The following is a 554333-nucleotide window of genomic DNA, read 5'->3' on the forward strand; positions in this document are numbered from 1 at the left end:
CAAGGAGCAAAAGGTTGCACAATGCAGCCTCTCTCACAGCGATATGCAGTTAAGTTTTTTTCAGATTACACCCATGAACATGGTTAAGGCCATTGATTAACCCGAGGTATGATTTCTGGGTTAGCAGAGTCTGTAACCTGAAGCGTATGTAACCTGAAGCATATGTAACCCGAGGTACCACTGTATACCCTTTCCCCCAAAATATGTTTTTACACAGATGGATTTTCAGTTTATAGAATAGCAGCTTGGTTGGCCTGTCCTCCATGGTTGCTCAAAATAACATGCATATCTTCTGCTGAAATGGTCAGGTCAAACTGTGTCATGTACAATGGTGGGCATAGATCCATCCCATTGTGCTTTGCCAGTGTGGAACATAGCCATGGAGTGTGTCCTAAGAGCTTGGATGGAGGATAGATACAGTGCAACGTGTAAACCAGACCTATTATGAAAGGAAGTTTCTAGAAAGTGGTTCCCTAGCCTTAAATCTGTTCCTATAGATCCAGGTAACCTGGAGTCCAGGTTATGGTCACTCAGTAACTCTAAATGTTGAATGTGTGGATGATCATATGTGACCTTCAGTAACATAAGACAGTGTTGCCACTCCTGTGGTAATCCACTTTATCTAAACTATTGTAGCTGTCCAGCCCATTTGAATGATGGTATACTTTACATTAATCCAGGACCACATATTTTAATTTACATTTAAAATATCATCATGTTAAAACAATATATTCAAAATCAGTCATTGGGCACAATTCAGTTTTTTTATTATTAAATGCAGCAGAAACTTGCTTAAGTATCTTGATCCCACTGAAACTAACAGCAAAGATTCAATTGACTTACCAGATCTAGACTGTATTTTAACCCCCTGTGAAAACAACAAAACTAGGAACACTGCCAATAGGAGTGTTGTCTCTGGATTGCACCCTTCACCTCCTGTCCTCCCCAACAGAGGCACCAACTTGAGCAGAAGATTGCGGGCACCAATGATGTGTGGGATGCCGGGAAGAGCCAGGGGGCAGAGCCAAATTCCGTGGGATCACTGCTTCTTTGGCGCTTGGCCTATTCCTCCCACCCACCCCACCCACTGGCCAGGAGCTGCTTTCCCCCTCCACAGCAGGAAGGGGAGGAGGAAGAGCTGCTAGCAGCTGAAACCAGGCCACACCATAGTTGGCTCCGTGATAGGCCTTCTCTGACCCTGATTGTCCTCACATTGAGGGGGGCAATATTTTATGGGAGGACAAAGGGACCTGAGCCCCTTAAGAGTCAGCACCTAAGAGTGTTAATAAATGACAATGACATAAACGTTAATACTTAAGAAAGGTATTTAAGAATTGTGTCACACAAATCCATAGCAGATGAGAGCATAAGCTTCTCTTCTGTCCATTTACCTTGTTCAAAAAGTTGTCTCTTTAGAGCTGCTTTTTTTAACCCAGATAACCTGTTGGCTTTACTCTATAATATTATTTACAGTGGTGCAAAACCATGTAGGGTTAACAAAAAACCATGCACAGCAAAGTCTTGGGATTGACTCTAATTATGTCTAATTTTTTTTAGTTCATTATATACAGTGCTTTTTTCTGTGGCCACGCATACCCCTGAACATTTTGTGAATCTTTGTAATTTTGTCCATTTACTATATTTATTTTCCCCGATTTCAACTATAAAATGGTGATTTTCTTGAGTCAAAATGAGAATACACCTAAGCATTTTTAAAGAAAAAAAGCACTGTGTGTGTGTGCATATATATATATATTTGTTGTTGTTGTTGTTTAGTCGTGTCTGACCTCGTGATCCCATGGACCAGAGCACGCCAGGCACTCCTGTCTTTCACTGCCTCCCGCAGTTTGGTCAAACTCATGCTGGTAGCTTCGAAGACACTATCCAACCATCTCGTCCTCTGTCGTCCCCTTCTCCTTGTGCCCTCCATCTTTCCCAACATCAGGGTCTTTTCCAGGGAGTCTTCTCTTCTCATGAGGTGGCCAAAGTATTGGAGCCTCAACTTCATGATCTGTCCTTCCAGTAAGCACTCAGGGCTGATTTCCTTAAGAATGGAGAAGTTTGATCTTCTTGCAGTCCATGGGACTCTCAAAAGTCTCTTCCAGCACTAGAATTCAAAAGCATCAATTCTTCGGCGATCAGCCTTCTTTTTGGTCCAGCTCTCACTTCCATACATCACTACTGGGAAAACCATAGCTTTTACTATACAGACCTTTGTTGGCAAGGTGATGTCTCTGCTTTTTAAGATGCTGTCTAGGTTTGTCATTGCTGCCTCCATTTCTTCCCCTTCTATTGGCCAGGAGGTGATGGGACCAGACCATATTTTGCACTCTCCTCTTTCACCCTCATTAAAAGGTTCTTTAATTCCTCACTTTCTGCCATCAAGGTTGTGTCATCTGCATATCTGAGGTTGTTGATATTTCTTCCCGCAATCTTAATTCCGGCTTGGGATTCATCCAGCCCAGCCTTTTGCATGATGAATTCTGCATATAAGTTAAATAAGCAGGGAGACAATATACAGCCTTGTCGTACTCCTTTCCCAATTTTGAACCAATCCGTTGTTCCATATCCAGTTCTAACTGTAGCTTCTTGTCCCACATAGAGATTTCTCAGGAGACAGATGAGGTGATCAGGCACTCCCATTTCTTTAAGAACTTGCCATAGTTTGCTGTGGTTGACACAGTCAAAGGCTTTTGCATAGTCAATGAAGCAGAAGTAGATGTCTTTCTGGAACTCTCTAGCTTTCTCCATAATCCAGCGCATGTTTGCAATTTGGTCTCTGGTTCCTCTGCCTCTTCTAGATTCAGCTTGCACTTCTGGGAGTTCTCGGTCCACATACTGCTTGAGCCTTCCTTGTAGAATTGTAAGCATAACCTTGCTAGCGTGTGAAATGAGTGCAATCGTGCGGTAGTTGGAGCATTCTTTCACACTTCCCTTCATTGGGATTGGGATGTAGACTAATCTTCTCCAATCCTCTGGCCACTGCTGAGTTTTCCAAACTTGCTGTCATATTGAGTGTAGCACCTTAACAGCATCATCTTTTACAATTTTAAATAGTTCAGCTGGAATGCCATCACTTCCACTGGCCTTGTTATTTGCAGGGCTTTCTAAGGCCCATTTGACTTCACTCTCCAGGATATCTGGCTCAAGGTCAGCAACCACACTACCTGGGTTGTGTGACCCATCCATATCTTTCAGGCATAATTCCTCTGTGTATTCTTGCCACCTCTTCTTGATTTCTTCTGCTTCTGTTAGGTCCTTTCCACTTTTGGCCTTTATTATGGTAATCTTTGTACGAAATGTTCCTTTCATATCTCCAATTTTCTTGAACAGATCTCTGGTTCTTCCCATTCTATTGCTTTCCTCTATTTCTTTGCATTGCTCGTGTAAGTAGGCCTTGCTATTCTTTGGAAATCTGCATTCAATTTCCTGTATCTTTTTGCTTGCCTTCTCTCACCCGCTATTTGTAAGGCCTCGTTGGACAGCCACTTTGCTTTCTTGCATTTCCTTTTCATTGGGATGGTTTTCGTTGCTGCCTCCTGTATAATGTTGCGAGCCTCCATCCATAGTTCTTCAGGCACTCTGTCCACCAAATCTAAATCATTAAACCTGTCCCTCACTTCCACTGTGTATTCATAAGGGATTTGACTTAGATTGTATCTTACCGGCCCAGTGGTTTTTCCTACTTTCTTTAGTTTAAGCTTGAATTTTGCTATAAGAAGCTGATGATCTGAGCCACCGTCAGCTCCACGTTTGGTCAAAACTCTCCACTATGACCTGTTCATCTTGGGTGCCCTGCACGGCAAAATTCATAGCTTCTCTGAGTTATTCAAGCTCCTTCGCCACGGCAAGGCAATCATCCATGAAAGGGATATATATATATATATAAACCTATAGTGGTTTTGTACTAATTTAGTTCCCGAAGCATCTCCCAAAGAACCATGGGATTTGTAGTAGCTTGCTGAGCATGTTAAGAATGATCAGTTAATGATGCCTAGTCCCTTTCACAGAACTACAGGTCATTTCCTGGGGACAGGGAATTAAATGACCATGTTTGTAGTTTACATATGCTCCACCCACCTGTCCCAACCTATAAAATTAGTTGGACCTAAACTGACAGAAAATATCATATAGCTGTTTCTGATCCCAAAGCTGGCATACGAAAGATATCTTATACGAAAGATAGTACTTGACTATTAGCCAAATCCATATATTGCTGCTGTTGTGGCAAAACTTTCTATATTTGCATTCCCTCTCCTTTACCATCTCCATCAATGCAACACAGCTAGAATCAGTCATACAACCCCAAATCATCCCATTTTACAGACCAGACTGTATGACCACATATGAAAGGTCACTTCTTGAACTTAGTTGGAGAAAAGGCTATACTAGAAAACCTGATTTTATAGGATTCAGAACCTGCCACCTGAAACAGCTGTGTCTCTCTACCTCATCTTGAGACAGTCATGTGTAAACACTGCTGCAATGGAGTATAATATGCTTTTGAGGACACCCTATCCTCCTAAATACATGATTCCATGCAGGCAATGAGACTTGCACTCCAATCTTAAACGTATTCACCTTGAAATAAGCTCTACTCATAAAAGAACTTATATTAGTAAGAATGTTGAGGATGGCAGGTTGTATTAACTTCCATTCAAAACCCATTTTCCTTAACTGTATGTATTGTGGATCAAGTACAATCCTACACTGTAGACTTCTGTGGCTGGTAGCATACAAGGGCTAGTCCAACATGATTGACTGATGCATGTCTTAAGACTTGCATTCTGAGATACTATGAAAACTTAGATATATGTCTGTTTTCACTGCTGAGCTACAGAATCAACACTGAATTCTAAGAAATTACAAAAGATCCACTTTTCTTGGCTACTTCAGGAGAACCTTTCTATAATGAAAGGGCTCAATTCAGCTGCATGCAATGGTGCTCTCCCAACACTCATGGACTCAGGGAGCATGGGGAAAACTACTCCCTGGTCAGAGGTCTTCTGGTGCTGCTGTCCTGCATATGCCAGCTTTTTTTATCACGGCAACAGAACATCTGCCTCATCATCTGACAACATGCCAAGATGGTGACTGTCTTGCCTAAGGCATAAAACACAGCCTTGCACAAACCACAGTCAACAATGGAAGCAAGCACTACACTGTGGGATGAAGTGGAAGTGCTGGGAGAGACTTCTCCCTGTGATAGCTGAGGAAGAAAGTAGACTTGCTTGCTGCTGCAGTGTTTTCTGGTGGTGCCCAACACTCCAGACTGTGCCTTCATGTGATTGCCATCTGCGCCTTGCCAACTCAGTCCTGCTGCTCTGCGTGGGAAGCTGCTTGGAGCTCCGCCTGAAAAGCAGAGCTCCAGTAGAACTCTGAAAACTCTGTACAAGACTAATCTCTCTCTCTCTCTCTCTCTCTCTCTCTCTCTCTCTCTCTCTCTCTCTCTCCCCCCCCCCTCTCTCTCTCACACACACACCTGCCAAATAGTGTGGTATTTTATTGGAGCTTCTTATGTTATATTATGTTTGCTACTTTGCTTGAAAAAGCTACTGTGCTATTCTATTAAAGCCCAGTCTACTAGGATCCTTCCCCGCCTATTGAAATCTCTCCAATCTCTATCCCACCCCACCCACCCCCTGCTTATGTTTGGAATGTGTTTTTAAATACTGGTAAAGGGTGTGGATTGGGAAGGAGCATGCAAGGGAGTCAGTGAGGAACAACACTCAAGCATAAAGATAAAGGAACTTTCTTTTGGAATAAGTTAGCTAATGTTCTGCTTTCCCCACATTCTAATAATATTCACACTCTGCATGCATAAAAAAAGATAGAGAAATGGTGTGGAGCTAAATTGGCAATAACAACTGAAGAACACCTCTGGTGTCAGCTTCTGCCTGTCAAGAAAGACCATGCTGGGAAGGAAATGCTTTCCTTGTCAAAGCAAAAGGCATCTGAGAATTGAGTGGCTGGGATCCATAGCTACCAAAGCTATTTAGCATGAGGAAGGGCCCTGGTCCAATCCTTGGCATCTTCAGGTAGGGCTAGGAAAAGTCCCCTGCCTGAAACCTCCAAGTCTTGCTGCCTGTCAGTAGTGAGCTAGATGGATTATGGTCTTACTCACTATAAGGCAATTTCCTATGTTGCTATGCTGATTGCTTCCGGAACTCAGACAGAGGGGGGAAATGTGTTGCCATCAGTCTTCACCACCCCTGCTTCAGCTCTGCAAGCTGGTCGTTTTGGCCCAAGGTCCTCTACAATAAACAACTCCTGTGTATTGCAGATTGGGATTGCAGGTAGCACTCACCTCTGGAAAGGTTGAAGACCACTGCTGTTCTTCAGCACATCTACACAGAGCTCCAGTTGGAGCTTAGCTGTGATCTTTCCATTGGACACAACCCTGGCAACACGACATGACAACTATACTGAGCTTGCAAGGGTATAGGAAGATGCCTTACAGTGTACCAGACCAGGGGCAGGCATGTCCTGTTTTACAGCTTGAGGTGAAATGGGAAGCGCCACCTTGCCTTGCCGCTGCTCCGACCACCACCTACCTGCTCCTGCCGCTGCCACATGCCTTGCCACATCTGCTAATGGCAGAAAAGCAGCAGTCACAGGAGCAGGCAGGGGGTTGGTGGGAAAGGAGAGAGAACCGGGTATAGCACAGTCCGCACAGCAGCATGTACAACATGCCAAAATGATTAGCCAGTGATATGAGACTCTCGGGAGCAGATCTGACCCCATTTTGGTAGTACTTAAAGATCTCAGACTCATCCCACAAAGAAGCAGAGGAACCACTTCCCCATGGCTTCCTCCCAAGCTGCTTGGCTAATACCCATATGTTGGCAGTGTTCGGGTTTCTTTCCTGGCCCAGCAGCTAAGGAGGAAGGGGTCATCATGGGATGAAATCATTCAGAGGTATGGGCATGTGTGTAGGTGTCTTCACCTATTACACTATCTGTACACATGTACAAGTGTCTGAGTGAAAGTGTGTACATTTATTGCTTTGCATAGCTCAACTATTTATGTACACAGGTACATAGACTAGTTGAATGTAATAGGAGAATAACTTATGCCATATATGCCATCCCGCCACTGCCCCCCAGCCACCACTGACTTACGAAGATGAATTCCTAAAGGAGTCTATTAATGTAATGAAATCATTCATTATTAACACCTGCCACAAACTACATACAATACGCTTTAATCTGTAAGGTCCATTTATAATCATTATATGCACAATATATATATTAACTAATATTGGAAGACTTGCAAAATGTATACATAGCAGCTTTTTGTTTTTTACTGTGATGCTTTTCACGCCTATGGATGCATTAAACACTTCAGATAGATATTTTTAAAGCCATGTGTACAGTATGTATTTCATTAATTAGAATAACCATTTTATTTTCTGCAGATATGTCTGCCCTCTCTTGGACACATCAGAGGCAGAGCTAGGTGCTCCAGCACCCGGAACGGCATGCACCTGGGGGTGGGGCTCGCATCCCAGGGGCTGCCACGTGCCTCCCGGGGGGGGGGGTTGCTGGCTGCTGCGAGCCTCCCTGGGGGGTGCACTGCCCGTGGTGTCCTGGGGGGGGCTGCCTGCAGCGAATGTTGGGGGCATCGCAGCAATGTCAGCCCCACTCAGGGATGGCACCCATGGTGGACTGCACCCCCTGCACCCCCTTTCTCCTCTACTGAGACACATCATCTCTCTCTCTCACACACACACACAGAGAGAAAGAGAGAGAGAGAGAGAGAGAGAGAGAAATTCCAGTGATGTTATAGAACATATTTACTATCCTCAGATTTCCTCAGGAAGAAAGCTTAAAATTCCTTTTTTTTTTTTTATAATAATTTTTATTGATTTTACAACATAAACAAAAAACGAACAAACATAATGCGACTTCCCCAAACCTCCCCTTCACTGCATCCAAATTTCAAAATTTTTAGCAATTCTTCATCCCATTTTTATATTTAGTTCTCTTTAAAAAGAGTTTCTGCTTTATAAATTTCGATTTATAGCTGTAATTCTTTGTGTCCAATCCCCTGACATCTTAACATTCCGAAATTTTACAACAATTTTTAAGATAGATTTTAAATTTTTTCCAGTCCTCCTCCACTGTCTCTTTCCTCTGGTCACGGATTCTGCCGGTCATCTCTGCCAGTCCCATAAATTCAGTCACCTTGGTCTGCCATTCTTCCAGAGTAGGTAATTCTTTAGTCTTCCAATACTTCGCCAAAAGGATTCTTGCTGCTGTTGTTGCGTACATAAAAAAGGTCTTATCTTTCTTTGGTACCAATTGGCCGACCATGCCCAGGAGAAAAGCCTCCGGTTTCTTTACAAATGTCCACTTAAGGATTTTCTTAATTTCATTATAGATCATTTCCCAGTAGGCCTTAATCTTTGGGCAGGTCCACCAAAGGTGATAAAAGGTTCCTTCACATTCATTACACTTCCAGCAATTGTTATTGGGCAAATGATATATCTTTGCTAGCTTGACTGGGGTCATGTACCACCTATAGATCATTTTCATTAAGTTCTCTTTCAGGGCACTACATGCCGTAAATTTAATACCTGTGGTCCATAACTGCTCCCAGTCAGCAAACATAATATCATGGCCGATATCTTGTGCCCACTTAATCATGGCTGATTTAACCGTTTCATCTTGTGTGTTCCATTTTAGCAGCAGATTATACATTCTAGACAAATTCTTAGTATTGGGTTCTAGCAATTCTGTTTCTAACTTTGACCTCTCCTTCTGAAATCCTAGTTTTCTGTCCTGCTTAAAAGTTTCATTAATCTGGTAATAATGTAACCAATCTCGGACTTTAGGTTTCAATTTCTCAAAACTCTGTAGTTTCAACTTTTCACCATCATATTCTATAATTTCACAATATTTTGGCCAGTCTGTATCCATGTTCAATCTTTTTACCGCCTTAGCTTCCATTGGTGACAGCCACCTGGGGGTTTTACTTTCAAACAAATCTTTATATCGATTCCATACATTATACAATGCTTTCCTAATAATATGATTTTTAAAATTTCTATGTACCTTTACCTTGTCATACCATAAATATGCATGCCAACCAAAACTGTTATCATAACCTTCCAAGTCCAGAATGTCTGTATTCTCAAGAAGTAGCCATGGTTTCAGCCAGCAAAAAGCTGCTGCTTCATAATAAAGTTTTAAGTCCGGCAGGGCAAAGCCCCCTCTATCCTTTGCGTCAGTCAAAATCTTAAATTTAATTCTGGGTTTTTTGCCCTGCCAGACAAATTTAGATATATCTTTCTGCCACTTCTTGAAACAGTCCATCTTATCTAAAATTTGCAATGTCTGGAACAAAAACAACAATCTCGGCAATACATTCATCTTAATTACAGCAATTCGGCCTAACAAGGAAAGTTTCAATCTTGACCATATATCAAAATCTTTCTTCACTTCAGCCCAGCATTTCTCATAGTTATCTTTAAATAGGTTCACATTCTTAGATGTTAAATTCACCCCCAGATATTTTACCTTTTTAGTAATTTCCAAACCAGTTTCTCTTTGAAAACTATCTTTTTCCTCCACCGTAAGATTTTTTTCCAACACCTTTGTCTTGTGTTTATTCAATTTAAAACCTGCTACCTGACCAAATATTTCAATAAGTTCCAGAACTCTTTTTGTGCTAGTTTCTGGCTGTTGTAATGTCAAAACTAAGTCATCTGCAAATGCTCTTAGCTTATAATGTTTAGTTCCGACCTGTATACCTTTAACCAGCTGGTCTCTTCTAATCATATTAAGGAAAACCTCCAGTACCGATATAAACAATAGAGGGGAAATTGGGCATCCCTGTCGTGTCCCTTTCTCTATTGGAATTTCGTCCATAACCATACCATTTACAATAAGTTTAGCCTTTTGCTCAGAATAAATTGCACTTATACCATTTTCAAAGTTCTTGCCTACCCCCATTCCTTGGAGATTCCTCTTCATAAAGCTCCAACAAATATTGTCAAAGGCTTTCTCTGCATCCACAAAAATCAAAACAGCTTTTCTATTTATATCAGTTTCCAAAAGTTCTAGAATATCTATAATATTCCTCACATTGTCTGACAATTGCCTGCCTGGTAGAAAGCCTGTTTGGTCCCTGTGAATCTCCTCTAACAAAACTTTTTTGAATCTTTTTGCTAGAATGTCTGCAAAAATTTTATAATCCACATTCAAAAGTGATATAGGGCGGTAATTCTTAACTTGATGTTTCTCAGTTTCTGTCTTTGGTATAAGTGAGATGAATGCTTCCTTCCACGATTCGGGAGCCTTTTTCCCCTCCAAAATTTGATTGCAGACTTCTTTCAATGGTTGTATTAACCAATCCTTCAATACTTTATAATATCTCGCGGTTAGTCCATCTGGTCCTGGTGATTTTCCCAGCTTCATATCCTGGATGGCACTCTCTATTTCTTGATCTGTAATTTTCTCATTTAAACTCCTTCTGTTGTTTTCAGAGATTTTTGATAGTCCGTATTTTCCAATAACTTCTTCTATCTCCTGTTCATTTTTTGGCCCTTGTTTGTATAATTTCTTAAAGAAACTTTGAAAACAATTACTTATCTCATTTGGTTTATTAATAGACTTCCCATCTACTTCGAGTGATGTCACTGTATTCAGTTTTTGTCTTTTTTTCAGTTGCCAAGACAGTAGCTTCCCACATTTATCTGCAGACTCAAAAGTCTTTTGTCTGAAAGCTTAAAATTCCCATCAAATTTCCACGTTAGGCAAAACTTAGGGCAAGTTAATAATAATAATAATAATAATAATAATAATAATAATAATAATAATAAAATTTATTTATATCCCGTCCTCCCCAGCTGAAGCCGGGCTCAGGGCGGCTAACAACAATAAAATAATACAACATTCTAAAATCATTTCATTACAAAATTAATTCAAATCAAATTGATGGCAACCATTGGGCTAGAGTTCTGTGAAAGAGGGAGTCAGGCTGTGCCCTGGCCAAAGGCCAGGTGGAACAGCTCTGTCTTGCAGGCCCTGCGGAAAGATTTCAAGTCCTGCAGGGCCCTAGTCTCTTGTGACAGAGCATTCCACCAGATCGGAGCCACAGCCGAAAAAGCCCTGGCTCTGGTTGAGGCCAGCCTAACCTCTCTGTGGCCTGGGACCTCCAAGATGTTTTTGTTTGAAAAGTGTAAGTTCCTCTGTGGGACATACCAGGAGAGTCTCAAGGGCAGCCCCACGTAGAGCGAGTTACAATAATTCAGTCTGGAGGTGACCGTCGCGTGGATCACAGTGGCTAGGTCAGGGCGAGAGAGGTAAGGAGCCAACTGCTTAGCTTGGCGGAGATGAAAAAATGCCGCCTTTGTTATAGCTGCAATCTGCGCCTCCATGGAAAGGGAGGTGTTGAAGATTACACCCAAACTCTTAACGGACGGTGCTGGCACTAATTGCACCCCCGCAAGAGATGGGAGTTGCCCCCCCCAATCCCATATCGTCCCGACCCAGCCAAAGGACCTCTGTCTTTGAAGGATTTAACTTCAACCGGCTCCCACGTAACCATCCAGCCACAGCTTCCAAACATCTGATCAGTGTGTCTGGGGCCGAGTCAGGATGGCCATCCATCAACAGATAGAGTTGGGTGTCATCAGCATACTGATGGCAGCCCAACCCAAAACTCCGGACAAGCTGGGAGGGCAGGCATAAAGATGTTGAAAAGCATCAGGGAGAGAATCGCACCCTGAGGCACTCCACACACCAAGGAGTGGCCCGATGACAATTCCCCCCCAAGCAATTCCCCTCTGTCCCCGACCAGAGAGAAACGAGCGCAGCCATTGAAGGACTGTGCCCTGGATCCCCACGTCGGCAAGGCGTCCAGGAGTTCGGGATCAACCATGTCTAAGGCTGCTGACAGGTCTAGGAGAATCAGCAGCCCCGACCCGCCTCGATCCAGCTGCCTGTGGAGATCATCTGTTAGGGCGACCAGAGCCGTCTCGGTCCCATGACCAGCGCGGAAGCCGGATTGGAATGGATCCAGGGCCGATGTTTCATTCAGAAACCCACCAAGCTGTTCAGCAACCACTCTCTCAATCACCTTACCCAGGAATGGAAGATTCAAAACCGGGCGGTAATTGGATGGATCAAATGCACAAACACGCTTTTCCAACAACGCAAGAGACATCACCAGATGGGCAGCATTGAAATCAGATTGATTATATTCTCTGCAGCCAAAGATGGAGAAGCTCTATACAGTCAGCAAAAACAAGACCTGGAGCTGACGGTGGCTCAGATCATCAGCTTCTTATAGCAAAATTCAAGCTTAAACTAAAGAAAGTAGGAAAAACCACTGGGCCGGTAAGATACAATCTAAATCAAATCCCTTATGAATACACAGTGGAAGTGAGGAACAGGTATAAGGATTTAGATAAGGTGGACAGAGTGCCTGAAGAACTATGGATGGAGGCTCGCAACATTATACAGGAGGCAGCAACGAAAACCATCCCAATGAAAAGGAAATGCAAGAAAGCAAAGTAGCTATCCAACGAGACCTTGCAAATAGCAGGGGAGAGAAGGCAAGCAAAATGCAAATAACAAGGCCAGTAGAAGTGATGGTATTCCAGCTGAACTATTTAAAATTTTAAAAGATGATGCTGTTAAGGTGCCAGCAAGTTTGGAAAACTCAGCAGTGGCCAGAAGATTGGAGAAGATCAGTCTACATCCCAATCCCAAAGAAGGGCAGTGCCAAAGAATGTTCCAACTACCGCACAATTGCACTCATTTCACACGCTAGCAAGGTTATGCTTAAAATTCTACAAGGAAGGCTCAAGCAGTATGTGGACCGAGAACTCCCAGAAGTGCAAGCTGAATCTAGAAGAGGCAGAGGAACCAGAGACCAAATTGCAAACATGCGCTGGATTATGGAGAAAGCTAGAGAGTTCCAGAAAGACGTCTACTTCTGCTTCATTGACTATGCAAAAGCCTTTGACTGTGTCAACCACAGCAAACTATGGCAAGTTCTCAAAGAAATGAGAGTGCCTGATCACCTCATCTGTCTCCTGAGAAATCTCTATGTGGGACAAGAAGCTACAGTTAGAACTGGATATGGAACAACTGATTGGTTCAAAATTGGGAAAGGAGTACGACAAGGCTGTATGTTGTCTCCCTGCTTATTTAACTTACATGCAGAATTCATTATGCAAAAGGCTGGGCTGGATGAATCCCAAGCCGGAATTAAGATTGCCGGAAGAAATATCAACAACCTCAGATATGCAGATGACACAGCCTTGATGGCAGAAAGTGAGGAGGAATTAAAGAACCTTTTAATGAGGGTGAAAGAGGAGAGCGCAAAATATGGTCTGAAGCTCAACATAAAAAAAAAACGAAGATCATGGCCACTGGTCCCATCACCTCCTGGCAAATAGAAGGGGAAGAAATGGAGGCAGTGAGAGATTTTACTTTCTTGGGCTCCATGATCACTGCAGATGGTGACAGCAGTCATGAAATTAAAAGACACCTGCTTCTTGGGAGAAGGGCAATGACAGGCCTAGACAGCATCTTGAGAAGTAGAGATGTCACCTTGCCAACAAAGGACCGTATAGTTAAAGCTATGGTTTTCTCAGTAGTGATGTATGGAAGTGAGAGCTGGACCATAAAGAAGGCTGATCGCCGAAGAATGGATGCTTTTGAATTATGGTGCTGGAGGAGACTCTTGAGAGTCCCATGGACTGCAAGAAGATCAAACCTATCCATTCTTAAGGAAATCAGCCCTGGAAGGACAGATCGTGAAGCTGAGGCTCCAGTACTTTGGCCACCTCATGAGAAGAGAAGACTCCCTGGAGAAGACCCTGATGTTGGGAAAGATGGAGGGCACAAGGAGAAGGGGACGACAGAGGACGAGATGGTTGGATAGTGTCTTCGAAGCTACCAGCATGAGTTTGACCAAACTGCGGGAGGCAGTGGAGGACAGGAGTGCCTGGCGTGCTCTGGTCCATGGGGTCACGAAGAGTCGGACACGACTAAACGACTAAACAACAACAACAACAAAGGATCTAATGATGTTTTCTTTAAGAGCGGGCGCACCACTGCCTCCTTCAATTCCCCTGGGAATGTCCTTGTGCCAAGGGACAAATTGATGATATCCCCTAGGGGGGCCCACACCTCGTCTGGACATGCTCTAATCAGCCAAGACGGGCACGGGTCAAGAGGACCGGTGGTGGGCTTTCCAGCTTGGAGGAGTCTGTCCAAATTGGCTGGGGATATCCGGTCAAAGTGGTCCAATACTGGACCCGAGGACAGTCGAGGGGCCTCCAGTTCCATTATTGTATCCAAATTGGCAGGGAGGTCATGGAGGAGCAAAAGGACCTTCTCCGCAAAAAAGCTCGCAAATGCCTCACAGCTGTGGGTCGAATTGTTATTTAAATTTGGCTGTCCCTCCAAGGACGTTAAAGACCTAATTATACTAAATAATTGCGCCGGACGAGAGCTAGCGGATGCAATGGAGGACGAGAAGTAAGACTTCTTAGCGGCCTTCACTGCCATCTCGTAGGCTTTCATAAAAGCCCTATAAGATGTTCTTGAGGCTCCGTCACGGGCACCCCGCCATACTCGCTCTACCTGTCTGAGGTCTCGCTTCATTTTCCGGAGCTCCTCGGTAAACCAGGGAGTCTGGTTTCTGCGGGGTCGCAGAGGGTGCTTAGGTGTGATCTCATCGATGGCTGCCAGGAGCTGGATATTCCAGCCCTCAACAAGCTCAGTCAATGAGTCTCCAGGGGGAGCAAGGTCCCACAAGGCTTGGCAGAATCTATCAGGGTCCATCCCAGATCGGCTCGCCACCTAAGCAGGGTGGGAGTGGAAAGTCAATCCTGGCTTTCGGAGCTTAGTGATCAGACCATGGCACCTTCATCGAAGTAGACATGGCCACATCTATACCTACGCCAAAGATAAAATCCAGTGTGTGGCCTGCTTGATGTGTGGGGCCCGAAACAAACTGGGAGACCCCTAGTGTCGCCATGGAAGACACCAGGTCCAGAGCCTGTGAGGAGGGAGTGGCATCAGCATGGATGTTGAAGTCCCCCAATACCAATAGGTTAGGGAACTCCAAGGCCCAGCCAGCCACCGCCTCCAGTAGGCCTGACAGGGTGGCTCCTGGTGCGCTAGATGGCCGGTACACCAGCCAGACAGCCAAGCTCACCTCGGAGCCCCATGCTAGGCCAACACATTCAATGCCGGGGATCGATGGGGATGATAGAGCCCCGAAAGAACAATCTTCCCGGATTAATAATGCCACCTCTCCCCCCCCCCGGCCCACAGTCCGCGACTGGTGGAGAACGGAGAAACCCGGGGGCGCCATCTCTTGTAAGGTAACTGTTTCTCCTTCACGCACCCAGGTTTCTGTCACACAACACAAGCCAGGTCGGCACCCTGGGAAGTAAAGAAATCTTGCAGGGTGGCGGTTTTGTTGCCTATAGACCTGGCATTGCACAGCACCAGTGACAGAGGTGAGTAATCCTTGCTCACCCTCCCCTCGTCCCTCGGGATGGGGCGCAGATTGGAAGGGGTACGAGCATATCCGTATCTCGATCCCCTTCGCCTATGACATCTGCCCCCACCGCCATCCCTCCCTCGCCCCTCCACGGTAGCAATCCCAAGCCTCCTACTAGCCTCCATTGATGGCAATTGATGTTGTTCTTTCCCAGCCTAGTTGTTCTGCTTATAGTATCAACAACTCAATAACTCTAATTAGTCGAGTAGAACAAGCCAGCTAAACATCAGCTACCTCTCTTGATTATACGAAACTGCTATATTCTTTGTCAGCCTACTATTATAATATTAGACAAACCAATTAATTAAATTAAAAAATAAACCCCAAAACATTCCACAGCTAAACAGAACTACCATATAACGTACATAAAGGAAGAAAAAACACCTAAATAACAGGAGGACAACAATCAAGCATCTAACAGTAAGCAAGCAAAAACATAAATATTATCATGAAACAATGGACAAAGGACTAAAACAAATGGCAAAGGAAGCAGGAAGGGGGGAAAGGAAAATAAAATAAAAAGGTTCTTGTAGCAGATGAAGTTCTTGTAGCAGATGAAGTTCTTGTAGCATCACACGCCAGCTCAAGTCTGCTCAAATGATCTCTGAATCTGCCACCCTGAACAACCAGGCGACAGCGGGGGATGGGCAGAGGAAGGCGGGGCAGGCTCAGTAAATGCCCTGTTTGATGTCGATGCCGTGCCCGATGGTCCCAGGGGGCCCTCCTCTTGCTGTTGCGCTAACACTTGTAGTGGCAGAGAAAGTGTTCCTCTTGGCATCAGGAGTCCTCTGGTTTCCCCCACTGCTGGTGTTCTCAGGGCCACAGAATCATACCTCTCCTCTGCTACAACCAGCTGCCAACCCTGTGGCTTAAGAGTCTCTGGCGTCTTGAGGGTGGAGCCCCCCCCCGGCTCCCTAGGTACCTTTCAATTCAGTCTATATCTTGACCCAGGCTCCATGCCGAGTACTCGACCAGTCTGTCTCAGTCCAGGAGTACCGCCGGCATGCAGGGCAGCCGGACCCACAGCTGGGAAGACAGAGCAGGCACACAGCAGAGTTGGACCCACAAGCCAGGAGGGCAGAGGCAAGCACAAACGGAACACTCCTGCAACACAGCTTCACCTCCCTTAGTTCATTTAAAATGCCGAGTCAGAGCCTGAGTCAGAGTCAGTTTGGAAAAAGTTCAGGAGATTAATTAAATTGTTTAGAGTTACGAGTCCTTGAAATAGGCTGGGCGGCGCCTGTTAAGCTGTTTGACTTCGTTAGATCTAATTTTCAGTGCCAACTTCACAAGTTCTCTGATATAAAACCCCAGGTTGCCAAACTTTTGATAAGAAGAGTGTTAAAAGATTAAGAAGTTAAAATGTTGAAAAAGTTAAAAGGAGTAGGAGCCCCCAACATCTAATTGAGGAGCTCTAACAGGCGCGTCTTACCCCCAGCGCTTTGGGGAATACACAGAACCAAGAATGCGCAGAAAAGTTGATAGTCTTCTTGAAACATTTTTTTCTACTTAAAAAAATCCCTTAGATGTTGTCTCTGAGCAAGAACTGCCAGGTGTCCTTTGACTTTGCCAGCAGTGCAGCATCCACAGATGACATGTGCTCTGCTCACCAGTACCTCCTTGGCACCTGGGAAATGTCTCGGTAAACATCCCCTTAAAAAATCCACAGTGCCAGAGAGCCAGATTGTGCTTCCTTCTCAGTTCCTGTTTGTCCTGGCTCAGCATCTCCACTCCCTGTAAACGTTTCATGGGATGCCAGGATTCTGTTGGTCGTGTCTCTTTTTCTACTCTTTTAGATGTGGAAGCTAGATGTGGAAGCCACACCCCATGACAGACTTTTTAATTGGCACCCAGGATACTTTATCAAAATTCTAAATGTTCCCATGAGCCCCAAAAGTTGGCAACCCCTGACATATATTATTACACAATCTTTGCTGCCCATTTTGTCCAGGTTGTGCCCAGAGCATGTGTTCTTTTCACACCATTCTCATTACACCACTGTTTAAAAAGTTACTTTTAAATACTTTATTCCTAATAACCAGTCATTCATGATCACCAACCTCTTGTTTATTCCTAATAAGGTAAAGGTAAAGGACCCCTGGACAGTCAAATTTGATTATGGGATGCGTCACTCATCTCTACTTTCAGGTAAAGGGAGCCAGAGTTTGTCCACAGGTAGCTTTTCCAGGTCATGTGGCCAGCAAGATGAAAGTGTTTCTGGTGCAACACGACACCGTGACAGAGCATATTCCTTGCTCAGAAATTTAAATCCTGAGGTAAAATATGAATTATTCTCATGGAGGTGAGCATGGAAATGACTCTCCAGAAAGTGGGGATAACCAGCCTCATATAACCAACATGCTTTAGTCTAACTAATGCATGCAGGTGTCCTGCCATACTTAGTGAGATCATTTCCCCTTACCTGGGGAGGAAATGGGTAATCAAGCCTATTGTTCAACTTCCAGTCTGCCTGAGAAGCTCCCCGTGTTTGAGTTCAACCGCATGGCTCTCACAGCCATTTTTGAGTTCTTTTACCAATAATTTCACCATTTTGTAACTAAGACAAGTTTTGCTGTGTGTGCAACTTTGCTGAATCCTGTATGCAAAACCACATGACACTGACCTTTGGAGAGATTGTAAGTAAACACTTTTAAGCTAACCAAATGTGTGGGGACACTTTTGAACTCACTTGAAAGGACATATTTTAAAGGTCCAACAGCCTATATTTTCTTGCTTTGCTGCACGTTTTGTGATTTAAAATCTCTGCTGGAATTCTTTCACCAAAGAGAGAATTCTTTTCTTCTTTCTATATTTTTCCCCAAACCAACACAGAATATGTGCACAGTAACCTGTCGAGGGCACAGGGAGGAAATAAGGTTGACCAGCACATTTTCTCACTTGAACATTACCAGACAATTCTAGGAGATGCTAGAGCAGGATTAGTTTTATAACAGAAGGGATGACGAGATGAGATGAAAATTGTACACTCAAAGGTGACTTACTGACATTTTACTTATTTATTATTTGATTCCATTTAAGAACCACTTCTCATGAATTATCTCAAAACAAATTTCAGAATAAAAACATAGGGACAAGAAACAATTGCATAATCTCACACATAAAAACAACAAAAAACAAAGCACCTATACGTAAAAGCAATCAAAAGCAATTTCATATGTTGAAAAAAATTCAAACCCATGCAGATACAAAGCAGGATAAAGACTGTCCACTTAAAAGGCTTGTTGAAGAAGGAACGTTTCCAACGGGTACTGAAGAGGCAGCATCAGGAGGGAGTTCCAAATAGTAGAAGCCACCGTGATAGGCCTGATTCATGTATTGTATTTGTTAAGGAAAATTCTGGGGTGAGAAACTGCTCAACAGCCCAGCTCATGGGGCAGAGGCTGCAGGTCTATATGGTCAGAAAGGAAGGAAGTTCCAGCCAAATATAGGAGCAAACAGCAGTCAGTAGACAAAGATCTTTATTGTTGCGCAACAGGTCCCCACAAGAGTAAGAACGCCGAGCAGGAGGTGACATCCTCTTTTAAAACTTCCCTCTTTCCCCCAGAATACACTTTGAGCAGCATCATTGATACATCATCACTCCATCACTAGCATGTTAAAAATGGGGAGGGGTATACTAGGGTTACAAAGTTCAACATTAGACTTTATCAGACACCTTTCCCAACACCTCTTAAGTACCCATCACTGAAAGAACAAGAAAACTCTTTACATCTCCTTGCCCTCAGGACTTGTCTGGAGAAGGGCTTTCAGAACACTTGCCTCTGCGGATGTCTATCGTTGCCCCCCCCCATCACAACCTGGGTGGATGTGCTCTCAGGTTTGGTGAATTATGGCAGGATGCCCTGTTCCCGCTGCCTACATGACTTCCTGCTTCTTGATTCATGGAGAGAGGTGGAGCCCAAATTCACCTTTCTTTCGGGGTTAAAATAGTGTTGGAATGAGAGTCGGTTAAAGTATGGATTTTCTACTGTCAGGGGCTCAGGAGCAGAGGCACAGGGGAGAGAGGAAACGGAGAGTGAAGGGGAAGAATCTGAGGGCAGCGTAGGGGAGTATGACAGTGGCCCGAGAGATTCCATGAGTTTCTCCAGCGATTCAGAAGATTCCCAGAGGGGGGCGCTGATGGCCAGGGCAAGGGGGGTCCCAGGGGGGACGCACCAGAAGCAAGGGGCCAGCGGGGACTCCCAAAGCAGTAGCGGGAGATCAGGACCAGTTCCCCCACCAGAGCGTAGTGGGGGGGAAGAGTCCCATGTATCAGGGCCAGCGTCTCCTCCAGTAGGGAGAGAAGATGAGTCAGGGCTGACCACGCCTCTATCAGAGAGTGAGAGAACGGAGGGGAAGTCAGGTCCAGCTAGCCCCCCCGAAGAGGGAAGCAGTGACAGGAGCAGTGTAACGGTCAGGAGAAAGGTTGCCGGCTGGGCGCGCGCGCCAAGTTCAAATGTACAGGCGCGCGGGACGGCAGAAAACCCGGATTGGGAACCAGGTCCTAAAGCCCGCCGGAGGCAGGGGGAAGACTCAGGGGACTCAGCGTCAGAAGAGTCTAGAAAGGGGAAGACCCCAGCGGACAGGCGGACCCAGAGGAGGAAAGAGCAAAGGAAGAGGTGGAGCAAGGCTAGAGTCTTAAACTGGTGTCTGGGGGGAGGAGATTCAGACGGAGCTTCAGCGGTCTAGAATTCAAGACGTAGAGCTGCGCGCCGCGGCTTTGAAATCGAAACTGAACTTCAATAAAGACTTTTGTATATAACAAGAACTGGCGTTGGTCCTTTGTGAGCTGGGACCTCGGGCAGCTCTGACAGTAAGCTCCGTCTCCAAAAAGATTTAACCCTCGCAGCGTGAGTTCGTGCAGCGAGGGGCAAAACTTGGTGTTTTGCGAGCTCACGAAGATCGGCAAAGATGACTACAGAGGACAAGGTGAAAGAGCTGACAGAAGCAGTTTCGACGCTTTACGCAGAAGTAGCAGCATCCAAAAAGAGAGAGGAAGAAGCAGTAGCGCTCTGCCGAGATCTGCAGACCAGGTGGGAACGTTGGGGCAAAGAGGGACTGCCAGGACCCAAGCCAGAGGGAGTTGGCCTCGGGAAGAGGGGGGGCAGCATCGTATCCCACTTTGACGGGAATCTGCAGCAGTATCCTAACTTCAGAGCAGACATAGTTTTCACGCTCAATTTGCTTCGGAAAGACTTTAGAGATGAGGAGGAGAAAGTAGGCTTCATAATAACTCATCTGCATGGGGAAGCTAAATCGTGGCTGCGCAATTTATGGCGCGAGAATGACCCTGCCCTCAAAGATTCAACAGCTTTTATCAAGGCTATGGACAATTGTTTTCAATCAACGGTTGATGTGGATGTGGCCAGGAGGGAAATGCATGGGCTGAAGCAGGGCAAAGCCACTGTGAGACAATATCACTCCCGCTTTTTTGCGTTAGTAAATGTGCTGGGCTGGGAGAAGGACTCTTCTGCCGTCCGGGATCTGTTCTAGGAGGGGCTGAATGGGGCTGTGAAAGATGAACTAGCGAGAGGGGAAAGACCCAACAGCACCACAGAAGTCGTACAAAGAGCGCTGGCGATAGGGGTGCGCCTGGAAGAACGCCCTTGGAGCAGGGATGAGGGACGTATGGCACGCACACCAGTCAGAACAACTCCCTTCCTACCCAGAGAGACAACGCGCGCACAATCCACACCTCCAGTGGGGGGGGGGGGAGAAGAGCCGATGGAGATAGGTGGTGCCAGGGCTCAGACAGCAACCAGAGCCCAAACACCAGGAGCAGTCAAGGCGAAGGCTCCTAGAGGGAGCAGGAAGTGTTACATCTGCGACAGTGGACAGCACATGGCCAAAGAGTGTCCCCAGAGGCTCCAGAGGCACACTGCAGCCTCAGCAACAGTAAAGGGAGCAGTTCAGCAGGGGGAACAGCTGCAGGGAAACGACGAAGCCTGGCTGGAGGCAGAGGCACTGGGGCCCAGCCAGGCGAGTCAGTGAAGCAGCCCCCAGAGATTTTACAGCCCACAGACCCCCTCCCGCCCAAACCAGTGGTGCAACTCACCGCATCGCTCCAGCTGCCCAATGGACTCACCATGGAAGTCCCTATTACCATTGACTGTGGTAGTAATGCAGACTTTGTAGGAGCGGATTTCATCAAGCAACATCGCATAGCACTCCTGCCAGCCACGATGCCCCTAAACGTCATCACGGTCGATGGCAGAGAGCTACTGGGAGGACAGGTGGTACAGCAAACACCGCCAATGGTAATGCGAATTGGAAATCACTGCGAAGTCATCAGCTTCAACGTCACCCACCTGTCGGACACGCCCATAGTGTTGGGCATGAGCTGGCTGGACAGGCACAGCCCGGCATTAGCATGGTACCAGCGTCAATTGACCTTCTGCTCCTCCTACTGCGCAGAACAATGCATCCTGACTAGCCAGGAAGATGAGGGGCAAGAGGATGAACCACAGCTCCACTTAGGCATGGTGCAAGCGGTACCCAACAAGTACAAGGCGTTTTTGGAGGTCTTCTGCGAGAAGGAAGCGGACAAGCTGCCTCCCCACAGGCCCTACGACTGCAAAATTGACCTCCTGCCGGGGGCGATGCTGGCCCTGGAATTGTCACAGATCTGCCCAGCTCGCGAGGCAAAACAGCGGTACTCGTGGTCGTAGACCTGTTCACCAAGATGGCGCACTTCATTCCTTGCGCGAAGGTGGACACAGCGGAACAGACCGCAAAGCTGTTCATAGACCACGTGTTCAAGGTTCACGGCTTACCGCGGTCCATCCTGTCCGACCGGGGTCGCCAATTCATCTCGAGCTTCTGGCAGAAGCTGCTGGGCATCCTGAACGTCAAGATCAACTTAGCGTCGGCACGACACCCGCAGACCAACGGACAAGCGGAGAGGGTCAACGCCATCATGCAGCAGTACCTACGATGCTACGCAAATCAACAGCCCTCGACCTGGGTGAACTACCTACCGCTAGCCGAGTTTGCCTACAACAACACGAAGCACGTGTCTACGGGGGTGATGCCGTTCTTCGCCAACAATGGGTGGCATCCCAGAACCTTCTCGGGGTTAGAGACGCAGGGGGAGGGGGAGCCACGGGGAGCAGAGGCCTTGGCAGCGGAGTTACAGGAGGTCCACGAGCAACTCCGAAGGCACTTGGAGCTAGCAAAACACGCCTACAAAATGCAGGCAGACAGGCACAGGAGAGTCGGGGAAGACATCCAGGTGGGGGACTGGGTCTGGTTAGTAGCCCAGGCAGTGCCGGCCAGAACGTTAGCTAAGAAGAAGCTCAGGCACAAGCAGCTAGGGCCTTACCAAGTTGAGGCACAAATCAACCCAGTGGCCTTCCGGTTGACACTCCCGGAGGGCTCCAGAATGCACCCGGTCTTTCATAGATCAGTGCTCACACCCTACAAGGAACCCCACAGGTTTCAGGCGCCAGGGAACGCACCAGACCTACTCAGCGAATCGCCAACAAGGGGGGGGGGTCACCGAGGGCGGCGCCACTCAACGAGGTCACGGAGATTTTAGACTCGAGATGGGGGGAAGAGGGGGTTGAATATCTCCTCGCCAGGGAAGGTACCCCGGCCAGCGCCAACAGGTGGGTACCGTACTATGCTGTGGAGGAGCACTACCTCAAGGACGAGTTCCATGCACTCTTCCCACACAGACCTATGCCGGCAGATTATTTCGACGAATATCTTTTCACACCCACACTTTCAGCCAGCACGTTCCAGGGGTTCTCTTCAGCTGAGGAAACGGCGCCAGAATCAAGCTCCCCAGAGGGATCACTCTCGGGGTCGGTCACAGAACGCTCTTATTGGTGGGACGATCAACCGGAGGTGGGGTGGAGCAGGGAACTGCTGAGGGGGCCCTTACAGGCAGCATTGCCCGAGGCAACAGGGGGAGAGACGGACATGGACGTGTTGGGGGAGGATCCTGGGTTCGAGCACAGCTGCAGAGAGATGGAAGCAGAGGAGATCAACGTCGACGAGCCCATTACGGACTGGCCGGATCCAGCCGGCCGGCTGGACACCAGGGGGGAAGAACTGTATCCCGCACTCACCCCCACAGCACAGGAGCACCCGGAACCCGGACCCGAAGAGGGGGAGGGGGGAAGGGGGGCTTCGAGGGGGGATGGATGTCAGGGGCTCAGGAGCAGAGGCACAGGGGAGAGAGGAAACGGAGAGCGAAGGGGAAGAATCTGAGGGCAGCGTAGGGGAGTATGACAGTGGCCCGAGAGATTCCATGAGTTTCTCCAGCGATTCAGAAGATTCCCAGAGGGGGGCGCCGATGGCCAGGGCAAGGGGGGTCCCAGGGGGGACGCACCAGAAGCAAGGGGCCAGCGGGGACTCCCAAAGCAGTAGCGGAAGATCAGGACCAGTTCCCCCACCAGAGCGTAGTGGGGGGGAAGAGTCCCATGTATCAGGGCCAGCGTCTCCTCCAGTAGGGAGAGAAGATGAGTCAGGGCTGACCACGCCTCTATCAGAGAGTGAGAGAACGGTGGCGTAGCGTGGGGGGTGCAGGGGGTGCCGGCCGCACCGGGCGCAACATCTGGGGTTAGGGCAAATCCATGGGTTAGGGGGCGCAAATCCACGGGTTAGGGGGCGCAAATCCACGGGTTAGGGGGCGCAAATTACTTGCCTTGCCCCGGGTGCTGACAACCCACGCTACGCCACTGGGCGGACCCAGAGGAGGAAAGAGCAAAGGAAGAGGTGGAGCAAGGCTAGAGTCTTAAACTGGTGTCTGGGGGGAGGAGATTCAGACGGAGCTTCAGCGGTCTAGAGTTCGAAATCGAAACTGAACTTCAATAAAGACTTTTGTATATAACAAGAACTGGCGTTGGTCCTTTGTGAGCTGGGACCTCGGGCAGCTCTGACATCTACGAATTTATAAAGCTAGGTATCTTCCCTGACCTGTCGAAAGGATACATTCAAGCATAATATCTGTAACATTGTAACAACTATAAAGATGTCCCCCCCCGGGGTCATTTCCATAACATATTGAATGAACTCCAATGAAGAACATTTGCAAATAATAATAATAATAATAATAATAATAATAATAATAATAATGTCTCTATTTTCATCAGAGAAATGTAAGCGTTAGTGTTATGAGATAGTAAACCAGCTTCTGGACATGCACATTGTCCCACAGTGAGATTAATTTGTATTTTTCTACAGCTGAAGGGGTGAAAGCTAACCATGAGCATGTGTGCACCAAGTAAGTTCCCAAATCTTGCAGTCCAAGATAGCTAGTGGAAGTGTTCCAGGTGACGGTGCTTTAAGCATTCAAAGTTTCCTGCTATGCAAGGCATATTCTGCTAGTCCTGAACTCCTGCCAAAGTTCATAAGGCAACAACATGTCAGGTAATTACATTACAGGGAATTCAAAAAGAGAGAGAAACCACCCAGAACCTATATCCTCCCACTGTTGCCAAGTCTTATGAACATATTGATGACACATCATCATGGCAGCACAGGGAGCAAACTTCTGCAAGACCTCATGACTTCTGCATTCATCCCCCACAAGTCATCCGTGGACACTTCCTTTGCTCTCGGGTTGACATTCATCAGCTGTCTGACGAGGTGTCAGCCACCCAAGATGAAAAGATTGTTTTCTCACTGAAATCTTCCTAACTGGATAATGAGCATTTTCTACCAACAATGGAGGGAGGGGGACTCAGCATAATCAGATTTCTGTGACATTATGTTATTGCATCCCCCAACCAAAAAAGGGTTGCAGATCGTATTTCAATTGGCATTAGAGTCACAAACACCAAAGAAGCAGCAACAACAGTTCAAAGTTCTTATCCTTCACCACAGCACAATGCAACCTTGTACTTTTACATTATAATAAGTCAGATATGAAAAAATTGAGGAGAAAAATTAAAGCAGAATAATCCCAGCAATTGAATAAAACCAGGTTCAACCCAGGGTTGAAACAGCCTGGGAAAAGAAAAACACATTCTGACACCCAAAGACAGAGGAGGATATGCCAACCAAAGCCCATACTCTAGGGCTCCCTGTCTCCCACCCTACCAGGCCTAATGATCCAAGGGGAAAGGATACTCCCTGGAGAGTAAGGGATGCCACAAAATTCAGCTACTGTGCCTTGGTAGATTCCTGGCTGCATTGTAACAGGTGGAACTAAAAGAAAAGAATCAAAGCTCAGTGGGTGACCCCACACTTGGTGCACACAGAGCCCCAGGTCCAATCCCTGGCATCTCCAGTTAGAAGGATAAGAAAACACCTGTGCATGAAACCCCAGAGAGCTGCTGCCAGTCAGAGGAGACAATGCTGGCCTTGATTCCTTGCCCAAACAAGCTGGGGGGGGGGCTTCCCTACCATCTGGAAACTGGTGACTGTGGACGGCGCCGACGCCAAAGGGCGAGGCGTCACAGGCGAGGACCAGCGACCTGGCTTCACTGTACTGGCACCACAGTTCAAGAAGGACACTGACAAACTGGAACGTCTCCAGAGGAGGGCAACCAAAATGGTCAAAGGCCTGGAAACGATGCCTTATGAGGAACGGCTAAGGGAGCTGGGCATGTTTAGCCTGGAGAAGAGGAGGTTAAGGGGTGATATGATAGCCATGTTCAAATATATAAAAGGATGTCACATAGAGGAGGGAGAAAGGTTGTTTTCTGCTGCTCCAAAGAAGCGGACACGGAGCAATGGTTCCAAACTACAAGAAAGAAGATTCCACCTAAACATTAGGAAGAACTTCCTGACAGTAAGAGCTGTTCGACAGTGGAATTTGCTGCCAAGGAGTGTGGTGGAGTCTCCTTCTTTGGAGGTCTTTAAGCAGAGGCTTGACAACCATATGTCAGGAGTGCTCTGATGGTGTTTCCTGCTTGGCAGGGAGTTGGACTTGATGGCCCTTGTGGTCTCTTCCAACTCTATGATTCTAATATTCTATGATTTAGTTAATGTCTATTATAACATTGGAGCAGTGAGATCTTTCCCTCCTGCAGGTGAGCTGGGTTTCACCCTACAATGTGTGTGAGATTACACGTGTGAGATTACATGCTGGGAGGAGCCTTGGCATGGCCCCTGAAAGGCCCACTACTGCAGCAGGAGGGCCCGATGGGACACACAGCCTGCAACACATAGCAAGGGACTATAAGACACTGGGCATCACTCCTTCCTGTTGAAGGTTGTGGCCAAGAAAGAGAGAAGAAAATACTATGTCTTTGCAGGTGGTGTCGTCAGGAAGGACTTGGCTTCTTGGACCATGGTCTCTGCTTCCTTAAGGAAGGACTTCCGGTGAAAAATGGGCTGCACCTCACAGTGGTTGGCAAGAATGGCTTTGCTAAAAGTCTCGGGAATCTGATCAGGAGAGCTTTAAACTAGATCTTGAGGAGGAGGGGAGACAGCATTACAAACAACAGAAGAGCACCTGGCACTGGGGATAATAGCTTAATAGCACAGGAAACTGAGGCAGTGCTCCAGAAACCTGCTAAAGGGCAAGAAACTACAGGAAGGAAGCAGCTGCAGGGAACAACTCATGGTTTCGGTTGTCTCTACACAAATGCACAGAGTGTGGGAAACAACCAAGATGAATTGAAGCTTTTAGTTGTTGTTGTTGTTGTTGTTTAGTCGTTTAGTCATGTCCAACTCTTCGTGACCCCATGGACCAGAGCATGCCAGGCACTCCTGTCTTCCACTGCCTCCCGCAGTTTGGTCAAACTCATGCTGGTAGCTTCAAGAACACTATCCAACCATCTCATCCTCTGTCATCCCCTTCTCCTTGTGCCCTCCATCTTTCCCAACATCAGGGTCTTTTCCAGGGAGTCTTCTCTTCTCATGAGGTGGCCAAAGTATTGGAGCCTCAACTTCATGATCTGTTGTTCCAGTGAGCATTCAGAGCTGATTTCCTTAAGAATGGATACGTTTCATCTTCTTGCAGTCCATGGGACTCTCAAGAGTCTCCTCCAGCACCAGGAGCTTTTAGTACAGGATTGCAAATACGGCCTGGTAGGCATTATTGAAGCCTGGTGGGATGAGACTTATGACTGGAATGTAGGAATTGTTCAATCCTGTTCAAAAGAAATAGACCAAACAGGAAGAGAGGAGGAGTAATAATAATAATAATAATAATAATAATTAATAATAATAATAATAATAATAATAATAATAATAATAATAATAATAAATTTTATTTATATATATATTTTTTTTAAATAATTTTTATTGGTTTTACAACATAAACAAAAAACAAACAAACATAACACGACTTCCCCAAACCTCCCCTTCACTGCACCCTTATTTTAAAATTTTTTTAGCAATTCTTCATCCCTTTTTATATTTAATTCTCTTTAAAATTTTTTTTATAAATTTCAATTTTTTTAGCTGTAATTCTTTGTATCCAATCCCTTGACATCTTAACATTCCGTAATTTTACAACAATTTTTAAGATAAGTTTTAAATTTTTTCCAGTCCTCTTCCACTGTCTCTCTCCTCTGGTCACGGATTCTGCCGGTCATCTCTGCCAGTCCCATAAATTCAGTCACCTTGGTCTGCCATTCTTCCAGAGTAGGTAGTTCTTTAGTCTTCCAATACTTCGCCAAAAGAATTCTTGCTGCTGTTGTTGCGTACATAAAAAACGTTCTATCTTTCTTTGGAACCGTTTGGCCTACCATGCCCAAGAGAAAGGCCTCTGGTTTCTTTACAAATGTCCACTTAAGGATTTTCTTAATTTCATTATAGATCATTTCCCAGTAGGCCTTAATCTTCGGGCAGGTCCACCAAAGGTGATAAAAAGTTCCTTCACATTCATTACACTTCCAACAGTTATTGTTGGGCAAATGGTATATTTTTGCAAGCTTAACTGGGGTCATGTACCACCTATAGATCATTTTCATTATATTCTCTTTCAAGGCACTACATGCCGTAAATTTAATGCCTGTGGTCCATAACTGCTCCCAGTCAGCAAACATAATATCATGACCAATATCTTGTGCCCATTTAATCATGGCTGATTTAACCGTTTCATCCTGTGTGTTCCATTTTAGCAGCAGATTGTACATTCTAGACAAATTCTTAGTATTGGGTTCTAGCAATTCTGTTTCTAGCTTTGACCTCTCCTTCTGAAAACCTAATTTTCTGTCCTGCTTAAAGGTTTCATTGATCTGGTAATAATGTAACCAGTCTCGGACTTTAGGTTTCAATTTCTCAAAACTCTGTAACTTTATCTTTTCACCATCATATTCTATAATTTCACAATATTTTGGCCAATCTGTGTCCATGTTCAATCTTTTTACCGCCTTGGCTTCCATTGGTGACAACCACCTGGGTGTTTTACTTTCAAGCAAATCCTTATATCGATTCCATACATTGTACAATGCTTTCCTAACAATGTGGTTTTTAAAATTTCTGTGTACCTTTACCTTGTCATACCATAAATATGCATGCCAACCAAAGTTATTATCATAACCTTCCAAATCCAGAATGTCTGTATTCTCAAGAAGTAGCCATGATTTCAGCCAGCAAAAAGCTGCTGCTTCATAGTAAAGTTTTAAGTCCGGCAGGGCAAAGCCCCCTCTATCCTTTGCATCAGTCAAAATCTTAAATTTGATTCTGGGTTTTTTGCCCTGCCAGATAAATTTAGATATGTCTTTCTGCCACTTCTTGAAGCAATCCATCTTATCTAAAATTTGCAATGTTTGGAACAAAAACAACAATCTCGGCAATACATTCATCTTAATAACAGCAATTCGGCCTAACAAGGAAAGTCTCAATCTTGACCATGTATCAAAGTCTTTCTTCACTTCAGCCCAACATTTCTCATAATTATCTTTAAATAGGTTCACATTCTTAGATGTTAAGTTCACCCCCAGATATTTTACCTTTTTAGCAATTTCCAAACCAGTTTCTCTTTGAAAACTGTCTTTTTCCCCCGTCGTAAGATTTTTTTCCAGCACCTTTGTCTTATGTTTATTTAATTTAAAACCTGCTACTTGACCAAATATTTCAATGAGTTCCAAAACTCTTTTTGTGCTGGCTTCTGGTTCTTGTAATGTCAAAACTAAATCATCTGCAAATGCTCTTAACTTATAATGTTTAGTTCCGACCTGTATACCTTTAACCAGCTGGTCCCTTCTAATCATATTTAGGAAAACCTCCAGTACCGATATAAACAATAGAGGGGAAATTGGGCATCCCTGTCGTGTCCCTTTCTCTATTGGGATTTCATCCATAACCATACCATTTACAATTAGTTTAGCCTTTTGCTCAGAGTAAATTGCACTTATACCATTTTCAAAGTTCTTGCCTACCCCCATCCCTTGGAGATTCCTCTTCATGAAGCTCCAACAAATATTGTCAAAGGCTTTCTCTGCGTCCACAAAAATCAAGACAGCTTTTCTGTTTATGTCAGTTTCCAAGAGTTCTAAAATATCTATAATGTTCCTCACGTTATCTGACAATTGCCTGCCTGGTAGAAAGCCTGTTTGGTCCATGTGAATCTCCTCTAACAAAACTTTTTAAAATCTTTTTGCTAAAATGTCTGCAAAAATTTTATAATCCACATTCAAAAGTGATATAGGGCGGTAATTCTTAACTTGATGTTTCTCAGTTTCTGTCTTTGGTATAAGTGAGATAAATGCTTCCTTCCACGATTCGGGAGCCTTTTTCCCCTCGAGGATTTGGTTACAGACTTCTTTCAATGGTTGTATTAACCAGTCCTTCAGTACTTTATAGTATCTCGCGGTTAATCCGTCTGGTCCTGGTGATTTTCCCAGTTGCATGTCCTGGATGGCACTCTCTATTTCTTGATCTGTAATTTTCTCATTTAAACTCCTTCTATTATTTTCAGAAATTTTTTTTAAGCCATATTTTCCAATAAATTGTTCTATCTCTTGTTCATTCTTTGGCCCTTGTTTATACAATTTCTTGAAGAAACTTTGAAAGCAATTACTTATCTCATTTGGTTTGTTTATAAATTTCCCATCTACTTCGAGTGATGTCACCGTATTCAGCTTTTGTCTCTTTTTCAATTGCCAAGACAGTAGTTTCCCACATTTGTCTGCCGACTCAAAAGTCTTTTGCCTCATTTGTTTAATTTTCCATTCTATTTCCTGATTCATCAGTTCCATATATTGTGTTTGATAGAATTTTATTTCTCTTAAAATCTCATGAGATTTAGGCTTGGATCTCAGTTTCTTCTCCCCTTCTTTTATTAGGTTCCAGATTTTCTCTTTCCTCTCATTCTGTTTTTTCCTCTTTATTGAATTCTGTTGTATTAGGAAGCCACGCATCACGGCTTTGCTTGCGTCCCAAATTACTCTTTTTTCGGTATCTGATCTCAAATTAATCTCAAAGTAGTCTTTAAGTGTTTTTTGGGCCTTTTTGCAAATTTCCTCATCTCCAAGAAGAGTGTCATTCATTCTCCATCTAAAGGTTCCAGCTGTTGTCAGTTTCATTTCCATCTTCACAGCATTGTGGTCAGAACAGGTTTTTGGGCAGATTTCTATTTTTTTAACCTTTGATGCCAGATTACTAGAAGTCCATATTTGGTCAATTCTGGTCCATGTCATTTTTGCTTCAGAGAAAAAGGTCCCCTCCCTCTCCAGAGGGTTCCTAGTTCTCCAAATATCAATCAAGTCCATAGTGTCAGTCAGTTCAAAGAATGTCTTTGGTAGTCTTCCATCATTAGATATTACTTGTCTTTGGGCCTTATCCATATTTGTAGATACGACTCCATTCATATCGCCCATCATTATGATTTTAAAATCCAAAAAGTCCATTAAAGTCTCATGCAACTTCTTGAAAAATTCAGCCTTCCCCTCATTTGGTGCATAAACTCCAACAATCAAAATCTTTTCTCCATGAGTTTGAATTTCCACTGCTAGGTATCTTCCTTGGTCATCCTTAAAGACCATTTTTGGGTCAAATTTTTCTTTGACATAGATCACAACTCCTCTTTTCTTAACTTTATCTGATGAAATGAATTCCAGTCCCAGTCTCTTATTTATTAAAAGTTTCCTATGTGTCCTAGCAATGTGGGTTTCTTGTAGGCAGATTACATCTAGGTGTTCTTTCTTTAATAGATGAAATACTTGGCCTCTTTTTCGGGGATGGTTTAGACCATTACAATTCCAGCTAAGGAGTTGCAGAGACATTTTTGTTACTGGGTAGCTCCTCCACCGACTGCACCAAGTTGTTGTTCCTCCTCGGTCGGTGCTTGGTTCAATCCAAATGATAGATTTGAAATGTCCGGTATTTCCCTCTCACTAACAGTTCCTTTCTGCAGGTCCTCTTGGTTTCTTTCCAGAAAAAATTCTTTATCCTGGTTTGTTTTTATTTTAATTTTCTTCCCTTTGAAATTAAAGGACAACCCTTGTGGGAATTCCCATCTAAATGGGATATTGTTCTGTTTGAGTAGATCAACTAATTCTTTGAATTGAGTTCTAGCCTCCAAAAAGTATTTAGGAATATCCTTGAAAATCTGAATCTGAGAATTTTTAATAACTAAGGCCTTCTGGAAATGTAGGTTCAATATTTTGTCTCTTTGTTCCTTTGATCTCAGGGTAATTAAACAATCTCTTGGCTTCTTCCCTTGCTTCCTGCCAATCCGAAAGGCTGAGGTTATTACAAATTCATCTTCTTCTCCATCTAGCTCATCATTCCAAAAATCTTGAAATTTATCTGTGAGGAATTCCCCAAGCTTGTCCTCTTCCTCTTCTGGTACCAATCTTAGTTTCAAGTTCTTGCTTTTCCTTTCCAATTCCAATAGGGCTAAAGCTGCATCATGTTCATGTACTTTTTTTACAACAGGCGCAAACTTTCCTTTGGTTTCTTCGGCAGTAGTCCTGGCGCTCTCGGCTATTCTCCTTGTTTCCGTAGACTCTTGAATCAGACGATTTATAGAATCTGTGTTAGATGAAATTGTTGTTGTGTTCAAATCTAGTCTTGTTGTCAACTCTGTCAGTTTCTTAGAGTTCTCTGTAGATTGTTTAGTAAGTTCTGCAGATTGCTTGGTGAGTACTTCTAAAGACTGATTTATTCTGAGCAGAGCCTGTGTCATTGAATCCATTGATGCTACTGTTATTTTCTCTTGTGCAGCTGCCGCTCCTGATAGAGAGCCTCTTTTTTGAACTTGTTTTTGAGCCTGCTTTGTTTTACTTCTTGTTGAAATCTCTTCTGGCGGATTACTCATAACTCAAGGTCATTCACACAGGAAAGTTGCAAGTGGAAAGTCCCGCTGGATACACCGTAGTGCAGCTAAAGCCCTCTAGAGGGGGAAATTGTATCCATCCAAAGGCACCCGCTACAGATAAACAGAAAGTCCAAAGGCGGAAATCCCACCAAAAGTCTCTAATTTGTAACACTTTAGTAGTAAAACTGTAATCCACCAAAGTCCCGTTAATATGTTTCAAATAAGTCTTATTTTGTAGCCGCTGTCTTTTGACAGCTCGCTTGACAGTTCCTTTTTTAGGCTATCGCTGCTCCGGCAGCCTGACCAGAAGTGTCGGCAGCAGAAGTTTTCCCGTTCCTTACACTTTCTTTCTTTTACAGGTTAGATTAGTTCTGTTTCCTCCCCCCCTTTCCCCTGCTCTACAGGGGGGAGATCCTTTCGATGTCTGGTCTGATAGAGTTTAAAAATAACTTCCTTTTAAGCACAGCTCAGTCTTTTCATTGCTCCGTTAATCATGCAGATCCGGGAGGCTGACTTCCTTAATTTTGCCTTTCCCGTTTTCAGCCAAATCTTCTAAATTTTAGAGTCCCGTTTTAATTTTCCGTTCTTACTCACGGGTATTGTTGTTGCCAATCGTTAGTTTCAGGAAGGAATCGGCGCTCTCCGTCAATGGCGACGCGGCTTCACTCCGTAAGCTGGGTAGCGATCCTCAGCACCGCGCTCACCCCGATGCCGCTCCGGAGCCTTTAAAAAGGCTCTTTCACGATGCCGGGGGGGCGCAAAGGTGCCCACCGAATCTCCTTGCCCACAGGCTTCAGCGCCTGTGATTTTAAGGGTCCCCCGCTTGCCGTAGCGGGTAAGACCCGAACTTACGGAGCAGTCCTGCCTCGGAGCTCGAGGCTAGGACCGCCATTAAACGCTGGCGCCGACCGGAAGTCAATAAATTTTATTTATATCCTGCCCTCCCCAGCCGAAGCCGGGCTCAGGGCGGCTAACAACAATCAACAATCAAACAATCAGATATTCACACATTCTAAAAATATTTCATTATAAAAATCAATTAAAATCAAATTAATTGCAACTAATTAAGCAAGATTCTAAGCAGGTTGCCAGAGGAGGGAGTCAGGCTGCGCCCTGACCAAAGGCCTGGTGGAACAACTCTGTCTTGCAGGCCCTGCGGAAGGATGTCAGGTCCCGCAGGGCCCTAGTCTCTTGTGACAGAGCGTTCCACCAGATTGGAGCCGCAGCCGAGAAGGCCCTGGCTCTAGTTGAGGCCAGCCTAACCTCTCTGAGGCCTGGGACCTTGAGGATGTTATTATTTGCAGACCGTAGGTTTCTCTGTGGGGCATACCAGGAGAGGCGGTCCCGTAGGTACGTAGGTACGAGTAGCATTATATGTAAATAATGTGTACATGTGAGAGGCAGCAAAGCTCACGAGTCCAGTTCATTAGAAAGGTTGGTTTATTCCCAAGTAAAACACAGTTCTCTGCTTCCAGTTCTCTGCTCCATTCCTCAAGATGACTTAGAATCATAGAATCATAGAGTTGGAAGAGACCACAAGGGCCATCGAGTCCAACCCCCTGCCAAGCAGGAAACACCATCAGAGCACTCCTGACATATGGTTGTCAAGCCTCTGCTTAAAGACCTCCAAAGAAGGAGACTCCACCACACTCCTTGGCAGCAAATTCCACTGTCGAACAGCTCTTACTGTCAGGAAGTTCTTCCTAATGTTTAGGAACTTTGACTGAACTTGACTGAACTTTCAGTGTTGCACTTCCTTCTACGAAAGCAGAGGGTAGGTACCTTCTCCTTGGACGCTGTGAAGTCTCTCATCCCCTCTCCTGTACCCCTCCTTTCTATGAGCTTGTAAGCTCATTGGTTCTGCTGCGCTCTCCGAAAGGCTTTCGTCTGCTGTTTCCTGTCCCCCTTTGGTATGTGAACTCTCACCTACTCTTCCTGGGAGTGTTTCCATGGCAACCTCTCTTATGACCTCGCTTTCCTCTCCCCCTCTTTCTGGGCTGCCTTCCAAGACTTGCAGCTCTCTTTAAAGAGAGGTTCCTTTGCTCCTGACAGTACACTTATGAGGAAATTTGTGACTTGGAGCATGGAAAGCAGATTGAGAGTATATGGGTGAAAACTGTAGGAAAGAAAGAATAATGACTTTACTGTTTAGTCTAGATTCAGATAGGTAGCCATGTTGGTCTGACCCAGTCGAAATAGGTAAAAAATTGTCCCATAGCACCTTAGAGACCAACTTTTTGTGTGCATGCACTCTTCTTCAGAAACACTGAAACAGAAGTCACCAGACCCTTATATATAGTGGGAGAGTGGGGTGGAGTTTTTCTCAGAAGAGTAGTAGAAGATGGGTAGAAGATTGAGTCAATCACCATCTCCTACTACTCTTCTGAGAAAAACCCCACCCTACCCTCGGGTTACAGCTGCTTCAGGTTGCGTTTTTTCGTGTTACAGACTACTGAAACCTAGAAGTACCAGAACGTGTTACTTCCAGCAGACGCACAGAAGCGTGTTGCGAATGCTGCAGGTTGCGAACGTGCATCCCACACAGATCATGTTCGCAACCCGAGCGTCCACTGTATAAGGGTCTGGTGACTTCTGTTTCAGTGTTTCTGAAGAAGTGTGCATACACACAAAAGCTTATATCCAGAACAAACTTAGTTGGTCTCTAAGGTGCTACTGGACAATTTTTTATTTATCTTTACTGTGAAAGTCTGCCATAGACTGCCAAGCCAGACAGAAGACTTAGATGATGCCTTCCTATAACAGATTACCAAACATTCAAAAAGGAGAGATATGGAGAGTTTGGATTTGATATCCCGCCTTTCACTCCCTTTAAGGAGTCTCAAAGCGGCTAACATTCTTGTCAGGGGCTCAGGAGCAGAATCCAAAGCAGTGGGGGGCAGTCCCGTGCTTTTCGTGAAGAAAAAAGACACGCCCCAAAAGAGGCTTGTAGTTGATTACCGGGTCATAAATTCGAGGACGTAGCCCACGGCATTCCCCATGCCCAAGATCGACGACCTGCTTGCGACGGTGCGGAACCAAGTTGGATCTGCGAGGGGCGTACAACCTTATACGCATGCGGGAGGGAGACGAGTGGAAGACGGCCATGTTTACGCCTTTAGGCACCTATGAATACAGAGTTATGCCGTTTGGCTTGCAAAATGGCTCCCATTGTTTCCAAGCCTTCATGCACCACGTGTTAGCGGGACTCCTCTACAAGAAGTGCGTATGCTTCCTGGACGACATCCTGATTTTCTCGGAATCGCAGGAGGCTCACGACAGAGACGTCAAGGAGGTCCTGCAGAGACTACGGGAGCGCAGACTTTACGCCAAATTGGAGAAGTGCCAGTTCGACATGGCGGAGGTGGATTTCCTGGGCTACAAGCTGTCCGACAAGGGACTCGCCATGGACAGCGCCAAGGTCCGTTCGGTGTTGGACTGGAAGAGCCCGCGCAATCAGAAGGAGGTCCAGAAGTTCATCGGCTTCGCCAACTTCTATCGCAAGTTTATCAAGGAATTTGCTATGCAGACGGCGGCCATCACGGACACCCTCAGCTCCAAGAAGAAGAAGTTCACCTGGATGGACCAGGCGGAGCGGTCCTTTCAGAAACTCAAACGTCTCTTCGCGTCCGAAGAGCAACTGCTACACGCCAACCCCAGCAAACCAATGAGGGTTGAGACGGACGCCTTGGACAGAGCCGTGGGGGCGGTCCTGTTGCAGCAAGATCCGCAAGGGGACTGGAGGCCGTGTGCTTTCTACTCCAGGAAACTCAGCAAGTCGGAGCAGAACTATACCATCTGGGACAGGGAGTTGCTGGCCATTCATGCAGCCTTCAGGGCGTGGCGGCACTTCCTCATCGGAGCCAAACACACAGTGCAGGTCCGCACGGACCATAAGAACCTGGAGTACTGGCGCACAGCGCGGTTCCTGAACCACAGACACATCCGCTGGGCGGAGTTCTTTGCAGATTTCGACTTCAGGATAGAATACATCCAGGGAGACGACAACGTCATGGCGGATGCGCTATCCAGGAAGCCGCAGTACCTCGAGGAAGCGGCACTGGCGGCGGCCAAACACATTTTCGCACCGAAAGCGTGGGCATGCGCTTCAGCCACCGTGGACCTGGACGCGGTACGTCGCGCGCTGCAGACGGATTCCTTCGCACAATCCAAGATGGAGGAGGCAACGGGGAGAGGGGGACATGGACGTGTTGGGGGAGGATCCTGGGTTCGAGCACACCTGCAGAGAAATGGAAGCAGAGGAGATCGACGTCGACGAGCCCGTCACAGACTGGCAGAATCCAGACGGCTGGCTGCACACCAGGGGGGATGAACTGTATCCTGCACTCACCCCCACAACACTGGAGCACCCGGAACCCACACCAGAAGAGGGGGAGGGGGAAGGGGGCCTTCGAGGGGGGGATGGATGTCAGGGGCTCAGGAGCAGAAGCACAGGGAAGGGAGGAAAGGGAGAGCGAAGGGGAAGAATCGGAGGGCTGCGTAGGAGAAGATGACAGTGGCCCGAGAGATTCCATGAGCCGCTCCAGCGAATCGGAAGATTCACAGAAGGGGGCCCCGGTGGCCAGGGCAAGGGGGGTCCCAAGGGGGACACTCCAGAAGCAAGGGGCCAGCGGGGACTCCCAGAGCAGCAGTTGGAGATCAGGACCAGCTTCCCCACCAGAGCATAGTGGGGGGGAAGAGTCCCAGATATCGGGTCCAGCGTCTCCCCCACCAGGGAGAGAAGATGAGTCAGGGCTGACCACGCCTCCATCGGAGAGTCAGGCAACGGAGGGGAGGTCAGGTCCAGCCAGCATCCCGGAAGAGGGAAGCAGTGATAGAAGCAGTGTAACGGTCAGGAGGAAGGTCACTGGGTTGGCGCGAGAGCCAAGTTCAAATGTACAGGCGAGCGGGACAGTAGAGAACGAGGACTGGGAACCAGGTCCTAAAGCCCGCCGGAGACAGGGGGAGGAGTCAGGCGACTCAGCGTCAGAAGAGTCCAGAAAGGGGAATGCCTCAGCGGGCAGGAGGACCCAGCGGAGGAGAGAGCAGAGGAAGAGGTGGAGCAGGGCTAGAATCTTAAACTGGTGTTAGGGGGGAGGAGATTCAGACGGAACTTCGACGGTCTAGGGTTTGAGACGTAGAGCTGCGCGCTGCGGCTTTGAAATGGAATCTGAACTTTAATAAAGACTTTTGTACATAACGACGACCTGGCGTTGGTCCTCTGTGAGCTGGGACCTTGGGGCAGCTCTGACAATTCTCCGTTCCCTTCCTCCCCCACAACAAACACTCTGTGAGGTGAGTGAGGCTGAGAGACTTCAAAGAAGTGTGACTGGCCCAAGGTCACCCAGCAGCTGCATGTGGAGGAGCGGAAACTCGAACCCGGTTCTCCAGATTACGAGACTACCCCTCTTAACCACTACACCACACTGGCTCTTCCCCCCAGCCCACAGTCCACAGGGGACTTCAACTTCCCCAATATCAGTTGGGACTCAAACTCTGCCAAGAATGTAAGGTCTGACAAATTCCTCCATTGTCTCACTGACAATTTCATTTCCCAGGGGGTGGAAGAAACAACCAGGGGGTCATTTATCTTGGACCTGATCCTCACCAATAGGGAGGAACTGACCAATGAAGTGGTAGCACTCGGAAACTTGGGAGGAAGTGATCATGTTCTCCTGGGTTTCACAATACAGAGGCAAGGGAAAACTGAGCATAGAAATGATTCCTTGTTATTTATACTAAATAATTGCGCCGGGCGAGAGCTAATGGATGCAATGGAGGCTGATAAGTAAGATTTCTTAGCAGCCTTCACTGCCATCTCGTAGGTTTTCATAAAAACTCTATAAGATGTTCTTGAGGCTGCATCACGGGCACCCCACCATACTCGCTCTAGCCGTCTGAGGTCCCGCTTCATTTTCCGGAGCTCCTCAGTAAACCAGGGAGTCTGGTTTCTGCGGGGTCACAGAGGGCGCTTAGGTGCGATCTCATCGATGGCTGCCAGGAGCTGGGTATTCCAGCCCTCAACAAGCTCAGTCAATGAGTCTCCAGGGGGAGCAAGGTCCCACAAGGCTTGGCAGAATCTATCAGGGTCCATCCCAGATCGGCTCGCCACCTAAGCAGGGTGGGAGTGGAAAGTCAATCCTGGCTTTCAGAGCGTAGTGATCAGACCATGGCACCTTCATCGAAGGAGACATGACCACAAAGATCAAATCCAGCGTGTGGCCTGCTTGATGTGTGGGGCCCGAAACAAACTGGGAGAGCCCTAGTGTTGCCATGGAAGACACCAGGTCCAGAGCCTGTGAGGAGGGAGTGGCATCAGCATGGATGTTGAAGTCCCCCAATACCAATAGGTTAGGGAACTCCAAGGCCCAGCCGCCCACCGCCTCCAGTAGGCCTGACAGGGTGGCTGCTGGTGCGCTAGATGGCCGGTACACCAGCCAGACAGCCAAGCTCACCTCGGAGCCCCACGCTAGGCCAACACATTCAATGCCGGGGATCGATGGGGATGATAGAGCCCCGAAAGAACAATCTTCCCGGATTAATAATGCCACCTCTCCCCCCCCCCCGGCCCACAGTCCGCGACTGGTGGAGAACGGAGAAACCCGGGGGCGCCATCTCTCGTAAGGTAACTGTTTCCCCTTCGCACACCCAGGTCTCCGTCACACAAGCCAGGTCGACCCCCTGCGAGGTAAAGAAATCTCGCAGAGTGGTGGTTTTGTTGCCTATAGACCTGGCATTGCACAGCACCAGTGACGGAGGTGAGTAATCCTTGCTCCCCCTACCCTCGTCCCCCGGGATGGGGCGCAGATTGGAAGGGGTACGAGCATATCCGTATCTCGATCCCCTTCACCTATGACATCTGCCCCCACCGCCATCCCTCCCTCGCCCCTCCACGGTAGCAATCCCAAGCCTCATACTAGCCTCCATTTACAAATAAAAAAGCAAAACAAACCAAAAACAATTATACCTAAACAAAACCAATCCCCACCCCATTCAACATTCACCCCACCCCACCCCACCCCAAACCAAAACAAAACAAACCAAAATAAAAATACATGAATAAAAACCACTGTTCACAGTGGTACAACAAAGTAACAAGCAAAAACACTTTTAAAACACTTTAAAATATATAAAAACATTTTCGACATTTGCTGCTGCAGCACCAGTGTCCTTAAAGCTGTGGTGATGGTGAGTGTGGGCCCCGCCCCCTAGGCCGGGTGTGATTGGCCCGCAGGAGGGAGCGGCCTTCCCCAGCACTCATGGTGGCAGCAGCAGTGGTGTCCCAGTGCCTCAATGAGGCCTCTTAAAGCTGTGGCGGTAGCGAGTGTGGGCCCCGCCCCCTAGGCCTGGTGGGATTGGCCTGCAGGAGGGAGCGGCCTTCCCCAGCACTCACGGTGGCACCAGCAGCAGTGTCCCAGTGCCTCAATGAGGCCTCTTAAAGCTGTGGTGGTGGTGAATCTGGGCCCCACCCCCCTAGGCCTGGTGGGAATTTTAATGAATTCAAATTTCCAAGGTCTGATGAGCTGCATCTAAGGGTACTAAAGGAGCTGGCAGATGTAATTTCAGAGCCTTTGTCTATGACATTTAAGAATTATCGGAGAACAGGTGAGGTCCCTACAGACTGGAGGTGGGCAAATGTTTCCATCTTCAAAAAGGAAGCCCCACGTAACTACTGACTGGTGAGCTTGACAGGGGCAGGTCCTAGAACAGATAATTCAACATTCAGTCAGTGACCATTTGGAAAAGGATGCTGTGATTACTAAGATCCAGCATGGGTCATGCCGAACAAAACTGATTTCTTATTTTGATGGAATTACAAACTTGGTGGATCAGAGAAATGCTGTAGACATAGTGTATCTTGATTTCAGTAAGGCTTTTAGCAAAGTCTATTGGCAAAACCTATTTGGTGTTCTGCAACCTTCTGACCAGTTGCAGGACCTTAGCCAGACCTAGCAGAGTACATGCAGAAACGATGGAAGCAATTGGCGACTTGGCTGCAGACAGGATAGATGAAGCAGGAACCAGGAACTTGTAGTTAGGTGTTTATTATATATACAGAGGACTATTTACAGGAACAGAACACGGATCTTTAGCTAGCTCTCTTATACACAACTCACAACTCCTACACTGACACACAGAACTCTGAACTCCAAACTCTGAACACTGAACTAACACATTCCAGTTAGTAGACCATTAATTATCACTCCTTTGAGAGAGCTTGACCAATCAGGGAGCTGTCTCCATGTCTCTGTTATCAACAGGCAGACATACTCCTTCAGATTGCCTTCTGGCTGTCTGCCAAACCTTAATTGACTCTGTGTAAGTAGCTGCACATAGAGTTTCCCAACACCCCCTCACAGCTCACACACAGTGCAATTAACTTCTCCAGAGGGATTCCGGAGAGCGTCCCGGGAGGGAGAGAAGCAGCCCATCTTCTGGGGAAGGAAATCAGCGTAGCACCAGTGGAGAAGGGGGGCAGATGGGGGAATCGGCGAGGTGGCTCCATGACTCCTCGCCAGAGACCAGCGGGGAGAGCACGGGTCCTCCGCTGCGCACACCCTCCCTGCGCAGAAGGCTTCCGCTTCCGCGCAGGAAGAGTAGGCAGAGACTAGGCATCAAAGAGCTTCTTTGCTGGAAGAAGTTCAAGAAACGCCCACTGACGGATTCTGCCAGCGATTGAGACAGCCACGGGTGAGTGGCTGTCTGGACAGAAAGGGTTCACTCAGGCAACCCAGCCAGGTGTGGCGCCAATTTACGCACGAGCAACCCCTAGAACCATTACAGCAATCCGTCAGTCACTGACGTTGCTTGTGCGCAGCCCCGGAGAGGCAGCACGATGAGCCAAACAGGGACAGCCGAAGAGACGGAGCAACCAGCTGCAGTGCGGAGTCTGGTCGAGAGGAACCGAGACTTGGAGCAGCATGTAGCTATCCTGACGGCGCGGCTGGACGAAAGACGGGCTCAGGATGCACAGGTCAGACCCACCCCCATCGCAAGGAAGGTCTGGGCTGGTACACAAGTTTGGTGGGAAGCCCCAGGACTACAATGCTTTCCGAATGGAAGTGCAGTACGCTTTGGAACTGCAGAAAGATGACTTTGCTGATGACGGGGAGAGGGTGGCTTACATTGTGGGGCATCTGCAGGATGGGCCGCGTGAATGGATCAGGCCCCTAATGGCGACGCAAAATGATGCCTTGAAGGACCTTAAGAAATTCTTCCAGGGGATGGACGCGATGTTCTCCAGCGAGGTGGAGCAAAGTGTGACTCGGCGGGAACTGATGGGGTGCAAGCAGGGGGGCCAGTTCATCAGAAACTACTGGTCGTGTTTTGCGATGTTAGTCCACCGGCTCGGGTGGGATCTGGACTCTGAACTGATACAAATGTTGTTTGAGGAGGGTCTGTCCCCCGAAGTGAAAGACAAGTTGTCCTGAGCGCCCCGGCCATGGTCAATGGATGAGCTCACAAAGGCTGTGCTGGCGATCGGCATAGGCCAGGAAGCGCGGGCTCAGGAGAACCTGAGAGCACCTGTCAGGGGCTCAGGAGCAGAGGCACAGGGAAGAGAGGGAATGGAGAGCGAAGGGGAAGAATCTGAGGGCAGCATGGGAGAAGATGACAGTGGCCCGAGAGATTCCATGAGCCTCTCCAGCGAATCAGAAGATTCCCAGAGGGGGGCGCCGATGGCCAGAGCAAGGGGGGTCCCAGGGGGGACGCGCCAGAAGCAAGGGGCCAGCGGGGACTCCCAGAGCAGCGGCTGGAGATCAGGACCAGCTTCCCCACCAGAGCGCAGTGGGGGGGGGGAAGAATCCCAGGTATCAGGGCCAGCGTCTCCTCCAGGAGGGAGAGAAGATGAGTCAGGGCTGACCACGCCTCCATCGGAGAGCGAGGGAACGGTCAAGAGGAAGGTTGCCGGCTGGGCGCACGCGCCAAGTTCAAATGTACAGGCGAGCGGCACAGCAGGTAGCCCGGATAGGGAACCAGGTCCTAAAGCCCGCCGGAGGGAGGGGGAAGAATCAGGGGAGTCAGCGTCAGAAGAGTCCAGAAAGAGTGAAACCCCAGCGGGCAGGAGGGCCCAGAGGAGGAAGGAGTTAAGGAAGAGGTGGAGCAAGGCTAGAGTCTTAAACTGGTGTGGAAGGGGAGGAGATTCAGACGGAGCTTCGGCGGTCTACAGCTTAAGACGTAGAGCTGCGCGCCAAGGCTTTGAAATGGAAACTGAACTTCAATAAAGACTTTTGTATATATGACAACGACCTGGCGTTGGTCCTCTGTGAGCTGGGACCTAGGGCAGTTCTGACAGCACCAAATCCACCTGTTGCACCAAATCCACCTGTTGCACCAAATCCACCAAACCCACCAAATCCACCTGGAGCACCAAATCCACCTGTTGCCTCTAGATTTTCCCTTGCAGGTGGCCACCATCGATGGCAGGGAACTTCTGGGGGGGGGGGAAGTGACACACCAGACCCCGCCAATGCGAATGAGGGTTTCCAGGCACACGGAGACCATTGCCTTTCACGTGGCCAAACTGGCAGGACCCCCAATAATACTGGGGATGAGCTGGCTGGCACTGCATGATCCAGTAGTGTCATGGCATCAGCGGTCAGTCACCTTTGATTCAGCTTACTGCTTAGGACACTGTCTGGGAGGGGAGAACCCAAGAATGACGGTAGCCAGGGTGGCTGGGCTGGCCGTGGAACAAAAAGGGGAGGTGCCACCGCAATATGCTGACCTGAAGGAGGTCTTCGGCGAGAGGGAGGCAGATATACTACCCCCACACAGGCCCTTTGACTGCCAAATCAACTTACTCCCAGGGGCCCAATTGCCGGTGGGTAAGCTGTATGCCATGTCTGACCGGGAGATACAGGAGTTGCGGCAGTTTATTGACAAGAACCTGAAGAGGGGGTTCATAAGGGAATCAAAGGCGGTGGGGGGCAGTCCGGTGTTCTTTGTGGACAAAAAAGAGACTAATTAGCCCAGATTAGTTGTGGATTACCGGACCTTAAACCTGGTGTCGGAACCGGTGACCTTCCCAATGCCCAGGATTGATGACATTTTAACACGGGTGAGGCAGGGGAAGATTTTTACCAAGCTGGACCTCAGGGGAGCATACAATTTGATTAGGATAAGGGAGGGGGACGAATGGAAAACTACCATGTTCACCCCCCTGGGGGCCTTTGAGTACTTAGTCATGCCATTTGGATTACAATCGGGGTCCGCCTGTTTTCAAGCTTTCATGCACCACGTGTTGGGGCCCCTGCTGTACAAGAATTGTGTAGCCTTTTTGGATGACGTCTTAATCTATTCGGACAATGAGAAGCAACACGTCAGGGACGTCAGGGAAGTGCTGCAGAAGCATCAGTTGTGGGTCAAGCTGGAAAAATGCCAATTTCACGCTAGAGTTTCTGGGGTACAAGTTGTCAGACAAGGGCCTAGCTATGGACCCAGGCAAGGTGAAGGCAGTGCTGGAATGGAAAGCCCCCAAAACTCGGAAGGATGTGCAGAGGTTCTTAGGGTTCAGCAACTTCTACAGGAAGTTCATAAAGAACTTCGCTCACTTGACAGCGCCCATCACAGATTGTCTCAGTAGCAAAAAGAAGTTTGCGTGGACAGAAAGTGCCCAGCAATCCTTTGAAAGGCTGAAGAAGGCGTTCGCTTCGGAAGAGCAGCTCCTGCACGTTCATCTGGAGAAGCCCATGAGACTGGAGACGGACGCGTCCGACCGAGCCGTTGGAGCGGTCCTTTTGCAGCCCGGGGCCAAGCAGGGCTGGAGGCAGTGTGCCTTTTTCTCAAGGAAGCTGAGCAAGTCAGAGCAAAACTATACAGTATATGAATGAGAACTGCTTGCGATCTATGCGGCGTTTCGGCAATGGAGACATCTGTTGATAGGGGCGCAGCACAAGATCCAGGTTTGTACTGACCACAAGAACTTGGAATACTGGTGGACCGCGCGAGTCATAGAATCATAGAACCATAGAGTTGGAAGAGACCACAAGGGACTTCCGGTCGGCGCCAGCGTTTAATGGCGGTCCTTGCTTCGAGCTCCGAAGCAGGACTGCTCTGTGAGTTCGGGTCTGACCCGCTACGGCGAGTGGGGGACCCCTAAAATCACAGGCGCTGAAGCCTGTGAACAAGGAGATTTGGTGGGCACCTTTGCGCCCCCGGTATCGCAAAAGAGTCTTTTTAAAGGCTCCGGAGCGGCATCGGGTGTGAGCGCGGTGCTGAGGATCGCAACCCAGCTCGCGGAGCGAAGCCGCGTCGCCATTGACGGAGAGCGCTGATTCCTTCCTGAAACTACTGATTGGCAACAATACCCGTGAGTAAGAACTGCAAAATAAATTGAACGGGACTTTTAAATTAAGAAGATTTGGCTGAAAACGGGAAAGGCAAAAATTAAGGAAGTCAGCCTCCCAGAACTGCCCGATTGACTGAGCAATGAAAAGAGCAAGCTGTATTTAAAGGGAACGCTTTTTAAATTTTGTTAAACCTGACATCGAAAGGGTCTTCCCCCCACTGAGCGGGAGAAGGGGGGAAGAAACATTGACTCAATTTAACCCGCTAGAAGAAGAAAGTTGTGAACGGGAAACTCTCCGCTGCCGATACCTCTGACCAGGCTGCCTGAGCGGTGAGCGCCTGGAAATGAACTGTCAAAAAAAGAGGACTGTGGATACAAAGTAAGACTTTATTTGAAATACAATAACGGGACTTTACTTGGCAAAATCTGCAATATTTCAAATTGCAACAAAGTAGGGCTTTGGGTTGAACTTTTATTTCTTTGGGACTTTGCATGGCTATCTGCTTCCCTGCTTCTTTGTTACTCCTGCCTGGATACAATCTCTCCCTCTAGAGGACTAAAAGAGAGACTGCTGTATTGAGGTAAAGAAGTGGGATTTTCCACTTGTAACTTTCCTGTGTGAACGACCTTGAGTTATGAGCACTCCACTGGATGAAATATCAACAAGAAGCAAAACAAAACAGGCTCAAAAGCAGGCTCAGAAAAGAAGCTCCATATCAGGAGCAGCAGCTGCACAGGAAAAAGTAACAACAGCATCAATGGATTCTATGACACAGGCACTGCTCAGAATAAATCAATCTCTAGAAGCACTTACTAAGCAATCTACAGAGAACTCTAAGAAATTGACAGAATTGACAACAAGATTGGATTTGAACACAACGACAATATCATCTAATACAGACTCTATAAATCGTTTAATTCAAGAAAGTACGGAAACAAGGAAAATAGCCGAGATCGCTAAGAGCACTGCCGAGGAAACTAAGGGAAAATTTGCGCCTATTGCAAAGAAGGTACACGAACATGATGCAACTTTGGCCCTTATGGAATTGGAGAGGAAAGGCAAGAACTTGAAATTGAGACTGGTACCAGAAGAGGAAGAGGGCAATCTTGGGGAATTTCTCACAGATAAGTTTCAAGAATTTTGGACTGACGAACTAGAAGGAGAAGAAGATGAATTTGTAATAACTACAGCTTTCCAGATTGGCAGGAAGCAAGGCAAGAAACCGAGGGATTGTTTAATCACTTTGAGATCCAAGGAAGAAAGAGACAAAATATTGAACCTACACTTCCAGAAGGCTTTGATTATTAAGAATTCTCAAATACAGATTTTTAAAGATATTCCTAAATATTTTTTGGAGGTGAGGACTCAATTTAAAGATTTAGTGGATTTATTGAAACAAAACAACACTCCATTCAGGTGGGAGTTCCCACAAGGGTTGTCCTTTAACTTTAAAGGGAAGAAAATTAAAATAAAAACAATTCAAGATAAAGAACACTTTTTGGAGAGAAATTTTGAGGACTTTCAGAAAGGAACTGTGAGTGAGAGGGAAATACCGGATATTGCAAACTTATCATTTGGATTGACTCCAGCACCGACCGATCAGGAACAAGAACTTGGAGCAGTCGGTGGAAAAGATACCCAGTAACAAAAATGTCTCTGCAACTTCTGAGTTGGAACTGCAATGGTCTTAACCATCCCCGAAAAAGGGCCCAAGTGTTTCATATACTAAAGAAAGAATATTTAGACATAATATGCTTGCAAGAAACTCATATTGCCAGGATACACAGAAAACTTCTGACAAATAAGAGATTAGGACTGGAATTTATTTCCTCAGATAAAGTTAAGAAAAGAGGAGTGGTGATCTATGTCAAGGAAAAATTGGAACCAAAAATGATCTTTAAGGATGAACAAGGAAGATTTCTGGCAGTGGAAATTCAAACTCAAGGAGAAAAAATTCTGATTGTAGGAATCTATGCACCTAATGAGGGGAAGGCTGAGTTCTTCAAGAAGTTGCATGAGACCTTAATGGACTTTATGGACTATAAAATTATAATGATGGGTGATATGTATGGAGTTGTCTCCACAAATATGGATAAAGCTCAAAGACAAGTAATTTCTAAGGATGGGAGACTACCAAAGACTTTCTTCGAACTGACTGACACAATGGACTTGATTGACATTTGGAGAACAAGGAACCCTCTGGAAAGAGAGGGGACCTTTTTCTCTGAAGCAAAAATGACATGGACCAGGATTGACCAAATATGGATTTCTAGCAATCTGGCACCAAGGGTTAAAAAAACAGAAATCTGCCCAAAAACTTGCTCTGACCATAATGCAGTAAAGATGGAAATGAAATTGACAACAGCCGGAACCTTCAGATGAAGCAATTTATAAAAAGGCCCAAAAGACATTGAAAGACTACTTCGAAATAAACCTAAGAACAGATGTGGAAAGAAGAATAATATGGGATGCAAGCAAGGCCGTGATGCATGGTTTTCTAATCCAGCAGAATTCGATAAAGAGGAAACAACAGAATGAGAAGAAAGAAAAAATTTGGAAACAAATGAAAGGAGAGAAGAAACTGAGATCAAAACCTAAATCTCAGGAGATTTTAAGAGAAATAAAGTATCACCAGACCCAATACATGGAACTGATGAACCAAGAAATAGAATGGAAAATAAAACAAATGAGGCAAAAGACTTTTGAATCAGCAGATAAATGTGGGAAACTGCTGTCATGGCAACTGAAAAAGAGACAAAAGTTGAATACTGTGACATTTCTCGAGGTAGATGGAAAATCTATCAATAAACCAAATGAAATTAGTAATTGTTTTCAAAGTTTTTTCAAGAAACTGTATGCACAAGGGCCAAAAAATGAACAAGAGATAGAAGAATTTATTAAAAAACATGGACTGTCAAAGATTTCGGAAAAAAATAAAAGGATTTTAAATGAGAAAATTACGAACCAGGAAATAGAGGGTGCCATCCAGAATATGCAATTGGGAAAATCACCAGGACCAGACGGGCTGACGGCGAGATACTACAAAGCAATGAAGGAATGGCTAATACAACCATTGAAAGAAGTTTGCAACCAAATTCTGGAGGAGAAAAAGGCTCCCGAATCGTGGAAAGAAGCATTTATCTCACTTATACCGAAGACAGAAACTGAGAAACATCAAGTTAAGAACTACCGCCCTATATCACTCTTAAACGTGGATTACAAAATTTTTGCAGACATTTTAGCAAAAAGATTTTAAAAAGTGTTGTTAGAGGAGATTCACAAGGACCAAACAGGCTTTCTCCCAGGGAGACATATGTCAGACAATGTAAGGAACATTATAGATATTTTGGAACTATTGGAGACTGATATAAATAGAAAAGCAGTTTTGATTTTTGTGGACGCGGAGAAAGCCTTTGACAATATTTCTTGGAGCTTTATGAAGAGGAATCTCCAGGGGATGGGGGTAGGCCAAAATTTTGAAAACGGTATAGGTGCAATATACTCTGAGCAAAAAGCTAAATTAATTGTGAATGGTGTGGTTATGGACGAGATCCCAATAGAAAAAGGGACACGACAGGGATGCCCAATATCCCCTCTATTGTTTATATCGGTCCTGGAGGTGTTGTTGAATATGATTAGAAGGGACCAGCTGGTTGAAGGAATACACCTCGGAGCTAAACATTATAAGTTAAGAGCATTTGCAGATGACCTAGTTTTGACTTTGCAACAGCCAGAAGCCAGTACAAAAAGAGTTTTAGAACTAATTGAAATATTTGGTCAAGTGGCAGGTTTTAAATTAAATAAACAGAAGACAAAGGTACTGGGAAAAAATCTAACGACGGGGGAAAAAGATAGTTTTCAAAGGGAAACTGGTTTGGAAATAACAAAAAAAGTGAAATACCTGGGGGTGAATTTAACATCTAAGAATGTGAATCTATTTAAAGATACAGATAGGTAGCCGTGTTGGTCTGCCATGGTCAAAACAAAATAAAAAAATTCCTTCCAGTGTTGGTCTTTAAGGTGCTACTGGAAGGAATTTTTTTATTTTATTTAAAGATAATTATGAGAAATGTTGGTCGGAAGTTAAGAAAGATCTTGACATATGGTCTAGGTTGAGACTATCCTTGTTAGGCCGAATTGCTGTTATCAAGATGAATGTATTGCCGAGATTGTTGTTTTTGTTTCAGACATTGCAAGTTCTAGATAGGATGGACTGTTTCAAGAAGTGGCAGAAAGATATATCCAAATTTGTCTGGCAGGGCAAAAAGCCCAGAATAAAATTTAAGATTTTAACTGATGCAAAAGATAGGGGGGGTTTTGCTCTGCCGGACTTAAGACTTTACTACGAAGCGGCAGCTTTCTGCTGGTTGAAGCAATGGCTACTTCTTGAAGATACAGACATTTTAGACTTGGAAGGGTATGATAATAATTTTGGCTGGCATGCATATCTATGGTATGACAAGGCAAAGGTTTATAAAGGCTTTAAAAATCATATTGTCAGGAAAGCTTTGTATAATGTTTGGAATTGATATAAGGATTTGTTGGAAAGTAAAACACCCAGATGGTTGTCACCAATGGAAGCTAGAGCGGTGAAAAAACTTAACATGGATTCTAATTGGCCAAAATATTGTGAAATTATAGAATATGACGGTGAAAAAGTTAAATTACAGAGCTTTGAGAAACTAAAATCCAAAGTTCGAGACTGGTTACACTATTATCAGATAAATGAGACTTTTAAGCAGGACAGGAAACTAGGATTTCAGAAGGAGAGGTCAAAATTGGAAACAGAACTGTTAGAGACCAATACTAAGAATTTGTCTAAAATGTATAACTTGTTGCTGAAATGGAACACACAGGATGAAACGGTTAAATCAGCTATGATCAAATGGGCACAAGACTTAGGTCATGATATTATGTTTGCTGACTGGGAACAGTTATGGACCACAGGCCTTAAATTTACGGCATGTAGTGCCTTGAAAGAAAACATAATGAAAATGATCTATAGGTGGTACATGACCCCAGTCAAGCTTGCAAAGATATATCATTTGCCCAATAACAAATGCTGGAAATGTTACGAATGTGAAGGAACTTTCTACCACCTTTGGTGGACCTGCCCAAAGATTAAGGCCTACTGGGAAATGATCTATAATGAAATTAAGAAAATCCTTAAGTGGACATTTGCAAAGAAACCGGAGGCTTTTCTCTTGGGTATGGTCGGCCAATTGGTACCAAAGAAAGATAGGACTTTTTTCATGTATGCAACTACAGCAGCAAGAATTCTCTTGGCAAAGTATTGGAAGATGCAAGAATTACCTACTCTGGAAGAATGGCAGACGAAGGTGACTGAATTTATGGGACTGGCAGAGATGACCGGCAGAATCCGTGATCAGAGGAGAGAGACAGTGGAAGAGGACTGGAAAAAATTTAAAATATATCTTAAGAACTGCTGTAAAATTTCAGACTGATAAAATGTCAAGGGGTAAGAAACAGAGAATTATAGCTGTAAATGTTTAAGTTAAGAGAACCTGAGGGAAGTTAAATATAGAAATGGAATGAAGGATTGCTAAAAAATTGGAAACAAGGGTGCAGTGAAGGGGAGGTATGGGGAAGTCATGTGTTGTTTGTGAATGTTTTTCTTTGTGTGTTTTTTGTTTATGAAAATTAATAAAAATTATTTTTTTTAAAAAAAGGAATAGACCACAAGGGCCATCGAGTCCAACCCCCTGGCAAGCAGGAAACACCATCAGAGCACTCCTGACATATGGTTGTCAAGCCTCTGCTTAAAGACCTCCAAAGAAGGAGACTCCACCACACTCCTTGGCAGCAAATTCCACTGTCGAACAGCTCTTACTGTCAGGAAGTTCTTCCTAATGTTTAGGTGGAATCTTCTTTCTTGTAGTTTGGAACCATTGCTCCGTGTCCGCTTCTCTGGAGCAGTAGAAAACAACCTTTCTCCCTCCTCTATGTGACATCCTTTTTATATATTTGAACATGGCTATCATATCACCCCTTCACTTCCTCTTCTCCAGGCTAAACATGCCCAGCTCCCTTAGCCGTTCTTCATAAGGCATCGTTTCCAGGCCTTTGACCATTTTGGTTGCCTTCCTCTGGACACGTTCCAGTTTGTCAGTGTCCTTCTTGAACTGTGGGGCCCAAAACTGGACACAGTACTCCAGGTGAGGTCTGACCAGAGCAGAATACAGTGGCACTATTACTTCCCTTGATCTAGATGCGATACTCCTATTGATGCAGCCCAGAATTGCATTGGCTTTTTTAGCTGCCGCGTCACACTGTTGGCTCATGTCACGTTTGTGGTCAACCAAGACTCCTAGATCCTTTTCACATGTACTGCTCTCAAGCCAGGTGTCACCCATCTTGTATTTGTGCCTCTCATTTTTTTTGCCCAAGTGCAATACTTTACATTTCTCCCTGTTAAAATTCATCTTGTTTGTTTTGGCCCAGTTCTCTAATCTGTCAAGGTCGTTTTGAAGTGTGATCCTGTCCTCTGGGGTGTTAGCCACCCCTCCCAGTTTGGTGTCATCTGCAAATTTGATCAGGATGCCCTTGAGTCCATCATCCAAGTCGTTGATAAAGATGTTGAATAAGACCAGGCCCAAAACAGAACCCTGTGGCACCCCACTAGTCACTCTTCTCCAGGATGAAGAGGAACCATTGATGAGCACCCTTTGGGTTCGGTCAGACAGCCAGTTACAAATCCACTGAGTGGTAGCATAGTCAAGTCTGCATTTTACCAGCTTCTTTACAAGAATATCATGGGGCACCTTGTCAAATGCCTTGCTGAAATCAAGGTAGGCTACATCCACTGTGTTCCCTTCATCTACCAGGCTTGTAATTCTGTCAAAAAACGAGATCAGGTTAGTCTGACATGACTTATTTTTCAGAAATCCATGCTGACTATTGGTGATCACAGTATTCCTTTCTAGGTGCTCACAGACTGTTTGCTTAATGATCTGCTCCAGATCTTCCCTGGTATTGATTGAAGATCTTCAATCTTCCCTGGTATTGATTGAAAATAGGGACAACATTTGCCCTCCTCCAGTCTGCCGGGACTTCGCCTGTTCTCCAGGAATTCTCAAAGATGACTGCCAGTGGTTCTGAGAATCTGCCAGTTCTTTTAATACTCTTGGATGCAGTTCATCTGGCCCTGGAGACTTGAATACATCTAAACTAGCCAAGTATTCTTGTACTATCTCCTTAGTTATTCTGGGCTGTGTTTCCTCTGCTGAATCATTTGCTCCAAATTCTTCAGGTCGGGCATTGTTTTCTTTATTGGAGAAGACTGAGGCAAAGAAGGCATTGAGGAGTTCAGCCCTTTCTGTGTCCCCTGTTTGCATTTCACCATCTTCTCCTCTGAGTGACCCCACTGTTTCTTTCTTCTTCCTTTTTCTACGAACATACCCATAAAAGCCTTTTTTGTTGCTTTTAACCTCTCTAGCAAGCCTGAGTTCATTCTGTGCTTTAGCTTTTCTGACTTTGTGTCTACACGTGCTGGCTATTTGTTTGAATTCCTCTTTGGTGGTTTCCCCCCTTTTCCATTTTTTGTACACATCCTTTTTTAATGTTAACTCAGTTAAAAGTTCTTTAGATAGCCACCCTGGCTTCTTTAGGCACCTTCCATGTTTCCGTCTCATTGGTATTGCCTGAAGTTGTGCTTTTACTATCTCCCTCTTAACAAACTCCCAGCCATCATGAACTCCCTTTCCTTTTAGTATTACTGTCCAGGGGATCTCACCCAGCACTTCCCTAAGTTTTATGAAGTCAGCTTTCTTAAAGTCAAGAAATTGAGTCCTAGTATGCTTGGCTGCTCCTTTCCGCTGTATAGTAAACTTCAGAAGAGCATAATCACTCGCGCCTAATGATCCTTCCACTTCTACCCCACTAACCAGGTCATCAACATTGGTTAGGACCAGATCTAAAATGGCTGTTCCTCTTGTTGCTTCTCCCACTTTCTGGACAACGAAGTTGTCTGCAAGGCCAGTGAGGAATCTGTTTGACCTTATGCTCTTGGCTGAGTTTGACATCCAACAAATATCCGGGTAATTAAAGTCCCCCATTACTACTATCTCCCTTCCTTTTGCATGCTTGGCCATCTGTTCCAGGAAGGCATCATCTATGTCCTCCGTTTGGCTTGGGGATCTATAGTAAACTCCCACAATGAGGTCCCTGTTATTCTTCTCTCCCTTAATTTTGACCCAAATGCTCTCACTTTGGCTTTGAGGTTCTAAATCTTGGATCTCTTCACAGGTATACACATCCCTGACATATAACGCCACTCCTCCTCCTTTCTTGTCTGGTCTGTTTCTCTGAAATAGATTGTATCCTTCCATTATTACATTCCAGTCGTGGGACTTATCCCACCAGGTTTCAGTGATGCCTATTATGTCATATTTAGTTTGCTGTACCAAGAGCTCAAGCTCATCTTGTTTATTACCCATGCTTTGTGCATTAGTGTACAGACATTGAAGTCCATTAATCATTCCCCCATGTCTCTTATTTAAGGATTTTTTCCTCCCACCACTAGGTCTGTGTGCTGTTTGCTCCATTTGGTCTATGACATTTGGATGATTATCTTCATCAATTGATATACTCCTACCTTCAGGAGCACTGTCTCCCTTCCCCACATTAGTCAGTTTAAAGCCCTCCTGATGAGGTTTCTGAGATTTTTGGCAAAAACATTCCTCCCAACCGTTCTGAGGTGTAGCCCATCGCTTGCCAGAAGTCAATCTTCAAGAAACTGCAGTCCGTGATCTAAGAATCCAAACCGTTCCTGTTTACACCATTTGCGAAGCCAGCTGTTCACTTCCACTATTTTTCCCTCTCTCCCTGGGCCACGTCGTTCAACTGGGAGGACAGATGAGATAACAATTTGTGCATTTAATTGCTTCAATTTCCTGCCCAGAGCCTCGTAGTCTCTTTTGATCTTCTGGAGGCTATTGCTTGCAGTGTCATTGGTTCCCACATGAACCAAGAGGAAGGGGTATTTGTCAGTGGGTTTTATGATTCCTTGCAGTCGTTCAGTTACATCTTGGATCTTAGCCCCGGGGAGACAGCACACTTCCCGAGACATCTTGTCAGGCCCACAGATCACTGCTTCTGTTCTCCTCAGTAGGGAATCCCCTATCACCACTACACGCCTCCTCTTAGGTTTGGTCGGGGTTCTTCCGCGAGCTGTCCATTCCAAGGTCGCCTGCACATTCCCTGAGGACTGACTTTGCTGCTCGTCTTCATATACCTGATCGACTGTAACGAGGGAGAGATCCTCAAATGGAGTCTGCTCTTTGTCTTCCATGCTAGGGGAGAGGACCTCAAAGCGATTGTATATTTCTAAACAATCAGAGTGAATCCTGGGTCTCCTACTTCTTTGCATCACGTTTCTCCATATATCTGGCTCCTGTGTTGGTGAACTAGCCTCCTTCTCAGGGGAGTCCCCTGTCTCCTCCTTGGTGGAGACGGTGTGCTCTGTTGCTTCCAAGAAGAGCTCCAGCTCTCTAATTCTTTGGAGCGTAGCCACACGTTCCTCCAGTTGCTGGACTTTGTCTTTTAAGAGGGCAATCAACATGCAATTGCTGCAGGTAAAGCTGCCTGCAACCTTTGGCAAGATGGCAAACATTGTGCAGGAACCGCAGGCGACTGCAGCTGTTCCCTCACCCTCCATCTTGAGAACGTGTCGTTGGGGCTGGCTACAGTGGTCCTCCATCATAAGAAGCGTGCAGACAGGACAAATAACTCCCCCCCAAAAAACCCTAGGTCTCCCCCAACAAACGTTTGAGACTAGCTCCCCTAAATCTAAAAGATGGAGCAAACTGTGCGCGCCGCTAGGCGTGCGCTGCTGCCCTGCAAGCTCTGATAAGCTCCTCCCACAGCTTATCACCTGCCTCAACAGAAACCCTGCCCCCTCTGACCTTTGCAGAGGGAGAACAGCTAATCAGCCACAAGAAACACACACACAAGAAACACATTTTTCCTCCTTCTTCAGCCGCTGCCCTGCAAGCTCTGATAAGCTCCTCCCACAGCTAATCACCTGCCTCAACAGAAACCCTGCCCCCTCTGACCTTTGCACAGGGAGAGCAGCTAATCAGCCACAAGAAACACACACACAAGAAACACCTTTTTCCTCCTTCTTCAGCCGCTGCCCTGCAAGCTCTGATAAGCTCCTCCCAGAGCTAATCACCTGCCTCAACAGAAACCCTGCCCCCTCTGACCTTTGCACAGGGAGAGCAGCTAATCAGTGCTCAACCAGAGACATATTCGATGGGCCCAGGAGTTCTCCAAGTTTTCCTTCGAGATCAGATACATGCCGGGGGAGGAAAACGTAAGAGCAGATGCTCTCTCCCGGAAAACGGGTGTACATGGAAGGAGAGGGACCACCGGAGATCTGACACGTGTTTCCCGAGGACCGCTGGGTGTGTGGGGGAGCGTTGGTTGGGAAACGAGAACTGGCAGGGCTTACTAGAGATGACGCGTTCGCTCAAGCGAAAATCAGGGAACTCCGGGACGGAAGGGAAGACCATGGAGGATTTGAGGAAAAGTAAGGGCTACTGTACTATAAGGGGGCACTGTATGTACCGGGGGAGACCTTGAGGTACCGGGGGAGACCTTGAGGGAAGGTACTTAAACAACTCCATGACAACCCAACAGCTGGGCACTTTGGACAGCACAAGACCATGCTGCTCGTCACCAGGCAGTTCTGGTGGCCAAAGGTGAGGGAAGATGTACGAAGATACATCCGGTGTTCCATAGGTCCCTACTTTCACCGTACAGGGAGGGGCGGGAATTTCCGGGGCGGGAGGGAGGAATCACCACCCACCCGTGGGTAGAGGAGAGGGAACACCGCAATCAAGCCACGGAAATACTCGATTCAAGGTGGCGAGGTCGCCAGGTGGAGTACTTGGTAGCTTGGGAGGGAGAACCCAGGTCAGAAAACACGTCGGTCCCCGCTGAACCAATCAATGACGGCTATCTGGTGGAAGAATTCCACAGTTTGTTCCCCGATAAACCAAAACCACTAGCGAGATTCTGGGAGGAAGTATTTGGAACCACAGACGACGAAGGGGACTTTGTGGGTTTTCCTGCCTCCAAAGAGGAGGGAGGGGAGGTGTCAGAGGGAGAATAATCAGACTGGGAGGTCCACCCTGCGGGAAGAGATCTGAGCGGGTGGGAAGCTGGTTTTGAATCCTCAGAGGATGGTGACAGCTCCTTCAGGGGATTCCCCGCATCATCGGCCGAGGAAAGAGACAAGGTTGAATTGGAAAATCGCGCCGGGGTGGAGGGGGTCCTGGGGAGGAGGTGGATGTCAGGGAACTGCCATCGGAGCCGGAGGGAGAGGGAGGGCTCCAGAGGGATTCCGGAGAGCGTCTCGGGAGGGAGAGAAGCAGCCCATCTTCTGGGGAAGGAAATCAGCGTAGCACCAGTGGAGAAGGGGGGCAGATGGGGGAATCGGCGAGGTGGCTCCATGACTCCTCGCCGGAGACCAGCGGGAAGAGCACGGGTCCTCCACTGCCCACACCCTCCCTGCGCAGAAGGCTTCCGCGCAGGAAGAGTAGGCGGAGACTAGGCGTCAAAGAGCTTCTTTGCTGGAAGAAGTTCAAGAAACGCCCACTGATGGATTCTGCCAGCGATTGAGACAGCCACGGGTGAGTGGCTGTCCGAACAGAAAGGGTTCACTCAGGCAACCCAGCCAGGTGTGGCGCCGATTTACGCACGAGCAACTCCTAGAACCATTACAAGCCTCATCTAAACATTTGTTCCAATTTCTTGCAGATTGTTGTAAACCATACAGTGCCTTGTGAAGTTTGTACACGTTGCCTGACCCAGACTCAAAACCAGGGGGTTCTGCTAAATAGAGTTCCTCACTCAAACTAACATGTAAATAAGCTATCTGGATGTCAAAGTGGTTTACTTTTAACTTGTGTTTCACTGCAATTGCCAGCAGCAGACGCAAACTCTCGCTTCTAGCTGTGGGAGCAAACACTTCGTCAAAATCAAGCCCCGGGCTTTGGGAAAAACCTTGAGCCACTAAACATGCCTTGTACTTAAAATCCCCAGTGGCTAACGGCTTGAGCTTGTAAACCCAACTGCACCCCACTATTTTAGCTCCTTTCGGTGGTGGTGTGGGTGTAAACACTTCATGCTCAACTAAAGAGTCCATTTCCTCCTGCATAGCGCTTTTCCAGAGCAAAACTTGGTCCTCTGGTAATGCCAGAATCTCTTTGTAGCTTTGATGTTCAACAGCTACATGAAAAACATTGACAGTACCAGGCTTAAAACGATCTGGGGGGTACACCTTTATTCTCCCTCTGAGATCTTCTGGAAGTAAAACTGTCTTCGCTTTTGCTAAAACAAAATAAAAAAATTCCTTCCAGTAGCACCTTAAAGACCAACTAAGTTAGTTCTTGGTATGAGCTTTCGTGTGCATGCACACTTCTTCAGATACGCTTTTGCTGTCATCCCCCTCAGATTCTCACCCCCCTTGAAGATATGGAATTCCTCCTTTGGCAAAAACTGACTGCCATTCTCATTAGTCTCAACAGAAGAATCCTCCTCTGTGTCTGGTTTTCTTTTAGCTCTCAAAGATTCCCCCTTTGATATTTGAAACCAAACCTCAGAATTGGCATGCAGCTTCTCCCAGCTCCCATGCTCACAGAACATAGCATTTCTTGAAACAAGCAGCCCATTTTTACCAACAGCAAACCTGTAACCTTTGCCCAAATCTTGGTAACCTACAAAAATAAGCTGTTGCGCTTTGGGATCACCCTTTTCCCTCTTAGCTCGAGGCACATGAACCCAGGCTTTTACACAAAAAGTACGCAAATGATCAACTTTGGGCTTTTTGTTAAACAATTTGAAATAAGGCGTAGTTCCAATTGATCGATGAAAAATGTGATTCTGTACATAAGACGCCGAAAGATAAGCTTCAGCCCAACAAGCTTTTGATAGACCAGCATCCTCAAGCATTGAGTGCATCATCTCCTGAAGACTTCTATTCTTTCGCTCACATAATCCGTTTTCTTACGGACTATAGGGGTTTGTCTTTCTATGCCCTTTGTCTGTAACCAAGACTGAAAAGGTCCAGACATAAATTCGCCTCCTCAATCACTCTGCAATTTGCCCACCTTGAAAGAAAATTGCCTTTCAACATAGTTCGCCCAGCTTTTGAACTTGGTAAACACTTCACCTTTGTGCTTCATGGGGTAGACCCAACAAAACCTTGTGGCATCGTGAATTACCCCTGCTGAGTGTGAAAGGACCCACCACGTCAGCATGCACAAGTTGAAATGGTCTTTCGCTCACCCTTTCACTTCTGGGATAAGACCCACGGTGATTCTTAACTTTTTTACATACATTACAATCAAAGAATTTGTCACAACCCTGTAACACACACCCATCACTCAATTGTGGCATTTTGGTTACACTCTGCCAATGGGCATGACCTAATCAGGTAATGTCAGTCTCTATCAAGACCACTTTTCATGCAATAGGATGAAATCATGTGAAGAGTCAACCACAGAGATATGTTAGAGCAGCTGGGTGAAACACAGAGTAGAAATGGTTTTTCATGGCAATTACACCACCCACACTATGACCGGTTAAATGAAGATTGGAGAAAAGTTGTGAATAATTAAGAAAAAACTATGTCTAGCACTTCCTCTCCTTTCCCAGTTTTAACTAGGCCTCATAACATTGAGCACTAAGTTGAAGTAGATCTGAAGGAACTAGATCTAGATTTGCTTTTCTAATTCTTTTAAGAAGCTGTTTACCAAAAATTGCACACAGCTGCACAATTGATTACAAAGACACAAATATGTATAAAAGGAGAAAAAGTTTATTAAAAGTTACATTCAGCAGCAATGGGCATATTTACTTAAGTAGAAACAGTTACTTTTTCTCTCTTAGGCTATAAATAAGACTTTCTTTGCTCTCCATGCCCATATTTGAAGCGTTATAGCAATCTGAGTTGCATTTAATAGCCATGCCCATACCAATATTCCTGCATTGCAGGAGGTTGGACTAGATGATCCTTGGGTCCCTTCCAACTATGATTCTATGATTCTAATATGGGCATAAAAACAGTGATTCCCCTCCCAGCAACTTAATTAAGAAGTTGCAAGGATCTGATACTTTCATCATTATATGAAGCTCCATAGACAGGAAACTACCCAAATAGTTAAAAGTATGAGGTATGCAGAGCTTTTCCTGACATGGGAATGAATGCAGAACTCCAGGGTTTGTATTGAAGCCCAATTGTGCATTGGAGTTGCTGGATCAGGACCTTAAACTTTTCACACCCACACCTTGTACAAAATTACAGATTGATGCTTATAACTTTAGGAAGTATTATTTATTTGTATGAAAGTTTCACTCACCCTGAACATCCAGGCCCCACAAACTTGTAAAAAATTGACATTGTAAAAAGTGTCGCACATTTACAGCCTGAGACTATAGAAATATCTGTATTGACAGACTGGCTTGGAAGCTCTAAATATTGCAAATGGCATCATGGGAAACATTAATAGAATATTACAACCAATATTCCACGGCTTTGATCTCCATGCATGGCAACCCTCAAAAATATATGCTTCAGTCCAGCATATTTTCCAGGTTTCTTTCTGGGTGCACAACCCACCCGCCCAATCAAACAGGTATTCAACCATTAGGGAAGTAGCAGCAGGAGAACTAGATTCAGTCTGCCTTACCACAGCTTTAAAAAGAGCAACAAGAGACTCTGCACATTCTGTGCTAGGGCTGCCATATGCCCGGGACTTCAAAGGTGGAAGTTGTAGAAGGGGCAATTTCTGGAAGGCGGTGGTTTGTCCTGGATCTTTGGCAAGTAAACCCAAAAATCATGTTTTGGGGGGCATTTTTGTTTTAAAAAAGAAGAAGAAGAAGAAGAGTTTGGATTTGATATCCCGCCTTTCACTCCCTTTAAGGAGTCTCAAAGTGGCTAACATTCTCCTTTCCCTTCCTCCCCCACAACAAACACTCTGTGAGGTGAGTGGGGCTGAGAGACTTCACAGAAGTGTGACTGGCCCAAGGTGACTGGCAGCTGCATGTGGAGGACCAGGGAAGCGAACCTGGTTCACCAGATTACGAGACTACCGCTCAATAACTTTGGGGTTTGTATAAATAAAGCTCAACCACTGGGGAATCCTGGTTTTTACTTTTTGAAATTCTGTGCCCCATGTGCACATGAATTCTTTGTAGGACACGGGAAGACTATTGAGGATTGCTGGTAGTGACCATGACAACTACAGATTGCACTCTCAACTGGGAATCTAGTGCATACAAATCAGCAGAGCAAGTAAGTATAGTCTTAAGTCTTTGACTCTTAAAGCAAGACTCTTAAAGTAAGCTTCAATGACAAAAGCACTAGCTATTTTTGGAGTTATCTATCTATCCTTTCCTGAGCAACAATAACACTCTATAGGAATTTTGTGATATTCCAGTATGTCCCCCCATCATATAGCAAGATCATCATAACGATGAGTGCAAAGGAAAAGGCTGAGTAGGACTGACCTGTGCTTAGCTTTGAACAACAATATAAAGTGACCTCAAAACTACAAAGTGCTCTCCAAGAATCTAAAATATGTAGCCAAAGCACCAGTAATTATGGGTTTACAGTGTACTAGTTTGATCCAGATTTTTAAAAATTGAGTTTCCTGCCTCTGTACTTTCTTGCACTAATGCATGGGACAGGAAGGCATTGGAGGAAGCTAGGGAGAGGACGCAAATACCCCTCTGCAAGGTGCTAAAGATCCTAGTGTTAATAAGCTTGAAGGTAGCAACCTATATCTTTAAAGCCTTAAACAAAAATTCTGCACATCTACAAAAGTTTGCACAACTCCAGAACGGGCATAAAAACAGTAAGTCTTGACAAAGTCCCCCTTTCTATTCTCTCGAGGAAGCTGGCAAAAGGTTGGTTGAACCAGGTATCATATTTTTCGCTTCCTAAGATGCACCTGACCATAAGACGCACCTAGTTTTTAGAGAAGGAAAACAAGAAAAAAAATATTCTGAATGAAACAGTCGATGTATGATTTTTGTGGCTTATGCTGTGGCCACAGACATGATATGTGATTTGACAGTGAGTTTGGGGTAGCCCAACGTAAAAATCCTGAGAATCCTTTGTGGCTTTGTAGCCACGTTTTTGCGCCACTGCGGCCCCACGCAACAGTGGGTGCGTGATTTCTTTGGTGCAGGCTGTAGCCATGGACATGCTATGTGATCTGATGGTGAATTTGGGGTGACCCAATGCAAAAATCCTGAGGATCCATGTGCTTTTACCACCCCCTCCCAGGCAGCCTTCTTTATTGCTAGCGTCCCTTATCTCCCTCCCGATCGCTTGCCTATCAGCTGCTCAGCGGCTTCGTTTCAACACCCCCTTCCCACTTTCTAAAAAAAAAAGCACGATCTGCTTTTCACCCCTGGGCTCCAGGGACCACACATTCGCTCCGTAAGACGCACAGACATTTCCCCTTACTTTTTAGGAGGGAAAAAGTGTGTCATGGAGTGAAAAATACGATAACTGTTAGGTGGATTTGTAGCTGGTTGACTTAATGAACCCAAAGAATATTCATTAACGGTTCCTCATCATCCAGGGGAAAGGTGACAAGTGGGGTGCCACAGGGTTCTGTCCTGGGCCCGTTGTTGTTCAAAGTCTTTATAGATGACTTGGATGAAGGAATTGAGGGGATGCTCATCAAATTTGCAGATGACACCAAACTGGGAGGGGTAGCTAATGCCGCAGAAGACAGAATCAGAATTCAAAATGACCTTAACAGATTGGAGAACTGGGCACAAGCTAACAAAATGAATTTCAATAGGGACAAATGTAAGATTCTGCACGTAGACAGGAAGAAGCAGATGCACAAATATAGGATGGGGGACACCTGGCTTACTAGCAGTACATGTGAAAAGAATCTAGGGGTCATGGTTGATCACAAGCTTAAGATGAGTCAATAGTATGATGCAGCAGCAAAGAAAAGCTGCATCAACAGAAGTATAGTGTTCAGTTCAAGGGAAGTCATAGTATCACTCTATTTTGTCTTTGTCAGACCACACCTGGAATACTGTGTCCAATTCTGGGCACCACAATTTAAGATGTATGTTGACAAGCAGGAACATGTGCAGATGAGGGTGACCAAGATGATCAAGGGTCTGAAACAGCCTTATGAGGAGCGCTGGGTATATTTAGCCTGGAAAAGAGGGGACTGAGAGGAGATATGATAGCCATCTTCAAATATCTGAAGGGAGGGAGCACACTTGTTTTCTTCTGCTCTGGAGGGTAGGACTCAAACTAATGGCTTCAAGAAGGGAGACTCCAACTAAACATTTGGAAAAACTTTCTGATAGTAAGAGCTGTTCAGCAGTGGAACAGACTCCCACAAGAGGTGGTGGACTCTCCTTCCTTGGAGGTTTTTAAGCAGAGGTTGGATGGCCATCTGTCATGGATGCTTTAGCGGCATTGCAGGGAATTTAATTAGATGATCCTTGGGGTCACTTCCAACTCTAAGATTCTATGATTCCATAACATAATTTCAGTTCAGCTTTTCGAATTTTGAATCTTGTTGAACTTTCATTTTAGAGGTTTAAACACAAACAACAAAAAACACGACCCAACCATAAGTACTTCTAATCGTTCCCAATGAGATAAACAGAATTGTTTAAACACATGCTTAACTCATCCTATGGCTCTGAGGAAACCATCTCTCCCCTTCTTCAGATTGTCCTGAGAATGTTGCTATGTCAGGACACGCCATTGTTCGCATGAAGCACTGTGTCCCAAATTACAAAAGAAATGCCTCAAGCCACCATCAGAATGTAACTTCATGCCATTGATTAAATTTTAAAACCTTATAAAAAAAACCTGATTAATAGAAAAAATGGGGGGGGGGATCTTTGGCCACCATGTGTTTGGTCCATGTCCACTCAAACATTCTGTGCCCCCTGAAGAACAAGTTGTTGTATGAGGGATTATTATTATGACCAGAATGTAATTGAAATTAATATGATTTTGGAATGTAGAAATATAGAAAATCATCAAATCTAGCATGTGGGGGCCACTTTATCTAAATTATATAATTTGGTATTTGAGTGATTGGTATTAATAATTGTATCATAAATTGGTATTGTTATAATGAGGCTATTATTGGACTGTAATTGAAAACTAATTTTAAAAATTATTTTTAAAAAAATCCAAATCTGGGCTGAATTATTTGGTGTAACAGAACTAGCTAAAACCTTAAATGTGGGTGGATCCTGCTCCTAAATTTTAATTCTTGTTGATGAACTGAAAACAATAATCTTAAACATGGCTAAATTCAGTACAGTTGCACTTTTTCTTTTCCATGCACTCCAGTTCAACCTTATCAATGCTGGATAAAATTGAAATTAGGAGAGATCCAGGGCAGGAGGATTTGCCTGAGGATCCTGCTCTCCACTCTTATCACTTACATTTCAGATTTCTCCCTTTGCTTCTCATTTGGGTGGTATCCTGCTTTGTTTGAAGCTGCCTTCCACTTGAGAGAGCCTTTGCACACCTTATGGGAGAAGCCGGCACATGGTAAAAATCCAGTGCAACCTGTGCCTGCAACCTGTGAATGGCAACATCTGTGAGAACACGTGGAAGGAAGCACAAATTGCCTTAGCTCCATGGCAGTGGGGCCTGGTCCTTTACATTAACAGAGCACCACCCTACCAACCTTAGTTTGCCCTCAGCTGCCTGTCTTTTTCCTTACAATGCAACTACCCGTCAGGTTCCTTCTCCTTAGTCTCAGCATTGTCTTTGTAGAACTCAGCACAGAGGATGGGGACAAAGCTAGAATTAGTTGAGCTCCCTGCTTTCCACCATTCCAGAGCCAACGGGCACCAGCCACCACTGCTGCACAGTGTCCATTTCTGTGGTGTAGGCAAGCAGCGGTGTAAGAAGGGCAGCGCACTTGCTTTGCAGCCATGGGAGCGGGGCAAGCCAAGGCAGGGCACGCTGTGCGGAGCCTCTCCGCAGCCTCCCCCTCAGCTGTAGGGTGGCTGACCCAAGCCCCAGGCTGCTCGAAAAATCAGGGCGGAGTTTGCAGGCAGTCCACCCCTCACTTCCACCTCACAGGAGAGACACGTGGCTCAGGCACGCTGCAGGCCCCCCCCCCCTCACGCAGCTATGCCTCTGGATTAGGCAGATTCATGGAGGAGGGGGCTGTCGAAGCCATAAAGGCTGCACTCTGCCTGCAAAGTTGGAGGCAGCAATGCTTCTGGTTTCTGGAAATCGCTCGAGGGGAGAGTGCTCTGCAGTGGCACCCTGGGTGCAGTGGGTGCGGGAGTTATTTTTTCAAAAACACATATTTTTGCCATTTTGTCACCCCCCTTAGTGATGACACCCGGGACGGTCCACATGCCACTGGGTGTAGGTGGGGTAGAAAGGAGATGTAACCAGCTCAAACAATATGCGCTGGAACAAGCAAGCACTTATACTTTGTAGCAATGTTTCTCAAACCTGGACCTTCAGCTGTGGTTAGACTACAACTCCCAACATCCCTGATCACTGATTGCGGTGATGGGAGTTATAGTCCAACAACAGCTGGAGGCTCAAATTTGAGAAACACTGCTTTATAGTATGGAATAGGTTCTAAGGACTATTTACTCTGACTGGCAATGGCTCTCCAAAGTCTCAGACAAGAATCTCTCCCAGTCCTGTTGTCCGATATTCTTTAAACTTAAGATGCCAGGGAGTGACAGCCTACCATACACTACCCTTACCAGACTGCAGTTCTTTTCTTCTTTACAGAGGTGCATAAATCAATTGGTTAACATTAAAACTTTTTTGATCAGTTCCTACTAGGGCTGGAGCAGATTCTGCAGTTTGGCTTTCAGTTTATGCAGGCACTTTGTCAGTGAAACCTCCATATCCTCAGAGTGAGATGCAAAGGGGAGGGAAGGACAAAGCAAGGCCTCAATCCAGGCACAATCTGAATATGGGCAGTTGCAATCTATTATTGATCTCCCGCTGAGCTGTTTTGATCTTTTTGCATGATTCAGACTAAAGAGGACTAAGTCTGAGCTTGTTAAGGTGACAGAAAGGCTTGCAATTTGGTAAGGCATCCAAGAATCAGTTTTCCACTTTGAACCCATATAGGTGGCCCAAAGAGAGAGAGATTCATTCTATCAATAAACCCAACATACTATAATGTGTCGCTGCTCACCCTAGTAATAGGGTTGTCAAATTTGCAGATGACACAACCGTGATTGGGCTCATCTCTGAAAGGGAGGGTGAAACGGACTATAGAGATGAGGTGGAGCAGCTGACAGAGTGGTGCAGAGCTAACAACTTGCTCATAAATACAAGGAAGACAAAGGAGCTTGTGGTGGACTTCAGGAGACAGAAGAGCAATGTTGTGGTGGACTTTTGATTGATGGGGTCTGTGTGGAGAGGGTAACAACGTTCAGATTTTTGGGTATTGAATTACAAGAGGATCTGTCCTGGAGTGTCAACACAAGGGGGCTTGTGAAGAAGGCGCAGCAGAGACTGTACTTTTTGAGAATCCTAAGGAAAAACCATCTTCCGCAGAAACTGCTGCTTGCCTTCTATCACTGTGCCATTGAGAGCGTGCTCACTTATGGCTTATGTGTGTGGTACGGAAGCTGTACCCAGCTGTACCCAGGACAGGATGGCGTTGTGCAGAGTTGTTAAGGCAGCAGAGAGCATTGTTGGCTGCCCACTCTCCACCTTAGAGCAGATTTATGCCACAAGGTGCCATAGGAAGGCACTGGACATAGTAAAGATCCATCACATCCTGGTCACTGTCTCTTCGAGCTCCTGCCATCGGGATGGAGATACAGGACGATGAAGACAAGAACGAGCCGTCTCAAGAACAGCTTCTTCTCCAGAGCGATCTCGGCCCTGAATGGGAAACCTGGACTTTGAAAGTCATCTAATCTTCCTTGCTGTATTATACTATATTGTTTTAATTAGTGTTTTTATAGTTGTTCTGATTTTGAGTGGTGTGCCCTACCTGGGTGGATGGAGCAGCCAAGTAATTTCGTTGTCCCCGAGAGGGGGCAATGACAATAAAGATATTATTATTATTATTATTATTAAGATCTGACCTTGTAGTCTACACAACTCACCCTAACATGTAAAAGGTGTGGGATGCAAGCCACTAAATATTGACCACATATGCTTCTTGAAAACTAACAAAAGGCTGAGCACCAATTCTTATAAATTCTCTGTTACAAGCCAATGGAACTTGCAAAGTAAGTATTATGTAGAATTGCATTGTATGGTGTAATCCTGAAATTTTATCTGTAATCTCACTGATTTAATGGCATTAGAATTGCATTTATGGCTTCCAAATTTGGATTGCTTTATTCCAAGAAGGAATAGCAAACATGATAATTCTCTCTTCAAACTTTCCAGTACTGCTAATTGTTTCCTTCTTAGCTCTTATAATAAGCAATCAGGGCTACCTGTTTTGCTTTACAGGTAAAGGTAAAGGGACCCCTGACCGTTAGGTCCAGGCACAGACGATGCTGGGGGTTGCAGCGCTCATCTTGCTTTACTGGCCAAGAGAGCCAAAGTTTGTTCGCAGACAGTTTCCAGGTCATGTGGCCAGCATGACTAAGCCACTTTCTGGCGAACCAGAGCAGCGCACAGAAACGCCGTTTACCTTCCCACCGGAGCGGTACCTATTTATCTACTTACACTGGGGTGCTTTCGAACTGCTAGGTTGGCAGGAGCAGGGACTGAGAAACAGGAGCTCACCCCGTCGCAGGGATTCGAACCACCGACCTACTGATCGGCAAGCCCTAGGCTCTGTGGTTTAACCCACAGTGCCACCTGCATCCCTCTGTTTTGCTTTGCTCAATGCCTTTTTACAATTCTTTAGCAGCATTTGTACTAAAACACTCAGCTGGAGACAAGTGCTAGAGAAGAGCAAGATTTACTTAGAAATAGTGCAGAATGCATGCCTTTCACTCTCATTTGTGAGTTCTGCACTTTTGAAGTCTCTTGGATTGTCAAAGGAAAGAACATAAGGCCCTGCCTATAGTACAAACCTGATTCTCCCTTCACCACAGCAAAGTCACATGAATTCCAAGCAGAACCAATGATGGCCACAATATAGATCAGAAGATGCATATTCATGAAATATTCCTGTGTCAGTGGGGAATCTGTTTGTCTCCAACTCCCATCAGTCCCATCAGCCCTAGCCAACATGACCAATGGTCAGGGATGGTGGGAGGCTGTCCACTGTATGCAGTAGGGGAATCCTATCTGAGAAACATGTTGTACAGGAAAAAGAGAAAGGAGGAGCTGAAGCAAAAAAAAATAAAAAAAATTAATAAAAAAATTAGCAGTTTTTCCTGTGGTTTATGGACAGTAACAATATCATTACATTTTTTCTAGACAGTTCATCTCAAAGCTGTTTACCCCCTGAAATTAATATCTAACACTAGTTCTAAAACATCACATTTTCTCCTCAACTCTCTCCTTGGAACATGAATTGTAAAACACAGTTAAAGACCACCATTAGTTGAATTCTCTACTTGCAGCCACATTAATAGGGAACATCTAAATTCAAGAGTAAAGAAATCACTTCCAGTTAATGTTGTCAGTGGTTATGTGCATAAATTTCAAGTTCTCCCAGCTGCAGGTTCACTGTGCTCTATTTTATAAATAAGGAATTGCACAGCAAAATTTCTATTAGCCTTAATACTTGTCTCTGCAACCCTCTTTTTTTTAAAGAGAAAAACAATGCTTCTTTGAGGGTGATTTTGTTCATCTTTCAATGCAAATTAACTTGCCATAACACTATTGCCTCCTTCAATGACATTTTTACGGTAATTAGATTGAAGAGAGAGAGAGCAAAAATTCCAAACAAACATAACAAATTATGCTGGCCAGCAAAGGTGACAACAGAGAACTTCTACAGATTCCGAATGAGGCTGTTGGATTCTGTGTTAATAAATTATTTCCTCTGTTTCTTGGTTGCTCCATTAGTTTTACAAAGATTCATATGGTGGCATTCAAAACAACAGAACCAAATTCTGCCATGCCTATGCATCTGCTGGCAGCCATCTGAATTACAAGAGAGTAAATTAAGGTTGTACTATCTCTCCACACTGCGACCCCACCCTCGCCAGTTTTAAATTGTTTTGCCTGAGGAAAGATGTAGAAGAGCTCCCCTTACCACAACCTTATCTGTAATATTTGAGCTGGTGGCCCCTTTCAACAGTGAAGAAAAAACAGTTACTAATTGTTCCCAGAGCTAAACCACTTAACATCCTGGCACACTGTTGTTTGTAACTTTGTAACAATAGGCGCTGTTCACCACTCCTGATTTTTCATTCTGTAATCAAGTGAGAATACTGATGAAACGCTAGTCATGCCCCCCCCCACCATGGTATCAGTGTGGTGGCATGTGATGGTTCACGTGGGACGCTGCGTTTGATCCAAGAAAGCCCAGCCTCTGCTTGTTTTTCCTTTGTTCTGTCATCTAAAGGTGGAGAGGGAGACAAAGACAATATAAGCTCCTGACTGCTCTTTAGCAAAGACATGCAATTACAAACATTACACTGTGACATTTATTTCATTTCATTTTGCAAGATAAAAAAGATGAAAAAAACCATCAAGGAGATTATTTTGAAACCAAAAAACTAAAGAAAAAAGGGGGTTCCTTGCAAGTGAGTATTTTTTAAAAAAAATATGTAAATTCTGGAAGGCAAGTATTAGCACATTAATTTAGGGCAATTTCCCCTTCCTCACAGCAATTTATTGGCAGAAAGATAAAAAATGTGCACCCGTACACAGTGTTCACATTACCCAGGGAAGATGGATTTTACTTTCCCTTCTCAAATCTTGTTCACCTGTCTCAACTGTTGCTATCACCAAGCTCAGGATTGAGTTCAGAGCCTGATTCAACTCTGGAAAAGAGCAAGAGTTGCTCAGAATCACCTCCCCCCTCCCCCAGTTCAACTTTATATGGAAATACAGTAAAATCACGGCTATTAACTTTTTTCTTTCTGGCAGAGTTTAATTAAATGTGCAGGCACAGTAGCTGCTTCTAAGGAGAAGAATCCTGCCATATTTCAGAATACAGCAAGTTTTCTGCAAGAGCAGCAACCTGCAGTTTGCCCTTTTTCTGGAGAGAGAACTCAAAGGGATTTGCTTCACTCCCTGTGGTTTTGTGGGAAATGATTTCATATCAAAGACTACATTCGATGCAGAAATTCTCCCAGGACAGTAGCCAGCAAAGGGTCAGAAGGATGAGTACAAGGACTAGAGAGCTGAGTTGATGCATGAGGGGGCGGAGCTTCATGCTAGCATTATGGTCAATTTGTACCAAAAGTAACAGAAACTAAGTGCTAAACTGATTTGAAGTGTGGATAGGTGGGACAGAGGTAGAAGGACCTCAATGCAGGCAATGACCATTTTGTGTGAGGGTTCTGCTCCTGACCCAACACATTGGTGGAGCACACATAAGTCTGCCCCGTTCCACCTCTGTCCCGTTCTGCCCCATTTTCTGGGTTGGCAGTGACAAGCATGCATGTGATCACACATAAAATGGTCACTGCCTGGATCCACAATTTTCCAAACAAGCAGAACTAGCAGTGAGTTTTATTACTTTAACTTTCCTTCCTCAAAGCACTATGATTGAAAAACATATACAATACTGTATAAGTTATTCCCTCTAGTTAGAAGCAAAACCTGTTGGTTACAGAAGAGCTCTTCCTTCCCCTCATCTCAGCCTGGCATCTTCCTCATATGGCAAAGATTTTTTACATTTTTGCAAACATGCTGTCTGCTGCATTTTTTAAAACATCTGAATTGCCAAAGTGCCCTGAACAGCCTTGCTTGGGGGTCTTGATTTGGGAATGGTCCAAATATTTTGTGTACCCCATAAGGGCAATTTGCATTCCCATCATGGTGCTGGACTGGATGGAGAGTTTCAAATACAGTTTTTATTTAGTTTGCTTTTTGCCACTGCTGCCAAAATCAGGTGGGTGGGTATACTGGGGGTCTATAAAAATTTGCTTGCCTGCCCCAGGCAAGGGGGTTAGCCACCTTTGTGCTACTTGATGGGAGCCAACTATAATAGATAAATGTAAGTTGTAATTGGTGTGGCTGAGAGGTAAGGGCATGCTTGAGACTAACGTTGATTCTGGTGTGTAACTGTGATACACAGAAAAATGTACTTCCCCCTTCTAACAATAAATGTTAGCTTTTTCTTTTTAAAAGCCCCCCTACATTGACAGCTATGTAAAAGTGGGATTTATAATGATGTCTTCGTTAACAGTGAAATATATTTTATGTAACTGACTACTCAATCATTTGATACCTCTTTACATCCCACTCTTTATTCAGAAAGCTCTCCAGGTCTCCCATTTAGGCACCAATCAGGTCCACAGCGCCTTGGCTTCAACAATGCATAAAAGACAACTCACTGATTGATTAATGAGATTAATCAACCAGAATGTTAGCTCTATGGAAATTTACTCTTTACTACCTATTGCATTTAATTTCTGTGAAGCTGGATTAAGACTTCTGACAAAAGGCGATTTTTACTGGAAGAACCCCACTGTGATCTAGCTGAGAGGTTAATTCTTTTTACATGCATGAAGCTGTCTACTCAAACTCTGCTATGTAAAATATAAATAAACAAAGAACCAACCAACCTGTTCTTTAAGCTCAGCTAGTTGACTGGAAAGCTGCTTGACCAGGCTCATGGTGGACTCCAGTCTCTCATGCAGGTTTCTGATTTCATTCTGTTCACTGTCACCTTCGTTGCTGACCAAGGACATGGCTCTCATCCGAGGGAACCAATCTAAATTCTTTTCCTGCACACACACAAGTAGAAAAATGTTAGATGTGACTTAAATATAAAATGAGATGGGGTGGAGTGGAGTGGGGTGATAGTCTGAATGATTTCTCAAGGATTCGTCCAACTCAGTGACTCTGACTGTAGAGGACCCAGGATTAGGAATTTATCTGTTCTCCTAGCCAACTGGTAGCTGCTTATCTGTAGGCAGTTCCTGTGAGATGACTCACATGACTGGTGCCTGTCCATGTTGTTGGCTCATTGAGATATTCTCCCAGCCACATGGCAGCTGCTGGTGGGTAGGCAGCTGCCATAGGCTTGCGAGAATGAAAAATGTGAAATGTTTGCATCATACAGACACACTTGTCATTGGCTTAAGCTCCCTGTCCGATTTACACTTGGCAGCATAATGAACTGGTTTTCCGAGTGTGGGTTGGCCCAAAATGGATCTCAGCCTATTCTCTCCCTTCTTCCCAGCACCCCTTGCTCTAAAGACTCTCTTTACCTCAAACACACACCCCATCAACATGGCAACCTCTATCTGCCTAGGCCCAAGAATTCCTCTCAGATGGGCCATCAGCACCTTTTGTCATGTTAATGCCCCTATCCCAAGTGTGGCGCTGGCTTGGAAAGGAAGCTTAGCCTGTATTTTTCCACTGTCCTGCAATCTGCGCTTCAATACTCCAAATAATCAAAATTCTACAATTTATTAATTTCTAGGGTTTAGGGAGGGCCCCCCCCCAATCTATAACAATACTTTATTGGTTGCCCCACAGTTATCTCAATCTGATTTGGGAAGAGCTGCTACTTTGTTTTAATTGCATTTCCCTGTAGGTGGAAAGCAGATGGGAAGTGAGGGGCAGAAGGGGGTTGTCAACCTGGGAAGGTAGTCCATCTAGAAGAAGGAAAACTCTGATGCTAAACTTCTGCTGCCTTCAGGAGAAGTCCCAAAGGCCTAATGGTGCCTTGTATGCCTCATTCTGGCAACTCCTGCATCCAGGTTGGTGCCAAACGGATTGCTCTACTTTCCTTTGGACTGCACCAGCGAGGCTGAGAGGGGGCGTTGTCATTGGGGCAGCCCAGAAACTCCATATTATACCCCGGGGAGGTCACTTCAGTGCTGCTAATGCAGCATTTTGACGTCACCCCTGGAGACGTCACTCCATTGTGTTTCGAGACAGGCAGATGCCAACAACAGCAAAAATGGTTTTGGAGAGTGAATCATAGAATCATAGAGTTGGAAGAGACCACAAGGGCCATCGAGTCCAACCCCCTGCCAAGCAGGAAACACCATCAGAGCACTTCTGACATATGGTTGTCAAGCCTCTGCTTAAAGACCTCCAAAGAAGGAGACTCCACCACACTCCTTGGCAGCAAATTCCACTGTCGAACAGCTCTTACTGTCAGGAAGTTCTTCCTAATGTTTAGGTGGAATCTTCTTTCTTGTAGCTCAGAATCATAAAATTGTCTGAGCTCAAAATATTTCAAAAACATTGGCTTAATGTGCAAAGTAGGCCAGGATGATAGTGTTAGAATTCAGGCTCGGTCAGAGGTATGTGCCTATCTCTCCAGGCACCGGCTGAATTCTTTGACCTCCCTCGGGCGACTCCCGGCAGGAATGCACACGAGGTCCGTTCCGGCGATTTTCCTCAGGCTGTGAGAAAAACACACCAACTGCTTCTCCTCCTTCTCCTCCTCCCTGCATATCCCCAGGGAGGGGAATCAGACACAGACAGAAATGTAACTACATGCTTTTATTCCTGTCTATAGCAGTAATACAGTAAAAGATGTCTGCTCTCTTCAACAAACAGAGAGAAACTCCAAACTCCACCCATGTACATCCTGTACAGGTCATATGACACACACTGAGCTCATATCCTGTGCTCAATAAGGATGGACTGCCCCTTTGTTTCCATGGCAGCAGTCACACACACCCTGTCTGGCTTTGCAGCCACAGGCAGCTGTCTGAGCTGCTAGAGCCTTTGCTTGCTGCAGCATTGCTGCTTTAGAATAACATACTCCCCCTAAAGTATCAATGCGTGCTGCGAGCAAAGCGTCATCCAGAGAAGAAAACAAACAGTTGTTATACTTATAACACTCCCCTGTTGTTTCAGTTCCACCCTTGGAACTACCCGCCATTGGTTTTACCAATGTACCTCTCTGGTTATGTGACTTCCAAGGAATGAGTGCTTCTGCATTACCTTGGTTAACAACTCTCTGTTGTGCCTTTGTCTCTGACTCAGACACAGCTTCAATCTGACCTTGGTCGTTTACAACAGCAACACATGCAATAGCTTGGTTGGCAAACTCCTTTGAATACCTCTTGGGTGGTACACCCTTCGTTGCTCTCTCAGACCTACGTAAGAGGTGCTGCTCTTCCTTGCTTTCTGGTTCAACCTTTGGACTCTCTGGAGAACCAGTACCAATTGTAAACAGTGGTTCGTCTTCCTCCTCTGAGGGTCTAGTCATTGTGTGAGATTTCCTCTCAATGACTGTGACAACTGAGCTGTCTGAGCTATCGCTGTCATCATCAGTACTACTGAACTCAATAAAATCAACATCATCATCATCATCATCATCATCATCACCTGTGGGAAATGTGTGAACAATCACTCTCTCCTGTTCAGGAGCACTCTCTAGAAATTTTGTGAGAATCACTTGACCAGATTCAGACAAAATTACTCTGTAGAGACCCTTTTCATAACCCACAAAAATGCCTCTGGCATTCTTTACTCCACCCGGAGCTTCTGTTCTCACATGAGACCCAAAAACCTTGAAATGGGCAACAGAAGGTTTTCTGTGGAACAGTTTCTCAAAAGGAGAACTTCCCAACTCTTTTGAAAACTTTCTCAACCACGTATAACAAAATGACGTTAGCGACTCAGCCCAGTACTCATGTGGCAGATGTGAACTAAGCAATTGCGCTTCCATTCCCTTTTGCAATTCTTTGTTCACCCTAACACAAACACATCTGTTCCAAGCTTCTTCTGAAGCTGCAATTTTGTGTCTTATCCCTTTCCTCTTTAGGAACCTCTGGAAATCCTGTAAAAGAAAAATTGGCTTCTCATCTGTGCAAAGACAATCTATGTCAGCATCATGCATATTTTTAACCTTTTCACAAAACTCTTTAAACCTTTCTAAGGCTTCTTTCGGTCTCTCCAAAAGATAAATCCAGACAAAACCTGTGAAGGAATCAACACATATTAGGTAATACTTTGCATTGCCTCTAGACGGTGCTAAAGGACTAATCACATCAGCATACACCCGCTGAAATGCCTTGTCGACCCTCGAGGTGACCTGCTTGGCGTTCTTCTTGGCTACACCTGCAAAAGAAATCATGTTAGAATCACAAGAATTACATTCCATGTAATCACTTTGATCAAAAGTCAAAAAATATAGTCCATCTTTCTCTTCGGCAGAAAGATACAACTCTCCATCTTTGTAGATCTTGCAGTGTTGATCATCATAGGACAGTTTTAGTCCCTTCTTGGCAATCTGCGATACGCTGAGCAGATTGTACTTCAACTCTGGAACCAAATAAACATTGTTTATAGTCAAGTTCTGACTTTTAAGATACACAGTCCCAATTCCGGTGGCTTCCAGCTCTTGACCGTTGGCTTGTTGTACAACGAAGCTTTGCTTCTTAAACGACGAAAACAAATCCCTGCGATGGGTCATGTGAACCGTCGCTCCCGTGTCCAAAACGAAAGAATTCCCCACTTCTGGTGTGGCTCCTTTCGACATCAAAGCCTTTGCAGGCTTCGTCTGTGACTTGGCATGACCTCTGCCTGACGCCTCAGACTTCGTGGAGCTGCCCTTGGCTCCCTTGTTCTGACGTGGCTTCTTGCAGTACCGCTGAAGATGCCCAGTCTGTCCACAATTGTAGCATCGGACAACGTTCAAAGCTACGGCATTTTCTCCAGTAGCTGTAGCAGTGGGGGTGTCAGAACTCCGTTCTTGTCTCCCCCTGTCCCTGACTTCCAGGGCGGCAAGCCTGTCATGTTCATTAAGAACCACAGCAAAGACCCTCTCCGAAGTCAAATCTTGCGCTGGGAGAGACCCCAGCTGACTGGCAACCGTTTTGTAAGTCCGATTCAGACTGTTGATGACCATGAAGCAAAACACTTCCTCCTGCAGACGGAAATTACGTTCCACCATCTGTTGACGCAGAAATTTCATTTCCGTCAGGTGCGCTTGAACATCTCCATCAGGCGCAAGCCTCAGGTTGGTCAGCTTCTCAAAATACAGCAACGCTGAAGAACCTGCATCTCTCTGATGTGTCCTTCTCAGCGTGTCCCAAACATCTTTCGCGTGCTGTAAATCTTGTATATGGATAAGCTGAGAGTCTGACACGCACAGAATTATAGCAGTTCTGGCCTTCACATCCTGTGACTCCCAAGCACGCGTTGGTGCTGCAGGGATGGGGTTCTCAATCACCCCAAACAGTCTCTGATTCTGCAGCAAGGCCTTCATCTTAATAGACCAAGATGCATAATTGTCACTGGTCAGGAGGGGCGGAGAAGGCAGGGCTCCCCCCTTCTTGGCATCCATTTTGAGTCCTTGCATAGACTCTCAAACACAAGCCTCTAAAATCCAATAGCTGGCTTGTTTTCGTGGAGCTGCCCTTGGCTCCTTTAGGAACCTCTGTGCACCTGGCAGCTATTACACTGGCCGCTTTGGAAAGTCCCTTTCCAACAGTTCCTTCTGGGCCTAAGTCAAAACAAACTTGTTTTCGCCTCTCCGAGGCACTGTGTGACTGTACAGCCCTTATCTTGAAACTGGCCTGCGTTGCTAAGCAACTGCATTCTTTTCCTTGGACAGGAAAAACCACAGGAATGTTTGGAATGCAGAGTCCTCCTCTCTCGGAGCTGTTTTTCCCAAACCTTGCTCCCTCGAAGCAGAGAATGAATCAATCTGCATTCACACTTCTAAGCCCGAAAATCTCATACCTGGGCTCTGTAGCTTGGCTTTCAGCTTCCTCTGGTCAGCTTCTGGCTGCAGAGAATCAGCTTTCTCACCTCAGGCCTCCATGGAGCAATGGAAACAGCAGCTCTGCCACTCTTTCTGCAGACTTCCATGGATCGTAGAAACCATCAGCCCTGATACCACTGTTAGATTTCAGGCTCGGTCAGAGGTATGTGCCTATCTCTCCAGGCACCGGCTGAATTCTTTGACCTCCCTCGGGCGACTCCCGGCAGGAATGCACACGAGGTCCGTTCCGGCGATTTTCCTCAGGCTGTGAGAAAAACACACCAACTGCTTCTCCTCCTTCTCCTCCTCCCTGCATATCCCCAGGGAGGGGAATCAGACACAGACAGAAATGTAACTACATGCTTTTATTCCTGTCTATAGCAGTAATACAGTAAAAGATGTCTGCTCTCTTCAACAAACAGAGAGAAACTCCAAACTCCACCCATGTACATCCTGTACAGGTCATATGACACACACTGAGCTCATATCCTGTGCTCAATAAGGATGGACTGCCCCTTTGTTTCCATGGCAGCAGTCACACACACCCTGTCTGGCTTTGCAGCCACAGGCAGCTGTCTGAGCTGCTAGAGCCTTTGCTTGCTGCAGCATTGCTGCTTTAGAATAACAGATAGGCTTATCAAGATTACAGCCTATCTTAGGTGGAAACTGCAGTAGTTATAAAGCATTTAAAAGTGTGCCACACTTTATGGATGCAAACTCAGCACATGTTGCATCACTTCAGATTGTTTCCCATGCCAAAATCTTAATGAATGCTTCATTTCTGGTGTTTCATATCCTCATTTTTCATGCTTGCATCTATGCTTTATGTATTTCAAAAGATTTTAAGTGAAACCGTACTCCCATATCCTCCAAAATGACAAGGCAAGGCAAGGCAAGGCACCAGCTCTCCATTTGACATGCTGACAATTTCACATCCAACCAAAGCTTTTCAGGCACATGTCTGCATTTAAATTAGTTTGGCATAGAATAAGTAATCATCACAACAACTGGCAATTAACATAACCAAAATTATAAGATGTTAAAACAAAATTTATCCCAAACCAACATGTTAGCAGGTCCTGAAATGTTTTCTTAAAGTCAATTAAACCACTTTGCCAAACACCCTAGACAAGAAAAGTTATTATGGAAATAGGATTTATAATATCACACCTGCCAATAGTCCTGATTTCTCTAGGACATGACTGATTGACAGAAGTGGCCCTACTTCCTCCTCCGCTGCCTCTGCAAGGTCTCCACCGAGGCCTGGAAGCCTACCGAGGCTTCAGGAAGCCAGGCCGCACTTCTGGAAGTACACTTCCAGTGCAGCACCGGCTTCCTTTTTTATTATTATTAAATTTATTGACCTTTTCCAAAAAACAAAATAAAACAATCTTTACAATTATTCTTAGTGTCATCTTATTTACATTGCGTTGAGTCACACCTCGACTTCCTTCCTTCCCAGTTGCGGTTTTCTTAATATACATATTCTCTTACAGTTTCTTCTACATTTCTATACACGTCACAAGAGTTATGTTAACCCTGCTGTAGTTCTTAAACTTCTACAGTTGATTCCTATATATGTTACAAATTTACCCCATTCTTCTACGAACTTTGCCCCTTTTTGGTGTTGGATTTTATATGTCATTTTCGCTAATTCTGTATATTCAAAAAAATTAGCCTGCCATTCCATAACTGTTGGGATCTCCGGTGACTTCCATTTTTGGGCTACAAGAACCCTAGCTGCCACCATAGCGTATTGGAATAATGTATGATCCTCCTTTTTTATTTCGTCTCCTATTATCCCTAATAAGAATGTCTCCGGTTTTTTCGGGAAAGTGTACCTAAAAAGTTTCTTAAGTTCATTATATATTAGATCCCAAATTTTTTTCATTTCGTCACATAACCACCACATATGGTAGAGATCCCCATCCTTAGGTTTACATTTCCAACAGGCTTTGTTACCCATTCCAGGTCCCCATCCCAGCTGCTGAGCTCTCTGCACCATTGTGATGATGTCGACACTTTTCTTACAGCTGCCCATTTGTGGCAAGGTGAAGGAGGCCAGGACACATCGCACAGGGTTTCCCTCAATACTGCAGGATCCAGGCAAGGGAAAAGGAAGGAACCAGTGGCCTGGGAGACTCAGTGGAGGGAATGTCCTATATGCACAGAGCAGCAGAATCTGGTATCCTCAAATTATTTCTGATGCAGACCATAAAGCTGGGCTGAAGAATCCATCCACCACTTTTAAAAAGCTAATACCATGTGCTTCTCTTTAAACTGGACTTATGTTTAGTACAGCATTCCCACTCAAACAATATATTCCACAACATAGCTCATTCCAGGGAGAGTATCAAATAAAACCCAGCAATCTACTGCCAACATTTTAAGTCATTAAACTTCCAAAATTGGTTTTTCATACTCAAAGCATGCAGTACATAGTGGCCTTTGTGACTTTGTTAATATTTTAGGGGCTCAACTCCAGAGATCCCACCATTAGCATTAGTGCAGGGGTCAGCAAACTTTTTCAGCAGGGGGCCAGTCCACTATCCCTCAGACCTTGGGGGGCGGACGGCGGACTATATATATATATTTTTTGGGGGGGAATGAATTCCTATGCCCCACAAATAACCCAGAGATTCATTTTAAATAAAAGGACACATTCTACTCATGTAAAAACACGCTGATTCCTGGACCATCCACAGGCCAGATTTAGAAAGTGATTGGGCCAGATTCGGCCCCTGGGCTTTAGTTTGCCTCCCTGTGCATCAGTGCATTGCACCAGTAATTTCCAACTGCGGGCACTAGAGATACACTTGATGAATTACTACTGTTAGTTCACATTGAAATAATGAAAGAAATGGTGGGTGAAGTGAGGAAGAATAAAAGCCAAGTGCTTCCTTCAATAATGTAAAAGTGCTACTAAACAATACTAAAATTGATTCACATTGCAGGTGATAAAATGGCAGGGGAAGCCATTTAGCCAAATATTCTCCAGGGAATGATACAAGATTCAAAATTATGCTAGATTTGCCCCCAATCTTATTTTTTGTCTTAATCCAGTGCTGGTGTTTAATCTTTTTCTGTTCACCACTTGCTTGTTTTAAAGGGATCTGTCAGGGGCTCAGGAGCAGAGGCACAGGGGAGACGGGACTTACTGTCAGAGCTGCCTCTAGGTCCCAGCTCACAGAGGACCAACGCCAGGCTGATGTTATGTACAAAAGTCTTTATTGAAGTTTAGTTTCCATTTCAAAGCCAGAGCGTGCAGCCTGCCGATCTAGAGTCTAGACGTAGGGCAGGATCCATGAAAAATATGCTTGTGAAGATGTTGCCCATTGGTAAAGGTCTTAGATACAGCTAGGTTAGGAACCTAGGACACTGCCTTCTTCCTGATCAGATAATTTGTCCAGGCAGCTCAGTACTCTTGTCTGATCTGTAGTGACTCTCCAGGGGGTCTCAGGCACAAAGGGATCTTTCCCATCACCTGCAACCTGCAGTCCTCTTAACAGGAGATGCCAGGCAACTTTTGCATGCAAAGTATGGGCTCAATCACTATGCTAAGGCCCCTTAAGTCAAGTTAAGAATTGACAAATCAAGCAATAAAAGATCAAGATGATGTACGTGAGTCTAACTGCATCCATGTGCACCAAGTCTAACACAGTTTCTTACCCTTCAAGGCTTTTACAGATCTCTCGGGGTGGGGGTGGGGTGGGGGCTGAAACGCAAGGAGAAAGAAAGGTCTGACCTTTACAACTACAATTTATCTGCATGAAGTGTGTCAGAAAAACAGCAGCTTTATCTTGGGAGTTCCCAAGTCTCCTACCTCCAAATAGCTGCATCCTTGGGACAATGAGGCTTGTACACAGAGAGACTTCAAAATGTCTGGACAGCTTTCACAGGCTACCAAACTCAGTTTCATGCTGTTGTCATTTTTGCACATCATACTATTGGAATAGTTCTATGCATTGCAGAAGTGGAGACCTCTATTCTTTCTTTGTACTGTTGCTTGGCAGTGGGCATTTTTCTCTTTTATGAAACATCAACCAGTGATTCAGGACAAAAAAAAAGGAGACTTACAAACTGGATAAGCATACTGAGTATGAGAGTGCAGGAGCCTGAGGGTAACTGTGAACTTTGCCTTCATATTTTCATTATGCCCAGTGCTGGGCCTTTGCCTTGGGTTACTGCAAATGCATTTAAATACCTTTGTAACTCTACAGTTGGCGGCTTCTCACAGTCCTTGTGGTTGTTGTTGTTTATTCAATGTAAACAACACCCTTTATCTGAAGATCCAAGGGCAGTGTACAACAATAAAACATAATTTACATATCATAATAATGAAATCCAATAAAACTATCAGGAAAAATTAATAATAACTGTTCCCCCCCCCCCACATTAAAAGGCCTGGGTAAAGAGGACGTTTTGCACTTGGTGCCTAAAATATGTAATTATGGTGCTAGGCAAGCAACACCTGAAAGGCCCACCTCCCTGAAGTAAGACTTATATAAAAGTGACTCACCACAATCATTTGAGCCACATAACTTTCGGGACCAGTGTATTCTGTTGGGTCTTTCACTCTGACCAGAACTATGAAGTATAAATAGTGCCACATGTTGTGTTCTGCCTTTATGTGCTCCTCAAAGGAAACTGTCTTATTATCAAATTTGTCTCGCTCAAGCCCTGCAAAAAAGGAGACACACACCAAAAATATTTCATTAGTTCCATCATCTTGTCAACACTTGTCTTAATTACAAGTTCTTTTTAAAAAAACTACCACACACACATACAAACACACACACACACACACACACACACACAGTGTAAAAGCAGAGTCTTCAAGACCAACAATTTCATTAAGGCATATATCAGATATGGTATTTATTTCTAGTATTTGTTTTCCGTCTTTGCAAAAAGAAAAGGCTCCAGATGATGTACAATAAGAAAGAAATTGCAGAGGCTTGACAACCATATGTCAGGAGTGCTCTGATGGTGTTTCCTGCTTGGCAGGGGGTTGGACTCGATGGCCCTTGTGGTCTCTTCCAACTCTATGATTCTATGATCTAAAATAAAGGGGATGGAAATGAAGATAAAATCTACCAGGCTGCCCAAATGCTCACTATCCAATTTCTCAGAGGAATAGCTTCTATAACAATAGATGATGATGAACAAATGATGATGTTCCAGTTACAGATAGGTAGCCGTGTTGGTCTGCCATGGTCAAAACAAAATAAAAAAATTCCTTCCAGTAGCACCTTAAAGACCAACTGAGTTAGTTCTAGGTATGAGCTTTCGTGTGCATGCACACTTATCTGCACACAGTATCTGAAGAAGTGTGCATGCACACGAAAGCTCATACCTAGAACTAACTCAGTTGGTCTTTAAGGTGCTACTGGAAGGAATTTTTTTATTTTGTTTTAAATGATGATGTTGAGTTTCAGAACTTAGGTTGGTGACCTGGGAAACAGCAAGTGTTTTATGATCCGAATGAAAATCCCTTTGAATTTCAGCCAGGAATATGTTTGGATCTTTGCCAAATATCCCCTTTCCCTTCGTCCTCATCCCCTGAAACTAACCTTTCAGCAACAATGATTTTGTGAAAGTGGGAGCTGTGTGCTGGGCCTTCACCAATAGAGGGCTGCTAAGTATTTGAAATGAGCCAGAACTTTCAAAGATTTCAGATAACTCTTAATAAGAATTCTCTGAAAATGCTGGAAAGAACAAGCCAATTCAGAAACAAGATGGGGTAAGTTTGCCCATCTCTAGGAAGACTCAAGAAGGACACTGACAAACTGGAACGTGTCCAGAGGAGGGCAACCAAAATGGTCAAAGGCCTGGAAACGATGCCTTATGAAGAACGGCTAAGGGAGCTGGGCATGTTTAGCCTGGAGAAGAGGAGGTTAAGGGGTGATATGATAGCCATGTTCAAATATATAAAAGGATGTCACATAGAGGAGGGAGAAAGGTTGTTTTCTGCTGCTCCAGAGAAGCGGACACGGAGCAATGGTTCCAAACTACAAGAAAGAAGTTTCCACCTAAACATTAGGAAGAACTTCCTGACAGTAAGAGCTGTTTGACAGTGGAATTTGCTGCCAAGGAGTGTGGTGGAGTCTCCTTCTTTGGAGGTCTTTAAGCAGAGGCTTGACAACCATATGTCAGGAGTGCTCTGATGGTGTTTCCTGCTTGGCAGGGGGTTGGACTCGATGGCCCTTGTGGTCTCTTCCAACTCTATGATTCTATGATTCTATGATTCTATGATTCTAAGCACTCCACTTTTTGGCTTCCACAGTAAAAAGGTAAAGGGACCCCTGTCCAGTTGTGACCAACTCTGGGGTTGCGGCGCTCATCTCGCTTTATTGGCCGAGGGAGCCGGCGTACAGCTTCCGGGTTATGTGGCCAGCATGACTAAGCCACTTTCTGGCGAACCAGAGCAGGGCATGGAAACGCCATTTACCTTCCCGCCAGAGCGGTACCTATTTATCTACTTGCACTTTTGACGTGCTTTCGAACTGCTAGGTTGGCAGGAGCAGGGACCGAGCAACAGGAGCAACTGCCGACCTTCTGATCGGCAAGTCCTAGGCTCTGTGGTTTAACCCACAGCGCCACTTGAGTCCCTGGCTTCCACAGTATTTCAACCTAAAAATTCTAATATAAGCATAACTGAGACTTCCATATACCTGTCTTACATATTCAAGTGTTCCATGCAGACTAGCTTGCCAATGACCCTACTTATTTCTAAGATTTATTACCTGCCACCAGAATACTTTTTTAAAAAAAAAACACCACACAACAAACCAACCAACTCATCAGGTTAATTTACACTTTTCAAGAAGCCTACAAAAATATTTTTTAACTGTCAAGGGTAAGGGTAAAAAGGTGCATCTGCAGCATATGGCAAAAGCTGAATAATGATTATTCTAGACACACCTCTGTAGGGCGTTCTACAATTTTGGAGCTACCACAGAGAAAGTCCTCTGCTGAGCTCTTTGCCACTCCTTGAATTCCCAACCTTAACACCCAGGGTGGTCCCTGGGAAAGGAGGAAGTCTTTCAGATATTTGTGGCCCACATCATGCGGGGCTTCAAATACCAATGTGAGCAACCTGAATTGGGCTCAGAAATAAACTGGCACCCAGTGCAGTTGATTTAGAATAGGAGTTATTTGGGTTCTAGAGATCACCCCAGGCAGTAACCTTTCCACTGCATTCTGGTTCATCTGAAGTTTCCAAAGCATCTTCATTGGCATTGCAATTTGAAGGTTGCAAGACCACGGAGAACAGTGGCCATCATCTCTGTCTTAAAAGGGTCCATAACTAGTGAGCCAGCTGTAGCCGGAAACAGCCAATCTTAGTCACCAAACCCCTCTGGACCTCCAGTGATAGTGCTGGTTCCAAAAGCATCACTGTTGATAATCTGCTCCTTCAAAGGAAGTGCAACCTTGTCTGGAACAGGTCATCTCCTTACCTTTTGGACCTGAGAACATGTAACGCCTCTATCTTATCTGGACTGGGCAAACTGTGATGGTTTGGGCAAGGGGTTGACGTGGTGTAAAGCAGGGCTTGCCAAAGGGGTGGGGTTGGCGGGGGTGGGTAGGTGGGGTTGGCATGCACAGCTCGTACGTAAAAAGGTCTGAAATAATTCAGTTACATACATGTTGTTTGGAGAACTAGACCACAGACCCTTCATACTGGATTAATCAGGTAATAACTGAAAGCACCCAAACATAAGTTATTAGTAGCAATGACAACACAAGACTAACTTAGGACCTAGAGCAAGTGAACATCGATGTGATATTTTGACTGCCATTTGGTTTACTATCGGAAAGGAATAAGCTTAAATAAAACTCTTTAAAACTGCTTTTCCCTCACCCAATTTAATAGCTCGCTAACACATACCACAAATGAAACAGGTTGTCTTCAAGATTTCCTCTTTTTTTTGTTTTTCACTTCGGAGATCTGCAAATGTATCGATTATGACTCCAAAAATTAGGTTCAGGACAATAATGATGACAATGAAATAAAACAGGAGGTCATAGACAACTCGAGCAGCAAAGAGGGGTTCCTGAAATGACAATAATGTTTCTACGTGATGTCAATTTGCACCCAGCTGAGAAACATTTACTTTGGATCATCTGCGTTTTCAGAGCATCCATTCAGGCCAAGCAATTACATCCTGTTCATTTTATGTTGATGCAGCGGGAAATATGTATTATATTTCCACATTAAAAAATAAACCCCACCCCACAACTACCCATGGTTGTTCTGTTGCATCTGGTTTGGTTTACACTGACGAATTAGCATGGTGACATGAAAATCTATTAAGTGAATATGGGTATTATCCAGCCAAAGCAAGGAATGGGATCAAGGCACTCCCTTTAAAACACTCCAAATAAAATCGAAAGGCATCTGTTTGTCTATCTATCTAGCATGCATGAGCATGAAGCTACATCATACAAAATGCTTACATCTTTAGAAGGCTTTCGGAGCACATCACCCACTCCACCACCATTTCTCAGGCCCTGGTTCAGAACTGTCACAATACACATTAGCAGAGTGTCACATGTCCTCTCAATCCCATCCTCATCTGGTTCTTCATCTGTGGATGGAACACATGTATGTACATGATACAGGACTCCACTAAGCTTTTGACTAATGGCAGAACTAGACAAATGTAGAGAACATGTGGTTGCTGCCAAACTGGCAGACAAACACCTCCACTTTCAGTAACGAGTGGTAGAATAAAATGCCTGACATAACATCATTGTGTTGAGAATTTCCCCCATCCCTTCAAGCTAATGAAATGATGCACTGACAGAGAAACTCTCCTTGTGATTATGTAATACCTTTTTTTCTCTTTTTTCTGGACATTATGCAGAGACAGGGCAGAGGAGAGTATACACATGGTGGCTGCTTTTAGGGGCAACTATGTGTTCTGCATAGGGACGCAGGTGGCGCTGTGGGTAAAACCTCAGTGCCTAGGACTTGCCGATCGCATGGTCGGCGGTTCGATTCGCCACGGCGGGGTGAGCTCCCGTCTTTCAGTCCCAGCTCCTGCCCACCTAGCAGTTCAAAAGCACCCTTAAGTGCAAGTAGATAAATAGGTACCGCTTTATAGCGGGAAGGTAAACGGTGTTTCCGTGTGCTGCACTGATGCCGGCTCACCAGAGCAGCTTCGTCACGCTGGCCACGTGACCCGGAAGTGTCTCCGGACAGCGCTGGCCCCCGGCCTCTTAAGTGAGATGGGCGCACAACCCTAGAGTCGGAAACGACTGGCCCGTACGGGCAGGGGTACCTTTACCTTTATATGTTCTGCATATAATCACATTTTGGTCTAACTAAGCAGCAGATACTTGCTCAGGGAAAAACAGAAAATGTTTTGTGAGCATTCAACTAACCTAATTTTAAAGCTGGTATTGTAGTACTACAGTTCTCCTTTGAACATGTATCCATCATTGCTGTTAATCTTGTGGTAGGAACAGTGCCACTTTCTGAGAGAACAAAGAACAAAATGTTGGCAATGGAATGATTTGTTGCAAAAATATATGTACAGGGTATCAGCAGACACATTAAAAATTAAGACAGAAATAGGCTGACAATTTCACATTTTGGAACCAAATTTCGGTTTCAGATATACTCACTTGATCAAGGACCTAAATTTAAATACATTGCAAAATCTGTGGATAAAAGTCTTTTGTTGCTTTATTAATTTGTACGAGACAGTTGAGATATATCTCTACCTTTGTTTTACTTAACAACAATTATGTAAATAACATTTGAACTCCCAAATAATTGTGTGTTCTGGCCATGATAAAACCCACAAGTCACCAAATCTCTCACTTAGTGTCAGAAGAAACAATGAAAGAAGACTGTTGAGGAAGAAGACTAAAGCACTGGCAGTAATGAAGAGATCAGGGTTTCACATTTACAATATATCACAGGCATTTTACTGTTGCTTCTGCCTAAATTACAGAACTGACATCAAACAGAACTCCATCTAGTTAGGATGAAATATATTCAAAGCTAGAAACAACTGTCAGATATGAAAATAACATCAATTTTTAAAAACCATTAAAGTATTCACAAAGAATGACAAGGAGGTGAGGCATCATCTTTTTAAATCCAGAATATTTAAAGAGTTTCAAGGATGAAAACATAGTTTGATTCTCATTTATAAATATGTATGGAGTTGAGTAAAACACTAATTTAACATTTCTAAAGTGAGTAAACGACGTATATATCAGCTTTATTTGATCAAACACCTATTTTGCCTTATGCATCACAAATGATGAATCTGTGCTGAAAAGAAAGGATTTGAAGGAGCAAAGTTCACAAAATGATACTACCCAAATAAGACTCCATTATGTATCTAACATTCGGTTGTCACTGGAATGGAGATGGATCCTATCTGGAATTAATAATGCACTACAGTGGAAACAAGTTTTGCTAGTAGGAGCAATACCTGTGATAGGTGTTCTTTCCACCTCCATGATGAAGTCATCTTTCAAGAACAAGAACCCAACAATGGAGAAGAGATACACAAGGATGAGCGCTAATACTGCAGTCAAAATAATGGAGCGTCCGTTCCGCGTAACACTTTTAATTACATTCAGTAAAGTCTCCTCTCTGTACACCAAGTCAAATAACTGGGGTGGGGGGTGGGGACAACATAAAACAGAAAAGTGATCAGCAGAGCTCCTTAAAGTGATTACCACCTGAACTCAAGTAATGCAATAGTGCAGACATTTTCAAATTCTGATCTGGGGGATCCCAGGATCAATTAAAAACTTACAGATTTCTCAATGAGAAAATCAGTAATGCAGGACAAGCTTCTGTGAAAGGAAGGTTGCCCACCAAGATCTATCCTCCCTGCCTATGTGCAGCCACGTGTCTGCTGAGTGTGTTGTAGGATGCACTCTCATTTCTGACTGAGTAATGCAGGGGACTAACAGATAGCTCGGTGCTTTGCATGAACTTAAAAACCACTGCATTAGAGGAATAAGCAGCACAATGATTTCAGCGGGCATTGTCCAGAGCTGGCCCAAGACACTACTTTCTGTCAATTCACATAACTAATCCTAAAGCATCAAGATTTTTCCATGGCATAAAATTGCTTTATGTTAATGATATTAAAGCAATCTTAACACCTGTAGGATTTTTTGTATAGTTTTTTTTTGTTGTTGTTGTTTTATGCGGATGACTGCTTGTTCTTAGCTCTCTTGAATATTGGAAGCAGTTGAACAGAAATACTTAAATCAGTAAGTAACCACCTTCTGTATGGCTCTCTGTTATAATGGGACAACAAAACAGTATGGAGAATATCATTGCAATCCATCACAAAGAGGTCCTAGGCGCACAAGTTTAAAAAGTGGAAGAAAAAAATGGGACTGGATAGACACACCATATGAACACCTCAGAAAAAATATTTTAAAAGAACTCCACCCGAGTACAGGTGCTTTAATCATGTAATAACTAGTAATGCAATAACTATGATTATTAACAAATCCAGTATTATGGGTGAATCATCAATACTTAAAATGAAGATAGTAAAAGTGAAACAGGAAGCCTTTAGCTGCATGGTAACAGAAGCAGCAGCTTAAAAATGCTGCAGCTCCACCAGTCTCATTGACTGCCTCATGTAACTACCTACTCTTATGCAGCAAACTAAACCATGGCAAAAGCTTTAAAAAGCTGCCAGTTTTGCTACAAGCACTGATGGATGCACCAACGATGTATGGGCTGGGTCAACTGCGATCAGGAACAAATGTGTTCAGACCCTATGAGGGTTATAACACAGCAAAATGGAGCTCCTCAGCAACCTTCAAAGCCAAGGAAAGAAGGGGAGGTGTCCTGGTGATGGGCGCGGTGGCCTGGGATGGAACTCCCAAGTAAGTAGGGATTTCCCTGTATTCCACAGGTGAGCTGCAGAAAGAATGTGGTTGGTCAGGTGAGCCATGGACTCCAAAAGGTTGAAAACCTCTACACTAAGGGATAAAGACATAAGGCTGGCTCAAAACATTTTGGCTACTCAGGTAGAAAACCCAAATGGCATTCACTAATATTGTATGTTTATTTATTATTAAATTTCTATCCCATCTGTGCACTGGATAGCTCAGTTGGCTGATAACACCAACGTTGCAGGTTCAATCCCCATATGGGACAGCTATATATTCCTGCATTGCAGGAGGTTTGAATATATGATCCTCAGAGTCCCTGTTCTATGATTCTATTATCCAAGGAACTCAAAGTGACATACACACTTACCCCCCCCCTCCATTTTATCCTCACAAATACTTTGTGAGGTACTCTGCCCAAATCCAATTCAAATACATATTACTACACACGGGCTCAGTACCCTTTCATTTCAATGGCACTTTGCCTACTTGCCTAGTAGGCAAATCTGTTATCATGCAGCTAAAGGCTTCCTGTTTCATGAGCATGGAACTGATGCTCATGCATCAGATCTGTCCATCTCCTCCTCTGTCACCATGAACAATGCTCTAGATCTGCTGCCTGAGATGGCAGCCTCACCTTCCTTAATGATAAAAGTGATATGATCTAATATTATGACTTCATTTCCAAGCATCTGCAGAGATGCCTTCAATGCATGTGTTGTATTCCACAAAAAAGTACATTCTGCAAACAGAGGTGAATAATACAAATAAGTAGAACATGGTTTTAAGTTCTTGTTTAAAGAAGGAAGAGGGAACGTCAGTTTAAAGAATGATGTTCTTTAAACTTGCATCACTACTATTGCTATTAATCAATGGTATTAAAATATGTACATATTTTTTACCCACACAAACCAATAAGAAACACATCCTTCATGGTGTTAATCATCCTAAGATGATTGAATTGTACATCTAAAAATGCAATATGGGTGTGACTAATGACCAACATATGTGGACAAACACAAGCATCATACAAATAGTGTCAGAACACCAGGATTGGCTGCCATTCCCTGCTGAGCTACATGATGTGAGAATTGAGATCTAACATGAATCAAATGAGTTGTATTTTTCATTTTGGCAAAACAGCCACACTCCAGAGATATACTCACCAGGAAGCTGTAAAAGAATTCATGCACACAGAGTCCCAGCATGCAGACAAGGACATAGGCAACGTGGTAGAGGAAGGCCATATCCATGATGACTGCTCTGTATCCACGAGTAAATGTGCCTCGATTCCCAACAAAGCTCACCAAAAATACAATCTTGTTACTAAGCTGGGGGAGTGGACAAAAATTGCTATGCTTCAATAATCTGAACCATATCTCTTTAGAATATCACACTAGGAAAACATTTAGAATACAATATTAACCATATTATTACCATATTATCCCCCCTCTTTATATATAGTCAATCTTCGTTTTACGTGGGGGTTACCACTGCACACACTGGTGGAGCATGCATAGCGCAGAGGTTTTATTAAGCGGATTTTCCAACTGCACAAATTCCCTATCAGACACCCCACACTAATTTGTGTTTGTTTTTTAAGGCTATAAGAGTCAATAGTTCTTATCTACTGATGATTCATTTATTAATCTGCCTTAGTTTATTAACTAACAGGTACAAAAAGAGAAGTATTTTAAGGGTATTTACAAGGAGGTGACAAAGCATTACTGCTCAGAGATGGAGATGAAGGACTGGAGGTTCTGGCCAAATTGAAGTTTGGTTTAAGTATGGAAACTGAATGCATTCCACTTTTCTATAATTTGTGTACATGCTGTCCCTGCATTTAAGTGCTTAATAATCACATACGCTTAGCGTGACCATTTGTCCTCCCAAGTTTTTCCAACTCCACATTATCAACCGTTCACATTTTTCCCCCAACACCACATATTATCTCCAACTGCCCACAAAAAAAACCTTGACCTGGTGGGGTGAAGCTGTAATGCTAGCTTCCTGGTAGTTATGTTGCTGCTGTTTACCAGGACAGAGAGAGGTGAAGTGGTGAAGTTGGCATGGTGAGGGCACACCAGCAGAAGCACTGGATTGACTCCACAAGTGTGCCTGCACTGCGCTGACCTCCCTGGCTCCTTTGCTTCCCAGTAAGCAGCAGTGATACAGCCACTGGGACATTAGTGATGGGGCTCCACCCCACCAGTCAAGCAGCTTTTGACCAGGAGAAGCATTGCATCATGGAAGCTACTACACTGGCAGTTAGAGCTGTTTCTGTTTCAGCAAAGGATCCCCATGCCCAGTTTGGTGGTTCTACAGATCTCAAATGAGCCAATGGAAAGAAAAGCATATCACAGTTTGATTTCAGGGTTTTAAACTCCATACTGAAATGGACAAAGTAGGCCTAGGAATGTGCTTGCAGCCCAAATGTGTTCGCCCTTCCCTTTTCTTTGAGTTGAGGCTTCAAATTGAACAGATTATTTGTATACCCTACTACCTTAGTTTTTTAATGGCCCAAGATGAATGGAAAAGAGACAAACAGCCAACTTTATAGATAAAGTGATTATTGGAAAACTCATTCTGGACTTCCGGTCGGCGCCATCGTTTAATGGTGGTTCTAGCCTCGAGCTCCGAGGCAGGACTGCTCCGCAAGTTCGGGTCCGACCCGCTACGGCGAGCGGGGGACCCCTAAAATTACAGGCGCGGAAGCCTGTAAACAAGGAGACTCGGCGGGCACCTTTTGCGCCCCTCGATACTGTAAAGGAGCCTTTTTAAAGGCTCCGGAGTGGCATCGGGGAGAGCGCGGTGCTGAGAGTCGCTACCCAGCTTGTGGAGTGAAGCCGCGTCGCCATGAACGGAGAGCGCCGATTCCTTCCTGAAATAAAGATTTGACTGCAACACCCGTGAGTAAGATTGAGGGACTGAACGGGACACTAAATTTGAAAATTGGCTGAAAACGGGGAAGGCATTAAACAAGGAAGTCTGCCCCCCCGAACTGCATGATTAGCGAAGCAATGAAAATAGCAAGCTGTATTTGAAGGAAAAACCTTTCGCAAACTGTCAAACCTGACATTGGACTTAATATTCCCCCCAATTGGCAGGAGAAGGGGGGAAGATAAAATTGGATATTGTTCCTGCGCGGAAATAATCGTAAAAAAAGACTTTTCACTGCCAAACTCCCCCAGATCGAGCTGCCTGAGCAAGGAGAACTGTCAGTCTAAATTGGATACAAAGTAAGGTTTTTTTGGAAACTTAGCTGTTGGACTTTTGGACTTTAATAAAGCTGTTGAACTTATGGTTAAACTGAAACATTTGTGGATTTACAGTATCGACTCTTGAACTTTTGGCTCATTGCTCTATGTTTCCCTTGCTTCTTTGTTACTCATTTCCCTTCGGACACAATTGAAAGCTCCCTCTAGAGGGTTTAAAGAGAAACTTTGTACATTGAAAAAAGAAACAGTGGGATTTTCCACTTGCAAGCCTACTCTGTGAGAACGACCTTGAGGCCATGAGTGGCCCTGTGGATGAGATAGTAACTAGACATAAATCAAAACAAGCGCAAGCACAAGCACAGAAGAAAAGGAGCTCAATACCAGATATAACACCAGCTGCATAGGAAAAGACAGTAACAGCTTCTATGGAATCTATGACTCAGGCACTGGTCAAAATAAATCAATCTTTGGAAGCTCTGACCAAGCAATCTATAGAACTGACAAAGCAGTCCACAGAAAATTCTAAAAAATTGACAGAATTGACAGCAAGATTGGACTTGAACACGGCAAGCGTATCATCTAACACAGATTCTATAAATAAATTAATTCAAGAAAGTTCTGAAACAAGAAGGATTGCTGAAAGTGCAAAAAAAACTGCAGAGGAAACAAGGGGAAGATTTGAGCCGATCGAAAAAAAAGTAAATGAACATGATGCAACCCTCTCTTTATGGGAACTACAGAGAAAGGAGAAGAATTTAAAACTTAGATTGGTTCCTGAGAGTGAGGGCGACAACCTTGTGGGATTCCTTAAAAACAACTTTGCAGAATTTTGGCATGAGGAATGGGGAGAAGGAGAAGGAGTTGAGATCGAAATAACAACAGCCTTTCGGCTAGGTAGGAGGCAGACAAAGAAACCAAGGGACTGTTTAATCACATTGGGATCCAAGGAACAGAGAGATAAAATATTGAATCTACATTACCAAAAAGCCTTGGTGATCCAAAATTCTCAGGTACAGATTTTTAAAGATATCCCTAAATACATTTTGGAGGTGAGAACCCTTTTTAAAGAATTGGTTGATCTGCTCAAGAAAAACGCCATTCCTTTTAGATGGGAATTTCCACAGGGTTTGTCCTTTAACTTCAAAGGAAAGAAGATCAAAATAAGAACAATCCAAGATAAAGAACAGTTTTTGGGGAGACACCGGGAAGACTTGCAGAAAGGAACTGTAGACGAGGAAGAACCAACTGATATTGCTAACCTGTCATTTGGACTCTTGTTACCACCATCAGAAGAAGAACAGAAACTTGGAGCAGTTGGAGGAACAGGTACTTAGTAACAAAATGTCTCTGCAACTTCTTAGCTGGAACTGTAACGGTTTGAACCTTCCCCGAAAAAGACGCCAAGTCTTTCATATTTTGAAGAGAGAGCAGTTAGACTTAATATGCTTGCAAGAAACCCATATTGTCAGGACACACAGGAAATTATTGATAAATAAGAGACTGGGACAGGAATTTATCTCATCAGACAAAGTGAAGAAAAGAGGAGTGGTGATCTATGCAAAAGAAAAATTGGCTCCAAAAATGATATTTAAAGATGAACAAGGAAGATACCTGGCAATTGAAATACAAATTCAAGGAGAAAAAATTTTGATAGTCGGAGTTTATGCACCAAATGAAGGGAAGGCTGAATTTTTTAAGAAGTTGCATGAGACCTTAATGGACTTTCTGGATTATAAAATTGTATTGATGGGAGATATGAATGGAGTCGTCTCCACAAATATGGATAAAGCACAGAGACAAGTGATTTCAAAGGAGGGGAGACTACCAAAGACTTTTTTTGAAATGACTGAAACTATGGACTTGATTGATATCTGGAGAACAAGGAACCCTCTTGAAAGAGAGGGAACCTTCTTTTCTGAAGCAAAAATGACATGGACAAGAATTGACCAAATTTGGATTACTAGCAGCCTGGCGCCAAGAACCAAAAAGATAGAAATCTGCCCAAAAACCTGCTCCGACCATAACGCTGTAAAGATGGAGATGAAATTAACAACCACTGGATCCTTCAGATGGAGAATGAATGACACCCTATTTAAAGATGAAGAGATTTATAAAAAGGCCCAAAAAACATTGAAAGATTATTTTGAGATAAATTTGAGAACAGACGTGGAGTAAAGAACAATCTGGGACGCTAGCAAAGCTGTCATGCGAGGTTTCCTAATTCAACAGAACTCTATAAAAAGGAAAAGACAAAATGAGAGGAAAGAATTTTTTTTAGGAAAAATGAGAGAAGGAGAAAAGAAATTGAGGTCCAAACCAAAGTCCCAAGAGATCTTGAGAGAGATAAAGTATTATCAGACGCAATACATGGAATTGATGAATCAAGAAATAGAATGGAAAATAAAGCAAATGAGACAAAAAACATTTGAATCTGCAGATAAATGTGGGAAACTTTTGTCATGGCAATTAAAAAAGAGGCAGAAACTGAATACAGTGACCAGCTTAGAGATGGAGGGAAAGACCATCTACAAACCCAATGAGATAAGTAATTGTTTTCAAAGCTTTTTTAGGAAATTGTATGCACAAGGGCCAGTAAACAAACAGGAAATTGAAGAATTCCTTAGAAACTACGGATTACCAAAAATTTCAGAACAGAATAAAAGGATCTTGAATGAGAAAATAACAGAACAAGAGATAGAGGGTGCCATCCAGAATATGCAACTGGGAAAATCACCAGGACCAGACGGCTTGACCGCCAGTTACTACAAGAAGCTGAAGGATTGGTTAATACAACCTCTAAAGGAAGTTTGCAATGAAATTATGGAGGGGAAAAAGGCACCTGAATCGTGGAAAGAAGCTTTCATCTCACTTATACCGAAATCAGAGACTGAAAAAAACCAGGTTAAAAACTACCGCCCTATATCTTTACTCAATGTGGATTATAAAATTTTTGCAGACATTTTGGCAAAAAGATTGAAGCAAGTGTTACTAGGGGAGATTCATAAGGACCAAACTGGCTTTCTCCCAGGGAGACATATGTCAGACAATGTGAGGAACATTATCGATATTTTGGAGCTGTTAGAAGTTGACATTAATAGAAAGGCTGTTTTGATTTTTGTGGATGCGGAGAAAGCCTTTGACAACATTTGTTGGAGCTTTATGAAAAAGAATCTCCAAGGGATGGGGGTAGGCCAAGGTTTTGAAAACGGTATAGGTGCAATATATTCGGAACAAAAAGCAAAGTTAATTGTAAATAATGTGGTAACGGAAGAAATACCTATAGAAAAAGGTACACGACAGGGTTGCCCAATATCTCCTCTACTTTTTATATCAGTCCTGGAGGTTTTGTTAAATATGATTAGAAAGGACCAGTTGGTTAAAGGAGTTCAGGTCGGAGCCAGACATTATAAACTAAGAGCATTTGCAGATGACCTAGTTTTGACTTTACAACAGCCAGACATTAGTACCCAAAGAGTGTTGGAATTAATTGAAATATTTGGTCAAGTAGCAGGATTTAAATTGAATAAACAGAAAACAAAGGTTTTGGAGAAAAATTTAACAATGGAAGAAAGAGAGAGGTTTCAGAGTGAAACAGGTTTGGAAATAACGAAAAAAGTGAAATACCTGGGGGTAAATTTAACATCTAAGAATCTGAATTTATTTAAAGACAATTATGAAAAATGTTGGTCAGAAGTAAAGAAAGATTTAGAAACATGGTCAAGGTTGAAATTGTCCTTGTTAGGTCGAATTGCTACTATTAAGATGAATGTATTGCCTAGAATGCTTTTTTTGTTTCAGAACTTACAAATTCTGGACAAGATGGATTGTTTCAAGAGGTGGCAGAAAGATATATCAAAATTTGTCTGGCAGGGCAAAAAGCCCAGAATTAAGTTTAAGATTTTAACTGATGCAAAGGATAGAGGGGGATTTGCCCTGCCGGACTTAAGATTATACTACGAAGCAGCAGCTTTCTGCTGGCTGAAAGACTGGCTACTTCTTGAGAACACAGACATCTTAGATTTGGAAGGATATGATAATTGTTTTGGTTGGCATGCATACTTATGGTATAACAAGGCAATGGTGTACAAAGGTTTTAAAAATCATATTGTTAGAAAAGCATTATATAATGTTTGGAGCAGATACAAAGATCTACTGGAAACTAAAACTCCCAGGTGGTTGTCACCAATGGAAGCCAAGGGGGTGAAAAAACTTAATATGGATTCTAAATGGCCAAAATATTGTGAAATCTTAGAATATGAAGGTGAAAGGGTTAAGCTTCAGAGTTATGAAAAACTAAAGTCCAAAGTTCGAGATTGGCTGCATTACTACCAGATAAATGAGACATTTAAAGAGGACAGGAAAATAGGATTTCAGAAGGAGAGGTCAAAGTTAGAAACGGAACTGTTAGAACCCAATACTAAGAATCTGTCAAGAATGTATAATTTGCTGCTTAAATGGAATACACAGGAGGAAACGGTGAAATCAGCTATGATTAAATGGGCACAGGATATCGGTCATGACATTATGTTTGCTGACTGGGAACAGTTGTGGACCACTGGTGTTAAGTTTACGGCATGTAATGTCTTAAAAGAAAATATAATGAAAATGATCTACAGGTGGTACATGACCCCAGTCAAGCTTGCAAAAATTTACCATTTGCCCAATAATAAATGTTGGAAATGTAATGAGAATGAAGGTACCTTTTATCACCTATGGTGGACCTGCCCGAGGGTGAAAGCATTCTGGGAAATGATCTATAATGAAATTAAGAAAGTCCTTAAATGGACATTTACTAAGAAACCAGAGGCTTTTCTCCTGGGCATGGTTGGCCAATTGGTGCCAAAGAAGGATAGGACTTTCTTTATGTATGCTACTACTGCAGCAAGAATTCTTCTGGCAAAGTATTGGAAGATGCAAGAACTACCTACTCTTGAAGAATGGCAGACAAAGGTGATTGACTTCATGGGACTGGCAGAGATGACCGGCAGAATTCGTGACCAGGGGAAAGAGGCAGTGGAAGAAGACTGGAAGAAATTTAAAATATATCTTAAAAACTGTTGTAAAATTGAGGAGTGTTAAGATGTCAAGGGGTAAGAAGCAGAGAACTACAGCTGTAATTAACAAATTTATGGGAATTTAATGAAGGGAACTAAATGGATAAATTGACTAAAGGGTTGCTAAAAAATTTTAAAATAAGGATGCAGCGAAAGGGAAGTAAGGGGAAGTCGATTGAAAGAAGTTACAAGAAAATAAGATTATGAATTCATTTATGTTTGATTTGTTTATGTTTGTTTGTATTTTGTAATGTGTTTGTTTTTTAATTATGTGTTTTAAAAACTGAATAAAAATTATTATAAAAAAAAAGGAAAACTCATTCTGAATCTGACCAGACACGGGTCAATGTCGAGCCTACCAAGTGGCGATAATGACAGCGAAGAGGACCTTCTTCACTGCCTCTTTTACATCTGCAGAAAACAGCAGCAGGAGACTCCTTCAGGTGGTTCTCAATGTAACAGAACCACCTGTGTCATAGACATGGTATGGACCCCAAGATCTCCTGCAATGATTTTGCAGTTTTTTGCAGATAAAGTTGCTCAGATTTGGAAAGAGGTAGACTCTACCATAGGAGCAGGGCCTGGGCGGGAAAGTGCTAGAGTCCTGTCCATTCAAGTTGCACGGGGTCAGTTCCAATCTGTTACCTCTGAGGATGTGGACAGGTTGCTTGGACAAGTGAAACCGACCACCTGTCTCCTTGATCCTTGCCCATCCTGGCTCATAAAAGCAAGCCGGGAAGGGCTGGACGATGGGCTCTGAGGGTGGTGAATACTTCCCTCTGTGAGCGAGCCTTCCCAGCCACGCTGAAAGAGGCAGTTATTAAACCGCTTCTTAAAAAAACATCTTTGGACACAGCCAATATGGCCAACTATTGCCCAGTCTCAAATCTTCCATTCTTGGGCAAGGTGATTAAGCAAGTGGTTGCTGAACAACTACAGGCACGTCTGGAGGATGCGGGCCATTTGGATGCCTTCCAATCAGGATTCAGGCTTCATCATGGGACTGACACTGGCTTGGTTGCACTGGTCAATGAACTCTGACGGGCCAGGGACAAAGGTGAAAGCTGTTTCCTAGTTCTGCTGGAGTTCTCAGCGGCCTTTGACACCATTGACCATGACATCTTTCTGGATTGTCTAGAGGGGCTGGGGCACTGTTATACAGTGGTTCTGCTACTTCCTCCTGAGCCGTGTCCAGAAAGTGGTATTGGGGGATGAGTGTTTGGACCCGTGGCCTCTCACTTGTGGGGTGCCTCAGGGTTCCATCCTCTCTCTGATGCTCTTTGTTATCTACATGCAGCCGCTGGGAGAGATCATCAGGGGGTTTGGGCTGGATGTTCATTAGTGTTCATGCGGATGATACCCAGCTCTACCTCTCTTTCAAATCAGAACCAGTCAAGGCGGTGAAGGTCCTCTGTGAGTGCCTGGAGGCGGTTGGAGGTTGGATGGCGGCTAACAGATTGATGTTGAATCCTGACAAGGCAGAAGTACTGTTTTGGGGGGACAGGAGGCGGGCAGGTGTGGAGGACTCCCTAGTCCTGAACGGGGCAACTGTGCCCCTGAAGGACCAGGTGCACAGCCTGGGAGTCCTTTTGGACTTGCAGTTGTCCATGGAGGCGCAGGTCAATTCTGTGTCCAGAGCAGCTGTTTACCAGCTTCATCTGGTATGCAGACTGAGACCCGATCTGCCTGCAGACTGTCTTGCCAGAGTGGTGCATGCTCTAGTTATCTCCTGCTTGGAATACTACCTTTGAAGGTGACCTGGAAGCTTCAACTATTCCAAATGTGGCAGCTAGACTGGTGACTGGGAGCAGCCGCCGAGACTATATAACACCAGTACTGAAAGACCAACATTGGCTCCCAGTACATTTCTGAGCAGAATTCAAAGTGTTGCTGCTGACCTTTAAAGCCCTAAATGGCCTCGGCCCAGGATACCTGAAGGAGCATCTCCACCCCATTGTTCGGCCTGGACACTGAGGTCCAGCACTGAGGGCCTTCTGGCGGTTCCCTCACTGCGAAAAGTGAAGTTACAGAGAACCAGGCAGAGGGCCTTCTCAATAGTGGCACCCGCCCTGTGGAACACTCTCCCATCAGATGTCAAGAAAATAAACAACTATCTGACTTTTAGAAGACATTTGAAGGCAACCCTGTTTAGGGAAGCTTTTAATGTTTGATGCTTTATCATATTTTTAGTATTCTGTGGGGAGTTGCCCAGAGTGGCTGGGGAAACCCAGCCAGATGGGCGGGGTGTAAATAATAAATTGTTGTTGTTGTTGAAGTACTTACGTTAGCAGCACCAAGAAGGATCAATGTAGGCCCAAGGCCAATAGTGTATATGGACCTGAGCATTACAGACACCAGAAATGGGCGAATACCAACAGGTTTAGGGAAGAAGAAAAGCAGCAATGTACATATGCCTACTGCTATCCAGAGAAGAACTGAAAATAATGGAGAAAGTGTGCCTAGAAAGAAAAAGAAAGAAAGAAAAAGTCATTATAACTTTATAATGTAAAAACTGTATTACTGATACAATACCAGTGTCCTGTCCAACTCAGTATGTATAGGAACAATTGTATTTACATATTTATACTTTTTCAGTCATAATGATGTAGAAGATAAAATGAGCAAGATGACAACAAGGCTGGGAGCCCTTTTCTTGTGCTTTTAGTAGTGCCTTGATCTGCAGACATTTTTTTCCTGCAGTGAAATGATTTCAGCAGATCAAGCTGTGGCAAAAGCACTAAACAGGCTGGGCCATTCCCAACTGCAGGTGGGTACCTATCCTGTAGGTAAGTGAGTGTGGTTGTTTCTGGAACACAGTCAGAATCCAGGAGCTGTTGAGGAAGCGACTAGGCTCTTTACACCAGTGTTTCCCAACCTTTTCCCAACCATGGCCCCCTTCCGACCTAGTTTCCTTGGGCATAGCTAAAGGGGGGGTGAGGGCAGCTGTCCCCCCAAATATGTAAAAATCAATACAAATTAATACAAATCTTAGGTTCTGCCCCCCCCCCAAATTATGGCTACACCCATGCCTCCCCATCCTACAGGTAGAAAGGTAGCTATTTAAGTGTTTTGTTTGTAAATAGAACATGTTTTATTTATATATATATTAATTTATACAAAATACAGTTACATAAAATGAGAGGAACATAATGAAATATTGTTGAAGCAGGAAAACATAGAATCATAGAGCTGGAAGGGACCCCAAAGGTCATCTTTCGAGTGCAAACCCCTCCAGCGTAGGAAACTCAGCTAAAGCATCCCTGACAGATGGCCATCCAACCTCTGCTTAGAAACCTCCAAGGAAAGAGAGTCCAGAACCTCATGAGGGAGATCCATCTTCCATGTATTATAAAAAGTAAATAACACTTATGTGACCCCAGTTATTTGACACAGAGCGGGAAAGCTACAGATACAGTCCAAAAAGTGCACAGGGAGTTCTGTATATATGGGGAGGGGGGAATTAAAAAGCTAGTGGTCCTCACTGACTTGGTGCAAAAAAGATATTGCTATCTGGAGGAGTCCTGGTTGCCTAGAAAAAACACTATAGCCCCACCCTTAACCTTTCCCATAAGGCCCACTGAACTCAGTGCAGCTTTCTTCTGAGTAGACACTTCATTATTTGCAAGCCAGCAGCACCAGACGACCCCACTCAGCTAGACGCCGGGGTGGACTTCAGCCTGAACCTTGAAGAGCTGGGCTGACGCTGCCAATGGGCCCTGCGCTCCTTGGCAACATCCGAAGGCCCTGATCTGCTTGCATGGATTGCACCCCATGCCTTGCAGAGTCAGGCCCAGGCTGCCACCAGGCCTAGCACTGGTGGCAGCAACAAGCAGCTCAGGCTCACCCAGCCCTACCCATTGCCACCCCACCACTGCACTTACCTGACCTGGGGGTTCTGGATTGCAGGCTCTACTGGACAAAAGGGGAGCCTCAGCAATACCCTCTCCCACTGGAAAGAAATCAGGATTGATTGGCCAATCAATCAGGATTTTTAAAAAAGAAGAAAAAAAATTCTTCTTCACTTCCCTCTGTGGTCCCCATGCCTCGTGCTGTGGCCATTTATGCAATTTTTACCTGTGGCCCCCCTGGAACATCCTGGGACCCCTGCTCTAGGAAACACTGCTCTACACTGCCATCCCTGATGTGCCTTGTGCTGTGCTGTAATAAATAAACAAAAACTGCAAACTTGGGCTAAGGTCAAGCGAGTAGTAGAAGTGGATACAGTATGGACTCATGCATGCTTCGGTTCATAATAAAAGTAGAAGTGGATATGTTTATGTGTTGTCATAGTTTGCAGGAAAAAGGAAGACATGCTATGCTAAAACTTTGCTAAAGGTATTGATAAAGGGATATAAACCCTTCTACCTCTCAGTCATGAGTTCATAATGAGTCCGGTTAGTAACATGTGAACCACCATCAGTGGAGTGAATCCGGTTTCAAGGAGAAACACGTGTTCCTCATTAATACTTCCTGCACCACACTTGAAGATTACAAACACTCTTATTGGCAGGCTGGCTCAGCCAAGGATTGAAGTGGAGTGACCTGGAGTCTGACCTATCCTTTCAGCCCATGTGGTGCTGAGCAGGCGATGGCATAGCAACAAGGGATCACAGCTCCTGAACCATCAATGAAGCAGTCGAATGAAGCAGTTTTTGTCCCTTATGGTCCTATCCTCCCAAGTATTCCAAACACTTGAAGATGTTGGAGAGAGAGAGAGAGAGAGAGAGAGAAACTGAGCCTAGGGCTTGCCGATAGGAAGGTCGGCAGTTTGAATCCCTGAAACAGGGTGAGCTCCCGTTGCTCGGTCCCAGCTCCTGCCCACCTAGCAGTCCGAAAGCACGTCAAAGTGCAAGTAGATAAATAGGTACCACTCTGGCGGGAAGGTAAATGGCGTTTCCGTGCACTGCTCTGGTTTCGCCAGAAGCGGCTTAGTCATGCTGGCCACATGATCCAGAAAAACTGTCTGCGGACAAACGGCAGCCAGTAAAGTGAGATGAGCACCGCAACCCCAGAGTTGTCCGTGACTGGACTTAACTGTCAGGGGTCCTTTACCTTTAAGTAAAATAAATCCCTGCACACAGAAATATAGTACATCAGAGAAAAGGCTACATGTGTGTGTGTATGAGAGAGAGAGAGAGATAGAGAGATTACGTAGTTATATGCAAAGAGCATTCAAACAGGCAACACCCCCCCCCCCAAATCTTCCAGCTGAAATAGAACTTTCTAGAAAAAAGCATTATTGCCACTTTACCACTTAGCATGTATATCTAATTCTTTTGGGGGGGGGCAGGTGAGACCCTCTATTCATGCAGGCATTAACATTCATCTGCATGGTTGTCTGGGTAATCTTAACTCTTAATAAATAAAGCTGCCACTTCAGTGATGATGCAACTCCCTGTTTTGTACTCCATCTAACCTTTCCAGCCCTACTCAGTATAATTAAAAATATGTGAAAAATTGACATGGGTACGGTTAGCAGTGATTAAAACATGAGACATGTTCTTCCCCTCCCCCAAGAAAACTAGTCCTAAACCAGAAGAGGTATTTCCCTTTGCTCCCCGCTGACTCTCAGGACATGCCCACACATTTTAGGTGCTGAGCTTAACCTATTAATTCCAAGAATACTGGAATTAATGTACTTCCAAGAGCACATGATGGGAGTTATTCAGCTGCACGGAGCTGAAGAAGGCAATCAGAACACATGACAGGAGCAAATCATATGCCTCGGGGGATGTGAGCATGTTGGCGCAGAACTTTCTGAATGACACCTAAACTTCTCACTTAACAATTATTAGCACCTGTCAGGGGCTCAGGAGCAGAGGCACAGGAGGGGGAGGAAATGGAGAGCGAGGGGGAGGAATCCGAGGGGAGCGTAGGAGATGACAGTGGTCCGAGGGATTCCATGAGCCTCTCCAGCGAATCGGAAGATTCACAGAAGGGGGCGCCAGTGGCCAGGGGTAGGGGGTTCCCAAGGGGAACGCCCCAGGAGCAAGGGGGCAGCAGGGACTCCCAGAGCAGTAGTTGGAAATCAGGACCAGCTTCCCCACCAGAGCAGAGTGGGGGGGAAGAGTCTCAAGTATCGGGGCCAGTGCATTCCCCACCAGGGAGAGAAGACGAGGCAGAGCTGACCACGCCTCCATCGGAGAGTCGGACAACGGAGGGGAGGTCAGATCCGGCCAGTATCCCGGAAGAGGGAAGCAGTGACAGAAGTAGTGTAACGGTTAGGAGAAAGGTCACTGGGTTGGCGCGAGAGGCAAGTTCAAATGTACAGGAGCGCGGGACAGCAGAGAATGAGGGTTGGGAACCGGGTCCTAAAGCCCGCCGGAGGGAGGGGGAGGAGCTAAGCGACTCAGCGTCGGAAGAGTCCAGAAAGGGCAATGCCCCAGCGGGCAGGAGGACCCAGAGGAGGAGAGAGCAGCGGAAAAGGTGGAGCAGGGCTAGGATCTTAAACTGGTGTCAGAGGGGAGGAGACTCAGACGGGACTTCGCCGATCTAGAGTTTAAGACGTAGGGCTGCACGCTGCGGCTTTGAAATGGAAACTGAACTTCAATAAAGACTTTTGTACATTACGACAGCCTAGCGTTGGTCCTCTGTGAGCTGGGACCTAGAGGCAGCTCTGACAGCACCCTTGCCATATCTGCTGCCCCAAACATCACAAATTAAGATCTCTCACTTTTAAACACTTGCAGACATTTGTAAAAACATTTTTATTGGTTTTTAAACAAATACAATAACCATTAAACACTTACTCAGCAGTATAGCTAATCGTGTATGTTATCCATTGTCTCTAGACCTACACTTACACATTCAACATTCAAACATATTACTTCATGTAACCTCTCCACTGAGAATATTGAGCAATTGGTACTGCATAAGAAGGTCTTGATTTTGGTCATTAACATAGCTAAAGAAATGGGTCCACGTTTCTCTATACTTTATGCCTTCAATTGCCCTCCTGTGTCTAGTGCAGGCTTCCTCAACCTTGGCACTCCAGATGTTTTGGGACTACAATTCCCATCATCCCTGACCATTGGTCCTGCTAGCTAGGGATCATGGGAGTTGTAGGCCAAAAACATCTGGAGGGCCAGAGGAAGCCTGGTTGAGTGAGACTCTCAGACATTGCTGTATCCCAGATATTATTTCCCCCTATGTTCAGGGGTATTTCAGCCTGGTTCTTCCATTGCTGAGCTATCACTAATTGTGCTGCGGTCAGTAAGAAGCCTACTAGTTCACTGTGGCACAGGGTGGATGATTGGATTAACTTGTGGAATGAAAATATGAAATTTACTGCATGTACAGCGTTAAAAGAGAATATAATGAAAATGATGTATAGATGGTACATTACACCGGTAAAACTTGCAAAAATGTATAAAACATGTAAGAAATGTTGGAAATGTAAAGAAAAGGATGGTACTTTTTATCATATGTGGTGGGAATGTGAAAAAGTGAAGAGCTTCTGGGAACTGATCTATAATGAACTGAAGAAAATGTTGAAATATACATTTGTTAAGAAACCAGAGGCTTTTCTTGAGAGCTTGTAGGGCAGCGGCTGAAGAAGGAGCAAAAAGGGTTTTCTCCTGTGTGTGTTTCTTGTGGCTGATTAGCTGCTCTCCCTGTGCAAAGGTCAGAGGGGGCAGGGTTTCTCCCAGCAATCATGAAGTCCCTTTCCTTTTAATATTACTGTCCATGGGATCTCACCCAGCACTTCCCTAAGTTTTATAAAGTCGGCTTTCCTAAAGTCAAAAAATTGAGTCCTAGTATGCCTAGTAAACTTCAGAAGAGCATGATCACTCGCGCCTAATGATCCTTCCACTTCTACCCCACTAACCAGGTCATCAACATTGGTTAGGACCAGATCTAAAATGGCTGTTCCTCTTGTTGCTTCTCCCACTTTCTGGACAACGAAGTTGTCTGCAAGGCCAGTAAGGAATCTGTTTGACCTTATGCTCTTGGCTGAGTTTGACATCCAGCAAATATCCGGGTAACTGAAGTCCCCCATTACTACTATCTCCCTTCCTTTTGCATGCTTGGCCATCTGTTCCAGGAAGGCATCATCTATGTCCTCCGTTTGGCTTGGGGATCTATAGTAAACTCCCACAATGAGGTCCCTGTTATTCTTCTCTCCCTTAATTTTGACCCAAATGCTCTCACTTTGGCTTTGAGGTTCTAAATCTTGGATCTCTTCATAGGTATACACATCCCTGACATATAACGCCACTCCTCCTCCTTTCTTGTCTGGTCTGTTTCTCTGAAATAGATTGTATCCCTCCATTATTACATTCCAGTCGTGGGACTTATCCCACCAGGTTTCAGTGATGCCTATTATGTCATATTTAGTTTGCTGTACCAAGAGCTCAAGCTCATCTTGTTTATTACCCATGCTTTGTGCATTAGTGTACAGACATTGAAGTCCATTAATCATTCCCCCATGTCTCTTATTTAAGGATTTTTTCCTCCCACCACTAGGTCTGTGTGCTGTTTGCTCCATTTGGTCTATGACATTTGGATGATTATCTTCATCAATTGATAGACTCCTACCTTCAGGAGCACTGTCTCCCTCCCCCACATTAGTCAGTTTAAAGCCCTCCTGATGAGGTTTCTGAGATTTTTGGCAAAAACATTCCTCCCAACCGTTGTGAGGTACAGCCCATCTCTTGCCAGAAGTCCATCTTCAAGAAACTGCAGTCCGTGATCTAAGAATCCAAACCGTTCCTGTTTACACCATTTGCGAAGCCAGCTGTTCACTTCCACTATTTTTCTCTCTCTCCCTGGGCCACGCCGTTCAACTGGGAGGACAGATGAGATGACAATTTGTGCATTTAAATGCTTCAATTTCCTGCCCAGAGCCTCATAGTCTCTTTTGATCTTCTGGAGGCTATTGCTTGCAGTGTCATTGGTTCCCACATGAACCAAGAGGAAGGGGTATTTGTCAGTGGGTTTTATGATTCCTTGCAGTTGTTCAGTTACATCTTGGATCTTAGCCCCGGGGAGAGAGCACACTTCCCGAGACATCTTGTCAGGCCCACAGATCACTGCTTCTGTTCCCCTCAGTAGGGAATCCCCTATCACCACTACACGCCTCCTCTTAGGTTTGGTCGGGGTTCTTCCGTGAGCTGTCCGTTCCAAGGTCGCCTGTACATTCCCTGAGGACTGACTTTGCTGCTCTTCTTCATATACCTGATCGACTGTAATGAGGGAGAGATCCTCAAATGAGGTCTGCTCTTCGTCTTCCATGCTAGGGGAGAGGACCTCAAAGCGATTGTGTATTTCTAAACAATCAGAGCGAACCCTGGGCCTCCTTTGAGTCACGTTTCTCCATATATCTGGCTCCTGTGTTGGTGAACTAGCCTCCTTCTCAGGGGAGTCCCCTGTCTCCTCCTTGGTGGAGACGGTGTGCTCTGTTGCTTCCAAGAAGAGCTCCAGCCCTCTAATTCTTTGGAGCGTACCTACATGTTCCTCCAGTTGCTGGACTTTGTCTTTTAAGAGGGCAATCAACATGCAATTGCTGCAGGTAAAGCTGCCTGCAACCTTTGGCAAGATGGCAAACATTGCGCAGGAACCGCAGGCGACTGCAGCTGTTTCCTCACTCTCCATCTTGAGAACGTGTCGTTGGGGGTGGCTACAGCGGTCCTCCATCATAAGAAGCATGCAGACAGGACAAATAACTCCCCCCCCCAAAAAGCCTAGGTCTCCCCCAACAAACGTTTGAGACTAGCTCCCCTAAATCTAAAAGATGGATCAAACTGCGCGCGCCGCTAGGCGCATGCCGCTAGGCGCACGCCGCTGCCCTGCAAGCTCTGATGATGCCTGTTGTTGTTGTTTGTTTAGTCGTTTAGTCGTGTCTGACTCTTCATGACCCCATGGACCAGAGCACGCCAGGCACTCTTGTCTTCCACTGCCTCCCGCAGTTTGGTCAGACTCATTTTTGTAGCTTCGAGAACACTGTCCAACCATCTCGTCCTCTGTCGTCCCCTTCTCCTTGTGCCCTCCATCTTCCCAGCATCAGGGTCTTTTCCAGGGAGTCTTCTCTTCTCATGAGATGGCCAAAGTATTGGAGCCTCAGCTTCACAATTTGTCCTTCCAGTGAGCAGTGTAAATGCCTACGTCTTCCCAATCCTCGAACAGCTGATATTTATTTGTGTATCTAAAAGCTGGATGATCCAGGAATGGGACCACTGGTGAAGGGCCACTGTTTTGTTTCATGTTCTCCACACCATCAGTACTGATCTAGTAAATGGTTTGCCTATTTTCCTTACTTCCTTCAAGGACAAAGGTAAGAAGGGGCAGCCTCTCATTGAAGGTGTCAAAGGGACATTGTCAAGTTGGACCCAAGGGTCCTGTGTTCTTCTGCTGAGCAATGGGATCAAGGATTTGATTTGAAAAGCAGCACAGTTTAACATTAAGTTAGGCATTCCCATCCCATGTCTGTAAAGAGTTTTGTTTCTTATCCTAGATTTTTTGCCTCCTGACACATATGCATTGAGTTTGTTTTGCCATGTCTTTAGCTGAAGAAGAGGGATAGGAATAGGCAAAACTTGAAATATATATATAAGAAACGAGGTAACACTGGCTCCAGATTTATGCTGGGTTTAGAAAATTTAGAAATGAAATTGCTTACCTTCATCGCCATCATCTCCAAATGGGTAGAAAAGAGCTACGGCTAGGTTGATGAAAACGGCCAGATTGAAAGATATACTTCCCCAGAGGGAAATGTGCCGGGAGAACCAGAATAGAGCTGGATTATCTGGGGAGGGAAGAGCAACATTCTGACAAGGAGGAAGCAGAATTATGATCATCAAAAAATAACAGTTTCTAGAAGTGATGTGATGTAAAATCTCCTGCAATGAAGCAGTAAACAACTAAAACATCTGTGGGCACCAGGGGGTTTGAAATGAAACAAATTTAGGCTCTGTTCTCACAATGAAAAGAGGCCCTGGGCAGCCAGTCAAGGTCATTAGACAGGAGGCAGCAGAGGCAGCTGCTGTGTGGTGCTGGCTTCCCACCTAGATTTGTTCTTTTATTTACCTGTGACATCACATGTGAGTAAAACTACAAATTATGGAAGAGAGGGGTGAGTATGAACCATGGAGGCCAAGTCACTCAGAGACCAAGAAAGGGGGAAAGGTATCCAGGAGGGCCTAGCCTAGGCTTCAAGCCCATTACCATGAGGGAAACAACTGAAGCTAAATTGTAGATTTATACTTGTAACCTGCTTCAATGCTACTTTGGCAATTAAGCAGTATGTACATAGATAAATCAATACTAGATGATTCATCAGTAGCGGCCGTGCGGTGGGCTGGAGCCCCCCTTGACTCTGACAATGTTGCAGCTTCACCTAGATAAGGTGGGAGAGAGGAAGGGTGGGGACAAATAAAAAAATAGTCCTCAGAATCAAAACTAGAGAACTAGAAGGCCTTAGGAGCTTCATATATTTAAAATCATCAACTGAAAATTCTCTAAACACTGCTGGACATTGGGACAGAGCTTCCATCATGAGAGCAACTTGAGCGTTGAGGGTTATGGGTTAGACTTAAGGGTTGAGGCATGCACACATGGACATCCCTTTGCCTGTTCTTATATACCCTCCAACATTTCTCCAATGAAAATAGGGACATTCCACTCCATAATGATAATTTTACTACAGTGGTGCCCCGCAAGATGAATGCCTCGCAAGACGAAAAACTCGCTAGACAAAAGGGTTTTCGTTTTTCGAGTTGCTTCGCAAAACGAATTTCCCTATGGGCTTGCTTCGCAAAACGTCTAGCAACTTTGTTTCCTTAAAGCCATTAAAACCAAGGGTGCATTGCTTGAAGAGGTGCAGTTGCGACTTGACTTCGAGGAGCAACTGATAGCATGCGGTTTGGTAGCCTTTTTTCAGGTTTTTGAGGACTTTGCTGATTTTTGAAGCTTTTCCAAAACTTCTTTTGCATCCATTTGGTAAGTTAAACTTTTAAAACTTTTTTGGGGGGTTTTGGATTTTGGGTTGGGGTGTTTGGAATTCAAGGACTTGGTGTTGGGGGGTTTTCTTTGCAAGAATCTGGGAGCTTGTGTGGTTTTTTTCTGCATTTTTCTGATTTTTTGTGACCATTGGGCCAGTCTGCTGTTTTTTTAAAAAAAAATCTGGGTTTGAATTTCTGTGTGATGGGTGGCTGGGGGAACAGTTGAGGAGGGGTTTGCAAGAATCTGGGAGCTTGTGGGGTTGTTGTTTTTTTCTGATTTTCTGTGACCATTGGGCCATGTTGTTTATTTTTTTAAAAAAATTCTGGGTTTGAATTTCTGTGTGGTGGGTGGCTGGGGGAACAGTTGGGGAGGGGTTTGCAAGAATCTGGAAGCTTGTGGGGTTTTTTTTTAATTTTTCTGATTTTCTGTGACCATTGGGCCATGTTGTTTTTTTAAAAAAATAATTCAGGGTTTGAATTTCTGTGTGGTGGGTGCCTGGGGGAACAGTTAGGGAGGGGTTTGCAACAGTTGGGGAGGGGCTTGCAGCAGTTGGGGAGGGGTTTGCAATTTCTGTGTGGTGGGTGGGTGGCTGGGGGAACAGTTGAGGTTTTGGAAGACTTTGGTGATTTCTGAAGCTTTCCCAAAACTTCTTTTGCATCCATTTGGAAAGTTAAACTTTTAAAACTTTTTTGGGGGGTTTTGGATTTTGGGTTGGGGTTGGTTGGGACTTGGTTCTGGGTTTGAATTTCTGTGTGGTGGGTGGCTGGGTGCTTTTGAATTTTTTGGATGTGAAGCACTGATTTTTTTTTGTGTGTGTGAGTTTACGAAGGTAGGAGCTGTGCTGCCATGGGACCCAAGAAGACTGCTGCTGCAGAGGCCGGCGAGAGGAAGAAGGAGAAGGTGACGCTGGAAATGAAGAAGGAGATCATCCGGAAGCACGACGGTGGAATGCATGTGACAGACCTCACCAGGGAGGAATCCATCGACCATCGGGACCATCCTGAAGATGAGGGAGAAGATCCTGGTGACTGATGCAGCCAAGGGAGTCACCAGGATCGTGAAGAACCGCCCAGCTGTTCTGGAGGAGGTCGAGAAGTAGCTGCTCATCTGGTTAGAAGAGAAGCAGCGTGCAGGGGACACAGTGACTGAGGCCGGGAACAGCCAGGAACCTCAGGCGAGCCAGAAGTCTTCAAGACAAGCAGAGGTTGGTTTGACCGGTTCAAGGCAAGATCTGGAATCCACAGCGTGGTCAGGCATGGAGAGGCTGCCAGTTCTGATGTTCCTGCGGCTGAAGACTTTGCAGCGGAGTTCCTGGAGGTTGTGAAGACGGAGGGCTACGTTCCACAGCAGGTCTTCAACTGCGACGAGACCGGGCTGTTTTGGAAGAGGATGCCCAAAAGGACTTTCATCACTCAGGAGGAGTCCAAGTTGCCTGGCCACAAGCCCATGAAGGACTGTCTGACCCTGCTCTTCTGTGCCAACGCAAGTGGCGACCTGAAGATCAAGCCCCTGCTGGTGTACCACTTGGGAGAACCCACGGGCCTTCAAGAAACACAAGGTCGACAAGGAGCAGCTGAGTGTCATGTGGCGATCCAACAGTAAGGCTTGGGTCACACGTGTGCTGTTTGTGGACTGGGTCAATCTTGCTTTTGGCCCTGCTGTCAAACAGTACCTGCTGGACAACGCCCTGCCGCTGAAGGCTTTGCTTCTGATGGACAATGCTCCTGCTCATCCTAAAGGCCTTGAGTTGGACTTGTTGGAGGAGTTCAGCTTCATCAGCATCATGTTCCTGCCGCCTAACACCACACCACTGCTCCAGCCGATGGATCAGCAGGTCATCGCCAATTTCAAAAAACTCTACACCAAGGAGCTTTTCAGGCGATGCTTCGAGGTGACTGATTGCACCACCATCACCCTGCGGGAATTCTGGAAGGACCACTTTGACATCATCACCTGCTTGAAGATGATCACCACGGCCTGGAACAGGATGAGCCAGAGAAATTTGAATTGCGCTTGGCGCAGCCTGTGGCCGGACTGTGTGGCACCAAGTGACTCTGATGCACCAGAGTCAACAGTGGTGCAGGACATTGTTTCCTTGGGGAGGACCATGGGCCTGGAGGTCACAGAGGAGGACATCAGCGAGCTGGTGGAGGAGCACGACCACGAGCTGACCACCCAGGAGCTGGTCGAACTGCAGGCAGAGGCTGCTCGGAAGCAGGCCTCGCTGGAAGAGGAGGAAGCAACTGAGGAACGGCTGTCCTCCAAAGAACTGAGGGACATTTGCCTGAAGTGGAAGGATGTGCAGGCTTTTGCACAGCGGCACCACCCTGACAAGGACCTGACACGTGACCTTGCGAACACTTTTGATACGAGGGTCATGTCGCCTTTCAGGGAGGTGCTGAAAAGGCAGATGAAGCAGCAGACCATGGACAGGTTCTTCAGCAAGAAGCAAGGAGTGGAAGAGGAACCTTCTTCGAGTGGTCCCCCAGAGTCTTAGAAAATGTACTGTACACTTTGTTGATTTTTAAATGTTTTTCTGTCATGTTTAGAAACTTAATTTATTGTTCCTTCAATTTTTGAAATGCTCTTTACAGTATGTGTAACTTTAAAGAGCAGTTAATAAACTCTTTTTGTACCAAATTTGGCTTTGTTTGGACTTTTTTTGACCATAGGAACGCATTAATTGAATTTCAATGCATTCCTATGGGATTTCTGCTTCGCAAGACAAAAAATTCGCTAGACGAAAAAACTCGCCGGAACGAATTAATTTCGTCTTGCGAGGCACCACTGACTGGGTTGCCCCAGCCATTCTTGGCAGCTTCATATATATATATGAAATATTAAACATTAAAAAAACCTTCCCTATATAGGATTGGCAGGGGGTTGGACTCGATGGCCCTTGTGGTCTCTTCCAACTCTATGATTCTAGGATTCTAGGATTGCCTTCAGATGGCTCAGGGGTGGGATAACTCCATACCCTCCAACATTTATCCAATGTAAATAGGAACATCCTAAGGAAAAGTTCCGGGATCAAATAAAAAACTGGGATGGCTTCTCTAAATCAGGGATGTCCGTGGAGGATCTGGTCGTAATACCCCTTTCTGCACCAAGAACCAGACCCAGTAATGATGATATAGTATCCATGTAAAACTGGTATGATACCTGGGCATAATGTATTAATTAAAGTCACTGTTGAAAGGTTTGGTCAGGGTACATACTGGAAGCTGAATATAAATCTGATGACCACACATGCAAGGTCTTAAACTCATCTTTACTATGTGGCCAATTACTGAGCCAGCACTGAGAGTCTATCCACACTGAGAAATTATGCTGACCATTTTGGATTTGCTTTTTCAAAGAACTTGGTCACCACTGGCTCATTTCCATCTAGCTGTGAGTTCTGCAAGTCCTAGTGGAATCTACACACATATAAAAAAATGCTGTGAAAATGCTTTAACGTTTTGAAAAACACATTGAATTTTGCATAGCTCAGTTGCCATCTAGTGTCCAATTTGTATATTGCACTTTACAACACATTTAAAACGTTTTACTTGCAGCTGTGTAGCTGAGTCCCTGGTCTGTGCTTCTCTGTCTGGCTCATATTGTTTGTTTTGCCTATTAGTATTAGTATGACTATTTGTTTAAAATGTGTTCTGTTTTGTAATGGTTAATGAATTATCTTGAATTTTTTTTTATATTCCTTTTGTTGTGAGCTGCTTTCAGCATGGTTTTACCATGAAGAAGTGACATACAAAAAACTCAAACTGATGATGATGATTATTCTTATCATGCTCCTGGGGATGGCATAAAATAATAAAGCTTTTCTAAAGTGCTTCACATATATTATTAACTCAGTATTCTTTATAACATGCTTGTAAAGTAAGTTAGCATTATTATCTTCTAATTATAGATGCAAGTTACTGGCTTGCCTCAGTTCATTGCTAAGGTGATAATTGAATCAGCGTCTTCTCATAACTACTGAGCACAGCAATTTCAGACACACACACACACACACACACACACACACGAAATTATAAATCCTGTCATGATTTGGGTGCTATTCATTAATATTCCATACAAACTATCCCACATAGACAGGTATTGACACTAATTGTCACTGTTCTTTATGGAGAGAGATGTGCTTGTTGTCTTCAGGTAGAAACTTCCGAAACAGAATCTGCAATTAGAGTCAGTACAGATCAGCTTTTCAGATTTCACTTGTGACTAAGCACAAGTCGTTGTTGACTTCTGGATCTAAAATGCTTTGGAGCCATGTCACATGAGTGTCTCTCTTTTTTTCTACACAGTATCACATGGACACACAGAATTTCTGATCAGAATGCTGACATACACTGCTTGATCTCAGAGAGTGGGACAAACTTTGGTTTACATCTTGTGTGAACTAGGCCAATAGCATGTAACAAGCTCACAAATTATTGTACTTACTCCTGATTTTCTTTTGCCACTTCATTTCATTATACAGATCCTCTGTCTGTTGGAAAAAGTCATTTACTTTGCTTCCTTGTTCATCTCTCTCGGTAGTATTGAACACACGGTACTTGGATTCATGCGTGAGGAATTCACAGATATTTGGCACAGGGAAGACTATTTGTTCCATAGTCCTATCATGACGGACGATCTGCAAATATATGTTTCTCACTCAGATGCATACAAGGTTTGAATATCATATATAAACTGATTCTTGCTTCTATGGGCTGAGGAAAGGGACAAATAAGGTGATAGATACAGCTAAATTCTATCCATCTTCCAGACAATGTAATTTGGCACAGTTACAGTTTGTCTACAAGCAGGAAAGAGGGAAATATTAATTTCAAGGGTAGCAAATTGATTGTTCTTTAACAGATGCTCTGCAAGCTTCACTTTGGGAGATTTTCAACTTCAGTCTTTGCCCTCCAAAATCCTAAGCATCCCTTGAAAGGTAGAAAGAAATGTTTAGAAAATGATGCATCCCCAAAGCACAGCAAAGCTTATTTTTAATTATTTTTAATTGCAGAAAACAGTAAAATGCTAAGCATTACACAATGATTAAAATGATTTATTTTTAAAGAAAGTAGCATGAGCTGGAAGTGCTGGTGAACACATGGGTCTTACATGCTGCTAGATGTGGGAGGGAGGCTTTGCCTCATGCCCTCCATGCACAAAAAACAATCTACTTGTATGTGATCAGTGTCCCCATTAAAAAAGGGATGAGAAAGTTTTGCGAGTGGTACCTACTCACATACAAAGGTGGTCTCTGCATCTCACACATTGTGCTACACTGACCTGGGTCGCATGCAACACTAAGCCAATAATGAGAATTAATGGAGAGAATTCACTTACCAAGAATGAGCAAATGAATTCACTTACCAAGAATGAGCAAATATAACTTGGGCTCATGGTTTGTCTCACTCCAGATAAATCATGAATGGTAAAGCATGATTTGGCTTGGTATTACATGTGAACTGGGCCTCTGTATATTGAGAGGGGATAGAGATGAACCAGAGGTTCTCTCTAATGTGTGGCCCTGAATGTCTAAAAAGCAACATGCTGACTGTATTTGTATGTAACATTAAATCATGGTTTAGCACTATGTGGAAAAGCTGTGGTGAGTCCAACAAAGCACCAGGTTCATCTGCTTGCCTCTTCAGAGCAGCTATGAGGACTTCTGCCCTAGAGGCTCTAGAGACTAGGACTGAAATGGTGTCCCTCCACAAACTTTAAAGTGTGGACGAAGGTTTATCAGCTGGAATGCAATACTACAGTGAAAGCTGAAGTACAGGAAGTACATATATTATTATGCAGGATGAAGTCCTTCTGCGCTGATTTGTTTACTTGCCAGGACAAATTTTCCCCACAATTAGCATTCAGAACCTGAGCAAATAGACTCAGCCTTTTGCCATCTGAACACTTAATCAAGAAGATTGTGACATTCCAGGTCCTACTGTCAACACCTGAAATTTAAGGTTTGAAAAGTGGCTTCAGTTTGGGCCAAAACTGATACACAAGGCAAACAATTAAAATGTCCCATTAAATGCTCAATTCATTCTATACTGATGCAAATGATTCAGTTTTGACTATCTTGATAAATGGGCACAATGCTTTCTCAACTGCTCAAGCTTCTTGATACAAGTTAAAACAGCAGTTTTATAAGAAAAATGCATTTCTTTGGTTGTGGCAGGATCCCCCATGCAAACGAGTTTAAAGACACTGGGATCAGTATCCTCAGAGCTAAAATCTTAGAAAAGCAGTGCCCATTTCAAAATCTCTGCCATGAAATTCCCATGTTCCAAGTCCAAAAGTAGTTTGCTATAGTCATATGAACATAAGATTTGCCTTGCTGGATTAGACTAAGGTCCTTTGTTTTGTTTCCAGCAAAGGTCAGCCAGATTGTCTAGACAAGCCATCCCCAAGCTGGTGTCCTCAGATGTTCTAGGCACTAATTCCAAGTCATTAGGCCATGCTGGCTGGGGCTGATGAGAGTTGTAGTCCAAAACATCTGGATGCCACCAGCTTGGAGAACACTGGTGCAGAAGCTTGGGGCACAGTGGTGCTGGCCATTAAGCATTGTCTGGCCCCAAGAAATGATACTTTGAAGTATACTGGTGCTAAACATAGAGACTGCATTTAGTCGTAATGGCTTATAACTACTGTGCTGCTTTTCTAGAAAATAAGATGCCAGAACTCACCATGAACCAGGGGTGTAGCATGTGGAGGGTCAGGAGGGCTGCAGGCACAGATTTGTGAAGAGGTGCAAGGCGGCACAACCAGGCACCCCAATGACAGGTTTCCTTATCAAGACCAGAGCCATGAGGAGGCAAGACAAGACAATCCCAGGCTGGGCCTTCAGGGCTAGGGCGGTGCTGCCACCTGCACATGCCCACCCCTTGGCCAGCTGAGAGGGAGGGGGAGGGCGCCATTGCTGCCACCCACCAAGGAGAGGAGAGGCTCTGTCAGCTGCCTCCTTTTTCGTGAACATGGTGCCACAGCCTTCAGGTCTGCCCTCCTTGCTGGGCAGCTTCAAGCCTATTTCTCCCTCCCTTCACTTTGCTAAACTCTGTGCACACCGCCTAGTCTCCTCCATCTCCTGTCAGACCCCTGTGGCTTGGCCAGTGGAGAGGGCTTGGGTTGCCATGGCCATCCTCCATGCCCTGCCCCTGGGCACCGTCAACCTGCACCATGGCGCTGCCATGAACGCCTCACTTGTTCTCTTATAATGGAAATGGCGCCCACTTGAGAGGTGAGTTCTAGCTGAAGAAAAGCCCTGCTAATCACTAATTAAAAATTTAAAAAGAGAATAACTCGTTAACGTCTCTTAATCCTTTCAAAATCCACCTAGGCTAGTGGCCACCACCAAACCTTGTGCTGGTAATTTCTAGATTGTGTGCTGTGTGAAGAAATACAGTATTTATCTGTGTATAAGTCAAGGTTATTTTATTTAAAAATTATGCTAAAAATTGGGGGTCATCTTATACATGGATAGTGTATTAGCACCGGTGGCATATCTCTTCTTTCTTGTATATAAAAATGCAAGAAGGGCCTTTACACTCGCCAGAAGCTCAGCTCTGCCCTCACCGGTCCTGGAAAGAGCTCAGTGACTTTGTGCCTGTTCATTGGGGAAGATAGGAAGCCCAGAGCACTTGTTCTTTAGATGTTCCTTTTATGAAGAGGCATGTAGTAAGACCATTGATCCTCTACTGGTGAGGCTTGCTGACCTCCCAGAAAAGCAAAAATTCGACCTTTTCCTGTTAGGCAAGAATCAGATAATGACTAGCATGGTCACCAGATTCTGTGTATAGGTCTGCAGGCGCAGATCATCTCCCAACTCAAACTAGTTTGTTAAGAAAATCCCCAAACTCGGATCTATTGGTGACTCTAGGTCAACTACCTGCGGTAGTTTATTGTTGTACATTGTTTTTAAATTTATTGCTGTACATTGTTTTAATTGTTTGTTTTCCTTCTGTGACTGTACCCCCAAGTGTGTTTTATAAGCTGGTCTCCGACCGTAATAAATTATCTATCTATCTATCTATCTATCTATCTATCTATCTATCTATCTATCTACATGGATAGTGGAGAGGTGGGATGGGCAATTGGTGGCTGCAGCAATTGCAGATGATTGGTGGGTGCGACAAGGCCACTGGCTACTGCGGCAATTGGGCGGGCGATTGGCGTTCGCTTTTGGCGAGTGTACAGATGATTGGTGGATTTGTCGATGTGCACACGATTGGCTGTGCCGGTCCTGTGGGCGAACAATTCTTGGCAAACCCCCCCCCCAAGCTCAGCAACTGTGGGCAATCCTCCCCAAAAAAGCTCAACAACTCTGGGCAATCTCCCCAAATTTTCTCAATTTGGAGTCCCAGAAAAAAGGGGGCATCTTATACATGGGGGCATGAGGTTTAACACAGAAAAATACGGTACTTAATTTTGTCTACTCTGCACATCCTTCTTCACATTGTTCAGAACTGAATGGTGGCTGTCACATCCCCTCCCTCTTTTAATGCACTGTCCCTTAGAGTGGAACTCAAGTGGATGCCTCATTTAAATAAAGGACTAGAAATTATCTCCAGCTTCATCTACTCCACTCCCTGCAATGAAGATTCTTAACGAGATGGCTAACTTTGACATTCATGGAACTGGGAGGTTCAGAGGCATTTTCCAGAGGTCCAAGTGTGTTGACTCTACATGTTTTGCATTCAGTGAACAACGCTTTACCTCAATCTGGGCTGTGTGATTAGCATAGTGCTTCAAAGCATCATCTCCTTCTTCTGGATCAGACCCAGGCTTCAACATATGCTGCAGTATTTTATTGTGGCGAGCCAGCTAGAAGGCAAAGGATGGAAAATATTTGATTCAGTCCCTGTCAGAACTCTCTCCCCATCTCTGCAAAACCCATAAACACATATTACATACTACAATGAGTAAGGCTTGTTTCTTCCATCAGTAAGAATAAAAATATGCCCATCCTCAAGGATCAACCGTGGGTCCTGGTTGTTGTTCGATGATGCTTACCCAGTGCCCTCTTCTACACAACTGTTAAGTGAATCCTGTCCTCCACTGAATCCAATCACTCTTCACGTTATACATCTGACAAAGTAAGCAGCAGTCCACAAAAGCACAATACAGTCATACCTTGGAAGTCAAACAAAATCTGTTCCAGAAGTCCATTCGACTTCCTAAATGTTTGAAAACCTGCAGCTTATCAGAAGCTGCAAAAGCCCCGTCAGACATTCGGCTTCCAAAAATAGTTCACAAACTGGCACAGTCACTTCCAGGTTTGCGGTGTTCGGGAGCCAAAATGTTTGGAAACTAAGCTGTTCAAAAACCAAGGTACGGCTGTACAATGTATTCATGTTAAGGATTCATTTAGACCCTTTGCCATTTTTGCTACCACACAGTTCGCCTTCTAGAGCTTTGCCAAGAGGTTTCTCCACAGTGTGTGTGTGTCCTGGGAGGTTGTGTAAGATCTTGTGTTTGGTTAAGCATTCAGTGGCTGGAGAATGTTGAATGAGGGTGCCAACACTTATAGTTTGAAAACGTGCATTTAAAAAAAGGAAGGAAGGAAAAGTAAAGCAAGAAAAAAAAAGCAAGATGAAATTGGGTAGTTTTTAAAAATGTTTTTAGCTAGACTCCCTGTAATAACAGTTATAAAGTTATTTCCACTCTCTGTGTACCATCAAAGCTGAATAGTGATTTCTATTATGCATGTAGCAACTTCCCTTCCAAAATCTAGTATTGTTTTATACTCTTAACACCTTACCACACAGATAACAATTTGTTAACAAACATTAAAAACAGCAGGGTATTAATCACTGAACAATGGGAGATCTTGGAATCACATGTTGAGAGGTTTAATTAGGCTGATTATGTTCTCTGTAGCAACTGAAAGAGCTAATCTTTCCCTAGCAAGCAGTGGCATGGATAGGCCACTGGAAGCCAGGCCTCACCTCCTTTTGATTCATTTATTCAGATAATTTCACTTGGCCCAGGCTGGTATATCTGTCATTGTTTGTTAAGTCCACTGCCTTGTCAATCCTTGAGCCATTTCCCACAGTCACCTTGTTGACATACTCCATGCTCATGCCTTCTTTCTGGGCACGGCATGCTAGATGAGCCCCAAAACTCCTACAGTGGGTACCAAACTGGTGATCTGAGGGATGTCAGATGAGGAGTTAACTTGTGCATCACAACCCTGCTCTGAACAAAGGAGGGATCTGCAGGGAGACCAGCCCACACCAGTGTAAAATATCTCCTTGCACCAACAGGACAGAGCATTCTAGGTGGTATTCCCAGAATATGGCAAGGAGAGGACAGGAGCCCTGCTCTGACAATAGTTTCATACAACTATTAAAAGTGAAGGGACCCTGTTTTCTTTTCCGTCTGCCCCCTTCCTGTTTAATCAATGTATATAATGCTTAACTGAAAAATTGGTGCTTCTAAACAGTCTCTAAAAGCAGCATGGTCAGCTTTGCTCACTCAGTCTGAGCACCTAGCCCTGCCGCTGCCATTGTATACAGATGGCCTTCATCTCCTTCTCCCTCACTGCACCCTCTACTGAACATGATCCAGGTCTGACAGCATCCTTGTCCCCCTCCCCCATATTATATATCCTTTTTGAAAGTATTTATTTATATCTGACCTGTAAATTCCATGTTTAAGTCCTTCCTGTCCTTGAATTTTCCCTCCCCTATTCTGTTTCCTGTCTCTAAAATCTTATCAAGGGACTGATGGAAAATGGCTCTTTTTTGTTTTTATTGTATGCCAATATAAGGACTGTTGTCCAATGGTGGAATAAAAATATGAGAAACTACACAATAAATACATATACCCAACCTTTGGGTATATTCAGTTGAAGACTGAATGGGCTAATGCATGAGGGCCTCTTCTGATTGGGTCAGCTGGCTTTTAGACTTCATACACACACTACTTCTCCTTCCCAACATATGGTTCTGCTGCACATTTATGGTCTTGGTGGTTTATGTCTCTCATCTACTTGGGATCTTTGCTATGCTAATACCTAATTACTCCAGGGACTGCTGAACTAAGTGTGATGCAAAGAAGGATTTCTCAATTAAAGGTTGTGTGGTCTTGCCCTTCAATCAAGGTGGAATCTTAGTCAGGAAATACATGATCAGGAGATCATACTATATCTGAGAGGAGGAAACCCACTGCAAATTCTTTATCTCTCCTAAAATTAAAATATAGAACTTTTTGTAAAGCTTCTTGCAGATTCCCTTTAATACAAAATTGCAAGCTCTGTCTTCATCTCGTACAAGTGTGTTTCAGCTTAGCAGAGGGTGCCTGCTGCAATATATTGTTTCAGCAATGAGTCTGGTTTATTGCATTGCATGTCCCTCTGAGCACACTATCTAGATGTGCTATACTGTAAGGTGACTTTAGGTGAGGCTACCTTGAAAGGAGGCATTCATAAAAATGGAATACAACATTTATTGCTTTTCAATAACCTCTAGGTGGTCTACAAGCAAAAAAGACATCTCTTCCACCTCTTCCCTGAATCTTTCACAAATCTGAACTGAAAAGTGAAAGTTGTTTTCTTTCAGGTCCATGTGCCCTTGCCAGTAATGGGGATCCAACATTACAAAATGGCATCTTTGATCTTGTAAAAGTTACAGGGATCTACAAACATAATTGGTTAAAAAAACCACACCAAAATGGGCAGAATCCAGCTGAATGTCCTCCTGAGCAGGACAATGCTGCTGGATTGTGTTCATTATCTGCAGCATATGTAAATCAGTGAATGTACTGATTCATTATGACGACTATACAGTGGTGCCCCGCAAGACGAATGCCTCACAAGACGAAAAACTCGCTAGACGAAAGGGTTTTCCGTCTTTTGAGGTGCTTCGCAAGACGAATTTCCCTATGGGCTTGCTTCGCAAGACGTTTCGTCTTGCGAGTTCTTGCAAGTTTTTTTCCCTTTCCCCCCCTTTTTCTAAGCCGCTAAGCCGCTAATAGCCGCTAAACCGCTAATAGCGCTAATCCGCTAATAGCCGTGCTTCGCAAGACGAAAAAACCGCAAGATGAAGAGACTCACGGAACAAATTAATTTCGTCTTGCGAGGCACCACTGTACTGTTAGGCTTTGAACAGCGAATCTTTTTTAAAAAATAATAATATTTATTAACATTTTAAAGACTATAAAAGAAAGAAAAAGAATTAAACAAAACAATACAATACAATACAAAAACAAAAACACCACACAACCCCAACCCCAAAACATTAAATTAACAAAACCAAACAAACACAATTTAAAACACATCTAATAAGTTCAGTATCTTAACTTTCATTTACTTGTTTCAGCGACCTCCTCACACCTCCCTTTTTGTATTCCACTTTAATTACCTGTTTCAGCAATTCCTTTCCATCTTCCTCTGTTTTCTGTCCTGTAATTTATCTTAACATATTCTAACCTTATTTTTCCCTTTAATATATAATTGTCTTAACATATTTTAACCTTATTTTCCCTTTAATACTCTAATAATCTATTTGTACTTAATTCCTTATAACATCTCTACTAAAGCCATATAACTCCTTTCCAACATTTTTCTAACACTCATTAATTTTACAATATTTTTATAAATAGTCTTTAAACTTTTTCCAATCTTCTTCCACCGACTCTTCTCCCTGGTCCCGGATTCTGCCAGTCATATCCGCCAATTCCCTATAGTCCATCAACCTGGTGATCTTCGTCCGATGCTCTTAACTCTTTTCTAAGTCCCTTCTGCGAGTCTTCTTCATATTTATACATGAGCTTTACTTTGTCTTCCACTGATCTTATTTTCATTTTCCTTCCTTTGAGGCTAAAGAGTAGATCTCGGGGAAACTCCCACCTAAAGATGATTTTATTCCTTCTCGACAGGGCAACCAAATCTCCGTAGTTAAATCTAAGATCCGAAAGGTATTTCAGGACGTCTTTCAAAATTTCCACTCTTGACTGTTGTTCTTCTAAGTTCTTCTGGTAGTTCCAACAGTCTCTTATTTTGTTCTTCTCTTTTTTCCCCTCCTCTTCCAAGTCCGAAGGCCCTCACAGTTTTAATCTCTTCTTGACCCAAGTCCCGGTCCCAAAAATCATCAAATTCCTGTGTGAGGAAATCTATCAAACTTTCCTTCTCCAGTTCAGGTAGGGCTCTGATCCTCGAAATCTGATTTTCTTTAAATTCAATCATAGCAGGCATCAACTTATGGTCATCAAATTGCATCTGTAAGGCTGGGACTCTCTCTCTCTCTCCAATTGTGTTACTTTAGGTTCAAAGGCAATAACTTTCTCCCTAGCCTTCTCCGCAGTTTGCCATGTCAAAGTAGATTCCTGTGTCAGTTTCTGAATAGTTTCTGTATTGGTGTTCACTTTTTGTCCCAAATTGTCGATTTTGGTAATTACCACATCCACCTTTTTGTGAAGCTGTTCCAATGAGTTACTTATCTTGCATAATACATCCACTAAGGCCTCTTCTGTCAACATTCTTAACCGATTCAAGGTCCCCAGCATCTCACCGGTTTTTATCTTGCAGCTGGAAATTCCCCCAGCTCAACTCTTGTGACAGTTTCAAAGGTTTCCTCTAGAGGGAAACAGTTCCTCTAGAGGGAAACAGTTTCTATTTGTATTAGTCCTTTTAAACTCAATTCAAACCATAAAGTTAGTTTCAATTTTCTGTTACTTTTACTCCTTTTTAAACGCAGACGGAGACAGTGGAAACAATGTATTCCTCTTATTTAACTAACTGTCAGTGAACGTTCTAATCACGGTCAATGAGCCTTCCAGAACACGTCAGTCCTGTTGGCAGCCCGTTTCCAGGATCGGAGCGGTGGTATATTAACTCTGTTCGCTCTCTCCTGCAGGTATACTAAGGCCAAAACTTTCCCCCTCTTCTCCTGCCACCAAGGGGGGTTTAGTATTTTTTACTGATGGAAATTTAGTCCTTTGCAATAGGCTTTCCGAGACTTCAGCTTGCATCCTCGTTGCTTCAATCTATTTACAAAAGGGGAAGGTGGACTTCCTGTTTTAGACCTCCCCGTTTCGGCACCAAATTAAGACGTTTAAAAATCCAATTCTCCGCTCTACTCATGGGTAGTTGCTTTAAAATCCAATTGTCCACAGGAAAAAGTCAGCGCTCTCCGGCAACAGCTATGCGGCTTCGCTCCGTGGAAGAAGCAGTCAATTCAAAGCACTGTGCCGCTCACCCCACGTCGCTCCGGATCCCCGAAACCGGGTCTCCCCGCGAGTAGGGGAGGCGCAAAAGGTGCCAGCCGAATCCCACGTTCACAGGCTTCACCCGCCTGTGATTTCTAGTGGGTCTCCGCCTTCACCGTGGCGGCCAGACCCAGATCCCACGAAGTAAATTCCTCCCGATCAGAGGAATTCCGCCATTACCGGAGGCGCTAACCCGGAAGTCCCTGAAGAAGTGTGCATGCACACGAAAGGTGTCTGAAGAAGTGTGCATGCACACGAAAGCTCATACCAAGAACTAACTTAGTTGGTCTTTAAGGTGCTACTGGAAGGAATTTTTTTATTTTGTTTTGACTATGGCAGACCAACACAGCTACCTATCTGTAACCGGAAGTCCCTGAACAGCGAATCTTGCAACAGGAATCTAGCTCTGGATACAGCAACAGGTGATTCTTCCAAATGAATGATTTCTTTATCTAAGGCTGGCATTATGGACACTCATACAGAGAATGTATGATAGATTTTTTTTTTAATTATTATTATTATTATTATTATTATTTTAAAAAGATGGATAAAAGAAGAAATGGTTTATCTAGTCTCCTAGCAGTGTTTTTCTAGGTAGACTTTCATTTTGACTGAAGGTCAAGGTTGCTGAATCCTTAATCAAAGGAACCTTTCTTGCCTCAAATTTAGTTCAGCACCAATCCCAGATGTGATTAAACATACACAATAGCAAGAATGCTTAGTAAGTGGGATGTGTTTTCTAATAAGATTCTATACTGGACATAAGCAATAATATAATCTCTGAGGTCATTTCCAACTCTGAACTGTTTCTCTGTACCTCATCAGATTTTCTCAAAGTCCTAAGAAATGCAGCTCTCAGCTAGGAAAAATGGTACATGGCCTCATGGGTCCATTTTTAAATTTGAAAATCTATTAGCTAATGATGATAAGAGCCCCAGGCCTCTTTAGTAAAGAAGTAAAGGACTCACCAAACCACCTCTACAGAACTAAGTCAACTCAGGACTCTGAAAAAGAAAATCTGGTAACAAAAACCTGTACACATGAAACTGATACAAATGCAAAAGCACATTTATTGGTCTGAGGATTTAGGATTTTTCACTTTTCAAAGTTCAAGTTCTCAAATAGTGTAGCTGAGATGCAACAGAGCTGACAGCTGTGGTTCTGCATCCTCAATGCACATGCAAATTCAAAGGTAAGTGCTATTAGGGGTTTTCAGTGGGCTCTTCTGATCTACAGTAGTAAGAATACACTTCTAGGAACAGCATGCTATGCATCCTGCCTTTTCAGGTGATTCGGGTGTTAAATATGCATTTAAAGCAAGGCTCACTACATAAACAAGCAGTATTATTGCTCTCACTGAGTTTGTGATATTGGGTGTCATTCCGTGTTGTCTGTGTGTAAGTGGAATGGACTTTTGATCACACAGAAGGACTTCTTCTCTTTCCTGTCCTCTCCCCTGGAGCTCTTCCCAACACCCGCATTATGACTCACCTTCCTAAATGAATATGCAAGATGCATGAAGATGAGAGCATCCTAAAACATGCTTGTTTCTAGTAGACCTGGGTTCGGAGTTGACAGGGTATAGAAACAAAGCCAACATCCTGAGATGTTAAGAGAGAAAGCCTCAGAACTGAAAGGCCTGCAGCTGCTGAGACTAGGTGTCATTTCTGTGGTTGATGAATGATTGTAAATCACAGCAATGATGTGCTTCTACAAGTGCCACACAGTACCCATTCTGTATGTGTAAAGAGTCATTCCTTTAGTGTGACAGAACTTGACTTTGGAATTCCCCTACTGACATAGGAAGGTGCCATAACTGTACTCCTGTAGACTCCTACCAAAAACTTTTGTGTTTTGTTGGGCCCATCAAGGCACATGATTGAATAGTTACATCTGTGTTTAAATTCACTTCAGATGTTTATTGTTTTGTGATGTTTTTAACAGTTTATAAATGTTTTCTATGAAGGCCTGGTTTTTTTTATTTGCAAATGGTGTCGTGCATAATAGCTTCCACCAAGTTTGCTACTTGTATTGTTTTATTCATACTACTTTCTTGCAGTACAGATATGTGATTCCAAACTGATTGTTACTGTGCGTGTTTTAATCTACAAAGGGTTAACATGGATTGGATCTGTGATAGCCTTATTATTAGTGCTGCAATTGTTCATTAGATCAGGCAACTGATTACAATATTTTTGATCAATTAAAATGTGTTTCTGATTAGCTGGCAGATTTAAAAACAAAGAAATTAACATTTGTCTAATGCAAACATTTAGAAAAACAGCAAGTGTTATCTTAGAAGACTTTCCCTTCTTGACATGCATAGGAGGGAATTCCTTCTAAAAAAATGGTGCCCATCTAAAAGCAAAGAAATGCACACTTTTCATTTCAGAGCTATTATATTCATATGCAAATATATGAAGATTTGCTTAAATAATTTATCAATTACAACTCATGCAGCTAGCCAAATCTTGGATCTCTTTAATTAGGCAGCATCTCTGTTTATCATCATTCTTAGGCTAACACCTGTGCTTGTATGTGAGAAATTATTATTATTATTATTATTATTAATAATAATAATAATAATATCATTATTTTTAAAAATACTCAATGGGGCAAAACTCCTTAAATGAGAGATCAAATGCCTGCTCTCCTCCACCAGAGTCTCACTGAAGTCAACAGGATATGCATTGTCAGGTCACATGTCTGACTCTGGGCTAAGTTATGACACTAAAGGATAATACTCTAATGGGCAAAAAGTCAACAAGATGCAGAGAGAGAAAGTTGCCAAGGATTCTCTTCGCAACAGAACAGCACCTTCAGACATTTGTTTCATATTTCTGGGGCTCATTAGTGTCAAGCCCCTGTTGCACCTTCCACACTGGATCTTTAGAGAGAGCGTAGTGTTATAAACCATTTTAATGAACTGCAAGGTTCTCCTATTTCAGTCCTACCAGTCCAAGTCAAAGTGCCTTGCAACAGCTTCTGATTCTGCTGGCATTAACTAGATTCTGACAGTGTCAGAATGACACTGCTATCTTGTCTCATCAGGATGATGACTACAAAAACAAACATGCAGAACATAAAAAGTTCTAGAATCATAGAATCATAGAGTTGGAAGAGACCACAAGGGCCATCGAGTCCAACCCCCTGCCAAGCATCAGGCCTGGCAAGCAATGATTTGAGTCCCAAGGGAGTGGTGTTTCCATATTATCTCTGAGCTCTGGCACTGCAGTCAACTGAGGTGCAACACTGCTCAGAGAGAAATCTGCAAACTCAGCAAAGCCCCACACCAATTTCAGTCTAGGGACCTAAATTACACCTTTTGTGCAGTTAGGGGATTTTTCTTCCAAGAGAGTGGCTCTCCAGAGAAGTTTGGAGTGACTTTCCAGAGAAGCTGTTTTAAGACTTCAAGACATTATCACTCTATTTCTCATTATTTATAGTGCATTTATAGTGCACTTAAAAACCAGCAAATAAGAAAAAGGTACTGCTATGTACAGCTATTGTGCCTACCTAAAGAAAGTTGGGAGCACAGCTTTCAGGTGTAAAAAAGTATAGTCCAGAGTTCAAACGTATTTATGTGTGCATCTGTATCTAAATCTATAAAAACACCCACACACCCCTGTATGTTTCCTTGAGGTGTGTTTTCTCATTCCAATGAAAGGGAAATGAAATCTAGGTATGTGTAATTGCATTTGCATGTATTCAAACCATACCTCTCCCTTTCCTCTGTTGTGGTCTCTCCAACTGTCAAATATCAGATTTGTAAGCTGCAAGGAGCAGAAGTCTGTCCTTAACTGTAATTAAGCAATTTCTGAGTTCTGACATTAACTGTACTTAAGGTCAATTGTTTCACATGGTTAAGTGTGAAAAGGGATTTGCCTCAGAGAAAAGCAGGCACAGAGATAGAGAGTACATGCTCTCAAAGCTGGCCCCTAATTTTTAAAAACTAGTTTAAAAAGAGCAAGTGCTATGCCTGTCCTGGCTCCTATTTCTGTTGTTTGTCAACAATGAATTGGGTTGGGGAGGTTCCCTGTAGAACAAACACATGATTTTACAGGTATGCAAAGGTAGACCACAATCCACTGGTGGGCCACTGGTCAATTTGTAGTGGACCATATAGCATTTGTTGGTTGTTGGGATTTTCCCCAAGAAGGTTGAACTAATAATAATAATAATAATAATTTTTATTTATATCCCGCCCTCCCCAGCCGAAGCTGGGCTCAGGGCGGCTAACAGCAATCAAAATAATCCAACGATTCTAAAAAAACATTTCATTATAAAAATTAATTAAAATCAATTTATGGCAACCAATAAGCAAAATTCTGTGCAGATTGCCAGAGGAGGGGGGTCAGGCTGCGCCCTGACCAAAGGCCTGGTGGAACAGCTCTGTCTTGCAGGCCCTGCGGAAGGATGTCAAGTCCCGCAGGGCCCTAGTCTCTTGTGACAGAGCATTCCACCAGATTGGAGCCGCGGCCGAAAAGGCTCTGGCTCTAGTTGAGGCCAGCCTAACCTCTCTGTGGCCTGGGATCTTCAAGATGTTTTTGTTTGCAGACCGTAAGTTCCTCTGTGGGACATACCAGGAGAGGCGGTCCCGTAGGTACGAGGGTCCTAGGCCGTATAGGGCTTTAAAGGTTAAAACCAGCACCTTAAACCTGATCCTGTACTCCACCGGGAGCCAGTGCAGGTGGTATAGTACCGGATGAATGTGATCTCGCAGCGAAGACCCCATAAGGAGTCTTGCCGCGGCATTCTGCACCCGCTGGAGTTTCTGGGTCAGTCTCAAGGGTAGCCCCACGTAGAGCGAGTTACAATAATCCAGTCTGGAGGTGACCGTCGTGTGGATCACAGTGGCTAGGTCAGGGCGAGAGAGATAAGGAGCCAACTGCTTACCTTGGCGGAGATAAAAAAATGCCGCCTTTGTTATAGCTGTAATCTGCGCCTCCATAGAGAGGGAGGTATCGAAGATTACACCCAAACTCTTAACGGACGGTGCTGGCACTAATTGCACCCCCGCAAGAGATGGGAGTTGCCCCCTCAATCCCATATCGCCCCGTCCCAGCCAGAGGACCTCTGTCTTCGAAGGATTTAACTTCAACCGGCTCCCACGTAACCATCCAGCCACAGCTTCCAGACATCTGGTCAGTGTGTCTGGGGCCGAGTCAGGATGGCCATCCATCAACAGATAGAGTTGGGTGTCATTGGCATACTGATGGCAACCCAGCCCAAAACTCCGGACAAGCTGGGCGAGGGGGCGCATAAAGATGTTAAAAAGCATCAGGGAGAGAATCGCACCCTGAGGCACTCCACACACCAAGGAGTGGCGCGATGACAATTCCCCCCCCCCAAGCGCCAACCTCTGTCTCCGACCAGAGAGAAACGAGCGCAGCCATTGAAGGACTGTGCCCTGAATCCCCACGTCGGCAAGGCGGTGGTCCAAGAGTTTGTGATCAACCATGTCGAAGGCTGATGACAGGTCTAGAAGAATCAGCAGCCCCGACCCGCCTCGATCCAGCTGCCTGCGGAGATCATCTGTTAGGGCAACCAGAGCCGTCTCGGTCCTATGATCAGTGCGGAAGCCGGACTGGAATGGATCCAGGGCCGATGTTTCATCCAGAAACCTACCAAGCTGTTCAGCAACCGCTCTCTCAATCACCTTACCCAGGAATGGAAGATTCGAAACTGGGCGGTAATTGGATAGATCTAAGGGATCTAATGATGTTTTCTTTAAGAGCGGGCGCACCACTGCCTCCTTCAGTTCCCCTGGGAATATCCCAGTGCCAAGGGACAAATTGATGATATCACCCAGGGGGGCCCGCACCTCGTCTGGACACGCTCTAATCAGCCAAGACGGGCACGGGTCAAGAGGACAGGTGGTGGGCTTTCCAGCTCGGAGGAGTCTGTCCACATCGGCTGGGGATATCTGGTCAAAGTGGTCCAATACTGGACCCGAGGACAGTCGAGGGGCCTCCAGTTCCTTTATTGTATCCAAATTGGCAGGGAGGTCATGGAGGAGCAACAGGACCTTCTCCGCAAAAAAGCTCGCAAATGCCTCACAGCTGTGTGTCAAATTGTTATTTAAATTTGGCTGTCCTTCAAGGGACGTTAAAGACCTAATTATACTAAATAATTGTGCTGGGCGAGAGCTAGCGGAGGCAATGGAGGCCGAGAAGTAGGACTTCTTAGCGGCCTTCACTGCCATCTCGTAGGTTTTCATAAAAACCCTATAAGATGTTCTTGAGGCTCCGTCACAGGCACCCCGCCATACTCGCTCTAGCCGTCTGAGGTCCCGCTTCATTTTCCGAAGTTCCTCGGTAAACCAGGAAGCCCAGTTTCTGCGGGGTCGCAGAGGGCGCTTAGGTGTGATCTCATTGATGGCTGCCAGGAGCTGGATATTTCAGCCCTCAACAAGCTCAGTCAATGAGTCGCCAGGGGGAGCAAGGTCCCGCAAGGCCTGACGGAATCTATAAGGGTCCATCAGCCTCTGAGGGCGAGCCCAAATTGGCTCGCCACCTAAGCAGGGTGGGGGTGGAAAATCAATCCTGGCTTTCAGAGCGTAGTGATCAGACCATGGCACCTTCATCGAAGGAGACATGATCACATCTATACCGACGCCAAAGATCAGATCCAGCGTGGGGTCTGCTTCATGTGTGGGGCCCGAAACAAACTGGGAGACCCCTAGTGTCGCCATGGAAGACACCAGGTCCAGAGCCTGTGAGGAGGGAGTGGCATCAGCATGGACGTTGAAGTCCCCCAATACCAATAGGTTAGGGAACTCCAAGGCCCAGCCAGCCACCGCCTCTAGCAGGCCTGACAGGGTGGCTGCTGGTGCGCTAGGTGGCCAGTACACCAGCCAGACAGCCAAGCTCACCTCGGAGCCCCACACTAGGCCAACACATTCAATGCCGGGGATCGATGGCGATGGTAGAGCCCTGAAAGAACTAGGTAGCCCTAGTCTGATTAAGATCACTTGTTCTGTCTTAAGCAAGACTGAACATCCAGGATGATTTAACAAAGATTACTGATTTATCATTGCAGTCTTCAGCTGCGATGCTTACCCCATTTAGCTGGGGGTAAGCTTCATTCAATTCAATAGAATTTAATTCTCAGTACACATGGCTAGGATTGCACTGTTAATTAGCAAGAAATCTTATTAAGTGCATGCATGTGGGAGAAATGATACTGGGTGTTCCCTGGTGAGAACAAGGAGTGCCAGGGTGGGGAATATGTAATTTTGCCCCCTCTGTTAATGTAAGCTTAAGACTGCGGAGAAAGCAGCGGAAGTGAGATTAACAACAACATATTATTTATAACCCAGTGATCTGGCTGGGTTTCCCCAGCCACTCTGGGTGGCTCCCAACAAAATATTAAAAATACAATAAAACATCAGACATTAAAAACTTTCCTAAACAGGGCTGCCTTCAGATATCTTCTAAAAGTCAGATAGTTGTTTATTTCCTTGACATCTGATGGGAGAGTGTTCCACAGGGCGGGCGCCACCACTGAGAAGGCCCTCTGCCCGGTTCCCTGCAACCTTACTTCTCCCAAAGAGGGAACCGCCAGAAAGCCCTCAGCGCTGGACCTCAGTGTCCGGGCAGAATGATGGGGGTGGAGACGCTCCTTCAGGTATACTGGGGTGAGGCCATTTAGGGCTTTAAAGGTGAGCACCAACACTTTGAATTGTGCTCAGAAATGTACTGGGAGGCAATGTTGGTCTTTCAGCGCCTCTAAGGGTCTTTTGCTGGTTCCCTCACTGTGAGAAGTGAAGTTACAGGGAACTAGGCAAAGGGCCTTCTCAGTAGTGGCACCCTCCCTGTGGAATGCCCTCCCTTCAGATGTCGAGATAAACAATTACACAACTTTTAGAAGACATCTGAAGGCAGCCCTGTATCGGGAAGGTTTTAATGTTTGATGTTTTACTATGTTTTTATATATGCTGTAATAATATTTTTATATAATAATATAAATGATGTTGTTGTTATTATACTTGGTAGGTAGCACTGGTGGTCTCTGTTGTATTGCTGTATTTTGGATCTGGTAGTAGTTATTATGGTTGCCATATGTTTGTTGCTGTTGTTTAGATAAATGTTTTTAGAGGATATCTTATCTAATTGTTTTGTGCTGCTTTAAATGTTAATTCTTATTGTATCATTTGTATTTATTTGTGATTATTATGGTGTAGTATCCATTCTTAAGGAAATCAGCCATGAGTGCTCACTGGAAGGACAGATCATGAAACTGAGGCTCCAATACTTTGGCCACCTCATGAGAAGAGAAGACTCCCTGGAAAAGACCCCGATGTTGGGAAAGATGGAGGGCACAAGGAGAAGGGGACGACAGAGGACAAGATGGTTGGATAGTGTTCTCGAAGCTACCAGCATGAGTTTGACTAAACTGCAGGAGGCAGTGGAAGACAGGAGGGCCTGGCGTGCTCCGGTCCATGGGGTCACGAAGAGTCAGACACGACTAAACGACTAAACAAATGGTATAGTAAACAGATCAGAGATTTCTTATGCATATGGACTGGTATATAAGTTACCTAAATATTCTTACCATTGTATTCAGAAAATAAAATTGCTAGAAAATAATGTTAGGTATTTAAGTCAGTTTGTGTCATGTTTGAACAAACATGGTCACTTTGGTCACTAGCAAGGCAAATCTGCTGCACCTAATGACGTATTCCTTTCCTTCCACTAATAATTACCAATTAACTCAGATTACTACTGTATGCTTACAAGAGAACCCAGGGATAATATTTTGCTTCTACTCAAAAGAAAAATGCTTCTCTCTCTCTATTTTTAAGAACTTTATCAATGGAAGTGAATGGCCAACTGTGCTAGACAATCAGGAGAGAGATTAATTCAAACTGATGTTTGTATACTGTGAAGACACATCAATATCATGTTGTGTAAATTTCTTTTAACCGTAGCAGGTGACAAAAGCAGTTTTCATGATGCCCATCAGGAGATAGTTGGGTTTGCATAGGTGATATCAGCTAATGAAATGCCCAATTATAACCTGACAAGTGAACATCATTGTGTACATTATCAATAAACATGACAGACTTTCCAAATAATATGCATCCTGTTAAAAGCACGAGAAACCATTCTTTATTACTAACTAGCACCCATTATGTAAAATATATTTTTAGTCTATTGGAATGGCTCCTAGAACAGTAGGGTGAATTCTTTCCCTTGTCCTTAGGCTCACACTTACTGTTACCTCTCATTATAGTTTCCTTTTTATACTGGAAAAGGCAGAGGATCAAAAGGGGAGAAAAATGAGTGTGGGGAAAGGAGATTGGGCCAGGTTATTGATTCAGCATAATAAAGTAGTGTAGCTTTTCACTGCTTTTACCTTTTGAGGAGGCAGGTGTTGGTGGCATTGTATGAGGTACGTTTGAATACACACATTCAAGAGTTAGGGCAGAACCATCTCTCCGCATAAAGGCAAATAGCATTCCATGTAGATTAGACTAAAATCTTCTCCTTGAAATGCTGGTTTTTATGTGCAGGGGGTTCCTCCCCCATTTTTTGAGTACTGAAATGCCCCCTCCCCGCCCCCGCCCCAAGCCCAAGTTGGAACAGTCAAAGAAAGGTTTCACCACATGATTTTCCTGATTGTACAAAGTGGGCCTTGAGTGCTTTCACCCTGTTTTTAATGCTACACTGTTGATTGGCACAATCCAATTCTATTATAATCAAGGAAGTTGTGCCAGTGAAAGAGAAGACTGTATCTGAAGCCTCTTCTACTATTAATGCAAATGGACAAAGCCTCTTTAAAGCAGAGGTGGAGATCCCAATGCTTTTCAGATGTTGTAGGACTATGTCTCCCATCATTTCTGCCCATTGGCAATCCCTGTTGGCTATGACCAATTGGAGTTGCAGTCCATCAACATCTGGAGGCCTGCAAGTTCCCCACCCCTACTTTAGAGCCTACTGTGTCATAGAATCATAGAATCATAGAGTTGGAAGAGACCACAAGGGCCATCGAGTCCAACCCCCTGCCAAGCAGGAAACACCATCAGAGCACTCCTGACATATGGTTGTCAAGCCTCTGCTTAAAGACCTCCAAAGAAGGAGACTCCACCACACTCCTTGGCAGCAAATTCCACTGTCGAACAGCTCTTACTGTCAGGAAGTTCTTCCTAATGTTTAGGTGGAATCTTTTTTCTTGTAGTTTGGAACCATTGCTCCGTGTCCGCTTCTCTGGAGCAGCAGAAAACAACCTTTCTCCCTCCTCTATGTGACATCCTTTTATATATTTGAACATGGCTATCATATCACCCCTTAACCTCCTCTTCTCCAGGCTAAACATGCCCAGCTCCCTTAGCCGTTCCTCATAAGGCATCGTTTCCAGGCCTTTGACCATTTTGGTTGCCCTCCTCTGGACACGTTCCAGTTTGTCAGTGTCCTTCTTGAACTGTGGTGCCCAGAACTGGACACAGTACTTTATTGTCGTGGTGGCAATAAAATGCACGATGCTCAACATGCTTTGAATGAATGACCACAATAAATGGAAGAGAACTTGTGAAACGGATTGCATTCAACCAAGTCCTAGTCAGAGTAGACTCACTGAATTGAATGAATCACAGTTAGCCATGACTATTAATTTCAATGGGTCTACTCTGAGTAGAACTTAGCTGAATACCACCTGTTGTATTTTCTAACACGTGTCTCTATTTCAAGCATCATTTGGAGCTTTTCCTTTTCTTTACTTTCCTATTAGTGTCACTTGCTCCTTCCTTTTTGTTCTCCTGAAGTTTGAGGCACAGTTAACAATAGACAAAACAAAGCACTGGAGAGACCAAGAACAGCAGGTAGGTTTGGCACCCCTGCCCCTTTGAGGTTCATCCATCCTAGTGAGTATCTGCCATTCTCTCATATAGGAAAAGGGAGGACCTGAATCTGGAGAAAACAATGCCGGGGGGGGGGCGCAAAATCTTCTGATAGGATGACTAGACTACCAACCAATCCTCATCTTATGGAGGGTGCAATGTGCCTCCATGCACAGGACACACAAGGCACATTGTTCCCTCTCCCAAGCCTCCCCCACCTGCAATGCACAAGCCACATGCATCTCCCCAGTTACGACAACAAACATTTACCTAGTAGTTAGTAAACATTGCTCATCTCATGCAAATTATCTCTTCCTTTTTACTGGAGGTCATAGGAAGCATCTAGCGATGCTGTATGCAACAAACAGGTTGCATTTCCCACCATTTCTGCCACTTTTGCCAGTATTTTACCATGGGTTGTGGAAATAATGTTGCATATGCTAAACTCTCATAAATGGTTCAGCCCTATTACTTAGAATTTGCATCTCATCATGGGCTCTAACCATTAGTACAGGGGATGAGGCATTGCTCTTGATGGAAGCAGCAGTTTTAGGAGGGAATTAAGCTAATCATTTGTGATCTATGGAAACAGTGACCTTAAATGGCAGGTGGAAGTAGGATGAAAAAGAGAGGAAAACAGTAACACAAAAACGGCAAGCAAGAAGATGCAACACAGGAAAATACTGATAAGAAACAATAGCTTGCGTATGGGAGAGTAAACATGTGTGTCTTGCCGATGTCTCATCTAGGAGCATGTGGTGCTATCCTATCTCCCACATTACATTGCAACATATTTATATCCAGTGCTTTTTTTCTTAAAAAATTGTTTAGGGGTATTCTCATTTTCCTTCTCATATTGAAATACTGCCCCTCAGCGAGGCCAAACTCAGATTCACAAAATGTTTAGGGGTATGCATACCCCTGCATCCCCTAGAAAAAAGCACTGTTTATATCTTTCTAAGCATGGAGGGTCAGCAACTTACAATAATGCTTTTGGTAAGATCAACCACAAGTAGGAGCAGGAAAGGATGTGGCAAAATGCAGAACTGGCTACTGCCTTTTATACAGCAACAGAAACTGAGAGTCTGAGTCAGTGGCGTAGCGTGGGGGTGCAGGGGGGACCGGCCGCACCGGGCACAACATCTTGGGGGGGCACTCGCACTCACAGCTCTCTGCCCCTACCTGGCTCACTCACTCTCTCTCACTGCAGTGCTGGCTGTGCGAATCCGATCCGAGCCGCTGGGTCGCCGCCCACTGTGGAGGGGGGGGTGCCAGGCGTGCGGGGGGGGGTGCCTCGAGTGCTAAAATCCACGGGTTAGGGGGCGCAAACTATTTGCCTTGCCCCTGGTGCTGACAACCCACGCTACGCCACTGGTCTGAGTGCCCCCAAAATAAACTCTCGTAACAAGGCTGAGATAACAAATAGAGGAACATGAATCTAGTTTCTGCGGCTTCTTGTAATCACTGCAGAGATTGCAAAGCTTTCCTGAGGCCAATTAATATCCAGGATATTCTCCTGCTGGGACTCAAAGGCCAAGCTAAACCATATGAACTATGGCAAGCTTGTAGAATTTGTAACTCATCAAGACAAGCACAGGCTAGTAGCCTACCAGTTTGCTAGTAAAACTGAATTATTGTGTCGTAAAATGATGCATGTCTAAAAAGTGTGTCACCAACATGAAAGGTTTGGAAAGCTCTGGTGTATAGAGTGCCACTTCTAGTTATCAGTGTTAGGCAATCTGAGTCAGCAGTGTTGCTCAACTAACACTCAGGAAATGCTGACATACAGTAATCATCTCAGGGATTGCATTATCATTATTTGGTTATATGGGATGATCTTCTGTGGGACGATAAGTTGAGAAAACTCAACTAATGAAATCACAGCCTGTGGGTTGCATCCACTACTCTGCAGACATAGTGCCACTGATGCAATGGGACTTCTTTTTCATCTCCTCCCCCTGCACGTCCCCCAAGTGTCTGGAGGTGATTTTGAGGGGCAATGGAAGACTAGAGGGGACAGGAGAGGAAGAGGAATTTCCATTGTGCACGCAGAATGCTGTTGCACCAGTGGAGCTGCAGTGTTGCATATTGCTGCACCCAAGCTTCCCCTGCCCCCTCCCCCACCTCCCCTCCCCACCTTGGCCACAGCCGTGTGGCCAAGGATGATATGCATACAGGCTTCCTATCAAATGCATTTTTCCAGCTGACAGGTCTGCTTTTTCAGGAGAGATAGGCAAAGCTTGATTGGTATACAGGACACAGCTAACCAAGCTATTTTCCTATGAAGTCAGAAAATACCACGTCTCAGGAGTGCAATGGATCCAAATCCCAGGACTCCTGCTGAACGCTGCTGCTACTCCAATGGAGATAGGATTCTCCCCTCCCTTATCTGGTGGTGGGCAGCAGTGGAAGGAGGTCCCTGCTTCCTTTGCCACCTAGTAGGTCTCTGCCCTTTGATTCTTTCTCATTTCCCAGGGTGCCTCCAATGTGGTTTGCTGCATGGGTGTGGGAAGTACTGGCACACTGCTTGGGAATGCACTGCAACAGCCCAAAATTTCACAGACACACAGAGAAATATTTTTTGTAACAATTTTCAATGGTAAGGTATTAACTAACTTCAATCCCTTCCCTACTCACCCGGTACTAAGCCACACTGAACTCAGTGGGATTTACTTTTCAGTAGACAGGTACAGAATTAAAGCATTCACAGGGCAACGCAATGCAATACCTGATGAGCTAATATATAGATATTATGTCCAACATCTTTTGGCGAAATACCGTCACCCCCATTTTCCTCATCATGTTCACTCTCCAGACCCTGACTGTACGCATTCTTCATTACATCCACCTTCAAAACAAATTGAAATGCAGTTGACATGAAATATACTGACGCTAGTTTCAAAGTAACAAATCAAATTTGGATTAATTTCAACAGTTCATTTCAGAGAGGACATACCGTTACATATTTTTTTCAAATGAAGAGGAAATGTGCAAAAGTTCATTGGAGTATGTGGCGGGGGTATGAGTTACGTACCGTCCTCCTTATGAACGCTTCAGGTAACGACCTCCGCTAACCCAGAAGTATGTCTCCTGGTAGTGAACTTTGCGAGTGGAAGTTGAGTGGCAGCAGCGCAGCGCCCCATTAGTGAAACACGCCTCAGGTTAAGAATGGTTTTGGGTTAAGAATGGACCTCTGGAACGAATTATGTTCATAACCAGAGGTACCACTGTATAAAGAAATTTCAGTGGGGGAGATGGAGTTATTTTTATTAAGGATAATGGTGCCCATTAAAAGGAAAACTAAGTGGACACCAGAGTTTCTCATTTCCAAGTTGCCGATCAATAGGGGTATCCAACTGCTTGCTTTCAGAGAAATAAATAATGCGTAAAGGTCAGATAATCTTTCTTTCATCAGGAAACATCACAAAGATGGGATTTTTTTTTTCTTGGAAAAAAAAATCAGACAATGGAAATTTTAAGAAGTTGTGGAACCAAAGTATTACAGGAAAACTAGTCTGTATGACAAAAATGTTGACCAGATTTTTCTCTGATGAGAAACTGTGAATAAGAGTTGTTTGAGCTGTTAAATCCTTGGCCAATAACTAATTTTTGAAATGGAGGAGGGGATGAAAGGCCTGCAACATTGACTGCACCCACTTTTCCATGATTCTCAGACGTGGGGTCTATAGCCTTCATCTTTTGCTTCCCTTATTCATATCCACTCAGTATTGACACTGGCTGGGAGTCAGCAGTGGAGATCCAGGCTAGAAGTCTGAAGGAGACTCTGTCTCTCTCTGTCTCTCTCTCTGTGTGTGTGTGTGTGTGTGTGTGTGTGCGCGCGTGTGTGTGTGTGTGTGTGTGTGTGTGTGTGAGAGAGAGAGAGAGAGAGAGAGAGAGAGAAGTCTGTAGTTGTATGCTGGAAGAGAGCTGCAGATAATGGGGATGGAGTTGTCAAAGCCCTCTTGCAGTTCATACTGGGAAAGACTGGGTGAAAGAACCTTTCCCTGCATCTTGAATTGTACACCTGAAGAAGAATGACCCTAAAGGGAGCATTTGAGATGTTTCTCTACTAGCCTTCACCAACCTGATGCCCTCCTATGACTTCCATCAACCCTTTCAGAATATTTGGAGGGCACCAGTTTGGTTAGGCTGCCTCAGACCATTAAAATTGTTTTTTGTTTTTGTAAGAATCCTCCATGTGGCTTGCGCAATGTCTAAATGACCCAATGAAATTAGGTCCTGCCCGCATGGCTGCAATATTTAAATGGTGCTCCAGCCACATGACCACAGGGTAGTATGGTAGCTCAGAAAAGGAGATGTCAGCCAGGAGGACTCTAGTTTAAATGTCACTTCTGCCATTAACTCACTATATGGCCTCAGGCAAGCCACTCTTTCCCAGTCTCTCATCTGGAATTACTACATGGGAGCCCCCCCAACCCCCCCTGTGTAAATTGCAGGTGTGGGAGAGTGATCTGGATTAAGACTTCAGCAAGATTAAAACCCCACTACCCCCATGCCAAGATCCCAGTCTGGACTGGATCCTCTGTAGCTGCAATTTGCATGGGAGGAGACTGTTATTGGAGTGGATTCCCCCAGTGTAAACTGCAAGTTTGTTGGTGGAGAGAGAGAGAGAGTAGGGGAATGAATAAGGAAGATGTTGTTGTTTAGTCGTTCAGTCGTGTCTGACTCTTCGTGACCCCCTGGACCAGAGCACGCTAGGCACTCCTGTCTTCCACTGCCTCCCGCAGTTTGGTCAGACTCATGTTTGTAGCTTCAAGAACACTGTCCAACCATTTCGTCCTCTGTCGTCCCCTTCTCCTTGTGCCCTCCATCTTTCCCAACATCAGGGTCTTTTCCAGGGAGTCTTCTCTTCTCATGAGGTGGCCAAAGTATTGGAGCCTCAGCTTCACGATCTGTCCTTCCAGTGAGCACTCAGGGCTAATTTCCTTAAGAATGGATGCGTTTGATCTTCTTGCAGTCCAAGAGTCTCCTCCAGCACCATAATCTCTCAAGAGTCTCCTCCAGCACCATAATTCAAAAGCATCAATTCTTCAGCGATCAGCCTTCTTTATGGTCCAGCTCTCACTTCCATACTGGGAAAACCATGGCTTTAACTATACAGGCCTTTGTTGGCAAGGTGATGTCTCTGCTTTTTAAGATGCTGTCTAGGTTTGCCATCGCCTTTCTCCCAAGGAGCAGGCGTCTTTTAATTTCGTGACTGCTGTCACCATCTGCAGAGATCATGGAGCCCAAGAAAGTAAAATCTCTCACTGCCTCCATTTCTTCCCCTTCTATTTGCCAGGAGGTGATGGGCCCAGTGGCCATGATCTTCGTTTTTTTGATGTTGAGCTTCAGACCATATTTTGCGCTCTCCTCTTTCACCCTCATTAAAAGGTTCTTTAATTCCTCCTCACTTTCTGCCATCAAGGTTGTGTCATCCGCATATCTGAGGTTCTTGATATAAGGAAGATAGAAAGAGAGTGTAGCCCTGCTCACTTTTGGCTCCAGTCCTGCCCACCATTGGTATGTGGGCTGTAAATCAAAGGAAAAAGGACCGAGACCTGCTGTCAGGGACTCAAGAGCAGGAGCACAGGGAAGGGAGGAGATGGAGAGCGAGGGGGAGCAATCCGAGGGCAGCGTAGGAGAAGATGACAGTAGCCCGAGAGATTCCATGAGCCTCTCCAGCGAATCAGAAGATTCCCAGAGGGAGGCGCCGATGGCCAGGGCAAGGGGGGTCCCAGGGGGGACGCGCCAGAAGCAAGGGGCCAGCGGGGACTCCCAGAGCAGCGGCTGGAGATCAGGACCAGCTTCCCCACCAGAGCGCAGTGGGGGGGGAGAATCCCAGGTATCAGGGACAGCGTCTCCTCCAGGAGGGAGAGAAGAGGAGTTAGGGTTGACCACGCCTCCACCGGAGAGCGAGGGAACGGTCAAGAGGAAGGTTGCCGGCTGGGCGCGCGCGCCAAGTTCAAATGTACAGGCGAGTGGCACAGCAGGTAGCCCGGATAGGGAACCAGGTCCTAAAGCCCGCCGGAGGGAGGGGCAAGAATCAGAAGAGTCAGCGTCAGAAGAGTCCAGAAAAGGTGAAACCCCAGCGGGCAGGAGGGCCCAGAGGAGGAAGGAGCTAAGGAAGAGGTGGAGCAAGGCTAGAGTCTTAAACTGGTGTGGAAGGGGAGGAGACTCAGACAGAGCTTCGCCGGTCTAGGGTTTAAGACGTAGAGCTACGCGCTACGGCTTTGAAATGGAAACTGAACTTCAATAAAGACTTTTGTACATAACGACAGCCTGGCGTTGGTCCTCTGTGAGCTGGGACCTAGGGGCAGCTCTGACAGTAAGCTCTGTCTCCATAAAACTTTAAAGGGAAGAAAATCAAAATAAAAACAATTCAAGATAAAGAACACTTTTTGGAGAGAAATTTTGAGGACTTTCAGAAAGGAACTGTGAGTGAGAGGGAAATACCGGATATTGCAAACTTATCATTTGGATTGACTCCAGCACCGACCGATCAGGAACAAGAACTTGGAGCAGTCGGTGGAAAAGATACCCAGTAACAAAAATGTCTCTGCAACTTCTGAGTTGGAACTGCAATGGTCTTAACCATCCCCGAAAAAGGGCCCAAGTGTTTCATATACTAAAGAAAGAATATTTAGACATAATATGCTTGCAAGAAACTCATATTGCCAGGATACACAGAAAACTTCTGACAAATAAGAGATTAGGACTGGAATTTATTTCCTCAGATAAAGTTAAGAAAAGAGGAGTGGTGATCTATGTCAAGGAAAAATTGGAACCAAAAATGATCTTTAAGGATGAACAAGGAAGATTTCTGGCAGTGGAAATTCAAACTCAAGGAGAAAAAATTCTGATTGTAGGAATCTATGCACCTAATGAGGGGAAGGCTGAGTTCTTCAAGAAGTTGCATGAGACCTTAATGGACTTTATGGACTATAAAATTATAATGATGGGTGATATGAATGGAGTTGTCTCCACAAATATGGATAAAGCTCAAAGACAAGTAATTTCTAAGGATGGGAGACTACCAAAGACTTTCTTCGAACTGACTGACACAATGGACTTGATTGACATTTGGAGAACAAGGAACCCTCTGGAAAGAGAGGGGACCTTTTTCTCTGAAGCAAAAATGACATGGACCAGGATTGACCAAATATGGATTTCTAGCAATCTGGCACCAAGGGTTAAAAAAACAGAAATCTGCCCAAAAACTTGCTCTGACCATAATGCAGTAAAGATGGAAATGAAATTGACAACAGCCGGAACCTTCAGATGGAGAATGAATGACACCCTTTTTAGAGATGAAGCAATTTATAAAAAGGCCCAAAAGACATTGAAAGACTACTTCGAAATAAACCTAAGAACAGATGTGGAAAGAAGAATAATATGGGATGCAAGCAAGGCCGTGATGCGTGGTTTTCTAATCCAGCAGAATTCGATAAAGAGGAAACAACAGAATGAGAAGAAAGAAAAAATTTGGAAACAAATGAAAGAAGGAGAGAAGAAACTGAGATCAAAACCTAAATCTCAGGAGATTTTAAGAGAAATAAAGTATCACCAGACCCAATACATGGAACTGATGAACCAAGAAATAGAATGGAAAATAAAACAAATGAGGCAAAAGACTTTTGAATCAGCAGATAAATGTGGGAAACTGCTGTCATGGCAACTGAAAAAGAGACAAAAGTTGAATACTGTGACATTTCTCGAGGTAGATGGAAAATCTATCAATAAACCAAATGAAATTAGTAATTGTTTTCAAAGTTTTTTCAAGAAACTGTATGCACAAGGGCCAAAAAATGAACAAGAGATAGAAGAATTTATTAAAAAACATGGACTGTCAAAGATTTCGGAAAAAAATAAAAGGATTTTAAATGAGAAAATTACGAACCAGGAAATAGAGGGTGCCATCCAGAATATGCAATTGGGAAAATCACCAGGACCAGACGGGCTGACGGCGAGATACTACAAAGCAATGAAGGAATGGCTAATACAACCATTGAAAGAAGTTTGCAACCAAATTCTGGAGGGGAAAAAGGCTCCCGAATCGTGGAAAGAAGCATTTATCTCACTTATACCGAAGACAGAAACTGAGAAACATCAAGTTAAGAACTACCGCCCTATATCACTCTTAAACGTGGATTACAAAATTTTTGCAGACATTTTAGCAAAAAGATTTTAAAAAGTGTTGTTAGAGGAGATTCACAAGGACCAAACAGGCTTTCTCCCAGGGAGACATATGTCAGACAATGTAAGGAACATTATAGATATTTTGGAACTATTGGAGACTGATATAAATAGAAAAGCAGTTTTGATTTTTGTGGACGCGGAGAAAGCCTTTGACAATATTTCTTGGAGCTTTATGAAGAGGAATCTCCAGGGGATGGGGGTAGGCCAAAATTTTGAAAACGGTATAGGTGCAATATACTCTGAGCAAAAAGCTAAATTAATTGTGAATGGTGTGGTTATGGACGAGATCCCAATAGAAAAAGGGACACGACAGGGATGCCCAATATCCCCTCTATTGTTTATATCGGTCCTGGAGGTGTTGTTGAATATGATTAGAAGGGACCAGCTGGTTGAAGGAATACACCTCGGAGCTAAACATTATAAGTTAAGAGCATTTGCAGATGACCTAGTTTTGACTTTGCAACAGCCAGAAGCCAGTACAAAAAGAGTTTTAGAACTAATTGAAATATTTGGTCAAGTGGCAGGTTTTAAATTAAATAAACAGAAGACAAAGGTACTGGAAAAAAATCTAACGACGGGGGAAAAAGATAGTTTTCAAAGGGAAACTGGTTTGGAAATAACAAAAAAAGTGAAATACCTGGGGGTGAATTTAACATCTAAGAATGTGAATCTATTTAAAGATACAGATAGGTAGCCGTGTTGGTCTGCCATGGTCAAAACAAAATAAAAAAATTCCTTCCAGTGTTGGTCTTTAAGGTGCTACTGGAAGGAATTTTTTTATTTTATTTAAAGATAATTATGAGAAATGTTGGTCGGAAGTTAAGAAAGATCTTGACATATGGTCTAGGTTGAGACTATCCTTGTTAGGCCGAATTGCTGTTATCAAGATGAATGTATTGCCGAGATTGTTGTTTTTGTTTCAGACATTGCAAGTTCTAGATAGGATGGACTGTTTCAAGAAGTGGCAGAAAGATATATCCAAATTTGTCTGGCAGGGCAAAAAGCCCAGAATAAAATTTAAGATTTTAACTGATGCAAAAGATAGGGGGGGTTTTGCTCTGCCGGACTTAAGACTTTACTACGAAGCGGCAGCTTTCTGCTGGTTGAAGCAATGGCTACTTCTTGAAGATACAGACATTTTAGACTTGGAAGGGTATGATAATAATTTTGGCTGGCATGCATATCTATGGTATGACAAGGCAAAGGTTTATAAAGGCTTTAAAAATCATATTGTCAGGAAAGCTTTGTATAATGTTTGGAATTGATATAAGGATTTGTTGGAAAGTAAAACACCCAGATGGTTGTCACCAATGGAAGCTAGAGCGGTGAAAAAACTTAACATGGATTCTAATTGGCCAAAATATTGTGAAATTATAGAATATGACGGTGAAAAAGTTAAATTACAGAGCTTTGAGAAACTAAAATCCAAAGTTCGAGACTGGTTACACTATTATCAGATAAATGAGACTTTTAAGCAGGACAGGAAACTAGGATTTCAGAAGGAGAGGTCAAAATTGGAAACAGAACTGTTAGAGACCAATACTAAGAATTTGTCTAAAATGTATAACTTGTTGCTGAAATGGAACACACAGGATGAAACGGTTAAATCAGCTATGATCAAATGGGCACAAGACTTAGGTCATGATATTATGTTTGCTGACTGGGAACAGTTATGGACCACAGGCCTTAAATTTACGGCATGTAGTGCCTTGAAAGAAAACATAATGAAAATGATCTATAGGTGGTACATGACCCCAGTCAAGCTTGCAAAGATATATCATTTGCCCAATAACAAATGCTGGAAATGTTACGAATGTGAAGGAACTTTCTACCACCTTTGGTGGACCTGCCCAAAGATTAAGGCCTACTGGGAAATGATCTATAATGAAATTAAGAAAATCCTTAAGTGGACATTTGCAAAGAAACCGGAGGCTTTTCTCTTGGGTATGGTCGGCCAATTGGTACCAAAGAAAGATAGGACTTTTTTCATGTATGCAACTACAGCAGCAAGAATTCTCTTGGCAAAGTATTGGAAGATGCAAGAATTACCTACTCTGGAAGAATGGCAGACGAAGGTGACTGAATTTATGGGACTGGCAGAGATGACCGGCAGAATCCGTGATCAGAGGAGAGAGACAGTGGAAGAGGACTGGAAAAAATTTAAAATATATCTTAAGAACTGCTGTAAAATTTCAGACTGATAAAATGTCAAGGGGTAAGAAACAGAGAATTATAGCTGTAAATGTTTAAGTTAAGAGAACCTGAGGGAAGTTAAATATAGAAATGGAATGAAGGATTGCTAAAAAATTGGAAACAAGGGTGCAGTGAAGGGGAGGTATGGGGAAGTCATGTGTTGTTTGTGAATGTTTTTCTTTGTGTGTTTTTTGTTTATGAAAATTAATAAAAATTATTTAAAAAAAAAAAAAAAAAACCTTCGCAGCGTGAGTGGACGCAGCGAGGGACGAAGCTTGGTGCTTTGCGAGCTCACGAAGATCGGAAAGGATGAGTACCGATGAAAGAATGGCAGCCTTGCAAGAAGCAGTCACAAGGCTTAACATGGAAATAGCAGCATCCAGAAAGAGAGAGGATGAAGCAGCCGCTGCCTGCTGGGATATGCAAACCAGGTTGGAAATGTTGACCAAACAGAGGGGATTGGTCTAGGAAGGAGGGGAGGCAGCCTTGTGTCTCATTTCGATGGGAGCCTGCAGCAGTATCCTAACTTCAGAGCAGACGTAGTTTTCGCGCTCAAATTGCTGCAGAAGGACTTTAGAGATGAGAAGGAGAAAGTGGGCTTCATACTGACTCATCTCCATGGGGAAGCCAAAGCGTGGCTGCGCAATCTGTGGCGCGATAATGACCCAGCCCTCCGAAATGCGGATGCCTTTATTAAGGCGATGGACGCTTGTTTTTTATCAGCGGTAGATGTAGATGTGGCCAGAAGGGAGATACATGGACTGAAACAGGGGAAAGCCACTGTACGACAATATCACTCCCGCTTTTTTGCATTGGTCAACGCGCTGGGATGGGAAAAAGACTCAGCTGCCGTCCGGGACCTGTTCTGGGAGGGGCTGAATGGGGCTGTGAAAGACGAAATTGCGAGGGGGGAGAGACCCCAGAGCACTAAGGAAGTCGTCCAGAGAGCGCTGGTGATTGGGGTGCGTCTGAAGAACGTCCTTGGAGCAAGGAGGAAGGACGTTGGGGACGCACGCCAGCTAGATCACCTCCCTTGTTTCCCAGGGAAACAGCGCGCGCCCAGTCCACACCTCCACTGGGAGGAGGAGAAGAGCCGATGGAGATAGGTGGTGCCAGGGCTCAGACAGCAACCAGAGCCCAAACACCAGGAGCAGTCAAGACGAAGGTTCCTAGAGGGAACAGGAAGTGTTACATCTGCGACAGTGCTCAGCACATGGCGAAAGAGTGTCCCCAGAGGATCCACAAGCACACTGCAGCCTCAGCAACAGTAAAAGAAGCAGTTCAGCAGGGAGAACCACTGCAGGGAAACGACGGAGTCTGGCTGGAAGCGGAGGCACTGGGGCCCAGCCAGACGAGTCAGTGAAGCAGTCCCCAGGGATCTTACAGCCCACAGACCCCCTCCCACCCAAACCAGTGGTGCAGCTCACCGCATCTCTCCAGCTTCTCAATGGGCTCACCATGGAAGTCCCTATTACCATTGACTCTGGTAGTAATGCAGACTTTTCTCAAGCAACATAACGTAGCGCTCCTACCAGCCACGATGCCCCTGAAAGTGGTCACGGTCGATGGCAGGGAGCTATTGGGAGGACAAGTGGTACAGCAAACACCGGCAATGGTGATGCACATTGGAAATCACCGCGAAGTCATCAGCTTCAACGTCACCCACCTGTCGGACACGCCCATAGTATTGGGCATGAGTTGGCTGGACAGGCACAGCCCGGCATTAGCTTGGTACCAGCGTCAATTGACCTTCTGCTCCTCCTACTGCGCAGAACACTGCATCCTCGCTAACCAGGAAGAGGAGGGGCACGAGGATGGACCACAGCTACACTTAGGCATGTTGCAAGCGGTGCCCGAAAAGTACAAAGAGTTTTTGGAGGTCTTCTGCGAGAAGGAAGCGGACAAGCTGCCTCCCCACAGACCATACGACTGCAAGATTGGCCTCCTGCCGGGGGCGACGCTGCCGACAGGGAAACTGTATTCCATGTCTGAGGATGAACTGCATGAACTCAGGGAGTTCATAGATCACAACTTGAAGCGGGGATTCATCCGAGAATCCAAAGCAGTGGGGGGCAGTCCTGTGTTCTTCGTGAAGAAAAAAGACACGCCCCAAAAGAGGCTTGTAGTTGATTACAGAATTTTAAATTCGAAAACCAAGCCCACGGCATTCCCCATGCCCAAAATCGACGACCTGCTCGCGGCGGTGAGGAAGGGACGCATCTTCACCAAGTTGGATCTACGAGGGGCGTACAATCTTATACGCATGCGGGAGGGCGACGAGTGGAAGACGGCCATGTTTACGCCCCTAGGCACCTATGAATATAGAGTTATGCCGTTTGGTTTACAAAATGGCTCCCACTGTTTCCAAGCCTTCATGCACCACGTCTTAGCGGGACTCCTCTACAAGAAGTGCGTCTGCTTCCTGGACGACATCCTGATCTTCTCGGAATCACAGGAGGCTCACGAGAGAGACGTCAAGGACGTTCTGCAGAGACTACGGGAGCACAGACTTTACGCCAAACTGGAGAAGTGCCAGTTCGACATGACGGAGGTGGATTTCCTGGGCTACAAGCTATCCGACAAGGGACTTGCCATGGACAGCGCCAAGGTCCGCGCTGTGTTGGACTGGAAGAGCCCGCGCAATCGGAAGGAGGTCCAGAAGTTCGTCGGCTTTGCCAACTTTTACCGCAAGTTTATCAAGGGATTCGCCATGCAGACGGCGGCCATCACGGACACCTTCAGCTCCAAGAAGAAGAAGTTCATCTGGACGGAGCAGGCGGAGCGGTCCTTTCAGACACTTAAGCGTCTCTTCGCGTCCGAAGAGCAGCTGCTACACGTGAACCCCAGCACGCCCATGAGGGTTGACACGGATGCCTCAGACAGAGCCGTGGGGGCGGTCCTGCTGCAGCGAGACCCGCAAGGGGACTGGAGGCCGTGCGCTTTCTACTCCAGGAAACTCAGCAAGTCGGAGCAGAACTACACCATCTGGGACAGGGAGTTGCTAGCCATCCATGCAGCTTTCAAGGCGTGGCGGCACTTCCTCATCGGGGCCAAACACACGGTCCAGGTTCGCACAGACCATAAGAACCTGGAGTACTGGCGCACGGCAGAGTTCCTGAACCAGAGACACATCCGCTGGGCGGAGTTCTTTGCGGATTTCGACTTCCAGATAGAATACATCCCGGGAGACAGCAACGTCATGGCTGATGCGCTATCCAGAAAACCGCAGTACCTCGAGGAAGCGGCACCGGTGGCGGCCAAGCACATTTTCGCACCTAAAGCGTGGGCATGCGCTTCGGCCAACGTGGACCTGGAAGCGGTTCATCGCGCTCTGCAGACAGATTCCTTCACGCGCTCCAAGATGGAGGAGGTGCGAAGCGGCACGTCGAAGGACGATGAGTTCCAGATACGCGATGGATTACTCCTCCGTAAAGGGGCTCTCTACGTACCGGGAGACGACCTCCGCGCGAAAGTACTGCAACAGTTACACGACGCACCTAGGGCCGGACACGACGGCAGAATTGGTGGCCAGACACTTTTGGTGGCCCAGGATGAGGGGCGAAGTCGCGGATTACATCACTAGGTGCGACACATGCCAAAGGGCCAAGCCAGTACAGACTGTTGGAACCGCTACAGACACCGCTCGAACCGTGGGAGAGTGGCCCTAGACTTTGTCACTGATCTGCCCAGCTCGAGGGGCAAAACGGCAGTACTCGTTGTCATAGACATGTTTACCAAGATGGCGCACTTCATTCCTTGCGTGAAGGTGGCCACAGCGGAACAGACCGCCAAGCTTTTCATAGACCACGTGTTCAAGGTCCACGGCCTACCACGATCTATCCTGTCCGACCGGGGGCGACAATTCATCTCGAGTTTCTGGCAGAAGCTGATGGGCATCCTGAACGTCAAGGTCAACCTAGCGTCGGCAAGACACCCGCAGACCAACGGACAAGCGGAGAGGGTCAACGCTATCATGCAGCAGTACCTGAGATGCTACGCGAATCAACAGCCCTCAACCTGGGTGGACTACCTACCGCTGGCCGAGTTTGCCTACAACAACACGAAGCACGGATCCACGGGGGTGACACCGTTCTTCGCCAACAATGGGCGGCATCCCAGAACCTTCCCGGGATTAGAGAAAGGGGAGGAGGGGGAGCCACAGGGAGCAGAGGCCTTGGCAGCGGAGTTGCAGGAGGTCCACGAGCAACTCCGGAGGCAGTTAGAACTAGCGAAACACGCCTACAAGATGCAGGCAGACAGGCACAGAAGGGTTGGGGAGGACATCCAAGTGGGGGACTGGGTCTGGTTAGCGGCCCAGGCAGTGCCGGCCAGATCGTTAGCTAAGAAGAAGCTCGGGCACAAGCAGCTAGGGCCTTACCTAGTCGAGGGACAGATCAATCCAGTGGCCTTCCGGTTGACACTCCCGGAGGGATCCAGAATGCACCCGGTCTTTCATAGATCAGTGCTCACGCCCTACAAAACTCCTCACAGGTTTCAGGCGCCAGAGACAGCTCCGGACCCGCTCAGAGTAGCGCCCACGAAAGGGGGGTCGCCGGGGGCGGAACCACTCAACGAGGCCACAGAGATTTTAGACTCGAGATGGGGGGAGGAAGGGATTGAATATCTGCTCGCCAAAGAAGACACCCCGGCCAGCGCCAACAGGTGGGTGCCGGAATATGCCGTGGAGGAGCAATTCCTCAAAGACGAGTTCCATGCACTTTTCCCACACAGACCCATGCCGGCAGATTATTTTGATGAATATCTTTTCACACCCACACTCTCAGCCAGCACGTTTCAGGGGTTCTCATCAGCTGAGGAAACGGCGCCAGAGACTACCTCTCCGGAGGGATCGATCTAAGGCTTTGGTACGGACCGCTCTTTTTGGTGGGACACTCAACCCGAGGAGGAGTGGCGCAGGGAACTGCTAAGAGGGCCCTGGCACGCAGCCTCACCCGAGGAGACGGGGGGACAGGGGGGCATGGACGGGTTGGGGGAGGACCCTGGGTTCGAGCACAACTGCAAAGAAATGGAAGCGGAGGAGATCGACGTCGACGTGCCCGTCACGGACTGGCAGCATGCCAGGGGGGAAGAACTGTATCCTGCACTCACCCTCACAGCATTGGAGCACCCGGAACCCACGCCAGAAGAGGGAGAGGGGGGAAGGGGGGGCTTCGAGGGGGGGATGGATGTCAGGGACTCAAGAGCGGGAGCACAGGGAAGGGAGGAGATGGAGAGCGAGGGGGAGCAATCCGAGGGCAGCGTAGGAGAAGATGACAGTAGCCCGAGAGATTCCATGAGCCTCTCCAGCGAATCAGAAGATTCCCAGAGGGAGGCGCCGATGGCCAGGGCAAGGAGGGTCCCGGGGGGACGCGCCAGAAGCAAGGGGCCAGCGGGGACTCCCAGAGCAGCGGCTGGAGATCAAGACCAGCTTCCCCACCAGAGCGCAGTGGGGGGGAAGAATCCCAGGTATCAGGGACAGCGTCTCCTCCAGGAGGGAGAGAAGAGGAGTTAGGGTTGACCACGCCTCCATCGGAGAGCGAGGGAACGGTCAAGAGGAAGGTTGCCGGCTGGGCGCGCGCGCCAAGTTCAAATGTACAGGCGAGCGGCACAGCAGGTAGCCCGGATAGGGAACCAGGTCCTAAAGCCCGCCGGAAGGAGGGGCAAGAATCAGGGGGGGCAGCGTCAGAAGAGTCCAGAAAAGGTGAAACCCCAGCGGGCAGGAGGGCCCAGAGGAGGAAGGAGCTAAGGAAGAGGTGGAGCAAGGCTAGAGTCTTAAACTGGTGTGGAAGGGGAGGAGACTCAGACAGAGCTTCGCCGGTCTAGGGTTTAAGACGTAGAGCTACGCGCTGCGGCTTTGAAATGGAAACTGAACTTCAATAAAGACTTTTGTACATAACGACAGCCTGGCGTTGGTCCTCTGTGAGCTGGGACCTAGGGGCAGCTCTGACACCTGCCCTATACAAAATGGCTATAGTGCTTCCAGTTCCTGTCCCGTGCCATGGTGATGCTTCTCTCAACATCAGAGAGGCACAGGCTGAAAAAGGGGGTGGAAGGGGTTAAACATTTCCCTATAAACCTCTTGGGGTACGGGAGGTACTGGCAGCCCACCGTCGCCTCAATGGCTCGCCCTGGCACAGATCAGTGTGGGGATAGGAGGAAGCACTGGGTGCTATGCAATTCTCCTGATGCAAACCCCACCCCCCAAATTGCCATTGGATGCAGAGGTTCTCCTTATAATTGGGTTTTAACTGGCATTAAGAACAGGCGCACAACAGACAAGATGGACATTATAACTGTGAACGATCAGCTGCATGGAACAGAGGTTTGAAATTGGGAGAAGATTCTATCTTGTGCTGGCGGTAGATGGAGGAGAGGAGGGCTCTTTGCTATATTTTATAGAAATTTTTACATTTTTGATCCGGCAACCCTCTCCTAATATTGGATTTTAAACTATACAAGTGAGGATGGCTTGATGAAGAGATATTTAAAAGAAGATGTAAAGCTGTGTGTGGCTTGAAAGGAGTAAAGGCGGGAGGAGAGCCTGGTTGTTTTGTTTGGAAAGATATCGCTGGGAGTTAGAGGCTACCCCCCCCCCCGCCCTAAAAAAGACTTAAAGACTAAGAGATCATGGAGAAGTTGAGATATAACCAGTGCTTTTTTTCTGCGGGGTATGCATACCCCTAAACATTTTGTGAATCTAAGTTTGGTCTCATTGAGGGGCAGTATTTCCATATGAGTAGGATAATGAGAGTACCCCTAAACATGTTTTTAGAAAAAAAGCACTGGATGTAACCAATTTTTTAAAAAAGCAAAATGCTATGGTAGGGGCAGAAGGAAAGTGGCATGAGGGCTTTTTGTATGTTGGAAGAGGAATGGCACCGACTTTTCCCTCCCTTCCCAGACAGAGGAAGAAATGGCGAATCTCTGGAACTTGTTGATTCTTGGTGCCAGTGGAAGGGAGGGATCTGCTCTTGTCAATTTGGAACTGCTTGAGTATTATGGAAAGGAGCTGAGTCAGAGAAAAAAGAGGTTTTAACCTTGAAGTTGCCGCTTTGCCACAACCAGGCTGGAATACAACAACAATAGTGGGAGTAAGGAGATACTCCCAAATGCTGTAGGAAAAAGAAAAACATCATAGAGACATATAAGGCCAAGAGACTAACAACTGACTTTTGGATGTGGCATTCGCAGAATGAAAAGGAAAAAGTTATGGTTCCTCACTTGAAGCTTTTTTTGGAATTTAAATAATATAATAACATGAATAGAAATGATTAAAAGTGCAGCTGTTAATTATGTGATAATTTTAAAAAATGGAATGTAATAGAAATAAATAAGAATATGAAATGCAGTAATATTAGATCATAAAGATCCAACAAGAATGATGCGTGGGAGGCCTCTTAACAAAATTGTATTAATTTGGAACTAATTTGTGTAATTGGGTTTATATTGGAAAATAATTGACAAAATGGCTTTAACCTATGTTGGGCCCTTGGGACAGCACAGCCTCTATTTGCAAGGAAGGGTGGGGGAGAGATACAGCAAAAATGTTTTATTGAATTTAAGCCTATTTTATTTTATAATACAGGTTTTTATGGTTAATTTAGGTTCTTCAGCTTGTAATGTTCTCCCAAGAGAGCTTACTGAAGTATGATAATTTAGTTAAGAAAACAATTACGGTATAGAAAATAATGCTTAGAATGAATAACAGTAATGAAGTCATAAAGACAGACCTGCTTAAATGCTTGACCTGTTTAAAGAACTATTTGTGACTTGCGGCTCCCATCCTGATGTGACATCCAGTCACTGTCTGGGTGCAGAAACTATTAAGCGATATCAAATAATTTATTTTACAAAATGATGGTGACATTTTCAATTAAAAAGATAAAGAATATACAAATATTTACTTACCAGCTCTCTTGGTCTCATGTTGAAAAGGATTCTTTCAGCATTTTCACTGTCGTGCCTGCTTTCCATAATAGCCAACAAAAGCTTGGAGGCATTATTCTGAGGGCACAGAATTGAACTGATGCAGTTAAAATTTATTTCATGAATTAATGATACCTGTATTTGTTTTAATTGATATTGCTAGGGCTGCTTTCTTTATTAGATAAGATTTTAAACTGCTTGCATTTGTTTTTGAAAGACATAACATTAGTGCAGTGTAAAGCTAATTAACTTATTTCTTTGCAAGTGTGATCAGATAGATCAGATCAGAAGAATCTTTAAATGCATCAGCCACTATCTATAGCAATAAAATAAAATAAAATATACTGAAGATAGAGGTAAAACTTAACTATACAAAATGCATTTTGGAGGTTTACATCAATAATCAAATAATAGATCTTATTCTAATTGCCCCCACCTAAAAACCTTGCAGTTTTTTCTGTCGCCTGATCATCTTGATCTGCTAGAAGAAAAGACACAGTAGCAATCGTTGAGCTGCCTGGCATGGCAGGGGTAATAACCTCACTCCTCAAATCTTTAGAAAGAGTGCAAGCCAGAAGCACATGAACCACTGACTCAATACTGCCATCTCCACATGAACATGACCGTTTTTCCAACCGAATTTTTTGAAATCGACCCTCAAGTACAGCCGAAGGTGAAAGTGCAAAAATGCAGAAGTGAAAGTGTGTCTGTATTTTGGAACTGTTAAATTTTGCAGGTAGGGTGCCAACATGTCAAAATGACTAGGTGGGAAATAATCATACCATGGACAAAATTTCCTTATTGTGGCCAAATTATTCTGTCGCTCAGTATCATAAAGGCGCTGTCTAATTAAATTATTTGCTTTACGAAACCCAGTGTTAATAAACTTTTGCGGTGACAAACCAGAAAAGTAAAGCTTTTTCTTGACAATTTTAGTCCAACTGCTCTCATGACAACCTTGCAATACCAAGGGTAATAGACCAGTGGGGATTAAATTTAGGCGAAGCCAATAAGTAAATATCCTACGCCAAATTTGTAATTCAACATAGGGGAGGCTAGCCTCTAAACACAACGAAGCATTTGGAATACAGGATGGAACAGAAAAAAATTGCCATAGGAACTTAAGATTGAACAGCTTCAGTAGATCCAAGGTCCAAATCTCAGCTGCATACAATAACTGTGCTGGGGATTTAGCTTTAAACACTTCAAGTGCTGATAGTATGTGATTGCCACCTTTTGTACAGAAAAAGCGTGTCAGATTTTTGGTGCTTTGAAATGCTTTTGCCTTTGCATACAGTATTTCTGATGTGCTTCCCATGACACTGTTGACTGAAAAATAAGGACGAGGTATTTAAAGATTATCTATGGGGCCTATAGTTTCTTGAAAACACAATGACTTTAGTTTTCTTGTTTTCTTCACAGCCAGCTATTCCTTTTGGCAGTATCCTGTGAATTCCCTCAACTATCTTTTTAGGCCCATTTTTGTTTGAGATAGAAGTACTGCATCATCTGCATATAATAATATAGAGATGGTTTTTTTGGCCAGTTTAGGGGCGTGATACTCTGGGGATGTTAAACTCTGGACAATATCATTTATATATAAATTAAACACTGCGGGAGCTAGAATATAACCTTGCTTAACTCCATCTGTGGCTGGTACAGATTCTGTGAGCTGCCCATTTGTAGAGCAATGCACTTTCACCACAGTGTTTTTATATAGACATTTAGTCAAGAACAATAATCTTTTATCGATACTTGAAGAGTTCAGCTAATCCGACAGTCTTACTCGAGAGACTGAATCGAATGCAGCTTTCGGATCAATGAAAGCTACATATAGCACACCACCTGGTTACTTAATATTCAGGTAGGTAGCCGTGTTGGTCTGACGCAGTAGAAATATAGTAAAAAAAGAAAAAAAATGAAAGCTCATACCAAGAACAAACTTAGTTGGTCTCTAAGGTGCTACTGGACAATTTTTTTATTTTTTAAATATATATATACTTATCTATAAAATGGGCTAGTACAAAGCAATGGTGGATCTGCCTTGTCTAAATCCTGCTTGCTCTTTGGCAAGAATAGTTTAATCAGTTATCCAATCAGCTAGCTTATGTTAAAGATGCTTTGCATATAATTTGCTAATTACAGATAGCAAACTAACTGGTCTATAACTAGCCAGATCGGATGTAAGGCCTTTTTTGAATATGGGGATAACTACCGCTGTGGCCCAAATAACCTGGATGAATTGATAAATGAGATAATTACTGCCAACAGGGAGACCCACCAGCTCAGGGGGCAAATAGTCTATGCCTGGTGCTTTATTATTATTTAACTGTGAAATAAGGTTCTTGACCTCAGTTGTAGATACTGGAGGCCAGTCTGGAAAGTTTTCCAAAGATTCTGTTATTTGGTTGACCTCTTCATCTTGCCCATAATGGAGTGAATGATGATATTGCATCCCTTCATTGGGTCTGATAGTACGCACTGAAACATTTCAAGCATTCTCCAGCAGGCCTGATATTGTACACCAGAAGAGGGAGATGTCCTTATTGTGAGAGGCCTTTATTATGATATGCCAAGCATGTTTTTCTGCTTTCTGTTTTTTTCCATCTTAGCAGAAGTTTATACTTCTATATGAGGGGAACATATTCATTAATTAAGAGGGGTAAATTTTAGTTCCTATATTTGCGGTAAACTCTCTTCAGCTGGCTTTTAGCTGTTTCCACTCTTTGTTGAACCAGCTGGAAGATCCCATTGATCTTATTGAGCCACTGTTATGATCTCAATTCTCAAGTGGTCTTGCAACTTATCAGTCAAGATCTTAAATAAAGTTATAGCCTCAGCAGCAGAGGTAGCTGAGATGATAGCAATATGAATAGCCCTTAAGTCATCTGTATGAAGATGAGTCAGAGCTAGACTGAGTACTAGTGGGGTCCACTTAATTCTATGGCCTGCAGTCACACCTAAGTGTGCATTAGAGATAAATTGAGTTTTGGGGGAAGAATTGTTAAATACTGGGCCTACTAGTACCACTGTTAGAGGTAAATTATCACTTCCAATATTATGGCCCACCTCAAATTCCATGACAAACCTATATGCAAATTGCAAGATCGCAATATAATTTATCACACTGCCCCCATGCTTTGCAAAGTGGGTATATTCCCTGGGCTGATCGCCCTCTGTCATACCGTTTAATATTAGCATGGCTGTTGTAGTTGCATTCAACTTTGTGGAGATGAAACATGCTAGACCCCCACTGGCCCTACCACCTTTCGTTGAAATGTATGCTCAATATATGGCAGGCTGACAGGGCACTCACTGTGCACCACCTGCCAGCTCATGTACGATGTAGTGTACAGTGCAGTATGTACAGTGAAGTGTAGATATATACATACATTGGCCCCAAACATGCAACCCATATTGTGTACATGGAACAGCTGCCAGGGCATGAGCACACATGCAAGCACTCCAGCTCATCCTGTGTTTGCTACACACACTTTTGTGAATGTGTGCACAAATGTCATATTAAGGATTTGGAAATATTTGGGTTAAGAGGTCCTATGGCTGGGTCAGGATGGCATGGGGATGAGGGACCAACTCCCTTCTCTTGCGGGGGCCCAATTAGTGCCACTGCCTTCTGTTAAGAGTTTGGGTGTAATCCTTGACGCCTCCCTTTCCATGGAGGCGCAAGTTACAGCAACACCCAAGGCGACATTTTTCCACCTTCGCCGCATCAAGCAGTTGGTCCCTTACCTTTCCCGCCCCGACCTGGCCACAGTGATCCATGCGACAGTCATCTCCAGGCTTGACTACTGTAATTCGCTCTACGCGGAGCTGCCCTTGAAGCTGTCCCAGAAACTCCAGCGGGTGCAGAATGCTGCAGCGAGGCTCCTCACGGGGTCTCTGCCATGGGAGCATATTCACCCAGTGCTTTTCAAACTGCACTGGTTCCCGGTAGAGTACAGGGTCAGATTTAAGGTGCTGCTTTTGACCTTTAAAGCCCTTCATGGCCTAGGACCCTCGTATCTATGGGACCGACTCTCCCGGTATGCCCCACGGAGAGCCTCAAGATCCATAAATAGCAACACCCTAGTGGTCCCGGGCCCTAAGGAAGTTAGATTAGCTTCAACCAGAGCCAGGGCCTTTTCAACTCTGGCTCCGGCCTGGTGGAATGCTCTGCCTCATGAGACCAGGGCCCTGCAGGATCTGATTTCTTTTCGCAGGGCCTGTAAGACAGAGTTGTTCCGCCTGGGCTTTGGCTTGTAGCCAGTTTGATTCCCCCCCCCCCCGCTTTCTTTTTTCTTTTCCTCCTACTGCGATGCTACATTTTAATATTTTGATGTCTCAATATTTTAATGTTGTATTTTAATTTTGTTTTTAAGTTTTAATCATTCAACTTGATTTTATTATTGCTTGTAAGCCGCTCTGAGCCTGGCCTTGGCTGGGGAGGGCGGGGTATAAATAAAAATTATTATTATTATTATTTAAAAAATTTAAACTCTCATGTACAGAAAGTGCAAAGCTTTAGCTTATGCTTTTTGGCAAACAACACAAACCCCCGAGTGCATATCCCATTAGGAGTGTGTTTTGCCCAGGAAGGGAATGCTCCTTAGTTCAAAGAATTTACTGCAGAGGATGTTTTTAAAAGAAATGCATCATGCAATATCATGCAAGCTGACCTCCTGCTACTAGCATAATTGTGGATTACTCCGGCAAGGTGGCAGCAAGGTGAAAGTGCAACTGCGGGGCAAATCCAGTGCTCCTGCTGGTACATTTACATTATACCAAACTTGTGGCTGCCTTGCCCCTTCCAGAAAGCTGCCATGATACTAGTGGTGGGAGGTCAGGCACATGCTGGCACCCAACCCTACCAACCGCTACTGCACTAATGTAAATCTTAAGTCCAGTTCTATGAGCTGCTGTGCAAGTACAGCAGCTTGTGAGTTTGAGCCATGGGATGAGTATAGGTGATAAAGGCTGAAATCCTATATATGCATACCTAGAAGTGAGTCCCACTGAACCCAGTGGAACTTATTTCTGAGAAATATGTATAGAATAGCCCTGTAAACACTGTACCTTCAACTGAAGCACTAGGTCCATACGGTATTTTCCAAGAGGATTGATATCATTCAGGATCAAGGCAATGATAATGTCTATGCCATTAGATTCATGTGTCGCTATGCAGGACTAGAACATAAAAATAATTATAAAGACAGCAGTGTACATATTGCAAATTTTCAGATATACAATAATTCCTTGGGGCCTTAGGTGACACAGTTAGTGTTTTGAATCAGAGTCTAGGGTAACTAAATTTTACTCACAGCAGACTCATTGGAATAAATGAACAAGAGTTACATCAATTAATTTCAATGGGTCTACTCTGAGTAAAAAACTAGTTGAAACTACCCCTAGACACTGAGGAGAAATCTTGATTGACTCCTGTTGCAAAACCACAAATAGGAAATTACTATTATTATTATTATTATTATTATTATTATTATTATTATTGAAATCCAAACCATTTTTCTTTTTAGCATCAAGTTGATATAAAACGAACTTTTTAGTTGATTTTCAGATGCTGAATGGACGCAAGCTGTGCCTATTAGTGATGCAGTATATATGAATTTAATGTACTTTTTTGGAGGGGAGAAGGATACAGAGCTGCAGTCTGAACAAGCGACAAACATGTGCAAACCCACCACAAAACACCCAAAAACAAATCAAGCCCCCACTTTTTCAAAGTTTATGTGTTATAACAGCCTGAATTATACTTATTCCATAGCAGCAGTAGCAAATGTAATCTAAAAGCTTAGAATCGTAGAATCATAGAGTTGGAAGAGACCACAAGGGCCATCGAGTCCAACCCCCTGCCAAGCAGGAAACACCATCAGAGCACTCCTGACATATGGTTGTCAAGCCTCTGCTTAAAGACCTCCAAAGAAGGAGACTCCACCACACTCCTTGGCAGCTTGATCGATAACTCTGTAGCACGGACCAGCACAGTGTCCTACACTGATACTGCCCCATTCCAGAATCCTGAAATAATATTTCACGAATTTTGTAAATACAGCGGTACCTCGGGTTAAGAATTTAATTCATTCTGGAGATCCATTCTTTACCTGAAACTGTTCTTAACCTGAAGCACCACTTTAGCTAATGGGGCCTCCCGCTGCCGCTGCGCGATTTCTGTTCTCATCCTGAAGCAATGTTCTTAACCCAAGGTACTATTTCTGGGCTAGCAGAGTCTGTAACCTGAAGCGTCTGTAACCTGAGGTACCACTGTACTCTAAAGCACTACAGAAATGCTATGTATCATACAAGGTCCACGGCTGGATCTTAGTCAAACTAAGACCTTTGCCTCAGGCAGAAAGGTGGGATACTGAAAGGTGGCAGCTGGCATGTTTTCCCTCAACTCACCACCTACCCACCTCCATTTAGCATGCTCAGTTGGAAGGGACCCCTGAGGGTCATCTAGCCAAATCTCTGGGGCAATGCAGGAATCTCAACTAGACCATCCCTGACTGATGGCCATTTGTCTTTCCTGTTTTCCCCCTCAGCCAGGACACACAACTGGAGGTGGGGGAAAAGATAAATTTTGACAATGGGGCAGATTTGTCAGGTGTGCGCAGGAACAGCTTGAAGACTTTACACAGAGAGGAACCCCACACGCATGTAACAGGCAGGGAGCCAACTCAGATAGAGAGAAAGACATTTGGGAGGGGAGGAGAAAAGACTACCAGAGTCCTCTCCTCTTTGGGATGGTGGCGCTAGGGCTTTGGGACCACCCTCCCCAAAATATTTACTTGTCTTCAATGTATTGTTACCACTGTTATTCTATAGTACAGATCCTTTTTAAATTAAACACTTTCTCTAGAATTAAAGTGGCGGAAGTAATCAGTAGCATCGAAGGAAAGGCAAGAGAATAGTCCCTAATAGATACAAGGGAGACCCAGATACACAAGCACACAGAGGTAAGTAATCTGGCCTTGGGGAGAGAGGTGGGAATGTACAGTTTGCTGTACTTAGCCTTGAGATGGGAGACTGCCGAGCGCCCAGGGCAGCGCTGAGCTCCTCCTCCCGGCGCCACACGCGGGCAAAACAGGGCGGCAGCACTGCCATTGTCCCACACGCTCCACTTTTGGGGGCAGCAAAGGTTTTTTGGAGGGGGGTTGGGCCCGGAAAGCAGCCCGGAAAGTCGGCCTAGGTGAAGAAAAGGAGGCCGAGGAGACTAGGCCTTGCCTTGCCTTCGCCCCGCCCCCAACCCAACTGGCCAATCGGCTGTGTGCAGGGGGCGGGGCGAAGGCAAGGCAAGGCCTAGTCTATAGAATCATAGAATCGTAGAATCATAGAGTTGGAAGAGACCACAAGGGCCATCGAGTCCAACCCCCTGCCAAGCAGGAAACACCATCAGAGCACTCCTGACATATGGTTGTCAAGCCTCTGCTTAAAGACCTCCAAAGAAGGAGACTCCACCACACTCCTTGGCAGCAAATTCCACTGTCAAACAGCTCTTACTGTCAGGAAGTTCTTCCTAATGTTTAGGTGGAATCTTCTTTCTTGTAGTTTGGAACCATTGCTCCGTGTCCGCTTCTCTGGAGCAGCAGAAAACAACCTTTCTCCCTCCTCTATGTGACATCCTTTTATATATTTGAACATGGCTATCATATCACCCCTTAACCTCCTCTTCTCCAGGCTAAACATGCCCAGCTCCCTTAGCCGTTCCTCATAAGGCATCGTTTCCAGGCCTTTGACCATTTTGGTTGCCCTCCTCTGGACACGAGTCTACTTGGTGGCGTCTCATTTTCTTCACATAGGCTGACTTTCCAGGACCTGGGAAGCCAAGCGGAGGGTGGGGCAGTAGGAAGGGTCATAAAAAACCTTTTTTTTAAAAAAAAGCCTGCTCCAAAGGTCTTTTTTTACTAAACTAGGGATTATATAGCTATATAATTTCATGCATATCAGTTAATATCTTGACCCTGCTCCACTGAATGGAAATTTCAGCCTTCATGACATAGGAAAATGGCCAAGTAAACAGCTATTTTCATGGAGGAGGGTCAAGATATTAACTGATATGCATGAAATTTCATATATAGCTATATAATCCCTAGTGTACTAAGATAAGACCTTTGGAGCAGGCATTTTTAAAAAAAGTTTTTTATGAACCACCCTAGTAGGGCAGTAATTGTTCCTTGATAATTTGTCACCCCCCTCCATAAAGGCACCCAGGGAGACTCACCCCCGCCCCCCTTCCTATGCCCCTGGGGGTAGTTAATTTGTTTTCTTGTGTTTCTGCAAAGACCACCTGTGCATTCTGTTGCCACACACATCTTTGCTTAGATACTAATGTGAAAGCATGTGCATAAACATGCTTTCTGTAAGAAAAAAAATATTGTTATTGTTGTCACCATGTTAGTTATGATAGTGCCCATTTTACATATGTACATACATTCATATATGTACTTTAGGGCAGGAACAAAGATGGTGTGGTTAAATACTCAGAGTGGGAACCCCTGCTACTCCAAGGCTGCCAGGTTGTCATCAGGAAAAACAGGTCGGTCGCAATCTACTGGTTGATTGTGGGTGCCCTGAGCTGTGATCAACAACTTTGGCTTCCTAAAAAAAGCTCAACAATCGAAATCCATTTTTTATAGTAGGAGTAGATCACAGTCTCTTGGGAGTTGGACATGCCTGACCTATGACAATGCAGGAGGAAACAGTGCAGATGCTATGCCTGCTATATGATCCTTCTCTGGTCCATCCACTCTCTCCTTTGCTTGCTTTGGTGATCAAGACTATGGCATCACTCCACAGCAAGCATGGAAGGATGATGAATGGAAGCAAGACAGAACCGCTACAAAACCTCTCACTCAATCTTTAGCATGAAATGTAAAATCAGGTTCACTAGGTTGCAAACTAACAACCCTACAAATACCAATATTAACTGATAACATAACCAGAAAACTTACCTTACATGTGTTCACTCAACCACTTAAATTTGTGGAATTAGCACTGCTACAGGTGCCACATAATATCTGTTATGCATTTCAAAGGACTCAATCATTTAGTGTGGCAGCATCTACATTTTGGAACTCCCTGCATACTGAGCTCATGCAGGCGTCTTCACTTGTTTAATCAAGTCTACCCACTTTATAAATTAAATTAAATAAATAAACATGCAGCTGAAAAAATACGCCAGAAAAGGCCTGGTCTAGTTTGAAAAAAAATTCTAGGTTTCTTTCAGACCTGAATTTCCAATGGCATTTCTAGCAGCATAAAGAAATGAAGCATAAAGCATCAGATATTATCATGCTATTAATTAGGTGATGACACTTTTTGGATGCAGATTCAGTGAAGATTCTTCAATGGAAGTTTTTAAGTTACCTGGTTTTCATGGCATGGACCTTGACAATATTCAGTCAAGCTTTCCAGTGTTTGGTTCACCAGAGCTACATTCTTCTCATTGATGTACAAGCCCAAAAGTCCTAGTCCACCTGTTGTACTTCCACAAATGCAATCTAAAAACTGAAGTGTCTCACATACTAGGTTGTAGTTGGTCTTGTTGTTCTGATTTCTTAAAAAGTTCTGAAAATAGGGGGGGGGGTGAAACCCTTATGCATATGCAGACATCATATTAAACACGCTGGTTCAATTCAGTCAGGCATTATCCCAAACCATTGTTAAAGTAGCTTAATTATTGCAGCTTCATGTGATGTCTGAAGTGATATTCACTGCTTTGCCACCAACTGATAAACAAAAATTAGAAACCACAGTCTGAATAGCTTTTGTAAACTGTGGTCTGCACTTAGTATAATTTTGCATTATTGCATTATTGAATTGACAAACCATAGTTACGAACTGAAGAAGCTCCCTTACAGTGAGTCAAACTATTTATCTTTTTAAAAAAATCTTTTTTATTGGTTTTACAAATACAAAATACAAACAGAGAATAAAAAGTATATCTATATACTGTGAAGAGATTCTCCGGATCTCAAGACTCAGTATTGTCAACAATGACTGACAGTGGCTCTCCAATGTTTCAGGCAAGGAAAGGGTCTCTCCTAGTCTGAACTGGAGATAATGGGAACTGAACCTGGATGCAAAAGGACCGTTGCTCCACAGCTAGAAGCTGTGCTATCACAGAAGCAGGAGTGAATTTGAGATATTTTTGGATTGGGGGTTGAGCAGATAGAAACCAGCTCTAAACCATGTTCTAAATTACAAAGCTTGCTCTAAAGTTCAAAACCATGGTTAGTGCAAATTATGGTCTGAACTGAGCCAATACTGAAAACAAATATAAGGAACAAACTGTCACAAATTAGCAAATTTTGCATTATCATAACTCTCCTCCAAATTAATTTCCAGGGTTGAAAATAAAAATACTAATGTCATTCAAATCAAGTAGTCCTATTTCTAGGGAGCAGCACTGAATTTTTAAAAAAGCTTTAAAGATTAAAACATGTTAGTACACTGGCTGCATAAATCATATCGACAAGTTTATTTCAGTTTTTAAGATAAATATGCTTCCTTATCATCACTTGTAGACAACAAAGTTTTAGTCAGAGTGGATTTATTGAAAACAATGGACCAAAGGTAGTCATGTTCAGCAGTGGCCACCGGTAATCTCCTGGCTTCCCAGATAGCAGGTTGCTGGTGTTTACTACGGTACAGAGTGAGGTGCAGGGCACTTGGTGTGGCGTGTGGTAGTAGTCATTCTGTAACTCCCAGAATGAAGTCTCTCAGAAGCCATCATGCAAAAATTGGATACACTCTCTTAAGAGGTGTCCAAATGCATAGAGCACAGACAAACAACTTTGCAAAATATATGGTAAAAAGGTAAAGGTACCCCGTATGGGCCAGTCGTGTCCGACTCTAGGGTTGCGTGCTCATCTCGCTTAAGAGGCTGGGAGCCGGCGCCGTCCAAAGACACTTCCGGGTCACGTGGCCAGCGTGACAAAGCTGCATCTGGCGAGCCAGCACCAGCGCCGCACACGGAAACAGCATTTACCTTCCCGCTATAAAGTGGTACCTATTTATCTACTTGCACTTAGGGGTGCTTTCGAACTGCTAGGTGGGCAGGAGCTGGGACCGAACGATGGGAGCTCACCTCGCCGTGGGGATTCGAACTGCCGACCTTACGATCAGCAAGTCCTAGGCACTGAGGTTTTACCCACAGCGCCATCCGCGTCCCTAAAATATATGGTAGGTTGTTTTAAACTATTTACATTTCAGTGAGATGTAGGGTAGAAAGCATGGGCTGCAAAATATCATACAAAATAGCTTCAAATCTCTATCAGATGTTTTAAGGCCTGCTCATACAATGAGCTTCCTCCACTTGTATTACTTTCATACTTCTGTGGCGGCTACTCCTTTTGCAAGGTTAGGGATAAAAAGTCAAGAGCATACCTGAAGTTCTCGATTGTGATTCTCACATAATAACTGAAGAAATCTTAGTATTGGTTGCATAATCACAATAGCAGGACTCGTTGTCATTTCTTCTGAAGATTTTTCATCTACATTCCCGGCATCTGTTCCAGCACTCATGAGATCTATTTCTGGGTCCATTTCTCGGCGGTATATGCAATAAGCTTTAGATGTTGCCATCGAGGCTTCTGTTAATTGCCCCTTCATTCCTTCTTTCAGATGCAGATTTGAATCTCTTACTATACATAAGATAACAAATTGTATGATTATCATAAAATAAAAATAATTGAGCTACACTCAAGTTCTTGTGAGAATAAAAAAAAACCTATAAAGCATTTTGATACAGAAATACATCATTAGAATTTGAAGTGATCCTTTAGTCTCTTCTATGCTGCTTTCGGCTTGTTGGTGTATCAATAAAAAGGTGGTAGACTAACGACCTATATTATAGCAAAATCTTCCCAGCACATGGTGGCAGGCATGAATACGAGTCAAGATTTTGGTAAGGAACACATTGAGAACCCAGCCAACATTGAGCTGTGTGATAATTCAGGTCAGCTACAGTACATATATTTTCTATATCCGTGTCACAGTTCTTAAACTTATCACTTTAGGGGTCTGATCCAGATAAACTACTTATCATATGATAAAATTATTCCTAGATTGTACCACATGTAGAAATTGCAAGAAACTCCTTGCACATATAAAACGTAATGTTAAGGAGGCTTCCAGCCTAGTCTTTGGCCTCTTTTGTGACATCAGTGTTAACCACAGTTACTAATTTACAGTGAACACACTGACCTTGCCTACTTTGTCCCTCCAGTAGTGTACAGAGAAGCAACCCATAATCTTTGGTTTAGTGTTAAGTAAGAACTGGGGATCATAGTTTGTTCTGCTCCAACAAACCACAAGCAGAAGGCTAAAAACAACTGTGGCTACAGATTATGGTTTGTTCAGAACAAAATGAACCATGGTCACACGTAATGCTAACCCAGGAACTATGGTTTGTTTCTCCCAAGCATTAGCAGGTGAGATCACTTTGGGGCCCTTCCAATCCTACAATTCTATTATTATATATTTTTCTTTCTTTTACATATGGTACTAATTTAGTTTATTTTACTTCTGTTTTTTGAATTGGTAGTGACAGATTTTGCACTGAAGGTTTGTGGTGAAGTTTTATTATGATGTGGCATGTGGCATGTAAATATTTTGAACAAATGTTGAATCTGTCAGTAGTGAATATTAAAGCTGCCTGTGGTGATATAGTCCTTTTAAGATTAGCTTGCGGGTTGCATGGGCATTTGTTAGGATTCCTGGAATAATGAGCCTAAACACAGATGCCTCTCATGTTAGGAACATGGCTCACCAAAGGGCAGGGGAAGAATCAGACACAGAAATTAAGCTAAGTGAAAGAGGGACCTACTCTGCAGATGAGAGCTGGCTGACAGAGTCAAGAAAGCGTAGTTCGACCCCCCTTCTTGAGGAAGACACTGTTAGCTCTCAAGAAGCGGGAGAGTTGGAAGGCAGCCAGAGCGCTACTAGGCAATCAGCAGAAAAGCAGAGGTCTGAGACTGTGTCAAGTGAAAGTGGGGAGGGCAAAGGCCAGCCTCTCAGTCCCTGTTCTAGGAGATTGGATAAGATCAGAGGGCATAATGGGAAAGGCGGGAGTTTGATGCCCTTCCTGCTGTGGAAGGGGCAAAGACTCAGACTGACCAACTATCGTCAACACAAGCAGGTGAGAAGTCTGAATGTGCTTTGTTGTAAACAAACATACATAAGAGTCATTACTTCTTATTGGGGCTTGCTTGCCTGCCAGAGATCATTACATCTCATTAAGACCTCAAGGTCAGTGTCAAACAGTAATCAAAGACATGTAATGGGAGCAGGTGCTGATTTCGTTGGGCGGAAGGGGTGAATGCTCATAATCAGCATTTCCTTAAAAACCTGGACTGTGGCGAGCATAGGGAGCTCTCAGCATGGACGGTCAGCACCTGTTCGGACCTAGGAAGGTATTTTGCTTTCTCGCTCAGCCTGCTAAGATTTATGCGCAAGTGTTTCAGTCAGCTAGCTAGAGAAGATTGTTTTTGTTATTTTTTAGCCTCTGAGCAGTCTTAATTTGTATAATCACTTGAAGCTTTTCCTTTTTCAGAGTTTGTTTTAATAAGGTTTCTTGTATGTTTTTATGGAACTTGTTCTTGCTTGAGTTTCTGAACCCTCCAATCTTGACTACACTTTTTGAAGTGGGTCATTCATCATACTGCCCCACCAAATGCAGAAGTTGCCTTTATCCTGTTTCCCCCTGCAAAAAGCTGTAGTTGTTTGGACTGTTCTGAGTCTGCAGTGAAATGAATGTTGGTGATGAAATACAGCCCCAGTTTTCTTTACCTCTCTTTTTTGAAACTGATACGGTCAGGTCATTGTTGTCATCGTCTTTCTTTTTGCTGCTCAAATCAATTGTGTTCACTGTTACAGTTGATCGGATTTCCTGCTGGGCCATTTTCATTCTATCATACAGAACTTTGAAAAACTTTTCCGATTTTTTCTGCTCATTCAGTTGCTGATAAAAGGAATACTGAAGGGGGAAAGTAACCTTTTAGATATCAGCAGATTAAAAATGGGAAAATATTTGCTATCATAGTACTGGACATACAAATAACATATTACAGCTTGGCAAACAAAGACTATAGGTGGTAGTTAATAATGTCTTATGCCAGAGAAAAAGAAAGCCCACATACCTTTAGAAATGTGCTTTATTTCCAGATCTGCATAACAGAGTCATCAGGATGAAATTGTTACCACTAGTGAGCACTATCAAAATGCAAGGCTAATAGATTATTTCTAATGGTGCCAAATAAATATTGGCAATGTCACTCAGAACACAAGAAATTCCTTTGTTTTGTCAGATCAAGGTCCACCTAATCCTTCATTCTGAATCCTACAGTAGAGCCCTTCAGCTTTGGGTCACTAGATGTTGTTAGAGCACAACTCCCATAATTCTGTGGCAGCTTTGCCAATGATCAGAGATGGTAAAAGAACATCTGGGGACCCAAGGTTGAAGAAGGTTGTCCTACAGATACCCCTGGATGCTCACAACCAGAGTGTGAAGATAATGGCCCTTCCTTGTTGCTGGTCCCTAGCAGCTGCCTCTGAATGTGGAGGTTCTGGTTCTGGATATGGTTCTGGATATGATTGCTAACAGCAATTTATAGACTCGCTCTCCATGAATTTGTGTATTCCCCTTTCCCAGGTCTAAATTGGATATGTCCATTGATTTCAATGGGCACATTGGATACAGCCCACAGTATTCTAAATATGGCCACACCATATTTATAATACTTTTAAAAGTATTTATAATACTTTTATAATACTTTTAAAAGTAATAAATCCAACACTAGGTTTTACGTCATCACCGCCTCTGCACACTGAGTCAGTGTTTCAATGAGCTTTTCATCATAATCACAATGAGGTTTTTTCCTGGTGCACATACCTGGCTCAGATCGAATTATTCAGACTGAAACCTTTCTTTAAATTAATTGATTAACAAGCAGGGCTGGCACCAGACCCTCACCAACCCGTAGCACTGGAAGAAGATACAAGGCACTCTGAGGGCATGTGCATATATACATAATCAGAGAAATCAAGCCCCTGTGGAATTACACTAACCTATTTTGGTTAGACATACCATCTTCCCTGCAGCATCAAGCTCAGAGGAAACCAATTCTGTCAACGTTCAGCAGGTGCTGACCATGCTCAGCATTTAATTGCCATCACTAAGCCATCACTAAGCCACCTCCCCTTCCTCAGTCAAAAGAGCAAAAAACTGATAAAAAGCAACAACAGATCTGCCATGCAAGTGTGATATTTGGAAGGGCATTAGAGGGGAAAGAGCAGACGGTCTGCTAAAGCACGAGGGGAAGAGTACAGACATGAAGAAAGGTAGGGGCTGAGGGGTCTTCACAACCCCCAAATTTTTCAAGGAGGGGGCTGGGCTCCTCCAAAATCCTGTGGCCCGCTCTGCCTCCCTGCCAATATTGCACGGGGAGGAGAAGCCAGAGCCCAGAGCCCAGCGGCCCCACTCTGCCTCCTCCTCACGCAGGGAGGAGCAGGCTGAGCGTGGATCCCATTTCTCACCAGGTCCGTGCGAACACCATCATTACAGCAGCAAGATACCTGTGTGTCCTGATCTGGCGAGTGAGTACTCGGTGGGGGCGGGACATGTCACATGACATGCAACGTGACTCATCACATGACATGCCCCCACAATGTGGGGAGGCAACTTGATGCCCTTGGAAGAGTAAAAGCCCTAGAGTGGCAGGCAATGCATGTCTCAGGAGTGAAGGCAAAGGGAAGAGAAGCTCACCTTAAAATGCATTGACTCCTGCTTGTGCATTTCTCTGTGTGCACCCTTAAGTTGTTTTCATATTTGAACAGGTTTTCAATATAGACAGAAAGAACAAAGCAATACCAAGTAAATACCTGGATCTGTGTGTTTCCACCTTCAAGCAATGCAATCCCAAGCAGGATGGCTTCAGAGAATATCCTGTCATTTTTGGTACTAACTATGACATCCGTGACAAGTTCTGATGCGCCTTCTTTATCCAGAAGGCACTGAATATCTTGCATTGAAACACCAGACTTATCTGAATCTTGTCCTGAAAAGCTACCTGGAATAAGATAAGATAAAATAAAATAAAATAAAAGCCAAGATTCAGATACATTCATTCTGAAATCAAATCATTCCTAGGTAAGTGTAATTGCCTAATTTTCTTGTATTCAATATCTGGCTATAACACTTGTGGACACACTATTATACTAACATACTAACATAAGAGAGTGCCACTTTTTAAAATAAAAGTAATCAAATAATCAACAGATTCTAATATGAATCAGGGCTAAGCTCTAAAACACAGGAGGGAAATGAAAATGAGAGCCATTCTCAGCATGTATAAAGTGCCCTACCCCAGGAGATATGCTGACTTGAGTGTCCTTGTTTTTTATTTAAAATTCTAAATCCCTGTGGTCCACAAATATGCTTTAGATTTACTAATGAAGAATGCATGTTCAAGAAATCTTAACAGTTGAAGGCACAACTAAACTGGATTGAGTAACTGTAAGTATCCATCTTTTCTGGGGTGGGGTGGGGGCAGACCATAGCTCTGTAGTAGTGTACATTTTTTGCAAAGCATGCACTCTGGAGCAGAGGTGGACAAACAGTCTGACTTGTAGCTTCCTGTGCCCCACTTTTCCTTTAGAACGTAAGAGGGGCTTTGCAAGATCAAGGAAATGTCTACCTCAACTGGCTTTCTTTGTTAGAAGATCAGCTACCAGCACAGGTGCTGCTATGGGATCCATCAGAAATAGGTCTATGCTCCTCCAAGAGATTGTTGTAAACTGTTGACCTAACCTGGCTCTACTTTAACTGCCCCATGTCCTGTAAATCTAATGTTAGTGGCAAGGTCAAGGCTGCGTGCATTCTGCCACTGTACAAAACCAAAGCATGCTGGATGCAGAATTCAACTTCCCGGGGATTTCAGCTTTTATTTTATTTTTTTAAATGTACATAAATTAGCTAAAAGTAGTCATCAGTCTCACTTAAATCAATAAAATTTATGCTAGTTGTGACTAATTGCTGCTGCACTGTGCTCCAAGTTTCTAGCCTTCATGGCTTTGCAGAGAGGCCTGAAAGTATATGAAAAATGTCATAAAGATTTTCAGTGTTCAGGAAGCAGGGGCTTCAATGGCCACCAAATAGTTTTCCCCACTTTAGAAGAAGAAGAAGAAGAAGAAGAGTTTGGATTTGATATCCTGCCTTTCACTCCCTTTAAGGAGTCTCAAAGCGGCTAACATTCTCCTTTCCCTTCCTCCCCCACAACAAACACTCTGTGAGGTGAGTGGGGCTGAGAGACTTCAAAGAAGTGTGACTAGCCCAAGGTCACCCAGCAGCTGCATGTGGAGGAGCGGAGACGCGAACCCGGTTCTCCAGATTACGAGACTACCGCTCTTAACCACTACACCACACTGGCTCTCTATTTACTGGGAAATAACATAAATATGAATTAAGCAAAATGATTAAAACATCGAAATTGTCTTAACATGTTTAGTTTACAGAGGTCACAAATTTTAGTTTTGTCTTCTTGCAAAATTAGTGCAATTTTTGTATCAATACAGTTAAGTTCGTTTACAAATTTGTTCCTGCCTTGGTAATGGACTGGATGAGAGCCACCAAACAGAAGCTCAATCCAGATAAGACTGAGGCACTGTTAGCGAGGGGTTCCCTAGACCAGATGGGTGGGAGGTCACCTGCTCTTGATGGGGTTACCCTCCCTCTGAAGGAGCGGGTACACAGCTTGAGGGTCCTCCTGGATCCTTTGCTCCCACTCGAGGCTCAGGTGGCCTCAGTGGTCGGAGTGCCTTCCATCAGCTTCGGCTAGTGGCTCATCCTATCTGGGATAGCCTAACTACTGTTGTCTATGCTCTGGTAACCTCAAGGTTAGATTACTGCAATGTAAGAGGGCTGCCTCTGAAGATGGTTCGGAAACTTCAGGTACTGCAGAATTCAGTGGCAAGGTTGCTCACCAGAGCAAGATGGCTTGAGCATATTACACCAATCCTGGTTCGACTGCACAAGTTATCAATTCGTTTCTGAGCCCAATTCAAAGTGCTGGTTTTGACCTATAAAGCCTTAAACAGATCAGGACTGCAATATTCCTTTCCATATGAAACTACCCAGTCCCTGAAAATGATCTGAGGCCCTTCTTCATATGCCTCCTTCTCGAGAGGTGCAGAGGGTGGCAACACAAGAACGGACCTTCTCTGCAGTGGCTCCCCATCTATGGAATGCTCTCCCCAGGGAAGTTTGCCTGTTGCCTTCTCTCCAGGCAAAAATGTTACTTTTTAACCAAGCCTTTGGTTGATTTGATTGACATCCTATGTCCTTTTAAAATGGGGGGGGTGTTGTTTTTATTTTGATTATGTCTTTTGTGGTTTTATATTTGATTTTAGTCTGTGACCTGCCCTGAGACCTCCTGGTATATAAATTCAATAAATAATAATAAGTACATTTAGGCCAAAATCCAATGTGGCACTGAGGGTGCTTAAGCCTGCTGAAATCAATGGACGTAAGTATGCTGCACTCTATGTTGGAGGGTGACATTGATTTTAAAATTAATCTTAGTGCTGAATGCACTAAGTTCTGTGTAAGGCTTTCAGGTCAGGTCAGGCCAGGTCAAAGCTAAGCACTTTAACCCTGTAATCTGATACCTTACTTATCTGAAAGTAAGTTCCACACTGTGTGTGCAACCCTTCACACTCCAGGGACTAAATCCCATTGAAGTCAATGGGGGGGTCAAAACTAAGCAGACATGTACAAGATTTCACAGAACATATTTGGTTTCCTGCACTGAATCAAGCCACAGTCCCCCTTGGTTTCAATAGGAGAGTTACTTTCTCTCATGGAAATCAAAGGGTGTGTATGCTTGATTTTTCAAATTGCATTTTTCCTTGCTTGAGACATATTCCATTTTGAACAGAAATAGTTTCTTATTGTAGATGTTCAACAACTGATTTGTTAATTATAATTATTTACCGTACCTCCTCCTTGCATTGCTTTGCTGTAGTTGCTGGACAGAGGACCGTTGACACTGGTTCCATAGTCACCTTTAAAATAGCGATTGAGAAGTATTTTCCTCAGGTTGCTACCCTTTAAGAAGATAAAAACAGTAGGAAAAGTCATAGCTTTTGGTAAACACACCAGTAAGTAGTTTCATAATCTTGGCTCTTTTGTTACCAGTGGCCTATAGCTCTGCAGTAGAACATCTGCTTTGCATGCAGAAGGACCCCATCCCCATCCCAGCCTCTCTAGGCAGGGCCTGGAATGTCTCCTGTCTGAAACTCTGGAGAGCTACTGCCTGTCAGCATAGACAATACGGAGCTAGATGGACCAAAAAATGTGACTCAAGATATGCTCTTTTCATGCTCAGAATCCACAGGAAGATCTAATTCCTCCCATTCATAGAATCATAGAATCATAGAATCATAGAATCATAGAATCATAGAATCATAGAGTTGGAAGAGACCACAAGGGCCATCGAGTCCGACCCCCTGCCAAGCAGGAAACACCATCAGAGTACTCCTGACATATGGTTGTCAAGCCTCTGCTTAAAGACCTCCAAAGAAGGAGACTCCACCACACTCCTTGGCATTCATATGCATACAGCCAGGAGGTGCATATATGAGCAATGAAAGAGGGGAGAGGAGCTGCTTCAGGTTGTGGCAGATGTTCTTCTGGAGACACCTAGTCTGGTGGTCCCTGGGGATTTTAACAACCATGCCAACATGACCCTACAAGGGGCTGCTCAAGACTTCATGGAAAGCATAGCCTCCATGGGGCTGCTCCTGAATAAATCTGGCCCTACATGCCTTAGATCTGGTGTTTAGTGCATGCGTTTGTTCAATTAAGTGGAACAAAAGAAGTGTCATGGTTAGATCACTTCCTGGTGCAACTAGACCTCTCAGCGACCTTCCCCGATGCAGGGAGGTGGGACCGATTTGAATGGTCTGCTCTCACCACTTAGTGGATCCAAATGATTTCCAGAGAGTGGTAGGGGATGTATTATTCCGTGCTGGTGGCCTCTCAGCTGATTCCCTGGTGGTACGCTGGAATGCGGAGTTAACCAGAGCTAATGACTGTCTGGGTAGGATTGGCAAGGATCAAGAAGACAGGTGATTGGTTTCACTCATCCAAGCAGCCTATCCACATTCTCTGAGATAACTTTATGTGCAGAAAAACTTTACAAAATCATTGTAGGAGATCTTGGGGCCCTCATTACAGTGATTTTGCTCAGATTCAGAAAAGGGTAGACTCCACCGTGGTGCAAGGCTGTGGAGGGAGAATGCCAGAGCTCTGTCTAGTCAAGTTGTATGGGATCAATTTCAACCTGTTACCTCTGAGGATGTGCTGCTTGGACAAGTGAAACCAATCACCTGCCTTTTTGATCCTTGCCCATCCTGGCTCATAAAATCGATTCTTGCCCATCCAGGCCCACTTAAAGAAGAGGTTATTAAAAAAATATCTTTGGGCCAGGCATTATAGCCAATTATTGCCCAGTCTCAAATCTTCCATTCCTGGGCAAGTTGATTGAGTGTGTGATCACTGAACAGCTCCAGGCATGTCTGGAGGATGTGGACCATTTGGATCCCTCCCAATCAGGATTCAGACCCCATCATGGGACTGAAACCACCTTGGTATCGCTGGTTGATGATCTCAGTAGCGGAGGAACCCTCTCCAGCACCCAGGGTGTGGCAGCCCATACGGACCGCGCACGCGTGGCATCCCATACAGTCTCCATGCGAGAGGCAGCCTGATGCCCATATGGACGGCGTGCAAGAGCAGCAGCCTGTACGGACTGTGCACGCCCTTGGCTGCTCTATAGCTGGAGGGAGGCAGAGGCAGGGGCCATCTTGTCCCCCCTCCCCCAGAGTGGCACCCGGGGCAGTCCGCCTCCCACTTTGTACGGCCCTCGATGATCTCCGGCAGGCTAGGAACAGAGGTGAAAGCTGTTTCTTGGTTCTGCTGGATCTCTCAGTGACTTTTGATACCATGGTATCAAACTATGGTATCCTTCTGGACTGTCTAGAAGAGTTGGGAGGTGCGGGCACTGTTATGCAGTGGCTCCATGGCTTCCTCCTGGGCTGTGTCCAGAAAGTGGAGTTGGGAGATGAGTGTCTGAACCCCTGGACGCTCACTTGTGGAGTGCCTCAGCGCTCTGTCCTCTCCCGCAAGCTTTTTAACATCTAAATGAAGCTGCTGGGAGAGATCATCAGGAGGTTTGGGCTGGGTGTTCACTAGTATGCGGATTATACTCAGCTCTACCTCTCCTTTAAACTGGAACCAGTGAAGGTGGTGAATGTCCTGTGTGACGTTCTATGATTCAATGATACTCTGAGTAGGACTTGGAGACCTATACATCCCACATGAACAAAGACTGCACCCTAGTGGTTTTCAACCCTGGGGTGCCTGCCTTGAATGATGGTCAGGGTAGCGCAGGTAACACCAACCTCTGTCCCTCTTTCCTTCCTTCCCTCCCTCCTCTGATGCCCTCTCATGTCTCTGCTTCCCAAAGGCTGGCACAGCTGTTTATTGCAGCAGCCTTGGCAATAAGATCCGCTGGCGAATGGTGCCTTTGGGAGGCACCTTTCTTTGGGGAAGAGGGAAGGGGTAGCTTACAGACCAGGGGTGGCAGCAGCAGGGGAGGAGAGAGGAGGCTGAGGGAACACTCCGCAAGGGAGGGTGTTTGGAAAAGGTGAGAGGCTGCCAGCTCTGCAGGCAAGGGGTGACATAACTGGGCTCCTGAGCCCCACGGGGGAGCCGCAGAAAGAATGGAGCTGGCTTAGGGAGCGGTGGACTCAAAGAGGCTGAAAACCTCTGCTGTACCCAATAACAGTGGTCTTCAACTGATGGGCCATGGCCTGATCCAAGGTGGATTGCAACAGTAGCTAAGCAAATTAATAACAATGACAATGAGAAAGCAAACACACATCATGTTCATCTCAATGCTTTTATTCACATTTAGGAACACAAGTTCTCCCCATCTGCTGGTCACAGTGACTAGAATGACGTCTATAACGCTTAGCATTATATGTGTGTGGAATGTAAATAGCGCTCAGCTGACTCGAAGTTCTTATGTAACAACAGTAGGAGACATAGTATAGCTTTGAAGAGACGGAATAAGAGTCTTATTGTTACCCATTAATACCATTCTTTTGTCTCTGACAATAGTTGCAAGGGATATAAACAAAGGCTCAGGGAAGCAACAGTAATTTATATGTGGTTTTAAAGAGTTCTAAGAAACAAGCTCATTGACAGCAAGGGACAAATTTTCTAGGAGATCATTTCTAGGAGGAAAATAATGTTTCAGCGTAAGTCAAGAAGAGGAAATAAAAATTTTGACTCCTGCATTCAGTTTTATTATATTCTAGTTGTTTCAAGGAGGGGACTACCCTCTTGATTTTGTAAGATTCCCCTCCCCCCCCAAGGGGATATGTATCAAGTCATCCTGGCTATACAGACACATATTTGAGTTTGTTAGATATTCTCTGTGAGCTACAATATACAAAAGGAAGTGTATCCTCTCTCACAATTGAAATCAAACATGTTTAAATGCTGTTGTGTACCTTGTACCTCACAGCATACTTGTATTTTCTTGGCAAGGGGGCCCGCAGCTTGAAAAAAATGATCGGAATCTAGGGCCTGTTTTGGTGAGTTACGTCAAAGAGTGTATGCTCAAACATTTTCAAGGCTATTAATGGCAGGAAGTATACAACTTCCTGGTATAAATAAGGGCTTTCTGCCCTTGCCTGTTCACTAGAACAGACCCTGCTGTGCTTATGGTTCCAGCTTCCTCCTACATCTAGATCTAGTGTCTTTATGTCCCCCTGCCTAGATTTGAAGACAGACACCCATTGTCAAAACCTTTGCTTCCTCTGTTTTCTCTAAATGTCGACAATTTGATTGAAGGACCTGTGCAAGAGCATTGTGGATACAGACACCCATTGTCAAGCCCTGCCACTCATTTTTTTCCATTCCTCTGTTGTCTTCCCCAAATGCTGAAACACTGATTGTATGCAACATGGGGCAGGGACCTCTGCATTGTAGGGAGTAGCCCAGGAGTCCTAGGATCTTTTTTTTTTTTTTTTTTTTTTTACAGCAAAGGCGTGGAAGGGGCAAAAGATATCGGGTCCAGTAAATTTTTTCCCCTTTGTGTGTGTGTGTGTGTGTGTGTGTGTGTGTGTGTGTGCACTTGTGCCAGCAGGACCTCAGCCAAAGCTGCCATGGCTGGTGCAGCCTAGGGAGAAGCTGCATCAGTCAGGGCAGCCTCCTTCTCCGATGGTGGGACAGACACAGAAGTGCCGCAATGGAAGGGGGAAGAAGACTCAGTGCCAAGGGAGATATTGCCCCCCCCCCCATGCTCTGGTGTAAGTCAACTGACTCATGTCACAGGGTGGGATGAAGAAACACCCGTCCTTTGGTCCTGTGCTCTGAGATATCCAGGACTGGGATCAGAAGCTAGGGTGGTTTCTTTCCATCCAGAATGTCTCTGTTAAAATGGGTCAGTTGCACGGTATGACCCCTCCCTTCCTTCCTTCCTTCCTTCCTTCCTTCCTTCCTTCCTTCCTTCCTTTTCCCATATAATTCCAAGCTGGGACAAGGTCACAAATTTAACAACACTGACTTTGCATCCATCCTGCTTCTATTTAAATCAGTACAGGTTTCTGCCTCAACAGCCATCCCACAGGTCAATATCTCCTTATAGTTACAGCATAAAAGTCCAGAAACATGTACCAAATTTTCCAGCAGCTTCTCACAGAGAAAGGGGCCACTGACACAGCTCAGCCGCATCTCAAACTGCAAACATACAGATGTTTCAACTCCCCACAAGTAATGACGCTATTCCTACTTATATTTCCAACATGACATGCCTAGGTTTGTGGAGGATGTATAGGAAAATTACTAGGTCCAAACAGATCTTTCCTTTTTTCTCCACTTCTTAACTGTTAACTTCTTTAAAAAACAAACAAACATTTAAACAAAATCATTTCTCTTTCATTTTATGTTACAGCAGCACAAGTAGCCAAATATTATTTTAAAAATAATAATAATACAGTGCATATTATTTCTATATAACATGTACACTAGTACACTGCATATGAACATAAGAAGAGCCCTGCTCAATCACAGCATAGCTTGCCTCCAGAAAATCCACACATGGAGTCTGGGAGCAATGACTATCTAAGCAATGACTATCTCCAAGTCTTCAGCAGCTGGCATTTAGCATTATGCTAACTCTGAAAATGGAAGCTGAATTCCTCTTGCTCCTGGCCACAGCCAAGGCTTTTTTTTACAGCTGCAACTCAGTTCCAGCACCTCTCAGGTGGACACTATTGCCATTATAAGAGAACAAAGGAGGTGTTCATGATGAGTTCTGTGACTTCTTTTTCTAGAAAAATAGCACTGGCTACAGCTCATGGTTAGTGAGGAGAGAGCTTAACCATGAGTGTGGGATCAGACACCATGCTCAGCTTAGCTCAATCTGATGAAGATGTAGAAAGGACAAAGAAGGGGGGGGGGAGCAGCTGCAAGCATCCCTCTAGAAGCTCACATATTTGTGTAGTCCTGGTAAACCTTACCCACTGTCTTGCCAGAAATCTTCAGGAGAGGAAAGAACTAAGGAGTAAACCCTACACAAATCCAAAGTGAAGTCCCTAAACTGGTTGGATTGTACACCTTGTACACCTTCTTCCGGCAACTCCTGCAGCCAAGCTGGTGCCAAACATATTGCTCTGCTTTCCTTTGGACCACATCAGCCACGCCGAGGGGGGGATCTCCTGGCAACAGCTAAAATATACCTATTCCTCGAAATATGTACCATGTGGTTATTTTTGGAGGGGGGGACAGTTAGAAACTCTAGCCCTCTGAACGTTTACACAAACGTAAATTGCAGAGTGTCCTGGGAGGTAGGGGCTTACTCCCTCCTAGAAAGTGTAGGATGGAAGCCTGAACCCCTTAATAACTTTTAGAACATGTCCTTCAGTTTGTGACAAACACTGGGGCTCCAGCCTTGGGAAGGTGAACCAAAAGGAGCATTAACTGGCCCAATCAAACAGATTTGAGCCACCTTCCCACTGGTTCTCCTCGCCATTGTGGTTCCCACCCTGCCTTCGCCAGCAACTTGCTGATCCAGATTTCTCGCTTTCCTCCCCACCTCCACTGACACAGACAAGGTGATTAGAGGAAACTTGTGGCTGAGCGAGCATGGCTGAAAGGCCTCCTTCATCAAAGGGGACGGGGCTGCAGGTCTCATGAGGGCAAGGGGACAAGTTCTCTTTTTGAGCAATGATGCTCTCTCTATCCCAGTCTGAACGCCTCCGGAGGGGTAGTTGCGCTGAGGGCTCAGCCAGCGGGTGGGACTGTCACCCCCTTCACTGTCAACAAGTGGTGGGGAAAGGAGAAGTAGTTTCTCGGGAGAGAAGGACTGAGGGAGAAATGGGAGGCTTTCAAATGGAGGATCTTCCCCTGTTGCTGCTGCTTCACTGAGAGACACAAACTGCTTTGTGTGAAATATGCTTCAGCAAACTTGTGAAGCTGAGCAGGAGGGCCGGGGAAGGCCATTTCTCTGCCTGCCAGCTCCCTTGCACCTAGCTGCAGCTCCGCTCCTGGGTTGGGTCTGACCCAGGAGGCGGAGATAAGCAGAAGAACTGTGGCAGCGTTGCCACCCCTCTACTTGGCTGGTGCGTCCTGGCAGGCCTGGCCGAATGGAGGGGGTGACACATCATGCACACGTGACTGCCCCCCCAATGTTGGGCCCAACTTGTTTGCCTGATTAGTGGGTTGTTCCCTAGACCAGATGGCCTGCTCTTAATGGGGTTACAGTTCCTCTGAAGGAGCATGTTTGTAGCTTGGGGGTCCTCCTGGATCCTTTGCTGTTACTTGAGGCTCAGTCCAGTTCTGGGCACCACAGTTCAAGAAGGACACTGAGAAACTGGAACGTGTCCAGAGGAGGGCAACCAAAATGGTCAAAGGCCTGGAAACGATGCCTTATGAGGAACGGCTAAGGGAGCTGGGCATGTTTAGCCTGGAGAAGAGGAGGCTAAGGGGTGATATGATAGCCATGTTCAAATATATAAAAGGATGTCACATAGAGGGGGGAGAGGGGGGAGAAAGGTTGTTTTCTGCTGCTCCAAAGAAGCGGACACGGAGCAATGGTTCCAAACTACAAGAAAGAAGATTCCATTAGGAAGAACTTCCTGACAGTAAGAGCTGTTCAACAGTGGAATTTGCTGCCAAGGAGTGTGGTGGAGTCTCCTTCTTTGGAGGTCTTTAAGCAGAGGCTTGACAACCATATGTCAGGAGTGCTCTGATGGTGTTTCCTGCTTGGCGGGGGGTTGGACTCGATGGCCCTTGTGGTCTCTTCCAACTCTATGATTCTATGATTCAGTGGCCCGGAGTGCCTTCCATCAGCTTCAGCTGGTGGCCCAGCTATGCCCATATCTGGATAGGGATAGCCTAACTACTGTTGTCTATGATACTGCCAATCACTTTTATTGGTTGACTCCCTGGTTGCAGCATCACAATGGAGGGCAACATATGTCTTTCTGTGTGTTCTCTCTCTGTTATCCTTATTTCCTCCCTTATTCCACAATTCCTATTTATTTCAGTGGGAGATAACAAAACACATATAAAACATCAGTAACTGAAATAAACAGGAAGGAAACTTCAGCTGGATAGTGCTTTGTTTTTCTAGCTTTTATTACCACAAAAATTTGTATTTATACTGGACTGTGATTTGTTGAAATCACAAAAGCCAGAGAGAGTTTCAGTAAGATTTTCAGTGGTAAAAAAAAACTGGATTACCCTGGATTGCTCATTGCCCCTCTCTGTTATTAGAAGCAGCAAAATAATTCAGGCACTCCTCCAAAGGAGCTGGACAAAATTATAAGCTTATAGTAGCGAAAGAAAGTGCTCTGCTATAAAGAAAAGGCTACTTCACTTGAGAGCAGGCAAAAAACCCCAGCCATTTTGGTTTACTTTAGACTTTCAGCAGAAAAACAAATTTGTAAATTTGTAAAAGAAACTGATAATGGATTGCAGTGTGCTGAGTTTCAGATGTGAAGCACAGAGTAGTTTTATCTGGCCAGAGGAAATTTGTCTTCAGAGTGAAACCATGGAGTCTGCAATAAGCTGCAATCTTAAAATGGAAATGTGCAAAGACGCAGCAGACATTCAAATGAGACCCTGTTAGGCGCTCTGCAGGTTTCAGGTTGCACCCAGGGTGGCTGGGAAGATGGAGCATACAGTGGTTGCTTCCTCTAAACTTTTTGCAAATCAGCTTGGAGAAACAGGAAAGAAACCTTTAGTTTAGGAGTAAGACTGTGGATTAAGAAAATTTGCCTAGAATAGTATAATAGTCATGTGTTTCACCAGCTTGCAAGTTTATCCAGTTTGGGTAGTCTTTGTGGTGACTCCAGTGTGGGAAGAAACATTAAGAGGGACACCTTCTTAACCTTGTGCAGATTCCACAAATTCACATTCCGAATGAGCCAACAGGTTTGTGTGAAGTGGTGATTCAAGTGGGTAGCACCTGGAGTGAACGATGAGGTGAAGTAACTTGGACTTTCATGGGCACAGCCAATGGGGGGCAGCTGCCCCCCCCCAATAATACAAATCAATACACATCTGAGGTTCTTCCCCACCTTAACAAAAGCCTGCCCCCCAACAAAAATCCTGGCTACACCTATGTGAACTTTATTCTTCTGCCTAAACAGCCAAGCCTCCCTACACAACATGTTCTACACACTAAAACAAATGAACACATTCAACAATTGTGTATTTTGATAATGAATACTGTGAAGGTCCATCTGGCTATCTCAATGTTTAGTCTTACATCAGGAATAAGTCTGCTCTGTAAACATTCTAACACTAATTTTTTCCCTCTTGTGAGTCTCCGGATCATATATAAATTTCCAGTAAAGCTGGTGGGTTTTCCCCCTATATTGAAAGCTACAGCATGTGTCAGGAATGTGTGCTGGGCAAGAACAATGCCAAGTCACATACTACTTTAGCCATCTCGCCTTCCTACAAAAAATCCTGGGAATTGTAGTTTGTTAAGGGTACTAGTGAATGTAATTTTTACTGTGATACTGCTAGAAGTACCTCAGGAGATAGACAGTTGGGAAACTGACAGAAAGTACCACCTTGGTTAGGAACCAAAGTAATAAACTGTAAGGCTGCAACAACTAAGTTAAGGAACTGAAGTGAAATAACTGGAAATAAGCTGAGCATTTACTAAATAGTCTATAAACCTGCAACATTTGAGGAGCAACAACTGAATTAAGCAATTGACATTTAAAATGTCAAAGGCACAATACGAGGATGCCCCTTGCCACCATTATTGTTTATTTTAGTATTAGAGGTTCTGGTGAGAAATATAAGAACAGAAGAAACCATCAGAGGAATAAAAGTAGGAAATAAAGCATATAAATTGAAACCATTCGCGGATGACCTTGTGATAACAGTTGAAGACCCTATAAACACATTACTGAAAGTATTAGAAAAAAATACAGGAATTTGGACAAGTACCAGGTTTTAAACTGAATAAAAATAAGACAGCTTTTAGAGAAGAATATTTCAGAGCAAGATAAAAAGGAGATACAGCAGAAGACAGAGAAACGTTTATATAAAAAAGTTAAATATTTGGGAATATGGTTGACAGCCAGGAATATTAACATATTTCAAGATAACTATGAAAAATTGTGGAAATTATAGAAGAAAAAATGGGATGTCATATTGTCAGGGCTCCCTCTAGGTCCCAGCTCACAGAGGACCAACGCCAGGCTGATATTATGTACAAAAGTCTTTATTGAAGTATAATCTCCATTTTAAAGCCAGAGCGTGCAACCCTACGTCTTGACTCTAGACAGGCGAAGTCCCCTCTGAGTCACTACCCCTTCCACACCAGTTTAAGATCCTAGCCCGGCTCCACCTCCTGCGCTGTTCCTTCCTCCTCTGGGTCCTTCTGCCCCCTGGGGTTTCCTCCCTCCTGGACTCTTCTGACGCTGACCCCCCTGATTCTTGCCCTTCCTTCCGGCGGGCTTTGGGACCTGGCTCCCTATCCGGGCTACCTGCTGTGCCTCTCGCCTGTACATTTGAACTTGGCGCGCGCGCCCAGCCGGTGACTTTCCTCTTGACCGTTTCCCCGCTCTCCGATGGAGGCGTGGCCAATCCTGACTCATCTCCTCCCTCTGGTGGTGGGAAGACTGGTCCTGATGCCTGGGACTCCTCCCCCCCACTACGCTCTGGTGGGGACGCTGGTCCTGATTTCCAACTGCTGCTCAGGGAGTCCCCGCTGGCCCCTTCCTTCTGGGGTTTCCCCCTTGGCACCCCCCTTGCCCTGGCCATCGGCGCTCCTCTCTGAGAATCTTCCGATTCGCTGGAGAGACTCGTGGACTCTCTCTGACCACTGTCACTGCCTACACCCCCCTCGTATTCCTCCTCCTCACTCTCCATTTGCTCCTTCTCCTGTGTCTCTGCTCCTGAACCCCTGACACATATGTATACAAGAAACACATATATCCAAAACTCATATAAGGGTGTTAAAAAATATGAGACTAGGACAGGAATATATAGCATCTGGAACGGAAAGAAAAAGGGGAGTGGTCATCTATGTAAATACAATGTTGAAATCTCAAATGTTATTCCAAGATGATGAAGGTAGAGTACTTGGAGTAGAAATACAAACAAAAGGGAAAATCATAGGGGTGGGAATATATGCTCCGAATAGTAAAAAAGATGAATTTTTTAGAAAATTGGAAGAGAGATTATGGGATTATGTGGACGAAAATATAGTAATTATGGGAGATTTTAATGGGGTGTCATTGATAGAAATGGACAGAACGCAAAGAGACAAAATGTCGAGTTCAGGTAGATTACCACTCTCTTTTTTCCACTTAATTGAGAATTTTAATTTATATGATCCCTGGAGAACAAAAAATCCAAGTGCTAAAGACATAACCCACTACTCGGAGGTGAAAAAATCTGGGGGATGAATCGACGCAATATGGCTATCAAAAAAGTTGATGTTGAGTTTAGAAAAAGCAGAGATACTGAATAGAGCGATATCAGATCACAATCCAGTATCGGTATATATGAAATTTCAAAATCATACTAAGGGAAGGTGGAGAATGAACGAGGAGGTATGGAGAGATGATCAAAGGGTTAAAAGGGCTAAGGAAATATTGAAAGAATTCTATGAAATAAATGAAAATCAGGATACGGATAAAAAAATGATTTGGGAAGCGAGTAAAGCCTATATGCGAGGGTATGTAATACAACAAATGGGAAGGATAAGGAGAAATAAAGATAATAATATTATGGAAATAAATAAACAAATAAGAGAGAAAGAAAAAGATTTAGTGAAAAACCCAAAAAATGAAGATATCCTCCAAGAAATAAAGAACTTACAAGCCCACCTATCGAATTTAATAAATAGAGAAGTTGAGAAAAAAATTACATGGACAAAACAAAGATACTTTGAACAGGCAAATAAACCGGGTAGGATGCTGGCATTGTTTATTAAGGAAAGACAGGCAGAAAGAGTAATAAATAAAATTATTGACAAAGAAAAAGAAATTATTGACCCAAAACAAATCAAAGAAAGATTTATAAAATATTACAAAAAATTATATAAAGTAGAATTGAAAGAGGAAAAGAAAATCCAAAAATACCTATTAGGAAATAGATTACCAGATATAGAAGAAGAATATGCAATTTTATATTCAAATATTGAACTTGAAGAGATTAAAAAAGTGATTAAAAACATGAAGGATGGGAAATCGCCAGGACCAGACGGAATTTCAGTAACATATTATAAAAAATTAGAGGAAATAATATCACCCAAATTACAATTAATTATGAATGAAATTTTAGACAAAGGAGAAATACCCAATTCATGACAAGAAGGATTGATAACCCTTATCCCAAAGCAAGGTACGGATTTGAGACTTATAAAAAACTACAGGCCAATATCTATAAAATATTTACTGGAGTTCTTGCAAATAGAATGAAAACTCTGCTAAAAAGGGTAATTAAAAAAGATCAGGCAGGATTTTTGCCAGCCAGACAAATAAAGGACAACACTAGAATAATTATAGACTTAATAGAATATGCCGAAATGAATCCAAGTAAAGAAATTTCAATGCTTTTGGTAGACGCTGAAAAGGCATTTGACACTGTCTCTTGGAAATTTATGATTAAAAGCTGCGAAAGTTTAAATTTAGGTAAAAGAATTATGAATGGAATTCAAGCAATTTACAAAAAACAAAGAGCCAAATTAATCCTAAACAATGAAATTACAGAAGAATTCAACATCAAGAGAGGGACACGACAGGGATGTCCTTTAACCCCACTCCTATTTATAACAATATTATAAACCCTATTAATAGTTCTGAGAAAGGACGAAGAAATAAAGGGCATATGTCTTGGTACACAGTGTTACAAAGTAAGAGTATCTGCAGACGATGTGATCATTACAACCGAAACACCAAAAGAAAGTATAAAAAAGCATTAGAAAGAATGAAATAATTTGGCGAAGTAGCAGGATTCAAACTGAACAAAGATAAATCAAAATTGATAACTAAAAATATAGGCAAGAAAGGGAAAAAGGAATTAGAGGAAACAACAAGACTAAAAATTGAACTACTTAGGGATATGGATTACAAATAAAAATACAAATTTATTTAAGGATAATTATATCAAAAAATGGAAAGAAATTAAAGGAAGTATGGATAAATGGGGAAAACTAAAATTATCATTAGGAGGAAGAATATCTATGATTAAAATGATGATACTCCCCAAAATTCTATTTTTATTTCAAACAATTCCAATTGTAATAGGAACTAAATATTTTATAAGCTGGCAAAGAGATCTTGCAAATTTTATATGGCAGGGGGAAAAGGCAAGAACAAAATTAGAAGTAATGACGGGCCCACAGGAAAGTGGAGGATTTGCAGTGCCAGATCTAAGAAAGTATTTTGAGGCAGCGTGTTGGTGTTGGATAAAAAAATGGATATTATTAAAAGATAATGAAGTCCTAACACTACAGGGTTGGGACAAAATATACGGCTGGCATGGCTATTTAGTCTATGACAAAAAAGAACAACATAAAAAAAATACAAATCACATAGTAAGAAAGGCTCTATTGGATGTCTGGGAAAGAACAAAAGAAAAAATCATTGAGAAAACTCCCCAATGGGTTTCACCAGTGGAGGCAACCACAGCATTAAAGAGTAATGCAAAAGAGACTTGGCCAGCATATAGGGAAATATTAGAGGATGCAGACGGAAATATTAAATTAAAAACTTACCAACAATTACAAACATTTGGAATAAATTGGTTACAATATTATCAATTAAAAGCAACATATGAAAAAGACATAAAAAGGGGGGATTTGAAAAGGAAATATTGCAAAGTGATCAAAAAATACTTGCAAAAAATGTATAGATTATTAATGAAAACCACCTTAGAACAAGAGACGAAAGGGGAAAACATGTTAAAATGGGAGCACGATTTGGGATATGAGATAGATCTGGAAAGATGGAAAACTTTTTGGGAGAAAAACATAAAGTTTACTGCGTGTGATTTATTAAGGGAGAATTTCAGAAAAATTCACCACAGATGGTACCTAACCCCTGACAGATTGTCAAAAATAAATAAAAGGAACAACGGCAAATGTTGGAAATGTAACAGAACAAAAGGTACCACGTGGTGGACTTGCCCAAAGATTAAAACCTTTTGGGACATGAATCATAGAATCATAGAGTTGGAAGAGACCACAAGGGCCATCGGGTCCAACCCCCTGCCAAGCAGGAAACACCATCAGAGCACTCCTGACATATGGTTGTCAAGCCTCTGCTTAAAGACCTCCAAAGAAGGAGACTCCACCACACTCCTTGGCAGCAAATTCCACTGTCGAACAGCTTACTGTCAGGAAGTTCTTCCTAATGTTTAGGTGGAATCTTCTTTCTTGTAGTTTGGAACCATTGTTCCGTGTCCGCTTCTCTGGAGCAGCAGAAAACAACCTTTCTCCCTCCTCTATGTGACATCCTTTTATATATTTGAACATGGCTATCATATCACCCCTTAACCTCCTCTTCTCCAGGCTAAACATGCCCAGCTCCCTTAGCCGTTCCTCATAAGGCATCGTTTCCAGGCCTTTGACCATTTTGGTTGCCCTCCTCTGGACACGTTCCAGTTTGTCAGTGTCCTTCTTGAACTGTGGTGCCCAGAACTGGACACAGTACTCCAGGTGAGGTCTGACCAGAGATCCACGACAAAATAAAAAAATCGATAAGGACATCACGCACAAAAAAGGCAGAGGCATATCTATTAGGAATTCTAGATAAAGATATCCCAAAAGATAAAACTAACTTATTTCTATACATGACAACAGCGGCAGGAATTTTGATTGCTAGCTATTGGAAAGAAGACAGCATCCCAACAAAAAGAGAATGGTTGGGGAAACTTTGCGACTACCTGGAACTAGCAAAACTGACGGATATAATAAGGAGAAAATCCAAAACTATGGTTGTGAAGCAATGGGAGTTTTTAAATGATTATTTACAAAACCAGGGCTTGACTACAAAAATCTGGTTGTGTTTAGAATAATCTTGTGCATAATATAAAAAATACAAAGTGAGATATTAAGGAAATCCAAAGGGAAAATATGAAGAACAGAGGATCTGACGAACGGATTACTAAAAACGCGTGAGGTAATTTGGTCAAATGGCAGGGTTTAAATTGAATAAGTTAAAAACTAAGGTATTAGAGAAAAACTTAACAGATATTGAGAAAGAGAAGTTTCAGAATGAGACAGGTTTAACTGTGGTGAAGAGTGTAAAATATTTGCGTGGACAGGCGGAGTCCCCAGATCCCGAGTGGTCCCCCCGTCATGTGGAATAACGACTCTAGACAACGTGCTATGGGATTAAATTGGCCACAACTTTATTAAATTTCAAATGTGGGTAGACCTTGGCTCAGGCATTGGGCGTTCTCCCTCCCTAGTCCCCAGCCGGGGACCTAGGGAGCACCAGGGTTATCCAGTGTGTGTGGGGGGGATGGGCCGGCTCTGGAGAACATATGTTCAAGCAGAGATAGCCGCCCCCGTTATGCCGCCGCAGGGGAGAGCAATGACGACCTTTCGGCGTACGGCCAAAGCCTCCCTTCAAAAACCCCTTTAACGGGGAACCCTGGTATCGCCGCCGCAAAGAGGAAGATGGACTAAAGGATTCCGCCCAAGGCCTGATACCGCCAAAGTTGTGATGTTTTGCTACGGGAAAGGCGAAACCTGCCAATGCAGGGAAATTCCTTTCCGGCCCTTTAACAGCGACCTTATCGTAGCAGCGCCCGCATACCTGTGGAGACAGGTTAACCTGCAAAACCTATGAAGAAAAGTTAACCTGCAAAAGAAGACATTAACTGAGGGTGGGTAGGGTGGGAGAAGCTCTGGAGCCAAGTGAGGATTAACAATTAAGATCCACCCTCTATTGTGTGGGCAGGTAATCCCTCCCCTTACCTGGCCTGGTTTCCCTGGCAACACTTCCCCCAGGTGGGATTGGACAACTCGCTGGGGTAGGCGGGGACCTCCAGGTATCCCACCTGAGGGAAGGCAAAGCCTATGCTGATGGGGCCACTCCAGATCCAGGGCTGCACGCGTCCACGCAAAAGGCGCCCCCCGTTTTAAGTGGGGAGCGGTCATTGGGGATCAATATGACAGCTAAAAATATGAATTTATTTAAAGATAACTATGAGAAATGTTGGAAACAAGTGAAAAAAGACTTAGAAATCTGGTCAAATTTGAAGCTTTCCTTGTCTGGTCGAATAGCAGTTATAAAGATGAATGTATTGCCTAGAATGTTGTTTTTGTTTCAAACTCTGCAAATTGTGGACAAGATGGACTGTTTCAAGGGTTGGCAGCAAGATATCTCTAAATTTATCTGGCAGGGCAAAAAACCCAGGATAAAATTTAAGATTTTAACTGACGCAAAGGAAAGAGGGGGATTTGCCCTGCCGGATTTGAAACTTTATTATGAATCAGCAGCTTTCTGCTGGTTAAAGGACTGGCTGCTTCTCGAGAACACAGACATTTTGGATTTGGAAGGATTTAACAATTTTTTTTTGGGTGGCATGCATATTTGTGGTATGACAAGGTTAAGGTCCATAAAGGTTTTAAAAACCATATTGTCAGGAAAGCACTATATAATGTCTGGATTAAATACAAAGACTTGCTGGAGAACAAAACTCCAAGGTGGCTGTCACCAATGGAGGCAAAAGCTAAGAAAAAACTTAATATGGAGGCTAAATGGCCAAAATATTGTGAAATTTTAGAACAGGAGGGTGATAAGTGGAAATTGCAGAGTTTTGAGAATCTAAAAGATAAAGTGCGAGACTGGCTTCATTATTATCAAATATTGGAGGTCTATAAGTTGGACAGGAAAATTGGCTTTCAGGTGGAAAAATCAAAACTGGAAACAGAGTTGCTAGAATCCAAAACTAAGAATTTGTCAAAAATGTATAACTTGCTGTTGAAATGGAATACACAGGACGAAACAGTTAAATCAGCTATGATTAAGTGGGCTCAAGATATTGGTCATAACATTATGTTTGCTGACTGGGAAAGGATGTGGACCACCGGTATGAAATTCACGGCATGTAATGCCTTGAGAGAGAATATTATGAAAATGATCTATAGGTGGTACATGACCCCAGTCAAGCTTGCAAAAATTTACCACTTACCAGATAACAAATGTTGGAAATGTAAAGAAAATGAAGGCACATTTTTTCACCTCTGGTGGACATGCCCAAGGATTAAGGCTTTCTGGGAAATGATATATAATGAAATGAAAAAGGTATTTAAATATACCTTCCTGAAGAAACCAGAGGCCTTTCTCCTGGGTATGGTAAGCCATGTGGTGTTAAAGAAAGACAGAACTTTTTTTATGTATGCTTACAGCAGCAAGGATTCTCATCGCAAAGTATTGGAAGACACCAGATCTACCCACTCTGGAAGAATGGCAGATGAAGATGACAGAATACATGGGACTGGCAGAGATGACTGGCAGAATCCGAGACCAGGACAAAGAGACAGTGGAAGAAGATTGGAAGAAGTTTAAAGACTATTTTAATAAACATTACAAAATTAATGAAGGCTAAAAAGATATGGGTTTAAAAATTAGTGGTTTACAGGGGCGTTGATTAAGGAAAAAGAATAGAATTAATAAAAACTATGGGAAATGTGGGAATGGATTTGCAGATAAGATAAATGAGATTAGAATACAGAAGGGGGAGGTGTGAGGAGGTCGGTGAAATTAGGTTTAGAAAATATGGTTTGAATTTATACTTGTTTTGGATTTGTTTGTTGGTTTATGTTTCTATTGTCCTTTGTGTTTATATGTGTTTATTCAAAACTTTAATAAATATCATTTTAAAAAAAATGCATGAGGTAAACGGTGGAAGTCTTTTTTAAAAAAACACACTTTATTTAAGGACAAGATGAAATTATACAATTGAATATAAATATAGATAGGAAACGGCTATGTATTGTGAGTACTTATCTACTTTAAAAAATTTTCACCTATGATCTTTTTCTTTTACTTCTTTATTTTTTCTTTGTTCTTTTTTCTGATATCTTATCTTTCATTTCACTCCTTTATTGTTAATAGCATTTTATAGAGGTATAAATAAGTGTAAATATGAAAAGAGACAAAATATTCTCTAATTTTTTTCCCTTGGTTATATGTATTTTTTTCTTTCATATTTTCTTTTGTTGTAAATATGTATGTTTTCTAATTTGTACATAACATATTTAATTTAATTTTTAAAAAAAGAAAGAAAAAGTGTGGAAATAATTAAAAAGGAATTTAGAAATTTGGGGAAGGATGAGTTTGTCATTATTGGGTAGAATTTAAGTGATTAAGATGAATGTTTTGCCAAAAATGTTGTTTTTATTTCAGTCCATCCTAGTGGTAAGCAATGTGAGCTGTTTCAAAGAATGGCAAAAGGACATTTCAAGATTTATCTGGAGAGGGGAAAAGCCAAGAATTAAACATAAATTACTAATAGATGTTAAATATAAAGGAGGTTTCTCTCTACCAGATTATATTTTGAAGCATCTTGCATTTGCTGAATCTGGGATTGGATAAATTTAACAAATGCTGATTCGTTAGATTTGGAAGGTCATGGTAATAGATTTGGTTGGCAAAAGTTTACAAAAGTTTATATAATCATATAATAAGGAACTTGATTCTTAAAGTTTGGGAGAAATACAAAGATTTATTAGAATTAGAATTAAATTAGAATTTAATTATTGTTTGATTTTATACCAATGTTATATATTTGATCCCCTTCATGGATCACTGCCTTGCCGTGGCAAAGGGGCTTGAATAACTCAGAGAAGCTATGAACTATGTTGAGCAGGGCACCCAGTGGAGAGTTTTGACCAAACGTGATCCACCAGGAGCAGAAACCGGCAAGCTACTCCAGTGTATCCCTGCCAAGAAAACTCCATGGACAAAGACAACAGGCATATAAAAGTTATGACGCTGGAAGATGAGCCCCTCAGGTCGGAAGGCATCCAAGATGCTACTGAGGAAGAGTGGAGGACAAGTACAAGCAGATTCAGAGCTGATGAAGCGGCTGGGCCAAAGCCGAAAGGACGCTCAGTTGCGGATATGCCTGGAAGCGAAAGGAAAGTCCAATGCTGTAAAGAAAAATATTGCATAGGAACCTGGAATGTAAGAACCATGAACCTGGGTAAGTTGGATGTGGTCAAAAATGAGATGGCAAGAATAAATATTGACATCCTAGGCATCAGTGAACTAAAATGGATGGGAATGGGCGAATTCACTTCGGATGACCATCATATCTACTACTGTGGGCAAGAAACCCGCAAAAGAAATGGAGTGGCCCTCATAGTCAACAAAAGAGTGTCGAAAGCTGTACTGGGATGCAATCTCAAAAAATGATAGAATGATCTCAGTACGAATCCAAGGCAGACCTTTTAACATCACAGTAAGCCAAGTTTATGCACCAACTACAGGTGCTGAAGAAACTGAAATTGACCAATTCTATGATGACTTGCAACACCTTCTAGAAACGACAACAAAGAAGGATGTTCTTCTCATTATAGGGGATTGGAATGCCAAAGCAGGGAATCAAGAGAGAAAAGGAACAACTGGCAAGTTTGGCCTTGGAGAGCAAAACAAAGCAGGACAAAGGCTAATAGAATTCTGTCAAAAGAACAAGCTGGTCATCACAAACACACTTTTCCAACATCACAAAAGACGACTCTACACATGGACATCACCAGATGGGCAGCATATTCTCTGCAGACAAAGATGGAGAAGCTCTATACAGTCAGCAAAAACAAGACCTGGAGCTGACGGTCCTCAGCTTCTTATAGCAAAATTCAGGCTTAAAATGAAGAAAGTAGGAAAAACCACTGGGCAGGTAAGATACAATCTAAATCAAATCCCTTATGAATACACAGTGGAAGTGAGGGACAGGTTTAATGATTTAGATTTGGTGGACAGAGTGCCTGAAGAACTATGGATGGAGGCTCGCAACATTATACAGGAGGCAGCAACGAAAACCATCCCAATGAAAAGGAAATGCAAGAAAGCAAAGTGGCTGTCCAACGAAGCCTTACAAATAGCGGGGGAGAGAAGGCAAGCAAAATGCGAGGGAGATAGTGAAAGATACAGGAAATTGAATGCAGATTTCCAAAGAATAGCGAGGAGACACAAGAAGGCCTTCATAAACGAGCAATGCAAAGAAATAGAGGAAAACAACAGAATGGGAAGAACTAGAAATCTGTTCAAGAAAATTGGAGATATGAAAGGAAAAATTTGTACAAAGATTACCATAATAAAGGACAAAAGTGGTAAGGACCTAACAGAAGCAGAAGACATCAAGAAGAGGTGGCAAGAATACACAGAGGAATTATACCAGAAAGATATAGATGTCTCGTATACCCCAGGTAGTGTGGTTGCTGACCTTGAGCCAGACATCCTGGAGAGTGAAGTCAAATGGGCCTTAGAAAGCACTGCTAATAACAAGGCCAGTGGAAGTGATGGTATTCCAGCTGAACTATTTAAAATTTTAAAAGATGATGCTGTTAAGGTGCTACACTCAATATGACAGCAAGTTTGGAAAACTCAGCAGTGGCCAGAGGATTGGAGAAGACCAGTCTACATCCCAATCCAAAAGAAGGGCAGTGCCAAAGAATGCTCCAACTACCGCACAACTGCACTCATTTCACACACTAGCAAGGTTATGCTTAAAATTCTACAAGGAAGGCTCAAGCAGTATGTGGACCGAGAACTCCCAGAAGTGCAAGCTGAATCTAGAAGAGGCAGAGGAACCAGAGACCAAATTGCAAACATGCGCTGGATTATGGAGAAAGCTAGAGAGTTCCAGAAAGACATCTACTTCTGCTTCATTGACTATGCAAAACCCTTTGACTGTGTCAACCACAGCAAACTATGGCAAGTTCTTAAAGAAATGGGAGTGCCTGATCACCTCATCTGTCTCCTGAGAAATCTCTATGTGGGACAAGAAGCTACAGTTAGGACTGGATATGGAACAACGGATTGGTTCAAAATTGGGAAAGGAGTAAGACAAGGCTATATATTGTCTCCTTGCTTATTTAACTTATATGCAGAATTCATCATGCGAAAGGCTGAGCTGGATGAATCCCTAGCCGGAATTAAGATCGCTGGAAGAAATATCAACAACCTCAGATATGCAGATGACACAACCTTGATGGCAGAAAGTGAGGAGGAATTAAAGAACCTTTTATTGAGGGTGAAAGAGGAGAGCGCAAAATATGGTCTGAAGCTCAACATCAAAAAAACGAAGATCATGGCCACTGGCCCAATCACCTCCTGGCAAATAGAAGGGGAAGAAATGGAGGCAGTGAGAGATTTTACTTTCTTGGGCTCCGCTCCATGATCACTGCAGATGGTGACAGCAACCATTAAATTAAAAGACGCCTGCTTCTTGGGAGAAAAGCAGTGACAAACCTAGACAGCATCTTAAAAAGTAGAGACATTACCTTGCCAACAAAGGCCTGTATAGTAAAAGCTATGGTTTTCCCAGTAGTGATGTATGGAAGTGAAAGCTGGACCATAAAGAAGGCTGATTGCCGAAGAATTGGTGCTTTTGTATTATGGTGCTGGAGGAGACTCTTGAGAGTCCCATGGACTGCAAGAAGATCAAACCTCTCCATTCTTAAGGAAATCAGCCCTGAGTGCTCGCTGGAAGGACAGATCATGAAGCTGAGGTTCCAATACTTTGGCCACCTCATGAGAAGAGAAGACTCCCTGGAAAAGACCCTGATGTTGGGAAAGATGGAGGGCACAAGGAGAAGGGGACGACAGAGGACGAGATGGTTGGACAGTGTTCTCGAAGCTACCAGCATGAGTTTGACCAAACTGCGAGAGGCAGTGGAAGACGGGAGTGCTTGGCGTGCTCTGGTCCATGGGGTGACGAAGAGTCGGACATGACTAAACGACTAAACAACAACAACAACAATATATTTCATGTTAGCTGCTCTGAGTCTGACTTTGGCCAGGGAGGGCTGGATATAAATAAAAGATTATTATTATTATTGTTGTTGTTGTTGTTGTTGTTGTTGTTGTTGTTGTCAGGGGTTCAGGAGCAGAGACACAGGAGAAGGAGCAAATGGAGAGTGAGGAGGAGGAATCCGAGGGGGGTGTAGGCAGTGACAGTGGTCAGAGAGATTCCACGAGTCTCTCCAGCGAATCGGAAGATTCTCAGAGAGGAGCGCCGATGGCCAGGGCAAGGGGGGTGCCAAGGGGGAAACCCCAGAAGGAAGAGGCCAGCGGGGACTCCCTGAGCAGCAGTTGGAAATCAGGACCAACGTCCCCACCAGAGCATAGTGGGGGGAGGAGTCCCAGGCATCGGGACCAGTCTTCTCACCACCAGAGGGAGGAGATGAGTCAGGATTGGCCACGCCTCCATCGGAAAGCGGGGAAACGGTCAAGAGGAAAGTCACCGGCTGGGCGCGCGCGCCAAGTTCAAATGTACAGGTGAGCGGCACAGCAGGTAGCCCGGATAGGGAGCCAGGTCCTAAAGCCCACCGGAAGGAAGGGCAAGACTCAGGGGGGTCAGCGTCAGAAGAGTCCAGGAGGGAGGAAACCCCAGGGGGCAGAAGGACCCAGAGGAGGAAGGAACAGCGCAGGAGGTGGAGCCGGGCTAGGATCTTAAACTGGTGCGGAAGGGGTAGTGACTCAGAGGGGACTTCGCCGGTCTAGGGCCAAGACGTAGGGCTGCACGCTCTGGGGTTTGAAATGGAAACTAAACTTCAATAAAGACTCTTGTACATTACATCAACCGGGCGTTGGTCCTCTGTGAGCTGGGACCTAGAGGCAGCTCTGACAATTATTATTATTATTATTATTATTATTATTAACAGAAAACACCATTGTGGCTTTCCCCATTAGAAGCAATATCTTTGAAAAAAGAGAATACGTGGATAAATTGGCCAACATAGAGAGCTGTTAACAGAAACAGATAACCAATTAAAATTAAAAGATTTTGAAGAAGTTAGAGAAAAAGTAATAGACTGGTTACAATATCTCCAATTAAATGAAACCTTTAAAAATGATTTTTTAAAAAATGATTTAATTCTGAAGTGTCAAGATTTCAGAGAGAAATAGTAAAAGGGAGTACACGATAGCTGTCAAAAATGTTCAATCTGCTGTTGGAGTGGGACACCAAAGAAGAACAGGTCAAATGTGTTATGATAAAATGGGCAAAAGATGTGGGACATAATATGCCGGTTATGCCGGAGGTCCGTTCTTAACCTGAAACTGTTCTTAACCTGAGGCGTGCTTTCGCTGATGGGGCCTCCTGCTGCCACCATGCCGCCAGCGTGCAATTTCCATTCTCAACCTGGGGCAAAGTTCTCAACCCGAGGTACGACTTCCAGGTTAGTGGAGTTTGTAACCCGAAGAGTTTGTAACTCGAGGTACCACTGTACTAATGACGGATTGGGAAAGGCTTTGGAAGTTAGATACAAAATTTACTGCATGTACTTTACTGAACGAAAATTACATGAAAATGATGTATCGGTGGTATTTGATCCCGGTTAAATTAGCAAAAATGTATAGAACAAGGTCTAATAAGTGTTGGAAATGTATGTGGTGGGAACATAGGAAGGTTAAAAACTTTTGGGAAATGATTTATAATTAAATGAAATGAAAAAAAATGTTTAGAGTAACCTTTGTTAAAAAACCAGAAGCAAAAAATTGTTTCTGTATGTTACGATGGCCGCTGGATACTGTTAGCCCAAAGATGGAAAGAGGAAACAGTCCCAACCAAAGAAGAGTGGCAAACCAAGTTAATGGACTAGGCTGAAATGGCAAGACTAACTGGAAAGCTCAGAAATGAAGATGATAAGAAATTTTTTAAAGCATGGGAAATGTTTATTATGTATTTGCAAAAGTATTGGATGGCCACCTGTCCTGGATGCTTCAGCTGATATAAGAGCTGTTCGACAGTGGAATTTGCTGCCAAGGAGTGTGGTGGAGTCTCCTTCTTTGGAGGTCTTTAAGCAGAGGCTTGACAACCATATGTCAGGAGTGCTCTGATGGTGTTTCCTGCTTGGCAGGGGGTTGGACTCGATGGCCCTTGTGGTCTCTTCCAACTCTATGATTCTATGATTCTTGCATTGCAGGGGGTTGGACTAGAGGACCTTTATGTTCCTTCCAACTACGATTCTATGATTCTATAATTTAATTAAATATGTTTTAAAGTTGTGATCAAATCGTGGTTGTACATTTTTTTAATGCATGAGATTTACCAATCATTTTATAGTTGTAAACCACTTAGAAGCTGTTTTTGCATATAAGGGGTATATAAATTAATACATGATAAATGATAATTTGATGATGACTACAATGACTATAAGACAGCATTAATAGGGCATATCACTATTAGCAGTACCTCATTCAGAAGGGTTATGAAAAAAATAAAGGGAAAGTTGTACAGAGGGAAGGGAAGAAGTAAACCCTCATCGCATGAACTTATTTCCACAGAAGGAACGTTAGGATCCAAGTCATAACCTTCACTTCACCATTTTACTTTCTACTGTAATTTGCCTTTGGGACAGGATCCAAACAAGGGAAATCATCACAAAATTGTGTCTAGAGTTCCAAGTTGAATGTAAAAATAACTATCATTAAATTTCGAGCCAGTAATCCATTTTGGCTGCCTGACAGCCACTATTTCATTGTGATGAGTCTCTAAACTATTCTGCTAAAATTGAGGGGAAACTTCAGGATAATCAGGGCAATGTTTGTGCTCATAACAGTGTGTAATGATGACAGAGGTTTGGTTTTAGTTGTAGAGCTGCCACCAAAATTTAACTTAAGGTGAAATTCTGAGTGAATTTATGGACTCTTCCTTAGTTGCGGCATTTGAGGAACTTTGCAGAAATGTAATATAGTTCTAATGGGGCTGCTGAACTTGCTTGGATGCGGTGATCAGCTAGGGTTGCCATATGTCCGGGAATTCCCAGCCTGGAGAAGAGGAGGTTAAGGGGTGATATGATAGCCATGTTCAAATATATAAAAGGATGTCACATAGAGGAGGGAGAAAGGTTGTTTTCTGCTGCTCCAGAGAAGCGGACACGGAGCAATGGTTCCAAACTACAAGAAAAAAGATTCCACCTAAACATTAGGAAGAACTTCCTGACAGTAAGAGCTGTTCGACAGTGGAATTTGCTGCCAAGGAGTGTGGTGGAGTCTCCTTCTTTGGAGGTCTTTAAGCAGAGGCTTGACAACCATATGTCAGGAGTGCTCTGATGGTGTTTCCTGCTTGGCAGGGGGTTGGACTCGATGGCCCTTGTGGTCTCTTCCAACTCTATGATTCTATGATTCTATGGTTCTATGTGTCCTATTTTGGGGGTCCTACATGCACATCCAAGGGAATTTTGCATTTTAAAGCAAATGCCGTGGATTTTGGCTTTTTGAAAAATTGTGCGTGGGCGGGCTCTGGCTCAGGCTCTGGCATGGGTTTGGGCGGTTCAGGCTCGGTGGCGGGGCTCTCGGGTGATTGCCCTAAAAAAGCTATACAACTTTTTATGTCTGGATGTTTACCTCTTGAAATATGGCAAACCCATGGATTAGCACATCTAGAACTGGTTGCCTGCAAAATTGTGCATTACTGAAACAAACCAGCTTTTTATTTAAAAATAAGAAGAATTGGTTATAAAGCATATGCTTTATAACAGTGATTTAAAAGAAATAATAATGAAATAAACACTTAAAATTAAACCATGGCAATAATACTAACAGGTGAGGTAAAAGTAAAGGATCCCTGGAGGGTTAAGTGTTCATCTCGCTTTTCAGGCCAAGGGAGCTGGCGTTTGTCCACAGACAGCTTTCCAGGTCATGTGGCCAGCAGGACTAGGGAGCTACTGGTGCACAGAGAACCATGACGTGTGCCAGAGCACACAGCAATGCTGTTTACCTACTTATCTACTTGCACTGGTATGCTTTCAAACTGCTAAGTTGGCAGAAGCTGGGACAGAGCAACAGGAGGTCACCCCGCCAACCAGATTCGAACTGCTGACCTTCTAAATGTGACATCAGGTGTGGGGCAGGTTAAGACATGACTGGAAAAGAACAACCAGGAACTTTAAAGTGCACTTTTTGGAAAGTGGGGCTCCCTCTTAATGCTGATCAGCTGGTAACTGTTGATAGAGAACCCCACTGGGATCAGCTGCACTAAAGCATTCCTCATCCAGAACTCCCTTGGGCAGCCAATAGGGCTCTCAACACTCACCAGCTGTTGAGAACCATCCCTTTTGTTGTCCAATTGCAAACAGTATTCAAATGGACCTCCATGGGGATGGCTCTCAGAGTCCATTGGCTGATCTCAGCGTCAATCAGCGGGGAGGCGTACAAAGGACAGGTGCTGATTCCACTAATTTATCTTCCATGGAGCTATCCAGAGAGGTGGCGCACCCAACCTTGGAAAGTGTGAATGAGACTTGACACATGAAATCTGCAGGGAGATTTCAGGGAGCTGTGATTGGCTGCAGCTCTGTAGCCAACATCTGTGTTAGGCACCAGGCCAAAACACAAGTTTCTTTCTGCATTATTTGTGAAATGACCCTCAGAGCCTACAGTCAAAGGACTGGTAGTCAATCCTAAACATCTTCCGTTGAATTAATATCAACAGAAAGGGGCCCAGATACTAATGCTGCCATTTCATGGAAATGCTACTCTTATCTTATTAGCTCCTTTTTGAATAAAGTCCATTCAGCACTGCAGCCTTGTGACTTAAGACCAACCCAAAAGACATGGTTGGCTATAGTTGGGGGGGCAGGGAGGGAGAGAGAGGGAGAGAGGGAAGGGGAGGGGGAGGGAGGGTAAAAGAGACGGGGGGGTCCTGCTCTCAATTATGGTGTAGTCCAATCTACAGCTACAGCTATTTATTGTCAGAGTTGCTGCAGTAAGTTTAATTCCCTGATGATAATGAGCAGTCACTGAACTGACTGCATCACCAACTCATTAAATCAAACTAGCACATCTACTCATTAGCCAGAGATTTAAAGACTGGAGTTAAATTTAATCCTTCCCAGTTAGCAGAAATGTGACATATGACATTTTCTTTTCTTCTAAAACAAAATTAGCAGAGCTTTATTTGTGCATGGATTAGGATTTCTTTCTGTGTCACATTGGAAAGAAATACAAACAGTTGCAAAAAGATTGTCCTTACATGGTATATTCTCTTTTTTATTTTATTTTTTTAAAAGTAGAATTTTATATAATGTCTTCTTATTTCTGATCTTCTGGTCACTTCCTGATTTAATCATGAGGATATTAGGCAATGCCAGCTATATATTGAGCATTCATTCTGATTCATCAAGCAAATGTTATTTCATCCTTTCCAGTGCATTTCACCATCACTTTCCTTGTCACAGAAAGTCCAGGTTGGGGGGAAAGGAGTGGGTTTGTTGCACAAGACACCCCCCCCATCAACTTGAATTGCATAAGCTGAATTGAATCCCATCCTGCCTTAGTGGCAGTTGGAAGCAGGGCCCATTGCCAGTATGGGTGTGAGATACACTGTTTGGAACCCTGAGAGGACATAGAATGAAACAGTGCATGCTCTAGAAACTGCCTGACTGCCACAATGACTGTGAAAAATAAAAACCTTCTTCTAGAATGACTCATGAAGAGCTGTTTCCAGAAATACTGGAGAGGTTATAGAAATACCGTATTTTACTTCCGGGTTGGCGCCATCGTCGAATGGCGGAGTTCCTCCGACCGGAGGAACGGGCTCCGTGGAAATCGGGTCTTCCCACCGCGGCGAAGGTGGGGACCCGCTAGAAACCCCAGGCGGAGGAGCCTGGGGACGTGGGGTTCGGCGGAGCACCGAGAGCGCCTCCCCTACTCGCTGGGAAATCCCTTTTTGGGGCCCCGGAGCGAAGTGGGATGAGCAGCGTGGTGCAATCGAACCGACTGCTACTTTCACGGAGGGAAGCCGCACAGCCATTGACGGAGAGCGCTGACTTTTTCCTGATGACATTTGGACTCTAAAGAAGTACCCGTGAGTAAAAACAGAGGATTGGACTAAGGGAATTTTAAAAAAAAAAAAAAATTAGGCACGAAGCGGGAAGGTATAAAAAGGAAGTCTGCCTCCCGTTTTTTGTAAACAGACTGAAGCAAAGATCGTACAAACTAATTAGCCTCAAATTTGATTTAAAGATTGAAATTTCTGGCACTTATGACCATTAAAACCCCCTTGACGGCAGGAGGAAAGGGGGTAAAAGAACTTTGATTATCTAACCCTGCAGATAGAAAGTAAAGGAATAAATTTCCATTACCCCCAACCTGGGGATGGGACGTCAGGACAGATTCTTTGAAGGAAATGGACTTGGACAGATAGAAACAAAAGAGAAATAAATAGACTTTAATGTCGCTTTCTGCTTGTGTTTGTTGCAAGGAAACAAAGTATTGGAAAATTGAAAGTAAACTTTCCTTTGTTTGATACATTTTAAAGATGGAGGTTAACAGAAGTCTTGCCCTCTAGAGGGAGTTTGTTAGTTTCTTTGTTGCAGTTCACAAAGAGACATAACAGCTGTGGAAATCAGCGTGAGACCAGATATTTGACCTTGACTAAAAATGAACAGGAACGAAGTTTTTCTTGCTGCCCTTATTAAAGTGGATGCTATGCTGCAGCAGCTGCAGGAGGATATGAACTTGGTAGATGAGAAACTGGATGCCATGACTGCTGTAGCTAGAAAGTATGGATTGACAGGAGAAGAAGAGAGTGAAACCTTACAACAATTGACCCAGGAAAGTGACTTAAAGCAAACACAAGGGCAGTGGGAGATGGAAGAGACTGTTAATATGCCTCAAAAGCTACAAAATGAGAGATCTAATGTCGTTGAATCCAAAGGGTGTCTGCAAATTTCTGGAGTTAAGGGGATTCTTAGCTCTAGTGGGGCTGTGAAACAAGAGAACAAGTATTTTTGGAGCAACTACCGTTTGGATTATAAATTCAACAATGGGGAGTGGAACTGGGGGGAATGGAACAACTTGACAAATGAAAATCGAGACTATGACTGTATGGAACTTCCCAGAGATCCACTCCCCAAGAAGAAGGGGAAGAAAGTACAAAAGACTTCAACAAGGGACAAGAAAGCGTTGCACCACAACCAGGAGCAAGAAAATCTGCAGAGGTGGCATGGAAGTGACTTGAGAGCCTCAGACATTAGAACACCAGATTGAAAATTAAGATTAAAAGGAAGAAAGGACGGACGCAACCCAAAACCAGGAAGAAAGGGACGATGGATTAAACTAGAAGAGAACCTGTTTATTATATATTTGGATATTTCTGAGTAATATTTGGGAAATAATAGATTGTGGCGGAAAGGAAATAATTGGCTTTAGTAGAAAGATTTGAAGATAATAAGTATAAATATAATTTAAAGTCTAAAATTAAAGGTATATGGTTTTGAAAGTAAAGATAAAGTTAAAGGTAATATTGATAAATTTGAAATAGATTGTTAAGATAAATTATTCTTTTTTTGACAAATATGGGAAGAATTTGCTGAAATAATGATTAAATTGGAATACAAAAAAGGGAGGTATGAGGAGGTCTAAGACACAAGATAAAGAAATGAAGTTATTTTGAATCTTGTATATATATATTTTTATATTTTTTTTCTTTTTTCTTTCGCCTTTTTTCTGTTTTTGTTTGTATATGCTTTAAATATTTTTGTATCTTGAAAATTTGAACAAATATTATAAAAAAAAAAAAGAAATACGGTAACTCTGTTGGGCCATGCGCGATTCTCATATATTAAAAAAAGAAAAAAGAAAACTACTAGCGCATCACCTGTATTCACAAGTGTCAACACCTGCAAACAAATGTCCCTTGCCAAACAGACAACCTACCAAGCACCAAACCATCCATCATCCACCAAGCCCTGTAGAGAAACAGTCCAGAGCCAGTGAAGCAGGTGGATAAATTCAATGGCATAATGTGCAAGGGCTAAATTCCTTTGAGGGTGTGCCCTGGCACAAAACATTTTATTCAGTCTTTATTTGGTATGGGAAAGGTGGAAAAAAGGGAGGGAGAAGGATAAGGGTAGATGAAATCATTTCTTTTTTCTTGTTTTGCAGCCTGGTTGCATAATGCTTTAAATTTAAACCTTCCCAGTGGCGCCACAATGATGTATAAGCAATGCAAAAATATCCTGGCTAGAATTACAAGAAGCAATTTATCAGTTCCTGTGCAGCAGCTAATCAACCCATTTGCTTTCTAGCATACAACAGTGGGAAGCTTATCTCATGCAGACTCACAGATCGTTCAGAAAGCAGCCTAATTGAATTTTAGAGCCAAGAGCATTGCATGACATGTGGTGCGTCTCCAACAGAGCACCGTGCCAGACACTTGCAGGCGTTACATAATCACAGGCTGTTGTTGGCTGTGAGTGCTCCACTCTCTGCCGCCTCATCAACTTGGCAGCTGGTGTCTTCTCCAATCATGCCCTGCTGCTTCAATCTGCACACACAGCCTTCACATGGCCAATCACATGGGTTGGGGGGGGGGCTTTCACAAAAGAGAAAGGGGAAAAAACCTTCCAAATCTCCAGCTCATTAAATTACTCAAAAAGTAAGGTAAAAAAAAAAAGGTAAAGTACCCCTGGATGGTTAAGCCCAGTCAAAGCACTGGCAGAAGAAGAGGGGGAGGGAGGAGCACACAGCCCCCGGCAGCATGATCCCGGTGGGGTTCCATCGTGGCTGCCCCCCCCCCCGCCCACACTGGGCGCCCCACCCCTAGAATGTGCACCCTGCCCCCAAGGATGCATGCCAGCCCCGCCCTGCCTGCTATCTGCCCCCGGTGCCAGAGCATGAAGCTCCGCCACTGAGTCGAAGGTGACTATGAGGTTGTGGTGCTCATCTCGCTTTCAAGCTGAGGGAGCCAGCATTTGTCTCTCTGCCTTTGCTGGCATGGGGGGTGAACAAGCTACCTTGCCCCCCACTCCCCGAAGAGAGACCAAGCGGCAGGAGCCAAGCGCATGGAACCTGTCAGGTTCTGTGTGTTTGACTGCCTTTGCCTTTGTGCTATCTCTTTCCTCTGGTGGGGAGGGGGTTGTTCACCCCAGAAGGAATGGTGCAGCCCACCATCCTGGGCAAAGTCTTCAAGGCATGGGGTACAAAGGAGAGAGGGCCTGCTGGAGGCTGCTGGCAAGTGCTGGACCTGCCAGCAACGTCAAAAAGCCCCTGCCTTCCCAGAGAAGACAGCCAGGCAAGGTGGGCTCTCTCAGCTGGGAAGGGCAGGCTTTGTGCTCCCCAGCTGAGCAGCCCCAATCCCTCTTCTACTTGTGTGCAAGCAAGAGCAGGAGCAGGGCTCTCTCAGCTGGCGAGGAGGAGCACTTTAACGGAGCCCCCATCCCGCTGCTGGTTCGTGTGAGGAGAGGTCAGCAGCGCGCTCCTCAGCCAAGCTGTATTGGCACCTCGAGATTCAGCTTGATTCTCCCTCTGTTGGGGCAGAGTGCGATGGCTGGTGAAACTGCTGCGCTTGAGTTCTTCTGCCTCCAGCTCATGGCTAGTTTGTTTCTCCCTCAGTGCTCTGGGCGCTGGAGGTAGAGGGACTCAAGAGCAGTGATGGTTTCATCAGAGATATACCACGGAGTGAAGCTGCCTTTGTGGTTTGCCCAGGCCTAATTCAGATGTCATTATACTTTATAATTATGTGAATGAGCTTGAGTGACCCTCAGGTGCAAGTGCTCCTGCTGCCCTCTGCTCCTACGATAAAGCCTTAGTTTTAACTACTGTTTATTGAAACAAGCCAACTTCAAATCTTGGTCTATGAAACTGGGTTGTTAATAAATCAATGTTAAGATTAACCACACAGAAATCAAGACATATGGAGCAGGGTGTTTCCCTAGTGACCATGATGGGGCATTTGTGGATCCTTGCTTAATAGTTTAGAGAACCTTAGTGAAAATGAAATAGACAAGGGGGAAATGTCATAACCAAAATTTAGATATACTTCAAAAGTTGTACGGAGCTAGATCAACTGTAACTGAGTTGGCAATTCTGATTAGAGAACAAACTCAGGAAGTTTTGTTACACGGAACAGTGGCAGAATGTGGGAGAAGAGTAGAATGGGTGTCACAATTTAATACAGAATATGCCCAAGAGTGAGTCTTTCAATGTTGCGGGGGGGGGGGCGGACCCTCAAATATTTTTGTCCCTGTCCCCATTGCAGTTGGTTGAATTCTGTTACTGTTGGTAGATAGGGGAGCTGCTTTCTGAGGACGGCAGGAACACAGCCCAGATGAACTGGCTCTGCATTACTCTGGCAAGGAAAAGAGGTCCTCCCACATGTCAGTAGAGAGCCTTCTTTACAATGTGGCCAGCTGGCTCTGACCATTCTGTTCTCCTGCTTAAGCCAAACATACAGCACAACCGTTTGAATCAAGACTCATTTTAAAATGACATGAAGCCTCAATGGAACACTGATTTTGAATAAATTTGACTTTCAATTCTCCTCAAACACTCTTCCAAACTTGGAAGGGGGAAAACATAACTGTTTTTCTATTTTGCTTTCTGGTAAAAATGCCAAGATGACTCACTTCTTGAATGGTGCTGACTTTAGAGATTCTGACTGCAGCATCCAATGGAAATTTTTAGGGCAAAAAAAAAGAAGCTCCAGATGTTAGTGTATCAAAATAGTGTATCAAAATCTCAAAGCTCAGTACTATAATATATTTGAGCTATATGTATCTCAACATGGCACATTTTTGCACAAAGCTCATTCTTTGTCCCCTAGCTACATCTTAGAGTCCATATACGTGAGCAGTATACTAATCTGAACAACACAGTGGTTGAGCAAATGCACAACTTTGTTTTAACTTGTCTGCTCCCTGAACTGAAAAACATCTAGTAAATCTCAAGATGTCACAGCTCCCACAAAGGCAATCTGCTCCCATAAATAATATGCTGATTAGCACTTTTGTGCAAGTTGACCTCTGAAACGTCAGAATCAAGGTATAGCATTGCTTGGTTTCTTGTGCTCTCTTTTCAGAGTGCAGTAATTAACCTCATTTCTACCAGATGAATAAAGATGGGGCAGGACCAGTGAATGGAAACAAGGAGGAAAGAGGTAAACTGGCATGAAGTAAAAATATTGATTTGAGTAAAGAAAAAAGAATGAAACACATTTCCCCCCTCATAGGATTATCTCTTTTGGGACCTTTTTCAAATGGGATTGCTCTCAAAAGAGGTACTTAGTGGAGATGATGGGGTATGATCATTTTCCACATTTCTGAGGAAAAGTTCAATCCAAAATTCCACCTCGGTAGTTAAAAGCTCTCTGAATTACAAACATCTTAATGTGATACCAGAAAGAACAGATGATCTGGCAGTTCTCATGAAGAAACAAGTGCAGGTGTTACTTTCAAATAGGAACCACTCTGTACCCATTGATCTTACTTCATTGATTACAGAGCAAGGCTGTATTCACTGATCTCAAACCTGCTACAAGCCATTATTATTACCACATTGAAAAGATGACAGCAGACACTGCAGGGCCTCTTACAGATTACTTTCCCTCTCTACAAAATACATTTGGAAAATTTTAGTTCCAGCATCATCTCTCTATGGATCTTCAGCTACAATGTTTCCTCTTTTTTTTTTACATGCCAGGTTCCATTTTTACTGAGACTGAGTAGATTTAATTTTTTTTAAATGATATTTATTAGAAGTTTCAAAAATTACAAAAAAAGCAAAAGAGAGAACAACAAAAAATTAACAAAACATACATAACAATACATCAAAAAAGAAAAAACACATAAAAACCAATATACCAATAACAATAAAAAAAACCACACATCCAATATTCCATATCTCCATCCTTCATTTACTTGTTTCATCGACCTCCTCACACCTCCCTTTTTGTATTCTAGTTTAGTTATTTGTTTCAGCAAATTCTTTCCATCTTTCTCAATTTTTATTGAGTAATTTGTCTTAACATTCTAACCTATTAGTTAATTCAGCAAATCCTTGCCATCTTTCACTATATTCTGTCATTCAATTTACCTTAATTTATTTTAACCTTATCTTTCTATAAAATACCTTAAACCTTAAAACTTAATATTTATTTGTACATAATTCCTTATATCATTTCTACTAAAGCCAAATATTTTCATTCCAACATTTTCCTAATGCTCATTAATTCCCAATATGTTTTTTTTTTCTTTAAAAAAAAATAAAATTCTTCCAATCTTCCTCCAGCGTCTCTTCTTCCTGGTCTCGGGTTATGTCAGTCCTTACTGTCCGTTCCATCTAGTCCATCAACCTGGTAATCTTATGTCCGAGGCTCTTAAGTCTTTTCCATGTCCCTTCTGCAGATCTTCTTCTTGTTTGTACTTGCACTTTACCTTATCTTTTGTTGATCTCTTTCTTAATTCCTTTCCTTTCTCATTAAGGAGTAGGTCTCGGGGATGTTCCAACTCAAAAATATCTCCGTCTCTCCTCAGCAGATCGGCCCATTCCCCACAGTCCCATTCCCCACAATCAACAGTGTAGTCCAGAAAATATTTAAAGGCATGTTTCAAAGTCCCTCCAAACTTAAGGGCCCCCACAACTCCAGACCCCCCCCCGGCCCGCTCCAGATTCAACCTTCAACAACAGCGGCTTATGCTCCTGTAGGGCCTCGGACTTCTCCATTTGTATTACTTGAGGTTCAACAGCAGCCTCCTCCATTATCTTCTGCGTTTGCACTTTCTCTGTCAAAGCAGGTTCCTGAGTTGGCTCCTGGATGGTTTCTGTATAAGTATTCACTGTTTGTCCAAAATTTTTGATTGCAACTGTCATCAAGTCCATCTTCTCATGCATCTGCTCCAACAAAGCGCTTATCTTGCAAAAGGCAAGCACCAAAACTTCTTCCAAACACATTTTTGTTCAAGGTCACAGTCTGATCCCACGATCCTTATCACCGCAGCTGTAGAGTCCCCAGATCGACTCCAGCAACAATTTAACAAGCTCCCTCTAGAGGAGACAATTTCTATTTGTATCCATCTTTTGAAAGCAGATCCAACAAAAAAAAGTTACTTTCATTTTTCAGATTTCTTGTTTCTTTTAAATGCAAAAGGCAACATTGGAGACAATTTGTTTCTCTTCTTTAACTATCTGTCAAAAGATGCTCCTTTCACAGTCAATGAACTTCACCAAAAATCTCTGTCTCTGACACCCCGTTCCCAGATTTGAGACGGTGGAAATTTATCTTTCTTTACTCTCTCTCCTGCAGGCTTAAACAGTCAAAATTCCTCCTCTTTACTCCTGCTTCCAAGAGGGGTTTAGATGGTTAAAACAGGAGGAATTTTGAACCTTTATGTACAACTTTCCAGACTTTAGCTTGCACAATTTTTGCTTCAGGCTATTTACAAAAGCGGAAGGCGGACTTCCAGTTTAGAACCTTCCCGCTCGAGTGCCAAATTAAAATGTTTCTTAGCCCAATTTTCCGTTCTACTCACGGGTACTTGTTTAGAGTCCAATTGTCCACAGGAAAAAGTCAGCGCTCTTCGGCAACGGCTGTGCGGCTTCACTCCACAAAAATAGCGGTCGATTCAAAACACCGCGCCACTCACCCCACATCGCTTCGGATCCCCGAAAAGGGGGTTTCCTTGTGTGTAGGGGGGGCGCTCCTGGTGTCAGCCGAATCCCACGTTCCCAGGCTTCCTCTGCCTGGGATTTTTAAAGGGTCTCCGCCTTCGCCACGGTGGCAAGACCTGATTTTCGCGGAGCGTGTTCCTCTGGATCAGAGGAATTCCGCCATTGCTGATGGCGCTAACCCCGCAAGTCCAGCTACAATGTTTCCTAGGGCTGCAAGATGCATCTTTCAGAGAAAACACAAGAAATGGCTTTAAAAACCATTGTGCTATTGGATTTTTATTCCCTGAAAACACTTAGTATTCTTTTAACATTCTTGCAAAAGACAGTGAATTTCAAAGGAAGGACACCTGCTTAAATTAATAGAACAGCATTTTAAATTTTAGTATTCCCTCAGAGGTGCCAACAGAAACAACATCAACAATGACTGGCATATGGGCAGGGCCCAGTTCCAATGCACATTGATCACTATCATGATGCTAAACTTATGTGCAACTGTGGCCATTGGAAATTTGCCTTGTTCAAAAGAAAACATCAAGCCACACACAACTGCCTTCCCTTTGTGATGGAATCAGAATTAATCCAGGAGGAGAGAGAGTAAAAGGGGGGGAAGTACACAATTCTTGCTTTTAGAATAGATCTGTCAGGCCTGGTCGTTGTCCTCTTCAGATCACCACACAAACGCTTCTTGTTCTTTTATAAAACTTTTTATTGCTTATTAACAAAACAATCTTATAAACGGTTCTTAAATATTATTCCTCAGAGTCACTTCTTTCAGATACCTTCTGAGCTCTGCTTCTCCATGACCAGCCACTCTCAAAATGGCGAAGGCGCCCTTTCCTTCGCTTTACCTCACTTTTTCCTACCCTCCTGGCTAGAGCTGGCTTGTATCTCCCCTCCTCCGAATCTGAGCTAGAACTCAACCCTTGCCTTTCCTGGGAACAGCCGGTCCCTCCCTGTTGTTCCTCCTGTTCTCTTCTATTAGATTCACTGTTCTCATTCCTCCCTTGAGGAATGCTTTCTCCCTCTGAGAAACTGGAAACTTCTAACTCTTCCCTGACAAGATCCATCTAGATCTGTACTTTAAAAGAAGTTAGTAATATATTGGTGTGCTAACATTATTTCTTTATCACTTTGTCAGTTAGTCACGGTGTTCATGGTGTGTTAACAGAGTGACATAACAAAAATAGATCTTTTCAGCTTTCAGTCTAAATTTCTGCAGAGGGCAAGGCAAATGGATGAAAAGGAAAAGCACAATTAACCAAAGTAGGAATATGAGTAAGTTTAGTTACATGTGCTTCAGTTTCATTTCAAAGTGGAATAGGGACAACAGGGTGAAGCCACACACAGTTTTCAGACATAAGGATAAATGATGGCTTACAGTGACGGGAAGTAGCCACAGCAATCCCAAGCATGGCTGTGACATGATGGGTAGCTTTCACTTCTGTTTTTTTATTAACTGCAGTTCATGTTAACTTTGAACACAGAACAGTGATTAATTTTAACTATGGTTAGTTAAAACAAGTTTGAAACTGGCTTTTCTTAGCAAATAAAACCAGCCACAGTTTGTTGACGCTCCGGTGTAATAACAAGCAACAATTAACAAAAAACAACTTTTATTTTATCAAATAAAACACCACCTGTTCTGAGACGACATAAAGAGAGATAACTTTATGGCTAGAGATACCTTAGGCTTTTGTTCATGAAGAGTCCTTACACAACTTGTGCATATATGAAAAGCAGGAGAGACCATGCACAGCCTAAGCCAAAACCAGTTTACTCAGAAGCAAATCCCACTGATAAAAATAGGACCTGCTCCTTTGTTAAAGGTGTTTAGCATTGCAGCCTTAATAAACTTATTGCAGGGATGGAAAACCTGTGGCTGTTGAGATGCTGCTATTGGTCATGCTGTCTGGAGCGGCTGGCAGCTCAAGTCCAGCAACATTTGGAGGGCCACAAGCTCTCCATCTTTGCTGTATTGAATAATAGTAAAAGGATCTGAGGAGCACTGAGTTAACCTGAAGCCTCAAAGCTACTACTGAGCTGGAAATCTCCAGCTATGGTGACTCATGTTAAAAGTGGCAAAAGCTTAACTATTCCCATTGCTGTAGCCAGCACAAACTAAACATCCCATTAGAAGAAGGCCCTATACTGTTTCTCTTTAGAGCAAGATCAAAGATTGGGGCAGCATGCTGGTTTCATTTTTTTGATTACTGACTCCCTAGGTCTATCATAAATATTCATTGACCATCCTTAATGCAGTGCTTCATATTCTTCTCACTGCTGATTCTTGTGCAATCCTGAGTTACGGAACAGGAGGCTATCATTTATAGCAACTATATATGTGTGACAATCAACAGAAATCTGCACAACCAACACAAATCTGTGAGCTGAATTCAAAACGAGTGTGGTGTCACTGCACCTTTTCGCCCTTCTCAGTGTTGAATTGGTTTTCTGTAACAAGATATCTAAATTCTTATCATGCCTAGATGTCGATTGAAAGTATACATTCAGCAATCACATGGTCTGAAAGTGTCCTACATTCAGGCTACCATTTTCCAATCAATCTTAGGTGCAAAATAATCATGGCTTCAACAGGTTTGGCTCTACTATTTTGGGTGCCCCCTCAGCCAAGACTTGTCAGTAGGCTGCCTTATCTTTTGGGGAGAGCTTGGAGGAAGGAGCAGAGCAAGGGAATCTAGAAATTATGTTAATATTTGTCCCTGGTCCTTTCAGTCACCTGGCCCTTTCTCTCTCCCAAATCTAATTCCCAAGAGCTCAGTGCAGAGTTAAAAAAATTAATTTTCAAAAATGTACATACTTTACCATCAACAATACATTTAATTTATCCATTGATTTCCCACCCCCCCATGGTGTTCTATGTTTATCCTTTAATGCTGCACTTTTTAAATTATAACACTCCATATATACATCCTAGATCATTGGCCTTTATGCCTTTCTACTGTTGGTCATATTTCAAATCCTGCTGTAAGCCACCCAGAGTGGCTGGGGAAACCCAGCCAGATGGGCAGGGAATAACAATAACAATAAAGCAACTTTCCACCGGTTCCACTTTAACTATCTGTCGCCTTTTAGAAGTGGGTAGGATGTTTTTAATGTATTTCGTTTTCCTCTTGTTTAAATGTATCTATGTGGTGTTTCTTTGTCTGGTTGTAAGTCACTTTGGGTTGCCCCTGAGCAAGACTGACAAATAAATAAATATTACATTTCAAAGAGCAGCTCATTTTAAAAGCATTTGCTGTGGCTCCTTTTACACCCACACCCCTCATAACAACCAAAAATATGGGTAGTCCTCAAGAGTAGCAACCACAATGCAGAGACGTGGCCAACTGCCTCCAATCCCCCCACCCTTAATAAACAAACCAGCCTGCTGCTTTTCTTCTAGGTCACCTCACTCCACTCTCCCCTTTTGACTTTCAAACTAACCACAAGCTGGGGGAAGGGGGGCACAAACCCACTCCCTTTGTCACCGTAACAATCCATACTTAGTGGGCCATTACCAGCCTGGCCTGTCTGTTCCAGCAGTTGAATCCAGGAATTAGAAGGGTCTCAGTCTACACCCATGGGACGCGGGTGGCGCTGTGGGTAAAACCTCAGTGCCTAGGACTTGCCGATCGCATGGCCGGCAGTTCGAATCCCCGCGGCAGGGTGAACTCCCGTCTTTCGGTCCCAGCTCCTGCCCACCTAGCAGTTCGAAAGCACCCCTAAGTGCAAGTAGATAAATAGGTACCGCTTTAAAAGCGGGAAGGTAAACGGTGTTTCCGTGTGCTGCGCTGGTGCTGGCTCGCCAGCTGCAGCTTCGTCACGCTGGCCACGTGACCCGGAAGTGTCTCCGGACAGTGCTGGCCCCCGGCCTCTTAAGTGAGATGGGCGTACAACCCTAGAGTCGGACATGACTGGCCCATACGGGCAGGTGTACCTTTACCTTTACCTTTACAGTCTACACCCTACTCCTCCACTCCCAAACTATTACCCATATGCTGTTTGTTTTTGTGGGAACTGGTGCCAGCAATGTTGCATCCTTCATTGGAACCCAGGATGTGTGTCATGTGTGCGCGCTCCAGGCAGAACCAGGGGTGGGGTGTGGAGGGTGAACAAACCCCACACCAGCCCAGCCCTCGCCGCCGGGTGGGCACAGAGGATGGGCACAGAGGGTTCAAGGGCCTGCACAAGGGGAAGCACAGCCAGCTGACACAGCCCTAGGCAGGCACATCCTACCCAACACTGGTCAGGTAGCCATTCAGTGAGGGACGAGGGACGCAGTGGCAAGGCAAGGCTGGGCTCCAGGGCCCTGAGACCCCAAGCAGCAGGCAGGGTGGGATGGAGATCCCTGTCTGGTTTGTCTGTCCCCCTTAAAATCGTGCACTTGGGGCTATGGCCCCACTGCCCACCCCGTGCTACATCCCTGACTGGTGCTGCTTGCAAGAGTAGCCCTGTCTGTTTGCCTTTCTGGGGGTTGCCTATTCCTTAACTTATAAATTTGAAAACAGACACTGCAAAGAACACCATGTCTTCAATATTTATTTCCGCAAGTAAACCGACCACGCATAAAAGGTTGTCCCCTGGAACTTGCTGTTTTTTGAGAAAACAGTGAACCACAAAACATTACAACAGCAGAAATAGAGGCTGCAACTCAAGAGGCACATTTCTTGGCATTTTATGACTTATCTTCAGTGATCCAAGTCACTTGACCTGCAACCTCGTGGTTTATAGCTGGGATGTCCAACAGGTCAATTTACTGGTAGATCCCCACGAGGTTTTGGTAGATTGAGGTCGATCTCTGGCTCCCTTTCCTTAGCATCACTAATACTGACTCCTGCCATGTCCCCTCGCCCTGCCCTCCATTGTGATCTCTGGAAGGGAGGACGGAGATTTCTCTGTGCTGCTGTTTTGAACCATAGCAATCTTTTTGTGAGTGACTTTACTCCTTTGTCCCTTGCCTTTAACCCCCCCTCAATTTTTTTTGCCGATGGCGCTAACCCGGAAGTCTTCCCGCCTTCCGCTTTTGTAAGTAGACTGAAGCAAAGACGTTACAAGCTAAAGCCTTTGAAAGCCTTTGATAAAAGATTAAATTTCCATCGGTTAAAAATATAGAACCCCCTTTGGAAGCAGGTGAAGAGGGGGGGAAGCTTTGAATTTTGAACTTAGTAAGCCTGCAGGAGTGAGGGGAAAATCAAATCACCTCAGCTCTGAAACTGGGAACGGGTTGCCAGATGACATTTGGGGAAAGTTCGTTGACAGAACGGATTTGACAGCTAGTTGAAATAAGAGCAAGATACTGTTTCCATTGTCCTCTTCTGCATTCAAAATGGAGGAAAAGTAACCGAAAATTGAAACTTTGTTTATTGCTTGAGCTGTGCTTGAAAGAGCTTATACAAGTGGAGACTGTTTCCCTCTAGAGGGAGCTTTTGAAACTGTTACAGGAGTGTAACTGGGGGATCTCCAGCTGCAAGATAAGGATTCTGAGAACCAGTGATTGACCTTGGACTATTCAAAATGTTGATAGGAGAAGATATTGTGACTCTATTATGTAAAATAAGTCATTCGCTGGAAGAGCTTAATAAAAAGACGGATGCCACGACTTTTAAAGTTGATAACTTGGAACAGAAAGTGACTAATTTGATACGAGAAGAGAGCACCAATACAGAAATAATTCAGGACTTGGCACAGGAACCTACTTTGGCAGAACAAATGGTGGAGGAAAAGGAGAAAGTTGTTGTTTTTGAACCTAAAATAACACAAGTGGGACTCTTAGTTTTACAGAAGCAATTTGAGGACTATAAATTGAGGCCTTCTATGATTGAATATAGAAAAAGTCAGATTTCAAGGATTGGTTCCCGGTTTTGACTGAAGAAGGAAAGTCGGAATGATCCCTCTATCCAGGGATTAATTGATTTTTGGGACATGGACTTGGACTTGGAGGAGATTGAAGGTTTGGGGGCCTTTGGATTTGGAAGAATTTTGAAATACGACCTGAAATACTTTATTGATCCTAGCCTCAACTATGGAAATTTGGCTAAACTGTCCAGAAGGAATAAAAATATTGTTAAGATGGAGTTTTCTCGAGATTTGCTCTCTAGCATCAAAGAATATGAAGGAGGTCGGCAGAAGGGACCTGGAAAAGAGTTAAGAGCCTTGGACATAAGATCTCCAGGTTGATGGACTATATGGAATTGACGGAAAGGACTGGCAGAATCCGAAACCAGGGAGAGGAGTTGATGGAAGAAGATTGAAAAATTTAAAGTTTATATATAGAAATATTGCAAAATTAATGAGTGATAGAAAATTGGTGGATTGATATTTTATGGATTTAGCAGAAATGTTATTTGGAGGAAATTTAAAGACTATTTACAGAAACATTGTAAAATTAATATCTGTTAGAAGGATGTTGGAATAATATTATATGATTTTAGCAGGAATGATATAAAGGATTTGGGAATAACTGACTGTTAATTGGTGAAAGGAGGAAAAGTAAAGTTACATTATATTAAGACAATTAACATGACAAAAATTTTAAAAGAGGGAAAGGATTTGCTGAAATGGATAATTGACCTAGAATACAAAAAAGGGAGGTGGGAGGATGTCAAGGAAATAAGCTAATGAAAGATTAGTAATGAAGAGATTTGATGCATTTTTCTTTGTGTTTGTGCTTTTGTTTAACGGGTTCTATTTCTCTGCGTGTTTTTTTCCTTTTTTATATTGTGATGTGTTGTTTTGCTTTTGTTTAATCTGGCATTTTTACTTTTTCTTTCTGTAATTTTTGAAACTTTAATAAATATTATTTTTTTTAAAAAAAGAGAACTGGGGGCAAGTTAACAAAATTAATCTCAATAGGGACACTTGTCGTTATTTTTTTTGACGGGGGAATGTGTGTAGAATTGCCTAAAGAATGTGTAAGTACAAATAAAAATGATTGCTAAGTACAGAAAGACATCTACTTCTGCTTCATTGACTATGCAAAAGCCTTTGACTGTGTCGACCACAGCAAACTATGGCAAGTTCTCAAAGAAATGGGAGTGCCTGATCACCTCATCTGTCTCCTGAGAAATCTCTATGTGGGACAAGAAGCTACAGTTAGAACTGGATATGGAACAACTGATTGGTTCAAAATTGGGAAAGGAGTACAACAAGGCTGTATATTGTCTCCCTGCTTATTTAACTTATATGCAGAATTCATCATGCGAAAGGCTGGGCTGGATGAATCCCAAGACGGAATTAAGATCGCTGGAAGAAATATCAACAACCTCAGATATGCAGATGACACAACCTTGATGGCAGAAAGTGAGGAGGAATTAAAGAACCTTTTAATGAGGGTGAAAGAGGAGAGCGCAAAATATGGTCTGAAGCTCAACATCAAAAAAACGAAGATCATGGCCACTGGTCCCATCACCTCCTGGCAAATAGAAGGGGAAGAAATGGAGGCAGTGAGAGATTTTACTTTCTTGGGCTCCCTGATCACTGCAGATGGTGACAGTAGTCACGAAATTAAAAGACGCCTGCTCCTTGGGAGATAGGCGATGGCAAACCTAGATAGCATCTTAAAAAGCAGAGACATCACCTTGCCAACAAAGGTCCGTATAGTTAAAGCTATGGTCTTCCCAGTAGTGATGTATGGAAGTGAGAGCTGGACCATAAAGAAGGCTGATGGCCAAAGAATGGATGCTTTTGAACTATGGTGCTGGAGGAGACTCTTGAGAGTCCCATGGACTGCAAGAAGATCAAACCTATCCATTCTTAAGGAAATCAGCCCCGAGTGCTTACTGGAAGGACAGATCGTGAAGCTGAGGCTCCAGTACTTTGGCCACCTTATGAGAAGAGAGGACTCCCTGGAAAAGACCCTGATGTTGGGAAAGATTGAGGGCACAGGAAGAAAGGGACGACAGAGGACGAGATGGTTGGATAGTGTCTTCGAAGCTACCAGCATGAGTCTGACCAAACGGCGGGAGGCAGTGGAAGACAGAAGTGCCTGGCGTGCTCTGGTCCATGGGGTCACGAAGAGTCGGACTCGACTAAATGACTAAACAACAACAACAACAACAACAACAACAACAAAAGATATCAAGCATCAGAACAACCTGGCCACTATAAGGAAATTCTGCCCATGGTATGATCAATTTTCATCTTCCCATTTTGATTCTCTAGGTCCATACCTGCACAAACTAGCTATCACAAAATACAGACGTGCTTTCACACTCACAAGACTGAACATTTTGCCATTTGCTGTACTTGAGGGCCGATTCCAAAAGATCCCGCATGAGAAACGCCTTTGCCCCTTTGGAGACGGTAGCACTGAAACAGTGGCTCACGTCCTCCTGTCTTGCACTCTCTACAAACACCTGAGGAACGAGATCATTGCTATGTATTGAAGTTCTCCCCCTGGCCACCAGGAGTATCGTGTATATAGTTTTCACTCAGGTCCACGTCAGTTACTTTAGGCGGGAAACCCTGGGTTGTTGTTGCTACAATGTTGACAGCCGGCTGCCTATAAAAGCAGGCCGGCTGAGGTGTTTGCTGTTCAGTTCTGCTCCAGCTTACAAATAAAGAGCTGCTTTGGAGAAATTGCTGCATCGTCTGCTATGTCTACCCACTATTTAACAATCATCACCCCACTCGTACTGACCCATCCCAGGGCGCACAACCACTGCCACAGTTTCCTTTCTCCTGTCAGACCAAACAGAGCAGATAACAGCAAAGGTTGCTAGGTTCTTAGCGGGGGCAATCAGAATAAGGGCCACTATCTGACTGTTGATTCAGGATTCAAAACTGTGCTTTTATACTAAATTTCCTTTTTTCTGTGTATATTGTAATGTTTAACTGTTGCTATGGCAACTTTCAACTTTAAGCCAACCCCCCCCCCCAAAACGGGGCTTTCCTCCTCCCTAAAAAAACTGAGCTGAACCCCCCAAAAAACCCCCAAAAATCTGAAAGTAGATTGCAGTCTCTTGAGAGTTGGCCACACCTGGTTTATGGCATTCTGCAATAAGTATTTATTTGCTTAGGGCCAAATTACTCAATGCACATTATTTTCCTCCTTCCTATATGGGGATTTCTCCCCCTACTATTTCAATATTAAGATCTAATATTTTAGAAATTTAAATAGTATGGCACCTTAGCTGAAAATATATGCTATGGTGTGCTGAATGTCAATTCTACAAATGCTAATATGAACAGAATGTTTTTAGAATAATTTATTAGACCATGATTCAGTTTAGGATTTAAACTTTACCTCTCCACATCTGTCCTTTCCCAACACATTGCATGTCCTAAGAAACAAGACCCTACTCTTTCCACAAGTTCTCTTGTAAGTGGAGTAGCATAGCCACAATGAACCGACTGAAAGACAAGAGCTATAAACAATTTGCGATACTATTACTTTGAAATATTAAACACATTTGTTGTTCCTAGTAAGAGATCAAAAGTTTTATCTCAATAAGAGGTATTAAAGAGGGAAGAGGGTAATAAGCAACATTTGCAAGACATGGAACCAGTCACATTTCTTACCTGAGGGATAGCTCAGGCATGAAATTCTTAATCTCAGGGTCATCAGTTAAAGCCCCACATTGGATGAAAGATTCCTGTATTTCAGGGGGTTGGATTATATAACCCTCATTGTCTCTTCCGGTGCTACGATTCTATAGTACAGTGGAACCTCGAGTTGCGGACATAATCCATCCTGGAGGCATGTCCGCCACTTGAAGCGTTTGCATCCAGAAGCACCACGTCTGCACACGATTTAGCGCTTCTGCGCATGCGCGACTGGTGAAACCCGGAAGTAACCCTTCTGGTACTTCCAGGTTGCCGTGGGACACAACTTAAAAAGGCGTAAACTGAAGCAGACGCAACATGAGGTATGAGGTCTTAACCTGTCAAGCTGGAATATTTTATGATCCCCCTTTGCCAACAGTATATTCTGCACTGTAGGAAACGGTGCTCATAGAACATGTCTGAAAGGAAAGAAGTAGCAAATTAAGAAAATCCCTTTCATTATTCTGCATTCTAGTCCTTGTCCATTTTAATGCATATAAGCAGGTATATAGCAAAGTTGTCTTAACAAGTATTTTTCAAGCCTCTTTGTTGTTGTTGTTTTTTAAAAAAACCCTTCACATGTATTTAGAAAATTTTAGCGTTTATATTTTATACTAACAGAAAATGTAATAAAAATTATTTTAAAAGTTTAAAACTCATTTTTAAATAAAGTTCACTAGATTTTTCCATTAACACAACATACATTTTAATATTTAAAAATGCATATTAGGCACGCTGAATGAACATTTTAAAGCAGAGGTTTTCAAACTTTTTGAATCCACTGTTCCCTTGACCAACTACATTCTTTCTGTGGCTCCCCTGTGGGGAAACGTGCTCCAAGCCTCAGGATCCCAGTTACGTCCCCCCTTGCCTGCAGAACAAGCAACCCCTCACCCTTTTCAAACCTCCTCTCTTGTGGGGTGTTCCCTCAGCCTCCTCTCCTCTCCCCTCTCCATCGCCACCCTCTGCCCAACCCAAAGAGAGGGGCCTCCTCACACAGGCCTGGGAAGAGGATGTCCCAAGCCTCAGAGGCCCAATGGAGACCAGTACCTTACTCACTTTGGGAGGGAGAAGTGGCGGCAGCAGGCACTGCTGGGTCTGTGTGGCGAAAAGGCTCCCCTTTGGTCCCAGGCACTCAGCTCCCAAGCAGGCCTTGCACACAGCAAGCACAAGAAACGCCAGTGTGGCCCCTTCCTTCCTTCCTGGCCCTGCGGCGGAGCAAACTGATCAGGCGCCCGGGGCGGCTCACGTGCCCTGCGCCCAGGGGTGGGGCCAGCCACCTGCAGGGGGGGCAGCTGCCCGTGGGGCGGGGCAGGACGGACACTCCGCGGGGCCTCCTGCATTGCAGGGGGCTGGACTAGATCTTCATGGTCCCTTCAAACTCCATAATTCTGACTCGCAGTGCCAATCTGCACTAATCCAGATTTACACAATTAATAAATCATATCTTTGGTTTTTAAAATGAAAGCTTGTTAACAGTTTGCATTCTGCATTCTCTCATGATATTTTCTGTTAAAAAAACTGTTGCTCAATTATCCTGTTTCTGCAAAATGTATGGCATGTGATAGACTATACATACTTTTGGCATTTGGATCTAAAGTTCAAGCAATTGGGTGGGTGGGTGGGTCTGGGCAGATAGAGATGTACACTTAACACTTAATGGGATGTTTCCCTTTGTCACCCACTGGTGCAGACCAGCATGTTCTGATGTATTTATCAGTAGAAATTGCAGAGGTTACACAATGGGCAATCTTATGAGCAATTCTTTACCGCTTTCAAACTCTATTAAAACAACAACTGTGATTCACACCACTGGGAAATCAGGGAAAGTCTTGGGAAGTGATAGAACATTTCACAACTTTCGCATCGTTAATTATGTTTCTGAAGTGAGAGATTCAGTGGGTTAAAAAAGAAAAGAAACAATTCTCAGTCTGAAAAATATTAACAAGCACAACCGCTCTCTTCACCCCAGAAAACAACTGGGGTCACATAAGGTCCCTTGGCTGGCGCCCCTCAAGTAGCATTATCACCGGCCTCTTGCTGTGAAACCAACCCCCTCTAGTGGTTTTCTCACATTTCAGCTTTAGCACACAAACTGTGAAGTGTTTGTCTTCTTGTTCTAAATCAAACTAGTTCTATGAAGGTTTTGAAAAGTCCTACACCCTGATTCAGAAGCCTCTCTTGTATTAGTATGGAATAGCAACTGACTAGCACTCATAGAAATTCAGTATTTAGGATTATAGAAACGCTGTAATTTTGAAGACTCTTTCCAGTCCTGAATTTTGTTTCCCTCAGACCAAGGCTATAAAGCACTATAATTGCCAGGCATGAGTGGCTTTGGCACAACCCCTTAGTCCTCATCCTCTGCTGAAACTATGCCTAGTAATCAATAATCAATTGGATTTCTATTATTTCCTGCTTACCCTCCCCTCCCTCTTCCATCTCTCCCTCTTTTATCTCCCCTGTGTTGGACTTCATAGTCTCTTGAGACAGATGGATGCCAAGAAACAACAACGACAACAATGTGATTATTTTAATACTTAGCATTTCAGGGAGTCCTGCCCCCCACCCCCCGCAGCAGCAACAGGAATCCTTGACTGTTGCAAGGATCCTCCCACTCCTGAATTTTTGATTCCTAGAATAGACTTAGTGGCCACACTAAGCCAGAGACAGTTAAGTCCAGTCGCAAACGACTCTGGGGTTGTGGCGCTCATCTTGCTTTTCCGGCTGAGGGAGCAGACGTTTGTCCACAGACAGTTTTTCCAGGTCATGTGGCCAGCATGACTAAGCCGCTTCTGGCGAACCAGAGCAGCGCACGGAAACGGCATTTACCTTCCCACCAGAGTGGTACCTATTTATCTACTTGCACTTTGACGTGCTTTCAAACTGTTGGAGAGCAAGAGCAAGGACCGAGCAATGGGAGCTCACCCTGTCACGAGGATTCAAACCTCCGACCTTCCGATCAGCAAGCCCTAGGTTTAGTGGTTTAGAGACCACAGCACCACCCGCGTCCCTATATACACCCACATCTTTATGCATTACATTACTATAAATATGGCATGAAATACCACAGCTAATATTGTACAACAAAAATATTTTTGCTCTTTAGATCAAAGAGAACAGACATACCTCTTCCACAAAGCTTTCCTTCTTGTCAAGCATTTCTTGTAATGTCTGGAGAATTTTAATACAGAGTTTTTCTTCCTTCTCCATTAGCCTTTTTGTATGATTTATCAGCCTTAAAGTAAAACATGAGACAAAATATCACACCAAATGGGGTTAGTCTCATTCTGATGATTTTCTAATCACTTGGATACTTTTCATTATATTGGCAAAAACTAATGAGGTTCCCAAACTTGCCCCTCCCCCCCAAAGAACCACATGAAAATTGCTAAAGGTCTTAGCAGGTTTTTGATTTTTCTGCCGATTACAGCAATTTTAATGAACCGTGCTAGAAAACTGCAATTTTTGTTGTAGTTCTATTGCTTTTCATATCTTATATATTTTACCTCAATGTATTACAATTTGAAATCCATAGAATGAAATACAATATAAGAAATGTAAAAAGCAATAAGATACAGTTAAATATCAGTCTATTTAATGCAATGGATGTGCCACCCCCCATCTTCAACCATAAGTCAGCAAGCATGCTGTGGACCACCTGAGTGAAGTTGTGGTCCATGGATCACAGTTTGGCCTGGCCTGAACAGATGTTAGCTAACTTTTCCAGAAGAGTGGGTAGCTCACTGGGAGCTCAGCACCACCCCATTACTAGACAAATCTATTTGGGAAACAACTAAGTCCAAGTCCGCCTTTGAAGGCAAAAGCCATACCCACCAATGGAGAAGGGAACAGACTACCTGTTTATCTTGTTTTCTAGTTTTTCTTTAAAAAGAAAAAAACTTGAATGGTAGCCATAAAGAAGGGCAGGGGATCACCATGCACGGGGGGGGGGGGGGAGATTAACCGGCCCAACCTGCCCAGTAAAAATGCACCCCCCCCCAAAGCTCCTATTTGCCCCTTGAGGAAGGCTGCCATTGATATATTGGCATAATCATCAACCTTTGTGTAAATGCTACCACCTCGGCTTTGCAAAATATGCCAGTTATTGTAGAAACAGAAAAATTGCCAAATTTGTTTGCTTCTCCAAGTTTGCTCTATTTAACATTTGCAGATTTCCTGAAGGACATCAAGGGCATGGGAAAGCCAAGACGCCAATATTAAAGGCACTCACCCAGACTGCAATTAAACACTTTAACAAGTCAAGGCCAAGTATAGATAGTGGAAGACTGAGCACACTACAAGTTGGAGTTTAACAATATATAATAAAAATCAAGGAAGATATTGGTTTTGTCTCAGTCCCTAGATCAAATGCTTTAACAAAAGGAATTAAATGCATATTAAGTTTCACTGCAATATATTTAAATTTAAATGCTCATAACATTTTGTAATCCTTGTATATCTATTGGGGGGAATCTACTTGATTTTAGAAAGCTTGTGTGCTATTAAAAGGTTGTGCAGCAATCCAGCACACATTGCTTTGTCTTTCTATTCATTTCAGCTATTTACAGGGCTAACAGTTTTCAATTGTTATTGTTGTTGTTGTTGTTTTATTTTTACCCCGCCCATCTGACTGTCTTGCCCCAGCCACTCTTGGTGACTTCCAACATATATAAAAACATAATTAAACATTACACATTAAAAGTTTTCCCTATACAGGGAAAATCTCACCAAACTAAATGTATTTTGGATCGCTTGCACACCATTAACTGGGAAAATTGGTGCTCTGGTGCCTGCCTCATCCCCTACAACTCTGAGTATTTTCTATTAATATATGACATCCTATGTATCTTTGATACAAGAGAAACAAAGTGTCTTTCACTATGATGAATAAGGCAGAAGAATAAACCACAATGGGTAAAACCAAGAACAAACCTTGGCTTCAATAGCTTCAGGCACTTACTTGGACATGAAAGCCCCACATCTGATTCTAGCATCACTTCCCTCAGGGAAAAGAAGTTCAGGGCTGTGCAATACATCAACCAGCACCGAAAATTCAGCCTGCATCATGGGGTTGAACTGCTGTTCCAAGGAGGCTACAACATCCTAAAAAATAAAACACCAAGAGGAAAGTGTTCAGTTTGGTTGGAACTGGCCATCTGTTTAATGTCTGCTGCTAGTTTTCCAATCATGAAGTAGAACGAGTACTCATTTTTCAACATTTTTCCCAACCTGTGATGTGGACTGGGATGACCAGATGAAAATAGTAGTCATATACCAGAAACACATAACACTCAGGCAACATGTTAATTTCATCCAGACACTCATACATATATCGCCGCTATATTTATAACATGATGTTTTCACTAGAAGCCTCTATGCAAGAACATAACAAATTGGATCTAAATGGTTCCCTAATCTGACAAAAAGCGTCTTCTCTGGACAGAATGGCTCCTTCTGTTGGAGGAAGTAAACCAACCAATCATTAGTGTGTAGTAACAGCTATGTAAGCATTTATTTTCAAAAGACAGAATGTTTACTGTGCTGCCACAACATTATGCTAACATCAGATATGCCAGCACACATTTTGGATGAAAGCATCATTCAGGAGGAAAGAAGACAAACTTCTGTCATTGACCTGAGAGAGTGAGAAACCACCATAAGTGGGACAGGAGTTCAGTGTGGACGGATAGAGAACAATTCTACCCTACCACTTCTCTGTCTCTGCTATCCTTCACTACTTACCTAGTGTTAGTGGGCACCTCTATGGACCCATATATGCTCATATTCCAATTGGTGGCCTAAAACGCATCAATCTGTGATTTACCCGCCCATCTTGTCAACTGAGAAAGGGGAGGGCCTATGATTCAAAACATAATCACTGTTAGAGTAAAAGGGGTTGAATTCAAATTGCGTCGAAACAAGGGCTGCCTCCTTCCTTTCACGATGGAAGAGCACTGAGTCCATCAGCTTATTAGGTTGTTTTTTTAATGTAGCAGCACTTGTAGCAAGAGAGATATAAGTGTGACTAAACCTGCTGTGCCACAGAACACCATGAGTCTCTTCAATATACATAATAAATAGTTGCATTTTCCAATAGAAAAGTCTTGAGTTCCCCAACACTTTAGGCAGTCCATAAAAAGTCAATGGGGGTGCAAATTGGCTGCTTAGTTTGTTGAGAAGTTTTAAGATTCGAATTTGGAAACTCTTGTGGATTTTGTGGCATGCTGGTCCTAAGCATTGTGTTCTCCAGCACCTCATATACAATTTTTTAAAAAACCAATAATATACAGACTGTAAACATGTGCCATTTTCTACTACACCTGTAGTTTCTCAATGATATTCCTGTAATCCCAAGCAGGTCCTCCAAGTGCTTCTTTAAAGCGAGGTCCGCTGCGGGCAGACATTCTCCAACCCATCACTGCTCTCTGCACCATATTAGAATGACTCTTCATGAAAAGTGTATTAACTTGGCTGTCCAAATCCACAGGGATTGCAATTCCACGGTTCTTTGCTTTGGAAGAATGCATTTGGAATAGAAAAATCTTAGTACAGATGCAAACATAATAATCCAAGTAAAAGGATGGGAAGTAGACATGGCATATAAGAAGGGAATGTTGCTGAAAATGGAAACTTTGGAGACAGAAAAAGACTAGGCTTGCAAACAGACTTAGAAAAGGGGGGTGGGAAACCCACCACTGCCTAGGATTCTCCATGGGTATAGAGTGACATCACTCTGTATGCTGGCACCTCTCTAAAAAAAGCTATATATTCTACATTGCCTTTTTCTGCCTCTGTGTTTTGTGCCCTCTTTCTCTTCCTCTCCATGTTTTGCATTTCTTTGTCCCCACTCTACCACTGGTAGGAGCACGGAAACAATCTGAGTGAGGTAGCCAAAACATTATGGCAAAAGAGGGGACAACTTAACACAAGGCTGCTGTTTTTGGCAATAGCCATATCAAGAGTTCATGTCTAGTTCCACCCTATTGTTATAAGCATTCTAAGGTCCTAAATATAAAAGAAACATTCATAAACATACAAGGCAAACACATACATAAGTATATAAACCACATTTCTGAAATAGTACAGGAGAAATCCTGAAGTCATTTTGGGTTTTTTTTTAGTTTTTTTTATAAAATATTTATTAGGTTTTCCGAGATTAATATAAAAACAAAAAGAAAAAAGACAAAAAATGACAAAAATACAAAAATACAAAGATATAAAATTAAAAAAGATTAAAACAAATACAATTTCCATTGCTTATTTCCATTACCTTATTTCTCAGACCCCCTCTCACCTCCCCTTCTTGTACTCCAATTTAAATTATTAATTCAGCAAATCCTTATATCCAAATTTAAACATCAAATACTTAAACAACATTACTCATTTCTTCAACATTTTTCCTAAAGTCGACCAAAATTTCCCCTCCACGGCTTTCCCCAGTTCAAATCAAATAACCGACAGAATAAAGATAAAACAAGTTATAATTATATACCCTTTGGATTCCCAAACTCCACCCGCCCCTTTCCCGGTTTCAGTCCCCAACAAATGTTCATCAATTCAATATCTTGTCTAGCCTGGAGATCTCACGTCCGAGGCTTTTAAATCTCTTTCAGTTCCTCTCTGCCGGCCTTTTTGATAGTCCTTGATGTTAAACCCCAGATTTCGGAAAGGCTTCGGCCCAACAGAATCCATATTTTTTCCAGCCAGCCCTCCATACTTGAAAAAAGTGCCTATAGGGTACCCCGACATACTCCTTTCAAGTCCAAATGTCCCCAAAGCTCCGATTTCCACCTGGATCAAATTTGTAATCCTTCGGTCTTCAGATCTCCACAGAAGGGGATCTCTCAGTTTTAGGCTCACCAGTTCAGGCCAGGCTTTCCACATCAGATTCTTATTCTCCTTTATTGCCTTCATGTCAGGCCACAAATTGTGACTCTCATTTAACATCTGGGAAATTACAGCTCCTCCTTCCTTCTCTTCAGGAACAGCACATATCTCCTTTTCCATATTCTCATAACATTCAAGTTTCCCTATTGGCTCAGTTGTATGAGCTTCCTGCTTCGAGTCCTTATCAACTTCAACAAGATTATTTACTGCTGAGGCCAGAGTTGTGACACTTGTAGCCAAAACATCAATTTCCCCTTGTAGTTTTCCCAAGAGAAAAAATGTTCTATCCAATTCAGTCTGAATTTTCCCTCCTCCAGCCATTGTTGTAATGTCCTAGACCTCCTCAAGGGGGGTTTTAGTTTCTTAATATTTTTCAGCTCAAGTCCAATAGCCAATTTATTGTATCAGTCCTTCCTTATTCTCAGCAAATTGTAACAAATATAACCAGCAGAAGCAACAGAAACAAAGTTCTCTTTTTCCCTCTGACAGCCAATTTGACAGCTGTCAAACTCCTCAGCACTTCATCAGCAGGCTCTCTTGCGGGACACTCCCGGGTCCGGGGGGGTGGGGGTGAAACTTCAGCTCCCACAATTAATCCTTTATCTTCCGGTAAAGTTTCTTATGGTGTCAAACCATGAGGGTTAAAGTCTTTTAGTAAAATAAAAAAAGGTCCTCTCGACCTTAGATGGCAAGTTCTTTGCTTTAAGTTATCTACAAAGAGGGGGGGGCGGACTTCCTTTTTAACCCTTCCCCGCTCATTCCTAATTCAAAAATCTTTTTTCCCTTAAATTCTGAATTCCATATTACTCACGGGTTTAAACTTTACAATCCAATTGTTCCAAGGAAAAAGTCAGCGCTCTCCGTCAATGGCTTGCGGCTTCGCTCCGCAGAAGGAGCAATGAACTCACAGCACCGCGCCGCACCCCATCCCCATTCCGAAGCCTTTAAAAAGGCTCCTTCGTGGTTTGGGCTGGGTGTTCATCAGTATGCGGATGATACCCAGCTCTACCTCTCTTTTAAATCAGAACCAGTGAAGGCGGTGAAGGTCCTGTGTGAGTGTCTGGAGGCGGTTGGAGGATGGATGGCGGCTAACAGATTGAGGTTGAATCCTGACAAGACAGAAGTACTGTTTTGGGGGGACAGGAGGCGGGCAGGTGTGGAGGATTCCCTGGTCCTGAATGGGGTAACTGTGCCCCTGAAGGACCAGGTGCACAGCCTGGGAGTCATTTTGGACTCACAGCTGTCCATGGAGGCACAGGTCAAATCTGTGTCCAGGGCAGCTGTTTACCAGCTCCATCTGGTACGTAGGCTGAGACCCTATCTGCCTGCGGACTGTCTCGCCAGAGTGGTGCATGCTCTGGTTATCTCCCGCTTGGACTACTGCAATGCACTCTACGTGGGGCTACCTTTGAAGGTGACTCGGAAACTACAACTAGTCCAGAATGCAGCAGCTAGACTGGTGACTGGGGGCGGCCGCCGAGACCATATAACACCGGTCTTGAAAGACCTACATTGGCTCCCAGTACGTTTCCGAGCACAATTCAAAGTGTTGGTGCTGACCTTTAAAGCCCTAAACGGCCTCGGTCCAGTATACCTGAAGGAGCGTCTCCACCCCCATCATTCTGCCCGGACGCTGAGGTCCAGCGCCGAGGGCCTTCTGGCGGTTCCCTCATTGTGAGAAGCAAAGCTACAGGGAACCAGGCAGAGGGCCTTCTCGGTGGTGGCGCCCGCCCTGTGGAACGCCCTTCCAGCAGATGTCAAAGCGATAAACAACTACCTGACATTCAGAAGACATCTTAAGGCAGCCCTGTTCAGGGAAGTTTTTAACGTGTGATATTTTACTGTATTTTTGCTTTCTATGGAAGCCGCCCAGAGTGGCTGGGGAGGCCCAGCCAGATGGGCGGGGTATAAATAATAAATTATTATTATTATTATTATTATTATTATTATTATTATTATTATTTGGGGGGGCGCAAATGGTGCCCGCCGAGTCACCAGGTTCACAGGCATCCGCGCCTGTGATTTTTGAGGGTCCCCGCGTCGTCGTCGCGGACAAGACCCGATCCTGCGTAGCCGATTCCCTCCGGAGCTCGGAGGGAATCCGCCATTAAACGATGGCGCTAACCCGGAAGTCCGAAATCCTGAAGTCATTTTGACTCTCCCAAACTGACGTCAATATATTTCTCTGCGAGGAGGGAGGAAATGGGGAAAGCCTTCCCTTTGTCTTTTTGCTTACAAATCCTGTCTTAAGGGCGTGTATGAATAGAGTGAGCCTGTGACCTGGATTCAGGAACTAAAAGTATTTACCATCACAAAAGAATGGCCAGGCTGCCCAGGTAAAGCAATCAGTGACCATTAACAGATATCCTGGGAGGCAGGATTTATGCTGTAGACCACCTCTGTCTGCAATGTATGTATGATATTTCAGGGGCTATAGGGTGGGCAACTTCAAAAGTCTATATAGGGGCTTGCACACCATTGTTCTGGGTTCTATCCTGTGGGGAGCCTGTTGCAACAGTCAATAAAGATCAGGCTTACTAACCGCTTTGCTTCTCAATATTTTCTGGTTGGCTTCTGTTATTTTCTCCTACCGATCGGGAACCCACTTAAGGACTCTATACGGGCTCCTGGATACCTCATAAGGGAAAAGGAGCAGGTTGTTTTTTTTCTATAACACTATGAAGAGAAAAAAGAACTGCACCAGAGGAGGCAGTATTGTAAGTTTGATTAATGTCCTATGAGAGTTACCAAAAAATAGGGTATTAGCTAAAGGCACAGAATCTCAGGGAAGCTGTTTTTTAGAACAAAAACAGAGATGTTTGGGGGAATTTTGGAATAGAGAAGTGGCGGCCTTTGCCTTTTCTGAAATAGTTGTGTGTGTTTTAAAAAAGGAAGTTCCTTTACTGAATGAGTTACACATGTTTGCATTTAATCTCTAAGGCCTATGTCCTGGGATACCAGGTAAAAATTTCACTTAGCCATAATAATAAGAGTAATTTATTATTTATACCCCGCCCATCTGGCTGGGTTTCCCCAGCCACTCTGGGCGGCTCCCAACAGAATAAAACATCAAACATTAAAAACTTCCCTTAAAAGGGAGTCCTAAAAGTCAGATAGTTGTTTATTCCCTTGACATGATGGGAGGGCGTTCCACAGGGCAGGCGCCACTACCGAGAAGGCCCTCTGCCTGGTTCCCTGTAACCTCACCTCTCACAGTGAGGGAACCGCCAGAAGGCTCTCATTGCTGGACCTCATCGCTGAACGATGGGGGCGGAGACACTCCTTCAGGTATACTGGGCCAAGGCCATTTAGGGCTTTAAAGGTCAATGCCAACACTTTGAATTCTGCTCGGAAATGTACTGGGAGCCAATGTAGCTCTTTCAGGAGACCATTCCCAGTCACCATTCTAGCTGCCACATTTTGGATTAGTTGAAGTTTCCGGGTCATTTAAAGGTAGCCCCACACAGAGCACATTGCAGTAGTCCAAGTGGGAGGTAACTAAAGTATGCACCACTCTGGTGAGACATTCTGCAGACAGGTAGGGTCTCAGCCTGCGTACCAGATGGAGCTGGTAGACAGCTGCCCTGGACACAGATTTGACCTGCGCCTCCATGGACAGCTGTGAGTCCAAAATGACTCCCAGGCTGTGCACCTGGTCCTTCAGGGACACAGTTACGCTATTCAACTGCCTGCCCCCTGTCCCCCCAAAAAGAGTACTTCTGTCTTGTCAGGATTCAACCTCAATTTGTTAGCTGCCATCCCTCCTCCAACCACCTCCAGGCGCTCATACAGGAACTTCACCGCCTTCACTGGTTCTGATTTAAAAGAGAGGTAAAGCTGGGTATCATCCACATGTTGATGGACACCCAGCCCAAACCCCCTGATGATCTCTCCCAGCAGCTTCATATAGATGTTAAAAAGCATGGGGGAGAAGACGGAACCCTGAGGCACCCCACAAGTGGGAGCCCAAGGGTCCAAACACTCATCTTCCCACACCACTTTCTGGAAAGGACCCGGGAGGAAGGAGCGGAACCACTATACTTCTTTAGATGGTCCAGAAGGATGTTGTGGTCAATGGTATCAAAGGCTGCTGAAAGATCCAGCAGAACTAGGAAACAGTTTTCACCTTTGTCCCTAGCCTACCAGAAATCATTGACCAGTGGGACCAAGGCAGTTTCAGTCCCATGATGAGGCCTGAATCCCGATTAGAAGGGATCCAAATGGCCCACATCCTTCAGGCGTGCCTGGAGTTGTTCCGCAACCACCCGTTCAATCACCTTGCCCAAGAATGGAAGATTTGAGACTGGGTGATAGTTGGCCATATCGGCCAGGTCCAAATATGTTTTTTTAAGGAGTGGTTTAATAACCGCCTCTTTCAGTGGGTCTGGGAAGCCTCCCTCACAGAGGGGAGCATTCACCACTTTGCAGAGCCCATCACCCAGCCCTTCCCAGCTTGCTTTTATTTGCCAAGATGGGCAAGGATCAAGGAGACAGGTGGACAGTTTCACTCGTCCAAGCAGCCTGCCCACATCCTCGGAGGTAACATATTGAAATTGCTCCCATGCACCTTAAGCCGTCCTGGCCCTACTCTCACGGTAGAATCTATCTCTTTCTGAACCTGAGCTACTTTATCTGCAAAAATCTTGGGGTCCTTACCACACCCCAATGGTGCAGGTGATTCCATTAAATTACAAACCACCTGAAAAAGTCCCCTGCTGCTGTTTTCTGCAGATCCAATAGAGGCGGTGAAGAAGGTCCTCTTCGCCATTGCTATCACCACTTGGTAGGCTCAACACTGAGCTTTAACCCGTGTCTGGTCAGATTCAGAGTGAGTTTTCCCCTACCGGCACTCTAGCCATCCCAGCAATTGTTTCAGCACCCTCAGCTGAGGGGGAAACCATGGGGCAGTCCAGGCTCTATGTACTCGCAGAGGGCGCTTTGGAGCCAGAGAGTCAATGGCCCTGGTTAATTCCGCATTCCAGCGGGTCACCAGGGAAGCAGCTGAAAGGCCATGAGCATGGGATAAAACATCCCCTACCACTCTCTGGAAACCATTTTGATCCATTAAGTGGACCATCCAAATCGGTTCCACCTCCCTGCAGAGGGGATGGGTCACAGAAAAGTCTAGTTGCACCAGGACGTGATCTGACCATGGCACTTCTTTTGCTTTGCTTTTACGTAGTGTCAGTGGGTACATCAATAGAGGTGAACACCAGGTCTAAGGTATGTCCACGACTATGAGTTGGGCCAAACTTATTCAGGGACAGCCCCATGGAGGCCATGCTTTCCATGAAGTCCCAAGCGGCTCTTGTAAGGTCGTGTCGGCATGGATGTTTAAAACCCCTAGGACAGCTAAACTAGGTGTCTCCAGGAGAACATCCGCCACAACCTGAAGCAGCTCGGGCAGGGAATCCTTGGTGCAGTGGGGAGGCTGGTACACCAAAAGTAATCCTGTACTGCCCCTATTGCCCAATTTTCAGAACATGCACTCAGAAAACTGGGTCTTCCCAATAGGATGCCTGATGCAAGCTAATGACTTCCTAAAAATCACTGCAACCCCCCCCTCCCCACCCATATGACCTGGATTGCTGTGCAGAAGAGAAACCTGGTGGACAAGCAGCGGCAAGAACAGGCCCATCTGCTTCATCCAACTGAGTCTCTGTTACACATGCCAGGTCAAGTCCCCCATCCATGATCAAGTCATGGATGGCAGTGGTCTTGTGAATCATTGACCTGGCATTGCACAGCAGCACCTTCAGGTCATGTGGGTCTCCCTTGTTGATTCCAGTATCCATCCGGTCAAGACCAGACCCCGAAGCAGAGATAGTCTCCAAACAACAACTAAACCTGCCTCCTCAGTAATGAGCGTGGAAAGGTAGCCCATCTAGGAGAAGAAAAAGTCTGATCTTAAACCTCTGCTGCCTTGTGGACATTGAGAGAAGAAAAGGAGCAAATCCTACACAAATCAGGAGTGGAGACCCTTTTTGAGTCCACGGCTCCCTTGACCAACTACATTCTTTCTGTGGCACCCCTGTGGGGCTCAGGAGCCCAGTTATATCATCCCTTGTCTGCAGAGCTGGCAGCCTCTCACCCTTTTTCAAACACCCTCCCTTGTGGACTGTTCTCTCAGCCTCTTCTCCTCTCCCCTTTCCTTGGGAGTCCTCTGGGCAGCTGCTGTGGCCATCCGTGGTCTCTGAGTTGCCCACCCCCACCCCAAAGAGACGCACCATTCGCCTGGGGAGCTTGTAGCCATGGTCGCTGCTGTAACCAACAGCGGGCATCAAAGAAGGGAGGGAAGGAAAAGAAAAACAGAAGCCAGTGTTGCCCACGGCCCCCCTGACTATCATTCAAGGCACCCTAGAGCGCCACGGCACATTGGTTAAAAACCACTTCCTTAAGGTAGTTGGATGGCACCTTCTATGCTTCCTTCCAGCACCTCCTGCAGCCAACCTGGTGCTTTCCTTTGAATCACATCAGCGAGGCCAAGAGGGGGCTCTTGTTGTCTAGGCAGTCCAGAACCTCCATACACCCTGCTCAGGCTTGCACCCCAGAGAGGTTACTTCGCTGCTGTCAACTAACACTACCAAACCCTTTGTCACGTAAATACAAAACTGATAACAACACAACAACACAACAGGCTGTATATAACTATATAAATTCTTTTTAAATGTGATTAAACATATCATATCAAAATACATGGTTCTATAGACCAACTTATCATATAAACAAAACATACTATCAGAAGTTAAAGTCCAGCAGATTGATCAGGAAATACAATCTATTCAGTTCTTATATTAGCAATACCCACAGTGTGGAATTAACTAACACAGCAGTTTGACTTCACCCCCAGATGCACACTCCATTGTCTCTCAAGACAGACAGATGCGAACCAAATCCCTGGCTATTGGGCCATGCTTGCTGGGACTGATGGGAGCTATAGTTCAGCAACATCTGGAGAGCAAAAAAACCCCTAATCCTAGTTTAAGAGATCGTCTGGCAGATGCCTCAGCCTTAACTAAGGTTAACATTTACTAAGCTTAATGTTAAATATGGGTTAGTGTTATGAGTGAACCAACAGCACTTTTGGCCAAATGTCGTCTTTGTGCCCACTCCTGCCACCCAAGAACCAGGAGGGGAGGAGACGCTGGGTCTCAAACTCTCCATCGCAGATACAGATAGGTAGCCGTGTTGGTCTGCCATAGTCAAAACAAAATAAAAAAATTCCTTCCAGTAGCACCTTAAAGACCAACTAAGTTAGTTCTTGGTATGAGCTTTCGTGTGCATGTATCTGAAGAAGTGTGCATGCACACAAAAGCTCATACCAAGAACTAACTTAGTTGGTCTTTAAGGTGCTACTGGAAGGAATTTTTTTATTTTGTTTCTCCATCACAGAGACAGCCTCCAAAGTCCGCGACAGCAAGTGTCAGAGCTCCTTCAAAATTTTGGACACTAGATTAAAATTAATGGCATAATCAGGCTATTGAAGTTGAGGTATGAGATTTGAGTTATGATTCCTGCTGTAATTCAAAATGGAGAGAAGAGAGGAGTAGATCTTCTTTTATTATTAATGCTATTATTATTGTTGCTTAAAGCTTTCAAGGGCTTACTTCTTACCCCCTCTGGATTAAAGAAATAAAAGGATCACAAGTGAGGTTTATTAGTGGAAAATTGGAAGTGTGTGCAGGTAAAACTCCCGGCAGTGTGAGGTGGAGTGATGCTGTCTGATGCTGTCAAAACAATGGAAGGAAGGGGAAGATGTGATGAGCTGCTTTTTTTGAGGAGTTTTACCTATCACCTCCTCAGCTTGATGAAAGTGAAAGAACCTGACGAATAAGACTGAAATAATTTTAAATAATTAAACAATTAGGGACATTAATTAAAGTTTGGAGTGTCAGAAAATGTTGATGAGAACCTGATGGGAAATGGCCAGCGATAACCGGTGTACTCTTAGAGGCAAATTTCAATGGAAAGTCATCAGCTTGGGTCTGCTTGGCTTAAGGTGAGGGCAACTAAAGATTGAACTGTTACAAATTTTCTAGGAAAGACAGTCTGCCTTCTCCTACTATTATGGGCTCACTGTTAAGGCGCCATGGGAAAATACCAAGGTCATCCTTGCAATTTCCTATTTTAGAATGGACAACAACAGAGGAGATACTTGGATTGGAGATTTAATAGGTCTGGACAGAATGCACTGTGCATATAAGAAGAAAAGGAAAAACACCTAGTAAAAGTGAACTATTGGGTTTTCATACATAGTTTATTTTAGAAATGATAATTACTGACTTACTGTGGGTTTGATAATTTGTGGAGTAACCTCACTTGTAGATATTACAAATGTTAGAATATTTTACATGCAGGAATTGGCAAGCTGATGGTTAAGGATAAACAAGGTTGTTGTTTTTTTAAAAAAAACCTACTGTAATATAAGGTTAATTGTAAGGAATGTGAACTAGAAACAACTAGGAAAATAAACAGCAACAAGAGGAAAATTTGGACACATCATGAATGAGTATGGGAAACCAATTTTGGGGAAAATTGTATTAAATTTGTCTTAATTTGTGGCTGATTTGGTAAAATTTGGAAAATCAATAAAAATGATTTGGTCAAAAAAAGGAAATCAATCCAACTAATAAATCATATATGCACTTACTGAACAGCAACACCTCCTCCCCGAATCAAATTGTATGTATTTTATTTCCTAGTAAAAGTGGATGTAATGAGCTGCAAGTAATTTGTAGGGGGCAGCTGGTTACTCTTATTTATTTATTATTACATTTATATAGCAACTTTCCTCCAAGGAGCTCAGGGTGGCATACACACCCCTCCCCCTTTCTGTTTGATAATCACAACAGTCCCGTGAGGTCACCCAGTGGGCTTCATGGCTGAACCCAGGTCCTAGTCTGATATGCCACAATTCTGATACATAATTCTGACTCTAAGGAAAGTCTAATAAGCCACAATTCTGATATGCCAATAATCTTGAGTCATTGCCTTCTCCTCCCGTGACTCATCAGCTGCTATGAATTTGAAAGGAGGATAGAAGGGACCAAGGCAGTCCAGACTGAGGGCATCCAGGCCAGCCTGATGAAACACCAGGTCAAGTCAGTTCCGTCTTAGAGTAAGTGTTGCCCTTGCTTGCCAGGGAACCAGCAGCAATCAGGGTAAGATTCTTCTGCTCAAGTGTCCTGCCGCAATTCTATAGGGCAAGAAAGAGGCCACACCCGAAGCTCTCTCTAGCCACTCATGTTTTATTTGTGATGAGGCTTCCCCACTGCAAGCAAAATACTGTATAGATTAGTGTGCACATTCCACTAGTGACCGTCCTTTAATTCAACTTCCGCTCATTTCAAAGGAGATTGCACAAAGGTTTCCTGCACTAGCAGGATTTCCAGGATTTTACTTTCCTAGAAGTAACAGGTATTCCATCCAAAGTCACTCAAAACAGAAACAGTGAAAGCAAGGAGTATAATGACCTACCGACTTCAGCTAAAGTTTTGATACAGGACTCTACTGAAGATTTCTGCACTGGGTTTGGCCAGGTACAGTTGTAAATTCTAAACGCAGACTGCAGTAACTGGATAAAAACAGGCTGGTGTGTCTGAAAGAACACAAAAAATATGTTATCAGCTCAAACATGTTTAGATATTATGATCTAAGATATTTATACAATAAATAAAAATTGCTATGTGTTCTAGCCTAATACAAACACATGTGCACTGCTACTGATTTCACATACTCCATGTATTATTGCACCAAGCACTCTTCTAGAGTGGTGCATGAGAGGGAAAGTGAGACAGAGCCAGTGGTTCTACCACCTGCCTCAAGGTGGCTCCGCTGGCGTAAGGGAAATCTGAATGAGGGATTTGGGTAGCAAGAGTATAACCTCTATGGGGTCTGGCATATGCAAAGACACTCACTCCAGTCTAGCCATGTCAATCGCTCTAGCACTCGGGGCCAGGATGCTTTTGACCTAAGGGCCAGGAAAGCTGAAAAAAGGAAATGATAATATATCCAGGTTTGGCTTCTAGCTGGTGTTGTAGATCAGTATTAGATCACATGCTTTGCCTGCAGATGGTCCCAGGTTCATCCCTCACATCTTAAGATCAGGAGGCAGGTAATGTTACACATCTTCAAGATCCTAGAGAGCTGCAGCCAGTCAGAGTGGAAAATGCTGGGCTAGATGAACAAATACCCTGACACATCATAGGACATTTTTCTGGGTTTTAGTCTGCTTCACTTCCTTGCTTTAATAGCAAAAATAAAGAGGGGTCACCTGTTGAAATGTCTGAAATTGCTTCCATCTTGTCCAGGGAGAACACTGTACCTCAGCAGTGAGTATTGCTGTATGATTTAGCAGCTGAATTTAGGCAAGCCTTCATCTTAATCTATGCAGTGTCAACTAATATAATCTAGGCCAGATTTCCTCAGATGTTGGACTATAACCCCCATCATTCCTAGGCAGCCTGCTCAATGATGGAAGTTGTAGTTGAAGAACATCAGGCAGCGGAGGGTGGAAGGCTGCCCTAGGCAAAGAGATCTGTGGATTCTGGCTTTCAAACCCTCCATCAAATATATACTTTCGGGAGCTGAAAGGCAGGGTGGAAATGTTTTTATGGAAAAAAAATTATATAAGTTGAATTTTTCATAGAGTACAGAACTAGGGATTATGTCTCTCTCTCTCTGTGTGTGTGTGTGTGTGTGTGTGTGAGAGAGAGAGAGAGAGAGAGAGAGAGAGAGAGAGAATTCAGCAGTGTTTATTTTTGGTTATTAGTTTGTTAATGTTGTTTTGTGGGTTATGTGTGCTGTGCATATGACTTTTTTGTTGTGGTTGTGATGTTTACCTTTTTTTTAGTTGTTTTGTTAATCGTATTTTGTAGAAAGTGGTTGTTTTACCAATGATTGCTAAATATTCTATAGGATTTATGCTGTAATTGTGAAGTTCTGTTATATTACTGTTATTTATTATTTGTGAGCCACTTTGTGATTCGTGTGACTGAAAAGCGGCACAGAAAGATAATAAATGAAAATGAAATAAAATGAAATGAAATTGTTTTATAGATTTCTTCCTGTTTACATAGGGGTGGGGACAAGCAAATAGTGTCACCAATGAAATAAACGTTCCTGTGAATGCATGGATTGCTAACTTCCTGTCACATGTGAGACCACGGAATAGTAGTCTGAAATAAACATGTATCACATATTTCAAATTTGCAGATGACACCAAACTGGGAGGGGTAGCTAATGCCACAGAAGACAGAATCAGAATTCAAAATGACCTTAACAGATTGGAGAACTGGGCACAAGCTAACAAAATGAATTTCAATAGTGACAAACATACTTAGGCAGGAAGAAGCAAATGCACAAATATAGGATGGGGGACACATGGCTTACTAGCAGTACATTTGAAAAGGATCTAGGGGTCTTGGTGAACAACAAGCTTAACGTGAGTCAACAGTGTGATGCAGCAGCAAAAAGAAACAATGCTGCTATTCCAGCCTGCATCAACAGAAGCATAGTGTTCAGATCAAGGGAAGTCATAGCACCAGTCTATTCTGCCTTGGTCAGACCACACCTGGAATACTATGTCCAATTCTGGGAACCACAATTTAAGAAGGGTGCTGACAAGCTGGAGCATATGCAGAGGAGGGCAACCAAAATGATCAAGGGTCTATGATTCTAAGTCTTTACCTGGAGGCTTGTGCTGTTGTCTGAAAATGGAGAACTGAAGAAACCACTCACTATGCTCATTACTGATTCTGTGACATACTTCTCCAGAGATGCATCTGCATGTTTTCTGTCCGTGGTTGTGTTACAAACCTAGAGCAGACAGAGGAACTGCATGAAGAATGTGTGAAAACAGCAGCTCCCATCCATCACATCCCCCCAATTTTTATTCAGTGTAAAACAAAAGCAAAAAGCCACCACCCCTCCTTATACAGTAGGTGATACCAAACATGGAACAATAAAGCTCCATTTCCCAGGGTTCAGATCACTAACATAAGTCACTTTTTTACATTTAAAGCAAATTTTCAGTTATCATGAACACATGTGCTTGGCTTCCTATTCTGCTTTTTCTAAAAAAAATAATAAGGAAAATGTTAAAAAGAAGACAACAAAAAAAGGGATAATTCAAAAGGAAGAAAAGGAAGAAACAAAACACGGTAGTAGTGTTGGTACACTACTAGTAGTGTTAGTGTAGTGATGGTACAGAAGGGTTAATGGCACAAGGCTGTCTTCCATTTCTCAGTCTGCATGGAGTTCTATGACATCCTGCCAGATAACTGAAATTTATCATCTGTTCCTGCTTTTTAAGTAAAGCATTCATTTATGAGCTACAAGATCTAAGAGGCCATTCTTCTGTAACAAGACACCTGGGAGATTTCCACCTCTGTAGAATGATACAGTGCCATACTTACAGCCACAAAGGAAGACCTGGCTGTATGTTCACAAATTGTTAGAAAGCAGCTGCTAAAAAGGGTTGGATGTGCCTTCATCATATGAGAGGTCAGTTGTGGATGCACTGTTGGAACTAAATACATGCAACAGATCTGCAATTTTCTGCACAGTAGTGAGCAGAACACATAACTAAAAACAAGCTATTTAGGTCAGGAGTACCAACTTGAATAAAATATTTGGGGGGAGGTGCCCCACATAATTGATCACAAAACACACACCATTTGAACAACAATGTTCATCAACTTGTGGTCCCCCTCAAATATTTCATTGGGGGAGATGAAAGGGCATTGGCCCCTAGAGTTGGCTCCTATGATTTAGATCAAGTGAAGGTCTCTCCTTATAGACTGGGCAAATGAAACTCCCCAGCTATTATTGAATTGCATGTGCTCCAAAACTCCAAAACTCCAAAACTGTGAAAACTTTAAGTTTATTATAGAGCATGACTGCTACTGAAGGTATGAAGCTGTGCCACAAAAGATTCTTCTGCCCTGGACCACTGTGCTTCCCAATAAAACATGTGATGCCCTTCTTAGGATATGTGCACACTCTCACACACACACTGAGAGGATGTCATGCTTAAGGGATTAGGCCTCTGAGTAAACATAAAGAGTAAGGATATCAAGGCACAAAATATTCTGATGCGCCTGAGGAGAAACTTTCTCTCAATAAAGTCTTTCTGATTTGCTAAGGACAAGCAGTATCTGAAAGCAATAAGGGAAAAACACATAGAGCAGCAGCAACTGAAGGGTCCTATCTCTAAATGATTGGGGAGCTTTTGCAACATTCATTCTTTTTTTGCTTTTTTTTTTTTGCTTTTTCTACAACATTAATTTCATTTTTTAAAAATAATATTTATTCAAATTTTAAAGGTTACAAAAAGAAAAAAGAGAAAAAATAAAAATAAAAAAGACAGAAAAAATACAATCAATTAAAAAAAAAGAACAAATCGAACCTTTACATAGCTTTCTTTCCTTTACTTATTTCCTTGACCTCCTCACACCTCCCATTTTTGTATTCTAATTCAAATTGTTATTTCAGCAAATCCTTCCAACCTTGTTTTTATCTTAATAATTTGTCTTAATATACTATAATTTTACATTCTCTCTTTCATCAATTCATTTTTACTTAATCCTTTATGTCATTTCTGCCCAAACCACATAATTTTCTTTTTCCAACATCTTTCTAACAATCCTTAATTTTACAGTATTTTTGAAAATAAGCTTTAAATTTTTTCCAACTTTATCCAATCTTAACTCTCACCCAAACCTATATATCTATACTTGTTCTTAATACGTTTCCCTAAGGTCAAAAAAGGTTCCATTCCACGAATTTCCCATCTCTCATTAAGAAAACAAAAAACAAATTATATTATATACACTTTAAAATTCCCAATTTCCTTCCACCAGATCCCCTCCCCGGTTTCGGTCCCCAGCAAAAGTCCATCAGTCTCGTAAAGCCATCAACCCGGAGATCTTAAATCCGAGGCTCTTAAATCTCTTTCATGTCCCCTCTGCCGGTCTTTTTGATGGTCTCGGGGAAGCTCCAACCCAATCTCGGGGAAGCTCCAACCCAACGGTAATCATATTCCTTCCTGCCAGACTTCCATAGTTAAAAATAGGGCCTATAGGCTATTCCAAATCTTGTTTTACGCTCCTTTCAAATCCAAAGGCCCCTGAAACTCCAACCTCCACCTGGCTCAGATTTGTAATCCAAAGGTCATCTGATCTCCACATAAGGTGATCTCTCCATCTTTCATTTTCCAAACCAGGCCAGGCTTCCATCTCCAAAAATTTGCTTCTCCTTGTTGCCATCATGTAAGGCCTCAAATTGTAGTTCACCATTTGCATCTGTAGGGTTACGGCTCCCCCTTTCTTCACTTCAATCACAACATTATTCTCCTTCTCAAATTTTCTGGTTTGTTCAGTTGAAGGAGGTTCCTGTGCCGAATTCTTATCGAGTTCTTTACTAATACCCACTTTTGTTCCCAAAGTTATAACATTAGTAGTCAAAACATTTATCTGGTCTTGCAGCTTTCCCAAGAGAAAAAATGTCCTGTTCAATTCTGGGAGTGGCCCCTTCCGGCTTTTCCCCCAACATAAGAACTTGGACACCCCAAATCTCCGCCTCCCCTCCTTATGTTTCACCCCTCTTTGCAAGCAGGGCAACAGAAGCGTGTGTGTCTCCTGGCCGGCCGTGCTAGGTGAGGCGCTTGGGCTCTCAGTAGCATCTTCGAGCCTTCCCTCCACCAGGCTACTGCCTTTCCCCTTTGCTCCGCTGGAGGTGTGGCTTTTCCTACTGCCAGACGAGGAGCTGCTTCTCAGAATCGGTGGAGGTTCCCTGTATCCCCCGCCTCCTTTCCCCATTCTGATGGCAGTCCCCTGATAGTTAGGAATAATTTTCTCTTATTTTACTTTACAAATAAGTGACTACCTCAAGCATCACAATAACTTGATGCAAGGCAACATCAGTCATGTTTGCTAAATGGTCAATATGGATTTTGGCAACAGACCTTTGCATTGTGCCACTTGTGCTAATTCTACACCTGAGGCCAAAGAAGGACTGTGGATATTCCTCTTGGGAGGATCATGCTGTGCCAGTTTAGGAGTGCACAATCTTTCATGACAAACATATTAGATGGGGGAAGGGGAGGAAATGCTGCCCTCTGTAAATTGGACATGTTAAAGCACAGAAAATCCTTCAGAGTAATAAAAGTATGCTCTGTAGTTTCAACTAACCAGCAGCTTCAAAAGTGATGCATGAAACAGTTCAGTGGGTTTACCTGAGGGCTTCCTGAAGACATGTGAACACAAATTAAAAGACAGTAGCTGGGGGGTGGGGACACCCCCAACCCTCAAACTGGTAATAAAAAATGCACACAGAGGCACACTGGCTTTCCTGCTGTATAAAAAGAGCAAGAGGGCTGGGTTGAATTCATGCTACTCAGATACTGGAGTCTAAGTTCAGCTAAGGCATAACTGAGGCACCAGAAGGAGTGAGAAATTTCATCTCTACTTTGAACTGTCACTTAAGAACTTTATGGAGCCACCGAAAATACGTAAGCACTTGCTTTTCTAATTGTTAGCTTTAGCAAATACTCTGCACCCTCAACACAGAGTAGCCCAGTGCTCCTCTCTGTGGGTATTGGTTCCTCCAACGTCAGGAGAGAAGTGCCAGGCCACGTTGTGCTGGGGGTGTCTGTGTGGGGGCACCTGCTTTGCGCCCCCTCATTAATACGTACCTGGGGCCACAGCCCATCTGGCACCCTACATTGTAGGTCCCTCGTTCCAGTGACTCATGAAAAAATAAACATAAATTTAACTTAAAACAGAAACATAAAACTCCAGCCCACTGCCTTTAATAAAGATTATTAATGATTCAAGATGGCAACAGATTCAAGATGGCGACAGAGACAGCAGCCTAGTCAGGCTCCTCTGCTTTTAGTTAAGTTTTTAAGTAGTTTTTAAGTAGCTTTTAGCCACTTTTAGCCACTTCCTGGTTAAGTAGCTTTTAGCCACTTCCTGGTTTTAAACTCTCAGTTTTAATGTCTTACCAGCTGTTTTACTACCTCCTCGCTTCTCTCTGTTTTTAGTTTATTGTTTTATTGTTTTACTGTTTTACTGGAGAACGGCGGGGCGGAGCAGTGGGTTGAGCGAAGCCACTTTCTACCTCCGAATAGCGAAGCTCCAGGCTCGCAGAGAAAGCACCTCACTCTCAAGTTAAAGAAATCTGGAACATAAACCGAAGCCTGGGAGCAACAAGGAGAACCCGGTGAGAGAAAAAATCTTTCGTGGAGTACAGAGCTGCAATTCCAGTATGATGGCGTCCAGCACTCTACTAACGTGAGCTCGTCGATTTTATCTTTTATTCTTTCTTACTCCTTTTAAAGACTATTTTAATGAACATTGAGCTTAGATAAATCTAAGCATCCCACCGCATTCTATCTCACTTTCTGTACTCCTGAGTCTTCTTGGAAGTTAAAAGCTGAACTGACTATCTTATCGCATTGCGAAGAGTTTACAGGAAGATCCTTGGGCTGTTTCCACCACAAGTTTGGAGGCACAGACGGAGCATAATTTTGTGTTATGCCAGTAATCCTTGGCACATTACTCCCCCTTGAATAGGATACTTTCAAGGAAAACACTCCCTCGACTCTTTGAAATACCTAGGGAAGATAGAAGAGTGAGGTAAAGAGAGAGATGACTCAGCAATTCGACAGCCCCGTTGTTGCGAGGAGGGGGGTTGGAAAACGCTGCAGAGAATCTGAGGACTTAGAGGAAATGACATGTTTGCCCCTCACTAAGCAAACTAAAATCAGCGAATTCTTTTATGGAAAAACAAAGGACATTTATAATATACCGACTTCGAATAGCTTCTCTCCACTAGCAGAGATAATTGATAAGGAAACTACACCAAAGGAACTATCTGCTAAACAACCCACTAACCCCTCAAGCAACACCATCACGAGACCAAAGGGTCCTAAAAGGGTTCCAACTATGCCCATTCAGGCGGAAGACTGCATCAGAGAACAAGAAAACCATCTCTCTGAATTACTACTTGAACACTCTACAACATTAGACCTAGTGGCTAAAACCGTGGACTATATCTTTAAATATATAAGAGAAATCAAAGGCTCCCTAGAGAAGATTGTATCCTTTGTATCCCCAAAAGCTAATGTCAGACCCGTAGATGCTTCACCGGAGGATAGGGCCGAACCAACACTCAGAGCACCTGTCCTACTGCGCTCACCTTCGCAGACTGGCTCCAAATTTGAAAATGAGCAAACTATGGAAGAACTACACACCATATCTTCCTATAATCTCTCACTGCAAGCCACTAGACTCTGTTTAATTATCCTCCCCTTCAAAGGTCAGGTTGTTAACTGGTCGTCCACACATGTCGCAAGAAGGCATCTAGCTGAACTTTTCGGTGTAAATCCTCTTTCCATTGATCTGAAATCCACTGTCCACATTTACAGCAAGCCACACATGCAGAGGATACTGCTCACCTTCGAATCTAAAAAGTTTCCAACCTATATGATGTCCCTACGAAGCTCCCTGACTAACTATGGAATTTTTATCACAAGAGTCTTTATCAACACTAAGATTTGCCCTCTTCTACCCTACTCTCCAGCTAAAAGGAAAGCAATTAAAAATGAGGGCACCCCACCTACTACGAGCTCTACATCTCCACCCTCAGACTTAATTAGTTGGACAGAGACCCCCACTCCCCTCCTATCAAAGGCTACTCATCTAGAGAATTCGATGGAGCAGGAGTTACTTATTTCCTTCTCCCATCTGCCAAAAGCCGAACAAACAGAGATAATGGACAGACTAGATGAGTTACTACTCTATCTTCGCAACTCTGAAGTCCTAGCGCCCACAAATGAGGCAAATACTCCACCTAACTTGGAGCGAAAAACGGGATATGAAACTCCTCAGGTCACGTCAGAGCACACACCCCTACTCTGCCCAACTGAAATCCACGCTGAAATCTCTGTGGCGCCCCTAATCACATTACCGGAGACTTTACCATCCAATGGATGCATCTTCCACGACTCCGGGAAAGTCCTTGATGCTATTGAAGAGACAAAATGACTCCCACCTCTATTACTATCCTGGAATGTTGCTGGATGGCAATCGAAAACAATGGACAAAGACGTTCTAACCTACGTATCACAGTTTAAGATCATCCTGCTCCAAGAAACCTGGATGCAAAATCCTTTTGATCTACACAATTATTTTGCTTTCCACTCCTGTGCCTCAATCGGCACAAAAGGCGGAAGACCGGCGGGTGGTCTGAGCACCTTCGTATCGACAGACCTAGGAACCCACCCTACCCAATTGAAAATCGATAAAAAATGGATTTTGGCTGTCAAAATATTCTCTACCCACTTTAAGATCATATGCATCAATGTTTATATCCACCCACTTATGAAACAAACTGATCTTAAAAACATCTGGAATGAACTGGAAGACTGCATTCTCCTTGTCTCAAATAAGTTTCCCTCTGCCTCCTTAATTATTGGTGGGGACTTTAATGCAAGGTTAGGCCATTCAGACGAACAGCTAATCAACGAAAGTGGAATGGGTCCCCTAAATGCTAATGATGAACATTGGCCCCTATTTAGACGTCATTCACTTGACCCAGTCACCAACTTTGCTGGTACATGTCTTTTTCTAATGGCACTTAGATTAAACCTTGTTATTTTAAACGGCCTCTCCTCCGGAGACTGCCCTGGCCAATTTACTTATTGGTCAGGCTTAAGACATTCTGTTATTGACTACATTCTTGTCTCCCAAGAACTCTTTGATGAACATATTGAATTTACTGTAGATATAAGAACCGAAAGTGACCATTTACCCCTAAATCTTAAAAGGACTGAATTTTGGGAACCCTCTAGATGTGGGCTCGCCCCACAGACATCTGTTCCTAATGTTTTACAACAAATAGGCAGATCCAGAATTAAATGGTCCCCTTATGTTAATAACAACTTTAGCATTTGGACACAATCAATGGAAGGTCAACTCCTCTGGGCTGATCTGACCTCCAACGATATTGAAGAGACCTCCCCAATTGACCATTATAATACACTAATCTGAAAACTCCAACCGTTATTGTCAAGACTCAGGAGATCTAGCCACAATGAATTCCCTACCAACAAGAAATGGTTTGACCGCGAATGCACCCAGGCAAAACTTATACTCAGGGAATGCTTTAAGGTCTTCCAGCAAAATCCTAACCCTACTACTAAATTAGAGTTACAACTTTAAAAAAAGAACTACAAAGAGTTACTAAAAACCAAAAAAAGAACCGCAGACTCTCTCATCTGGCAGGCCCTCATAAAAGCATCAATAGAAAAAGACAATACCAGCTTCTGGAAAATTATCTCCAGTCAAACCAAAGCTCCTAACAAGGGCACAATAATCCCTGCAAATTTATGGGAAGAGCACTATAAAGTGCTGTTTAGGGAACATCGACCTCCTGCGCTACTTAACATCCCTTTAGATAATGATACCCCATGGCCCCCAACATCTGAAACTGAAATCACTTCGTTAATTCTGCAAATGAAATCTGGCAAAGCCCCAGGAAGTGATTTCATTGTTGCTGAACTTCTGAAAGCGCAAATAAACTGGTGGGCCCCGGTTCTTGCAAATCTATTCTCATATATAGATAAGACAACCGAAATCCCTAAAGATTGGGGACTGGCTATAATTGTTCCTATATTTAAAAAGGGCAACCCCTCTGATCCATCTAATTATAGACCAATTAGTCTTCTGAATGTGATCTGCAAACTTTATACAAAACACCTATGCCTAAAATTGTGTGAATGGTTAGACCATAATGATTTGCTAGAAATTGAACAAGCAGGATTTACATCTGGACGTTCCACCATTGATCACTGCTTAGTGTTAGATTATTTTGTTTATAAGTATGTGAAACATTGGAAAAAGTCATTGTATGCGGCCTTTGTGGACCTAAAGGCAGCATTTGATTCTGTATCCAGGGGTAGGCTCTGGGCCAAATTGGCCAATATGGGTATTAACAGAAGGTTATTACTTCTGATGATCAAGCTTCATGAGAACAATACCCTCCAGATAAGAGTCGCACAGGACGGCAGACTCTCTAGAGAAATCCCAGTCCAAAGAGGAGTCAGACAAGGATGTCTATTAGCCCCATTTTTATTTAACATCTATGTTAACTCCCTGGTCACATGTTGCCGTGAAATCGATACCCATCCCCCCGTGTTCTCTAACGGCAGAAAAGTACCAGTTTTAATGTATGCGGATGACGCTGTTCTTCTCTCTCAAACCAAAGTGGGTCTGAAACGTGCCTTAGGAAAGTTTAGTGACCAATGTAACACTGAGCTGTTAACAATTAACTTTGCCAAAACCAAAACTGTACATTTTAACCGCTCCTTCAGGAAAGATAATTGGAGCGTAAAGGGAAACGCCATTGAACAGACTAAGATCTTCCAATACCTAGGCATTACTTTCTCTTATAATGCCAAATTGTCAACACACCTGACCACATCAGCTATATCAGCAGGAAGAAGTGCAAATGCCATCCTTAGATTATTCAGAAGGAAAGGAGCTGGCTTCCTCCCAATTGCCCTTAAAGTTTTCCAGGCAAAATCGTTAGCCCAACTCCTGTATGGCTTTCAAATTAGCCCTTCTACCAACCTTAAGACCCTTGAAACAGTACAATCAAAATTCTTAAGATCATTATTTGCTACCCCAGAGTGTACACCTAATGCAGTCTTAAGGCAAGAGGCAGGACTGCCCAGAGTGGAATTAAAAGTCTGGGAGCAAGCAATATCCCTCTGGTTGAAAATCCATTACAATCCTAAGGGACTGTTACCTTACTTCCTGGCTGCAGTTCCCTATCCTCCTTGGCTTATGCAAATAACTAACAAGATCAAACAAATTGGCCTAAACCCTGAAAATCTTCTTATTGGAACTCTGAACAAGGCTAAAGTAATTATCACTCAGAGACTCTACGATGTCGAATTACAACAAGAAGACGCCCTACTCCCGGAGACGTATAGATGTTTAAAAGCTTGGCCTAATTTTGCAGCTGCCCCTTACTTAACTAACATCACTAACGAAGCTTATAGATCGGCTTTCTCCAGAGCCCGCTTTGAGACAATGCCCTCAGCAGTGCTGTACGGCAAATTTACGCGGGTACCAATGCATGCGCGTCTCTGCCCCTGTATGTCTAATAAGGTAGAATCTGTCACTCACATCCTTCTATTTTGCGAATTTTATAGTGAAGAACGAGTTCAACTTATTTTGCCGCTTTTATCAAAATTTATACCCCTTCAACATTATTTGGAATCCTCCCCCGAAATTCTACGAAAATACCTTCTGGAAGATTCCTCAAGCTCAATATCATATGAGGTGGCCAAATTTTGCACTTTAGCAATCAGGAAGCGTAAATCTCTTCTGTTGAATGGCACACTGCGAAGTTCCCTTGTGTAATCTCTTTTTTCTTCTTCTTCTTCTTGATGTTGTTGTTGATTTCCTTTTGTTTGATCTTGTGGTGTTCTGTGTCACTGGCTTTTACCGCAATAAAACTTGACTTGACTTATTAATGATTCAATATTAATCAATATTTAATGATTCATAAAACTTACCCTTGCCATATCAACAAGAAAGTTTTCAAATAGTTTCCAGATGTGGTTACTGGTGTAGATTTCCTTCATTTCCACCTCAGTGTCTACATAGCAATGATTGACAAAGTTCACATATGCTATCTTCACCTGGAACATAATATTTTTTTAAAATGAATCAGGTAAGCCAAAGTCACTACATATGTATTTTCTTGTAGTCTATAAAATACTGAGCTGGTTGGCATGTAATGGCTTACAACACAAATGCAGACCAGAGGAGCAAAACTGACACCATCTCTTCTCCAAGAGCCCAAATATTTGCAATATAAATATTGGGATTGGCACAGCTTTATGTATGAACCAGCTCACAGTCAAGAAGACTCAGAAGTCTGACCATATTAAGATTTGACAGCTGCACTTCCCAGCACAATTTCCCAGTGCATTTCCCAGCACAATTTGAAGTGCTGGCTTTAACCTTCAGGGCCCTAAATGCTTTGGGACCAGGTTATCAGAAAGACCATCTTTTGCTGTATTTACCAAACCAAACCTTAAGATCCTATTTGGATACCACAGGAACACACCCTCATCCTTTCTTGTGGTAGCACTGAGGTTATAAAGCTATCTTCCCAGGAAGACTCACCTGGCACCATCTTTGTGGTCCTTCTGGAACTGGGTCTTACCCTTTTTATTTACCCAGGTTTTCTAAGCAACTTTAGTATTCCGGAGCTCTCATTTTTAAAATCTTTGATTTTAATCTTAGGACTGTTGTGAACTCTTGTATTTGTGGTATTTACTTAGTTTTGATATTATTATTATTGGTATTATTGTTATTGTTTTATCTATTTATACCCCACCTATCTGACTGGGTTTCCCTAGCCACTCTGGGCGGCTTACAAGATATCTAAAAAAACAATACAAACATCGGTCCTTTAAAATTTGTGATTTGATAATTTTAGGTTGCATTTTATATTTACCCTGATTTGTAGTTGTCAGGGGTTCAGGAGCAGAGACACAGGAGAGGGAGCAAATGGAGAGCGAGGGGGAGGAATCCGAGGGGGGTGTAGGCAGTGACAGTGGTCAGAGGGATTCCACGAGTCTCTCCAGTGAATCGGAAGATTCACAGAAGGGAGCGCCGATGGCCAGGGCGAGGGGGGTGCCAAGGGGGAAACCCCAGAAGGAAGGGGCCAGCGGGGACTCCCTGAGCAGCAGTTGGAAATCAGGACCAGCTTCCCCACCAGAACGCAGTAGGGGGGAGGAGTCCCAGGAATCGGGACCAGTGTTCTCACCACCAGCGAGAGGAGATGAGTCAGGATTGACCACGCCCACATCGGAGAGCGGGGAAACGGTCAGGAGGAAGGTTACCGGCTGGGCGCGTGCGCCAAGTTCAAATGTACAGGCGAGCGGCACAGCAGGTAGCCTGGATAGGGAGCCAGGTCCTAAAGCCCGCCGGAAGGAAGGGCAAGACTCAGGGGGGTCAGCGTCAGAAGAGTCCAGGAAGGAGGAAACCCCAGGGGGCAGAAGGACCCAGAGGAGGAAAGAACAGCGCAGGAGGTGGAGCCGGGCTAGGATCTTAAACTGGTGCGGAAGGGGTAGTGATTCAGAGGGGACTTCGCCGATCTAAAGTCAAGACGTAGGGCTGCACGCTCTGGGGTTTGAAATGGAAACTAAACTTCAATAAAGACTTTTGTACATTACATCAACCGGGCGTTGGTCCTCTGTGAGCTGGGACCTAGAGGCAGCTCTGACAGTAAGTCCCCTCTCGAATTTTTTTTTAAAAAACCTCGCAACGTGAGGGAACGCAGCGAGGGGCGAAGATTGGTGCTTCGCGAGCTCACGACAACAAGGCAAAATGACTACCGAAGAACAAATAGCAAGCCTGCGGAATGCAGTAACACAACTTAACGCAGAAATTTTGGCATCCAGAAAGAAAGAAGCGGAAGCAACTGCTGTCTGCCAGGATCTGCGAGCCAGGTTAGAAACGTTGACTACACAGGGGCTACCGGGACCCAGACCAGAGGGGATTGGGCTGGGGAAGAGAGGAGGGAGCCTTGTGTCTCATTTCGATGGGAATCTGCAGCAGTATCCTAACTTCAGAGCAGACGTGGTTTATGCGCTAAAGTTGCTGGAGAAGGACTTTAGAGATGAGGAGGAGAAAGTAGGCTTCATAGTAAGTCATCTCCATGGAGAAGCTAAAGCATGGTTGCGCAATCTCTGGAGAGATAAGGATCCAGCCCTCCGGAATGCGGATGCCTTCATTAAAGCGATGGATGCGTGTTTTTTGTCAGAAATTGATGTAGATATCGCCAGGAAAGAGGTTCATGGACTGAGACAAGGCAGAGCCCCTGTGAGACAATATCACTCCCGCTTTTTTGCATTGGTCAACGCGCTGGGGTGGGAGAAAGAGTCAGCTGCCGTCAGGGACCTGTTCTGGGAGGGGCTGAACGGAGCTGTGAAAGACGAAATTGCAAGGGGGGAGAGACCCCAGACCACCAAAGATGTGGTGCAGAGGGCGCTAACGATTGGGGTGCACCTGGAAGAACGCCCTTGGAGCAAGGAGGAAGGGCGTTGGGGACGCACGCCAGCAAGAGCACCGCCCTCCTTTCCCAGGGAAACAGCGCGCGCTCAATCCACGCCTCCGCTGGGAGGGGGAGAGGAGCCGATGGAGATAGGTGGTGCTAAGGCTCAGTCAGCAGCCGGAGCCCTAACGCCGGGAGCAGTCAAAACGAAGCCTCCTAGAGGGAACAGGAAATGTTACATCTGCGACAGTGCTCAGCACATGGCGAAAGAGTGTCCCCGGAGGATTCACAAGCACACTGCAGCCTCAGCAACAGTAACAGAATCAGTTCAGCAGAGTGCATCGCAGCAGGGAAACGAGATGGTCTGGCTGGAATCGGAGGCACTGGGGCCCAGCCAGACAAGTCAGTGAAGCAGTCCCCAGGGATCTTACAGCCCACAGACCCCCTCCCACCCAAACCAGTGGTGCAGCTCACCGCATCCCTCCAGCTTCCCAATGGGCTCACCATGGAAGTCCCTATTACCATTGACTCTGGCAGCAATGCAGACTTTATCAGAGTGGATTTTCTCAAGCAACACAACGTGGCGCTCCTACCGGCCACGATGCCCCTGAACGTAGTCACGGTGGACGGCAGAGAGCTACTGGGAGGGCAAGTGCTGCAGCAGACACCTCCAATGGTGATGCGAATTGGAAATCACCGCGAAATCATCAGCTTCAACGTCACCCACCTGTCAGACACGCCCATAGTGTTGGGCATGAGTTGGCTGGACAGGCACAGCCCGGCATTAGCATGGTACCAGCGTCAACTGACCTTCAGCTCCTCCTACTGCGCAGAACACTGCATCCTCGCTAACCCGGAAGAGGAGGGGCACGAGGATGGACCACAGCTGAACTTAGGCGTGTTGCAAGCAGTACCCAACAAGTACAAAGAGTTTTTGGAGGTTTTCTGCGAGAAGGAAGCGGACAAGCTGCCTCCCCACAGACCCTACGACTGCAAAATTGACCTCCTGCCGGGGGCGACGCTGCCGACGGGGAAACTGTATTCCATGTCTGAGGATGAACTGCAGGAACTCAGGGAGTTCATAGATCACAACTTGAAGCAGGCACTGAAAATATTCTTATAATTATGCTTCACATTACACTTGCCAGCTTCCACCGTCACGGCAACCGCCATTGTAGCTGTCAGGGGCTTGCCATCGGAACAGGGAAGGGAGGCAAAGGGGCCGTTGGGATACAGGGAACCTCTGAAAATCTTGCGAAGCAGTTCCTCTTCCTGCAGTGGGGAAAGCCACACCTCCAGTGGGGAAGAGGGAAGGGACCAGAGGTTGCTGTTGGGAGTCCCAGCACTGCACCTCGTCAGTCGGAGGCTGGGGAAAGCCCCACCTCCCGGGTAAAGGAGGGGAAAGGGCTAGAGGGATGCTGCTGGAAGCCTCGGCACCGATCCTTGCCAAGCCGGTCAGGAGAGAAGCACGCCTCTTCTGTCACCCACCTTGCGCAGAGGCATAAAACGCAAAGGAGGAAGGATAGGCTGGGGGTGACTAAGCTCTTATGTTGGGGGAGGACCTGGAAACCACCACTCCCAGATTCTGCTAGCGATTGAGGCAGACATGAACTGATGGTTCTGCACTGTAAATAGTTTTGCACCAAAATAAAACCTGTTAAAGACAGGTCGGAGTCCTGCCTGGTTACTCATGAGCAACCACCACTGCCATCTGACAGTAGTAATCAAGAAAGAGAGGTAGGATGGGACTGGGCGAGTCAGGGAGGCCGCATAGAAGTGCGCAGCCCAGTCCAAACCAGATCCAACCTCTCTAGTGACTGGAGCGAGGGAAGTTGGCAGGGACCCATAGGGGAGCCACACTAAGGGAATCACCCCGGGAGAAGACGCGCACTGCGTTGGCCCTCTCCTGCTGACAGAGGGGTGCCACTGGCAGCTGGAAATGGAAACAGGATCCAAATAATTTTTTAAAAAAATCCTTTTCCTTAATTTCCTTAATGTATTTTTAATACATTTCCCCCCTCAATTTTTTTACCTCCATTTTTCTAACTCTTAAGAATTAAAATGGTGGTGCCCATAAAGGAGCCCTGAACCAACAGAGGCCACTTCCTGGGACCACCACTTCAGCCCTGACTCCCCCCGCCCCCATTTTTTAAATTAAATAGTGGGAAAAGAAAATAGAATAAAATTTTTAAAAGAGTCATTTTTTGTGGGGTGTCCTTCCTCCTCCTTCCCGCCCTTTATTATCAACCTCCTTTTTTAAAACAACAAAAACAAAATAAAACTTTTTTTCTACATTACTGTGATTGCTATTGTTATCTTCCCCTCTTTTTCCCTTTCCCCCCCTTCCCCTTTCCTTTTTCTCTTTAAAGAGAATACATATATACATATATAATTCTATTTTATTTTCCCCCTTAAAGGGGTTTTCTATATTTTATTTTTACTTTTTGTTATGTACTGAAGTTCTCACCCTGGGCCAGCAGGGAGATACTGTAGATAGTTATGCAAATGAAGGATCGAAAATGACGTTCAGTGATTGGATAGTTTTAGAAAGTTGTTACAGTAACAAGGTACTGGAGCTCTATATAAGCAGGCTGACTGAGCCCTTCAGTTCAGTTCAGTTCTGGCCTCAGAATAAAGAAGAGCTGTTTGAGGAATCGCTGTGTCGTCTGATATGTTCACCCACAACTTGACACTTTTATTATTTGATATATATAAATACTACTTCCATACAGCACCACCTCAACATCTTCAGTTTTTTCTTTTTTCTTTGTTTGTTTTTTTCCTTTTTCCTTTCCTTTTTCCTTTACTCTTAAATTTCCTACCCCCTCCATCCACTTCCTTTATCTGTATTTTCTTTTCTCTCCTTCCCCCCCAAACTAATAATAGGAGGAGGAGGAGGAGGAAGAAGAAGACGAAGAAGAAGAAGAAGAAGAAGAAGAAGAGAATCATAGAGTTGGAAGAGACCACAAGGGCCATCGAGTCCAACCCCCTGCCAAGCAGGAAACACCATCAGAGCACTCCTGACATATGGTTGTCAAGCCTCTGCTTAAAGACCTCCAAAGAAGGAGACTCCACCACACTCCTTGGCAGCAAATTCCACTGTCGAACAGCTCTCACTGTCAGGAAGTTCTTCCTAATGTTTAGGTGGAATCTTTTTTCTTGTAGTTTGGAACCATTGCTCCGTGTCCGCTTCTCTGGAGCAGCAGAAAACAACCTTTCTCCCTCCTCTATGTGACATCCTTTTATATATTTGAACATGGCTATCATATCACCCCTTAACCTCCTCTTCTCTTCTCCTCTTCTCTTCTCCTCTTCTTCCTTTTGCTACGAACATACCCATCAAAGCCTTTTTTGTTGCTTTTAACCTCTCTAGCAAGCCTGAGTTCATTCTATGCTTTAGCTTTTCTGACTTTGTGTCAGATCCTTTTCACATGTACTGCTCTCAAGCCAGGTGTCACCCATCTTGTATTTGTGCCTCTCATTTTTTTTGCCCAAGTGCTATACTTTACATTTCTCCCTGTTAAAATTCATCTTGTTTGTTTTGGCCCAGTTCTCTAATCTGTCAAGGTCGTTTTGAAGTGTGATCCTGTCCTCTGGGGTATTAGCCACCCCTCCCAGTTTGGTGTCATCTGTAAATTTGATCAGGATGCCCTTGAGTCCATCATCCAACTCGTTGATAAAGATGTTGAATAAGACCGGGCCCAAGACAGAACCCTGTGGCACCCCACTAGTCACTCTTCTCCAGGATGAAGAGGAACCATTGATGAGCACCCTTTGGGTTCAGTCAGTCAGCCAGTTACAAATCCACTGAGTGGTAGCATAGTCAAGTCCGCATTTTACCAGCTTCTTTACAAGAATATCATGGGGCACCTTGTCAAATGCCTTGCTGAAATCAAGGTAGGCTACATCCACTGCGTTCCCTTCAACTACCAGGCTTGTAATTCTGTCAAAAAACGAGATCAGGTTAGCCTGACATGACTTATTTTTCAGAAATCCATGCTGACTATTGGTGATCACAGCATTCCTTTCTAGGTGCTCACAGACTGTTTGCTTAATGATCTGCTCCAGAATCTTCCCTGGTATTGATGTCAGACTGACTGGGCGGTAATTATTTGGGTCCTCTCTTTTCCCCTTTTTGAAAATAGGGACAACATTTGCCCTCCTCCAGTCTGCCGGGACTTTGCCTGTTCTCCAGGAATTCTCAAAGATACTGCCAATGGTTCTGAGATCACATCTGCCAGTTCTTTTAATACTCTTGGATGCAGTTCATCTGGCCCTGGAGACTTGAATACATCTAAACTAGCCAAGTATTCTTGTACTATCTCCATAGTTATTCTGGGCTGTGTTTCCTCTGCTGAATCATTTGCTCCAAATTCTTCAGGTCGGGCATTGTTTTCTTTATCGGAGAAGACTGAGGCAAAGAAGGCATTGAGGAGTTCAGCCCTTTCTGTGTCCCCTGTTTGCATTTCACCATCTTCTCCTCTGAGTGACCCCACTGTTTCTTTCTTCTTCCTTTTGCTACGAACATACCCATCAAAGCCTTTTTTGTTGCTTTTAACCTCTCTAGCAAGCCTGAGTTCATTCTGTGCTTTAGCTTTTCTGACTTTGTGTCTACACGTGCTGGCTATTTGTTTGAATTCCTCTTTGGTGGTTTCCCCCCTTTTCCATTTTTTGTACACATCCTTTTTTAATCTTAACTCAGTTAAAAGTTCTTTAGCTAGCCACCCTGGCTTCTTTAGGCACCTTCCATGTTTCCGTCTCATTGGTATTGCCTGAAGTTGTGCTTTTACTATCTCCCTCTTAACAAACTCCCAGCCATCTTTCTTAAAGTCAAGAAATTGAGTCCTAGTATACCTGGCTGCTCCTTTCCGCTGTATAGTAAACTTCAGAAGAGCATGATCACTCGCGCCTAATGATCCTTCCACTTCTACCCCACTAACCAGGTCATCAACATTGGTTAGGACCAGATCTAAAATGGCTGTTCCTCTTGTTGCTTCTCCCACTTTCTGGACAACGAAGTTGTCTGCAAGGCCAGTGAGGAATCTGTTTGACCTTATGCTCTTGGCTGAGTTTGACATCCAGCAAATATCCGGGTAATTGAAGTCCCCCATTACTACTATCTCCCTTCCTTTTGCATGCTTGGCCATCTGTTCCAGGAAGGCATCATTTATGTCCTCCGTTTGGCTTGGGGATCTATAGTAAACTCCCACAATGAGGTCCCTGTTATTCTTCTCTCCCTTAATTTTGACCCAAATGCTCTCACTTTGGCTTTGAGGTTCTAAATCTTGGATCTCTTCACAGGTATACACATCCCTGACATATAACGCCACTCCTCCTCCTTTCTTGTCTGGTCTGTTTCTCTGAAATAGATTGTATCCCTCCATTATTACATTCTAGTCGTGGGACTTATCCCATCAGGTTTCAGTGATGCCTATTATGTCATATTTAGTTTGCTGTACCAAGAGCTCAAGCTCATCTTGTTTATTTCCCATGCTTTGCGCATTAGTGTACAGACATTGAAGTCCATTAATCATTCCCCCGTGTCTATTATTTAAGGATTTTTTCCTCCCACCACTAGGTCTGCGTGCTGTTTGCTCCATTTGGTCTATGACATTTGGATGATCATCTTCATCAATTGATAGACTCCCACCTTCAGGAGCACTGTCTCCCTCCCCCACATTAGTCAGTTTAAAGCCCTCCTGATGAGGTTTCTGAAATTTTTGGCAAAAACATTCCTCCCAACCGTTGTGAGGTGCATCCCATCGCTTGCCAGAAGTCCATCTTCAAGAAACTGCAGTCCGTGATCTAAGAATCCAAACCGTTCCTGTTTACACCATTTGCGAAGCTAGCTGTTCACTTCCACTATTTTTCCCTCTCTCCCTGGGCCACGTCGTTCAACTGGGAGGACAGATGAGATGACAATTTGTGCATTTAATTGCTTCAATTTCCTGCCCAGAGCCTTGTAGTCTCTTTTGATCTTCTGGAGGCTATTGCTTGCAGTGTCATTGGTTCCCACATGAACCAAGAGGAAGGGGTATTTGTCAGTGGGTTTTATGATTCCTTGTAGTCGTTCAGTTACATCTTGGATCTTAGCCCCGGGGAGACAGCACACTTCCCGAGACATCTTGTCAGGCCCACAGATCACTGCTTCTGTTCCCCTCAGTAGGGAATCCCCTATCACCACTACACGCCTCCTCTTAGGTTTGGTCGGGGTTCTTCCGTGAGCTGTCCGTTCTAAGGTCGCCTGCACATTCCCTGAGGACTGACTTTGCTGCTCGTCTTCATATACCTGATCGACTGTAACGAGGGAGAGATCCTCAAATGGAGTCTGCTCTTCGTCTTCCATGCTAGGGGAGAGGACCTCAAAGCGATTGTGTATTTCTAAACAATCAGAGTGAACCCTGGGCTTCCTACTTCTTTGAGTCACGTTTCTCCATATATCTGGCTCCTGTGTTGGTGAACTAGCCTCCTTCTCAGGGGAGTCCCCTGTCTCCTCCTTGGTGGAGACGGTGTGCTCTGTTGCTTCCAAGAAGAGCTCCAGCTCTCTAATTCTTTGGAGCGTAGACACACGTTCCTCCAGTTGCTGGACTTTGTCTTTTAAGAGGGCAATCAACCAGCAATTGCTGCAGGTAAAGCTGCCTGCAACCTTTGGCAAGATGGCAAACATTGTGCAGGAACCGCAGGCGACTGCAGCTGTTCCCTCACTCTCCATCTTGAGAACGTGTCGTTGGGGCTGGCTACAGCGGTCCTCCATCATAAGAAGCGTGCAGACAGAACAAATAACTCCCCCCCAAAAAACCCTAGGTCTCCCCCAACAAACGTTTGAGACTAGCTCCCCTAAATCTAAAGATGGATCAAAATGCGTGTGCCGCTGCCCTGCAAGCTCTGATAAGCTCCTCCCACAGCTAATCACCTGCCTCAACAGAAACCCTGCCCCCTCTGACCTTTGCACAGGGAGAGCAGCTAATCAGCCACAAGAAACACACACACAATAAAACCCTTTTTGCTCCTTCTTCAGCTGCTGCCCTGCAAACTGCCCTGCAAGAAGAAGAAGAAGAAGAAGAATCATATACCTACATAAATGTATCTCCCCATCCACTTTCAATAGTAACCCCCTGCCCTTTTGTGGTCATCTACTTCAGGGTGAGTCCTTTAAAAGAGGCCCTGTGGATACAGAGTACACATGTTCCACAGGGCCTCTTTTAAAAGACTCACCCTGTATAACTTGAATCACCACTGCAGAAGCGGAGTGGAGGCTTCGCGCTGAGAGATCCCCATCTTCACTCCTGCTTGCATGCAAGTAGGAGTGGGAACGGGCTGAGCGCCTGGCTGCCTTCAGTTGGTGCAGGGGCTCTCAGGTGCAGCTTTTGGGCTGCCGCCACCTTCCCCAACCCCAGCAACTATTCAGCCTGGCTGCCTTCATGGGGTTGCAGGGGATCTGATGCGGAGGTGGGGACTCCTTTAAACTTCTCCCTTGAGGGGAGTGCTGCCACAAACTCCTCAATGGAAAGTGTGATGGAGCCTGCACCTCCCCAGCAGAGCAGCCCGCTCCCACCCCTACTTGCCTGCAAGCAGGAGCAGGCTGTGGGGGGTGGCGACATCCCTTGCCTGCTTGCTTGCCGCCCAGCCCGCCTTCCCTCACTAGGAAAATGGAAGTGTGGCACTCAAATCGGAAGTTATACTCAGAATAGAGCATGTTCGTCTTCCAAAAACAAGGACTGAATGAAATGTACTTATTTCAAGAGAGCACCAGTAAGATAATTTTTAACCCAGGTTAAAGTTAATGTTGCTGTTATGTACACATTTTCCTCAGTGTTCAGCTTCAGTCCAAGCTGAAAGTTCATTTACAGTTTGTCTTTATGAGTAGCAGTTTTCCCTTTAATAGCAAAGTAACTAAAAAGTTAAGGGACGCAGGTGGCGCTGTGGGTTAAACCACACAGCCTAGGACTTGCCAATCAGAAGATCAGTGGTTCGAATCCCCGCGATGGGGTGAGCTCCCGTTGCTCAGGCCCAGCTCCTGCCAACCTAGCAGTTCGAAAGCACATCAAAGTGCAAGTAGATAAATAGGTACCGCTCAGGCGAGAAGGTAAACGGCGTTTCCGTGCGCTGCTCTGGTTTGCCAGAAGCGGCTTAGTCATGTTGGCCACATGACCCAGAAGCTGTATGCCCGCTCCCTCGGCCAATAAAGCGAGATGAGCGCTGCAACCCCAGAGTTGGTCACGACTGGACCTGATGGTCAGGGGTCCCTTTACCTTTACCTTAACTAAAAAGTTAAAGTCAATAAAGTCAAAGGTTATTTTGCTTTAATACCTCATTTTATTCAGGTTTTAGTTTAAGAATTAAACTCGTGCATATACTGAAATTTTCATATTCTCAAAGAATACAGACATGGTGCTTCTTTTTGAAAGGACAAGGCCCTTGTCAGGAAACAATTTTAAAATGCTGTGCAACACTGGAAACTGAGACCATGCAGCTTCTCTGGGTGTATACTCCATGTTTCTAAACAGAATTAGAGCAATACAATACCTACACAGCTGAAGGAAGGCTATTGATAAACAATTTGATAGTCTTGAACATAAAACCACATTCCCCACTCCCCAACAACCCACAACTCACACTCTCGGCACCCTGCTCCTGCTCTAAGGACTCCACCCATAACACAAAAAGAACCACACATACAAAAATGGACCCCCCCCCAACCTTTCCATCTCCTCCTTTACCACACAAAGGCAACAAACAATAGAAAAAAAAACAATAGGAAAAAGGAAAACAAAGAAAGAAACCCGTACCAACTAAAACAATACCCCAACCTCAATAAAACAATCCACAAACAGGCTAAAATCTGACACACAACCAGCACAATGATAGTGCCAGAGCGTACCAATACCCATATCCCCACCCCAACATACCAATGATGTTGTTAATAACACTGACAACATTGCCTATAAATCTTATACCCAACATAGGCATCACAAAGATGCTTAACACCATTAATGCCAGTGTGGTGTAGTGGTTAAGAGCAGTAGTCTCGTAATCTGGGGAACCAGGTTCGCGTCTCCGCTCCTCCACGTGCAGCTGCTGGGTGACCTTGGGCCAGTCACACTTCTTTGAAGTCTCTCAGCCCCACTCACCTCACAGAGTGTTTGTTGTGGGGGAGGAAGGGAAAGGAGAATGTTAGCCGCTTTGAGACTCCTTAAAGGGAGTGAAAGGCGGGATATCAAATCCAAACTCTTCTTCCTCTTCTACCATCTCACTGACCACTACCTATCGCAAACAACAGGAAGGACAGCCTGTTCTTTAAAAAGGCCCCTCCATGCCAGCTGAGACCCAGGACCAATCAGTTAGACACCAGATAGTCCAAGATACCCCAAATAAACACCTATATAACAGCATATAGGCTACTTTCTGTAATCTACCCCCCCCTCACTCTTTAACCCAAACAATTAGGGACTCTTACAAATTGCTTAAAATGCTAAAAAATGTCTCTATGACATATGGGGTAAAGAAAACCTGGGAGACACCAGCCACACATTCCAGTCCTGGTACCACGGCACAGTGTCCAGACTACGTAGATAGCATTCTACTTACACAAGGTCTGATCCCCTTGGTTGAATCAACAAACATAGGTAGCATTAAAATCACAGATCATGCCCCAGTAAAAGTTACCCTTAAAATAGGAGAAGAAACAGAAACCAACCCATCATGGTCCTTCAGTCCCATCCTAACCACAAATAAACTAATTAGAGATAGTCTCACAAAAACACTCCAAAACTACTTCAAAGAAAATTATGCAGATAATATAACAGCCACTCTCCTATGGGATGCAGTGAAAACAGTCACCAGAGGAGCTTGCATAAAAGAGAAAGCTACATACAAACAGGATCTAAAAAACTCCTCAAACTTATAGAACAAAAAAGGAGAGAACTAGACTCCCTAGAAATCAACAAAACAATGATCGGCATTCCATACTCTAAACAATGCTTCTATGCAAATAGAAGTAGGAAAAAAGCACTCAAAACAAGAACACATAGCATCACCAAAAAAGACGGCAGCATAACATTCTCCCCCAAAGAAATAACCTCAGAATTTGTAGAATTCTACTCCAACCTATACACCTCCCATAACCCACCTGAGAAGGAAATCAGAAAATTCCTAGAAGGACTGACCATGTCTACCTTAACTGGTGAGGAACAGGAATTCATGGACCATCCTATCACCCCAGAGGAAATAGATACGGTCCTCAAAAACCTGAAACCACACAAAGCCCCAGGCTTCACAGCAATTTTTTATAGGAAATTCAAAGAACCCCTGATGCCCTACATGACCCGCCTATTCAATGACATAATAAAAGGGGGGCCCATTCCCTAAACCTGGACCCACTCCAAAATAGTCTCCATCCCAAAACAACTGAGAGACAGCCTCAAAGTAGAATCATACCACCCAATCTCATTAATAAACCAAGACTACAAGGTATTCACATAAATCTTGGCCAACCGCCTAAAACTTCCTACACAAGTTAACAGACCCCATCAGGAAACTACTGAACCTGATCAAACACAGCAAGGCAACTAAATTCCCACTGACAACTATGTCCCTAGACATCCTCAAAGCTTCTGATTGCTTAGAGTGGAAATACATATTAGCAGTACTAACTAACATGAAATTTGGCCCCAACTTCCTGCAAATCCTCAAATATACTCCCAAGCCTCAGCAAAATGCAGAACTAACAATATGGACTCTAATACTATAGCAATCCAAAGAGGCACAAAACAAGGATGCCCACTGTCTCCCTTCTTATTTATCTTGGCTCTGGAACCCTTAGCAATCCGAATCCGAGCAGCCACAGACATCAAGGGAGTGGAAATAAAAGGCAGAACCTATAAATTTGCAGATGACCTAATGGTTACAACACCAGACGCCATAAGCATAGCAACCACCCTAACCAGAGAACTCAACACATTTCAATGGTGTCGGGCCTACAGGTAAATTTGACAAAATCTGAGGCTATGTGCTTCAACACCCCACCTCCCCATACCCAAAAAGAATTCACCAACACCACCAAGCTAAAACTTTGCCACACCAAGTTCAGATACCTAGGGGTACAAATAATCATAAACCTCTACAAACTATACAACCACAACTACAACCCCTTATGGCGACAAATTAACAAAGACTTGAGGGGACAGAACAACACCAACTTCACTCTCACAGACAAAATAGCCATGATCAAAATGATCACCCTCCCAAAACTAACCTACCTATTCCAAACCCTCCCAATCTGGATTCCCCCAGCCCAACTTCGCAAATGGCAGAAAAAAATACACTCATTTATCTTCTCACACAAAAAAACAAGAATAAGCCCCAAATACCTGCACCTCCCCTCCTCAGGAGGAGGATGGGGAATCCCCAACATAGAATCATATTACATCGCCAAGCAAGTACGCTACATTCTAGAAGACGAGACAAAACAATGGGTACACCTGGAGAGAGACACAATTGAAAATACCCCCACCACAGGATACCCATTCCTCCCAAACAAACTAAGGAAAATCCTCACATCACTAAACAGGTTAACACAGACCATGCTTAAAGAATGTAAGAAAGAAGCAGGCAAACTGTCCCCAACCCCATCCCCACTAAACCCCCTGGCTCACCACCCACTATGCCACCACACAGAACAAAACTTCCAGGTAAAATCCTGACAAGCTAAAGGCTTATCCCACCTAGCAGACTTCTACAAAAATAGCAAACCCACATTGACACAAGAAATACAAGACAAACAAGGGACACCCAAATGCCCTGGCTAACACACTGCCAATTACATGCCTTCTTAAACAATCCACTAGTAAAACCAGCAGCAACCATGCCCCTGACAACCTTCGAAAACCTCCTCCTCACCACAGAGGGACACAGCAAGGGGGTGGCATCCACAATGTACAAAATACTGCTCCCGAATCCCACAAGCCCCCTTGACGTAATCAAAAACAATGGTAGGACGCCATAGGCTATGAAATAAACCCCACCCAATGGACTAAAATGTGGTCTAAATCCCCCTCTTTTCTTCCTAACCTAACACTGTATGCAACACTAATGTCTCACAACAAATGAAACTGATCTGTAGAAAACACAACTTGAAAAAAGGGACAATGCATGTATTTTTGTAAACTAAGAAATCTTTAATAATATTAAATTATATAATTATATAAATTATATAAATTAATAATATTATAACAACAACAACAATGCTTCGCATGCTGTAAAGTCTGGCTTACCTCAGGTATGCAGTCATCATGAGTCACCACTCTCACTATGTCATCTAGTGGAAGAAGGGAGTTACATTTTATTTCAGTATAAACGTTCTTTCCTTCTGTACATGCTGCTAGCAGTTCCACCAGGGTGATGTGGTAAACCAAAGGGCCGCTTTCGTCCACTCGATCCCGCTCAGAGCACATCATTTGGAGGAGGATTGGAAATGATGCTCTATCATTGTAAAACACCAGCACGTCTTCACCCCCATTAACTAGCTGAAATTATAACAAGAAATACTTTGAATCTGTTTAAATAGTTCAGTCCCCCACCCCACCTCGATACACACACGCACACATTAATCTTCTACTCATCACATAAAGCACAATATAACTGTGTAATATATAACATTTATAAGCAACAAGATTTCCTGAGGACCACTTAAGAGCAAGGGCACCAACTGGGGGGCAGGGGACCAAGGGCCCCTCAAAAATTCACGGTGGCTGTGCACACATGCTGCACTATGTACTCACCTCACTCGTACACACCGTGCAGCGTACTTGTGTCACTTGCATACATCATGCAGCGTGCACACAACCCAACAGCACATCACTTGGTGTGTGCGAGTGACAAGGCAGCATGCTTGCTTAAGAGAATCAAGCTGAGGATGGAAAGCTTAAGCTTTGACTCTAATTCCTCCAAGTCACTTGTCGGTAAACCCTATTGCCACAGGTGTTGCTTGGTCCACTTTCTTCTTTCGTCCTTGGATTGAGAAGTTCTGAAGCCAGCTAGTACCTTTTCAGAGGACTGAATTCTGCAGTGTACATACGAAATACACTTCTGACTGCCTGTTCCATCAAATACCAGATTTATGGCCACAAAGAGCAGGGCTTTTTTAGCTGTAGGGTCTGCAGTGTAGAAATTCACTCCCCAAGAGAACTCACCAGATTTCTTTACTTCATGGGTGTATTTTTGAAGGCTGGTTAAAACTATTTTATCCCTGCAACTATATTTTCTTTAGAAAAATATAGTTTAGAAGAAAGCAATATAGCACAGTGGTAGAGCACCTGTCTTGCATGCAAAGAGTCCCAGACTCCATCCCTGGAATCTCCAGATACAGTTTGGAAAGACTCCTGTCTGAAACCCTGCAGAGTCGTTGCCAGGCAGGATATGGAACAATATTCTAGTTCAGTGCAATGCTCCTCTTGCAGTTTGAGCCCATCTCTGTGCTAATCCAGATGCTAATTTGATCATAATCAAATAGTTTGCTCTTCTGTTCTTGTATTTTAAGTTTTTTTTTATTTTACTGTTTTTGTTGCATTTATCTGGTTTTATTATCCTTTTCCCCTTCTCCAGGTTGTGCTAATGAGGATTCTATCTGCTGAGTATTTTGTCCCTGCAGTGGGAGACAGTTTCTGCTCCAGGGGGACAGCCTGTTGGTGAAATGTGTCCCCCTCAGGTGAGAAACAGGAGGGGAGTGTATACACGCACAATGAGATATGGAATGGCTTGATTGTTGATTTTTCAGGGCTTTTGCTGCAGTGTTAATTGGTGTTCCCAACACATATACAGTATGATTGATGAGTATTTTATGATTTTGCTATATTATATTCTTTTGATTGCATTCTTTATACTTTTCTTGTATAGTTATTCAAATTAACATGCTGTTCATAGCTTTAGGGACCTTTGGGCCAAAACCCATTGTATAAAAAACACACACGTAACATCTTGCTTCATAGTTAGAATAAGCCACTTTCAGAGCTGAAGGTTTGAAGATTTACACTCTGATATGTTCAAAATTAAATAGGGAGGGACCCATCTAACAGTATTTCTGTAGTTACCTTTTATGCCTCATAATAACAACACACATAGGTGCATCTGGAGATGGGAAGGGATGAATTATTCCCTCACTCCAGTCATGACTGATGAGGTTCAAAATCCACTTAAAAACTTCTGTCATTAACTACTCCATCTACAGACAATCCAAAAATGGCAAATAAATACATGTGAATTCCTTTTTTCCCATTATTCTTATTAGCTAGCTATTTTTACATGAATTCAAACTTATTTTCTACCTTTTAGAACGGTAAAAACAGTGGCCTGGTTTCCACATGTTAGGCCATGTTTTATTAAGCCATGGTTTGTTAGCTAAACTCTGCCCAATTTGGTTTGTTTCCTGCCAAGAAACTATGATCTGAAGCCATGGTTTGTTGCCTTGGTTTGGTTAACTATGACTTGATGTCACAGGCAAACACAGCATCTGTAAGGAGTGGATGCTGCCAAAACTAGCAGAGATAATGCTCCAGGCACACAGCCATTTCTGTCTTGTAGATTTATTACCAAAAGTTCAAAGGAGTTACAAGAGTTCAAACAAACGCGTCCATGCTCATCTCAGTCAGATGTCTCGACTGAAGATTTGTGACGTCTTTTTCCCCAGCATGCCCATCAGTGCAGGGCACGTCTCCTACTTCCTTTGTTCTGTGAGTAGCTCGTTCCGGGGACTGGTTGCCCCCTCCCTATTTCCTCCTCTGAGTCGGATGATAAACTGCTAATGAGCTCTTTCGGCTCTCTGTAATTGCCTCTCTCCCCCCTCGTCTCTCTAACCGTCTCCCTTTCCCTGACAGCATCCATCTCTAACCATGGTTGGTTTGTCACCCCACCACAGATGCTCACCATGCTAAAAGGCAGGAGACAAGAACAACAGTAAAACAAACCACACACTGAGGAAAAAATCCATAATTTGTTTGATCATCTGTGGGACAAGTAATAGTTAACCATTAGTAAACAAACCTTGGCATGGTTTTATGTGCAAAAGAGGTCACAAGCTCATCCGCTGAACATGGATATCATCCAGTCAGAAGAAAACATTTTTTAAGTCCCACTGACTTCAATAGGATTGAATTCTCCAGATGCTTACCTCTCCCACTGAAATTAGTAAAATTATAAGAGGTATGATTCAGCCAAAGAACTTAAGCTCTTTTAAATCTCATTGATTTCAATAAGCATGTTATTAGCTCACTCCAAAAGCAATCTAGAGGGATCACTACTTTAGCTGGACCGTTTTATTTTATTACACCTGACTTTTATTAAAGAATCCTAGCACAATCTATTCCCATGGACTCCATTTTATTCCCACACATATCCAATCCATTTGTGATCATCAACACATATTGCCCTATAATAAACAAAGGTCTGAACACGGAATTCAAATATTTGTGTTGCACAGATTGCCACCTGCTACCATAGTTATTTGCTTTGAGTGCTACAGAAGGCCTCACCAAATTAGAATCTCTGTGTGCTAAAATCCTAGTTATATGTGGCAACATTCACACTGCCAAATCTATGATATAGGCAAACCACACTGGAGTATAGGAATATGGAAAGCTGAATTATACAGAATCAGATCATTGGTCCATCTAGCTCAGTATTGTTGACAATGACTGCCAGTGGCTTTCTGGGGTTTCAGACAGGTGACATTCTCAGCCCTACCAAGAAATCCTGGAGATTGAACCTGGAACCTTCTGAAAGCAATGTAAATACTCTACCACTGAGCTATGTAAAGCCCTCCCCCAATCAACGGGGAATCAGTAGCAACAGTGGGTGTGGAAATTCAGCTGTTGTACCACTATTTGCATATCTTTCCCCCAATTTTCTCTCCTCTCCTTTGTGTTTACCCACATTGTTGAAATTCAGAGCTGGATCTGTCGTGTCACCCTGAGATGTAGCAACACAAGGATAGCAGCAATTCAAAAGCACAGTTCTCTGTACATGAAAAGGTGTCCATAAAAAAGGGATTCAGTAGATTGAAAATCTCTTCCTCAGAGCTCAGCACACACACATGCTATATGCTTCTTGAGGATAGGACCCTATCTTTTTTCACTCATACTGTATATAGAAACTGCTAAGCGCCTTGTAACTTGATGAAATGATGATAATGAAAGTGTAGAAGAAACTGCATGTGTCAAACATATCGAGTGTAGCTGAGTTAACATACCTCTGTCATTACCGTATCTTGGCACTTCTTAACATATTTGCCGTCTGCCTTGACAATGGTTTGCAGAAAGCGCAGATATTCCACATGGCGGCCATGCGTCTCGATGCAGTGAACAAAATGCTGCACCACCCGCTCACTAATTTCATTGCACAGATGGTAATTGTTTGTGAAGATGTGTCGCATGGTTTCAGCCTCAAGAAGCTAATTTAAAAACAATCAAAAAGCCACTCAGAAAAACAGCAAAGATGGTGCTTTCACAAAATTCTGACTGAACACATGGGAATCTCAAGTTACTACCGCATAATAAAACTGCACTGGTAGGAACTGTCAGAGAAAGCTGCAGGGAAGACTTCCCAATGCCTCCAGGCAAGGTAAATAAAATAGATCTGAGATTTCATTTCTTGTGCTGTTTCTCAATATAGCTGTAGCTGCATGCCTAGTGTTGCCTTGGTCCATTTAGCTTAGCATTTTTTACAATAAGTGGCAGCAGTGCTCCAGGGTTTATTTCCCGTCCTGATTGAAGATGTCAGGGATTGACCTCAAATGTTTTGAATGCAAAGCAGGTGCTCTGCTGCAGAGATACAAGACTGACCTTTGAGCAGATTCTCGGACTCAGTAGGGCAACCAGATGGCCTGCAGGAGCCTCAAGTGACCCAACCAAGTTAGCCAATATAAAGCTTGTTACATGGGTATGTTGTGGGTGTAGTCAGAGCAGAATAAGGGTATTAAAAGAGGGTGTTTAGGTGTGGAAACACCCTGGAACCAAGGAAAAATTCATGTCCTGGCCACTGGACTAGAAGGGAAGGGACAAGTGTCATAACTGGACTCCCATTCCAAGGACCTTTAATGCAGACCTACCAAGAAAGGAAATCATGTTGTGCTACAGGGCGTTCTGCTGAGGAAAGATCACTGGTGGGACCATGGGTGTCTATACTTGCACATTTTATTTAACATGTGATGTGACTACTGGCTATGTTACTCTTCTCCCATGCAAGCAACCCCAAGTGTCCAGTCTTAGAAAAAATAGTTTTAAGGGGGGGTGGGAGGTGTAAAGTCACATGGTAAATAAAAATACATTCTAAATTTGAGTGTGCTCACAATTCTCCTTCATTTAGCCACAGCTTGGTGTTTCAAGTCATGGGTCAAATTTTCCTGTGTTTGACATCTTATATGACATCAAGGCTTAGGGAAGGGAAGGTAAAGGTAAAGGTAAAGGTAAAGGTAAAGGTAAAGGGACCCCTGACCATTAGGTCCAGTCGTGACCAACTCTGGGGTTGCGGCTCTCATCTTGCTTTATTGGCTGAGGGAGCCGGCGTTTGTCCGCAGACAGCTTCTGAGTCATGTGACCAGCATGACTAAGCTGCTTCTGGAGAACCAGAGCAGCGCATGGAAATGCCATTTACCTTCCCGCCGGAGCGGTACCTATTTATCTACTTGCACTTTGATGTGCTTTCGAACTGCTAGGTTGGCAGGAGCAGGGACCGAGAAACGGGAGCTCACCCCGTCACAGGGATTCGAAACGCCGACCTTCCGATCGGCAAGTCTTAGGCTACAGTGCCACCTGCGGCCCATTTAAAGGTAGAGGGACCCTGACCATTAGGTCCAGTCGTGACCGACTCTGGGGTTGTGGCGCTCATCTCGCTTTACTGGCCGAGGGAGCCGGCGTACAGCTTCTGGGTCATGTGGCCAGCATGACGAAGCCGCTTCTGGCGAACCAGAGCAGCGCACGGAAACGCCGTTTACCTTCCCGCCGGAGCAGTACCTATTTATCTGATTTGGAAATGTGATTAGTTAATCAACCAATTAATAAATAAATAATATCCATAACCAACTTAAGATTTCTTTAATCAGATGACGGGCCTAATTATAGTGAATTAAAATAATAAAGATAAAAGCATAGTCTCCTGGGCTGTCTGCTTCTGAAAGATCTGATCTTACACATACCACACAAACACACACACAACTAAGCTAAGCAATTTGATCACTTCCAGTTCTTTGCAGCGGGAAAACAAAGGAGGTGGCCCTAGTGATCAAATCTGAAGGTCACCAACTTACTGCCCTGCAGATGTTTTGGACTGCTCCGACTCCTTATTCCTGCCCTGGTCCACTGTTAGGGAAAAGGGATGTATCTGAATGTTTAGGTATATTTGAATGCAACTCTTGGTAGTACAAATGACTGTTATGCAAGGGATTTATCATCAACTCAAAATACTCACACCAGGTGTTAAAAATAAGTTGAGGTGTTTATGAAGTAGAACTTGATTCTGAGGGTTTCCACGACAGAAGTTCTGAAGGAACAGGTGAGCTAAGTTCATAACTTCGTTCATCTTTTCATCAGTCTTTGTGTCAATTCATTTTTTCAAATGTAAAAGGAACAAAGCAATAAATGGACCTGTTAAGCACTTAACTGGAAATACATAAACAATATCACTTCAAGCGACAACAAACTTCCTTGTAGGTATGGAGTTTCTGTTTCTTCCTGTGTTCATCAATGTTACCTTATTCAGTTTACCTGGTTTGCTTATGTGTCTATCTATCTATTTATTTATTTACATATAATATCCCACTTATCCTTGAATTAAAACAAAGGCATCTTAGAAATACTAAACAATACTAGAAATACTAGACAACACATGACAGAAACTTTTTTAAAGCTTTTAAAACTTTAAAAATAAATCTAAAAAGCAAACAGTTAATACTTTTCCAGCAGAGATTCAGCAGGAATCCTAACTAACTTTCAGGTGGCCCTTAAAAACCTTTTTATGCTAAAACAGGCCCATTCGGTTGTTTAAATTTTCTTAAGACAGGCCAGTCATTTTGTGATTGCATTGTTTTGTGTATTAAATTGTTGTACAACACCTTGATATTTCATACAAGTTTGCAGTCTGTAATTATTTTTACAAAGAAATTTAAAATAAAGTAAGTTAATAGTGCCTAGAGACAGGTTTTGTATCCATAGCAGTGATCAGAGGAGGAATGACCACTAGGAGGAAGCGCAGAGAGAAGAAACACCCTGGTGCATCTGCAACAGCACAAATGGACGCCTTCATCTGCCCCACCTGTAACAAAGCATGTCTCTCCCATATTGATCTTGATAGCCACAGCAGGTGCTGCAACCTTCCAACAATTTGACTTCACCCCCAAAAGCGCACTCCTCCACTGTCTCCCAAGACAGGAGGATAGATGCCAACAAAGTCTGGGGTGTGGGGAAGGGGGACATGTCTGTTTGCTTCTACTAGGCTTCTTGTGGGACAAGACCAGGGCAACAGGACCACTGCTAAGAAGTCTCTGCACAAGTTATTTGGTTTGCAGGGGGCAGGTTTATACTTTTGGTGAAACTTAAAACAGAACTCCTACAGAATTAACTAATAAATGAGGCATTGATATTAGGGATCATTTAAGGCATTCTAGAATGAATATATCAATTATCATTAAAGTGGTAACACTTAACCAACTAAAACTGATTAAAATTATTTAACTGATTTATTAGAGTGATCCGCAGGGGAGGAAATATTCCCAATAACATGGTGCCTACAGTGACATAACTATACATCATCACACAATGCGTGTGTGTGTGTGTGTGTTTTAAGGAGTGTGCTTTTTCTTTAAAACTATTGTTTTATTCATGTGTAAGTTTGATGAATTGATTTTTGGTTCCTGATTTCTTTAGAATCAGATAACAGCCTAACTGATCTGTAGAAAGGACGTTATGATCAGAAATACAGACGATGTGTCAGGGAAGAGTTAGAAGTTTCCAGTTTCTCAGAGGGAGAAAGCATTCCCCAAGGGGGGAAGGAGAGCAGTGAATCTAACAGAAGAGAGCAAGAGGAACAACAGGGAGGGACCAGCTGTTCCCAGGAAAGGCAAGGGTTCAGTTCTAGCTCAGATTGGGAGGAGGGGAGATACAGGCCAGGAGGGTAGGAAAAAGTGAGGGAAAGCGAAGGGAAGGGCGCCTTCGCCATTTTGAGGGTGGCTGGTCACCGAGAAGCAGAGCTCAGAAGGGATCTGAAAGAAGTGACTCTGAGGAAGAATAGTTAAGAACCGTTTATAAGATTGTTTTGTTAATACGCAATAAAAAGTTATAAAAGACGACTACATGGAATTGGCGGAAATGACTGGCAGAATCCGAGACCAGGGAGAAGAGTTGGTGGAAGAAGATTGGAAGAAATTTAAAATCTATCTACAGAAACACTGTAAAATTATTGAATGTTAATGATGTTGGAATGAAACGAAGTGGTTCTAGTAATAAGGGAAAATAAGAATATGCAAGAATGGATTGATATTAGACGAAAATTTGAAGTTATAATATGTGAGGATAAACAATTAAGGGTAAATTAAGAGGGTATGAATTTGCTGAACAAATTTTTAAATGGAATACAAAAAAGGGAGGTGTGAGGAAGTCATGAAAATAAGTAAATGAGTGGTAAGATATTAGAAAGAGGGATTTTTATTTTTTATTTTTTATTTTTATGTTAAATTCTGGTTTCTGTATTTTCTTTGTGTTTTTTGTTTACTGTTTTGTAACTCTTTTCTTGTTAAAAATTTAATAAATATTATTTTTAAAAAAAGTTATAAAAGACAAGAAGCGTTTGTGTGGTGATCTGAAGAGAACAATGACCAGTCCTGACACAATGTACTTTTTTAACCGAAGAAAATCTTGAATAAAAACAACTAAAAAAGAAAAGAAAAGAGTAAGCCCTAATTAGAATGCTATAAAAATAAGGGAAAGGTCAACTAAGTTTCTTCTGTTCCTGAAAGACACATTTCCAAATGACTAAGCAGCCAGGGAAATCTTTATTTTGCTCCTGCAAGTGTAGTCACACAGTTGCCTTAAAATGTCTCAGTTCTAGTTTAAATGCCCACAGCTGTATCCAGACTAAGATAACTCATCTTAGGTCCCAATGAAAACAATGGGGAATACTAGTCATGACTTAGCCAGCTGTGGGAAGGTCTCAGCAACAACTTCATGGGGGCAAGACCTACCAGAGATGAGTTGCTGTCTCTGACACTCCACCAAGTCTGTGCAGATTGTCTTTTTGCTAATAAAGAGTTAACTTCAACTTGCTGGTGTGTCAAAACAAAACAAATTCCTTCCAGTAGCACCTTAAAGACCAACTAAGTCAGTTCTTGGTATGAGCTTTCGTGTGCATGCACACTTCTTCAGATACACAGATACACTTCAGATACCAACACGGCTACCTATCTGTTGCTGGTGTGTTTTACTGCTGGCTCGCCCCTGTCTCCTGCTGTACAAAGGTGACTGTCACATTCGTTGCTCCACCCCAACTACCTCTGGCCCTGCCCTCCATTGGCATGTGGTCCCCAGAAGATTGCCTATGAGCTATTGTGGCCCTTGGGTTAAAAAAGGCTCTTCAACTTGGGGACTTCCGGAGGCGGCGCAAAACGGCAATGGCGGTCCTCTTTACTTTGTGAAGAGGGGCTCCGCGAAAAAGGGTCGTCCGCTGCGGCAAAGCGGAGACCCACCAAGAAAAACCACAGGCAGAGCGAGCCTGGGGCCGTGGGACTCGGCGGGCGCCAAAAGCCCCCCCAGAAACGAAGAAGGAACCTCGTAAGTGGCTCCGGAACGTGAAAGGGGGAGCGGCGCTGTGAGTTCATCGCTCTTTTCGTGGAAGCAAAGCCGCGCTGCTGCTGCCGATGAGCGCTGACCTTTCTTCTTGAAAACACCGGAATTGGCAGTTATATACCCGTGAGTAAGGGGTATTAAATATTGGACTAAATTTGTGGATTTTGGCTGAAAACGGGAGGCGAGTAACAGGAAGTCCGTCTCCCGATCTTGCTAACTAGATCAAAGCAAGGGCTCTGAAGAGTGCTGTAGCGTTCAAAAGGGATCGTAAAAGCAGAACAAAGGTGCATTGATAGACTTTGTATTTAGAAGATAAAAGGGAAATCTTTGCTAAACTTGTGGATTTTATTCTTGGAACTTTCTTCCTATTTTCGAGCTATGCGGAGTTAAAAGGGACAACCTAGTCGTCGGGCTGTCAGCGCGCAATAGAGAACTGTCAAACTGCTGATACTGTTGTTGGAGTTTAAACTGTTACATAGACTGAGACACTAACGTTTAAACATTGTTGCTGGGACCTTTCTTGACACCTTGTGGCCCTTATTCAAGAAATAGAAAGTCTTGGGAACCTTCCTTTTGTACTCCGGAATTACAAAGATTTAATATGGGGAATATAGGAACTTCAATGGCGGAAAAGAGTTCTCTCCTTCCTTGAAACTCTGAAATACTCCCCCTAGAGGATCGTGGAGATATAGAGGCCTGGGAACTGTACTTTATTGAGATTTTCTGTGGTTTAATTGTTTACATTTTGGATTTGTCTCCCTTATGGAATAAAAGACAATTTGACCTTGAACAGAGGCAGGTGTGGAATGAGCGGCTCAGGGAAAACAAGAGCAGCCAAAGCTAAAGAAAAAGAAAAAGAAAAAGAAAAAGAAAAAGAAAAGAAATCTGCGCAACTTGTTCAAACAACTTTAACTCATCAACGTAGATCATCTGTCCCAACTGTGCTGACAGCACAGGAGGTGGAAGTTGAGCAGCCTGCTGCAGAAGACATGGCAACTGGAGGATCTGAAACAGTTCTGAAACAAATTTTGGAACAACTGGCAATTTTAAACCAAAAGGTGGACAATCAATCATCAAAAATCGACCAAGCTACATCCTCTATTAGTAAACTATCTGATCAGGTTTCCCAGCATACTCAGGCAATTGAGAATTTGCAAGGAGCTACGGCTGAAAATTATAAACTAGCTGTGGAAGCCAATCAAAAAGCAGAGTAGGCGAATAAAAAGGTTGATGAGATTAAGGGGGAAGTAAGGCCTCTGAAAAGACAGGTAGGGGAACAACAAGCCTACCTGTCATTGGTTGAACTGAAAAGTAAGGAAAATAATCTCAGGTTAAGGGCCATCCCAGAATTGGAGGTAGGTAATCTAGAGGGATTTTTGACACTTTTATTTTCCAAATTCTGGGGAATTGAGGAAGACAAAGATTTCAAAATCGTGACGGCTTTTAGACTGGGAAGATCGGTAAAGAAAGATAAGGCCAGAGACTGTTTGGTTATTTTGAGATCAAGAGAGGAAAGAGACAAGATATTAGGCCTACATTTTAAAAAATCTTTGGAGATAGAAGGTAAAAAGGCTGAAATTTACAGAGATATACCCAAACATCTATTGGATCTTAGGACCACCTACACAGACCTGACCAAATTGTTGAGACACAACGCAATTCCTTATAGGTGGGAGTTTCCGCAAGGACTATAATTTACCTATAAAGGAAGGAAAGTAAGAATCAAAACACCTGAGGATCAGCAGAAGTTCCTATACGACCACGAGGAGGACCTCCAAAAAGGAGCTGCAGCTTCTTGGCCACCACCACCGGGACCACCACCAAAACCTACACCGTCTGGATCTGGACCAGAATTACCACCTCCGGGATTGGAGGGAAACCTAGACACCCCACTGTAAGACCCGCTAATTAAACCAGGATGTCTCTGCAGCTTCTCAGCTGGAATATAAATGGCGGAAATTCTCCGGAAAAAAGAAGAGAAGTATTTCATATTTTGAAAAAAGAACAATTGGACATTATTTGTTTGCAAGAAACACATGTGACAAGGCTCCACAGAAAAGTGTTAATTAACAAAAGATTAGGCCAAGAATTCATTTCTTCGGATAAAGTCAAGAAAAGAGGAGTGGTGATATATGCAAAGGAGAGCCTGTCACCGAAATTTTTATTTAAAGATGAACATGGCAGAATTTTGGCGATTGAAATTCAGACACAAGGAGAAAAAAATTTGATATTAGGAATATATGCCCCAAATGAAGGAAAATCGGAATTTTTTAGGAAGCTGCATGAGATTATGCTGGACTACTTAGACTATAATAACATCATTATGTTGGGTGATATGAATGGGGTTGTATCTGTAAATATGGATAAGTCGCAAAGTGCTAACATAACGAAAGATGGCAGACTACCTAAAACTTTTATTGAAATGACTGACAATATGGACTTAATTGACATATGGAGGGTTAAGAACCCCCTAGGAAAAGAAGGAACTTTCTTTTCTGAAGCTCATCTGACATGGACACGAATCGACCAAATATGGATAACTAGAGGACTGGCACCTAAGACTAGAAAAGTGGAAATCTGCCCAAAAACCTGCTCCGACCATAATGCACTGAAAGTGGAACTGAGACTAAACATAACCGGATCCTTTAGATGGAAAATGAATGACACCCTATTAAGGGATCAGGAGATTGTTAAGAAGGCCCAAAAAACTTTAAAGGACTATTTTGAGATAAATTTAAATACCACTGTGGAAAAAAGAACAATCTGGGACGCAAGTAAAGCAGTTATGAGAGGGTTTCTAATACAACAAAACACGATTAAGAAAAGGTTCTGGAATGAAAAGAAGGAGAAGTTATTGGAGAAAATAAGAGAAGGAGAGAAAAAATTAAGATCTAGGCCCAAGTCGAAGGAAGTGCTGAGAGAAGTGAAATTTTTCCAAGCACAATATTCGAAATTGATAAATCAAGAGGTGGAATGGAAAATTAAACAAATGAAACAAAGATCCTTTGAATCAGCAAACAAGTGTGGGAAACTGCTAGCATGGCAGTTGAAAAAGAGACAAAAACTTAATACAGTTACAAATCTAGAGATTGAAGGGAGAATGGTTCAGAAACCCGAGGAAATTAGAAAGTGTTTCCAGAGATATTTCAAAGAACTTTATTCACAAGGGCCACAGAAAGATTCCGAGGTGGATCAATTCCTTAAAACTAATGGATTACAAAAAATACCTCAGGAAATGAGAACAACCCTGAATAGTAATATCACACAGCAAGAAATTGAAAGTGCCATTCAGAACCTTCGACTAGGCAAATCTCCAGGCCCTGATGGACTTACCTCCAAATATTATAAGGTTTTGAAGGACTATTTGATACAACCTCTGTTGGAGGTCTGCAATCAGATTATGGAGGGGAGGAAGGCACCAGAAACGTGGAAAGAAGCTTTCATCACATTGATACCTAAACAAGAAACTGAAAAGACCCAGCTTAAGAACTACCGCCCCATCTCACTCCTAAATGTGGATTACAAAATTTTTGCGGATATTTTGGCAAGTAGGTTTAAAAAAGTACTTAATGAAGTGATCCATAAAGACCAGGCCGGCTTTCTCCCTGGTAGGCATTTGTTTGATAATACAAGAAACATTATTGACATTTTGGAACTTCTACAAACAAATCTTAATACTAGAGCGGTTTTAATTTTTATTGATGCGGAGAAAGCCTTTGACAACATCTCTTGGATGTTCATGAAGAAAAACCTGGAAGGGATGGGAGTGGGGCGGGGGTTTGAAAATGGAATAGAAGCAATTTATTCAGAACAAAAAGCTAAATTGATAGTAAACAATGTGGTGACAGAGGGGTTTAAAATCGAAAAAGGGACACGACAGGGGTGCCCCCTATCCCCCCTACTGTTCATTTCAGTTCTGGAGGTGCTACTGAACATGATTAGAAAGGACCGGTCTGTACAAGGAATTGAGGTCGGAGTGAAACAATATAAACTGAAAGCATTTGCAGATGACTTGGTATTAACATTACAGGAGCCAGTCTCTAGTACTAAAAGAGTGTTAGAATTAATTTCTGACATTGGTCGGGTGGCGGGATTTAAGCTGAACAAGCAAAAAACTAAGGTTCTAGCAAAAAATTTGACAACTACAGAAACAGATGAGTTCCTGAAAGAAACAGAACTAAATGTGGTTAAAAAAGTAAAATACCTAGGGGTGTATCTGACCTCCAAAAATTTGAATTTGTTTAGAGATAATTATGAGAAATGTTGGTCAGAAATCAAAAGAGATTTGGAAATATGGTCAAGATTGAAACTTTCCTTGTTGGGCCGAATAGCAGCTATAAAGATGAATGTATTGCCGAAAATGCTATTTCTGTTTCAGGCCCTACAGATCGTGGACAAGGTGGAATGTTTTGGAAAGTGGCAGAAGGATATTTCCAAGTTTGTTTGGCAGGGCAAAAAGCCCCGAATAAAGTTTAAAATACTAACTGACGCGAAAGAAAGAGGGGGATTTGCCCTGCCAGACTTGAGGTTATATTATGAATCTGCAGCCTTCTGCTGGCTGAAAGATTGGATCTTACTGGAGAACACTGATGTCCTAGATCTGGAAGGGTTTGATAATGCTTTTGGGTGGCATGCATATTTGTGGTATGACAAGGTTAAAGTTCACAAATTGTTTAAAAACCACATTGTCAGAAGAGCAATTTTGATGGTCTGGACAAAATATAAAGACTTATTGGAGAGTAAGACTCTGAGGTGGCTCTCACCGGTGGAGGCTAAGGCACGTAAGAGACTTAACATGGAGGCCTACTGGCCTAAATATTGGGAAATAATTGAAAAAATTGGAGACAATTGGAGGTTGCTGAGCTTGGAAAAACTAAAAAACAAGGTGCGAGATTGGTTGCACTATGCTCAAATCCAGGAGGTTTTTAAAGTGGACAAAAAGGTTGGATTCCAGGTGGAAAAATCGAAACTAGAGACGGAACTGTTAGAGCCAAAAAATAAATTACTTTCGAGAATGTATAACTTGCTGCTTAAATGGAATACACAGGATGAGACAGTCAAATCCGCCATGATAAAATGGGCGCAGGATTTGGGGCACAACATTATGTTTGAAGACTGGGAAAGGTTATGGAACACCGGAATGAAATTTACGGCATGTAGTCCCTTGAAGGAAAATATTATGAAAATGGTATACCGGTGGTACATGACCCCAGTCAAGCTTGCTAAGATATATCACCTGTCTGACAATAAATGTTGGAAATGTAAAGAGGCGGAAGGGACATTCTTTCACCTCTGGTGGACTTGCCCGAAAGTGAAGGCCTTTTGGGAGATGATTCATAATGAACTAAAAAAGGTACTTAGATTTACCTTACCTAAGAAACCGGAGGCCTTTCTTCTCGGCATTGTGGACCAGAGAGTGTTTAAGAAAGATAGAACTTTTTTTATGTATGCTACCACAGCAGCAAGGATCCTGATTGCAAAGCATTGGAAGACACAAGATTTACCCACGCTGGAGGAATGGCAGACGCAGTTGATGGACTATATGGAACTGGCCGAAATGACTGGCAGAATCCGAGACTTGGGAGAAGAAACAATTGAGGAGGACTGGAAAAAATTTAAGGACTATTTGAAAAAAACATTATAAGTTGTATGAATGTTAAAAAATGCACTTTTTAGGAAATTCTAGCTTCAGCAATTGTAAATTAATGAAATGAAAATTAAGGTACAAGAAGTCAGAGGTGGAATAATGAAATAACTTTTTTGTGTTTAAGCTAAAACGTATAAGATTTGGGTTACAACATTTTTGAAACTAGGTAACATGATAAAATGAAAGATACAATAAGCTTTGAAATAAGTTAACAAATTGCTGATGTTTTGTATCACAGAGAACGCAGGGTTTGGAGGATGTGGGGAAGTCCATTAGATTTGTTGAAAAAAAAAGAACATGGAAATTTGCAACTTTTTTACTCTATTTCTTATATCTGTCTTCTATTCTTTTTTTCTGTATTTCATAAACTCAATAAAAATATTATTAAAAAAAGGCTCTTCAACTTGGCATAAACGTTAATTACCTTCTCATAGGGTATCTGCAGAAGATCCAACACTACACTGTGAGCACCCATATTTTTAAGCAAGCGCTGCTGCTGATGACGACATTTTTTATTCTGGATGCACAGTTTGCTTAAGCGGATCAGAATCTGGTGATAAAAGATAATATGTACTGTACATAAATACAAAGCCAGGGAAAATATGAGTTGCTACCATAGTGAATATACCTAATTGATACTTTGAAGCATTTTATCAACATACCTCCATAACAATATTGTAGTTGTTGCTCTTGTTACTGTCAATCTGAGGTTTCTTACTCCCATCCTGGACTGGACTTAAAACATTTGACTCCTATAATTAAAAAGATAGGGAGGGAGGGAAAAATTTAACTCCAAAATCTTGAAGTGCAGTACCAACATGCATGGAAACCATGTAAAACAATCTTCCACTAACAGTGGGCAAATATTAACCCAAGATGAGCTAGAGAATTAAAGTACAGAAGTAAATCCCACTGAGTTCAACAGGGCTTAGTACTAAGATAAATAGGCACAGGATCACAGCCTAAAATGCTAATGTGTCCAGCACAAAGAAGGTATGATAACTGTATGAAAATTGATATTGATAATATACACACTATAAAATGTCTCTTCAATTTTTGTTATTTCTTGTTAGTATTTGGATTAGTTTTAGAATTTGTGTTATTATTTGCAGAGTGTTCATAGCAACTAAGCATTGCATATAACTCAAGATAATGATACATGCCCTGCCCTCAGGTTTACATATATGAGACTAGAGACCCAATAAAAGACAGGTGGAGGGAAAAGGTCAGAAGAAGGAAAGTCTGGGGATGTCAGAGCAGGGAAGAGGTGAATTTCTAACATGCACTGAATCCAACTTCTCCTTCTTGCTAGGAAAGAGGAGGTGCAGCTTTTCAGCAGCCTTTGATCTTTATACAGTGATACTTCGGGTTACATACGCTTCAGGTTACAGACGCTTCAGGTTACAGACTCCGCTAACCCAGAAATAGTACCTTGGGTTAAGAACTTTGCTTCAGGATGAGAACAGAAATCGTGCAGCGGCAGCACAGTGGCAGCAGTAGGCCCCATTAGCTAAAGTGGTGCTTCAGTTTCAGAACACTTTCAGGTTAAGAACTGACCTCCAGAACGAATTAAGTTCTTAACCCGAGGTACCACTGTATTGTCTGAAATCTGGCATTTCTTCCTGAAATCCCATACAGTAACAGTAGCCATTATCCAGTATTTAGCACTAAGTATCTCTCCCTCTAATAGGAATGTCAGGTGATAAGTGTCAATAATATTGGAACCTAACATGCATGTAAGAAGGAACCCAGGGTTTGTGGAAGGAAGGAAAGAAGGAAGGCTAAGAAAATAAAACTGTGGTGACAAAACCCCCGAAAACAGCCCAATGAGAACTGAGCATCATTCTAGTTAGTTGGAGCAGAAATACAGAAAAGACAGTGGTGCACATAGAATCATAGAGTTGGAAGAGACCACAAGGGCCATCAAGTCCGACCCCCTGCCAAGCAGGAAACACCATCAGAGCACTCCTGACATATGGTTGTCAAGCCTCTGTTTAAAGACCTCCAAAGAAGGAGACTCCACCACACTCCTTGGCAGCAAATTCCACTGTCGAACAGCTCTTACTGTCAGGAAGTTCTTCCTAATGTTTAGGTGGAATCTTCTTTCTTGTAGTTTGGATCCATTGCTCCGTGTCCGCTTCTCTGGAGCAGCAGAAAACAACCTTTCTCCCTCCTCTATGTGACATCCTTTTATATATTTGAACATGGCTATCATATCACCCCTTAACCTCCTCTTCGCCAGGCTAAACATGCCCAGCTCCCTTAGCCGTTCCTCATAAGGCATCGTTTCCAGGTCTTTGACCATTTTGGATGCCCTCCTCTGGACACGTTCCAGTTTGTCAGTGTCCTTCTTGAACTGTGGTGCCCAGAACTGGACACAGTACTCCAGGTGAGGTCTGACCAGAGCAGAATACAGTGGCACTATTACTTCCCTTGATCTAGATGCTATACTCCTACTGATGCAGCCCAGAATTGAATTGGCTTTTTTAGCTGCCGCGTCACACTGTCGGCTCATGTCAAGTTTGTGGTCAACCAAGACTCCTAGATCCTTTTCACATGTACTGCTCTCAAGCCAGGTGTCACCCATCTTGTATTTGTGCCTCTCATTTTTTTTGCCCAAGTGCAATACTTTACATTTCTCCCTGTTAAAATTCATCTTGTTTGTTTTGGCCCAGATCTCTAATCTGTCAAGGTCGTTTTGAAGTGTGATCCTGTCCTCTGGGGTATTAGCCACCCCTCCCAGTTTGGTGCCATCTGCAAATTTGATCAGGATGCCCTTGAGTCCATCATCCAAGTCGTTGACAAAGATGTTGAATAAGACCGGGCCCAAGACCGAACCCTGTGGCACCCCACTAGTCACTCTTCTCCAGGATGAAGAGGAACCATTGATGAGCACCCCTTGGGTTCGGTCAGTCAGCCAGTTACAAATCCACTGAGTGGTAGCATAGTCAAATTCGCATTTTACCAGCTTCTTTACAAGAATATCATGGGGCACCTTGTCAAATGCCTTGCTGAAATCAAGGTAGGCTACATCCACTGCGTTCCCTTCATCTACCAGGCTTGTAATTCTGTCAATAAACGAGATCAGGTTAGTCTGACATGACTTATTTTTCAGAAATCCATGCTGACTATTGGTATCACAGCATTCCTTTCTAGGTGCTCACAGACTGTTTGCTTAATGATCTGCTCCAGAATCTTCCCTGGTATTGATGTCCGACTGACTGGGCGGTAATTATGTGGATCCTCTCTTTTCCCCTTTTTGAAAATAGGGACAACATTTGCCCTCCTCCAGTCTGCCGGGACTTCGCCTGTTCTCCAGGAATTCTCAAAGATGACTGCCAGTGGTTCTGAGATCACATCTGCCAGTTCTTTTAATACTCTTGGATGCAGTTCATCTGGCCCTGGAGACTTGAATACATCTAAACTAGCCAAGTATTCTTGTACTATCTCCTTTGTTATTCTGGGCTGTGTTTCCTCTGCTGAATCATTTGCTCCAAATTCTTCAGGTCGGGCATTGTTTTCTTTATCGGTGAAGACTGAGGCAAAGAAGGCATTGAGGAGTTCAGCCCTTTCTGTGTCCCCTGTTTGCATTTCACCATCTTCTCCTCTGAGTGACCCCACTGTTTCTTTGAATCATAGAATCATAGAGTTGGAAGAGACCTCAAGGGCACTCCTGACATATGGTTGTCAAGTCTCTGCGTAAAGACCTCCAAAGAAGGAGACTCCACCACACTCCTTGGCAGCAAATTCCACTGTCGAACAGCTCTTACTGACAGGAAGTTCTTCCTAATGTTTAGGTGGAATCTTCTTTCTTGTAGTTTGGATCCATTGCTCCGTGTCCGCTTCTCTGGAGCAGCAGAAAACAACCTTTCTCCCTCCTCAATGTGACATCCTTTTATATATTTGAACATAGCTATCATATCACCCCTTAACCTCCTCTTCTCTCCTCTCCTCTCCTCTCCTCTCCTCTCCTCTTCTTCCTTTTGCTACGAACATACCCATCAAAGCCTTTTTTGTTGCTTTTATCCTCTCTAGGAAGCCTGAGTTCATTCTGTGCTTTAGCTTTTCTGACATTGTGTCTACACGTGCTGGCTATTTGTTTGAATTCCTCTTTGGTGGTTTCCCCCTTTTCCATTTTTTGTACACATCCTTTTTTAATTTTAACTCAGTTAAAAGTTCTTTAGCTAGCCACCCTGGCTTCTTTAGGCACCTTCCATGTTTCCGTCTCATTGGTATTGCCTGAAGTTGTGCTTTTACTATCTCCCTCTTAACAAACTCCCAGCCATCATGAACTCCCTTTCCTTTTAGTATTACTGTCCAGGGGATCTCACCCAGCACTTCCCTAAGTTTTATGAAGTCGGCTTTCTTAAAGTCAAAAAATTGAGTCCTAGTATGCTTGGCTGCTCCTTTCCGCTGTATAGTAAACTTCAGAAGAGCATGATCACTCGCGCCTAATGATCCTTCCACTTCTACCCCACTAACCAGGTCATCAACATTGGTTAGGACCAGATCTAAAATGGCTGTTCCTCTTGTTGCTTCTCCCACTTTCTGGACAATGAAGTTGTCTGCAAGGCCAGTGAGGAATCTGTTTGACCTTATGCTCTTGGCTGAGTTTGACATCCAGCAAATATCCGGGTAATTGAAGTCCCCCATTACTACTATCTCCCTTCCTTTTGCATGCTTGGCCATCTGTTCCAGGAAGGCATCATCTATGTCCTCCGTTTGGCTTGGGGATCTATAGTAAACTCCCACAGTGAGGTCCCTGTTATTCCTCTCTCCCTTAATTTTGACCCAAATGCTCTCACTTTGGCTTTGAGGTTCTAAATCTTGGATCTCTTCACAGGTATACACATCCCTGACATATAACGCCACTCCTCCTCCTTTCTTGTCTGGTCTGTTTCTCTGAAATAGATTGTATCCCTCCATTATTACATTCCAGTCGTGGGACTTATCCCACCAGGTTTCAGTGATGCCTATTATGTCATATTTAGTTTGCTGTACCAAGAGCTCAAGCTCATCTTGTTTATTTTCCATGCTTTGCGCATTAGTGTACAGACATTGAAGTCCATTAATCATTCCCCCGTGTCTATTATTTAAGGATTTTTTCCTCCCACCACTAAGTCTGCGTGCTGTTTGCTCCATTTGGCCTATGACATTTGGATGATCATCTTCATCAATTGATATACTCCTACCTTCAGGAGCACTGTCTCCCTCCCCCACATTAGTCAGTTTAAAGCCCTCCTGATGAGGTTTCTGAAATTTTTGGCAAAAACATTCCTCCCAACCGTTGTGAGGTACAGCCCATCACTTGCCAGAAGTCCATCTTCAAGAAACTGCAGTCCGTGATCTAAGAATCCAAACCGTTCCTGTTTACACCATTTGCGAAGCCAGCTGTTCACTTCCACTATTTTTCCCTCTCTCCCTGGGCCACGTCGTTCAACTGGGAGGACAGATGAGATGACAATTTGTGCATTTAATTGCTTCAATTTCCTGCCCAGAGCCTCGTAGTCTCTTTTGATCTTCTGGAGGCTATTGCTTGCAGTGTCATTGGTTCCCACATGAACCAAGAGGAAGGGGTATTTGTCAGTGGGTTTTATGATTCCTTGCAGTCGTTCAGTTACATCTTGGATCTTAGCCCTGGGGAGACAGCACAATTCCCGAGACATCTTGTCAGGCCCACAGATCACTGCTTCTGTTCCCCTCAGTAGGGAATCCCCTATCACTACTACACGCCTCCTCTTAGGTTTGGTCGGGGTTCTTCCGTGAGCTGTCCGTTCTAAGGTCACCTGCACATTCCCTGAGGACTGACTTTGCTGCTCGTCTTCATATACCTGATCGACTGTAATGAGGGAGAGATCCTCAAATGGAGTCTGCTCCTCGTCTTCCATGCTAGGCAAGAGGACCTCAAAGCGATTGTGTATTTCTAAACAATCAGAGCGAACCTTGGGCCTCCTACTTCTTTGAGTCACGTTTCTCCATATATCTGGCTCCTGTGTTGGTGAACTAGTCTCTTTCTCAGGGGAGTCCCCTGTCTCCTTCTTGGTGGAGACGGTGTGCTCTGTTGCTTCCAAGAAGAGCTCCAGCTCTCTAATTCTTTGGAGCGTAGCTACACGTTCCTCCATGGAACGTGGAACATGGAAGACAGTGGTGCATAAAGGGTACCAAAGGGTATTCCAGAGATGCAGTTATAGAAAGATAATCACACCATCAACAGAGTTGTGACATTCAGCTACATATCTTCTAGCCTTATGTCATGTCCTCATCATATCCTTCTAGGGAAGGGACCAGAAACTATTTGCATTCTGCTGGGAATATTTACATCCATACCAACTGAAAAGCAATTGCTTATTCTCTTTGTAAAAGAAACATACTGCCCCCAAACTTGGCATGCTAGTTCTATATAGCATTCTCTTGCAGAGAGATTGAGTTGTTCCTTCTCCCTGCTTCAGCCCAGCATAGCAGCATGCTCTGTTTCACAAAGGTCAGCACTGTAGAGGTTACTCACCTCAAGGGTTGCCATGAAAATCTGAACACAAAAGTGTGAATCCATCCACAAAAGTTGTTGAGCTTTTTTAATCTACACTCCCAACATGGCCTGCCGTACGTCCAGATTTCCTCAGACATTTTAGCAACTGCCACTCATACGCTGTGTCTGGGAAGTTCTAGACATATGACAACCCAACTCACCTCTTCCTTCTAGTTTTAAAGGGCTGGGTTTATGGGTAGCTACCCTGTGTCTGCCCTGGGTAGCTTAGGGCACAATAGGTGTTAGGTGCCAGGCGTGTTTTGTGTCTGGCACGGGTCCAATTGTGACCACATGGAGATCTCTGGATGCCAGGTTGGCAACCAACATCTCCATCTTGCCCCTACAGAAGAGCTTGTTTATTGCATTTATCTCCCACCTTTTTCTCCAACGAGTACATGGCTGACCCCCCCCTCAGTTAATCCCTAAAAAGACCCTGTGAGGTAGGTTAAGAGGCTGTGGCTCACCTCAAGGTCACCCCATGAGATTTATGACTGAGTAAGTCACTTTGGACTTGCAGCTGTCCATGACTTGCAGCAGGTCAATCTGGTATGCAAGTTGAGACCCTCCCTGCCCACAGACTGTCTTACCAGAGTGGTCCATGCTCTGGTTATCTCCCACTTGGACTACTGCAATGTGCTCTACCTTTGAAGGTGACCCGGAAACTACAATTAATCCAGAATGCGGCAGCTAGACTGGTGACTGGGAGTGGCCACCGAGACCACATAACACCAGTCCTGAAAGACCTAGTTTGACTCCCAGTATGTTTCCGAGCACAATTCAAAGTGTTGGTGCTGACCTTTAAAGCCCTAAACGGCCTCGGCCCAGTATATCCGAAGGAGCATCTCCACCCCCTTTCTTCAGCCTGGACACTGAGGACAATGAACTCTGCATTTCAGCTGTTATCTAACAAGAGTTGTAAATATAACAACAGTCACCCTACAACATCTAGCAATTCTCAGAAGGGAAGTTAAAGTAACAATATGAATAAACCATTAACACAAAGTCATAAGAAACTATTTGCATGTTAAGAAAGGGAAAGTTTAGTAAATAGTGGAAACATTCATGCCCAGTATACCTGAAGGAGCATCTCCACCCCCATCGTTCAGCCCAGACACTGAGGTCCTCCTCCAAGGACCTCTTCTGCTGGTTCCCTCCCTGCAAGAAGTGAGGTTACAGGTAACCAGGCAGAGGACATTGGTAGTGGTGCCCGCCCTGTGGAACGCTGTCCTATCAGATGCCAAGGAAATAAACAACATCTGAAGGCAGCCCTGTTTAGGGAAGTTTTTAATGTTTGATATTTTATTGTGCTTTTTAATACCCAGGCAGATGGGGGGATATAAATTATAAATTGTTAATTACTACTACTACTACCACGCAGTACCAGCACCTGTCTTTTTTTTTGTTAAAAAGTGTGGCACCAAAACAACTTCATGGTGAGTACCAGTACCTGTTTCTTTAGAAAAAGACATTGCCAGCAGTGTTGTTGTTCTAGAAAAAGAGGTGACAGAACCCACCACAAACACCTCCCTCATTCTCTTAGAATTGCAATGGTGTGTTGGGTTGAGTGAGTGTGTATTCTTTCATTTCCAGAAATAGAAAGAAGATTTAAGAAGCAGCGAAGTGCTGGAATGTTTTCTACAGATGGACACATTCTATGGGAATCATTTTCTGAACACGCACAGTTCCTACAGGAAACAGAGAGCTGTTGTTCAGTTCTGTATTATCTCCCTAGCCTGCAAGATGTAGGAAGGAAGTTTTGCAGTTGCTAAGTGTCAGGGAACTGCCATCGGCTCAGGGGTGAGAGGGGAAAAGCCGGGTGGATTACAGAGAGCCCCCAAAGATCGTGGGAAGCAGCACCTCCTCAGCGGAGGAGAGTAACCACGCCTCCAGTGGAGAGGAACTTCAGGGCTGAGAGGAGGCGAGGCGTTGCCAGGACACTTTGCCTGAGCAAAGCGGGGAGGAGAGAGGTCCTCCTTTACCCACGTCCTCCCTGCGCAGTAAGCTTCCGCGCCGAGAGGGGAAGTGCAGATTGGGTGTCAATAAACTACTCTGCTGGGGAAAGTTTAAGGACCGCCCACTCACAGATTCTGCCAGTGAATGAGTGAGCCACGGAATAGTGGCGCTCTGCATGGTGAAGAGTTTTTGGCACCAATAACGAGGCTGTAACCAGGGAGGCATTTCCCTGATTGCTCTCGAGTAACCCCTGATATCCTTACAGTAAGCAAAGCTTGGACTTCAAGCGTAGCAGCTGTAGTAGATGCTTGAAAATAGGAACAGTCATGCATTTTAATGCCTGCCAAATAAACTAATTACTTGACTGATCTTTACTGCTTTCATGAGTGTTTTATTGCTTTCTGTGGGAAACTTGATCTCTGATATGTTTTGAAGCAGCTGCACAATGCTGATTACTCGGCTGATTTTAGGGAGCTGGCACACACGAAGCGAAAGTGTGCTTTTATGATCTGAAGATCATAAATTCCTCACATGGCACCCAACCGAGAGGTGCTAAAACTAAGTTCTAGCAAGTTCTGGCTGTAAAAAGCCCTGCCCTCCAGCTGCTGCTGCACTACAGCTTCCATCCTCTCTGTTGGCCATGCTGAGTGTGTGTGGCTAATGGGAGCTGGAGTCAATAGCCTCCCCTAACAATTGATAGGACCTGGGTGTGGTGAAGAGAAGTTCCAGCACTACTGGATGTTAACATCTTGTGCCACCTGGATCTGGTGCTCAGTAATACAGGTGCAGGGGCTTCTATTCTTCTATTCTCATGAGGCCAATGAAGGCCCAGAAAGTCAGCAAGAGTGCTTGGGAGAGACGTTAATCCTCACTGTTCCCTCAGCAATGTTTAATCAGCCAAAGGCCTGGAAGAAGAGGAATGTTTTCGCCTGATGATGATCACAGGGTCTGGGTCAGTTCATATGGGGAAAGGTGGTCCTTGAAGTATTGCAGGCCTAAGGCTTTATAAGTCAAAACCAGCACTTTGAATTGTGCCAAGAAACTAACTGGCAGCCAGTGCAGTCAGGCCAGGATCGCCCAAACTGTCTTGCCCAAAGCACCATGTGGGGCAAGCAGCCCCACATAGAACACATGGTGTAATCCAACCTAGAGGTTATCAGAGCAAAGACAACAGAAGTTAGGCTATCCCTGTGGTGGTGCAGATGGGCTGAAGCAGCTTCTTACCAGTGAAGTCTACAGAATGCAAACATAAAACAAAACTCTGGTGAAATGTGTTTTAGGAACATTTTAACTGTTGCCCAGTTTTAATAATAATAATAATAATAATAATTTATTATTTGTACCCCGCCCATCTGGCTGGGTTTCCCCAGCCACTCTGGGCGGCTTCCATAAAAACCAGAAATACATTAAAAATATCACAGATTAAAAACTTCCCTGAACAGGGCTGCCTTAAGATGTCTTCTGAATGTCAGGTAGTTATTTATCGCTTTGACATCTGATGGGAGGGCGTTCCACAAGGCGGGTGCCACTACCGAGAAGGCCCTCTGCCTGGTTCCCTGTAGCTTTGCTTCTCGTAATGAGGGAACTGCCAGAAGGCCCTCGGCGCTGGACCTCAGCGTCCGGGCAGAACGATGGGGGTGGAGACGCTCCTTCAGGTATACTGGGCCGAGGCCGTTTAGGGCTTTAAAGGTCAACACCAGCACTTTGAATTGTGCTCGGAAACGTACTGGGAGCCAATGTAGGTCTTTCAAGACCGGTGTTATGTGGTCTCGGTGGCTGCCCCCAGTCACCAGTCTAGCTGCCGCATTCTGGATTAGTTGTAGTTTCCGAGTCACCTTCAAAGGTAGCCCCACGTAGAGCGCATTGCAGTAGTCCAAGCGGGCAGGTAGGGTCTCAGCCTGCGTACCAGGTGGAGTTGGTAGACAGCTGCCCTGGATACAGAATTGACCTGCGCCTCCATGGACAGCTGTGAGTCCAAAATGACTCCCAGGCTGCGCACCTGGTCCTTCAGGGGCACAGTTACCCCATTCAGGACCAGGGAGTCCTCCACACCAGCCCGCCCCCTGTCCCCCAAAAACAGTACTTCTGTCTTGTCAGGATTCAACCTCAATCCATTAGCCGCCATCCATCCTCCAACCACCTCCAGGCACTCACACAGGACCTTCACCGCCTTCACTGGTTCTGATTTGAAAGAGAGGTAGAGCTGGGTATCATCTGCATATTGATGGACACCCAGTCCAAACCCCCTGATGATCTCTCCCAGCGGCTTCATATAGATGTTAAAAAGCATGGGGGAGAGGACGGAACCCTGAGGCACCCCACAAGTGAGGGCCCAGGGGTCTGAACACTCATCCCCCACCACCACTTTCTGAACACGGCCCAGGAGGAAGGAGCGAAACCACTGTATAACAGTGCCCCCAGCTCCCAGCCCCTCTAGACGGTCCAGAAGGATGTTATGGTCGATTGTATCAAAGGCCGCTGAGAGATCCAGCAGAACTAGGAAACAGCTCTCACCTTTGTCCCTAGCTCGCCGGAGATCATCAACCAGCGCGACCAAGGCAGTTTCAGTCCCATGATGAGGCCTGAATCCTGATTGGAAGGGATCCAAATGATCCGCATCCTCCAGGCGTGCCTGGAGTTGTTCAGCAACCACCCGCTCAATCACCTTGCCCAAGAATGGAAGATTTGAGACTGGGCGATAGTTGGCCATACTGGCCGGGTCTAAAGATGGTTTTTTAAGAAGCGGTTTGATGACCGCCTCTTTCAGCGGATCTGGGAATGCTCCCTCACAGAGAGAAGCATTCACCACCCCACAGAGCCCATCGCCCAGCCCTTCCCGGCTTGCTTTTATTAGCCAGGATGGGCAAGGATCCAGGAGACAGGTGGTTGGTTTCACGCGTCCAAGCAGCCTGTCCACATCCTCGGGGGTAATGGATTGAAATCGATTCCATGCAACTTGACCAGACAGAGCTCTAGCACTCTCCCGCCCCAGCCCTGCTCCCACGGTGGTGTCTAGCTCCTTCCGAATATGAGTGATTTTATCTGCAAAAAACTTTGCAAAATCGTTGCAGGAGATCTTGGGGTCTTTACAAAGCCCCGGTGGTAAAGGTGGTTCCGTTAAATTACGAACCACCTGAAAAAGTCTCCTGCTACTATTTTCTGCAGATGCAATAGAGGCGGTGAAGAAAGTCTTCTTCGCCGTCGCTATCGCCACTTGGTAGGCTCGACGTTGAGCTCTAACCTGTGTCCGGTCAGATTCGGAGTGAGTTTTTTGCCACCGACGCTCTAGCCGTCTCAGCGATTGTTTCATCGCCCTCAGCTCCGAAGAAAACCACGGAGCTGTCCAGGCTCCATGCAATCGGAGAGGGCGCTTCGGAGCCAGACAGTCGATAGCCCTGGTTAACTCCGCATTCCAGCGGGCCACCAGGGAATCAGCTGAAAGGCCATCAACATGGGATAAGGCATCCCCTACCACTCTCTGGAAACCATTTGGATCCATTAAGTGGCGGGGGCGGACCATCCGAATTGGTCCCACCTCCCTGCAGAGGGGAAGGGTCGCGGAGAAGTCCAGTTGCACCAGGAAGTGATCTGACCATGGCACTTCTTTTGTTTCACTTTTACTTAGTGTCAGATCACCCACGTCACTAGAGGTGAACACCAGGTCTAAGGCATGTCCATGACTATGAGTTGGGCCAAACTTATTCAGGGACAGCCCCATGGAGGCCATGCTTTCCACGAAGTCCCGAGCAGCCCCTTGTAAGGTCGTGTCGGCATGGATGTTAAAATCCCCTAGGACAACCAAACTAGGTGTCTCCAGGAGAAAATCCGCCACGACCTGAAGCAGCTCAGACAGGGAATCCTTGGTGCAGCGGGGAGGTCGGTACACCAAAAGGAATCCTGTACTGCCCCTATTGCCCAACTTCCAGAACATGCACTCAGAAAACTGGATCTTCCCAGTAGGACGCCTGGTGCAAGCTAGTGACTTCCTAAAAATCACTGCAACCCCCCCTCCCCGCCCACATGACCTGGGTTGCTGTGCGTAAGAGAAACCTGGTGGGCAAGCAGCGGCAAGGACAGGCCCATCTGCTTCCTCCAACCAGGTCTCTGTCACACATGCCAGGTCAAGTCCTCCATCCCCAATAAAATCATGGATGGCAGTGATCTTGTGAATCATTGACCTGGCATTACACAGCAACACCTTCAGGTCATGTAGGTTTCCCCTGTTGATTCCAGTATCCATCCGGTCAAGGCCAGACCCGGAGGCAGGGATAGTCTTCAAACAACGACTAAACCTGCCTCCTCGGTAATGACATGGTCTGGTCTTAGCGTAACTCCGCCTCCTGCCCATGATCACCGAGATCGGATGTCCCAGTGCTTCCCCCCCTGTGGAACTTGTCCCAGCCATCGTGATGGCTGGGGCCCCACTCCCAGGCAGCCCTGATCTAGCCCCTTCAAAACAAAACATAAACTATACAGAACCAATAAAACAACAACAACAACAAAAAGGAACAGAACAATTATGCTAAAATTAATCCCCAACCAAATATCCATCCCACCCACCCCCAGCAATGGAAAAAAAGAAATAAAAATTTAAATTGCCACGGACTGCTTGAGGACATTTTAAAGCACATTAACCCCCTGGAACAGGGAAGCAATGGCAGAACACTTCCCACCCTTCCCAAGAGTTTGTTCCAAAAGTTTGTTCCTGGGCCACGCCCCCTGGGCCAGTTGGAAAAGGCCCTGGAAGGGAGCAGGCCCTGCAGTCCTCACCCAGCCGATGGTCCAAGGCTTCCCCGCAGCAGGAGTCCCTTTATAGCCAGGAGAGAGGGCCTGGGCCACGCCCCCTGGGCCAGTTGGAAAAGGCCCTGGAAGGGAGGAGGCCCTGCAGTTCTCACCCAGCCGATGGTCCAAGGCTTCCCCGCAGCAGGAGTCCCTTTATAGCCAGGAGAGAGGGCCTGGGCCACGCCCCCTGGGCCAGTTGGAGAAGGCCCTGGGAGGGAGCAGGCCCTGCAGTCCTCACTGTGTAGTTTTACTGTGTAAACCAGCTTGAGAACCTTTTATTGAATGGTGGCATATAAATATTCTAAATAAATAAAAGTGAAACAATGTGCAGGGATCAAAACAAAAACACCCACCTCAATGGGCTCATCGCTTCCTTTTGCCTGACTTTCGCCCAGCTCTCCGCTTTCATAACTGCTGTTCTTTTCAACCCAAAGTTCAGATTTTTCTACAGTAAGCCTTAGCTGGTCAAGATCAGCTTTAATTTGCTTGTAGTTATCCACATCTTGATTAGATACCAGCAACTGAACCTGTAAATCCCAAAATTTCACAAAAGTTTCACTACTTTTTTTAAAAAAAAGATGTCATCAGAGCTGCATTTTGTACTATAGTTCCTTCCTCCTCTGGGTCCTTCTGCCCCCTGGGGTTTCCTCCCTCCTGGACTCTTGCAATCAACTCCTTGATTTGACTTTTTATAAGGCCCATTGATTTTTTTTACCCTTCAACAGATCACATTAGCAAGTCAAAGAATATTTTTTATACATAAAAGCAAGAGAAATCATATGGTTCACCCATTGATACACATCATTTATTTCTGCATCAACTGATTACTCAACAATTGACAACTTGCAGCTAAATGTATGAACTGATTCAATGGAGAATCACTATTTTGGTGAAGATATGAAAGTTCCTTCTCATATCATTTGATGTACGATGGCTCACTTATGCATGCAAATTGCCACAATGCTTTAGTTGCCTGGTGATTAACATGTATGAACAAACCAGTTAAAAAATAAAGATACTGAATGTGGACTTTACATCATTGGAACACCAAGGTAATATATCATTTTAACTGATGAAAGAAAATGTGGCAATCACTGAAATTATGAACTCCAAATCTGAACAGTGATAAGAAAAATGACAAACTTGAAACATAATTGGGAAGTTTGAAAAGAGACATTTTAGGCATCTAGTAAGAAATGAACAAAATGTAAGTTATTTAAGGGGGGAAACACATTAATGTGTGTTAATTCTTTGGATGCGCCTCTGCAAAATTAATCAAATTAGAAAAAATGGTAACCTCCTTTTTCTTTTTAATATGGGAGAAATTGTCATTTTCTCCTAATTCAACTAATTTTGCAAGAATCATAGTGTCAGGGCTGCCTCTAGGTCCCAGCTCACAGAGGACCAACGCCAAGCTGATATTATGTACAAAAGTCTTTATTGAAGTATAATTTCCATTTTAAAGCCAGAGCGTGCAACCCTACGTCTAGACTCTAGATCGGCGAAGTCCCCTCTGAGTCACTGCCCCTTCCGCACCAGTTTAAGATCCTAGCCCGGCTCCACCTCCTGCGCTGTTCCTTCCTCCTCTGGGTCCTTCTGCCCCCTGGGGTTTCCTCCCTCCTGGACTCTTCTGACGCTGACCCCCCTGAGTCTTGCCCTTCCTTCCGGCGGGCTTTAGGACCTGGCTCCCTATCCGGGCTACTTGCTGTGCCGCTCGCCTGTACATTTGAACTTGGCGCGCGCGCCCAGCCGGTGACTTTCCTCTTGACCGTTTCCCCGCTCTCCGATGGAGGCGTGGCCAATCCTGACTCATCTCCTCCCTCTGGTGGTGGGAAGACTGGTCCCGATGCCTGGGACTCCTCCCCCCCACTACGCTCTGGTGGGGACGCTGGTCCTGATTTCCAACTGCTGCTCAGGGAGTCCCCGCTGGCCCCTTCCTTCTGGGGTTTCCCCCTTGGCACCCCCCTTGCCCTGGCCATCGGCGCTCCTCTCTGTGAATCTTCCGATTCGCTGGAGAGACTCGTGGACTCTCTCTGACCACTGTCACTGCCTACACCCCCCTTGTATTCCTCCTCCTCACTCTCCATTTGCTCCTTCTCCTGTGTCTCTGCTCCTGAACCCCTGACATCCATCCCCCCCTCGAAGCCCCCCTTTCCCCCTCCCCCTCTCCAGGTGTGGGTTCCGGGAGCTCCAGTGTTGTGGGGGTGAGCGCTGGATACAGTTCGTCCCCGGTGGCTTGCAGCCATCGGGATAAGTCCGGGAAGTCCTGCATGGGCTCATCAACGGCGATCTCCTCTGCTTCCATCTCCTGGGCGGTGTGCTCGAAACCTGGAGCCGCCCCCAAATCACCCAAGACCCCCTCTCCCCCTGTCGCCAGGGGTGACCCCTCGTCCCAAGGTCCCTTCAGCAGGTCTCTGCGCCAGCCCACCTCGGGCTGGTCCTCCCACCAATAAGATCCCCCCGTGCCAGACCCTGAGAGCGATCCCTCTGGGGAACTGTCTCCCGGGGCCGACTCCTCAGCTGACGAGAAACCCCAGAAAGTGCTGGCCGAGAGTGTGGGTGTGAACAGACAGTCGTCGAAAAAGTCCGCTGGCATGGGCTTGTCCGGGAAAAGTGTATGGAATTCGTCTTTGAGCCACTGTTCCTCCACTGCATAATCCGGCACCCACCTGTTGGCGCTGGCCGGGGTGTCCTCTGTGGCAAGGAGATATTCAATCCCTTCCTCCCCCCACCTTGAGTCTAAAATCTCTGTGGCTTCATTGAGTGGCTCCCCTCTGGGCGACCCCCCTGTCGTGGGCGCTTCCCTGAGTGGTTCTGGTGCTGTCCCTGGCGCCTGAAACCTGTGAGGGGCCTTGTAGGGCGTGAGCACTGATCTATGAAAGACCGGGTGCATCCTAGACCCCTCCGGGAGTGTCAACCGGAAGGCCACTGGGTTGATCTGCGCCTCGACTTGGTACGGCCCTAGCTGCTTGTGTCCGAGCTTCTTCTTGGCCAACGATCTGGCCGGGACTGCCTGGGCTGCTAACCAGACCCAGTCTCCCACCCGGATGTCCTCCCCAACTCTCCTGTGTCTGTCTGCCTGCACTTTGTAAGCCTGTTTTGCTAGCTCTAACTGCCTCCTGAGCTGCTCGTGGACCTCCTGCAACTCCGCTGCCACGGCCTCTGCTCCCTGCGGCTCCCCCTCCCTCACTTTCTCCAAACCCGGGAAGGTTCTGGGATGCCGCCCATTGTTGGCGAAAAACGGTGTCACCCCCGTGGACACGTGCTTCGAGTTGTTGTAGGCAAACTCGGCCAGCGGTAGGTAGTCCACCCAGGTCGACGGCTGTTGGTTCGCGTAGCATCTCAGGTACTGCTGCATGATGGCGTTGACCCTCTCCGCCTGTCCGTTGGTCTGCGGGTGTCTCGCCGACGCCAGGCTGACCTTGACGTTCAGGATGCCCATCAGCTTCTGCCAGAAGTTGGAGATGAACTGGCGCCCCCGGTCGGACAAGATAGACCGTGGCAGGCCGTGCACCTTGAACACGTGGTCTATGAACAGCTTAGCGGTCTGCTCCGCCGTGGCCACCTTCGCGCAAGGAATGAAGTGGGCCATCTTGGTGAACAAGTCTACTACCATGAGTACTGCTGTCTTGCCTCTCGAGCTGGGCAAATCTGTGATAAAGTCCAGAGCCACCCTCTCCCACGGTTCGAACGGTGTCTGTAGCGGTTCCAACAGGCCCGCCGGCAGCCTGTGTACTGGCTTGGCCCTTTGGCAGGTGTCGCACCTATTGGCGTAGTCCGCGATTTCCCCCCGCATCTTGGGCCACCAAAAGTCTCTGGCTACTAATTCCACCGTCTTCTCCTTGCCGAAGTGCCCAGCGCTGGGCGCGTCGTGCAGCTGTTGCAGTACTCTCGCGCGGAGGTCGTCTCCCGGTACGTAGAGAGCCCCTCTGCGGATGAGCAGTCCGTCGCGTATTTGGAACTCGTCATCCCTCGCCGCGCCGCTGCTCACCTCCTCCATCTTGGCTCGAGCGAAGGAGTCCGTCTGCAGCGCGCGACGTACTGCGTCCAGGTCCACTGTGGCTGAGGCGCATGCCCACGCCTTGGGCGCGAAAATGTGCTTGGCCGCCGGCGGTGCCTCTTCCTCGAGATACTGCGGTTTCCTGGACAGCGCGTCCGCCATGATGTTGTTGTCCCCTGGGATGTATTCTATCCTGAAGTCGAAATCTGCAAAGAACTCCGCCCAGCGATGTGTCTCTGGTTCAGGAACCTCGCCGTGCACCAGTACTCCAAGTTCTTATGGTCCGTGCGGACCTGCACCGTGTGTTTGGCTCCGATGAGGAAGTGCCGCCACGCCTTGAAGGCTGCATGTATGGCCAGCAACTCCCTGTCCCAGATGGTGTAGTTCTGCTCCGACTTGCTGAGTTTTCTGGAGTAGAAAGCGCACGGCCTCCAGTCCCCCTGGTGGTCTTGCTGCAACAGGACGGCCCCCACTGCCCTGTCTGAGGCGTCCGTCTCCACCCTCATGGGCCTGCTGGGGTTCACGTGTAGCAGTTGTTCTTCGGACGCGAAGAGACGCTTGAGCTTCTGAAAGGACTGCTCCGCCTGCTCCGTCCAGATGAACTTCTTCTTCTTGGAGCTGAGGGTGTCGGTGATGGCCGCCGTCTGCATAGCGAAACCCTTGATGAATTTGCGATAAAAGTTGGCAAAGCCGACAAACCTCGGGACTTCCTTCCGATTGCATGGGCTCTTCCAGTCCAGCACTGAACGTACCTTGGCGCTGTCCATGGCGAGTCCCTTGTCGGACAGCTTGTAGCCCAGAAAATCCACCTCCGTCCTGTCGAACTGGCACTTCTCCAGCTTGGCGTAAAGCCTGTGCTCTCTCAGCCTCTGCAGGACTTCCTTGACATCTCTCTCGTGGGCCTCCTGCGACTCCGAGAAGATCAGGATGTCGTCCAGGAAGCAGACGCACTTCTTGTAGAGGAGACCCGCTAAGACGTGGTGCATGAAGGCTTGAAAACAGTGGGAGCCATTTTGTAATCCAAAAGGCATAACTCTATATTCATAGGTGCCTAGCGGCGTAAACATGGCCGTCTTCCACTCGTCGCCCTCCCGCACGCGTATGAGATTGTACGCTCCGCGTAGATCCAACTTGGTAAAGATGCGACCCTTCCTCACCGTCGCCAGGAGGTCATCGATCTTGGGCATGGGGAAGGCTGTGGGCTTGGTTTTCGAATTCAAAATTCTGAAATCAACTACAAGCCTCTTTTGGGGCGTGTCTTTTTTCTTCACAAAAAACACGGGGCTGCCCCCCACTGCTTTGGACTCCCGGATGAATCCCCGCTTCAAGTTGAGGTCTATGAACTCCCTGAGTTCCTGCAGTTCATCTTCAGACATGGAATACAGTTTTCCCGTCGGCAGCGTCGCCCCCGGCAGGAGGTCAATCTTGCAGTCGTATGGTCTGTGGGGGGGTAGCTTGTCCGCCTCCTTCTCGCAGAAAACCTCCAAAAAGTCTCTGTACTTGTTGGGTACCGCTTGCAGCATGCCCAAGTGTAACTGTGGCCCATCTTCCGGCCCCTCATCTTCCTGGGTGGGCAGTATGCAGTTTGCTGCGCAGTAGGAGGAGCTGAAAGTCAATTGGCGCTGGTACCATGCTAATGCCGGACTGTGCCGGTCCAGCCAACTCATGCCCAACACTATGGGTCTGTCTGACAGGTGTGTAACATTGAAGCTGATGACTTCGCGGTGGTTTCCAATTCGCATCACCATTGGTGGTGTTTGCTGTAGCACTTGTCCCCCCAGTAGCTCCCTGCCGTCTACTGTCACTACTTTCAGGGGCATCGTGGCAGGCAGGAGCGCTATGCCATGTTGCTTGATGAAATCCACTCCTATAAAGTCTGCATTGCTGCCAGAGTCAATGGAAATGGGGACTTCCATGGTGAGCCCATTTGGAAGCTGGAGGGATGCGGTGAGCTGCACCACTGGTTTGGGTGGGAGGGGGTCTGTGGGCTGTAAGATGCCTGGGGACTGCTTCACTGATACGTCTGGCTGGGCCCCAGTGGCTCCATTTCCAGCCAGACAGTGTCGTTTCCCTGCTGTGGTGCAGTCTGCTGAACTGATTCTGTTACTGTTGCTGAGGCTGCAGTGTGCTTGTGGATCCTCCGGGGACACTCTTTCGCCATGTGTTGAGCACTGTCGCAGATGTAACATTTCCTGTTCCCTCTAGGAGGCTTCGTTTTGACTGCTCCCGGCGTCAGGGCTCCGGTTGCTGACTGAGCCTTAGCACCACCTATCTCCATCGGCTCCTCTCCTCCTCCCAGCGGAGGCGTGGATTGAGCGCGCGCCGTTTCCCTGGGAAAGGAAGGCGATGCTCTTGCTGGCGTGCGTCCCCAACGCCCTTCCTCCTTGCCCCAAGGGCGTTCTTCCAGCCTCACTCCAATCGTGAGCGCCCTCTCCACCACGTCTTTAGTGGTCTGGGGTCTCTCCCCCCTTGCAATTTCGTCTTTCACAGCTCCATTCAGCCCCTCCCAGAACAGGTCTCTGACGGCAGCTAACTCTTTCTCCCACCCCAGCGCGTTCACCAGTGCAAAAAAGCGGGAGTGATATTGTCTTACAGTGGCTCTGCCTTGTCTTAGTCCATGAACCTCCCTCCTGGCGATATCCACATCAATCTCTGACAAAAAACACGCATCCATCGCTTTAATGAAGGCAGCCACATTTTGGAGGGCTGGATCCTTATCTCTCCAGAGATTGTGCAACCATGCTTTAGCTGCTCCACGCAAATGACTGACTCTGAAGCCTACTTTCTCCTCCTCATCTCTAAAATCCTTTTCCAGCAACTTTAGTGCATAAATCAAGTCTGCTTTGAAGTTAGGATACTGCTGCAGATCCCCATCGAACGGAGACACAAGGCTCGCTCCTCTCTTCCCCAGCCCAATCCCCTCTGGTCTGGGTCCCGGCAGCCCCTGTGTAGACAACGCTTCTAACCTGGCTCGCAGATCCTGGCAGGTAGCCGCTGCTTCCGCCTCCTTTTTCCTGCCAAAATCTCCGCATTAAGTTGTGTTACTGCGTTCCGCAGGCTTGCTATGTGTTCTTCGGTAGTCATTTTGCCTCCTTTTCGTGAGCTCGCGAAGCACCAATCTTCGCCCCTCGCTGCGTTCCCTCACGTTGCGAGGTTTTAAAAGGTGAGAGGGGACTTACTGTCAGGGCTGCCTCTAGGTCCCAGCTCACAGAGGACCAACGCCAAGCTGATATTATGTACAAAAGTCTTTATTGAAGTATAATTTCCATTTTAAAGCCAGAGCGTGCAACCCTACGTCTAGACTCTAGATCGGCGAAGTCCCCTCTGAGTCACTGCCCCTTCCGCACCAGTTTAAGATCCTAGCCCAGCTCCACCTCCTGCGCTGTTCCTTCCTCCTCTGGGTCCTTCTGCCCCCTGGGGTTTCCTCCCTCCTGGACTCTTCTGACGCTGACCCCCCTGAGTCTTGCCCTTCCTTCCGGCGGGCTTTAGGACCTGGCTCCCTATCCGGGCTACTTGCTGTGCCGCTCGCCTGTACATTTGAACTTGGCGCGCGCGCCCAGCCGGTGACTTTCCTCTTGACCGTTTCCCCGCTCTCCGATGGAGGCGTGGCCAATCCTGACTCATCTCCTCCCTCTGGTGGTGGGAAGACTAGTCCCGATGCCTGGGACTCCTCCCCCCCCACTACGCTCTGGTGGGGACGCTGGTCCTGATTTCCAACTGCTGCTCAGGGAGTCCCCGCTGGCCCCTTCATTCTGGGGTTTCCCCCTTGGCACCCCCCTTTCCCTGGCCATCGGCGCTCCTCTCTGTGAATCTTCCGATTCACTGGAGAGACTCGTGGACTCTCTCTGACCACTGTCACTGCCTACACCCCCCTCGTATTCCTCCTCCTCACTCTCCATTTGCTCCTTCTCCTGTGTCTCTGCTCCTGAACCCCTGACACATAGAATCATAGAGTTGGAAGAGACCACAAGGGCCATCAGGTCCAACCCCCTGCCAAGCAGGAAACACCATCAGAGCACTCCTGACATATGGTTGTCAAGCCTCTGCTTAAAGACCTCCAAAGAAGGAGACTCCACCACACTCCTTGGCAACAAATTCCACTGTCGAACAGCTCTTACTGTCAGGAAGTTCTTCCTAATGTTTAGGTGGAATCTTCTTTCTTGTAGTTTGGAACCATTGCTCCGTGTCCGCTTCTCTGGAGTAGCAGAAAACAACCTTTCTCCCTCCTCTATGTGACATCCTTTTATATATTTGAACATGGCTATCATATCACCCCTTAACCTCCTCTTCTCCAGGCTAAACATGCCCAGCTCCCTTAGCTGTTCTCATAAGGCATCGTTTCCAAGCCTTTGACCATTTTGGTTGCCCTCCTCTGGACACGTTCCAGTTTGTCAGTGTCCTTCTTGAACTGTGGTGCCCAAAACTGAACACAGTACTCCAGGTGAGGTCTGACCAGAGCAGAATACAGTGGCACTATTACTTCCCTTGATCTAGATGCTATACTCCTATTGATGCAGCCCAGAATTGCATTGGCTTTTTTAGCTGCCGCGTCACACTGTTGGCTCATGTCAAGTTTGTGGTCAACCAAGATTCCTAGATCCTTTTCACATGTACTGCTCTCAAGCCAGGTGTCACCCATCTTGTATTTGTGCCTCTCATTTTTTTTTTTTTTGCCCAAGTGCAATACTTTACATTTCTCCCTGTTAAAATTCATCTTGTTGTTCTCTAATCTGTCAAGGTCATTTTGAAGTGTGATCCTGTCCTCTGGGGTATTAGCCACCCCTCCCAGTTTGGTGTCATCTGTAAATTTGATCAGGATGCCGTTGAGTCCATCATCCAAGTCGTTGATAAAGATGTTGAATAAGACCGGGCCCAAGACAGAACCCTGTGGCACCCCACTAATCACTCTTCTCCAGGATGAAGAGAAGAGGCCTGGAGAAGAGGAGGTTAAGGGGTGATATGATAGCCATGTTCAAATATATAAAAGGATGTCACATAGAGGAGGGAGAAAGGTTGTTTTCTGCTGCTCCAGAGAAGCGGACACGGAGCAATGGTTCCAAACTACAAGAAAAAAGATTCCACCTAAACATTAGGAAGAACTTCCTGACAGTAAGAGCTGTTCGACAGTGGAATTTGCTGCCAAGGAGTGTGGTGGAGTCTCCTTCTTTGGAGGTCTTTAAGCAGACGCTTGACAACCATATGTCAGGAGTGCTCTGATGGTGTTTCCTGCTTGGCAGGGGGTTGGACTCGATGGCCCTTGTGGTCTCTTCCAACTCTATGATTCTATGATTCTAAGAGGAACCATTGATGACCATTGGTCAGTCAGCCAGCTACAAATCCACTGAGTGGTAGCATAGTCAAGTCCGCATTTTACCAGCTTCTTTACAAGAATAGCATGGGGCACCTTGTCAAATGCCTTGCTGAAATCAAAGTAGGCTACATCCACTGCGTTCCCTTCAACTACCAGGCTTGTAATTCTGTCAAAAAACGAGATCAGGTTAGTCTGACATGACTTATTTTTCAGAAATCCATGCTGACTATTGGTGATCACAGCATTCCTTTCTAGGTGCTCACAGACTGTTTGCTTAATGATCTGGTCCAGAATCTTCCCTGGTATTGATGTCCGACTGACTGGGCGGTAATTATTTGGGTCCTCTCTTTTCCCCTTTTTGAAAATAGGGACAACATTTGCCCTCCTCCAGTCTGCCGGGACTTTGCCTGTTCTCCAGGAATTCTCAAAGATACTGCCAATGGTTCTGAGATCACATCTGCCAGTTCTTTTAATACTCTTGGATGCAGTTCATCTGGCCCTGGAGACTTGAATACATCTAAACTAGCCAAGTATTCTTGTACTATCTCCTTTGTTATTCTGGGCTGTGTTTCCTCTGCTGAATCATTTGCTCCAAATTCTTCAGGTCGGGCATTGTTTTCTTTATCGGAGAAGACTGAGGCAAAGAAGGCATTGAGGAGTTCAGCCCTTTCTGTGTCCCCTGTTTGCATTTCACCATCTTCTCCTCTGAGTGACCCCACTGTTTCTTTCTTCTTCCTTTTGCTACGAACATACCCATCAAAGCCTTTTTTGTTGCTTTTAACCTCTCTAGCAAGCCTGAGTTCATTCTGTGCTTTAGCTTTTCTGACTTTGTGTCTACACGTGCTGGCTATTTGTTTGAATTCCTCTTTGGTGGTTTCCCCCCTTTTCCATTTTTTGTACACATCCTTTTTTAATCTTAACTCAGTTAAAAGTTCTTTAGCTAGCCACCCTGGCTTCTTTAGGCACCTTCCATGTTTCCGTCTCATTGGTATTGCCTGAAGTTGTGCTTTTACTATCTCCCTCTTAACAAACTCCCAGCCATCATGAACTCCCTTTCCTTTTAGTATTACTGTCCAGGGGATCTCACCCAGCACTTCCGTAAGTTTTATGAAGTCGGCTTTCTTAAAGTCAAAAAATTGAGTCCTAGTATGCTTGGCTGCTCCTTTCCGCTGTATAGTAAACTTCAGAAGAGCATGATCACTCGCGCCTAATGATCCTTCCACTTCTACCCCACTAACCAGGTCATCAACCTTGGTTAGGACCAGATCTAAAATGGCTGTTCCTCTTGTTGCTTCTCCCACTTTCTGGACAATGAAGTTGTCTGTAAGGCCAGTGAGGAATCTGTTTGACCTTATGCTCTTGGCTGAGTTTGACATCCAGCAAATATCCGGGTAATTGAAGTCCCCCATTACTACTATCTCCCTTCCTTTTGCATGCTTGGCCATCTGTTCCAGGAAGGCATCATCTATGTCCTCCGTTTGGCTTGGGGATCTATAGTAAACTCCCACAGTGAGGTCCCTGTTATTCCTCTCTCCCTTAATTTTGACCCAAATGCTCTCACTTTGGCTTTGAGGTTCTAAATCTTGGATCTCTTCACAGGTATACACATCCCTGACATATAACGCCACTCCTCCTCCTTTCTTGTCTGGTCTGTTTCTCTGAAATAGATTGTATCCCTCCATTATTACATTCCAGTCGTGGAACTTATCCCATCAGGTTTCAGTGATGCCTATTATGTCATATTTAGTTTGCTGTACCAAGAGCTCAAGCTCATCTTGTTTATTTCCCATGCTTTGCGCATTAGTGTACAGACACTGAAGTCCATTAATCATTCCCCCGTGTCTCTTATTTAAGGATTTAAATAAGATCCAGATCCCTTTTTGAACATCAGGGATTATTTCCTTCATAATGCAATAATATGGGGGGGTTCCTAAAATGACTTACCGGTACAATTTGTTCATTTTCTGACAAGATGTCTAGAACATCTTTCTTTAAAAGGTTTTCATTATGATTTCTCAATTTATCAACATCTGTAAAATTGGTTACAAGGCTGCATGCTTGCAAACATTATTAATGAAGACATTGAATGAAACTGAAGTTGTCAGTTTTCCCTACATTAACTCTATAAACACTATGACAAGGCTCGTATAAAGCAGTACAAAAAGATAATACCTAACATCAGTAAATATTCCTCTACTGCAGAGGGCTCTTGCTATTTAAGGTTTTGCATGTTTTTCTATATAAACATGCGAACGAACAGAAATCTCAGCTAGCTACACCTTTGCAGGTTGGTGCCCATTTCTTCCCAACAATGCAGATTCAGAATTCTGTTACATAATTTATGGATGACTTCATTAATTAGATTTTAAGAAAAATTCTGCACCAGGGTAAGTTAAATACTATGACATTGGGAAAAGACTGTAACTTAGTGGTAGAGCATCTGACATGCATGCAGAACATCCCAAGTTCAACCCTTACTGTATCCAGGCAGGGCTGGGAATGTTCCCTGTCTGAAATCCAGGAGAACCCCACTGGCTCAGAATAGGCAATACCAAGCCAGCTGAACCAATGGGCTGACTCAGTGAAAGCAGCCTCCTGTATTCCTATCACATCAGATGCCATGTCTTCAATTGGCCTAAATTATGCAGATAAATAACACTTGTATTGTTGCTCTTATTTTGCAGAATCTATTCTGCAGTTTTTTGCTATGAAAAACCAATTCTCTTTTTTGCTAAATTTGGATGGAGAAATAACCTATACAAGGTAATGAAGCCTCTTACTACTGTTTGAAATTGTTATGTGAAATTTCCTCAAGCTTTGTCCCACATTTTAAAGAACAATCTTTGCAAATAGAAAGGCAAGAAAGTTGCTTTAAAAAACAATCTGAGTTTTTTTAGGTAGGTGAACACTGCAGGTCATTCATTATTTTTCTGATGCTTTTCTGCATTTACATAGCATCCTGGCACACACAGCCTTGGGTATCTCTTACTCCTGAATAATCATATCCCATCTTTTGCTGGAGCAAGTTCATTAATTTCCCAATTAGGTCCTTTTCCTGCCACAAAACATGCCAACCACTCAGCTGTCACTTAACAGAGAACTGCAGCTAATAAGCATAGCACCATTTTAATGGAAGGTAGAAGGTCATTATGCAGCAACTGTCAAACACCAAAAAAGAATCTTCTTTCCTATGTGTTACTTGTACAAGCTTGGAAGAGGGAAAAACTTTGCACGCTGTATGCCTCTGGTACAGCCCAGTTAAAACACTGCAGTAAGTGGGTCAGGGAGGGTTCTCTCTCCTGAAAAGCAGCATCAGACAAGTCTTCAAGTCTTCCATCAACACAGACACAGGCACTGCATAAATGTTCTGGCTAAATTCTATAGGAGGGAGACTTACCGACATACATCACTAGCAACTGAAAAATATGTAAAGAAATAGCTTTAATTGGTTGCTCTACCTGTTTAAAGGCTTGCAAAACTTCTGCTCGTTGGCTGAAGTGTTTAAACAACAGCTGCAGGGCTCCAGAAAGCAAAGGAGGGTAGTCATGCATAATAAGGTGAATGAGGACTCGCAGGAATGTCCTGCCACCTTCATCATCCAGCTGCACTGCATTTTTTTCTTTTCTGCACAAAAAACAAAAAAACAAAAAACCAAGTGAAAACATTCGGCCTGGTAAAAAGGATAAAAACCCAGCGCCTTGTTCACTCCTTTCTCTCAACACAGGGAGTTGACATAAATTGTTGTTGGCATCTGTCTGTCCTGAGAGACAATGGAGTGTGCCTCCAGGGGTGAAATCAAACTGCTGTGTTAGTTAGCAGCACCGAAGTGACCTCTCTTGGGGTGTGTATGGGGGTCATGGGCTACCCAGACAATAAGAGCCTCTCTCGGCCTTGCTGATGTGGTCCAAAGGAAAACAGAGCGAGATGTTTGGCACTTGCTTGGCTGTAGGAGCTCCCAGAAGGAGGTGAACAAGGCACCATTCAACTGTCTTGGGGGCTTCACTTTGGATTTGTGTAGGGCTATGCCATGAGGATGATGTCAGGAGGATGTCAGCAGCTCCCAGCTGGTTGCCAGGAAAGTATAAAACCAAGAAAAAGTTTATTACCATGCTTTTTTATTTCAATATTACAGAGAGAGGCTATAGAACCCAGCCTCTTGGATAATGGTGTTGTGCTGAGTTAATCTCCACCCCCCCCCCAATCTCTCCCACCTCCTCATTTGTCACTTCTAAGGGGGCTGCTACATGCCTTATGTCTTATGTCTTTGAGCTCGTTGCTCTCCTACTTTTAAGGCTTGCCAGGTTCTGGGAGTGGGGAGAGGGGTCTGGAATGCTTTCTAAAGACCGTGTCAGTCATTTGCCGTTCTGGTCCTGCCTCTTCCTCTCCCATTATTTCCTAACTGTTCCCCTCATCTGCCTCTGAGCTGTGACCTCCTTCAAACCACGGTTATACATCTAAACTGTCATCCTCTTCCTCCTCCCTGGAGGGGTCAGGATGGGGAGACGGTCTCCACCATTCCTCCTCTGCCCAGTCCCTGACAGCAGCAGAGGGTTAGGATCAGTTTTCCTTCTTCATGATGTGCTACCTTCCCAAGCTGACAATTCCCATCCAGCCCTCTGAACTACAGCACGTGCAGAAACTGCCTTCTTGACCATTGGACTCACTATTGGTCTCATCCACTCAGTCCGCCAAAGCCTGTCTTTACATGCAGGGGAAGTCCCTAACTCACCAAGGGTTTGAGACCCCTTAGCTACCCAAAGAACTGTGCAACTGAATCTATGAGCCTGGTACACCAGCCTCCCAAGGCCACATAGCAAGTCATTTTGGGAATGAAGGGGAATTTCCAAAGCAGGATCAGGAAGAGCCCATGTATTCATAAGCTTAATGTAATGAATACACCATCTCCAAGCGAAGGTTTGCAGCCAGCTGCAGAAAGTAGCCAGGAACAGAGAGGCTTGGATTTTACTCAGGCAGAGAAGAGCCGACAGCTGCAGGCTTCGCCTCTTCCTGACCTTGAACCGCAGGCTGATAAGGCAGTAGCTGAGAGCTGGCTGGAACACAGCCAAAGCTCACAGGAAGCACAAACAGGAGCGAAAAGCGAGACAGACAGCCTTTCGTCACAGGAAGGGGAGGCAGATGACACAAGGAGCCCGAGACGTAGACGAATAGGATGGCTGATAGACAGGAAACAAAACAAGAGACATAAGGGTCACAGGTTCAATATCTTCTGTCGATGCCAGAAGAACTCTTCAGAAGGGTCAACTTAAGTAATGATGCCAGATGCTTGGCTAGAGCAGTCCGGAGCTAATTGACTCCTAGCAGATTGACCCTTCTCAACAATTCTTTGCATTGGTCGGCAGACGAAAAAGCTGATAATGGAAAGACAACAATAACTCCCAGCTGCCCTGGGCGGGGGGCAGAAGGAGACCAGAACCTGCGGATCCTTATCAGGTATTGTGGCAACATAATCTGGAATTGAAGGCACAGATCAATAGCTCGGAAGGAGTGGTGGGGGAGCAGGGCAGACAGTTGACATGAGATGTGGAAGACAGATGTCCAAGAGCCTAGTGCCGCCCCGCCCCCTGTGATTTTCGGGAAAGCCCTCAGAGTACGTGGCCTTCAAAACAGCCTTCCTTTATTTCCTGAGCCTTCAAGGGGCAGAATTTCAAGACGATAGAGAAAAGGTGGCATTCCTCATTAGCCTCTTAGAGGGAAGGGCTCGACATTGTGACCCCCTGTCAGGCCTGGTCGTTGTCCTCTTCAGTTCACCACACAAACGCTTCTTGTTCTTTTATAACTTTTTATTGATTATTAACAAAACAATCTTATAAACGGTTCTTAACTATTCTTCCTGAGTCACTTCTTTCAGATACCTTCTGAGCTCTGCTTCTCCGTGACCAGCCACTCTCAAAATGTCGAACGCGCCCTTTCCTTCGCTTTCCCGCTCTTTTTTCTAACCTCCTGGCTATAGCTGGCTTGTATCTCCCCTCCTCCGAATCTGAGCTAGAACTTAACCCTTCCCTTTCCTGGGAACAGCCGGTCCCTCCCTGTTGTTCCTCCTGTTCTCTTCTATTAGATTCACTGCTCTCCTTCCCTCCTTGGAGAAAGCTTTCTCCCTCTGATAAACTGGAAACTTCTAACTCTTCCCTGACACCCCCCTCATGTTAAGCAATGATGTGGTACTTGCCAACTTGGATGCCTTCGTGAAAACGATGGACAGCATATTTTTAGATCTGATGCGGGAGGCGGCACTCGCCCAGAAGTTCATGAGCCTCAAGCAGGGAAACAGGACAGTTGCGGAGTATTGGTCGGAGTTTCATATGTACGTCCCGCAACTGGGATGGGAGGGGAAATCTCTGGTCGCGTTATATAAGGCAGGGATGAATGAGCAGATTTGGGGTAAACTGGCTTGGATGCCCCCATAGCCTACACTGCAAGCAGTTGGGCAGGCTTCATTACAGCTGGGCCTGAGACTGCAGGAGCGCACCAGGATACGCCGAGGTCAGGCAAGGCCTTTAACCCCCAGTACCTATGTGCCAGTGGAGAATGTGAGCTGCTGGTCCCAAGAGGACCAAGAAGGGAAGGGAAGGACCCTATGCAACTGGGTGCCACCATGAGGGTACTTTCCTGGAATTTCACCAACTGAAAGGGAACAACGTTGGAAGGAGCGGCTGTGTTTTATTTGCGGCTCAGCAACACACATGGTGCAACAGTGTGCAGACAGGAAGCTCTAGGGATCCCTGTCAGGGGCGAGCGTGGACCCAAAGCCTGAGCACATCTAAGACCCCTGGGAGCGCCCCTGTGCTCTTCGTGAAGAAACACGACACCTCAGAGTTGAGGCTCTGCAATGATTACAGACTCCTGACAGTGCCCAACCACTATCCCCTGCCACGCACTGGGGATCTGCTGGAGAGGCTGAGATCAGCAAAGATCTTCACAAAGCTCGACTTAAGGGCAGCTTACAACCTGATACGGGTGAGAGTGGGAGATGAGTGGAAGGCCATCTTTTGTACAAGATACAGCAGTTTCGAGTACCTAGTCATGCCGTTTGGATTACAATCCAGAACTGCGATGTTCCAGGTGTTCATCAATCATGTGTTGGGGGGTCTGGTGGACTCTATAGTGTTGTGTTATCTAAATCTCTTGATTTACTCAGACACCCTGGAAGAATGCGTAAAACACATGGAAGAAGTGCTGCAGCGGCTCAGAGAAAATCAGTTGTATGCCAAGTTAGAAAAGGGTTAGTTCGACGTGACCAAGGTGGAGTTCTTGAGCTATCGCATCACCCCTGAGGGAGTACACATGGATCCCGCCAAGGTGAAGGCAGTGGTGACGTGGCAGGAACCCAGAACCAAGAAAGACTTGCAACGATTCCTGGGTTTCACGAACTACTACTGTAAGTTTATATCCAGATACATGAGACTAATGTCTCCCCTCATGGATTGTTTAAGGGGTAAGAGACTGTTCCGATAGACAAAAGAGGCCCAAAGGGCCTTTGAGAGACACAAGGCCATGTTTGACTCAGAAGAGTACTCATCACATACCGACAAAACAAGAGACGTAGGGGTCACAGGTTCAAACTGTCGATGCTGGAAGAACTCTTCAGAAGGGTCAACTTAAGTAATGATGCCAGATGCTTGGCTAGAGCAGTCCGGAGCTAACTGCTTGTTTTTGCAACAAATCCTCCTTTTTAATTACAGTGGTGCCCCGCAAGCCGAATGCCTCGCAAGACGGAAAACTCGCTAGACAAAAGAGTTTTCCGTTTTGGAGGTGCTTCGCAAAACGAATTTCCTATGGGCTTGCTTCGCAAGACGAAAATGTCTTGCAAGTTCCTGCGGGTTTTTTTCCTTTCCCCCCCTTTTTCTAAGCCGCTAAGCCGCTTATCTGCTTATCCGCTAAGCCAATAAGCCGCTATAAGCCGCTAAAAGCCGCTAAAAGCCGCTAATAGCCGCTAATCCGTCAATGGGCTTGCTTCGCAAGACGAAAAAACCGCTAGACGAAGAGACTCGCGGAACAGATTCTTTTCGTCTTGCGAGGCACCACTGTACGTACGTTTACTGTGTTCTCAAACTAGACTCCTAACACTTAATATGGTTCTGAATATACTATTGGTGGAAGAAGACAGAAGGAACGAGAGCACAAAGTAGGCTCATGCTAGGGTTGCCATTTTCAAAAAGTGAAAATCTGGACACAAAAGTTGTTTTGTGGAGCGGTGAGCTTTTTTTAGCAAAATCTCAGGGGGGAAATGACATTTCTGAGCTATTTTAAGGAAATTTGCCAAAAAATAAACACTTCTAACAGGAGCCCTAGCTCAGGTTCAGCTGCACAATAAAGCTAATTGTACTTACCACAAGTGGGTAGCAACCTAGGAGCTGTGACCAAGGTTTGTTCTTGGGTTTACAGCTCATGATTTGCCTGGTGCAAGACAAACCATGAGTCACAGCTCAGCCAAACCATAGCTTAGCAGGAGGACTAGAGGAAGAGCAATATGGCTACAATCTCCTTTCTAGGAACATGTCTGGCTTAGCATTATGTACGAACCAGTTCAGTGTAACAAGAGATATTGTGTGTGTATACACACACACACACACACGTCACACAACAAAACTAGTTATAAACAATGCAAAATAGTAAGACCAACAGCATAAAATCAGTTTAAAACCACCATAAACTAGCAAGCGTAAAGAACTTGATGCAAAATTGTAAAAGCACTATAAATTGAAAAACTCTACTCAGTTATGTGTCTGAAAAGCTATGGCTTGATCACTAGATAGCTCTGACAATGAGGTTTATCTTATTATTTATAGGTTGCTTTTCAGAGTATCCTCTTCTAAGCCATCTCACAATATATCAAAAACATTACAGCCATAACAAACAAAACACATAAACCAAACACATAAAATATATAAGTAGCCTGACCAGATTCCATGATGAGAGGTTTTGCATTTCTGGAATACTGAAGTTCACACATTGTTCATTGGGCTCATTTCAACAGCTATTTATTTATTTAGTCAACTTAGAATATCTCAAAGCAGTATAATATAACCAGCAAATAAAAAACATTTTTTAAAAATCAAATATTCAGTCTATGTCTACTAGATAGAAGCTACTGTGATTCAAGGCTGAATCATTAAAATGTTTATAAAGCATTCTACAAATTAAAAGTTCTACCACTGAAGTAGCAGTACATCAGCAAACAGGAGAAAGGGAAAAGAGTAAACAGGAAGTGTTTGTTAGTATTACAAAGCAGGAGGATGATGGGGGGGAGGCGAAGTTGGCCAAGTATAAAAATGGAAGGAATAGAGCCATTTTAGAGCTTACCTGCCAGCAAACATAGTTTCTGCTTCAGCAGCAATTTCATCTATATTAGGAACAACTCCTATGAAATGAGATTTTGGTAAAGTTAGCAATACAAAAATTACTACACCCCCTTACTTATTTTGTCCTAGGAATGAACAACCAACAGTGACTGGTATGACACAAAAAAAGAAATCAAAGGACACTATTAACACATTGTCCAAGGATGACAGCAGCTCACTCACTAGCCTTTTGACCACAGCATCTCACCTATGCTTGGTCACATAACCCACAAATAAGAAGCAATAAATAAAAATAGGGCAACTAAACTTCAAGTTACTGAACAAAACAGAACACCTACGTACGATCCATTTCTTGGAATGCATGTTCAAACAATACTCAACCTCTGGACACAGGGAGCAGGCACTTTCTCCTCCACCAAAAATCATACCTAGAACGTAACAACTAAACTGGAAAATAAAGTCCCTGATCCTGTGATCTGACTTTGCATTACAGAGCCAGAGAGATTTCACCATCAAATAAATGCAGTACCTATTACATTCTCTGTACAATTGGAGAACATGAGTCAAAGAGCAGGCATGCGAGTCCCCAAACTGATTTGCAGTTTTCCCACATGTGCAAGCGAGGCAGCAGTCTGTAGGACAGCCACAAGAGACTGGGTCTTTTCAGTCATAGCTTAAGGTTACCAGACGTCCCTGTTTCACGGGGACAGTCCTCGGATTTACAAATCAGTCCCGTGACAAAATCCTGTCATTCCTACTGAAGTTAAAAAGTGTCCCCGGATTCATTGAAAAAAATCTGGTAACCTTATCATAGCTTCCCATCTATGGAATACTTTCCCCAGGGAGGCTTGCCTGGAGCCAACATTGACATTTGTGTGTGTGTCAGTCAAAGATGATTCTCTCCTGCCAGGCATTTGACCATCAATTTTCCACAGGGCTATTGGTTTGGAGGCAAAGTCTAAGGCAAATGTGTGTGGAGGAATTTGTGCTACAATCTGACCACCGTCTCATCTATATTAAATTGATCTTCAACATTGCACTGTTAGCTGGATTTATTTTTTTTATAAGTCATTCAAGACTTTTGTTGGAAACAACTCATAAATTGAGTAAGGTCTGAAGCACTGTCAGAATTGTCCAGCCATTATCTCCAAAGTTTCCCCACATTAGAGTTTCTGAACATTTTGCCTAAACTAGTAGGTGAATGCCCACTCATCTTTTATTTCAACACTTATTGAAAGGAATCATCATTATGTTGAATTATTCCACTTTAATAACAATACCTGATGTGAGAGTTGGTGTGTCAGGGGGAGATGTCACTGAACTATCAACATTTTCACTGCTCTCTCCAAATTCCTTCTTGTAAATTGACAGCATGTACGATATTCTGTAGTCAAGCCGAACGCTAAGAATAAACTACAAAGGAAGAGATTGACACAACACATTTCTGAACCTCTGTGCAAGTTTTCTGAAGCATCTGAAGATGATTTGCTTGTGAAACCAAGGTTATTATTGTTGCCTTAAAAGGTATGTAATAAAATGCAATATTTCAAAAGATCACACGTTTTTTGAAAACTACTGTTAGCAGATCTGTTAATAGAAACTGTCTTCTATAGTGCAAATAAATCAGGCACATGTGTTGAATAGGGGAGCAATTTGATTTTGCTTGCATTTTAATGAGAACCGATACGAATCCAAGGCAGACCTTTTAACATAACAGTAATCCAAGTTTATGCACCAACTACTGGTGCTTAAGAAACTGAAATTGACCAATTCTATGAAGACTTACAACACCTTATAGAAGTGACACCAAAGAAGGATGTTCTTCTCATTATAGGGGATTGGAATGCTAAAGTAGGGAATCAAGAGATAAAAGGAACAACTGGCAAGTTTGGCCTTGGAGAGCAAAACGAAGCAGGGCAAAGGCTAATAGAGTTCTGTCAAGAGAACAAGCTGGTCATCACAAACACGCTTTTCCAACAACACAAGAGACGACTCTACACGTGGACATCACCAGATGGGCAGCATTGAAATCAGATTGATTATATTATCTGCAGCCAAAGATGGAGAAGCTCTATACAGTCAGCAAAAACAACACCTGGAGATGACTGTGGCTCAGATCATCAGCTTCTTATAGCAAAATTCAAGCTTAATCTGAAGAAAGTAGGAAAAACCACTGGGCCAGTAAGATACAATCTAAATCAAATCCCTTATGAATAATACACAGTGGAAGTGACGAACAGGTTTAATGATTTAGATTTGCTGGACAGAGTGCCTGAAGAACAATGGATGGAGGCTCATAACATTATACAGGAGGCAGCAACGAAAACCATCCCAATGAAAAGGAAATGCAAGAAAGCAAAGTGGCTGTCCAATGAGGCCTTACAAATAGCGGGGGAGAGAAGGCAAGCAAAATGCGAGGGAGATAGAGAAAGATACAGGAAATTGAATGCAGATTTCCAAAAAATAGCAAGGAGAGACAAGAAGGCCTTCTTAAACGAGCAATGCAAAGAAATAGAGGAAAACAACAGAATGGGAAGAACTAGAGATCTGTTCAAGAAAATTGGAGATATGAAAGGAACATTTCGTTCAAAGATTACCATAATAAAGGACAAAAGTGGAAAGGACCTAACAGAAGCAGAAGACATCAAGAAGAGGTGGCAAGAATACACAGAGGAATTATACCAGAAAGATATGGATGTCTCGCACACCCCAGGTTGCTGACCTTGAGCCAGACATCCTGGAGAGTGAAGTCAAATGCACTGCTAATAACAAGGCCAGTGGAAGTGATGGTATTCCAGCTGAACAATTTAAAATTTTAAAAGATGATGCTGTTAAGGTGCTACACTCAATATGCCAGCAAGTTTGGAAAACTCAGCAGTGGCCAGAGGATTGGAGAAGATCAGTCTACATCCCAATCCCCAAAAAGGGCAGTGCTAAAGAATGCTCCAACTACCGCACAATTGCAGTCATTTCACACGCTAGCAAGGTTATGCTTAAAATTCTACAAGGAAGGCTCAAGCAGTATGTGGACTGAGAACTCCCAGAAGTGCAAGCTGGATCTAGAAGAAGCAGAGGAACCAGAGACCAAATTGCAAACATGCGCTGGATTATGGAGAAAGCTAGAGAGTTCCAGAAAGACATCTACTTCTGCTTCATTGACTATGCAAAAGCCTTTGATTGTGTCGACCACAGCAAACTATGGCAAGTTCTTAAAGAAATGGGAGTGCCTGATCACCTCATCTGTCTCCTAAGAAATCTCTATGTGGGACAAGAAGCTACAGTTAGAACTGGATATGGAACAACTGATTGGTTCAAAATTGGGAAAGGAGTATGACAAGGCTGTATTTTGTCTCCCTGCTTATTTAACTTATATGCAGAATTCATCATGCGAAAGGCTGGGCTGGATGAATCCCAAGACGGAATTAAGATTGCTGGAAGAAATATCAACAATCTCAGATATGCAGATGACACAACCCTGATGGCAGAAAGTGAGGAGGAATTAAAGAACCTTTTAATGAGGGTGAAAGAGGAGAGCGCAAAATATGGTGTGAAGCTCAACATAAAAAAAAACGAAGATCATGGCCACTGGGCCCATCATCTCCTGGCAAATAGAAGGGGAAGAAATGGAGGCAGTGAGAGATTTTACTTTCTTGGGCTCCATGATCACTGCAGATGGTGACAGCAGCCACAAAACTAAGAGAAGCCTGCTTCTTGGGAGGAAAGTAATGTCAAACCTAGACAGCATCTTAAAAAGTAGAGACATCACCTTGCCAACAAAGGTCCGTATAGTAAAAGCTATGGTTTTCCCAGTAGTGATGTATGGAAGTGAGAGCTGGACCAAAAAGAAGGCTGATCGCCGAAGAATTGATGCTTTTGAATTATGGTGCTGGAGGAGACTCTTGAGAGTCCCTTGGACTGCAAGAAGATCAAACCTATCCATTCTTAAGGAAATCAGCCCTGAGTGCTCACTGGAAAGACAGATAGTGAAGCTGAGGCTCCAATACTTTGGCCACCTCATGAGAAGAGAAGACTCCCTGGAAAAGACCCTGATGTTGGGAAAGATGGAGGGCACAAGGAGAAGGGGACGACAGAGGACGAGATGGTTGGATAGTGTCTTCGAAGCTACCAGCATGAGTTTGACCAAACTGCGGGAGGCAGTGGAAGACAGAAGTGCCTGGCGTGCTCTGGTCCATGGAGTCGGACACGACTAAACGGCTAAACAACAACAAACCTAATTCACACTTCTTGCACCAGAATGTGCACTGAGACACAGCTATCCTTCAAAAGTCGCACTTCTCAAAATTTTGTTGCAGTTCTTCAACCAGTGTGTACAAAAATGCATATTTTAGGGAAATGTGTACAATAAAATGAACTCCTTTGGGAAAATAACAAAAATATAGTGTATAGGGATAAATTGATTGCAAAATGTGCATATTGGTTAAAATTTCGTACAAAAATGTGTATATTAGAACTGCACATTAAACTTTTCATGAGGATTTTAAATAAACAAAGAAATCGCAAATTGATGTAGAAATGTACAAATGTGGAAAACAGAATTTAAAATTGGAAAACTGAGAAACTGAGAGAAATTGAAGTTGCCAGAGTAGCCATAACTCTAGTGAAAACTAACTAGTTGGTGAGATGGCCTTGTGCTGGAGTCAAAACCCCACACCACAATTCAAAAACTGGAGTCACCATAACCACAAGCCTTCATGCTCATGCCTTGATGTTACAGTACATAATATATATAGTTGGTGCTTTGTTTCATTTTAAAAATTTGAAGTAAAGGTCTTTACCTGTAAAATCTCAATGATTTTTAATTTGGTGTCCATGACAGTGACATCTTCACTCTCTACAATGTTGGCTTGCTTGCTTGGGTGGACACTTGGGGCTACATCAGGTACAGAAAGAGGAAAAATAGAACCTCTGCTGAGGACCATTTGAGTCATCATCTCTCCCACACCATGAATGGTTCTCATAACATTGTTTCCTATGTATATGAAATATAAAAACAGAAAGTTGTCACTCTGATGGGCAATTGCCTCTCTGACTGAAAAAGAAGATATTAAATTTAAATATATATGTATTAATAAAATAGCCCAATGCTCCAAGCACATCTACATTATCAAATGTTCTTGCAGAGTCTACAAGTTGAGTTAACTGAAGACCTCTTTAGCTTCCTAACCAGACTGTTCCAGTCCCTAGTTCTTCTAGAATATGATGGGTTTATGTATCAATTCAAAAGATAAGGGGTAAGAATTTGTTGCTGCTACTGTAGGGTCTCAGAAATATGTTCTTATTCTCTCTCTTTCTCTCTATGTGTGTGTGGGTGTGGGTGTGCGCGTGGGTGTTTGTATTCATAACTAATGCCATTTCGCTTCTGTACAATTGTGCTTGCTAAATTAATGCTGTCTTTGTTCTGTTTCCTGCTGAAGAATCTGTCAGGAGTTTCATTCTAAGAAATGTGTCAGCAGTTTATAGCCAATCAAGGGGTAATCTGTCTTTTCTTTAGAAGCTGTTTCAGCTCTGGCTGTGGAATGCAACAAAAGGAGGTGCCTGTGTTAAGGAGTTACTTTTCCTGTGTCTAGTGCTCAAGGGCTATTAACCAGCCTGGTCTTTATTTACAGCCAAGAGGCCACTGAGGAGGGAGGAGGGTGGAGAAAAGTTTTTAAAACTCTAGACTTCCTTGTGCCGGCATTTTCCAGTTCCTTTGTTGGGCATGCTTGCGCTACCTTTGCTCAGCTGATTAAAGGTGTTCATTGGAATATCCCTGTCTCTGCCAATAATTGATTCTCTGTGACAAAGACGGTTCAGGGTTTGAAAGCAGACCCATCATATGGTGCCAGAACGTGGAGCTAAGAAGGCATTAATTTCACCTGTCATATTGCCCTGTTTATAAGCTGTGCCTTTTGACCGACTCTGGTGAGAAACTGGGGCACGGTTTTTGAAGTATCGGCACACCTCAGGCACCTCCAAAGGAGACTCCATAACACACACACACACACACACACATACACACACACACACACACACACTGGCAGACCTCGAGAAGTCATGGACGAATGCCAAGGAGATCCATTCTGGTTAGGACCTGTGATTGTGCTCTATAAAACAGCTTGTTAAGGTGAATATTAATAGGGGTGTCATGTGAATGGTGAAAGAGTGTGAATCTGTGAATGTCTGAAGAGCTGTAACTGTTCTGGAGGAAATTAGGATCTGTAAAACAGCTGGCTTTAAATCGGCAGGGGAAGGAAGGCCGTTCCTGACGTGTGTGTCAAGCTAATAGGGCTGACCCATGAAACCTGCTTTGCCAGTCTGAGGTAGGAAGGTATAATATGGGTTTGCATGATTGTAACGTTGAATCTGTCAAATTAATTTTTTTTGCAATGTGCCCCACCCCCACTCTCTGCCCATCCATGTGTTCCATTTAGCCAGTAGTCCCCAGAATTCAGACTGTTGAGGAAGAGAAGTCCCCTCCTCCTTCCTGCCCCCCATAACCTCCCCCAACCCAGGGTTTTGCCCTAACCTATTTTCTGAACCCATGCCTCTTAAATCTGCCCCAGCCCTGTCTCAGCCCAGCTCTTCTGGACCCTGTCTCTGTCCCGGCTCTGACCCAATCACCTGCCCCACACCCTGAAATAAACCCCAAACCCCCTGAAGAATCGGAAATGGAATCTGGAGCATCTGTCTCTTCAGAAGCAGACAGCCCTTCGTGCTGAGTTGTCTGTGTGATTTGTTTTGCCTGCTTGGAATGCAGGTCTGCCTAGATCAGCTCAGGATGAGCGATAGGCAGGAGGAAAGGGGGGAGGTTCTTCTCCCGCAGTTTCAGTCTGTGTGCCTATCTGGGAAATGTAAGAGGATATCTATCTTGTTATGTATTGAAGTTCTACCCCTGGCCACCAAGAGTATCGTGTATATAGTTTTCACTCAGGTCCATGTCAGTTACTTTAGGCGGGAAACCCTGGGTTGTTGTTGCTATAATGTTGACAGCCGGCTGCCATCTGTCGGCGATGATCCAGGAAGGGCCACATCGCTAAGGTCTGTCAATCGGCTCCATCTAACACCCCCCCTTCGCCATCTCGCAAGTCCAAGTCTTCCCCCTGGTCCACCAAGGGAAGCTGCTTCGCCTTCACCAACTGCCACTGCCCATCCAAAACCATGATTGGCCAAACCGACTCGCCTACGCGTTGCAAGCTACATGCCACTGTGCTCATCGAAGGAGCTCCATGTGACATGGATCTGCCTTGTCTGTCATATCCTGGAGCACCATCAAAAGACTCATGCCCAAGCTGTCCAAGAGGCAACTCAACCCAAACCGCATACATTTGAGAGACTACCAGGGAAACGACATCCCCAAGGTAGGTGTTGGCCAGTTCTGGGTCGCTTTCAAGAATTTTTCAGGCCTGCTCCGACTGGTGGTGGTCAAAGACCTGTGGCCTAGCCTCCTAGGGCTAGACTGGTTTGATGCCCTCGGCCTGGAAGTCACCAGCATCAACTGCATCTCCAATGCAGAGGTTGATGGCCTAATCAAAGACTTTGCTGAGGTTTTCGACGGCACTTTGGGCCAATATACAGGTACGCCCATCTCCTTCAGCCTAGATCCACAAGTCACCCCCATTAAGCTAAAGCCACGCCGGGTCCCATTTGCTCTCAAGGCTAAGGTGGACGAACAACTTGACAAGCTGATCGCCCAAGGAGTTTTGGAGCCAGTTGACCACGCCAAGTGGGAAACCCCCATCGTCATGCCTGTCAAGCAGGACAGGTCAGTAAGAATCTGCGCTGACTACAAGTGCACCATCAACAAGGCACTTCAGCAGCACGCTTACCGGTTCCAGTTGTTCACCACCTGCTGCATTCCCTGGGTCCTCACCCAGGGTCTTCACTAAACTGGACCTTGCCCAAGCCTATCAACAACTGCCTGTCGACGATACCACTACTGAAGCCCAGACGATCGTCACCCACCAAGGGGCGTTCCGGTGCCTCAGTTTGCAGTTCAGGGTGAATGTGGCTCCTGGCATCTTTCAAAGCCTCATGGACCGTCTCCTGCAGGGGCTTCCAGGCGTGGTGCCATATTTTGATGACGTCTTGGTATCCGCAGACTCAAATCAGCAGCTGTTTGAGCGCATCCGCGCTGTGCTGACCAGGTTCCAGGAGGCTGGGCTCAAGGTGAAAAAAGAAAAGTGCCAGATCGCCGTTCTGCAGGTGGAGTTCCTGGGCTACCTTATCGACTCCTCCGGTCGGCATCCAAGATCCGAGCCATTCAGCAGGCCCTGATTCCAAAAAGCAAGGCGGAGTTGCAGGCGTTCCTGGGGCTGCTGAACTTCTACAACATGTTCCTGCCCCACAAAGCAACACTAGCCGAGCCTCTACACCGCCTCCTCAGCACAAAGCTACCGTGGTCCTGGGGTCATCGGGAAACGGCAGGCTTCAACGCAGTCAAAGCCCTCCTCTCATCGGACAGTGTGCTGGTACCAGGCCTGTGAAGCCAGGCCTGTAACGCCTCGCCCTTTGGCATTGGCGCCGTCCTCAGTCACCGGTTTCCAGACAGAAGAGAAGCACCACTTGCCTACTTCTCCCGGTCGCTGTCTCTGGCCAAACGGAATTACCGTATTTTTTGTCCCATAGGACGCTCTGTCCCATAGGACGCACCTACTTTTTTTTGGGGGGGGGAAATAAAGGAAAAAATTTTTTCCTTTATTTCCCCCCCAAAACTAGGTCAGGGAACAGTGGGATGGTGGCGCTGCGCCTCCCCGCTGTCCCCCGAGCTTGTGGGGCTGGCCGATGTCTGTCCGGCGCGCAGGGCGCTCTGCTTCAGGGCGCCACGCGCGCCAGGTGGCAGGCTGCTATCCACAGCGTGGGGAGCCCTGCGGGGAACTCCTGCAGGGCTCCCCACACTGCGGATGTCTGTCCGGCGTGTGGGGCGCTCTGCTTCAGGGCGCCCCACCCGCCGGGCGGCAGGCTGCTATCCGCAGGGTGGGGAGCCCTGCGGGGAACTCCTGCAGAGCTCCCCACACTGCGTATGTCTGTCCGGCGCGCGGGGCGCTCTGCTTCAGGGCGCCTCGCCCGCCGGGCGGCAGGCTGCTATCCGCAGCGTGGAGAGCCCTGCGGGGAACTCCTGCAGGGCTCTCCACGCTGCGGGTGTCTGTCCGGCGTGCGGGGTGCTCTGCTTCAGGGCACCCCGCCCGCCGGGCGGCAGGCTGTGGACACCTGCATGAAGCACGGGGCATCCTCCAAAGGGCACCCCGTGCTCCGCGCTGCCGGCTGCCGCCGGCAAGCCCTGCGCACCGGGGGGAGTTGCCCCGGGCGCGCAAGGCTTGCGGACACCTGCGCGAAGCACGGGGCGTCCTCCAAAGGGCGCCCCTTGCTCCGCGCTGCAGGCTGCCGCCTGCAAGCCTTGCGCCCGGGGGGAGTTCCCCCGGGCACGCAAGGCTTGCGGATAGCTTCCTGGAGCCTGGAGAGCGAGAGGTGTCGGTGCGCACCAACGCCTCTCGCTCTCCAGGCTTCAGCGAAAGCCTGCATTCGCCCCATAGGACGCACACACATTTCCCCTTCATTTTTGGAGGGGAAAAAGTGCGTCCTATAGGGCGAAAAATACGCTACAGGCAGCTCAACAAGGAGGCACTGGCACATGTGGCTGGAGTAAAGAGGTTCCACGAATACCTCTATGGGAGAACCTTTGACCTCATTACTGACCACAAGCCGCTCCTGGGCCTCCTTGCCAGTGATCAACCAACTCCACTGGTCCTCTCACCACGCATGCTGCTATGGACTGTCTTTCTGGCAGTGTACAGCTACCAGCTCGTCCATCGCCCTGGAAAATCAATGGGCCATGCCAACACTCTCAGTCATTGCCCTCTTCCAGCACTTGTGGAAGACCCGGCTCCTGCTTCATCGCTCCTCCTAATTGAGGACCACCCAGCAGCACTAGTATCGGCCGCCGATGTAGCCTCCACATCTGCCCAGGACCACACCATCAAACGTGTATTCAACTGGGTATGCAGGGGGTGGCTGGAAGGGTCTTTCGCACCAGAGGTCCAGCTGTTTGCAACCAGACAGCACGAGCTCTCGGCTCATCGCGGCTACTTACTGTGGGGAGGCCGAGCCGTGGTTCCCCAAAGACTCCGCCAACGCATCCTTATGAAGGCGTTGGCTCGGTGTTACATCTGGTGCCCTTGTATGGACGATGCCATCACTTTGTGAGTTGCCTCCTGTCAAGCATGCCAAGAGTCGAGACCTGCACTGCCAGCAGCTAAGGGTAATACCTGGGAGATACCCAAGGCAGCCTGGTCGAGTGTGCACATCGATCTTGCCAGACCCTTTCATGGCCGGACCTTTATGGTAGTGGTGGACGCCTACTCTAAATGGCTGGAGGTGGCCCTGATGCCCTCCACCGCTACCGAAGACGTCATCCGGGTGCTGCGGGGCCTGTTTGCAACTCATGGGTGTCCTGATGTCCTCGTCTCGGACAACGGACCACAGTTCACGTCGGGCACCTTTGAAAAGTACCTCTTGGGGCTGGGCATCCGCCATGCCCTAACAGCACCATTTCACACAGCCAGCAACGGGCAGGCAGAAAGAATGGTGCAATCAGCAAAAGAGACACTGGAGCCCCTGGAACAGAGGGACTGGCACGAGCGGGTCACTGAATACTTGCTTGTGCAGCACATCACCCCTCATGCAGCCACAGGGCAGAGCCCGGCCAAACTGCTTATGGGCCGCCGCCTCAGGTCACCGCTTGACCGGCTGCACCAAACTTTGGTGAGGCCGAGCCCCCGGGCTATACTAACGCCCCACGGTCCTTTATTCCGGGGGATCAGGTTTTTGCCTGGAACTTTGTGGTAGTGGGAGTCACAGGGCCCCATTCGTACCAGGTGGCACTCGAGGACGGACACTTGTGGTGCCGGCACATAGACCAGCTAAGGTGCAGGATTGGGGATTTGGACACTACCGCTGTGCCCCCAACTGTGGCCCCAGCTCCAGAGCAGTTGTTAATGGAAGGCGAGGCTCCACCTACATCTTCCTCACAAACTGAGGGCATGGAGCCGAACCAAGCCATTTCGTTGGGTCTGCCTGGCTCTCCAGAGACTCATACCACCGCCGTGCCTGACCGTCCACTGAGTCCGCTCGCGGTGGTTCGTTCGACAACAGCAGAGCCAGGGAACACAGGCTCAATGCCACATTTGGCCGCACCACAGTCGCCGCCAGAATCGGAAGGCCACCAGGACTCTGGTACTGGCCCTTGGCAATCCAGCAGGGTTTTCAAGCGCCCAGCGCATTTAAAAGACTATGTTCACTGGACAAACTGCACATCTAAAGCTGTATGGTGAATAGGGTCAATTAATATGCTTATGTGTTTTACTGAAACCAATACGGGTATTGCTGTATGTAATGGAACCACTATGATTGTAACTAATGCCTTATCTCAGTTTCGGATGGGTGTTATGTATTGACGTTCTCACCCTGGCCCCCAGGGGTATCGTGGATATAGTTTTCACTCAGGTCCACGTCAGTTACTTTAGGTGGGAAACCCTGGGTTGTTGTTGCTACAATGTTGACAGCCGGCTGCCTATAAAAGCAGGCCGGCTGAGCTGTTTGCTGTTCAGTTCTGTTCCAGCTTACAAATAAAGAGCTGCTTTGGAGAAATCGCTGCATCGTCTGCTATGTCTACCCACTATTTAACATATCTCATCCCCAGAAACTGGTGTGGATTGGCAGGTAATAGCCAATTTCAGCTTCCAGGGGTGTCTGGACTTTGTCCAAGTTTTGGCTCAAAGGGTTTTTCATGCCATGGTAAAAGAGCTGGCTTTCTAAAAGAAGGGTTATTAATGGAGCAGGTGTTTAAATTTGGGAAGTTCATTGTCTATGGGAAGATGGGATTTCTTTTTGGTTCATTCTAGATAAGTTCTTTCAGAGGACCATGGCGTTTAAGATAGCTAAGTGAGCTATCTACAGATTTTGCTTGGCTGAGGTTTTATTCCCACTGCTTGGGAAGTGTTGCTTTAAAGCTGAATCAGCTTTAAAGGATGTGTCAGCAATTGATAATGTTTAATAAATGCCATGCCTGTGCTGGAAGTTCCTATTGCCCAACTTCCAGAACATGCACTCAGAAAACTGGGTCTTACCAATAGGATGCCTGGTGCAAGCTAATGACTTCCTAAAAATCACTGCAACCCACCCACCCACATGACCTGGGTTGCTGTGCAGAAGAGAACCCTGGTGGACAAGCAGCGGCAAGAACAGGCCCATCTGCTTCATCCAACTGAGTCTCTGTTACACATGCCAGGTCAAGTCCTCCATCCCCAATAAAATCATGGATGGCAGTGATCTTGTGAATCATTGACCTGGCATTACACAGCAGCACCTTCGTGTCATGTGGGTCTCCCTTGCTGATTCCAGTATCCATCCGGTCAAGACCAGACACGGAGACAGCGATAGTCTTCAGACAATGACTAAACCTGCCTCCTTGGTAATGACATAGTTTGGTCGTAGCGTAACTCCTCCTCCTACCCGTGATCACTGAAATTGGGGGTCCCAGTGCAGGCCCCAAGTGGGGCCTGCTCCAACTAAACATTTGGAAAAACTTTCTGACTCTAAGAGCTGCTCAGCAGTGGAACAGACTCCCACAAGAGGTGGTGGACTCTCCTTCCTTGGAAGTTTTGAAGCAGAGGCTGGATGGCCATCTGTCATGGATGCTTTAGCTGAGATTCCTGCATTGCAGGGGGTTGGACTAGATGACCTTTGGATCTCTTCCAACTCTGATTTTCCCATTAAAATCCTGTCATTTTATCCACCATTCCTTCTCAAATTTCAGTTTTCTTTATTTCACCACCTTGTTAAGCTAAACCCATAACGCTATTATTATTCAACACAAGTGGGAACCGAAACCAAGTATTGCAGTGTGGAGTGTTCCTGTTCAGTATTCCAACCAGCCACATCATCCCTTTCCAATCCTTGTCCCTATTCCTGTTTTTCCATTCCTCCACTCCAAACAAAATTATGCACTCTGTGACCATGGAACATGCTGAGTTTCTATCAGGCTGTTTTCGGCTTGGGGCTTATTTCTTTAGGTTCCTTTTCCTTGAAACTTTTCAATACCTTTTCAAATGCACTGGCAAGAGCACTGAAGTGTTTGTGTTGTGCTGACCTTGCCACTGCCTCACCCCATCCCCTCTACCTTCCAGGAAGTGGCAGCAGTGTGACCAGGTGAGCAACAGTGTCCCATCACACCATCCACTACTGCTAAATAATCTTACAGGTATCAAGATTTTGACAATGCTTCTGTTCCCCCTCAGTGAAAGTAAAATAACCGGTCAGTCAGTCATGAATATATCTTCCTAATTAATATTATTTTCAACAGATCCTAAACTATAGTTAAAGGATGTTCATCTAAGGTGCATCTTACTAATTTTAGAATTAATAGATGTGTCATTATTTGCATGACCCAAAGTATCTAACTTTAAGGTTAAAATATTTCAAAACAAGAAGACATACTGCCAATTTTTATTTGGTGTATTTATTTCCTTTAATTTAGACAATTTATAAGCTGTCCTTCAGTAGCAGGGTTCTCAGAATGGCATACAATTTACCGTATTTTTTGCTCTATAAGACTCACTTTTTCCCTCCCAAAAAGTAAGGGGAAATGTGTGTGCGTCTTATGGAGCGAATGCAGGCTGCGCAGCTATCCCAGAAGCCAGTACAGCAAGAGGGATTGCTGCTTTCACTGTGCAGCGATCCCTCTTGCTGTTCTGGCTTCTGAGATTCAGAATATTTTTTTTCTTGTTTTCCTCCTCCAAAAACTAGCTGCATCTTGTGGTCTGGTGCGTCTTATAGAGCGAAAAATACGGTATTTTATGGGAAACACACCTCAAGGTAAAGAGAAAGCCATTGGGGAAAATAAAGAGCAGGACCTTTAATGAATGCAAGGTATTACTAGGTAATGTATTATGTGTTGCAAATAATTTTCTATTACCACCCCACACACACACTCACCTCCATCTTGAAATTTGCTTAATCTTTCAAAGTATGATGACATAGGCATTTGTACAATATCAAGGATAGCCAGTAATGTTCTAGTCAGTCTGAGTAGCTCACTGAAGCTATAAAAACCAAAGTATATAAGATTGCGAGCCAGGTGCACCACCTAAAGAAAAGGAAGGGGGGGGGGAGAAGGTCAGGAATATCAACAGAAAGAAAGAGGTCCCAACATTTAACTAGTGATGAATGGACCCACATGGCTGCCCTCCAGATCTAATCTAAATTTTGTGGTTATCTTCTGGAGATTAACAGAAATCAATCCAAATTATGGATTTGACCCAGAACAGCGTAGAGCCCTCTCTCCTACTATGAACTGTTGACAGAGCTGTACACCAGCCAATGGCTTTCAGTTTTCTCTCCTTACTGAGGAAAAAGGAGGTGGTAAGGAGACTTCCCACGAATACCCTGGCAAATAAATACCCATCAATTTCAATGTCTAAAAGTCAGTGTCTGCAGGGTATTCTGAAACCCTTCACCACCATGACCTTCTTCACTTGTAAGTTGCAGACAAGGGCTCCCAGCAGTGTTGCAGCAGAGACAAATTACAGATCCATTTCTGATGAGGCTAGATGTTATTCAAAACAGACCAGGTTTGATACCATCAAATAAAATAAAAAATGCAGACCTGAAATTTATTTCCTACACTAAATTATATGATGGTAGAATCAGTCTATGAAAGGGCAGTAGGAGTAGACAGGATTCCTAGTCCCTGCCTGTCACCATGCTGGAGCAGGCTTCTCCTACCCTTCCTTGTTCAAAGATACCACCCCAAACCCTACCAAAGTTTTCATAACCTCCAAAAGGCACTTGCAGAAGATTCGATCAGCTGATATGGGTTTAAACAAGAACCAGAAAAATAAAAATATGCTGCTTTCTCAGCACTTAAATTTTGTCACACCCACACATACAAACATACTTCTGCAGGATGGAGCTGAAAAAAACTGATGTGGCCACTCGGCAGGTCAGTCACTTATATTGTTGTTTTTAATCTAAACTGCATTTGGATGTGATTAAAGCTGACATGCTGCAATCATTAGTAATTATGTGAATTCAACAATATTTGCATAGATTTGCTATTTGGTATAATTTATTCTATTTCTTCCAGTTATGTGGAGAGATATGAAGCTATGCAGGACACTAGAGCCCTGCCCCTATAAACAATGGAAATTTAATTTTTATTTATAAAAACATTTATGTCCAACTGTATAAAAAATATCACAGTGGTTAATAAAATTGTTAAGTTAAAAACAAGTTTAAAGTAAGGAAGTTAAAAACAAATATCAATAGATCATTGTGGGGGTGTTATCTGGGTTGGGGACTGGGGAGCAGGACACCTGGACCTGCAAAAAGGCACCCACTGAATCTCTACTGGCAGAGTATTTAGGAGAAAGGCTTGATCTCTCTTTGTTGCCAAATTAGTCTCACAAACTTATGGAACGATCAAAAATGCTCTTGCAGATTATTTCAGTGGTCAAGCTGAAATATAAGGGTTCAGGTGATCTCTGAGGTATCCTGGACTCAAGTTGTTCAGGGCTTTGTAAACAATACAAGAACCTTGAACCTGGCTCAGGGGCAAATGGTTAGCCAGTGCAGTTTTTTTAACAATGGTATCACACGTTCTCTATCAGAAGCTCCCAACAACAACTTGGCTGTAGCGTTCTGCACCAGCTGGAGCTACTGAACCAAACCCAAGAGCAGCTCCACATAGAGCACATTACAGTAATCTAGCCCTGAGGTTACCAACACATGGACCATGGTGGTGACACTATCCCTGTCCAGGAACAGCTATAGCTGGTGAACCAGATGAAACTGGTAAAAGGCACTCCTTGCCACAGAGGGAACTTGGGCAAAGTGACAAAGATAGGAATACCCCCAAACTACACACTTGCTCCTTCAGAGGGAGTGCAACCACATCCAAAACAGGTAACTTGCCAATTTTCCAAACATGGGAACCACCCACCAAAAGAGCCTCTGTCTTCCCAGGATTCAAACACAGTTTATTGCCCTTCATCCAGTCCACCACTGCATCCAGTCCAGAGCTTTCCTGATTCAGCTTTCTCCTGAATTAGATGTTATGGAGAAGCAGAGCTCAGGACAGCAATACCTCAAGGACCGTCTCCCCATATAAATCTTCCCAGACTCTGTGTTCATCATCTGAGGCCCTTATTTGTCTGACTGCTCCAACATGACATCTGGAGGGTGGCAACACAAGAACGGGCCTTTCCTGCAGTGGCTCCCCTTTTTGGAATGCTCTCCCCAGGGAGGTTCGCTTGGCACCTTCATTATACATTTTAGGTGCCAGGCAAAAAGATTCCTTCTCAACCAGGCCTTTTGTGATGGCCTAGGATTCGGATTCAGATGCTGAACCTGAGGAATCCCAGCCTGCACAGGATCCCCCGCCTCCAGAACCAGCTGAGCCGGGGCTGGGGCTTGAGCCTGAAGGGTCCTCACCTGTGCTGGATCCTCAGGTGCAGGCACCAGCTGAGTCTGCTCTGGCTCCTGAGGTGATGGAGGACCCATTGCCTGCAGGTGCTCCACTCTCAGCCCCATCAGGGGAGGCTGAGGTTGCCTCTGGGTCTGGTAACCCTCCAGCCTCTCCTGAGCTGCAGAGGCTCAGGGCAGAGAGGCAGAGGGAACTAAGTTCCCGCAGGAGGAGTGCTCGCCTCCAGGCCAGGAGAGGCGAGTCACCTGTGGACTGGGGCCGCCCTATGCCTCGGGCAGATAAAAGCCAGCCAGCTCCAGTCCCAAGTTGTGGGAGCAATGTTGTTGGTAGCCAGTTCCTGCCTGCACCCTGTCCTGCCCGATCTCCTGACCTCACCCGACTCCCTGCCTTGGACCTAGCTTCAGCTTTGACGGACGGCCTCAATACTGCACCCTCGATCTCGGACTGGACTCGGACCACGCCTCACAGAAACCCACGGGACCAGCACACCTTTGGCTGATTAATATACTATAGCCTTTTAACTGTGTCTGTGGGAAGGGGGGCTACTGTTTTGTTGTCCTTGTTTTAATTAATTACTTATGTTATCTTGTATTTTATTAGGTAATAAAATGAGATACTGCTTTGAAGGGTGGTATATAACTTTAATAATCAATCAATAAATAAGCATACAGGTGACACCTCATTCCCAAACTACTAATGATCACACACAACATATTTATACAGATATTAAATAACACTGGGGAGAGAATAGTGCCCTGGAAAACCCAATAGCACAAATGTCAACAGGCCGAGAAACACTCACTCAGTGATACTTTCTGGACACAACCTTGATGATACAAATAGAACCACTGTAATACAGTGCCTCTGATGCCCATATCACTAAGTCGGTCCAGAAGGATACCATGGTCAATGATATCAAAAGTCACTGAGTGAACAAGCAGAAGTAACAGGGGCGCACTCACTCTGTCCCTCTCATGATGAAGATCATTCATCAGGGCAACCAAGGCCAATTCAGTTCCAAAACCAGGTTTGAACTCAGATTGTAGTGGATCTAAAATAATCAGTCTCTTCCAGGAATAACCTTCTCCACCACCTTTACCAAGAAAGGGGATCTATAGTTGTTACACTTTGTTGCGTCTAGGATGGACTTTTTGAGAAGTGGACACACCACTGCCTCTTTAAGTGCAGCAGACATCACCCCAAGGCACAAGGAGGTGTTTACCACACCCATGACCCATTCAGTCTCCCCATTCAGTCCACCCCAGCAGGTTTAATAAGCCAGGATGAACAATGAGCATAAGTGCAAGTATCCTGTCCACATCCTCAGGCCACCTCAGCTGCTACTGTCATAATTAGGGTTGCCACCTTTGGTTGGGCAAAATACAAGACAGGTCATGCAAAATAAATGTCAGGACTGGCCGTGGTCCTCTTCCAATCACCACGCAAACGCTTCCTGTTCTTTTATAACTTTTTATTGTGTATTAACAAACAAACTTTTAAACTATCTTTAACTATTCTTCCTCAGAGTCACTTATTTCAGATACCTTCTGAGCTCTGCTTCTCCGTGACCAGCCACCCTCAAAATGGCGAAGGCGCCCTTCCCTTCGCTTTCCCACTCTTTTTTCTAACCTCCTGGCTAGAGCTGACTTGTATCTCCCCTCCTTCGAATCTGAGCTAGAACTGAACCCTTGCCTTTCCTGGGAACATCCTGTCCCTCCCTGTTGTTCCTCTTGCTCTCTTCTATTAGATTCACTGCTCTCCTTCCCCCCCCCCCTTGGAGAAAGCTTTCTCCCTCTGGGAAACTGGAAACTTCTAACTCTAACTCTTCCCTGACAATAATGGACAAATTGGGGGGATTGGGGGTTAAAAATTACTTTACCTGATGCAGAAATGCCTTCAAAGCAATCCATTACAATGATCAAATGAAAGCTATCAGTAACTACAAACATTCCAATGATACTGAAAGGAAATCCTCCCCACCCGCTGAATTTCTGCCTATCAGAAGTAAGATAAATGTAGAAACCCAGCTAAAAAAGAAAAAAATAAGAAAGTGGAGAAAAGATAGCAACAAATTCTTAGCTTTGAAGTGGCTGAGGTTGCTGCTCCAGGAAATGTTTCACCCGTCCTCTTAGGCAGTGTTTCTTGGGTCTCTAGCTGTCTTTGGATTACACTTCCCATCCTCCCTAGCTAGTAAGACCAGTGGTCAGGGATGATGGGAATTGTAGTCTGAAAACAGCTAGAGACCCAAGTTTGTGAAACATTGTCTTAGAGCCCTTGGAAACCCAACCAAACCCAACCCAGAAGAGCCTGCTGACTGGCAAGCTCTATTGGCCAGATTGGAGTGTCAATCAGCCAGCTTGGGAGGGCAGGCTAAACCTCCAAGGTGTCTAGCAAGCTGGCCTGTGTGAGACAAGCAAGTTAGAGTGAGTGCACAAAGGAGGAAACATTAATGCCAATTTTATTTTTTCATAACTGGTGGCAACCCTAGTCACAATAGCAGCAACTTTATTCTCAGAGTGTTTAGCCAGTGACAGCTAGTTACCATGTGCTCCAGAGATCTGCCCCTTCATCAAGATTAACCATCCTACAGCCACACAGAACAGCTCTGCTGGACAGCTCCCTAAGGACGCAATGGAGGCAGTAAAGTAGGATCTCTTCGCTGCCCTCACCGCCACATGATAGGCCCAATTATGAGCCCAAGCATGTGCTCGGTTGACTCCTAAGCACGTTTTACGCCACATGCACCAACCCTCTCCCAGGCCACCTCACTGACTGCACCTCTTAGGTGTACCAAGCAGCAAAATGGACCCCACAGTGCTGGAGAGATCATATCAATGGCTCTGCAAGTCTCACCATTCCATAGTGAAACTAGGGCCTTAACAGGATCAACTGTTCTATCCATTAAAATCGTACTGAACCCACCCTCTAGCTTCAGAAATTTCAACAAACATTGCCTACAGGTTGTTAGGTATTCTTAATAACCTTCCCCACACCATACTTGGTTTGGTAAATTCAGAATCAGCAAGACCTCAAGTGGAAGGTGCAATGGTGAGGTAGGAGGCAGAGAATGATGGTAAATCAGCTAATATTCTGCCACTGCTCCCCTTTGCTCTTTTTTAAATTTGAAAAGCACTCAGTACCGGCAAGGATAACAGAAAAATACCTCAAAAGTTAGCTTGTTCTTCTGTTTGTCTCCAAAAGGAAAGGGTTGGTTCACAACTTCTTTCAAGTACTCCTCTACAAATTCCATCGTCAAAGCAAATTTCCTCTTCATGTCATTTCGTGAGTAATCTGTGAAAGAGTCATACCTACAAAGCAAGACCATGAGCAAAAGCTAAATAAGCGGGAAACAGCAGGAGGGAGTAAAGGTTTAATAAATAATTTTTGGTGCCTCACAAGCACAAATGTTTGATGGGTTGTTGACATCTCCCAAGAGCTTGTCACAAATCCCCAAGAAAGTTAAAGTGGAGTTGGCATCATGAGAATCAGCATAGACCTCACCATTAATTATTACTATTTGTAAGTTTTATACTGCTTTTAATTACTAATTAATTTGTTTTTATTGTAAGACATCCAGAGTCAATATTAAAAGGTGGGATAAATAATAAATAAAACAAAATTAAGCTGGACTATACATTCTGTTAAGCGGCTGATGATATACTCTAGAAATCTACTCCACAAACTCAAAGTTCCATTCTGAAGTTATATAAATATACAAGGCTCCTCCAAAACAACAACAGAAACCTCTACCTCAAAATAAGGACCCTTCCATGAGCACAACTCTCCTTCTATGAATGGAAGCTCTTTTGATTCACATATAGAATCCAAGCTTATATCTACACACAGCAGGAACCTGTAGCCTATTCTGGACACCAACGTAATGCATGCATTTATAAACATGTATTAGTCATGCCCATTTCTTGCCGTTTTATGTGCACACACAGCGTGGAACCCCAGGCAGCAACTCACAGCAGAGCATTAGTGATTACATGCAAAACTTGGAGCTTGTCAGCAACGGTACTCTAAGGCACATGAATTCTAATATGAAGCAGTTGCAATGCATAAGGCTATGCCAAATAGCTTCTTCCTAGGGTTAACTATACCCCACAAAAGGGTGGTATTGGTAATTTTTTGAGTGGCAGATGAATTTAAAGAGCTTTCTTCAGGATCAGGTAGTCACTAGATGATTACGATGGTGATCTTCTTCTTAGAATCATAGAATCATAGAATCATAGAGTTGGAAGAGACCACAAGGGCCATCGAGTCCAACCCCCTGCCAAGCAGGAAACACCATCAGAGCACTCCTGACATATGGTTGTCAAGCCTCTGCTTAAAGACCTCCAAAGAAGGAGACTCCACCACACTCCTTGGCAGCAAATTCCACTGTTGAACAGCTCTTACTGTCAGGAAGTTCTTCCTAATGTTTAGGTGGAATCTTCTTTCTTGTAGTTTGGAACCATTGCTCCGTGTCCGCTTCTCTGGAGCAGCAGAAAACAACCTTTCTCCCTCCTCTATGTGACATCCTTTTATATATTTGAACATGGCTATCATATCACCCCTTAACCTCCTCTTCTCCAGGCTAAACATGCCCAGCTCCCTTAGCCGTTCCTCATAAGGCATCGTTTCCAGGCCTTTGACCATTTTGGTTGCCCTCCTCTGGACACGTTCCAGTTTGTCAGTGTCCTTCTTGAACTGTGGTGCCCAGAACTGGACAAAGTACTCCAGGTGAGGTCTGACCAGAGCAGAATACAGTGGCACTATTACTTCCCTTGATCTAAATGCTATACTCCTATTGATGCAGCCCAGAATTGCATTGGCTTTTTTAGCTGCCGCGTCACACTGTTGGCTCATGTCAAGTTTGTGGTCAACCAAGACTCCTAGATCCTTTTCACATGTACTGCTCTCAAGCCAGGTGTCACCCACGTTGTATTTGTGCCTCTCATTTTTTTGCCCAAGAGCAATACTTTACATTTCTCCCTGTTAAAATTCATCTTGTTTGTTTTGGCCCATTTCTCTAATCTGTCAAGGTCGTTTTGAAGTGTGATCCTGTCCTCTGGGGTGTTAGCCACCCCTCCCAGTTTGGTGTCTTCTTCTCCTTCCCTTGTTATGGATCTTCATGGTACAAAAGTCAATACTAAAATGTTATACTGTGTTACCCACCCAGGACAGAAACCTTTTCACTTTCATGCTGCATGAAAATTCTCAGGTTTTTATTCTCAGAGATGATAAGAAATATTGTATACTGCCTTACGTTCCGGTCTGGGAAAACAGCAGGATATGAAGTAAATAACTATAATAATAATTGCTTCATAAGAACGTAAGAAGAACCCTGCTGCATCAGAACCAGAATCCATTTAGACCCAGGATCCATTAAAATTATTTAAACCAGAGTAGCCTGCCAAGGTGCTTCTGTGTGCTGCAGAAGTATCTCACCCAGTGAGGCAGAGTTGCAAGATTAGCTTCCTGCCAAGATGGGGAGGGGCATGTTCGGGTGCACCAGTGGAGCTAATCCACTGCTCTAGACAATGCACTTGTACCATGCCAAGCTCCCTACCACCTTGTTCCTCTCCCTTCCAGTAAGAGGCACTGCCAGGAAGCTAGCATTATAGCCCCACCCCACAGAAGCAAGCCACTTCTGATATGATCAGAAGCAGGCAATGGCTTGTCTTATTTGTCTTCAGAAGACTGTATACTGCCTCTGAACATGGAGGTCCCATTTAGCTATCAAACCAGGAAGCCTATCCTACATGAATTTGTCAAATCATCTCTTAAAACCAACTAGGACTGTGTCCATTATGCCATCTATGATGATGATGATGATGATGATGATGATGATGATGACGACTACAAATGAATCTGCCACCAATCAGTGAATGTTCCATTTTGTTGGTTTCAACAGAGAACTCACTCGTAAATAGTGATCTTGGTAGGGATTTCAGTCCATAGCCTGGCATACTTCACAGGCACCACTATCTCCTGAGGATCTCTATCCACATGCATATGCAGCATGAGACGGCAGAAGGAGGCTCGCAGGTCGTAAGGCAGGCTCTCATCTGACATGCAGCGCAGGATCAGATCCACCGACAGCTGTGTGGAAATCTGGTTTATAGCCAAATACTGGCGATCCAGACACATTCTTGCAAAGAGGTTCAACTGGTACCTTAGAAAAGATAATAAAATAATGTCATTTCTATTTCTGTGTTTGTTACTCAATAACCTGGTTGCTAAGGTACCAATCTAAACATCTGAGGAATATTACATAAACTCAACCAACACATTTCTAGTCTTTTACTGGACTATGGCTGTTAGACTCTCACTCAGTTATAAAATACAATCCACATTACATGGTGTTAGGCCTGGGCAATGTATCAATACATCACCCAGGAAACGATGGCAGCTTCACCCGGTGGTATACCATGAGTGAAACCACCACTGCTCCTGAGTCCTCTGCCTCCAGCACCCAGCAGCAGGAGCAAGTGGCCCCAGCTGGGCCTGAGATTGGGGAGGGGGCAGGAAGAACAGGGACAATTGGGCATGAGGTGAAGGAGGCTTGAAATCGGTGTGTGTGTGTGTGTGTGTGTGTGAAGGAAGAAGCAGTGAGAATTGGGTGCAGGGTGAAGGAGGCTTGACATTGGTGTATGTGCGAAGGAAGGAGCAGGGAGAACTGGGCATGCGGTGAAGGAGCCTTGAAACTGGCGTGGGGTATGTGCGAAGGAAGGAGGGAAATTGTGTGTGTGTGTGTAGGAAGGAGCAAGGAGAATCTGTCATATGGTGAAGGAGGCTTGAAATCAGTGCGTTTGTGTGAAGGAAATAGCAGGGAGAACTGGGCATGCGGTGAAGGAGCCTTGAAACTGGGGTGGGGGGTGAAGGAGGCGGAGAAATTGGCTCCTTAGGAAATCAGCTGCCCCGAGGAGAAAGGTGGCTAGTGAGTGACGCAAAGCAGGGAGACAGGGCTCATCCTTCCCCCCTCCTAACTTGCTGTGTGTGTTGCATCCCCTCCATTTCATATTGCAATGTTTGGCTGGTGATACATCACGATGTTGAAATGCTGACATTGCCCAACCCTGCATGGTGTACACAGCACTGCTCTGAATAAATCCCTCAACGACATTGAAATTCTTACATTTAATAGCAGTTTTGCAACCTAGCCTTGTATCCTGCCATAAGCCATGCCTAATGAAAATGTTAAGGACACAGGCTGAAAATCCACAAATCAATCAGCTGACTTACAGTATACGGTCAATCTTATGCACTTTACTCAGAAGCCTGCTCCAATGTGTGTATGTTGTGGGGAGGGCTTTCTTCCTGGTAAATGCGCCAAGAATTGCAGTCTTAATTTAATTCAATGAAACAACTTTAGTTTAAATGAAGACCTATCAATGAACTGCAGATTGTACATTAAACATATCGGGGCTTGTTCAGATGTTATTTCCCCTCCGGGAAATGAAGCAACACCAAGTTTGATTTAATTTGATGGTGGTACAACTTTACATTCTTCTATTAGCAGAGTATCTTACATGGGGCTCTTTGTAGTCTCCTAGCCATGCACTGATCAGATCCACATTCTTGTAGTTTCAACAATGCTAGTGGGTGTTCCCATGCCATTCATCTGACCCCCAGTGAAGTATCTTTCACAGATCAATAGTAGTCTTTTACCCAAAATATTAATTTAGTCCATACCCAGCAATGCGTATGCTTTCAGCCTTGGACCACGTTGCACAAAACACAATTGCAGTACCTTATAAACACAGCTTTGTTCAGTCATTGTTTTCCAAAGTTTATCCCACTTTCTGGTGGAACCATGCTGGAGATGGGTGTGTGTTCAGTATATTTTTTCTCAAAGGGAAAATTCTTACCGAATTAATGCTTAGCTCAGGCCTCCAAAATTTGTGGAGTGCATGTTGAATTCAGGCAATGAACTCTGAGGACACTGATGAATCCAGAGAACACAGAAGGAACAGAAAGGATTAACTTGTGTCCTGTGGGACAAATAATTCACCTTTTTGGAAAGCTGCTTTACCTGTAATAAGTGAGGACTTCTAAATCAGCTTTGGTGCCCTCCTTAGCTTCTTGGGCAAGATGCCTGATGGCTTTACCATGAGGTTCCTTGTTGCTATCAATCCAGTACAGCCAAACCTCTTCCTCGTCCAGATCATCAGAGAGGGTGGAGCAATCCAAGGGGTTGTCCATTTGCACTGAGACCAACCTTAAAACAAACAGTTTACACTATAACTACTAATGATCTTCTTAAAACTGTGTGAGACAATCTAAAATAATTAAACTGAGAGGTCAACTAACTTACTTGGTCTGAATGAGAATATCAGCATTTCCTGGGCTCAGCATATATTTGCAAATAAGTTCCTGAGTGACTGGGATTGCAGTTGTGTTGGAAACACACAAGTCTGACAGGTAGTCCAAGAACCTTGAGGTGAGGGGGAGATTAACAAGAAAATGGGATGGGTCACACTGCAGGAATTTATTGAAAAGAAACAACACAATGATTATCAATAGTACCCTATGCGTAAAATACTGAATGCAAATTTAAATTACATATAGTGCAAAGTTTATGTAATCTATCATTTGTTCCTGGACACAGGTTCATGATCACAGATACACAGATAAAAAGATGATCAGTGTACAATTTTTTAAAAGAAAGCAAAGAAATGGTGTGGGCTAATTCAAACCTTGGCTCTCGATTCCTCCTGAGTAAATTTACAAACGTCTCTATTTCTTTAGCTGTGATATGTTTCTCTAGTAGCTTCCTGTTGTTGTGCAGCAAAGCTGTGATTGTGTCTTCTGCCAATATATCATAGCCGATCTGAGACTGCATGATGCAGAAGTTCTTAGCAATGTATTCCTGGAAGAAAATCCCAGGGTAGTCTGTCACCAGATTGAAAGATGGAAGGTTCCACACATGACCCACAACCCATTTTTGACCAGCAATATTTAGTTTGATAGGCAAGTAGATGAGAGACCATGGTTCCTTTCTTTAGATTACTAGAAGCATACTCCATATGTGTTTAGCTATTTTAGTTTTGTTTCTATCTTGATCCTTCTCAAGGCACAGAAGCCATTAAAAATCATTAAAACACAGGTCAACAACAAAAAAATACTCAAATCAATCAAATCTTTTCCAAGTCTGATTATATTAAAGATATCCCAAGAGGAAAGTTTTGCTCTTATGGAGTTGGATTCAGGTTTGGACTTTCACAGAGCTCAGAGAAGGGCTGCTCCACAACTGTGAGGCAGCCACCAAAAATGTTGGTCTGTAACAGCTGTCCCCAACTTGGTGCCCTTCAGATGCTTTGGACTACAACCCCCATCAATCCCAACAAGCATGGCTGATGCCCATGTTGGCTGATGTGCTGTTCTAGTCCCATGGAAGAGCCTATGGAGCAAAGCAGCAAAGCAAATCACATGGAGAGCACCTGATGAGCAACTTGCAGAAGTGAACTTTTGAGCCTTTTGAGCTTCTACCTCCACTTCTGCTAGGCTTCACCCCTTTGTGGAGAACTAGAGTCTCTTGAAGGTCCAGCCTTCTGGCCTGACAAAGGGCACCTCTCTTGAATTCAGTGGCCTTGCCACTGGACTGGCAAGGTATTGCAGAGGCACCATAGATTCATAGCTGGGATTCCAGACTGGTTCAAAATTGACACCTAGACATACAGTGAAGAAGGCACTCTCACTTCACATACTTATCTTGCTGATTCACAGGACCAGCAAGAAGGTGTATCTGAGGTATGTATGACCTAAGCTATTACAAGATTTACACATCCAAATCAGTACCTTGAACTGTACCCAGAAGACAATTTAGAGTTAGTGCAGCTGCTAATCAGCATGATAATAAAAGTTGCTTCTTCACATCCCCAAAAACCTGACCAGCATACTTTTGTCTGATCAGCCAACTTTTAGCTTTGATGTTTACTTGACTCTCCTTGTAAAGTTTGCCCTAGTATGACCCACAAATGCTTAGATACTCCATGTACCAATCAGTACTAGAATATTCCTTATGACAGGAAGATTCCTTCTCACAGACTTTTGTTCCCAGGTGATTCATCAAGATGGGGGTCCACTAGTCCACTGCAGACCAGTAGGTAAAGCAGGCATGGCGCTATTCTGGAAGAGTGCAAGTACCTCTGCTAGTCTATGGTCAGATCACCTCCCCACTCTGCTCCTTTCCTTGCTTTTATTTATTTAAATAATTCTATTATGCCATGCATAGCTCCCTGGAGCCCTCATGGAAAGAAACCAGCAAAACAATAAAAGCGATAAGAAGTCAACCATATCAACCATATCAACCATATCATTAAGCAGAGGCTTGACAACCATATGTCAGGAGTGCTCTGATGGTGTTTCCTGCTTGGCAGGGGGGTTGGACTCGATGGCCCTTGTGGTCTCTTCCAACTCTATGATTCTATGATTCTATGATATCAGTTCAAAAATTACACACACAGTCAACAAATCAACCAATAAATGGCACCAATCTTTTTTAAAAAATCAGAAAACAAGTCAGTTTATCAAACAAGATGGGTTAAGGGGGATGTCCTGGGAACACCCTGCCTGACTGTTGATAGCAGCGAATTAATCCCACCTTCATCTGTTTAAGTCCAGGTGGAGCCAATCATAGCATAGAGATTCCAACTCAACAGCACCTCATGCTACTATACTGCACTTGGTTAAAGTAATGGAATTAATCCACAGTCACACTGAAAGTGAAATTTTGGTTCCATAAAATCAAGTTGGCATTACTCTCCTGCAGCAGTCATTCCACTGGATTCAATGAATCTGTAAGCACAACCAAGGAGTCCACTGTATACAATTATGTAGCCACATGAGAAGGCAAGAGAAAAACCTGGTTTTTCCTGTAGTCCTGCTGGGAATGCCGAAGGATTCTGTAACAAAGCCTCAGCATGTATTTGTATGGGGCATATCTCTGGTCGCCCAGATCTTCAAGTCTCAGTATGGCTCCTTCTCCCGCTTTGTCTTTAAATGGAGCTTTCAAGATCCCAAATATCTGTTTGTATACACATAGAGACACATAAATACAAAAACAAAGTGATGACTAATGGTGGGGATAGAAAAACAGGGTATTTTGATGAATTCAGTGAACAATATATTATATAAGCATTTTGAGGCAAGGGGGAAATAAAATGTGCCCCACCACTGAGGTTGAATCAATTCAGCAATGAAAATTGCATGGCATTCTATATGTAATTTTCACTATGAGTTCACTTCATCCTCCAACAGGTCATCTCATGTTTAAATTATTTCAAATAATATTGTAGCTTAGCTCCCAGCAGTGCAGCAGCTACAAGAGCAAGACAGAAGGAAAGTGGTCACGATTTTCACCCTGTGCCCCAGCATGCTGCCTGATAAGCTTAACTATGGTTTAAAAGTAACAGTGGTTTGCAGTGAGCTGAGGAACCTGTGGCCCTGCAAATGTTGCTGGACTACAACTCCCATCATCCCTGATCCTTGGCAATGCTGGCTGGGACTGATGGAATATGGAGTCCTGAAATATCTAGAACACTGACTTCTCAACAAGGGGGGCATCTGAACATTTCAGGGTATGTGTGAGTGTTTCCATTAAAAAAAGTGTGATCTAACCAAAAGATTAACAACATGAAAGTATACAAGTCTGAAATGTTATGTTCAGAGGATGAGAAGATCACATGCAGCATGATCTGCATGTCATCATGAGTGCAAAGAAGTTCAACATTATCTCTTAAGTGGTGTGACATGCAATATACAGAGCGCAGCAGTTCGTCATGCACTGTGTGGTTAATCACTCACATGTTGATTATACTACTCATTTCCACTAATTTTTAGAACTTTGAACATACCATACACTACTGCTATTACATATCAGATTATCCTCGATTTAAGGCTGAGTTTTTTTTTTTTTAATTCTTTTTATTAAGTTTCATTTGCAATACACACAAAAAAGAACAGTTAAAGAAAAAATACAACTACTCATAAAACGAAAAAACAAAACAAAGAAGGAAAAAGTGCCTAAAACCAAAAAAGAAAAAAAAACTAATACATATAACAGTTAAAATACACCGATTGACTTCCTTCCCTGCTGATTTCGGGTTTCTAATTTTAAAAACTTCGTTTTTTACAGCTGGTATTGGTTATTAGTTTATACATCGAAAGTTTTATAACAGACCTGCTATAGTTGGTAGGTTTCTATAATTACCTTCAATATAGACCATGAATTTATTCCAATCATCATTTAACTTTGTATTTTTTTGATTTCTAATTCTTTGCGTCATTTTTGCCAATTCGACAAATTCAAATAATTTTGTTTGCCAATCCCTCACCGTTGGTATGTTTGTGCTTTTCCAGTTTTGTGCGATTAGCATTCTGGCCGCTGCTGTCGAATATTGAAATAAAGTTTTGTCTTCTTTCCTAATTTCTTCTCCAATAATACCTAGTAGGAAGGCCTCTGGTTTTTTTAGGGAATGTGTATCTAAATATTTTTTTTAACTCATTATATATCAAATTCCAGAATTTTTTCACTTCCTCACATGCCCACCACATATGTATAAAATTGCCTTCTTTTATTTTACATTTCCAGCAGGCCTTATTTCCAGTCTTATACATCCTACTTAGTTTTTCTGGTGTAATATACCACCTATATATCATCTTCTCTAGGTTTTCTCTAATTGCAACGCTTGCCGTGAATTTTATTCCCTCGTTCCATAATTTTGACCATTTTTCATATTCTATATTGTGCCCCAGATCTATCGCCCATTTAACCATAACCTCCTTGATTTCTTCGTCTTTTGTATCCCATTCCAGTAAAATATCATACATTTTAGATAGTAACTTAGTTTTGCTTTCAATTATTTCAATCTGGAATTTGGATTTCTTTTCATTCATTCCAATTTTTTTGTCTTCTGTCCATATTGCGTTTATTTGATGATATTGTAACCAGCCTGTTAATTTTCCTTTCAACTCTTCATACGGTCTTAATTTCCAGCTGTCTTCAGATCTTATCAATAAATCTTCATATGTCAATCTTTGCTCTTCCATATTTATTTTTTTGATTATTAGGATATCTGTTGGGGACAGCCACCAAGGTGTTCTCCATTCTAACAGTTTTTTGTTTTTTCCCCAAACTTCGTACAGTGGACCACTAATGATATGACTTGAGAACCCTTTGTGGACCTTCTCTTTGTTTGACCACAGGTAGGCGTGCCAGCCGAACCTGTTGTCGGCCCCTTCCAGATCTAGTAGGTCAGTATTCTCTAGGGTTATCCAATCTTTAACCCAACATAAGCAGGCGGCCTCGTAATATAGTTTTAAGTTTGGGACTGCAAAACCCCCTCTCTCCTTTCGGTCCGTAAGTAATTTAAATCTGATCCTCGGCCTTCTCCCCTGCCATATGAATCTTGAAAGGGTTTTCTGCCAATCTTTGAATATTTTAGGCCCTCTGATTACGGGGATGTTTGGGAACAGGAACAACATTTTTGGAAGTACATTCATTTTTATTGCCTCCATCCTACCCATCCACGAGAGTTTGACTCTATTCCAAACATCCAAGTCTTTTTTAATTTCTTTCCACGTTGTCGAATAGTTGTCTTGGATTAAATTTATATTTTTTGGTGTGAGCCATATTCCTAAATATTTTAATTTTTTAGCCACCTTGATTCCATATTGTCTCTCTAATTTTTCTCTTTCGTCATTTCCCAGGTTCTTTATCATCATTTTTGTCTTTGATTTATTCAATTTAAAGCCGGATAGCTTGCCGTATTCCTCTAGTGTCTCCAGCGCTTTGCTAATACTTTCTTGCGGCTCTTCCAGGGATAACATCAGGTCGTCTGCGTAGGCTTTTAGTTTGTATTCCTTTGTTCCTACTTTAATCCCTTGGATCTCTGGTATCAATCTTATTTTGTTCACTAACACTTCTAATACCATGATAAATAAAAGCGGGGAGAGAGGGCATCCCTGCCTTGTTCCTTTTTCGATTTTAAATGTATTTGTAAGATTGTTGTTTATTACCAATTTAGCAGATTGCGCTGAGTATATTGCCTCTATTCCTTTCATAAATTCGCCCTCTATCCCTGCCTTCTCCATGGATTTTAGTAGGAACAACCAAGAGACGTTATCGAACACCTTTTCCGCATCTATAAAAATCAATGCCGCAGGTACATCATTATTAAACTCCAAATATTCAATTATATTTATAATATGTCTCACATTGTCTTTCAAGAACCTGTTTGGGAGGAATCCCGCCTGGTCTTTGTGGATTAGATTTATTAAACACTTTTTCAATCTGTTCGCCATAATATCGGCATAGATTTTGTAATCGTTATTTAGTAAAGATATCGGCCTATAGTTCTTGATGTTCAGTTTATCCGTGTCTGGTTTAGGGATTAATATTATATATGCCTCCCTCCAGGACTCAGGTATTTTTCCTCCTCCTAAAATATTGTTCATAGTATCACAGAGCGTTGGTAACAATTGATTTCCCAAAACTTTATAGTATTTAGCCGATAAACCATCCGGTCCCGGTGCCTTTCCCAATTTCATTTTTTTTATCGCATTCTGGATTTCTTCTATTTTTATAGGTTTATTTAGTTGAAATCTTTCTTCTTCTGTTACGGTCTTCCCTTTACAATTCTCTAGATATTTTTCTATTTGGGTTGGATCTTCTTCTCCTTTCTTATATAACTCCTCATAAAATTTGAGAAAATTTTTTTGTATTCTTTTTGGGTCTTCTATCAATTCTTCCTCTACCTTTATTTTATTTATCACATTTTGTTTTTGTCTTCTTCTCAGTTGCCAAGCTAATAATTTTCCCGTTTTATTTGCCGATTCAAAATATTTTTGCTTCATTAGCTTAATTTTCCATTCGATTTCTTGGTTTGTTAATATCGAGTATTGTGTTTGTAATATTTTTATTGTTTGTATGCTTTGTTCATCTTTCGGGTTTTCTGTTAATTTTTTCTCAGACTCCCTTAGCTGTCTGAGAATTTCTTCCTTCTTTTGCTGTCTTATTTTCTTCTTGTAGTTATTTTGGTGGATAAAGAAACCTCTTAGAACCGCCTTGCTGGCATCCCATACTACTTCTATATTTCTTCCTGCGTTGAGGTTCAGATCAAAGTAATCTTTTAAGGTAGCTTTGGCTTTTTCAATAACCTCATCACTATCTAATAAATATTCGTTCAACCTCCATCTAAAACCCCCCTGCGATACGCCTTTTATTTCCAATGTTATTGAATTATGGTCAGAGAGGGTTCTCAGTTGGATTTCACATTTTATGGCTCTTAAGGTAAGTTCCCTCGAGGTCCAAATTTGGTCTATTCTGCCCCAACTTTTATGTACCTCTGAGAAGAAAGTAAACTGCTTTTCTGTTGGATGCTTGTGTCTCCACATATCTATTAAATCCATGTTTTCTTCCAGGTCCTGAAATGATTTTGGTAGCTTTCCTTGGTTTCGTTTTTTCTTTTCTGTTTGTCTATCAATTTCTGGTATCGGCACTGCATTGAAGTCTCCCAATAAAATCGTCCTATTACTTTCTAATTCTGATAAAACTTTTCTTTAAAAATTCTGGTTTATTTGAGTTTGGGGCATATATATTTACCACGTTTATCTTTTCCCCCTGGAAGCTGATTTGTACCCCCAGTATCCTTCCTTCTTCATCCTTGTAGATCAGTTCAGGTTCCCATTTTTCATTGACATATGTTACTACTCCTTTTTTTTTCTCTACCGTGGAGTTTATAAATTCTGTTCCTAAATTCTTATTTAACAAAACATGTTTATGCTTTTTGGCTACGTGAGTCTCTTGTATACAGATTACATCCAGTTTTTTCTTTTTCAAAACATTTACAATTTTATTCCTTTTAGTTTTTTCGTTCAAACCGTTTACATTCCATGTTAAAATTTTAAGATTCATTACTGCTTTTGTCTACTGATAAGCCAGTAATTTACCAATTTAGATTTTTACCAATTTAGATTCGGGTGGTTTTGCTTTCTGTTTCTTCTTCTTCCTCTCCCACTTCTTCCTCCCCTGCTTCTCCCCCTTCCTCCTCCTCCCCCTCTTCTCCCTCCGCTCCTCTCTCGCCCTCCCTCCTCCCCCTCAGTCCTGCACCACCCTTCCCTCCATATCTTTCCTCCATCCTCCTAAGGTCTTTCTCGTATCTACGCAGGAATTTACTGACTTCCTGGCTTTCAGTAATCTTAAATCTTTTTTCCTTGTAGAAAAAGGAAATCCCTTCTGGGAATTCCCATCTATGTTGTATGCCATTCTTTTTTAATGTATTTACTAACTGTTTGTATCCCTCTCTCTTGCGTAGAAGTCTGGTTGGTATTTCTTTAAAAATAATAATTGGTCTTCCATCAATTACAAGTTTCTTCTGGTAACTTTCTCTTAAAATTATGTTTCTCATCTCTATCGATTTGAAAATCACTAAACAATCTCCTGGGACCTTTTTCAGTTTATTTTGTTTGGGTCTTATTTTTATTCTAAAGGCATTTTCTATTGTTTGTGCAACTTCCTCTTCCTTCAAGACTAACCACCTCGCCAGTTCTTTAGTCATTTTTCCTTTGATATCCTCGTTGATTTCTTCCCCTACTCCTCTAAATTTTAAGTTTAACTGTTTTTGTTTCATTTCCATCAATGCTAAATTGTCCAAAACTTGGTCTTGACTCCTGCTCAGTTCTCCAAAATTCTCCTTTAATTTCTCTGCCTCCTTTCTCTGATCTTTCATCTCTCTTTGTATTTTTTTGTTTGAGTCTTCTAGGGACTTTGATCGAATCGTTAGTTCTTTTATCTTGTTTGACAGTTTCCCTACCACACCCTCTATCTTCTTATCAATGGATTCCTGCATCTCTCCTAGTTTTCTCCCCATATGGATTTCGTTCTGTTTAAATTCTTCCTTTATTTTCATCCATAATACATCTAAATCTCTGATTTCCTCTTGTCGCGAGGTTTTCCTCTCTGATGGTGTTCCTACTGGCTTTTTCCCGTCCTTTCCCGCCATCTCCCCGGTCTCCGCCCTCCCTCACCCCTTATCCTTAATTTTTAGACAAAATTTAATTTCTTATGTCTCTCCCCTAGAGGGCGCACAATCTTAAATAATTTTAATTATCTCAGAAGGAAATGCACTGATCTTCCCTTATTCAGGTTAGGACACTATTGTCAAATTCCACCGTCAGGTGTTCCCACCCTTCAGTTAGTATACCTAGTCTGTCCACCTAATTCAAAATGAAACCGCCCTATCCAAATCAACAATCAGATGTCTCCCACCTTACAAGTGTTATCTTAACCTGTCAAACTCTTTTGCACTCCCTTTTTATAGATTTTCTAGTCTGAAGTTTCACCTTCAGGTCTTCATTAAATACTTTCAATCTCATCTACCACCCATCTAAATTCCGATAATCAGGCAAGATCACAACTTGTTAACAATTTAGAGATATGGTGGTACAATACAGCCAACTTGGGGAGTTGTTACTCTTAGATATTGAGGAGACTGTAATAGAGAAAGAAAGGAAGAAAAAAGGAAGAGGAGAAAGAGAAAAGAGGAGAGAAAAAAGCAAGGGGAAAGGGGAAAAAGACGAAACAATAAAGGTGGGGATAGAAAATTGTAAATATACTCAATGTCCGAGTTTTGTTATGTTTGTTATGTTTGTTATGTTTTCCAGTTAAAGCAGTTTATTTCTCCTTCTTTTAATCAATTTTCAGCCACTTGTTTGGCTTAATCCATTTCCGCGGGGTATAGGCAGTATTTGGGAAACTATCTGGATAATGATCCTGTCAAAAATGTAAGGATTAAGAAAGGGGAGGGGGGAGCGGAAGAATGGGGGGAGGGGGAAGGGAAGAAGGAGCAGGAGGTTCAAAAGTTTTCAGGGTTTCTCTGTAGTAAGTTTACAGGATTCCTCTATAGTACAAAAATAGTCCGTGGAGGGGGAAAGGAATCCAGTTAAGTTCCAGCTTCTTAACTTTGCACCTCCCTACTGGAACCTTCCGATCGTAGAACTATGCAAGGAGGGGTGATTCAGGAGTTCGGGATTGTCTATTGTTCACCCAGCGAATGGGGGTGGGTGGGGCTTCTATTTCCCCCCCTTTTTTTTTAAACTCCGCTCAGAAATAGGTCAAGTCCAAGAGATGCTACAGCCTTCGTCACGCGGATTATTTCCAAAAATATAATTAAGTCCTTTATGAACCAGCAGGGTAGATAAGGTCCAGCTGGATTGCTACAAAGAGGAGGCAAGTACTGGCGGGCCGTATGGACACGGGTCTTGCGCGAAATTCCCCTCCCGCTATTTGTAAAGGGTAAGGGAGGGCAAAGTCCAGAAAATCAAAAGGAAGAGGTCGAAATTCCAAGATTTTTTTTAAGGTCCGCCGTCAGAGCTGGTGGGGGGGGGAGACATTTACTTATTCAGCACCATTACGGTCTGTGTACGTTCCTTCTGTTCTGCTCTCCCCTCTCCCTCTCTTGCTTTTCTGCTTCTAATTAAAGCCTCCGTTAAGTCCTTTCATCATGCCCTTTAAATCCTCCTCTTATTCTTTCGTGTTCACCCAGTGCGATACAAAGTCTCTAAAGTTTTCTTTCTATTTAGCTACTTTTTTCTTGATTTGTTTCCCTTGCCTCGCATAACTGCCAGCGAGGACTTTCGCTTCTCCGTTTCTACAGCGGGTGAGTAAGAGTTTCTTTGTCTCGCTCTTACGATTTTAGTTCCAGCGCCATCTTAGATCCGAAATACAGGTCGGGCTCCTTATCTTAATCTATTAACATCCAGCGCTCCTTAGTTTCTATCTTTCAATTTTCAGTTCCAAAATTGATCGCTCAGCACCAAGGGCGTCTGTTCTTAAAATTACGGAGATTTGTCGCCTTTTCAGTGAGAGCTAGAGACATTGCCACACGGGGCCCGCAGAGCTTACCAATTCGCGTTTCTCAGTCCCGTCGCTCCCGAGTCTTTCCAAAAAATGAAAAAACCCGAAGGAACTCTGGAACCATTCCAACGCTGCTGGTTGCGCTTCCCTCAAGGGGGGCCCCCTTGAGATTTTGGGGTCGCAGTGCCTTTGCGTTGCCCCACAAAACCCCCGTGCAGTTCGGAGAAGCCCTTCAGCGGCTTCACCGCGCTCCCTTGCTGCTTGCGATCCAAACCGGAAGTCCCCAAGGCTGAGGTTTTTTTCAGTGTGCTATGTGGGGATGGAACTGTGCAGCTGGAAAAATGGACAGAAAACTGGATGTGTTGGGTGCATGTGTTTATTAAGCACTTAAATGACAGATAATATCAGGGATGGTACGCATATAAATTAGATGAGCTCAGTGTCTGTATGTAAATTACCCAAACCATATTAAAACACCTTCTTTTGGGACAGATCCTCCTCTACTTCATCTTCACCTTTGGGCAGGTAACACTTGCATCCTTGTAAATACCCTTTAAGTACTCCTGTTTTTGTAGCTTAGGCCTATCTCACACCCTGTGTTCCTTCTGCGCAGCCAATACATAACAGCTGGTCATGGGTCCCAGTTAGTCAATGGTGGCATATTATACTGGATATAAAGACAGAAGGTTCTTGTTTCCACAGACAAGCAGGCCTGCATTTACTTTTGATCACAATGCTTGCCAAATATTTCACCAACGAAAACTATTTGTTTTTGCTTTCTTGAATGAGAACAACATTCACCATTTTCCCCACAAACACGAGAGCTGAAGAGAGAACTACAGCTGAGTATGAAAGGCATAAGTGATCTACTTAGTGAGCCAATCCAGAGAATTCTACCAATTTATTAATCCCTGCTGGCTTTGCTCACCAAACTCATCCACCTCTTAGTCAGGCTTTGCAGATTACAGACCAGGCCAATCTTATGCCTGCATTGAGTCTGAAACAGACCACCTAGAAACCCTCTGAAAAAGCTTCACTGCTTGGCAGCTTGATTCTGCAGACAATAAAAAATATTCAGGCAGTGGAAACTGAGCTGATTGCAGAACACACTGTGAAAACGATTTTATCACTTATGTTCAGTCCTTGTCAGAGCATCTCCAGAAGGACTTTTTGGAACGCAAGTGTGATTCAGCTGCCAAAGATGATTTCAAACAATTCCCTTCAGGAAAAAAATGGTTGAAATATTTCCCTGTATATCCCAAAACAGAAGAGCAGGCTCTGCACATCATTGTGACATTTTCATCCACATGCCTTTGTGAAGATGGTTTTTCTGTTCTTTTAGATATTGAAACAAAGCAGCGCAGCAGGCTGATGCTGAAAGTGAAACAACATGTACTCTGTCTTCCACGGTGCCCAGAATCCAAAAGCTTGTGACAAACATGCAGAATCAATGTTGATATTAATAATAATAAAAGCATTTTTTTGAAATTTATAATTTTGTGCAGCTTTTAGGAAATTTGAATAACTGTTTTTTAAAAAGTTATAAGTACTTTGATTGATTTTTATTATTAAGCCCCAAAATATTATTTATAATTAATATTCAATCATTTAATTTCAATCATTTTGAAAATGCAAATAAAATAATTAGGAGAGGCAGGTTTGAAGAGATTTTTATATTACCTAAAAGGGGACATTGGGTTTAAAAAGTCTGGGAAACACTGACTAAAGGGGTCAGTCCGCCCCCCCCCCCACCTTGAAGCGATATGCAAACAAGGCCACTGTATCTTTGAAGAATATGCTCCATATTAAATATTTCTATCAATTACATACCTGTGCCAATATATTTTGTTCCCTCATTAATTTTTGCCTCTCTCGGTTGGGCTTAATGACCATCACATCCAACACTTCCTGGCCATTATTGTGCACATCAGCAACAAAGAAAATGAGATCTTCCAACAGCTTGGTTACAAACCTATGTTGTTTGAAGAAGTACAATACAGTGAACAAGTGTAGCTCTGTAACAAAATGTTACAGTGTGGAGTGTTTCTGTTCAGGGTTTCAACCACTCTTTCCTTTCCCGCCACCCCAAACTCCCAGCAGTCAGTCATCATTCTGCACCCTTGCATCGTGTTCAGTCCACATTGGGCTGTTTTGATAAATATTTTATCTCCATTTTTCCCATTGGTTTCTGGATGCTGGGGGTGGGAGTGGGGCTCAGTAACATCAACTTATTTCATTTCTTCATTGGTATCTATGGGCAACTTTCTCTTAAGTCCCCAACGACAACAGCAAACAGCTTCTCTGTATAATGTAAGAAGTGACCTATCAAGACAATGAAATGGTTCTTTCTAATGGGTGTATGGGCGTTGTCCCAATCTCCTTGTTCTAGCCACACTATTCTATTCCTGACTCCCACCCATTTCAAATTTCCATGCCGTTCAATTATTATGGAACTGTTTTGAGGGTTACTCACACACAGTTCCAGTTTTTTGCCCCATGCAGTTTTTTTGTACTTGGGATTTGCTAATACTTTTCTCTTGTCCCGCAGTAGTGAGGTTTGGGCTACAGAAGCACAAGATAACTCAAATAGGTATAGATTGTTGGCATCCATCTGTCTCATAACACAATGGAGTGTGCCTCTGGGGATGAAGTCAAACCGTTGTGTTAGCAGTGACCTCCCTGGGGCACAAGCTTGGGCAGTGTGTCTAGAGGTCCTGGGCTGCCCAGATGACAAGACACCTGCCTTTTATATATAAAAGGATCATGATGTAGATAATATAAATAATAATGAATAATGATATTTTTCACATAACCACAACCCTCCACAAACATCCCCCTTGTGACAGGCAATTTCTTTGTTTGTTATAATTATTACTGACAAAAATATATGGGGTTGTCTCTAGCATGCTGGTTCACCAGCAGACTTTTTTTTTTGCACATAGCAGAATTACCTTTTCCTCTCCTGTCCCCTCAAACCCTACCCCACCAGCCACACACCCTCAAAATCAGCTCTAAGGTTTGAGAGGCTCTCTGGAGCAGATCTGGGGGACATGCAAGGGGAGGACAGGAAACCCATTGTTGCAGCATTACATACAATCCTCTGACTCCACAAATCTGCAGACCTTCACACCTAAGAAAAACACAATTTTCCACAATGCTTGCACTATCAGAAGCCAAGGGAATACAGAATTGACACATTGTATGCACATAAGGAAGTCAATGCACAGAAGTCTGTTGAGCCTGAAAGTGGGGCATGGGGTTGATACACTTTCCCTAATCCTCCTTGTGTTCAATATATACACATTTTTGAAAGCATAAATAGGCTCCAGGGCTGAAAGAGCACAGGGATGGGGAATCTGTGGCCCTCCATATATTGTTGGGTTGCAACTCTTCTCTTTCCTGCCCATTGGGCCTTGTGGTCTGGAGGTAATGGCATTCTCCTATGCTGCAATGGGTTAATGCATCAGACTGTTAACCAGAAGGTTGGTGGTCGGAGCCCACTCAGGGACAGCTGTAAGCAGGATTCCTGCAGTGCAGGGGTTAGACTAGATGACCCTTGGCGTCCCTTCCAACTCTATAATTCTGTGATCTTATGACTCCAGCAACACTTGGAGGGCCACAGATGCCTCATAGCTGCTGTAGCATAATAATGCTGAACTGATCAATTATTTCCAACATCTGGTTTAGTAGTCTCTTGTGAAAGCCTGTATTAGCTGTAAGCATTTGCTTGGTATCTTTAGGTCAGGGAGGGAGGCAAAAGGTAAGGAAGGATCACTGACCTCCTTTCATTTTGAGTTACAGAGCCATTTTCCAACTTTTTAACTGTGGATGCTAAAACCTTGTTGGCATCATTAGCAAAATCCAAATCTCTAACCTCAGACAGAGGAACAGACACAATAGCAAATGCTTCCTTGTCTTCTTTCGTTTGGCAGGTCCCAATCTGTAATATTGGCAGGGGAAGAACAACCAAAATTTAACGTGAGAAAGCAGCTTTCTTTGCTTAAGTTATGTTGACTGTTGGTATTTACCTTTAACATCACAGGCCTTTCTTCGTCTTTGTCTATTGGGATACTGGTACTGGTGACCCATGTGTTGGTGCACAGGTGTCTCAGTCGCACATAAGAATTTCTAAACAAAGTAAAACAACAGCTCTCAAGGAATAAATGTAAAATCATTGGAGCATCAAATGTTGTTTTCAAATCCACTGGGAAGGAATCAGCTGACAATGGGTCCAGCCCTGGTCTCCACCTGTGGTTGGAGGCTTTATGCTCAGATTAAAAGAGGAAGGAAGAAGGAAATGTGGAGCACTAGCCTACCCCTCTTCTTCCCCTGATTTCCTAGCCAGCACCAGCTACCTCCATCACAAAGAGGCAAGTAAAGGGAGGAGGTGGAGGAAGGCTAGCCTAGCATGCTCCCTTAGGAAGCACTATTGCTCTGCAGGGTCATACGGCTTTGCAGTCTTCACACACATAATCATTCACCCCCAGAGAGAGAGGGAGGCTGGAAACACCGGCTAAGCAGGTACATGGAATCCAACCTCTGCCTCTCTCCCAAGCACTACCTGACCTTTCTCCTGAAATTGGGTTGCTGCAATGCCCCCTTATTATAGACCGGCACAGGCTCTCTCCTCCTCCACACTTCATCATGAGTTCCGGAACCTCCCCCCCCCCCAAAAGCACTGGGTACACGTACACGTACACGTACATGTACACACACACACACACACACACATATGTAAAGCACCCCGGACGGTTAAGTCCAGTCAAAGACGACTATGGGGTTGCGGCACTCATCCCCCTTTTCAGGCCAAGGGAACCAATGTTTGTCCACAGATAGCTTTCCAGGTCATGTGGCCAGCAGGACTAAACCACTTCTGGCACAATGGGACATAGTAATGAGTGCCAAAGTGCGCAGAAACATGATTTATCTACTTGCACTGGTGTGCTTTTGAACTGCTAGGTTGGCAGAAGTTGGAAAGAGCAACAGAAGCTCACCCCACCACGCAGATTTGAACTGCTGACTTTTCAGCTGGCAAGCCCACAGATACACATGCAACACTACCTTGGAACCAGGCAGTCAGCTCGCTGAAGGGTAGTAGCATCCAGTTCAAAAAGAGAGGCAATATCATTTCCATGTGGCACAGACACCAGCGTATACATAATTTTTTCCCCAGCATGTCGTTTCTTCTTTGAAATGAGAAGTTCGCTGTCTCTCTGCTGATGAAGAACAAGGACACTTTGGTTTACACAGCATCCTATTGTTAGTTCTGTAAGAATAATATATTTTTTCTTTGCAAGGTGAAGCGGGTAGGGTTACTAGAGTGAAATTGTAGGGTTACTAGCTTCTTTTCTCATATTCAAAACAGAAGGACCAACCTGCCTCAAGGATGCTGGGATGCAAGCTGCCTTTTCACACAAATAGGTCAGAGGCCAACAAAAAGTCCCTATGACAGAACATGTTATTGCTCAATGTGAGTTCCGTCAGGGCTGCTGGGTGTTTGGCAGAGGAATACAGTGGTGCCCCGCAAGACGAATGCCTCGCAAGACGGAAAACTCGCTAGACGAAAGAGTTTTCCATTTTGGAGGTGCTTCGCAAAACGAATTTCCTATGGGCTTGCTTCGCAAGACGAAAATGTCTTGCGAGTTCCTGCGGGGGTTTTTTCCTCCCCCCCCCCTTTTTCTAAGCCGCTAAGCCGCTTATCCGCTTATCCGCTAAGCCGATAAGCTGCTAAAAGCCGCTAAAAGCCACTAAACCGCTAATAGCGCTAAGCCGCTAAGCCGTCAATGGGCTTGCTTTGCAAGCCGAAAAAACCGCTAGACGAAGAGACTCGCGGAACGGATTCTTTTTGTCTTGCGAGGCACCACTGTACAGCATCAAAGCGCTTGCTTTAAAGGAGTACAAAGATAAAAGACAAAGGACAGACAGGAGGCATCGAGCATCAGGAAAGGCTGTGTTTTTTTGTCCCCACCAACAAGGGCAGTCAACTTTGCAAAACAGCTTTGTCCATGATAGGTGCTCCATTTATATCAGTCCTTGAAATAGACTCAGTTGAGTAGTAATTTCATGTTCTTTATTTCAGCTCATAGGAACAGTGAGCAAATCCCCCCCCCCCCGAACCTCAGGCTTTACATACATTATTTACACAAGGAGTACCGTCTGATTGGTTGATTATGTTTCCCTCCTGGAGCCTGATTGGGCTGCTCCTGCAGGCCAATCAGGTTGTTGCATTCTAGGACACTACCTGCCTCTTATTCTAGTACATAACAGTCCTACACTCATTTAGCTGTTGAGATGTGGCATAAGCTCAACCAGGAAGCTACTACTGTGAATACAGGTCCTAGCTAGGTGTTGTGACTATGAATATCATGTGGTGTGGTATAGCCTTTCTTGGGACTGTATATATGCCCTGGAGGAGGATTCTAAACTCAAATTCTCTCCCAAGTTTTTTTTAAATAAACTCAAAGCTACCTGCATACAGAAAAACAGCGTGTCTGGATGAAGAATTTTAACCGAGTATTTTTCCTTACTTAGAATGACAGAATCGTAGGGTTAGAAGAGTCCCCAAGGCTCATCTTACTACTTTTCTACATGCATTGCTCTTTTGTTTTAAACTTAGAGAGACATTCAAGATTATTCTGCTCCACCAGAAATCTGCAACACTACATTCCTGCACTGTTTCTCTGCATAAGCACGAGTGCCCCAGACTTTATAGGCTCATTCTTTGGAAAAGCTGCCTCTGAAAGCATAGTTACAGTCCTAATGTTATTTCCCTCCATGAAGACCATTAAGCTGCAGTACTAACTGAACTTAAAATTAAATTTAACAACCACCAGAGTTCTAGAAACATCTGCTAAATCAAGCATAATCTGGTGTCTCTGTGTTAAAACAATTTTAGCAGCGGCTTACAAAACCAGCAATCCCATACAGCATTAACAGAGCTTTAGGGGCCAACCCCCCCCCCTCTCTCTAGCTCTCTCTCTCTCTCCTCTCTCTCTCTCTCTCTCTCTCTCTCTCGTTCCTCTTTTGAAGTCTGCACAAACAGTGGACTCACCCCACTAACTGCCCCCAATTAAATATAGCACACACCTCTCTCTGTATGCTAATTACACCAGGTTTTACAATTTACCACAGGCTATCATGTGGGTGTCTTGTGTGAGGGAAAGCTTTGTGATTACAGTCTCAGGCAGAAAATGCTCAAACAGACAAGAAAAGTTTTATTAAACAAAATGAAATTTTTGAAACAAAGTGGGTCAGGAAATGCATTCTTTCAGGTTAACTTATTTACTTTAATTAACTATAATATGTATCCAGCTTAAACACAGTGTTTTTATTTAAACACAGTGTGTGCTTTTATTTTAAATGCATCTCTGGGTTATTTGTGGGGCATAGGAATTCATTCATTATTTTTTCTTCAAAATATAGTCTGGCCCCCCACAAGGTCTGAGGGACAGTGGACTGGCCCCCTTCTGAAAAAGGTTGCTGACCCCTGCTATAGGGTAATGAAAATAATTCATAGCCTTAAAAGGTAAAAAAAAAAAAGTCTCAGACTTTCTTGATTCTCTTTTGTGCCAGGTCTATACTGAGATCAGAAGTAGGGCCCTCTCTATAATGCAATGATGATAACCTGTGGCTTATTGTGGAAATGGTGCATCCCAAAAACTATGCAAAGGGTTAACGCTGTAGTATATAATCTTGTGGTGTCATATATACTGTATACTGTATAGTTCAGTTATCAACTTAGAGTTTTAACTGTGAGAGCAGAAAGTGTGTTGTGTTATGAGGCTGCCTCCTAAAAGCCAGTCTGTAAATACTAGTCACTCCGATACAAAGTCATGTAAATATATTTTAGTAACGTATTACATGCCTCTCTTGTATATTCAATCTGACAAGAGCAAGCACAGCAAGTAAAGTGATATGTTATTTTTAAACTATGTGTGGTTTTTCTATGGGAAAAAGAGAACTGGAAAAACAACTTCTGCACAACTGTGTAAAGTATAATTACCACACTTATTTGGGGGTCTCTCACATCAACAGCACCAGCCAGCATGGCCAATGGTCAAAGGTGATGGAACGATGCCCAGCAACATCCAGATTAGCACCTCTGCTATCATGGCTTCCCAAGTCCATAATTCCCTCTTGAACTGTACCAGCCTAGAATCATAGAATCATAGAATCATAGAGTTGGAAGAGACCACAAGGGCCATCGAGTCCAACCCCCTGCCAAGCAGGAAACACCATCAGAGTACTCCTGACATATGGTCGTCAAGCCTCTGCTTAAAGACCTCCAAAGAAGGAGACCCCACCCCACTCCTAACACCCTCTATATATTTTTGGAGTCATGTTGTTGTTATATATTTATTTATATCCCACCTTTTTCCCTGACAGGGTCTAAAGACAGCTTACTGATAAAATATGAGCAGCTAAAAACATGGGGGAACAATAACTAAAAAACAAACATTAATAGAATTAAAGCATATTGTGGCATTTGTTTTTAAGCCAACTCATGACACATTGTAAAATTTGTTTGGTCTGTTTATTTTGGAAAGCCATAATTATTGCCAGTTGCTTGGAGAACTTTTTGTCAGGAAAAGTTGTTGCCAGGTTTTAAAATAAATGAATAAATAGAAAGCAAAAGTCACATCAACATATATTTTTTGTCGATATTGTACACAGTTTGTTTCTACAACCCAAATGTCACAGGCACTTTCTTTCTAATTAGATCAGATTATGTAAGGGAGCATTTCACCACATTTTATTTAAAGAAGCAGTTGCACTTACCAAAGCCTTTTCCCCATTACTACCATCTGGATAGTGTGGATTAAGCTGTAAAAAGAAAGCACTTTTAATAAAATTTTGAAAAATTTTAATAAAATTTTGAAAAAAGGGAGGTTGATCTTAAACTGCATATGTTATGTATGTTCAAAAGGCCATGCATATTGTTCCACATGCACTTAAGGCTTTTCAACTTTCCTTTCCCACCACAAACCCACCTCCTGACCAACAGCATGACTGTCTTGCCTGAATTAACTCCCAGTTTCTTAGTCTACATCTAGACTATTGCAGCATTTCTGGAACCTGTTCACCAGGTAGGACCAAAACCAGCACAGAACTGTGCCATCCAGGGATCCAATCCAGCAGGTGTATACCATAGTCAATGGTATAAAAAGCCACCAAGAGATCTGACAGAAGAGGGATGCAGTTCTCCTGTCCAGTTCCAACCATAGTTCTACCAAAGCAATTTCAGTCCTAAAGTCTGACTGAAATGCATCTAGATAATCTGTATAATCCAAACCACCTAGAGGTGGGTCACCACCCACTCAAGCGCCTTGCCCCCCCAAAAGAGGATGGAAACTGGTCCAGGTGGTAGAGGGATCTTAGGAGGGTTCTTTTTAGCAGTGGTTTCAAATTTGTCACCCCCTCTACACATTTACTCAATTCCTTCCTGAAAGTTTTAGTGAGCAAGAGTAGGAAAGGTCAAGTTTACATGTGGCTGGCCTCAAAGTTCCTGCCCATATTCTCAGGCTAAACAAACTGAAAGATATGCATCACAACAAGACAAGCAGATATTTTAGGCACATCCACAGACACAACAATTTATCTGTAGTTCAATCTGCAAAGTGTGGCGCAAATTGGCCACAGTGAGCCACTGAGACTTTTTCTAAACCTCATGTCCTGACAGGTCTAGTATTAACTGAGTCAGGGCCATGGTTGTCATGACAACCACAAACTGCTGAAATGTTCCCTTAGGAACCTCAGCATTAATGTTGAAATTTTAAAGAACAGTAAGGAGGGAGAAGCCCAACATCACCTCAGAGAGGAAGAATATTGAGCAGTGGGCTATATGTACATCAAGAGGACCCCAAGGCTGACTGGTAGACAGAACACCTAGAGAGAAGAATGGCTTTATTATACCTCCCCAACTTGCAGGATGCAACACTCAGAAATTGGGGGTGGCGTTGGGAGAGGTTAACACTTTCTAACTTGTCCGTCCATATTTCTGTCACACACAAGTTAGGTTAGCATGCTTATCCAGAATCAAATGAATCCAAACCTAAAGTCTCCAGAATAGTCAAGGATGAGAAAAATAACTGGGAGGAGAGAAATAACATCCTTTTAGCCCATCTTCCACACAGCTCCTGTCCTTTTCTGACCACCACATTCATACCTGTGGTCTGAGAAGTGGAATGCAGAAGACATAGTTCAGAGACCCAGCACTTTTCTGAAACCTCTGAAGCTTCAAAGTGTCTATTAACTAATAGTTAGCATGCTATATTATTATATGAGGAATGTGCTGTTTCCCCCTCCACACACACTCACACACCACAGAAACACACACTCTCACACATACACACATGCAGGAGAGAAACCAAGAAATAAAGTCATATTTTGCTCAGCAATGCACTGCACACACACATTTCTATGTAGAGCTGAAATGAATGTCTCTTGCTACTTCTTGAGATGCTCACTGCACACAGTTACAGATAGGTAGCCGTGTTGGTCTAGTGTATCTGAAGAAGTGTGCATGCACACGAAAGCTCATACCTAGAACTAACTCAGTTGGTCTTTAAGGTGCTACTGGAAGGAATTTTTTTATTTTGTTTTCACTGCACACATTCAGCACTTGTCTCGGCTTTTCACTGGTTCCTGTATACTTTGGGCCACAAATCCACTGATTTGCTTAATCAGTTGCTTAAAGTTCTAGAGGGAGTGATAAACACGGTTTCTTTTTTTATAGCAAACATTTAAAGATCTTTTACAAGTATTTCCGCCTTCAGTTATACAGCTTATCATAATGAAGGCAAGTATCTAACTAAAGAGCGGGGTCTTTTTAAAAAAATAAATAAATTCCAGGCCATCTAGAACAGCTGGTTCTAATTTGTAAACATAACTAGTTCATAAGGTTAATTCAATAGTTTTGGACCCAAGCAATATAATAATAATAATACATTTTTATTTATATCCCGCCCTCCCCAGCCGAAGCCGGGCTCAGAGCAGCTAACAACAATAAAAGTAACACAGCATTCTAAAATCAATTCATTCTGAAATCAATTCAAAATCAAATTAATAGCAACCATTGGGCTAGAGTTCTGTGAGGATTACCAAAGGTGGGGGTCAGGCTGTGCCCTGGCCAAAGGCCTGGTGGAACAGCTCTGTCTTGCAGGCCCTGCGGAAAGATTTCAAGTCCTGCAGGGCCCTAGTCTCTTGTGAAAGAGCGTTACACCAGATCGGGGCCACAGCCAGAAAAGCCCTGACTCTGGTTGAGGCCAGCCTAACCTCCCTGTGGCCCGGGACCTCCAAGATGTTTTTGTTTGAAGACCGTAAGGTCGTTCGTGGAACATACCAGGAGAGGCGGTCCCATAGGTACGAGGGTCCTAGGCCATATAGGGCTTTAAAGGTTAAAACCAGCACCTTAAACCTGATCCTGTACTCCACCGGGCGCCAGTGAATGTGATCCAATGGCAAGTAAGGAGTCTCACCGCAGCATTCTGCACCCGCTGGAGTTTCTGGGTCAGTCTCAAGGGCAGCCCCACATAGAATAGTACTGAATAGTAACAAGCAGTATTACAAAGTGATGAATAGCCACACTGAGTCAATGGATTCAGAAGTGTACCTTAATATTCAACTCAAGGAAAGCAAAATGTACAAAAAATTGCTTTAAGTTTTACCCTCATACTACCATACTACCCCCTCACAACTGCTTTACCTTCATTTTAGTATCCAACAACGAAGGAATACAGTGAATAGAATCCAATCAAACACAACTCTGTAAGCATGCAATAAAAGTATTACAAATTGTATTGAGCTTTCAGTGTATTTTATAAGACTCAAAATAATACCAGCACAAAGCATATAAGTACAGTCACGAGGAACTTGAAAAAATATATACAGTCTTGTGAATAGATTCAATATAACTGAGATCAAGAGTTCAACTATGTAGTACATTTTGTAGATAAAACTGTACACAGAGGATTCCAGCCAACGAGACACCTAGGTAAGGTCTTTGTTTCATCTGCCTTGTTCAGGTCGGTCCAGATATATTTAATGCATTATACTAGGATCTGAGTGCCCATGCAAGTCAGGAGCTGAACCAATTATGAACACGAACTTCACAGTTTAACTATATCTGAGGATGCCCTTCCTGAATCCCAAAATGGTTTTCGATCTTCTAGGGGGACAGTGGGTATGATTTTCACAGCTCAACAGCCTCAAGAAAAGTGCAGAGAGCAAAATCAACCCCTGTATATGGCATTTATTGACCTAAGACCTTCGATACTGTAAATTATACTGCCTTCTGGACTGTCCTGCTGAAAATCGGCTGCCCAGATAAATTTGTGAACATTCTTCGGCTCCGCCATGATAACAATGACTCGCAAAATGAACCATTAACAGTAGGATCAGGCATTAAACAAGGATGTATTATCACCTCAATTCTCTCCCTCACATAGAGGAGGGAGAAAGGTTGTTTTCTGCTGCTCCAGAGAAGCGGACACGGAGCAATGGTTCCAAACTACAAGAAAGAAGATTCCACCTAAACATTAGGAAGAACTTCCTGACAGTAAGAGCTGTTCGACAGTGGAATTTGCTGCCAAGGAGTGTGGTGGAGTCTCCTTCTTTGGAGGTCTTTAAGCAGAGGCTTGACAACCATATGTCAGGAGTGCTCTGATGGTGTTTCCTGCTTGGCAGGGGGTTGGACTCGATGGCCCTTGTGGTCTCTTCCAACTCTATGATTCTATGATTCTATTATCTTCATCATCATGATCCTACACATTGTCGAAGGGAAACTCCCCTCCAGAGTGGAAATAATATATTGAACAGATGGAAAGCTCTTTAATCTGAGCAGGCTGAAAGCAAACAGTAGGGTTACCGTAACTTCCGTCATAGAACTTCAGTATGCTGATGACAATCTAGTGTGTGCACACTCAGAGGATGACCTCCCAACCACCTTAAATATCTTCACAGAAGCTTACAGAAAGCTTAGCCTATCGCTCAATATTCAAAAAACCAAAGTGCTGCACATTTAATGGTGTACCACAACTTAATGGTGCACCATTGGAAAGTGTCAATCACTTTTCCTACCTGGGCAGTTGTCTTTCCACAAGGGCCAACACTGATGTCATAATCCAGAATCACCTGAGCTCTGTGAGTGCAACTTTCTCCCAACTGAAGCGCAGAGTTTTTGAGGACCGGGACATTTGCAGGGAAACAAAAATCCTTGTTTACAGGACTTCCGGGTTGGCGCCCCCGGCAATGGCGGAGCTCCTCCGATCGGGAGGAACTTGCTCCGTGGAAAGTTGGGTCTGAACCGCCACGGCGAAGGCAGAGACCCATTGAAATCACAGGCGGAAGAAGCTTGTGAACCTGGGATTCGGCTGGCACCTTTTGCGCCTCCCCTACTCGCGGGGAAATCCTGTTTTGGGGATCCGGAGCGACGTGGGGTGAGCGGCGCGGTGCTTTGAATTGACCGCTTCTTTCACGGAGTGAAGCCGCATTGCTGTTGCCGGAGAGCGCTGACTTTTTCTTGTGGACAATTGGATTTTAAACAACAACCCGTGAGTAAAACGGAAAATTGGATCTTTAAATATCTTAATTTGGCATCAAACGGGGAAGGTTCAAAACAGGAAGTCCGCCTTCCCCTTTTGTAAATAGACTGAAGCAAAGAGCTTACAAGTTAAGGTCTCAGAAAGCCTTATGTAAAGGATTAAACTTCCATTGATTGAAATTATTAGACCCCCCTTGGAAGCAGGAGAAGAGGTGGGAAATTTTGGACTGTGTATCCTGCAGGAGAGAGTGATTAAAATTAAATTACCACTGCTCTGAACCTGGGAACGGGCTCCCAGTGATTGACGTTTCGCGAGAGTTCATTGACAGCGAAGAGAACGGATGTTGACAGTCAGTTAAATAAGAGAAATATATTGTTTCCATTGTCCGCTTCTGCGTTTAAAAGGGAGGGGAAGTATCTGAAAACTGAAACTATCTTTACTTTTTGATCTGTGTTGGAAAAGATTGATACAAGTGGAGACTGTTCCCCTCTAGAGGGAGCTTTTGAAATTGTTACAAGAGTGGAGCTGGGAAATCTCCAGCTGCTTGATAAGAACTGTGAGAACTAGAGATTGACCTTGGATATTCAAGAATGTCGACAGGAGAAGCCTTATGGACTGCATTTTTTGGAACAGCTTCATAAAAAGATGGATGCTATGACTACTAAAATTGACATTTTGGAACCAAAAGTGAACACCAATACAAACATTATTCAGGATTTGGCACAGGAATCTATTTCAACAGGACAAATTGCTGAAAAGGAGGAGAAAGTTGCTGTTGTCGAACCTAAAGTAACACAAGGGGGAGCCTTAGCCTTACAGAGGCAAATTGAGGACTACAAGTTGAGGCCCTTTATGATTGAGACTAGAAAAAGTCAGATTTTGAAGGTTGGAGCCTGGACTGGACTAGAAAAGGAAAGTTGGAAAGATCCCTCTATGCAGGGATTAACTGACTTTTGGAATATGGACTTGGGTCAGGAGGAGATTGGAGTTCTGGGGGCCTTTGGATTTGGAGGAATTTTGAAACATGCCCGGAAATACTTTATGGATCCTAGCTTTAATTATGGAAATCTGGCTAACCTGTCGAGAAGGAATAAAAGTATCGTTGGATTGGAGTTTCCCCGAGATCTGCTCTTTAACATCAAAGAATATGAAGAAGACTGGTAGAAGGGATGTGGAAAAGAGTTAAGAGCCTCGGACATAAGATCTCCAGGTTGATGGACTGTATGGAGTTGACGGAAGTGGCTGGTAGAGTCCGAGACTGGGGAGAGGAGATGGTGGAAGAAGATTGGAAATTTAAAGTCTATATATAGAAATATTGTAAAATTAATGAGTGATAGAAAAATGTTGGAAGGAAATTTTATGGCTTTAGCTGAAATGCTATAAGGAGTTAAGCTTAAATAAGTATACTAATTTTAATGGAAATAAGATTAAAAATATGTTAAGACATTTATATGATAGAAAATAGAGAAAGATGGAAAGGAATTGCTGAAACAATTAATGGAAGTGGAATACAAAGAGGGAGGTGAGAGGAGGTCAATGATACAAGGGAATGAAAGATAGAATATGGAAAAGGTATGATGTATGTTTTTAAATTGTTTTTGTTTGGTTTGGTTTAGTTTATTGTGTTAGTTTAATGTGTTAAGGTTGTGTTTTGTATTGTTTATGTATTATATTGTTTTTTCTCTTTTTTGTTCTTTTTTTTTCCTTTTGTCTTCTTTCTTCCTTTTCTTTTTTGTAAGCTTTAAAAGTAATAAATATTATTTTAAAAAAACACAAAATCCTTGTTTACAAACTATTGTACTACGAACTTTACTGTATGCTTGTGGAGCATGGACCACTTATAAATGCCATCTCCAATTCCTCAAAAGATTCCATCAATGGTGTATCCAAAAAATTTTACACATCACTCGGGAAGACAGGCGAACTAATGCCAGTACTGGAAGAAGCAAAGATCACCAATGTTGAAGCAATAATTATTCAACATCAACTTTGTTGGGCTGGTCATTTAGTTCGGATGCCTATCGTCTGCCAAAGCAACTACTCTATTCTCAACTCAAGAATGGAAATTGAAATACCAGTGGACAACAAAAGAGGTTTAAAGATGCTCTCAAGGCAAATCTTTAAAATTTTAGTATAAGCACTGATAACTAGGGAACACTGGCCTGCAAACGCTCCAACTGGGGAATAGCCTTTACCAAAGGTGTCTTGGACTTTGAAGAAGCACAAACTCAGGGCAAAAAGGAGAAACATACTAAGTGGAAGGCACGTTTGGCAAACTGTCACTGTGAACAACTCCCACTCCCACTCCCACATCTATGTCCCCAATGGGACATAGGTGTGGGAGTGGGAGCAACTCCCACTCCCACTCCCACACCTATGTCCCCAATGTGGAAGAATGTGTGGATCCAGAATTGGCCTCCACAGTCACTTACAGACACACTGTTAAGATTGTATTCATGGAAGACAATCTTACTCGGCTGCAAGTTTTCTGTGAACCGCCCAGAGACCTCCGGGTATAGGGCGGTATATAAACTCAATAAACAACAACAACAACAGCACGTGTGATCGCCAAAGAATAAGATTTTCAGTCATAATATTAATTGTATTGTATTCCACGCATATTATACTTTCATTGCATACAGAGTTGTGTTTGATTACCTTCATCTTACACATAAGGGTTAATAAGGTTTAAGAACAGTTACTTAACATGCCAGCCTGAAAATACCAGCTTCTAGTTCTGATAAACAGCAAACGTGGTAGCAACCCTGGTTCTGGGCTGTACCACTTCAGACTGCAGACAATTGCTGGCATGAATATGGACTTTAATTTTTGTACCTTGAATGGAGAAGATTTCAGTCACATAAGTTCCTCTCCACCTCCCCCAGCAGAGTTTAATGGTAGAAGCCAAAAATGAATTTATCCACTTTGTGAAAAATGAATTTATCCAGAAGGCCTTAAGAGAGCAAACATCTACCTAACTTAAAAGGGAGAAAGAGACTCTGGCAATGTTCTCTCTCTTTATCATGGTTAAGACATGGGGAGTTGGGTCTGGGATTATGGGCTGACTCCTGCAGCCCCTCTCCCTCTATCACCCAGCAACTTCCTCTCAGCTCACTTTGTTGCCTTTCAAAGGACTTGTAAAGAAAAAACACACATTTCAAAAATAATACTATTCCTACTATTACTATTTTGGGAAACAGTATATAACGAAATGAAAAAAATGTTCAGATATTCATTTAGGAAAACACCAGAAGGTTTTTTATTGGGAATAGTACCAGGAAGCCTAAAGGAAGAAGACAAGACCTTATATTTATACGCAACAGTAGCCGCAAGGCTATTGATTGCGAAAAATTGGAAAAGTGGTACTGTACTAACAAAGATAGAGTGGCTTGCCAAATTTTTGGAGTTCTACAATATATCCAAAACAATGGGAGAAATTGGAAGGATCTCAAAAGAGAAGGCAGACAGGGACTGGAAGGTGTTTAAAAGATACTTGCAAAACTATATCGAAAAATCAGAACTCCTATTGGAATAAACAAGTTTCGTTTCAAATATTGGAATACTAAATAAGATGGATAACAATGTGTAATAGAAAAAGAAATATGAAATTAGGTTAAAGGTGTGTGAAAGAAAGTAACAGAAGTAGAAAGAAATTGCAATTGAGTAGATTGGAAGTCTAACACAAAGGGTGAGGGGTGGTGGATGGTGATGGGAATTATCTGTGGGATTGAGTGTAGGTATGTTGTAGGTATGTTGTATGTATGTAGGTATGTTGTATGAAATGTATGTTTGTATGTTTGTATGTGTATTAATGTTGAATTATTTTAACAATAAAAAATTATAATAAAAATAAAAAAATAAAAAAGAAAGAAAAGAAAGAAAGAAAATTCAATTTATGCTGTTTGGGAAAAATATAAGAATTTATTAGAGAATAAAACCCCATGGTGGCTAAGAAGTGTGCATGCTCTTGAAAGCTCATACCAATAACAAACTTAGTTGGTCTCTAAGGTGCTATTGGAAGGAATTTTTTAATTTTGTTTCGACTATGGCAGACCAACAAGGCTACCTACCTGCAACCATTAGAAGTGTTGTCAGTTAAAAAAATAAATATGGGAAAAGAATGGGCAACGTATAGAGAGTTGTTAACTGAGGAGGAAAATCAATTGAAAGTAAAAAAGTTTTAAGACATAAGACATCTGTTAACTGATTGGTGCCAATATCATCAACTAAATGACATCTTTAGGTTGGATAAAGGAGTCAGTTTTGGTAAAGAATTTTTGAGATTGCAGAAAGAATTGTTGGAAAATAATGAAAAAGTTCTGTCAAAAATGTATAAATTGTTGCTGGAATGGGAAACAAAAGATGAGGAAGTAAAATCTGTAATGATACACTGGGCAAAAGATGTGGGATATAATATACAATTTGCTTCATGGGAGAAGTTATGGAATGTTACAATTTATAATGGAAAGTTACAATTTATAATTCTACCTCTAGCTTGCTGCATAGCTGCTTACATTATCAAAGGTTCTCTTCTGTTTATTATAGACTCAGTATTCCTCTAAATACATTGCTTTGAGGTGTGGGCTGGTATTTTGGATTGCTATCCAGTGCAGATAATACTGAGCTACGGTGATATTGTTTGCAGCTAAATACAATTTGTTGGAGATTAGTTAGGCATCTTTAAGTCCTTTAAACTTACCAGTGCAGACAATACTGAACTACCGTGATATTGCTCGCAGCTCACGCATATAATCCAAGCTAGTTGGCGTTGATTTTACTGAACCAGGCTAATTAAGGGTATCAAACTATGTCTGCTCAAGAGAACCATCAAAAAGCAGCTATATCTGGGGTGGCATAAGGGAACCAAAAGGGGCCTCAGGCCTTCGTAGTGCCTAGTAACCCACAGACTTTGGCACAGTTTTTTTTCAATGCTTTTTAGACATTTTATAGGCATTATAGGCCTGCAGACCAGGTGGCAGCGGCACCTCTTGCGCTCACCCAAGAATGCATCCCGGATACGCCACCTAACGTTGTGGACCGCCCCGGCACCTCCGCGGCCACCGCGGCAGTGCTGAGAGCAGCCAATGATTCAACAGTGGGTCCTGTGTCCAAGATGGGTCAGGGTAGCCTCCTGTGCCCTGCAACCCACAGGCCTAGTCAGTGTTTCCTCTGCTTTTGAAACCTTTTACCAACAATTCAGGCCCATGGTCACTGCGGCCTCTTCCCAAATAGTGAGGAGCTCCCTTGCACTTTGGCCTCCTTATTTAGGGTTCCACATTCGGGTAGCAATCCATTTATGCATCCTCAAACATAATTACAGTCTACGTGTCCCTGGGTTTCCAATAACAGATCCTCGGGAGGTAGGGCTCATGCTTACAATTATAACCTTTCTGCCTCTCAGTATACCCCAGACTTTCCCAGTATTCTACAGGATTCACAACCTCAGCCTTTGCATAGAAGGGGGCTCCAAAACATCATCGGATGATGAGACGCAGGAGCAACAGGGAGTGTCAGCGGCTGCAGAACAGCACCAGTCTCCAATGATGGGCAAGGGAGAAAGAAGTCTAAGTAAGAAGAAGCATTTGGCCAAGAAGAGCAAAAGAAGTAAGCTTTCTGATACCGAGGATGATTCTTAAAAGCTTCCTGCTGCCCACCACCTGCTGCGTTCCGAGCCACCAGAATTACTGGATGGAGCATATGGCTCCCTATGTGGAAAAAGGAAAGTTGGAAAATTTGAAGCTAATCGAGTCCCTCACCATGAGGTTTGCTGGGAGTACAACACGGGTGTGTGCCAGGGGCCAAATTGTAAGTATGCGCACGAATGTGAGAAGTGCCTAGGTAACCACCCAGCGTCTTCATGTTTTAAAGGTAAACAGCCCTTTCTGGGCAGCAGGGGGCATTTCAACCAGGGGTCTTGAAAAGCTCACAGACCCGCCAAAAAGAACAGCCACAAACTGGTATGAATTTGGCCCTTAACTGTTATGTTCTCTTCTGTTAAGCTCTCACTTCTTAGAACCCTTCTCGATAAATACCCTAAAATAGAGGCAGCAAAGTACCCTGGGAAAGAGTTTCTCTTATGGCTTCAAGATCCTCGTTTCATTACCCCCTAACTCAGGGAACCCCCCCCCCAAAAAAAAAAACCAGTTTGGGAAATGCCAGCTATTGCAAAAAAGAAATTAAAAGAAATTTCTGGCCGGGAGGGTGGCCGGTCCCTTCAGGGAGCCACCCATAGCGGTTTTACTCATTTCACCTTTAGGCATTGTCCCCCCATAGACTCCAGAAGAGTATCCTATGATCCACAACCTACCCTACCCTAGAGGTGGCTCAGTCAATGATGCAATACCACAGAAGCCTTGTTCTGGGAAATATGCCTCCTTTGATCAGGCTATAAAGTGTATGCGCAGGTTCAGCAGGGGCGCGCTCTTGGCAAAGTGCGACATTGAGTTGACTTTCCGTCTCCTGCCAATTCACCCTGAGGAATTTCTATGGCAAGGTTTTTAGATTTGAGGGGGCTTATTCCATAGACAAATCTATGCCGATAGGGTGCTCAGTAGCTTGTGCACTTTGAGTCATTCAGTGCAATTCTGGACTGGGCTCTTCGCTTTAGAACTGGTTCTGAAGGGGTGACCCATTACCTCGATAACTCTTCTCCCCCATCATTAGTAATAGCCCTGATTGCGATTCTACTTTAGAGGCTTTGACATGAGGAACTTGGGGTACCTTTGGTGGCGGACAAAACGGAGGGTCCAGTTTTGACCATAACCTATTTTGGGTATTGAATTGGACACAATTGCACAGACATCCCACCTACCAAGGGAGAGGCTAGCAGCACTTAAAAATTAATCCTGCAACTTCTTCCCCTCAAGAAGGTCACCCTTGGCCAGCGTAAATTCACGCTTCGGTCACCTCAACGTTGCATGCTGGGTAGTGTCCCCTGGCCGCCCCTTTTGTGGGTGATTGGCTAAGCTGTCAGCGGGACTGCGCGCTCCGCAACACTGAGTGCGCCTCTCTAAAGTGGTCAAGTCAGACCTGAAGGTTAGTGCATGGAAAAGTACAATGGCATTTGCGGGCTGAAGAGTTCAGGAATCACCAGGTATGCTTCTGGACCGACAATCAAAGGGTTGGCTATTAGGGCCAGAGCGGCAGTGGAGCGCCCCCCAGATGCTTTAGTTATCCAATTAGGCGAAAAGAGTTAGCTTATAGAAAGGCAGTCGACTTGATGTGGCATATGTTTAGTGACTTTGAGGAACTTAAGGCCTCTTACCCAAACGTCACTACTATTTTATTTGGGCCTCGTGGATGGAGAGGCGGGTTTGGAGAGATTGCAGGTGCCCGATAGCCACAAATAGGGTGGTGGTGCGTAGAGTGGCACCCTGGGTGGGAGTGTCATTGACCACCCGGGCATTTGCCTCAACGGTGAGGCCCTCTACCGGTTTGATGGCGTGCATCTTTCGGATGCGGGAAATGATATTTGGCTGATGGCGTGCATCTCTCGGATGCTGGAAATGATATTTGGCTGATGGATATAGCAAAGGGGATAAGGGATTGGTTTCAGGCATGAGAGTATTGGCGGCGAGCGATTGCTCATGTGGCAGTAGGCATTGGTAAGAAGGGGTTAAGAGGATGTGGGGGGGGGAGGAACGCCATCACCTCCCCCCAGTGAGCGAAGGGTGGTCCGTTAAAGGACTCCAGGGGTCGTGGTCCTGTCCGAAGCCTATGGAGGTGTGGGCCAAAGGCACGCCCCAGAGCGGTGACCCAGGGGAGCTCCTAGTCGACGTGCCTTGGCAGGAGACTCCCACGATAAAGTGTTAACCCTTCCCCGTGTCTCCAGCAAATGGGCTGGAGGCGGATAGTCGATAGGACCAATGCCTAAGCCAATGCCTCTCATTCCTGAATTCAATAAAGTTGTGGCCTAATTCGCCCAATTAACCTTAACTATGGTGTCTCGTGTCTTTATTTATCCTGGTGGGGGGCGGGAACTCACCACGCAAAGCCACTTCCGGCCTGCCCAGGAGGTGGGGTTGCGGGCTTCACACCCACCCCCACGTGAGCGGGGGCATCCCGGCCGGGTCTGCCCTATTTAGGGCCGGCGCAGAGGGGGCTCGCCCTCTTTTCGCCGGCTAGCCCTCACATTTTCCCACCCTCCCTCCCTTTAGGTATGCTTTAGGTAGGTCTTTGACTTTGCTATGGACTTCGGTCTGTCGCCGCAAGGGGCATGGTAGGAATTTTTCCCAATTGGCAATTTGTAGCCTTTTGGTTTTTCGCCTACCTCGTAGCAACTCGTCACAACTTTTCGGCATTGGCGGCAGGCATTGGTAAGAAGGGGTTAAGAGGATGTGGGGGGGAGGAACGCCATCACCTCCCCCCAGTGAGCGAAGGGTGGTCCGTTAAAGGACTCCGGGGGGCGTGGCCCTGTCCGAAGCCTATGGAGGTGTGGGCCAAAGGCACGCTCCAGAGCGGTGACCCGGGGGAGCTCCTAGTCGACGTGCCTTGGCAGGAGACTCCCACGATAAAGTGTTAACCCTTCCCCGTGTCTCCAGCAAATGGGCTGGAGGCGGATAGTCGATAGGACCAATGCCTAAGCCAATGCCTCTCATTCCTGAATTCAATAAAGTTGTGGCCTAATTCGCCCAATTAACCTTAACTATGGTGTCTTGTGTCTTTATTTATCCTGGTGGGGGGCGGGAACTCGCCACGCAATGAGGATTTAAAATTTACAGCCTGTTGTACGTTAAAAGAGAACTATATGAAAATGATGTATAGATGGTATTTGACTCCTACAAGATTAGTGAAAATTTGTAAGAACATATGTTGGAAGTGTAAAGTTAAAGAGGGTACAGGTCCACATCATATGTGGTGGCCCTGTAAAATAGCTAAGGCCTTCTGGGAAATGATTTATAATGAACTGAAAAAAATGTTGAAAATAACTTTTGATTTAAAAAAAACCCAGAGGCCTTTCTATTAGGTATAATAGGAAAAGAATTACCGAATGATAAGAAAATACTGTTTTAGTATGCAGGGGCATAGGAAAGTGGGTGCAGTGGGTGCTGTCCACCCAGGTGTCACCTCTGAAAGGGGTGACAAAATGGTTTACAGCACTCAACGTCTGTGGCTTTGGTGCGTGCTGGCTTCCCGCTGCAGAAACGGTCCGCCCGCTGGCTCCCCCTCAGCTGTGGCAGGCAGACTCATCACAATGCACGTAATAGCTCAACAACTTTGGCTGGCTCCCCCCCCCCCAAAAAAAAAACACACGAAACAAAGTCAAACCATTTTTGCAGGCAAAAAAAAAAATCAATGGGGGGGGGTGACAAGAAATTTTCTGCATTGGGTACCACCTGACCTTGCTACTCCACTGTATGTATGCAACGACAGTGGCAAGAATACTATTTGCCCAGGGATGGAAAGAAGAAAGAGCCCTATTGAAGGAAGAATGGCTATTGAAGATGATGGACTATGCGGAGATGGCAAGGCTGACTGGGAATTTAATAGAGAATGGCATAACTTTATAGAATATATTAAAGAACGCTGTGAAAATCTAAAAACATTAGCAGGATTGACATAGTACTTGTAATTTAAAATAACAAAGGATAAAAATGAAGTACAGTAATTTGGATAAATGCAATTAGATTTAGTTTAAAAAGGAAGATAAATTTTGGAAGCCAAGGAGGGGTGGAGGGAAGTCCAGGGGTTCAGGGAACCCCATAAAGGTACCAATATGAACTGTGGTTTAATGTAAACAAGTGTGTGTGTGTGTGTGTGTGTGTGTGTGTGTGTGTGTGAAGATTTTTTTTCTTTTTGAAACTTTGAAAATTAATTTAAAAATAAAAAGAATACTAGCCTTTCTAAAGGATTGCTGTAAACTTTACAGCATTTTATACAAAGTGCTTTGGATACTGTGCAGGGGTGGTTAACTTTTCTCGACTTGGGGGCCACATTAACCATTAGACAACTCTCCAGGTGGCACATGACAGTGGTGGGATGTGGTTACCTCCCTCACTTTTGTTTGTACACACACACACACACACACACACACACCGATCTGTGTGGATCATTTAAGATAGGGAAATACCTCCTGCTTTTAAACACACCGGTGCTCCCCCTATTTTCTTTTGTGACTGTGACCAAAATTGGTAGGGAATTTGAAGAGCAGAAAGAAATGGGTGGGGGAGGGCTTATCTGGCCTTGGGGTAGTATACTAGTAGTAAATGGTAGTATAGTGATGGACCACTGGCCAATTTCCAGTGGACCACCTGGTGCCTGCTTGGATTCTTGCCAGATATGCTTGAAGGGTCATAACTTAGTGATCAGGATATCTGCTCTGCATGCAGAAGGCCCCAGGTTCAATCCTTGGCCTCTGCAGATAAGAGTGGGAATGTCCCCTGCCTGAAACCCTGGAGAGCCTCTGCTGAGCTAGGATGTTCTTGCACAATATAAGGAAATTTCCTGCCTTCCCTTTAACTAGAGGGGCCTTGGTCTGAAAGAGAAAGTCACTTCATATATCCATAAGCAAGTGTGTTCTCAGCATTACTTAGCATGTATTAGTTATGCCTTAACTGTTCAGGAAGAAAAAGTTTGTATTCTTGCTTTGAAAACAAACATCACTGGACCAAAGGAATTTTAATTAGGGGAAGACACAAGATCTACCCATCCTGGAAGAATGGCAGATGAAAGTAATGGACTATATGGAATTGGCGGAAATGACTGGCAGAATCCGAGACCAGGGAGAAGAGTCGGTGGAAGAAGATTGGAAGAAATTTAAAGATTATTTACAGAAACAATGTAAAATTATTGAATGTTAAAATGACGTTGGAATGAAACGAAGCGGTTTTAGTAATAAGGTTAAATAGTAATATGTAAAAATGGATTAAGAACTAAGATAAAACAAAGAGGGTAAGGATTTGCTGAATTAACTATCTGAACTGGAATACAAAAAAGGGAGGTGTGAGGAAGTCATGAAAATAAGTAAATGAATTGTAAGATATAGAAAGAGGGACTTATTTTTAACTGTTTTTATTTTTTCTGTAATTTGTATTTTTTGTTTTTTGTTTTTATCATTTTTGTAACCTTTTTCTTATTGAAATTTTAATAAATATTATTTTTTAAACAAAACAGAAAAAAAGGAATTTTAATTAGGAATTTTAATTTTGTGGGCAGACCACAAAAGCCTAAAGCTGGCCTATGTTGCTCTAGCGTGCTATGAAAACAGGGTGATGTGAAAAGACAACTTTTTTTTACTTCTTATAACTTGTTGTTGAATTTTTACTCCCATGGAGTGGTACTTGTGAAATTTCCTATCTCAGAGGCCAACGTATGTCAATCAGTCAACCATTCGCTGTTTTACCCCAAGATGTCCTGGGCCAGTCCTGTTGGTAAGCATATCAATTTTCTGATCCAACACAATGAAATTCTTCATCTCCCCTTCTCCCTCAGAGAGGTACTCCCAGGGAACTCTGGGAAATGTAGCAGTGTGAAGGGAGAGACTCTCAGTGCCCTACAGTTCCCAGGATTCTTTAGGGAAGATGACTATTTAAAGCTGTATGATACTGTTTTAAATGTATAGTGCAGAAGGGGGCTAAGATGTCGCTTTCCCAAAAACTTTTGGGAAATGATTTATAATGAATTGAAGAAAGTATTGAAATATACATTTGTAAAGAAACCAGAAGTGTTTTTACTAGGAATAATAGGTAATGAGATAGATAAGAAAGATAGGAAGATAATTTTATATGCAGTGTCAGCAGCAAGAACTTTGAAAGCAGCCCAGCAGCCCAGAAGTGGAAACAAGAAGAGTTACCTATGATTGAAGAATGGAGAATGAAAATGATGGATTATGCGGAACTCGATAGACTAACAGGAAGGATCCGGAACCAATGTGAGCAAAGATTTACAGAAGATTGGATGAAATTTATTGAATATATGCAAAAATTAAGTGATAATCAAATAACGTTTGTAAGTTTTAAGGAAGCTCTGTGAAGAGAAAAGGTAGGAATATTGTTAGATTGTAAAAAATTAATTAATAATTTGGTGGTGTAATTTAAATTTAAGAAATGTGGAGAAAGTAAGTACTAGGAAGGTTTTTCAGGCGGGAGGAGGGAAGTCAGTAAGGAGGAATTTGGATGTAAAAAAGATGTTTTGGATGTATAATTTGTTATGGAAAAAGAATAAAAATATATTTAAAAAAATAGAAATCAAATTTCAGCACTGAAAATAAACTTTTTTGAAATGCTTCTGCTACCATATCTGCTTCAGTCCTTGTGTCTCATTCTCACACAAGCATTAAATACTCCACAGTACAGTGGTACCTCGGGTTACATACGCTTCAGGTTACATACCTTCAGGTTACAGACTCTGCTAACCCAGAAATAGTGCTTCAGGTTAAGAACTTTGCTTCAGGATGAGAACAGAAATCGTGCTCCAGTGGCGCGGCAGCAGCGGGAGGCCCCATTAGCTAAAGTGGTGCTTCAGGTTAAGAACAGTTTCAGGTTAAGTACGGACCTCCAGAACGAATTAAGTACTTAACCCGAGGTACCACTGTACTGTATTACAAATACTTCACTGCTTTATGTAAGGAGTAAGTGTGCACTGCCACCTAGTGGCATGCTTTTCTTTTTCATGATACAAAACAGCTTTAAATGTATAGTGGTAGCCTAGTTATGTGTTGCCAACCTTTTGGGCCCAGGGAAAACTGTTATGGGTAACATACACACGCTGAAATCAAGCATATACTGCAGCTTATTTTGTTGACTCCAACAGAGTGGTTCATTCTGGAAGGCACAGAAAAGACCTCTGTGGTTGCTGGTGCCCCCTTGGGCACTGTTTTGGTGACCCCCTAGCTTAGATGATGGAATTTCCTGCCTGATGAGATTTACCCTGCCTCTTCATTTGCAAATGTTCGCCCCCATGTGAAGAATCTTTCTACTTAAGCAAGCATTTGGCTTTCATGCTGTTCAATTTTAGTCTCCAGGTAATGCTTTATATTGCCATGATAGGGGCAATAGCAGCAGCTGTGGTAAGGGCAGAGCCACCCAACCAGCATCAGCATCACTGCAGCCTATCTGGGCAGGAGAAGAGCAAGGAAATTGTAAGGTAAGGGTTTGTGCAGATGCACCAGTGGAATCAATCCAGCACTGGGCATCTACAGAGCCCTGACCTCACCAGCCCTCTGGTAAGCTGCAAGGAAGGTGTGTCAGGAAGGTAGCTCAGCAGCTGTGCCCCAGTGAAGGTCCCCACACCTGTTGCCTCCCCATGTACATTTCACAGCTCTTTCCCCAGTGTTCACATCAGCAGGGCTTCCATTTGTTACTGTCTGTATACACACATGGGCCATTGATGCTGATAGGGCAAGGATGTATTTACCCTATGCAAAGGTGTTCATACTTTAGCTAGAAGTGAATTAATAATGGAAATTGGCATGAAGCTGGTTTGAAAAACAACTCATCAAACAGTTGCATCTGCATTATAAATGCATATATAATGCATTTCAACAATCCATGTGACTATGGATGAAAAATCCAGCACTGCAAATGCAGTGAGAGCACAGTGAACAGGAGGGTGAAGAGAGCATTAGCGTGCACTCCTTGCACAGTTTGTATTTAAAATACTGCAAGTTGCCATGAGCCTTCCTCTTGCAATGGAAACCGAGGGGTAAAATAAATAAGTAGATAAACCAACAAGTTTATCAAGTCAGCATGCCAGCTTTGAAATAAGTCTAGTAAAATAAAAGGGCAACCATTTCACAAGATTATACATATTTAGAAGTGCCAAGTAAACAATGAGGCCGAAATCGTATGCGTAAAGAGTAAGCATGCATATCATCAGTTGGTATGTCACTTTGAATACTGGACAACATACAGCACCTTAGAATCTAAGGCCCTCATTTACAAAATCAAATGCCTTCTGCTGGTCAGGAACATCGAGGGTGTGTACATTCGTGTGCATGTATTTGTTATAGCTTAAACCGCCATCTAGCTCAAAGAGGCTTTTATCAGTTGATAAAGAGAAATGAGGTTAGGTTTGGTCATGAGAAACACACAGCTGCATGGAAACAGGAAACATCTGGAGTATTGTTCAGGCAGAGGGTGCACTGTTTTGTGACAAAAAGGGGGAAACTGGGAATTTCCCAAATGATGCCTGAGAATATACACTGGAGAAGAAATCACTTTGGTTCACATGTAAGGAAGGCCACATATGATTATTTTTCAGGAACACCTCATATTTCCAGTCTTTTCATTGGTTCTACACAGTGAATGACTACTATTATTATAAATAATGAAATGGGGCTTATGTGTACCAGTTGTGCATGACAAAAGGCACAAATCCCTTTGAATAAAAGTAGTGGGAGTGATAATTTGAACAGCATTTGCAATATTGCTATATTAAAGGTAAAGGTAAAGGGACCCCTGACTGTTAGGTCCAGTCGCAGACGACTCTGGGGTTGCAGCACTCATCTCGCTTTACTGGCCGAGGGAGCTGGCGTACAGTTTCCAGGTCATGTGGCCAGCATGACTAAGCTGCTTCTGGCGAACCAGAGCTGCGCACGGAAATGCCATTTACCTTCCCGCCAGAGCAGTACCTATTGATCTACTTGCACTTTGACGTGCTTTCGAACTGCTAGGTTGGCAGGAGCAGGGACCGTCACCCTGTCACGGGGATTTGAACTGCCGACCTTCTGATCGGCAAGCCCTAGGCTCTGTGGTTTAGACCACATGTGGTCTAAGGGGAAATGCAAGGAAGGTTCCTAATGCACACTGCTTTGCATTAAATTCATCTTAAATATATCCACAAGCAGGCTTTAAAATCTTACAGAGAATCTTGTGCTGCCCTTCCCTCGCTGAAGTTTGAACTGGCACCCCTGGAGCACTAAAACCAAGGCAGCAGAGAATTAAGGCAGATGCCAAGAACAGCTACACAAATTTGTGGAAGCGAGGTTCTGATGCCAGCAAATCATCCCAACTCTGTAATTGCATCAAGCGTACCTCAAGAAAGGTGACAAAGAAGTGTGCTCTTGCCTTTCTGCTCAAGCGAGGAACTGACATTCATGCTTCATTCAAAGTAGTTTCTGCCAGAGGCTGTTTGCCTGGTGAGGTGGAGCCACAACTCTAGTTTCCTAGTAGGAAAGTTGCTGCTGCTTTCCAATTGGGGCAAGGCAGTGGGGAGGTCAACACAATACAGTACAAGTGCACTGATAGGAGCATTGGACTGGCTCCACTGGTGCAACAATGCCACATTGACCTTTACACTGTTTTGCCTTCTCCCTTCTGGAAAGACAGAGCAAAACACTGCTATCAGGGTGAGCCACTTCTGGTTTCTTTTTTCTTTTCTTTTTTAAAGGCTCTGAACACAGGACTTATTTTGAACATTTTATGGTTTGGAGGAGGTTTTTTAATGCACTGTTATTTCTCTTACAATCTTTTCCTCACCATCTTTCCTGTCTCATTTTACCCATTCTCTCCCCTTTGCTGAAAAGAGGAAAAGAAGCAAAATACATCAGTGCTGCTGGTGTGACCCGCCTTAGGTTGAACAGTCAGTCTGCCTTCAGCCAGCAGGTCATGATCCTCAGCCTACTTAGAAGGCAAGATTTTAGCCTTTGTTTTGGCCAGGATGGTTTACAGAGCTCCAGTGAATGAGAAAACAGATTGTTTTTCTTAGCAGAGGAGGCCATGTTTAAGAGGATGTAACCAAGGAAAACACACACACACACCACAATAGTTAGGATAGTCTCTACACATATGTCTTACTGAAATATGCAGCAGTTCTTGACATAAGCAGAAAAATCTGTTACAGCAAAGATGATGTTTCCTCCACTTAATCTGCAAACTCCAGGTTGCCGCCAAAGAATACAGGCTCCCGCAAAAATCCAAATAACAAAACGGCAATAGATTACAAGTGCCAAACCTGCCAATGCTGTTCATAGAGTTGTTTACAGTGGTGCCTCGCAAGACGAAATTAATTCATTCCGCAAGTTTTTTCTTCTTGCGAGTTTTTCGTCTTGCGAAGCACGGTTTCCCATAGGAATGCATTGAAAATCAATTAATGCGTTCCTAGGGAGACCGCCTTCAGACTAGGTCCGGGGACAGTCTTTCCCCGGACCTCTTCTGAAGGCTGGTGGGGGGGGGGAGGACTTTTCTCCCCACCGCCAGGCTTCAGAACAGCCTTCTGAAGGCTGGCGGTGGGAAGAAAAGCCCTTCTCCCGCCGCCAGCCTTCAGAAGAGTTCCTGCAGGGCTGCCTAGGCTGCAAATAGCAGCCTGCTGCCGGGTGCGAGGGACGCTCTGAAGCAGAGCGCCCCTCGGGCGGGGCAGACATCTGCAGCTTGGGGAGCCCTGCCGGACTTCCCCACAGGGCTCTCCAAGCTGCGGATAGCAGCCTGCTGCCCCACACGAGGGGCGCTCTTAAGCAGAGTGCCCCTCGGGTGGGGCAGACATCTGCAGCTTGGGAAGCCCTGCCGGACTTCCCCACAGGGCTCTCCAAGCTGCGGATAGCAGCCTGCTGCCCCGCACGAGGGGCGCTCTTAAGCAGAGCGCCCCTCGGGTGGGGCAGACATCTGCAGCTTGGGGAGCCCTGCCGGACTTCCCCACAGGGCTCTCCAAGCTGCGGATAGCAGCCTGCTGCCCCGCACGAGGGGCGCTCTTAACCAGAGCGCCCCTCGGGCGGGGCAGACATCTGCAGCTTGGGGAGCCCTGCCGGACTTCCCCACAGAGCTCTCCAAGCTGCGGATAGCAGCCTGCTGCCCCGCACGAGGGGCGCTCTTAAGCAGAGCGCCCCTCGGGTGGGGCAGACATCTGCAGCTTGGGGAGCCCTGCCGGACTTCCCCACAGGGCTCTCCAAGCTGCGGATAGCAGCCTGCTGCCCCGCACGAGGGGCGCTCTTAAGCAGAGCGCCCCTCGGGTGGGGCAGACATCTGCAGCTTGGGGAGCCCTGCTGGACTTCCCCACAGGGCTCTCCAAGCTGCGGATAGCAGCCTGCTGCCCCGCACGAGGGGCGCTCTTAAGCAGAGCGCCCCTCGCGCGCGGCAGACATTCACAGCTTGGGGAGCCCTGCGGGGAACTCTTCTGAAGGCTGGAGGCGGGAGAAGGGCTTTTCTTCCCACCGCCAGCCTTCAGAACAGCCTTCTGAATGTTGGCGGTGGGGAGGAAAAACCCTCCTCCCACCGCAAGCCCCGGGAAGAGAGGAGAAGCTGCGCGCCTTCTCCTCTGTTCCCGGACCTCCCACCGCAAGCCTTCAGGACAGGTCCGGGAACAGAGGGGAAGGCGCGCAGCTTCTCCTCTCTTCCCGGGGCTTGCGGTGGGAGGAGGGTTCCCCGCTGTCCCCGGAGATTTCCCTATGGGCTTTCGTTTTGCGAAGCAAGCCCATAGGGAAATTCGTCTTGCGAAGCCGCTAAAAATCGGAAAACCCTTTCGTCTTGCGGGTTTTTCGTTTAGCGAGGCATTCGTCTTGCGGGGCACCACTGTATTCTTTGTACTCTGCTGCAAGTCTCTCAGGCCCAAAGGGGAGAGTGGCAATGTTTAATAGAGGCCTCTCAAAGGAGAGACTCAACCACCTTTTGGAAAATAGTTGCAAAGTAATGGCAAGGCTCCCCCTCCAAAGTAGAATACTCTATCCCTGTTGGTTCTTGGGAGTCATACGTTCATACCTTGTGTTGCGTCCACTTCATGTTGCGTCTTTTCATAGAATCATAGAGTTGGAAGAGACCACAAGGGCCATCGAGTCCAACCCCTTGTTACATCCCGCGGCAACCCAGAAGTACCGGAATGGGGTTTCGCCACTCGTGCATGTGCAGAAACGCCAAATTGCGCCGCACGCCTGCACAGACACAGCACGTCGAGTTGTGGGCATTTCACGTTACAGACGGGCCTCCAGAACAGATCCTGTCCATAACACAAGGTACCAATCCCTATACACAACTAATCAACATCTACAGGCTCAGTCCCTACCTCTAAGTGATACCAGGGCTGAGTGGCCCCCGGTGTCAACTGAAGAAGTCCACAGGCTTATTCAATCTCTTAAGCCTGACAAAGCTCCTGGTGCAGACAATATCTCCCCTGAGCTCCTCAAGGCCAATGCTGAATGGTGGGCCCCAGTGCTTGCTGCCCTGTTTACCAGCATAGATCAATCAACTACCATCCCAGAGGACTGGGGACTAGCAATCATCATCCCAATATACAAGAAAGGGAGCAGGTCTGACCCTGCTAATTACAGACCAATTAGTCTCCTAAGCATTATTAGTAAACTCTATGCTCCACATGTAATAAAACTTGAGGATTGGATGGAGAGAGAGTATGTCCTTTCAGAAGCACAAGCTGGTTTCAGGACAAACCAATCAACTTTAGATTAAGGCTTAGTACTCCAACATCTTGAGGAAAAATATACCTCAAGAAAAGGAGGATCCCTTTATGCAGCTTTCATAGACTTCAAATCTGCCTTTGATTTAATATCACAAGATAGGCTTTGGGAAAAACCAAGTACCTCAAACATAGACAGACGTCTACTGTGTCTCATCTGCAGTTTATATGAAAACACTTTGGTACGGGTTAGGTGTGACCGACAGGGCCATTTATCCAAGGAAATCCAAACCTACCATGGTTGTTAAACAATGCTGCGTCCTTGCTCCCATTTTATTTAACTTCTATATTAATTCCTTAGTAGGAAACATGGAGAAAGAAAATGCCCACCCCCCTAAATTGGCTGGTACGCGGATGACGCAGTTCTAATTTCCTTCTCCTGTGTGTGCCTAAGAAAACTTTCAGTCTATTGTAATGCCGAACAATTAACAATCAACTACACTAGATCCAAAGTCATGGTGTTCTCTAAAAAAAGAATGAGACACAAATGGAGAATTGATAATCAACCCATAGAGCAGGTATCATCTTTTAAATACCTGGGCATAACCTTTAAGGAAAAGGGCTTGTGGCATTAGCAGGTTAAAAATGCTATTGCAAATGCTCAAAGATCTACCAAAGCTATTATAAGGTATTTCTATGGAAAAGGGGGCCAATATATTCCGGCAGCCTCTCAAGTATTAACACAGCTGACATACGGCTCACAGACTTGCAGCTTCCTAAATCTTGGTCCCTTAGAAACCTTCCAAACTAAGTTTTATTGCTGCCTGTTAGGGATCCCTTCTTGCATGTCTAACATAGCTGTCCGCTTGGAGGTTGGGAAAAATCCCTGTCAGTGCTCGGATATGGACCCTGAAGATCCATTATTGGTTAAAACTTTATTACCTGGGTTATGAAGGCACCCTAAAGACGTGAAAGCAAAGATTATGGGATAATACACACAGTGACTTGCGATCTCGATCACACGCAGTCTGTAGTCCGCTGGCAGTAGGAGTACAATATGGGCATGTCTTTAAGTTAACACCTTACATTAAAAACCTGACAGTACCAAATTACCGAAGGTTATTCACCAAAGCCAGACTAAACGTCTTTCCTTATGCAATGTTGGATGGCAGGTTGAGAGGAGTTCCCTACCAGGACAGCCTTTGATTGTGTGCTCAAGACATCGATTCTATAAAACATATTTTGCTGTACTGTGCAAAATACAGTGGTGCCCCGCAAGACGAACGCCTCGCAAGACGGAAAACCTGCTAGACGAAAGGGTTTTCCGTTTTGGAGGCGCTTCGCAAAACGAATTTCCCTATGGGCTTGCTTCGCAAGACAAAAATGTCTTGCGAGTTCCTGCGCGTTTTTTCCCTTTTTTCCCCCTTTTCCTAAGGCGCTAAGCCGCTTATCAGCTGATCTGCTGATAAGCTGCTTAACAGCTGATCGCTAAAAGCCGCTAATCCGCTAAGCTGTCAATGGGCTTGCTTCGCAAGACGAAAAAACCGCTATACGAAGAGCCTCACGGAACGGATTAATTTCGTCTTGCGAGGCACCACTGTATGAGCAAGCCAGGGCTGAACTGTCACTACGCTTGTTGGTACCTTTCCCGGGAAAATCAGAGGCTTACTATGTCAGGTTCCTATTGGAAGACCGGACAAATGCTAGAACATTAGCAGTGGCAAAGTTTTTATCGGTGGTTGCAAGAACCAATGATCCCTATCTGAACAAGTCTGAACAAAATGCATGTTTAACGTGGAGGTAGGCTGTCTGAATTGTGCATTGCTTTGTAACAATTTGTTGGGTCTCTGGACCATAATAAAGATAGATAGATGATAGATAGATAGATAGATAGATAGATAGATAGATATAATGATAGATAGATGATAGATAGATAGATAGATAGATAGATAGATGATAGATATAGATAGATATAGATAGATGATAGATAGATAGATAGATAGATAGATAGATAGATAGACAGACAGACAGAACTTATTTTTTCCCCTGTCGGGATGGCACCTGTAACCCTATTGGATTCCTACCAATCCAAATGGAAAGCTACGCTGCACAAAAAACTAAGAGGCTTGGGGTTTTCCCCACTGGCCCTGCTAGCTGTAGGTTATGAGAAAGCGAGAGCAATAATCCACCAACAAATCTGGGATGTGGAACTGCAATGTCATTTGAGTGAGATGAATAAACACCCAGCGATAAAAGACAATGGGAGAGGGTTTACCTCAGCAATATCTGTCCAGTTTACAAATACCCAAATACAGACGGTTGTTTACCCTTGTCAGGTTCAACATGCTGCTATCTGCCTTATTGCAGGGCAGATTCGAGGGTTAACCACACGTGGGACAAGTCTGCCCCTGCAGCTTGATGGAGGTAGAAACTGTTTCTCATGTCTTGTTACGCTGCCGTTTCTACAGGGATATACGCTTGGCATTTATCACCCCTGTTATACAAAAATCTCCAAATGAGTCTGAACTTCAATGTCTAAAACTCCTGGTAGAGGACAAGGATCCAGAGATCACGCTAAGGGTGGCCAAATTCAATTCCCTCTGTACAAGATTGGATCCAAAAGCTGACAGAATATGCCGAATTAGATGGTCTATCAGAAAAAATAAAGAATAAATCAAAACAGGAATTTGTTTCAAAATGGGTGGTTTTCAAAGAATATCTGAAAAATAAATATAGTAGTTTAAATTATGTGTCTATGGTGTTGTGTGTAATTTGGTATTTGTGTGTTTTTTCTTGTTGTATCAATAAAAATCTTTTTTTAAAAAATAAAAAATAAGGGTGGCCAAATTCTGTGTGACTGCCATAAAACTCAGGGAACAAGCTGTACTACCAAAATGATTAAGGTTTTAAATGACAATTTTATGTTAAATTTTAGTGATTAAGATTTAACTTCTATATTTTTAACTGCTGCTGTATCTGTAATGTCCCTGTTATGCCCAATTGCAATTCAATGTATCCCTATCATGTTTTATGATTTTTCTGATATTGTAAGTGAGCTGGAACTGGTCTGTGACCGTAATAATAAATTCATTAAGTCATTAAGTCAACAACCAATTAAGCTCATGTAATATTTAAACTTTCTTTCAAATATCTTTAGACTCATCCATACCTTTTATTCAGTTATTATCTAGTTGTTATTTGAAGGTCTCAAGTTAAATTCCCGGCAGTTCCAGTTAATAGGATCTCCAGGTGAGAGGAAATACCCCTGCCTAAGATGAGCGTGGCTGCCATGTACTGCATGTAGACCATATGGGTCTGAATGGACCGGGGGTTAGAATGAGCAGATTCATATAATGTATAAAACAAATGTGTCAAATCCACAATATAAAAACTGTCCTCAGTTCATTTTATACATTTCCTCTATTATTTCATCTACCACTTATTACTTCCCTTTTTTAAATAATTCTTTTAAACATCTGACAAATATTAACAATAATAAGCAGAACTGCTCCAGAAAAAATTACTTCAGGTCATAATGTTCTGAAAGAAAATATGACTTAACATAAAATTACAATATTTATCCTTTAAAAAACCCTCAAAACATACAGTGGTACCTTGGGTTAAGAACTTAATTTGTTCTGGAGGTCCATTCTTAACCTGAAACTGTTCTTAACCTGAAGCACCACTTTAGCTAATGGGGCCTCCTGCTGCTGCTGCGTCGACGCTGCACAATTTCTGTTCTCATCCTGAAGCAAAGTTCTTAACCCAAGGTAATATTTCTGGGTTAGCAGAGTCTGTAACCTGAAGTATCTGTAACCTGAAGCGTCTGTAACCCGAGGTACCACTGTACTTGCATTTGCTTTCATGGGAAGTAATTATATAAGAGGCAACAAGTTTTCCGAGAATTTATTTCTGTATTCACTTGCAATTCTCGCTCTTAGATAAGATGTTATCTTCTCCATTATAGCCGAATCCCAAACTTTAGTAAGTCATTCTTTCCAAAAAGGGATTAGTGTAACTTTCTAGTTTGGCCTCATGCACAATTTTTCTGTAACATTTGTTCTTTCCTGTTCTTTCCTGGTATGGTCTGGTTTTGTTTTGTTCCAGTACTATGTCCCCACTATGGAAGGACGTGTGGATGCAGAATTGGCCTCCACAGTCACTTACGGACTCACTGTTAAGACTGTGTTCATGGAAGACAATCTTACTCAGTTATGAATGATCACCAAAGAAGAAGAAAGATAATTCACAATCTAACCTTAAGCCAAACATAAAAGGCTTTCCTCTACACTGGGACTTGCCTGACTCATTTATATGGCAGTTTTTCTAGATATCCGCAGTCCCCAAATGATTTGATAAGACAAATAGATGTCTTATCTTGGCACATTTTCCTGGGCTTCCAGGTTAAGAGTTGGGCACAAGACACAAAAGTGAAAGAGATCAATCTAACAAAAGGTTTAGACATAAGGGAAGAACGGGGGGGGGGGGGGAGCTACTAAGCACACCTACTTGGGATTCATCAAAAAGCAACATTTTTACTACAGAATATATGTGCCCACAATAGTCCTACCTGAAAGTGAGGGACATTTTAATTCTGCAGCACTGTAAGGATGTACAATGCTCTACTAGCATACAGGCAGTGGTGGAGCTTCACCCTCCGGAACCGGGGGGGGGGGGGGCAGAGAGCAAGCACCCTACCGGGATCACACTGCCGGGGGCGGTACGCTCCCCCCGCACTCCTCTTCCTCCACCAGTGCATACAGGGAGAAGGTGCAGTTGGGGGATGCAGAGTAAGGCCTCAAAGGACTGTAGGACACTGTAGCATACTAGAAGCAGCATTGAAGAGGGACATGACTGCAAGGCGAGTAATTGATAAGCCAAGTGAACTCCCTGAAGAGAGAGAGAGAACTGTAAGGGGCTCTGTAACTAAAAGGCCGAACAAACATAATACTTGGTAAGTGATGAGAGTTCTGGACTTTTTCCTGGAGGAATCAAGGAATTACCAGAAGCCAGCCAGCCAGCCACACACACACACACACACACACACACACACACACACACACACACCGTGAATATGAGGGTTTAGGGGTTCTCAGGGCACATTGAGCCTAAAACTAAACCATCATACTGAAGGGAAAGCAACAAGCAATCTCACAGAAGCAATCTCATAGAATTGTAGAAGTGAAAAGAACCCTGATGTCCACCCCCTGCAATCCAGGAATCTGCAGCTGTCCCATACGGGGATGAAACCTGCAATCTTGGTGTTATCAGCACCACACTCTAACCAACTGAGCTATCCATTCTGTCACTTTCTCCTATGTGATCCTGATCCTCAAATCATCCTTTGATAACTCATGAAATGCACCATGACAATGGAGTTGATGTTTGTATAGCTGTGGCATTTCTCCACAGTTCCCCCTCCACATAAGAAGTGAGGAGAAGAGCCACCATGTCCTCCTGAGGCACTTTCAAGGTTAGACGTTTGCAGCTGAAGAAGCAGGATAGTCTCACTCTCTTCACAGAGTCGCACCCAGGTGGCAGAGCTGCCCTTCAGAAACCAAGCTGCATGGCTGCCTCAGTCACTCAATGGGTTGCTTAGAAGAGGGGCTCCCTGGATAACTAAGGGTGGCAGTAACCATGAAGAAACTTCCCAACAACAACATGGTTATTTCCAGTCTAAATCAGGCAGACAGCCCATTACACAGGTGTGCCTGCGCAGTCTGGCTTTCCAGCAGCATCCATGCTCTCAGAACAACATACAACCTGGCCCAGTGACAATTCCAAAAGAGCAAAGGCTCTGCTCTGTTTAGTCAACCCCAGTTATTCATCCTCTACCACATTCAACTGTCTGTGACTCTTACCTCTGCAGCCAAGTAGTTTCCAGTCGCTAGATGTTTAAATCTGAATAGGCTGTTCCATTGCCCTGCTCCTCCACGGCATGGATCATGATGCACCACCTGCAGAAGTAGTGCATGAGATCTATCACCTAAAGAGAATGCTTGGACACTACCCTTTAGGAGGTAAATATTATGAACTCTCTGAATCCAAGCTAGGGAAAACATCAGAAGCATCACACAGTACCTCTATTTCCCACAGAGCTTTAGAACTAGTTGCAGAAGTGGCTGACTGACGCAGTGTTGTGCGAAGGAAGGTATGTTGCTTCTTCTCATACTCATCACAGGTCAGAAACTTCTCCTGTTCCGCGTGGAACAATCTGACAACATCTCCCTGAAGAAACACAAAAGTGAAGCTTTGCCAAAGTTATCGTAGCAAGAATACTTCTCTGTTAGATTCAAGTGTCTATACAATTTATATAATGATTAAGGTGTCCATGATGTGTTTGAAACCAAGGTCTTCCCTTCATTATAGTCAAACATTATAGTTGAAGGGCAGCAACACAAGAACAGGCCTTTACTGCGGTGGCTCTTCCACTTGTGGAATGCTCTCCCCACAAAGGCTCACCTGGTGCCTTCATTACATATCTTTCGACACCAGGCAAAAATATTCTTCTACCAGGCCTTTGGCAATTTAATTTAATTTAATTTAATTTAAACAATATATGCCATTTTAAACTGGTGGGGTGGAATTGCTTTTGTTTGTTACTATGTTGTATATTTTTGTCTTTTTACATTGAAACTGCCCTGTGATTCTGGGATGAAGGGCAGTTTAGAAATAATAACAATTCATTAAAGGGGGAAGAGGAGATGGATGCAGTTTGCTCGCATACTTTGCAATGAAACACAAGCAGCTTGCCTGGTGAAACAGTGCTGCTGCTGTGTACCAGGAAAGAAAGGTGTGAGGTAGTTGAGAATTTGGGGTTGTGCCGATGCACTGGCGGAGCCAAATCCTGTTCTCATGGTCGTGTGCCCACATACCCCCAACTTCACTACCACCTTCTCCCTCCCTTTCCTACTACAAAGCAGCAACACTGCTAGTGGAAGGCTATTGTTGCAGCTCTGTACCAGCAGGTTAGCTGCTCATGCAACGAAATCATCACTCTTCATGGCTAATGAACAAAAGAAAACAATGGATAATATGGAACAGGTGCATTTTTATTCTATTTAAAACCAATTTCAAACTACATGATTTGTGTTCTCTTGCTCATTTACAAAAAGCAAGCAAGCAAACAAACCCAGTATTACCATTTCAAAAATATCAATATTTTTCTCATTCATACTTACACCTTTGAGTACATCTTCTCTGTAGCAACTGTATTTCATGAATAAGGTTATTTTCCAGCTGGTATTGCAGTTGACCGCATTTACCTGTAGTCAAATGCACAGATAATAACTATAGGTTATGTTGCAGAAGGCCCAGACACTAATGCTTCTGGAGCATTACAATCTGACAAGGCTCATGCTTGCCAGCGTCTACTATGATAGCTATTGTTTTCAAGACAATTTCAATTATATTATGCCACTGACACCCCACCGCCCCCAAAAAATCTGGAATTAAACAATTATCTGTAAATACGTGAAACTTTGTTGGCATGACCACTTGTCTAGGTTGCTGTTAAAAAGGAAAAGGAAAAAGTAATAGTCAAGCTCACAGAGGATAAGAGAACATGGTCTGGAGGCACATAATTCAGGAACCTGGTTGAAGCTAAGGAGGTTTGCATGTGATCAGTATCTAGATGAGAGATAATTGGGGAACTCCATGTACACTTCCCTGAGTTCCAGGATGAAAGGTTGGGGTGCAAAACACAATATGCAAATAAATAGGTAAGTATCAGATAGCTAACCAAAGTCTCAACATGTAAAGGCAGTTTACCTTTGAATACCAATTGTTGAGAACAAACAATAGGAGACGGCGGCCACTTAGACACTCCTGGGACAGAATGCACATTTGGGGGGGGGGGAGATGCAGCCACTATCTCTATTACCTAGTAAGTCATACACTTTCATCTGATTTTTAGAATGCCAGTGCTCTGGTGCATGTTAAAAAGAAGAAAACATTCACCTCCTAACAGCATTAGTAAATAAAAACAGCACAGTGTCGTTGAGTGGCAGGAAGCAGCAATGGCATGCAAGAGGTGTAGTTATCATGGCCTCCTAAAATTTCCTCTTCTGTACAACTATTAAAGGTGCAGAATCTCTAACTTCTTTTGCATGGAGCGACTCTACGTCAGTCTCTTAATTCTGCCTATAGTTGCCACCAAGTTGTAGTTTCCTCTCAGTCTGCTACTGATCCCACACTCTAACTCTACATACCAGAACCACAGGCCTCTGTCAAACTCACCTCTTTGCACCCAGGGTTATCCAGAAGTTCTATGTTGCTGGCATGAAGAGGCTGCCCTGCATTGACCGGCATCAGTACAACTTTGTCCCCTACAACAATCTGGAGGATAGAAGTTGGAAAAGGAGTTATATATCGTAATTCAATTTCCTTTCACACGGATGATTATTTTAGTTCCTTCTCCTCTTCCTCCTATTTAAAGTGAGACCCCATTCATAGGCTTGGTATAATAGCTAACTGCAGGGTGGCCAGATGCAAAAGAGCGCAGACTTCCTGTACCTTTATCAAAAGGTTCCTGTATCTTTCTACAAAAGCTCAACTTGGCTGAAATTCCCTGTTAAAGGTACAGGAGCCCAGTCCTCCTTTGCCTCTGGCAGCCCTTAGATAAACGATGAAATCTCAGCTTTCAGTTTTTCAAATAAATAAATGTCCTGGGAACTTTAAGAAAGAGTGAGCAAGCTGTGGAACATGAAGGTCATCATGTTGGAAAGGTTATTAATTTGTTTTTTTCTGGAATGAGTGTTGCAAATTGAGTGGTTGGCTCTTTCTTTCTTTCTTTCTTTCTTTCTTTATTTCCTTTAATTTATGAGTCACCTCCTATGAAACATCTAAAAACAACAATAAAAACATATCTAAAACAATCTCATTTAAAAAAAAGAATAAATAAATGTGTGTATAAAAACAATTTCACATCCAAGATTACGTAATACATCTGAACAAACTGAACAAAAAGTTAACAGTACAATCTAATATGTGCCTACACAGAAGTAAGGCCCACTGAGTTCAACAGGACTTACTCCTGGAGAAGCATATATAGAATTAATTTGGGAGAATATATTATCTCTGGAAATTAAAATAGCTAATATATTTTAAAAGTTTATAAATAAATGACAATCTGTTACTGTGAAAAATGGCCATATATTAAAATCATATAAGGATTAAAAACACACACACAAACTTCTAAGCGGAGTGGGGGTTCCTGCAAAGGCAACTTTTTACTAGCGTGATCCAGAACATTCCACATTATAACAGCTACCCCCAGATTCTTAAGGCATTTTTGTGGGGGGGGGAGCACTACAGAAATACAATCACATTAAAATCAGTGGCAAAATTCTGTTGATTTCTAGTGATCTGGACTGCCTCTTTTACCACAGATTTCTGTGATTTCCTAACCAATCTCATTTGCCCAGGTTTTTCTCATTCTTCACATTTTTAGACTGTTGCTTTGCTTTCAGCAGACATGTGCTGCCTTTCAGGACTAACACTCCCAAGGTGCTCACAACATATGCTACAGTGAATTCTGTACATTTTAATAATCATACTCTAAAAATGTGTTAAAACTAGTCCGGCACTCATCTGCTCTATTTGTTTTGATTATATTGTTTCATTGCTTTTAAACCTTTATTGACTGATGTGAGACATTGTCAACTGAAAAACAGAAAAATGAATGTCCAAAATAAGGTAAACAGATTGATAGTTCCATTGCTAGCTATATCCATTTGCTGGTATGGTATCATATACAATTGGTTCTTGGATACTTGGCCTCTCAAATTGCCTCCCACCTAAAAACAAAGAGATCATTTGCATTGTTTGAATTTCTATATGGGAAGACGAGAAATATCTTAAGATGCAGTGGAGTAAGATTTTACAAGATCTGATCTAATTACATACAGGTGATGGCAAAGTCCACAACAATTCAGTGTACATTCCATCATACAGAACAATTATACACACAAGCAAGAACCACAAAGTGACTGATATGAATGGTGAACACGATCCATGCTTTCTTTGCAACACATGCACAAATGTCTTTGCTCCTTAACCCATTTACCAATATTTTGACAGAAAGCAAAATTCATAATTTATGTAGCTCCAGTAGAACTGGCGTAAAGATGCAGATCAGCTGACTAAATTCTGGCAACTGGTTGGTTACAGCTTGAGGACGGTCAAATATTTTCAAGAATACTTATGTAAATGAGTGACACATTAGCTTTTATTAAATCATGGGGTCACTCAAGAAACAATATTGAAGGCTCCTTGCTTCCTAGTACTTTGACACTCACATTGTCCTGCAACTTTAATCTCTCTCTGGAGAGTTTTTGCTCTTTCTCCTCCTAGTTAAGCCATATACAGCATGAGTGCCAGTAATTGGAGATGGAACACTCATTAGGGTAGAATCATTCAGTGCAGAGCTCAATGGACGCAAATGGAAGCTTATTCCAATGGGCAGCTAATTAATCACCTTGGATAAGGGTTATGTCATTCAAGCTGCATGACAAATAAGCCATTTGCTGTGGTTGTTCCGCCACTTTGGTACTAATGCAATTTGAAAAGAAACAACTCTGAAGCACCTTTGTGGATTAAAAAAAAAGTTTGAAAAGGCTGGCAACAAGGTTCGTAAGCAAGAAATTTCTAATTTTCTCTTGCACTCAAGGGAGAATGCCGCACTGTTCATTTATTAGACAAATTATTTATTGAGCTCTTTGCGGGCAATTACTGTGAACAATTTTTCTTTAGTTAGAATGATACAAGTTCCCTTAACTATTTGCAAGTTTTATTCCACCTAAACCCCTTAGGACCTACAGAGTGAGAGATTACAAAGACATCACCGAGCAGGATAAGGAAAGGGTTTAGGAGAAGGCACCAAGCAAACATAGGAAGGCAATAATCATTATGGCAAGGTCAGAAGTCCTCACCATACCTGCAGAGCTCTATAAAGCCTCAAGGAGGGATGGCATCTTGTTGTCTTTTCTAGAAGCAAGTAGTTGGTTTTTTAAATTAGCATAACTTTATTAACATTTGAAAGACTATTATCTAACAATATTTGACCAGTTAATTGCCAACCCTAAGTAAAGTCAGAAATACTGGTTTGGAGTCACTATTTTTTCCTGGCATTTTTTTAAACAAAGATAGAAATAAACACGTATTATTTGTTATATATTTTTTAAAGCCAGAACGTCTCCAATAAGAATGTGATGCCCTTTTTTATTTAATGCAAAGTGTCCTTGCATGCCATGCTGCAGAAAAACATTACTTACAGCCATGTAAGGTCAGAGAAAACAAACCTGCAGAATTGAATCAATAATTTAAAATTCACTGAAAGTAGAAATCAAGCACAATAATATTTTTTATTAAAAAATACCACTTCCATGTTAGTGAAATAATTGGTTCCATGTCTGAAGTCAGTAACTACTAACCCTGTGACTGAATCTAGCCAGGGGTGGCTGCTATCTGGCCACAAAGGGCTTTTCCTTTCCTCACCCATTACCACTGCTGTTGCCTAAAGACAGTATTTTCAGGGGTGGCACCACAGCCACAGAATGGCTTCCCAGAAAGGTCTGTCTAGTGCCTACTCTGTGTTTTTATCCACAGCAGGTGATGAGGTCTTTATTCTCTCAGGTGTTTTAGCAACATTTTAGTGCTTCTTAGATCTTTTCACTGCTGCTAACCATCACTAGTTTTATATTGTGTCATTTTATTTTGCTGTAGATCTGGTGCATTGTTCGATTTTATGATTTCAACCATTACTGTAAGCCACCCAGAGCTCTATGGCCATTGGGCAGTACAGAACCTAGCAAGTAAATAAATTCACTTAGGACAAGTTAAAGGGGAACTGTAGATGGCAAGAGAGCTGGTTACCTAGCAAATGAAACAATGGCTGTGCTCTCCCTCAACTTTCAGAGGCAGCATGCCTTCATATACCAGTTGCTGGGCATCGCAAGCAAGGGAAGTACTGTTGCACTCATGACCTCCTTGCAACTTCTCAAAGGCATCTGGATGGGCTTTGTGAGAACAAAATGCTGCATGAGATAGGCCTGTGGTCTGATGCTGCAGAGCTCTTCAGGTGTTAATAGCCCATTAGGTCTCCCCTTCTTACTTGCTCAGTTCCCTTGAATATGATTTCTGTCCCAAACCACCTTTTAGAATAATATCCCAAGATGCACTGCATCAGGATTTAAGCCCATTGCATTATGGAGCAGAGCAACAAGTGCTGCACAACAAGGGTCATACAAAGACATCTAGTCCTAGAAAGATGGGGAGGTGGTAACAGTGCCTATTCCAGCAATTCCCAGAAACATATTACATTCACTTACATTGTCACCTTCACTCCTCAGTTTCCAAAAGGGCTGGATGTAAAACCAGGACCCCTCATTCCCAGCAGCATCCAGAGAGACCCGCATAGCATTCTTCTCCAATAGGGCTGGCAATCTCTTATTCACTGTAAGGTATTTGTTGCTTTTTATGTGAAGTAGCTGTAAATAATAATAAAACAAATGAATGTATACATGTGTTCTGGATGAAGACTTTGGCCACAACTCAACCCACAATGAGGCCTCCCTTACACCAAAGGATTAATGCTTGTTATAGCCAGCCAAGAACCACACAGAGGGATTGTCAAACACCTGGCTGGCAACAGTGCAAGCATTCAGCTCAGGAGGTCACAAGATATGTAGGCCAGATTTATAGCCGTGATATCACAGTTAGTAGGGCAAACATATTTTTTGAGAGAAATTAAACTTACACATGAAATTACTTCTGACAGTCTGAAAAAACACAATGTTTTAACATATTTCAAGTGGGTTTAACAACCTGCTCATTGGCAAATTATTGTAACTGGGAATAATTTCAATTATCAAAACAATCAGCTCAAAACAATCCAACATGGGAGCATGGCTGAAGGCGACATGTTATTCAGCAATCATAAAACAAGATGTTAGTTAGGTGGTTAAGTGTAGGACTGAATTCCCACCTGACTTTTTTTTGTCTGGTTAACCATTTCCAGGGGTAGCCAACATGACGCCCTGCAGACATTGTTGGGAGCAAACTCCCACCATCCCTGTGTTGGTTTTTCTTTATCTTAAAGTGGTGCATGCTCTAGTTATCTCCCGCTTGAACTACTGCAATGCGCTCTATGTGGGGCTAACTTTGAAGGTGACCCGGAAACTGCAATTAATCCAATATGGTAGCTAGACTGGTGACTGGGAGTGGCCACCAAGAAAGACCATATAACACGGGTCTTGAAAGACCTACATTGGCTCCCAGTACATTTCCGAGCAGAATTCAAAGTGTTGGTGCTGATCTTTAAAGCCCTAAACAGCCTCAGTCCTGTATACCTGAAGGAGCGTCTCCACCTCCATCATTCAGCCCAGACACTGAGATCCAGCAACAAGGGCCTTCTGGCTGTTCCCTTCATTGCAAGAAGTGAGGTTACAGGGAACCAGACAGAGGGCCTTCTCGGTAGTGGCACCCGCCCTGTGGAACACCCTCTCATCAGATGTCAAGGAAATAAGCAGCTATCCTATTTTTAAAAGACATCTGAAGGCAGCCCTGTTTAGGGAAGTTTTTAATATTTAATGCTGTATTGTTTTTAACACTTGATTGGGAGCCGCCCAGAGTGCCTGGGGAAACTCAGCCAGATGGGCGGGGTATAAATAATAAATTGTTATTATTATTATTATTATTATTATTATTATTATTATTATGCTACTCAGGAACCAACTTGGTTTCAGAGTGTATGTTTGCAGGTTGACCTACTTAGCTGCACACCTGTGGTCTCTCGACTTTTTGCCTAATTAAAAGGGGAGTTACCATACTTAATGCACCAGGTGCAGAAGGGGATGTGATAGGATAATTGGTTAATTGAAACTGTATTTAATTTGATCAAATGTCTTGTAAGCTGCTGGTGAGGAGGAGTGATGGCTTGCAGCGTTTGGCTATTATGTTTTTGAAAATAAAACTAAGGAAAGATACTGTGGACAGCTTTTTATTTCTATGATCCATTCACTGTGCACACTCTGTGTTGATGAAGAAATTCAGCACCCTGATCATTGGCTGAGACTGACGGGAGTCCCACAACATCTGGAGGGCACCATGTTGGGCTACCCTGTACCACTCTATCTACTGCCTAATGACCATAATTTATGACTCCTTCCAAATTCTTCTGATTTTCAGTTTTGACATGCCCAATTTCCACCATATCTTCCTTTTTTCATTTGTTTCTTATGGTGACCAAGTGCAAAGGAATATGAGCCTCCTTTGCCTCTAATCATGTGTATTATTTATATAATGCCATAAATGTTGTTCTACTAAGTCAGGCTTCCTCAAACTTGGCCCTCCAGATGTTTTTGGCCTACAACTCCCATTATCCCTAGCTAGCAGGACCAGCAGTCAAGGCTGATGGGAATTGTAGTCTAAGTGTACTAAGTGATATAACAAAGAGAAAGGTCCCCTGTAAGCCCAGGTGCTTACAGTTTACATTTCTACACAAGATAAGGGATAAGGGAAGATGGGGTACAGAGGAACAGGAGATGACACTGGGCTGGTGCAACTTGTCATGCTGCGGTGAGGAAAACAGTGCTTCCTGAAACAGTCTCCTCTGCACTGTCATTAAAGGCAAAGGAGCCCTGCCCTTTCTTCTCTGCCTCTAGACCAGGCTTCCTCAACCTCAGCCCTCCAGATGTTGGGATCATGGGAGTTGTAGCCAAAAACATCTGGAGGGCCGAGGTTGAGGAAGCCTGCTCTAGGCAATGCTTACTGATTTCACACATCAAAAAATCCGCTGTGGGGAACTCCCACTGCAGAGCTGATTGGTATGGCATGGAGGTATGTAATCTTTTCACACTCCATGCCATTTCTGATATATTTAAACTCCTGCTCACCTTGAGGTTTTGAGAAACTGACAGTCTAGTTTTCAAAGGCTCACCTGTATGACGTTGCTGTACTTCACAATTTCACCCAGCAGTTTCCTGTTCTCACATTCATTCTGCTTTTGTTCCAGTTCTGCAGCATGCTGCAAAATAGTCACAGTTTCTTGGAGTTTTTGTTTTGTTTTTGTAGTTTAAGTCACAAACTGTTACATGAACTCAACCTCTCAACCTTTAGCACTGGTGTGTGTGGGGATTTTTTTCAGACGGAGCACCAGATGGGTGGGGTATAAATAATAAAAGTATTATTATTATTATTATTATTATTATTATTAGCAACCCTTCTGGGGGGCACATGCTAAAGGTGTGTGGAGTGAAAGGCAGAAGACTGGTAGGGTCAGATCCAAAGGTAGGGAGAACAACAGATAGAACTCTTACTTTTGGCCCCATCTGCACTACCCCTTTAAAGGACTGTGATACTACTTTAAACCATCATGGATTCCCCTAAAGCATATTGGGAACTGAAGTTTATAAGGGGCTGAGAGATACTTATTTTCCTCACAGAGCTACACTTCCCAAAGTTACCTGGAAAGAGAGATCAAATGTTGAACCACTCTGGGAATTGTAGCTCTGGGAGATGATGAAAGGCAAGGCAGTGGGTGGGGGGAGCTGGGATGGGGCAAACACATTGGCAGAGACAATCCCGCACTCCTACTTATGTACTTGCACCAGACCAACCTCCCAGCCACCTCACCCATCTCCCTCCCAGTATGCAACAGCAACCCACCTGTCAGGAACTAGCAGAGGGACTCTGGCACACCCAGTGAGCCACCTCTGGGAGTAAGAAGGGAGAGAAAATAGTCCTTAGATGAAACAAAACAGGGCAGTTTTGAGTGATCTAAATTTGCAGCCCAGTGGAATTACCAGCTGGGAGAAAGTAATTTGGGCTTAGCTGCTGAAGAACTAACAGCTGGGCATCATGGCACTAACAAACAGCTGCATAAAAAGGCAACGAAGACTGGGAGCTCAGGTGCCACTTACTTGCAGCTTCTTCAGCAATGCGGCTTCCGTGTGGTTCCCTTGTTTTGCTTGCTTGGCTTTCCAGTATTGTTTCTGTGCAGAGTATCGGTTCATAGGACATACCTTAAAAAGGCAGTCTGAAGACAAGAAAACAAAATCACGTTTGTTTCTTATTTCCTTGCAGCAGTGAGCTACGAGATTCTGCATATGTTTTTGATTAGAAAAATTCTTCCAAATTCCAGTTGTGGGGAATCACAAGCAGGAGAGTGCTGTTGCGCTCATGTCCTGCCTGTGGGTTTCAAACCAGCATTCTGCTTGGCTGCTGTGAGAACAGAAAGTTGTGCTAGATGTGCCTTTGGTGTGTTTGCATACAGAATGCCTTCAGTAGTGATTAACACAGCCAGACCTCAGGTCATGCAGTAGACTTTAATAATAAGGCTTCTGAATTCGGCTCAAGACCACAATACCTCAAGGACCACCTGTTTCCATATGAATCTACCTGGACCTTGAGATCACCTTCTGAGGCCCTCCTTCGTGTGCCTCCTCCTTGAGAGGTTCAGGGGGTGGCAAAATGAGAGCGGGGCCTCCTCTGCAGTGGCTTCCTGTCTGTGGAATGCTCTCCCCAGGGAAGTTCGGTTGGCGCCTTCACTATACACCTTTAGGCGCCAGGCAAAAATGTTCCTTTTCAGCCAGGTCTTGACTTGATCTACATCTTACACCCTTTTTTAAAATGCTGGCTCTTGGGTGGGTGGGGGGTATTGGGTTGTTGGTTTTGTTTTTGTTTTATGTATTTGATATTTTATGTGAACTGCCCTGAGACCTTCGGGTATAGGGTGGTATAGAAATTAAATAAATAAATAATAAATAATTCACTACTATACCTTTTTTGTTTTGGTCTCATATTCACCGGGTGTGAAAAATAGTAAACAATAAAAGCTAATTTTCACAGATCTCTGCTCTTGGGCCACTCTAGAGCAAGAAGAGCTAACAGCTCAATAAATTTTGTGCTTTTTCATCTAGTCAGTCCTAGATTTTCTGCAGAAGTGATGAACCAGCAAAATGCAAGGAAATGTGTGGTGTAATTCAAACCATAAGGTTCCTGCCTTTGTAACTTATCCCAGCACTATAAAAAAAAGCTCCAATAGACAAGTGGAGAAGACTCACGAACAGCAGGTGCAGACATTAGAAAACTCCAAACAGGCTTTGGAAAGCACAGCACAATGTGACGTAGAAATTGGCAAGTCTTATAAAGCCTACTGACCACTTCCCCCTCCTTCTGATTCATGTGGGTGCAAATAATACTGCCACACACAGCCACACATACTGCCACACACAGCCTGCAACACATAGCAGGGGACTATGAGACACTGGGGATCACTCCTTCCTGTTGAAGGTTGTGGCCAAGAAAGAGAGAAGAAAATACTATGCTGTGCAGGTGGTGTCGTCAGGAAGGACTTGGCTTCTTGGATCATGGTCTCTGCTTCCTTGAGGAAGGACTTCTGGTGAAAGATGGGCTGCACTTCACAGTGGTTGGCAAGAATGGCTTTGCTAAAAGTCTCAAGATCAGGAGAGCTTTAAACTAGATCTTGAGGAGGGAGACAACATTACAAACAACAGAATAGCACCTGGCACTGGGGATAATAGCTTAATTGATGCACAGAAAACTGAGGCAGTGCTCCAGAAACCTGCTAAAGGGCAAGAAACTACAGGAAGGAAGCAACTGGAGCGAACGACTCGTGGTTTCAGTTGTCTCTACACAAATACACAGAGTGTGGGAAACAAGCAAGACGAATTGGAGCTTTTAGTACAGGATTGCAAATACGGCCTGGTAGGCATTACTGAAGCCTGGTGGGATGAGACTCATGACTGGAATGTAGGAATTGAGGGGTATAACATGTTTAAAACAGGGAGGGAAACAAGAAACAGGAAGGAAGGAGGAGTAGCATTATATGTAAATAATGTATACACTTGTGAAGAAATCCATGATCTGGAGCATGGAAAGCAGATTGAGAGTATATGGGTAACACTTGTAAGAGAGAGAAACAACAGGGACCTTACTGTGGGTGTCTGCTATAGACTGCCAAGCCAAACTGAAGACTTGGATGGTGCCTCACTAGAGCAGATTACCAAACATTCAAAAAGAAGAAATATAGTAGTCACTGGGGACTTCAACTTCCCCGATATCAGTTGGGACTCAAACTCTGCCAAGAATAGAAGGTCTGATAAATTCCTCCATTGCCTCATTGACAATTTTGTTTCCCAGAGGGTGGAGTAAACAACCAGAGGATCATCTGTCTTGGACCTGATCCTCACCAATAGGGAGGAACTGACCAATGAAGTGACAGCACTCGGAAACTTGGGAGGAAGTGATCATGTTCTCCTGGGTTTCACAATACAGAGGCAAGGGAAAACTGAGCATAGCCTCTATCTTCACCCAAAAGGAAAACAAGGCCCAACCTGGTGATAACAGAGTAAATGATGTAAGGAGGGAGCTGCAGTCCAGTTTAGGAAAGAGGTAGTAAATGAATTCAAATCTCCAGGGCCTGATGAGCTGCATCCCAGAGATTTCTCCATCCAGGCAAGCAAGAGGCATTATTGCAGTTCAAGTACAAATTCCAGCCATGCAAAAGCACCAGAAAAGGACATAAAGCAGAGGACAGTTTTGAGGCCTCAGACAGAGTGTAATGGACTGGCTGAATGCAAAGAAGTGGTCTGGAAAGGAAGCTCAGAGCCTGGGCATTAAGTGGTGGGACGACAATAAGTGGTCAGAGGGCAAAGAGGGATCAGACTGGGAGGAGGAATTGTTGGAAGCCAAAGAGGCAACAGGGTTTAGTGAGCAGGAAGAAGCTGTGGCAGAGAGCAGTTCAGAATCAGAGGCTGGAGATGAGGGGGGCCAAGAGGCAAATATGAGACAGGCTGCTAAAGAAGCCCGGGGTTCTCCCCTTCCTTTCAGCTCAGCTCCCCTCTGGTCTCCGAGACCACAAAGTGAAATGAAAAGGGAATAGCAAAAAGAGACAACAAAGGAGTATCTGGTTGCTGGGGAAGGACCCAAAGGAGGAGATCTTGGAGAGTGGAGAGAAGGTGCGGATCTTCAGTCTTTGCAACTGCCTCATTGAAGCAAGACCTACTGGGAAGAGTTGCTGTGATAACTAGGCATGCACTGTTTGGGTGACTCTGAATAAAGAGCTAACTTATTTGACAGTGGGTGTTTTATTGCTGGCCTGCTTCTGTCTCCGGCTCCTGACACAGAGAGACCCAAATGACTGCATCCCCCCGCCCTCCGCCCTGAGATTCCCTGTGCCTGACTTAACACCATCAGGACCACAGTGGGGTACGGATAAAGGAAATGCACATTTGAGGCTCCGTGAGCCACAGTCAAACATACATAAGGGCATTTCCCTCACCATACCACGCCCTCTTGCCAACACCCGCAAGTGACTCCAATGTCAATTTCTAAGGTGAGGGTTAGAGTTAGTTTTAATGGAAAACAGAACTTTGAGACAGAACTTTGGATAAGGAGTTTTTCACTTTGGGAAATTAAACACAAAAGCAAAAGGAACACATTTCCTCACAACTTCCCTGTGCCTTGGCAAACAATTCAGCGACATCAAGGGGTTAATCTGAGGCAGGTGATTTGGAATTTGGCATGTATTAAGTTCTCCTGTAGCCAAAAGCAATTGACAAGTTCAGCTTTGTTTAATGGAAAAATCAAAAACATCATGTTGAGCTACAAAACAGAAACATGAGCGTCAGTGCCCATCTTAGAAACAAAAGGGCAGCATGCATGAAACAACAGGGAAGGTGCACAGCCTGGGAGTCATTTTGGACTCACAGCTGTCCATGGAGGTGCAGGTAAATTCTGTGTCCAGGGCAGCTGTCTACCAGCTCCATCTGGTATGCAGGATAAGACCCTACCTGCCCGCAGACTGTCTCCCGCTTAGACTACTGCAATGCACTCTACGTGGGGCTACCTTGGAAGGTGACCCGGAAACTGCAACTAATCCAGAATGCGGCAGCTAGACTGGTAACTGGGAGTGGCCACCAAGACCACATAACATCAGTCTTGAAAGACCTACATTGGCTCCCAATACACTTCTGAGCACAATTCAAAGTGTTGGTGCTGACCTTTAAAGCCCTAAATGGCCTCAGCCCAGTATACCTGAAGGAGCATCTCCACCCCCATCGTTCTACCCGGACACTGAAGTCCAGCGCCGAGCAGTGGCGTAGCGTGGGGGGTGCAGGGGGTGCCGGCCGCACCGGGCGCAACATCTGGGGGGGCGCACTCGCCGCCTCCAGAGTCGCCAAAGAGCCTCGGGGCTCAGCTCCTTTGGGAGGAGGGGTCGGGCTGGGCGACCAGGGGGAGCAGCAGGCGCCAGCAAGGAGGTCCGGAGCCGGAGCCTGGCCAGGATCACGCGCAGGACGGGGCGCAAGAGGGAGGGGAGAGTCGAGCCTGTCCCCCCCCCCGCGAGGACTGCTGCGAAGAGGCGGGAGGGAGAGGAGGCCCCTTGGGAGGAGCGGGCAGGTGCTGGGGCGGCAGCGCCGGGCGGGGGCCGAGGGGTGGGCGCCCCCCTGCGCGGGCATCGCCTCGCCGCCGCCGAGGGCTTGGCTGGGCCGCCGGCCGAGGGGAAGCGCCATACAAGGCCAGGATCCGGCCGCCCCGCTCTCCTTATTTGGCGCCCGGTTCCGGCTCCCGGGTGGCCTCCTCCCACCTGCTCTCGCTACCAGTGGAAAGAGAGACGGAGGTGCAGTGGAACCCGCAGCCTTTGCAGGCACCGCCCGGCCGGGGGAGGGGAGCGCGGAGGAGCCCCGCGGGGCCTGCGCCCGGCCAGCCGAGCCCTCCCGAATTGCGCCCCGCAGCCAGGATCTTGTGGCGAGGAAGGAGCCCAGTCTGCGCCCTCCTTCCCCACAGAGCTGCAGAGGGAAATCAAGGTTCTCCTGCTAGTTTCTCTTCTTCTCTCCCCCCCACTGCGTTGCAACCGTGCCCCCCCCTCGGTGCACATAGCACGATTGCAATCTCTCTCTCACCCCCCCCCCCAAAGTTAAACTATTGGAGCAAGCCAGCGCCAAAGATTTGTAGAACTGTGAATACCCCAGCCCAGGCAGCAGCAAGAAGCTGGCAGCGGCGGCAGGTTAGGGGTTAGGGGCGCAAATTACTTGCCTTGCCCCGGGTGCTGACAACCCACGCTACGCCGCTGGCGCCGAGGGCCTTCTGGCAATTCCCTCGCTGCGAGAAGTGAGGTTACAGGGAACCAGGCAGAGGGCCTTCTCGGTAGTGGTGTCTGCCCTGTGGAACGCCCTCCCATCAGATGTCAATGAAATGAACAACTATCTGACTATCAGAACACATCTGAAGGAGGCCCTGTCTGCTGTTTTATTGTATTTTTTATTGTATTTTTAATATTTTGATGGAAGCTGCTCAGACAATTCCCATTATCTGCTCTCGGCTTTACGGAACAGGCTGAGAGCGTCTCCTGCCTGAAACAATGCTAATCAGTGTAGACAATATAAAACTAAATGCACCCATGGTCTGACTCAGTATAAGGCACCTCTTAGGCTCCTGTCGGCTTTGCAAAACAAAACAAATTCCTTCCAGTAGCACCTTAAAGACCAACTAAGTCAGTTCTTGGTATGAGCTTTCGTGTGCATGCACACTTCTTCAGATACATGCACACGAAAGCTCATACCAAGAACTGACTTAGTTGGTCTTTAAGGTGCTACTGGAAGGAATTTGTTTTGTTTTGACTATGGCAGACCAACACGGCTACCTATCTGTAACTGGAACTATGGTCGGCTTTGCAGCTCAGCATAAAACTTAGGGAAGTGCTGGGTGAGATCCCATGGACAGTAATACTAAAAGGAAAGGGAGTTCATGATGGCTGGGAGTTTGTTAAGACGGAGATAGTAAAAGCACAACTTCAGGCAATACCAATGAGACGGAAACATGGAAGGTGCCTAAAGAAGCCAAGGTGGCTATCTAAAGAATTTTAACTGAGTTAACATTAAAAAAGGATGTGTACAAAAAATGGAAAAGGGGGGAAACCACCAAAGAGGAATTCAAACAAATAGCCAGCACGTGTAGACACAAAGTCAGAAAAGCTAAAGCACAGAATGAACTCAGGCTTGCTAGAGAGGTTAAAAGCAACAAAAAAGGCTTTTATGGGTATGTTCGTAGCAAAAGGAAGAAGAAAGAAACAGTGGGGTCACTCAGAGGAGAAGATGGTGAAATGCAAACAGGGGACACAGAAAGGGCTGAACTCCTCAATGCCTTCTTTGCCTCAGTCTTCTCCGATAAAGAAAACAATGCCCGACCTGAAGAATTTGGAGCAAATGATTCAGCAGAGGAAACACAGCCCAGAATAACTAAGGAGATAGTACAAGAATACTTGGCTAGTTTAGATGTATTCAAGTCTCCAGGGCCAGATGAACTGCATCCAAGAGTATTAAAAGAACTGGCAGATGTGATCTCAGAACCACTGGCAGTCATCTTCGAGAATTCCTGGAGAACAGGCAAAGTCCCGGCAGACTGGAGGAGGGCCAATGTTGTCCCTATTTTCAAAAAGGGGAAAAGAGAGGACCCAAATAATTACCGCCCAGTCAGTCTGACATCAATACCAGGGAAGATTCTGGAGCAGATCATTAAGCAAACAGTCTATGAGCACCTAGAAAGGAATGCTGTGATCACCAATAGTCAGCATGGATTTCTGAAAAATAAGTCATGTCAGACTAACCTGATCTCGTTTTTTGACAGAATTACAAGCCTGGTAGATGAAGGGAACGCAGTGGATGTAGCCTACCTTGATTTCAGCAAGGCATTTGACAAGGTGCCCCATGCTATTCTTGTAAAGAAGCTGGTAAAATGCGGACTTGACTATGCTACCACTCAGTGGATTTGTAACTGGCTGTCTGACCGAACCCAAAGGGTGCTCATCAATGGTTCCTCTTCATCCTGGAGAAGAGTGACTAGTGGGGTGCCACAGGGTTCTGTCTTGGGCCCGGTCTTATTCAACATCTTTATCAACGACTTGGATGATGGACTCAAGGGCATCCTGATCAAATTTGCAGATGACACCAAACTGGGAGGGGTGGCTAACACCCCAGAGGACAGGATCACACTTCAAAACGACCTTGACAGATTAGAGATCTGGGCCAAAACAAACAAGATGAATTTTAACAGGGAGAAATGTAAAGTATTGCACTTGGGCAAAAAAATGAGAGGCACAAATACAAGATGGGTGACACCTGGCTTGAGAGCAGTACATGTGAAAAGGATCTAGGAGTCTTGGTTGACCACAAACTTGACATGAGCCAACAGTGTGACGCGGCAGCTAAAAAAGCCAATGCAATTCTGGGCTGCATCAATAGGAGTATTGCATCTAGATCAAGGGAAGTAATAGTGCCACTATATTCTGCTCTGGTCAGACCTCACCTGGAGTACTGTGTCCAGTTCTGGGCACCACAGTTCAAGAAGGACACTGGCAAACTGGAACGTGTCCAGAGGAGGGCAACCAAAATGGTCAAAGGCCTGGACACGATGCCTTATGAGGAACGGCTAAGGGAGCTGGGCATGTTTAGCCTGGAGAAGAGGAGGTTAAGGGGTGATATGATAGCCATGTTCAAATATATAAAAGGATGTCACATAGAGGAGGGAGAAAGGTTGTTTTCTGCTGCTCCAGAGAAGCGGACACGGAGCAATGGTTCCAAACTACAAGAAAGAAGATTCCACCTAAACATTAGGAAGAACTTCCTGACAGTAAGAGCTGTTTGACAGTGGAATTTGCTGCCAAGGAGTGTGGTGGAGTCTCCTTCTTTGGAGGTCTTTAAGCAGAGGCTTGTCAGGAGTGCTCTGATGGTGTTTCCTGCTTGGCAGGGGGTTGGACTCTATGGCCCTTGTGGTCTCTTCCAACTCTATGATTCTATGATTCTATGATTCTATGATCCATCTTGGAGCCATAAGTATGATCTTCCCATAGGCTTTGGTTATTAGTAGGCTTGATGGCGCATCTTGAAATGAAACTCAACCTGCACAGGAGCCAGGATGAAGGACAGAGAAGCTGCTGAATCCTCCTCCCATCTGATAATTTTGACACTGAATCAGCCCGTTCCCTGCCATGTCTCGTCCAAATGGGCTTCCACCTGATCTGCCAGCCATGAGTAAAGTAGCTGCGGAAAGGGTAACATTCAGCATCCTGCTTCCGCCTGCTCCTCTCTTAAAAACCTCTGGTTTTATAACTGTTCAGTACATCAAATACACAAGCCCACCACCTTAACATCTAGTCACGACCTATCACACATGTCTTTGAACCTGTGGTTTTCTAGAGTAACTGTAGCCTGTAAGTTTACCCACACTGTGTGCTTTAAGCTTGTTGTGTATTTGTTATAATAGAATTTTTCAAAGCACAAGTGCAGTACTGGTACACACTGCAGAAATCTCCTGAGTCACCTAGCTCCTGTGGCATCTATCAACATATCAGTCTGATATGCCACTTAACTCTTTACTTCCCTGCTGCTGTACCACCACATTTGAGTTCCCGCTGCGCTCTGGAGGCTTCAGGCTTCAGGCGGCTATTCCCGAAGCCTTCGGAGCACAGCGGGAACTCCTGCTGCGCTCCGAAGGCTTCGAGGATAGCCACCTAAAGCCTCCAGAGTGCAGCAGGAGTTCCCGCTGCGCTCCGCAGGCTTCAGGCTTCAGGCGGCTTCAGCGAAAGCAACACGAAGCCTCCGGAGCGTGGCAGGAGCGCTCCCTCTGCACTTCGGGGGCTTCGCGTTGCTATCGCTGAAGCCAAGGAGCCTGCATTCACTCCATAAGACGCACACACATTTCCCCTTAATTTTTGAAGGGGGAAAAGTGCGTCTTATAGAGCGAAAAATACAGTAACTGAGTCTGTGAAACTCACAAGTGCATAGAATATGACAAAACCCAGGATCTAACTTCAAAATATATAAGATATGTATCAACTTAGGCAAGAAGAGGATCCACTGTATTTCTACTTCTAACATTAACTCTCAATTTCGTACCTCTGAATTTCTTAGGAGGATTGCAAAGATCACCTGCCTCTGGTTGAACCACGCATCTGTCATCCACCAGCCTAGAAGAAAAAGCATAATGCATAGACTTCATTATTATTTTCAAATTACTGACATAAGTGAAGTCAACATATCCAAAGAATTTCCATGGAATTTTGATGCAAATCATGACACAATGCTGCAAAGAAAGAAGTATTCTCTCCAGGTCAACTTACTAATGCATGGTTCTGTCTAGAAACTTCAAGGCAAATAGTTTTACTCTTTATTGCAGAAGAAATTTTGGCAAGCTTAGAAATGTTTAATAGTTTTATGCTTTTACTTGACTTTAAACAGACAATGCTAGATTGTGGAACAAGCCCTATAGCCCAAAGCAATTGCCAAGTTCAGCTTTGTTCAATGGAAAAATCCAAAACATCATGTTGAGCTACGAAACAGAAACATGAGTGTCAGAATTGGCATTATTTTCAGTTCTCCCCACAATATTACTTCTGTTGCTCATAGCTCAAATTCTGCTCATGTTCATCATGAAATATTTTTTAATAGTCTAAAAAAGGATCATTTCCTTAGGGATCATAGAAACAGTCCAATCTCTGGCAATAGAGATGCCATTTGTCTTTGAAGAACATTGCCAGCAGTGCTGAACACACTTTCAGATGGCACACTTGTTCCTGGGATAGGCAAAAACTTATTTGCAAGCTCCTTTAACATCAGGAAGGATGCCTCCATATGTCCACCATATCAGAAAGCATTCTTCATTGTCCACTGCTGGCATAGTCATATAGTCTGTGCGTTGTTTCTGCCCCAAAAGAAAGGTGTACACAACACAGTCGTCCCCCCTTTATTCTGAAGCAACTTGCAAGCCAAGAATTGGGGGGGGGGTTCCCTCCCACTTGTGGCAGCTTAGTGCAAGCAACTTGAGAGAGGGAGAGGGAGAGAGGCAGCAATAAAAGAAGTTCCTTGGAAGGGTAGTGCTACAGAGAGAGGAGCTTCACTGGAACAAAGAAGCAAGTAATTTGGAAGGGAAAGGGTTAACACGGGGGGGAGGCAGGGGAGGGAGGCAGGGGAGACTGTAGGAATGGTTTCTGAAAGATCTGTTTCTCAAAGAGGCAGTGGTTTTTGCTCAGCCCTTTTTAGCTATTTGTATTGATGACACTTTCTCAATGAGGCAGTGTGAAGTGATTTTTGCAGCAGCCTGTTCTACTTGTAGTGATAACCTGTTCTCAAAGAGGCAGTGATTTTAGAGGAGCAATTTTTTGCTCAGCCTGTTGTAGCTACTTGTCCTGGTAGCAGGGGAAAGCAAACCATTCTCAAATATTTTGCAGCAGCCTGCTGGCAGAGAAGAGATGAGTGAGGTAGTTAGAAAGGGCTGCACACACAGGAGGAAGTGTTGGCTTCCCGGTTCTTCCAACATTGAGCTTTTTGAACACCACATACATGATTTGTGATATATTGCAAGGTCATTTTTTTTAAAAAAAAAGTCATCACAATTTTATTTAAAATTTGGTATCAGACAATATATCAATTTATAGCACAATCCTACACCCCACAATCCCTTCTGATGTCCACCAAAGATGCAGCTGGGGTGGCTGGGATGTAGTTAATGGATGAGACCCCCCTCGTCCCACCTCAATAAATGACTTCCCCAGTGGTAGAATCAATTGTTGCCTGGGAGTGGGCCCCAGCGAACAGATTGTTTGGGCAGGTTCCGGGGGCGGGGCGGATAGCACTGGGACACCCAATCTCAGTGATCATGGGTAGGAGGAAGAGTTATGCTAAGACCAGACCATGTCGTTACTGAGGAGGCAGGTTTCGTTGTTGTTTGAGGACTATCCCTGCCTCCGGGTCTGGTCTTGACCGGATGGATACTGGAATCAACAAGGGAGACCCACATGACCTGAAGGTGCTGCTGTGCAATGCGAGGTCAATGATGATGATGATGATTTAAAAGACATCTGAAGGCAGCCCTGTTCAGGGAAGTTTTTAATATTTAACGCTGTACTGTTTTTAACACTTGATTGGGAGCCACCCAGAGTGGCTGAGGAAACTCAGCCAGATGGGCGAGGTATAAATAATAAATTATTTATTTATTTATTTATTATTATTATTATTAATAAGACCACTGCTATCCAGAACTTGATTGTGGGTGGGGGACTTGACCTGGCATGTGTAACAGAGACTTGGTTGGATGAAGCAGATGGGCCTGTTCTTGCTGCTGCTTGTCTACCAGGTTTCTCTAACAGCAACCCTGGTCATATGGGCGGGGGGGGGGGGGTTGCAGTGATTTTTAGGAAGTCATTAGCTTGCACCAGGTGTCCTATTGGGAAGACCCAGTTTTCTGAGTGCATGTTTTGGAAGCTGGGCAATAGGGGCAGAACAGGATTCCTTTTGGTGTACCGACCAAGAATTCCCTGCCTGAGCTGCTTCAGGTCGTGGCAGATGTTCTCCTGGAGATACCTAGTTTGGTTGTCCTAGGGCAGGGGTCGGCAACGTGTGGGTCATGGGCCGGATGCGGCCCACGAAGACTGTTTTACCAGCCCACGAGCCACCCGAACCGAGCCACCCACTTGGCGAGTCCACCTCGTGCTGCGCTAAACCAGTGTGGCACAGGGACTTGCCGAGCAGTGCACGCACGTCTGTGCACGCACAGATACCAGAAATTGCATCTGCACACGTCCAGATACCGAAAATTGCTTCTGCACAGGTGCCATTTTCGGTATTTGGGCATGCGCAGAAGCGATTTCTGGCATCGCGCTGCGCCAGTCTGGCCCACAGACCATCTCCGTGGGAGTGATCAGGCCCATGGCTGGTAAACCTTGCCAACCCCTGTCCTAGGGGATTTTAACATCCATGCCGGCATGACCTTACAAGGGGCCGCTCGGGACTTCTTGGAAAGCATGGCTTCAATGGGGCTGTCGCTGAATAAGTTTGGCCCAACTCATAGTTGGGACATGCCTTGGACCTGGTGTTTACCTCTATAGATGTGGGTGATCTGACACTAAGTAAAAGTGAAACAAAAGAAGTGCCATGGTTAGATCACTTCCTGGTGCAACTGGACTTTTCTCCGACCCTTCCCCTCTGCAGGGAGGTGGGACCAATTCGGATGGTCCACCCCCACCACTTAATGGATCCAAATGGTTTCCAAAGAGTGGTAGGGGATGCTTTATCCCATGTTGATGGCCTTTCAGCTGATTCCCTGGTGGCCTGCTGGAATGCAGTTAACCAGGGCTATCGACTGTCTGGCTCCAAAGCGCCCTCTCTGATTGTATGGAACCCAGACAGCCTCATGGTTTTCCCCAGAGCTGAGGGCGATGAAACGATCCTTGAGACGGCTAGAGTGCCGGTGGTGGAAAACACTCTGAATCAGACCAGACACAGGTTAGAGTCAAGCCTACCAAGTGGCGATAGCAATGGCAAGAGGACCTTCTTTATCGCCTCTACTGCATCTGCAGAAAATAGCAGCAGGAGACTCTTTCAGGTGGTTCACAATCTAAAGGAACCGCCTTTGCCACCAGGGAGTGGTAAAGACCCCAAGATCTCCTGCAATGATTTTGCAAAGTTTTTTACAGACAAAGTTGCTCAGATTTGGAAAGAAGTAGACTCCACCGTGGGAGCAGGGCCGGGGCAGGAGAGTGCTGGAGTCCTGTCTAGTCAAGTTGCATGGGATCAGTTCCAATCTGTTACCTCCGAGGATGTGGACAGGCTGCTTGGACGAGTGAAACCGACCACCTGTATCCTTGATCCTTGCCCATAAAAGCGAGCCAGGAAGGGCTGGGTGATGGGCTCTGCAGGGTGGTGAATGCTTCCCTCTGTGAGGGAACCTTCCCAGACCTGCTGAAAGAGGCAGTTATTAAACCGCTCCTTTAAAAAAACATCTCTTGACCCGGCCGATATGGCCAACTATCGCCCAGTCTCAAATCTTCCATTCTTGGGCAAGGTGACTGAGCAGGTGGTTGCTGAACAACTCCATGCCTGGAGGATGCGGACCATTTGGATCCCTTCCAATCAGGATTCAGGCCTCATCATCATGGGACTAAAACTGCCTTGGTCACGCAGGTCGATGATCTCTGGCAGGCTAGGGACAAGGGTGAAAGCTGTTTCCTAGTTCTGCTGGATCTCTCAGCGGCCTTTGATATCATCAACCATAACATCCTTCTGGACCGTCTAAAGGAGCTGGGGGCACTGTTATACAGTGGTTCCCCTCCTTCCTCCAGCACCGTGTCCAGAAAGTGGTGTTGGGGAATGAGTTTTCAGACCCCTAGGCTCTCACTTGTGGGGTGCCTCTATATGAGGCCACTGGGAGAGATCATCAGGGCTGGGTGTTCTTCAGTGTTCATGCGGATGATACCCAGCTCTACCTCTCTTCTAAATCAGAACCAGTGAAGGCGGTGAATGTCCTGTGTGAGTGGCTGGAGGTGGTTGGAGGATGGATGACAGCTAACAGATTGAGGTTAAATCCTAACAAGACAGAAGTACTGATTTGGAGGGACAGGGGGCAGGCAGCTGTGGAGGACTCCCTGGTCCTGAATGGGGTAACTGTGCCCCTGAAGGACCAGGTGTGCAGCCTGGGAGTCATTTTGGACTCACAGCTGTCCATGGAGGAGCAGGTCAATTCTGTGTCCAGGGCATCTGTCTGCCAGCTCCATCTGGTACGCAGGCTGAGACACTACCTGCCCACAAACTGTCTTGCTAGAGTGGTGCATGCTCGGGTTATCTCCTGCTCGGACTACTGCAATGCACTCTATGTGCGGCTACCTCTGAAGGTGACCCAGAAACTACAACTAATCTAGAATGCAGCAGCTAGACTGGTGACTGGGAGCGGCCGCCGAGACTACATAACACCAGTCCTGAAACACGTACATTGACTCCCAGTACGTTTCTGAGCACAATTCAAAGTGTTGGTGCTGACCTTTAAAGCCCTAAACGGCATCAGCCCAGTATACCTGAAGGAGCGTCTCCACCTCCTTTGTTCAGCCTGGACACTGAGGACAGTGAACTCTGCATTTCAGCTGTTATCTAACAAGAGTTGTAAATATAACAACAGTCACCCTACAACGTCTAGCAATTCTCAAAAGGGAAGTTAAAGTAACAATAAGAATAAACATTTAACATGAAGTCACTATTTGCATGTTAAGAAAGGGAAAATTTAGTAAACAGTGGAAACATTCATGCAGTGAGATCTATTCGTTTATAGAAACACTCCCAAAGGAAGTTACATGAATCCTTTCATCTATGACTTTTATAAGCACATTGGAGAAAGCATAATTAAGGTAGATTCACTACCAGTGAACAACTCTCTGAAAGCCCGAACACTGCACTTCCGGAGGCGGCGCAAAATGGCAATGGCGGTCCTCTTTACTCTGTGAAGAGGGGCTCCGCGAAAAAGGGTCGTCCGCTGCGGCATAGCGGAGACCCGTTAAGAAAAATCACAGGCAGAGCGAGCCTGTGACCGTGGGACTCGGCGGGCGCCCAGAGCCCCCCCAGAATCGTAGAAGGAACCCCGTAAGGGGCTCCGGAACGGGAAAGGGGGAGCGGCGCTGTGAGTTCATCGCTCTTTTCGTGGATGCAAAGCCGCGCTGCTGCTGCCGATGAGCGCTGACCTTTCTTCTTGAAAACATCGAATTTGACAGCTACATACCCGTGAGTAAGGGGTGCTAAATTTTGGACTAATTTGGACTAATTTTACGGATCTGGACTGAAAACGGGAGGCGAGTAACAGGAAGTCCGCCTTCTGATCCTGCTAACTAGATCAAAGCAAGGGCTGAAGTGCGCTGTAGCGCCTAAAAAGGATCGTAAAAATAGAACAAAGGGGCATTGATAGACTTTGTTTCGGGAAGTAAAAAGGAAAATTTTTGTGAAGCTTGTGGACTTAACTTTTGGAACTTTCTTCCTATTCTTGAGATGTACGGAGTTAAAAGGGACAACCTAGTCGTCGGGCTGCCAGAGTGCAACAGAGAACTGTCAAACTGCTGATACTGTTGCTGAAGTTTAAACTGTTACATAGACTGAGATACTAACGTCTAAACATTGTTTCTGAGACCATTCTTGACACCTTGTGGCTTTTAATCAAGAAATAGAAAGCTTTGGGAACTCTCCTTTTGTATTCAGGAATTACAAAGATTTAATACGGGATTATAGGAACTTCAATGGCGGAAAAGAACTCTTTCCTTTCTTGAAACTTTGAAATACTCCCCCTAGAGGATTGTGGAGACATAGAGGCCTGGGAACTGTACTTTATTGAGACTTCTTGTGGTTTAATTGTTTATATTTTGAACTTCTCTTTCTCATGGAATAAAAGACAATTTGACCTTGAACCGAGGCAGGTGTGGAATGAGTGGCCCAGGGAAAACAAGAGCAGCTAAAGCTAAAGAAAAAGAAAAAGAAAAGAAGCCTGTGCAACTTGTTCAAACAACTTTAACTCATCAACGCAGATCATCTGTCCCAACTGTGCTGACAGCACAGGAGGAGGAAATTGAGCAGCCTGCTACAGAAGATATGGCAACTGGAGGATCTGAATCAGTCCTGAAACAAATTCTGGAACAACTGGCAATTTTAAATCAAAAGGTGGACAATCAATCAACAAAAATTGACCAAGCCACATCCTCTATTGGTAAATTAACTGAGCAGGTTTCCCAGCATACTCAGGCAATTGACAATTTGCAAGGAGCTACGGCTGAAAATTATAAATTAGCTGTGGAAGCCAATCAAAAAGCAGAGCAGGCAAACCGAAAAGTTGATGAGATCAAAGGGGAAATTAGGCCTTTGAAAAGACAAGTAGGGGAACAACAAGCCTACCTGTCACTGGTTGAATTGAAAAGTAAGGAAAATAATCTCAGGTTAAGGGCCATCCCAGAATTGGAGGCAGGTAACTTAGAGGGATTTCTGACACTCCTATTTTCTAAATTCTGGGGAATTGAGGAAGATAAAGACTTTAAAATTGTGACGGCTTTTAGACTGGGAAGATCGGTAAAGAAAGATAAGGCCAGAGACTGTTTAGTTATTTTGAGATCAAGAGAGGAAAGAGATAAGATATTAGGCCTACATTTCAAAAAATCCTTAGAGATAGAAGGTAAAAAGGCTGAAATATACAGAGATATTCCCAAACATCTACTGGATCTTAGGACCACCTACACAGACCTGACCAAATTGCTAAGACATAACGCAATTCCTTATAGGTGGGAGTTTCCACAAGGACTATCATTTACTTATAAAGAAAGGAAAGTAAGAATCAAATCACCTGAGGATCAGCAGAAGTTTCTACACGACCACGAGGAGGATCTTCAAAAAGGAGCTGCAGCTTCTTGGCCACCACCACCACCGGGATCACCACCAAAACCTACACCGTCTGGATCTGGACCAGCACCACTACCTCCAGGATCGGAGGAAAACCTAGACACCCCATTGTAAGACTCACCAACTAACCAGGATGTCTCTGCAGCTTCTTAGCTGGAATATAAATGGCGGAAACTCTCCGGAAAAAAGAAGAAAAGTATTTCATATTTTGAAAAAAGAACAATTGGACATTATTTGCCTGCAAGAAACACATGTGACAAGGCTCCATAGAAAAGTGTTAATCAATAAAAGATTAGGCCAAGAATTTATTTCTTCGGATAAAGTCAAGAAAAGAGGAGTGGTGATTTATGCAAAGGAGAGCCTGTCACCGAAATTTCTATTTAAGGATGAACACGGCAGAATTTTGGCGATTGAAATTCAGACGCAAGGAGAAAAATTTTTGATATTAGGAATATATGCTCCAAATGAAGGAAAATCGGAATTCTTCAGGAAGCTGCATGAGACTATGCTGGACTACTTAGACTACAACAACATTATTATGTTGGGCGATATGAATGGGGTTGTATCTGTAAACATGGATAAGTCGCAAAGTGCCAACATAACGAAAGATGGCAGACTACCTAAAACTTTCTTTGAAATGACTGACAATATGGACTTAATTGACATATGGAGGGTTAAGAACCCCTTAGGAAAAGAAGGAACTTTCTTTTCTGAAGCTCATCTGACATGGACACGAATCGACCAAATATGGACAACTAGAGGACTGGTACCTAAGACTAGAAAAGTGGAAATCTGCCCAAAAACTTGCTCCGACCATAATGCTTTGAAAGTGGAATTGAGACTTAACACAACCGGATCCTTTAGATGGAAAATGAATGACACCTTATTAAGGGACCAGGAGATTGTTAAGAAGGCCCAAAAAACTTTAAAGGACTATTTTGAAATAAATCTAAACACCAATGTGGAAAAAAGAACAATCTGGGACGCAAGTAAAGCAGTTATGAGAGGGTTTCTAATACAACAAAATACGATTAAGAAAAAGTTCTGGAATGAAAAGAAGGAGAAGATATTGGAGAAAATAAGAGAAGGAGAGAAAAAGTTAAGATCTAGGCCCAAGTCGAAGGAAGTGCTGAGAGAGGTGAAATTTTTCCAGGCACAATATTCGAAATTGATAAATCAAGAAGTGGAATGGAAAATTAAACAAATGAAACAAAGGTCCTTCGAATCAGCAAACAAATGTGGGAAACTGCTAGCATGGCAGTTGAAAAAGAGACAAAAACTTAATACAGTTACAAATCTAGAGATTGAAGGGAGAATGGTTCAGAAACCCGAGGAAATTAGAAAGTGTTTCCAGAGATATTTTAAAGAACTTTATTCACAAGGGCCACAGAAAGACTTTGAGATGGATCAATTCCTTAAAATTAATGGATTACAAAAAATAACTCAGGAAATGAGAACTACCCTGAATAGCAATATCACCCAGCAAGAAATTGAAAGTGCCATTCAGAACCTTCGACTAGGCAAATCTCCAGGCCCTGATGGACTTACCTCCAAATATTATAAGGTTTTGAAGGACTATTTGATACAACCTCTGTTGGAGGTCTGCAATCAGATTATGGAGGGGAGGAAGGCACCGGAGACGTGGAAAGAAGCTTTCATCACATTGATACCTAAACAAGAAACTGAAAAGACCCAGCTTAAGAACTACCGCCCCATCTCACTCCTAAACGTGGATTACAAAATTTTTGCGGATATTTTAGCAAGTAGATTTAAAAAAGTTCTTAATGAAGTGATCCATAAGGACCAGGCTGGCTTTCTCCCCGGTAGGCATTTGTTTGATAATACAAGAAACATTATTGACATTTTGGAACTTCTACAAACAAATCTTAATACTAGAGCGGTTCTAATTTTTATTGATGCGGAGAAAGCCTTTGATAACATTTCTTGGATGTTTATGAAGAAAAATTTGGAAGGGATGGGAGTCGGGCGGGGGTTTGAAAATGGAATAGAGGCAATTTACTCAGAGCAAAAAGCTAAATTGATTGTTAACAATGTGGTGACAGAGGAATTCAAAATAGAAAAAGGGACACGACAGGGGTGCCCCCTATCCCCCCTATTGTTTATTTCAGTCCTGGAGGTGCTATTGAACATGATTAGAAAGGACCGGTCTGTACAGGGAATTGAGGTCGGAGTTAAACAATATAAATTGAAAGCTTTTGCAGATGACTTGGTATTAACATTACAGGAGCCAGTCTCTAGCACTAAAAGAGTGCTAGAATTAATTTCTGATTTTGGTCGGGTGGCGGGATTTAAGTTGAACAAGCAAAAAACTAAGGTTTTAGTAAAAAATTTGACAACTACAGAAACAGATGAGTTCCTGAAAGAAACAGAATTAAATGTGGTTAAAAAAGTAAAATATCTAGGGGTGTACTTGACCTCCAAAAATTTGAATTTGTTTAAAGATAATTATGAGAAATGTTGGTCAGAAATTAAAAGAGACTTGGAAATATGGTCAAGATTGAAACTTTCCTTGTTGGGCCGGATAGCAGCTATAAAGATGAATGTATTGCCGAAAATGTTATTTTTGTTTCAGGCCCTACAGATCGTGGACAAAGTGGAATGTTTTGGAAAGTGGCAGAAGGATATTTCCAAGTTTGTTTGGCAGGGCAAAAAGCCCCGAATAAAGTTTAAAATACTAACTGATGCGAAAGAAAGAGGGGGATTTGCCCTGCCAGACTTGAGGTTATATTATGAATCTGCAGCCTTCTGCTGGTTGAAAGATTGGATCTTATTGGAAAACACTGATGTCCTAGATCTGGAAGGGTTTGACAATGCTTTTGGGTGGCATGCATATTTGTGGTATGACAAGGTTAAAGTTCACAAATTGTTTAAAAACCATATTGTCAGAAGAGCAATTTTGATGGTCTGGACAAAATATAAGGACTTATTGGAGAGTAAGACTCCGAGGTGGCTCTCACCGGTGGAGGCCAAGGCACGTAAGAGACTTAACATGGAAGCCTACTGGCCTAAATATTGGGAAATAATTGAAAAAATTGGAGACAATTGGAGGTTGCTGAGCTTGGAAAAATTAAAAAACAAGGTGCGAGATTGGTTGCACTATGCCCAAATCCAGGAGGTTTTAAAAGTGGATAAAAAGGTTGGATTCCAGGTGGAAAAATCGAAATTAGAGACAGAATTGTTAGAGCCAAAAAATAAACTACTTTCGAGAATGTATAACTTGCTGCTTAAATGGAATACACAGGACGAGACAGTCAAATCCGCCATGATAAAATGGGCACAGGACTTGGGGTACAACATTATGTTTGAAGACTGGGAAAGGTTATGGAACACCGGAATGAAATTTACGGCATGTAGTGCCTTGAAGGAAAATATTATGAAAATGATATACCGGTGGTACATGACCCCAGTCAAACTTGCTAAGATATATCACCTGTCTGATAACAAATGTTGGAAATGTAAAGAGGCGGAAGGGACATTCTTTCACCTCTGGTGGACTTGCCCGAAAGTGAAGGCCTTTTGGGAGATGATTCATAATGAACTAAAAAAGGTACTTAGATATACCTTACCTAAGAAACCGGAGGCCTTTCTTCTGGGCATTGTGGACCAGAGAGTACTTAAGAAAGACAGAACTTTTTTTATGTATGCTACCACAGCAGCAAGGATCCTGATTGCTAAGCATTGGAAGACACAAGATTTACCCACGCTGGAGGAATGGCAGACGCAGTTGATGGACTATATGGAACTGGCTGAAATGACTGGCAGAATCCGAGACTTGGGAGAAGAAACAATCGAGGAGGATTGGAAAAAATTCAAAGACTATTTGAAAAAACATTACAAGTTGTATGAATGTTAAAAAATGCTCTTTTCAGAAATTTTTGCTTCAGCATTGGTAAATTAATGAAATGGAAATTAAGGTACAAGAAGTTAAAGGTGGAATAATGAAATAACTTTATTATGTTTAAGTTAAAACATATAAGATTTGAATTACAACAGCTTTGAAATTAGGAAACATGATAAAATGAAAGATACAATAAGTTTGGAAATAAGTTAACAAATTGCTGATATTTTGTATTACAGAGAATGCAGGGTTTGGAGGATGTGGGGAAGTCCAATAGATGGAAAAAAGGATTATGGAAATTTGTAATCTTTCTATTGTATTTTTCTTTCTATGTCTTTATTTCCTTTTTCTGTACTTTATAAACTTAATAAAAATATTATAAAAAAAAAATGAAAGCCCGAACACTGAACAATCAACAAAACTTTTCCACTTCCTAGCAAGCATAATGTCATTTTGGCAAATCTCTCTGAAATTTAAACCAGCAATTTATAACCTGCAGCTTGTAAATGAGTAGTGCTCTGGGGTGTCCTAATAGTTCCCTAGAGAAACACCCCTAGTTTCCGCATGAATAGGTTATTGTATTTTAGTGTTCTGTTGGAAGTCACCCAGAGTGGCTGGGGAAACCCAACCAGATGGGTGGGGTATAAATAAATTATTATTATCATTATTATTATTGACACTCTCCCCTTATTACTCTAGGTCACAGACAGATTACAGAACTACTACATGGGGTTCATGTTCTGAAGTTTTCCCATGGAGACTGAGAAGTGCTTAGTAAACAATCCAGATAGCATTCTTCTAGCACAGGGGTCCTCAATCTAGCCTGCTAATTGCCAGAACCTGCCACTGTCTACAATATCCTGAAAAGTGAGGAGCGGCGGCAGTGGTGGCGGCGGCTAGTTCCAGCAGGCATGCGGCAGGTCCCAGCTGCTCCTGCAGCTTGCAGAAGCACGTGGCTCTGCAGAGTCCGCAGGTGGCGTGCAAGTTGGCTTCGGCGGTGATGGCGAAGATGCTGCACTTTGTCAAGATTCAGAACGTGCCTTGCTTCCACGAGCTGCCCCTGAACGAGCAGCTGGTGCTGGTGCGCAGCTGCTGGGCTCCGCTGCTCGTGCTGGGGCTGGCCCAGGACCGCGTGCACTTCGAGACGGTGGAGACCACAGAGCCCAGCATGCTGCACAGGATTTATTTTTGACGGACAAGCGGGCCGAAGAGGAGAGGCAGCAGCAGCACCACCACCAAGTTGTGCTGCTGCACAAGACCCAGGAGAAGCTGGAGGCAGGGGCCTGCAGCAACAGTAGCAGCAGCTTCAAGGGAACCACGCTCTTCAATCTGGGTAAGCATGGGAAACTCGGGCTGGGCGGGAAAGAAGCGTGCGGATCTGCACTGTGGGGAGTTGGGGCGACAAAGGGGCCATGGCTAGCACCCTACCCCATGTTGATTAAAATCGTTCTTCATTTTAAATATTGCATTTTCCCCTGTTTTTTATGCACTACAAATAAAATATGTGCAGTGTGCACAGGAATTTGTTCATATTTTTTTCAAACTATAGTCCAGTCCCCAACAGTATCTGAGGGACAGTGAACCAGCCCCCTGTTTAAAAAGTTTGAGGACCCCTGCTCTAGCATACATGCTGAAGGGGAAATGGAAGTTGCCAGAAATCAAAACTACATGGTGGAATTAGCGAGAAAAATTTCACCCATTTACATCCTCGAGAAAACACCTCCCACAGGAACCTGCTTCTGCACTGCTTTTCATAACTGAGGTTCTGCTTTATGTTCTGCCATCTTCAGAGATGCACTTGGTGGAAAGTGGGCCTTTGCAATATGATATAGGGCCTCCTGAGCAACAACTAGGGTTGCCAAACTTCCAGGGCTAACCTGAAATCTCCATGTTTGCCTGCCAGCTACCAGGAGCAAGGGGAAGGTTTCAATCTGCAGATGGGTGAAAGTACCTTTAAAAAAAACTTTATTGTGAAGACTGTGTTGCAAGTTTCAACCCAACCCAATTTGCTGGCTGCAAATTATTGCAGACTCTCTAGGGGGTCTTCCTCTTCCTCTTCCACTTCTCTGTTCCCAATTAACTTCCATCTCCAGGACTCATAGGTTGGAGGAAGTGCAGAGGAAGAAAAAGTACTGCACTGGGCTCAAGTGGAAGTTATGCATGAACATGAGTACCTGGTGCGAGATGTAAGGAGATGCAGAAGTGAGCAGAGCACATGAATTTGATTTGAACTGATTTTATAATGAATTGATTTTAGAATGCTGTATTATTTTACTGTTGCTAGCCACTCTGAACCCGGCTTCAGCTGGGGAGGGCAAGATATAAATAAAATAACAATTATTATTATTATTATGAAGAGCAGCAGCAAGAGCTAAGCCTTGCTATCTCTGCTTCCCGTAGCAAAACCTGGATGGCCATATTTTATTCTTGAGCGAGTCCGAAGAGGTAAAAACAAAAATTGACCAAGGAAGAATGGAGTGCTGAGAGGCAAGATATGATATGGTGCTGACCAATACTAAACTACCAACTGCCCACTAAGTGGACCCATACAAAGGAGATAGTAAGTATTCAGGGATAATGTCAGCTCAAAAGTGTGTTGTGGGGATTGGTCTGTGTAATAGCTGATGGGAGCAGAAAGCCCAAACAGCTTCCAGCTGACATTGGGTACTGGTTCTTCATCTCTCTGGCCTAAAAAGCAAAGCCATGAACGGCTGGCAGTGGAACAAGTAAGTTGTCACTAGGCCAAACTCTTAACATGAACGTTTTCAGTGTTTCTTAAGGAATTAGTACCCAGTACAAGTCTTGCAAAGGGACCTGGAATGCAGAAACAGGATGGAAAACAAGAGCTAGAAGGTAATGTGCTGGGAAAGCTTTGTATTTCAGTTAGTTTATTATGAGGTTTCCTTTCATTGTGTTCAGAGAAAATCCTCATTTCCCCCACTTCATTCACTGCTTAAACCTCACAGAAACCTCCTCTTAGGCAAAGAGGAGGCAACACTGTGGAAAGCCTATTCCCAAAGAGAAGCAGAATTTGTTTGGGTTTATACTGAGACCCAAATGCCCCTTCCAGGACCTTCTTATTCCCCAGCCCATTCATCATAGAAAGCACAACACAGCTGGCATCCAAGGTAGGTCATGGTTGCTGTCATTTCTCCTCCCCACCCAACACACACACATACCACACCACAGCAACCACCTCTTTTGCTCGTCTGTCCCCACAAAAAGTGCCTTTTTCCTCCATCTTCCTCCTGCCTGCTGCATCCTCCCTACTGTTCTCACTCACTTCTGCTCCCACCATCGTCTCCAATCTGGGGCCATTCTCGCCCATCAATGGCATATTAAAAAAATGGTCAAACTTAAGGCATCAAGGTGGCAGCTGAGAGTACTTGTGCCACTGCCATTGTTTTGGTGGTTTCGTTCTTGTGGTTTGCTTTATATTCTGTGGTTTATATTATACAGTAGAACCTCAGCTTATGGTTACCCTCAGGTAATGTAAACTTCGGGTTGTGAAAGCAGCAAACCCGGAAGTGTTTTTCCGGGTTTCGCCACTCGTGCATGCACAGAAGCGCTCTACATGCCATGTGCATGCACAGAACAGGCACCTCTGGTTGCTGAAACCTCAGGATCCAGCTGGAGCTCTGGAACAGATCCCATCCACAACCAGAGGTACCACTGTAGTGATTGCAATGTGTGTGTTTTTTAATGCTATTGTGATTATTGTGAGCTGTTTTGAGCTCAGCATTTGCTGTTAGAAAAGCGGAATACAAATACTGTATTTAATCATCTCAATGCAACTCCCACCATTTATCTTCAATCCAGGAAAGGCTTCCCATCTTACATTAATGTGTCAGGCTGATGTTAAAAGCATGTTCTTTTAAAATGCAAATTTTCCATCAGCTTCATGCAGGGCTGTTTTCAGCCAGAACTCACTGGAACTCAGTTTTGGCCCCTCTCAGGTGGGCACCATTGCCATTATAAGAAAACAAGGGAGACATTTATGGTGAGTTCCAGCACTTCTTTTTCTAGAAAAATAGCACTGACTCCATGTATGGAATAAGTTTAATGGAGAAGGATTATCCATATATTGTTAGGCATGTTTCAGATAACAGCTACTGATAGGAACCGCGGAAAACTGGGGATGCCATGTTGGTTAAGATTTGTTTGAGTCTAAAGGCGATGGGCTGAGAAGGAAGGGTGTGATTTGAGGAGGAAAGGGAGGGGCCAAAAGGCGCGGGGAACGAGTCCTGTGCCCAAGGGCCCCCAAAAAACTGGAAACAGCCCAGGCATTATCTAGCAGGTGGCTTTGTGAATTAGCATAATGACTTCCAGTTAGCATATAGGGGAAAGCTGTAAATAAAACTTATTGCAAAAATCAGTATATACAACAACCCAAGTCATGCTGAGCGATTTATTCCAGGCAGCTAAAGCCACCCCGCCCCATGCTGACTGCTGAAAACACCTCTCCAAGTTTTATTGCATAATAGCAATACCCTAAAGCAACTCAGCTATCTTCTGTGATATACCATACTTTTCTGTCTATAATGCGCCCCCATGTATAAGAGAACACCCACTTCTTAGCATGATTTTTAAAGGAAAAAAATAGTCTTATACATGGAAAAGTATGGTAGTTCTTATTACGCAAACACTTTCTTTTGCCAGAGGAAGAAATGCATTGTTTTGCATTGGTTTTCTTATGCTACCATGAAAACCAGGAACTTGGTTGCTAAGTGAGCCTTAATCGAGAGCTGTGCCCCACTAGGCAGCAGTGATATGGCACGGAAAAATTTCCACTTTTAGAAAGACATTTCATGACATTAATTACGAACATTATTAAGGACTACAATACAAGTCAAACAGAGCAACTGAAATTATTACACTTGGCTAAACCATAGTTTAGCATTAGAAGACAAGGCAAAGTGGGACTTGTAGGGTCCCTTGTCCTCTGATACAGCCACAAGAAGAAGCTCATTTTGCTTCCATTTTAGGTTAATCACAGATTTTTTAACATCAAGTCCTGACAAACTGGTTCATCTTTGCTAGTTGAAAATAAATCAACCTACAACCATATTTAAGAAACTATAATATTTCAACCAGCCATGAATAAAATTAACCACAATTTAGGGTTCAGGCACAATCCCAAATTTGGTGGTCTAAAATGGAGACAGAAGCTTCTGATCGCCTCATGGCCATGCTAGAGAAGAAGAGAGGCCTACTAGAGATCCAGAAAGTGGGGATGTGGTTCAGTTCATTATTGACTGGATACTCTCCCTGAATTTAAACATACCACTGTCCCTCAATGACACAGAAAGAGCTGACTGGGTTCCAAGAGGCGAAAGCAGAACGGGGGAAACCCTGAGAGATCTAGAAATTCACTTTGAACATTATAGGCTCATTCATTTTTCAAAGCACTACTGAAGCAAAGCCACCATTGAAATATTCCAGGGCATCAGCCAAGCCACACTGGGATGGCGGAGGGCTCTTCGACCTTATACATCAGCTCTAAAAGAAGCAGACATAGTCCAGCACAATCCAGAACCTGGGTGATAACTAGCAGGCTGACAACATTCTCAAAGAGCTCCAGCTCCAAGACTCTCCTCAACGCCTCTCCCCAGTTTAAGCACACAAGAGTACCCTTTCAGCCTGGACAACCAAAAAAGGCATAAAGAAATAAGACAACTCTGAACAGAAGAAAGAAATTGTTTTGCTTCCTTATGCATGAAAAGGATCTGGACTCCACTCTAACAAGCATAACATAATAATTACAACTGCATATCAATACTTATCCAAATTGTTATCCTAAATTATCTATACTTTCTGTTATTTTACAAGTGTGGTTAAAATCCTGAAAATGTGTTAACCTGCTTGCAGTGGTTTCATAAATAAATTATAAACTTTCCCCATTCTTTTTTAAGGTTCTTGTCTTCTTGATTTCTGAGCTTCCCAGTTAATTTTGCAATTTCGGCATAGTCCATCATCTTGATTTGCCATTCTTCTCTGGTCAGGATTGTCTCTTCCGTCCATCTCTGGGCTAGTAGTATCCGTGCAGCTGTTGTCACATACATAAACAAACTTTTCTGGTCTTTTGGAATCTTGGTACCTATAATTCCTAATAAGAAAGCTTCTGGTTTATTAACAAAAGTTATTTTAAACATTTTTTTCCATTTCATTATATATCATCTCCCAGAATTTTTTTATTACATGTCCACCAAAAATGATAAAAGGTACCTTCTTTTTCTTTACATTTCCAGCATATTTGTGCTCGTTCTGTACATTTTTGCTAAGTTAACAGAGGTCAAATACCACCAGTACATCATTTTCATATAGTTTTCTTTCAATGAACAACATGCCATAAATTTCAAATCTGTTTTCCATAGCCTCTCCCAGTCTATCATTTGTATATTATGTCCCAAGTATTTTGCCCAGTGTATCATCACTGATTTAACCAGTTCGTCTTTTGTATACCATTCCAGGAGCAAATTATACATTTTCAACAATAATTTTGTATTATTTTCTAAGACATCTTTCTGAAATCTTGATAACTCATAACTAAAACCTTTCTGTCTTAGAAATATCATTTAATTGATGAAACTGTGACCAATTTGTTACCAGTTCTCTTATCTTCAAAGTCTTTTAATTTTACCTGATTTTCTACTTCGGTTAACAGCTCTCTATATGTCCACCATTTAGCCCTCATATTCACTTTTTTCAAAGATATTGCTTCTAATGGGGAAAGCCACTACAGTGGTACCTCAGGTTACATACGCTTCAGGTTACATACTCTGCTAACCCAGAAATAGTGCTTCAGGTTAAGAACTTTGCTTCGGGTTGAGAACAGAAATCGTGCTCTAGCGGCGCGGCAGCAGCAGGAGGCCCCATTAGCTAAAGTGGTGCTTCAGGTTAAGAACAGTTTCAGGTTAAGTACGGACCTCCAGAACGAATTAAGTAAATCAATGTCATGCATAGACCTAATATTAATACCAAAAGGTGATCTTCATCAGGTGGTGAATGCAGAAATTGGGTCTATAACAGTCTCTAATCATGCATTAGTCTCTGTTAACTTAAACTTTGGTGCACATCCCCCCAGGAACCAGAAATGATACTTTGCAGTGTGTAAAGAATGCTTAGCTAAATCTATGGATCTTTACTTTAAAGCAGGGGTCCTCAAACTAAGGTCCGCAGGCTGGATCCAGCCCACCAAAGTCCTCAATACGGCCCGCCAATTGCCAGAACCCGCCACTGTCTACAATATTCTGAAAAGCGAGGAGCGGCGGTGGCAGCGCTGTCTGTGGCAGTGGCGGCCACTCGCTTTTCAGGATATTGTAGATCATGTTTACTTTTGCAAAACATTTATTTAGAATAAAGGCACACCTACACCACACATCTAAACTTAATTAATGAACAGGTAGACCCTAGTGAACAGTGAGAACTGCAGATCTATAAACTGTTGTAAATGACTGTAAAACTGGTGTAAAACAGTAATCCCCATAAATGATTATGGTGTAGAAATCCCATGAAAGTTAGAACTGCTGCAGAACTGTTTGTGCATGTCTTCTTTAGAGTAGATTTCTCAGTTTGGCTGAATTTTTTCACAAGTTTACACTGTTTAAATCCATTAAAACCCACGTGGTTTAAGGAGCGTAACTGTCCAGAGAATAAAAGCCACTACTATGTGTTTTATTACAGATAAATTGGAATTTCAAAAGCAAACCACATACCAAACTGGATGGAGCTGCTTTGTTCCAGAGTACATCAACAAACCTTTCATGATTCAGACAATCCATGAGACACATCTACTGACTGCCTCATGAACGGTGTGTATGTTTGCTTTGGATTTAATACACATCATGGAAACTATTATAAAGCTTTCCATTGGCTTTCAGAGAGAATTACAGTAGGACCACAAACAATGTAAATGCTGTTCCTCTTTTCGGGAGTCTCTGGTAAAAAAAAATGCTGTCAGAATTTGGGAGAGATAAGGAATGTCTTCTCAAAACAAATAAAAGTGTTCACCAACAAAATTAATTCTCTAGAAGTACAGTGGTACCTTGGGTTACATACGCTTCAGGTTACATACGCTTCAGGTTACAGACTCCGCTAACCCAGAAATAGTGCTTCAGGTTAAGAACTTTGCTTCAGGATAAGAACAGAAACAGGGCTCCGGTGGCACGGCGGCAGCAGGAGGTCCCATTAGCTAAAGTAGTGCTTCAGGTTAAGAACCGTTTCAGGTTAAGAATGGACTTCCAGAACGAATTAAGTACTTAATCCGAGGTACCACTGTAGTTAAATCTCTGAGTGAGACACTAGGGCACATGAACGTAAATACATGTACATGGGTACAAACTGCACCCTTCCAATAACCCAGTTTGCTTGGGCTGCAGCTCTGGTTCATAAAGTACAACCAGATCTCCTGTAAGAACAAAAATGCCACTCAAATTCTTAGCTTTCATAAATATGTAAAGTGTGGAAGCAACAAGGCCTCCTATTCTCCATAGTGCAAGAAAAAGGTTGTTAATATACTTTAGAAGTATCCCTCTTTTTCTCTCTAGAGTTGGGAGAATATGCTATATAGTATATATCATCAAAGTTGCACTCATGAAGCTTTCATATGCTACAAAGCCTTCAAGTAAAGAAGTGTTCAAAAGAATGTCTCTTGCATTACAGTGGTACCTGTGGTTACGTACTTAATTCGTTCCAGAGGTCCGTTCTTAACCTGAAACTGTTCTTAACCTAAAGCATCACTTTAGCTAATGGGGCCTCCTGCTGCTGCCGCGCCGCCGGAGCACAATTTCTGTTCTCATCCTGAAGCAAAGTTCTTAACCCGAGGTAATATTTCTGGGTTAGCGGAGTCTGTAAACTGAAGCGTATGTAACCTGAGGTACCACTGTATACCCTTATGTAAAGATAGAAAGCCATCACCAAACACATTTATGAAGTGCCCGAGTAGTGTTTCCAGGCCCATTGAAATCACAATTTAAAGGCTAAACAAACATACAACTTGACAAGCAAAGCGGAGCGGTGCTTAAGAAGTTAACAATTATAATAATGAGTGCCAAATCAATAAGGCATGATCAAGCTATCTACCCACTGGTTTCAAATCAATGGGCTTTAACACAATCCTTTACATATCTACTGATAAGTAAGTTCCACTGATCTCTCAGTTCAGTGCATATAAGTTTGCAGCCTAAATTTGCTGTATTGTACCCAAAGTCTAAACGTATTTAGTCTTCATCAAGAAGAGAACAATATGGAATGCCCCAAAGTCCAATCCTTCTGGATATCAGTGCCGCAGGAAATTCCCAAAATAACAAAACAAGTAATAGAAGCAACTCCAGAACTAGCCCTATTAAATATCTTCCACAAGTACCGTAAGCCACACCGCAATCAACTAAATACAGCCAACCAATCTTGGAAATGCTAACCTCTCACAATATCAATAAAAATAAATACATATACAAACAGAAAACCTACCCATGTGATGCTGACACAACCCCCCCCCCCCCCACATTAAGAATATGTAGAATGAAAGAACAACATCCCCATCTCTCTCCCCCACTCCCGTTTTCCCCAACTGCAAGATGTCTATGACAAAAAATGTCTCTCACCAAACATAAATGAACTGTGAAAAAAAAATATGAATTGAAAGTAGAGACAATATATGTACCATTCCTTGTTTACCTGTTTGCTCTGTAATTAATAATAATAATAATAATAATAATAATACCCTGCTCATCTGGCTGGGTTTCTCCAGCAACTCTAGGCGGCTCCCAACAGAATATTATTAATAATAATAATAAAGTGATGAAACACCAAACATTAAAAACATCAGAACATTATTTCTAGCAGAAAGAATTTGTTTTGGAGGCAAGTCAATACTACTCTTCTTTAAAATACATTCCACCTCAGGGACATGACTAAGAAAGTCACAAGGCAGCAGGGAGCATAACATGTAAATATTCAACACATGGATAGAAGCATAAATCTGACAATCTTTAGTTTAATTTTGGGACACAATCACTTTCAGATTACTGATTTCAGACTCCCCACAATAAGGGTTACAGCCAGACTAGTTTCCCCTGCCCCATCAACTGAAAGTTGGTGACTGGGAGACAAAACTCTAGGAAGCAGTAACAATACACAGTGTAGGTTAAGTTGCAATAATAAAATAATAATAATAATTTATTATTTATACCCCGCCCATCTGGCTGAGTTTCCCCAGCCACTCTGGGCGGCTACTGCCACTGCAGTCATTAACTGAGATCATGCAATAAAACTGAACAACAGCCATATTGAGTCAGACCAAAGACTCTTTATCCCAGTAATGTCTTCACACAGGGCCCAGCCAGATGCCTATGGAGAACCCACAAGCAGAGAGGACCACAACAGCAGTCTCCTGCTCCGCAGCAATTGGTATTCATGAAGAGTAGCCACTGGAAGCATTACATGCCATCAACTTGCCTAATCTCATTTTAAAGGTTTCCAAGCTGGCAACCATCACTACATCTTGTGATACTGTACCTCATAGCTTAACTATGATGTGCTGTATGAAGTAGTACTTCCTTTTGTCTGTCCTAGACTGCACAAATTCAGACTGCAAATCAGTTTTAAATGCTCCCCCATTCAAACCTATAGAGAACTAACACATTAGGGGAAAGGGTAAGTTATAAACCTTCCTGACATCTAGTTTTCTATGTGAATAAAGTCTTTTTTGTGTGTGTACAGGGAAGCATTCAACAATAGCCCCCTTGAAATTCCAAGTGATGCAGGCCAGGAACATCTGTTTGTGGAGACTATCTGCATCAACCTATTGAGATACAGATACAAAAATGAGAACAGAAATGTGACATAAAACCTGGAAACCAATGCAAGTTTGCACTGTGGAAACCTGGAGGCTTGTCAACTATAATATTTAATGAAGTACAGTTATTCAGCCCACATTCCCTTGGATAAATTGTGGTAGTCACTGTTCACTATACCTATGAAGTATACCACAAAGTTTGAAGTAGTTCTTACATCAACAGTGGCATGACTATCTTTTTGTTTTTACGGGCCAGGTTTATGCCATGGTAACTATTATCAGGCTGATTGATTGAAAAGCTTATCGTGAAAGCAGCTATTGCAGAGAGGAGCCGTTGTTTTAGTAATCGCATGAAAGCAGAAACCTCAGCAGGAAGTGCTGTTTACGCAATAAGCCCCCTGCTTGAAAACGGGCACCTCAGTTGACTCGGGTGAATAAACTGCACATCCATAAACTTTTAACATCCATGAGAACAGGCTCCTGGGTCATGCTTAAATGGCTTATTGTTTAAAGAACTGAGCAGAGGGTTACTTTAAAAGAAAAAAGTGTATCTCCCATCATGGGAAGACATACACATGGAGCAAAGTCATCACAATGCTATGGTCAGTGATCAATGCACATGTGAACGGACTATGCAAATTAAAATCTGCAGTTCCCTTAGTCTGCAGCAGCTAAAATAAGATCTTTCAAAACCTATAAAAAACAATAAGACCAATTTCTCCCCACACTTGTATTTTTTATTTTTTATTTTTTTTATTATTATTTTGCTTTGATACCAAAATATATTTTCACATATGATACTGAAGACACTTTTGTGCTTCTCCTGGGCTATTTGGGTACACATATGAACACTGTGAATGTGGGATAAACAAACTGAAAAGGACGTTTTAAAATCAAATGCACATTCTAGCTAATGCAGATTACTGTATTAGATTCAAATAGGTAATGTACGGAATGCAACAAAAAAAGGTATCAGCATTTACTTACAACAGTAAGTAAATAGCTTAGCCATCAGTACTGCAGCAGCAGCGGGAAAATAAGAAATGACAGTCTCGTGCGTGTTTACTGGGAAGTAAGCAGCGAAGCTTACTTCCGGCAAGCATTCATAGGCTCAGGTGTGCAAGGGTAAGCGCTTTAATCTCACTGATCCCTGGCAAAATTGAGCACATTGCTTAAGGCTGCGATCCTATGTAACCCACTTCACTTAGAGGTCTCACTGAACTCAACAGGGCAGACGTGGATAAAACTGCACTGCTTGATTCATATTTTAATTTAAAAAAAGGGTAATTTTTGGTATAAGAATTTTGATTGATCTTAGAATAAGGATCTAATGTATATAAGCAAAAGATTATTGAATTGGGCCTAATAAAAAGAATCAAATTTAAACATAATAAGAATAGGATTGGGGAAGGAAATAAGAACTTGCTGAATTTAATATGGAAATTGGGATGTATGGGGGGGTGGGGGGAAGTCAGGGAAAGAGGGTTATGAAAGCAAAGATATGAAACCATTTATATGTTTGTGTGTGTGTTATAAAATGTGAAAATCCAATAAATTTAAAAAAAAAAAAGATAAAACTGCACTGCAACCCCTTTCCCACGGATACAAATGCGTCTTAAAATTGCTGTTTCTTTTGGCTAGATCGCCGCCGCTCTCACTTTCAGCTGGGCCAGCGCGCGGTTACGGCTGCACGCAGCGAAGTTGCCCGAAGTTTAAGAGACCCGGCTTCTTAAAATAATTTCCTACGTTTTTTCTCTTCCTCTCTTTACGCCGCGCAATAGCAGAAGCTTCAGTGCTAGGGTTGCGGCCGCTGCCCATTCCTCTCCAACTGTTGCTTCTGGTGCCTTACAACTTTGGTGTCCTTTTTCTCTCAAAGTCAAAGAAGGCTGAACAGCGGTAGCTCCCCAGGAAATCGAAAGTAAACAAGGACTGCAAGAAGCGCACAGGGAAGGTCTTCTAAAAGGCGCTGGTAACCAAAGGCGCGCGCACCCGCACCCGCGCATCCCTCCGCCAAGGTGGGATCCTCCCGTCCACACAATCCTTACCCCAGAGTGCTGATGAAGCCGTTCACCGAGCCCTCGGCGTAGAGGGAGACGATATCCCCGATGTACAGAAAGCTAGACATTTTGTCAGACATCTTGTCTCATCTTCGACGAGTTCTTCGACGCGTTTTCTTGCCTACCAAAACTCCTTTATTAAAAAAATACCTTGCAAAAAAGTGTTCGGGCAAACCAGCGGGGCGGTCAGTTTGCAAATGAGTTCTTTGCCCACCCAGCCAGCCACGAACAGCGCCAGCTGGTGGCGATCCGTGCCTCCAAGGAGATGTTGCAGCTCGGGGCGGGGGGAACCCCAGACCCAGCAGCCCCCTTAACTCCTGGGGTTGCTCCTGAGCTGCCACTTTCCACAAAAGGCTCCCTCTTTTTGCGCCTTTTTGCGCTTATCTCCAAAAGCGCAGGAAACGTGGTCCCTGCAACAGCAGTTGCAGCCTTGCTCGTCAGACCCTCCTCTTCCTTCTCCTTTTCGCCTCTTCGTTTAACTCCTTGTCTTCTTTTAACTCTTTTAATCCACGCTTCTTCCTGCGCCTCTTCTTCCTGCACCTTGCCACCGCTTCTCTTCTCCTCTTGTCAGCCCTGCTCCAGCGCCCTGATTTCTCCAGGTTTTTCTGCCTAAACTGAAACTCTTGCAAAAAATAAAGAAATAAAAAAACGCCAAGAGCTGGTTCCCATAGAGTCAGCCGAGGATAGGCTCTCGGCGTTGTCCCAACCAATCGCAAGAGCCGACTGCGCTGTGGGGCGGAGCTCAGGGAAGGTAAAAGAGGAGGGGGAGCGGAATGCCCCAAGGTGTGTTCTCTGCTGAGCAATCTCTTTTTTTAAAAAAAAAATAATATTTATTCAAATTTTAAAGGTTACAAAAAGAATCAAAAAAGAAAACAAAACAGTACATAAAAGCAAATCACATCCAGGAAAAAGTAAAAGAGCGAAAACAGAAAAAAAAGTTAAAAATACATACAGTCAAAAAGAAAAAAGAACAAGTCAAACCTTTACATATTTTCCTTTCTTTAAGTTATTTTCTTGACTTCCTCACACCTCCCCTCTTTATATTCTAGTTCAGATAGGTATCTCAGCAAATCCTTCATCTTGTTTTTATCCTAATAATTTATCTTAATATCCTGTAATTTTTCATTCTCTCTTTCACCAATTATCCATCCATTTTTACTTTATTTAATCTTATTTCTCATTAAAACTGATATATTTGAACTTATTCTCTTAAGACGTTTCCCCCTAGGGTTATAAAAATTTCATTCCACAATTTTTCCATTTTTCATTTACAATTTTTTTAAAAAAATCTCAATATATACATTTTAAATTCCCAATTTTCTTCCACCGTCTCCCCTCCCCGGTCTCGGCCCCTACCAACAGTTCCATCAACCTCCAACAGTCCATCAACCTGGAGATCTTAAATCCGAGGCTCTTAACTCTTATTCATGTCCCGTCTGCCAATCTTCTTGATAATCTTTGGTATTAAAAAACAGTTCTCGGAGGGGCTCCAACCCAACGATGATCATATTCTTTCTTAGCAAGTCTGCCAGATTTCCATAATTAAAGGTAGGGCCCATAAAGTATTCCAAGCCTTGCTTCACACTTCTTCTAAGTCCAAAGGCCCCAAATACTCCAATCTCCTCCTGGCTCAAATTCATATCCCAGAAGTCATATGATCCCCACATAAGGTGATCTCTCGACCTTTCATTTTCCAAATCAAGCCAGGCTCCCATCTCCAAAACCTGGCTTCTCTTAATTACTGTCATATAAGGCCTCAACTTATAATCCTCCATTTGCCTCTGTAGGGTTAAGGCTCCCCCTTGCTTCACTTTCACAACAACTCTCTCCTTCTCTGGTTCTTCAATGTGTTCCATTGAAAAGGATTCCTGTGCCGGATTCTTGTCAACTTCTTTGCTGATGCCCACTTTTGTTCCCAAAATATCAACACTGGTAGCCATGGCATCTATCTGTTCATGCAGCTTTCCCAGCAGATAAAATGTCCTATTCAGTACAGACACTACTTCCTTCTCAACAGACATCCTTAAAGTGTTCAAGGTCAAAGCTGGTTTCTCAGGGCCTTTATTTTTAAAACCAATTTCCCAGCTGCATTCTTGTAACAATGTCCCAAAGCTCCCTCTAGAGGGAAACAGTCTCCATTTATCAATCTTTCCAGCACAGTCCCAAAAGTCCCAAAGGTAAATTAGTAACAATTCCAATTAACTTTCCTTCTTTTTAAGCGCAGAAGCGGACAATGGAAACAAAGTCTATCTTTTGTATCTTGACAGCTAGCTGTCAAATTTATCTATTCACCGTCAATGGGCTCCTCGCGGACCGCTCCCAGGTTTAGAGACGTGGCGCTTCAATTCCTAAATTTTCACCTTCTCCTGCAGGGTTCCCCTGCTTCCAAAGGAGGTATTAATAATATTTTCAATCAGTGGAGTTTTAATCCTTTACGTAGGACTTTCCAAAACCTTAGTTAACAAGTTCTTTGCTTCAATCTATTTACAAAAAGAGAAGGTGGACTTCCTGTTTAGACCTTCCCCGTTCAATGCCAAATTAAGTTATTTTAAAAGTCCAATTTCCCGTTCTACTCACGGGTTGTTTAAAATCCAATTGTCCACAGGAAAAAGTCAGCGCTCTCCGGCAACGGCTGTGCGGCTTCACTCCATAAAAATAGCAGTCGATTCAAAACACCGCGCTGCTCGCCCCACGTCGCTTCGGCTCCCCAAAAAAGGGGTTTCCCTGCGAGTAGGGGGGGCGCTCCTGGTGTCAGCCGAATCCCACGTTCCCAGGCTTCCTCTGCTGAGTAATCTCTTCCTGTGCTGTTCAAAGAAATGTGGAGAGGTGATTCATGCCGTGCTACCTTACTTATAACAACTTATAACTTATAACAACTTATAACTTATAACTTATAACTTATAACTTATAACTTATAACTTATAACTTATAACTTATAAAACTTATAACTTATAACTTATAACTTATAACTTATAACTTATAACTTATAACTTATAACTTATAACTTATAACTTATAACTTATAACTTATAACTTATAACTTATAACTTATAACTTAAAACCAGCTGTATTTTCAGAGGAAGGACGCCTCAGTGCGGTCTGCATATGTGCTGTCAGGAAGATTTTGGGCATCACATGGCAGAACATAGTCTAATGAGCTCTCCCAAGCTCACATTCCCAGCATGGTTGCACTTTTGTGTCAGCGACCTCTATGCTGGCTTGGTCATGTACACAGAACGGCAGATGGCAGGATCCCCAGGGATGTGCTTTGTGGGGAGCTGGCTTCAGACACCAAACCTGTTGACAGACCAACTCTGTGATACAAAGATGTCTGCAATTGTGACATGAAAGTTGGAAACATTAACCCTACAGGTTGTTTATCCACACCAGTGACTACAGAATAACTACTGAGAGGAGTACAGAGAGAAGAAACACCATGGTGCATCTCTAACAGCAAATCTGGACGCCTTCATCTGCCCCAGCTGCAATAAAACATGTCTATCCCTTATTGGTCTCTATAGCTACAACAGGAATTGTCATTCTCCAGTGGTATGACTTCACCCCTGATGGCGCACTCTTCCATTGTGTCTTGAAACAGACGGACGCTAACAAATTCTGCTTTTTTCAGCTGTCCAGGAATACAGATGCAAAAGGGGAATCATATTGTGACAAATTTCAGAGGAGAGGTCTCAGTCTATTGCAGTAAAATCAACAAGGAATCCTGGGGCACCTTTATTCTTTGGTAGAATAAGCTTTCCTGAGCTAGAGTCTGCTTCAGCATCACATGCATCATCTGTCTTCAAGAAGCAGGGCCACTTCAAGACATTCTGCTGCCTGAGGCACAGGGCAAGATGACACACCCACACCGCTGCCCCATTTGAAGCACAGAAGCTGGATCTTACTTTAACACAGGCTATGAGACAGCTACTCCACCATACCTGAGGGCAGCTGACTACTTTAGGGGATGTGGGGCAGGTTGTATGGCACACAAGACCTGTTGGACCACATCCGTCAATAGTCCATCTAGTCCAGCATCCTGTTCTCACAGTGGCCAACCAGATGCCTGCTGAAATTCTGCAAGCTGGACCCAAGGACAACACCAATCTCTCCTGCTGCAGTTTCCAGCAACTGGTATTCAGAAGCATACCAATTACTTTTGCTGTATTCAGTTATAGGGACGTGAGTGGCACTGTGGTCTAAACCACTAAGCCTCTTGGGCTTAAAGTCAGCAGTTCAAATCCACACGATGGTGGTGAGCTCCTGTCACTTTGTCCCAGCTTCTGTCAACCTAGCAGTTCGAAAGCCCACCAGCACAAGCAGATAAATAGGTACCACTGCAGTGAGAAAGTAAACTGCATTTCTGTGTGCCAGAAGTGGCTTAGTTATGCTGGCCACATGACCTGGAAAACTGTCTGTGGACAAAGGCTGGCTTCTTCTGCCTGAAAAGTGAGTCGAGCACCACACCCCATAGTTGCCTTTAACTGTACTTAACCATCCAAGGGTCCTTTACCTTTACCACTCAGTTATGGAGACAGAACATAGCCATCATATCCTTATCCTCCACGAATTTTTCTAATCCTTTTAATGCATCCAACTGGTGGCCATCAATGCTTCCTGTGGCAGCAGGTTCCATCGCTTAACTCTGTGCTACGTGGAGAAGTACTTTCTTTTGTCTGTCCTGAATTTTCCATTGCTCAGCTTCATTGAATATCCATGAGTTATATAGAAGAGGTAGAAATGCTATCCACTTTCTCCATATCACTTTCACCATAGCATAATGTTATAGTCTTTTATCACTAAATTTGTTGTTGTTGTTGTTGTTTAGTCATTTAGTTGTGTCTGACTCTTCATGACTGAAATATACTCTGAGTCGAGTGTGGATTTCATGTTCTTTATTCAGCTCATAGTAGCGAGGAAAGGAAGTTCCCCCCTAATGTCTGCTTTATATACATTATTTACACAATGGGCCGCACATGATTGGCTAATTCTGGGATTCTCCTGTAGGGCAATCAGGTTGTGGATTCACTTCCACCTGGAGCTGGATTGGGCGGCGCCTGTGGACCAATCAGACTGCTGCATTCTGAATCCTATTGTTCTAGGACCAATCAGACTGCTGCATTTTGGATCCTATTCATAACAGTGATCCATGGACCAGAGCACACCAGGCACTCGACATAGCTCAGAGCTTCTCTGAGTTATTCAAGCCTCTTCGCCACAACAAGGCGATCACTAAATTAAAAAGCCCCAAATGCTATAACTTATCTTCACAGGGGAGTTATAAAGGCATACAAAGCTTCAGCAGCAGCTCGATACTTGGGCCTGATTTGCCCAAGGCAGCTCCCACCCTTTGCTTAATGGTACTCCCGACAGTTAAAGAACCACAACACTCTTTGCTGTTATTCCTCAGTGGATCAGCAAACAAATGAGGGAAATGTGTAAAGAAAGCAATGCATGATTTTTTAAAGTCAGCTATTTTTTAAAAACAAAATGTTCATTTTAAGATGATTGCTTCCCACCTATTATCCAAGGAAATCAGGGCAGTGACCATGGTTTTTCTCCCTGCCTCTTTTATCCTCACAACAATTCTGTAAGGTAGGTTAGGCTAAGATATAGTGACTGCTCCCAGCTAATCCAGTGAGCTTCATAGCTGAAGGGCCATTTTCCTAGTTCAACATGCTAACACTACACAAAGGGTGCTCCCCTGCAGGCCATTTTGACAGCTGGCAGAGCCACATACCTGTCAATCAACTGACTCCAGTCTTTCCTCTATTCTTTTTCAGACAAGCTTGAACTCAATGCAGGCTGCAGAGGAAGATTCCTGCTGGAACACAGGTTTGCTCTCAGCACCAATCAGCAAGCCCCTGCTTTTGGCAGGGATCAGCTGCACTAGGGATTTTTCAGTTGGAAGCTCCCTAGTGCAGTTGATACCAAAAAGAATTATTGTCAGCGCTGACAGCGAGCCTTGCTTACTAAGGAATGATCCACTATAAGACTCTCTTTTTTATTTATAATAGATTTTATTAAAATTTTGAAGGTTACAGAAAGAAAAGTAAAAAAAGTTAAACAAAGCACAAAAACAAAAAAACAAAAAAACCCACACACACATCCAACCTTTACATAACTTTCTTTCCTTTGCTTATTTCCTTGACCTCCTCACACCTCCCTTTTTTGTATTCTAGTTCAATTAGATATTTCAGCAAATCCTTTCCATCTTTGTTTTTATCCTGAAAATTTATCTTGATATACTATAATTTTACATTCTCCTCTTTCACTAATTACCAATCCATTTTTACTTAATCCTTTATAACATTTCTGCTTAAACCACATAGCTTCATTCCAACATCCTTCTAACATTCCTTAATTTTACAATGTTTCTGAAAATAAACTTTAAATTTTTTCCAATCTTCTTCCACCGACTCTTCTCCTTGGTCTCGGATTCTGCCAGTCATTTCCGCCAGTTCCATGTAGTCCATCACCTTCATCTGCCATTCTTCCCGGGTGGGTAAATCTTGTGTCTTCTAATGCTTTGCGATAAGTATTCTTGCTGCTGTTGTGGCATACATAAAGAAAGTTCTATCCTTCTTTAACACCAGTTGGCCGACCATGCCCAGGAGAAAGGCCTCTGGTTTCTTCAGAAAGGTATATTTAAATACCTTTTTCATTTCATTATAGATCATCTCCCAGAAAGTCTTGGGCATGTCCACCAAAGGTGAAAGAATGTACCTTCAGTCTCTTTGCATTTCCAACATTTATTTTCGGGCAGATGATAAATTTTTGCAAGCTTGACTGGTGTCATATACCACCTATAGATCATTTTCATTATATTCGCTCTTAAGGCATTACATGCTGCAAACTTCATACCTGTGGTCCATAACTGTTCCCAGTCAGCCATCATAATATTATGTCCAACATCTTGTGCCCATTTAATCATAACCGATTTTACCGTTTCATCCTGAGTGCCCCATTTCAACAGCAAGTTATACATTCTTGACAAGTTCTTAGTTTTGGGATGTAACAGTTCTTTTTTTTTTTTTAATATATTTTATTAAGGGTTTTCTTGTTTTACAGTGTAAGTGTAATGCCTTGTGTATTTTTTTGGGATGTAACAGTTCTATTTCCAATTTTGATTTTTCCACCTGGAAGCCAATTTTCTTGTCCAAATTGTAAACCTCCATTATTTGGTAATAATGAAGCCAATCTCGCACTTTGTTCTTTAGTTTTTCAAAACTCTGCAGTTTTAATCTATCTCCCTCTTGTTCCAAAGTTTCCCAATATTTCGGCCATTTGGCCTCCATATTGAGCTTTTTCTGAGCCTTCACTTCCATTGGTGACAACCACCTTGGAGTTTTGTTTTCAAGCAAATCCTTATATCTTATCCAGACATTAAACAGTACTTTCCTGACAATATGGTTTTTAAACGCTTTATGTGCTTTGACCTTGTCATACCACAAATATGCATGCCACCCAAAAACATTATTAAAACCTTCTAAGTCCAGAATGTCCGTGTTTTCAAGAAGCAGCCATTCTCTCAGCCAACAAAATGCAGCTGATTCATAGTACAGTGGTGCCCTGCAAGACGAATGCCTCGCAAGACGGAAAACCCGCTAGACAAAAGGGTTTTCCGTTTTGGAGGTGCTTCGCAAAACGAATTTCCTATGGGCTTGCTTCGCAAGACGAAAATGTCTTGTGAGTTCCAGCCAGTACAAAAAGAGTTTTGGAATTAATTGAAATATTTGGTCAAGTAGCAGGTTTCAAATTAAATAAACATAAGACAAAGGTGTTGGAAAAAAATCTAACGATGGGGGAAAAAGATAGTTTCCGAAGAGAAACCGGTTTGGAAATTGCAAAAAGAGTAAAATATCTGGGGGTGAATTTAACATCTAAGAATGTGAACTTATTTAAAGATAATTATGAGAAATGTTGGTTGGAAGTGAAGAAAGATTTCGATATATGGTCTAGGCTGAGACTTTCCTTGTTAGGCCGAATTGCTGTTATCAAGATGAATGTATTGCCGAGATTGTTATTTTTGTTCCAGACATTGCAAATTTTAGACAAGATGGACTGTTTCAAGAAGTGGCAGAAAGACATATCTAAATTTGTCTGGCAGGGCAAAAAACCCAGAATAAAATTTAAGATTTTGACTGATGCAAAGGATAGAGGGGGCTTTGCCCTGCCGGACTTAAAACTTTACTATGAAGCAGCAGCTTTTTGCTGGCTGAAACCATGGCTACTTCTTGAGAATACAGATATTCTGGATCTGGAAGGTTATGATAACAACTTTGGTTGGCATGCATATTTATGGTATGACAAGGTAAAGGTACATAGAAACTTCAAAAACCATATTGTCAGGAAAGCACTGTATAATGTATGGAACCGATATAAAGATTTGTTAGAGAGTAAAACCCCCAGGTGGTTGTCACCAATGGAAGCCAAGGCGGTAAAAAGACTGAACATGGATTCAGACTGGCCAAAATATTGTGAAATTATAGAATATGATGGTGAAAAGTTGAAACTACAGAGTTTTGAGAAACTGAAACCTAAAGTCCGAGACTGGTTACATTATTACCAGATTAATGAGACCTTTAAGCAGGACAGGAAACTAGGATTCCAGAAGGAGAGGTCAAAGTTAGAAACAGAATTGCTAGAACCCAATACAGTGGTGCCCCGCAAGACGAACGCCTCGCAAGACGGAAAACCCGCTAGACGAAAGGGTTTTCTGTTTTGGAGGCGCTTCGCTAAACGAATTTCTCTATGGGGTTGCTTCGCAAGACGAAAAAATCTTGCGAGTTCCCGCGGGTTTTTTTCGCTCCCCCCTTCCTAAGCCGCTAAGCCGCTTATCAGCTGTTCCGCTGATAAGCCGCCTCTCAGCTGATCGCTAAAAGCCGCTAGACCGCTAATAGCGCTAATCCACTAAGCCGTCAATGGGCTTGCTTCGCAAGACGAAAAAACCGCTAGACGAAGAGAATTGCGGAACGGATTAATTTCGTCTTGCGAGGCACCACTGTACTAAGAATTTGTCTAGAATGTATAATTTGCTGCTAAAATGGAACACACAGGATGAAACGGTTAAATCAGCCATGATTAAGTGGGCACAAGATATTGGTCATGATATTATGTTTGCTGACTGGGAGCAGTTATGGACCACAGGTATTAAATTTACGGCATGTAGTGCCTTAAAAGAGAATATAATGAAAATGATCTATAGGTGGTACATGACCCCAGTCAAGCTTGCAAAGATATATCATTTGCCCAATAACAATTGTTGGAAGTGTAATGAATGCGAAGGAACTTTTTATCATCTTTGGTGGACCTGCCCGAAGATTAAGGCCTACTGGGAAATGATCTATAATGAAATTAAGAAAATCCTTAAGTGGACATTTGTAAAGAAACCGGAGACTTTTCTCTTGGGCATGGTAGGCCAAATGGTTCCAAAGAAAGATAGAACATTTTTTATGTACGCAACAACAGCAGCAAGAATCCTTTTGGCAAAGTATTGGAAGACTAAAGAATTACCTACTCTGGAAGAATGGCAGACCAAGGTGACTGAATTTATGGGACTGGCAGAGATGACCGGCAGAATCCGTGACCAGAGGAGAGAGACAGTGGAAAAAGACTGGAAAAAATTCAAAATCTATCTTAAAAATTGTTGTAAAATTTCGGAATGTTAAGATGTCAAGGGATTGGATATAAAGAATTACAGCTGTAAAAATTGAAACTTAAAAAACTTTAAAGAGAATTAAATATAAAAAGGGATGAAGGATTGCTAAAAAATTTTAAAACAAGGATGCAGTGAAGGGGAGGTTTGGGGAAGTCGTGTTATGTTTGTTTGTTTTTTGTTTATGTTGTAAAATTAATAAAAATTATTTTTTAAAAAAAGAAAATGTCTTGTGAGTTCCTGCGGGGTTTTTTTCCTCCCCCCCCCCTTTCTAAGCCGCTAAGCCGCTTATCTGCTTATCCGCTAAGCCGATAAGCTGCTAAAAGCCGCTAATAGCGCTAATCCGCTGAGCCGTCAATGGGCTTGCTTCGCAAGACGAAAAAAACGCTAGACGAAGAGACTCGCAGAACGGATTAATTTCGTCTTGTGAGGCACCACTGTAAAGCTTAAGGTCTGGGAGGGCAAATCCACCTCTTTCTTTAGCATCAGTTAATATCTTAAATTTTATTCGAGGCTTCTTGCCCTGCCAGACAAATCTAGAGATAGCTCTCTGCCACTTCTTGAAACAATCCATTTTGCCAAGAATTTGCAGTGTTTGAAACAAAAACAACATCCTTGGCAATACATTCATTTTTATCACAGCAATTCGGCCTAGCAATGATAACTTCAAATTTGACCATGTTTCTAAATCATTTTTCACTTCCGTCCAACATTTTTCATAATTATCTTGATCCACTATAAGACTCTCAATTGTTCCTTTACAGCCATATTTTTACCTGCTCTTAACTTGATGCGATAGGATGCCAGGTGTGAGACAGGTAGGTGTGGCTTGGGGGAAACACACTGGCCAAATTACAACCCCTGCTGGCCTAACACAGCCCAGGTGCCAGAAGTTCCCCATGTCTGCACTTCACAAAACTGGGAAAATAGAAAAGAGGTTGTACAGGATTTGCAGGGTGGGTGGGCTGCAACTGCTATGATTTGTGCAAAGTAGTTTCAAACCCATTAATTATCCTAGATTCCTGATCAAAGATTGAAAGTAGCAGGTAGCCTTATATTTCTTCTCTCACTTATTCTGAAACTGTCTTATTGGCTTCCCAATGGCACACTTGCCATCTGCTCTGCACTGTTTGCAAGTTATTTATTACTATGTTTGAGTTTAAGGAAATACAACAAGTGACTAGAAAGAGAACTCACACAAGTGACGCTGACACAAAACCCCACACATACACTAAGTAGAAGAATAGAAGCATTGCCCCCCCTTTCCAGCTATTTTCTTCCTAGCCTAACACTGTATGCAACATTAATGACTTGCAACAAATGAAAATGATCTGTAGAAAACACAACTTGAAAAAAGAGACAATGCATGTGTTTTTGTAAACTAAAAAATCTTTAATAAAAATATTTAAAGAAGAAGAAGTGTGGTAATGAGGAAGGTAGTCAGAAGTGCTGGCCAGCTGACCTGTGATTTACTGCTGCCATCACATACCAGGTGGCTCACATGAGACAACAGGAGGCAGGGTAAATGAATGCACCTCTGGAATGGCAAGTGGTCCTGAGTCTGTAGGCCATGCTAAGTTCACCCCCTCCTTGGTCTGTTCCAAGTACCAACTGACTGCAAGAGCAGGAGGAAGCACCCATGGTGGACAGCGGAAGACCAGGCTTCTCACTCTCTGCTGCCACTGCTACACATGAGCTGAGACTTCATTCTGCCTAGCTGGTTCCCAGTCTATGGGAAGACAGGGGTGCAGAGGTGTTTTTGCAAAGGGTACCATTTAGCAAGGGTACCATTTAGCAAGGTCTAAGGGTGGGGGTAGGTAGCGTTGGTGAGTGAAGTGAGAAGGTGTGCAGCTAGAGGGGGAGATAGAAACTCTCACATATACACCCTACCTGCCAAGTTAATGCTTCCTAAATCATAAAAAAGTAAATTAATTAAATTAAGTATTTTGTAAATTAATATTGCAAATATACTAAGTAAAAAGAAACATAATCAGCTCACATTAACAATAAAAATAATCCATCAATCCCAACTTAAACCTATCTATTAATATATACAATATGTCCAAACAGATAAATGAGATTGACATTTATAAGGTATACATTCTGAGCTAGTTAGTGCAATTTAGAAGTGCACAGATTTGTTAAAACCCACATGCAGTTTTTGGGCCACATATACTGCCTTAAATTTGGCTGGCATGCAGTGATATAGCCAAGTAGTTTTCAGATGTTTAACTTCCCAGGAACATCTTTTGTATTCACATCTGCCACAGAACCCCTGTGCATTGCAAAGGATTCTGGGGCAGCTGCCATGGACAATGCAAAAGGCCTCTGCGCTACATGGACAAATTGTCTGAACTGGTGAAAGGCAGCACTGCAGAGGATTCTGGGACATGTTTACACAGTACACAAGGGACAGTCTGGTTTTCAATATCATCTGTTGCAAATTAACAGTGTTTCCTAGTATACACCCAGAAATTCTTCTCTAGTTATCGCACAGGAAGATCAGCAGTAGTGGTTTTTCAGCTTTTCTTTTTAATTAAAGAACTATGATAAGCTTGCAGCATTACTCAGAAACTAGTTTAAAACATCTGACATTTATTTGATGGTTAGTGTGAAATAATATTTAATATTAGAATTTGATAGTAAACATAATGACATTTTAAAAATTTCACAGCATTTCCTAGATAACATTCAGTGACTGATGGCAATTGTAGAGTGCGGAGAAGCATACACGAATCCCTCTGGATCAAAAAATGAGCATCTAGGAGAAACCTTGAATCGGGGATGTGTTGCTTCTGAATATTGTTCATGCAGTTTGAAAAATGAATGTTACTTTACTCTGAGGCAAAAACCAATTAGCTGCATCCTGGATAAAGCTAAGCAGCTTAGTATCAAGACTGTAAAGTAGAATCACTGCTTCAGACTTATAATTAATCTAGGAGGAAGTAGCATAATACATTGGGCATTTCCTCATATTGGCCATGCTACTGATAAAAGCTAGTATATAAATTTAATAAATAATAATAAAACTGGAGTATCACCACAGCTCCACTGTCATGTTCTGGGGAAAATAGTCCACATGTTTTGAGCTGCAAGGAACTTTAAAGGAACCCAGAACTTCTTTCTTATGTATTCTCGGGTAATTTAAAATATAGCAAAAATACTACATTACAGTCCAGTACATTTTGAGACTGTCAGTCAGGTCATATATCCACAGCAGTGACCAGACGCTGCAACTCTCCAACCATTTGACTTCACCCCTCAAGGCACACTCTTCTCTTGTCTTCCAAGACAGATGGATGCCAACAACAACAACCACCTTTTGAGAATGATGTTACTTTTCTGCTTATTCTAACTAGGATTATGCGTGGAAGGCACCACCCTGAGACCTCCAAACTGCCCTGAGACCAGGTATAGGGCGGTGTATAAACTGAATAAAAAATAATAATGATAACTGTATTTTACCATGAATGTAAATTCTTTTTAGACATTTTTGATGCTATCAAAATAAAACCACAAAACTTTCCATAAACTATTTAACAATTTAGCCATCTTCATATGTTTCAGCATTTTCACAAGTTTCCAAAACCCAAAGGGACCTGCCCCAATCTGAAAGATGTATAACATTTTAACGTAAACTGCGATCAAAAGATGAAGGCATATAGGAAACAATAACTGTAGGGTGGCTCCCCCCACCCTACAGTTATTGTTTCCTATATGCCTTCATCTTTTGAAGGCATATAGAGGCCTTCAAATTGTAGATATGTTAATAAGATTTAGGCCACCCAATTGAAGATCACAAATGGGAAGGTATCTGGACTACTCCCCCCTCAAAACCATCTCTGCTCTCTTACAGGAGGCCTCACTTAAGCTCATTCTCTGATGGCACTGGATGCCAATCAAGTTATGGAATGTCATGAGTCTACTGCTATTTGACCATTCATGGTGACAAATAGGTCCAAGAAAGTGCCCAGGACTTCCATGGTGTCCTGTGGATAAAAAGATGGGAATGAGAGCTAGAGCTGTCTATCATCAGCATACTTGTGGGATGTGAAACACAGAGCAGTCAAGTACAACATCCCTAGAGTGGACATAAAAAGGGGGGATGTCTGGACCAGCCAGTCGGAACTTCCTGTTTCCTCCTAGGCTGGGGCAGACTTCCTCTACATGTGACCAGAGGTGGGCGTGGCCTCACCTGTGCAGGTAACAAAAGCATAGGACTAGCCGCCATCTCTCTCTCTTTGACTACATTTGTCGAAGAAGCAACATCTGCTTAGCCTAAGATGCTCTGAGGACAAAGGAGCTGTCTCCTTATGGGATAGTTTCCAGGTATATTACTTTTGTAACAAGTCTACCTTCTGGGATCCATCTGTGAACAGGATGAGTGAATGAGTAAACTCTTTATACTTTTATAGAAGACTGTGTTGTGTCTATTTCTTTTATGAGGGACTAAAGGGGAAACTACTAGGAAACTTATTTTAGAGGCTTTAGCGAGCCTGAGCAAACACACCCACTGTGCAAGTTTAAAAAGGGGAATGATACGCTGCTAAATTGTAGAACTTGCTAACACAAGTTGGAAAGGATATAATCAAACATTAGATACTCTCCTGCATCCCTGAACATTCCCACAATACTAGTGGCACGTCAGTCCAAATCTCTCCCATTGATTTCATGAGTAAACATGCATAGGAGTCTGCTGTTGTTTGCACATAGGCAAACAAGCATACCACTGATCTCTATACATTTCCCTCCATTAGACAACCAGGGGCTTCCAGCGCAAGGAAACCCTACTTTCTGAAACACAGAAAGTCACCAAAAATAGCAAAATGAATGAATTTATTTGGTTCCAAAGGTAATAGAATTGTGATCCAATGATGGAATGAATGGAGCAAGGAGGCCATAATATTCAAGATGTACACATACACAGGAACCCCCTCCCAAACTGCCCAGACTAGGTGTTATCAGAAGGAAATGAGACTCAGGAAGAACAAATGGAGATGCCAAGGGAGGCCTTCCTTACAAAAGAATACAGTGGTACCTCGGGTTACATATGCTTCAGGTTACAGACTCCGCTAACCCAGAAATAGTGCTTCAGGTTAAGAACTTTGCTTCAGGATGAGAACAGAAATTGTTCTCCCGCAGCGCGGCGGCAGCAGGAGGCCCCATTAGCTAAAGTGGTGCTTCACGTTAAGAACAGTTTCAGGTTAAGTATGGACCTCTGGAACGAATTAAGTACTTAACCAGAGGTACCACTGTATGTAGATCTTTTCACATATGTGAAATGGGTTATTGAACCATACTTGATTGACACAGGCATGTCTGGCTCTCAGGTTTCTGCCAGACACAACACCTTTTCTGAGACATATCTATGATGTCTTCATGATGCATCCTGAGATGTATTATGGGAAAGTTTGGGAAACTTTTAAAAACAATGTAACTATTGTTCTTGGCTTCTTGCTGCTTCATCTTTGTGGTAGTTGGAAGTTTCTGGCTGAAGTCTTTTGCTTGTGACCCCTGATCTGAACCTGTGGGATTTGGGACTAGCTGGCTCAAAAGAGTGCCCCCACCGGTTCCCTGGAACACTGCAATTAGTAATTTTATTTCCCAGTGACATCACTCCGTCACTGGCTGCTACTGACATAAGCAGGAAAACAATGGTGTGATCCGAGGTCTGCTGTAACATGTTGTTTGGCCCAGAGTTGTCACACCAAATGATAATTAGGTAGCTGGAATGGAAAAACAGAGGGGGGGGGAACCTAGATGTAAATCACCCAGGCGTGGTATCACATTGTTTAATCAGTTATTTGTTTGTCATCTGAGTACAAGTAGTGCTTATCCTGGTTAACAAGACTAGGGCTTTATACTAAAAACAGGAGGGCAAGATGTTAAGTAATTCAGTTGTGCAGTAAGGAAAGCACATTATGTTCAGACAATGCTGTATAATGTTCTCCATCTACATTTAATATTTGAGTTGTAGAAAGGTGTCTGGTTGTACAGCAACAAGTGTGTAATAAAACATGGCTGCTTCCTCAGTTCCCTTTATTTCACTGTTAATGTTTAACATTCAGAAACAAATGTACTGGTTACTTTCTCTACAAAGGAAGTCCATTTGTATTTGAATCCTGCTGTTCATCCTGTGGAGAGGACATGTTCTGATATAATAGATCTGGTCTATTTTTTAGCACTAGCCTAAGGACTAAAGAGAAAGAGGGAAAGAACTGAAAATCCAAAAGTGAGCTACATTTGCTCAGGTTACATTCAGGTGACTCACAAAAAACACAGCAGATATAAGCTGATATAAGCTCTCCCTATATGCAATTGCATTGGTGGATTTAAGGGGGAAAGTGGCAAATGGTGAATGAAGTGATCCGCTGTGGCAAGCTGGTAGGAGACTGGTCCAGTCACCCTGGTAACAGCAGCAGGGATCCAGGCAGGGCCATACCCATAGTTCCAGATATAGACAGGGTCATCCAGGATGAAGGACCCAGAGGCCGCTGGAGCCTCCTGGCCAGGAGGCCAATCAGATGCAAGATGGAGCCGATCCAGGTGGAGCCGATCCAGGAACGATACCAACTTCTGGTTCATGAGGAGTTCTGCTGGGCTACAGCCTGTGGCAGTGCAGGGAACGATGTGCTGCTGCAGCTGGAAATCCACTAGGCGCTGGTTCCAGTTCCCCTGGGTAATGCGGGTGAGGGATTCCTTGGTGATCCTCACCATTTTCTCAGCCTGTCCATTCACTGATAGGTGGAATGGTGCTGTCATGACATGCCGGATTAGGTTGTCGGTCAGGAACTTCTGGAACTTGGAGTAGAATGCAATGGGGGCCTCCCGCCCATCTGGCAACTGGTGGCCGAGGACCGCGCCGATTCCATACGGGGAAGCATCACAGGCAAGTACAACGGGCTTGGTCTCATCAAAATTGGTAAGGACACTGTCAGAGGAGAGGAGGTTTGAAAGCATTGAAAGCAGCATCATGAGTGTGGCCCCAGCTCCAAGGGGCCTTCTTGTCCAATAGCCAGTGCAGGGGCTCCGTGAATGCTGCCTTGTGTGGAATAAAGGAGTGGAAGAAGTTCAGGAAGGACTGCAGCTCTTGTTTCGACCATGGAGTGCTTTAGATGGCCTTGACCTTTGCCGGTGTGGGGTGGATGCCATCAGCATCAATCAGGAACACGTGGAACTTGACCTTGGGCACCCCCAGCTGGCATTTTTCTTTCTTTACCTTAAGGCCAGCCAGCGTCTTGGAAATGGTGCAGGACCTCTTGAAGAGGCAAGCTCTGTCTTGGACTCCCCTGTGATGAGGACATCATCGAAATAAGGAATGATGCCTGGGAGGTCTTTCAGGACATCTTCCATGAGGTTTTGGAAGAGGCATGGGGCCACACTGACACCAAACTGTAGTCTCTTGATGCGGAAAGCCCCGCAATGGGTCATGATTGTCTGTTCCTCAGAGGTAGCCTCGTCGACCAGGAGTTGCTGGTATGCCTGGGCCAAGTTGAGCTTTGCAAAGACTTTTCTGCCGGCCAGTGATGCAAGGAGATGACTCACAACTGGAACAGGATATGCATGCTGCTGTACTTGTATTCAGCGCAGATCCTCACATCTCTGTTTGCTTTAAGGGGAGTGACAACTGGGGTCTCCCATTGAGTGTACGGGACTGGCTCAAGGACCCTTGTTCGATGGGGTGATCCAGCTCTGCATCAATCTTCGGTTTCAGGATGAATGGCACCTCAGAGCCTTCAAGCGAATTTGTACAACATCTGGGTTGAGACTCAGTGCAACTGGTGGACCCTTGTACTACCCCAGCGACCCATCAAACTCCAGTGACATGGATGCCCAGCGCATTGAACCAGTCGAGGCCAAGGAGGCTGGTGCAGTGGCCTTCGACGACCACCAGCCACAGAGGTCCACTAAAACGCTTGAACTGGACTGTGAATGTCCCAGTGCCCCAAACAGGCACACGCTTCCCCTGGAAGTCTGTCAGGTAAACCTCAAACAGTTGTAGGCTGGGTTTTCTTCCTTTCTGGCAGATGTGACGGTATGTCTCCGCAGAAATAATTGAGAGCGCTGACCCAGAGTCAACCTCCATTTTGCATGGGATGCCCTGGATGGTCACAGTCACTCAAATCTTCTCACAGGGTCGGCTGCTGCACACTCCAAATAGACATGGCAGCTGGCCTCTGTGTGCAGGCACAGTTCGAGATGGTGTGGCATTCTTCCACACGTGGAGTCCCACGGTGACCCTCCCCAGTCCCTAACGTAGGACACTGGGGGTTGCACTGGGGGTTGTCCCACTGCTCCTTCGTTTGGCAGGCACATGCAATATGGCCGGTCTTCCCACATGCCAAACACTGGGCATCGCGGAAGCGGCATGATCGGCGTTCATGTAGGCCCCCACAACTGGTGCAAGGCACCCCTGCACCTCCCTGTTGGCCAAAATGCTTGAACAACCTGAGGCGCAGTCTCAGGACCTCCTTGTCTTCCTCACTGTCCACAATCTCCTCAGAATGCACAGCCTTGGCCTTCCATGCCATGGGTGGGCTGCATGCTTGGTGAATCTCTCTCATTGTTTTGTCAGCTGTCTCTGCTGTCAGGTCAGGTCCTTCTTGTAGCTTCTCATTCCTCAGGCCACACACAAGACAGTCACGGAGCATTAGTTCCAGGTCACTGAAGTTGCAGTGGCGGGCGGCCTGCCACAAAGCCGCAACAAAGGCCGCAATGGATTCGCCATTCGCCTAGTATTATTTGTAGAAGGCATGCCGGCAGGCAATCTCTGATGGCTGGAGAGTGAAGTGGGTCCTCAGCTTCAGAATGATTGCATCAAACATTGTATCACTCAGCTGGAGCCACTAGAGCCTGGGCAATCTCAAATGCCACAGGCCCCCACACACTGAACTGCGTGACCCACTTCAGTTCGGGGTCAGTCAACCTATTGGCTACGAGGAGTCCCATTTCCCTGGAACCATTGTGTTAAATTCCTCAGTGTGGCCCTGGGTGGCCATGACATTTGTTCTGTGTGATCTGCCTTGTGGCTACAGTCAGTGATTTCAGCTCAGCTGAGGCGACAGTTCCCCAGCAGTGATTTCAGCTTGTAGAAGCTAGCCAAGGCTGCATACCTAGCCTAGCATCCCATCCTCATCACCAGTGAAGTGTAGGTGGGTCCCCACGAGGCAAGACACAGCGATAACAGCAAGAACCTTTATTGAACTACATAACTGAGAAATAGGGGCAAAGCAACTGCTTATATACACTCCTGAAAGCCTGGGCCACTCCCACTCCCAACGTGATTGGCTATCTAAACTTCCCAAAACCACCAGAATGCCTATATTGCACAAATCCAATTTTTAAAAGATGTAAACGTAATAGGCCATATAGTAACAATTGCAAAGCTATTTACTCAACCCAGTCAGCCTTTCACGAGAACCATTCAACATCAGACCACTGTCTAATGCTGTCCTTTCTAGCCAAGAAGTATACCAGGCCTCTACAGGGCAAACTCTTCATGGCCTTCATGAATCTGATTCCATCCCCAGATAACAGCTATGGTCCAAATTAAATCTGATATTGCAGGACAAACGACTCCTCTTTCTTATAAAAGCCCTGTACAATGGAACCAAACTGCAGGTCCGATGCAGTCGGCAGGGAAAGTTATCAAACAGTATCAAGCTGACTAGAGGGGTGAGACAGGGATGCATTCTGGCCCCCACATTGTTTTGCCTATTCTTAAACGACCTAGAAGCGAGCCTAATGGACTCAGATGGACACCTTCCAAAAATAGGAATGAGAAGGACCCTCTTGTTATATGCAGATGATGCTGCCATCATTTCACGTTCCAGACCAGGTTTGAAATATCTGCAGAGGAAGTTTTCTGATTACTGTTTTGGAAATGGCTTATCCATTAATTACGAAAAATCAAAAATTTTAGTATTCGAAAGCTTCTCCCAATTTAAATGGGTGCTGGATGGCCATAACCTTGAAGAGATTAAATACTCCAGTTATCTAGGGCTCACTTTCCATCATACAAGATCTTGGAAGCACCACTGGCAAACCTCCCTTCAAAGGGCGGAGATCACAAAGCTGGCCATACTCAGATTCTTTTTCACAAAGGGTGGCAAGTATGTTCCAGCAGCCTTAAGGGTTTTCAATGCAAAATCTGTTTCCCAACTCCTGCACGCTGCAAATGTCTGGCATAATGGGAACTTGCCTAAGCTAGACGGCTTTCAGGCAAAATTTCTACAATCTTTGCTTAAGGTACCAAACTGTGTCCCCAACTCCATACTTCTGTTAGAAGCTGGTCAATGCTCAATTTCAACTAAAGCATGGTGGGGTGCCCTAAAACATTGGCTCAGGATTGTAGTGTTTGATCTAGGAAGGGTTTTTATCAACACCTGACCAATGAGGTGTTTGTCAGCAATTGGCAGAAAACAATGGCTAGAAAAGACACCTCTATTGGTCTCTCTCTCTCTCTCTCTCTCTCTCTCTCTCTCTCACACACACACACACACACACACACACACACACACACCGCAACTCTATGGGATAATACACAGTGACTTGCGATCCCGATCACATGCAGTCTGTAGTCTGTTGGCAGTAGGAGTACAATATGGGCATGTCTTAAAGTTAACACCTTACATTAAAAACCTGACAGTACCAAATTACCGAAGGCTATTCACCAAACTAAATGTTTTTCCTTCTGCAGTGTTGGATGGCAGGTTGAGAGGAGTTCCCTACCAGGACAGACTTTGCTCGTGTGCCCAAGACATCGATTCTATAGAACATATTTTGCTGCACTGTGCGAAATACGAGCAAGCCAGGGCTGAACTTGCTGGTACCTTTCCCGGGAAAATCAAAGGCTCACTATGTCAGGTTCCTATTGGAAGACTGGACAAATGCTAGAACATTAGCAGTGGCAAAGTTTTTATCTTTTTTTTTTTATAATAATTTTTTATTAATTTTCCAAATTTTAAGACAAAGCAACAACAACATACAAACATCAACAAATACAAACAAACACACAAATATAATTTCTTAACCTCATTTTCATAAACCTCCTTTCTCGGACTTCCCCATACCTCACCCTTTTTGCATCCTAATTTTACAGTTTTTCAGCAACCCTTTTTGCCAATTAAACTTAGAGTTATTATCCATCAATTTCACCTTGAAACATCAAACAATTTCAGCTGTAATTCTGCATCTTCCTTCCCCTTGACATTTTAGCACTCCTCAATTTTATAACAGTTCTTAAGATATACTTTAAATTTCTTCCAGTCTTCCTCCACCGTCTCTTTCTCTTGGTCACGGATTCTGCCAGTCATTTCTGCCAGTCCCATGAAGTCAATCACTTTCGTCTGCCATTCTTCCAGTGTGGGTAGTTCTTGTGTCTTCCAATACTTTGCTAGAAGAATCCTTGCTGCTGTAGTGGCGTACATAAAAAAGGTCTTATCCTTCCTTGGCACCAGTTGGCCGACCATGCCCAAGAGGAATGCCTCTGGTTTCTTATAAAAAGTACATTTAAGTACCTTCTTGATTTCATTATAGATCATTTCCCAAAAGGCTTTAATCTTTGGGCAGGTCCACCAAAGGTGAAAGAAGGTGCCTTCAGTCTCATTACATTTCCAACATTTATTATTGGGCAGATGATAAATCTTCGCAAGCTTAACTGGGGTCATGTACCACCTGTAAATCATTTTCATAATATTTTCTCTTAGGGCATTACATGCCGTAAATTTAATACCGGTGGTCCATAACTGTTCCCAGTCAGCAAACATAATGTCATGGCCTATGTCCTGTGCCCATTTAATCATAGCTGACTTGACTGTCTCATCTATTGTATTCCACCTCAGCAACAGGTTATACATTTTTGATAAATTCTTAGTATTGGATTCTAACAATTCTGTTTCTAATTTCGATTTCTCCACCTGGAAGCCAATTTTCCTGTCTTGTTTGAAAGTCTCCATTATTTGGTAATAATGGAGCCAGTCTCGTACCTTAGACTTTATTTTCTCAAAGCTCTGTAATTTGAATTTGCCACTTTCTTGTTCTAAAATTTCAGAATATTTTGGCCATTTAGATTCCATATTAAGTTTCTTCACCTCCTTAGCCTCCATTGGTGATAACCACCTAGGAGTTTTATTTTCCAACAAATCCTTATATCGAATCCAAACATTGTATAATGCTTTCCTAACAATATGGTTTTTGAAACCCTTGTGAACTTTAACCTTGTCATACCATATGTATGCATGCCAACCAAACCTATTGTCATATCCTTCCAAGTCCAGAATGTCTGTATTCTCAAGAAGTAGCCAATCTTTCAACCAGCAGAAAGCTGCCGATTCATAGTACAATCTTAAGTCCAGCAGGGCAAACCCCCCTCTTTCTTTTACATCAGTAAGTATCTTAAATTTTATTCTGGGCTTTTTGCCCTGCCAGACAAATTTAGATATATCTTTCTGCCACTTCTTGAAACAATCTGGTTTGTCCACAATTTGTAATGTCTGAAACAGAAATAACATTCTAGGCAATACATTCATTTTGATCACTGCAATTCGGCCTAACAAGGAAAGCTTCAAGTTTGACCATATTTCTAGATCTTTCTTTACCTCTGTCCAGCATTTGTCATAATTGTCTTTAAATAAATTCACATTTTTGGATGTCATATTAATCCCCAAATATTTTACTTTCTTTGCCACCATTAACCCAGTTTCATTTTGAAATCTCTCTCTTTCAACATTTGTTAGATTTTTTTCCAGAACTTTAGTTTTTTGTTTGTTCAACTTAAATCCTGCCACCTGACCAAAGACTTGAATTAACTCTAAAACTCTTTTTGTACTAGTGTCTGGCTCTTGTAAAGTCAATACTAAGTCATCTGCAAATGCCTTCAATTTATAATGTTTAGCTCCGACCTGAACTCCTTTTACCAGCTGGTCCCCCCTAATCATATTCAACAAAACCTCCAGGACTGATATAAAGAGTAATGGGGATATTGGGCACCCCTGCCGTGTCCCTTTCTCTATGGAAAGTTCATCAGTAACCACATTATTTACAATTAACTTAGCCTTTTGTTCAGAGTATATTGCACCTATACCATTTTCAAACCTTTGACCTACCCCCATCCCATGGAGATTCTTCTTCATGAAGTTCCAAGTGGCAAAGTTTTTATCGATGGTTGCAAGAACGAATGATCCCTATCTTTAAGTCTGAACAAAATGCTTGTTTAACCTGGTGGTAGGCTGTCTGAATTGTGTACAGTGGACGCTCGGGTTGCGCACGTGATCAATGTGGGATGCACGTTCGCAACCCGCAGTGGCTCGTCTGCACACGCGCGGGTTGCAATTTGGCGCTTTCTGCGCATGCACAACTGCCGAAACTCGGAAGTAACCTGTTCTGGTACTTCCGGGTTTCGGCGGGTCTGTAACCCAAAAAGATGCAACCTGAAGCATCTGTAACCTGAGGTATGACTGTATTGTTTTGTAATGATTTGTTGCGTCTCTGGACCGTAATAAAGATTGATGATGATTTACTCAAAACTACTTTTCAAAAATTAGATACCGCTTCTTATAATGCCAAAATCAACCTTGTGACATAATATATTAAAATGTAGCTTTCCAGTTGACCACCAAGTCCAGTATGTACAAAACACAAGTCCTATATTGTCAGCACCATAGTACATTCTTTTCTAATTTCTTCATCTTCTCTTGTATTTTGCTGTCTGTCCTATTGCTTAGAAGAGTGGCGTGAAATAATCTTCTAAGTGTCTAATGAAGATGATTGGGTTGGCAAACAAAAGAACTTGGCACTGATGGAAACTGGCACAGGCAGATAAGACAAGGATTCCTGGATATTTCCATGTTTCGCCCAAGGGGGCTTCATCAGCTGTGCATGGATCTAAATCACATAAACATAGACACTTTGTAATATAATAGCTACACAAATTCCAAAGTAATATACAAAGATATAAAAAATGTACATACCAGTACTATATATAATAGGTACATGAAGCTTATTCGTAATGGATTCTCAGTCATGGTGACCCAATAGGCAACAAGTGCAGATAATTCATGTCAATTCAGTCTTAAAGGAACATTGTTCAGTGACATACTACAAACAGTAAATTGTTACAAGAGGCATACTATATGGTCATAAAGGTTTTTCCAATATATAACTAAAGAAAACAACTATAATCTAATTCAGTGTTTAACCATAAAGGATGAAGCGTATTCCATAGGAAAATAAACCTACTTTCTTTCTGTTGTAGAACCTTCCTTGCTTGATCTAGAGGCCCCTGGTAAGCCTAAAGAACGAAAAATGTTAGATCATCTTCAGTATGTGATTCCTGAATGAAGTGCTGTACCAAAGATGCATCTACGTTTTTGTTTCTGATCCTACTGCGATGCTCTGATATCCTGGTCCTGATAGGTCTTATGATTTGCCCAATATACAGTAAGCCACAAGGGCACTTAAATATATAAACAACCCGTGCTGTGGCACACATGACTGCATGGTAAAGTTGAAGCCTTCACTATTCTTTTACTAGTAATGCAAACCTACATGTGGTGCAATATCCACATTTGAAAAAAGCCTGTTGTCAAGGTCTGCTGTGTAGATGTGTGTTTTAAGTCTGTGTGTACTAACATATCCCTAAGTGATCTAGTACATTGTTTGGCAAGGCAGGGAAAGACTTCACAGCCAGGAATGTCTTTCAGAATATACCAATGGCGTCTGATTATTTTTTCAATTTTGGCTGTCATGTAGTTGTACTCAAAGGAAACATAAATCCTCCTATGACTCTTGTTGGTATCAGAGCGGGTTTTTAAAAGTGTTGACCTATCTTGCATTGTAGTTCTCTGCATTGCAGCAGAGACTACTGTGCATGCGATGTTGATTTTGGCATTATAAGAAGCTGTATCTAATTTTTGAAAAGTAGTTTCGAATAAATAGCTTTACAATTGTTACTATATGGCCTATAACATTTACATATCTAAACTTCCAAGCTGCAACTCAGAGTTCAAGGGCCAATGGCAGTGGCCCAAATCCTGAAATGTTCTGTGATTGGACATCATTTATCAAATCAGAACACAGCTCAGAATCCTTAGTCCAGACTCAAGCTCAGGCAAAGAAAGATCACTGAATACATAACAGTGAAAATATATTATTCCTTTCCACTTGGGATAATCTTGCCATAAATGCCCAAAACTAGCTTGACTAAGGAGTGGTGGAGAGGTATACTTCTGAATATTCAATAATTCCATAACATTTGCAGTATCAGATTGAGGTCTGCTGCTTCACATCAACAAGCTGAATGGATTTACTCCATGACTTTATACTTTCCTTAATGGTAAATATTAAGTAGGGTAGACAAATTGCAACATTGAGCTATTGTAGTTCCCATGCCAATATTTAAAATTCCTTCTTGTACCGTGTCAGTGGAGGCTTGTCCTTAAGGGGGACTGGGGCACTGCTCCACCAAGCTCAATTGTTTCTCGGCTGTCCTCCAACAGCCTGCTTCTTTCTTACATCCTCTCTAGGGTTGGCATGAGCAGTGAGCTCTTTCCTCCTCAGTCTCAGGGCTGCCTTTGCAGAACTCAACGAGGGGAGAGGGGCATGCCCCACATGTCCAGGGGAGGAGAGGGGCAGGGAAGCTGCTGCTCAGGCTCCTTGAGTGCGCCAGGTCAGATGTGACCCGGAGGCGGAGCTGCTGCTGTGACTGGGAGCGAGGTGCACTGCGGCCACCCACCCTCCTGCTCTCTACCCCGGGTCAGGCCTGACCTAAGGACAGAGCTGTGGCCAGCAGAAGCACAGCAGCTTAGGTCAGCACCTTCTCACACGGAGCCAGGCACCAATGAGGGAGCCTGCTGTGGGGGCACCTGTTTGTGCCCCCTGACACAATTGTGCCCAGGGTCAAAAATTTGTGCCCCCACGGCCCACATATGCTACACTTCTGGGTGGGGACAAAACCAGAATTACTGTAGTTGGCTCCATCCATGGGCGTAGCTAGGATTTTTGTTACGGGGGGCAGGCCTTTTGTTAGGGGGTGCAGAACCTCAGATAGCTATGTATTTTTATTTATTTTTATTTATTTGCACACACCCCCTTGGCTACACCCATGGCTCCATCTATCATAACATTTCGGAAATGCCCTGACCCACCCACCCACACTGATGTTGATTTTCTGAGATATCAGGCGCTCAAGCACAAGTCATACATAAAGAATCACTGCTGTTTCTTTTTGTGTAGCCTGTTTAGACTGGAAATTTGCCTCAGTTTTTTTATTCTCTAAGGAAGGAAGTGCAGGATAATGTAGTAGCTCACAGCATGGCAGGATGATCCCAAGAAGCTCAGTTATTTGGCCAGGGGGTGAAGCGGCCACCCCTAAATCAAGTAAATAAATAAAAATACAGAGAGTCTGATATTCCAGATGCAATCACACTTCTTCCTTAGAGCAGCCTCCTATTCATTTATTTCTTGTTGAAAGATAAAGAAGTGTTTTGCAGAAACTAGCAACAACCTTATATATCAAGAAGACACATGTAGTTCATAGTAACTGTCTTTCAAGGGCAGTTTGTCTAGTAACAAAAGCAACTGTTGCTATGAACACTGACTAGTCACTAGAATAATAAGATGAAAGCTGGAGGTGGGGTTCGGGGTGGGGTTAGTCTTTCTTTAAACAAACATGTAAGTATGGATGCCAAGAAGAAGAAAAAGTAAGACAAGCGTTTCTGTGGGGGAGGGAGTTTATTGACTGTTCAGATATAAGACTCACAACATCATTTTATAACCAAAGAAAGTGCCTTTATGTGACCATTAAAACAAATCAACTGGAATTATATTCACTGAAAGCCTTTAGCAGAATCATTTCCTGTCCTCGGAATCCAGCTGGAAGTGTTGGGCTGCATAATCAAAAAGGCCAGTAAGTTACTGTGAGACAAACAGAGGAAGCTGTGTTCCTTTTCAAATCTGTCTGTCAACAGTCACACACACCAAGCAAAAGCCACCCATAACAGACGTTTTCCTTGATAAATGGGAGAACTGTCTGATAATCAACAACCATATAATTTTATCCAGTAGTATTAGTTTGATCTGACGGAAACTGAACATTTCCCAAGAAGCACTGAAAGAATGCTTCATTTAACTACAAACCCCCAAATCTGGGATCCCATCAAAACTGATGTTTGGCAAAAGTTCTGCAGCAAAACCCTCACATTTTGTAACACCCCATAAACAGAGTAATTGATACTTCAAACCGGGGTTCATAATTAATATCCAAAACCCAACATTGTCCGATTCACTCCAAACTGGTGCCAAAGTCTGGCAAAAGTTTTGTAGCATTTTGCCAGACATTGTAGCATTTTTGTAGCATTTTGCCCAACAAACCAAGTAAGTGACAGGGGTCATAAGGTCACCCCAAAACCCAACATCGCCTGATTCACTCCAAATCAAGGCCAAAGTCTGGCAAAATGTTTGCAGTAAAAACCGCATGTTTTGCAGTGCCCCCCAAATGGAGTGGTTCCTAGCACATCAGGAGGAAGAGTCAAAGACAACCAAAAGTGGATAAATAGGTTGTATTTATTAAATATAACAACTTGAGGATCGGCAAAACTAGTCAGATTCGACCAATGTAACCAAATCAAATTAAGTCTGGGCAGGTGTGCTTGTTCACCTCCACCCACAAACACACAAGTGCTCAAACAGAGCTCTTTGCAGATACTTAAGAATCATGTCACAACCCAACTCAGAACGATGCATACCACCAGGTCTATACAACTGTGGGGCACAGAACATAATTCTGCCATGAGGGATATAAGCACCCACATTTTCAGACACAAACATCATTGTAGAATGATTAGCTTTATGTCTTGCCCATCCACCTTCTTAGGAAGGCTGCCCCCACTCCATAAGCACCTCTACAACATTCCAAACCAAACTATGATAAGCTCAGGGATGAGGAAGCACAGCTGATGGAGATATTTAGTGATCTCAACTGAATTTACCTCACCAGATTGTTATCCCCAAGATGGATGACCAGAATATCAGGGTTAGGGTTAGGGCAGGGGATAGGTGGATGTTCAGGGTTAGGGTTAGTGCCTGGGGTTTTTTTCATGCTTTTTAAGCTTCTAATGATATTGCTTCATTTTTATGAGACTGGATAATTCCAAAAAGTAAACAAACTACCTGAAACGTAGCAAAACTAAGAGAAATGTGAAAACCAAAAGTGAGATACCAGAAACCCAACAAGGAAGGAATTCATGAAAAAGGAAAATCGCCAGACAGAGACTTCAATCAAATCATTACCAAATTCACCAGAATCCCAAAACCAATTGAAAAGAAGCAGAAATGTGAGAAGCAGAAGAAATACCACCAGAAACCCCCAACAAGGGGTGAAAAGTAAATTGCGCAGAAACCCCAAAGCCAGTTAAACCTTAGTTTTGCATGGTGTGGGGGTGATTTCGCTTTTCCCTGAGATGTTTACTGTGTGGGTTTCTTGTGGTTCTATTCAATTGGTTTTCTCATCTTTGGTGGATGTGGTTTGTTTCTGTTGTTTCTGGTTTGTTTTTGGGATTATGTTGAATTTTTTCTGTGGTTTTCGTTTCATAGATTCTTTTATATAAATTACGATTGTGAAATATACTCAGAGTCTTGTATGTATTTCATGCTTTTTATTGCCCCCCCCCAACCTCAGGCTTTTATATACATTATTTACACAATGAGTCTCGTCTGACTGGCTAACTCTGCTTCCCTCTTGGAGCCTGATTGGCCTGCAGGAAAAGACCAATCAGTTGTTGCATTCTAGGATCCAAGGTTAGAACATAACAGATTGGGTGCTGGATTTATGGTGAGTTTGCTTCATTTCCAGGTTTTTTGGGTTTTGCACCTTTGAGAATATTAATTTGTATGAGATCCGATAATCCCAAGAATAAAAGGAAAACCACCAGAAATGAAGCAAAACCACCAGAAATGTCTAATGACCATTCCAACAATGAAGTCAACCACTAAAAACACAAAAACCTACTGAAAAGAAGCAGAAGAACCATGTAAAAGCAACATCAATGGAAACTGACAAAGAAGCCAGCCAATCCCAAACAAAGCAGATTCACCAGAAACCCCCAAAACATTCAAAAGTATTACCACCAGAATGCAAAAACAAGAAAACTTCTCAAAAGAAGCAATAAAGCAAAAGTCCAAAAAACAAGCTAAACCACTGGAAAAAAACGAAGCCAGCTGCAAATGAAGCACATTCACCAGAAATCCAAGACTAAGTGAAAACTAGTATGCTATGTTGGTTAATTTCTGTTGCTTGAAGTGCTTTTGGACTCCCATAAATTGCATGCTTGTTGAGTTTCTGGTTTTGCTTTTTAAAAACTGGTTTCCAGTTTCTTGTGGCATTGCTTTGTAATTGGTGGCTTTACTGCTTCTTTTTTGTTTTCTGCTGATTTGTTTAATTTGGGGTGGTTTTGCTTGTTTTTTGCATTTAATTGTTTTGCTTCTTTTACTTTGAATGGTTCTGCGGTTTTGGGTGAGATTGTTTCTTGGTTTTCATGTCTCCTGGTTTTGCCTCATTTTGGGAATATTTCTTGGTTTTTGTGCTTCTGGTGGTATTTCTTCAATTTTATGACATAACCAAGCCAAAACACCAGAAACACAGAAACAAATCATAAAGAAGCAGAGCTACCAGAAATCCAAAGCAAATTAATCAGAAATCCAAACAACCTATGAAGATGATGCAATACCAAAAGAAACACAAAAGCCAATTAAAAAACTGCTAAATGAAGCAACACCACAAGAAACAAAGAAAGCCTCATGACCTACGAAATGAAGCAATAACACAAAACACCACAAAAGGAAGCAAAGCGTTTAGGATTAGGTTTGGGTAAAGGTTAGGGTTACAGTGAGAGTTGGGTTTGAGTTGGATTAGGATTAAGAGTTAGAGTTAGAGTTGGGGTTGAGTTACAGTAAGAGAAGAACAGCAGCAGGAGAAATATAATTTTATTACTTAGGGTTAGGGTTAAATTAGGCTTAGGTTTAGACTGAGGCTTAGGTTTGGGTTAAGGTTAGGGTTAGAGTGAGGATTAGGTTTGAGTTAGGGTGAGCATTAGGGTTAAGGTTTGGTATTGGGTTGGATTTGAGTTAGGCTACGAGAAGAACAGCAGCAGGAGCAATATAATTTTATTATTTATACTCCACCCAAGTCACTTGTGGCTGCTTTCAATAAAAGGTAAAAACATGAGCGCACTCTAAGTGAATGCTCATGAATGTAGAAACTCTTCCCATAGAATTCCCAAAGAAGACCTGGGAATTGTAGCTCTGAGCTTCTTTGCAGAGGGTTGGACTAGATGACCCTTGGGTTCCCCTTCCATCTCTACTAGGATGCTCCCTGTCTCACTCACACTCACACACACACACACACTCCTCCTCTCCTTTTCATGGCAGTTTCACCTTTTTCTGCACTCCTAACTCGGAAGGGCGGAAGAGGCTGTGCTGCCGCCATGTTGGGCGAGAGCAGGGGTACCGGAAGAAGATGCCACCGGAGGAGAAGCAAGACGACAGGAAGGGGAGGGAAATGGGCGGAAGAGGCTGTGCTGTCGCCATGTTGGGCGAGGGCAGGGGTACCGGAAGGAGGTGCCACCGGAGGAGAGGCATGAGCACAGGAAGGGGAGGGGAAAGGGCGGAAGAAGCTGTGCTGCCGCCATGTTGGGCGAGGGCAGGGGTACCGGAAGGAGGTGCCACCGGAGGAGAGGCATGAGCACAGGAAGGGGAGGGGAAAGGGCGGAAGAGGCGCTGCGACGTTGGGCCAGCAGAGACGTGCCGAGCCAGGCTGGCCCTCTCTCTTTATCCAGCCCACTCTCTCTCGACCCCGCTCTCCCCAGGGGGCAGCCCCGCCCCCCGCCTCGTCCTCACCTGCCTTTCTCCCCCAGTGGCCTTCCTCTCGTGCCCCTTGGCGGAGGGATGGTGCGGGTGGGCCGCGGAAGTTTATATACAGGAATATACATACCTAGATATAGGTGTCCGTTTGTAAATATATAAAAATAAAATGGATATATGTATATGTGTGTGTATATATGCAGTGCTTTTCTAAAAAAAATGATTGGGGGTACTCTCATTTTGACTCAAGAAAATCACCATTTTATAGTTCAAACCGGGAAAAATAAATACAGTAAATGGACAAAAGTACATTCACAAAATGTTTTATGAGTATGCATTCCCCTGCGTCCCCCCCAGAAAAAAAGCACTGTATATGTTCTGCCAGAAAAAAAGCACTGTATATGTTCTGCTGGGTTATTTCTGGATCTGGAGCCAATAAGCACGCCAGTGGATGAAGAATAAGCAATGCTTTATTTGCATAAGGTTAACAGATAGCAGCAGGCATACAAAACACAAATTATAGCATACCAGAGAGCACACACAATCTCCCCTTCAGCTGCCTGGAGCTTCAGGTAGAGCAGCGAGAGAGACCCCCGGCCGACAGTCTCACAGCATATGGTACCTCCATTTGTGAAGAAGCTCACTGAGCCCCTTCAGCCTACAGCTTTTATAGACAACTTTGATTTGATTGATTGCACCTGGTTAGCAGGCATCACTCATAATCAGCCCGGGACACCGGGTGCAACTAATGCAGAGCAGCTGAGAGTCTCCAACCCAATTCACTGCAACTGGGTATCCTCCCCACTAGCCAATCAGCACTTAGAACACAGGGGACCCAGAAAACTGCTGACACAGGTGTGTGAAAAACAAATTATACTATCATGTTTTAGCAAACCTTAAACCGCGGATGTAAAAGCGAAAGGGACATGCCATCTTAACTCCTTGGATTTACCATGGTCTTCCGTGTTTCCCCTACAGTGTGTGTGTGTGTGTGTGTGTGTGTATGCGTGTGTATGCGTGTGTATGTATGCATGCATGTGTGTGTGTGTATCATAGATCTATAAAATTGATACATGTGTGTGTGCGCGCACGCACATGCATATACAGTCAAACCTCAGTTCCCAGACGGCTCCGTTTTGGAATGTTTCGGCTCCAGAATGCTGAAAACCTGGAACTAAATGCTCCAGTTTTTGGAAGTCAAACGTCCAACGCAGCTTCTGCTTGAGTGCAAGAAGCTCTTGCAGTAAATTGGAAGCCATGCTTTGGTTGTCTAATGTTTTGGAAGCCGAACAGGCTTCCGGAATGGATTATGTTTGACAACCAAGGTTTGACTCTGTGTGTGTGTGTGTGTACATAAAATGGATATGTGGATATATGTATGTGTATCTATCTACATATATGCATGGATATATGTATATAAATAAAATGGATGTATGGTGTCAGAGCTGCCTCTAGGTCCCAGCTCACAGAGGACCAACGCCCGACAAGAGTCTTTATTGAAGTTTAGTTTCCATTTCAAACCCCAGAGCGTGCAGCCCTACGTCTTGGCCCTAGACCTGCGAAGTCCCCTCTGAGTCACTACCCCTTCCGCACCAGTTTAAGATCCTAGCCCGGCTCCACCTCCTGCGCTGTTCCTTCCTCCTCTGGGTCCTTCTGCCCCCTGGGGTTTCCTCCCTCCTGGACTCTTCTGACGCTGACCCCCCTGAGTCTTGCCCTTCCTTCCGGCGGGCTTTAGGACCTGGCTCCCTATCCGGGCTACCTGCTGTGCCGCTCGCCTGTACATTTGAACTTGGCACGCGCGCCCAGCCGGTGACTTTCCTCTTGACCGTTTCCCCGCTCTCCGATGAAGGCGTGGCCAATCCTGACTCATCTCCTCCCTCTGGTGGTGAGAAGACTGGTCCCGATGCCTGGGACTCCTCCCCCCCACTACGCTCTGGTGGGGACGCTGGTCCTGATTTCCAACTGCTGCTCAGGGAGTCCCCGCTGGCCCCTTCCTTCTGGGGTTTCCCCCTTGGCATCCCCCTTGCCCTGGCCATCGGCGCTCCTCTCTGTGAATCTTCCGATTCGCTGGAGAGACTCGTGGAATCTCTCTGACCACTGTCACTGCCTACACCCCCCTCGGATTCCTCCTCCTCACTCTCCATTTGCTCCTTCTCCTGTGTCTCTGCTCCTGAACCCCTGACATCCTTCCCCCCCTCGAAGCCCCTCCTTCCCCCCTCCCCCTCTCCAGGTGTGGGTTCCGGGAGCTCCAGTGTTGTGGGGGTGAGCGCTGGATACAGTTCGTCCCCGGTGGCTTGCAGCCATCGGGATAAGTCCGGGAAGTCCTGCATGGGCTCATCGACGGCGATCTCCTCTGCTTCCATCTCCTGGGCGGTCTGTTCGAAACCTGGAGCCGCCCCCAAATCACCCAAGACCCCCTCTCCCCCTGTCGCCAGGGGCGACCCCTCGTCCCAGGGTCCCTTCAGCAGGTCTCTGCGCAAGCCCACCTCGGGCTGGTCCTCCCACCAATAAGATCCCCCCGTGCCAGACCCTGAGAGCGATCCCTCTGGGGAACTGTCTCCTGGGGCCGACTCCTCAGCTGAAGAGAAACCCTGGAAAGTGCTGGCCGAAAGTGTGGGTGTGAATAGACAGTCGTCGAAAAAGTCCGCTGGCATGGGCTTGTGCGGGAAAAGTGTATGGAATTCGTCTTTGAGCCACTGTTTCTCCACTGCATAATCCGGCACCCACCTGTTGGCGCTGGCCGGGGTGTCCTCTGTGGCGAGGAGATATTCAATCCCTTCCTCCCCCCACCTTCAGTCTAAAATCTCTGTGGCTTCATTGAGTGGCTCCCCTCTGGGCGACCCCCCCTTTGTGGGCGCTTCCCTGAACGGGTCTGGTGCTGTCCCTGGCGCCTGAAACCTGTGAGGGGCCCTGTAGGGCGTGAGCACTGATCTATGAAAGACCGGGTGCATTCTGGACCCCTCCGGGAGTGTCAACCGGAAGGCCACTGGGTTGATCTGCGCCTCGACTTGGTAAGGCCCTAGCTGCTTGTGTCCGAGCTTCTTCTTGGCCAACGATCTGGCCGGGACTGCCTGGGCTGCTAACCAGACCCAGTCTCCCACCTGGATGTCCTCCCCAACTCTCCTGTGTCGGTCTGCCTGCACCTTGTAAGCCTGTTTTGCTAGCTCTAACTGCCTCCTGAGCTGCTCGTGGACCTCCTGCAACTCCGCTGCCACGGCCTCTGCTCCCTGCGGCTCCCCCTCCCTCACTTTCTCCAAACCCGGGAAGGTTCTGGGATGCCGCCCATTGTTGGCGAAAAATGGTGTCACCCCCGTGGACACGTGCTTCGTGTTGTTCTAGGCAAACTTGGCCAGCGGTAGGTAGTCCACCCAGGTCGAGGGTTGCTGGTTCGCGTAGCATCTCAGGTACTGCTGCATGATGGCGTTGACCCTCTCCGCCTGTCCGTTGGTCTGCGGGTGTCTCGCCGACGCCGGGCTGACCTTGACGTTCAGGATGCCCATCAGCTTCTGCCAGAAGTTGGAGATGAACTGGCGCCCCCGGTCGGACAAGATAGACCGTGGCAGGCCGTGCACCTTGAACACGTGGTCTATGAACAGCTTAGCGGTCTGCTCCGCCGTGGCCACCTTCGCGCAAGGAATGAAGTGGGCCATCTTGGTGAACAAGTCAAATTGTTGGTTTTGGAACTAGAATGCACATTCACCCAGAAATCACAGAGTGAAAGGTTTGTTATCAGCCCAATTCAAGCACACGTGTTTTGGTTCCATCTCAATAGAAAGAGGACGAATAAGCTTGGATTGTTTTCCGTGTTTGTTCACCCAGAAAGAGCAACGCGAAGTGTAAAATGCCATAACAAAGCAAAACAGGTTGTTTTGGGTTCCAACTACATAGAAAGAAGAATCTTGGATGCCACTTATTTCAAGTCGTGTTCTTTGGTGAAAATGCACATTGACCCAGAAATCGCAAAGTTTATGTAATTAGACCAAAATAACAAAACAGCGTCTTTTTGCTTCCATATGCGTAGAAAGAAGACGAATAAGCTTTGATTGGGCTTCTTTCAATTCGCATGGTGTTGTTGTTTGTTTCAGTGTTCATTCACCCACAAATAGCAAAGTGTAATGCCAAAACAAAGCATAACAGGTTGTTTTGGGTTCTATGTAGATAGAAAGAAGAATCTTGGATTTTGCTTATTTCAAGTCGTGTTCTTTGATGTAAATGCACATTGACCCAGAATTCGCAAAGTGTATGTAATGAGACCAAAATAACAAAACACCGTCTTTTCGCTTCTATGTGCGTTTCTACACGATGAATAAGCTTTGATTGGGCTTCTTTCAATTCGCATGGTGTGCACCAGAATCACCCCCAACCAAAGCAAAAAGGAGTTTTGGGTTCCACCTACATAAAAAGAAGATGATAAAGCTCTGTTGGGGCTTATTTCCAATTGTTGGTTTTGGAACTAGAATGCACATTCACCCAGAAATCACAGAGTGAAAGGTTTGTTATCAGCCCAATTCAAGCACACGTGTTTTGGTTCCATCTCAATAGAAAGAGGGCGAATAAGCTTGGATTGTTTTCCGTGTTCGTTCACCCAGAAAGAGCAACGCGAAGTGTAAAATGCCATAACAAAGCAAAACAGGTTGTTTTGGGTTCCAACTACATAGAAAGAAGAATCTTGGATGCCGCTTATTTCAAGTCGTGTTCTTTGGTGAAAATGCACATTGACCCAGAAATCGCAAAGTTTATGTAATTAGACCAAAATAACAAAACAGCGTCTTTTTGCTTCCATATGCGTAGAAAGAAGACGAATAAGCTTTGATTGGGCTTCTTTCAATTCGCATGGTGGTTTTGTTTGTTTCAGTGTTCATTCACCCACAAATAGCAAAGTGTAATGCCAAAACAAAGCATAACAGGTTGTTTCGGGTTCCAACTACATAGAAAGAAGAATCTTGAATGCCGCTTATTTCAAGTCGTGTTCTTTCGTGAAAATGCACAATGACCCAGAAATCGCAAAGTTTATGTAATGAGACCAAAATAACAAAACACCGTCTTTTTGCTTCTATGTGCGTTTCTACACGATGAATAAGCTTTGGTTGGGCTTCTTTCAATTCGCATGGTGTGCCCCAGAATCACCCCCAACCAAAGCAAAAAGGCTTTTGGGTTCCGTCTGCATAAAGAGGATGATTAAGCTCTGGTGGGGCTTATTTCCAATTGTTGTTTTTCGCGTTAGAATGCACATTCACCCAAAAATCGCAGTGAAAGGTTTGTTATCAGCCCAAATTAAGGAGAGAAGTCTTGGTTCCATCTCAATAGAAAGAGGACCAATAAGCTTGGATTTTTCTTTCGGTTTTCATTCACCCAGAAATAGCAACGCGAATTGTAAAATGCCATAACAAAGCAAAACAGGTTGTTTTGGGTTCCAACTACATAGAAAGAAGAATCTTGGCTTTCTCTTTTTTCAAATCGTGTTCTTTGCTGAAAATGCACATTGACCCAGAATTCGCAAAGTTTATGTAATTAGACCAAAATAACAAAACAGCGTCTTTTTGCTTCCATATGCGTAGAAAGACGATGAATAAGTTTTGATTGGGCTTCTTTCAATTCGCATGGTGTTGTTGGGTGTGCACCAGAATCGCCCTCAACCAAAGCAAAAAGGAGTTTTGGGTTCCACCTATTTCCAATTGTTGGTTTTGGAACTAGAATGCACATTCACCCAGAAATCACAGTGAAAGGTTTGTTATCAGCCCAATTCAAGCACACGTGTTTTGGTTCCATCTCAATAGAAAGAGGACGAATAAGCTTGGATTGTTTTCCGTGTTCGTTCACCCACAAAGAGCAACGCGAAGTGTAAAATGCCATAACAAAGCAAAACAGGTTGTTTTGGGTTCCAACTACATAGAAAGAAGAATCTTGGATGCCGCTTATTTCAAGTCGTGTTCTTTGGTGAAAATGCACATTGACCCAGAATTTGCAAAGTTTATGTAATTAGACCAAAATAACAAAACAGCGTCTTTTTGCTTCCATATGCGTAGAAAGAAGACGAATAAGCTTTGATTGGGCTTCTTTCAATTCGCATGGTGGTGTTGTTTGTTTCAGTGTTCATTCACCCACAAATAGCAAAGTGTAATGCCAAAACAAAGCATAACAGGTTGTTTCGGGTTCCAACTACATAGAAAGAAGAATCTTGGATGCCGCTTATTTCAAGTCGTGTTCTTTGGTGAAAATGCACATTGACCCAGAATTCGCAAAGTTTATGTAATGAGACCAAAATAACAAAACACCGTCTTTTTGCTTTATGTGCGTTTCTACACGATGAATAAGCTTTGGTTGGGCTTCTTTCAATTCGCATGGTGTGCACCAGAATCACCCCCAACCAAAGCAAAAAGGCTTTTTGGGTTCCGTCTGCATAAAGAGGATGATTAAGCTCTGGTGGGGCTTATTTCCAATTGTTGTTTTTCGCGTTAGAATGCACATTCACCCAAAAATCGCAGAGTGAAAGGTTTGTTATCAGCCCAAATTAAGGAGAGAAGTCTTGGTTCCATCTCAATAGAAAGAGGACGAATAAGCTTGGATTTTTCTTTCGGTTTTCATTCACCCAGAAATAGCAACGCGAATTGTAAAATGCCATAACAAAGCAAAACAGGTTGTTTTGGGTTCCAACTACATAGAAAGAAGAATCTTGGCTTTCTCTTTTTTCAAATCGTGTTCTTTGGTGAAAATGCACATTGACCCAGAATTCGCAAAGTTTATGTAATTAGACCAAAATAACAAAACAGCGTCTTTTTGCTTCCATATGCGTAGAAAGACGACGAATAAGTTTTGATTGGGCTTCTTTCAATTCGCATGGTGTTGTTGGGTGTGCACCAGAATCGCCCTCAACCAAAGGAAAAAGGAGTTTTGGGTTCCACCTACATAAAAAGAAGATGATAAAGCTCTGTTGGGGCTTATTTCCAATTGTTGGTTTTGGAACTAGAATGCACATTCACCCAGAAATTACAGAGTGAAAGGTTTGTTATCAGCCCAATTCAAGCACACGTGTTTTGGTTCCATCTCAATAGAAAGAGGACGAATAAGCTTGGATTGTTTTCCGTGTTCGTTCACCCAGAAAGAGCAACGCGAAGTGTAAAATGCCATAACAAAGCAAAACAGGTTGTTTTGGGTTCCAACTACATAGAAAGAAGAATCTTGGATGCCGCTTATTTCATGTCGTGTTCTTTGGTGAAAATGCACATTGACCCAGAAATCGCAAAGTTTATGTAATTAGACCAAAATAACAAAACAGCGTCTTTTTGCTTCGATATGCGTAGAAAGAATAAGCTTTGATTGGGCTTCTTTCAATTCGCATGGTGGTGTTGTTTGTTTCAGTGTTCATTCACCCACAAATAGCAAAGTGTAATGCCAAAACAAAGCATAACAGGTTGTTTTGGGTTCCAACTACATAGAAAGAAGAATCTTGGATGCCGCTTATTTCAAGTCGTGTTCTTTGGTGAAAATGCACATTGACCCATAATTCGCAAAGTTTATGTAATGAGACCAAAATAACAAAACACCGTCTTTTCGCTTCTATGTGCGTTTCTACACGATGAATAAGCTTTGATTGGGCTTCTTTCAATTCGCATGGTGTGCCCCAGAATCACCCCCAACCAAAGCAAAAAGGCTTTTTGGGTTCCGTCTGCATAAAGAGGATTATTAAGCTCTGGTGGGGCTTATTTCCAATTGTTGTTTTTCGCGTTAGAATGCACATTCACCCAAAAATCGCAGTGAAAGGTTTGTTATCAGCCCAAATTAAGGAGAGAAGTCTTGGTTCCATCTCAATAGAAAGAGGACGAATAAGCTTGGATTTTTCTTTCGGTTTTCATTCACCCAGAAATAGCAACGCGAATTGTAAAATGCCATAACAAAGCAAAACAGGTTGTTTTGGGTTCCAACTACATAGAAAGAAGAATCTTGGCTTTCTCTTTTTTCAAATCGTGTTCTTTGGTGAAAATGCACATTGACCCAGAATTCGCAAAGTTTATGTAATTAGACCAAAATAACAAAACAGCGTCTTTTGGCTTCCATATGCGTAGAATTGGGTTTCTTTCAATTCGCATGGTGTTGTTGGGTGTGCACCAGAATCGCCCTCAACCAAAGCAAAAAGTATTGGGTTCCACCTACATAAAAAGAAGATGATAAAGCTCTGTTGGGGCTTATTTCCAATTGTTGGTTTTGGAACTAGAATGCACATTCACCCAGAAATCACAGAGTGAAAGGTTTGTTATCAGCCCAATTCAAGCACACGTGTTTTGGTTCCATCTCAATAGAAAGAGGACGAATAAGCTTGGAATGTTTTCCGTGTTTGTTCACCCACAAAGAGCAACGCGAAGTGTAAAATGCCATAACAAAGCAAAACAGGTTGTTTTGGGTTCCAACTACATAGAAAGAAGAATCTTGGATGCCGCTTATTTCAAGTCGTGTTCTTTGGTGAAAATGCACATTGACCCAGAATTCGCAAAGTATGTAATGAGACCAAAATAACAAAACACCGTCTTTTCGCTTCTATGTGCGTTTCTACACGATGAATAAGCTTTGATTGGGCTTCTTTCAATTCGCATGGTGTGCACCAGAGTCACCCCCAACCAAAGCAAAAAGGCTTTTTGGGTTCCGTCTGCATAAAGAGGATGATTAAGCTCTGGTGGGGCTTATTTCCAATTGTTGTTTTTCGCGTTAGAATGCACATTCACCCAAAAATCGCAGAGTGAAAGGTTTGTTATCACCCCAAATTAAGGAGAGAAGTCTTGGTTCCATCTCAATAGAAAGAGGACGAATAAGCTTGGATTTTTCTTTCGGTTTTCATTCACCCAGAAATAGCAACGCGAATTGTAAAATGCCATAACAAAGCAAAACAGGTTGTTTTGGGTTCCAACTACATAGAAAGAAGAATCTTGGATGCCGCTTATTTCAAGTCGTGTTCTTTGGTGAAAATGCACATTGACCCAGAATTCGCAAAGTTTATGTAATTAGACCAAAATAACAAAACAGCGTCTTTTTGCTTCCATATGCGTAGAATTGGGTTTCTTTCAATTCGCATGGTGTTGTTGGGTGTGCACCAGAATCGCCCTCAACCAAAGCAAAAAGGAGTTTTGGGTTCCACCTACATAAAAAGAAGATGATAAAGCTCTGTTGGGGCTTATTTCCAATTGTTGGTTTTGGAACTAGAATGCACATTCACCCAGAAATCACAGATTGAAAGGTTTGTTATCAGCCCAATTCAAGCACACGTGTTTTGGTTCCATCTCAGTAGAAAGAGGGCGAATAAGCTTGGATTGTTTTCCGTGTTCGTTCACCCAGAAAGAGCAACGCGAAGTGTAAAATGCCATAACAAAGCAAAACAGGTTGTTTTGGGTTCCAACTACATAGAAAGAAGAATCTTGGATGCCGCTTATTTCATGTCGTGTTCTTTGGTGAAAATGCACATTGACCCAGAAATCGCAAAGTTTATGTAATTAGACCAAAATAACAAAACAGCGTCTTTTTGCTTCCATATGCGTAGAAAGAATAAGCTTTGATTGGGCTTCTTTCAATTCGCATGGTGGTGTTGTTTGTTTCAGTGTTCATTCACCCACAAATAGCAAAGTGTAATGCCAAAACAAAGCATAACAGGTTGTTTCGGGTTCCAACTACATAGAAAGAAGAATCTTGGATGCCGCTTATTTCAAGTCAAAGCAAAAAGGCTTTTTGGGTTCCGTCTGCATAAAGAGGATGATTAAGCTCTGGTGGGGCTTATTTCCAATTGTTGTTTTTCGCGTTAGAATGCACATTCACCCAAAAATTGCAGAGTGAAAGGTTTGTTATCAGCCCAAATTAAGGAGAGAAGTCTTGGTTCCATCTCAATAGAAAGAGGACGAATAAGCTTGGATTTTTCTTTCGGTTTTCATTCACCCAGAAATAGCAACGCGAATTGTAAAATGCCATAACAAAGCAAAACAGGTTGTTTTGGGTTCCAACTACATAGAAAGAAGAATCTTGTCTTTCTCTTTTTTCAAATCGTGTTCTTTGGTGAAAATGCACATTGACCCAGAATTCGCAAAGTTTATGTAATTAGACCCAAATAACAAAACAGCGTCTTTTTGCTTCCATATGCGTAGAATTGGGTTTCTTTCAATTCGCATGGTGTTGTTGGGTGTGCACCAGAATCGCCCTCAACCAAAGCAAAAAGGAGTTTTGGGTTCCACCTACATAAAAAGAAGATGATAAAGCTCTGTTGGGGCTTATTTCCAATTGTTGGTTTTGGAACTAGAATGCACATTCACCCAGAAATCACAGATTGAAAGGTTTGTTATCAGCCCAATTCAAGCACACGTGTTTTGGTTCCATCTCAATAGAAAGAGGACGAATAAGCTTGGAATGTTTTCCGTGTTTGTTCACCCACAAAGAGCAACGCGAAGTGTAAAATGCCATAACAAAGCAAAACAGGTTGTTTTGGGTTCCAACTACATTCTCCTGGACAATGACAGTTCTCTTTCTCAAGCTCTGGGAGGAAGACCTTTCATTGCCTCCAGACAGCCCCCCAATCTTAAACAACTCCTAACCCACAATAATACTATAACCAGACTTAACACGGACACTGGCACCAGAGCCTGCAATAAACCCAGATGCCAACTTTGCTGCCACATACACCCGGACAACACCATTACTGGCCCCAACAACATCACACATACCATCTCGGGACTATTTAATTGCTCATCGTCTAACATTGTGTATGCCATAAAATGCCAACAGTGTCCTTCAGCTCTCTATATTGGACAAACAGGCCAGACCTTACGCCAAAGAATAAATGGACATAAATCCGACATCAGGAACCACAAGACAGAAAAACCAGTAGGAGAACACTTCAATCTCCCAGGACATTCTATACAAGATCTCAAAGTAGCTGTTCTATTACAAAGGAATTTCAGAAATAGACTGGAAAGAGAAGCTGCTGAATTGCAACTTATCACCAAACTTAAAACTATGGAGAGACCTGGTTTGAATAAAGACATTGGATTCTTATCTCATTATACATGACAAAGCCATTTTTCACCTTCTCACCCCTTGCTTTTTCCTGTTAGACCTATTGCAGTCGTTAAGAGTCGTCAACAGGCTCATCGCAGCTATCTGCCAATCACCCATTCCCACCACCCTTCTGAGTAATACCCCTCCCCACCTTCTCACTATATAGAAAGGTCCGGTGACTTCTGTTTCAGTGTATCTGAAGAAGTGTGCATGCACACGAAAGCTCATACCTAGAACTAACTCAGTTGGTCTTTAAGGTGCTACTGGAAGGAATTTTTTTATTTTGTTTTGACCATGACAGACCAACACGGCTACCTATCTGTAAATAGAAAGAAGAATCTTGGATGCCGCTTATTTCAAGTCGTGTTCTTTGGTGAAAATGCACATTGACCCAGAATTCGCAAAGTATGTAATGAGACCAAAATAACAAAACACCGTCTTTTCGCTTCTATGTGCGTTTCTACACGATGAATAAGCTTTGATTGGGCTTCTTTCAATTCGCATGGTGTGCACCAGAATCACCCCCAACCAAAGCAAAAAGGCTATTTGGGTTCCGTCTGCATAAAGAGGATGATTAAGCTCTGGTGGGGCTTATTTCCAATTGTTGTTTTTCGCGTTAGAATGCACATTCACCCAAAAATCGCAGAGTGAAAGGTCTTAGATGCCGCTTATTTCATGTCGTGTTCTTTGGTGAAAATGCACATTGACCCAGAAATCGCAAAGTTTATGTAATTAGACCAAAATAACAAAACAGCGTCTTTTTGCTTCCATATGCGTAGAATTGGGTTTCTTTCAATTCGCATTGTTGGGTGTGCACCAGAATCGCCCTCAACCAAAGCAAAAAGGAGTTTTGGGTTCCACCTACATAAAAAGAAGATGATAAAGCTCTGTTGGGGCTTATTTCCAATTGTTGGTTTTGGAACTAGAATGCACATTCACCCAGAAATTACAGAGTGAAAGGTTTGTTATCAGCCCAATTCAAGCACACGTGTTTTGGTTCCATCTCAATAGAAAGAGGACGAATAAGCTTGGATTGTTTTCCGTGTTCGTTCACCCAGAAAGAGCAACGCGAAGTGTAAAATGCCATAACAAAGCAAAACAGGTTGTTTTGGGTTCCAACTACATAGAAAGAAGAATCTTGGATGCCACTTATTTCAAGTCGTGTTCTTTGGTGAAAATGCACATTGACCCAGAAATCGCAAAGTTTATGTAATTAGACCAAAATAACAAAACAGCGTCTTTTTGCTTCCATATGCGTAGAAAGAAGACGAATAAGCTTTGATTGGGCTTCTTTCAATTCGCATGGTGTTGTTGTTTGTTTCAGTGTTCATTCACCCACAAATAGCAAAGTGTAATGCCAAAACAAAGCATAACAGGTTGTTTTGGGTTCTATGTAGATAGAAAGAAGAATCTTGGATTTTGCTTATTTCAAGTCGTGTTCTTTGATGTAAATGCACATTGACCCAGAATTCGCAAAGTGTATGTAATGAGACCAAAATAACAAAACACCGTCTTTTCGCTTCTATGTGCGTTTCTACACGATGAATAAGCTTTGATTGGGCTTCTTTCAATTCGCATGGTGTGCACCAGAATCACCCCCAACCAAAGCAAAAAGGAGTTTTGGGTTCCACCTACATAAAAAGAAGATGATAAAGCTCTGTTGGGGCTTATTTCCAATTGTTGGTTTTGGAACTAGAATGCACATTCACCCAGAAATCACAGAGTGAAAGGTTTGTTATCAGCCCAATTCAAGCACACGTGTTTTGGTTCCATCTCAATAGAAAGAGGGCGAATAAGCTTGGATTGTTTTCCGTGTTCGTTCACCCAGAAAGAGCAACGCGAAGTGTAAAATGCCATAACAAAGCAAAACAGGTTGTTTTGGGTTCCAACTACATAGAAAGAAGAATCTTGGATGCCGCTTATTTCAAGTCGTGTTCTTTGGTGAAAATGCACATTGACCCAGAAATCGCAAAGTTTATGTAATTAGACCAAAATAACAAAACAGCGTCTTTTTGCTTCCATATGCGTAGAAAGAAGACGAATAAGCTTTGATTGGGCTTCTTTCAATTCGCATGGTGGTTTTGTTTGTTTCAGTGTTCATTCACCCACAAATAGCAAAGTGTAATGCCAAAACAAAGCATAACAGGTTGTTTCGGGTTCCAACTACATAGAAAGAAGAATCTTGAATGCCGCTTATTTCAAGTCGTGTTCTTTCGTGAAAATGCACAATGACCCAGAAATCGCAAAGTTTATGTAATGAGACCAAAATAACAAAACACCGTCTTTTTGCTTCTATGTGCGTTTCTACACGATGAATAAGCTTTGGTTGGGCTTCTTTCAATTCGCATGGTGTGCCCCAGAATCACCCCCAACCAAAGCAAAAAGGCTTTTGGGTTCCGTCTGCATAAAGAGGATGATTAAGCTCTGGTGGGGCTTATTTCCAATTGTTGTTTTTCGCGTTAGAATGCACATTCACCCAAAAATCGCAGTGAAAGGTTTGTTATCAGCCCAAATTAAGGAGAGAAGTCTTGGTTCCATCTCAATAGAAAGAGGACCAATAAGCTTGGATTTTTCTTTCGGTTTTCATTCACCCAGAAATAGCAACGCGAATTGTAAAATGCCATAACAAAGCAAAACAGGTTGTTTTGGGTTCCAACTACATAGAAAGAAGAATCTTGGCTTTCTCTTTTTTCAAATCGTGTTCTTTGCTGAAAATGCACATTGACCCAGAATTCGCAAAGTTTATGTAATTAGACCAAAATAACAAAACAGCGTCTTTTTGCTTCCATATGCGTAGAAAGACGATGAATAAGTTTTGATTGGGCTTCTTTCAATTCGCATGGTGTTGTTGGGTGTGCACCAGAATCGCCCTCAACCAAAGCAAAAAGGAGTTTTGGGTTCCACCTATTTCCAATTGTTGGTTTTGGAACTAGAATGCACATTCACCCAGAAATCACAGTGAAAGGTTTGTTATCAGCCCAATTCAAGCACACGTGTTTTGGTTCCATCTCAATAGAAAGAGGACGAATAAGCTTGGATTGTTTTCCGTGTTCGTTCACCCACAAAGAGCAACGCGAAGTGTAAAATGCCATAACAAAGCAAAACAGGTTGTTTTGGGTTCCAACTACATAGAAAGAAGAATCTTGGATGCCGCTTATTTCAAGTCGTGTTCTTTGGTGAAAATGCACATTGACCCAGAATTTGCAAAGTTTATGTAATTAGACCAAAATAACAAAACAGCGTCTTTTTGCTTCCATATGCGTAGAAAGAAGACGAATAAGCTTTGATTGGGCTTCTTTCAATTCGCATGGTGGTGTTGTTTGTTTCAGTGTTCATTCACCCACAAATAGCAAAGTGTAATGCCAAAACAAAGCATAACAGGTTGTTTCGGGTTCCAACTACATAGAAAGAAGAATCTTGGATGCCGCTTATTTCAAGTCGTGTTCTTTGGTGAAAATGCACATTGACCCAGAATTCGCAAAGTTTATGTAATGAGACCAAAATAACAAAACACCGTCTTTTTGCTTTATGTGCGTTTCTACACGATGAATAAGCTTTGGTTGGGCTTCTTTCAATTCGCATGGTGTGCACCAGAATCACCCCCAACCAAAGCAAAAAGGCTTTTTGGGTTCCGTCTGCATAAAGAGGATGATTAAGCTCTGGTGGGGCTTATTTCCAATTGTTGTTTTTCGCGTTAGAATGCACATTCACCCAAAAATCGCAGAGTGAAAGGTTTGTTATCAGCCCAAATTAAGGAGAGAAGTCTTGGTTCCATCTCAATAGAAAGAGGACGAATAAGCTTGGATTTTTCTTTCGGTTTTCATTCACCCAGAAATAGCAACGCGAATTGTAAAATGCCATAACAAAGCAAAACAGGTTGTTTTGGGTTCCAACTACATAGAAAGAAGAATCTTGGCTTTCTCTTTTTTCAAATCGTGTTCTTTGGTGAAAATGCACATTGACCCAGAATTCGCAAAGTTTATGTAATTAGACCAAAATAACAAAACAGCGTCTTTTTGCTTCCATATGCGTAGAAAGACGACGAATAAGTTTTGATTGGGCTTCTTTCAATTCGCATGGTGTTGTTGGGTGTGCACCAGAATCGCCCTCAACCAAAGGAAAAAGGAGTTTTGGGTTCCACCTACATAAAAAGAAGATGATAAAGCTCTGTTGGGGCTTATTTCCAATTGTTGGTTTTGGAACTAGAATGCACATTCACCCAGAAATTACAGAGTGAAAGGTTTGTTATCAGCCCAATTCAAGCACACGTGTTTTGGTTCCATCTCAATAGAAAGAGGACGAATAAGCTTGGATTGTTTTCCGTGTTCGTTCACCCAGAAAGAGCAACGCGAAGTGTAAAATGCCATAACAAAGCAAAACAGGTTGTTTTGGGTTCCAACTACATAGAAAGAAGAATCTTGGATGCCGCTTATTTCATGTCGTGTTCTTTGGTGAAAATGCACATTGACCCAGAAATCGCAAAGTTTATGTAATTAGACCAAAATAACAAAACAGCGTCTTTTTGCTTCGATATGCGTAGAAAGAATAAGCTTTGATTGGGCTTCTTTCAATTCGCATGGTGGTGTTGTTTGTTTCAGTGTTCATTCACCCACAAATAGCAAAGTGTAATGCCAAAACAAAGCATAACAGGTTGTTTTGGGTTCCAACTACATAGAAAGAAGAATCTTGGATGCCGCTTATTTCAAGTCGTGTTCTTTGGTGAAAATGCACATTGACCCATAATTCGCAAAGTTTATGTAATGAGACCAAAATAACAAAACACCGTCTTTTCGCTTCTATGTGCGTTTCTACACGATGAATAAGCTTTGATTGGGCTTCTTTCAATTCGCATGGTGTGCCCCAGAATCACCCCCAACCAAAGCAAAAAGGCTTTTTGGGTTCCGTCTGCATAAAGAGGATTATTAAGCTCTGGTGGGGCTTATTTCCAATTGTTGTTTTTCGCGTTAGAATGCACATTCACCCAAAAATCGCAGTGAAAGGTTTGTTATCAGCCCAAATTAAGGAGAGAAGTCTTGGTTCCATCTCAATAGAAAGAGGACGAATAAGCTTGGATTTTTCTTTCGGTTTTCATTCACCCAGAAATAGCAACGCGAATTGTAAAATGCCATAACAAAGCAAAACAGGTTGTTTTGGGTTCCAACTACATAGAAAGAAGAATCTTGGCTTTCTCTTTTTTCAAATCGTGTTCTTTGGTGAAAATGCACATTGACCCAGAATTCGCAAAGTTTATGTAATTAGACCAAAATAACAAAACAGCGTCTTTTGGCTTCCATATGCGTAGAATTGGGTTTCTTTCAATTCGCATGGTGTTGTTGGGTGTGCACCAGAATCGCCCTCAACCAAAGCAAAAAGTATTGGGTTCCACCTACATAAAAAGAAGATGATAAAGCTCTGTTGGGGCTTATTTCCAATTGTTGGTTTTGGAACTAGAATGCACATTCACCCAGAAATCACAGAGTGAAAGGTTTGTTATCAGCCCAATTCAAGCACACGTGTTTTGGTTCCATCTCAATAGAAAGAGGACGAATAAGCTTGGAATGTTTTCCGTGTTTGTTCACCCACAAAGAGCAACGCGAAGTGTAAAATGCCATAACAAAGCAAAACAGGTTGTTTTGGGTTCCAACTACATAGAAAGAAGAATCTTGGATGCCGCTTATTTCAAGTCGTGTTCTTTGGTGAAAATGCACATTGACCCAGAATTCGCAAAGTATGTAATGAGACCAAAATAACAAAACACCGTCTTTTCGCTTCTATGTGCGTTTCTACACGATGAATAAGCTTTGATTGGGCTTCTTTCAATTCGCATGGTGTGCACCAGAGTCACCCCCAACCAAAGCAAAAAGGCTTTTTGGGTTCCGTCTGCATAAAGAGGATGATTAAGCTCTGGTGGGGCTTATTTCCAATTGTTGTTTTTCGCGTTAGAATGCACATTCACCCAAAAATCGCAGAGTGAAAGGTTTGTTATCACCCCAAATTAAGGAGAGAAGTCTTGGTTCCATCTCAATAGAAAGAGGACGAATAAGCTTGGATTTTTCTTTCGGTTTTCATTCACCCAGAAATAGCAACGCGAATTGTAAAATGCCATAACAAAGCAAAACAGGTTGTTTTGGGTTCCAACTACATAGAAAGAAGAATCTTGGATGCCGCTTATTTCAAGTCGTGTTCTTTGGTGAAAATGCACATTGACCCAGAATTCGCAAAGTTTATGTAATTAGACCAAAATAACAAAACAGCGTCTTTTTGCTTCCATATGCGTAGAATTGGGTTTCTTTCAATTCGCATGGTGTTGTTGGGTGTGCACCAGAATCGCCCTCAACCAAAGCAAAAAGGAGTTTTGGGTTCCACCTACATAAAAAGAAGATGATAAAGCTCTGTTGGGGCTTATTTCCAATTGTTGGTTTTGGAACTAGAATGCACATTCACCCAGAAATCACAGATTGAAAGGTTTGTTATCAGCCCAATTCAAGCACACGTGTTTTGGTTCCATCTCAGTAGAAAGAGGGCGAATAAGCTTGGATTGTTTTCCGTGTTCGTTCACCCAGAAAGAGCAACGCGAAGTGTAAAATGCCATAACAAAGCAAAACAGGTTGTTTTGGGTTCCAACTACATAGAAAGAAGAATCTTGGATGCCGCTTATTTCATGTCGTGTTCTTTGGTGAAAATGCACATTGACCCAGAAATCGCAAAGTTTATGTAATTAGACCAAAATAACAAAACAGCGTCTTTTTGCTTCCATATGCGTAGAAAGAATAAGCTTTGATTGGGCTTCTTTCAATTCGCATGGTGGTGTTGTTTGTTTCAGTGTTCATTCACCCACAAATAGCAAAGTGTAATGCCAAAACAAAGCATAACAGGTTGTTTCGGGTTCCAACTACATAGAAAGAAGAATCTTGGATGCCGCTTATTTCAAGTCAAAGCAAAAAGGCTTTTTGGGTTCCGTCTGCATAAAGAGGATGATTAAGCTCTGGTGGGGCTTATTTCCAATTGTTGTTTTTCGCGTTAGAATGCACATTCACCCAAAAATTGCAGAGTGAAAGGTTTGTTATCAGCCCAAATTAAGGAGAGAAGTCTTGGTTCCATCTCAATAGAAAGAGGACGAATAAGCTTGGATTTTTCTTTCGGTTTTCATTCACCCAGAAATAGCAACGCGAATTGTAAAATGCCATAACAAAGCAAAACAGGTTGTTTTGGGTTCCAACTACATAGAAAGAAGAATCTTGTCTTTCTCTTTTTTCAAATCGTGTTCTTTGGTGAAAATGCACATTGACCCAGAATTCGCAAAGTTTATGTAATTAGACCCAAATAACAAAACAGCGTCTTTTTGCTTCCATATGCGTAGAATTGGGTTTCTTTCAATTCGCATGGTGTTGTTGGGTGTGCACCAGAATCGCCCTCAACCAAAGCAAAAAGGAGTTTTGGGTTCCACCTACATAAAAAGAAGATGATAAAGCTCTGTTGGGGCTTATTTCCAATTGTTGGTTTTGGAACTAGAATGCACATTCACCCAGAAATCACAGATTGAAAGGTTTGTTATCAGCCCAATTCAAGCACACGTGTTTTGGTTCCATCTCAATAGAAAGAGGACGAATAAGCTTGGAATGTTTTCCGTGTTTGTTCACCCACAAAGAGCAACGCGAAGTGTAAAATGCCATAACAAAGCAAAACAGGTTGTTTTGGGTTCCAACTACATTCTCCTGGACAATGACAGTTCTCTTTCTCAAGCTCTGGGAGGAAGACCTTTCATTGCCTCCAGACAGCCCCCCAATCTTAAACAACTCCTAACCCACAATAATACTATAACCAGACTTAACACGGACACTGGCACCAGAGCCTGCAATAAACCCAGATGCCAACTTTGCTGCCACATACACCCGGACAACACCATTACTGGCCCCAACAACATCACACATACCATCTCGGGACTATTTAATTGCTCATCGTCTAACATTGTGTATGCCATAAAATGCCAACAGTGTCCTTCAGCTCTCTATATTGGACAAACAGGCCAGACCTTACGCCAAAGAATAAATGGACATAAATCCGACATCAGGAACCACAAGACAGAAAAACCAGTAGGAGAACACTTCAATCTCCCAGGACATTCTATACAAGATCTCAAAGTAGCTGTTCTATTACAAAGGAATTTCAGAAATAGACTGGAAAGAGAAGCTGCTGAATTGCAACTTATCACCAAACTTAAAACTATGGAGAGACCTGGTTTGAATAAAGACATTGGATTCTTATCTCATTATACATGACAAAGCCATTTTTCACCTTCTCACCCCTTGCTTTTTCCTGTTAGACCTATTGCAGTCGTTAAGAGTCGTCAACAGGCTCATCGCAGCTATCTGCCAATCACCCATTCCCACCACCCTTCTGAGTAATACCCCTCCCCACCTTCTCACTATATAGAAAGGTCCGGTGACTTCTGTTTCAGTGTATCTGAAGAAGTGTGCATGCACACGAAAGCTCATACCTAGAACTAACTCAGTTGGTCTTTAAGGTGCTACTGGAAGGAATTTTTTTATTTTGTTTTGACCATGACAGACCAACACGGCTACCTATCTGTAAATAGAAAGAAGAATCTTGGATGCCGCTTATTTCAAGTCGTGTTCTTTGGTGAAAATGCACATTGACCCAGAATTCGCAAAGTATGTAATGAGACCAAAATAACAAAACACCGTCTTTTCGCTTCTATGTGCGTTTCTACACGATGAATAAGCTTTGATTGGGCTTCTTTCAATTCGCATGGTGTGCACCAGAATCACCCCCAACCAAAGCAAAAAGGCTATTTGGGTTCCGTCTGCATAAAGAGGATGATTAAGCTCTGGTGGGGCTTATTTCCAATTGTTGTTTTTCGCGTTAGAATGCACATTCACCCAAAAATCGCAGAGTGAAAGGTCTTAGATGCCGCTTATTTCATGTCGTGTTCTTTGGTGAAAATGCACATTGACCCAGAAATCGCAAAGTTTATGTAATTAGACCAAAATAACAAAACAGCGTCTTTTTGCTTCCATATGCGTAGAATTGGGTTTCTTTCAATTCGCATTGTTGGGTGTGCACCAGAATCGCCCTCAACCAAAGCAAAAAGGAGTTTTGGGTTCCACCTACATAAAAAGAAGATGATAAAGCTCTGTTGGGGCTTATTTCCAATTGTTGGTTTTGGAACTAGAATGCACATTCACCCAGAAATTACAGAGTGAAAGGTTTGTTATCAGCCCAATTCAAGCACACGTGTTTTGGTTCCATCTCAATAGAAAGAGGACGAATAAGCTTGGATTGTTTTCCGTGTTCGTTCACCCAGAAAGAGCAACGCGAAGTGTAAAATGCCATAACAAAGCAAAACAGGTTGTTTTGGGTTCCAACTACATAGAAAGAAGAATCTTGGATGCCGCTTATTTCATGTCGTGTTCTTTGGTGAAAATGCACATTGACCCAGAAATCGCAAAGTTTATGTAATTAGACCAAAATAACAAAACAGCGTCTTTTTGCTTCCATATGCGTAGAAAGAATAAGCTTTGATTGGGCTTCTTTCAATTCGCATGGTGGTGTTGTTTGTTTCAGTGTTCATTCACCCACAAATAGCAAAGTGTAATGCCAAAACAAAGCATAACAGGTTGTTTTGGGTTCCAACTACATAGAAAGAAGAATCTTGGATGCCGCTTATTTCAAGTCAAAGCAAAAAGGCTTTTTGGGTTCCGTCTGCATAAAGAGGATGATTAAGCTCTGGTGGGGCTTATTTCCAATTGTTGTTTTTCGCGTTAGAATGCACATTCACCCAAAAATTGCAGTGAAAGGTTTGTTATCAGCCCAAATTAAGGAGAGAAGTCTTGGTTCCATCTCAATAGAAAGAGGACGAATAAGCTTGGATTTTTCTTTCGGTTTTCATTCACCCAGAAATAGCAACGCGAATTGTAAAATGCCATAACAAAGCAAAACAGGTTGTTTTGGGTTCCAACTACATAGAAAGAAGAATCTTGGCTTTCTCTTTTTTCAAATCGTGTTCTTTGGTGAAAATGCACATTGACCCAGAAATCGCAAAGTTTATGTAATTAGACCAAAATAACAAAACAGCGTCTTTTTGCTTCCATATGCGTAGAATTGGGTTTCTTTCAATTCGCATTGTTGGGTGTGCACCAGAATCGCCCTCAACCAAAGCAAAAAGGAGTTTTGGGTTCCACCTACATAAAAAGAAGATGATAAAGCTCTGTTGGGGCTTATTTCCAATTGTTGGTTTTGGAACTAGAATGCACATTCACCCAGAAATTACAGAGTGAAAGGTTTGTTATCAGCCCAATTCAAGCACACGTGTTTTGGTTCCATCTCAATAGAAAGAGGACGAATAAGCTTGGATTGTTTTCCGTGTTCGTTCACCCAGAAAGAGCAACGCGAAGTGTAAAATGCCATAACAAAGCAAAACAGGTTGTTTTGGGTTCCAACTACATAGAAAGAAGAATCTTGGATGCCGCTTATTTCATGTCGTGTTCTTTGGTGAAAATGCACATTGACCCAGAATTCGCAAAGTTTATGTAATTAGACCAAAATAACAAAACAGCGTCTTTTTGCTTCCATATACGTAGAATTGGGTTTCTTTCAATTCGCATGGTGTTGTTGGGTGTGCACCAGAATCGCCCTCAACCAAAGCAAAAAGGAGTTTTGGGTTCCACCTACATAAAAAGAAGATGATAAAGCTCTGTTGGGGCTTATTTCCAATTGTTGGTTTTGGAACTAGAATGCACATTCACCCAGAAATCACAGAGTGAAAGGTTTGTTATCAGCCCAATTCAAGCACACGTGTTTTGGTTCCATCTCAATAGAAAGAGGACGAATAAGCTTGGAATGTTTTCCGTGTTTGTTCACCCACAAAGAGCAACGCGAAGTGTAAAATGCCATAACAAAGCAAAACAGGTTGTTTTGGGTTCCAACTACATAGAAAGAAGAATCTTGGATGCCGCTTATTTCAAGTCGTGTTCTTTGGTGAAAATGCACATTGACCCAGAATTCGCAAAGTGTATGTAATGAGACCAAAATAACAAAACACCGTCTTTTCGCTTCTATGTGCGTTTCTACACGATGAATAAGCTTTGATTGGGCTTCTTTCAATTCGCATGGTGTGCACCCGAATCACCCCCAACCAAAGCAAAAAGGCTTTTTGGGTTCCGTCTGCATAAAGAGGATGATTAAGCTCTGGTGGGGCTTATTTCCAATTGTTGTTTTTCGCGTTAGAATGCACATTCACCCAAAAATCGCAGAGTGAAAGGTTTGTTATCAGCCCAAATTAAGGAGAGAAGTCTTGGTTCCATCTCAATAGAAAGAGGACGAATAAGCTTGGATTTTTCTTTCGGTTTTCATTCACCCAGAAATAGCAACGCGAATTGTAAAATGCCATAACAAAGCAAAACAGGTTGTTTTGGGTTCCAACTACATAGAAAGAAGAATCTTGGCTTTCTCTTTTTTCAAATCGTGTTCTTTGGTGAAAATGCACATTGACCCAGAAATCGCAAAGTTTATGTAATTAGACCAAAATAACAAAACAGCGTCTTTTTGCTTCCATATGCGTAGAATTGGGTTTCTTTCAATTCGCATTGTTGGGTGTGCACCAGAATCGCCCTCAACCAAAGCAAAAAGGAGTTTTGGGTTCCACCTACATAAAAAGAAGATGATAAAGCTCTGTTGGGGCTTATTTCCAATTGTTGGTTTTGGAACTAGAATGCACATTCACCCAGAAATTACAGAGTGAAAGGTTTGTTATCAGCCCAATTCAAGCACACGTGTTTTGGTTCCATCTCAATAGAAAGAGGACGAATAAGCTTGGATTGTTTTCCGTGTTCGTTCACCCAGAAAGAGCAACGCGAAGTGTAAAATGCCATAACAAAGCAAAACAGGTTGTTTTGGGTTCCAACTACATAGAAAGAAGAATCTTGGATGCCGCTTATTTCATGTCGTGTTCTTTGGTGAAAATGCACATTGACCCAGAAATCGCAAAGTTTATGTAATTAGACCAAAATAACAAAACAGCGTCTTTTTGCTTCCATATACGTAGAATTGGGTTTCTTTCAATTCGCATGGTGTTGTTGGGTGTGCACCAGAATCGCCCTCAACCAAAGCAAAAAGGAGTTTTGGGTTCCACCTACATAAAAAGAAGATGATAAAGCTCTGTTGGGGCTTATTTCCAATTGTTGGTTTTGGAACTAGAATGCACATTCACCCAGAAATCACAGAGTGAAAGGTTTGTTATCAGCCCAATTCAAGCACACGTGTTTTGGTTCCATCTCAATAGAAAGAGGACGAATAAGCTTGGATTGTTTTCCGTGTTTGTTCACCCACAAAGAGCAACGCGAAGTGTAAAATGCCATAACAAAGCAAAACAGGTTGTTTTGGGTTCCAACTACATAGAAAGAAGAATCTTGGATGCCGCTTATTTCAAGTCGTGTTCTTTGGTGAAAATGCACATTGACCCAGAATTCGCAAAGTGTATGTAATGAGACCAAAATAACAAAACACCGTCTTTTCGCTTCTATGTGCGTTTCTACACGATGAATAAGCTTTGATTGGGCTTCTTTCAATTCGCATGGTGTGCACCCGAATCACCCCCAACCAAAGCAAAAAGGCTTTTTGGGTTCCGTCTGCATAAAGAGGATGATTAGGCTCTGGTGGGGCTTATTTCCAATTGTTGTTTTTCGCGTTAGAATGCACATTCACCCAAAAATCGCAGAGTGAAAGGTTTGTTATCAGCCCAAATTAAGGAGAGAAGTCTTGGTTCCATCTCAATAGAAAGAGGACGAATAAGCTTGGATTTTTCTTTCGGTTTTCATTCACCCAGAAATAGCAACGCGAATTGTAAAATGCCATAACAAAGCAAAACAGGTTGTTTTGGGTTCCAACTACATAGAAAGAAGAATCTTGGCTTTCTCTTTTTTCAAATCGTGTTCTTTGGTGAAAATGCACATTGACCCAGAAATCGCAAAGTTTATGTAATTAGACCAAAATAACAAAACAGCGTCTTTTTGCTTCCATATGCGTAGAATTGGGTTTCTTTCAATTCGCATGGTGTTGTTGGGTGTGCACCAGAATCGCCCTCAACCAAAGCAAAAAGGAGTTTTGGGTTCCACCTACATAAAAAGAAGATGATAAAGCTCTGTTGGGGCTTATTTCCAATTGTTGGTTTTGGAACTAGAATGCACATTCACCCAGAAATCACAGAGTGAAAGGTTTGTTATCAGCCCAATTCAAGCACACGTGTTTTGGTTCCATCTCAGTAGAAAGAGGGCGAATAAGCTTGGATTGTTTTCCGTGTTCGTTCACCCAGAAAGAGCAACGCGAAGTGTAAAATGCCATAACAAAGCAAAACAGGTTGTTTTGGGTTCCAACTACATAGAAAGAAGAATCTTGGATGCCGCTTATTTCAAATCGTGTTCTTTGGTGAAAATGCACATTGACCCAGAAATCGCAAAGTTTATGTAATTAGACCAAAATAACAAAACAGCGTCTTTTTGCTTCCATATGCGTAGAAAGAAGACGGATAAGCTTTCATTGGGCTTCTTTCAATTCGCATGGTGGTTTTGTTTGTTTCAGTGTTCATTCACCCACAAATAGCAAAGTGTAATGCCAAAACAAAGCATAACAGGTTGTTTCGGGTTCCAACTACATAGAAAGAAGAATCTTGGATGCCGCTTATTTCAAGTCGTGTTCTTTGGTGAAAATGCACATTGACCCATAATTCGCAAAATTTATGTAATGAGACCAAAATAACAAAACACCGTCTTTTTGCTTCTATGTGCGTTTCTACACGATGAATAAGCTTTGGTTGGGCTTCTTTCAATTCGCATGGTGTGCCCCAGAATCACCCCCAACCAAAGCAAAAAGGCTTTTTGGGTTCCGTCTGCATAAAGAGGATTATTAAGCTCTGGTGGGGCTTATTTCCAATTGTTGTTTTTCGCGTTAGAATGCACATTCACCCAAAAATCGCAGTGAAATGTTTGTTATCAGCCCAAATTAAGGAGAGAAGTCTTGGTTCCATCTCAATAGAAAGAGGACGAATAAGCTTGGATTTTTCTTTCGGTTTTCATTCACCCAGAAATAGCAACGCGAATTGTAAAATGCCATAACAAAGCAAAACAGGTTGTTTTGGGTTCCAACTACATAGAAAGAAGAATCTTGGATGCCGCTTATTTCAAGTCGTGTTCTTTGGTGAAAATGCACATTGACCCAGAATTCGCAAAGTTTATGTAATTAGACCAAAATAACAAAACAGCGTCTTTTTGCTTCCATATGCGTAGAATTGGGTTTCTTTCAATTCGCATGGTGTTGTTGGGTGTGCACCAGAATCGCCCTCAACCAAAGCAAAAAGGATTGGGTTCCACCTACATAAAAAGAAGATGATAAAGCTCTGTTGGGGCTTATTTCCAATTGTTGGTGTCAGAGCCACCCTGGGTCCCAGCTCACAAGAGACCAAAGTCCAGTCCAAGCTATATACAAAAGGTTTTATTGAAGATCATTGTCGTCATTACATCCAAACTCCGTGGCTCCGCATCTGTTACCCTTAGATGTTAGAAGTCCCCTCTGAGTCCGTCCCTCCCCTGCACCAATTTAAGAGGCTTGTACTGCTCCACCTTTTCCTCTCTTTCCTTTTCCGCAGGGTCTTCCTGCCCCCCTGTCTTCCCTCTTTCCGGGACTCCCCAGAGGCTGAGTCTTCTCCCGCTTGCTCCCCCCTCCTTCGTGCTTTGGCACCAGGCTCCTCCTCAGAGCTCTCCTCATTTCCGCGCGCCTCTATATTTGAACTTGGCGCGCGTACGTTGCCTCTGACCTTCCTTTCTACAGTTACGCTGCTCTCGGTACTACACTCCTCCCTTTCAGGCAGGACGTCTTGCTCCGAACTCCTCCCCCTTCCTCCTTCCTGTCCTGCTCTTTCTGACACACTGGCAACTCCCCCCCCTCTACTCCGTTCCGGCGGGGGAGCTGGTCCCGCTTTGCCACTCCCACTGGGGATTCCCTCTTCGTTCCCCTCTCTCTGACTGATTCCCTCTCTATTGCCCCTTGGCCTGACCAGGGGGGCTCCCTTCTGGGAATCCTCTGATTCGCTAGACGGACTTTGGGACAACCTCGGCTCGTTGTCGTCCTCTTCCTCCTCGCCCTCGCTCTCTGTCTCCTCTCTCCCTAAAACCCTGACATCCATCCCCCCCTCGAAGCCCCCCCCTTCCCCCCTTCCGCTCATCGGGTGCAGGTTGTGGAAGCTGCCGCTCTTCGGAGGCGGACGCAGGATACAGATTCTGCACCTCCATCTCCTCTGTTTGCAGTTCGTTGTACGAGTGTTCGAATTCGGGTTCTTGACCCAAGGTGTTCTCTTCTCCCTCCTCCATTGGTACCTGGTCCGGTGCTGCCTGCCAAGGTCCCGTCAGCCATTTCCTGCGCCAGTCCTCCTCTGGTTGCTCGTCCCACCAATAAGAGGGTTCTGTGTCCACCCCCGAACACGATCCCCTGGGCGAGTTGGAGTCCGGCGACCTTTCTTCAGCTGAAGAAAAGCCGTGGAAAGTGCTGCCTGAACATGTGGGCGTAAAGAGCCAGTCATCAAAGTACTCGGCTGGCATGGGTCTATGAGGGAAAAGGGCATGGAACTCGTCTTTTAAAAGAGGTTCGTCTAAGGCGTAGCCCGGCACCCAACCATTGGCACTGACTGGGGCACCCTCTCTGACTAGAAAATATTCTACTCCCTCTTGCCCCCATCTCGAGTCCAGGATCTCTGTGACCTCGTTGAGTGGTTCGGCCCTAGGCGCCCTCTCCCTCTCCTGTGACTTAGTGTGTTGTTGCGTGACTGTGTCAGACTCCTGAAACCTGTGCGGTGCCTTGTAGGGAGTGAGCACCGATCTATGAAAGACCGGGTGCACTCTGGAACCTTCGGGGAGGGCTAGTCGAAAGGCTACAGGGTTGATTTTAGCCTCCACCTGGTACGGCCCTAACTGCCTGTGCCCCAGCTTCTTCTTGGCCAACGACTTGGCTGGCATCGCTTGGGCCGCTAACCACACCCAGTCCCCCACCTGGATCTCCTCTCCCTCTCTCCTGTTTTTGTCAGCCTGCACCTTATATGCTTGCTTGGCCAGCTCTAAATGTCTCCGCAACTCTTCGTGCACCTCCTGCAGCTCCGCTGCAAACTGGTCGGCTCCTTGCGGCACCCCCTCTCCCGGTGCCACGAACCCCGGGAAGGTTCTGGGGTGACGACCATTGTTCGCGAAAAACGGCGTCACCCCCGTGGACGCGTGCTTCGTGTTGTTATAGGCAAACTCTGCCATCGGCAGGTAGTCCACCCAAACTGCTGGTCGCTGGTTGGCGTAACATCTCAGGTACTGCTGCATGATCGCGTTGACCCTCTCAGCTTGGCCGTTGGTTTGTGGGTGTCTCGCCGACGTGAGGTTGATCTTGACGTTCAGGATACCTAAAAGCTTCTGCCAAAAATTGGAAACAAACTGGCGCCCCCTGTCGGACAGGATGGACTGCGGCAGCCCATGCACCTTGAACACGTGATCGATGAAGAGTTTGGCAGTCTGTTCCGCCGTCGCCACCTTTGCGCATGGAATGAAGTGCGCCATCTTGGTGAACAGGTCCACAACCACCAGTACCGCCGTCTTCCCCCTGGAGCTGGGCAGGTCAGTAACGAAGTCCAGAGCTACCCTCTCCCACGGTTGCTGTGGCGTTTCCAGCGGTTCCAACAGCCCCGCTGGCTTCTGGTGTACTGGCTTGAACCTCTGACAAGTGTCACACCTGGCGACGTAATCCGCTACCTCTCCACGCATCCAGGGCCACCAAAAGTCTCTTGCCACCAGTTCTATTGTCTTCTCCTTACCGAAGTGGCCCGCACTGGGGGCGTCGTGCAACTGCTGCAGAACCTTTGCGCGAAGCTCGTCGCTTGGCACGTTTGGCACGCTTGGCACCTTTGCGAGTTAGCAGCCCGTCGCGTAGTTGGAACTCTTCGCCACTCTGCACACCTCTGCGCAATTCCTCCATCTTGGACTGTGCGAACTGATCCACTTGCAACGCGCGTCGCACCGCGTCCAGATCTACTGTGGCGGCAGCGCACGACCACGCCTGCGGTGCGAAAATGTGCTTGGCTGCTACAGGCGCCGCTTCATCGAGATATTGCGGTTTCCTGGATAGCGCATCGGCTATAACGTTGGAATCTCCTGGGACGTACTCTATCCGAAAGTCGAAATCCGCGAAGAATTCCGCCCAGCGCATGTGCCTCTGGCTTTGGAGCTTCGCCGTGCGCCAATACTCTAGGTTCTTGTGATCCGTGCGGACCTGTACTGTGTGCTTGGCTCCTATGAGGAAGTGTCGCCACGCTTTGAAAGCTGCGTGAATGGCTAACAGCTCCCTGTCCCATATGGTGTAGTTTTGCTCCGCTTTGCTGAGCTTTCTGGAGTAAAAGGCACCGGGTCTCCAGTTTCCATGTGGATCTTCTTGCAGGAGTACGGCTCCAACCGCTCTGTCTGACGCGTCGGTCTCTAGTCGTATGGGCTTGCCTGGATTCACGTGCAGCAGCTGCTCCTCGGAGGCGAAAAGGCTTTTAAGCTTCTGAAAAGAGCGCTCCGCCTGTTCCGTCCACACGAACCTCTTTTTCTTGGAACTGAGAGTGTCCGTGATCGCTGCCGTCTCCTTTGCAAAACCTCTGATGAATTTGCGGTAGAAGTTGGCGAAGCCGATGAATCTTTGGACTTCCTTCCGATTGCGAGGGCTCTTCCAGTCCAACACCGCGCGGACCTTGGCGCTGTCCATGGCCAGCCCCTTGTCGGACAGCTTGTAGCCTAGGAAATCCACGTCCGTCACATCAAACTGGCACTTCTCTAACTTGGCGTAGAGCTTGTTCTCCCGTAGTCTCTGCAGGACTTCCTTTACGTCCTTCTCATGGGCCTCCTCCGTTTCCGAAAAGATCAGGATGTCGTCGAGGAAACACACGCATTTCTTGTAGAGAAGTCCCGCTAGCACGTGATGCATAAATGCTTGGAAGACGTGAGATCCATTTTGGAGACCAAATGGCATAACTCTGTATTCGTACGTGCCCAGAGGCGTGAACATGGCCGTCTTCCACTCATCGCCCTCCCGGATGCGTATGAGGTTATACGCTCCACGCAGATCCAATTTGGTGAAGATCTTCCCCTTCCTTACGGTTGCCAGGAGATCATCTATCTTGGGCATGGGGAAGGCCTTGGGTTTGGTCTTACTGTTTATGAATCGATAGTCCACAATGAGTCTTTTCTGGGGCGTGTCTTTCTTCTTTACAAAGAAAACAGGACTGCCCCCCACCGCTTTCGATTCTCGGATGAATCCGCGCTTCAAATTGTGCTCTATGAACTCCCTGAGTTCTTGCATCTCGTCCTCAGACATGGAATACAGCTTTGCAGTCGGCAACTGCGCCCCTGGCACCAGGTCGATGGCACAATCATAAGGCCTGTGGGGCGGCAACTGGTCAGCTTCCTTCTCGCAGAAAACCTCCAGGAACCCCTCGTACTTGCGGGGTACTGCCTGCACCATGCCAAGTTGCAACTGCTGCTCAGCTCCCTCCTCCTGGCTGGACTGGATGCAATGTTGAGCACAGTACGATGAGCAAAAGGTGATCTGCCGTTGGTACCACGCTACAGCAGGACTGTGTCTCTCCAGCCAACTCATGCCTAATACTATAGGCGTGTCTGAAAGGCGGGTGACATTGAAGCTGATGACTTCTCGATGATTTCCAATCCTCATCACCATGGGAGGCGTCTGTTGCACAACTTGTCCTCCCAGCAATTTCCTGCCATCCACCGTGACTACGTTCAGAGGTGTTGTCGCTGGCAGAAGCGCTATGCGATGCTGCTTGACAAAGTGCGTCCCCACAAAATCTGCGTTGCTCCCAGAATCAATCGTGATGGGGACTTCCAGGGTGGTTCCATTCGGCAACTGAAGTGTTGCAGTGAGCTGCACCGCTGGCTTGGGTGGTAAAGGGTCTGTGCGTTGCAAAAGCGCTGGGGACTGCTCTACAGATTCGCCTGGCTGAGCCCCAGCAGCTCTGCTTCCAGCCAGGCACTGTCGTTTCCCTGAGGTTGCTCTGCTTGCATCATTTCTGCTGCAACAGTTGCTAAAGCTGCAGTGTGTTTCTGCAGCCTCTGGGGACACTCTTTCGCCATGTGCTGTGCACTGTCGCAAATGTAACACTTCCTGGTCCCTCTAGGAGGCTTTGCCTTCACTGCACCGGAAGCTGGGGCTCTGGCTGTTGCTTGAGCCTTAGCACCACCAAGTTCCATGGGCTCCTCCCCCTGCCTTCCCAGTGGCGAAGGATGTGACTGACTGAACTCCCTGGGGATGAAAGAAGACGTCCTCGCTGGTGGACGCACCTGACGTTCTTCCTCAGTGTGCCAAGGACGTCCCTCGTGCCGTATCCCAATCGCCAAAGCCCTCTGCACAAGCTCCTCCAGGGTCTGGGGTCTGTCTCCCCTGGCAAGTTCATCCTTAATGGGACCGCTGAGCCCCTCCCAGAACAAATCCCTCACAGGTGCACAATCCTTCTCCCAGCTTAGCGCAGTCAGTAAAGCAAAAAATCTAGAATGGTACTGACGCACAGTGGCTTTGCCTTGCCGCAATCCAAAAATTTCCCTGCGTGCAAGATCCACATCTACAGTAGACTGGAAGCAGGCATCCATCGCTTTAATGAATTCATCTGCATCGCGGCGGGCAGGGCCATCTTCACGCCACAAATTGCGCAACCAGTCTCTGGCCGGCCCATGCAAGTGAGAAACAATAAACCCCACTTTCTCCTCCTCATCTTTAAAGTCATGACGAAGCAAGTGCAATGCATACAAAACGTCTGCTCTGAAACTGGGGTAGTGCTTCAGGTTCCCATCGAAGTGGGTGACTAGGCTGCCCCCCCTCCGTCCAAGTCCAATCCCCTCTGATCTGGACCCTGGGAACCCTTCCCTGCTTGCACGTTCCCACCTTGTTTGCAGGTCCTGGCAGCGCTTCTCCATTTCGTCATGCTTCTTCTGAGACGCAAGGACTGCAGCAGTGAGTTCGGAAACTGTAGTTCGCAGCGCTGTCAACTGCTCCTCCGCAGTCATGGCTGTCACCGTTCGTGAGCTTTGCAAAAAAAAAATTTGCGTTCTTTGGAGGGGACTTTCTGTCAGAGCCACCCTGGGTCCCAGCTCACAAGAGACCAAAGTCCAGTCCAAGCTATATACAAAAGGTTTTATTGAAGATCATTGTCGTCATTACATCCAAACTCCGTGGCTCCGCATCTGTTACCCTTAGATGTTAGAAGTCCCCTCTGAGTCCGTCCCTCCCCTGCACCAATTTAAGAGGCTTGTACTGCTCCACCTTTTCCTCTCTTTCCTTTTCCGCAGGGTCTTCCTGCCCCCCTGTCTTCCCTCTTTCCGGGACTCCCCAGAGGCTGAGTCTTCTCCCGCCTGCTCCCCCCTCCTTCGTGCTTTGGCACCAGGCTCCTCCTCAGAGCTCTCCTCATTTCCGCGCGCCTCTATATTTGAACTTGGCACGCGTACGTTGCCTCTGACCTTCCTTTCTACAGTTACGCTGCTCTCGGTACTACACTCCTCCCTTTCAGGCAGGACGTCTTGCTCCGAACTCCTCCCCCTTCCTCCTTCCTGTCCTGCTCTTTCTGACACACTGGCAACTCCCCCCCCCTCTACTCCGTTCCGGCGGGGGAGCTGGTCCCGCTTTGCCACTCCCACTGGGGATTCCCTCTTCGTTCCCCTCTCTCTGACTGATTCCCTCTCTATTGCCCCTTGGCCTGACCAGGGGGGCTCCCTTCTGGGAATCCTCTGATTCGCTAGACGGACTTTGGGACAACCTCGGCTCGTTGTCGTCCTCTTCCTCCTCGCCCTCGCTCTCTGTCTCCTCTCTCCCTAAAACCCTGACAGTTGGTTTTGGAACTAGAATGCACATTCACCCAGAAATCACAGAGTGAAAGGTTTGTTATCAGCCCAATTCAAGCACACGTGTTTTGGTTCCATCTCAATAGAAAGAGGACGAATAAGCTTGGAATGTTTTCCGTGTTTGTTCACCCACAAAGAGCAACGCGAAGTGTAAAATGCCATAACAAAGCAAAACAGGTTGTTTTGGGTTCCAACTACATAGAAAGAAGAATCTTGGATGCCGCTTATTTCAAGTCGTGTTCTTTGGTGAAAATGCACATTGACCCAGAATTCGCAAAGTATGTAATGAGACCAAAATAACAAAACACCGTCTTTTCGCTTCTATGTGCGTTTCTACACGATGAATAAGCTTTGATTGGGCTTCTTTCAATTCGCATGGTGTGCACCAGAATCACCCCCAACCAAAGCAAAAAGGCTATTTGGGTTCCGTCTGCATAAAGAGGATGATTAAGCTCTGGTGGGGCTTATTTCCAATTGTTGTTTTTCGCGTTAGAATGCACATTCACCCAAAAATCGCAGAGTGAAAGGTTTGTTATCAGCCCAAATTAAGGAGAGAAGTCTTGGTTCCATCTCAATAGAAAGAGGACGAATAAGCTTGGATTTTTCTTTCGGTTTTCATTCACCCAGAAATAGCAACGCGAATTTAAAATGCCATAACAAAGCAAAACAGGTTGTTTTGGGTTCCAACTACATAGAAAGAAGAATCTTGGCTTTCTCTTTTTTCAAGTCGTGTTCTTTGGTGAAAATGCACATTGACCCAGAATTCGCAAAGTTTATGTAATTAGACCAAAATAACAAAACAGCGTCTTTTTGCTTCCATATGCGTAGAAAGACGATGAATAAGTTTTGATTGGGCTTCTTTCAATTCGCATGGTGTTGTTGGGTGTGCACCAGAATCGCCCTCAACCAAAGCAAAAAGGAGTTTTGGGTTCCACCTATTTCCAATTGTTGGTTTTGGAACTAGAATGCACATTCACCCAGAAATTACAGAGTGAAAGGTTTGTTATCAGCCCAATTCAAGCACACGTGTTTTGGTTCCATCTCAATAGAAAGAGGGCGAATAAGCTTGGATTGTTTTCCGTGTTCGTTCACCCAGAAAGAGCAACGCGAAGTGTAAAATGCCATAACAAAGCAAAACAGGTTGTTTCGGGTTCCAACTACATAGAAAGAAGAATCTTGGATGCCGCTTATTTCAAGTCGTGTTCTTTGGTGAAAATGCACATTGACCCAGAATTCGCAAAGTTTATGTAATGAGACCAAAATAACAAAACACCGTCTTTTTGCTTTATGTGCGTTTCTACACGATGAATAAGCTTTGATTGGGCTTCTTTCAATTCGCATGGTGTGCACCAGAATCACCCCCAACCAAAGCAAAAAGGCTTTTTGGGTTCCGTCTGCATAAAGAGGATGATTAAGCTCTGGTGGGGCTTATTTCCAATTGTTGTTTTTCGCGTTAGAATGCACATTCACCCAAAAATCGCAGAGTGAAAGGTTTGTTATCAGCCCAAATTAAGGAGAGAAGTCTTGGTTCCATCTCAATAGAAAGAGGACGAATAAGCTTGGATTTTTCTTTCGGTTTTCATTCACCCAGAAATAGCAACGCGAATTGTAAAATGCCATAACAAAGCAAAACAGGTTGTTTTGGGTTCCAACTACATAGAAAGAAGAATCCTGGCTTTCTCTTTTTTCAAATCGTGTTCTTTGGTGAAAATGCACATTGACCCAGAATTCGCAAAGTTTATGTAATTAGACCAAAATAACAAAACAGCGTCTTTTTGCTTCCATATGCGTAGAAAGACGACGAATAAGTTTTGATTGGGCTTCTTTCAATTCGCATGGTGTTGTTGGGTGTGCACCAGAATCGCCCTCAACCAAAGCAAAAAGGAGTTTTGGGTTCCACCTACATAAAAAGAAGATGATAAAGCTCTGTTGGGGCTTATTTCCAATTGTTGGTTTTGGAACTAGAATGCACATTCACCCAGAAATTACAGAGTGAAAGGTTTGTTATCAGCCCAATTCAAGCACACGTGTTTTGGTTCCATCTCAATAGAAAGAGGGCGAATAAGCTTGGATTGTTTTCCGTGTTCGTTCACCCAGAAAGAGCAACGCGAAGTGTAAAATGCCATAACAAAGCAAAACAGGTTGTTTTGGGTTCCAACTACATAGAAAGAAGAATCTTGGATGCCGCTTATTTCATGTCGTGTTCTTTGGTGAAAATGCACATTGACCCAGAAATCGCAAAGTTTATGTAATTAGACCAAAATAACAAAACAGCGTCTTTTTGCTTCCATATGCGTAGAAAGAATAAGCTTTGATTGGGCTTCTTTCAATTCGCATGGTGGTGTTGTTTGTTTCAGTGTTCATTCACCCACAAATAGCAAAGTGTAATGCCAAAACAAAGCATAACAGGTTGTTTTGGGTTCCAACTACATAGAAAGAAGAATCTTGGATGCCGCTTATTTCAAGTCAAAGCAAAAAGGCTTTTTGGGTTCCGTCTGCATAAAGAGGATGATTAAGCTCTGGTGGGGCTTATTTCCAATTGTTGTTTTTCGCGTTAGAATGCACATTCACCCAAAAATTGCAGAGTGAAAGGTTTGTTATCAGCCCAAATTAAGGAGAGAAGTCTTGGTTCCATCTCAATAGAAAGAGGACGAATAAGCTTGGATTTTTCTTTCGGTTTTCATTCACCCAGAAATAGCAACGCGAATTGTAAAATGCCATAACAAAGCAAAACAGGTTGTTTTGGGTTCCAACTACATAGAAAGAAGAATCTTGGCTTTCTCTTTTTTCAAATCGTGTTCTTTGGTGAAAATGCACATTGACCCAGAAATCGCAAAGTTTATGTAATTAGACCAAAATAACAAAACAGCGTCTTTTTGCTTCCATATACGTAGAATTGGGTTTCTTTCAATTCGCATGGTGTTGTTGGGTGTGCACCAGAATCGCCCTCAACCAAAGCAAAAATGAGTTTTGGGTTCCACCTACATAAAAAGAAGATGATAAAGCTCTGTTGGGGCTTATTTCCAATTGTTGGTTTTGGAACTAGAATGCACATTCACCTAGAAATTACAGAGTGAAAGGTTTGTTATCAGCCCAATTCAAGCACACGTGTTTTGGTTCCATCTCAATAGAAAGAGGACGAATAAGCTTGGATTGTTTTCCGTGTTCGTTCACCCAGAAAGAGCAACGCGAAGTGTAAAATGCCATAACAAAGCAAAACAGGTTGTTTTGGGTTCCAACTACATAGAAAGAAGAATCTTGGATGCCACTTATTTCAAGTCGTGTTCTTTGGTGAAAATGCACATTGACCCAGAAATCGCAAAGTTTATGTAATTAGACCAAAATAACAAAACAGCGTCTTTTTGCTTCCATATGCGTAGAAAGAAGACGAATAAGCTTTGATTGGGCTTCTTTCAATTGGCATGGTGTTGTTGTTTGTTTCAGTGTTCATTCACCCACAAATAGCAAAGTGTAATGCCAAAACAAAGCATAACAGGTTGTTTTGGGTTCCATCTACATAGAAAGAAGAATCTTGGATTTTGCTTATTTCAAGTCGTGTTCTTTGATGTAAATGCACATTGACCCAGAATTCGCAAAGTGTATGTAATGAGACCAAAATAACAAAACACCGTCTTTTCGCTTCTATGTGCGTTTCTACACGATGAATAAGCTTTGATTGGGCTTCCTTCAATTCGCATGGTGTGCACCCGAATCACCCCCAACCAAAGCAAAAAGGCTTTTTGGGTTCCGTCTGCATAAAGAGGATGATTAAGCTCTGGTGGGGCTTATTTCCAATTGTTGTTTTTCGCGTTAGAATGCACATTCACCCAAAAATTGCAGAGTGAAAGGTTTGTTATCAGCCCAAATTAAGGAGAGAAGTCTTGGTTCCATCTCAATAGAAAGAGGACGAAAAACTTGGATTTTTCTTTCGGTTTTCATTCACCCAGAAATAGCAACGCGAATTGTAAAATGCCATAACAAAGCAAAACAGGTTGTTTTGGGTTCCAACTACATAGAAAGAAGAATCTTGGCTTTCTCTTTTTTCAAATCGTGTTCTTTGGTGAAAATGCACATTGACCCAGAAATCGCAAAGTTTATGTAATTAGACCAAAATAACAAAACAGCGTCTTTTTGCTTCCATATGCGTAGAATTGGGTTTCTTTCAATTCGCATGGTGTTGTTGGGTGTGCACCAGAATCGCCCTCAACCAAAGCAAAAAGGAGTTTTGGGTTCCACCTACATAAAAAGAAGATGATAAAGCTCTGTTGGGGCTTATTTCCAATTGTTGGTTTTGGAACTAGAATGCACATTCACCCAGAAATTACAGAGTGAAAGGTTTGTTATCAGCCCAATTCAAGCACACGTGTTTTGGTTCCATCTCAATAGAAAGAGGACGAATAAGCTTGGATTGTTTTCCGTGTTCGTTCACCCAGAAAGAGCAACGCGAAGTGTAAAATGCCATAACAAAGCAAAACAGGTTGTTTTGGGTTCCAACTACATAGAAAGAAGAATCTTGGATGCCGCTTATTTCATGTCGTGTTCTTTGGTGAAAATGCACATTGACCCAGAAATCGCAAAGTTTATGTAATTAGACCAAAATAACAAAACAGCGTCTTTTTGCTTCCATATGCGTAGAAAGAATAAGCTTTGATTGGGCTTCTTTCAATTCGCATGGTGGTGTTGTTTGTTTCAGTGTTCATTCACCCACAAATAGCAAAGTGTAATGCCAAAACAAAGCATAACAGGTTGTTTCGGGTTCCAACTACATAGAAAGAAGAATCTTGGATGCCGCTTATTTCAAGTCGTGTTCTTTGGTGAAAATGCACATTGACCCAGAAATCGCAAAGTTTATGTAATTAGACCAAAATAACAAAACAGCGTCTTTTTGCTTCCATATGCGTAGAAAGAATAAGCTTTGATTAGGCTTCTTTCAATTCGCATGGTGGTGTTGTTTGTTTCAGTGTTCATTCACCCACAAATAGCAAAGTGTAATGCCAAAACAAAGCATAACAGGTTGTTTTGGGTTCCAACTACATAGAAAGAAGAATCTTGGATGCCGCTTATTTCAAGTCGTGTTCTTTGGTGAAAATGCACATTGACCCAGAATTCGCAAAGTTTATGTAATGAGACCAAAATAACAAAACACCGTCTTTTCGCTTCTATGTGCGTGTCTTTCTACACGATGAATAAGCTTTGATTGGGCTTCTTTCAATTCGCATGGTGTGCACCCGAATCACCCCCAACCAAAGCAAAAAGGCTTTTTGGGTTCCGTCTGCATAAAGAGGATGATTAAGCTCTGGTGGGGCTTATTTCCAATTGTTGTTTTTCGCGTTAGAATGCACATTCACCCAAAAATTGCAGAGTGAAAGGTTTGTTATCAGCCCAAATTAAGGAGAGAAGTCTTGGTTCCATCTCAATAGAAAGAGGACGAATAAGCTTGGATTTTTCTTTCGGTTTTCATTCACCCAGAAATAGCAACGCGAATTGTAAAATGCCATAACAAAGCAAAACAGGTTGTTTTGGGTTCCAACTACATAGAAAGAAGAATCTTGGCTTTCTCTTTTTTCAAATCGTGTTCTTTGGTGAAAATGCACATTGACCCAGAAATCGCAAAGTTTATGTAATTAGACCAAAATAACAAAACAGCGTCTTTTTGCTTCCATATGCGTAGAATTGGGTTTCTTTCAATTCGCATGGTGTTGTTGGGTGTGCACCAGAATCGCCCTCAACCAAAGCAAAAAGGAGTTTTGGGTTCCACCTACATAAAAAGAAGATGATAAAGCTCTGTTGGGGCTTATTTCCAATTGTTGGTTTTGGAACTAGAATGCACATTCACCCAGAAATTACAGAGTGAAAGGTTTGTTATCAGCCCAATTCAAGCACACGTGTTTTGGTTCCATCTCAATAGAAAGAGGGCGAATAAGCTTGGATTATTTTCCGTGTTCGTTCACCCAGAAAGAGCAACGCGAAGTGTAAAATGCCATAACAAAGCAAAACAGGTTGTTTTGGGTTCCAACTACATAGAAAGAAGAATCTTGGATGCCACTTATTTCAAGTCGTGTTCTTTGGTGAAAATGCACATTGACCCAGAAATCGCAAAGTTTATGTAATTAGACCAAAATAACAAAACAGCGTCTTTTTGCTTCCATATGCGTAGAAAGAAGACGAATAAGCTTTGATTGGGCTTCTTTCAATTGGCATGGTGTTGTTGTTTGTTTCAGTGTTCATTCACCCACAAATAGCAAAGTGTAATGCCAAAACAAAGCATAACAGGTTGTTTTGGGTTCCATCTACATAGAAAGAAGAATCTTGGATTTTGCTTATTTCAAGTCGTGTTCTTTGATGTAAATGCACATTGAGCCAGAATTCGCAAAGTGTATGTAATGAGACCAAAATAACAAAACACCGTCTTTTCGCTTCTATGTGCGTTTCTACACGATGAATAAGCTTTGATTGGGCTTCCTTCAATTCGCATGGTGTGCACCCGAATCACCCCCAACCAAAGCAAAAAGGCTTTTTGGGTTCCGTCTGCATAAAGAGGATGATTAAGCTCTGGTGGGGCTTATTTCCAATTGTTGTTTTTCGCGTTAGAATGCACATTCACCCAAAAATCGCAGAGTGAAAGGTTTGTTATCAGCCCAAATTAAGGAGAGAAGTCTTGGTTCCATCTCAATAGAAAGAGGACGAATAAGCTTGGATTTTTCTTTCGGTTTTCATTCACCCAGAAATAGCAACGCGAATTGTAAAATGCCATAACAAAGCAAAACAGGTTGTTTTGGGTTCCAACTACATAGAAAGAAGAATCTTGGCTTTCTCTTTTTTCAAATCGTGTTCTTTGGTGAAAATGCACATTGACCCAGAAATCGCAAAGTTTATGTAATTAGACCAAAATAACAAAACAGCGTCTTTTTGCTTCCATATGCGTAGAATTGGGTTTCTTTCAATTCGCATTGTTGGGTGTGCACCAGAATCGCCCTCAACCAAAGCAAAAAGGAGTTTTGGGTTCCACCTACATAAAAAGAAGATGATAAAGCTCTGTTGGGGCTTATTTCCAATTGTTGGTTTTGGAACTAGAATGCACATTCACCCAGAAATTACAGAGTGAAAGGTTTGTTATCAGCCCAATTCAAGCACACGTGTTTTGGTTCCATCTCAATAGAAAGAGGACGAATAAGCTTGGATTGTTTTCCGTGTTCGTTCACCCAGAAAGAGCAACGCGAAGTGTAAAATGCCATAACAAAGCAAAACAGGTTGTTTTGGGTTCCAGCTACATAGAAAGAAGAATCTTGGATGCCGCTTATTTCATGTCGTGTTCTTTGGTGAAAATGCACATTGACCCAGAAATCGCAAAGTTTATGTAATTAGACCAAAATAACAAAACAGCGTCTTTTTGCTTCCATATGCGTAGAAAGAATAAGCTTTGATTGGGCTTCTTTCAATTCGCATGGTGGTGTTGTTTGTTTCAGTGTTCATTCACCCACAAATAGCAAAGTGTAATGCCAAAAAAAAGCATAACAGGTTGTTTTGGGTTCCAACTACATAGAAAGAAGAATCTTGGATGCCGCTTATTTCAAGTCGTGTTCTTTGGTGAAAATGCACATTGACCCAGAATTCGCAAAGTTTATGTAATGAGACCAAAATAACAAAACACCGTCTTTTCGCTTCTATGTGCGTGTCTTTCTACACGATGAATAAGCTTTGATTGGGCTTCTTTCAATTTGCATGGTGTGCACCCGAATCACCCCCAACCAAAGCAAAAAGGCTTTTTGGGTTCCGTCTGCATAAAGAGGATGATTAAGCTCTGGTGGGGCTTATTTCCAATTGTTGTTTTTCGCGTTAGAATGCACATTCACCCAAAAATTGCAGAGTGAAAGGTTTGTTATCAGCCCAAATTAAGGAGAGAAGTCTTGGTTCCATCTCAATAGAAAGAGGACGAATAAGCTTGGATTTTTCTTTCGGTTTTCATTCACCCAGAAATAGCAACGCGAATTGTAAAATGCCATAACAAAGCAAAACAGGTTGTTTTGGGTTCCAACTACATAGAAAGAAGAATCTTGGCTTTCTCTTTTTTCAAATCGTGTTCTTTGGTGAAAATGCACATTGACCCAGAAATCGCAAAGTTTATGTAATTAGACCAAAATAACAAAACAGCGTCTTTTTGCTTCCATATGCGTAGAATTGGGTTTCTTTCAATTCGCATGGTGTTGTTGGGTGTGCACCAGAATCGCCCTCAACCAAAGCAAAAAGGAGTTTTGGGTTCCACCTACATAAAAAGAAGATGATAAAGCTCTGTTGGGGCTTATTTCCAATTGTTGGTTTTGGAACTAGAATGCACATTCACCCAGAAATCACAGAGTGAAAGGTTTGTTATCAGCCCAATTCAAGCACACGTGTTTTGGTTCCATCTCAATAGAAAGAGGGCGAATAAGCTTGGATTGTTTTCCGTGTTCGTTCACCCAGAAAGAGCAACGCGAAGTGTAAAATGCCATAACAAAGCAAAACAGGTTGTTTTGGGTTCCAACTACATAGAAAGAAGAATCTTGGATGCCGCTTATTTCATGTCGTGTTCTTTGGTGAAAATGCACATTGACCCAGAAATCGCAAAGTTTATGTAATTAGACCAAAATAACAAAACAGCGTCTTTTTGCTTCCATATGCGTAGAAAGAATAAGCTTTGATTGGGCTTCTTTCAATTCGCATGGTGGTGTTGTTTGTTTCAGTGTTCATTCACCCACAAATAGCAAAGTGTAATGCCAAAACAAAGCATAACAGGTTGTTTTGGGTTCCAACTACATAGAAAGAAGAATCTTGGATGCCGCTTATTTCAAGTCAAAGCAAAAAGGCTTTTTGGGTTCCGTCTGCATAAATAGGATGATTAAGCTCTGGTGGGGCTTATTTCCAATTGTTGTTTTTCGCGTTAGAATGCACATTCACCCAAAAATTGCAGAGTGAAAGGTTTGTTATCAGCCCAAATTAAGGAGAGAAGTCTTGGTTCCATCTCAATAGAAAGAGGACGAATAAGCTTGGATTTTTCTTTCGGTTTTCATTCACCCAGAAATAGCAACGCGAATTGTAAAATGCCATAACAAAGCAAAACAGGTTGTTTTGGGTTCCAACTACATAGAAAGAAGAATCTTGGCTTTCTCTTTTTTCAAATCGTGTTCTTTGGTGAAAATGCACGACCCAGAAATCGCAAAGTTTATGTAATTAGACCAAAATAACAAAACAGCGTCTTTTTGCTTCCATATGCGTAGAATTGGGTTTCTTTCAATTCGCATGGTGTTGTTGGGTGTGCACCAGAATCGCCCTCAACCAAAGCAAAAAGGAGTTTTGGGTTCCACCTACATAAAAAGAAGATGATAAAGCTCTGTTGGGGCTTATTTCCAATTGTTGGTTTTGGAACTAGAATGCACATTCACCCAGAAATCACAGAGTGAAAGGTTTGTTATCAGCCCAATTCAAGCACACGTGTTTTGGTTCCATCTCAATAGAAAGAGGGCGAATAAGCTTGGATTGTTTTCCGTGTTCGTTCACCCAGAAAGAGCAACGCGAAGTGTAAAATGCCATAACAAAGCAAAACAGGTTGTTTTGGGTTCCAACTACATAGAAAGAAGAATCTTGGATGCCGCTTATTTCATGTCGTGTTCTTTGGTGAAAATGCACATTGACCCAGAAATCGCAAAGTTTATGTAATTAGACCAAAATAACAAAACAGCGTCTTTTTGCTTCCATATGCGTAGAAAGAATAAGCTTTGATTGGGCTTCTTTCAATTCGCATGGTGGTGTTGTTTGTTTCAGTGTTCATTCACCCACAAATAGCAAAGTGTAATGCCAAAACAAAGCATAACAGGTTGTTTTGGGTTCCAACTACATAGAAAGAAGAATCTTGGATGCCGCTTATTTCAAGTCAAAGCAAAAAGGCTTTTTGGGTTCCGTCTGCATAAATAGGATGATTAAGCTCTGGTGGGGCTTATTTCCAATTGTTGTTTTTCGCGTTAGAATGCACATTCACCCAAAAATTGCAGAGTGAAAGGTTTGTTATCAGCCCAAATTAAGGAGAGAAGTCTTGGTTCCATCTCAATAGAAAGAGGACGAATAAGATTGGATTTTTCTTTCGGTTTTCATTCACCCAGAAATAGCAACGCGAATTGTAAAATGCCATAACAAAGCAAAACAGGTTGTTTTGGGTTCCAACTACATAGAAAGAAGAATCTTGGCTTTCTCTTTTTTCAAATCGTGTTCTTTGGTGAAAATGCACATTGACCCAGAAATCGCAAAGTTTATGTAATTAGACCAAAATAACAAAACAGCGTCTTTTTGCTTCCATATGCGTAGAATTGGGTTTCTTTCAATTCGCATGGTGTTGTTGGGTGTGCACCAGAATCGCCCTCAACCAAAGCAAAAAGGAGTTTTGGGTTCCACCTACATAAAAAGAAGATGATAAAGCTCTGTTGGGGCTTATTTCCAATTGTTGGTTTTGGAACTAGAATGCACATTCACCCAGAAATCACAGAGTGAAAGGTTTGTTATCAGCCCAATTCAAGCACACGTGTTTTGGTTCCATCTCAATAGAAAGAGGGCGAATAAGCTTGGATTGTTTTCCGTGTTCGTTCACCCAGAAAGAGCAACGCGAAGTGTAAAATGCCATAACAAAGCAAAACAGGTTGTTTTGGGTTCCAACTACATAGAAAGAAGAATCTTGGATGCCGCTTATTTCATGTCGTGTTCTTTGGTGAAAATGCACATTGACCCAGAAATCGCAAAGTTTATGTAATTAGACCAAAATAACAAAACAGCGTCTTTTTGCTTCCATATGCGTAGAAAGAATAAGCTTTGATTGGGCTTCTTTCAATTCGCATGGTGGTGTTGTTTGTTTCAGTGTTCATTCACCCACAAATAGCAAAGTGTAATGCCAAAACAAAGCATAACAGGTTGTTTTGGGTTCCAACTACATAGAAAGAAGAATCTTGGATGCCGCTTATTTCAAGTCAAAGCAAAAAGGCTTTTTGGGTTCCGTCTGCATAAAGAGGATGATTAAGCTCTGGTGGGGCTTATTTCCAATTGTTGTTTTTCGCGTTAGAATGCACATTCACCCAAAAATTGCAGAGTGAAAGGTTTGTTATCAGCCCAAATTAAGGAGAGGTCTTGGTTCCATCTCAATAGAAAGAGGACGAATAAGCTTGGATTTTTCTTTCGGTTTTCATTCACCCAGAAATAGCAACGCGAATTGTAAAATGCCATAACAAAGCAAAACAGGTTGTTTTGGGTTCCAACTACATAGAAAGAAGAATCTTGGCTTTCTCTTTTTTCAAATCGTGTTCTTTGGTGAAAATGCACATTGACCCAGAAATCGCAAAGTTTATGTAATTAGACCAAAATAACAAAACAGCGTCTTTTTGCTTCCATATGCGTAGAATTGGGTTTCTTTCAATTCGCATGGTGTTGTTGGGTGTGCACCAGAATCGCCCTCAACCAAAGCAAAAAGGAGTTTTGGGTTCCACCTACATAAAAAGAAGATGATAAAGCTCTGTTGGGGCTTATTTCCAATTGTTGGTTTTGGAACTAGAATGCACATTCACCCAGAAATCACAGAGTGAAAGGTTTGTTATCAGCCCAATTCAAGCACACGTGTTTTGGTTCCATCTCAATAGAAAGAGGGCGAATAAGCTTGGATTGTTTTCCGTGTTCGTTCACCCAGAAAGAGCAACGCGAAGTGTAAAATGCCATAACAAAGCAAAACAGGTTGTTTTGGGTTCCAACTACATAGAAAGAAGAATCTTGGATGCCGCTTATTTCAAGTCGTGTTCTTTGGTGAAAATGCACATTAACCCAGAAATCGCAAAGTTTATGTAATTAGACCAAAATAACAAAACAGCGTCTTTTTGCTTCCATATGCGTAGAAAGAAGACGAATAAGCTTTGATTGGGCTTCTTTCAATTGGCATGGTGTTGTTGTTTGTTTCAGTGTTCATTCACCCACAAATAGCAAAGTGTAATGCCAAAACAAAGCATAACAGGTTGTTTTGGGTTCCATCTACATAGAAAGAAGAATCTTGGATTTTGCTTATTTCAAGTCGTGTTCTTTGATGTAAATGCCCATTGACCCAGAATTCGCAAAGTGTATGTAATGAGACCAAAATAACAAAACACCGTCTTTTCGCTTCTATGTGCGTTTCTACACGATGAATAAGCTTTGATTGGGCTTCCTTCAATTCGCATGGTGTGCACCCGAATCACCCCCAACCAAAGCAAAAAGGCTTTTTGGGTTCCGTCTGCATAAAGAGGATGATTAAGCTCTGGTGGGGCTTATTTCCAATTGTTGTTTTTCGCGTTAGAATGCACATTCACCCAAAAATCGCAGAGTGAAAGGTTTGTTATCAGCCCAAATTAAGGAGAGAAGTCTTGGTTCCATCTCAATAGAAAGAGGACGAATAAGCTTGGATTTTTCTTTCGGTTTTCATTCACCCAGAAATAGCAACGCGAATTGTAAAATGCCATAACAAAGCAAAACAGGTTGTTTTGGGTTCCAACTACATAGAAAGAAGAATCTTGGCTTTCTCTTTTTTCAAATCGTGTTCTTTGGTGAAAATGCACATTGACCCAGAAATCGCAAAGTTTATGTAATGAGACCAAAATAACAAAACACCGTCTTTTCGCTTCTATGTGCGTGTCTTTCTACACGATGAATAAGCTTTGATTGGGCTTCTTTCAATTCGCATGGTGTGCACCCGAATCACCCCCAACCAAAGCAAAAAGGCTTTTTGGGTTCCGTCTGCATAAAGAGGATGATTAAGCTCTGGTGGGGCTTATTTCCAATTGTTGTTTTTCGCGTTAGAATGCACATTCACCCAAAAATTGCAGAGTGAAAGGTTTGTTATCAGCCCAAATTAAGGAGAGAAGTCTTGGTTCCATCTCAATAGAAAGAAGACGAATAAGCTTGGATTTTTCTTTCGGTTTTCATTCACCCAGAAATAGCAACGCGAATTGTAAAATGCCATAACAAAGCAAAACAGGTTGTTTTGGGTTCCAACTACATAGAAAGAAGAATCTTGGCTTTCTCTTTTTTCAAATCGTGTTCTTTGGTGAAAATGCACATTGACCCAGAAATCGCAAAGTTTATGTAATTAGACCAAAATAACAAAACAGCGTCTTTTTGCTTCCATATGCGTAGAATTGGGTTTCTTTCAATTCGCATGGTGTTGTTGGGTGTGCACCAGAATCGCCCTCAACCAAAGCAAAAAGGAGTTTTGGGTTCCACCTACATAAAAAGAAGATGATAAAGCTCTGTTGGGGCTTATTTCCAATTGTTGGTTTTGGAACTAGAATGCACATTCACCCAGAAATCAGAGTGAAAGGTTTGTTATCAGCCCAATTCAAGCACACGTGTTTTGGTTCCATCTCAATAGAAAGAGGGCGAATAAGCTTGGATTGTTTTCCGTGTTCGTTCACCCAGAAAGAGCAACGCGAAGTGTAAAATGCCATAACAAAGCAAAACAGTTTGTTTTGGGTTCCAACTACATAGAAAGAAGAATCTTGGATGCCGCTTATTTCATGTCGTGTTCTTTGGTGAAAATGCACATTGACCCAGAAATCGCAAAGTTTATGTAATTAGACCAAAATAACAAAACAGCGTCTTTTTGCTTCCATATGCGTAGAAAGAATAAGCTTTGATTGGGCTTCTTTCAATTCGCATGGTGGTGTTGTTTGTTTCAGTGTTCATTCACCCACAAATAGCAAAGTGTAATGCCAAAACAAAGCATAACAGGTTGTTTTGGGTTCCAACTACATAGAAAGAAGAATCTTGGATGCCGCTTATTTCAAGTCAAAGCAAAAAGGCTTTTTGGGTTCCGTCTGCATAAAGAGGATGATTAAGCTCTGGTGGGGCTTATTTCCAATTGTTGTTTTTCGCGTTAGAATGCACATTCACCCAAAAATTGCAGAGTGAAAGGTTTGTTATCAGCCCAAATTAAGGAGAGGTCTTGGTTCCATCTCAATAGAAAGAGGACGAATAAGCTTGGATTTTTCTTTCGGTTTTCATTCACCCAGAAATAGCAACGCGAATTGTAAAATGCCATAACAAAGCAAAACAGGTTGTTTTGGGTTCCAACTACATAGAAAGAAGAATCTTGGCTTTCTCTTTTTTCAAATCGTGTTCTTTGGTGAAAATGCACATTGACCCAGAAATCGCAAAGTTTATGTAATTAGACCAAAATAACAAAACAGCGTCTTTTTGCTTCCATATGCGTAGAAAGAATAAGCTTTGATTGGGCTTCTTTCAATTCGCATGGTGGTGTTGTTTGTTTCAGTGTTCATTCACCCACAAATAGCAAAGTGTAATGCCAAAACAAAGCATAACAGGTTGTTTTGGGTTCCAACTACATAGAAAGAAGAATCTTGGATGCCGCTTATTTCAAGTCAAAGCAAAAAGGCTTTTTGGGTTCCGTCTGCATAAAGAGGATGATTAAGCTCTGGTGGGGCTTATTTCCAATTGTTGTTTTTCGCGTTAGAATGCACATTCACCCAAAAATCGCAGAGTGAAAGGTTTGTTATCAGCCCAAATTAAGGAGAGAAGTCTTGGTTCCATCTCAATAGAAAGAGGACGAATAAGCTTGGATTTTTCTTTCGGTTTTCATTCACCCAGAAATAGCAACGCGAATTGTAAAATGCCATAACAAAGCAAAACAGGTTGTTTTGGGTTCCAACTACATAGAAAGAAGAATCTTGGCTTTCTCTTTTTTCAAATCGTGTTCTTTGGTGAAAATGCACATTGACCCAGAAATCGCAAAGTTTATGTAATTAGACCAAAATAACAAAACAGCGTCTTTTTGCTTCCATATGCGTAGAATTGGGTTTCTTTCAATTCGCATGGTGTTGTTGGGTGTGCACCAGAATCGCCCTCAACCAAAGCAAAAAGGAGTTTTGGGTTCCACCTACATAAAAAGAAGATGATAAAGCTCTGTTGGGGCTTATTTCCAATTGTTGGTTTTGGAACTAGAATGCACATTCACCCAGAAATCACAGAGTGAAAGGTTTGTTATCAGCCCAATTCAAGCACACGTGTTTTGGTTCCATCTCAATAGAAAGAGGGCGAATAAGCTTGGATTGTTTTCCGTGTTCGTTCACCCAGAAAGAGCAACGCGAAGTGTAAAATGCCATAACAAAGCAAAACAGGTTGTTTTGGGTTCCAACTACATAGAAAGAAGAATCTTGGATGCCGCTTATTTCAAGTCGTGTTCTTTGGTGAAAATGCACATTAACCCAGAAATCGCAAAGTTTATGTAATTAGACCAAAATAACAAAACAGCGTCTTTTTGCTTCCATATGCGTAGAAAGAAGACGAATAAGCTTTGATTGGGCTTCTTTCAATTGGCATGGTGTTGTTGTTTGTTTCAGTGTTCATTCACCCACAAATAGCAAAGTGTAATGCCAAAACAAAGCATAACAGGTTGTTTTGGGTTCCATCTACATAGAAAGAAGAATCTTGGATTTTGCTTATTTCAAGTCGTGTTCTTTGATGTAAATGCCCATTGACCCAGAATTCGCAAAGTGTATGTAATGAGACCAAAATAACAAAACACCGTCTTTTCGCTTCTATGTGCGTTTCTACACGATGAATAAGCTTTGATTGGGCTTCCTTCAATTCGCATGATGTGCACCCGAATCACCCCCAACCAAAGCAAAAAGGCTTTTTGGGTTCCGTCTGCATAAAGAGGATGATTAAGCTCTGGTGGGGCTTATTTCCAATTGTTGGTTTTGGAACTAGAATGCACATTCACCCAGAAATCACAGAGTGAAAGGTTTGTTATCAGCCCAAATTAAGGAGAGAAGTCTTGGTTCCATCTCAATAGAAAGAGGACGAATAAGCTTGGATTTTTCTTTCGGTTTTCATTCACCCAGAAATAGCAACGCGAATTGTAAAATGCCATAACAAAGCAAAACAGGTTGTTTTGGGTTCCAACTACATAGAAAGAAGAATCTTGGCTTTCTCTTTTTTTAAATTGTGTTCTTTGCTGAAAATGCACATTGACCCAGAAATCGCAAAGTTTATGTAATTAGACCAAAATAACAAAACAGCGTCTTTTGGCTTCCATATGCGTAGAATTGGGTTTCTTTCAATTCGCATGGTGTTGTTGGGTGTGCACCAGAATCGCCCTCAACCAAAGCAAAAAGGAGTTTTGGGTTCCACCTACATAAAAAGAAGATGATAAAGCTCTGTTGGGGCTTATTTCCAATTGTTGGTTTTGGAACTAGAATGCACATTCACCCAGAAATTACAGAGTGAAAGGTTTGTTATCAGCCCAATTCAAGCACACGTGTTTTGGTTCCATCTCAATAGAAAGAGGACGAATAAGCTTGGATTGTTTTCCGTGTTCGTTCACCCAGAAAGAGCAACGCGAAGTGTAAAATGCCATAAGAAAGCAAAACAGGTTGTTTTGGGTTCCAGCTACATAGAAAGAAGAATCTTGGATGCCGCTTATTTCATGTCGTGTTCTTTGGTGAAAATGCACATTGACCCAGAAATCGCAAAGTTTATGTAATTAGACCAAAATAACAAAACAGCGTCTTTTTGCTTCCATATGCGTAGAAAGAATAAGCTTTGATTGGGCTTCTTTCAATTCGCATGGTGGTGTTGTTTGTTTCAGTGTTCATTCACCCACAAATAGCAAAGTGTAATGCCAAAACAAAGCATAACAGGTTGTTTTGGGTTCCAACTACATAGAAAGAAGAATCTTGGATGCCGCTTATTTCAAGTCGTGTTCTTTGGTGAAAATGCACATTGACCCAGAATTCGCAAAGTTTATGTAATGAGACCAAAATAACAAAACACCGTCTTTTCGCTTCTATGTGCGTGTCTTTCTACACGATGAATAAGCTTTGATTGGGCTTCTTTCAATTCGCATGGTGTGCACCCGAATCACCCCCAACCAAAGCAAAAAGGCTTTTTGGGTTCCGTCTGCATAAAGAGGATGATTAAGCTCTGGTGGGGCTTATTTCCAATTGTTGTTTTTCGCGTTAGAATGCACATTCACCCAAAAATTGCAGAGTGAAAGGTTTGTTATCAGCCCAAATTAAGGAGAGAAGTCTTGGTTCCATCTCAATAGAAAGAGGACGAATAAGCTTGGATTTTTCTTTCGGTTTTCATTCAACCAGAAATAGCAACGCGAATTGTAAAATGCCATAACAAAGCAAAACAGGTTGTTTTGGGTTCCAACTACATAGAAAGAAGAATCTTGGATGCCGCTTATTTCAAGTCGTGTTCTTTGGTGAAAATGCACATTGACCCAGAATTCGCAAAGTTTATGTAATGAGACCAAAATAACAAAACACCGTCTTTTCGCTTCTATGTGCGTGTCTTTCTACACGATGAATAAGCTTTGATTGGGCTTCTTTCAATTCGCATGGTGTGCACCCGAATCACCCCCAACCAAAGCAAAAAGGCTTTTTGGGTTCCGTCTGCATAAAGAGGATGATTAAGCTCTGGTGGGGCTTATTTCCAATTGTTGTTTTTCGCGTTAGAATGCACATTCACCCAAAAATTGCAGAGTGAAAGGTTTGTTATCAGCCCAAATTAAGGAGAGAAGTCTTGGTTCCATCTCAATAGAAAGAGGACGAATAAGCTTGGATTTTTCTTTCGGTTTTCATTCAACCAGAAATAGCAACGCGAATTGTAAAATGCCATAACAAAGCAAAACAGGTTGTTTTGGGTTCCAACTACATAGAAAGAAGAATCTTGGATGCCGCTTATTTCAAGTCGTGTTCTTTGGTGAAAATGCACATTGACCCAAAAATCGCAAAGTTTATGTAATTAGACCAAAATCACAAAACAGCGTCTTTTTGCTTCCATATGCGTAGAAAGACGACGAATAAGTTTTGATTGGGTTTCTTTCAATTCGCATGGTGTTGTTGGGTGTGCACCAGAATCGCCCTCAACCAAAGCAAAAAGGAGTTTTGGGTTCCACCTACATAAAAAGAAGATGATAAAGCTCTGTTGGGGCTTATTTCCAATTGTTGGTTTTGGAACTAGAATGCACATTCACCCAGAAATTACAGAGTGAAAGGTTTGTTATCAGCCCAATTCAAGCACACGTGTTTTGGTTCCATCTCAATAGAAAGAGGACGAATAAGCTTGGATTGTTTTCCGTGTTCGTTCACCCAGAAAGAGCAACGCGAAGTGTAAAATGCCATAACAAAGCAAAACAGGTTGTTTAGGGTTCCAACTACATAGAAAGAAGAATCTTGGATGCCGCTTATTTCATGTCGTGTTCTTTGGTGAAAATGCACATTGACCCAGAAATCGCAAAGTTTATGTAATTAGACCAAAATAACAAAACAGCGTCTTTTTGCTTCCATATGCGTAGAAAGAATAAGCTTTGATTGGGCTTCTTTCAATTCGCATGGTGGTGTTGTTTGTTTCAGTGTTCATTCACCCACAAATAGCAAAGTGTAATGCCAAACAAAGCATAACAGGTTGTTTTGGGTTCCAACTACATAGAAAGAAGAATCTTGGATGCCGCTTATTTCAAGTCAAAGCAAAAAGGCTTTTTGGGTTCCGTCTGCATAAAGAGGATGATTAAGCTCTGGTGGGGCTTATTTCCAATTGTTGTTTTTCGCGTTAGAATGCACATTCACCCAAAAATTGCAGAGTGAAAGGTTTGTTATCAGCCCAAATTAAGGAGAGAAGTCTTGGTTCCATCTCAATAGAAAGAGGACGAATAAGCTTGGATTTTTCTTTCGGTTTTCATTCACCCAGAAATAGCAACGCGAATTGTAAAATGCCATAACAAAGCAAAACAGGTTGTTTTGGGTTCCAACTACATAGAAAGAAGAATCTTGGCTTTCTCTTTTTTCAAATCGTGTTCTTTGGTGAAAATGCACATTGACCCAGAAATCGCAAAGTTTATGTAATTAGACCAAAATAACAAAACAGCGTCTTTTTGCTTCCATATGCGTAGAATTGGGTTTCTTTCAATTCGCATGGTGTTGTTGGGTGTGCACCAGAATCGCCCTCAACCAAAGCAAAAAGGAGTTTTGGGTTCCACCTACATAAAAAGAAGATGATAAAGCTCTGTTGGGGCTTATTTCCAATTGTTGGTTTTGGAACTAGAATGCACATTCACCCAGAAATCACAGAGTGAAAGGTTTGTTATCAGCCCAATTCAAGCACACGTGTTTTGGTTCCATCTCAATAGAAAGAGGGCGAATAAGCTTGGATTGTTTTCCGTGTTCGTTCACCCAGAAAGAGCAACGCGAAGTGTAAAATGCCATAACAAAGCAAAACAGGTTGTTTTGGGTTCCAACTACATAGAAAGAAGAATCTTGGATGCCGCTTATTTCATGTCGTGTTCTTTGGTGAAAATGCACATTGACCCAGAAATCGCAAAGTTTATGTAATTAGACCAAAATAACAAAACAGCGTCTTTTTGCTTCCATATGCGTAGAAAGAATAAGCTTTGATTGGGCTTCTTTCAATTCGCATGGTGGTGTTGTTTGTTTCAGTGTTCATTCACCCACAAATAGCAAAGTGTAATGCCAAAACAAAGCATAACAGGTTGTTTTGGGTTCCAACTACATAGAAAGAAGAATCTTGGATGCCGCTTATTTCAAGTCAAAGCAAAAAGGCTTTTTGGGTTCCGTCTGCATAAAGAGGATGATTAAGCTCTGGTGGGGCTTATTTCCAATTGTTGTTTTTCGCGTTAGAATGCACATTCACCCAAAAATTGCAGAGTGAAAGGTTTGTTATCAGCCCAAATTAAGGAGAGAAGTCTTGGTTCCATCTCAATAGAAAGAGGACGAATAAGCTTGGATTTTTCTTTCGGTTTTCATTCACCCAGAAATAGCAACGCGAATTGTAAAATGCCATAACAAAGCAAAACAGGTTGTTTTGGGTTCCAACTACATAGAAAGAAGAATCTTGGCTTTCTCTTTTTTCAAATCGTGTTCTTTGGTGAAAATGCACATTGACCCAGAAATCGCAAAGTTTATGTAATTAGACCAAAATAACAAAACAGCGTCTTTTTGCTTCCATATGCGTAGAATTGGGTTTCTTTCAATTCGCATGGTGTTGTTGGGTGTGCACCAGAATCGCCCTCAACCAAAGCAAAAAGGAGTTTTGGGTTCCACCTACATAAAAAGAAGATGATAAAGCTCTGTTGGGGCTTATTTCCAATTGTTGGTTTTGGAACTAGAATGCACATTCACCCAGAAATCACAGAGTGAAAGGTTTGTTATCAGCCCAATTCAAGCACACGTGTTTTGGTTCCATCTCAATAGAAAGAGGGCGAATAAGCTTGGATTGTTTTCCGTGTTCGTTCACCCAGAAAGAGCAACGCGAAGTGTAAAATGCCATAACAAAGCAAAACAGTTTGTTTTGGGTTCCAACTACATAGAAAGAAGAATCTTGGATGCCGCTTATTTCATGTCGTGTTCTTTGGTGAAAATGCACATTGACCCAGAAATCGCAAAGTTTATGTAATTAGACCAAAATAACAAAACAGCGTCTTTTTGCTTCCATATGCGTAGAAAGAATAAGCTTTGATTGGGCTTCTTTCAATTCGCATGGTGGTGTTGTTTGTTTCAGTGTTCATTCACCCACAAATAGCAAAGTGTAATGCCAAAACAAAGCATAACAGGTTGTTTTGGGTTCCATCTACATAGAAAGAAGAATCTTGGATTTTGCTTATTTCAAGTCGTGTTCTTTGATGTAAATGCCCATTGACCCAGAATTCGCAAAGTGTATGTAATGAGACCAAAATAACAAAACACCGTCTTTTCGCTTCTATGTGCGTTTCTACACGATGAATAAGCTTTGATTGGGCTTCCTTCAATTCGCATGGTGTGCACCCGAATCACCCCCAACCAAAGCAAAAAGGCTTTTTGGGTTCCGTCTGCATAAAGAGGATGATTAAGCTCTGGTGGGGCTTATTTCCAATTGTTGTTTTTCGCGTTAGAATGCACATTCACCCAAAAATCGCAGAGTGAAAGGTTTGTTATCAGCCCAAATTAAGGAGAGAAGTCTTGGTTCCATCTCAATAGAAAGAGGACGAATAAGCTTGGATTTTTCTTTCGGTTTTCATTCACCCAGAAATAGCAACGCGAATTGTAAAATGCCATAACAAAGCAAAACAGGTTGTTTTGGGTTCCAACTACATAGAAAGAAGAATCTTGGCTTTCTCTTTTTTTAAATTGTGTTCTTTGCTGAAAATGCACATTGACCCAGAAATCGCAAAGTTTATGTAATTAGACCAAAATAACAAAACAGCGTCTTTTGGCTTCCATATGCGTAGAATTGGGTTTCTTTCAATTCGCATGGTGTTGTTGGGTGTGCACCAGAATCGCCCTCAACCAAAGCAAAAAGGAGTTTTGGGTTCCACCTACATAAAAAGAAGATGATAAAGCTCTGTTGGGGCTTATTTCCAATTGTTGGTTTTGGAACTAGAATGCACATTCACCCAGAAATTACAGAGTGAAAGGTTTGTTATCAGCCCAATTCAAGCACACGTGTTTTGGTTCCATCTCAATAGAAAGAGGACGAATAAGCTTGGATTGTTTTCCGTGTTCGTTCACCCAGAAAGAGCAACGCGAAGTGTAAAATGCCATAAGAAAGCAAAACAGGTTGTTTTGGGTTCCAGCTACATAGAAAGAAGAATCTTGGATGCCGCTTATTTCATGTCGTGTTCTTTGGTGAAAATGCACATTGACCCAGAAATCGCAAAGTTTATGTAATTAGACCAAAATAACAAAACAGCGTCTTTTTGCTTCCATATGCGTAGAAAGAATAAGCTTTGATTGGGCTTCTTTCAATTCGCATGGTGGTGTTGTTTGTTTCAGTGTTCATTCACCCACAAATAGCAAAGTGTAATGCCAAAACAAAGCATAACAGGTTGTTTTGGGTTCCAACTACATAGAAAGAAGAATCTTGGATGCCGCTTATTTCAAGTCGTGTTCTTTGGTGAAAATGCACATTGACCCAGAATTCGCAAAGTTTATGTAATGAGACCAAAATAACAAAACACCGTCTTTTCGCTTCTATGTGCGTGTCTTTCTACACGATGAATAAGCTTTGATTGGGCTTCTTTCAATTCGCATGGTGTGCACCCGAATCACCCCCAACCAAAGCAAAAAGGCTTTTTGGGTTCCGTCTGCATAAAGAGGATGATTAAGCTCTGGTGGGGCTTATTTCCAATTGTTGTTTTTCGCGTTAGAATGCACATTCACCCAAAAATTGCAGAGTGAAAGGTTTGTTATCAGCCCAAATTAAGGAGAGAAGTCTTGGTTCCATCTCAATAGAAAGAGGACGAATAAGCTTGGATTTTTCTTTCGGTTTTCATTCAACCAGAAATAGCAACGCGAATTGTAAAATGCCATAACAAAGCAAAACAGGTTGTTTTGGGTTCCAACTACATAGAAAGAAGAATCTTGGATGCCGCTTATTTCAAGTCGTGTTCTTTGGTGAAAATGCACATTGACCCAGAATTCGCAAAGTTTATGTAATGAGACCAAAATAACAAAACACCGTCTTTTCGCTTCTATGTGCGTGTCTTTCTACACGATGAATAAGCTTTGATTGGGCTTCTTTCAATTCGCATGGTGTGCACCCGAATCACCCCCAACCAAAGCAAAAAGGCTTTTTGGGTTCCGTCTGCATAAAGAGGATGATTAAGCTCTGGTGGGGCTTATTTCCAATTGTTGTTTTTCGCGTTAGAATGCACATTCACCCAAAAATTGCAGAGTGAAAGGTTTGTTATCAGCCCAAATTAAGGAGAGAAGTCTTGGTTCCATCTCAATAGAAAGAGGACGAATAAGCTTGGATTTTTCTTTCGGTTTTCATTCAACCAGAAATAGCAACGCGAATTGTAAAATGCCATAACAAAGCAAAACAGGTTGTTTTGGGTTCCAACTACATAGAAAGAAGAATCTTGGATGCCGCTTATTTCAAGTCGTGTTCTTTGGTGAAAATGCACATTGACCCAGAAATCGCAAAGTTTATGTAATTAGACCAAAATAACAAAACAGCGTCTTTTTGCTTCCATATGCGTAGAATTGGGTTTCTTTCAATTCGCATGGTGTTGTTGGGTGTGCACCAGAATCGCCCTCAACCAAAGCAAAAAGGAGTTTTGGGTTCCACCTACATAAAAAGAAGATGATAAAGCTCTGTTGGGGCTTATTTCCAATTGTTGGTTTTGGAACTAGAATGCACATTCACCCAGAAATCACAGAGTGAAAGGTTTGTTATCAGCCCAATTCAAGCACACGTGTTTTGGTTCCATCTCAATAGAAAGAGGGCGAATAAGCTTGGATTGTTTTCCGTGTTCGTTCACCCAGAAAGAGCAACGCGAAGTGTAAAATGCCATAACAAAGCAAAACAGGTTGTTTTGGGTTCCAACTACATAGAAAGAAGAATCTTGGATGCCGCTTATTTCATGTCGTGTTCTTTGGTGTAAATGCACATTGACCCAGAAATCGCAAAGTTTATGTAATTAGACCAAAATAACAAAACAGCGTCTTTTTGCTTCCATATGCGTAGAAAGAATAAGCTTTGATTGGGCTTCTTTCAATTCGCATGGTGGTGTTGTTTGTTTCAGTGTTCATTCACCCACAAATAGCAAAGTGTAATGCCAAAACAAAGCATAACAGGTTGTTTTGGGTTCCAACTACATAGAAAGAAGAATCTTGGATGCCGCTTATTTCAAGTCAAAGCAAAAAGGCTTTTTGGGTTCCGTCTGCATAAAGAGGATGATTAAGCTCTGGTGGGGCTTATTTCCAATTGTTGTTTTTCGCGTTAGAATGCACATTCACCCAAAAATTGCAGAGTGAAAGGTTTGTTATCAGCCCAAATTAAGGAGAGAAGTCTTGGTTCCATCTCAATAGAAAGAGGACGAATAAGCTTGGATTTTTCTTTCGGTTTTCATTCACCCAGAAATAGCAACGCGAATTGTAAAATGCCATAACAAAGCAAAACAGGTTGTTTTGGGTTCCAACTACATAGAAAGAAGAATCTTGGCTTTCTCTTTTTTCAAATCGTGTTCTTTGGTGAAAATGCACATTGACCCAGAAATCGCAAAGTTTATGTAATTAGACCAAAATAACAAAACAGCGTCTTTTTGCTTCCATATGCGTAGAATTGGGTTTCTTTCAATTCGCATGGTGTTGTTGGGTGTGCACCAGAATCGCCCTCAACCAAAGCAAAAAGGAGTTTTGGGTTCCACCTACATAAAAAGAAGATGATAAAGCTCTGTTGGGGCTTATTTCCAATTGTTGGTTTTGGAACTAGAATGCACATTCACCCAGAAATCACAGAGTGAAAGGTTTGTTATCAGCCCAATTCAAACACACGTGTTTTGGTTCCATCTCAATAGAAAGAGGGCGAATAAGCTTGGATTGTTTTCCGTGTTCGTTCACCCAGAAAGAGCAACGCGAAGTGTAAAATGCCATAACAAAGCAAAACAGTTTGTTTTGGGTTCCAACTACATAGAAAGAAGAATCTTGGATGCCGCTTATTTCATGTCGTGTTCTTTGGTGAAAATGCACATTGACCCAGAAATCGCAAAGTTTATGTAATTAGACCAAAATAACAAAACAGCGTCTTTTTGCTTCCATATGCGTAGAAAGAATAAGCTTTGATTGGGCTTCTTTCAATTCGCATGGTGGTGTTGTTTGTTTCAGTGTTCATTCACCCACAAATAGCAAAGTGTAATGCCAAAACAAAGCATAACAGGTTGTTTTGGGTTCCAACTACATAGAAAGAAGAATCTTGGATGCCGCTTATTTCAAGTCAAAGCAAAAAGGCTTTTTGGGTTCCGTCTGCATAAAGAGGATGATTAAGCTCTGGTGGGGCTTATTTCCAATTGTTGTTTTTCGCGTTAGAATGCACATTCACCCAAAAATTGCAGAGTGAAAGGTTTGTTATCAGCCCAAATTAAGGAGAGAAGTCTTGGTTCCATCTCAATAGAAAGAGGACGAATAAGCTTGGATTTTTCTTTCGGTTTTCATTCACCCAGAAATAGCAACGCGAATTGTAAAATGCCATAACAAAGCAAAACAGGTTGTTTTGGGTTCCAACTACATAGAAAGAAGAATCTTGGCTTTCTCTTTTTTCAAATCGTGTTCTTTGGTGAAAATGCACATTGACCCAGAAATCGCAAAGTTTATGTAATTAGACCAAAATAACAAAACAGCGTCTTTTTGCTTCCATATGCGTAGAATTGGGTTTCTTTCAATTCGCATGGTGTTGTTGGGTGTGTACCAGAATCGCCCTCAACCAAAGCAAAAAGGAGTTTTGGGTTCCACCTACATAAAAAGAAGATAAAGCTCTGTTGGGGCTTATTTCCAATTGTTGGTTTTGTTGGAATGCACATTCACCCAGAAATTACAGAGTGAAAGGTTTGTTATCAGCCCAATTCAAGCACACGTGTTTTGGTTCCATCTCAATAGAAAGAGGACGAATAAGCTTGGATTGTTTTCCGTGTTCGTTCACCCAGAAAGAGCAACACGAAGTGTAAAATGCCATAACAAAGCAAAACAGGTTGTTTTGGGTTCCAACTACATAGAAAGAAGAATCTTGGATGCCGCTTATTTCATGTCGTGTTCTTTGGTGAAAATGCACATTGACCCAGAAATCGCAAAGTTTATGTAATTAGACCAAAATAACAAAACAGCGTCTTTTTGCTTCCATATGCGTAGAAAGAATAAGCTTTGATTGGGCTTCTTTCAATTCGCATGGTGGTGTTGTTTGTTTCAGTGTTCATTCACCCACAAATAGCAAAGTGTAATGCCAAAACAAAGCATAACAGGTTGTTTTGGGTTCCAACTACATAGAAAGAAGAATCTTGGATGCCGCTTATTTCAAGTCAAAGCAAAAAGGCTTTTTGGGTTCCGTCTGCATAAAGAGGATGATTAAGCTCTGGTGGGGCTTATTTCCAATTGTTGTTTTTCGCGTTAGAATGCACATTCACCCAAAAATTGCAGAGTGAAAGGTTTGTTATCAGCCCAAATTAAGGAGAGAAGTCTTGGTTCCATCTCAATAGAAAGAGGACGAATAAGCTTGGATTTTTCTTTCGGTTTTCATTCACCCAGAAATAGCAACGCGAATTGTAAAATGCCATAACAAAGCAAAACAGGTTGTTTTGGGTTCCAACTACATAGAAAGAAGAATCTTGGCTTTCTCTTTTTTCAAATCGTGTTCTTTGGTGAAAATGCACATTGACCCAGAAATCGCAAAGTTTATGTAATTAGACCAAAATAACAAAACAGCGTCTTTTTGCTTCCATATGCGTAGAATTGGGTTTCTTTCAATTCGCATGGTGTTGTTGGGTGTGCACCAGAATCGCCCTCAACCAAAGCAAAAAGGAGTTTTGGGTTCCACCTACATAAAAAGAAGATGATAAAGCTCTGTTGGGGCTTATTTCCAATTGTTGGTTTTGGAACTAGAATGCACATTCACCCAGAAATCACAGAGTGAAAGGTTTGTTATCAGCCCAATTCAAGCACACGTGTTTTGGTTCCATCTCAATAGAAAGAGGGCGAATAAGCTTGGATTGTTTTCCGTGTTCGTTCACCCAGAAAGAGCAACGCGAAGTGTAAAATGCCATAACAAAGCAAAACAGGTTGTTTTGGGTTCCAACTACATAGAAAGAAGAATCTTGGATGCCGCTTATTTCAAGTCGTGTTCTTTGGTGAAAATGCACATTAACCCAGAAATCGCAAAGTTTATGTAATTAGACCAAAATAACAAAACAGCGTCTTTTTGCTTCCATATGCGTAGAAAGAAGACGAATAAGCTTTGATTGGGCTTCTTTCAATTGGCATGGTGTTGTTGTTTGTTTCAGTGTTCATTCACCCACAAATAGCAAAGTGTAATGCCAAAACAAAGCATAACAGGTTGTTTTGGGTTCCATCTACATAGAAAGAAGAATCTTGGATTTTGCTTATTTCAAGTCGTGTTCTTTGATGTAAATGCCCATTGACCCAGAATTCGCAAAGTGTATGTAATGAGACCAAAATAACAAAACACCGTCTTTTCGCTTCTATGTGCGTTTCTACACGATGAATAAGCTTTGATTGGGCTTCCTTCAATTCGCATGGTGTGCACCCGAATCACCCCCAACCAAAGCAAAAAGGCTTTTTGGGTTCCGTCTGCATAAAGAGGATGATTAAGCTCTGGTGGGGCTTATTTCCAATTGTTGTTTTTCGCGTTAGAATGCACATTCACCCAAAAATCGCAGAGTGAAAGGTTTGTTATCAGCCCAAATTAAGGAGAGAAGTCTTGGTTCCATCTCAATAGAAAGAGGACGAATAAGCTTGGATTTTTCTTTCGGTTTTCATTCACCCAGAAATAGCAACGCGAATTGTAAAATGCCATAACAAAGCAAAACAGGTTGTTTTGGGTTCCAACTACATAGAAAGAAGAATCTTGGCTTTCTCTTTTTTTAAATTGTGTTCTTTGCTGAAAATGCACATTGACCCAGAAATCGCAAAGTTTATGTAATTAGACCAAAATAACAAAACAGCGTCTTTTGGCTTCCATATGCGTAGAATTGGGTTTCTTTCAATTCGCATGGTGTTGTTGGGTGTGCACCAGAATCGCCCTCAACCAAAGCAAAAAGGAGTTTTGGGTTCCACCTACATAAAAAGAAGATGATAAAGCTCTGTTGGGGCTTATTTCCAATTGTTGGTTTTGGAACTAGAATGCACATTCACCCAGAAATTACAGAGTGAAAGGTTTGTTATCAGCCCAATTCAAGCACACGTGTTTTGGTTCCATCTCAATAGAAAGAGGACGAATAAGCTTGGATTGTTTTCCGTGTTCGTTCACCCAGAAAGAGCAACGCGAAGTGTAAAATGCCATAAGAAAGCAAAACAGGTTGTTTTGGGTTCCAGCTACATAGAAAGAAGAATCTTGGATGCCGCTTATTTCATGTCGTGTTCTTTGGTGAAAATGCACATTGACCCAGAAATCGCAAAGTTTATGTAATTAGACCAAAATAACAAAACAGCGTCTTTTTGCTTCCATATGCGTAGAAAGAATAAGCTTTGATTGGGCTTCTTTCAATTCGCATGGTGGTGTTGTTTGTTTCAGTGTTCATTCACCCACAAATAGCAAAGTGTAATGCCAAAACAAAGCATAACAGGTTGTTTTGGGTTCCAACTACATAGAAAGAAGAATCTTGGATGCCGCTTATTTCAAGTCGTGTTCTTTGGTGAAAATGCACATTGACCCAGAATTCGCAAAGTTTATGTAATGAGACCAAAATAACAAAACACCGTCTTTTCGCTTCTATGTGCGTGTCTTTCTACACGATGAATAAGCTTTGATTGGGCTTCTTTCAATTCGCATGGTGTGCACCCGAATCACCCCCAACCAAAGCAAAAAGGCTTTTTGGGTTCCGTCTGCATAAAGAGGATGATTAAGCTCTGGTGGGGCTTATTTCCAATTGTTGTTTTTCGCGTTAGAATGCACATTCACCCAAAAATTGCAGAGTGAAAGGTTTGTTATCAGCCCAAATTAAGGAGAGAAGTCTTGGTTCCATCTCAATAGAAAGAGGACGAATAAGCTTGGATTTTTCTTTCGGTTTTCATTCAACCAGAAATAGCAACGCGAATTGTAAAATGCCATAACAAAGCAAAACAGGTTGTTTTGGGTTCCAACTACATAGAAAGAAGAATCTTGGATGCCGCTTATTTCAAGTCGTGTTCTTTGGTGAAAATGCACATTGACCCAGAATTCGCAAAGTTTATGTAATGAGACCAAAATAACAAAACACCGTCTTTTCGCTTCTATGTGCGTGTCTTTCTACACGATGAATAAGCTTTGATTGGGCTTCTTTCAATTCGCATGGTGTGCACCCGAATCACCCCCAACCAAAGCAAAAAGGCTTTTTGGGTTCCGTCTGCATAAAGAGGATGATTAAGCTCTGGTGGGGCTTATTTCCAATTGTTGTTTTTCGCGTTAGAATGCACATTCACCCAAAAATTGCAGAGTGAAAGGTTTGTTATCAGCCCAAATTAAGGAGAGAAGTCTTGGTTCCATCTCAATAGAAAGAGGACGAATAAGCTTGGATTTTTCTTTCGGTTTTCATTCAACCAGAAATAGCAACGCGAATTGTAAAATGCCATAACAAAGCAAAACAGGTTGTTTTGGGTTCCAACTACATAGAAAGAAGAATCTTGGATGCCGCTTATTTCAAGTCGTGTTCTTTGGTGAAAATGCACATTGACCCAAAAATCGCAAAGTTTATGTAATTAGACCAAAATCACAAAACAGCGTCTTTTTGCTTCCATATGCGTAGAAAGACGACGAATAAGTTTTGATTGGGTTTCTTTCAATTCGCATGGTGTTGTTGGGTGTGCACCAGAATCGCCCTCAACCAAAGCAAAAAGGAGTTTTGGGTTCCACCTACATAAAAAGAAGATGATAAAGCTCTGTTGGGGCTTATTTCCAATTGTTGGTTTTGGAACTAGAATGCACATTCACCCAGAAATTACAGAGTGAAAGGTTTGTTATCAGCCCAATTCAAGCACACGTGTTTTGGTTCCATCTCAATAGAAAGAGGACGAATAAGCTTGGATTGTTTTCCGTGTTCGTTCACCCAGAAAGAGCAACGCGAAGTGTAAAATGCCATAACAAAGCAAAACAGGTTGTTTAGGGTTCCAACTACATAGAAAGAAGAATCTTGGATGCCGCTTATTTCATGTCGTGTTCTTTGGTGAAAATGCACATTGACCCAGAAATCGCAAAGTTTATGTAATTAGACCAAAATAACAAAACAGCGTCTTTTTGCTTCCATATGCGTAGAAAGAATAAGCTTTGATTGGGCTTCTTTCAATTCGCATGGTGGTGTTGTTTGTTTCAGTGTTCATTCACCCACAAATAGCAAAGTGTAATGCCAAACAAAGCATAACAGGTTGTTTTGGGTTCCAACTACATAGAAAGAAGAATCTTGGATGCCGCTTATTTCAAGTCAAAGCAAAAAGGCTTTTTGGGTTCCGTCTGCATAAAGAGGATGATTAAGCTCTGGTGGGGCTTATTTCCAATTGTTGTTTTTCGCGTTAGAATGCACATTCACCCAAAAATTGCAGAGTGAAAGGTTTGTTATCAGCCCAAATTAAGGAGAGAAGTCTTGGTTCCATCTCAATAGAAAGAGGACGAATAAGCTTGGATTTTTCTTTCGGTTTTCATTCACCCAGAAATAGCAACGCGAATTGTAAAATGCCATAACAAAGCAAAACAGGTTGTTTTGGGTTCCAACTACATAGAAAGAAGAATCTTGGCTTTCTCTTTTTTCAAATCGTGTTCTTTGGTGAAAATGCACATTGACCCAGAAATCGCAAAGTTTATGTAATTAGACCAAAATAACAAAACAGCGTCTTTTGGCTTCCATATGCGTAGAATTGGGTTTCTTTCAATTCGCATGGTGTTGTTGGGTGTGCACCAGAATCGCCCTCAACCAAAGCAAAAAGGAGTTTTGGGTTCCACCTACATAAAAAGAAGATGATAAAGCTCTGTTGGGGCTTATTTCCAATTGTTGGTTTTGGAACTAGAATGCACATTCACCCAGAAATCACAGAGTGAAAGGTTTGTTATCAGCCCAATTCAAGCACACGTGTTTTGGTTCCATCTCAATAGAAAGAGGGCGAATAAGCTTGGATTGTTTTCCGTGTTCGTTCACCCAGAAAGAGCAACGCGAAGTGTAAAATGCCATAACAAAGCAAAACAGGTTGCTTTGGGTTCCAACTACATAGAAAGAAGAATCTTGGATGCCGCTTATTTCAAGTCGTGTTCTTTGGTGAAAATGCACATTGACCCAGAAATCGCAAAGTTTATGTAATTAGACCAAAATAACAAAACAGCGTCTTTTTGCTTCCATATGCGTAGAAAGAATAAGCTTTGATTGGGCTTCATTCAATTCGCATGGTGGTGTTGTTTGTTTCAGTGTTCATTCACCCACAAATAGCAAAGTGTAATGCCAAAACAAAGCATAACAGGTTGTTTTGGGTTCCAACTACATAGAAAGAAGAATCTTGGATGCCGCTTATTTCAAGTCGTGTTCTTTGGTGAAAATGCACATTGACCCAGAATTCGCAAAGTGTATGTAATGAGACCAAAATAACAAAACACCGTCTTTTCGCTTCTATGTGCGTTTCTACACGATGAATAAGCTTTGATTGGGCTTCCTTCAATTCGCATGGTGTGCACCCGAATCACCCCCAACCAAAGCAAAAAGGCTTTTTGGGTTCCGTCTGCATAAAGAGGATGATTAAGCTCTGGTGGGGCTTATTTCCAATTGTTGTTTTTCGCGTTAGAATGCACATTCACCCAAAAATCGCAGAGTGAAAGGTTTGTTATCAGCCCAAATTAAGGAGAGAAGTCTTGGTTCCATCTCAATAGAAAGAGGACGAATAAGCTTGGATTTTTCTTTCGGTTTTCATTCACCCAGAAATAGCAACGCGAATTGTAAAATGCCATAACAAAGCAAAACAGGTTGTTTTGGGTTCCAACTACATAGAAAGAAGAATCTTGGCTTTCTCTTTTTTTAAATTGTGTTCTTTGCTGAAAATGCACATTGACCCAGAAATCGCAAAGTTTATGTAATTAGACCAAAATAACAAAACAGCGTCTTTTGGCTTCCATATGCGTAGAATTGGGTTTCTTTCAATTCGCATGGTGTTGTTGGGTGTGCACCAGAATCGCCCTCAACCAAAGCAAAAAGGAGTTTTGGGTTCCACCTACATAAAAAGAAGATGATAAAGCTCTGTTGGGGCTTATTTCCAATTGTTGGTTTTGGAACTAGAATGCACATTCACCCAGAAATTACAGAGTGAAAGGTTTGTTATCAGCCCAATTCAAGCACACGTGTTTTGGTTCCATCTCAATAGAAAGAGGGCGAATAAGCTTGGATTGTTTTCCGTGTTCGTTCACCCAGAAAGAGCAACGCGAAGTGTAAAATGCCATAAGAAAGCAAAACAGGTTGTTTTGGGTTCCAGCTACATAGAAAGAAGAATCTTGGATGCCGCTTATTTCATGTCGTGTTCTTTGGTGAAAATGCACATTGACCCAGAAATCGCAAAGTTTATGTAATTAGACCAAAATAACAAAACAGCGTCTTTTTGCTTCCATATGCGTAGAAAGAATAAGCTTTGATTGGGCTTCTTTCAATTCGCATGGTGGTGTTGTTTGTTTCAGTGTTCATTCACCCACAAATAGCAAAGTGTAATGCCAAAACAAAGCATAACAGGTTGTTTTGGGTTCCAACTACATAGAAAGAAGAATCTTGGATGCCGCTTATTTCAAGTCAAAGCAAAAAGGCTTTTTGGGTTCCGTCTGCATAAAGAGGATGATTAAGCTCTGGTGGGGCTTATTTCCAATTGTTGTTTTTCGCGTTAGAATGCACATTCACCCAAAAATTGCAGAGTGAAAGGTTTGTTATCAGCCCAAATTAAGGAGAGGTCTTGGTTCCATCTCAATAGAAAGAGGACGAATAAGCTTGGATTTTTCTTTCGGTTTTCATTCACCCAGAAATAGCAACGCGAATTGTAAAATGCCATAACAAAGCAAAACAGGTTGTTTTGGGTTCCAACTACATAGAAAGAAGAATCTTGGCTTTCTCTTTTTTCAAATCGTGTTCTTTGGTGAAAATGCACATTGACCCAGAAATCGCAAAGTTTATGTAATTAGACCAAAATAACAAAACAGCGTCTTTTGGCTTCCATATGCGTAGAATTGGGTTTCTTTCAATTCGCATGGTGTTGTTGGGTGTGCACCAGAATCGCCCTCAACCAAAGCAAAAAGGAGTTTTGGGTTCCACCTACATAAAAAGAAGATGATAAAGCTCTGTTGGGGCTTATTTCCAATTGTTGGTTTTGGAACTAGAATGCACATTCACCCAGAAATCACAGAGTGAAAGGTTTGTTATCAGCCCAATTCAAGCACACGTGTTTTGGTTCCATCTCAATAGAAAGAGGGCGAATAAGCTTGGATTGTTTTCCGTGTTCGTTCACCCAGAAAGAGCAACGCGAAGTGTAAAATGCCATAACAAAGCAAAACAGTTTGTTTTGGGTTCCAACTACATAGAAAGAAGAATCTTGGATGCCGCTTATTTCATGTCGTGTTCTTTGGTGAAAATGCACATTGACCCAGAAATCGCAAAGTTTATGTAATTAGACCAAAATAACAAAACAGCGTCTTTTTGCTTCCATATGCGTAGAAAGAATAAGCTTTGATTGGGCTTCTTTCAATTCGCATGGTGGTGTTGTTTGTTTCAGTGTTCATTCACCCACAAATAGCAAAGTGTAATGCCAAAACAAAGCATAACAGGTTGTTTTGGGTTCCAACTACATAGAAAGAAGAATCTTGGATGCCGCTTATTTCAAGTCAAAGCAAAAAGGCTTTTTGGGTTCCGTCTGCATAAAGAGGATGATTAAGCTCTGGTGGGGCTTATTTCCAATTGTTGTTTTTCGCGTTAGAATGCACATTCACCCAAAAATTGCAGAGTGAAAGGTTTGTTATCAGCCCAAATTAAGGAGAGAAGTCTTGGTTCCATCTCAATAGAAAGAGGACGAATAAGCTTGGATTTTTCTTTCGGTTTTCATTCACCCAGAAATAGCAACGCGAATTGTAAAATGCCATAACAAAGCAAAACAGGTTGTTTTGGGTTCCAACTACATAGAAAGAAGAATCTTGGCTTTCTCTTTTTTCAAATCGTGTTCTTTGGTGAAAATGCACATTGACCCAGAAATCGCAAAGTTTATGTAATTAGACCAAAATAACAAAACAGCGTCTTTTTGCTTCCATATGCGTAGAATTGGGTTTCTTTCAATTCGCATGGTGTTGTTGGGTGTGCACCAGAATCGCCCTCAACCAAAGCAAAAAGGAGTTTTGGGTTCCACCTACATAAAAAGAAGATGATAAAGCTCTGTTGGGGCTTATTTCCAATTGTTGGTTTTGGAACTAGAATGCACATTCACCCAGAAATCACAGAGTGAAAGGTTTGTTATCAGCCCAATTCAAGCACACGTGTTTTGGTTCCATCTCAATAGATAGAGGGCGAATAAGCTTGGATTGTTTTCCGTGTTCGTTCACCCAGAAAGAGCAACGCGAAGTGTAAAATGCCATAACAAAGCAAAACAGTTTGTTTTGGGTTCCAACTACATAGAAAGAAGAATCTTGGATGCCGCTTATTTCATGTCGTGTTCTTTGGTGAAAATGCACATTGACCCAGAAATCGCAAAGTTTATGTAATTAGACCAAAATAACAAAACAGCGTCTTTTTGCTTCCATATGCGTAGAAAGAATAAGCTTTGATTGGGCTTCTTTCAATTCGCATGGTGGTGTTGTTTGTTTCAGTGTTCATTCACCCACAAATAGCAAAGTGTAATGCCAAAACAAAGCATAACAGGTTGTTTTGGGTTCCAACTACATAGAAAGAAGAATCTTGGATGCCGCTTATTTCAAGTCAAAGCAAAAAGGCTTTTTGGGTTCCGTCTGCATAAAGAGGATGATTAAGCTCTGGTGGGGCTTATTTCCAATTGTTGTTTTTCGCGTTAGAATGCACATTCACCCAAAAATTGCAGAGTGAAAGGTTTGTTATCAGCCCAAATTAAGGAGAGAAGTCTTGGTTCCATCTCAATAGAAAGAGGACGAATAAGCTTGGATTTTTCTTTCGGTTTTCATTCACCCAGAAATAGCAACGCGAATTGTAAAATGCCATAACAAAGCAAAACAGTTACAGATAGGTAGCCGTGTTGGTCTGCCATGGTCAAAACAAAATAAAAAAATTCCTTCCAGTAGCACCTTAAAGACCAAATGAGTTAGTTCTAGGTATGAGCTTTCGTGTGCATGCACACTTCTTCAGATCATGTCGTGTTCTTTGGTGAAAATGCACATTGACCCAGAAATCGCAAAGTTTATGTAATTAGACCAAAATAACAAAACAGCGTCTTTTTGCTTCCATATGCGTAGAATTGGGTTTCTTTCAATTCGCATGGTGTTGTTGGGTGTGCACCAGAATCGCCCTCAACCAAAGCAAAAAGGAGTTTTGGGTTCCACCTACTTAAAAAGAAGATGATAAAGCTCTGTTGGGGCTTATTTCCAATTGTTGGTTTTGGAACTAGAATGCACATTCACCCAGAAATCACAGAGGGAAAGGTTTGTTATCAGCCCAATTCAAGCACACGTGTTTTGGTTCCATCTCAATAAAAAGAGGGCGAATAAGCTTGGATTGTTTTCCGTGTTCGTTCACCCAGAAAGAGCAACGCGAAGTGTAAAATGCCATAACAAAGCAAAACAGGTTGTTTTGGGTTCCAACTACATAGAAAGAAGAATCTTGGATGCCGCTTATTTCAAGTCGTGTTCTTTGGTGAAAATGCACATTAACCCAGAAATCGCAAAGTTTATGTAATTAGACCAAAATAACAAAACAGCGTCTTTTTGCTTCCATATGCGTAGAAAGAAGACGAATAAGCTTTGATTGGGCTTCTTTCAATTGGCATGGTGTTGTTGTTTGTTTCAGTGTTCATTCACCCACAAATAGCAAAGTGTAATGCCAAAACAAAGCATAACAGGTTGTTTTGGGTTCCATCTACATAGAAAGAAGAATCTTGGATTTTGCTTATTTCAAGTCGTGTTCTTTGATGTAAATGCCCATTGACCCAGAATTCGCAAAGTGTATGTAATGAGACCAAAATAACAAAACACCGTCTTTTCGCTTCTATGTGCGTTTCTACACGATGAATAAGCTTTGATTGGGCTTCCTTCAATTCGCATGGTGTGCACCCGAATCACCCCCAACCAAAGCAAAAAGGCTTTTTGGGTTCCGTCTGCATAAAGAGGATGATTAAGCTCTGGTGGGGCTTATTTCCAATTGTTGTTTTTCGCGTTAGAATGCACATTCACCCAAAAATCGCAGAGTGAAAGGTTTGTTATCAGCCCAAATTAAGGAGAGAAGTCTTGGTTCCATCTCAATAGAAAGAGGACGAATAAGCTTGGATTTTTCTTTCGGTTTTCATTCACCCAGAAATAGCAACGCGAATTGTAAAATGCCATAACAAAGCAAAACAGGTTGTTTTGGGTTCCAACTACATAGAAAGAAGAATCTTGGCTTTCTCTTTTTTTAAATTGTGTTCTTTGCTGAAAATGCACATTGACCCAGAAATCGCAAAGTTTATGTAATTAGACCAAAATAACAAAACAGCGTCTTTTGGCTTCCATATGCGTAGAATTGGGTTTCTTTCAATTCGCATGGTGTTGTTGGGTGTGCACCAGAATCGCCCTCAACCAAAGCAAAAAGGAGTTTTGGGTTCCACCTACATAAAAAGAAGATGATAAAGCTCTGTTGGGGCTTATTTCCAATTGTTGGTTTTGGAACTAGAATGCACATTCACCCAGAAATTACAGAGTGAAAGGTTTGTTATCAGCCCAATTCAAGCACACGTGTTTTGGTTCCATCTCAATAGAAAGAGGACGAATAAGCTTGGATTGTTTTCCGTGTTCGTTCACCCAGAAAGAGCAACGCGAAGTGTAAAATGCCATAAGAAAGCAAAACAGGTTGTTTTGGGTTCCAGCTACATAGAAAGAAGAATCTTGGATGCCGCTTATTTCATGTCGTGTTCTTTGGTGAAAATGCACATTGACCCAGAAATCGCAAAGTTTATGTAATTAGACCAAAATAACAAAACAGCGTCTTTTTGCTTCCATATGCGTAGAAAGAATAAGCTTTGATTGGGCTTCTTTCAATTCGCATGGTGGTGTTGTTTGTTTCAGTGTTCATTCACCCACAAATAGCAAAGTGTAATGCCAAAACAAAGCATAACAGGTTGTTTTGGGTTCCAACTACATAGAAAGAAGAATCTTGGATGCCGCTTATTTCAAGTCGTGTTCTTTGGTGAAAATGCACATTGACCCAGAATTCGCAAAGTTTATGTAATGAGACCAAAATAACAAAACACCGTCTTTTCGCTTCTATGTGCGTGTCTTTCTACACGATGAATAAGCTTTGATTGGGCTTCTTTCAATTCGCATGGTGTGCACCCGAATCACCCCCAACCAAAGCAAAAAGGCTTTTTGGGTTCCGTCTGCATAAAGAGGATGATTAAGCTCTGGTGGGGCTTATTTCCAATTGTTGTTTTTCGCGTTAGAATGCACATTCACCCAAAAATTGCAGAGTGAAAGGTTTGTTATCAGCCCAAATTAAGGAGAGAAGTCTTGGTTCCATCTCAATAGAAAGAGGACGAATAAGCTTGGATTTTTCTTTCGGTTTTCATTCAACCAGAAATAGCAACGCGAATTGTAAAATGCCATAACAAAGCAAAACAGGTTGTTTTGGGTTCCAACTACATAGAAAGAAGAATCTTGGATGCCGCTTATTTCAAGTCGTGTTCTTTGGTGAAAATGCACATTGACCCAGAATTCGCAAAGTTTATGTAATGAGACCAAAATAACAAAACACCGTCTTTTCGCTTCTATGTGCGTGTCTTTCTACACGATGAATAAGCTTTGATTGGGCTTCTTTCAATTCGCATGGTGTGCACCCGAATCACCCCCAACCAAAGCAAAAAGGCTTTTTGGGTTCCGTCTGCATAAAGAGGATGATTAAGCTCTGGTGGGGCTTATTTCCAATTGTTGTTTTTCGCGTTAGAATGCACATTCACCCAAAAATTGCAGAGTGAAAGGTTTGTTATCAGCCCAAATTAAGGAGAGAAGTCTTGGTTCCATCTCAATAGAAAGAGGACGAATAAGCTTGGATTTTTCTTTCGGTTTTCATTCAACCAGAAATAGCAACGCGAATTGTAAAATGCCATAACAAAGCAAAACAGGTTGTTTTGGGTTCCAACTACATAGAAAGAAGAATCTTGGATGCCGCTTATTTCAAGTCGTGTTCTTTGGTGAAAATGCACATTGACCCAAAAATCGCAAAGTTTATGTAATTAGACCAAAATCACAAAACAGCGTCTTTTTGCTTCCATATGCGTAGAAAGACGACGAATAAGTTTTGATTGGGTTTCTTTCAATTTGCATGGTGTTGTTGGGTGTGCACCAGAATCGCCCTCAACCAAAGCAAAAAGGAGTTTTGGGTTCCACCTACATAAAAAGAAGATGATAAAGCTCTGTTGGGGCTTATTTCCAATTGTTGGTTTTGGAACTAGAATGCACATTCACCCAGAAATTACAGAGTGAAAGGTTTGTTATCAGCCCAATTCAAGCACACGTGTTTTGGTTCCATCTCAATAGAAAGAGGACGAATAAGCTTGGATTGTTTTCCGTGTTCGTTCACCCAGAAAGAGCAACGCGAAGTGTAAAATGCCATAACAAAGCAAAACAGGTTGTTTTGGGTTCCAACTACATAGAAAGAAGAATCTTGGATGCCGCTTATTTCAAGTCGTGTTCTTTGGTGAAAATGCACATTGACCCAGAAATCGCAAAGTTTATGTAATTAGACCAAAATAACAAAACAGCGTCTTTTTGCTTCCATATGCGTAGAAAGAATAAGCTTTGATTGGGCTTCTTTCAATTCGCATGGTGGTGTTGTTTGTTTCAGTGTTCATTCACCCACAAATAGCAAAGTGTAATGCCAAAACAAAGCATAACAGGTTGTTTTGGGTTCCAACTACATAGAAAGAAGAATCTTGGATGCCGCTTATTTCAAGTCAAAGCAAAAAGGCTTTTTGGGTTCCGTCTGCATAAAGAGGATGATTAAGCTCTGGTGGGGCTTATTTCCAATTGTTGTTTTTCGCGTTAGAATGCACATTCACCCAAAAATTGCAGAGTGAAAGGTTTGTTATCAGCCCAAATTAAGGAGAGAAGTCTTGGTTCCATCTCAATAGAAAGAGGACGAATAAGCTTGGATTTTTCTTTCGGTTTTCATTCACCCAGAAATAGCAACGCGAATTGTAAAATGCCATAACAAAGCAAAACAGGTTGTTTTGGGTTCCAACTACATAGAAAGAAGAATCTTGGCTTTCTCTTTTTTCAAATCGTGTTCTTTGGTGAAAATGCACATTGACCCAGAAATCGCAAAGTTTATGTAATTAGACCAAAATAACAAAACAGCGTCTTTTTGCTTCCATATGCGTAGAATTGGGTTTCTTTCAATTCGCATGGTGTTGTTGGGTGTGCACCAGAATCGCCCTCAACCAAAGCAAAACAGGTTGTTTTGGGTTCCAACTACATAGAAAGAAGAATCTTGGATGCCGCTTATTTCAAGTCGTGTTCTTTGGTGAAAATGCACATTGACCCAGAAATCGCAAAGTTTATGTAATTAGACCAAAATAACAAAACAGCGTCTTTTTGCTTCCATATGCGTAGAAAGAATAAGCTTTGATTGGGCTTCTTTCAATTCGCATGGTGGTGTTGTTTGTTTCAGTGTTCATTCACCCACAAATAGCAAAGTGTAATGCCAAAACAAAGCATAACAGGTTGTTTTGGGTTCCAACTACATAGAAAGAAGAATCTTGGATGCCGCTTATTTCAAGTCAAAGCAAAAAGGCTTTTTGGGTTCCGTCTGCATAAAGAGGATGATTAAGCTCTGGTGGGGCTTATTTCCAATTGTTGTTTTTCGCGTTAGAATGCACATTCACCCAAAAATTGCAGAGTGAAAGGTTTGTTATCAGCCCAAATTAAGGAGAGAAGTCTTGGTTCCATCTCAATAGAAAGAGGACGAATAAGCTTGGATTTTTCTTTCGGTTTTCATTCACCCAGAAATCGCAACGCGAATTGTAAAATGCCATAACAAAGCAAAACAGGTTGTTTTGGGTTCCAACTACATAGAAAGAAGAATCTTGGCTTTCTCTTTTTTCAAATCGTGTTCTTTGGTGAAAATGCACATTGACCCAGAAATCGCAAAGTTTATGTAATTAGACCAAAATAACAAAACAGCGTCTTTTTGCTTCCATATGCGTAGAATTGGGTTTCTTTCAATTCGCATGGTGTTGTTGGGTGTGCACCAGAATCGCCCTCAACCAAAGCAAAAAGGAGTTTTGGGTTCCACCTACATAAAAAGAAGATGATAAAGCTCTGTTGGGGCTTATTTCCAATTGTTGGTTTTGGAACTAGAATGCACATTCACCCAGAAATCACAGAGTGAAAGGTTTGTTATCAGCCCAATTCAAGCACACGTGTTTTGGTTCCATCTCAATAGAAAGAGGGCGAATAAGCTTGGATTGTTTTCCGTGTTCGTTCACCCAGAAAGAGCAACGCGAAGTGTAAAATGCCATAACAAAGCAAAACAGTTTGTTTTGGGTTCCAACTACATAGAAAGAAGAATCTTGGATGCCGCTTATTTCATGTCGTGTTCTTTGGTGAAAATGCACATTGACCCAGAAATCGCAAAGTTTATGTAATTAGACCAAAATAACAAAACAGCGTCTTTTTGCTTCCATATGCGTAGAAAGAATAAGCTTTGATTGGGCTTCTTTCAATTCGCATGGTGGTGTTGTTTGTTTCAGTGTTCATTCACCCACAAATAGCAAAGTGTAATGCCAAAACAAAGCATAACAGGTTGTTTTGGGTTCCAACTACATAGAAAGAATCTTCTTGGATGCCGCTTATTTCAAGTCGTGTTCTTTGGTGAAAATGCACATTGACCCAGAATTCGCAAAGTTTATGTAATGAGACCAAAATAACAAAACACCGTCTTTTCGCTTCTATGTGCGTGTCTTTCTACACGATGAATAAGCTTTGATTGGGCTTCTTTCAATTCGCATGGTGTGCACCCGAATCACCCCCAACCAAAGCAAAAAGGCTTTTTGGGTTCCGTCTGCATAAAGAGGATGATTAAGCTCTGGTGGGGCTTATTTCCAATTGTTGTTTTTCGCGTTAGAATGCACATTCACCCAAAAATTGCAGAGTGAAAGGTTTGTTATCAGCCCAAATTAAGGAGAGAAGTCTTGGTTCCATCTCAATAGAAAGAGGACGAATAAGCTTGGATTTTTCTTTCGGTTTTCATTCACCCAGAAATAGCAACGCGAATTGTAAAATGCCATAACAAAGCAAAACAGGTTGTTTTGGGTTCCAACTACATAGAAAGAAGAATCTTGGCTTTCTCTTTTTTCAAATCGTGTTCTTTGGTGAAAATGCACATTGACCCAGAAATCGCAAAGTTTATGTAATTAGACCAAAATAACAAAACAGCGTCTTTTTGCTTCCATATGCGTAGAATTGGGTTTCTTTCAATTCGCATGGTGTTGTTGGGTGTGCACCAGAATCGCCCTCAACCAACCAAAAAGGAGTTTTGGGTTCCACCTACATAAAAAGAAGATGATAAAGCTCTGTTGGGGCTTATTTCCAATTGTTGGTTTTGGAACTAGAATGCACATTCACCCAGAAATTACAGAGTGAAAGGTTTGTTATCAGCCCAATTCAAGCACAGGTGTTTTGGTTCCATCTCAATAGAAAGAGGACGAATAAGCTTGGATTGTTTTCCGTGTTCGTTCACCCAGAAAGAGCAACGCGAAGTGTAAAATGCCATAACAAAGCAAAACAGGTTGTTTTGGGTTCCAACTACATAGAAAGAAGAATCTTGGATGCCGCTTATTTCAAGTCGTGTTCTTTGGTGAAAATGCACATTGACCCAGAAATCGCAAAGTTTATGTAATTAGACCAAAATAACAAAACAGCGTCTTTTTGCTTCCATATGCGTAGAAAGAATAAGCTTTGATTGGGCTTCTTTCAATTCGCATGGTGGTGTTGTTTGTTTCAGTGTTCATTCACCCACAAATAGCAAAGTGTAATGCCAAAACAAAGCATAACAGGTTGTTTTGGGTTCCAACTACATAGAAAGAAGAATCTTGGATGCCGCTTATTTCAAGTCAAAGTAAAAAGGCTTTTTGGGTTCCGTCTGCATAAAGAGGATGATTAAGCTCTGGTGGGGCTTATTTCCAATTGTTGTTTTTCGCGTTAGAATGCACATTCACCCAAAAATTGCAGAGTGAAAGGTTTGTTATCAGCCCAAATTAACGAGAGAAGTCTTGGTTCCATCTCAATAGAAAGAGGACGAATAAGCTTGGATTTTTCTTTCGGTTTTCATTCACCCAGAAATAGCAACGCGAATTGTAAAATGCCATAACAAAGCAAAACAGGTTGTTTTGGGTTCCAACTACATAGAAAGAAGAATCTTGGCTTTCTCTTTTTTCAAATCGTGTTCTTTGGTGAAAATGCACATTGACCCAGAAATCGCAAAGTTTATGTAATTAGACCAAAATAACAACACAGCGTCTTTTTGCTTCCATATGCGTAGAATTGGGTTTCTTTCAATTCGCATGGTGTTGTTGGGTGTGCACCAGAATCGCCCTCAACCAAAGCAAAAAGGAGTTTTGGGTTCCACCTACATAAAAAGAAGATGATAAAGCTCTGTTGGGGCTTATTTCCAATTGTTGGTTTTGGAACTAGAATGCACATTCACCCAGAAATCACAGAGTGAAAGGTTTGTTATCAGCCCAATTCAAGCACACGTGTTTTGGTTCCATCTCAATAGAAAGAGGGCGAATAAGCTTGGATTGTTTTCCGTGTTCGTTCACCCAGAAAGAGCAACGCGAAGTGTAAAATGCCATAACAAAGCAAAACAGTTTGTTTTGGGTTCCAACTACATAGAAAGAAGAATCTTGGATGCCGCTTATTTCATGTCGTGTTCTTTGGTGAAAATTCACATTGACCCAGAAATCGCAAAGTTTATGTAATTAGACCAAAATAACAAAACAGCGTCTTTTTGCTTCCATATGCGTAGAAAGAATAAGCTTTGATTGGGCTTCTTTCAATTCGCATGGTGGTGTTGTTTGTTTCAGTGTTCATTCACCCACAAATAGCAAAGTGTAATGCCAAAACAAAGCATAACAGGTTGTTTTGGGTTCCAACTACATAGAAAGAAGAATCTTGGATGCCGCTTATTTCAAGTCAAAGCAAAAAGGCTTTTTGGGTTCCGTCTGCATAAAGAGGATGATTAAGCTCTGGTGGGGCTTATTTCCAATTGTTGTTTTTCGCGTTAGAATGCACATTCACCCAAAAATTGCAGAGTGAAAGGTTTGTTATCAGCCCAAATTAAGGAGAGAAGTCTTGGTTCCATCTCAATAGAAAGAGGACGAATAAGCTTGGATTTTTCTTTCGGTTTTCATTCACCCAGAAATAGCAACGCGAATTGTAAAATGCCATAACAAAGCAAAACAGGTTGTTTTGGGTTCCAACTACATAGAAAGAAGAATCTTGGCTTTCTCTTTTTTCAAATCGTGTTCTTTGGTGAAAATGCACATTGACCCAGAAATCGCAAAGTTTATGTAATTAGACCAAAATAACAAAACAGCGTCTTTTTGCTTCCATATGCGTAGAATTGGGTTTCTTTCAATTCGCATGGTGTTGTTGGGTGTGCACCAGAATCGCCCTCAACCAAAGCAAAAAGGAGTTTTGGGTTCCACCTACATAAAAAGAAGATGATAAAGCTCTGTTGGGGCTTATTTCCAATTGTTGGTTTTGGAACTAGAATGCACATTCACCCAGAAATCACAGAGTGAAAGGTTTGTTATCAGCCCAATTCAAGCACACGTGTTTTGGTTCCATCTCAATAGAAAGAGGGCGAATAAGCTTGGATTGTTTTCCGTGTTCGTTCACCCAGAAAGAGCAACGCGAAGTGTAAAATGCCATAACAAAGCAAAACAGTTTGTTTTGGGTTCCAACTACATAGAAAGAAGAATCTTGGATGCCGCTTATCTCATGTCGTGTTCTTTGGTGAAAATGCACATTGACCCAGAAATCGCAAAGTTTATGTAATTAGACCAAAATAACAAAACAGCGTCTTTTTGCTTCCATATGCGTAGAAAGAATAAGCTTTGATTGGGCTTCTTTCAATTCGCATGGTGGTGTTGTTTGTTTCAGTGTTCATTCACCCACAAATAGCAAAGTGTAATGCCAAAACAAAGCATAACAGGTTGTTTTGGGTTCCAACTACATAGAAAGAAGAATCTTGGATGCCGCTTATTTCAAGTCAAAGCAAAAAGGCTTTTTGGGTTCCGTCTGCATAAAGAGGATGATTAAGCTCTGGTGGGGCTTATTTCCAATTGTTGTTTTTCGCGTTAGAATGCACATTCACCCAAAAATTGCAGAGTGAAAGGTTTGTTATCAGCCCAAATTAAGGAGAGAAGTCTTGGTTCCATCTCAATAGAAAGAGGACGAATAAGCTTGGATTTTTCTTTCGGTTTTCATTCACCCAGAAATAGCAACGCGAATTGTAAAATGCCATAACAAAGCAAAACAGGTTGTTTTGGGTTCCAACTACATAGAAAGAAGAATCTTGGCTTTCTCTTTTTTCAAATCGTGTTCTTTGGTGAAAATGCACATTGACCCAGAAATCGCAAAGTTTATGTAATTAGACCAAAATAACAAAACAGCGTCTTTTTGCTTCCATATGCGTAGAATTGGGTTTCTTTCAATTCGCATGGTGTTGTTGGGTGTGCACCAGAATCGCCCTCAACCAAAGCAAAAAGGAGTTTTGGGTTCCACCTACATAAAAAGAAGATGATAAAGCTCTGTTGGGGCTTATTTCCAATTGTTGGTTTTGGAACTAGAATGCACATTCACCCAGAAATCACAGAGGGAAAGGTTTGTTATCAGCCCAATTCAAGCACAGGTGTTTTGGTTCCATCTCAATAGAAAGAGGACGAATAAGCTTGGATTGTTTTCCGTGTTTGTTCACCCACAAAGAGCAACGCGAAGTGTAAAATGCCATAACAAAGCAAAACAGTTTGTTTTGGGTTCCAACTACATAGAAAGAAGAATCTTGGATGCCGCTTATTTCATGTCGTGTTCTTTGGTGAAAATGCACATTGACCCAGAAATCGCAAAGTTTATGTAATTAGACCAAAATAACAAAACAGCGTCTTTTTGCTTCCATATGCGTAGAAAGAATAAGCTTTGATTGGGCTTCTTTCAATTCGCATGGTGGTGTTGTTTGTTTCAGTGTTCATTCACCCACAAATAGCAAAGTGTAATGCCAAAACAAAGCATAACAGGTTGTTTTGGGTTCCAACTACATAGAAAGAAGAATCTTGGATGCCGCTTATTTCAAGTCAAAGCAAAAAGGCTTTTTGGGTTCCGTCTGCATAAAGAGGATGATTAAGCTCTGGTGGGGCTTATTTCCAATTGTTGTTTTTCGCGTTAGAATGCACATTCACCCAAAAATTGCAGAGTGAAAGGTTTGTTATCAGCCCAAATTAAGGAGAGAAGTCTTGGTTCCATCTCAATAGAAAGAGGACGAATAAGCTTGGATTTTTCTTTCGGTTTTCATTCACCCAGAAATAGCAACGCGAATTGTAAAATGCCATAACAAAGCAAAACAGGTTGTTTTGGGTTCCAACTACATAGAAAGAAGAATCTTGGCTTTCTCTTTTTTCAAATCGTGTTCTTTGGTGAAAATGCACATTGACCCAGAAATCGCAAAGTTTATGTAATTAGACCAAAATAACAAAACAGCGTCTTTTTGCTTCCATATGCGTAGAATTGGGTTTCTTTCAATTCGCATGGTGTTGTTGGGTGTGCACCAGAATCGCCCTCAACCAAAGCAAAAAGGAGTTTTGGGTTCCACCTACATAAAAAGAAGATGATAAAGCTCTGTTGGGGCTTATTTCCAATTGTTGGTTTTGGAACTAGAATGCACATTCACCCAGAAATCACAGAGTGAAAGGTTTGTTATCAGCCCAATTCAAGCACACGTGTTTTGGTTCCATCTCAATAGAAAGAGGGCGAATAAGCTTGGATTGTTTTCCGTGTTCGTTCACCCAGAAAGAGCAACGCGAAGTGTAAAATGCCATAACAAAGCAAAACAGTTTGTTTTGGGTTCCAACTACATAGAAAGAAGAATCTTGGATGCCGCTTATCTCATGTCGTGTTCTTTGGTGAAAATGCACATTGACCCAGAAATCGCAAAGTTTATGTAATTAGACCAAAATAACAAAACAGCGTCTTTTTGCTTCCATATGCGTAGAAAGAATAAGCTTTGATTGGGCTTCTTTCAATTCGCATGGTGGTGTTGTTTGTTTCAGTGTTCATTCACCCACAAATAGCAAAGTGTAATGCCAAAACAAAGCATAACAGGTTGTTTTGGGTTCCAACTACATAGAAAGAAGAATCTTGGATGCCGCTTATTTCAAGTCAAAGCAAAAAGGCTTTTTGGGTTCCGTCTGCATAAAGAGGATGATTAAGCTCTGGTGGGGCTTATTTCCAATTGTTGTTTTTCGCGTTAGAATGCACATTCACCCAAAAATTGCAGAGTGAAAGGTTTGTTATCAGCCCAAATTAAGGAGAGAAGTCTTGGTTCCATCTCAATAGAAAGAGGACGAATAAGCTTGGATTTTTCTTTCGGTTTTCATTCACCCAGAAATAGCAACGCGAATTGTAAAATGCCATAACAAAGCAAAACAGGTTGTTTTGGGTTCCAACTACATAGAAAGAAGAATCTTGGCTTTCTCTTTTTTCAAATCGTGTTCTTTGGTGAAAATGCACATTGACCCAGAAATCGCAAAGTTTATGTAATTAGACCAAAATAACAAAACAGCGTCTTTTTGCTTCCATATGCGTAGAATTGGGTTTCTTTCAATTCGCATGGTGTTGTTGGGTGTGCACCAGAATCGCCCTCAACCAAAGCAAAAAGGAGTTTTGGGTTCCACCTACATAAAAAGAAGATGATAAAGCTCTGTTGGGGCTTATTTCCAATTGTTGGTTTTGGAACTAGAATGCACATTCACCCAGAAATCACAGAGGGAAAGGTTTGTTATCAGCCGAATTCAAGCACAGGTGTTTTGGTTCCATCTCAATAGAAAGAGGACGAATAAGCTTGGATTGTTTTCCGTGTTTGTTCACCCACAAAGAGCAACGCGAAGTGTAAAATGCCATAACAAAGCAAAACAGTTTGTTTTGGGTTCCAACTACATAGAAAGAAGAATCTTGGATGCCGCTTATTTCATGTCGTGTTCTTTGGTGAAAATGCACATTGACCCAGAAATCGCAAAGTTTATGTAATTAGACCAAAATAACAAAACAGCGTCTTTTTGCTTCCATATGCGTAGAAAGAATAAGCTTTGATTGGGCTTCTTTCAATTCGCATGGTGGTGTTGTTTGTTTCAGTGTTCATTCACCCACAAATAGCAAAGTGTAATGCCAAAACAAAGCATAACAGGTTGTTTTGGGTTCCAACTACATAGAAAGAAGAATCTTGGATGCCGCTTATTTCAAGTCAAAGCAAAAAGGCTTTTTGGGTTCCGTCTGCATAAAGAGGATGATTAAGCTCTGGTGGGGCTTATTTCCAATTGTTGTTTTTCGCGTTAGAATGCACATTCACCCAAAAATTGCAGAGTGAAAGGTTTGTTATCAGCCCAAATTAAGGAGAGAAGTCTTGGTTCCATCTCAATAGAAAGAGGACGAATAAGCTTGGATTTTTCTTTCGGTTTTCATTCACCCAGAAATAGCAACGCGAATTGTAAAATGCCATAACAAAGCAAAACAGGTTGTTTTGGGTTCCAACTACATAGAAAGAAGAATCTTGGCTTTCTCTTTTTTCAAATCGTGTTCTTTGGTGAAAATGCACATTGACCCAGAAATCGCAAAGTTTATGTAATTAGACCAAAATAACAAAACAGCGTCTTTTTGCTTCCATATGCGTAGAATTGGGTTTCTTTCAATTCGCATGGTGTTGTTGGGTGTGCACCAGAATCGCCCTCAACCAAAGCAAAAAGGAGTTTTGGGTTCCACCTACATAAAAAGAAGATGATAAAGCTCTGTTGGGGCTTATTTCCAATTGTTGGTTTTGGAACTAGAATGCACATTCACCCAGAAATTACAGAGTGAAAGGTTTGTTATCAGCCCAATTCAAGCACACGTGTTTTGGTTCCATCTCAGTAGAAAGAGGACGAATAAGCTTGGATTGTTTTCCGTGTTCGTTCACCCAGAAAGAGCAACGCGAAGTGTAAAATGCCATAACAAAGCAAAACAGGTTGTTTTGGGTTCCAACTACATAGAAAGAAGAATCTTGGATGCCGCTTATTTCATGTCGTGTTCTTTGGTGAAAATGCACATTGACCCAGAAATCGCAAAGTTTATGTAATTAGACCAAAATAACAAAACAGCGTCTTTTTGCTTCCATATGCGTAGAAAGAATAAGCTTTGATTGGGCTTCTTTCAATTCGCATGGTGGTGTTGTTTGTTTCAGTGTTCATTCACCCACAAATAGCAAAGTGTAATGCCAAAACAAAGCATAACAGGTTGTTTTGGGTTCCAACTACATAGAAAGAAGAATCTTGGATGCCGCTTATTTCAAGTCAAAGCAAAAAGGCTTTTTGGGTTCCGTCTGCATAAAGAGGATGATTAAGCTCTGGTGGGGCTTATTTCCAATTGTTGTTTTTCGCGTTAGAATGCACATTCACCCAAAAATTGCAGAGTGAAAGGTTTGTTATCAGCCCAAATTAAGGAGAGAAGTCTTGGTTCCATCTCAATAGAAAGAGGACGAATAAGCTTGGATTTTTCTTTCGGTTTTCATTCACCCAGAAATAGCAACGCGAATTGTAAAATGCCATAACAAAGCAAAACAGGTTGTTTTGGGTTCCAACTACATAGAAAGAAGAATCTTGGCTTTCTCTTTTTTCAAATCGTGTTCTTTGGTGAAAATGCACATTGACCCAGAAATCGCAAAGTTTATGTAATTAGACCAAAATAAGAAAACAGCGTCTTTTTGCTTCCATATGCGTAGAATTGGGTTTCTTTCAATTCGCATGGTGTTGTTGGGTGTGCACCAGAATCGCCCTCAACCAAAGCAAAAAGGAGTTTTGGGTTCCACCTACATAAAAAGAAGATGATAAAGCTCTGTTGGGGCTTATTTCCAATTGTTGGTTTTGGAACTAGAATGCACATTCACCCAGAAATCACAGAGTGAAAGGTTTGTTATCAGCCCAATTCAAGCACACGTGTTTTGGTTCCATCTCAATAGAAAGAGGGCGAATAAGCTTGGATTGTTTTCCGTGTTCGTTCACCCAGAAAGAGCAACGCGAAGTGTAAAATGCCATAACAAAGCAAAACAGTTTGTTTTGGGTTCCAACTACATAGAAAGAAGAATCTTGGATGCCGCTTATTTCATGTCGTGTTCTTTGGTGAAAATGCACATTGACCCAGAAATCGCAAAGTTTATGTAATTAGACCAAAATAACAAAACAGCGTCTTTTTGCTTCCATATGCGTAGAAAGAATAAGCTTTGATTGGGCTTCTTTCAATTCGCATGGTGGTGTTGTTTGTTTCAGTGTTCATTCACCCACAAATAGCAAAGTGTAATGCCAAAACAAAGCATAACAGGTTGTTTTGGGTTCCAACTACATAGAAAGAAGAATCTTGGATGCCGCTTATTTCAAGTCAAAGCAAAAAGGCTTTTTGGGTTCCGTCTGCATAAAGAGGATGATTAAGCTCTGGTGGGGCTTATTTCCAATTGTTGTTTTTCGCGTTAGAATGCACATTCACCCAAAAATTGCAGAGTGAAAGGTTTGTTATCAGCCCAAATTAAGGAGAGAAGTCTTGGTTCCATCTCAATAGAAAGAGGACGAATAAGCTTGGATTTTTCTTTCGGTTTTCATTCACCCAGAAATAGCAACGCGAATTGTAAAATGCCATAACAAAGCAAAACAGGTTGTTTTGGGTTCCAACTACATAGAAAGAAGAATCTTGGCTTTCTCTTTTTTCAAATCGTGTTCTTTGGTGAAAATGCACATTGACCCAGAAATCGCAAAGTTTATGTAATTAGACCAAAATAAGAAAACAGCGTCTTTTTGCTTCCATATGCGTAGAATTGGGTTTCTTTCAATTCGCATGGTGTTGTTGGGTGTGCACCAGAATCGCCCTCAACCAAAGCAAAAAGGAGTTTTGGGTTCCACCTACATAAAAAGAAGATGATAAAGCTCTGTTGGGGCTTATTTCCAATTGTTGGTTTTGGAACTAGAATGCACATTCACCCAGAAATCACAGAGTGAAAGGTTTGTTATCAGCCCAATTCAAGCACACGTGTTTTGGTTCCATCTCAATAGAAAGAGGGCGAATAAGCTTGGATTGTTTTCCGTGTTCGTTCACCCAGAAAGAGCAACGCGAAGTGTAAAATGCCATAACAAAGCAAAACAGTTTGTTTTGGGTTCCAACTACATAGAAAGAAGAATCTTGGATGCCGCTTATTTCATGTCGTGTTCTTTGGTGAAAATGCACATTGACCCAGAAATCGCAAAGTTTATGTAATTAGACCAAAATAACAAAACAGCGTCTTTTTGCTTCCATATGCGTAGAAAGAATAAGCTTTGATTGGGCTTCTTTCAATTCGCATGGTGGTGTTGTTTGTTTCAGTGTTCATTCACCCACAAATAGCAAAGTGTAATGCCAAAACAAAGCATAACAGGTTGTTTTGGGTTCCAACTACATAGAAAGAAGAATCTTGGATGCCGCTTATTTCAAGTCAAAGCAAAAAGGCTTTTTGGGTTCCGTCTGCATAAAGAGGATGATTAAGCTCTGGTGGGGCTTATTTCCAATTGTTGTTTTTCGCGTTAGAATGCACATTCACCCAAAAATTGCAGAGTGAAAGGTTTGTTATCAGCCCAAATTAAGGAGAGAAGTCTTGGTTCCATCTCAATAGAAAGAGGACGAATAAGCTTGGATTTTTCTTTCGGTTTTCATTCACCCAGAAATAGCAACGCGAATTGTAAAATGCCATAACAAAGCAAAACAGGTTGTTTTGGGTTCCAACTACATAGAAAGAAGAATCTTGGCTTTCTCTTTTTTCAAATCGTGTTCTTTGGTGAAAATGCACATTGACCCAGAAATCGCAAAGTTTATGTAATTAGACCAAAATAACAAAACAGCGTCTTTTTGCTTCCATATGCGTAGAATTGGGTTTCTTTCAATTCGCATGGTGTTGTTGGGTGTGCACCAGAATCGCCCTCAACCAAAGCAAAAAGGAGTTTTGGGTTCCACCTACATAAAAAGAAGATGATAAAGCTCTGTTGGGGCTTATTTCCAATTGTTGGTTTTGGAACTAGAATGCACATTCACCCAGAAATCACAGAGGGAAAGGTTTGTTATCAGCCCAATTCAAGCACAGGTGTTTTGGTTCCATCTCAATAGAAAGAGGACGAATAAGCTTGGATTGTTTTCCGTGTTTGTTCACCCACAAAGAGCAACGCGAAGTGTAAAATGCCATAACAAAGCAAAACAGTTTGTTTTGGGTTCCAACTACATAGAAAGAAGAATCTTGGATGCCGCTTATTTCATGTCGTGTTCTTTGGTGAAAATGCACATTGACCCAGAAATCGCAAAGTTTATGTAATTAGACCAAAATAACAAAACAGCGTCTTTTTGCTTCCATATGCGTAGAAAGAATAAGCTTTGATTGGGCTTCTTTCAATTCGCATGGTGGTGTTGTTTGTTTCAGTGTTCATTCACCCACAAATAGCAAAGTGTAATGCCAAAACAAAGCATAACAGGTTGTTTTGGGTTCCAACTACATAGAAAGAAGAATCTTGGATGCCGCTTATTTCAAGTCAAAGCAAAAAGGCTTTTTGGGTTCCGTCTGCATAAAGAGGATGATTAAGCTCTGGTGGGGCTTATTTCCAATTGTTGTTTTTCGCGTTAGAATGCACATTCACCCAAAAATTGCAGAGTGAAAGGTTTGTTATCAGCCCAAATTAAGGAGAGAAGTCTTGGTTCCATCTCAATAGAAAGAGGACGAATAAGCTTGGATTTTTCTTTCGGTTTTCATTCACCCAGAAATAGCAACGCGAATTGTAAAATGCCATAACAAAGCAAAACAGGTTGTTTTGGGTTCCAACTACATAGAAAGAAGAATCTTGGCTTTCTCTTTTTTCAAATCGTGTTCTTTGGTGAAAATGCACATTGACCCAGAAATCGCAAAGTTTATGTAATTAGACCAAAATAACAAAACAGCGTCTTTTTGCTTCCATATGCGTAGAATTGGGTTTCTTTCAATTCGCATGGTGTTGTTGGGTGTGCACCAGAATCGCCCTCAACCAAAGCAAAAAGGAGTTTTGGGTTCCACCTACATAAAAAGAAGATGATAAAGCTCTGTTGGGGCTTATTTCCAATTGTTGGTTTTGGAACTAGAATGCACATTCACCCAGAAATCACAGAGTGAAAGGTTTGTTATCAGCCCAATTCAAGCACACGTGTTTTGGTTCCATCTCAATAGAAAGAGGGCGAATAAGCTTGGATTGTTTTCCGTGTTCGTTCACCCAGAAAGAGCAACGCGAAGTGTAAAATGCCATAACAAAGCAAAACAGTTTGTTTTGGGTTCCAACTACATAGAAAGAAGAATCTTGGATGCCGCTTATCTCATGTCGTGTTCTTTGGTGAAAATGCACATTGACCCAGAAATCGCAAAGTTTATGTAATTAGACCAAAATAACAAAACAGCGTCTTTTTGCTTCCATATGCGTAGAAAGAATAAGCTTTGATTGGGCTTCTTTCAATTCGCATGGTGGTGTTGTTTGTTTCAGTGTTCATTCACCCACAAATAGCAAAGTGTAATGCCAAAACAAAGCATAACAGGTTGTTTTGGGTTCCAACTACATAGAAAGAAGAATCTTGGATGCCGCTTATTTCAAGTCAAAGCAAAAAGGCTTTTTGGGTTCCGTCTGCATAAAGAGGATGATTAAGCTCTGGTGGGGCTTATTTCCAATTGTTGTTTTTCGCGTTAGAATGCACATTCACCCAAAAATTGCAGAGTGAAAGGTTTGTTATCAGCCCAAATTAAGGAGAGAAGTCTTGGTTCCATCTCAATAGAAAGAGGACGAATAAGCTTGGATTTTTCTTTCGGTTTTCATTCACCCAGAAATAGCAACGCGAATTGTAAAATGCCATAACAAAGCAAAACAGGTTGTTTTGGGTTCCAACTACATAGAAAGAAGAATCTTGGCTTTCTCTTTTTTCAAATCGTGTTCTTTGGTGAAAATGCACATTGACCCAGAAATCGCAAAGTTTATGTAATTAGACCAAAATAACAAAACAGCGTCTTTTTGCTTCCATATGCGTAGAATTGGGTTTCTTTCAATTCGCATGGTGTTGTTGGGTGTGCACCAGAATCGCCCTCAACCAAAGCAAAAAGGAGTTTTGGGTTCCACCTACATAAAAAGAAGATGATAAAGCTCTGTTGGGGCTTATTTCCAATTGTTGGTTTTGGAACTAGAATGCACATTCACCCAGAAATCACAGAGGGAAAGGTTTGTTATCAGCCGAATTCAAGCACAGGTGTTTTGGTTCCATCTCAATAGAAAGAGGACGAATAAGCTTGGATTGTTTTCCGTGTTTGTTCACCCACAAAGAGCAACGCGAAGTGTAAAATGCCATAACAAAGCAAAACAGTTTGTTTTGGGTTCCAACTACATAGAAAGAAGAATCTTGGATGCCGCTTATTTCATGTCGTGTTCTTTGGTGAAAATGCACATTGACCCAGAAATCGCAAAGTTTATGTAATTAGACCAAAATAACAAAACAGCGTCTTTTTGCTTCCATATGCGTAGAAAGAATAAGCTTTGATTGGGCTTCTTTCAATTCGCATGGTGGTGTTGTTTGTTTCAGTGTTCATTCACCCACAAATAGCAAAGTGTAATGCCAAAACAAAGCATAACAGGTTGTTTTGGGTTCCAACTACATAGAAAGAAGAATCTTGGATGCCGCTTATTTCAAGTCAAAGCAAAAAGGCTTTTTGGGTTCCGTCTGCATAAAGAGGATGATTAAGCTCTGGTGGGGCTTATTTCCAATTGTTGTTTTTCGCGTTAGAATGCACATTCACCCAAAAATTGCAGAGTGAAAGGTTTGTTATCAGCCCAAATTAAGGAGAGAAGTCTTGGTTCCATCTCAATAGAAAGAGGACGAATAAGCTTGGATTTTTCTTTCGGTTTTCATTCACCCAGAAATAGCAACGCGAATTGTAAAATGCCATAACAAAGCAAAACAGGTTGTTTTGGGTTCCAACTACATAGAAAGAAGAATCTTGGCTTTCTCTTTTTTCAAATCGTGTTCTTTGGTGAAAATGCACATTGACCCAGAAATCGCAAAGTTTATGTAATTAGACCAAAATAACAAAACAGCGTCTTTTTGCTTCCATATGCGTAGAATTGGGTTTCTTTCAATTCGCATGGTGTTGTTGGGTGTGCACCAGAATCGCCCTCAACCAAAGCAAAAAGGAGTTTTGGGTTCCACCTACATAAAAAGAAGATGATAAAGCTCTGTTGGGGCTTATTTCCAATTGTTGGTTTTGGAACTAGAATGCACATTCACCCAGAAATTACAGAGTGAAAGGTTTGTTATCAGCCCAATTCAAGCACACGTGTTTTGGTTCCATCTCAGTAGAAAGAGGACGAATAAGCTTGGATTGTTTTCCGTGTTCGTTCACCCAGAAAGAGCAACGCGAAGTGTAAAATGCCATAACAAAGCAAAACAGGTTGTTTTGGGTTCCAACTACATAGAAAGAAGAATCTTGGATGCCGCTTATTTCATGTCGTGTTCTTTGGTGAAAATGCACATTGACCCAGAAATCGCAAAGTTTATGTAATTAGACCAAAATAACAAAACAGCGTCTTTTTGCTTCCATATGCGTAGAAAGAATAAGCTTTGATTGGGCTTCTTTCAATTCGCATGGTGGTGTTGTTTGTTTCAGTGTTCATTCACCCACAAATAGCAAAGTGTAATGCCAAAACAAAGCATAACAGGTTGTTTTGGGTTCCAACTACATAGAAAGAAGAATCTTGGATGCCGCTTATTTCAAGTCAAAGCAAAAAGGCTTTTTGGGTTCCGTCTGCATAAAGAGGATGATTAAGCTCTGGTGGGGCTTATTTCCAATTGTTGTTTTTCGCGTTAGAATGCACATTCACCCAAAAATTGCAGAGTGAAAGGTTTGTTATCAGCCCAAATTAAGGAGAGAAGTCTTGGTTCCATCTCAATAGAAAGAGGACGAATAAGCTTGGATTTTTCTTTCGGTTTTCATTCACCCAGAAATAGCAACGCGAATTGTAAAATGCCATAACAAAGCAAAACAGGTTGTTTTGGGTTCCAACTACATAGAAAGAAGAATCTTGGCTTTCTCTTTTTTCAAATCGTGTTCTTTGGTGAAAATGCACATTGACCCAGAAATCGCAAAGTTTATGTAATTAGACCAAAATAAGAAAACAGCGTCTTTTTGCTTCCATATGCGTAGAATTGGGTTTCTTTCAATTCGCATGGTGTTGTTGGGTGTGCACCAGAATCGCCCTCAACCAAAGCAAAAAGGAGTTTTGGGTTCCACCTACATAAAAAGAAGATGATAAAGCTCTGTTGGGGCTTATTTCCAATTGTTGGTTTTGGAACTAGAATGCACATTCACCCAGAAATCACAGAGTGAAAGGTTTGTTATCAGCCCAATTCAAGCACACGTGTTTTGGTTCCATCTCAATAGAAAGAGGGCGAATAAGCTTGGATTGTTTTCCGTGTTCGTTCACCCAGAAAGAGCAACGCGAAGTGTAAAATGCCATAACAAAGCAAAACAGTTTGTTTTGGGTTCCAACTACATAGAAAGAAGAATCTTGGATGCCGCTTATTTCATGTCGTGTTCTTTGGTGAAAATGCACATTGACCCAGAAATCGCAAAGTTTATGTAATTAGACCAAAATAACAAAACAGCGTCTTTTTGCTTCCATATGCGTAGAAAGAATAAGCTTTGATTGGGCTTCTTTCAATTCGCATGGTGGTGTTGTTTGTTTCAGTGTTCATTCACCCACAAATAGCAAAGTGTAATGCCAAAACAAAGCATAACAGGTTGTTTTGGGTTCCAACTACATAGAAAGAAGAATCTTGGATGCCGCTTATTTCAAGTCAAAGCAAAAAGGCTTTTTGGGTTCCGTCTGCATAAAGAGGATGATTAAGCTCTGGTGGGGCTTATTTCCAATTGTTGTTTTTCGCGTTAGAATGCACATTCACCCAAAAATTGCAGAGTGAAAGGTTTGTTATCAGCCCAAATTAAGGAGAGAAGTCTTGGTTCCATCTCAATAGAAAGAGGACGAATAAGCTTGGATTTTTCTTTCGGTTTTCATTCACCCAGAAATAGCAACGCGAATTGTAAAATGCCATAACAAAGCAAAACAGGTTGTTTTGGGTTCCAACTACATAGAAAGAAGAATCTTGGCTTTCTCTTTTTTCAAATCGTGTTCTTTGGTGAAAATGCACATTGACCCAGAAATCGCAAAGTTTATGTAATTAGACCAAAATAAGAAAACAGCGTCTTTTTGCTTCCATATGCGTAGAATTGGGTTTCTTTCAATTCGCATGGTGTTGTTGGGTGTGCACCAGAATCGCCCTCAACCAAAGCAAAAAGGAGTTTTGGGTTCCACCTACATAAAAAGAAGATGATAAAGCTCTGTTGGGGCTTATTTCCAATTGTTGGTTTTGGAACTAGAATGCACATTCACCCAGAAATCACAGAGTGAAAGGTTTGTTATCAGCCCAATTCAAGCACACGTGTTTTGGTTCCATCTCAATAGAAAGAGGGCGAATAAGCTTGGATTGTTTTCCGTGTTCGTTCACCCAGAAAGAGCAACGCGAAGTGTAAAATGCCATAACAAAGCAAAACAGTTTGTTTTGGGTTCCAACTACATAGAAAGAAGAATCTTGGATGCCGCTTATTTCATGTCGTGTTCTTTGGTGAAAATGCACATTGACCCAGAAATCGCAAAGTTTATGTAATTAGACCAAAATAACAAAACAGCGTCTTTTTGCTTCCATATGCGTAGAAAGAATAAGCTTTGATTGGGCTTCTTTCAATTCGCATGGTGGTGTTGTTTGTTTCAGTGTTCATTCACCCACAAATAGCAAAGTGTAATGCCAAAACAAAGCATAACAGGTTGTTTTGGGTTCCAACTACATAGAAAGAAGAATCTTGGATGCCGCTTATTTCAAGTCAAAGCAAAAAGGCTTTTTGGGTTCCGTCTGCATAAAGAGGATGATTAAGCTCTGGTGGGGCTTATTTCCAATTGTTGTTTTTCGCGTTAGAATGCACATTCACCCAAAAATTGCAGAGTGAAAGGTTTGTTATCAGCCCAAATTAAGGAGAGAAGTCTTGGTTCCATCTCAATAGAAAGAGGACGAATAAGCTTGGATTTTTCTTTCGGTTTTCATTCACCCAGAAATAGCAACGCGAATTGTAAAATGCCATAACAAAGCAAAACAGGTTGTTTTGGGTTCCAACTACATAGAAAGAAGAATCTTGGCTTTCTCTTTTTTCAAATCGTGTTCTTTGGTGAAAATGCACATTGACCCAGAAATCGCAAAGTTTATGTAATTAGACCAAAATAACAAAACAGCGTCTTTTTGCTTCCATATGCGTAGAATTGGGTTTCTTTCAATTCGCATGGTGTTGTTGGGTGTGCACCAGAATCGCCCTCAACCAAAGCAAAAAGGAGTTTTGGGTTCCACCTACATAAAAAGAAGATGATAAAGCTCTGTTGGGGCTTATTTCCAATTGTTGGTTTTGGAACTAGAATGCACATTCACCCAGAAATCACAGAGTGAAAGGTTTGTTATCAGCCTAATTCAAGCACAGGTGTTTTGGTTCCATCTCAATAGAAAGAGGACGAATAAGCTTGGATTGTTTTCCGTGTTCGTTCACCCAGAAAGAGCAACGCGAAGTGTAAAATGCCATAACAAAGCAAAACAGGTTGTTTTGGGTTGCAACTACATAGAAAGAAGAATCTTGGATGCCGCTTATTTCAAGTCGTGTTCTTTGGTGAAAATGCAGATTGACCCAGAAATCGCAAAGTTTATGTAATTAGACCAAAATAACAAAACAGCGTCTTTTTGCTTCCATATGCGTAGAAAGAAGACGAATAAGCTTTGATTGGGCTTCTTTCAATTGGCATGGTGTTGTTGTTTGTTTCAGTGTTCATTCACCCACAAATAGCAAAGTGTAATGCCAAAACAAAGCATAACAGGTTGTTTTGGGTTCCATCTACATAGAAAGAAGAATCTTGGATTGTGCTTATTTCAAGTCGTGTTCTTTGATGTAAATGCACATTGACCCAGAATTCGCAAAGTGTATGTAATGAGACCAAAATAACAAAACACCGTCTTTTCACTTCTATGTGCGTTTCTACACGATGAATAAGCTTTGGTTGGGCTTCTTTCAATTCGCATGGTGTGCACCAGAATCACCCCCAACCAAAGCAAAAAGGCTTTTTGGGTTCCGTCTGCATAAAGAGGATGATTAAGCTCTGGTGGGGCTTATTTCCAATTGTTGTTTTTCGCGTTAGAATGCACATTCACCCAAAAATCGCAGAGTGAAAGGTTTGTTATCAGCCCAAATTAAGGAGAGAAGTCTTGGTTCCATCTCAATAGAAAGAGGACGAATAAGCTTGGATTTTTCTTTCGGTTTTCATTCACCCAGAAATAGCAACGCGAATTGTAAAATGCCATAACAAAGCAAAACAGGTTGTTTTGGCTTCCAACTACATAGAAAGAAGAATCTTGGCTTTCTCTTTTTTCAAGTCGTGTTCTTTGGTGAAAATGCACATTGACCCAGAAATCGCAAAGTTTATGTAATTAGACCAAAATAACAAAACAGCGTCTTTTTGCTTCCATATGCGTAGAAAGACGACGAATAAGTTTTGATTGGGCTTCTTTCAATTTGCATGGTGTTGTTGGGTGTGCACCAGAATCGCCCTCAACCAAAGCAAAAAGGAGTTTTGGGTTCCACCTACATAAAAAGAAGATGATAAAGCTCTGTTGGGGCTTATTTCCAATTGTTGGTTTTGGAACTAGAATGCACATTCACCCAGAAATCACAGAGTGAAAGGTTTGTTATCAGCCCAATTCAAGCACACGTGTTTTGGTTCCATCTCAATAGAAAGAGGGCGAATAAGCTTGGATTGTTTTCCGTGTTCGTTCACCCACAAAGAGCAACGCGAAGTGTAAAATGCCATAACAAAGCAAAACAGGTTGTTTTGGGTTCCAACTACATAGAAAGAAGAATCTTGGATGCCGCTTATTTCAAGTCGTGTTCTTTGGTGAAAATGCACATTGACCCAGAAATCGCAAAGTTTATGTAATTAGACCAAAATAACAAAACAGCGTCTTTTTGCTTCCATATGCTTAGAAAGAAGACGAATAAGCTTTGATTGGGCTTCTTTCAATTGGCATGGTGTTGTTGTTTGTTTCAGTGTTCATTCACCCACAAATAGCAAAGTGTAATGCCAAAACAAAGCATAACAGGTTGTTTTGGGTTCCATCTACATAGAAAGAAGAATCTTGGATTGTGCTTATTTCAAGTCGTGTTCTTTGATGTAAATGCACATTGACCCAGAATTCGCAAAGTGTATGTAATGAGACCAAAATAACAAAACACCGTCTTTTCGCTTCTATGTGCGTTTCTACACGATGAATAAGCTTTGGTTGGGCTTCTTTCAATTCGCATGGTGTGCACCAGAATCACCCCCAACCAAAGCAAAAAGGCTTTTTGGGTTCCGTCTGCATAAAGAGGATGATTAAGCTCTGGTGGGGCTTATTTCCAATTGTTGTTTTTCGCGTTAGAATGCACATTCACCCAAAAATCGCAGAGTGAAAGGTTTGTTATCAGCCCAAATTAAGGAGAGAAGTCTTGGTTCCATCTCAATAGAAAGAGGACGAATAAGCTTGGATTTTTCTTTCGGTTTTCATTCACCCAGAAATAGCAACGCGAATTGTAAAATGCCATAACAAAGCAAAACAGGTTGTTTTGGCTTCCAACTACATAGAAAGAAGAATCTTGGCTTTCTCTTTTTTCAAGTCGTGTTCTTTGGTGAAAATGCACATTGACCCAGAAATCGCAAAGTTTATGTAATTAGACCAAAATAACAAAACAGCGTCTTTTTGCTTCCATATGCGTAGAAAGACGACGAATAAGTTTTGATTGGGCTTCTTTCAATTTGCATGGTGTTGTTGGGTGTGCACCAGAATCGCCCTCAACCAAAGCAAAAAGGAGTTTTGGGTTCCACCTACATAAAAAGAAGATGATAAAGCTCTGTTGGGGCTTATTTCCAATTGTTGGTTTTGGAACTAGAATGCACATTCACCCAGAAATCACAGAGGGAAAGGTTTGTTATCAGCCCAATTCAAGCACAGGTGTTTTGGTTCCATCTCAATAGAAAGAGGACGAATAAGCTTGGATTGTTTTCCGTGTTTGTTCACCCACAAAGAGCAACGCGAAGTGTAAAATGCCATAACAAAGCAAAACAGGTTGTTTTGGGTTCCAACTACATAGAAAGAAGAATCTTGGATGCCGCTTATTTCAAGTCGTGTTCTTTGGTGAAAATGCACATTGACCCAGAAATCGCAAAGTTTATGTAATTAGACCAAAATAACAAAACAGCGTCTTTTTGCTTCCATATGCGTAGAAAGAAGACGAATAAGCTTTGATTGGGCTTCTTTGAATTCGCATGGTGGTGTTGTTTGTTTCAGTGTTCATTCACCCACAAATAGCAAAGTGTAATGCCAAAACAAAGCATAACAGGTTGTTTTGGGTTCCAACTACATAGAAAGAAGAATCTTGGATGCCGCTTATTTCAAGTCGTGTTCTTTGGTGAAAATGCACATTGACCCAGAATTCGCAAAGTGTATGTAATGAGACCAAAATAACAAAACACCGTCTTTTTGCTTCTATGTGCGTTTCTACACGATGAATAAGCTTTGGTTGGGCTTCTTTCAATTCGCATGGTGTGCACCAGAATCACCCCCAACCAAAGCAAAAAGGCTTTTTGGGTTCCGTCTGCATAAAGAGGATGATTAAGCTCTGGTGGGGCTTATTTCCAATTGTTGTTTTTCGCGTTAGAATGCACATTCACCCAAAAATCGCAGTGAAAGGTTTGTTATCAGCCCAAATTAAGGAGAGAAGTCTTGGTTCCATCTCAATAGAAAGAGGACGAATAAGCTTGGATTTTTCTTTCGGTTTTCACCCAGAAATAGCAACGCGAATTGTAAAATGCCATAACAAAGCAAAACAGGTTGTTTTGGGTTCCAACTACATAGAAAGAAGAATCTTGGCTTTCTCTTTTTTCAAATCGTGTTCTTTGGTGAAAATGCACATTGACCCAGAATTCGCAAAGTTTATGTAATTAGACCAAAATAACAAAACAGCGTCTTTTTGCTTCCATATGCGTAGAAAGACGACAAATGTTTTGATTGGGTTTCTTTCAATTCGCATGGTGTTGTTGGGTGTGCACCAGAATCGCCCTCAACCAAAGCAAAAAGGAGTTTTGGGTTCCACCTACATAAAAAGAAGATGATAAAGCTCTGTTGGGGCTTATTTCCAATTGTTGGTTTTGGAACTAGAATGCACATTCACCCAGAAATCACAGAGTGAAAGGTTTGTTATCAGCCCAATTCAAGCACACGTGTTTTGGTTCCATCTCAATAGAAAGAGGACGAATAAGCTTGGATTGTTTTCCGTGTTCGTTCACCCACAAAGAGCAACGCGAAGTGTAAAATGCCATAACAAAGCAAAACAGGTTGTTTTGGCTTCCAACTACATAGAAAGAAGAATCTTGGCTTTCTCTTTTTTCAAATCGTGTTCTTTGGTGAAAATGCACATTGACCCAGAAATCGCAAAGTTTATGTAATTAGACCAAAATAACAAAACAGCGTCTTTTTGCTTCCATATGCGTAGAATTGGGTTTCTTTCAATTCGCATGGTGTTGTTGGGTGTGCACCAGAATCGCCCTCAACCAAAGCAAAAAGGAGTTTTGGGTTCCACCTACATAAAAAGAAGATGATAAAGCTCTGTTGGGGCTTATTTCCAATTGTTGGTTTTGGAACTAGAATGCACATTCACCCAGAAATCACAGAGTGAAAGGTTTGTTATCAGCCCAATTCAAACACACGTGTTTTGGTTCCATCTCAATAGAAAGAGGGCGAATAAGCTTGGATTGTTTTCCGTGTTCGTTCACCCAGAAAGAGCAACGCGAAGTGTAAAATGCCATAACAAAGCAAAACAGTTTGTTTTGGGTTCCAACTACATAGAAAGAAGAATCTTGGATGCCGCTTATTTCATGTCGTGTTCTTTGGTGAAAATGCACAATGACCCAGAAATCGCAAAGTTTATGTAATTAGACCAAAATAACAAAACAGCATCTTTTTGCTTCCATATGCGTAGAAAGAATAAGCTTTGATTGGGCTTCTTTCAATTCGCATGGTGGTGTTGTTTGTTTCAGTGTTCATTCACCCACAAATAGCAAAGTGTAATGCCAAAACAAAGCATAACAGGTTGTTTTGGGTTCCAACTACATAGAAAGAAGAATCTTGGATGCCGCTTATTTCAAGTCAAAGCAAAAAGGCTTTTTGGGTTCCGTCTGCATAAAGAGGATGATTAAGCTCTGGTGGGGCTTATTTCCAATTGTTGTTTTTCGCGTTAGAATGCACATTCACCCAAAAATTGCAGAGTGAAAGGTTTGTTATCAGCCCAAATTAAGGAGAGAAGTCTTGGTTCCATCTCAATAGAAAGAGGACGAATAAGCTTGGATTTTTCTTTCGGTTTTCATTCACCCAGAAATAGCAACGCGAATTGTAAAATGCCATAACAAAGCAAAACAGGTTGTTTTGGGTTCCAACTACATAGAAAGAAGAATCTTGGCTTTCTCTTTTTTCAAATCGTGTTCTTTGGTGAAAATGCACATTGACCCAGAAATCGCAAAGTTTATGTAATTAGACCAAAATAACAAAACAGCGTCTTTTTGCTTCCATATGCGTAGAATTGGGTTTCAATTCGCATGGTGTTGTTGGGTGTGCACCAGAATCGCCCTCAACCAAAGCAAAAAGGAGTTTTGGGTTCCACCTACATAAAAAGAAGATGATAAAGCTCTGTTGGGGCTTATTTCCAATTGTTGGTTTTGGAACTAGAATGCACATTCACCCAGAAATCACAGAGTGAAAGGTTTGTTATCAGCCTAATTCAAGCACAGGTGTTTTGGTTCCATCTCAATAGAAAGAGGACGAATAAGCTTGGATTGTTTTCCGTGTTCGTTCACCCAGAAAGAGCAACGCGAAGTGTAAAATGCCATAACAAAGCAAAACAGGTTGTTTTGGGTTGCAACTACATAGAAAGAAGAATCTTGGATGCCGCTTATTTCAAGTCGTGTTCTTTGGTGAAAATGCAGATTGACCCAGAAATCGCAAAGTTTATGTAATTAGACCAAAATAACAAAACAGCGTCTTTTTGCTTCCATATGCGTAGAAAGAAGACGAATAAGCTTTGATTGGGCTTCTTTCAATTGGCATGGTGTTGTTGTTTGTTTCAGTGTTCATTCACCCACAAATAGCAAAGTGTAATGCCAAAACAAAGCATAACAGGTTGTTTTGGGTTCCATCTACATAGAAAGAAGAATCTTGGATTGTGCTTATTTCAAGTCGTGTTCTTTGATGTAAATGCACATTGACCCAGAATTCGCAAAGTGTATGTAATGAGACCAAAATAACAAAACACCGTCTTTTCGCTTCTATGTGCGTTTCTACACGATGAATAAGCTTTGGTTGGGCTTCTTTCAATTCGCATGGTGTGCACCAGAATCACCCCCAACCAAAGCAAAAAGGCTTTTTGGGTTCCGTCTGCATAAAGAGGATGATTAAGCTCTGGTGGGGCTTATTTCCAATTGTTGTTTTTCGCGTTAGAATGCACATTCACCCAAAAATCGCAGAGTGAAAGGTTTGTTATCAGCCCAAATTAAGGAGAGAAGTCTTGGTTCCATCTCAATAGAAAGAGGACGAATAAGCTTGGATTTTTCTTTCGGTTTTCATTCACCCAGAAATAGCAACGCGAATTGTAAAATGCCATAACAAAGCAAAACAGGTTGTTTTGGCTTCCAACTACATAGAAAGAAGAATCTTGGCTTTCTCTTTTTTCAAGTCGTGTTCTTTGGTGAAAATGCACATTGACCCAGAAATCGCAAAGTTTATGTAATTAGACCAAAATAACAAAACAGCGTCTTTTTGCTTCCATATGCGTAGAAAGACGACGAATAAGTTTTGATTGGGCTTCTTTCAATTTGCATGGTGTTGTTGGGTGTGCACCAGAATCGCCCTCAACCAAAGCAAAAAGGAGTTTTGGGTTCCACCTACATAAAAAGAAGATGATAAAGCTCTGTTGGGGCTTATTTCCAATTGTTGGTTTTGGAACTAGAATGCACATTCACCCAGAAATCACAGAGTGAAAGGTTTGTTATCAGCCCAATTCAAGCACACGTGTTTTGGTTCCATCTCAATAGAAAGAGGGCGAATAAGCTTGGATTGTTTTCCGTGTTCGTTCACCCAGAAAGAGCAACGCGAAGTGTAAAATGCCATAACAAAGCAAAACAGGTTGTTTTGGGTTCCAACTACATAGAAAGAAGAATCTTGGATGCCGCTTATTTCAAGTCGTGTTCTTTGGTGAAAATGCACATTGACCCAGAAATCGCAAAGTTTATGTAATTAGACCAAAATAACAAAACAGCGTCTTTTTGCTTCCATATGCTTAGAAAGAAGACGAATAAGCTTTGATTGGGCTTCTTTCAATTGGCATGGTGTTGTTGTTTGTTTCAGTGTTCATTCACCCACAAATAGCAAAGTGTAATGCCAAAACAAAGCATAACAGGTTGTTTTGGGTTCCATCTACATAGAAAGAAGAATCTTGGATTGTGCTTATTTCAAGTCGTGTTCTTTGATGTAAATGCACATTGACCCAGAATTCGCAAAGTGTATGTAATGAGACCAAAATAACAAAACACCGTCTTTTCGCTTCTATGTGCGTTTCTACACGATGAATAAGCTTTGGTTGGGCTTCTTTCAATTCGCATGGTGTGCACCAGAATCACCCCCAACCAAAGCAAAAAGGCTTTTTGGGTTCCGTCTGCATAAAGAGGATGATTAAGCTCTGGTGGGGCTTATTTCCAATTGTTGTTTTTCGCGTTAGAATGCACATTCACCCAAAAATCGCAGAGTGAAAGGTTTGTTATCAGCCCAAATTAAGGAGAGAAGTCTTGGTTCCATCTCAATAGAAAGAGGACGAATAAGCTTGGATTTTTCTTTCGGTTTTCATTCACCCAGAAATAGCAACGCGAATTGTAAAATGCCATAACAAAGCAAAACAGGTTGTTTTGGCTTCCAACTACATAGAAAGAAGAATCTTGGCTTTCTCTTTTTTCAAGTCGTGTTCTTTGGTGAAAATGCACATTGACCCAGAAATCGCAAAGTTTATGTAATTAGACCAAAATAACAAAACAGCGTCTTTTTGCTTCCATATGCGTAGAAAGACGACGAATAAGTTTTGATTGGGCTTCTTTCAATTTGCATGGTGTTGTTGGGTGTGCACCAGAATCGCCCTCAACCAAAGCAAAAAGGAGTTTTGGGTTCCACCTACATAAAAAGAAGATGATAAAGCTCTGTTGGGGCTTATTTCCAATTGTTGGTTTTGGAACTAGAATGCACATTCACCCAGAAATCACAGAGGGAAAGGTTTGTTATCAGCCCAATTCAAGCACAGGTGTTTTGGTTCCATCTCAATAGAAAGAGGACGAATAAGCTTGGATTGTTTTCCGTGTTCGTTCACCCAGAAAGAGCAACGCGAAGTGTAAAATGCCATAACAAAGCAAAACAGGTTGTTTTGGGTTGCAACTACATAGAAAGAAGAATCTTGGATGCCGCTTATTTCAAGTCGTGTTCTTTGGTGAAAATGCAGATTGACCCAGAAATCGCAAAGTTTATGTAATTAGACCAAAATAACAAAACAGCGTCTTTTTGCTTCCATATGCGTAGAAAGAAGACGAATAAGCTTTGATTGGGCTTCTTTCAATTGGCATGGTGTTGTTGTTTGTTTCAGTGTTCATTCACCCACAAATAGCAAAGTGTAATGCCAAAACAAAGCATAACAGGTTGTTTTGGGTTCCATCTACATAGAAAGAAGAATCTTGGATTGTGCTTATTTCAAGTCGTGTTCTTTGATGTAAATGCACATTGACCCAGAATTCGCAAAGTGTATGTAATGAGACCAAAATAACAAAACACCGTCTTTTCGCTTCTATGTGCGTTTCTACACGATGAATAAGCTTTGGTTGGGCTTCTTTCAATTCGCATGGTGTGCACCAGAATCACCCCCAACCAAAGCAAAAAGGCTTTTTGGGTTCCGTCTGCATAAAGAGGATGATTAAGCTCTGGTGGGGCTTATTTCCAATTGTTGTTTTTCGCGTTAGAATGCACATTCACCCAAAAATCGCAGAGTGAAAGGTTTGTTATCAGCCCAAATTAAGGAGAGAAGTCTTGGTTCCATCTCAATAGAAAGAGGACGAATAAGCTTGGATTTTTCTTTCGGTTTTCATTCACCCAGAAATAGCAACGCGAATTGTAAAATGCCATAACAAAGCAAAACAGGTTGTTTTGGCTTCCAACTACATAGAAAGAAGAATCTTGGCTTTCTCTTTTTTCAAGTCGTGTTCTTTGGTGAAAATGCACATTGACCCAGAAATCGCAAAGTTTATGTAATTAGACCAAAATAACAAAACAGCGTCTTTTTGCTTCCATATGCGTAGAAAGACGACGAATAAGTTTTGATTGGGCTTCTTTCAATTTGCATGGTGTTGTTGGGTGTGCACCAGAATCGCCCTCAACCAAAGCAAAAAGGAGTTTTGGGTTCCACCTACATAAAAAGAAGATGATAAAGCTCTGTTGGGGCTTATTTCCAATTGTTGGTTTTGGAACTAGAATGCACATTCACCCAGAAATCACAGAGTGAAAGGTTTGTTATCAGCCCAATTCAAGCACACGTGTTTTGGTTCCATCTCAATAGAAAGAGGGCGAATAAGCTTGGATTGTTTTCCGTGTTCGTTCACCCAGAAAGAGCAACGCGAAGTGTAAAATGCCATAACAAAGCAAAACAGGTTGTTTTGGGTTCCAACTACATAGAAAGAAGAATCTTGGATGCCGCTTATTTCAAGTCGTGTTCTTTGGTGAAAATGCACATTGACCCAGAAATCGCAAAGTTTATGTAATTAGACCAAAATAACAAAACAGCGTCTTTTTGCTTCCATATGCTTAGAAAGAAGACGAATAAGCTTTGATTGGGCTTCTTTCAATTGGCATGGTGTTGTTGTTTGTTTCAGTGTTCATTCACCCACAAATAGCAAAGTGTAATGCCAAAACAAAGCATAACAGGTTGTTTTGGGTTCCATCTACATAGAAAGAAGAATCTTGGATTGTGCTTATTTCAAGTCGTGTTCTTTGATGTAAATGCACATTGACCCAGAATTCGCAAAGTGTATGTAATGAGACCAAAATAACAAAACACCGTCTTTTCGCTTCTATGTGCGTTTCTACACGATGAATAAGCTTTGGTTGGGCTTCTTTCAATTCGCATGGTGTGCACCAGAATCACCCCCAACCAAAGCAAAAAGGCTTTTTGGGTTCCGTCTGCATAAAGAGGATGATTAAGCTCTGGTGGGGCTTATTTCCAATTGTTGTTTTTCGCGTTAGAATGCACATTCACCCAAAAATCGCAGAGTGAAAGGTTTGTTATCAGCCCAAATTAAGGAGAGAAGTCTTGGTTCCATCTCAATAGAAAGAGGACGAATAAGCTTGGATTTTTCTTTCGGTTTTCATTCACCCAGAAATAGCAACGCGAATTGTAAAATGCCATAACAAAGCAAAACAGGTTGTTTTGGCTTCCAACTACATAGAAAGAAGAATCTTGGCTTTCTCTTTTTTCAAGTCGTGTTCTTTGGTGAAAATGCACATTGACCCAGAAATCGCAAAGTTTATGTAATTAGACCAAAATAACAAAACAGCGTCTTTTTGCTTCCATATGCGTAGAATTGGGTTTCTTTCAATTCGCATGGTGTTGTTGGGTGTGCACCAGAATCGCCCTCAACCAAAGCAAAAAGGAGTTTTGGGTTCCACCTACATAAAAAGAAGATGATAAAGCTCTGTTGGGGCTTATTTCCAATTGTTGGTTTTGGAACTAGAATGCACATTCACCCAGAAATCACAGAGTGAAAGGTTTGTTATCAGCCTAATTCAAGCACAGGTGTTTTGGTTCCATCTCAATAGAAAGAGGACGAATAAGCTTGGATTGTTTTCCGTGTTCGTTCACCCAGAAAGAGCAACGCGAAGTGTAAAATGCCATAACAAAGCAAAACAGGTTGTTTTGGGTTGCAACTACATAGAAAGAAGAATCTTGGATGCCGCTTATTTCAAGTCGTGTTCTTTGGTGAAAATGCAGATTGACCCAGAAATCGCAAAGTTTATGTAATTAGACCAAAATAACAAAACAGCGTCTTTTTGCTTCCATATGCGTAGAAAGAAGACGAATAAGCTTTGATTGGGCTTCTTTCAATTGGCATGGTGTTGTTGTTTGTTTCAGTGTTCATTCACCCACAAATAGCAAAGTGTAATGCCAAAACAAAGCATAACAGGTTGTTTTGGGTTCCATCTACATAGAAAGAAGAATCTTGGATTGTGCTTATTTCAAGTCGTGTTCTTTGATGTAAATGCACATTGACCCAGAATTCGCAAAGTGTATGTAATGAGACCAAAATAACAAAACACCGTCTTTTCACTTCTATGTGCGTTTCTACACGATGAATAAGCTTTGGTTGGGCTTCTTTCAATTCGCATGGTGTGCACCAGAATCACCCCCAACCAAAGCAAAAAGGCTTTTTGGGTTCCGTCTGCATAAAGAGGATGATTAAGCTCTGGTGGGGCTTATTTCCAATTGTTGTTTTTCGCGTTAGAATGCACATTCACCCAAAAATCGCAGAGTGAAAGGTTTGTTATCAGCCCAAATTAAGGAGAGAAGTCTTGGTTCCATCTCAATAGAAAGAGGACGAATAAGCTTGGATTTTTCTTTCGGTTTTCATTCACCCAGAAATAGCAACGCGAATTGTAAAATGCCATAACAAAGCAAAACAGGTTGTTTTGGCTTCCAACTACATAGAAAGAAGAATCTTGGCTTTCTCTTTTTTCAAGTCGTGTTCTTTGGTGAAAATGCACATTGACCCAGAAATCGCAAAGTTTATGTAATTAGACCAAAATAACAAAACAGCGTCTTTTTGCTTCCATATGCGTAGAAAGACGACGAATAAGTTTTGATTGGGCTTCTTTCAATTTGCATGGTGTTGTTGGGTGTGCACCAGAATCGCCCTCAACCAAAGCAAAAAGGAGTTTTGGGTTCCACCTACATAAAAAGAAGATGATAAAGCTCTGTTGGGGCTTATTTCCAATTGTTGGTTTTGGAACTAGAATGCACATTCACCCAGAAATCACAGAGTGAAAGGTTTGTTATCAGCCCAATTCAAGCACACGTGTTTTGGTTCCATCTCAATAGAAAGAGGGCGAATAAGCTTGGATTGTTTTCCGTGTTCGTTCACCCAGAAAGAGCAACGCGAAGTGTAAAATGCCATAACAAAGCAAAACAGGTTGTTTTGGGTTCCAACTACATAGAAAGAAGAATCTTGGATGCCGCTTATTTCAAGTCGTGTTCT

General features: G+C 43.3%; 1 protein-coding gene and 4 long non-coding RNA genes across 11 annotated transcripts; 3 read left to right on the top strand and 2 right to left on the bottom strand.

Moving 5' to 3' along the window:
* Positions 1-67340: 67340 nt before the first annotated feature.
* Positions 67341-423112, bottom strand: ITPR2 (inositol 1,4,5-trisphosphate receptor type 2). Of its 7 annotated transcripts, none has more exons than XM_081879042.1 (57): positions 422360-423111; positions 398362-398432; positions 389368-389483; positions 388386-388472; positions 385777-385935; positions 381686-381784; positions 380629-380712; positions 379529-379675; positions 379309-379404; positions 350409-350453; positions 346692-346843; positions 345659-345758; positions 345410-345570; positions 343461-343602; positions 333639-333800; positions 331471-331643; positions 331089-331208; positions 330807-330992; positions 328695-328946; positions 325950-326094; positions 320299-320449; positions 311106-311299; positions 307590-307722; positions 306311-306368; positions 300448-300613; positions 288032-288205; positions 275080-275169; positions 274842-274967; positions 265403-265525; positions 263187-263387; positions 259219-259470; positions 244455-244580; positions 234554-234682; positions 232343-232463; positions 221299-221489; positions 219939-220081; positions 218105-218213; positions 170249-170357; positions 167135-167322; positions 165044-165230; positions 162641-162897; positions 160619-160819; positions 156314-156424; positions 151223-151318; positions 135651-135770; positions 116590-116697; positions 112324-112516; positions 106556-106681; positions 98221-98396; positions 88832-88996; positions 86234-86417; positions 85170-85262; positions 84240-84370; positions 83671-83836; positions 80299-80459; positions 70666-70827; positions 67341-68486 (listed from the first exon to the last, which is right to left on the bottom strand). In XM_081879042.1, exons 1-57 carry the CDS (start codon positions 422449-422451, stop codon positions 68397-68399), a joined length of 8100 nt encoding a protein of 2699 aa, XP_081735168.1. In that variant the 5' UTR covers positions 422452-423111; the 3' UTR covers positions 67341-68396. The 7 variants fall into 7 exon arrangements, with proteins under 7 accessions (XP_081735168.1, XP_081735167.1, XP_081735170.1 ...); XM_081879041.1 differs by having other exon boundaries at positions 346692-346846; positions 422360-423110; XM_081879044.1 differs by lacking the exon at positions 135651-135770 and having other exon boundaries at positions 346692-346846; positions 422360-423112.
* Positions 108136-110584, bottom strand: LOC309351514. The gene is made up of 2 exons (XR_014160882.1): positions 110391-110584; positions 108136-108228 (listed from the first exon to the last, which is right to left on the bottom strand). It is a non-coding gene; the product is annotated as an uncharacterized lncRNA (long non-coding RNA).
* LOC309351509 lies at positions 162906-167180 on the top strand. Its single transcript, XR_014160877.1, has 3 exons — positions 162906-163686; positions 164012-164393; positions 167090-167180. It is a non-coding gene; the product is annotated as an uncharacterized lncRNA (long non-coding RNA).
* Positions 258353-263011, top strand: LOC309351512. Its single transcript, XR_014160880.1, has 3 exons — positions 258353-258636; positions 260549-260651; positions 262886-263011. It is a non-coding gene; the product is annotated as an uncharacterized lncRNA (long non-coding RNA).
* A 28585-nt stretch (positions 423113-451697) lies between the features above and the next one.
* On the top strand, positions 451698-453063 carry LOC309351238. The gene is made up of 2 exons (XR_014160760.1): positions 451698-452033; positions 452176-453063. It is a non-coding gene; the product is annotated as an uncharacterized lncRNA (long non-coding RNA).
* The last annotated feature ends 101270 nt before the right edge of the window (positions 453064-554333 follow it).

Source organism: Podarcis erhardii (genome assembly GCF_964252035.2).
Source record: "Podarcis erhardii genome assembly, chromosome: 10".
Taxonomy (NCBI): Eukaryota; Metazoa; Chordata; class Lepidosauria; order Squamata; family Lacertidae; genus Podarcis; species Podarcis erhardii.

What these genes read in the sequence shown, in the direction of transcription:
- ITPR2 (XM_081879041.1), bottom strand. Translation starts at nt 422,451, where the DNA reads ATGTCTGACAAAATGTCTAGCTTTCTGTACATCGGGGATATCGTCTCC. An exon ending in TCCTTCTTGGTGCTGCTAAC is followed by an intron (nt 88,997 to 98,220) that starts GTAAGTACTTCA and finishes CCACTCCCCCAG; the next exon opens with CTTAGTAACAAGATTGTATT. An exon ending in ATGTGGCTCAAATGATTGTG is followed by an intron (nt 70,828 to 80,298) that starts GTGAGTCACTTT and finishes GTGTGTGTGCAG; the next exon opens with GAAAAGAATTTAGATTGGTT.